General features: G+C 40.9%; 1 protein-coding gene across 6 annotated transcripts; it reads left to right on the top strand.

Moving 5' to 3' along the window:
* The first annotated feature begins 170,443 nt into the window (after positions 1-170,443).
* On the top strand, positions 170,444-479,340 carry LOC132770495 (calcium-activated potassium channel subunit beta-2). 6 transcript variants are annotated; one of them, XM_067466055.1, is made up of 6 exons: positions 170,444-170,649; positions 421,203-421,322; positions 427,327-427,350; positions 441,898-442,068; positions 458,357-458,552; positions 477,912-479,340. In XM_067466055.1, exons 2-6 carry the CDS (start codon positions 421,267-421,269, stop codon positions 478,194-478,196), a joined length of 732 nt encoding a protein of 243 aa, XP_067322156.1. In that variant the 5' UTR covers positions 170,444-170,649; positions 421,203-421,266; the 3' UTR covers positions 478,197-479,340. The 6 variants fall into 6 exon arrangements, with proteins under 6 accessions (XP_067322156.1, XP_067322155.1, XP_067322153.1 ...); XM_067466054.1 differs by lacking the exon at positions 170,444-170,649 and adding an exon at positions 310,493-311,745; XM_067466052.1 differs by lacking the exon at positions 170,444-170,649 and adding an exon at positions 331,869-332,279.
* Positions 479,341-536,606: the final 57,266 nt, after the last annotated feature.

Below are 536,606 nucleotides of genomic sequence, written 5' to 3' on the forward strand. Positions count from 1 at the left end.
GTAGATGTGGCCACAATCTCCAATATCAGATGCAGTATCTATCTAAGGTTTCTCCGTATCATCACTGCCGGGGAGCATGAAACGAAGGTACAGTTGCACTCATATCAATGCTAGTGGGTTTCTTATAGGCAACCGTTTGATCACTATGTGAACAGAATGTTGAGCTAGATAAGTCTGCCTAGTTCTATCTTCCTGGGGTTTTTAAACTTTTTATAATCCTTTAAAAATCACGTAACACCCTAGTGCAGTGCTTCTCAACCTGTAGGTTCTCAGGTATTTTGGCTTTCAACTCCCTGAAATCCTAATAACTGGTAAACTGGGTGAGATTTCTGGGAGTTGTAGGACTAAACACCCACAAGTTGAGAACCACTGCCCTAGTGAGCAAGAAGGCTCTTGGCTCCCTTGTCGTATAAAAGGCTCTTTTAAGAGTATATTAAAATATTTTTTGCTCCATAATTTTTTGGCATTCTTTAATAAATATGTCTTTAATATAGTGTCTTTCAGACAGAAATGTTTTCTTCAGTGTTGCCACATTTTTTTCATTTTGCTGTTCAGTCATTCCATCCACGTTTGTTCCATTTCATTCATTTTCACTGCATTCTTCACCTGTTTCTGTCCTGTTTGAAGGAAAAGAAAAGGATTTTGCTCACGGTGAAATTCTTAGTGACAGAACCCATCTTGTACCTTCCAGGACTCAGTATCAGAAATCCTAGATCATGTGGGAAGGGTGTATGGCTTTGTCTGCAGAGTTCCACATCTCTCCAATTTCAGAAAGCTGCTTGTAAGTGCCAGAGCACAATGCCAAAGTCTTTTACTGCCTGCAGGGGAAAATACTGCAGAAGATACACAGGCAAAATACATCTGTAATTCTGTAGTTGGGAGATAACAAGAAGATAATATCACTTTCTTGTCCCAGCTGCAGAACCACAACCAAGTTGTGTGGATGCATTACTCTAATCCCTCCTCCCAGCCAGTAAATAATCATGGCAAAGTGGCATTTGGACACTTGGAAGATACCTTGGGGGAATGATGTTGTGCAAGGAAGCACTGGTTGATCATGCGACAACTGAAAAATTCCATGTGCACATATAATCTCAGGGGTGTTATCAACAACAGCAACAGCAACAACAACACTTTATATACCACTGTATCTCCCCGAGGGAGACTCAGGGTGGTTTCCAAGCAACATCACCAAAACATACAGCATAACATAAAATTAACAAAACAATTTAAGCATAAAAATATTATTGAAAATAATCCTGCCTGTTCAGACCAATTAAAAAGGCCGGGCCGGGACTCATGCAAACTCAAAATATGAGGGGACTGGGAATTAAGTACAGTGCTATAACAGGCTAACAGCAATAGCAGGTACGGGTCTGTGGCTGCTCATTTCCAGGTCCTATTAGAGGGATGAGCAGGGTAATAGGTAGGAAGTACAAGGCCATATTCAACAATGTTGAATGGGGCTGGGGTAGAACTGGTCATTCTCAAAGGCTTGTTGAAACCACCAGGTCTTCAAACTCTTACAAAATTGCTTGATTTAACCTCTTTGGGAAAGGAGTTCCCAAGCCTGGGGACAGCCATGGAGAAGGTTCTCCCCCATGTTCCCACCATGTGCATTTAGGAAGATGATGGGGGGCAAAGAAGGTTCTCCTCAGAAGATCCTAAGACATGAGCAGGTTTGTATGTGTACCTCACCAGCACAGGTGCAACAACTGAGACACAAACATATTTTGTTTCAGTGGTGTGCATATTTGTGAGGTGTGATATGTTTCAGAAAAATGAAGAACTAAATCAATTATAGCCTGAAATTTTGTAGATCTGTTGAAATGAGTCAGACTTGGTAGTCAACACTGTATTGATTTCTATGTGTCTTCTCCATTTGAAACTAAAAGTGGATTTGGCACAAATTATGCACACAATGATGTGTACTAGGCCTGGGTAACAACGGAAAAAATTGTTTCTAAAATCGATTTGTATTTGGGGGGTTTTTTTGTTTCGATATTTAAAATAATTACAAAATTTTCCTTTTAAAAAGTTTGATATTTACGAAATTTCGTAAATGTTAAAAAATTAATGAATCGATTTCCGAAACAATAACGAATCGATTCGTTAATGGCGGACGCGACCGCAAAATATGCTAAAAAACCTCCAAAACCTTCTGAAGCTTCCCTCTCCCTCTGTTGTTGACTGTTGGTGTGATATTATAATTTTTTTTCACTAATTAAACCATAAAACTGGCCCAGACATGCGGAAATAATAACTAAACGACCTCAAAACAATAACGAAACGAATACAATATCGAAATACGAAGCATTTACAAAACGTTTTTGAAAATTCGTTTTTTTTATAATTGCTCCAGAATGGTTCGTTATCGTTTTGTAATTGAAAAAATTAACGAATTATTAACGAATTACGAATTAACGAAACGAAACCGCCCAGCCCTAATGTGTACATTTTAAACATGTCAACAGCTGAAATGCATACAGCTGAAAAGCCATTACAAAACCCACTTAGTCAATGGAATGCTTGGAAACAGGAACATGTTGGAAAAATAAAGAGAATTGCGGGAAACAGGTAGAAAAATGCACACAATCTCCACTAACCAAGAAATAATGAGTTTGACAACCAGATACTAAGAAAAAAAATAATAATATAGGCAGCTTTGGACAAATGCAATGATATTGAAACTCAAAGGTTTTCACATCCTCAGAACCTCCTAGTGGTGAGTGTGGCAGCCTTTTGTTCCCTGAATGAATTCATTGTTTTCCTGGAATAAACTGGACCAATGTAATGTCTGCTGCATTATAGGAAAATAGCATAATGGCTGCCAAAAGTGATTGATAAAATAAATTTTCGTGCAAGCAACAGGGGAAAAAATCCTCTCATATTAGTGATGAATTGATATAAATAGGATGTCAATTAATAATATGTTTTCATTCATTTTGTTGTTCTCCGAATACATTACCATGATTACCACTACTTTCACAATTTACATAATTTGCAAATAACCTAGATTAAATAGAAAGAGTTCGAGTTTTTTTAAAAAATGAATTTAGAAAAGAATGAAACTGATAACCAGCTTTGAGTGCTTATCTTTTAAATCCCTGTCTGTTCATACCATGTTTATTGCCCTGAATTCACTTTTTCTTCACTTATGAGGCTTCTCTTCTTTAATATTTGCATTGCAGGCAGAAAAAAAGATAACTCTTCTCCATAGTATTTATTTATTTCTCATGTCAGGGCAGTCAGTCAATTATATTACATTGCTAACAGAACAAAGCAAACAAACAGAGAAAATACAAAATGTGTTAGTTTGGTAGTTGATTAAATGTCCTTTGACCAGTATTTGATCACTTGGAGTGCTTCCGGTGTTGCTGCAAGAAGGTCCTCCAATGTGCATGTGGCAGGGCTCAGGTTGCATTGCAGCAGGTGGTCAGTGGTTTGCTCCTCTCCACACTCGCATGTCGAGGATTCCATTTTGTAGCCCCATTTCTGAAGGTTGGCTCTGCATCTCATGGTGCCAGAGCGCATTCAGTACCTTCCAAGTTGCCCAGTCTTCTGTGTGCCCAGGGGGGAGTCTCTCATCTGGTATCACCCATGGATTGAGGTGCTGGGTTTGAGCCTGCCAGATTTTGGACTCTCGCTTGCTGAGACGTTCCAGCGAGTGTCTCTGTAGTGTCTCTGTAGTGTCTCTCCATAGTGAAAAAGGCATACCTATTGAATTTGGTGGGGGGGGGGGGTTAGTTTAACACTTAAGTCATTTCATTTTAAAGAGGGATTCACCAAATCTCACAACCAGGAAAAAAAATTTTTATGAAATAAAATGTGAAAATGACAGTTTTGTCTATCTGTATTCATTTGATTGTTCATAACATCATATTTTCTATTTCTACATATGGTTGTGAAGGTTGAACAATGCAGAAAGCTGATATGAAAAAGTCAACTCATTTGAAATGTGATGCTGGAGAAAAGTTCTGCAAATACTGTGGACTGCTAAAAAGATACATAAATAAATTGGTTCTAGAACAAATCAAAACTGAATGCTCCCTAGAAGCCAAGATGATTAAACTGATGCTGTCATGAGAAGACAAAAATGCTTGGCAGTAGGGAAAAAACGAAGGCTGCATTACAGATACACAGACTTTTATTAGGGCCTCATCACACTTGAGCATTTTCCCACTTCAATCCTACAGAATTCTGGGGCTTGTAGTTTAGGGCAGCCCAGCGCTTCTCTGGATGAGCAGGTTAACGGCCCCTCCCTAAACTACAAACACCAGAATTCTGCAGGAGGCAGTCACAACATTTAAAGTGGATTGAAGTGGGAAAATGCTCAAGTGTGATGAAGCCCTGAATCAAAGAAATCTGCAAGAACCATATAGGGTTGTTGAAGACAGGGTGATTTGAAGTCCATTAGTTAAAATCAACTTGAGAGCAGTTAACAAGAAGAAATTAAATACTCATTGCATGTGTTTTTAAAGTGAAAATTGAACCAAGTCAATTCCATTCAATTTTATTTATTTATTTTTCAGCTATAACCACACAGGCTGCCTTCACTTTTCATTAAGAACTTCGACAGGTTTGAACAACATTCCCTTGGAATCACGGGAAAGTTCCTTATCCCTTGAACTAGAAACTACTGACAACATTACAATTCTGGGTTGTTCTGGAGTCAGGCATGTAGCCGGTGGGGGGGGGGGGGCTTGAGGGGCTTCAGCCCCCCCCTCCCCAAATTCTCAGGGTGGTTCGCGAAAAGGCCTTACTGATGCATTATTTGAACTGTTATGTTTATTCCTATCATGATCTGATCACCATACTCAGTATATCCCATATGCATGGGGGTATTGGGGTAACGATACAAAAGGTTTGCTAGGCTAGACCCTCTTTCACTCAGACTCAGCTCCTCCCCCGAAACAAACTCAGCCCCCCCCCCCCAATCGAAATCCTGGCTATGGGCCTGTCTAGAGTAATATCTATCAAGGGTTTTTTTTTCCTGATGAGAAAGTGCAAGGTGTGTGCACTGACTAATGTCACCAAGGAATATGGCAAGGAGGTAATTCTGTTCTAATATGGATATCTGGTAGGGATAGTGTACAGTAGAATCACAGAGTCATGTTTGGAATCAGTGTTTGGAAAGCATTTGATGCAACTATCTTATAGCTAAGAAGCAGATCTATCTGTTTGGGACTATGTGTAGTTCATCTGGTTCTTTTTACACTTTATTGAGACTGTTTATAGATTTCTGTTATAATGTGTTTGGTGAGCAGGCTTCTGCAGATAATCTTTCTCTCAAGACTACGGTTCGGGCATGTTGGGACAAAGGTGATATATGGTGCATGATATTAAGATCAAAATATCCAGGATGAAATTCTAGCTTAGGTTTTCATCCAATTGAATTATTTTATATGTATTCCTATTATGGTGCTGCTGGGTGTCAAGTCCATTAAAAAAATAGACAATGACAGTGATGGAGCAGTAAGACAATCTGACATGTGTTGTGGAGAGGGCTAATATTAGCATAGTTGAACATTGTGATTTCAGATGGTATCATTGGTGTTAGCCAACATGAATGTTTCTCCTTACATATATACTCCATGGAAACTGTGCAGTTTTGACTGCAATATCACCCTGTATTCACAAGGGATACAATCTTTAACTTACACTCTTTTTTATTTTTTTATTTTTTATTTTTCTTTCTTCTGGGAAAAAGAGAAACAGAATAATGAAAAATATTCAATATACCCCAAGGAGAATTGTTGGAGGGTTTTTTTTTCCAAATCTACAATATTATTATGAGGCTTTCCAATTAAGAGCATTACTAGAAATGAGTTTAAAGGGAGAAGATAAATGGATAAATGGTGCATGGTAGAACTCTTCTGGTGTTATTGTCCATTCCTGGAGGTACCGTATATTCCGGCATATAAGACGACTGGGCGTATAAGACGACCCCCAACTTTTCCAGTTAAAATATAGAGTTTGGGATATACTCGCCGTATAAGACCACCCCTCTTCCAATGCACACCAAATAAATTTTTTAAAAAATCAGATTTGAATTCAATATGGTAATTTGAATTCAAATGCTTCTGACATGCAGGTTCCTATGAGAGGGACATTGTACCTTATATTGGACATTATAGTTGCTCTTCCTCCCTTGAATTTCATTTACGCTCTGGGTCATTTACATCATGCTGGCAAGTATGAAAGCAGGCTTTAAATGGTTAAGATTACATGTATGTTGGCATAGAAGCTTGCATGCAAATAAAAGTCAGGCTTTGTACGATGACTACTGAGGTGAAGGCAAAGCATTTGTAGAATTTTTATCTATAAGCAGTCTTTATAAATCAGGACCTCCTATCAGAAGAGAGGGGCAGATTGGACCCTCATCCTTCAGAAATGTAGCATTTGGCATGGCACATGTTTACTGGGTCACATCTTGACATGTCTACATCCTTAAATCACCGTGACAGCTTGAATTGTTTTAGACTTTCTCAAGGACACAGCCAGGTGATGTTTAATTGTTAGAAGGGGAAAAGAGATCAGAAAAGAGGAAGGAGGGCCCTGGGTCAATAAGAGCTTTCCAGTTTGACTTCTGTCAAAAATGAAATGCAAAGATACAGGATGGGGGCTTGAGAGCGGTATGTGTGAAAAAGATCTTGGGGTCCTTGTGGACAACAAGTTAAACATGAGCCAACAATGTCATGCTGTGGCAAAAAAACAAAACAAAACAAAACAAAAAACCAATAGGATTTTGGCCTGCATCAATAGGAGCATAGTGTCTAGATCCAGGGAAGTCATGCTCCCCATGCTCTATTCTGCCTTGGTTATACCAAACCTGGAATTACATTGTGTCCAATTCTGGGCACCACAACTGAGATGTTGACAAGCTGGTATGTGTCCAGAGGAAGAGGGTGACTAAAATGATCAAGGGTCTGGAGAACAAGCCCTATGAGGAGCGGCTTAAAGAGCTGGGTATGTTTAGCTTGAAGAAGAGAAGGCTGAGAGGAGATATGATGAGAGCCATGTATAAATATGTGAGAGGAAGTCATAGGGAGGAGAGAGCAGATCAAGGGTCTGGAGAAAAAGCCCTATGAGGAGCGGCTTAAAGAGCTGGGTATGGTTAGCTTGAAGAAGAGAAGGCTGAGAGGAGATATGATGAGAGCCATGTATAAATATGTGAGAGGAAGTCATAGGGAGGAGAGAGCAGAACAAGCCCTATGAGGAGTGGCTTAAAGAGCTGGGTATGTTTAGCTTGAAGAAGAGAAGGCTGAGAGGAGATATGATGAGAGCCAAGTATAAATATGTGAGAGGAAGTCATAGGGAGGAGAGAGCAGATCAAGGGTCTGGAGAACAAGCCCTATGAGGAGTGGCTTAAAGAGCTGGGCATGTTTAGTCTGAAGAAGAGAAGGCTGAGAGGAGATATGATGAGAGCCATGTATAAATATGTGAGAGAAAGTCATAGGGAGGAGAGAGCAGGTCAAGGGTCTGGAGATCAAGCCCTATGAGGAGTGGCTTAAAGAGCTGGGCATGTTTAGTCTGAAGAACAGAAGGCTGAGAGGAGATATGATGAGAGCCATGTATAAATATGTGAGAGAAAGTCATAGGGAGGAGAGAGCAGATCAAGGGTCTGGAGAACAAGCCCTATGAGGAGTGGCTTAAAGAGCTGGGTATGTTTAGTCTGAAGAAGAGAAGGCTGAGAGGAGATATGATGAGAGCCAAGTATAAATATGTGAGAGGAAGTCATAGGGAGGAGAGAGCAGATCAAGGGTCTGGAGAACAAGCCCTATGAGGAGTGGCTGAAAGAGCTGGGCATGTTTAGTCTGAAGAAGAGAAGGCTGAGAGGAGATATGATGAGAGCCATGTATAAATATGTGAGAGGAAGTCATAGGGAGGAGAGAGCAGATCAAGGGTCTGGAGAACAAGCCCTATGAGGAGTGGCTTAAAGAGCTGGGTATGTTTAGCTTGAAGAAGAGAAGGCTGAGAGGAGATATGATGAGAGCCAAGTATAAATATGTGAGAGGAAGTCATAGGGAGGAGAGAGCAGATCAAGGGTCTGGAGAACAAGCCCTATGAGGAGTGGCTTAAAGAGCTAGGTATGTTTAGTCTGAAGAAGAGAAGGCTGAGAGGAGATATGATGAGAGCCATGTATAAATATGTGAGAGAAAGTCATAGGGAGGAGAGAGCAGGTCAAGGGTCTGGAGATCAAGCCCTATGAGGAGTGGCTTAAAGAGCTGGGCATGTTTAGTCTGAAGAACAGAAGGCTGAGAGGAGATATGATGAGAGCCATGTATAAATATGTGAGAGGAAGTCATAGGGAGGAGAGAGCAGATCAATGGTCTGGAGAACAAGCCCTATGAGGAGTGGCTTAAAGAGCTGGGTATGTTTAGCTTGAAGAAGAGAAGGCTGAGAGGAGATATGATGAGACCCTGTGTAAATATGTGAGAGGAAGTCACAGGGAGGGCGAAGGGAGGGAGGGGGCGAAGAGGAGGAGCGGCAGCCTTTGCTACCAATCTGGCAGCATGGTAGCCTACTGGGCTGTCTTCACCCTCGCAGGCATTGAGTTGGCTCCGCCTCCGGCCTCCATCTCAGAACAGCTGCTGCAGGAGGGAGCCAAAGCCAGAGGGGCGGGGCCTCTGGCTGCTCCGCCCCGCCCCCACAGAGGGCCCCGCCCCCCGGTTCCGCCCACCCCGCTCCGTCTTCAACTCCTGCTGCTTTACAGGCCGGCGGGGGTGTTTGCATGCTATGCTGTGCTGTCCCCTCCGCAACTGGTCTGCTGCTAGCTCTGCCTCTGGCCTCAAAGTTCAGAGCAATTGCCGAGGGAACCAAAACCGGAGCGTGGGCGGGGCCGCGAGGGGCGGGGTCCTCTTCTCCCACTGCCTCCCTGCTCTGGGTTTGGTTCCCTTGGCAGTTGCTCTGGCTTTGAGGCCAGAGGCAGAGCTAGCAGCAGACCAGTGGCGAAGGGGACAGCACAGCATAGCATGCAAACACCCCCGCCGGCCTGGTAAAGCAGCAGGAGTTGAAGACGGAGCGGGGGGGGGGGGGGGGACCGGGGGCGGGACCCTCCGTGGGGGGTGGGGCCGGAGTAGCCAGAGGCCCCGCCCCCACCCCTCCGGCTTTGGCTCCTGCAGCACCTTTTCTGGGATTAGAGGGCGGAGGCGGAGCCAAGTCAATGCTGGCGAGGGTGAAGACAGCCCAGTAGGCTACCATGCTGCCAGCTTGGTAGCGAAGCCTGCCGCTGCTCCTCCTCGCCCCCTCCCTCCCTCCGCCCTCCCTCCTCCTCAGGCTCCACCACGCGGGGATGCCAAGGGCGAGGGAGACGAGGGAAAAACGATCCAAAAAAAATTATGCCGGGGTACAAGACGACTCCCCACTTTTGAGATGATTTTCCAGGCTTAGAAAGTCGTCTTGTATCCCGGAATATACGGTAAATTCCTTTTGAAGATCTTTTAGTGGCTGTGATTTGGTTATAGGACTTAGTTTTAGTAGCACTGATAACTATCACCCATTTTAAGGCTAATAGAGAAATAGATTTTGGGCCCTTTTGATAGATTGGAGCATGACACTTCTGTTCAAATATTGTGGACAGTTGATTAGTGTGCCTGAGTTTATAGAACAGTAGAGTAGACTCATAGAATCATAGAGTTGGAAGAGACCGCAAGGGCCATCCAATCCAACCCCCTGCCATGCAGATATACCCAATCAAAATTATTGCAATGAATTAAAATACAAAGCTGTTGTGTGTTTTCTGGGCTGTTTGTCTATGCTCTAGCAGCATTTTTTCCTGATGTTTCGCCTGCATCTGTGCTTGGCATCTTCATAGGATCTGGAGTGCTGTGTGGTTTCCAGGCTGTATGGCCATGCTCTGGCAGCATTTTCTCCTGACGTTTCACCTGCATCCATGGCTTAGCTGGCATCTTCAGAGGATCTGGTGTGCTATGTGGTTTCTGAGCTGTGTGTCCATACTGCTAGAAGATGGCCATACACCTCAGAAACCACACAGTACTCCAGTGATTTTGGCTGTGAAAGCCTGTGACAGTAAATTGCAATACATTTTATGTGGGGATATTGCTTTCTGGAGAGCTGGCATGCTTCCTATCACAGGGATCAGCATTATCACCAAGGTTGTGATTCCCCAAGGCTACCTGAAAAAATGAAGACAAGTCAAACAGTTCCCTGCATTCCAGTGTCATAATATGACACAGTGATGGTTACAGTTGACAAACAAATCTTCTCTTTGTAACTATGATGGCTAGGGGTTTTTGGAATTGTAGTCCAAAAAAAAAATAACTTTCTCAAGTTATATCCAGCTACTATTCCTCTAACACAGGCCTCTAACACATGACATCCATAGTCTTAACCTGAACCTCTTTCCATCACATGTACATTACAGAAAATATAGTTTTATAAGAAATTTCTGTTCCAAGGGAAGAGAAGAGTGGCAAAAAACTTGTGAAAGAAAAATAGCCAAATGATAAATCAAGACGGAGCTCTGTTGATAATCTAATAACCCTTCTCTCACATTAAATCTAATGTCACATTCAAAATAACAGATATTTTCATATTTTCCTTGTGGCTTTCCAAATAGTGCCATCAACGTGTTTGATGGATACACACGGGTGAATGTGCTCAGGGAGGGTATCCCAGAAAACGTTAGCCTTTCCCATGGCAACTGGCCACAGGGATGTTTAGCAAAATGTAAACAAGGACTTTCATGGCACAGTGCAGAGAACAAGAACTCCCACAGAGCTGACTTGCTGCAGTTCCAGACCTCATAATGGCCTCTCCGCATAGCTATTAGTCAGACTGAGAGTGTTCTTTAGTTTTTGTTAAGGGTTTTCACTACTTCTGTGCATAGTGCAGATTTTAAAGTCCTTTTATTTAAGCCAAGCCCACCGAACAGAGATACCATTTGAGTGTGACTAAGGAGAATCCACCCGTCTTTGCAGAGATTTCAAACCATAAGAGACTATGAGTTAAAAATGTTCCTGTTTTTATGACATTTCAAGGAAGACCTTTAATATGGCAATAAATTGCAAAGCTAAGCATATTTTAAGTAAGCATGTGGCCCATGATTTTTTTTAAAAAAGTGGATAATACCTTTATTAGTGCCACCAAATATTTTTAAGCAATGCAGTCAGACCTCCACTTCTGCAGAGATCACAGAAACCTGCAAAAATCCAAAAAAAAGTTAAATATAAGTCCAATATTTTGTTACTGGAGAGAATACCTCTTTAGGCATTTGTAGCTCCTCTAGCATGATTCTAGAAACACCGTATCAGTTTTGATTAAAGACCCCACATTTTAGCAAATAAGTTTCTTTATTCAATTCCTTAAAAATGATGAATATTTCTTTCTACAACAGTCTCCATGACAATCAAGCAATTATGTTGTCAAAAGCTGATCCCATATATGTTTTGAGAAAATACAAAATCAAGTAAGATTTTAAAAATGCATTTAGATTTATTGTTAGCATTTGTTAATGGTTCCCAGTGCCCAAGGCATTTTGGGGAGTTTCAAAAGGGATAAAGACTAATCAGTTCTAGTTATAAAATATTAGCTCATATCCTGTTAATAATATACACAGGTGTAAGCCAAACAGAGGCATGTAAATATTTCTAAGGAGTTCAGAATTCTCTCCCTTTCTTATGCTATGATCCCTAATTCCCTGAAAACTTGCCTACCTTCCCCTCACACATATACTCTCATGGCCATTTAGCCAACAGTGCACAATGGGAAATACTTGAACAGGGTTTACAGGAGCAAAAACAAAATGACTGAGAGCTAGGAAGCCCTCCCAAAATAAGATGGTGAGATTGCCTCCATGTCAACTAGTGTTTGGGCAAAATCTTTATGGAAGTGGGTGAACACAGGGAGTTAGCATTCCAAGGTCTGATGATAATATAGCTCCTACGTTCTATAATTGCCACTCCTGTGGTAGAACAATGATTATTAATATACCTATGTGTATATAATAGAGATTCATTCTCTCTTCCTACGTATGCTTACTTGGAAATAACCTTTTGTCTACATTGACTTGTCTACACTGGCAAATGTTTTTTTTTTACCCCAAATGGGCCACTGATTGTCCCTAAGCACTGGTTTTCCAGTGAGCATCATGTTTTAGGGGGCAGGGCACTGGGTACTGTCTGGACATTGAAACAATATTAAACTATATTGTTCTACTTTAGGCAAAATTGGGGATACCCTGGAGTTTTGCTGGACCCTGAATTATCCCACAGCTTTAGGGAAATCTGGACAGTAAATTTCATTCTAATTTAGTTTAATCCACTGTCCAGTCTGGACACTGAAACACACTGTCCAGTCTGGACACTGAAAGGGACAGGGCCTTCTCGGTGGTGGCCCCCCGGGGAAATTAGGTCATCGTCATCCCTCCTCACCTTTTTAAAAAAGGTTAAAACGTGGCTGTGGAACCAGGCCTTCGGGCAATCAGGTTAAAGGACAATTGATAATGTTGACTAATGACTATGGCATGGAAGAGGATTTGGATAAGTTAAGCGGAGTAATCATTAATAGATGGCTAGCTAAACAGCCACCAGTTGGGCAACAGCTAATCAGAGTGTAAGTATACTGTTTTAATCTTTATTTATTAATGTTCATGTATAATGGTTATATTTGTTATTCTGTATTTTATGATGCAGCATTGAATTATTGCCATTTGTAAGCCGTCCTGAGTCCCCCCAGGGGTTGAGAAGGGCAGGGTAAAAATGTTCGAAATAAATACATAAATAAAATTACTCTTTCCCACTGCTCACCCTCTTTCTTGCTGTCATACAGGCACTGCTTGCTGTCATCAGTAGAAGCACAGACAATAAGTTGAACATGAATCAACAGAGTGATCAGCTAGAACAGCCAATGAGATTCTAGGCAGCATTATCAGGAGTATAGAGTCTACACTGAGAGCAGCCACAGTCCCACTCTATTCTGCTTTGGTCAGACCTCATCTGGAATGCTTGTTATAGTTCTGGGCACCACAATTCAAGAAGAATATTTACAAGCTGTAAGCCCAGAGAAGAGCATCCAAAATGAACAAAAGTTTGGTAGCCAAGCCCTATGAGGAATGGCTGAGGGAGCTGGGTAGATTTACTTTGGAGAAAAGAAGGTTGAAAGGGGATATAATAGCCATGTTTAAACATTGGAAAAGATATCACATTGAGGGGCAGGTTTGTTTTCTGTTGCTCTAGTCTAGAGACTAGAACAAAGAGCAATGGATTCAAATTGAACAATAATGATCTTCTCCCTAACCCTTAGGAAGACCGTCTTGACAGTAAGAGCTGTCCAGCAATGGAATATGCTGCCTCTGAGTATGGTGAAGTCTCTTCCACTGGAAGTTTTAAAGCAGAGGCTCGATGGCCGTATGTTGGGAGTGTTTGATAGTGTGTACCTGCATGACAGGGGGGTAGACTAAATGGTCCTTGTGGTCCCTTCCAACTCTATGATTCTGCATACAATGGCCAGAAGCTTGGATGGAGCTTTGTGGATGATTCAGAGCAGCAGCGACATAAAAGAGGTGAGATGCAGACCATCCCAGCAGAACTGATGTACTTCAGGGCTGTTTAGACAATGGCCCTAGATTCAGAACAAATATTCTGAATTCAGTGTTGCTCAAGGGCAGATTTACACAGGGCTTCCCTGTGTAGATGAGCTCTGAATTCATAGCCTCTTATCTCTGAGCAGGGATGCATCGATTCAGCTTGTAAAACATGGTTTACTATGTGTTTGTCTAACAAAGACTCTCTTACAGCGCTGTGAAGTCCAGTCTTTAGATCTTAATTAGCAATGTGATTCTTTCACTGTACAAAGTGACAACTTGGCTTTTTTGATTTCTATGTTTATTGAAATTGTCCTGGACACAAAAACAAAACACCCAAACACAGAAAGCAAAGGAGTTCCACACTAGAACATTATATTCTGATTACTACCTCAAAAAGAAAGAAGAGAGCCACTTTCCTCATAATTTCCTCCTCCTTCACTTGGTCCCACCTTTCCCCACTGCCAGGGATGGAAAAAATATTCAAAACTATTTGAAAAATTGTTGAAAAGCAAACATAAAAGATCCAAACAAAGAAAGGAAAGAAGTGCTGCACGAGAATGTTGAGAAATCCTGGACTGACATTAATTTTTATGGCTCAAGGACCTACTTTATGCAAGATTTGCAGTGTGGTCCTTGGGAAGAAAAACATCATTTTCAGTGCAGAAAATAATATTTTATACATATTGCAATACAGAAAATGTTGTCACTGCGGAATTATATACCAAATTCATCTGAGTTTTTAAAATACCTCTGAAAGCAGCTTGTTTTCTGAGCAGAAAATACAATTTTCTGCTCAAATATACCACATGAAAATTTCCCACAGAATAACTCCTGAACTGAAAGTCAAAACTTTCTTCCACTGAGAAAGAAGTTGCTAAAATTAGATGTTGCTTCCTTTAAGTCTCAGATCACCAAGAATTACATCTGTGTTTGGATGCCATAAAAGGATAGCATGTATTTACTTTTGTTATTACTCCGAGATTTCTTTTTACTAGAGTAATGATAGAATAGGGACTTGTGGGATTTTCCTCATCAGATATCAAAATAAACTGGCTGTCTTTGGCCTGTATGAGTGTGCACATTTCTGCTTGGCCTCAGGCAATCCTCCTCTGGAGGATTCTGAAAATAGAAGTTTGAAAGTAGAATTCGTACAGTAGGCCATCCACTTTCATAGTGATTAGGGACATGGTAACCACATGAAATTGGAAAACCCACAAACTCAAAACTTGCAATTTTTTTTTTATTTTACCAGAGATGACATCCTTCTAGGAATTTCTCGGCCTGTCAACACATTGACCATGAGTCATGCAGGAGGACCTACAAGTCCCTACAGAAAATATATCTAATCTGGAAATAATGAAACCCACAAATGTCAAACCCACTGCTGTCTCCAAAAACTCACTTTTCTAAACTGCAGTTAAAGCAGCCATGCAAATTCCAACTATTTTAGATTCTGAACAAAGTAGAAGTGGAAAGTAGAAGTGCACCTTTCCATCCTGCAAAAGTCTGCACCCTGCTTCTTTGTGCTGAACCTTTTTTGCTGCACCTGAACTCAGCAAAGATTAGGGCAATTGTTACTTTGCATAACTGGGCTTGTAATTGCTTCAAATTGCAGGATGGAAAAGATTATCTCTTTGCATTGTTTATTCCCAATGGATTAAAAGTTAATTGCCAAAATACCTTAATTACAACTCTCCAAAGTTATGTGCTTTCTATGATTTTCCTGGAGACAGTTCTGTTTCATTAACTTTGTGGGGAAAGGAAAGAGGGGGTGGAAGCAAGCTAGCTGGCTAACACAATTTAATCTTTTAAAAATCAGTTTGGTTTACAATGCTAATCTTTCTCTAACTTGCACCTGGATAAACAGAACAAACCAATTTGAAACACAGAAATGTTGGCTGAGATTCTGTCTCTGAAAGATAGAGTTTAATTTTACACACATAAAATTATCTGAATTACAAATGTGGAAATAAATATGAAATACAAGATTGCAATGCTCAATGCATATCTGTATGTGCAATGAACAATGTCACCATATGTATCGTAACACTGCATGTCCAGCTCCTTGTTTTTAAGGTTAATTGCAACTCCTAGTTATAATTAAGCAAAAATCAGCAAGACTAGAGAACTCCAAACATCATAATGAAAAATGAACATTTCACAAAAAGAGTGTTCCTTTTTTAGCAGGAATGGGCCAAATGTAGCCCTGGACTACATGTGCTCTGCCAAAGATGGTTTTCCATCCCTCAACACCTTCAGAACCCCCCCCCCTACCTTTTTCTCTCCCCCCCCCCCAAATGAGAATGAATTGCTTTGGAAGGCTGAGAGGAGACATGATGGCCATGTATAAATATGTGAGGGGAAGTCATAGGGAGGAGGAGGCAAGCTTGTTTTCTGCTGCCCTGGAGACTAGGACATAGAACAGTGGCTTCAACTACAGGAAAGGAGATTCCATCTGAACATGAGGAAGAACTTCCCAACTGTGAAAGCTGTTCAGCAGTGGAACTCTCTGCCCGGAGTGTGGTGGAGGCTCCTTCTTTGGAGGCTTTTAAACAGGGGCTGGATGGCCATCTGTCAGGGGTGATTTGAATGCAATATTCCTGCTTCTTGGCAGGGGGTTGGACTGGATGGCCCATGAGGTCTCTTCCAACTCTTTGATTCTATGATTCTATGATTCTAAGGGTCCTAATCTGAAGATGGAGGTATGTCAACCATTCCTGGATGGGATTATACTCCCCTGAAATACTGTGTTCACAGTTTGGGAGTATTCTTGGATCCATCTCTCCAAATGTCAGCCCAGGTAGATGTGACGGTCAGGAGTGCTTACTACCAGCTTTGGCTGATATGCCAGCTGTGACCCTTCCTAGATTTGGAGGACCTAAAGATGATATTGCACATGTTGATAACCTCACGTTTGGTCTTCTGCAATGTTCTTTACATTGGACTACCTTTGTACCATATTCAGAAACTCCAGCTGTTTCAAAATACAGCAGCCACATTGGACACAGGGACATCCAGGAGTGAGCATATTATACCTAGCCTAAAGTCACCCCACTGGCAAAGTACAATGTGTTAGTTTTGACCTTTAAAGCCCTACTTGGTTTGGATCCAGGTTACCTACAGGATCACTTTCTCCCCTACAACCTTCCCCACCCACTTGGGTCCTCAGAGGGGTAGCTATTCCAACCTGCTAGAATCCGACTGGCAACCATCACCCAGAGGACCTTTTGATCTGCTGCCCCAAGACTATGGAATGGCCTGTGGAAGAACTCCAACAGTTAGATCAGCAGCAGTCTAACTACTATTTCTTTTAAACAGGATGGAAAATTCCTCTCTCCAAGAGATGCTTTAATAATTTGTTGTACCTGAGGGAAATTATATCCCCTCCCTGGTCCACCAGCCAAGAAAGCAGGCTGTCCTCCTTACTAGCCCCAGCAACTTATCCCATATCCACATTACCCATCAATTGAAACTGATCCAGTGTAATTCCACTCACAGAGTTGCAGGACACTTTGTTGCTAACCTCTGACCCAATGACAGCTCTTTTGTGAAAGATTTTATATGTGAAATTTTATTTGAGAAATGGGTACATTGAGGGGATGTCAAGTGGATTATGTGGTTGCAGTGAGGTAAGATTTTGAAAGATTATCTGGAAGAAAGACTGCTCACCAGGATTCTGGCTGATTAAAGTAGCTACTTTTTTGAGTGGTGACTCTGGAAATTGCCACCCCAGAAAAGCAGGGGTATATTCTTTAAGTGCACATCCACATCAAAGCATAATTGGTAATATGGTACCAAAGCTTCCCTTATCAGCCATTATGCTGAGGGTTGTCTTTGCTTTCATTTTTGTATTTTGGGCAAAAACGTCTTCATGAAATTATTCCAAAAATCGCAAAATGTAAACAACTTCTTTTAATTGTACAGCAACTCTTGTACTTTTACTCAGTGGGAAGAAAATATTTGAGAGCTTTCATTCTTGTATGGAGCTATTTGATTCTCAAATGTGGAGTCATTTAGCAGTGAGAGGGGAAACCGTATTTTTACCTTTAACTTCCATGTATTTGCATTTTAAAAAATTGCATTTAGGGGATTGTAGGAAATTGTTTTACGCTATTAGGATTCCAATATATTAGCATTAGATTTACAGTTTGCAGTAGAGCTATCCAGATGTATATGTCTTCTATTTCCTGAACTCACTGAGAATTCCAGTATTCTCCTTCCCTTTCAGTCTCCATGCGTCGGTTTTGCTTAATGAATGAGCTTGACAGCATTGGCTACTGTTTAGACTAATTGTTAATCCAGCCCTGGTGAATAGAAATATCATATCAGCATGAGCTCATAATCTATTTTTGACCATTGAGTAGGGTGGAATATGTTTGAGTCAGATCTCACTTCCGTAGGCAGCTTGCCCTCTCACTGTTTCAGAATGGCAATACTTAATGAGCTTAGGGCTTTCAGAAGCAGCAACCAAATTTCTTCTAGAGGCACATTACCAACTTATCCTCACTATATCACATCAGTGCCAGCTGGCTAAAACTGTGAGCAAATGGTGCATTGCTATTTCCAGCATCCAAAAAGAGCAAGAGCCGAGTTCACAGTAGCTGTGTTTTCAGTCTGTTGTTCAGATTTGTTTCAATTTCTTTAATGTGGTGCAGTAGCTGTACCAACTGGCATTTACCTGCCTGATCTGCGTCATCCCTGGGACATCTTGAATGTTCTACCTTAGACATGCTGATGTCACAGAGATATTTATAGGCTTCCCGTATGTGTCCTAGAGACGCAGATAGAGTAAACAAGCTCCATGAGTCACTGGAAGAAGAAAGATGATATTTTGAATGATAGAAAAACATGGTGTGGTTGAGAATGAAATCTTCAGCAAAACTTGAAAGAAAATGTAATGATTTCAATTCTCTCAGCTGGTTATTCATCCTTATAGTGATCACATATGTGTAAAAATAATGCACTATTGCTTTATCCTATATCTTGGAAAGTTATTTTAAAATACTATGATGAAAACATCAATAGCTGGATCATAGTAAGACAATTATTTATTTATTATTTATTTATATACTATACTTGTATACCGGCCCTCTCAGCCCAGAGGCAACTTGAGGCAGTTTACATTTCGCAATCAATGCCCCACAAGATAAAATACAGTCAAAAACAATTACATATAGTATAAACCATATAAAACAATAAACAATGTTCTGAACCCCAGAGCATCATCCTACTATTGGAAATATAGACCCACTATGTATGCATAAAGAACTATGTGGATACAGGAAATACTAGTAGTAGAGATAGATAAGTTAATATCAGTATCACATTTTTGTTAAAATTGTTTTCACACCCTGTTGAAAAGCTCTCTTTCCTATGTACAGTTCCTTGCAGAAGTATTCCACATTTTATTGTGCTATAGCTCCTGATTAAGATACATTGTTTTGGTAATCACAACATGTTGAAGGTACAAATTACTTGTATTGTGGCACAAAAGTAAAATGAACAAAAATGATCTGGCAGTTGTTGGCTGCACACACAGATATACCCTGCGCTCCTACGGACACACATATCAGACTAAGCTTTTGTTTTTTGCCACTCCACTAAGAGAAGGGGTGGTTTCTGTTTTCCCCCTTTAAAAAAAAAAGAGTTAAGGTACAGAACCTACTCTGACCTATGGATAAGTCAATCCAAATTTTGGGGTCTATTTTTGCCTAAAATTTGTAGACTTAGACATGAGTATATGCAGTAAGCCAGAGACTGCTTGAAGATACATGACAATGAAGAGGTAATAAAGAAAGTGCTGATCTCTACCATCAGCCTTTAATTATAGGCTTTTCCCCACACAGATAGAAAATGCACAAACCGTACCTCTATTCTAGTCTCAATTGGAAACTCATAGAAATGCATATTTCTCCTTAATGTGGAGATTTTTTTGATTTTTTTAAAAAAAAACAGATATGCACAAACATAGTGCACTTTATCTCCTGTTCTTAAAGAGAAAACATCAACAGAGTCTACATTAAACAAAAGTGCCTGTGGCAACCACAGCTGCAGGAGCACGCAGCTGAGAAATAAACCCTTGGCATCATTAAGGAAAGCATGAAAAGAAGAAAGAAAAAAGGAGATGACAACAACATAGAAATGGGGTCATTTCAGTTGTAGGGCATGGAGAGAGATTGCATTAGGATTAGGGATGTTTGTAGATGGATTTTTATAGCTGTTAGGGAAGCTGCAGCTGTGTAGTTCTTGTGAGACATTAAGTCTGTTTGGAACCAGAAACCGCCTGTGTGAGTGATCCATTGGCCCAATAAGGACACATGTGATATGTTCTGCATTTCTAGTTTGCTCCCTTATCAGTTCTTCTAACCAGTCAGCAATGAAGAAAATACAAATCACAGAGCTAAAAGAAGCTGCAAGGTTTATCTAACCCCATCATACAAGAAACCACTAGTATTGCACACTTGAGAGGTGACCACTTAAACTCTGTTTAAAGTTCCCAAAAAGTTCTTAACATTGGAAAGTTCTTCCTATCATTTAATCAGAATCTCTTATCTTAGATGTTGAATCCATTGGTTTTGGTCCAACCTTATGGAGCAACAGGTAAAAAACTAGGTCCATTTTCTACAGGACAAGTCTGCTATTTGAACAGGTCCAGAACCAACACCGAAAACACCTGTTGGATCTGGAGCAAGAGACTTTCCATCCCGTATTGGAACAGGCAAAGGTCAGTCTCATAACCTTTAACACTTCACATATTCAAGTGGAACACATGTGGTCAAGGTACATCCAGGTATGATCAAGATATCAAAAATTATTAATGAAGAACACAGATGCTAATATCTTCACTAGTGCTAGGGGTTTCAGCTAACTGTGAAAAGTGGGTTCGAGCCCAGTACACTTTGCTACCACCAATGAGTCAGATTCAAGACCTGAACTGGGTCTGGAAAGAATAGGAACAGAAGTTTATTACTTTCAGGATCCCAGACACACAGTCTTCACTCTCAAAGAAAATAACATAAAGCATATAGCAAAGTACAGAACATTTTATTTACTTTCACGGCCATTCAAAATAACCATGCCTTCCCCTGATTGGCTGAAAAGCCGGCCCAGCTAAGATTCAACCATTTGTTGGCTCAGGATTCCTACAACCAAAGTGCTCTACCAGTAGGCATCAACCAATCCCTCTGCAATACCAAAAATACAGTTTAGAAAATGTTGACCATTTCCACTACCTTGGCTGCCACCTCTTCTCAAAAGTCAACATCAGCACTGAAATACAACACTGTCTGATCTCTGTAAGTGCAGCATTTTTTTAATGAAGCAGAGAGTGTTTGAGGATTGGGACATTCGTAGGGATACCAAGACGCTTATTTATAAAGCTATTGTATTCCTAAACCTGTTATATGCCTGCAAAATATGGACTATCTACAAATGATGTCAAGCACAAATTTGGGAGGCCCTGGCAAAGCAGAGACTGGGCAGACCCAAAAAGAGGATACAGGACCCTGGTGAGACAGCAAGCACCCAAAAGATTTTTTTTCCTAATTTTTCCCAATAAAGGTCTTACCAAGTTGTAGGAAAGCCACCGAGATGTTTATTTCATTCCAGCTGGAACGGATGACGACCATAATCATTTGCCCAGGAGCTGACATAACACAATGGGTGAAGAAACACAATATTTATAGGAAATACAGAGCTGTCAAATTCAAACTTCCCACGCCCACCCCCATGCCGGCTTCGCACTGATTGGTGGAAGGCATCAGCTGGCCAGGAGGAGCGGCTGTGGGTGGCAGCGCTCTGTCCAATCAGAGCACCTGCCCCGCTTCAGCTCCTCAGCCAATGGAAAGGGAGGAGGCAGGCCAGGCAGGAAACAATGAAGAGAATATAAAGATGACAGGATTAAGGTGACCAATGTTTGCTGAATGATCCAGCAATAGCTTAGGCTCTCAAGCCGAATCTAAGTTATTGTCTTAATCTTTTGAATCTAAGTTATTGTCTTAATCTTTTGAATCAGCAACTTTGTCTAGCCCCAAGAGGCTAGGTCCTTTGTTTTACTGTCCTGGGATATGGATTTCATTGATGAAGTTAATGTTAGTTTCGGCCAGTCAGGATATGACACAATGGGTGGGGCTGTGGTGAAATCTCTGGTTCCTTGCAGATAGAGAATTTCCCTTTGTGTTGGGTGATGCAAAGTATGTAGACCTTATCTTTCCAGATAGCCTGGCTAAGCCTGCCGAGGTCCAGTGTGATAAGAGCCATTTATTTATTATCCATGCAATAAAGTCCTTTGTTAGAGGATTATGAACTCAGAAAGCATTGGGGGGGGGGGGCGCTTCCAGAATCAAGAGTTGCTGGTTTCATGAAAAGGTGGCTTTTTCCTTCAATTTTTAAAATACGGACATATACACATATAGGTAATGGGGAGATGGGGTATGGGAACATACATGGAGTTCATAGGAAGAGGGGGAATCATGCAGGGTCTAAGGCAAAGTCACATCAGTCCCCCAAAGTCCATAAAAGTTCATAAAGTTTGGCAAGAGTTTATAGAAGTTCTTATAAAATTCATGAAAGTTCATGGAAAGTCCATAAGAGTTCATGGGGATTTATAGAAGGCCCTAGAAGTACTGAGTAGCCGGAGTCCATTCATAAAACAGGAGTTTCATTCATAAAAAAGGAATCCAATTAATAAATAATAGCCAAATTGGACAGATGCTAGTTTGGGTTACAGGGGCGTTGCCATGTGGGGCCATGGGGCCATGGAAGAAGCCTTAGGTTCCCACATGCGGAAGGGATAGGGGATTATGGGATCATTCCAGCCTGGTGTCCTTGGCAAAACTATGAATTCCCTGATTTTGAACTATTTTTACAGGGTCCTGTGGAGGGGGGTCACCGATCACACAAATGTCACTCTCAACCTCTGGAACAATTCCATCAGTGTTTCCTTCGAAAAATCCTGCAAATCTCTTGGGAAGACAGGCAGACAAATATTAGCATTCTGGAAGAAGCAAAAACCACCAGCATTGAAGCAATGATCCTTTGCCAACTTTGCTGGACTGGCCATGTTGTCTGAATGCACATTCACTATCTCCCAAGTAGTTACTCTACTCTCAACTCAAGAATGGAAAACAGAATGTTGGTGGACAGGAAAAAAGAGGTTTAAACATGGGCTTAAAGCTAATTTTAAAAACCGTGGCAGAGACACCGGGAACTGGAAGGCCCTTGCCCTCGAGTGTTCTCACTGGAGGTCAGCTGTTACCAACAATGCTGTAGAATTTAAAGAGGCACAAATGGAGGATGAAAAGGAGAAGAGGAAGGCACATCAAGTCAACCCTGATGAGGACTGCCTTCCATCTGGGAACTGATGTCCTTACTGAGAAAGAACATGTGGATTAATAATAGGTCTCTACAGTCACCTATGGACCCACTGCCAATATCCTACGCATGGAAGACAATCATACTGAGCTGCAAGTGATAGCCTATGATGAGGAGGATATTGTCAACTAATGCAGTTACAAAATATAGTTTAAATGCATTGAGCTGCATTATTTGCCAGTGTAGACTTATATAACACAGTTCAGTTAAACAGCATTACGAAGCAATATAGATGGGGCTGAAGAGTCATGATCAAATGTTTACAGCACTCCATTTGTTTGCCAGTGACATGAAACACACAAACTAGCTAACAAGAATAAAAAGTCCTGCAAAACAAGCGAAATGCTGACATCTCGTGGATGCAGGAGGTATTTATGGAACATAAAGAAAGTTTTCTATATACATTTTCAGTGGTAGCTTGTTGGCCATGCAACAAAATACAACAGAATCTAAAATAACAGAAAAGGATTTTTGAAGCTTCACTGGCAGTTTCATCAGGCAAAGATTCTAAAAATCACAAAAGAAAATATTAACTGCAGGCTCACATATTAACATAGATACTATTTTGTTATCAGTGAAGGTTGTCTATAGATATAGCAATTGAAGCATAGGCCACTCTACTGTTTGACATATGAAGATGAGAGATAAAAGGCAATAAAAAACAGAGGATTAAAAGTCCACTTCATTACCAACAAAAAAGTAACTTTCATTGAGATCTAGGTTGCCCCACTGAGTTTCAACTTCCAGTAGGTATTGTGATGTAAATTGGGTTAGTCCACTTTAGTCCTATGTTAAGAAAAGTTGTGAGATGCGTTGGAGGCTTCCTGAAACACTGAAGCAATTCTGTAGCTTCAGGCAGTGTGGACAAGCAGAACCAGGTCTGATTCCGTTTGATTCACTGTCCACATGGGTCACCACCATCATCTCCTTTCCCCTGTGCTCAGTGCAAGGAAAGGAGGACAGATCATGCCTGTGTCACTTCTGTCACAGTTGCTAGTCACTCACAAAATTCCATATGAACTCCTGTCTATGAGACCACAAAGGTGGGGGAACAGCTCTCTTCTTGTTCCTGGTTGCACAGGTGCCTCTACTTATGTCATCATGGGATGGTCAGGAGCTGTAATGGAGTTATTTAACTGTATAGAATCAGTGATGGATATTAAGTAGACATTAGAGAATGACAATGTGGTTTTGGCTCAGCTGGACCATGCAGACCAGTGGTTCTCAACCTGGGGTCCCCAGATGTTTTTGGCCTACAACTCCCAGAAATCCCAGCCAGTTTACCAGCTGTTAGGATTTCTGGGAGTTGAAGGCCAAAAACATCTGGGGGCCCCAGGTTGAGAACCACTGGTGTAGACTCTAACTCATTGCCACTGTAGATTCGGGAAAGTGCATGTATGTCTGGGGTCATTTCTGATGTAGACTAGTCCAGCTAGTGTAGGTTTGAAAATGAAAATGCACTGGGTGTCTTTGGACAAATCACATATTCTTAGGCTCAGAAAAACATACAATAGCCTTAGGGTCACCATAACTTGGAAATGATTTGAAGGCATACACAAAACAACTGCTATATAGGTAAAATTTTCCAGTTGTTGAAAGTAAAACCTCAAAGAGTCCCAGTCTATTGCTCTGTCTTTACCCAGTTGTGGAAAATTCATTATCATTCAATCCAAGAACCATATTCAGGGGTAGCTGTCTTGGCCATGCAGCAAAGGATATCTCAAAAATAGTAGGGTTACTTTATAAAATAAGAGACAGGGCACCTGTCATGGTTGGTTAGAAGGTGGAATGTCAGCTTGTAAAGACTATACGACAAGAAACATCAGCTGACATTGTCTTTTCTGTACAGGTACAGGAATCCTGTCCCTTATTTCACCTGACATTCCTACAAAAGAGTCAACTTTGATCAGGAAAATTTAAGATCCAATCATTGTATAGGTGTAGTGGTTCAGAGAGCCCTCATGATTGCTCGTAGAGATCGGTTGAGTATATGCTTGTTGAGTATTCCAACGAGCACATATTCAACCGATCTCTATGAGCAATCATGAGGGCTCTCTGAGGACCCTTCTACACTGCAGAAAATTGGTAGGGAACCCATTATCATGCCTGGATGTTTTCCCTTGCTCCAGTGTGCCTCTAAATGACATAACAGAGTTTTCATGGGGAAATTCCGCCATCCTCTATCAAATCCTCGGTTGTTTATAGGTGAAACAGAGTAAGGGAATGCCTCAAGGTTCAGTAAGGAGCCCATTTTAACACGTTTCAAGCATAAAAGAGAGAGGGCTGCTTGAGCCCACAGAAGCAGAATGGCTGTGAGGACTGCTCCTGGGATCATGCAGAGTCATCCCAGGAGCAATGCTCACAGGGCCCCCAACCTGCAAAGATCCAGACCTTTCTGAAAGGTCCAGATCTTTGCAGGTGTTTTGAAACCCAGAATAAACATGAATTTCTGGATTTATTCTGGGTTAATGTGCATTATCATGAGGTGTCGTTTGGACGCCTCATAATAATGCACCTCCTACACTTCATTATATGGCAGTGTAGATAAGGTATGACCCACTGCACCTATACAGCAGAAGCATGAATATTTTGGCACCTTGTTTACATTGTTAGGTTATTAAAAGAGCAAATAACATTGTAGAAATAGCAATGCTTTGAGGCATGAATTTCTCAGACTCTATGTCTGTGGCCCCATCTACACTGCCATATAATGCTGTTTCATAATTTAACTGCATTATATGAATCTACACAGCCATGTACTGCAGTTCAATGCAGTTAAACTGTATTATGAAACAGCATTATATGATCATGTAGATGGGCCTAAGCCAAGGGAGAGATTCCAGCCACTCAGAGAGACTCTGCTACCACCATTACAGAAGCAAAAGTGGTAGAAAGGGAGTGAGGAGAAGAAAAATGCTGCAGCTATTAGAACCAGGAAATGTTATTTTTTTACTATAAGACTCAAAATCCACTGGCTGATATGGCTAGTGACTATGCTCACCGTGTGATTTTGGAACTCACCGTTAAATAAAATAACTTTACCAAGTTCACACAATTCACACCAGCAAATGCCTATGAAGTTTTGACTACTCTATGGCTTCCCTCAAATTTCAAGCCCTTAATGTCAAGATACATGTTTTTTGAAAAACCTCACAGCATAAATGTGTGGTTGGACTGAAGAAAATTCTGAGCTCTAAGGCACAATACTTCCAGGCACCGAGCTGGATTCTGACACTAGGAATGAAGGCCTTGACCTCTGGATACTCAGCTTTAAATATTCATATAGCTTAGAATGAATATTGAATGAAGGGTGAAGGGATTTTCAGTGGCTTGGTGACATGGATTCATTAAAGAAAATGAGCAAGCCAGATGGATGCAGTGGATAACATGTTTTTAGACTGCAGCTGTTAGAAAAGGATTAAGATATTTTTTCCTGTCCAACTAATATGTCCATGCCTGTCCAGGATTTCATTATATATTAAACCATTCTAATTTGTACCAATAAAGCAATCTTGCAAATGAAGGTTGGGATTCATTTGATTAGCCCAAACTAGATTACCTCTGGCCTATGATATCCATAGGGTTCATTATAAATATCCCTGTAATGCCATGCAAAAGTAGCACGTTTATATTCAAATCCCATTTAACTACTTGGGTATATTTAAAGCCTAGGCAAACATTGGTTCGCCAGATGTTTATAATACCTCATTGGCTAATTTGCCTATAGCTGCTAATAGCGGTAGACCAAAAACATGTAGGGAGAGTTGCAGTTACCCAAGGGCCATTACCTAAACTTCAGTTTATTTACTGTAGGTATATATTGACTGCAGGGCCATAGCCAGAAAAAAAAATCGGGGAGGGTTGAAAATTTGGGGGGGGGGGTGTGAAAATTTTGGGGGTGGGTAGGGTTGAAACCTGCCTTCTAGCTCACGCTGAAGCAAAGACCACAGCAGGGGGCAGAGCAACCTTCAATAGCCTGCAGCTCCACCCTTGTCAACCACCTCCACCAAGTCTGGCCTCCTTAATGAGAGCATTCAACACACACACCCCCAACTTGGTTGCTTCACTACATCGGCTATTGCTGCAAGTAATGACAGTGTGAATAAATTGTCAATATTTGTTTGAGATAGTGCTTACAGTTCTGGAAGGACTCTTAATTTTTTGCATCTCATAGACTTAGCATGGGGATTTGGTTAACCAGTTAAAATTCATGAGTAAACCAGGTTTTTAAAAAAAATCTGAAACATTCCGGGGGGGGGGGGGTTGAACCCCTAAAACCACCCCCTTGCTACAGGCCTGATTGACTGCAATTATATACTGCTTTTCTCATCCCTGGGAGACTCAAAGCAGTGTACATCAAGTAATGGCAAGATTCAATGCCAACCTACAAGACCAAAGCATAATAACTAAAATGATGACATATACAGTGTTCCCTCACTTATCACAGGTGTTATGTTCCAGGACCACCCGCGAAAAGTAAAAATCCATGAAGTAGGGACTCTCTCTCTCTCTATGTATTATATATATATATATATATATATATATATATATATATATATAGCATTCCGAGGGTGAGGCAGAAGTGAAGAGAGATCTAAAGGTACCACACACCTTGTTTTTATTTTTACTTTTTTTGTTTTTTGCTATCTATAAGGAAGAGGCTATAAGGTTGTGATTTACATACTGCTTTGTATCTCCTCTCTCTCTCTCTTTAAATGATTGGTTGCCTCTCTCCTGAGGGGGAAAGTAAAAACCCCTTCCACACTCCATCGTTGCCAGGAGGCAAAAACCCATGAAACAGCGAGTCCACGAAAAGTGAACCATAAAGTAGCAAGGGAACACTGTAACTATAAATTAAAACCATTAAAATCATATTAAACATAGAACATAAACAAACATTTAGACAATTAAAACATAGAATTAAAAACATCTTAATATCAACATTAAATATTGACTTCCATATGACAACCCTGAGCAACATAATGTCCATTGAACACCTAATAATCCCGAGACTGCAAATATGCAGTAAAGCAATTTTCCTTTTGTCTTACCCTGTCAAGAAATGGCATGCAAGGTGATCTTTGACACATTTTCTTGAATTTCAAAGGTTCTCAACCTTTTCAGAAGTTGCTAGCAAATATGCTTCCCTTGTTTGACATTCACAAGTCAGAGGTACGTTCTCTGTAAGCAGGGAGATCAAATTAAAGTATTCAACAGTCTTGACAGCCTTATCACCAATCATTTTTGGAGCTGCTGGAAGGAGGTTGAGGAAGTCAGTAGGTCTTTAAGAGACCAAATGGCTTATTTCTTAATCATGGTGTACAGCTCTTGCCCGCAAGATGTTTGGTTGTTGTTGTTTTTTGCCTACAACAACAAGCAATCCTAACCAAAAAAAAAAAACCAGCAGTGAGAGTTGAAATTCAGAAACATCTGGGGAGGGAAAGAAAAAGGTTCTTTCTTGCTAGAAGCAGAATGCCTCAAAAGACTGAGTGCTTTCTGAAAGCTGAAACACACAAAAATATCCACAGTTCAACCTTCTCTGCTCCCTCAGCCTTAAAGGGGTCTGTGACTAAATCAGCTATAGTCAGAAATTCAACAGACAGAGCTTTCTCCTTTACTCCACCTGGGGTTGTTTCAACTATCCAATGAAGACTATAGGGATTTCCTGCTGTTAGGACAATGATTCTCACCACATGCCTAAGGACATTCTATGCTGTCACACCTGGGGGCTATGACTCTTAGTGAAATAGACATCGACATGACATCTTTCCCCCAGGGGATTGCTTCTTGCCTTCCTTTAGAGAACTGGAACTCCCAAGAACCAAAACACTGTAGATAACTCAAAATAGGTTTTATTGTTCACAAAGAGTTATCCCTTTAAGGCAATAAGCTGAAAGTTTCAAAGGGTGTAAAGGAAATGTACATTACAGTCTCTGGTTGTCTTGGGCCCAAAGAGATTTTGCAGCTGAGATGTTTTTCCTGTTCCCTCTTTTCTCAATGGCTGTGAAGGTCAGAACAAACACAACCCCCAGTCCAATGGCCTATGTTGAAATCACAGAGTCTTCCTTTTGATGCCAATGGACCGGTTTGAAGGCGCTTGGGTCTCAAGTCAACGTTGTCCAGGGCGATCTGGAAATGAAGTATGAGTCCCAAGGGTAAAAACCTTACAATTGGTGATGAGAGGTCACTTAATTAAGGGCTTTAGAGCCAAGTCTGCTTCTCACATCTATCTGATAGAAAGTTTGATGGTAGAATGCAAAAGGAAAAGCTCTGCCCTCCTCCAGGAAGAGGTGGAGCCAAGCAATTAGGCTGAGGAAGCAATATAACTGGTGCAAACAACATTGATTGACAGCTATAAATAACCAATCAATCCAACTATACATTTACAAAGTAAGCAAGTATGGGCATGTTATACAGTTTAAACCTTTGCACTTTAAAGTTCTACACACAGGTGGCACCACTCGTGCCATCACACATTTCTTATTCTTTAGCACATTGTATTCTTTATTCACATTGTATTATATAAAAATAGACAGGCATTACAGGGGGCTGGAAAATTGTGCCATTGTGTTTTGAACTGCTAAGTTTTTTCTCTCCTTCCATTTCTGCAGGTAAATGTCTCTCCCTTTCACTTTCCTTTCAGTATAGGCAGATGATGCAAGTAATAGCTGCATCCATCATCTAATAGGAGCTTCAGATGAGAGGTTTGGTCTTTGCAACATGGAATGGTACATATGAGGCAGAATCCTATTGGTGGCATATATGTGCATAATGTTCGCTTATAGTATGTACATGTAAGTATCTTTCTGCATGGGTAGCAATAAGGTATTTTATTGACTTTTAGACCCCAAACTAAACCTCCTCTGCACATATGTCACAGTCTGAGGAGGCTGCTGTACTTATTGATGGGGAAGGGAGGGACAGGGAGGAGGAGGAAGTGGCTGACCTTGACTCATAGGGGGAAAAAGATCCCACCTGGGACTGAATCCTCATTTTTACCCCCTACAAACCTAGTTCAGTTGCTATTTCCTTCTCTGAATTGCCTCTCCCTCCTGATAAGTCACCAACTACAGCAGGCCCTTTTGAAATGTGATAGCTAACAGGGAGAGGGAAAACATGGGAGCGTTTTGGTACAACATTTTGCTACACTAGGTGAATGGAGCATCTTGGCCATTATCTCTATAATACATGTGTGAGCATGAAAGTGATATTTTTGAGAGAGTGAAGCAGAATTTTTCTTACTTTTCTCAGTGGATCACTGGATGCCAAGGAATCTGTACGAACATAAGACATGCTGGACTTGTAAGCTTTGCAGGGCCTTCTGTCTTGATGCAAAAAAAGGGCACTCTGTTCTTTATGCCCAAGAACACTCTCTTTGCCAGGATGTTTTCAAAGAAATGATTCAGCGACGTGAAAAAATGTGAGTGAATGTGCCTAAGCTGAAGCAATGGACAGGAGATGGCAAGAGGAATAATTGCAAGGATTCACCCAAGAGCATGAATGCATGAATAAATTATTTGGTGGTCACAGGATAAGTTGCTTTTGAGCATATACAAAATATATTTCCTTTCCACCCTTTGTCTGCTATTCCTTAGGAATGAGAAATGAATGGAAGGCCCTGGCCTAGTGAACCTTCATTATCCGTGCCTTTAGTTTGAGTGCATTGTTACTTTCCTTTCTAAAAATACCATATTTCACTGCAAAATAGTCACGCTTTTATCCCCCCCCCCCCCATTTAGGGGGCTGCAGCTATTATGTGATTGCAACTTTTACATGAATAAAGAAGCCCCTGTGGGAGTTTTTCCCCACTCCATAAGCAGCTGGACTGTGGGCCCATCCACGCTGTCCCTATATCCTAGGATCTGATCCCAGATTATGTGTTCATCTCAGGTTATTTGGCAATGGGGACTCACATATTCAAGTTTAAAGCAGCTAATCAGGGATCAGATCCTGGGATAAAGGGGGGTGCAGCATATGGCGATGCAGCATATCTCATAAACCTTTCATTTATATCGTTAAGAATATATTATATCTTTTTTTCACATAGACTCAGATGTTGCTCGTTACATTCACATGACACACCTACACACTATAGCCAACACAGTAACTTATCACTACACACAATTTAGAAAGCTCTGGTCTAAGATATGGACCAGATGCCAGGAGACAGAGTTATGTTAGACTATTATTCTGCTTTAAACAATTCTGTCTGAGTAGCTGAGGAAATCACATCCGTCACAGTGAATAGATACTTATTGTACAGAAGATATTAACTGTCTCAAAAGTAGCAGAGTATGCTGTCTGATTTCACAAACCCAAATAATTTCTGCGATATTCACTCCTTCCAAGCCTCCACTAACTGTTGGTAAATGTGTATAATTGTTAACCTATATTGTATGGACATTCTGGACATTTTGCTAGTTTGACTGTACTTCTTTAGTGTGTGTGTGTGGTGGGGTGGGGGGGGGGCTTCAGAGACAGGACTCAATTTTGTATATAGTTTGCATTACACCTCTTTGGAGGTGGAGGCATGTTTGCTTTCAGACTTATTTGGAGGTGAATGTGTATGCTTTTAGACCTTATTGGAGGTGAATGTAATATGTGCTTTCAGACTTGAGTGAGTACAGATATACTTAAAAGAATATGTGCCTGTATGGTGAATATATACAGCTTTGTTAGTAAACAAGATATGTTATTTTTCAAAGAAGATTACTTTGTTTTTGTCTCTTGAGTGCGTGTTAAGGAAGTTTATATCTTTTGGGGGAATTACAATTGCAAATCCTACTTCAAAGAAACAACCATCCTCTGCTAACCAGATATATTTTTGTAGTCTTTATCCTTGTCCATTTATAGACATGGTTCATTTATTTTTAACAGTTTAAAACCATACTATCACCATATTATCATGACTATAGAAATAAATTTGAGTTTGCTCCTCTCAGGCAAACAGAATAGGGCAGTATATTTTATTTTTCAGTATGCCAGCACAGATTCACATATTCTCTCTACATCAGGGCCATCTGTCCTATTAGACAGAATATAGTACCAGTCTCAAGTGGTTGGGCATCAGAGATGCCAACTTGCATTATGCTCCTTGGCTGGGGGTTGGACTGGATGGCCCATGAGGTCTCTTCCAATTCAATGATTTTATGATTCCTGCCTTATCCCCACTGGCAGAGCACTCATTGAGTGATGGACCCACCATTGAGGTGCCAATGGTGGGTCCATCACTCAATGGTGGGTCCATCACTCCAAATGCCTAGCCCTGAGAACTCCACGGAGATATTTCTTGTCACAAGATAGAACAATGGCAATCAAAATGTTATAAGTTAATATAACGAAGAAGCAACTAATGAGAACAGAACTGATTTCCAGATGTTTCTATATTTAGTTGAGTTTCAGAGCCTCTGACAACTAAGATAGCCCCTGTGCTTCACAAAGCTATGCTAACAGAGATTGTAACAAAGGCACCTCATATTTGGACAGTCAGAAGTCTTTAGATGATCAGATATTTGTATGTGTTTCCCTATGTCTGAGAACAATTCTGTCCACACAGTTTCTACTTTCAAATTAATTTTCATATAATAAAATAAAACATAATTCTGCCTGTAGGTGGTGCTAAAATCTTTTCAGAGCCTCATAGCATTACAGTTTATTGACATTTTATTTTCCCTCAATCTGTAAGAAGTTAGGCAAGTTCTATTTAGTATCTGTGTAACTCCAAGACTGCAAAATTACAACCTTGCAAATATTCACTTCCAATTATCTCAGGCTTGGTGTTTCAAATTGGTCTGCCTCAACAATCTATAGCCCACACTCTACAGAGTAAAAAGCGTCCATTAATATTAATTTATTAGAATATTTATATCCTGCCTTTTATTATGGGTAAAACAATAAACAGTTTGAAACATTTCCAGACTGAAACAATAAAATAGCTTAAAGAAGCTAATAAAACAAATTAAACATGACAAGAAGTTAGAACAGCTTAACAGGCTACAACATGTTTTATACCTCTCCCCAAAGGATAAACCCCCAAACAACACCACCCCCAGACAAGTATTTTTTTGACATTGACTAGAAAGAGATCAATACTGGATTGTAAAAAAGCCTTCTACAATTGTGTACAACAGCCAAAAAGGTTTGTTCCCATATCCTACTCCAGTGTATTTTACCAGTATTCCAGGAAAAGGGTAGTTCCTTTAAATCTTTAGGCTGCCATATATAGAGAGAAATGCTTCTTCAAGTACTTTACTTTACCCACTAACTTAGGTGATCCCTTGCTGTCCAAGTCTGATGGACTTCCAAGTGTAGTGTCTTGGCAGTGGATACGTAGGTGACTCTGGAGCCCTATTCTTGGCCCACATGTTCTTCCACAGTGAAGGCATTGGTTTCCAGGTGGAAGACAGTCCCAATCAAGGTTGGCATGATATGCCTTCCTCTTGGCACATTTCTTCCTTTTGCCCTCCATTCATGCCATTTTGAATTCCACAGCAATGCTGGTCACAGCTGACCTTCAGTCGGAGTGCTCAAGGGCCAGGGCTTCCAAATTCTCTATGTCTATGCCACAGTTGTTAGAGTTAGCTTTAAGCCCATCTTCAAGTATAGTAATTTATTTGGGAGTTTCAGACAATGTAGTCAGTCCAGCAAGGTTGATGGCATAAGAGCATCACTTCAGTGCTGGTGGTCTTTGCTTCTTCCAGCATGCTGACCTTGCCCATTTTCCCAAGAGATTTTCAGGATTTTTGGAGACAACTGGTGGAATTGTTCCAGGAATGGAGTGTGCCATCTCTAGACAATCCACTTTTTGCAGGCGTATAAACTGGGTTTGTAGGGCAATAGCTTTATAAACAAGTACCTTGGTATCCCTACGGATGTCCTGATCCTCAAGGACTCTCTTCTTCATTCAGAAAAATGCTGCATTCACAGAGCTCAGGTGATGTTGTATTTCAGTGTCAATGTTTACTTTTGTGGAGAGATGGCTGCCAAAGTAGCGGAAATTGCCAACATTTTCTAATCTTACAAAATTAAGCTATATTTCTGGTATTGCAGAGGAACTAGCTGGTGACTGCAGGAAGAGCACTTTAGTTTTCTCAATGTTCAATGAGAGGCCAAGCTTTTGTTTGCTTTTACAAAAGTATTTAGAGTAGCTTGTACGTATTCTTCTGAATGTGCACAGACTACGTTCTCATCAGTATATTAGAGTTCTATAACAGATGTCATTGTGACCTTGGTTTTGTCTTTCAAAGTCCCAAGCCATTAGAGTTTGAGTGCCATCTCAAGCATGCTGATTTACTGCTTTATATCAAAAGGCCTCATGTTTGGCCCCTTCAGTCTCTAGTTAGAAGATGATGGAATCTGTTTTTCCCTCAAATAATGAACTATGAAGTGGCAGTAGTGGGTTAATTATTGGAATGAAAGCAAGAGCTGTCCCTCTGCCCACAAGGTTTGAAGTATTTTATTGGCATGCCAATGTATTTACTGCCTTAAGGTAGATCCAGTTAAGCTACACTGGAACTGAATATAATAGTTGGTCCTGACTATAGTTTCAGGGGTCATCAGGCAGGTGAAAATGGTGATAATACTTTTATTTTATTTATTTACTTTATTTATACCCTGCCTTTCTTCCTATGGGGACTTCTAGTCTCTACAAGTGCTCATATTAATGTCTCGTTTTTATTAAACTAGGCTAACTGGACTTGATAAGGTAAAGTAATGCTATGAGGTTAGTTAGATATAGAGGCTGTGATGTCAACTAGAGGCAAATGAGTAAAAGAACTATGAATTTTGTTATACAGAAACAATGTTTTAGAGACCAGACCAGTCTGTGGGGGGATTTTGAACATTGTAATGGTGCATCAGGCATGGTTGATACTTTCTCCATTCCAAAGTCCAGCAAGTCATCTTGGAGGTCTGCAGCAATGTTAGTGTATATAAAATCTGTCAATATAGTTAAGTTGTGCAACTCATTGGTCTGAGGAGGCTCAGTTGCCATCTCCCTTTTTTCTGTACAGCAAGAACACAGCTATTTAAGTAGGCTTTTGTTTTATGAGGTGGATAAGATTTGAGGCATTGCATTTGTTTTATCTCCTCCAGCTGTCTCATCTTGTAGTGTGTATATGAGGGTGTTAGAAGGAAGGTTGTTGGAATTATATTTTATGGTTGACTTTAAATGTTATTACTGTCCCTGAGTGGTGTGTAAGCTCCAGAAATGCAAGTTATAAATGTTCATATAGCTAAATAACTAAATTAATGATCCCTGCATAAGGAAGCTGTCTAGCACCTACACACGCACATCTTTACACTGTCTACTCACTTTGTCTGGGGGAGTTGTAGTCAACTAGTTTGATATTTTTACAAAATAAACCTTACACATGCTTAGCACAGAAACAGAGTTAACACACTTTTGAGCACCAACCATTTTGCCAGATACTACAATATCTGGTTGATGCAATATATATGCATTTAAGTTTCCCTGTCCATCCAAGTCAACGAGAAGACTAGTGATTGGTTCATAGCAACTGATAGGAGAAAGCAACTAGCAATGAGAAGAAAACATTGAAGGAAAGAACAGAAAAGTATACACATGTAGCACTGCTGATGTACTGCCTTGAAGTGCAAAGTCCTATGCAGAAAAAAATCCTTCAGAAAGAGAAAGGAAAAAGAGTTGATGCAGTGAAATATAGAGATGAGAAAGGAGAATGAGATGAGAAAGCACAATGAGCCGTTGGGACTCCAACACCAGGCTTGAAACCATCCCAGCTAGCTCAGCTAGGGAGACTGTAGTGCAGTGGGGTGGACGGTGCACTAGCAGAATCCCTATTCTGTCCAGATCACCTACCCACAGGTGGACACATTCAAAATTGGTTGACTGTGGGATGGGGCACCTGGTCAGGGGAATGGAATCCTTATAGACCACTGCAACCCTGCCTCCCCGCCCTTTAGATCTCAGCTCGTGCTGCACGGAAAACCCCAGTGGACACCTCCAGCCTCATCCAACCAGGTCTCCGTTATGCACGCCAGATCTGCCCACTCATCCTGGATGAAAGCTGTTTTTCCATTGGCAGATGTGGCGTTCAACAGCACCACTCTTAATCCAGAGGGACCGCCATCCTGGGTACTCCAATTTACCATGTCAGGAGATCGAGCTGGAACTACTAATATTTTCTCATGATCCCTAGGCCAAATTAATGGTCTCCCTTTCCCGTATCTCCCCCTCCCCATTATTACTCCTATGGGAGCCCCTTGACCACTGGAACACCCCCTCCTGTGTCATGCCCTATTTCCCTATCTTCAACTCATGGTTTGTTAATGGTCATTTGATTTAATAGTATTTCATCTTGCATTAGCCCTCCCCTCCATTCATTTCCCACCCATCCCCTGCCATTCCCGGACTTCTCCAGCCTCCTTTGGCTCTCACCCTCTCCACACAACATAAGCACAATTGTAATCTATAAGGTATTAAGGAGCAGCATGGAAGACAGCTCAATAAAAAAAGTTTTGGCTGAGAGTCTACAAAGTGCAAGGCAGGTAATCAAAGTCTATAAGAGTCTATAAAGTGCTGGTTAAAAAATCTATAGAATCTATAAAGTGCTGGTGGAATCTTCAGTTGTCGAAAGTGCAAGATGGTTATTTTATAAAGTGCAATAGTGGGAAGGGAGTTAATGGGTTAAAGTGCAGTATAAGCAGCTTAGCAGTATAACAGCATAACAACTCCTGTCCTATATCCTCGAGGGGACAATTTGATAGAAGCCTCCCCCCCCCCAAAAAAAATCAGGCCTCACAGTAATTAAAGATGTAAACTTTCTGCACATCAAGTTTTACTCATGGTGAGAGGGCCAAAACGATGTAATCATGAACACTGGTAGATAGCTCTTGTTAGTGTGTGTGTATATATTGTTTGCAAAAAATTCAAGAATTCCCCAAAAATTAGTGGATGAGTGCTACTTTCTGAAACATGGTGGGCTAGCAGTGGAAAATGTATGAAAGTTTATAGAAAGTTTAATCACAATAGCTCTATAATGAGGGAGAAATAAGCCCCTGAAGTTTTCCCACTTGCTCAATTATTTAATGAAAGAAGTAACAAAATTTCATTATTCTATTTATAGTAACAAAATTTTTACTGATGATAGTTTAGAAACACTTTAGAAATGAAATGCTGATATTGTCGAAGGCTTTCATGGCCGGAATCACTCAGTTCTTGTGGGTTTTTTCGGGCTATATGGCCATGTTCTAGAGGCATTTCTCCTGACGTTTCGCCTGCATCTATGGCAAGCTTCCTCAGAGGGTGACCTCACCCTCTGAGGAAGCTTGCCATAGATGAAGGCGAAACGTCAGGAGAAATGCCTCTAGAACATGGCCATATAGCCCGAAAAAACCAACAAGAACTGAGAAATGCTGATATCCCATAATTTTGTAATGGATTTTAAAATACTCTTCTTCATCAATTGCTTAGCCCTAGTAAATATTGATGGGAAAACCTGTTAATAGCTCACAAATCCATACTTTTACCATCTCTGAGCTTGAGTGATGTGTCCATTCTGCTTCTGTGCCATAAAGTGACATAAGTGAGTGGAATTCTCCTCCTTCCTATTCCCGCCTTCCTCTCTCCTCCTTGCTATTCTCAAGCTGCCTGTTTTGTGTGTGTGTGTGTGCGCCCGCGCGTTTTTCTTTGCTGAAATTGTGAAATTGCTCTAAAAATAAAATAAAATACAGATCAGTGGAATATGCCAAAGTACAACCACGGAACCATGGATTGTCAAATGAGCACAATTGCATAAATGAAGACAGGTGGGATATCAAAAGTGCTCATTTTGATATGCTTCTGCTATCTGTCATAGAATTGTGCTCTCATGCAATGAAGTCAAAATCTCTGTGGTTCATTTACTGTTCTGTTAAGTCCCATTGCTTTAAAACAGCTGGGAAGATAACGATCTAAAAATAGCATCCTATTTTCAGAGATTCTATCCCATTTATTTTATTACACAATCAACTAATACTTATGGCAGGGAGCACCTTTAACCCTCCCCTCTACAGCCCCCACTTTGAAAGAATACACTCAGCCTTGCCATTAGTCAATAAAACAAATTGTCTTGTCCAGTTAGCTACCCTGAATGTTCTGCATCGGAAAGGATGTTATTCGGATTGGCAGTGAATGGGAGAAATGGCTGGCTGGCAAGCAAGAGAGGAGCACAAAGTTTCACACTGCTCTTGCTTCACACTTGCTAAAATGTGGTTCCCAAAGCATCACTTGCTTCATGGCTGGAAAAAGTTAACAACCGCAAGAGTATAGTCTTTCTTCGACTGTTGCTATGAGTGCTGGTCTGTAGGGGTGTAGCTTTCCTCTTGGGTTTCTTTGTTTGTTTTGCATATTCCTCTCTCCTCTTCTCGCCTGGTAGAGTTCCTTTTTATTATGGTCAGGTGAGAGAAACAACCCAGCCGTCAGCATGGAGCACCTGAGTGAAACAAAGGTTGAGAAATGGGGGTAAGTGCAGAAAAAAAAAACCCAACCTGTTATAGTGATGCTGGGACAACTGCCGTTCGCCCGGAGGTTGCCAATTATTAAGTGATCATAAATAACACAGCGAGGGCATAAGTGAGCGAAAGGGAATCTGTTGACAAGTCCCAGTGATCTCAAGAGTGAACCATGGGCAGATTTAACACTATTATGTTGAAATGCATAATAGTGTTAAAAGCAGTCAAAACTGCATCTTTACAATGTTAATAAATTATCTCCATGGATGAAAAATGTAAAATATGTCTTATGAATTTTGTGAACTTGGTTACCATGCTATCACCTCACTTGTTGTTTTTGTAGTCTGCAAGAAATTTTGAAAAGTTGTGTTTGCCCGCTATCAGTGATATTTTAGCTGCAAGTTAAGCATGGGGATAGTGGCTCAATGGCTTTCTTTATTTGTTCTGATGTAGAAAATTGGCTTGCACTTTCTAGATTGTACAACTCTGCATTTCCAGTATCCTGGTGATTGTAAAAAGGTCTTGTTGGATGTGAAAGGATAATGAAAGGAGAGGACCATGCTTCAATGGCACTAAAGAGCTTATAGTTCCCTGTTTTGGTTCCTGTCTGTCACCCAAAATTCCAATAATACTTTTAGGGTCAGGCAGAAATCAAAGAATCACAGCTAAAATCGCATGGTGAAATGGGAATGGAAAATTCAGGAAGCTCTCCAAACGCTGGAATGAACAGGGTTCACAAGAAGCTCCAAGATCAATTCTGAGAAGGCTTTGCTTCTTTTTCGAAGTGGTATTTGTCTAATTTGCTTTTGATTTTGTGCTGTGCTTATTCAGAGAGGTTGTCCTGGTGTTTATTATCATGTTGAGTTTGGTATATAATCCAAACTGGTTCTTAACTCACTCATTTGCATTGACTTGTATTCCAAAGCACAGTGAAGAGGGTAGTTTTGAAGATCTTTGATGAATCCCTGTAGCTAATAAATTAAGCACCACTTGGCCGGAAACATCAATTTTCAGCCATAATGGCAGCACCAAGTTGAATGGCATTAAGTGATCCTGTTTTATAATCCTATAATCTCGATACACTTTGATATGCATGCAGGAAATGTTTGAAGCTGTATTGGACTATGAGATAAAAAAAGAACAAGGCAGGAGAGCTTATGTTATTAAGACAGCCATAAACTTTCAACTACAAAATGTCCCCCATTTTTTGAGGAGTTAAATTTTTGTAGAATTGCAATTTTCTCATTTTAGAAAAATGCAGCCCTGCTGGGTTGACATTGCTTTAGCTGAATACTTAATGTGGAGAGAGTTTTGATTTAGGACTAAAGCTGTGCTGAGTGTTCTTCAGCATCATTTATGGTTAGAAGCAAGCAATTTCAGTCAGGAAGGCATTTCCCTCTAAAAATACCTAGATGGTATGAGTGTTGGCCTTGTTAAAAGCTCCTGCTTCTAGCATTTTTTCCCTAGGTGCTGCCATTTCTCTGCAGTCTCCTCTCCAATATTCTTTGCTGGCAATTTAGGGTGAAGGTAGGTATCCTTTTGGCATATTCATGCAGGGGCTAGTATCCTATTGAGGCAAACTAAAGTTTCCTAAACAAGGACCCAATTTGAAATTGCTATAACTCTGCAACCATGAACCACCCACTTAAAAGTTCTGATGGAGAGAAAGAGAGGGATAGATATAAAGTTTATTATTGTTATAAAAGGGTGGGGCATAGAGTTTGAAACTATTATTGTTAGATGCCTCTCCCAGCACTGTAGCACCCCTCACCTCAGCCATTCACAAAATGGTGCCCTCACAATATAAGACCTAGGGCCCTTCCACACAGCCATGTAACCCAGAATATCAAGGCAGATACTCGACATAATCTGCTTTGACCTGGGCAATTTGAGTCCAGACTGCCATATAACCCAGTTCAAAGCAGATGTGTGATTTTATACAGTTCGATGGAGGGGATCCCAATGATATATTCTCTATATGCAGGGTTATTTTTTTTAATAATTGCTTCCGACTCAAAATGGTTAGTAAAACTTGTGAACTTGACAGCTCATAAAACTGTGTGTAACTTTTGTATAATTATACTCTTACCATTGTGAAATTGAGCCCATCATTCCGAAATACCGTGTACTTTGGCATGAATAATTTTACAAGCAATTTGATCATTTTGATGCTCTTGCAAGTAGGAGGACAACAGAAGCATTGGATATCATGGGAATAATGTTTTTATACATTTTTATGTGTTTTAATTCTATTTTAAATTTTTAATTTTAATTGTACATTGTTTTAAAAAAATGAATAGTTGCCTATGTGTAAAGTCACTTTGAATCCCCTTCAGGGTTGAGAAGGACGGGGTATACATATAGTAAATAAAATAATAAATAAGTCACTTCGGCATGAATCATGAGTCCCTTCGGGGACACAGAGCAAGTTAAAAATAAAGTTTATTATTAATACAAGCAGTTTGTTAATTTCGATGCTTCTGCAAGCAGGGGGACAACAGAAGCATTGGATATCATGGGAATAGGTCACTGAGTTGCCAGTTACATGAATATTTGGTTTTGAGGACCCTGAAGAGGTGACCTTTCTTTCCATGAACCTCATTACACCTACCAAATCAAGCATCCTAGAATGCTTTCAGCCTGCTTCAGGGATGGAGCCCTTTTCCTGACATCACATTTATTTAATTTTTTGTCGTGTCAGGAGCCGCTCCTGTTATGAGAGAATTGGCCGTCTGCAAGGACGTTGCCCAGGGGACGCCCAGATGATTTGATGTTTTTATCATCCTTGTGGGAGGCTTCTCTCATGTCCCTGCATGAGGAGCTGGAGCTGACATCACATGACTTTGTGTGACTTCTAGTGGAGGCCCTACCCCCAACTGTGGTGGAAGCATCCTTGGATGCTTTACTCCAAACATGGGAGCCTTCTCAGTTTCGGCTATCCAGTTTGGGTGACACTTCCTCCGTGTGATGGGGAAGCGTTGCTATGCCTAAGTGGTGTGCGAGGTGACAGTCACCCTGCATGCCTACCGTTTCACCACTCTTGCTGGCAAAATGGCAATTGGGGGGGGTGTTCACCCATACAATAAGGTCACATTTGTCTTTGGAGATTCTGCAGTCAGGCATTCATAGAATAGTTGGCCGACAGTATATCATCCCTGACTCCAATCGCCTGCTTCATCTTTCCCTTTCTTCTGGTTCCTCCTCCATTTCACACTGCTGCCTCCAGCACTACTATTCCAACAGAACAAGAAGGTCTCAGGTATTGATAATAGCCTTAGTTCTATTTATTATGCCATATATAAAAGAAAAATGTTGCCTCCAATGTAAGTTATTGAAATATGATGTACCACTTGCAAGAACCATCAAATCACTTTGCACAGGTATCTTATGGTTTGCTTGTTGTTGGACAGAGCTTTAAATTCTTCAGATCTCATCATTGCCTAATAAACTGCATTTTGTAAAATTTACTGCAACATTCTTGTAAAAACTCCTGCTGTTTACAGCCTTACTTGGTTGCAGTGAAATTGCGTTTCTGTTTACCATTTCTGCAATCATTCTTCCTGTGTGTGCAGTCGTGTGTCATTCTTACTGGTGATTAAAGTAGCTTTATGAGGTAGGTAAGGAAGAGATACATTGACTTATCTATGCAGTGAGCCATACATTCAACTGGTGATTTTATGAGTTTCCCACCACAAACACACCGGTGCTTGAAAGTGTTTGTCAACCATATAAAGGTCTCCAGGGCAACAACAGGGAAGCACTATGAATATAAATCCGAAACTATTTCATCTACATACATGGGAATGGATAATTACAGTAGAGGTTGAGTATCCGATATCCAAAATGCTTGGGATCAGAAGTGTTTGGGATTTCAGATTATTTCGGATTGCCAGTATTTGTATATACAAGTGTAATGAGATATCTTGAAGATGGGACCCGAGCCTAAACACAACATTTATTTATGTTTCATATACACCTTATACACATAGCCTGAAGGCAATTTCATTGATTTTTTTACTAAGTCTGTGCATAAAACTATGTTTGTGTACATTGAACCATCAGAAAACAATCTCAGCCACCTATGTGGGCAATTTCAGATTTTGAAGTATTTCTCAATTCAGCTCAATCTGTAGTTTCTCTTCAATGCAAGAGAAAACAAAAATTTTCTCATCAGTATTCTTCCTATATTTGAACATTCCATAATGTTGCAAAGGAATTGTTGTATTCTGCATAGAAAAACACATTAGAATTCTGGAATTCTTCTATGTAGCTAAATACATTGGATGGCATCCTATTAGGCAGTGGACATGTCATAAGATAGTCTTACAACTTCATAGCTCTTTTGTATTGACATTTATGATCATGGCACCATTGCCATGAATGCCCCCTAACCCACTTTAAAATAGAGGCAGCCATACCAAAGGATGGGGATCTGTCATGTTAGTGATGGAGCCCTCGGTGGCACAATGGGTGAAACCCTCGTGCTGGCAAGACTACTGACCAATAGTGACTTCCCATCTGTCAGCTCCAGCTTCCCATAAGGAGACATGAGAGAAGCCTCCCACAGGATGGTAAAACATCCAGGTATCCCCTGGGCAACGTCTTTGCAGACAGTCAATTCTCTCACACCAGAAGCGACTGGCAGTTTCCTAAGTTGCTCCTGACACACCAAAAAAATTGTTAGTGATCAAGGTTTTGAAGGATATGGAATCCGGCTCCTTCCCCACAATGCACCATTGCTTACTGGCAGGAGGGAGCTAGATTCGTCATCCTTCAACACCCCACTTGCTAGCCCCACAAAATGCCCTCCCTAAGTTTGGATGCCTGGATTTCAAAGTGGCTTTGAGAAAGGGTGAGGATAAGGAGATGAAGTGTACCATGACATTGCAGCTGTGTATCTGATGCAGAATCTCCCCCATGTTTGTATGAGTGTGGGAAAAAAACCCATGGGTTTCGTGCAGAAAAGATGTTTTGTAAAGAAACAAAACAGCATGTTTTCTGTGTAGAATAATACTTCTGTAACCTGTTGGAATATTTGGAGAGAGGGGAACACAACACTTTCTTTGGTCTATTATTCTTCCCAGTGGGGGTTCCTAGTAAATAATATACAGTATTTTCTTCATCTCTGGGGAGGGCAAAGTAATTTATTTGTGCTTCATGTCCATTTCACATCTATCCAGTCATTCTACCCAATGTCCACATCACTGAACAAAACATTGCTTTCTAAAAATGTTATTATCTACACTGATATCCTGCTTTTTCTCTAATGTTCTCAGGGAAGTATGCATCCCCCCCCCCTCTCTCTTTCTCTGCTTTGTCCTCTAAACAACAATCTTGTGAGGTATATCAAGCTGAAAGCTTATGACAGCCAATGAATTCCATGGCTCAATGATAACTACAATCTGTTTCTCAAAATGTTGCAATCCAAGCACTAGCCTAGAGATGAGCATCACAACAGATTTAGCACCAGTATTCTTTCCCAGTACTCCAGGGCTTACAAAGACTGCTATAATGTTCTTCTAATGGTAAAAAAGGAATAAGGACAAATTCACTTCTGGTTTTGAAATGCAGAGGTTTCTTGCAACCAATTTAAGTCATGATCTCCTGGACAGTTGTAGACCATCAGATAAGCTTAACCAGAGCCATACAGCCCATACTAGAACTTTGCTCAGAAACGAGCTGTTAGCCAGAGAAGCTGTTTCAACAAGGGATTTATATGCCCCTACTCTACATAACTCCGCTCAACCCTACTGACATGTAAATAAATTGTGTGAATATTATGACAGTGAGTTTACCTGAAATATCTGCATCGATTCTTGATCCTTTTTGTGGAGATGACCTTTCAAAAGAAAGTTAATAAATACCTGATAAAGAGGAGGCATTTTGAGACTCAGTAGGAAATAAAAGGGAACAAAACTTCAAAAGCAGTCAGTTGGAAACAAAAAAAGACTTAATAGAGCACACGATGGACGTGCCATAGTGGGGAGAAAAGAGGGGGGGGGGGGGGAATGAAAGATTGCTTGCAAAATCATTTCAAAACTTCTTCATCAGCATACACTCTGGGAAGAGATTTATCCAATCACCATAAAAAAATAACAAGGGGGATAACGAGGGCAGGAAGAAAACAAGATAACTAAATGGCATAAATGGGAAAATGATAAACCAGGTGTTCAGCACTGCATTTGGAATATTAAAAAGTAGCTTTCCTCCAAATCCATAGCCCAGACTGGCAGAGTTGTTGACAAAGTTTGTAATTACCTGGTTTGGAATACAAATTTCCCCATTAGTAATCCTGAGACATATTACAAATCACACACACACACACACACACAATCTTCTTTGGCTCAGAATGCAAAACATTATTTTGAATATGCAAGGCCACTACGCTTGGGGTTAATCTACATTGTATTTATTTATTTATTACTATATTTATATACTGCCTTTCTCACTCTGGGGGGACTCAAAACAGTTTGCAACATACTAATGGAAAAAATTCAGTGTAGAATTAATGTAGTTTGGCAACACTTTAACTGCCATGATTTGGTACTATGAAATCCTGGAAGTTGTAGTTAGTGAGGTACTGGAACTCTTTAACAAAGAAGGCCAAAAAACTGGTTAAACTATAAGTCCCATAATTCCATAGCATTGAGCCAGAGTAATTAATTTGATAATGTAGTTGTGCCCTAGCATATCTCTTCTTTGCTCAGCCGAGAGTTAGACAACTTGTTGTCCATCAACTCTTGCCATTTCCTGCAAAAGCTATGTGGTCAGACTTTATGGAGTTGAAGTCCATCTGTTTATCGATAACTGCCCTCAGTCTAGTAGGGTATTCTGTTACTAGTAGCTGCTGCTCAGCCAAGTGTCTTATCCATTAGCTGCTTTTTACCTTTATTAAACTGGAAATGCCAGGAATGAATTTCAGAACTTCTGCATGCAAAGCAAGCATTCTACCACTGTGCTATGCAATCTCAAGTCAGCAATTTTGCCGCTGCATGCACAGAACTCTTGACTATGGTCTTTCATCTTGATTAAACTCTTTGTTAGTTGCTATGCAATTATGTTGATATGAGGCTACTTGATTTAAAAAGGCATTTTAAAAGGATCAACTGCTTTATGTGTTTGCTTTGTGCTTCCCAGATCTAAGAACCATTTCTTGTTCTCAGGTGTAATTTTGGTTTGTTGTTTGTTTTGATTGTGGGGTTGAGTGTCATAAATAACTCAGTGAGGAATACAACTAGGTGAGTTGAAACAGTCCAGAAGTCAAAAAGCAGATAAAGTCAGTCTAAGAGAAGAAAATTAGGCAGAGAGTTGCACAAATGTCTAGAAAAGCTGTTGCCAGAAGTCACAAGACTCAAAATATGGAACTGTCTTCCATGAATGGTGCCTAATATTGCTTCTAACAATAACCTTCTAGCCCAGTGTTTCTCAACCTGTGAGTCCCCAGGTGTTTTGGCCTACAACTCCCAGAAATCCCAGCCAGGTTACCAGCTGTTAGGATTTCTGGGAGTTGAAGGTTCTAGCCCATGTTTTTTTCAGAGGTTGAGTCTGGATCAGGAAAATCCGGAGCTTCTTTCATTGTGCAGAAGCTGTTTGCCTCTGTACTGGCAACTCTCTAAACACTCAAAACCCTTGGCTGTGTCCACTCCTTGTACCTCTTCATATGTGCTGCTGGAATTGCTGAGTATCACCACAGTTCATGGCGATCTTGACAGTACCTACCCAGAGGACGTGGAGAAGGAGACCTTTGCTCGGTACCGTCCAGGCTTCCCCAACCTCATCACACAGGGTGTTTTGCATGGAATTTTGAGGGGGAGGCCCAGAGTTCTGTTCCATTCTCTACTTAAGCCTGCTATAAAATGGATGGTATGTTTGTGTTCTTGCCAGAAGAAGTGCGTAGCTGTCCTCCAATATCATACCTTCTCTGATTGGGAAATTACCTCTTCCTCAGATTCATCCCTTGTGTGTTTCTCACCCAAGACTGTCTTCTCTGCTGTGTCCAGAACAACCTCTTCTTCCCTAAAATGTCAAGGTGCAAATACATGGCTTCAAGCTACTGGATCTTCTCTTCCATGAGGATTAACAACTTGCACTTGTTGCACCTACTCCTGAGCAACTTAGAACAAGTTCCCTGAATTTCAGGCTGTCGGTTTTAGAATGCAAAGGAATATTGTGAAGTAGGCCATAACAGGAACATCATAATTGCAAATAAATCAACTTTTCTGCAATTAGCTTGGAAATTAAAGGAATTACAGGACTTAGATGTTTGAAAGAAGAGGATTACAATAATATGTTTATCTCTGGTTTGAATGTGCTGAAAGCTCATGAACTCCATATCCAATAGGTGGCAGCATTGGATCCAGATCTGGTCTCAAGGAAGAAATGCAAAAAAGGCAGCTGCAAACATTAAAAAGTCTGCCAGTCACCAAGTGTTAAGACTTTACCAGGCACTCAGAAGAAAGCTAAAGCAAACCCTCTTTTTTTTAAAGGCACTTTGGGTCTTAAGAAAAAAATCTTAGAAGTGCTCAGAGACACAACTAAGGAGGAAAACACTTAGGGCATAAAAAGGCACAAGCGGATTAGGGAAAGGGAATAGGAGAATGGTTGTTTATTTAGCCACCCCAGAGAAAACCAGTGAACCGAACACACAAATGACTGAAAAAAGAATATAATAAAATGTGCTCTCACTCTGCATGCAGTAAACCTGTGGAGCTGTTTATTACCTGGACTAATTCCTGTGTTGTGTTTGAATGATGGGATCATAGAACATGACTAGAACACGTAATAGAGGTTATCTAGTCCAATTCCATGCTCAATGGATCTGCAATCCAGAGTCAAGGCAATATAGGTCTTATCTACACTGCCATACAATGCAGTTTTCAGAATACAGTTTAACTTCATAGAACTGGCAAATTCCCAAAAGGGACTAGGCTGTTAGGTAAAGTTTTCCCTGACATGAAGTGTAGTTGTGTCCAACTCTGGGGGTTGATGCTCATCTCCATTTCCAAGTCGAAGAGCCAATGATGTCGGTAGATACCTCCAAGGTCATGTGGCAGCATGACTGCATGGAGTGCCGTTATCTTTCCTCCAAGGTGGTACCTATTGATCTATTCACATTTGCATGTTTTCAAACTGCTAGGTTGGCAGAAGCTGAGCATAACAGCAGAAGCTCACTCCCTGGATTCAAACCACCAATCTTTTGATCAGCAAGTTCAGCAGCTCAATGGTTTAACCCACTGTGCCACCAGGGGGTTGACTAGGCTGTTAGTTTCCAAGATTAGAAAGGGTCGTTGGAGTATTTACAACTTTTGATATGTGGGTAAAAATATTTTAATATATTTGAGACCACTGGAAGAGGAATGCCCAAGGTTTATATAGAGTGAAGACATGCAAAGGAAATCAAGGTGTGCAAACTTGGCCAATCCTGCTATCCAGGAGAATTGAATAAGTATGTTTTTGAAAGGAAAGATTAATACCTCAGTCATTCTCCAGCCATCTATTGTTTCCCAGCCTCAGACTGCCAGTTTAAACTGAGCTTACCTAGCAGGGCTCTTCTTCAGTATGAACTTACCTAGCAGGGCCTCTTCCTCAGTATGGACAGCTGTTGACATTTGGTAATGATACCGGCAAGGACTCAAAAACTCATCTACGTGGTGGCAAAGGCAGTGCTCACTACAGCGTGCATCTAAATTTATGCACACTAATAACGCCACGTCCCCATGGATAGTGCACCATCTGACCTGTTAACACAGTGCAGCTGCTGAGGCGTTTCTCTTTGAACTTTGAATAATGTGATTGCTGAATAAGGTTTGTTTTCCCAATGGATCTTTCACCAAAATAACAAATGGCCTCTTTGCACCTTTAAGCTCAGTGGAGGACAAGCTATTTTAACATCAATGAATACAGTCCTTGGGAAAAGTGGTGATGCTTGAAGTTGGGGGAGAAGGTGGAGGTAAGCCTTGATATGATTCTGTCACAATACACAACTACAGTACTTTGATATCACTTAGAATCCTGGGATTGGTGAAGCTTTGGCAGAGAATTCTAAATCCCCCATGAAATTACAGATCTAAAAAAAAAGGAATGCTATACCATATTACCAGCTTAATATCAGATCTGGAGCCTTTATGGCTATCCTTATCCAATATTCCTTGTGAAGTGTTATAACAGCCGCATTGTTATCATAGGAATTATAACTGTCTTGCTAACGCTGCCAACCTCCATCCGCTAGCACTTTACCCATTAGTGGAATTGCACTTTAAAACTTGTGCACTTTAATTCTATTGTACCACACTATTGCACTTTAGTCCTTAATAACATTAGTACTTAAGAACTCTGGAACGTTAACCTTCGCACTTTACTCCTGCTATACTTGAATACCCATGTCGGCCCTCATTTTATGGTATTTGCTAATAATACTGCTAGCAAGCTGGGAAGGGGATAGAGGGTGGAGTGGGGGGGAAAATCATAGAAACATCAGAGCAGAGCCAGGATTGAACTGGAAGGAGGTAGGACGGCAAAGGGTGGGACCAGTAGAGGGAACAACTGGGAAGGAGTTATGGGATAGGACCACAATCTTGAGGTGCAACATGGATGGAGAGGGGCATTCCATTGGCCGAGGGGTTCCCATAGAAACTATAACGGGGAGGGGGAGATGCGGGAAAGGGAGACCATTAATTCGGCTCAAAAGGGATAGAAAATTAACAACTCAAATTCGGCCTAGGGAGAGAAAAAGAAATCCAAAAAATTTAACAACTTGTAATTGGTCTCCTGACAAGGTAAGTGGGTGTACCCAGGACGGCGGTCCCTCTGGGTTGAAAATGGTGCTGTTGAACGCCAGATCTGTCAACGGTAAAACATCTTTCATCCAGGATATAATTCTGGAGGAACGGGCAGATCTGGCGTGCATTACGGAGACCTGGTTGGACGAAGCTGGAGGAGTAAATTTGACCCAGCTTTGCCCCCCAGGGTTCTCCGTACAGCACCAATCGAGACCTGGAGGGCGGGGAGGCGGAGTAGCGGTAGTCTATAAAAATTCAATCCCCCTGACCAGAGGCCCCATCCCGCAGTCAACTCATTTTGAATGTGTCCACCTGAAGGTGGGTGACCGGGACAGAATAGGGATTCTGTTAGTGTACCGCCCACCTCGCTGCACTACAGTCTCCCTACCTGAGCTAGCAGGGGTGGTCTCGAGCCTGGCGTTGGAGTCCCAACGGCTTCTTGTGCTGGGGGACTTCAATGTACACGCCGAGACTACCCTAGTTGGAGCAGCTCAGGACTTCATGTCTTCCATGGCAACCATGGGGCTGTCCCAACGAGTAACTGGCCCCACTCACAGTGCTGGACACACATTGGATTTGGTTTTCTGCCAGGGATGGGAGCAAGGTGGCGGGGTTGAGGAGTTATCCATCTCTCCGTTGCCATGGACCGACCACCATCTGGTCAGCTTTAGACTTACTGCACCTCCTAACCTCTGCAGAGGTGGGGGACCCACTAAGTTGGTCCGCCCCAGGAGACTTATGGATCCGAATGGATTCCTGATGGCTCTTGGGGATTTTCCCGTCGCCTCGGTTGGTGATCCTGTTGATGCCCTGGTGTCCCTCTGGAACGGGGAGATGGCCAGGGCAATAGACACGATCGCTCCGGAACGTCCCCTCTCAAGTAGCCGAGCTAAACCAGCTCCCTGGTTCACCGAGGATCTGGCAGCAATGAAGCGAAAAAAGAGGAGACTAGAGCGCGTGTGGCGTTCAGACCCGAGCGAGTCAAATCGAGCACGGTTTGTTGCCCTATTAAGGGCATATGCCGTGGCAATAAAGGCGGCAAAGAAATCCTTCTTTGCATCCAATATTGCGTCCGCAAAGAACCGTCCGGCTGAGCTGTTTTGAGTTGTCAGAGGCCTATTAACCCCCACCACTCCGGATGGGAGCCCTGACAACTCGACGGCCCGCTGTGAAGCATTTGCGCGGTTCTTTGCGGACAAAGTCGCTTTGATCCGCTCGGACCTGGATACCACGTTAACGGCGGTCTCTGAGGATGTAACAAGAGCACCTGTCTGTCCGATTTTGTTGGATTCGTTTCAATTGGTGAAACCTGAGGATGTGGACAAGGTGCTTGGAGGAATGAGGGCAACCACATGCATCCTAGACCCCTGCCCATCCTGGCTTCTAAAGGAGGCCAGAGGGGGATTGGCCGAGTGGGTGAAGGTGGTGGTTAATGCCTCCCTTCGGGAAGGCAAGATTCCAGCCAGCTTAAAACAAGCTGTGATAAAACCGCTGTTGAAGAAACCATCACTGGACCCCACTCAATTCGTCAACTATCGGCCTGTTTCCAATCTCCCCTTCTTGGGCAAAGTCCTGGAACGTGTGGTGGCCTCACAACTCCAGGCATTCTTGGTAGACACTGATTATCTGGATCCGGCACAGTCTGGCTTTAGGCCGGGACATGGTACCGAGACAGCCTTGGTCGCCTTAGTGGATGATCTCCGGCGTGAGCTAGACAGGGGGAGTGTGTCCCTGTTGGTTCTGCTGGACCTCTCAGCGGCCTTCGATACCGTCGACCACGGTATCCTTCTGGGGCGCCTCGTGGGAATGGGCCTGGGGGGCACTGTTTTACAGTGGCTCAGGTCCTTCCTAGAGGATCGCACCCAGAAGGTGTTACTGGGGGACAACTGCTCGTCCTCACAACCATTGACTTGTGGGGTCCCGCAGGGTTCAATACTGTCCCCCATGTTGTTTAACATCTACATGAAGCCGTTGGGAGAGATCATCCGGAGTTTCGGGGTGCGGTGTTATCTGTACGCAGATGACGTCCAACTCTGTCACTCCTTTCCACCCACTACTAAGGAGGCTGTTCAGGTCCTGAACCGGTGCTTGGCTGCTGTGTCGGACTGGATGAGGGCTAACAAATTGAAACTCAATCCAGACAAGACAGAGGTACTCCTGGTCAGTCGCAAGGCCGAGCAGGGTATAGGGTTATGGCCTGTGTTGGATGGGGTCGCACTCCCCCTGAAGACGCAGGTTCGCAGCTTGGGTGTGACCCTGGATTCTTCGCTAAGCTTGGAACCCCAGGTTTCAGCGGTTTCCAGGGGAGCATTTGCACAATTAAAACTTGTGCGCCAGCTGCGCCCGTATCTTGGGAAGTCTGACTTGGCCACGGTAGTCCACGCTCTTGTCACATCCCGCATAGATTACTGCAACGCGCTCTACGTGGGGTTGCCCGTGAAGACTGCCCGGAAGCTTCAGATGGTCCAACGTTCGGCAGCCAGGTTGTTAACGGGAGCGGCTCTCAGGGAGCACACCACTCCTCTGCTGAGCCAGCTCCACTGGCTGCCAATTCTCTACCGGGCACAATTCAAGGTGCTGGCTTTAGCCTATAAAGCCCTAAACGGTTCCGGCCCCACCTACCTCTCCGAACGCATCTCCTCCTATGAGCCGGCAAGGACATTAAGATCGTCCGGGGAGGCCCTGCTCTCGGTCCCGCCAGCGTCACAGGCGCGGTTGGCGGGGACGAGAGACAGGGCCTTCTCGGTGGTGGCCCCTCGGCTATGGAATGCCCTACCCGTGGACATCAGGCAGGCCCCTTCGTTGCTAGCGTTCCGGAGGAGGACCAAGACGTGGCTCTATGAACAGGCATTCGGTCAACAATGCAATTGAACTCACAATGACGGCATTACTGAACAAGGAATGGCTAATGGATTGTGAGAACGAGTTCTGATTTCATTCAGGCGTAGATGATTATTTGTTGTATGTCTGTGTATGTTATGTCCTATTTATTGTAATTGTTATTAATCGCACTGTAAACCGCATAGAGTCGCCGTATCAGGCTGATATATGCGGTATAGAAGAAAAGCAAATAAATAAATAAATAATAAATAGTTTTCTAGGAAGCTTAAACTGAAGTGTTGTGTAGTTTCTGGGCTGTATGGCCGTATTCTAGCAGCAATTTCTCATGATGTTTCAACTGCATCTGTAGCTGGTATCTTCAGAGGATCTGATGGTGGTAAAGCAAGTGGAGTATATATACCTGTGGAGTGTCCAACGTGGGAGAAAAAAACAATGCCTATTGACCAAGTGTGAAGTGTGCAATTAGCAAGCCTGATTTGCAAGCATTTGAGTGGGATCCATTCATTAACATGTGAGTAACTGAGAAGATTAGATAGTCAATAGTGAGGGCATCTGCCAAGCCTTAATTTTCTTGCAGTTCTGTCTGTATTTTCATCTCTGGAATGCTGGAGCAAAATGCCAGGTAGAGTAGTGGTTTGATTATTGGACTGGGACACTGGAATAAAGTGGCTTCAATCCCTGCTTAGCTATGGAAACCTACTGGGTGACAAATCATCCTCTCTCAGCCTTAGCAGAAGGCAAAGGCAAAGTCCTATTCTTGTTACACTTTGGGTGATTTTTTCAAACTATAATTTCCAAAATCCTATTGGCAATTCAATATCAAACTTTTCTAAGCTGCATTTTCAGTACTCCTCTGTTTTTAAGAAGCAGTAGTGAATTTTCAGGGGAAAATATTGCAGAAGAGCTGGCTTTGGATCATAATTTTCTTTGTGGAGTAAATTCTTGGAAGCTATGTAATCACAACAGCCTTGTCTCAAGGCTTCCGTCTGAGCCCCGAGGACATTTCATCCCTGCCATAGATTGGTGTCAGCACTTTCAAATGCGACTAAGGTTAATACATTTATTAACCCATCTTCAACAATGATTTCCTGCCTTCCCCAGCCTACTTACTTTCCTGAGCCCAAGACACTCAAATTTATAATGGAAAAGCCTCTAAATCTCCAATACCCATGATTACCATTGCAGAATAAAAGGAAATGGGTACATTCACTCAGGTGACTTTGCCTATTGCTTTACCATCAACTGTGTTTGGCCAACATGCTCCTGTGAATTGTTCTGGATTGCAATGTTAAAAAAGTAACACCCAGATGACAGGACTTGATTATTAACTAATCCCATTGTTCAGAGAATTAACTGTAATATGAAGGAATGAGTGGCTATCTATTCCGGCATCCTGCCCTAAATCAGAAGAATTTACCTCCCAGTGGCTCTACACAACAGGGTTGCTCTCTTTTGCATCCAAATGTCCTAAACTTCAAAGTTGTTTCCATTCAATGTGTGAAGCTTCTCACTCCCCGGGGAGATTAGATCGGCGACTTCCCTCCTGGCGTTTAGGAAAAAACTGAAGACTTGGCTGTGGGACCAAGCTTTTGGTCATTCTGATAACTAATTTAAGGATCTGACGTTAGACAAGGACAAATGGAATGAAATGGATACATGGACTCCGAACCCTGAGCTTGAGATTGTTTATGAGATTGTTTTATTATTTTATTATGCATCGATGTTTAAATTTAATTGTTGAACTGTTTTTGTAATTTGTATTGCTGTCAATAGTTTGGGCATCTAATTGTGCCCCTCTGTAAGCCGCCCTGAGTCCCCCCCGGGGTGAGAAGGGCGGGGTATAAGTAATTGAAATAAAATAAATAAATAAAGCACCACCCTTACATATTTGCATTCCTCTTTTCTCCAATTATCCAAGATAACATGCCTTAGTTTCCTATTCTTCACTTTATCTTAATGACACTCTTAAGATGGATTTAGAGAAACAACCAGCTGCTTGATGTACCTCCATCTTAACACTGACAAGGGGTGTGGGTCTCTGTTGGTGCTTCTAGACTACTCAGTGGCTTTCAACACCATCGACCATGGTATCCTTCTGGAACACCTGGGGGGGGGGGGCGGAGACTGGAGGCATTGTGCTGCAGTGGTTCTGGCCATACCTCTCAGGTGGTGCTTGGGTATAGCTACTCCTTTAAAAAGGAGCTGTTATGTGGCATTCCACAAGGTGTCATTCTATCCCCCATACTTTTAAAAATTTACATGAAAGAGCAGGGAGAAATCATCCATAGAAATGGGCCGGGGTGTTATCAGTATACTAATGACACCCAAATATATGTCTCTATGCTTTCCTGCATGGGATTATACTCCTCCTGAAAGACTGCGTTTACAGCTTGGGAGTGTTCCTGGATCCCTCTCTCCAAATATCAACCCAGGTAGATGTGACAGTCAGGAGTGCTTATTACCAGCTTTGGCTGACATGGCAGCTGAGTCCCTTCCTAGATTTGGATGACCTAAAGATGGTATTGCACATGCTGATAACCTCAAGGTTGGACTTTACATTGGGTTACCTTTACACCAAGTTTGGAGACTCTAGCTGATTCAAAATACGGCAGCCAAATTGGTCACAGGAACATCCAGGAGCAAGCATATTACATTATCCTAAAGTCACTCAACTGGCAAAGTACAAGATTTTGGTTTTGACCTTCAAAGTCCTACATGGTTTTGGTCCAGGTTACCTACAGAATCTCATTCTCCTGTACAATCCGCCCCACACTCTTAGGACCTCTGGGGGGCAACCAGCCAGCCACAACCCAACTAGTGATCGTCACTCAGAAGACCTTTTCATTGGTCACCTCAAGATGATGGAACTGCCAAAAGAGATCTGATAGCTAAATGAGCTGTCAGAATTTAAAAGCCATCTAAACATCTATCTCTTCCAACAGGCTTACCCAGCCAGTTTTAATCATAAAGTTTAGATTTGCTTCTTATGTTTAATCTGTATATTTTAATATGCATATTATAGAAATATGCTTTAATATGAGTATATTATAGAATAATTATGTGTTTTTGTGATGTTGTAACCCACCTTGAGTCAAGAGGAAAGACAGGTAAGAAATAAAATTATTGTTATTGGTTCAGCATCCTAATTACTAAAACTACAAGGGTTTCTTAGGATTGCAAAGTAAGGACCATTCTGGATATTTGATCTAGGGAAAAACTCTTGTCATGCACTATTCCAAGTTCTGTTTTTCTCATGGCTATTTTGGCAAGAAAGTTTATTAGTCAGTAGAACTCTCTGTGGTGGCACTTGAGGCCTCTAATGCTCTCTTAGCTGAAACTTGAATGGTGCTGACATTAAAATAATTAAATTCAAATCTAAGTTATAGTTCCCTAGGCAGTTTTAAATCAGCTGTTTTTGTGCTTCTGATTCATTGTTAATGCAATTATGGCATTTTATGGTTTTGCTGAATTTTTGCAGTTTGGCATTCATGCTTTCTTGACATCTTTGGGTCACCAACAAGTTAAAAAAGCTTTTTAATCAGTAATTAAATTAGTACTGGAGTAATAAACCTAGGCAGAACTAAGTTGAATATCTTAACATAAACCACAATTCTCACTCTCTTTTGAACTTATCGTGGAACTAACACAGAATTTGGACCTATCTAGAACTTATATTTGGGCCTAATACAGAATTTAGGCATTGGTTGCAGATCCAAATGTGGTATTAATGCCATCAACTCCTGACCCTAAACTCCATAGATCTAGAGTCCAATTAGCCAACCGTTCTTAAATGACATGAAGTTAACAGTGCTGAAAAAGGCAGGAAATGCAACTCTGTGGAAGAAGTTGGGGGATTTGTGGTTATCTTCTTACCCTTAAGTTCTCTGGGAGCTCAATTCCAACTTTTTGTAGCCTTCTATTTTATGAAAGAACAGGCGGGCACATATCCAGTTGCTAAGGCAACAACTTGACTGATTCAGCTTTTCATTTAGAAGCACCACCTCTGGAGAAGGGAAGAAGCAGTGATATGAATATCACACAAGCTGTGAATCCATATATATAAGTGTGTGTGTGTGTAGATAGATAGATAGTGAAATTATATTGAGAACCACATGATATTGTAGTTTCAATGTTTGACTAGGATTTTGAGGATCAGGGTTTACATTCCTGCACAGCCATGGAGCCAAATAGCCATTCACCGCCCTGAGTCCCCTCGGGGAGATAGGACGGAATATAAATAAAATGTTATTATTTTTATTATTCAGCCATGGATAAGCATTGGGTAAGTCCCTGCATGGTGCTATACTGCCAAATACTGTATTATATAGTCAGAGTAGAGCCATATAATGCAGAAATGTCATGTCTTTGTCTGACTGCCAGAAAATCTTCCAATACAACATTTTGTTTCATATCCTATAAGTACATTTTTAATCAGAAAAGTAAGACAAATCCCAACAATCCATAACAATGTGTTAGGTTTTTACAATGTTCTAAGAGGTCAGAGAGATTAAAATGTTAATTTGGTTGGGCCTGGAAACTTTGGCAGCCACAATCTGAGGCACTGAGCTCAGTTTGCCTTCCTCTATTGTATATGCAAAGAAATATGCACACACAGCACATTTGGGCATAGCCCAAAAAGTATATGCCATATTTGAAAAACTTGCACGAGCACACTTTAGACAATAGGGGGAAAGCACATATTCAAGCCCACTAGGGAGAGTTTGCACTGAAAAATACACAAAGTTCTGTGAAAGGGGGAAGAGGAAAGTCACACAATCCATTTTGAAGTGCAGATGGGGGGAAATGGGGTTCAGAAAAACTGTCGGATTTTCAGCTTCCTCCACAAGTGCTCAAGAGCACAAGAAAATGAAACAGATCTGGAGGACTTTAGGGAGGCAAGCCAAGCTCCTTGTACTTCTTTAATTAAAAGAGCTAAATACGAACTCATTTGGTAATACTTATTCACTGTCGCTAATTCCCCAGAGGCTAGTCGGCAAAGATGGATTGTCCCTGAAAATGGAAGTTGCACTACTGGATGCCATGGCTATCAATTAAATGCATATTTTTATCACTGGAATAGAGCTGCAGTCCAGTTTTTCAGCAAAAGCTTTAACATTTCACAGCAGAAAGCAGGGGGAAGAATATCACAAGGGATTTGACCCATCTCACTTCCTTATTAATGACCTTCGGAAGGTTAATAAAGACCTTCGAATTCAGGAAAAACATTATGTATGTGTATTGAACTTGCTACCTGGCACATTGTTCAATACCTACAAAATCGTAATAATAATAATAATAATAATAATAATAATAATAATAATAATAATTTTTATTTTTACCCCGCCACCATCTCCCCAAAGGGACTCGGGGCAGCTTACATGAGGCCAAGTCCAACAATACAATACATCAGTATAAACCAACACAACAATAATATTAAACCAAAAAATAAAAATACAATAAAACCATTATAAATAACATATCAGCAATAAAACACAACATATTAAGAAACACAAGGATCAAACACTGTGGGCAGGGCTTATTGTCATAGATTAAAACATTTAAAACACCGGGTATGACAGCAATAAAAAAGAGTCTAAATAGAGGTTTTAGAGGGTGAGGTAGGGTTGATTTCCCCAACAGGTAGAGTAAAGTGCTACAGAGGACATTTTGCAGAGAATTGGTCAGATCAGGGAATTATTGGTCTTTCAATCATAAGCCAGATTTGTGATGTCATAATGTTTGGGATTCACAGTTGTTCACGTGACCCCCAAATCTACTTTGTCAGCCAGGAAGCACCTCAACTTAAGGGCTTCTGGGGCACTGCAGATGTGGATGCTTGGAATTATACCTGCATTGATCTCTTTGGCTATGAGAGCAGGATTTCAAGGTGTCTCTCCAGCTGACTCTTCCCAATGCACCCCTTGGCCAGTAGCTTGGCTGCATGGACCTTTGAAGGAGGAAGAAGAAGGGATTAGGGATTAGATAGATATCATTTCAGAGAGTCCCAAGAGCCATCAGTTGGAGTGTTATTGGTTTTTTTTAGTGTGTCATTGAAATTTAGCTACAATCAGGCCCATAGCCAGGATTTCATTTTGGGAGGGGCTGAATTTTTTTCAGGGGGGGTTCGGGGGGGCTGAGTTTCGGGGGGGGGGGCTAAGTCTGAGTGAAAGAGGGTCTAGCCTAGCAAACCTTTTGTATCCTTACCCCAATACCCCCATGCATATGGGATATATTGAGTAGGGTGATCAGATCATGATATGAATAAACATAACAGTTTAAATAATACACCAGTAAGGCCTTTTCGCAAACCACCATGAAAATTTCGGGGGGGGGGGGGGGCTGAAGCCCCTCAACCCCCCCCCCCCCCCCCCCCCGGCTACATGCCTGGCTACAATGATAGTGTTTTTTCATCCTTATTACATCTGACAATGCAGAATCTCAGACAGCTGTGGTCCCAAGACAGCATTTTAGTGTGAAGTCCAAAACACCTGGTGGAATAAAGGTTGAGGACCACTGGTCTAGCCTATAGAGAAAGTTCTATATCATATACCTTTCTAGTGTTGAAGCTCTGATATCGAGAGAAGTGAAAGTGTGGGATTAGGTACATGATGTGGATAGATCCAAAGCCTTACCTGTCCTTGAGCATTAAGGTGAGGGAAATATAGACAGATATTGAGATTGTGAAATAATTACTCTCCTATTGCAAGTTATGGTTTGAGTTGGGAGAGCACCATTTCTTCCTCCATCTCAGGCAGCAAAGTGTCTAAAGCTGGCACACATAAGAAATAGAAGGAATTTATTTATTTTCTTTATCAGTCTGCTAAAGGCTAGCAGCCCAAACATCTATCCCAGTTATGCCATCCATTTATTTACACAGCACTTTTGCTTCATAAGCCAGGCTCAAAGCAACCATGGCATCAACACACAAGCATAATGCAACAAACAATTCAAGACAGCAGCTACAAGACATTACATTTCAACAGACAAATATTAATAAGCTAATCAAAACATCTCATATGAGTAAACACAGGCGGCAATTAAATAGTCCATTAATAATTCATACTGTGGGTTGACAAGATAAATACAAAAGCAAACTCCAAAAAGCAACAGAAATCCATCTCATCCAAAAGTGAAGGTTGGCCACATCAATAGCAGTTAAATATGAGTCCCCCCTAAGACATTATTGAAAAAAATACTCTTTCAAGGTTGGAAAGGTAATACTATCGGATGTCCCACTAAGTTGCCCACTGTAGCATACAAGTGCTGTCTGCTATGGTTCCCCATTCCTGTCTGGGCTCGTGCATTAGATAGCATGGGCGGATCAGAAAACCGCCTGACTATGCCCTATAGACGGATACAAATTTAAAACCATTTTATGCCAAAATCCTTAAGGTCTCAGCATGGAACCATGACAGTCACTGCCTTTTAATATGAAAGGGCTCACATATTTGCTACTTTTTAACCTTGCAATTAGGCAGTTTCTCGTGAAACCCAGCAATTATGAAATTATTGTTATTAAAAACAGAAATGGAGTTGCTAGTGTCAAACATGCTTTCTAGGTATTTAATAATCTACATAGCAATTTCCCTTTTCAGGACTGAGAGGCTGAATTCCCTTCCTATGCATTATACTTCTACAAAATCACTGATTCCTATTATTATTTATAAGTGTGCTCTTTGTTTTCTCTTGAAACTGAAAAGGACTCATTTCTGAAAAGGAATGCACACAATGTTCAGTGAAAACACACAATGAGGAAATACTCAATTGTTTTTATTTTTTATGGACACTTATCCTCTGGCATGAAAAGAGTGATTTTTTTATACCTGATTTAAACTGTAGAAATTGCTTGAATGCAAATGCATGCACACATACCCATTGACTAAGGAATATTTTTCACATATTTCAAATGTACATTATTTCACGTGTACTGCATTTTTAAAGCTGGATCCATTGCCATTCATTAGCATAGAAATTTTTGACTGCCATTTTGTCTCTTCTATGGATAATTCATAGAATTTGAGAGAAAAGAAAATTCATAAGAATGAATTCATACGCATCCCTACTCAGAACAATGAATGTGAAGCTTACTCATATTGGTATCATTGCTAAAATAATAATATCTTAACACATGGACATATCCCACTAAGAGGAGGGGAAAGAGCAGGTAAGATTCTTTCCACTTTTGCTTATTTCATTCCCAGATGCAAAAATGAAGGACTATAGCAATTTCCCCCCTGTTTTGTGAGAACTGGGTGTGAGGGTCCCTATGTGCAATTTTCACGCACTATTCATACTTTATCACTTGGTTAGGAAAAACTATTTGATGATGTAGTTTTCTATGCATAAAACATGTTCTGGGACAAAAAAAAATGTAGTCAGAACTTCTTCATCAAGAGACCTATCTCTGGCTGCCAGAGATAATGGTCTTGAGGGGAGATTTTGATAACTGTGCAATTCAGAACACAATCGGGCATATATGGAGCTCATGCTATTGTAACTTGCTAACAGAATACAAACCATTTTTGTGCAAATTACACTGGTTCCCAAAATAGTAGCCATACTTCCATGTTAGCAGATGCATCATAAAGGTACGCCATGGCAGAAACAGAATGCACCTTCCTTCCTATCCAGCATAATACGTTTTATGATGTAATTGATAGTTTTATGTTACTGTTGTTTTATGTTAGGTTTTCATGTTTTTTAAGGCATTGAATTTTGCTGTGAATATGTTAGAAACTGCTTTGACTCCCTCCAGAGGTAAGAAAAGTGGTCTATAAATGAAATAAATAAATAATTCACTATCCTTCTGTACTTCCGAGTCCATTTAGTGACCTGTGGAGAGTTGAGGGTGACTAAGGCCCCATCTATACTGCCAAAGAATCCATTTTCTGAATCCAGATTATCAGCTTTGAATTGCATTATATAACAGTGTAGACTCATATAATCCAGTTAAAAGCAGATTATCTGGACTCAGAAACTGAATTCTTTGGTAGTGTAGGTCAAGCCTAAGAAACATCTGGCTTTATAACTAAAGCCAGCCACAGTAGGGGTGCATATAATAAGATTCTTTCCACTCCGGCCCTGTTTTCCTCTCCGAACGTATGCTCCCCTACGAACCATCAAGACCACTAAGATCGTCTGGAGGGGCCCTGCTCTCGGTCCCTCCACCTGCACAAGCATGGCTGGTGGGGACGAGGGACAGGGCCTTCTCGATGGTAGCCTCTCGACTTTGGAACTCCCTGCCATTAGAGATCAGAACTGCCCCCTCCCTCATGACGTTCAGGAAATTAACAAAGACCTGGTTGTGGAACGCGGCATTTGACAACTGATTTAATTCTTTGCCCACATGAAAGGAGGATGATGAATGGGATTGTGATGGTGTTGGACGATTTGGCTCTTTTAACTGGGATGATAATGATTTAATGTGTATAGTGCTGATATTTTAATCGTGTAATGAAGTGGCATTGTGTTGTTATTGTATTTTTTTGTATGTTAACACATGTTGTGAACCAGTCCGAATCCCTCTTTGAAGGTGAGAGGGTCGGTATATAAAACCTCGAAATAAATAAATAAATAAATATACACTATAAAATTGTTGCAGTTTGATACCTGGATCAATGCTATGGAATCATGGGAGTTGTAGTTTTCATTTATTATTTATGGCATTTGTATTCCACCCTTCTCACCCTGAAGGGGACTCAGGGTGGATCACAGAACACATGCACGGCAAACTATCGATGCCAATTCCTTCTTCCTTTGATCACCAGCATTTTCTGATACTTCCTTTTTATGATGCCATAAATACCTCCCCTCTAAAGCAGTGCCTAATTTCTCTACTCACAGATCACAGCTGTTTTTGAACTGTTTAGATGGACAGTGAGCTGGGCTGAAGGTTGGGTGCTCACCCTGACCCAAGCTTTGAACTGTCAAACTTTCAATTGGTGTGATCTATTGTTACTGGTGATTAACCAGCCGTGCTAAAGTTTTTCTGTGTCTTTAGTTTTCTCTGTGAAAGTGTTTTAGGAATAATTTAGTGATAAAGGTATGTTTACTTAATGTGTTTATGTTAAATTGAATAAATGCAATAAAATATTTAAAAAATATTATTAATAAAAAAGAAAAAAAGAAAAAAAGAAAGTGTTTTAGTGCCCCACCAGAATACAAATCCTATAATTCCATAGCATTGGCCATGGTGGTTAAACTGGTGTCAAATTGCATTAATTCTACAGTGCACATGCACTCAGTAGCAATGTCATCTTCCAGGTTCTGGAGGATGCCTTCAGTGCTATAGATGGAGGTGTACTGACAGAGTCAAACACTTTTCAGCCACCCATTACTCTCAAGCAGTCAAATGGATATCTAGGGGGAGGTTGTTGTTGTTGTTGTTGTCGTTGTTGTTGTTGTTGTTGTTGTTGTTGTTATTATACCTCACATTATCTCTTCTGCAGGTTGCCAGAGAAAAGTGCATCTTACAGGAGGGAGTTTGTTGTTAAATGAGAAAGATAGAGAATTCCAACTTCCACAATGACCAAAGATGGACATATGTCACTAACAGGTTATGTAGTAACTTTTCTTGTGGTGATAGCATAGTCAGGAAGACTACACATGGTTTTTTGATACAAAAATCTGTGTATGCACAAATTAAATACATTTTATAACATATGAACAATTTTATTCAATTTAAGCAAATACAAAGGACCCCCAAACCCACATGTAGTTTTCCTGCATATATTTTCTGTTGGGGGAAAAACAATGTTTTTGTGCAGGGATCTGTGTTTTTTCTGAGAAAAACACATTTTTTAGCCCCAAAACATATTTTTACCTACAGGGAAACTATGTATCTTTTTGAGCAAATGAATTTTCTTCAGCCAAATCACTAAGTATGAATAGCTCCTGCAAATTGTACATATGATCTCTTATTCTTGCAGAGCAGGAAGAAAATTTTTGAATTTATTCATTTTTGCATTTGGATGTGCAAAAAAAGCAAAGGTGTACAGTCTTACTCCAGGCTGATCTGCCTAAATGCAGTACGGGGAGAGAGATTACCTTTTTTTGTTTATTGGGATTATGCCTTTGAGAACTGTAATGTTTTGGGCTCATATAAATCTGTTCCTATGCACTGTACAGTGTATGGATTGAAACTATAGAAGCTTGATGGTGGAGATGCTTCAGGACTAACCAGCTAAGGAGAAAAGAGTGTGGGAAATGGATAACCATATGGAAATCAGAGGCAATAAGGGTACAATGAAGAATTTTGTAAGCTTCTAAATAAGAGTCCACTTTTTATACCCCTCAAAGTTCCCAAATACTCCCTGGAATGTAGGACAATTTCACCATATTTGTGACCCTCTGATTGTATGCCCTCAGGTAAAAAATGGGGAAGGGACTTGTGTGGGTGGGTAGGGTGTCATTTCTTTGCTAGGGCACCTCTTCCAAATTCTCTGGGATGTCAAAATACCCCCTAGGTCCTGGCATTGGCCCACCCTCACTTCAGACCAATCTATATTCAAATATTTTGATCAACTTTAAGAAAAAACAAATTAATATGTCAGAAGAAGTGAATTGAGGGTTGTATTTTTTTACATGTGCTTTAAAAATATAGATGTCCAAGAACCCTCTTAGGTGTGAAGGCTTCCCCTCTTGTGGTCAAAAAGAAAAAAAAACCCTTCTAAAGGATTACTTGCAATAGCATACATGCTCACAAGCTTTTCTAAAATATCAAGAATACTATTTATTTAAGAAGTAAAATATGCCCTTCTATTCAATTCATACATTCATTAAATTAACTGCTGTTCATATCATAAATTAACAAAGATTTCCTGAAATGCCTGACAGCCCTAATTCTAAAGTGTGGTTGAAGTGATTTGCATTCATTGCCAGTATTCACAGTCAAGGTCAGGATAGAAATCACTTCAATTACGCTAAAAATGTTATTTTCACAGTGGAGCACAAGTAGTTCTTCAGCCAACTTCCTCACATACCTGAAATAGCAACCAGAAAGTTCCTGGTCCACTTTGAAACACTTCTTGACTCAGAAGAAAGAGCATTTATCCCCACCAAGTAGGCAGGGTAAGATCCAAAAGCTGTGGGACAAGCAAGGCAAGTCTATAGAACAACTCAAGAGACAAGACAAAGGAACATGTCAAAAGTCAGGGCTGAAAGACAAGAGGAGGGACAGTTAAGGAACAAGCCAAAAATTAGGACCCAATGATAATCAAGAATATAGAAACTCCCCAGAGCTCAGGAAGACTAGGTTCTGAGGAGTCATTCATACTGTGGAATTATAGTCACTTTAATTGCCAGGGCTGCACCATGGGAGTTATGGTTTGGTGATGCACCAGAAGTATTTGGCAGATAAAGATAAAGACCTTGTAACACTACAGCTCAAATGATTCCATGGCATTGAGCCATGGTAGTTAAAATGATGTTGAACCGCATTAATACTACAGTGCAGATGCACCCTTAGTTAGTAGAAAGACTTAGTAAGCTGAAGCAGCACAAAGCAGATGCATGGTATATGAGGAAAATGGGATGTGGCCTAGATGCCCCTATTTTTGGTGCTATATTGATTCTGAAACTGTGTGACCTCACCACTTTAGAAAAGGGCAATGGCAAACCTCATCTGGATAAAAGTTGCCAAGAAAACCCAATGGCTGTAAGTCTGAGTCAACTTGAAGACACATAATAACAATAGGCTGCTGTGTATTAAGGAAGATAACCTAGCTGCCTTAAGAGAACCTCTCTTCCACAGGGTCTCTTGAATTCTGAGACTTCTGACAAGCTATCATAGAACTATATACTTGTCACTTTGATGATTACACAGGAGAGGCCCTCAGGAGACTGGTGGGATTGATGATAGCAATTTGAAGCCCCAAATGCACCATTTCAAAGCAAACCCCCGCTCTGAAAGCATATTCCTGCCTTCAGGTCCCATTTCACTCTTCAAGATTGACTGTTCGTTTATATCCTCCAAGGAGGCTCCTGGCAAGACAGATGGACTGGCTGACTTTCAAGCCACACACCTCTGTTAAAAAAAAAGAAAAGGAAGTTAAAATTGTGAGCTCTACTCAATCGTTCCCTCAGATTTATGTCCCTCTGAAGCATCATTACAGTAATCCTTCCAAAAATTAGATCAACAAACAAATACTCATTTATAGCTGTATCACTGCAATAATCCACATTACATAGGTTTTATTTCTCTGGAGATGTTCAAATGACAATTTACAAGTAAAGACAGTTTATTATCCATATCTTTTCTTTAGGCAATAGCTATATAAGATAATCAGAAGTTGCCTTATCATGAATCAGACTGATGATCCATTTAGCTCAGAACCACCAACTAACTGGCAGCAGGCTCCTACGATTTCAAGCAGGATTATTTTCTACCCCTACCTGCCAGACATCTCCCATCCAAGTACTAAACTGATTCAATCCCATTAGATCCCAAACTCAGACAAGAACTGATAGATTAAGAGTAGTATTGTAGTGACAATATGATTATTCAAGATATTGAAAGCTGAAGATGAGCAATTGCCCAGTCAATGTCAAAGATAGCAACAATTTGTTTGGTTAAGGATAAGGACCAACTAAGAGAGAAGCGTCTCTTTTTTCATGCTTTTTAATGAACAGCAGGGTGCAGGAACTTATTCATCTTATGTTTGATTTGACATAATCACAACACTTTGACAACAAGAGCCAAAAGCCATGGGATATGGCGATGGAAGTAATAGGGAAATTGAAATAATGTCACATATTTTATGAAAACAACTTCAGACATCAACTTCTAATGCTATCTTCTGGCCACTTTGATATTTCAGAAAATTACATTTCCCAGGAGCACATGGAGCTTTCTTTCTAATGCACAACCAACACCATAAGGGGATGAGTGAGAAATCAGATTTATCTGCAATTTTCTCCTGTTCTTACAGAAATAAGGAATGACTTATTTAAAAGGGGAGAAAAGACAGGGTTGGAGTGCTGGATAGGAAAGAGGATCTGGATCAGCAAATAAAGAAATCTTTCCTGACTCAGATTTTGATTTGAACTAAAGAAAATTTCAGTAACCCTGCAATGCTCATAAGTTTATAGAAGTGACTTTAGAGGTTCTATGAAAACTTGAAAGCAGTGGTCTTTAAAAAATGAGTACCACCCATGCGATGCAGGATCAATCTAAGCTGCATGTAGCAATTATTTTAACTGCTATGAATTCACTTTTCCACAAGCACATGTCCTGCTGCAAATATGATGTTATGTCTCTTATTGATTAGTCACAGTGTGTCCATAATTTTGTTATCTTCTGTGTGCATGTGCCCTCATGTTGCCTGTCCATTTATGGCATTCCCATTATTTTATAGGGTTTTGTGGAGCTCCCAGTGGCGCAGTGGGTTAAACCCTTGTGCCAGCAGGACTGAAGACCGACAGGTCAGAGGTTCAAATCCAGGGAAAGCAGGTTGAGCTCCCTCTGTCGGTTCCAGCTCCCCATGTGGGGACATGAGAGAAGCCTCCCACAAGGATGCTAAAACATCAAAACAGAAAGCATCCCCTGGGCAACATACTTGCAGACGGCCAATTATCTCATACCTGCAGTGACTTGCAGTTTCTCAAGTCGCTCCTGACTTGAAAAAAGGGGGAAAAATCAGAAGATTGTCACATAAATCTGTAAATTGCATTGGAGGCTTTGAACACAATTAAAAACACTTACTAATGCACAGTATCATCTTAAACTCATGCCAAACCAAGCTTCAAGTCATGTTAAAGTTATTTTAAATGACACCCCCCCCCCCATCTTTTGGTTCCTAAATGCACTTTCAAATAACTTTAGAAAGTTGGTTCTGTAATGCAGAAAAGGAAATCCATTTTAGGCATAGGTTTGGGGGATTGTGGCAGCCATTGTGGACTGTTCTTCTAGGCTGCAGAGCAAAAACTTAATAATTTCTCCCCATAATCATTCCAATTTCTTCCTTTTAAAAAATAAATCAAGAAACTGTAATGGTCTTTCCCTGCTCTAAGCCTCTAATATGATTTTCCCCGGTTAAATGAATGTTTGTTTTTTTCTTGCAAGGCAAAACACTTTGCAAATCTTCCCACTCACGCATGCTTTTGCCTCATTACAATAGCTAAAGCAGTTCAAGACATACCTCCTACTTGTTGAATAAACACAATATTAAAACTTTGCAAAGTACTTTTTAAAAAACATTTAAAGTTGCATATGAGTGGAAGCTTCACAACTGTGAAAACATGACAGTTCAGAAGGTGCACAGCTTTGAATCTCTAAACTCTCAAAGCTACACAGTTCTTTAATAAACCTAAGAGTGTGTATATGAAGATGGGGGCCATACGAATTGAAAGGAGTCACACCTCTGCTGCTGTGGTAAAGTCAAAGTGCTTTGAACTTTCTCACAATATAGTATAGGGTAGGGAGATGGGCTAGAAAGACATTTTCCCATCTCAGGCAAGGTGGATTTACCACAGCAGAAGCTGTTTTAGAAGACGCATGTGGCAACATCCTCAAAGATGGGGGTTTTTTCACATGTAATGGACCTACCAAGAAGCTACTAGATATTGGAAAGCCATACATGAGGAATCTCAAAAAAAATTAAATGCTAATGGTGGACTATTATGGAGGTCTGATAAATGAAATGGGAACAGGAGAGTAAAATGTATACTATGTAAAGGACTATTAAGAAGAAGCAAAAAGGACTATTAAGACTATTAAAGGGCTATTAAGAAGACAACCTCAAAAGATTAGAATGGAAGTCCATAAAGATACCCCTCCCTCCCACCTCTTCCCTTTTTTAATTTTCTTCTCTTTCTCTCCCTTTTTCCCCTTTTCCCCTCTTTTCTTTTTCTTCTTTTTCTTCTTTTTCTTTTATGTAAAATAATACTGATAAACCTTAATAAAAATCTATTTTTTGAAAAAAAAATGGTTTTGCCAGTTCTTCTCTGAAAAATAGCCTACAGCACCTGGTATTCATTGGTGGCGTCCCATCCAGAGATGCCCCAGCTTACCTTCCAAGATCAGATGGGATCTGTTATTTTTAGACACAACTACTATTCACTTTGAATTCTCAGTGTTTCTTTTCACACCCACCCACCCATGCTTGCTTCCTCTGACCACAAGCAAAATCACCAAAGTTGCTTTCTGACAGAGATTACTGATGCTTCCTGGATTATTATTTACAGCATAAATGGAAAATTTCAGATGTTGCTACTTGTGAGGGGATGCAGTAGAGGACAACAACAATTCCTTCAATCTCTGAATGTTGAATATTTCACAAAGCAATACAGAGAAAATTGTTCACACCAATTTATATTTGTTATCACTTGGTAATGTTGCTCCTTTTCCTTGGAAGCCTAGATGCTATTTTTGTAAACTGAACTGAAACTTTAAAATGCAACCTTTATTAAAAAGTATTGTTATATTGTCCCTCAGCCCACCAGAGTCACAAGGACTTTATCTCAAGAGATAGAACATTCTTTTAAAAATAGATCCAAATGACTTGGGGGGGGGGGGGCGGGAAAGTCATAACGCAAGCAATTAAAATAGTTAAAGACCAAAAGTAATCGGAACCAACAAAGCCTTGGTAGCTTTCTGACAGCTCAGTAGTAGGAAAAGGAGCCTATACTCTCCTGGGGATCTTGTACAGCCAAGATGGCAGTCTTTCAGATATCCTGGACTGAGGTTGTTAAGAGTTTGGTAGGTCAATGTATGCATTTTCTACAGACCTTGGGGGTAATTCACTAATTGCTTTCTTAAATTATTTAAGTCATAGTTTTCCCCAATGTGACTCAGCTCCATATATTTCCTGGTTAATACTGAAGTTAATCTGACATTTTAACAAATTCATTGATTTGGTAGATTGCATCAGGTGAACTCTCACACGCTCTCACTCTTTGTGCCAAATTCAGTAAGAGAAGAAGAGTCAATTAAAAAAAAGGATTAGGAGTGAAATAAATGAATTCGCTGGTTATGTACCAGCTGCCTTGTATATTTTAGAAGCATGAAAATAGTGAGGACTGCTTTGTAACAAAGGCTTGGAATATGTGTGGGAAGGAAAGGGATTTATTTACTTCACAAGAGACCATTACACCAATAGTCCCCAAACTGTGTTCCGTGAAACGCTAAGGTTACACAAAAGCATTAGAGGGGTTCTGTGGAAAAAATCTTTTTAAAAATCTTTTTAAGAAGTCTGCGCCAGAGTATGAAGACCTTATGGAAATTGAGAGGTACATTGAAATGTACCTCTGCCTTAAAGACAAAATTTGAGTTTCTCTATTTCCAAACCTACATTATATTAAAAAAAAAAAACATCCAGGCAATAGGAGTAGACAAAAGAAGCAAGAACTTTATTGGTTCCTTTAGGTCTGAGGGTTGATGTCCTCACCTTCATTTCCCTGTAGATATATTTTAAAGTGGGAATTGTAACACTACCTTGTGACTCTAATTTGTATTGAATTTACTTTCTTGTTTTGTATATTATTAATTAGATTGAGCTTCAGTCAATCCATCTATACTTTCTTAGTATGTTTATTGCTGTATTGGGTTATTATGTGAAATCGTGTCCTCATTTCTCCCCCACATGTCATCCTCTCTTGATATCTCTCACCATCCCTTCCACCTAAGTTTTGCTTTCCACTCATTTCTTCTTCAGCAGTTCACTCCTTTGAGGGATTTTGTCAGGTTAGAGTTTAACTGAACTGTCTATAAGATTGGTTTTTCCCAGCCTGACAATTTCTAGACAAGCTGGTCTTCCATTATGCCCAGCCAGTAAACATATTTTGGTCTTTGTCATGCATCTTGGCAAAATCCAAGTTGCAAAAAAATTAAAATGACAAAAATAGCATTTCTCAAGGAACCAATAACAAAATATGTTTTGTTTCAAACACTATCATTTAGTGTAACAAGCATATTAATCGTAATTCAGTGAATGAGCAAATTCAATCATTTATGCTAATGATAATACATTTACCTCCCAATTTCTAGTTGTTAATATCAACAAACCTAGCATTTCAAACTCTGGTTTCTATTGTAAACATGCATTGTCTACATTTCCCCACTGAATAAAGTGTGTTTGCAGAACTGTGTGAATTATGCATGATTTGGGTGCATTTCTTCCTCTGAAGTACATGGCAAGTCTTAGTTATTTTTGAGGCAGGTTCTGTTCCCTTGGTAGCTTTGGGAAATAGAATTAATATGAACTCAATTGAATTTCTAGCCTAGTGTGTCCTGGTGTGCCCACAACATCTGCCAGATCATTCCAGATGTTGAACACAGTCTTGCAACATCCATCATTTGTTCTCTTTTGCCCTGCTATTCAGTAAACCAACTGTAATTTCTTCCAGTGGGTTTGTTCATCATGTTTTGACAGTGGCTATTAACATCTGGCTTGCATAAGTCAATCAAAGTAAAGATGAACATTTGAGTTATATGAATCACTTGCTTCTGGGAACCATAAGTTTTGCTGGAAATATCATTTTCTAGTATCAATGAAAGTTCATGACAAGAAAATGTAAAGTTGACTGAAGAGAGAGGGAAATCACTCAGTTCTTGTGGGTTTTTTCGGGCTATATGGCCATGTTCTAGAGGCATTTCTCCTGACGTTTCGCCTGCATCTATGGCAAGCATCCTCAGAGGGTGAGGTCTGCTGGAGCTGGGAAAAGAGGGGTTTATATATCTGTGGAATGACCAGGGTGAGACAAAAGGCTTTTGTAAGTGGGCTAGGTGTGAATCTTTTCAATTGACCACCTTGATTAGCATACAATGGGCTGACTGTGCCTGGAGCAAACTCTTCTTGAAAGGTGATTAGATGTCCCTGCCTGTTTTTCTCTCTGCTGTTTTAATTTTAGAATTTTTTAATACTGGTAGCCAGACTTTGTTCATTTTCATGGTTTCTTCCTTTCTGTTGAAATTGTCCACATGTTTGTGGATTTCAATGGCTTCTCTGTGTAGTCTGACATGGTGGTTGTGAGAGTGGTCCAGCATTTTTGTGTTCTCAAATAAAATGCTGTGTCCAGGTTGGTTCATCAGGTGCTCTGCTATGGCTGATTTCTCTGGTTGGAGTAGTCTGCAGTGCCTTTCATGTTCCTGGATTCTTGTTTGGGCGCTGCGTTTGGTGGTCCCTATGTAGACTTGTCCACAGCTGCATGGTACACGGTAGACTCCTGCAGAGGTGAGAGGATCCCTCTTGTCCTTTGCTGAACGTAGCATTTGTTGGATTTCAAGAAGAGTTTGCTCCAGGCACAGTCAGCCCATTGTATGCTAATCAAGGTGGTCAATTGAAAAGATTCACACCTAGCCCACTTACAAAAGCCTTTTGTCTCACCCTGGTCATTCCACAGATATATAAACCCCTCTTTTCCCAGCTCCAGCAGACCTCACCCTCTGAGGATGCTTGCCATAGATGCAGGCGAAACGTCAGGAGAAATGCCTCTAGAACATGGCCATATAGCCCGAAAAAACCCACAAGAACTGAGTGATTCCAGCCATGAAAGCCTTCGACAATACAGAGAGGGAAATGTTCGCCCTTCTTAAAAAAAGAAATTCTGTGCAGCCCAACAAAGCAGTTTATTTTTGAATTGTTATGTCTGACACAGCACTGTTAATATGATGAGCCATGGAAGATTCTGCCAAGAGGTCTTTTAAAAGCAACAATATTGTTAGTCATTCTGTGGGCAGAACAAACAATATAATATGCCTGGCTTTTTCCATTTATGGCTGCTAAATGTCTATGAAGTACATTTGTGCCAGAGTTAAGCCAATTGAGGGAAAAATCTGCTAACATTCTGTGGCCCATGAAGTACATGCCATCACAGCTAATGGGCACACAAATATTATTTATGGGAAGTCACAGGGAGGGAGAACAAGACGGACAATATGCAAAATAATGCATTTTCTACACAGTGGTTCTCAATCTGTGGGTCCCCAGGTGTTTTGCCCTACAACTGCCAGAAATCTCAGTCAGTTTACCAGTGGGGTTTTGTTTTGTTTTGTTTTTACTTTCTATCAGGATCTAAACCACAGGATAGGGAGATTTTTGATTTATTGGTAGTTGATACACCTTTCTTACAAAGTTATAGGTTGGCAAGCATTGTGTTTGTATATCATTGAATACTGAGGTCAAGATTGCTCATACCATAATACTTTGGATTTCTATGTATGCTTGTGAAAGCTGGCCAGTAAAGAAAGCTGACAAAAAGAGCATCAATTCATCTTAAATCAGATGCTATAGAAGATTTTTAGGAATACCATGGACAATAAAAAGGGCAATAAATAGGTTCAAGAGCAGATCAAGCATGAACTCTCGATAAAAACCAAAATGACTTTGGATGCATCAGTGATTAATGATTAAACCATTAATGCTCAGTACAGTACAAAACAGTAGGGAAAGGGGAATATTGTATTACTTCTAACTCTATCATAGAATGATAGAGTTGGAAAAGACCAAAAGGGCTGTATATCATGGCTAGTGCTGACAATGTGGATTTGGAGGAAGAATTACTTCTTCCAGCATATGGTTTGGGCTCAAATACAGAGCAACAGCATGTGCAGCCAGAGAGCAAACAGCACTTCAGAACATGAACAACAGCAACTCCAAGTGGTCAATGAAAGATTTTCCATTCCTCCGGCCTCAGAGAAAGAGCATGATCAGGGCCTTGAGATGGGAGACCAGGGATTAAGTATTCCAGAATGGCTACAATTAAGTACAGATGGGATTCAAGTGTGGAAATATAGTCGTTTGGCTGAGAATAGGGCCAGCCGGTGGGATCACTTGAGAGAGCTGCATAAATAGCTGAAGTTTGGAATAGCTTGTTGCTGGTAGCAACTTCACTGTTGAGCTGCAACCTGAAGCATCATGTCTTGAATCTTGACTCCTTGAAAGTTCATCTGTACCCTGGATGTTGAATTGTGGATTTTTGACTATTATTGGAAACTGTGTTGGTGATATATCTTGGATTTAGAATATTGGAATGATTTAAAGCTGGCCCTCTTGCCTACTCCTTGTTTGGCTGATTGATTAATGTGTTGACCTCACATCACCTCTGGCTACATTTGTGTGCTCTGTTAATTTATAGAGGCTTGCTGGGCAGGACTTTGATACGATTAAGCCCAATCCCATTCTGCCATGCAGGAATGCACTATCAATGCACTCCTGACAGATGGCTATCCAGCCTCTGTTTAAACACCTCCAAAAAAAAGGGAGACCCTGTTAATTTCCAAGGCAACATATCCTACTGTCAAACAGCTCTTGCCATCAAGAAGCTCTTCCTAATATTCAGGTGCAACCTTGATGTTGATGAGTCCCTTTCTTTAGAAGGTACAGTTCTTTGGAAAACACATTTGTGGAATCCCCTTCTTTGGAAAGCACAGTTCCAAGTTTGCATGGTCTGATCTGGGCTGTGTATAGCACAATAATTGGAAGGTTTTTATTCATAAGGCTGCTATAATTTAAAGTCAACATAATGTACATGAACAACAACAAAGACACATATTCTAACACTGGGGGCAAGGCAGGGGGCGATTGATGGGAAGATTTGCTTATTTAAAAATATTCTAAATATTTCATCTTCAAAATTTTTTATAGAAAATACTATTCTAGAAAAATAAAGTAACTTCTCTGTCCTCCAATGCTCATTCACTGTATCATATCCATATGTTCCTCGGCATTTGAATAAAACATTGTTCATTCTCTATGTTCCATTTTTAGATGTGTTGACCTTTATATTGTTCAAAGACATTTTTCCAAAATATTGCTTGAGATGCCTGGTGGTTTATGTTCTGAATATCCATGTGTCAGAAGTGAAATAAAAGTTTCTTTAAATGTCCCTTGCCTATTTTCACCTCTGGCAAGTTTTGGTTTTATAGGTTACCTCTTCTATTAAAGATATGGATCAGATTCAGTTTAGCCAACATTTTATCTACAAACCTTTTTTAAAAAAAAATCCTTATGAAGAGATATTTGAAAGTATCTTTATTATATTGAGGATCTGGAATATAAGAAGCTGTTTGATGTCAAGGCAGAGAAATGGAGAGAATATTTGAAAATATTTGACAAATTGTTTCAAAAGCCAGGTTTCCCAAATATAAGAAAATGGTGATGGGAATCTTAGAGGGACATGAATCTTCACAGTTCAGGATATAGTCTGCATTAAAAATGTATATGGTTGTGCATGTGTGTAAAAAAAGTGGCATTTTCTGCGCAAAATACATATTTGCAGCAAAGATAACAGCATTTTGGTATAACTTGTTTACTGTTCTGGAAATATTGTTTTTCCACACAAAACAACTATGTGTATTTTGTGGATTTTGTTTTGTTTCATCTCAGAATAAATCCAAACTGCAAATAGTCTTTGAAGACAGTGATATTTTTCACAACTTTATTGAAGCTTGTAGGAAAATTGCAAAATTATTCATTTTAGCTTGCAGGAATGAAATTTATGAAGATTTACAGTCCTGCAAGTCAGACCATTGGTTTGCCAGCTGAAGTTTTATCTATACACTGACTCAGAACTTGCAGATAAGTTGTTGCAAATGTCCAGTTCCCTCGATCTCTCAGTCCTACATTTTCATGGATGAAGCTGGGGAGGACTGGATTGGAATCTACCACATCCAAGCTCATTATGTTTGAAATATTAGCTTCCTTCTACAGTTGGAAGGAGTAATTGTAGAAGAATCATCTTCCACATACTAGAACAAGCTGCACCACGCCTTCCCTAAGGCCCCATCTACACTGATCATTTAATGCAGTCTCGAAATGGCTGGAACAAATTTGAAGCCTGGATAGTGATTAAACAAACCACAGAGTATTGATGCACTTAAGGGTTTTCTTTCGCTTGCTTTGGTGGATGTTTGTTGTCTGGTCACCACAGTTTGAAGCTAGCATCAAACTGCATCAAATAAGTGTCGATGGGGCCTAAAATTTGATAGCAAGTACAATGCTCCTAAACAAAAATGAGGTTCATGTTCTTTGTGCACCCAGTAACAATGTTAGGATGCAACAGCAGTAGAGACTCCACGGGCCACAAAGGCATCTACTTGGTGGGATGCCTGAGACCACCTGCCGTGTGTTGCCTCCTTTTTGTTCTATACATTACAGCTATTGAAGAGTAGCATCAACATTTTCAAAGAACACTTCTGCTGTGCTAGTACTGTATTCTAATTGGAATTGCTTCTGTGAGCAGGCTATTTAGCATCTGCAGATTTGTACACTGATAGGAAACCTAATCAGCGTCCACCACTCCAATCTCATCAGAAACCATATCTTACACTCCCTGGATGCTATTGCTTGCATTTCCTCTTCCCCTCTGTCTGTTCTTCCATTTTCTGATATTAGATAATGCTGAGAAGGCAGTGCAGCCAAGTGGACTAAGCTGTGGCAACCTGCCAGCATCCTTCGAGGCATGCTCCCTCACTTATCGGCTCAGTAATTAGATGACCTTGAGCAAGTTATGGACATACTTATTTAATTTGACTATATTTTAAAGCAATGTATGGAGAAAGAGACCTCATGGAGGGCAGACACAACAATAGCAGAAATTAACACATATTTCTCTTAATAGTTTATGAAACAGCACTACCATTAGGCTGGCTAATGTAGTGCCTTGGGGGTAGATTTTGAGCATAATAAAACGGCAGCACATAGTTATTTCCTGTGTTCCAATGCAATTCTAGGCTGCATCAATAGAAATAATGTATCCATAGATGGATGAAAATAATAGTCGCATTCTATTCTGCTTTCGCCAGGTCTCACCTGGAATATTGTGTCCTGGACACCACAAGAAGAATATTGAGAAGCTGGAATATGTCACGAGGGTGACTAAAATGATAACCGGTATAGAATCATAGAATCATAGAATCAAAGAGTTGGAAGAGACCTCATGGGCCATCCAGTCCAACCCCCTGCCAAGAAGCAGGAATATTGCATTTAAATCACCCCTGACAGATGGCCATCCAGCCTCTGTTTAAAAGCTTCCAAAGAAGGAGCCTCCACCACACTCCGGGGCAGAGAGTTCCACTGCTGAACGGCTCTCACAGTCAGGAAGTTCTTCCTAATGTTCAGATGGAATCTCCTGTCTTGTAGTTTGAAGCCATTGTTCCGCGTCCTAGTCTCCAAGGAAGCAGAAAACAAGCTTGCTCCCTCCTCCCTGTGGCTTCCTCTCACATATTTATACATGGCTATCATATCTCCTCTCAGCCTTCTCTTCTTCAGGCTAAACATGCCCAGTAAAGTCAAGTCCTATGGAGCTGTGTATGTTTAGCTAGGACAGTGGTTCTCAACCTGGTGTCCCCAGATGTTTTGGCCTTCAACTCCCAGAAATCCTAACAGTTGGTAAACTGGATGGGATTTCTGGGAGTTGTAGGCCAAAATACTTGGGGATTCACAGGTTGAAAACCACTGAGCTAGGAGAAGAGAAGGCTAAGAGGTGACACAATAGCCATGTTTAAGTATTTCATTGGCTCTCATACTAAGAATGGAGAAAGCCTGCACTTCATACAAGTTGTCCTGCATGAATCATGAAAATCCTAGGCAATATGGATGGAAACATTAATGGCCTATGACCAGAGATACATAGGAAAATCAGCCATTGAGAAATTCAGTGTCAGAAGACCTACTCTACATTCTTTGGATTTAAGTACAAAAGATAATATATATTTATTTACAAGCATTGTACTACTTTGGTTGTTGTTTAAATCTGTCACAATATACATTTAAATGTACACTGTGGAAAATGCACATATTAAACTTACCAGTATTACACATGTATTTAAATATTTATTTTGAGAGGATTGTGTATGTCCCATTCATGCATTGGTGAAAAAGACTATAATTATAGGAAAAATACAAAGAAGATATTCTAATCAGGAATAAATGAGCTTGCCATTAGTTTTTATGGCTTCAGTCTCGAGACTTGAAACATCCCTCAGTCTTTCAAAGGGTGGTTTCACCTTATAATAATTATTATATATAGAAAATACCCAGGAAAAAATAGACTTATTGGACCATTGGGTTTCTGTGAGTATTCCAGGATGTGTGGGCATGTTCCAGAAGCCATTGGGCCATTGTTTGTCAGTGATTATGCTGATCTTGGAAAGTGAGGTTTTGTCAACTTCTTTGCTGTTTTTTTTTTTTTTCATTTTTCCAAGGTCTTCATTCCATCCTTGTGTAGATCATCAGACCTTTGCAGACAATATGCAAGCTCCACATAATAAGAGAGAGGGATGTTATATGAGCAGCCCTTCTCACTTTTGGAAGAACATGTGCAATTTTCAAAATAAAAGATAAGTTGAAATTAGATCAGTGCAGTGGAGGAAAGTTGCCTGTATTTGTTCCCATCTATATTTCTATGTTTGAGGACAGAAATAAGTAGCTAGCTCTAATATTTCAAAAAGCAGAGGCCCTTTTATGTGGAAAGCAAGAGCCTCAAAGCTGGGTTGTTAAGGGCAATTGTAGGGCATGTTTTACAAACAAGCAACGAGAGAACAAACAGTTGTCTTGAGCCAGTATCCTGGGGAGACAGCTGTCAATGATCTTTTGATGTTTTTTTACTGGACCTTTAGAAGAAGACTTAGAAGCTGTTCACATACACAGTAAAGCCATATACCATCCCATGCTTCAGGATATCAGACTTGCAACTCACATATTTGTCTCTTTCACAATAATAACTACAATTCCACTTTAACTACCAAGGTTTTGTCCTAAAGAATCCTCAGAATTGCCATTACTGGTGCTGTATCATGAAAGGTCCCATTGCTTCTTCAATCACAAAGTTGGAGAGCTGAGGACTTTCAGGGCCAGAAAGTTTGGAGAAAGCATCAAAAGTGTTAAATATGCAATTTGACGCCTGTATCTGCAAGAGATACATTCCCAGGCTTTATAGATATGCAAAATAGCAAATAACAGCTTTATTGAAATTAAGGATATCTAGCTCAGGAATCTCATAGAATTGCACTGGAGATCCCAGATAATGTCTACAGAGGCCATATTTTGTTGGAAGTGAACAAATAAATCCACTGGTATTGGTCCAGCAGATATGGGGAATGAACTGTTTTTGACTTGAATAATCTTGAAATCAAATAGTCATATTCTGTGCCCATTTTCAGAAATTGATAAATATTCATCAAGCCATCCCTGTATTGATTTTGGATGTATCCAAATATTCCCTCAATTTTGTTTTCTTGGTTCCATATCAGCCAGAAGAAGGCAACCCGGTGCCAGATGTTTTGGGCTATATCTAATATCATTAATTTCTAGCACTACTAGTTTTGCCTGGTGGAAATTATAGTCCAGAACATCTGGAAAACATTGAATTGCTATACCCTGAACTAAATGGTTTTTCATTATGAAACATGACACAAAAGATTTAGTTGGAGATGAGGTACATTTTTATCTTCTGGGTAAAAGAACTTTTTCAGAGCTGTCATTTCACTAAAGGAATTTGGAAATAATATATTTTCCCTTCTAGAACCAGTGAACAAATTGTTAGACCAGATTAAAATCTATTAGGGATGTGGTGGGGAGTACTCTTCAACCCAGGAACCAAACTGCAATTTGAGAATGTCCTCAAGGATAGCATTCCATCAGTGCATGGAGCTAAGAACCGCAGCAAAAACCAACTAGTATGGTGTAATGGATTGGCCTACCTTAAAGGGTTGGTGTAAAAAGGCAGAAACCAGGCCTAGCTTGCAAAAGCTAAGGGGAGCTGAGGGGAGGAACAAACAGGCAGCCTCTTATCCAAGAGGGTGATCTGATTGGCTGATGAAATTGGAAGGAGAAGCTCAGCAACTGGAGATGGGCAGAGCCAGAAGGGGAAAGAAGAGGCAGCCAAATCAGTTAGGTGATTGGTGGGGAAGAAGACTGTCAGAAGTTTTGAAGGGGGAAGGAAGAAAGGAGGAGTTGGGAACTGTTTGTGGTTTAAAGATACCACTTTGAGGATAATAGTTAATAGGCCTCTATAGTGATTAGAGTGCTGTGGAAGGAAGGGAGAGTCAAAAGGGTTTAAAAGATCTTGTTTGGATTTCTGTGTGTGTAACTTTGTTTTAAGAAACTCAAGATATAAGTAGCATCCTCTGTATGAAGTAAAGCCTGACAAGTTATTTGAAACTATTACGCATATTGATTGTTCACAATAAACAACATTTTCCTGTTTTATTCCAACTGAAGTATTTTTAAAAATTCCAGTGAAGTAGGCGGGCTATTGAAATAATAAATTAGTGGTAGCAATAGAAACCTTTAATAACTAATAGGAGGCAGCAAAGGCAAAATATAAAATACAGTGGTAGCTTCCCACTAACTGGCCTTGAGTGTGAGGGTGTGTGCGCTTTGATCCCCTCACGGCCTCGCCTTAGGCCAGATCTTGTCATTTGTCCTTTGCCCTCCATGTTGTGTGTGATGTGTCTGTTGCAGATTTTGCCTCCATTGTTTGTTGCAATTGATGATAGCTTATATGTGGTCATGTGAAATCTTGCCTATTTATTCTCATTCAGCATCTTTCTGGTCTGGAGGATATTGCCAGTTTTCAAACTAGAGTTCCTGTTCCGTGTAAAATCTTGACAATTTACAAAGCAGAATGTTTTTCTGTAAAGTCTTGCCACTCTGCATTTCAGAGCTTCTGTTCCGTTCAAAGCCACCCAGAGCTGCAAACTAGAGGCCACATCATTGCAAAACTGTCCTGGCCATTAAATAGTTTGTATCTCCAATCTCTGAAAAAAAAAATCAAGGCTGAAGAAACTCCATGGCTGCACAGGGAACCACAATAAATGAGACCAAAAGCCAATGTTCCCCTTCCATCATTTGACCATGTTCCAGGGCCAATCAAATGTCCCTTGGCACAGTCCATGAAGTCAATAGCCTCCCTATAATCTTTTTGGTCAGCATCAACTATTAAGACATAGATTGTTCCTGTGGTCTACAGCGGGAGAGAACAGCATAATGTGTACCCTCAGAATTGCTTGCTCGCCGCCCCTGTTTCTGTCTATTCCAAAACTCCATTGTAATATGTACAGAAACATATTATTCTGTTGTGTTCATGATTAAATTGTTCAAAGATGCCAACTCTGTACATCTGCTCTTAGCAGATTTTTTGTTCTTTTCAAGGACCCTACAGAATTAGAAATGTAATTAAGGTGAAGCAGCATGTACAGCCACTGCCACTCCTGGCTGCCTCCTGCAATATCAGTTACATGCTGGACACCAGCTGTTGTTCTTTAACTACCTTTTTCAACACACTTGTTTTTTTGGAAGGAAAAGAAGGACTCAATGAAAAGAAATTGTATACTCTTGATTTCTCTCATTCTTTTTCTAAGGAAAGTGACTTCCTGGTTGTGGCTCATCTATTTCTTCTCCAAGCTTTGAAATGTATTTCTAGTGTCTGTTAAACAGTGTAAGCTAGGTAGGGCATGAGGCAATTTTCCCCTCCATTTGCAGCCTCCAGATCCTAATTGGATCTCTTCTTTGCACAGCAGTTCCATTTAGGAAGAGGCAGGGGGGAGTGAGCACATGAACAGATATGCCTATGTGCGCACATACTATATTTTGGAACCTGGATGAACTATTCAAGCAGTAAAGAGTTGCCAATGGACCAGACAAAAATTGGTCTTCTCCTGGGCTTGGTAGAATCTGCTTAACAGAACAAGTATCAGAATTCTTGATCAATAGAAATGATCACAGAACATTTTTTCGTGGTATGGAGTTATTAAGGGGCAATGTCTTATTATTGGAGCTCAAAGTGCTATGCAAAGAACCATTCAAAGTTGGCAAGTATACTCAAAAGCTTCAGCATTGCCAACAAATACCCACAGTGACCATTAGCCAGTCTAACAATGGTAATAACAATGGCTTACTTCATAGCAGCCTCTAGAAGCAGGTGGCTTTTAGATTTGCTTGACTGCAGTTCCCATCTTTATCTATTTTCTGCTGCTCCAAAGACTAGTCTACAAGCCACTGCATTCAAATTACATGAGCTTTCACCTAAACATTAGGAAGAACTTCTTTACTTTAAGAGATATTCAATAGTCCAATTTACTGCTTCATAGGATGATGGATTTGCCTTCTTTGGAGAGATTTACAGATGTTGGATAGCCATCTCTCAGAAGTACTTTGAATGTATTTTCCTACACATTCATTGTATGTGTAGTGAAACATACTTTGAATGCCCTGGGTTCCTTTCCTACGCCATGATTCTATGAATCAGTGGGGTTAGGATTGCTGAGAACTGCAACACAATAGGCCTTGAGTCGCCTTTTTTGGCTGAGAAAGGCGGTATAGAAGTAAAGCAAATAAATAAAATAGTATTTGGAGAGACGAAAATATAACCTTTTGACTTTTAGATAACTTGGACTAGGGATCCCACAGTCTCTTACCATTGGCCAAGGAAAATAGCTTGGTGGAAGTTATAGGCCCTGACAATGACATGCAGTATTATGAGCACTGAGCAACCTCTCTATATAATTGCAAATAAATACATACTAAACCAGAAGCAATCAAATAGTGTCTGTCAAATTGTAATGAGAGGGTAAAGATGTAAGCTAAATGCCTAGTTTATTTATTTAATTAATTGTATTTTGGACAATCCAATAACCAAAGGTAATCAGAATCTATATATATAAATTTCCTACTGGCGTCCAACGAGGAAACAAAACTCTAAAACCCCTCCACACAACTCTACCAAAATTGCCATGCCCCAAGGACAACCCACTAGGTACAAACTAATCCACTCAGAAATCAAAACCACACAACAACAACCACAAAAACCGGCAAAACAACTGAGCATGCGCACTGGCGCAAACTCCCTGGCGCGCGCACACACATGGCCCCTCACCCTCCCCCCCCGCCGCGGCACACACGCGCACACGTGCGCACGGCCCCTCACCCCCCCGGCGCGGCACACACACACATGCGCGTGCCCCCTCTCCCCCCCGGCGCGGCACACGCACGCGCGCCCCCAACCCCCCCCGCCACGGCACACACACGCGCGCGCGCACGCGCGCGCGCACGCGCCCCCTCTCCCCCCTCCGGCGCGGCACACACACACGCACACACACGCGCGCACGCGCCCCCTCTCCCCCCCGGCGCGGCACACACACACGCGCGTGCCCCCTCACACTCCCCGGCGCAGCACACACGCGCGCGTGCCCCCTCTCCCCCTTCCGGCGCGGCACACACACGCACACACACACACGCACGTGCCCCCTCACCCCCCTGGCGCGGCACACACGCGCGCGTGTGCGCCCCCTCTCCCCCCGCGTGGCACACACGCACGCGTGTGCCCCCCTCCCCCCTCCCCTCCCCTCCCCTCCCCTCCTCCCTCTTACTCTCCTCACGTTACCTCCAAGCCACGCCCCCTTCTAAACCCATCCCCCCTCCCCTCCTCCCTCTACCCTCCTCACGTTACCTCCAAGCCACGCCCCCTTCTAAACCCATCCCCCTCCCCCCTCCTCACGTTGCCTCCAAGCCACGCCCCTTCTAAACCCATCCCCCCTCCCCTCCTCCCTCCTCACGTTACCTCCAAGCCACGCCCCCTTCTCAACCCATCCCCCCTCCCCTCCCCCCTCCTCACGTTACCTCCAAGCCACGCCCCCTTCTAAACCCATCCCCCTCCCCCTCCTCACGTTACCTCCAAGCCACACCCCCTTCTAAACCCATCCCCCCTCCCCTCCCCCCCTCACGTTACCTCCAAGCCACGCCCCCTTCTAAACCCATCCCCCTCCCCCCCTCACGTTACCTCCAAGCCACGCCCCCTTCTCAACCCATCCCCTCCCCTCCCCCTCCTCACGTTACCTCCAAGCCACGCCCCCTTCTAAACCCATCCCCCTCCCCCCCTCCTCACGTTACCTCCAAGCCATGCCCCCTTCTAAACCCATCCCCCCTCCCCTCCCCCTCCTCACGTTACCTCCAAGCCACGCCCCCTTCTAAACCCATCCCCCCTCCCCCCTCCTCACGCTACCTCCAAGCCACGCCCCCTTCTAAACCCATCCCCTCTCCCCTCCTCCCTCCTCACGTTACCTCCAAGCCACACCCCCTTCTAAACCCATCCCCCCTCCCCTCCCCCCTCCTCACATTACCTCCAAGCCACGCCCCCTTCTAAACCCATCCCCCTCCCCTCCTCACGTTACCTCCAAGCCACGCCCCCTTCTAAACCCATCCCCCTCCCCTCCTCACGTTACCTCCAAGCCACGCCCCCTTCTAAACCCATCCCCCTCCCCTCCTCCCTCTACCCTCCTCATGTTACCTCCAAGCCACGCCCCCTTCTAATCTGTCAAGGAAGAATCATAGAATCATAGAATCAAAGAGTTGGAAGAGATCTCATGGGCCATCCAGTCCAACCCCATTCTGCCAAGAAGCAGGAATATTGCATTCAAATCACCCCTGACAGGAGAGAAAGAGGGAGGGAAACAAAGAAGGAAGGAAGGAATGAGGTAGAAAAGGAAGAAAGGAGAGAAAGAGGGAGGGAAAGAAAAAGGGGGAGGAAGGAAAGTTAGAGAAAGAAGGAAGGAGAGAAGGAAAGAAAAAAGGGAAAGAAGGAAGGAAAGAAGGAGCGAAGGAAGGGGGGAAGATGTAGAGAAAGAGAGAGGGAAGGAAAGATGGAAATAGAGAAGGAAGAAAAGAGAGACTGCAGAAGAGAAAAAGGAAGAAGGAAGGAAAGAGGGAGCGAAGGAAGGGGATAAAATGTAGAGAAAGAGGGAGGGAAAGAAAGGAGGAAAGAGAGAAGGAAGAAAAGAGAGACAGCAGAAGAGAAAGAAAAAGGGGGAAGGAAGGAAAGCGATAGAGAAGGAAGGAAGGAAGGAAGGAAGGAAGGAAGGAAGGAAGGAAGGAGAGAAGGAAAGACAGGAAGGAAGGAAACAGGGAGTGAAGGAAGGAGGGAAAGAAGGGGAGATAGGGGGAAGGTTGGCCACAGCAACGCGTGGCGGGTACAGCTAGTAAATTATAAAATCAGTCAAAAATAATAATGTGACATGGAATAAAAGTTAGAATGGCACAGTGGTTCACGTATTAGACTAGGACTCTAGGATACCAGGGTTCAATGCTCTGCTCAGCCCTGTTTAAAAAGTACAGTAAATAATTAACATGGACCCACCCCAAGTAAATAAAGCATCTAGAAAAATGATTACATTTGTAGCAAAACAATCAAAGGTATCACTTTGCTTACCTTGTGAACTCAACTCTCAGCATATTTTATCATCAGTGGTGGCCAGACCCCATTAGAGCTAATAAGATGGAGGGTGGGTTGGGAGAAATATACACAAGGAGACAGTAAAAACAGAGTTTACTTGTTTCCCAGTGAATAATCCCCAAATGCTTCACAATTACCCAAACTTAGAATGATGGCTATTTCTGTATCCTGACCTATTTTACACTCAAAATATCCTTTAATCAAAGTCAGAAGTGACCTTTCTCTGAAGAAGGTCCACATTTTTCCTGGAACTTCAGGAGAATAAAGGTTACAAGTTTTGTGACAATGTGAGGGAGATCTCCTTCTCACACCTCTGTGTCCAATCAGTGATTGAATGAAAGCTGGAAATCTACAAAATAGAACCAACTGGTAGTAAGGTTATGTTGATGAAACATCTGGTGCTATTAGCAGAAGTTACCAAAGCACTTCAAGGGAAATGGTGTACAAGTATAAATGTATTCATTCTTTTTCATTTTTTAATAATAATAATGCCTCTCCTTGTGGCTCGAGGCAAGATATAAACAAAGCAACACTATTAAAATACAAACAACAAAATACAGACAAGACCACACCAATAAAATGTAGGTTTAAATCCACAAGTTAAAATTGCCTGGGTAGGCCTGCCAGAAGAGATAGATCTTCAATTGCATTTTGAATTTTGACAGTTAATTGAGCTGTCAAATCTTTTCTAGCAGGTCATTCCACAGTTTTGAGGTAACAGATGAAAAGGTCTTCTGAGCGACAATTGCCAGTTGGGTTCTGAGTGGCTGGAGTAGCCACCCTCCAGAGGACCTAAATGTCCAGAGCAGATTGTATGGGAGAAGGAGATCCTATAGGTAACCAGGACCCAAACCATGTAGGGCTTTAATAATTGAAATCTGACATAGAAACCGGATGAAGCAGATTTATGACTGAATACATGTGGAATTTGAAAATAACCCTGAATGACTCATTCTTCCTAAAGTGTATAGGATGAATGAATATCCCCATCCAAAACTACTAGCTCAGGGATAGGTATGTCCTGGACCCCAGAAATACAGACCACTACAGCATATTATTTAACAGTTTTTAAGACTTTTAAGGGGATTTTCAGATGAAACACAAGATGATTGGCTGAAAATTTAAGGTGTGCTCTGAAGGCCCATTGGCTGCACTACAGCACCCCAAGCTGCATGCGACACACAGGTAATATGATTCCCCTAGTGTAAATTCACTAGTGGATTTACACTAAAGAAGTGGTTCCCAACCTTTGGTCCTCCAGATGTTTGGGAATTCATCTCCCAGAATCTTGGACAACTATCAGGAATATTGGAAGCTGAAGTCCAAAGTGTGTTTCTCAGAAGGAACTTCTTGGGTATCTGAAAAATGCAGGGGAATTGCCGTTGTTTTTAAAATGTTAAGTGAATGGGAATCTGTAAAAAAAAAAGTAAAACATGAGCAGAATACAATTTCTTCTTTCATAAAGATGTATTTGCAGCTGCACTATATAATCACCATTGATCAGATGTGAAGCAGACTGAGTTGCTAGGAGATAGCACTTGCAAGTAATGCACACAGTGTCTTAAGCCAGAGGAGTGGCTTAGCAACCTAAGTGTTGATTGGAAAATGCCTTCACTTCCAGGGACCATTGATTCAAATCTTCCATTGCTATGATTTAGTTTGCTGTTATCCTTCTGTGGTAGATACACTGGGTTGCAATTAGCTTTGTTTGTGTGGGAGTCTAGGGGCACTTCCAGACATGATTTAAACCCACTTCAGAGTTTTAAGTCCCCACAGCAAAAAAAAAAAAAAAAAAAAAGGCTTTGCCCGTTGGCTGTCTATATGCCCTCCCAGTAACATCCAGAAGGGCATGGAAAAACCAATACTCCACCCAAAAGCTCTAGAAAGAAGAGTAAACTTTCCAGGGTGCCATTAGACCTCCCTGTATGCCTCCTGGAATGTACCAAAGTCAAACCAGGAGCTGGGGGGGGGGTCAAAAGCGATTTGCCCCCACTTTCTGGTGCATCATTGGTACATTCCAGGAGGTGTACAGGGAGGTCTAATGGTGGCTCAGAAAGTTTACTCTTATTTTTAGGGCTTTGGAGGGGAAGGGGGGGTGCCATGGTGCATCTTTGGGCTTCAGGAGACCAAAAGGTGTGAGATGGTTGTGAGGACTGGCCCCCAGATAGTCCCAGGACTATCCAGTAGTCTGTCCCCACAGGGACAATAGCCCATTAGAACCAGGGCTTTAAGGAAGGCCCAGATCCAGGCATGTAGCCAGGGGGGGAGCTTTGGGGGCTTCAGCCCCCCCCCCCAAATTCTCATGGTGGTCTGCGAAAAGACCTTACTGGTGCATTATTTAAAGTGTTATGTTTATTCATATCATGATCTGATCACCCTACTCAATATATCCCATATGCATGGGGGTATTGGGGTAACAATACAAAAGGTTTGCTAGGATAGACCCTCTTTCACTCAGACTCAGCCCCCCCCCCCCCGGGAAAAAACTCCAAATAAAAATCCCCCCGAATAAAAATCCTGGCTACGGGCCTGCCCAGATCTAATGAGCTATCTCATTACATCAGGATAAAGCACAGTTTTCCTACTTTGTCTCAAATTAATTCACAGTTACCAGAGGTGTTGTTTGGACACTTCTGGTAAAAGTATGAGAGCTTGCACATTTTGGGCCCTGTCTGGATGGGCCCTAAGTAGGCCTCTTTAATGGCCCTTTCATCAGGTTCTGTTTCCTTTATATAGCAGTCCTTCTTCATCTTGCTTTAAGGTGGCCACATTATGGAGGATAGTTCTAAGATGGGTTTAAGAATTAAGAACCCAGACCAGGAGCTCTGAAATTCCATACTCCATGGAAAAGCTGCCACAATGCTCTCCTGGTAGGATTTCAATTATAAAAACGGGAGAAAGCTCTTGTACTATTAATGGTTTTATGGCAGAGGGAATTTTGCCATTAAACTATTGTATAGTTGCTTGCTATTTAATTGTGTGAAAAGCAACACCAGTTGAAATTTCCTCTTCCTGGCAACCCTTGAAGGTAAAGGAATTGTCTCCAGTTTTCAAACTTGCAACCCTATAACCTGGTCACAATCTCCCGGCTATTAAACATTTGCATGTTTAATTTTTGTGAATTTAATCATTCATGGATTTGATTAATATGGTGTGTCTGAGAAACTCTATTTTCTTTTGTGTGACCTAGAGATTACAAAATAAGTATTCATTTTATGGGGTCCTGTGCCCCAAGCCCCAGCAAATGTAGATGGTCTTCTGTATTGCATTTCTGTTAATCATTTCTAAATTTCATGATAAAATAGGTTATGCAAATTTTATGATGTGTCCTCTTTTATTGTTTACATATTTCCTCTTGGAAATATGTACCTGTGGGCATTCACTGAAAGGCTTGACAGAGATCCCACATGTATAAAGGCTCTGTGAATATTCTGGATTTCCAACATGGAAAACCTGAATGGATTTAAATGCAAAGAGCTTTCTCCACAAAATAGACCCAACTGTCAGTAAGACTAGCAGTAGTGGCTGGTTGTTCCTATGTCAATTTGTCAATGAATCCATTCCAGATTTTCATCTCAGATATTCAAAGTGGTGAACCCTGTTACTAAATAGGTTCAATACCTTGGAAGTTTGGCATGGATTCAGCATTGCATTGACATGGGAGCCACTAGGATCATAAGGTTCAGAATCACTTATGTAGAAAAGTTGTATCTGATCATTGAATGAATGAATGTCTGAGAAGAGCTGCAGACTGCTGCCTTCTACTGATCAACCTTATTTGAATGTATGAGCTGAAGGAGTCTATGCTATTCTGCACTTCCCTGACATCACTGTGTATTTATTAATTAATTTATTACAATGTTTATATCCCATCTTACATCAAGGGATTTCAGGACTGTGTCCAATGGATCAATTTAACCACTTTAAAATGACTTTGAATGCTTTTAAAATTCTAAAAATATTTTAAACAATTTGCCAAGTTAAGACAGTTTATAACCAGTTTTAACAGTCTAAGATGATTTTAAAACATGCTAATGCGTATGGATTTGGAGAACATCTCTTAAAACTCAAAAGCTTTACTTAAAGGTACTGTTCTTACTTGGAGCTGGCATTAAACAGCTTTGGTAACAATTAGGCTTCTGAAAGGAGGATATTCCAAAGCTGGGGTACCCTCCCCTCAAAAAAACAATCTAGAGTATGGTCTTGTATTATTAATGGTTGTGTAGAAGAACGGATTTCAGCAGCTTTTGCCTGTTATCTTGTTTCATGATAGGCATCACCAACTGAAATTCTTTCTTTTCTCTCTGTGTTTATGTTCTTTCAAGTCACCTGCCAACTTATGGCGACCCCATGAATTTCTTACACAAAGAAATGCAGCCTACAGCATCTGATATTCACTGGTGATCTCCCATCTAAGTAATAACCAGGGCTGATCCTTCTCAACTTCCTAGGTTAGATGGGATCTGGTGCCTTTAGGATATACACAGCCATTAAAGGTACAGGAACTCTCTGCCATTTTCCTCAGGGATCCCTAAATATTATAGCACAGAAAGCTCTCTCACACATCTTACACAACAAGTACCTCCAGGGGTCTAGTCCCACCTGGGACTCAAGAACCACCAGCTCACAGATTCAACACATTACAGTCTTCAGACAGTGGACCACTGCCTATACAGCCTGAAAACATTTCCATTGATTAGGGGTGCCCAGTGTCATCAGCTTGCTTATTCTACGCATACCCACCACCAACTATATCACCTGTTGGCACAGACACAGGCAATGAAAAAATGTTCTAGAGGCATTCTCTCCTGATGTTTCACCTGCATCTATGGCAAGCATCCTCTGAGGATGCAGGCAAAACGTCAGGAGGGAATGCTTCTAAAACATGGCCATATAGCATGAAAAAACCTACAACAACCCAGTGATTCCGGCCATGAAAGCCTTTGACAATACAATGAAAAAATGTATCATGAGATAAAAGCAGCTGTACCCTGTGTGCCCTCTATATTCAGTACCCTGTTCTAGATTGATTGAGGTTTTCATTCTTATAATATCAACAGTGTGATACCACCATAAGGGCTTATTCAGAAGAAATTCACTAAATTTGATGTAAGCTATTCCTAACTAACTGTGGTGAGGATTGCAGCATCTATTATGTTGTACAAACAAAGCTATGTAAATTTCCTGGTTTTGGATAATCCTGGTATAGAATATGGGAGGGTGTACAGAATCCATATAATCCCCAGAGTTATGCCAAAGTAAATATAAACCCCTTTCAAAAATGAAGAGTGGATCATTAACGCCCTTCATTTTCAATATGACTTTCACAGTCATGGGTAATATTCATGAATTGCATTTAATATAACTCATTGGTTCCAGTTCATGAGCAAAGAAGTGCATTTTGAAAAGCTTTAACAACATTATTTAAATGTATACTGATTGGTTATTTTAAATAAGAAAGTGTGGAGGAGAAACCTGATCCATTTTTCAGAGGTGTTTTATTAAAGCCTAAGCCTTCCCAAAGTAAACGAATTTGGTCAGTAGCATATAAACATTAGTAATTTATAGAGTTGACTATTCCATTACATTCTGTAATGGAGAGCTTGCAAATTACTCCAAACTGAAGACTTGTTAAAACAGAACTTTATGAAGATAAACAAACAAAACTACTTGAGTGAAGCCAAAGTTAGAGGGAATATTATAAACCAGTGCACAAAAAAAGTAACTTTGCTCCCACTCTGCATTGTACCCTGGTTACAAAAGTTAGTTACAGGTCGCTGACTCCATTACTTTTAATATATTGTGGCCAAACTCAGGAATTAGTCATATATCAAGCATGAACACACAATCTTCTTGTTAAATAATGTGTATTTGATAGTCAGCCATGTAGTGTCTCATGACAGCTTTTATCATAGCCATCTCCTGGGCCTTGTTCTTTCAACCACATGTTTGTTTGTGAGTTACATTGAAAAGTGGTGTTTGCAAGATTAACTCAAAACAACAAACATGGGTGATCTGACAGGTTTGCAAAGACCCTGCTGAGCTCCACTGCTAGTAAGTGCGACTGAAGGCTTCAGGCATTATTAAATTAAATTAATGTATAATTAGATATTCATTGCTTTCACCATCAAGCAAGGCCCATGATTTACACTAGCATCACCAATTGCATCAATTTGCCATTTTGGCTCCAGTGGAGCACATGTGCATTTTTACCTTAATAGCTTTTTCCCTCTAGACATGCAGAAGTGTTAGCAAAGTTGTCCCTCACTCACTCTTTAATCATCAGCCTGCACCCAGCACATGCTTTGTTGAAGTTGTCTCCTTCATATTCTTTAGGAAGAACAGACGACATGAGTGATACATAGTAAGTAGGCTTGTGCATTTTGGCTGAACCTCAATTCATTTCTGCTAGTTGGATATCAGTATACCCCCTATCCATTTTCACGCACCTCTCAAAAGTGGATGAGTAGCTAGATAGCTGATTTTTGGGCCATAGGTGAAAAATGTGTCCAGATTTGGCCCATTAGCAGCAATGGGGAACTTACAACACTCCCCTTTCCATTCCTGGGAGACTTTCCTTTTTTCCTTCAAGGGGCCCTGGGTACAGTAGAGTCTTGGTTATCCAACATAAACGGGCCAGCAGAACGTCAGATAAATGAACATGTTGGATAACCCAGACTCTACTGTAAGAGATGGCAAGGCTCCTCCTTCTGCAGCTGCTGCCTCCTTTGCCACTCTTATCACTTGCTCCCTCACTTCACCCCCCACTCATTACTCAGTGGGCTGAGTCCTGGTTCTGCTTCCAGGACACAGCATGATGAGTGGGCAAGTGAGGGTGGGCAAGTGATTGACTGAGCGATGGCGGCAAGGGCAGCAGCGACTGGCAGAAGTAGGAGCCTGGCCACTTCTTCCAGGCTTCTGCTGCTGCTTCTACCTTTGTGGCTCTCCCTCCCTCCCTCACCCATCCTCCCATGCTACTCCTTAGGCCAAGTTCTGGTTCTGTCACTAGGACACAGCCCAGTGGGTAGCAAGCAAGTGAGGGAGGGCAGGTGAGCGAGCGAAGGAGGGAGGGTTGCAAAGGTGAAACCACTGGCAGAAGCAGGAACCTGGCAACCACTTACAGGCTCCTGCTTCTGTGCTACTTCTGCCTTTGTGGCTCTCCCTCCCTCCCTCACCCATCCTCCCATGCTACTCAGCAAGACAAGTTCTGCTTCTGCCACTAGGACACAGCCCAGTGCATAGCGAGCAAGTGAGGGAGGGCAGGTGAGCAAGGGAGGGAGGGTCGCAAAGGTGAAAGCAGTGGCAGAAGCAGGAACCTGTCCACCTCTTCCAGGCTCCTGCTTCTGCACTACTTCTGCCTTTGTGGCTCTCCCTCCCTTCCTCACCCATCCTCCCATGCTACTATTCAGTCCAAGTTCTGGTTCTGCCATGAGGACACAACCCAGTGAGTAGCGAGCAAGTGAGGGAGGGGAGGGGAGCGAGCAATGGAGAGAGGGTCGCAAAGGGGAAAGCAGTGGCAGAAGCAGGGTCCTGGCCACCTCTTCCAGGCTCCAGCTTCTACCACTGCTTTCACCTTCCCTCCCTCGCTCTCTCACCCACCCATCCTCCCTTGCTTGCTCGCTACTCACTGGGCTGAGTCCTGGCTCTGCCACCGGGAACCGGCCTGGTGAGTAGCAAGTGAGGAAGGGCGGGTGAGCGAGGGATGCAAAGGCAGAAGCAGGAGCCTGGTAAAGGTGGCCAGGCTCCTGCTTCTGCCTCAGCTGCTGCCCTTGCCTCCCTCACTCGCTCGCTCGCTCACTCACCCGCCCTCCTTCACTTGCTCACTTACTGGGCCGGGTCCCAGAAGCAGAACCATTAATGGAAAAATAATTCTCATTAATGTTTTCTGTATATATAGGGACTTTTTAGTGTCTTAGAGCTGGAAGAGATCACAATAGGCATTCAACCCATCTCCATTCTACCATGCAGGATTGAAGAATCAAAGCATTTCTCATCAGATGACCATCCAGCCTATATTTAAAAACATCCAGAGAAGAAGACTCCACCACACTCAGGCTGGGTCTACATTGCCATCCAGTTCAAAGTGGATAATCTGGATCAGATACTGAATTATATGGCAGTGTAAATGAGGCCTCTGAGGCAGCATATTCCTCTTTTAGATTACTCTTACAGTTGGGATTTTTTTCTTTTTTCTAATATGTGCTCTGGCACTTATAATGATGTAGCATGTGGAAGGCTATTTTATGTCCACAGGTAAAAATATTCAAGTGCCCCCAGTGGACCATTTATTCCTTTGACTTCTGGAGTGCATGATATTTGCTTTGTGAATCTACATTTGCTGCAACTGAGTGTGCAGCTTTTATTGCAAAAACACTTAATTTGATAGTGTAATTATTTGTTTCATGACACCGTTATCACCAGTATGCTATGCTAGCATTATTATCTGCAAAACAGATAGGGAATTGTGTGAATGTATACTCCATGTCAAATTCAAATCTCACCTTGCGTTGACAGTGGAATAAAGTGAGCAAAGATTTATGTAATTTTTCTTGCTAGCTTTCAAACAAGAAGTAGGTGTGTGCACTAAAAAAATCTAACAAATAAAGCTGGTAAATTGCACAAAATCCCTTCTTGAGTCTACTCCTACATTCCTTGCCCACATTGTCTAGCTATCAGAAAATGACCTTCTACTTTTTGTAAATCTCAGCATCACACATAAAATTAAATTAACCAGTGAAAATGTGGCTTCCAGGTTTGTGACTAGTAAATGTTAAATATTTAGGCAGGGTTATACCATGGGATATGGGGTTAATCTGTGGAGTGTCTCTTTGCTTATGTGTGAAACAGGGAATTTGTAGATTGGAGTAATGATGAGTGAGAACTCGGATTAATTTTTTTTAAATTACCCAGAAATCCTAAAGGTAAAATATTCCAAAAATCCATAGTTGTAGAGATAGCGACACCTTTGTTTTCTGATGATTCAATGTACATAACATTTGTTTCATGCACAAAATTATTTTGAAATCCCCCGTGAATATCTATGAAACATAAAATAATGTATGCTTAGTCTTGGGTCTAAACACCTCCAAGACATCTCACTATGTATGCATATACAAATACAGATTTCAGGAAAAAAAATCTGAAATCCAAAGCAAGTGTGGTCTTAAGCATTTCTGTTAAAGATACTGAAGCTGTACCAACATTTGTAAATTTCATCTTCCTCGGAATGGAAAAAAATGATATTTCAAGCATTCAGATGAGAAAGAGATCAAAATTAATTCATCAAACCAGGGTGAGGGTCTTGAATGCTTAATTCTTGAAAGTTTGGATATGAATACCTGTGCATTTAAAATCATCTTGGTACTGTATTAGGGGTGCAGGGTCCCCTTTTTTTCAGGGGTGAATTTCTCTTTCTTGGGGTAGATTTCCGTAATTTCCTGTTGTCTCACCCCCATTCTTAACTATGAGTTGTTTGTAAGTTGAGGTTTTTAACTTGGGGACTGCTTGTATGTGGGAGAAGTGGTTTGCCTCTGGTTTCTAAATTCTTCCATTACAACTTCTACTTCTGTAATGTTATTTGTCCAAAATAAAAAATGTGACTTAGACACGTAATAAAAATCAACAGAAATCAACATGGATAATTTGGCCTTGTGTCTCATGGTGCTGACAGAGGGCAGAAAATTATCCCTGATTTTTTAATTTCAGAGTTTGGACAGCTAAATTTCCCTATGGAATCTGGACAAGAGAGTCATCAGTTTTATATGCTCGAATTCTCAGCATTTAATTACAATATGCAGTAGATTTCTGAGCTTGACTTCTATAGGAAGGTTAGATGTTTTCTTCCTTTTCAATGCCAGAATAATTCCTTTTTTCTGCAGTCATTCATTTTTGTGACAAGTCCTAATATTTTAGGTTTGGCTTTAATTGAAAGAGCCGATTTTGGCTAAAGAACTCAAACAAAGATGGGAACCCAGCCAAACCCATAAGAACAAAACATATTTTATTTGTTGTAGCAGTAGTTCTTGAATTATATCACTGCCATATGTCTAAGGTATGTAGCAATCACTAATTTTCAGAGGGAATATCCTTTAAAAATATTATGCTAATAAACCCAAAACGCAGTGTTTCATACTTCACAGTTTTGTTAACTGACACACTGCAACACTGCCCAGTTTTGTTCACATGTCAACACAGTTATATTTTTGTTTGAATATGATATCACAGATAATTATATTTAATTCAAAACTTTTTGCAATGGGAAATATCTTTTCAATGGGAACCGGGGGGGGGGGGGATCTGGAACCACTATTTTGCACTTACCTAGGTATGGATCTCATAACTTTTTTAAAAAACTAGCATACTCCAACAAAACTTATGACCACATGTGGGAGTACCAGGTGCTCCTGTTCATAGTTTTCCTCCAGAACGTTCTATATTAATACCTCCCAGTTGGTCACAATCATGTAAAAACCCACAATGGCCTGGAAACAAGAAACTTTTAGAAATAGTTTTATGTTGAAATGGATGGGAATGAGATGAACCATGTGAACCTTAGTTCCCATTTTCCAAAGGTTAAATTCTCCATTGCAAGGGATTAATGAAAACTAAATATCTAGTGAAGCTGCTTCTAGAAACCCCAGTGCTACACAGAATGGTGTGCTATAAAATTCTGAATATATCTTTCTCCATTTATCCTGATCATTAGACAAGACTCTATGAGATCCTGAATGGTCTGCAGAAGTTCAGTAGCACCAGAATTGGGTTGTTGCACATCCAAAAATACTGCACCAGGGAAATATTTTCAGCTTGCAAAGTAATTCAGCCATGCAGAGAAATGGAAGTGGTCTAGAGAACTGCAATGGATACTTAGCAAAGGGTGTGATTAACCTCTATCTCATTATATAAGCAATATATTTTTCTGGACATATGAGTTAAGACTAAGCATCAAAAAGAGCACAATTTCTACTAAATGATGTTCAGAGCACATTTTGAACAGTTACTTTTTAAAGCTACTGCTTCCTGTTCCGATTGCCACATCCCAGGTGCTTAAAGGCACCTTATTTAACTTAGTGACTTGAATCTAGGGTTTATCACAGAAGGGTTAAACAAGTGCCTACAGCTAGGGATTATTGCAATGTTTCATTGTGCTTGAATCATGAATAGATAATTTCATTTTATTGATGGAAAAATCAATTAATCAATTCAATACTGTTGTTGTTCCACCACTATTTCTCGTGTGTTAGCTTTCTTCCACTGGAGCCCTAATATTACTAAATAGAGGACGGTCTCATAAGAATAATGAAAAGGAGCAAATATATGGCAAAACACAGAAATCAGTGCTGATGTGCTGGTTAGGGTGATCACAGGTAGGGAATGAGGCTGTGCAGAGACCTGTTTGTAGGAATTCACCAGCATAGCACAATTGTAGTAATAATAGTATGTTTCTATTTGCTTAAACAATGCAATTGCTACAAGATGAGAGGCGGATATGAAAGTCTTTAATCTATATTTGCAGGCTCAACATTCAACACATACACCCCACAGTAGAGGAAGGATATACAGGTTGTTGTGCTACTGATTGGACCTCAACATCTCTTCCTTTTTGCTTGAAAAGAGTTTCAGAGATTAATATATAATTAATATTTGGGGACAAATGGTTATGATCAGGCGAGTTCTCCAGCTAATAGTATTTGGGAGGGAAACTCTGAGCTAAATTGGAATGGAAAATGTAATGAAACTTGGATGAGTGGCAACAATTCTATTGTGCGTACATGGATGGTGCCATAGCAAATTGAAATCACCCACATAATGAGGGAGTAAGATGGATACGCACCAGTCACTCCTAATAGGGAGAATAAATCCCCCAAAGTCTCAACAGATTGTGGCAACATTAGCAATCAAGTAGCTTATAATGCTAATGGCAATAGTAGCTGACAAAAGCGAACAGTCAGATTGCTGGATTGGACTGTGATATTATTTATTTATTTATTTATTTATTTATGCACTTGTATACCGCTAATATCTCAGCCTAAGTCGGCGACTCATTGCGGTTTACAACACTTAAAAAACAATATACAATTTAAAAGCATAAAAACATGAAACACATATACACTACAAGTTATTGGGCCACCAATAACAATCCCAAGCATCTCGTATCTGAAATCGCAATCCAAAATTCATCGTCCATGAGTACCAATCCTTAGTCATCAAATTCGTCGCAACGGATTAACCGAATGCTTGTTTAAACATCCATGTCTTCAGTCTTTTCCGAAACACCATCAGCGAAGGGGCTGATCGTACCTCTATGGGGAGGGTGTTCCAAAGCCGAGGGGCCACCACAGAAAAGGCCCTGTCTCTCGTTCCCACCAGCCGCACTTGTGACGTCGGCGGGATAGAGAGCAGGGACTCCCCAGAAGATCTTAGGGTCCTGGTGGGCTGATAGGCTGAGATACGTTCGGATAAGCCAATATAGATGACACTGGATCTACTGAGCCAACAAATAATGCAAGTAAACACTCAACACAAATCTCGTTTAGATTCTCTGCCCACGCTTTCTCTTCCCACACACACGAACTATTGAAAATGGCCTCTATTCTCTCTTGTCATCTAACCAATGCATGCAGAATGAGGATTACATCTTGAAAACACTACAATGATGACTTCCAGATTCTTTTACCTACCTTCTAAAATTACCTAGGGATGAAGCGGAGGGGAAATTTAACAAGAACTGTGTTCACAGAAGTAATTACTTCAATTTAGCAAATACTTGAGATGCTTTACTGCTGCTTTTGTTAACAAGGGACCAACGAACAGAGCTTTCCTAAGCTCCTTTTCCACCCATGAGGAAATGATGTGTTGTGCCTTTCTCTTCTAAGAAGGAAAAATAGATTTTGGAATTAGACAAACAGTGAGTGGAAAAAATGTTAAACCACAACACACATAAACACACCAGTATCTTTTTCAGACACTGGCACCATGTTAAAACTTTTTCATAAAATAATAATTGGGAATCCAGTGGCAGTTGATGTTTCCCATGTGAGTGAGGCAAGAATCCCAAGATGCTGAAACCTAAATCCAAATAATATAGAATTATTTACACCTACTACTATATTCAAGTCTTACTATTGATCATTTCCTCCAATAATTTATTTGTATTTCTTTATAGAGAGATAAGACATTTCAGTACCTATAACCATTAGTTGGAAAGGTGGCACTCAATATTCTTGTTTGGCTTTTTGATTGTTTTTGCTTTGGAAGTGTGTTTTATTTATTTATTTATTTATTTATTTATTTAGGACTAGCCGTCCCCTGCCACACATTGCTGTGACCCACATGGGGGTTCTGAGTGGGAGGTTTGGCCCAGTTCTATCGGTGGGGTTCACAGAATGCTATGTGAACTGGGATTTATAGGTGAACTATAAATCCCAGCAACTACAACTCCCAAATCTCAAGATTCTATTTTCCCCAAACTCCACCAGTGTTCACATTTGGGCATATTGAGTATTCATGTAGAGTTTGGTCCAGATCCATCATTGTTTGAGTCCACAGTGATATCTGGATGTAGGTGAACTACAACTCCAAAACCAAAGGACACTGCCCACCAAACCCTTCCAGTATTTTCTGTTGGTCATGGGAGAACTGTGTACCAATTTTGGTTCAGTTCCATTGTTGGTGGAGTTCACAATAATCTTTGATTGTAGGTGAACTATAAATCCCAGCAACTACAACTCCCAAATGACAAAGTCAACTTTTTTAGTGAAGGACATACATTGGGTTGTTATGTGTCATGTGTCCAAATTTGGTGTCAATTTGTCCAGTGGTTTTTGAGTTATGTTAATCCCACAAATGAACATTACATTTTATTTATTTTTATTTGGTGCATTTGTTAACCGCCATTCTCAGCCCTTAGGGCGACTCATGGCGGTGTACAACATGTAAAAAGGCAATTTACAAAAAGACAATTACAAAACAACATATTAGCAATACAATAATTATAAAGTTACACTAAATAATCCGCTTCGTCTCATAGTAGAATCGTAACCAATCTCATATTCCGTGTTCCATTCCAGTCATCTTTACCTCATTATTATAGCACTTAATTAAATGCCTTCTCGAACAGCCATGTCTTAAGGCTTTTTCGGAAGGACATAAGGGAGGGCGCCTGTCTGATGTCTGCAGGGAGAGTGTTCCACAGCCGGGGGGCCACCACCGAGAAGGCCCTCTCTCTCGTCCCCGCCAGACGTGCCTGTGAGGCAGGCGGGATCGAGAGAAGGGCCTCCCCAGACGATCTCAAGGTCCTCGTGGGCTCATAGGCCAAGATGCGGTCCGAAAGGTATTTTGGGCTGGAGCCGTTTAGGGCTTTGTAGGCCAAAACCAGCACCTTAAATTGGGCCCGGTAGCAAATCGGCAGCCAGTGGAACTGGGACAACAAGGGCGTTGTGTGCTCCCTGCATCCTGCTCCAGTTAGTAACATGGCTGCCGCGCGCTGAACCAGCTGAAGCTTCCGGGCCGTCTTCAAGGGCAGCCCCACGTAGAGAGCGTTGCAGTAGTCAAGGTGGGATGTGACCAGAGCATGTATCAAAGTGGCGAAGTCAGACTTCCCGAGATACGGGCGCAGCTGGCGCACGAGCCTGAGCTGTGCAAATGCTCCCCTGGTCACCGCTGAAACCTGGGGATCCAGGCTCAACGATGAGTCCAGGGTCACACCCAAGCTGCGAACCTGCGCCTTCAAGGGGAGTGCGACCCCATCCAGCACAGGCTGTAACCCTCTACCCCGTTCGGCCTTGCGACTGACCAGGAGTACCTCTGTCTTGTCTGGATTTAGTTTCAGTTTGTTCGCCCTCATCCAGACCGTTACAGCGGCCAGGCACCGGTTCAGGACCTCGACAGCCTCCTTAGTAGCAGGTGGAAAGGAGTGACAGAGTTGGATATCATCTGCGTACAGATGACACCGCACCCCGAAACTCCGGATGATCTCACCCAGCGGCTTCATGTAGATGTTAAACAGCATGGGGGACAGTATGGAACCCTGTGGAACCCCACAAGTCAAAGGTTGTGGTGTAGAACAGGAGTCCCCCAATAACACCTTCTGGGTGCGGCCCTCCAGGAATGACTGGAGCCACTGCAAAGCAGTGCCCCCAAGGCCCATTTCCGCAAGGCGCCCCAGAAGGATACCGTGGTCGACAGTATCAAAGGCCGCTGAGAGGTCCAGGAGCACCAACAGGGACACACTCCCCCTGTCTAGCTCCCGGCGCAGATCATCCACTAAGGCGACCAAGACCGTCTCGGTACCATGTCCCGGTCTGAAACCAGACTGTGCCGAATCCAGATAATCCGTGTCTCTCAAGAATACCTGGAGTTGTGAGGCCACCACGCTTTCCATGACTTTGCCCAAAAAGGGGAGATTGGAAACAGGCCGAAAGTTGTCCAATTTAGTGGGATCCAATGATGGTTTCTTCAACAGCGGTTTTATAATAGCTTGTTTTAAGCTCGCTGGAACCTTGCCTTCCCGAAGGGAGGCATTCACCACCACCGTTACCCACTCGGCCAATCCCCCTCTGGCCTCCCTCAGAAGCCAGGATGGGCAGGGGTCTAGGATGGACGTGGTGGGCCTCATTCCTCCAAGTATCTTGTCCACATCCTCGGGTTTCACAAACTGAAAAGAATCCATCAAAATAGGACAAGCAGGTGCTCTTGTTACATCCTCAGAGACTGCATTTAACGCGGCGTCCAGCCCAGAACGGATCAAGGCGACTTTGTCTGCAAAGAACCGAGCAAATGCTTCACAGCGCGTGACTGAATTGTCAGGGCTCCCGCCTGAGGTGGCGGGAGTTAAAAGACCTCTGACAATCCGAAACAACTCCGCCGGACGGTTCTTTGCAGACGCAATAGTGGCCGCAAAGAAAGTTTTCTTTGCGGCCTTTATTGCCGCGGCATATGCCCTAAGAAAGGACACAAACCGTGCTCGGTTTGACTCGCTTAGATCCGAACGCCACACGCTCTCTAGTTCCCTCTTCCTTCGCTTCATCACTGCCAGCTCCTCAGTAAACCAAGGAGCTGGTTTAGCTCGGCTACTTGAGAGGGGACGTTCCGGAGCGATCATGTCAATTGCCCTGGCCATCTCCCCATTCCAGAGAGCGACCAAGGCCTCGACATGGTCACCTACCGAGGTGGCGGGAAAATCCCCAAGAGCCGTCAGGAATCCATTCGGATCCATCAGCCTCCTGGGGCGGACCATCTTAATGGGTCCTCCACCTTTGCAGAGGTTAGGGGGCGCAGTGAGCCTAAATCTGATCAGGAAGTGGTTGGTCCATGGCAACGGAGAGATGGACAACTCCTCCACACCGGCACCCTGTTCCCATCCCTGACAGAAAACCAAGTCCAATGTATGTCCAGCACAGTGGGTGGGGCCAGATATTTGTTGGGACAGCCCCATGGTTGCCATGGTAGACATGAAGTCCTGAGCCGCACCTGTGAGGGTCGCCTCGGCATGGATATTGAAGTCTCCCAGCACAAGAAGCTGTTGAGACTCCAACGCCAGGCTCGAGACCACCCCCGCTAGCTCAGGTAGGGAGACTGTAGTGCAGCGAGGTGGACGGTACACTAGCAGAATCCCTATTCTGTCCCGGTCACCCACCCTCAGGTAGGCGCATTCAAAATTTGTGGTCTGTGGGATGGGGCACCTGGTCAGATGGATGGAATCTCTATAGACCACTGCGACCCCGCCTCCCCGACCTCCGGATCTCGGTTGGTGCTGCACGGAGAAGCCTGGAGGACAAAGCTGGGTTAGATTTACTCCTCCAGCTTCATCCAGCCAGGTCTCCGTGATGCACGCCAGATCTGCCCGCTCATCCAGGATTAAATCCTGGATAAAGGTCGTTTTTCCGTTGACAGATCTGGCGTTCAGCAGCACCACCTTCAATCCGGAGGGCCCGCCAACCTGGTTACATCAATTTACCCTAGGAGACCGATTTGGGATTGTTAATTTGGATAAGCGGTCCGAATTAAGCCGAATTTGAGGTCTCCTTTTTCCGCATCTCCTCCTTCCCACCACGACCTCTATGGGGGCCCCTCGGCTAGTGGAACATCTCCCCTCCTCCGTGCCGCAGTCCATGACCAAGGTCTTAGTCTCTGTTTCGCTAGTTGTTTGGTTTGTTGGCGTTTTTTCTTGCCAATTAACTTGATTTTCTTTATTCCCCCTCCCCTCCTCATTGTTCTTCCCGGGCTCCAACCCACTTCCTCCCTTGCCCCTTTCACTAGACAGTAATATCAAGGACAGTATACATAGGAGGGTGGGGGACCACATGGGTGAAAACAGTACACTTCAGTAGGATGGTAGCGATACAGAGTAATAAATGTTTTAGCCGCAAAAGTAAGATGATATCTAAAGTGCTAGAGTATTAAAGTGCAACAACAGTAAACTCCACAGCTACGAGCTACTAGGGCGATTCATAAGGTGCAAGATCTTAAAGTGCGTCAAATACCCATAAACTGGCCCTCAATACTAACTAAAGTGTGGCAGGAGGGATCGGGAAAGGGGCAAAGTGCAAAAACAATTTAGCAGCAGAGGCAGGCGCCTTAAGTGCTATGTTACGCTCTTATTTCCAATTAGCAGCAAAGGTAGAGAAGGAACTGTAACGTGCAATGTTCGCAATATGTAAACACAGTAAATAAAGAGATTAGCGGTTGGTAAAAATGCTGTGATTCAGATGTAATCTATAGACGACTGATGTAAAAATAGCGGATGGATCACTTAGTCCTCCGGAGATGGTCAACACGGCGGTGGTCAGCCCAAGTTGGTCTATATCCAGCTAAGTTGCACAAACAGGCAACGCACTGTCAGTCAATACAAAAAGTGGTCCGCACAACAAGGTCTACACAATATCGGTCTGCACAATATCGATCAACACAAGGTCTACACAACAACACAGTAAAGGTCAGCACCAGCGAAGAGCTATCCGCGACTTGCCCGATGGTGAGGGCCCAGATGATGGAGGATGATAAGGGCCCAGGCGGACAGGCGGAGTTGAGCCCGGCGGCAGGGTTGTTTGATAGGCCCAGGTGGCGGAGAGGCGGGAAAAGAGCAGGCCCGGATGGTAGGGCCGCAAGGCTTAGAAGACCAGGGCCTAACGACAAGGCCCAGCGGAGGGAGGGAGGGGGGGGAAACAGGCCCAGATGTGGGGTAATGAGGCCAATGACCAGGGCCTGGCCCGTGCAGCCCCCGCAGTGTGGCAGTCCGCCTGGCGAAGGCCCCCGCAATAGAGGCCCAGCCAGACGAACGTTCGCGGCTCCGGCCGCTGCAGGGTCCCAACTCACTCCTCCGCAGCTGTACACTGTCGGTCTCCTCGCCTCTTGGTCTCCCAGCTGCCTCTTACACCAGCGGCCTCCTCCAGCAGCCCTCCTATGACAAGCGACAGTGCCTCCAACAGCTCTCCTTCACGGCGGGGGGTCCTCCGGCAGCTTCTCCTCTCGGCTGCAGACTGTGAGGAAATTTTGCACAATGATGGTAATATCAGGGCCTTGTTGAGACCTCCTGCCAGATTAGGAGACAAGGAGAAAAGTAATCTCGGGGGGAAAAGTTTCAACCTCTCCCGAATTATTATTTTTCTCCTGGCTACGGGCCTGTCTGTAATAGACCTCAGAAATGTCGCCTCGCCTGGGAAGAGGCTGCTGTTCTCGTCGAGGAGACTCGTTGAGTCCCTTCCTAATGCTGAGTAAAGATAGAGCAGCCCTTAATTCTTCAGGGATGGAGTTCCAGAGGGCTGACAAAAGTCCTCATCTAGTCCATCTCAGCAGCCAAGCGCTGGTTCAGGATCCAAGGGGCTTCCTTGGAATTGGGTGGAAAAGAGTACTACAGTTGAGTGCTATCTGCATAGAGATGGCACCGAACTCCAAAACTCTGGATGACCTCATTCAGCAGTTTCATTTTTATTTATACAGATATTTCTATCCCACAGACTGACATAATACAAACATTAACATTCTTCAATAAGGAACATATAGATAAAACCATGATTAAACAATAATCAATAACTCCCACATTTAAGTTAAGACCATAACCTCTTCCCCCATGTATCCCTCCTTCACCCCAATCATAAAATCCCTAACTCTTTCCATGGCTCAGTTAAAGGCCTTATTAAATAAGAAAGTCTTGAGTCCCTTCCTAATGCTGAGTAAAGATAGAGCAGCCCTTAATTCTTCAGGGATGGAGTTCCAGAGGGCTGACAAAAGTCCTCATCTAGTCCATCTCAGCAGCCAAGCGCTGGTTCAGGATCCAAGGGGCTTCCTTGGAATTGGGTGGAAAAGAGTACTACAGTTGAGTGCTATCTGCATAGAGATGGCACCGAACTCCAAAACTCTGGATGACCTCATTCAGCAGTTTCATGTAGATGTCAAAAAGCATGGGGGATAGGATGGAACCTATGGCCAGGGATCTGAGCAGGTGTTCCCCAGCTTCAATGACTGAGTGCAACCCTCCAGGAAGGAGCAGAGCCACTGCAAAGAAGTCCCCCCAAGACCCATTCCAGAGAGCTGCCCCAGAAGGATACCATGATCAATGGTATCAACAGCCATTGGGATGTCCAATAAGGACAAACTCCCTCTGTCAAGCTATCTGTGGAGGTCATCCACCAAGGTGACCAAATCTGTCTCCGTACTGTGACCAGGCCTGAAACCAGACTGCGATTGATCCAGATAATCAGTTTCATCCAAGAATCTCTGTAGTTAAAAAAAACTTAAGGTACAATACTTAGAATGACCTGTAGATAAATCAGTCCAGGTTTATGGTGTCAATTATTTTGCTACAATTTCTAGAGTTGAGTATATAAAGTAGGTGTGGAGTGTGAATGTCACTGCAGAGAAAGATTTTACATATCACCTCCAACTAATCAGCTAATTTAAAGCTGCTTCCATTCAGCTGTATTCCTACACCATAGAGATTATCTAGAAAATATTTTTGAGACTACATTTTGCATTCAGTGCCAGCTTCTTAGTTTTTTTAAAAAAAAATGCTTCCAGAAAGCAAATAATTCTACCAAAAAACCTCTCTGCTCTCAGTCTTTGAAAATTTAAAACAAGGAGTATTATACTGAAAATGCATTTGCAATTGTTTATAGCCACAGTACCAAACCAGATATAACATGCTTTCCAAGGTTATTTATCCCCAGTCAGTTTATCACCAACTTAAATTAATTTTGCATAGCTAAAATAATAAAAGAGCAGTAATGGTTGGAAAGAAAAAGAGTATTATGCTTTCCTATAACCATGAAAGGAAACTGCTTTCTAGAAAAAATGATGAATGCTGCAACGAAACATCTATTAAGGGAAATCCCCTCTAGCAATGTGTTTTTAATTTAATAATTGTATATGCAATAAATCTATAAACTATATATTTTTCTCTTCCAAGGACCATAAATCACATATGTTTCCTCACTCATACCGATCGCTTTTAAGGTATGATCCACACTTGAGCAAGTTGATTCTGATCATTTCAATCATCTCATCTTCATAAACTGTTTGACATCCCCAACACACACACACATACCTTAAAGAACATTAAAAAGTGTCAATATGGATAATACTAGTTACTAGCCCTCAGTTCCCAGGCCTTAACTAAACTTCGGTCGTCCTCTTCATTCTCCCTCCGACCCCCTGTCATTCTCAGAGTATTAGTTCTGCCCAGTCCCTTTTATAGTCCATTAATAGGTCCTGAAAATGTAGTCCCAGGCCCTACTATGATTACTGCTAGGATTGACTTTTTGCTTCCCCTCCATCTCCCCAGCCCTATACTGGTTTGCACTAACCCGGGGCCAGCCCTCTTAGACAGTTTAGACCCACTCGACTACCCCAGCCCTTAGCAACTCATTCCAGATTATCAAATAGTGTTTGATCTTGGTTTTAACTGTATTTGGTTTTGTGTTAATAATTTTGTAGGGTTTTTTTTAATACTCTGTATATTTCTACTGTGTCATTGAATGTGTGGAAACTGCCCTGAGTTGTTGTTGTTGTTATTGTTGTTGTTACACTCTGCAGTGGATAGGATGTCCCTTCTGCACTGCATTAAGCATCTATTGTCAACAGTAAGTTAGGTTTTGGTTTTTTGTCCACATAATGTGTTTGCACAGAAAACAGAAGCAGAGATAGAGTTATTTTATCAGTCTTGATAGAAATGTCGCCCTAGGGCTGAGAGTGGCGGTCAATAAGTGCAAGTAATAAATAAATAATAAATAATAAATGTTGCTGTTACATGATATGCAAGGCTAGGATGCAAAACATGTTTAATTATTTCAGCAGCCTCCCAAAAGTTTTGGGCTTTTCTTCCTGAACCACTTGGAAAATTGCTTTTAAAATTGAGAGATATTTAAACATTTGTAGCATATATCCTTCACTCCACAGATAAAAAACGTCTCAGAGCAGCTTATACTTGTGTTACATGTTTTCTAATAGAAAAAAAGCAATATAGTTCCCCTGCTCAGATTTCCAATCTACAAAAGACACAAACTAAAAAGGAGGGGATGAAGAAAGCAATATAGTTCCCCATCTCAGATTTCCAATCTACAAAAGACACAAACTAAAAAGGGGATGAAGAAGGGTAAGAAAAAACAGAAAGCTCAGGCCTTAGTTCTCAGTCTTATAAGGAGCTGTAAACACACCACAACTTCATCTTCTTATGAAAGCATGATCTGTAGTGCAGTTTTCTCCCTGTATTGGAGAAAGATATTTCTCTGCACTATTCTCCCTGTATTTGAGCATTCAAGTGTTCTGGGATAATTATTGTGCCAAGAAATGCACACAAGCTTATTTTTTAAAAAAATTAAACAGAATTCTGTAAGTATTTGTCTATGAGATAATTATGTTGGAACATTTTAGGGCATTTAAATCCTGGAAGAAAACTGTAAAGTCTCATTGTTCTATTACACTTTCTGACAGGGTTTCCCAACTATTGATAAGCCAGTATTTCAACTAGGAAATGAATACTGAAAATATTCTTTCCACTTCTATTTATGAAGTTCCTCAGCATGTTGGAGGGGGAGCTCAGGACTGGTTTTTCAGAAGGACTGATTGTGATGCTGCTTTTCTTTTCACTTTTTTCAAAGTGAAAAGTATTAGGCTTTCAAAAGACCCTAATATCATGATTTGAAGATCAAGAAAAGAAATGTGGTGGGAGATAAAACCACCACTGAATGAGCACTAGTTTGTGAATGCACCAAAATCAGCTCATAGAATCAATTGTGTTGTTGTTGTTATCGTTATTATCATCTATTTATTTCCCACCTTTCTCCCCATTTGGACTAAATAATAATAATAACAATAACAATAGTAACTTTATTTTTATGCCCTGCCTCCATCTCCCCGAAGGGACTCGGAGAGGCCCAATCACACAGAGTTAAAACCATAGCATATAAAAATAACAAGAACACAAGACCACATAAAACAACATTATAACAATAATAAAACAGACATCATAAGCAACAACCAAGAATATACTTCAAGTCTCGTTGTGGGAGGGTGGGTTGGTGTGCAAACAAGTTAGAAAATAGGCTTATCAATAAGGTGCATAGATCATATAGCAGCATAAGGATAAAAGCAGTTATAATAGGGTCATTATGGCTTTGAATATTACAGTAGTAAGATGCAGGGATATAATTTTTTAGGCCATGGTTAGAGCCAACTGTCAAGGGAATTGTCTAATCAAATGCACGATAGAACATCCACGTCTTTATAGAATCATAGAGTTGGAGGAAACCTCATGGACCATCCAGTCCAACCCCCTGCCAAGAAGCAGGGGGATGGACATAGATAGGGAGGGTGCTAGCCTGATCTCCCTGGGGAGGGAGTTCCAGAGCCGAGGGGCCACCACCGAGAAGGTCCTTGCTCTCGTTCCCACCAACCACACCTGAGAAGGGGGTGGGAGCGAGAGAAGAGCCTCCTCAGAGGATCTTAGAGATCATGTGGGCTTTTAGGAGACAATACAGTCACACAGATAGGCAGGTCCTGAACCATTTAGAGCTTTATAGGTTTATAGGTGGCTAACATCTAGTATCCACACTAAACAGTTTAAAAAGAGCAATACAAAAGTTAAGAAGCAATTAAATAATAACAGTGTGGTAAAAATGCAACAAATACATTGAAATGGCCTTTAAAACTCATATCCCCCCCCCCCCACACACACACACAGATAACAACCTTAAATATCTCTCTTTTTGTGTGGAATTAATTCTCCTCCACTGCCTTCTTGCTGCTTAATCAATTTTAATATTATGGAAATTGTGAAGTTAGTCCTTTTGAAACTGGGATCTGTGGTTCTAAACATGTGATACATTTAGAATGTTTTTAGAAGAGAGGTTTCTTGAAAGTATGAAAGTTCCCTCTTTATCGTAGAATGTAGCTGTCCTGGGGACATGTCTTGAATTTAGAGTGCAAGTCACAATGGTGATCCCTGAACATGATGCCTGGTGTATTAACAGGAAAGAAAGAAACAGTTGAAATCTGTGGGTGAAAATATGATATCAGTTCCTGACATGTTGCGGATGGGGAATCAACATACTCTTATCAGATAGGCTGAGGCCTCTTCCATAAAGCTATATAAAATCCACATTGAACTGGATTATATGGCAGTGTGGACTCAGATAATCCAGTTCAAAGCAGATATTGTGAATTATCTGCTTTGATATTCTGGATTATATGGCTGTGTGGAAGGGCCCTCAGAGTTGCCTTGATGGCAATTGACAACAAAATCAGCGTTGGGCTTAGATCATTTCAAGTTAGATCCTTGACAATCTCTCTTATTTTCCTTCATCTTTTTTTCTATTCTTCTTTTCTTTCTTCTCCCTCTTCATTTTCTGTCTTTCTTTTTAACTTAACTGAAGAAATTTAAGATTGTTTCAAACTATGAGCTGAACAAACCTTTCATTAATTCTGAAAGCTCAGTGGGTGCCCACGCAGGGCGCCACAGACTTCTTAATGCAAAAGGGTAGGGGAAGCTCATGCACTTATAGAACGTTTGACATCTTCAAAGCACTGTATCAATATTAACTCATTAATTAGTTGAGGGGGCTAATTAAAAATGGGAAGATGGTTCACATGCTACTAAGGAATTTTAGGTGCTAGTTTGAGTTGCATACCATTGGAAGCTAATTTTTAAATGCAAGGTATTGTGGGGAAATGCAGTCCTAACCTTTACATTAACTTACAGCTGTCCTTTATTTATTGCTACAGGCCTTGCATCAATGGACACTAGGGTCTGACTATGCTCCACGTAGTTATGCAGAAACAAAATTCCCAGTGGGTTCTTTCCAAATCGGCACCCTGTGAATCCCCCTTGAAGTCATGTATGAATAAATTTGCATGACTAATAAATATGCATGAATAAGTTTTTTAATATGCAACAATTACAGCAATTTCACACGGGACTGCTCAGAGATCTGAGGTTAAGGGGGGGGGGGGGGAGAGAGAGAGAGAACTATAGCCAGAATGAAGAAGAAAAGCAAGATAGAAATTAAACAAAAATACAAAATCATTTAAAACTCTGCAGGGAATGTATATTTAAGGGGGGGGGATGAAAACTGGAGGGCATTTAACTTGTCAAAGGAGTAGGAAGGTAACTTATTATAAAGGTATCATGGTGAACAGAATGCAAAGGCATGTAATATGTCCACTAATTAATGGGATTAGTTTGGCATGAAAGAAAAATATTACAGATTTTTCTTGTTAGGATTTTAGGGAAGGAGGTGTAAAAAATAGACTTCTCAGATCTTGTCATAACCTAACATGTTTTGTGTTTGAGACAAAGGAGAAGATAACTTTTATTTCCACTTACATAAGTCAACTGTACCATAGTTCAGTTTTGCTTCAACATCAGCAATGGTGATGGGACAGCATTGTCTATCCAAATCATTTTAAACACCGTGGACAATCTCAATGCAAAAACCTATAGACCTAGATCAAATTTACTTTATTATTCAGTTCTTGTGGGTTTTTTCGGGCTATATGGCCATGTTCTAGAGGCATTTCTCCTGACGTTTCGCCTGCATCTATGGCAAGCATCCTCAGAGGTCTTTTGGAATTAGGACAAATGGGTTTATATATCTGTGGAATGGCTGGGGTGGGGCAAGGAGCTCTTCCCTGCTGCAATTAGGTGTGAATGTTTGGCTAATCACCTTCATTAGCATTTGAAGGCCTGCTTGAACCTGGGAAAACCTGTTGCTGGGAGGTGTTAATCTGTGCCTGGTTTCTTCCTCTCTGTTGTTTAGCTGTTATAATTTTAGAGTTTTTTAATACTGGGAGCCAGATTTTGTTCATTTTCATGGTCTCTTCCTTTCTGTTGAAATTGTCCACATGCTTGTGGATTTCAATGGCTTCTCTGTGTAGTCTGACATGGTGGTTGTTGGTGTGGTCCAGCATTTCTGTGTTTTCAAATAATATGCTGTGTCCAGGCTGGTTCATCAGGTGCTCTGCTATGGCTGACTTCTCTGGTTGAAGTAGTCTGCAGTGCCTTTCATGTTCCTTGATGCGTGTCTGGGCGCTGCGTTTGGTGGTCCCTATGTAGACTTGTCCACAGCTGCATGGTATACGGTAGACTCCTGCAGAGGTGAGAGGATCCCTCTTGTCCTTTGCTGAACGTAGCATTTGTTGGATTTTCTTGGTGGGTTTGTAGATAGTTTGTATGTTGTGTTTCCTCATCAGCTTCCCTATGCGATCAGTGGTTCCCTTGATGTATGGCAGGAACACTTTTCCTCTGGGTGGATCATCATCTTTACTCTCGTGGTTTGTTCTTGGTCTTGCAGCTCTTCTGATGTCTGAGATGGAGTATCCATTGGCCTGGAAAGCCCAGTTGAGGTGGTTCAGTTCATCTTGGAGGAGGTGGGGTTCGCAGATTCTTTTTGCTTTATTATGTTGTGCAGTGAGTTTTGTGCGCCAACGGCCTGTGTTTCACCTTGCTTTTGTTTTCTCAGTTAGTGTGGCTGGCTACCCAAGGGTTTTCCCAATACCTGAATTTTGTAGGCTGATTTGTATGACAAAATTATTTTCTTGATTTTTGACCCATATCGTCTTCCTGATTACATTTCTTTTTTTCCCTTTCTTATTGGAATGGTATTCAGGTTTCTTAAAAAAATTAAACTAAGAATGAAAATACCTTATTGAAGGCAGAGAGCACAGAAATAAAACAATACATCTCACAGAGAATTTTCATTTACAAATTCAATTTCTGCACCTGTCATGTACAGGTAAGCTCTAGCTCAGAAAACAAAAGCTCTCAAAATTCCAAAAGCTTTATTTAAGAAAAAAAGTGTTAAGCACAGTACAACATGTGTTTTAGATCTGAGAAGTAAATAACTATAAAATACATTTATAGGTAAAGCAATTGATTTTTTTATCTACTGTCATTCCAGTTGTCAATGAGTAAAACTATTCCATTTTACGTGAGTTTCCCCTCATTTGTCATTTAACGAAAACATCCCAGAAATACACACGTCTTCATACTAAATGTCCCATTTAAAACAATCTCACAGCTTCCAATTGTTTTAAATTTCTTCTGCAGCTGATCATAAGTCTAGCAAGCCAACCCGAACAATTTCAAACTAACAAGAGAAGGTAGCATTCTCTATCAGTCCCAATATTCAACCAAATACAAGCATGGTTGATGGGCATAAGACCCATCATCTAGTGCAGTAGTTCTCAACCTGTGGGTCCCCAGATGTTTTGGCTTTCAATTTCCAGAAATCCTAACAGCTGGTAAACTGGCTGGGATTCTGGGTGTTATTGACCAAAACACCTGGGGACCCACAGGTTGAGAACCAATGATCTAGTGCGCATAATACATATTTATTTATTTATTTATTTATTTACTGTATTTGTATACTGCCTCTCTCAGCCAATCAGCAACTCAAGACAGTTTCCAACAAATCAGTATACATAAAACATAATACAAATAAAAAAAACATTAAACAGTATAAAACATCACAAAATCAGTAAAACTACATAATCAGCATCTCATTATTATCAAGCATTGTCCAGTTCCATTTTCAGGTCATTCAATTTTCTATATTAGCTACTCTGTATTTGTCAATGCTTGCTTGAACAGCCACGTTTTAACTTGCCTCCAAAACATCAAGAGGAAGGGAGCAGATCTAATCTCCCTAGATGTACTCATCATTAGATAAACCATTTGGAGAAGTATAGAAATTTCATAGAAGAATCTCTGAACTGTACAAAATTCTCACTTTTCCCTATGTAATATAGTGTCATTTTATGTATGCCATGGTCAATGTGATGAATAATTTATGATACTTTGATTGATTGTTATGACAGATAGCCGGCCGGCAAGTTTAACTGCATTTTAGGAATTTTATAATTTTCAAATTTCTATAATTTTATGAATGAGATTGTTATGCACTATTGATTATACTTATATGTATTTATACTTAGGTATTGTTGTCTACATGTGGCACCTGGAGTTCTTCAGTGAGCCTCCCTAAGTCCTTTTGGGGAGATGATGCCGGGGTACAAATAATGATTATTATTTTTAAAGATTATTATGCCTACAATCTTCTTGGGAATAATCAAGAGAAACCAGTGACCTTGTATCACAGTGCAACTGGTTCTAGATTTGTATTTTACATTCGGTCACTTTAATTTTCTTTGTCCTTTTGGAGTCTTTCCCCACTACCCTTCAGTCCTTCTCATTAAAACTCCACTTTCATTACATAATCTTTCCAAAATAGAACCAGATACACAAAGTACGTCCCAACTAATAAGGCTCCTGTTATGCATGTTACTAAGCGCACATCACCTTATATAATTGAATCTTATTAACTTTTAATTACACTTGTTTGCAAACATTACACGCCTCAAGGCAGATATTGTATTCCTTCTTTGATGTTGTGATTAATTATTGAAAAAGAGAGACACAAGCTTTCCACAATAGCTGTGTTTTACCTGTTCTATCAGTAGTGACATTAAGCTGAACAGTTACAAAAATAACAAAAAAGAGCAAAGAAACCCTTTTGTATTGCTGTATTCACAAGTGCCAGCTGCTAAGAGATAAGATACTGCTGCGTCTTGAAGCATTTCTCTCTGTCTTGTGTCTTCCAACACTGTTGGCTCTCATTAGAGCCATCTGCCAAAGATCTCTACTAGGTGCTTCTCTCTAATTTTTTCTACTCCATTTCTTAGGATCAACTACATTAGAGTGGGCAAAGTTTAGTTAGTAAGCCACATGTGTCCCCAGGGCTATTGCGGGGGGGGGGGGGGGACATGTGATCTTCTTTCAACCACCTTATACTGCAAGTGGTGGAAGGCACTGAACAGACTTTGCTTTGGCACCATAAGATACAGAGCCAACCTTAACAAATGGGACCACAAAGTGAAGTCCATGACACGTGAATGTGAAGAAGAGCAAACCACAGACCACCTATTACAATACAGTCTGAGCCCTGCCACATGTACAATGGAGGACCTTTTTATAGCAACACCAGAGACACCCCAGGTGGTCAGCTACTGATCAAAGGACATTTAGTATAATGTCATTTTTTTTACTTTGTGTTTTTAAATAAATTACAACTATACAATCAATTTGCTTCTGACATGATAAAATAAAATAAGCAATAGGCCCCTGAACCCCCAGAAGTTAAAATACATTTTGGAAAAATCATTTTTGTCCCTAAATGCTTTTGGGGGGGTGGGGCTAATATATTTCCATCATGTGGAGGGAAAACAATGTGTGACTTCTACTCATTCCCTATAGCTAAAAGAAATGCCCAAGAAGTCCCAAAATATGGTGAAAATGCCTCCTAGATTTTAAAAGACATCTGGAGGCTATTTATTTATTTATTGCAGGGGAAGGTACATTGGTAGTGACAATAGAAGACATGCATCTTGGTAATGTAGAAAGTCAACTTTTTTCTCATCAGACGAAGAATTTGCACACTCAATTGTACTACTAAGATAAAGATGGAATATGGTTCTCTCTCTCTTTCTCTCTCTCTTTTTTTTGTCGTGTCAGGAGCAACCACTCCTTTTGTGAGAGAATTGACCATCTGCAAGGACGTTGCCCAGGGGATGCCTGGATGATTTTTGATGTTTTATCATCCTTGTGGGAGGCTTCTCTCATGTCCCCGCATGAGGAGCTGGAGCTAATAGAGCCTCTCCCCAGATTCGAACCTGAGACCTGTTGGTCTTCAGTCCTGCTGGCACAGTGCTTTAACCCACTGCGCCACCGGGGGCTCCTTTCTAACACTGAAACATGTAGTGTTAGTTCTCCTTCAATTATTGCACTCAGAATTTTATAATCAGAATTTTATCATCAGAATACACTGAGTGTTAGGTGAAACTGCAAACAGTGTTAGGTGAAACTGCAAATGAAATGTATATGAAAATATACATTTTTGTATATTTTATCAAAATATATGTATTTTGTGTGCATGTTAGCAGAAAAGAATACAAACAAACTTGCTTTTGGAGAAATGTACACAATTTTTTTTCACGAAAATCTGGGTAAAATGGAAAAGTTCAAAATGAAGTAGATGGAGTGAGCCATCCTTACATTAGAATTGTATTAGAATTGACAGAATAAGCACTGCCTTTTGCCAACAATGGGGAAGCATAGTTTGGAAAAATGCTCTGCAAAGTTTTAGTTTTGTGTTTAAATTTATTTTTAATCTAATAAAATTAAATTTTAAAAAGAATATTAGTGGGTTTTGTACACATTTTACACTTTTGTACAAAAAAAAAGTATACCTTTTGCACTCATTGGATTTTTGCATGAAAATTTGCATTTTATACAAAAAGTTATGCCTTTCTTAATTTCTTGCTGAACCCCCAAAAGCAGCATCCTTAAAGAAGGTCACAAGGAGACAGGCAATCCTGGGAAAGGAACTCTAGAGACTTGGAACATTAAAGTAGATTATAACATTTGGCATTGTGTTGTTTTGCTTTGATGGAAGCTCACTTGGGTGAAAGATGTTGGCTCTAACAGCTGTTATTTGGTTTATCTGGATTTGTTAGTTGAAACAACAGAGGGCTGAGAGAATGAAAGCTCCAGCAGAAGATAAAGCCAATGTTTTCCTCTGCAGATTTATAGACATTTTTACATGCATCCAATTAGGTGGTGACATTTACACAAGGGCTTCTGTTTGCGTGTTATGATTCCATCTGGCATGTGTTTGACAGTGTCACTTTTCTATGCTGTGTCCTGCCATATGTCAAGAGGCCTACTTCTGAGGAGAGCTGAAACAGTTATTATTCTCAAATATTCAGCATCGATTCCTTGCCTAAGAAAACCCTACAAAATTCACCATAAGTCAACATTCAACCACAAATTCATCCGCATGTCACCAATATGATTCCTGCCTGTGGATTTGTAATTTTTTAATTTATGTCCCAGAAAGATGATATTCAAAATCATTGTTGAAATAAAAGCTTAAGAAATTATGTCAGATGTGAATTTCAAAAAGCCAATGTGATTCTAAGCTGCATCAAGAGGAGTATAACGTCTAAATCAAGGGAAGTAATAGCTCCACTCTATTTTACTTTGGTCAGACCTCACCTGGAACAATGTGTCCAGTTCTGGGCACCTTAATTCAAGAAGGATATTGACAAGTTGGAACATGCTTGGAGAAAGACAACCAAAACGTTCAAAGATCAATGAACGATGTTCTAAGAGCATCTTATGGAGCTGGGTGTTATTAGCCTAGAAAAGGGAAGGTTGAGAGGTGACATGATAGCCATATCTAAATATTTGAAAGAATGCCATAGTAAGGAAGGAGCCAGCTTGTTTTCTGCTCTTCCAGAGTCTAAGACAAAGAGCAATGGATTCAAATTACACAAATGAGATTCCACCTAAATATTAGGGAATGCTTCTGGAAGGCAAGACTTCTTTGACAGAGGTATACACTGCCTCCAAATGTGGTGGATTATACTTCCCTGGAGGTTTGTAAATAGAGGCTGGAGTCTTTGACTGTATATTCCTGCATGTCAAAGCCTTTGATTGGATGGCAATTGGGGTCTCTTTTGACTGTTGGATTCTATGATCCTGTGAAGGATGCAGTGACAGCTGAAAGGTACTTTTATGCGCTGCCTAGACTTTTGCTAGACTCTCAGTAGAGTTACAGTTCAATCAAGTAGCACATGTTCTTTCTTGTTCACATTCAATCCTTCATATCTATAGGTAGGAAGAAGATTCCTGCCTGAAACCCTGACACGCTCTTTCTAGATAATGTAACAAAGTGAGATATAACACTCAACTGATTTGATGCACCACAGCTCCATAATTCAAAAACCTATGTGTAAAACTGTAAGGATTGCTTCAAATATGCTTGCCACAAATGCAGGCAAAACATCAAGAAAGATTACTACTGGAACATGGCCATAGAGCCCAAAAAATACTCACAACAACCCAATTACTGCAGCTTGTCTTTCTCACTTTCATTTCAAAATACCCAATTTTACTCATATTTAGTGCACCATCAAATGTAATGTGCACCCCAATTTTCAAAACCCTGAGACCAATTGTTGCTGAATGTCATAAGCAGCAGTAAAAAGTGCACTCTTTGTAATTCGGCCAAAAAGTGTGCCTTACAGTTGTTGACTGCTTAGAGTTGCTTCTTTAAAAAACAAAGTCTTAGGACACAAAATTTTCCAGGAATTGCAAGGAAAGCCAGAGAAATGGATAACCCTTCTCTGAAGGAGCCTCTACTGTTTATCCTGCCTCAGCTTCCTTAGGCGAATCTATGCTGTAGAATGAATGCAATTTGACACCACTTTAATTACCCTGGCTCAATGCTATGGAATCCTGGGAGCTGTAGTTCTGCAAGCTCTTTAGCCTTCTTGGCAAAGAAAGTAGGTGCCTCCTCAAACTACAAATCCCAGGATTCCATACACTGAATAATGGTCTTCTAAGGCCCCTTCTATACTGCCATATAATCCAGATTATCAAAATAGATAATCCACATTATTTGCTTTGAACTGGATTATATGAGTCCACACTGCCATGTAATCTAGTTCAAAGCAGTTACTGTATATTCTGGCGTATAAGACTACTTTTTAACCCAAGAAAATCTTCTCAAACGTCAGGGGTCGTCTTATACGCGGGAGTAGTCTTATACATGGGGATCGTCTTATACACTGGAGTAGCCTTATGCATTAGAGTCATCTTATATGCGGGAGCAGTCTTATACGCTGCACTATATGGCAACGTAGAAAGAGGCAAAGAGTTGCAAGCTGCAATAAATGACAATGTAGAGACCAAAACAAAGTTGTTTAGTCAGTTTAGAATCACTTAGGGCCCTTTCAGGGTGTGTGTTGGAAGAGGGGTAGTCTTATACGGTGAGTATATCCCAAACTCTATATTTTAACTGGAAAAGTTGGGGGTCGTCTTATATGCCCAGTCGTCTTATATGCCAGAATATACGGTAATTTGGATTGTATATGGCAGTGTAGAAGGGTCCTCAGTGTTATCAAACAGCATAAATTCTTACAGAATAGGTGCATCTTAGGTGATTCTAAAGTCCTTGGGTGAATCTACAATGGAATTAATGCAATCTGATACAACTTTTACTGTAATGACTCGCTGCTATGCAGTCATAGAAGTTTACAAGGTCTTCATCGTTCTCTGCAAAAGGGTTTTGTGTGTCATAGAATCATAGAATCAAAGAGTTGGAAGAGACCTCATGGGCCATCCAGTCCAACCCCCTGCCAAGAAGCAGGAATATTGCATTCAAATCACCCCTGACAGATGGCCATCCAGCCTCTGTTTAAAAGCTTCCAAAGAAGGAGCCTCCACCACACTCCGGGGCAGAGAGTTCCACTGCTGAATGGCTCTCACAGTCAGGAAGTTCTTCCTCATGTTCAGATGGAATCTCCTCTCTTGTAGTTTGAAGCCATTGTTCCGCGTCCTAGTCTCCAGGGAAGCAGAAAACAAGCTTGCTCCCTCCTCCCTGTGGCTTCCTCTCACATATTTATACATGGCTATCATATCCCCTCTCAGCCTTCTCTTCTTCAGGATAAACATGCCCAGCTCCTTAAGCCGCTCCTCATAGGGCTTGTTCTCCAGACCTTTTATCATTTTAGTTGCTCTCCTCTGGACACATTCCAGCTTGTCAATATCTCTCTTGAGTTGTGGTGCCCAGAATTGGACACAATATTCCAGGTGTGGTCTAACCAAAGCAGAATAGAGGGGTAGCACTAAACTACATCTCCCGGGATTGCATAATACGGAGGCATGGCAATTAAAAGTGGTGTCAAACTGCATTAATTCAGCATTGTAGATACATCCTACAAGGATTATGCTAGGGTTCTAGACTTTATCTTCCAAATCTACTTAGAGCTGCAAATGGGAATTATAAGCAAATCTCTAGAAAACCCTCCCCTGACTTACTGGAGGTAATTATGGGAACTTAATACTCCAAAGGCAATCACCCCAAAAATAGCATTTAGAGTCTATGCCCACTTTCAATCCCGTGACTGCCTCTGCAGGATTCTGGGGCTTGTAGTTTAGGGAGGGGCTTTTCCCATTCTGAGTCAGAGAAGGTCTGGGAATCACTCAACTACAAGCCCCAAAATTCTGCAGGAGGTTTTTAAGTGGGATGAAGTATAGTGTGATGAGGAAAGTCCTGTCTGATCTTGGAAACTAAGCAGGGTCAGCACTGATTAATATTTGAAAGCGAGACCATCAATTAATATCAGTTGGTGTAGGTTATATTTCAGGTTAAGGAATTGAAAAAAAATCACTTTTGGGGGCTAGGCTGGGCAACAGCTGCTGTCTCTTCTCCCTCCCTCCCTCTCTCTTGCCCTCCTGGGCTGGCTTTTTCCCCATCTCCCAGGTCCTCCCTTCGCTTCCCAGGCAACCTGATGAACCTTTTAGTAGCAACTAACTGTGGGGTAGGAAAGCAGAAAATATTTTTAAGGAAATATCTTCCTTCTCCATGTCTTTTCCTTCTCTCTTCCCCATGGCTGCTCTGTGTTTGCAAGCCTCATGGTGCTTCTGAAGCAACTTCCCCATTTCCTTTGGCTCAGCACTTATATTATTGTAATACTTGAAACTAACGCATCACCTAATTTTGTCAATATGTTTTAGCCAAAAAAATGTGCATTAGACGTCAGTAAATATTGTAACTCCCAAAAATGTCCCTCTAGTGGCAGCATCATGGCATTGTGGGTAATTTCTGCAATGTTCAATGGAAGCTGGAGAATCCAGTAGATCAGTGGTTCTCAACCTGGGGTCCCCAGATGTTTTTGGACTTCAACTCCCAGAAATCCTAACAGCTGGTAAACTGGCTGGGATTCCTGGGAGTTGTAGGCCAAAACACCTGGGGACCCACAGGTTGAGAACCACTGCAGTAGAGTTTCTAGGCCAGATTATAAAGGAGCTCTCCATGATACTGATCTATATCTTCCAAATGGGCTCAGCATCTTGGGATGGCACCTTTGAAGTTTGGACTTGACCCCGGACTGGATTCACTATCCTAGTGACAACAAAATATTTAAACTTTTAATCTGATGCTTCCACTCTGGGTTGGATAGTATCCTCAGTCATTTATTTATTAGATTTCATAAGACAATGTAGCATATTTTCCAGAGATATACCATGAGGCAGATGAAATCTTACAGTGCTTAATAACATTTGGACATTGAAGGCAGGGATGTGAACAGATTGGTTCTATTGCTGCCTTGCTGCAGAATAGTTAAAGGCTATATATCTCACCAGACATTTTGGAAAACTGTATATCTAACGGCACAGAGGCATTTTGTTGGGTTTTTATTATGCTTTACTGTGATTCATGGAATTTTGCTCAGACCAAGAAAAATATGTTATGTACTTGTTTATACGATGCTCTTGGGGTTTCGTCAATACTCAGTGGGCATAGCAAGGCAATGTGTTTCACACAATATTATGTTTGTGGAATGTTTTCAAGGAGACTGGTATCTGGTGCGAAGACTGCCTATCAGCTTCCTTTTAAACTACTGGTTTAAATCAGTGCCTGATATCTAGGGATGAATCAATTGGACTGTTAATTCCAAACAGGGTAAAGCCAATGAATTAATGCTTATGTGGTAAATAAACATTTCTGGGCCTCCTATAGCAAATAATACGAGTTGTATTTAAATCATAGTTCTAAGAACCATGATCATCAACTCATTTTTTTTCAGTAACAGAGTATTGTAGAAAACATCTGAATGCTGTAAACTTCCAGATGGAAAGGATATTCCAAAATATTTACTCAAAAACATGTTTCTCTAGTGTTGAGAACCTCTCAGGAGGAGAATGCCAGACATACAAAAATCTTTCCATGTACAGAAGTGTTTATTATAATGTGTTTAAATCTGTATTTGTGTTTTACATTGGTTGCCTGTGGCTGGAGCGGCCCAGCTGTGAGAGATAGGTTGCCATGGAAACAAGGAAGAGGAGGTGGGAGGAGCTTAGAGAGAAAAAGGTTTGAAAGTGACAGTTAAGTTTCAGTCAGGAGGAAGAGACCCTGAGAGTGAGAGCAGAGTCAGTTAGGGACTCTGAGAGAATAACAGAGTCAGAAAAGAGACTCTGAGGAGTGAAGGAGTGTAGTGTTAGTTAGTGTTCGTGAATATTTCTTCAGCTAGGGAGCTGAAGGATAAAACTCTGTTAGATTTCTTTAGTTAAAAAGAAATAACAGAGGCTTTGTGCGATTGCCAGTCGGTGGAAGACTGGGGTTCTATTATTTGATCCAGTATAGATCAAATAGTGAGAATATTCACAGCAGGGAACACTGAATAATAGACACCTTCACCAGAGCAAGAGTTTAAAAGTTGTAACATCAAAGGCTGAACTGTATCTCTACCAAGTCATATTGTAACCATCAAGTATATGCCAAGCTGAACATCTTTATATTGCAACCACAAGCTTTGTTCATCAATAAACTTGTTTTCTTTGTTATTTTAAAAACTGCCTCATCTCCATTGATTTTACGTTCGGTGCATTCCACTCTACCAAAATCACCTCACAACATAAACAGAGACTAACAGAGACTTTGATACCAGCGTCTCTATACATTATGGTGGCAGTTTAATTAGCAAAGCAGGAGGTTCCCTATAGTTTTGGTGGTCCCATTTCTGTGGCGTTAATACTTCCTTGCAATTGAGGTGACATTCGGTGGGATTACACTTCTTTGCATTCCATTTCAAGACTTACTCTGCACACAATTCTCATGTGATTATTTTGCACAGAAAACACAATTTTCTGTGCAGGGAATAATAATTAATAATCACAAGTAATAAACATAATATTATGTTCTCCACATAACAATATATATAAAAGTGCAGCCAGTCCCATTACAAGCCTCTTGTTTGGAACACAGTATATTTATCAGTTGAGTGTTATTCGGTCTTCTTTATTATGCTAAACATATGTGGCTGGTAGCCACAAGAAGCAAAAAATGCACTCCCTCTGCTTTCTTTTTTAAAGAAAACTGCCTTGTACCACCTGCCCAATGGGTGGTCAGGCAAACATTTTTCTGTATTATCAGAGATCCTCACAGCTGCCGAGTCTCCTTTATATCAATGCTCCCTTTTAATTAAATAAGCTCCTGGAGGCTGAAGCTGCCGCTCTCCATCAGCATCTTTAGAAACCAAACCAATCACTACAAATTTGAGAATTACTTCCCCAATTTTCTAAACTGGTAGACATGGGAAGGGTCTTGGGAAGAGGGTGGCTGAGAAATATTGTTGCTTTACAGCAATTCCTGGCCATCTTCTCAAGAGAAGAGAGTTGTCAATCTCTTGAAGTGGTTGGCCCAGTTTGATATGAAAAACACACCAGGCTGGGAGGTGAGAGCAGGCCATTGAATTCTGCTGATTCTTCAAGCCAAAACCGGGAGCCAAGGGAGAGGGAAATGGAGAAGAGAATAGAGTTGTGAGGTTGAAGCCAATTAAAAGGAGATGAAAGCCAGCATACAGCTGCAAGGGCAAAAGAAGATGAAAGCCAAGAAAAATGGTTAGTAGGACTGTATGAGATCCCCACATGCAAAATTGTTAATCGAATAAAACAATTGTTTGGTTTCTTTGGGACTTGAAATGAAAAGGGCCTTATTGGGATACTCCTTAAGAAGCAGCTAAGCATTTCTGGGGTCTGGGATTATTTAATTAAACAAAATGGTGCAATAAACATTAGACATTTGTCTGAGAACTTGCGAAACTTGAAAGCTTGCATGATCTAAATTAAGCATCTCTGTTGTTTATTAACCATCTGTGTTTGTATGTGTATGTATGTACTTCCAAATATCTGTTAACTTACAGCATTTTAGATATTTCATAGGGTTTTCTTTGACAAGGAATATTTTAATAATTCACAGGTTAAAACTGTTATGTGTGTGGCCAGACAACATCAGAGGGTGGTCAAGATAAACTAGGATATCTTAAAAGCAGCTAAAACATAAGATGGCAGAAGATTAATAGGGACTGTCCCAGACAAATCAAGACAGTTCAAGGGAATAATATGCCAAACTGGTTTGCCATTGCCTTTATCTGAAATACAGTCTATACAGGGCTTCTTAATTTTTTTTCCTTTTGTGATCCTTTTTTACCTGAGAAATTTTTATTTGACCCCAGTCATATAGGTATATAAAACAGATATACAATCTAACATTTACTAGTAATAAATCAGCATTTCCAAGGCTTGCTAAGCAGGCTGATTTTCCTTTTCTTGACGCATAGCTGAAGCATTTTCTGCAGAGCCCACTGTAAACACTGCATGTTGTTGCTAGCAGATTAATAATAATAATAATAATAATAATAATAATAATAATAACTGCATTTGTATTCCACCCTATCTCCCCAAGGGGACTCAGGGCAGATTTCAACGTAACAATGGCAAACATTAAATGCCTACATAAAACAAATGATACTAACATAAAATCCCAGGAAAACCCCACATATAAAAATAGCATTAAAACCTAACATCAGCAAATTAAACCTGACATCAATAAATTAAACTACACATGGTCAGAAAAACTTCTGTATTAACATAAATCTATACAAAACATCCACATTAGTGGATTGTGTAAATATCTAAAATATCTAAATATGTCTAAATATCTAGGCAGCATGCTATAAATTAAATATATTAATGGTATATTACTAGAAGAAGAAGTTGTTACACAATTTTTTCATGGCTCCAACATTGAGCTAAGGGGATCCCATTTGGGGTTGGGACCCACAGTTTAAGATGCAGTGGTCTTTAAGATGCACGTGGTATTCCTTGTGGTTCTCTTCTGATAACTAACCTTGACTTAGCTTCCATGATCAGATGGGACCTGCTGTCTTCATGGTATTTGGTTCAATTCTCCTTCTTTAATGGGGCTGGGATGGTTTCTTCCTCTTTGCTTGCCTTCTTTCAACAAGCAAAAAATCTTATTTCATCAGGCTTTTAATGTGTGCTGTGCTATTCTGTGAATTACTGTGATTTTTAATATTTTAGCACCTGCTAAACTTTTTTTTAAAGAGTAGCTTTTATATATCTGATATTGTCGTATAGTTTTTAGTCTGTCCTGTTTTTAATAAGTTGTAAACCACCTTGAGTTCCATTCTTTGGGAAAAGACAGCATGTAAAATAAATCATATAAACACACACGCATCAATACACATATGGTCATGCAGAATCAAATGTTTTGATTCCCTCTTGAAACTACCTGTGAGCAAAACAGAGACCATAGGTAATATCTTGGCTAGACATCATATTAATGTGAAATTCAGAGCAAGTCACTCCTGTTAGAACAGACCACTTTCCTGAGCAGCATGAAATAATACAATGTTCTAAAGTCTATTTGTGGACAGCATAGACAAGTTTTCTAGCTCCTTAGACCAATCAGCAGATGTGACCTGGAAAAACTTTTGAGGATTTGGAAGAATTACATGAATTCTGGACAATTCTGTAAAGCTGCTACTTTAAATGGTGTGGTGAGTCATGCCGGGACCCCTACCATCCCCTGCAGCTGTGTGGTAGTGGCAGGCATTGTTGCTGCTGAGTGCCTTCAAATCATTTGCAACCAATAGCAACCCTAAGATATCAAAGAGTTTTCTTGGTAAGATTTGTTCAGAAGAGATTTGCCATTTTCTTCCTCTGGGTCTGAAAGAGTGTGTCTCACATAAGGTCATCTAGTGGGTTTATGGCTGAGTAGGTGATTCGAACCCTGGTCTCCAGAGTGGTAGTCCAAAGCTTAAATCATTATACTATGCTGCCTTTTCAGTGGCAAGCCTGGACCAAGATATTTTTCTGCCTAAAGGAGAGCAACCTAGACACTGGAAGAATTCATTGCTTGGCACTATAACTTTCAGCATCCTCCAGTTATAAGAGCCAATAGGAAATTCTGGCAGTTGTGGTGCAAAACTGGTAGTTTTCCAAACCTCTCCCCTCATCTACACAAGTCAAAGCACATACAGTATCTAAATTGAGCCAAGTTATTTTGGTATACACAGCAGAAAATCCTGGAAGCAGCTTTTCTCACTCCCTGGCAAGAAAAAATATGACAATAACAAATTGAAACAAATTAACTAACAGTTTGTTGTATTTTCCTGACATCAAAGATCTCATTCCTAATGAAGCTGTTTCACTCTGCCTAATGGTTGAGCTGGTCCTTGCTTGCGGAGTGTCCAAGTCCCTGTTTGACATCCTGAAGGTCACAAGATTAAAACCTGGACTGGGCTTCAATCCTGTTAGTATCATTTCTACCAAACTGAACAGCCAGGGAGACAAGACGTGATGTTGTTCTATAGATTAAGGAAGGGATAATTAGTGTAATTGTAATTGTGTGCTGGGTTCAAAGGGAAATTTAAAATGTTATGATTCGACATTTCAGTGTTGTGTGCTACCTCTGAATGTTAGGGTTTTGCCAAGCATCAAATATCATGTGTCATAAGTTGCCAACTCTCAAATACTGTCCAAGCTCTAATATTCGTTGCCAAATGCCAAAGGCCATACTGTCAGGTACAAAAAAAGCATTGTGTGTGAATTATGAAATATCAACTGTCAAATGCCACCGATTCAGATTTCAAATATTAATGGATGCAGCACACTGATGGAAAACACTCAAACATTCAGGGAACATTCAAGAATATTTGACATCAACGTTTTAGGCATTCTGGAGAGCTACGATCATGTGTGGATTTCCATTTTGTATATATTAGTCTATCCTTAGCCCCAACCTTTGACCCCACATAATCATAACTGTGTCATTCCATTGGTCTTGATTTAAAGGACTGGATTTTCTTGATTTAGAGGACTGGATTTTTTTATCTTTTGCCTAAAAAGCACTTGAGCTCTGCCAAGGCAGTGGCAGAACTCATTATATGATAGCAATTTTAACATACGATGGATAGAGCCATATATAAACTAATATCACTAAACAATATATTGGTATCCTTAAATTTTGGTATCTCCAGCAGATGCCAAGAGCCCACTGTATATGATAATATTTGCAGTGAATTTTGTGTGCAGCTGCTAAAACCACAGGAATCTAGAAAAAGAAACATTCAGATAACCCACAGAACAATGCATTGCATAGCTTTGAAAGTGCCCTGCTTCGAAGAACATTTGGCCTATTTCCAGAGTATAGCTAACACAAAGCTCTCCCAACTGAAAGAAATATTAGGACTTTATGATGCAGAAATAAGTGGCTGGTGTATGACGCACCGCAAGCTGATGGTGAGCTGTCAGTCGGAAGAGAATGGCTGCAATGTTATGTATCTTGTCTTTGCCCTGGCTGCTGTGAGCCAAATGCCATGAACATTTCAGAAACTGAAGCATCAATTGTGCGCACATAATGAAACAACAAACACAAAGACCAACAACTGGAAGGCATTTGGTTTAATTTGCCCATGAGCCATTTAACGCTGAAATGGGATGAAGGGAGGAGGAGATGTTCAGAGCAGAAAAACGTCTACTTGGGTGTTGGCAACTCGTATCATCTTAGAGTTGCTTCAAAACTTTGCATGCAGATTTCTCCATGGATTTTGAATGCAAGTTACCTGGATTCCCTGCCCGCAATTGGAGCCGATATATCAAAAGATCTCTAATGTTGAATACTGTTTCCACATTTTAATGTAAAGGGTCCATAAAGAGAAGAAAAACTCCCTTTGTCTCAGGGCTACATTGAGAGAATTTTTGTATTGACCAACAATAGCAGTTATATACCATTTCAATTGTCATGGCTCCATATTATAAAATCCTAGGAATTGTAGTACTAGAGCTTTGAATCACCATTAATTTAACCTGAGAGGTTGTGCTGCTATAACACCTCTTCTGTCTTCTGAGAAGCCCATCTTTAACACCTACGTGACAGCTAGGTACAACAACATGCCCCCCTCTCTGCTTGGAACAGACTTCTTTCCAATTTTAAAGGATCTACTCTAGTGGCACAGTGGGTTAAAGCACTGATCTGCTGAGCTTGTTGATCGAAAGGTCGCAGGTTCGATTCCGGGAAGCGGCGTGAACTTCCGCTGTCAGCCCTAGCTTCTGCCAACCTAGCAGTTCAAAAACATGCAAATGTGAGTAGATCAATAGGTACCGCTCTGGCGGGAAGGTAACGGCACTTCATGCAGTCATGCCGGACACATGACCTTGGAGGTGTCTATGGACAACGCTGGCTCTTCGGCTTAGAAATGGAGATGAGCACCACACCCCAGAGTCAGACATGACTGGACTTCATGTCAGGGGACTACCTACCTACCAAAATCTACAAAACTGTTCAGGATGAATCAAACTCCATGCTTTAAATACAAAAATTACCACATTATTGGTACACCCACAGTGCACAATTTGGAATCATTTTAACCTCGATCACTCCATCCCACGGAATCCCAGGTTTTGTAGTTTTCTGACTTAGAGAAGTCTAACGATACCCATTTCTACCTTAGCAGATGGGTTGAATCTTATGCAAGTGTGTATATTGTCTTGTCTGTATGGCTCATTAAAGAAAATATATCTGACAACATGAGAAATATCAGCCTCCAGAAAAAGCTACACGTTAGCATATGTTCCAATTTCTTGTCATTGTAGGTAAATATGTCAGCTATAGTTATGGATAGATTCATGCTCCTGAGTTTCTTCTTTTGAACAGTATGATAGAGTAGAGGATCAGATAACATAAAACACTTTACACTTTGTTATACAGAGGGCTATTTATATCGGCCATCCATCCAGGAAAATCTGCTCTAAGCATCCTTTATACCGAGGCTCCACTTTTTCCATTCACTTAACAACTCTCACATGAAGATTCCACTTCTTAGAGTTCTGTAAGAGATATAGCAAAACTTTACAGATGGGCAATTAAAAGTGAAATCTGTACAGCTATGCTCTATTTTCTGTCTTCCAGTCCAGAAGACATTCTTTGTTTTCAAATATGACTCTGCACATGACTTAAGAAAATTCCTTTTATAAACCAAAGAGCTTCTAGATATCCCAAGTCAGGTTGGTCAGGCACGTGGAGGAAATGCAGCAAACTGTACTTAGAGAAAATACTTTCTCAAACTCTGGTTTTCCTGTTTTGTTATTTTGAAAGGAATGGTTCTTCTTCTGTGCCTGGTATCAAAAAGAAAGAGGATAGTCTGGAAAATAGTCACAATTTTTTCAATGAGTTAGTATAGGCATGCAAAGATTACTAGACACAGACCATTGTTTTCCAGCCCTAAAAGCCTCCAGACTCCTTGAACTGCTATTTTTAACACCCACCCCTCATCAAAAAAAAGTGAAAGGAAAAAGAAACTGAGTGTGTGAGAGAGAACATACTTCCCTCAAAGGGAAAAGAAACTTAAGGAGTTTTTCTTTTTAATAAGGCAACTATTCCAATGGGCACAAAGGGATGATAGAAAGATGGATGTCCATTTGTGAAGATGCCATAAAAACAAGTGAAAGAGCAAAGCTTGGAAGTATTGCTTGTTTGGACTACAATGACCAGAATCCCACAAGTTCACGTGCAAGTTGAGAGTCTCTGGACACTGTATTTCCAAACGAGTGCTGTTTCCAAGTTTTGAAGGATGAAATGGGATATCTCAAAAAGAAATGTGGCATGCTGACTTGAGTGCTTCAAACAAGAATTAATAGTACAAAATTATACAGGTCCCACACTTGCTAAAGTTTCCTGAAACAGCAAGAACTAAAAACTGAACCCAAAGATAAAAAGAAGTCTCTGTCTGATAATGTTATCCCATGGCATAGTAGAGTCACAGATCCACACAGAGCACATACAAGACCTTTACGAGATCAGCCCAGTTCTAATTTGAGCACAGGTAAGCGCTTGTTATCAAGGGTTTGCTACTTCATCACTTCCATAGTGTTAATGCGCACTGCATCCCCATCTAATGATGTTGTTTTGAAGCAATGCTAGGGTCTAAAAAAAGCTGACTGCAACTTCCTAAGGTCAATCACCAAAGCTGCTGACATCCACTAAAATACATGCCAAGGATATTCATGCTTGAACTGGTGCCTCTTGGCCTTGATTTGATAGATTCTTAAACACAGATGATGCTAAGCACATTGAGAATTCATCAAGCCTTCAAAAAGAGGGTTTTAATCCCAAGATGGATGTTGTCATGAGGCACTGGAGTGGAAGGAAAAATGGAGCTCTGTGTTAGGGTGTGATTTGGCCAGCTTATATCATAATTAAAGTCTATACTCTTAAAGAGTATGGTGTTGTGGTTTGTTGTAGATTTTTTCAGGCTATATGGCCATGGTCTAGAGGCATTTTTTCCTGACGTTTTGCCTGCATCTATGGCAAGCATCCTCAGAGGTAGTGAGGTTGGTTGGAAGTAGGAAAATGGGTTTATATATCTGTGGAATGACCAGGGTGAGACAAAGGACTTTTGTCTGCTGGAGCTAGGTGTGAATGTTTCAACTGACCACCTTGATTAGCATTTAATGGCTTGGAAGTGCCTGGGGGGAATCTTTTGTTGATGTGCTTCGTCTTTGTTAACTAAATAGGTGCCCCGGGAAGAACAATATATATTTGTTGTCATTGTTATATGCCTTCAAATTGATTCTAACCTATGGTGATCCTAACTATCTCAGGATATTCTTGTCAAGATTTACTCAGAGGAGGTTTATCATTGCCTTCCTCTGAGGCTGAGATAATGTAATGTCCCCAAGGTCACTCAGTGAGTTTCATGGCTCTTTAAGCTCTGATATCTAGGGTCATAGTGAAATACTCAAATCAACATGAGATGATACATATTGGAACTATGCCATTCAGGAAGAGGAAAATAAAAGATTAGATACTTAATACCTACATACTCACAAATAAAAAATCTGGATATTAGCAAAACACCCCCTCCAAAACATCATAAGTTCTGGAGTACTGGTTATCTTAAAACACCAACTCAGCCCAAAACTGGAAGTCACTTGCCATAGTTTCCCAGTCCTGATTGGGACCTTAGTATTTCTTAATAGAGCACTGCTGTCCTCACAGCATCCAACTCCAAACATTTTCATTGATTACTCTGTAGTGCATTAAAGGGCTCTGGCGAACTCTACCTGCTCCCCTCCTGTGGTAATGTTCCCACAGGGAAATGGTAAGCCTATGGTTCTCCAAAGCCCAGCAAGGCACATAAGCCTTATTCTCAGACCAAGGATTGTGAGTGTGGTGGACCTGGGGATTGCCAATGTGACATCTCTCCATTGGTGAAGAAGCTAAAACACCAGGCTGGAGTGACCAGTCACATTCTTCCTTCTCCTTATATACCTTGTATATATAGATAGCCTCTGGATGAATCTTGTTCAGTGGTGGAGACCTTGGCAGATTACATCAATCTATAGCTTAATCCACAGCTTAATCTCCAGACTGAGAATTGAAATTTAGTGAAATTCTATTTCCCAATAGAGATTTTGAGAAATTAATGTCTTCTACTATTCAGTACATTTTGCCTTTCCCTTGGTGTTACTAAAAGGTTATGATAATCTTTGACTTTGTTTTCATCTTGCATATAGATTTTAAGAGAAGAGTATATTAATCTAATCTGATCTCTTCTCAATAGCACTGGCCAATTGAATTTCCTACAGTTATTGACAGTAATGAACATGGCAAATTGAATTTGGCTGTGGCCACACTATCCGGAGGACGTCACCTAGTCTTAAACTGTGGTTTCTTCTTCCCATCATTCATCTATAAAGATCCATGTAGTGTCTCATGGAAAAGTTCAGTTTAGTCTGTTTAAATATTTCTGAAAAGCCTGAAAATATTTTAAAATCCAACGCAGAGAAATTTCTCCAGATTTGAAAGCCCCCTCCCCTACCCCATTTTAGTCCCTAAGCACTTGTTTCTAGATCCAGAACAGGCTTTCAATAAAGCAATATCACAAATGATCAGTATCTGTATTCAATGGGAATCTCTGGGAAAGAGGTCTTTAAAATGTGCAAGTAATGCATTTATGTGGCTCATTTTGGCATTAAGGATGCATGGGTAGCAATGAAGCCACAGAGTTCATTTAAATTTAAAATCTAAAAGGGAAATCAAAAGACTAGCAATAATTATAGGGTACTTTTGGACTGTGATTTTTTACATTTATTTTTATTTAAATTGTTCATTTCCCCCAATGGAGACCTGGATACAATTATAAGAAAGCACAATATAAAGTTTTAAAACACATTAAATGAACAGTAATGTCAAAAACATGAATTTGCAAGACCATAAAAAGAAGTAAAAGCATAACAATAACTATTCAACACAGCAGTACATTGTCTAAGAAATGCACAAAAATATCCATGTACAATAATTTCCCCCTTACTAATTCGTAGATGGTTTTTAGTCTCAACATGATAGTATCTCAACTGTCTACACATTAGTAGATCTTCTGTTCCTTCCAGTATTTCATGGCTATTCTGCCCTCTGGTGATCAGGTTTGCCCATCAACAAAACTGTTGACTAAGATGGCAAACCATCTTCTTTCATTTTCTCCTCTTCTATTTTTCAACTGCATTTTGCTGTCTTGCCTCTCTTGTCAATCTTCTATCCAAAGAATAATTGATGCTTTGTATATTCTTGGGGTCCTTGTGGACAAGTTAAACATGAACCAACAATGTGATGTGGTGGCCCTTGGTCGACCCCTCTTTCTTTTTCCTTCCATTTTCCCTGGCATCATTGTCTTCTATAAGCTTTCCTGTCTTCTCATGATGTGGCCAAAGTACTTCATCTTTGCCTCCAATATCCTTTTCTCCAGTGAGCAGTTGGGCTTTACTTCCCGAAGTATGGATTGATTGGATCTTCTCATAGTCCAAGGCACCCTTAGAATTTTCCTCCAGCACAGTTCAAAAGTGTCTATCTTTCTCCGCTCAGCCTTCCTTATGGTCCAGCTGTCTCATCCATAGGTTACTACAGGGAACACCATAAAAAGATTTATACCTGGAGAATTTCATTCTGATTATTAATTTATGTAGCAACCACTTCAAAGGAAACAAAAATCAATATTATAATAGACTTAGGCTATTGCTTTGTCTGTTGCCAGTCTTTGCCAGCAATATTAAGTTTTCTCCCCAAAAAATGCTTTCTAAAACTAACAGTAGATACCAGCTCAATTGGGCATTTGAAAAGTATTGTATTCTTCTTTTGAAAATTTAGAGATTATAGGATTTCAAGGAGTGATTAGAAAAATCAAAGTCTCCCAGAAGAGTACAGGTTGTAAAATCCACAGCAGATTCAGGACAGAACTAGTCTGTTTAATCGCCCATCACTGTTCCAATTCTTTTTCTTTTAAATCACTTGGGCCTTTTGCTTCCTATCATGGCTCCCAGCTTCACCCCTACAATGGATATTAGGCAGGAGAAATGAAGGCAAGCTGGTTTTATACTTGGCTGCTGCTTTTTTCTACCACAATGCTGTCTCCCAAAGTGCTTTACAGATTAACCAACCTCTTAGTTCAAAAGGACTTGAAAGTCAAGCAATTAAATCTGCTTAGCATTGAGGCTTTCTCTTCTACCAAGAAGAGGGAGAAAGGGAAGGGTGACTGGCTTCTTAAAATTCCTTTACCGCTCGGTGTCTTTGAAGCAACTAATGCCTGTTATTTCATCCTCTCCTTGTTTCCCCCCTTTCATGAGGAGCAAGAGCGGTGAGTTGGCGGCTACTGAGATATGCATGACCTTTCCGGGGAATTGTGGCATCCATCAATGTGCTGTGTATATTGCCTCCACAGAGGGATTACAGTCAGGCAGCAGTCCGAGAGAAAGTGTATGCTTGTGTGTGTGTGTGTGTAGATCAAAAAGAGATCAAATATAATGTAGTTCGGAGAGCTGAGGAAAGAGTTTGACTGTTCATCTCACCAAGAAAAGGATGAAAGAACTGGGGGCGAGCAAGGAGCTAGAGATGAAGGAAGCTGAGAGAGAGAGAGAATGCATTCATTTCTCTGCAAAAATAAAAATAAAAATAAATGACCATCCAATTGGAAAGAAATAAAATGACATAGACATGCTGGGTGAGATAAATGCTGTGTCCTGAAGGTGTTTGCGCTCTTGCATTATCGGTGCTGTCACACTTCTCCCAAAGGCAATGGCTTGTTTTTGTTTTTGTTATTTTTTCCCCAAAAAATGTTTTGCCAACTTTTTATTAAGGATTATACAAAAAATAAATCAAAGAGGTTGAGTAAAGAAAATCTCTCTTTTAGTGCTATAGGAGCAGTGTGGATGTGAGTTGTTGCGGAAAGGGCTGAGATGGGATAGTGCAAGTATGGGCAAACTTTGGCCCTCCGAGTGTTTTGGACTCCAACTCTCACAATTCCTAACAGCCTCAGGTCCTTTCTTTTTTTCCCCTCACTTAAGCTGCTGAGGGGGGAAAGGAAGGGGCCTGAGGCTGTTAGGAATTGTGGGAATTGGAGTCCAAAACCCCTGGAGGGCCAAATCTTGCTCATGCCTGGGAAAGTGCCTCTGTGCAAGCAATTATATCTGGGACAGGGATCCCCAGAGAAATTCTGAGAATCAAATAAGTTTTTTTTCTTTTTCTATCTTCCAGAATGGGCTAGGTAAAGGTAAAGGTTTTCCCTGACATTAAGTCCAGTTGTGTCTGACTCTGGGGGGGTGAGTGCTCATCTCCATTTCTTATCCGACGAACCGGCATTATCTGTAGATGCCTCCAAGGTTATGTCACCAGCATGACTGCATGGAGCACCATTACCTTCCCACTGGAGCAGTACCTATTGATCTACTCACATTTGCATTTTTTTTAACTGTTAGATTGGCAGGAGCTGAGGCTAACAGTGGGAGCCCACACCGTCCTCAGATTCGAACCTGCAACCTTTCGATTAGCAACTTTAGCAGCACAGCGCTTTAACCCACTGTGCCATGGCGGACTATTGTTCAAAATGTGTTAGTTTGGACCTTTCCATCCCCATCACAGTGTGCCCTCCCCACCCCCAAAAATGTCCTGGAATTGTGCCTAGTGCAATTTGAGTGGCAATTGTTGGCTTTGCAATTTTGCTTATCATGAGAAAACTGACTTTTTCAGTCTAGTGGCATGCTAAGGATGATTTCCATCTTCAATTATAGCTAAAGATTTTACATGAACATAGCAATCTTATGCAGGTTTATGGCAAAGTCAGTCCCACTGTATCCAGTGCATCTTTACTTCTCAATAAACCTGTTTAGAATTGTATGAAGCCTAATTCCATACATGTCTACTAGGCTTGTTTGATCCAAAAAAATGGTTCGAAACTCGTTTTGGATGTAGGGGGCGCTGGCAATTTGATTTTGAAATGATTTCTGTAATTTTCTGGAAAAAAAGATCGAAAATATCAGAAATTTCTGAATCGCTTCGTTAATGGCAGGTGTCTTGGCATCCCTCAAGAACTAACTTTATCCTCAGATATATTTAACACAATAAATAGTTCCTTTAAAGTTAAAACTAAGCCTCAAAGCAGATTCACTGCTCCACTTATTTGGATGCCACCAGCCACCACTGAGTTCTATGTGGCTCTACATTTTTTTTAAAAAATGCACAAATGTTTGCATTTTATTTTCACACACTTGTTCCCCCCCCCCCCCTCCAAAAAATAGCACTGGAAAAGCTGAAAAAGTATGGAACTCAAAGCCTTATTTTGTTCCAATTCTCGTATTAGTCTCAGAATGTCATTTTAAAATGCAGGCAAAATGCTGTTATATCAACACTGGTTTTATCAAAAGTGCAGATGGGAAAAATCATTTCTGAAGAAGCATTCCACATTTGCCCTCATATAAAAGAAGGATTTTATCTTTCATTTCAGAACTGGACAACATTTTTTGATCTACAATTCCCCAAATCCTTACAATTGACCGTGATGGGCAGAATTGAAGGGAACTCTAGCCCAAAGCATCTGGAGCTCATTCCTGCGCCGAATCCATGGTTGAATCTACAACACCTCTATCTATCTAGGATAAAATAGCAATCCCACCCCACTTCCATAACAGTAGTTTTCTAATGCATTTTCTAATGAATATAGATTCCATTAGTTAATTAATCCATTAATCAAATAATTTCACTACAGACCAAAAGAGGTACATCGCCAAATTCACAGTTACTCTAAGCATTTACAACCTGTAATACATAACAATTCCTGAAAGTATTATAGTCAGTTGTTGAGACCCTGAAAAGGAAAAACAGCTTCCAAAACAGCATGCTGAATCAAAATAGAAACAAATAGCGAACCAAGGGTATACTTGTAATGTATTTTACAAAAAATAAACACAAAGCTTAGAAACTTGGTATTATATTAAATGTCCTTTGACTAGTAGCTGGCCACTTGGAGTGCCTCTGGTGTTGCTATAAGAAGGTCCTCCATTGTGCATGTGGCAGGGCTCAGATTGCATTGTAATAGATCAATTAATTTGAAATGCATTGCTGGAGGAGAATTCAATGGATTGTTATCATTGTGTACCTTCAAGTCATCTCTGACTTATGGTGACCCTAAAGCATACCTATCACAGGGGCTGAGAATATGTGGGTTTCCATGACTGAGTCAGGAATTGAATCCTGATCTCCAGAGTCCTACTTTCATGCTTTTTTTTTTGTCGTGTCAGGAGCAACTTGAGAAACTGCAAGTCGCTTCTGGTGTGAGAGAATTGGCCGTCTGCAAGGACGTTGCCCAGGGGACGCCCGGATGAATTGATGTTTTTATCATCGTTGTGGGAGGCTTCTCTCATGTCCCCGCATGAGGAGTTGGAGCTGATAGAGGGAGCTCATCCGTGCTCTCCCCAGATTCGAACCTGTGACCTGTCGGTCTTCAGTCCTGCCGGCACAGGGGTTTAACCCACTGTGCCATCGGTTTAGGTAAGGTTTAGATTTAGGGTTAGGGGTTAGATTTAGGGTACAGCTTAGGGTAAGGTTTAGGGTTTGGGTAAGGGGTCAGTTTTAGGGTACAGGTTACGGTAAGGTTTAGGTTTAGGGGTTAGGCTTAGGGTAAGGGGTTAGGCTTAGGGTACAGGTTTACGGTTAGGCTTAGGGTACAGGTTTAGGGTTTGGGTAAGGGGTTAGGCTTAGGGTACAGGTTAGGGTAAGGTTTAGGGTTTGGGTAAGGGGTTAGGCTTAGGCCTATGGTATGGTTCAGGGTAAGGGTATGGGTTAGGGTTTCACCATTAAAGAACTCTTACATTCCTTCTATATTATCTGTCTCCGGCCTGGCTTACATTAGCACTTTTATGCTGAAATCACTACACCATGCTGAGCCTCTTCTTCTACACAGGCAAATAAATAGATCCAAGAGCATATCACGTCTAAATTCTCTCTAGAAGTCAAAATTACCAAATGGAAGCTATATTGTACTTTGGCTGTATCGTGAGGATGACATAACTCATTGGAAAAGTCAACAACATAAATTGGCAGGCAGTAAGAATAGAGGAATATTGCATTGCATGGATAGAGTGAATCAAGAATGCCATAGTTCTGAGTTTACAGGACCCGAGTGGGGCTATTGATGATAGAGTATTTCAGATGTTTGCTAATTCTCAAGGTCAACGTCAACTTGGTAGCAATTGATAACAACCAACAAAAAGTTTAAGATTGGTTACACACAAGTATGACATCAACAGTGTTCTGGCCTATATATACACATGATAGAAAGGGACACAAAGATTAAGAGAGAGAAGCTTCTTATAGCTACTACCACTTTATATAGGCACATTAACAAATGCACTTTCTAAAAAAAGTTCAATCAAAGCACACCTTTCATATATGCAAATTTCCTTTTCATGAGTGAGTGGAAGATAGAAGAATATGTGGCATCTAAGAGAGATACTGCCGCAAAGGCAAAGCTGAAGAAGCAATGTCTAGATCAAAGAAGATACTTGATCCTTGAAATAACGAAGACACTGGATATCAAGTGTGATTTTCCTTAAGAGAGAGAGGGAGGGAGAGAATTAACAGGCAATATCATTAGAAGAAATGTCAGGTGAACAGAAACTAATATCAGAAAGGCTTAGAAAAGGAAAAGGGGTGGGAGGGCGGAAGAGTAACCGCCAGGCATTGATGGAAAAAAACTCATGGTAAAGATATTAAAGGCTCTGTGTAGAAAAATCAGAAAGTACCTAATTGTCAATTTCCAATCTCCGTGGAAGGTAAACAGCAAAGTGGTTTATATATCATGCACAGGGAAATGATCACAATGCCAGCAGCCAGGAGAGTGCTTAAATGAACTGTAAAATGTGTAAGGACTAAGTTCGTGGCAATTTTGACAAGAATTTTAGAGAATTTCATGCAGTAATTTAAGCTGACCCTGAATATTTGAAGAGCACTCTTAGTTCAGGAAAGGGGAAGTGTAGCCAGCATGCATCCCTTAACAGAATTGTTTGCAGTAGAAAATGGCAGGAGACTCAGTAAGTGTCGGCTGAGAGCTGTCTTGTCAGAAATATCTGTCTATGTGTAATAACTTTAGTGAAGTGATATGTAGTCGTAACCATATCAGCAGAGCCGTGAGACAATTCCACGATTCAGCTTAAACCCTAAGATTTCTCCAAGGTGCTGGAGCTATTCTGGGTGATAGACCTCTCCAAAAGGCTGAATCATTTCCTCAAAATAGATTCAGCACCTTGGAGAACTCTTTTGAAGCTGTGATTCATGCATTTTAGAGCCCCCCCCCCCATGGTGAAATGGGTTAAACCTTTGTGCCAGCAAGACTGGTTTAACCATGTTTAAATGGTTGAAGACCGATAGGTCAGAGGTACGAATCTGGGGAGAGCATGGATGAGCTCCCTTTGTCAGCTCCAGCTCCCCATGTGGGAACATGAGAGAAATCTCCTACAAGGATATAAGGCATCAAAACATCGGGGGTCCCCTTGGCAACGTCACTGCAAACAGCCAATTCTCTCACCAGAAGTGACTTGCAGTTTCTCACATCACTCCTGATTCAAAAAAAAACATGCTAGTGCTTCAGGTGCTCCCCAAAGCCTCAGCCAGCTTGGTTCAAGGAGTCTGGGTCCAGAAGTCCAAAAATGCCTCAAGTACCAACATCTTAAGATTACTGCTGTAAAATACCTATGCTTGAAGGCTTTAGCAGCCCACATGCAGCTCTGAGGTCTGGCACAGGCAGCTGAACATTGTATAATTTAGCCTATGGCACCCTGCTACGCAATAGAATTTTGGGACTACAATACCTATCATCCACAATTAATAGTCAGAAGTATTTAAACAGCATCCTTTTGCCTAATTCTGCGATAGGCTGAGTTTCTGTGGATCTCAAACACATACAAACATATACAAAAAAACCACCTAATCTCTTTGGCATTAAAAGATTCATAGATCAAAGTCAGAGGTATCTAAAAACTGGCCAAAGAGATTTGTGGAAAGCACACTCATAGTACCAGCTTATAATCATAGTACTGACTTTGTCATTCCTATAATCAGCTCCAGTTATAATTCCTATAATAAGCTCTGAGTTACTTTTCAATATAATCTTGGATGAAGTGTCTTTGGACCATCATTTTGATAGGACAACTATCTTCTTCCCTTTGAGATTTTGTTTGTTTCTATCCAACATTTCTCCCAAAATGAGATTCAAGGCAGCTTACCATAATTTTAAAAGCTATTGTCAAAACACTGATTTGTAAATGTTTAAAATGAATTAAATATCAGTAATATTAAAAGCATGCTTAAAATGGTTAAAAGCACTAAAACATGTTTAAAACATATTGGTATAGTTCTCTGAGGTCTGTGAGTACATGACGCAGATGAGTATGCATTAATGTTGTTTCTAACTTGTGGTGTCCCTAAGGTGAACCTGTTATGGGGTTCTCTGGGTTTGAGAATATTTTACCCTGTGCTGAGAATTATTGTACCAATTGAATGAGGCCAGTACAAATGTCATTCCAATATATTGTCGAAGGTTTTCATGGCCGGAATCACTGGGTTGTTGTAGGTTTGAAGGAAGACTGCCTTTTCTAGATGTCCTAGTCATCCGCAAACCAGATCAATAATTGGGTCACACCGTTTACAGAAAACCCACACACACAGATAGATATCTACATAAAAACTCCAACCATCACCCAAGTCAAAAAAGAAGCACCATTAAAGCCTTGGCAGACCGTGCAAAAAGAATCTGCGAACCCCACCTCCTCCAAGATGAACTGAACCACCTCAACTGAGCTCTACAGGCCAATGGATACTCCACCTCAGACATCAGAAGAGCTGCAAGACAACCGAGAACAAGCCATGAGATTGAAGACAAAGATCCACCCAGAGGAAAAGTGCTCTTGCCATACATCAAGGGAACCACTGACCGCATAGGGAAGCTGATGAGGAAACACAACATACAAACTATCTTCAGACCCACCAAGAAAATCCAACAAATGCTACATTCAGCAAAGGACAAGAGGGATCCTCTCACTTCTGCAGGAGTCTACCGTGTACCATGCAGCTGTGGACAAGTCTACATAGGGACCACCAAAAGCAGCGTTGCCCAAACACGAATCAAGGAACATGAAAGGCACTGCAGACTAATTCAACCAGAGAAGTCAGCCATAGCAGAGCACCTGATGAACCAGTCTGGACACAGCATATTATTTGAGAACACAGAAATGCTGGACCACTCTCACAACCACCATGTCAGACTACACAGAGAAGCCATTGAAATATACAAGCATGTGGACAATTTCAACAGAAAGGAGGAAACCATGAAAATGAACAAAATCTGGCTACCAGTATTAAAAAACTCTAAAATTGCAACAGCACAACAACAGAGAGGAAACAAACAAGGACATCTAATCACCTCCCAATAAAAGTTTGCTCCAGGCACTGTCAGTCCATTATATGCTAATCAAGGTGATAAGTTGAAACATTCACACCTAGCTCCAGCAGACAAGAGTCCTTTGTCTCACCCTGGTCATTCCACAGATATATAAACCCATTGTCCTACTTCCAACAGACCTCACTACCTCTGAGGATGCTTGCCATAGATGCAGGTGAAACATCAGGAGAGAATGCCTCTAGACCATGGCCATATAGCCCGAAAAAAAACCTACAACAATCCATTGAAAAAGCTTTTTTATTACATCTCCTAGAAACTCCTAGTTCGCATGGGGAGTGTTCATGCTAGTAGGAAGGATTATAGGCACTGTAGTCCCAAACAGAAGTATTTCCAAGCTTTGGTTTTCTGGGCATGTCACTGAAGTGTTATGAAATAGGTGCTGTGAAAGTGGAGCAGGCAGTTCATCTTCCCACCTTATACAATTTAAGTTGCTCACTTCAGTCTATGATTTACAGAATCCTTTCTGCGAGGCCAGAAGTCATCTAATTTTGTCATTTTCTGCTAGAATCTTCAATAGTTTACACTACACATCATTGTGAAAGATGACGTATATGAGTTTGGATATCCCCCTCCAGCGTCTATTCTTAATGGAAAAAACCACCTCCTATATTGGAGACATATCAGTGCAGAGGCCTGTAACGTATCTGCCAAGTTATAGCAACCATGAATCTGAGAAGATGAAAGGATTTGGAGTTTTCATTTTTGAAATAATCACTATAAGCTCTCTGTCTCTGACATTTCTTATCACCGCAACTCTTTAGTTTAACTGGAGCCTAGACACTGCGGAAATGCTCTAAACCCAATGCATAAATATTTTCAATCCATGGACAGTTAGAAGTGGGAAGAAAATTCTATCCATTAATAAGCATTAGGGAGATTTCAGGCTTATGAGATCTACGTGGACGTTTTCACAAGACAAGGAGAAATCGGTTTGTTCCAACAGTCCCATGTTGGGGGGGGGGGGGGAGGAAGGGGTTACAAAAGAATCTTAATTTGTTTTTGGATCCGGAATATAAAGAAACAGGCAAATATAGGCTAATGCTTTATTTAAATAATTCTTTTTGTCGTGTCAGGAGCGTCCTGTTGTGAGAGAATTGGCCGTCTGCAAGGATGTTGCCCAGGGGATGCCCGGATGATTTTGATGTTTTTATCATCCTTGTGGGAGGCTTCTCTCATGTCCCCGCATGAGGAGCTGGAGCTGATAGAGGGAGCTCATCCTCCTCTCCCTGGATTCGAACCTGCGACCTGTCGGTCTTCAGTCCTGCCAGCACAGGGCTTTAACCCACTACGCCACCGGGGGCTCCCATTTAAATAAATGAAATTAGATTCTACACTTATACACATGCCTCTAACCAGAAAATGGATTTGTGATAGGTTCCTTCTTATGATTGACATAGGGTACAATTGTAAGCAGGAGACTCCTTCTTTGGGAGCTTTTAAACAGTGGCTGGATGGCCATCTGTCAGGGGGTGCTTCAAATGCAATTTTCCCAAAAATCGAATACTGGTGGGGTGGGGGGGGGGGAGGTTGATTTGACATTTGGGAGTTGTAGTTGCTGTAATTTATAGTTCACCTACAATCAGAGAGCATTCTGAACCCCACCAACAATAGAATTGGGCCAAACTTCCCATACAGATCCCCATGACCAACAGAAAGCACTGTGTTTTCTGATGGTGTTTGGTGACCCCTCTGACACCCCCTTGCGACCCCCACAGAGGTCCCAACCCCCAGGTTGAGAAAGGCTGCCTTAGAGGAACCATGGACTGCTAAAAAAGACAACCCTTAAAATGACTAAAATTTGGACGTATCATGACAGGATAATTAATTAGTAATGCTTGATGGGGCAGCAAGCAGTAAGAAAAAAGGAAGATCCTATGAAAGACCTGTTCTGTGCCTTCAAGTCATTTCTGATTTATGACAACCCCAAGGCTATTATGGGATTTTATTAGCAAGATTTCAGAGTTGAATTATTATTATTATTATTTACTGTATTTATATACCGCCTTTCTCAGCCTTTTGCCTTCTTCTGAAGCTGAGAGGGTATAAGGTTATGACTTACTCAAGATCACCCAGTGGGTTCTCATAACTGATTGGGAATTTGAGCCTGATCTTTCCAGCACTCAATTACTTCACAACATTGGCTTTCCCATTAGAACTGGATAAACTCAACCCAAGAAGCATGAGTTTGTGAGACTTGAGTAGGGAGATTGGGAGATCTCTTATTCCTGAGGAGTCGAGATTGCCTGAGAGGGGACATGATAGCCATGTATAAATATTTGAGGGGAAGTCATAGGGAGGAGGGAGCAAGCTTGTTTTCTGCTGCTCTGGAGACTAAGATGCAGAACAATGGCTTCAAACTACAGGAAAGGAGATTCAACCTGAACATTGGGAAGAACTTCCTGTCTGTGAGAACTGTTCAGCAGTGGAATTCTCTGCCTCCAAGTGTGGTGGAGGCTCCTTCTTTGGAGGCTTTTAAGTAGAGACTAGATGACCATCTTACAGGGGTGCTTTGAATGTGATTTTTCTGCTTCTTGGCAGAATGGGGTTGGAATGGATGGCCCATGAGGGCTCTTCTAACTCTGTGATTCCATGATGGTAATTAATAACAACATTGCAGATTCGTGCCAGCTGTCTGAAATTATCAGATATTGACTCCTGAAGAAACATTCTTTGATTGCTCTCTGAACAATCTTCATGGCCTGAGAATATTCACCATTATCAAATGAAAGAAAAAAAAATGGAAGGAGTGGGTTTTGGAGCAAATTAATTTCTGCTCTCTTTTTAATGTTAATTCTTTCTGTTACTCTGTTTTGTAATTAGAAAAAGATTAGCTAGTCCGGCACAGCTGATGTTGTCTGAAACAAGCTGTTTCTTCTTCTGTTGCGCAATGTAGTTCGTGGCACCAATCTAATTAAATCAAACATATTTAATTCATTTGCTGGATGAGGTAAATAATATTTGCATAATATTGGAATAATATACGCAGTGTGTGTGTAATTTATTTTGCACTCGCTGCACTTTTTCTGGTATTCTGGCATTTTATCTTTCTTTTTAAAAAATAGTGATGCTCTGGAGATTGTTATGAACAAAGAGGAAATGTAATGAAAGATAGCAGTAAGTAGATATTGATGTGTAGAGACATCACACTGGCAAAGAAGATCCACATAGTTAAAGAATGGTATTCCCTGTAGCAACCTATGGATGTGAGACCTGGACCATAAGGAAGGCTGAGCAAAGAAAGATAGATGTTCTTGAAAATTCTGAGAGTGCCTTGGACCGTAAGAAGACCCAACCAGTCCATATTCCAAGAAATAATGCCTGACTGCTCACTGGAGGGAAGGATATTAGAGGCAAAGATGAAGTACTTTGGCAACATAATGAGAAGACAGGAAAGCTTGGAGAAGATAATGATGCTGGGGAAAATGGATCAAGGGCAAGATGGATGGATGGATGTGATCCTTGAAGTGACTGGTTTGACCTTGAAGGAGCTGGGGGTGGCCATGGCCAACAGAGAGCTCTGGTGTGGGCTGGTCCATGAGGTCACAAAGAGTTGGAAGCAACTGAACATATAAATGACAAAAAAATGCTCCTGTGCAGAGTGCCGCACAGCCAGCCATTCCCTTTTTACATTTAGCCTATTCCATTCACCACCACCAAATTTCCATTTTTTTCTGGATTTTTTTGTGCACTTCTGCAAATCTTTGGTATTCCTCAAGCCTCATGACACCTCCATCTTCTATTTACGTTGTCCTGTTTCATAGGAAGGTGATCAAAACATAGACAGCAGGCACTTCAGAAATCAATACCAGAATCTTCTATTTTTCTCCTAAATTTACCTCCCATCAAATTTGTTAATCACCTCTGTTGATGCATCACACTTTAGCAGGAGTGGAAGTGCAGTGTGGGCAACATCATACCTGTTCCTGATGCTTTCAAGCTGTGATGGTGACACTGAATGTTACTGCATTTTGGCCCCATTACCAAAGGGTCTTGATTCAAGATAATAAAGAACTTCAACATTGAAAGCCTTGGACTGATGTGAAAGTGACCATTGACAGTACACAATGCCCCCAAAGCCATCCTATCTTGATAAGATTTTCTGTTAGAACAAGATTTTACATGCCATACTTGAAGTGGTATCCATACATTCCTTCCAGAATGCTCCTAACACAACACAAAACAGATAATGTTGGAGCTGTACATAAAATCATATCATGATTGCCTTTTTGTGGTGTTGATTTTTGGACATGCATAATGTAGAACACAGGGACTTGCAATGGGTTCCTGGGGTGAAAACTCACAGTAGCTATCACCAATCTGAGAATTCCCAAGCAGTATCAGCAAGCGATCTTTGTCTACCACTGTATCAGATCTGAGTTTTAACACATCTGAAAAAGGGGACATGTTTTGACATGCAGAAAGGAATGTACAGTAATTTCTGCAGGGATTCATTCCCAGCTGGACCATGGTAAACTGAGAGCATGAATATGATCAACAAGAACAACAATTTGACAACAACAACAACACCAGCAACAATAGCAACAATTTTATTATGGTCCATAGACCCATCAGTAAAACCAATAATCATTATAAATTCTCCCATCTCAGGAGAAGTCCGTTGTACAAGATATATCTACATGGTTTCAAGTAATACTCCTGTTGGAGGTTAGTTGCTTTCTCAGCCTTTTTGCCACTGCGAGGAATTTTGCCACTATGAGAGTCACCCTGTGGCCCTTATCCTCTAAAAGATATCTAACAATCCTCTGTGGGGGGTGGCTGGTGATGCGTAACAGGATTGGATATAAAAGTTGACGACATTGCATATGATCAACCACCATTGAATGAGCTTATTCCAGTACCAGCATACCATAGAATTGGTCTCTCTTAAGAGTTTCTAGATCAGAGGGAAATATACCATAGAATCACCTGGAGGACCGAGTAAGTTTTGGGAGAGAGACCATTTTACCCCAGGCACAGATAAAAGTAACCATGGATTTGGGGTCTGCAATTAATGGTGTCTTACTGTAATTACATAGTATCCTCTGCGGGGGTTGGCTGGTCATGCGAGTCAGGATTGGATATAAAAGTTGGCTACATTGCATATGATCAAACATCATTGAATGGCCTTATTCCAGTCCCAGCATACCATCGAATTGGTCTCTCTTAAGAGTTTCTAGATCAGAGGGAAATATACCATAGAATCACCTGGAGGACCGAGTAAGTTCTGCGAGAGAGACCATTTTTTCCCCAGGCACAGATAAAAGTAACCATGGATTTGGGTTCTGCAATTAATGGTGTCTTACTGTCAATACATTAGTATTCCCAATATATCAATTAATGGTGCAGATATCAGGATGGGATAAAACCAATAAAATTGCCTTAATCAAAAAACAATCTAAAATGGTTTAAAATGCAAGGATGTGAATATGGATATCCCATTGATTGTCAATAACAGTAAAATAATACCAGGCTTTTCAAACAGTAAAAATGAGGCATGCAAAGATAGTTCCTTTTCATGTATCAGCAGTACCATGTTTCTATCTAAATTTTTCATCTCCCAGTAGAAATGCAAGGAAGAGCAGATGCCTTGAGAACAGTTAGCCAAATGCACCAGACTTCATTTAAATAATGCTTAGCCTAGTGCAGAAAAAAGGAAGAAAAAGACAGATCATGTTTACAGGAGAAAAGCTGGAAGGTTTCAGACACCTGGACGCATAAGGATGGCAGGTGGTGGAAGGATAAGCAGGGGGGAAAATGCATTGGAGCAGCTGGTGGAAATATTAAGGTCGACATGAAACCACCCTGGGATTCTTCATGCTTGGATGTGGAATCTTTGACAGAGGGCTCTGCACTTTTGGATTATTGGTTTGACTGGGAAAGTAGCAGGAGTGAAAGGGAACAAAGATAGCAAAGACAGGTCTGACAAAGATCTAACAATGACATAATTATCTTCCTTTCTAACTCCCAATCTTGCTGGGCCCATCTCAAAAAATGCTGATCTTTCTGTCATAAACACAGAAGTCCCAGATTGATCCTCTAGGACAGCAGCACAATGAGATGGATGGTGCTTACTTCTACAGTGCTCCCAACACACAAATACCTCTAAAACCACCTGAAATGTGAGGCATTTATTGTTAATGAGGAGAAGATATACCCCTTCTTTCCATACCATCTTACTTGCTGAGGACTCTAGAGGAACATGTGGCCAACCAGGAGATCTTATTGAAAGCACTGCTGATTATTGATAAAAGCTTTGTCATTTGTGGTTTCTTAATTGAAGCTTGTAGCAAATTGATGGTCACTGAAGAAATATCCAGGCACAAAGGTTAATGAAATCAAAATAAGGTGCATTGTGTTATGGAATACGGAAGCTGGAAATTTTACATAATCAATATGAACTGTCTTCAGAGAAGAAAGACACATAGCTATTCATTAAAGTGATATACCTGGAAGGAAGATGGAGAAATGGGAGTCTGGTACCATTATTACATGACTAAAAGAGTAGAAAAGTGAGGGATATGGCAGGAAGTGTTCTCGATCCATTCCCTAGAATCTACTAGGGATGTGTGATCCTTTAGGGACTGGCCAGATGATGAAGCAGGCAAAGGGGTAGTAATAAAACAATAGGTGCAATCCAACATCCCCTTTGTGTAGTGTAGATAGATCCATACAGCAATACACTACATCAGCACAATGCAATCCTCATGCAGAATAGCAACACTGCACTACCCAAAAGATCAATAAATGTCACTGAAGTCACTGTGGTTTACATTAAACATATATGATCAAAAGTGCAATATTATAGTTGTGTGTTCTCCTACTTCCATATCACTTAATATCAGAAGAAATTCTAAATCTGAACTTTTTTTCATACTTCTTCCTCCTTCACCTTGTACAATATCCTGAGCACTGATTTCATTAAGCCATGTACTATGTTATCCTTGACGTATTTATCTACTCCCATTAGTCATTCATTCATACACACACTCATGCTTTGTTCTGTCTGCATGAATAGGAAATCACATTTCTTTGACAATTTGAGGCAGTTAATTCCCTTAGCACAGTCCTTATGGTCAGCTCCACAATGTCATCACTAGATAAGCCACCCAGCAAAAGGAGACACTGTGTAATCTATTGGCTTCAGTGGCCTCAGCATTCGCTTAAACTGGATTTAGAGTTACCTTTGCATTTTCTATCCATATAATCTCAGGGAAATGGACAGGTGGAGGAGATAAGGCATTTAGAGGAAGATAAGGAATTCAGAGGATGTATGCTAAGTTTGCAACCTGACTGTAAGAGAACCCACATAATGAATAGGAAAGAGGGATGTAGGATTTCTTTATGAGTCATCCTAATTATAACAAGAATTTGATAGATGAATAACCAGGGAATGTAACTATCTCTTACAAATACAAAGCTAATTACATATGGAAATACACAATATAATTAATGTTGAAGGTTGTGCTTGCAGTAACCTGTTTTACTCCCACAGTGAGAATTGTTTAGTTTTTTTTATTGTACACTCTACCTTAATTTACTTTGAAATGGTATGTTTATAAGACAGCTGTTCTTGTTAACCCTTTCTTCTGTTCCCTCCCACACAACCTGGAAAAGGCCAGAATGACTCAATGGAAGAGTGAATGCCTTGTAGACCCTGGCTGCAATCCATCATCCTCTTAACATAGCATACCCAAATGCATATGCCAAGGCAGCACTATGTAACCCCAATGCAGAATAGCAACTTTATGCAACACATCAGTCATTAAGCCCCATTGAACAACGCACAATATGCAAGGCACAACCACAATGCAAAATGTAGGCAGCACGGCTACAATACAAAATATAGGAGACACAACTGTAACACATTATAATTACAATGCAAAGTACAGAAGGCACAACCAAAGTTGTCAAGACAAGTCACAGATGAACATGCTGTGTAATCACAATACAAAGTTTGAAATGCACAAATGCAAAGTACAGGATTACACAACTGGAATTCATAAGCACAAAGGAAAGTATACGATGCACAACCACAATCCAAAGTATAGAATTGCACCAATTGTAATGTATAATTCCAGTGCAAGCTGTAGGATGTACAACTACAATGCAAAGTATTGGATGCAGAAATGCAATTCCTAATCACAATGTAAAGTATAATATGTGCAATAAAACTTACACAACATAAAAATTGGTATAAACAGAATATGCCTGCTGTGAAATTGTGACTTCTTGCCAAATAGGTCTCAGATTCAAACCCTGCACGATGCCTCAGCGAATGCTGAGGCCACTGAAGCCAATAGATTACACAGTGTCTCCTTTTGCTCGGTGGCTTATCTAGTGGTGACATTGTGGAGCTGACCATAAGGACTGTGCTTCAGGAAAGTTGAGAAGCAACTTTCCTGAAAAGTTGCTTCTCAAAATATATTATGTAGAGGGGTGGCATTTTTCCTATAGGTCTGGTATCTTCTTTATGCCAGATTGAGCATTCTATACATAGAGTTGATACTTTCACAGTGTTTTGAGTCCAGTAAGGCTGTTATCAGTTAGACTTTTAGATATAGATATATAAGCTGAGGGATATTTTAGGACTGCTTTACCAAAAGAAGCTTGCATTTTACAGCTCTAGGAGTCCATCTACATGGGCCACATACACTGGAGCCAATTCAGAGTGGGGTACTCCAAATCAACCCTGGGGAAGTCTGCCCAACCAGCTACCAAGTTCCCTTGATGGTTGGTGAGTGTCTGTACTGCACAACATTGATTCAGTCCGGCTTTGGGGAGAAGTCCACCAGCAGTGCCAAATTCACATTTCACATCCTTTGGTCACCACTTAGCCAAGGACATAATGTCAAACCTGAGGGAAAGTAGGATGACTATGTAAACAGTGGCAATCAGTTCCGAATCAGAACCAACCCAACTGCCCAAAGTGCATTTGGAACTTTATATGAGCTTTGGGGATGCTTTGGGGGTATTCCTCAACTTTGGGTAACATGGGGCAAGGCCCCACCAAGCAGCCTTGCTGGGGATTCATCCCAACCCTGCTGCATTGGTCATATGTAAATGCACTTTTGGTGGGAAAACAGGGAGGATCCCCTGGCTCAGCAGGTACCAAAAGCTTCTGGAAAAGCTTGTTAATTGAGAGATTCTTGAATGAGTGGTGGGTAAGCTGCTTAGCTTTGAGAAAGAATAATGGCTCTCCCTCTCTCCAGAGATGCAGCAGCTGAAATATGACTGCCACATAATGCACGACAGAGCAGACATTCTAAGCTTTGCAGACTAGTGGCTGATGGTTTGTGGACTCGTATTGGTTTACACACATCTGTTTTGAGAAGTACTGAGATAGACAAACCTATAGTTGGACTATGAAGAGAAGGGTTTGAGATATGCATAATGACACTGTGCTTATCAAATGAAGTTATGCATTTGGAGCTCAAAAATGTTAATACTCTTCAATAATACAGGTGTAAGTAGCAGCAACAGTACTGTTTGCTTTGGCATGTATATTATAATTGTCCTGCTGTACAATCACCAATAATCCTAGCGTCACAGTCTGTGTGCTTAAACTTGAGCCACATTGTATTATAAGAAGCATAAATTATAAACTAATTATTTTTCTTTTTAATGGCCCACTAATCCAAAGTTCTCTGGGCAGGTGAGACAGACAGACAGACAGACAGACAGACAGACAGACAGATAGGAACAGAGAATAAAACAGAGAAAAGGAAATTAAAATCTCGAACAAGATAAGAGTGTAAATGGTTCATAAAATGGCTGACAGAATTGTTTTTAAATTTTTTCACATGGCACTGAAAAGACTATAATATAAACAATCAACTGGGCATTTTACAGACCAGGTGCCATCACATGTATTTACTCAAGATAACTTGTTTGGCAGAAATACCTTGAAAAATGCTCCTATCAAAGCTACCAGGAAACAAAAACAGTAGTGACTGTGTCATTTTGGAAATTTAGTCTTGTTTGTTTAAATATACAGGCAGCTCCCAAGTTACAAACAAGATAGGTTCTGTAGTTTTGTTTTCAAGTTGAATTTGTTTGTAAGTCAAAACAGGTACATTTTAAAAGTGTAACAGTAGCCAAATATAGATATACAATTTTAGTTTTGGATAACATAGGGAATGGTTAACATTACAGTGACATTTGCTTTGTTGTCTGTGCCCCTGTTCAGAAGATTTCACCTCACTTCCTGTCCCTGTGATAATTGGATTTTGAAAAAAAAAAGGCTTCTTGTGAAAACAAGGGTTGGTGAAGAAGCTTCATTTCAGACACCTTTTCTCCATAAAAATTCTTTCAAGAGTGAATTTTCCTTCCTGAGGGTGTGTGTGTCAGGAGCTATCTGAGAAATTCCAAGTTGCTTCTGGTGTGAGAGAATTGGCTGTCTGCAAGGACATTGCCCAGGGGACACCCGGATGTTTTATTATTTCTGACATTTGTACCCCGTTTCAGGACAGCTTACATTACCATCGAGTGGGAGGCTTCTCCCATGTCCCCGCGTGAGAAGCTGAAGCTGACAGAGAGGAGCTCACCCTGCTCTCTGAATTTAAACCACTGAGGGTAGATTTCTCTCACTTCCTGTTGTCTCCCCCTGTTCTTAACTATTAGTCATTTTAAAGTTGGATGTTTGTAACTTGTGGACTGTGCGTCATTAATGTCAATATCATTAATATCAATATCAATATCAATATCATTGAGTCGCCTTCGGGCTTGAGATACAGCGGTATATAAGCAAAGTAAATAAATAAATAAATAATATCACAATTCTTATGGAATTTAACCTGGAGAGTCTCATTCTGATATCCATTTTGGTGGATTACGTGGTCTTTGCATCAGAAATGTTGATTAAACATCTGCGAAGTAAAAACTTGATCACTTCCACTATGTTGGTTATTGCTACTATTGCAAAGTAAATTGACAGAAAGTTAGGCAACGATAGTGTGAATAAATTATCAAAATGTGGTCGAGATAGTGCTTGCAGTTCTGGAGGAACTCTAATTTTGGCTTCTCATAGATTTAGCAATGGAGCCCCCGGTGATGCAGTGGGTTAAAGCCCTGTGCCAGCAGGACTGAGGACTGACAGGTCGCAGGTTCGAATCCAGGGAGAGGGGGATGAGCTCCCTCTATTAGCTCCAGCTCCTCATGCGGGGACATGAGAGAAGCCTTCCACAAGGATGATAAAACATCAAAAAAACCATCCAGGCATCCCCTGGGCAACGTCCTTGCAGACGGCCAATTCTCTCACAACAGGAGCGGTTGCTCTTGACACGACAAAAAAAAAAAGCATGGGGATTTAGTTAACCATAAGTAAACCAGTTTTCTTAAACCTGAAAAATGTCAGGGGGTGGGGGCTGAACCCATAAAACCACCCTCCTCTTGGCTACAGGCTTGCCTGCACAGTATAGTTAGTGCCACTTTCAATGCCCTCTAACCGGCCTGGCTTAATGCTATGGAATCCAGGGAGTTGTAATTTGGTGAGGCATCATTACTCTTTGGCAGGGAAGGCAAAAAAGCTTGTAACACTACAATTACCCTGAGTCCATAGCATGGAGCCATGGCAGTTAATGTGGTGCCAAACTGCATGAATTCCACAGTGAAGATGCAACATAGTTTGTTCTACACCAAGTTGTATGGCATTCACTTTTCCTCTTCAAACAATGGCTGTTGCCTCCAAAGGTCCGATGATGAGGCCTGTTCTGCCTCTGGACCTGCCTCCAAGTTGCTCAAGCCACAAGAAAACTACCAAAGGAGAATGTGGAAAGTCATATCACATGAACGAGGCCATCCTCTAACATGACTCTGCCTAATCCCTTGCTTTCTCCCGGCTCTTGGCACGCTGTAATTTAAATAATTACAAGCTTTTAGTTTCGTAGGTACTTACATTAGAGCACATTAATATCTTACCCTTTTGTTTTTCTCTTCCCACTGCTCCACTCTTTTACTCCAGTCTCTCTCACCCCACCCCCACCCCAAGTTAACAACATTTCACTGGTGCTTGGCTTTATTTTAAGAGGCTAAAAGAGCTGCTGTATACATTGAGGCTCTGATAATGATGGGCAATGTTGGGAATTGTACGTCTTATCCTTCCTTCCTTTGTTAAATGGATTTGTAACTGCTTTGTATTCACTAATGGTATGTATTCACAATGGTTGTAGTATCACCACAATTGCAAATGTCCCTTCAAACCTACCTTAACAGCCAGTTGCTGTATTATACAATCATAGAATCATAGTTAGAAGAGACCTCATGGGCCATCCGGTCCAACCTCCTGTCAAGAAGCAGGAATATTGCATTGGAAGCACCCCAAACAGATGGCCATCCAGCCTCTGTTTAAAAGCCTCCAAAGAAGGAGTCTCTACCACACTCCGGGGCAGAGAGTTCCACTGCTGAACAGCTCTTCCAGTTAGGAAGTTCTTCATCATGTTCAGGTGGAATCTTCTTTCCTATAGTTTGAAGCTATTGTTCCATGTCCTATTAGGGCCCAAATCTGTCAATCAGGGCCCAAAGAAGATGACATTTCTGGCCTCTCCTACCAGCAAACAAGGCTATGCCAATCAGAAGCAGGATCCCTCCTGTCATGATTCCTTGTAGCTTTACTCACTAGTCACTCACTGGGATTGGCAACAGAACAGATTCTCACTGGCCATTAAGGTAAGTAGGCAATCCATTTGCAGAGGGGAGAGATTTATACCTCAAGTACTTTCTGTCCTGAAAACCTCATATTTATGAAGAAGCTTGCAAATATTGGAAAGTTCTCATAAAAATTGAATGGGATCATTTTATCACCTCTCTCTGCCAGCCAAATGCAGGACCTGCATCTAGTTGCAGGCTCGAGAGGATTATTTTGTACCTGCATGTTTCACATTTCTCAATGATGAGTGGTGGTCAAAGACAAAAAAATCAAGTACTAAAAATAAGGCTGAAAATCATGCTGATCTCTGAAGAACAAAACACTTACATTCCTCTGCTTGGATGGATGAATGTTAGCCTGTCTATTGCACTTTCCCCAAAATTATGCAAAAAAATGTGGGTTTTTTTTTAAAAAAAATAATGGAAAGCTCCTATCTAAAATTGAACAAAGTTTCACAGATCCCTATTATTCCAGGTGGTTTCAAATCTTTTCACCCCTACCAAAGCAACTGCAGAATTTTGGAAACATTACCATTTAGGCTGCAATATTCAGAACCACCCAGCACTCTTTGGCAGAGAAAGCTAAGGACCTTATAAAACTACAACTCCCATAATTCCATAGTCTTGAGCCACGCCTCTTAAACTGGCCCCCAATCCTGAATCATTTATACTGTTTTTTTATTTATGTGTTTGTTTATCACCAAGGCAATTAATGTTTGCCTTTTTGCCTTGAAGCCAACCTAAATCCCTGTGAGGAGATATTATTATTATTATTATTATTATTATTATTATTATTATTATTATTATTCCCAAGTGTCTAGGACTATGTGATGATAATAATGCGTGCAGATCCCAGTAGGGTGGCCTTTTGCAGCTGACAGATGGTAATTTTGTCAGTGCTGATTGTGTTTAAGTACAAGCAAAGGTCTTTATGCACTGCACCCAGTGTGCCAATCACCACTGGGACCTCCTTGACTGGCTTGTGCCAGAGTCTTTACAGTTTGAGCTTAAAATACTCATATCATGTCAGCTTTTCCAGTTGTTTCTCTTCAATCCTGCTGTCGCCTGGGATTGCAACATCAACTGTCTATACTTGGTTAACATGATCGAGAGGTCAGGAGTATTGTCTCCAAAACTCTGTCAGTCTGAATTCGGAAGTCCCAGAGTAGTTTGATGTGTTCATTTTCTGTAACTTTTTCAGGCTTGAGATCCCACCAGTTCTTTGTCACAGGCAGATGGTATCTGTGACCAGAGGTGGCCCTAGGTAATTTTCAATGGTAAGCAAACAGTATTTTGCCCCCCCTCCCCCCCAACCAATCACTGATATATATTTTCTGTTCCTCGTGGGAGTTCTGTGTGCCATATTTGGTTCAATTCCATCATTGGTGGAGTTCAGAATGCTCTTTGATTGTAGGTGAACTATACATCCCAGTAACTACAACTCGCATATGTCAAGGTCTATTTTCCCCCATGAACATCTCAAGAGCACCCCTGGGCAAAATCAGCTGTACTGCAAATGCTTACTTTGCGTAATAGGTTGAGCCGCCCCTGTCTGTGACACAAGTTCCAATGAATCATCTGAACAACGGTGTTACGCCTCTGCTTATTATTATTATTATTATTATTATTATTTGATACAATTACAAAATTAGTACACAGCAAATAAAATCACTATGCTGGCTTTTGTATTTGATCACAAGTCGGACACTTCCCAAGTTTCTAGTACTATGTGATGTATTATTATTATCATAATCATCTTGTGGAAGTAGATTTTTCCCCCCTGGAAGCACACTCTGGGGCTGTATCTACACTGCCCCTTATCCCAGGATCTCATCCCAGACTATATGTTTTGAACTGGATTATATGAGTCTACGCTGCAAGATAATCTGGGATAAGCAGATAATCTAGGATCAGATCCTGGGATAAAGAGCAATGCACCGGGATTGTGGCGCAGCTGGCTGAGTGTCAGCTGCATTGAGATCACTCTGACCAAAAGGTCATGAGTTCAAAGCCAGCCTGGGTTGGAGTGGGTTTCCAACCAATTGTGTAGCCTGTTAGAATCATAGAATCATAGAATCAAGGAGTTGGAAGAGACCTCATGGGCCATCCAGTCCAACCCTCTGCCAAGAAGCAGGAATATTGCATTCAAATCACCCCTGACAAATGGCCATCCAGCCTCAGCTTAAAAGCTTCCAAAGAAGGAGCCTCCACCACACTCCGGGGCAGAGAGTTCCACTGCTGAACGGCTCTCACAGTCAGGAAGTTCTTCCTAATGTTCAGATGGAATCTCCTCTCTTGTAGTTTGAAGCCATTGTTCCGCGTCCTAGTCTCCAAGGAAGCAGAAAACAAGCTTGCTCCCTCCTCCCTGTGGCTTCCTCTCACATATTTATACATGGCTATTATATCTCCTCTCAGCCTTCTCTTCTTCAGGCTAAACATGCCCAGTTCCCTAAGCCGCTCCTCATAGGGCTTGTTCTCCAGACCCTTGATCATTTTAGTCGCCCTCCTCTGGACACATTCCAGCTTGTCAATATCTCTCTTGAATTGTGGTGCCCAGAATTGGACACAATATTCCAGATGTGGTCTAACCAAAGCAGAATAGAGGGGTAGCATTACTTCCTTAGATCTAGACACTATGCTCCTATTGATGCAGGCCAAAATCCCATTGGCTTTTTTTGCCGCCACATCACATTGTTGGCTCATGTTTAACTTGTTGTCCACGAGGACTCCAAGATCTTTTTCACACGTACTGCTCTCGAGCCAGGCGTCACCCATTCTGTATCTTTGCATTTCATTTTTTCTGCCAAAGTGGAGTATCTTGCATTTGTCACTGTTGAACTTCATTTTGTTAGTTTTGGCCCATCTCTCTAATCTGTCAAGATCGTTTTGAATTCTGCTCCTGTCCTCTGGACTATTGGCTATCCCTCCCAATTTGGTGTCGTCTGCAAACTTGATGATCATGCCTTCTAGCCCTTCATCTAAGTCATTAATAAAGATGTTGAACAGGACCGGGCCCAGGACGGAACCCTGAGGCACTCCACTTGTCACTTCTTTCCAAGATGAAGAGGAAGCATTAGTGAGCACTCTCTGTGTTCGTCCACTTAACCAATTACAGATCCACCTCACCGTAGTTTTGCCTAGCCCACATTGGACTAGTTTCCTTGCCAGAAGGTCATGGGGGACCTTGTCGAAGGCCTTACTGAAATCCAGGTACGCTACATCCACGGCATTCCCCGCATCTACCCAGCTTGTAGCTCTATCGAAGAAAGAGATCAGATTAGTCTGGCATGACTTGTTTTTGATAAATCCATGTTGACTATTAGCGATGACTGCATTTGTTTCTAAGTGTTTGCAGACCGCTTCCTTAACAATCTTTTCCAGAATCTTGCCCGGTATCGACGTGAGGCTGACCGGACGGTAGTTGTTTGGGTCATCCTTTTTTCCCTTCTTGAAGATTGGGACCACATTGGCCCTCCTCCAATCTGCTGGAACTTCTCCCGTTCTCCAAGAACTCTCAAAGATGGTTGCCAATGGTTCCGAAATGACTTCCGCTAGTTCCTTCAATACTCTGGGGTGTAGTTGATCTGGCCCTGGGGACTTGAACTCATTAAGAGCGGCCAGGTATTCCTGGATGACTTCTTTCCCAATTAGGGGTTGGATGTCCTCCAGTCCCTCATCCACTCCATCTTGCTGAGGTTGAGGACTCTCTTTTTGTGAGAAGACCGAGGCAAAGAAGGCATTAAGTAGTTCTGCCTTTTCCCTATCCCCTGTCAGCATTGCCCCATCTTCTCCTCGAAGAGGTCCTATCGCCTCCTTGTTTTTCCTTTTTCTACTGACATAAGAATAGAAGTCCTTTTTATTGTTTTTAATGTCCCTGGCAAGTCTGAGCTCGTTTTTTGCTTTGGCTTTGCGGACCTTTTCCCTACAGGTGTTGGCTATTTGTTTGAATTCTTCTTTGGTGATTTCTCCCTTTTTCCACTTCTTGTGCATGTCTCTTTTGTGTCTTAGCACAGTTAGAAGTTCTTTGGACATCCATTCTGGCTTCCTTGCACTTGTCCTATTTTTTGTCTTTGTTGGCACGGTTTGCAATTGCGCCTTGAGTATTTCACTCTTGAGAAATTCCCATCCATCCGTAACTCCCTTGTCTTTTAGTATCTGTGTCCACGGAATGCTGCTCAGCGTTTCCTTCATTTTTTGGAAATCAGCTCTCCTAAAGTCCAAAATGCGGGTTTGACTTGTCTTAGTTTCGGCCTTCCTTTGTACCTCAAATTGCAGGAGCACATGGTCACTTGCCCCTAAGGATCCTACCACTTCAACCGCATCGATCAGGTCCTCCGCATTTGTTAGGATGAGATCAAGAGTAGCCAATCCCCTTGTTGCCTCTTCTACCTTCTGGACCATGAAATTGTCTGCAAGGCAAGCGAGGAATTTGTTGGACCTTGTACTCTTGGCCGAGTTTGTTTTCCAGCAAATATCGGGATAGTTGAAATTGCCCATGACTACTACATCTCTTCTCTGTGCCTGTTTGGTCAACTGTTGGCAGAAGACTTCATCAAGATCTTCCTCCTGGCTTGGGGGTCTGTAGTAGACGCCTACAACGACATCTTTTTGAGTCCCAGTTCCCTTGATTCTTATCCAGATGATTTCAAGCTGGTTTCCCAGATTGCTGTCTTAAATTTCTTCTGCAGCATAAGAGTTTTTGACATATAAGGCTACTCCTCCTCCTCTCCCCTTTGTTCGGTTTCTGTGAAAGAGGTTATACCCCTCGATATCTACATTCCAGCGATAGGAGTCATCCCACCAGGTTTCAGTGATGGCTATGATATCATATTTGTGGTGTTGTGCTAAAAGTTGGAGTTCGTCTTGTTTATTTCTCATGCTCTGTGCATTAGTGTAAAGACATGTGAGCCCCTGGGATCTTCCCTTGAGCTGTTTAATTGGGATTATTGTGCTTTTGGTACTTGGTCCTTGTTGTGTTTGTGCAGCCCTCCGTTTAGCCTTCTGGCGATTCCCAGACATTATGGGTAAAGTAGTGTTCGCAAGGCTGTTGTCCCCCTCCCCCGGTGGACCTAGTTTAAAGTGCATCTAATGAGGTTTGCGAGTCTGTGAGCAAAAAGGTGTTTTCCTACTTGTGTGAGATGCACCCCATCCCTTGCCAGTAGGCCATCCTCCTGGAATAGCAGGCCATGGTCGAGGAAGCCAAAGCGTTCCTCCTGACACCATTTTCTAAGCCAGTCATTGACCTGTACTATTTTTCTGACTCTTGTGGGTCCATGTCTTACAACAGGGAGGAGGGATGAAAAGACCACCTGTACATTACATTCTTTTAGCATTGCTCCTAGAGCTCGAAAATCATTTGTGATCTTTTGAAACGTATGCCTTGCAGTATCATTGGTTCCTACATGAATCAACATGAGGGGAGGACGGTGATAGGGCTTGAGGAGCCTGGTGAGCCTCTGAGTTATATGGTGTATTTTTGCCCCCGGTAGGCAGCATATTTCTCGAGCCATCCCATCTGGTCTGGGAATGACAGCTTCCGTTCCTCTAAGGAGGGAGTCGCCTACTACCAAAACCTGTTTACTTTCAGGAATGACAGGGCCCCTTTTGTGCAATGTAGTGTGTAGGTCTCCAGAAAAGTGATCCTGTTGGTGTGAATTGTGTAGGTGAAAAGTGTTGTCCTCCTCCTTGACATCCCCGGTGCATTCGTCAAGGACAATCCATTGAGATTCGTCCAAGAGCCTATGGTTCTCCTGTATGTGTTCCTGTTGCTCCTGGTCTATGGTTGGGGATGGTACACCTGCAGGATTGTGCAAGTGTGAATGTTGTGAAGTGTTGTCCCAGTCAGGGCTATCCCCTGCACACTGATCAAGGATAAGCCACTGATCAGTATCTAAGCAATTCTGGTCTTCCCCAATATGTTGTGTTTCTTGGTCAGGTGCTAGTTGTGTGAGAATTTGGAATCTATTGTGTAACTGCAGCTGAGCGGAAGTATTCTGTTGTCGACCTTTGCAACCCGAAAGACAGTTGCATCTGTCAAGTAGGAAAATTAGGTACCACCTTAAAGTGTGGGAAGCTAAATTAACTAATTTATGAGGCCATAAAAAAGACTCCAACAAAGCACTCCAGCAAAAAGCATGCGGGCAATGCGGAAGTGCTTTATCAGTGTTGCAGATGGACGATGAGAGCGACAGCTCCCCTGGTGGCCAGAAAAAGTTAAATAGCCTCTGTATATGTCTGTATATGTTGTATGTTAAAATTGGCATTGAATGTTTGCCATATATGTGTACACTGTAATCCACCCTGAGTCCTCTGTGGGGTGAGAAGGGCGGAATATAAATGCTGTAAATAGTAAATAATAATAATAATATCTTGCCTAAGAGCAACATGAAAAACGTCTTCCACCCAGGGACTCTTTTCTAAAATAAATAAATAAAACAAATCCTCCAGGGCAGTTCTTTCTTCCACATTTTGAATGGGAAATGTTTATTAAAATGAGAACCCTTTTTTCCTTATGCACTGTTTGCACTGGATTGTTAATTTTATAAAAGCAAAGCAACACTAGACAGTTTTATCTCTGTTCTCCATGCTAATATTTTTAATACGCCTGTTTGCGTATTGTAATGTGGTTTTTATGTAGTTTTAATGGTTTATATTTTATTACAACTATACATGCCAGCCTGAGGACGCGGTATGAGTTTGAAGGGTGGATAGAAATGTGAAAGTCGGGGTGATAGATGTGCACAGTGGGTAGCTTCATTCTTCTTTCTCTCTCCTCTTTTCCACCAAGAAAGCATTCTCCATCTCTTCTTTATCAACATGCCACCTCTGTCATTAACAGAAAAGTTGGGTTTTGCAGAAAAATGCTGGACAACCAGCAAGGCTCTTGCTATCTCTTTTCAACTTTCAAAGGAGCTATGCTGCAGAGAACAACCATGCTGGCTTCCCGGCATATCTATATCAATCTGCCTACTCAATTTTGTGTCTGACACCTGCCAGCATTGATTGTATCAGCAGTCCTTTGAATTTCAGTTGTCTGGCCATTAGTAGCGAGGCAAATCCAAACCACATACTATCCTTCTGTCATCCCATTCTTTCAGCTGCTTAAGGACCTCTTCATATGGGGCTAAAACAGCCCCATTTTTCTGCTTTTGGCTGGGCCTGGACAGGGACTGTCAAGCGCCATCAGACAACACTCAGCAGGCCCCAACCACATTACTCCCAAAATGGAGGAGAAGGCACTTCCTCTGCCACCACAGGCAGAAAAGCGTGTTTTGGATCGTTCCAATAGAACAACCCCCACTTTCCTCCCTTTTTCCCCATATGATGGAGGAAAGGGTAGCGGGGCAATGTGTGTTGCCACCCTTTCTCCCTTCAGATGGAGACAGGGACAGTGTGCCAACACACCCTGTCCTGTCCCCACCATGCAATGGGGGAAGGAGGGAGGGCACGACAAAGCGGCACAGCCCAAAAGGGCCGTTTGAAGAGACCCTAAAAAGTATCCAGGTTTCTTTCTTCTTCTCTTACTTCTCCCCTTTGTCCTCTATTTACTTCACTTGTTGCAAACTGAATCTTACCTTTCCCTTCAGGTTCAGGCATAAGCAAACAATGGCAGGCTCTCCTGACTTTTCCTTATACATATCTTTTGATGTCTTGACCACAGTCTGATGTTGCTTGGTATATCCTGGTATTCTTCTCTGAAATTGTTGGAAGATGCATTCACTCTTTTCCAAGGGCCTCACTCATCATTTCATCACATCACATTTACATAATAAATGTAATGGCAGGTACACAATTTTTCTATCACCTACTATTAGCACATTATCAAAACCATTTAGACCCCTTCTACAGTGCCATATAATCCAGATTATCAAAGCAGATAATTCACATTGTCTACTTTGAACTGGATTATATAAATCTACTCTGCCATATAATCCACTTCAAAGCAGGATAATCTGGATTTTATATGGCACTGTAGAAGGGGCCTTAGAATCATGTCAAGATAATTTTATTTCAGCAAGTGTTTCCTTGATCACAGAACACTATTTGATCATTGCCTATACTGCCCATAGACCCTGAAGCCTGGCTGCTGATGGCTGCAATGTCAGTGGGATGATGAATAAACTGTTTTTTAGTCTGAACATTAAAGGATAGCCTTCGCTGCTTGTTTTACGTTTTGTAGTTATCACTTCAATATTTGGACTAAAATCCAGAGCAGCTTTACTGCCTGCCTGGCATAGAAGCCATGAGCTGCCTTGTTTGTTCCCCAAAACAAATATATTTTCCCAGCTCTGATGAACACAAGAAGCTAGAAATGACTCATTTCTGATGATCCCAGGATTTCATTACATAGAAGACATTTGATTCCATCATCTCTAGCCCCAGCCACTGCCCATTACTTTCATCAATCACTGTTTTGATTGATGAAAGGAAGAACTAGAATTTACCTGTTGTCCATCTGTGTGGAGGAGCCCAACTCCACGCAGATTAAAATAGCCCTGGTCCCTATTGCTGCATGGTAAAGCTACAATATGTGTTACAAAATCAATCATGAACATTTATTACAAAGCAGTGGTGGCAGTAGAAGATGCAACATCTCAAGGTTATCGAGATGGTTTTTGATGACTTACAATTTGGTTTCCCCACCCAATTTTTAGGAAACAAATTATTTATGCTAAAGAGCTACTAGAAAATTCTCCACCTTTGATAATTCCTTGAGAATTTCCACTAAAACCTAAACTGGATTCACGCAAGCCATCAACCACCTCTGGTATTTGGCTCTCCACCTCTGTTTGCCTCTATCATTCTCTACCTACATAAGCCAACTAACTAGCAGTTTTATCCCTTTCTTTCCATAATGTCGATGGGATAGTTACCTCCAACTCCCTCTTCAGGGCAATAGATGAGCTTGAAGGACACCAAACATGCCATCTGGAATGTATAAGTCCATCATCCAGTCGACAATGAATTTGCTACTGCATTCTCTTCAACACAACTTTGAATCTGGTGTTTGAGGTAACTGCCTTAGCTTGCCAAATGAAATGGCCATCCATAGCTTGAAAGATGTGAAGCCTGATGTCAATCAGGAGAGTGGCAGCAGTGGACATACATAGATGTACAGTTCTTAATGGAAAAGTCATAGCTAAGCTCAGTGGTAGTAGACCACAGTCTGTACAGTGCAGATCCCCCCTTTTGACCTCTTTAGTTGATAAAACTCATGCAGCGGATGGGAAAGATATCTTTATTGAGATAACAAAGAGCTGGTGCCAACTAAAATTAATAATACTGAATAAATGGACCATTGGGCTGATAATTTTATCAGAATTATCAAACTATTTTATTACCAATTTCATAGCTTCATCAGAATACTTTTGAAAGAAACATACCATACCCACAATTCAGGAAAGTTACTTTTTTGGATTGCCAGAATTCCCCAGTCAGCATGAACACAGATAGTCATAGTTCAATGAAGTAACATTTCTATTCTCTGAAGCCAAAGAGGTCTGAAGTCCAAAAAGATAATGTATTTAATCCAGACACAGATTTACTACTTCACTGAAAACTAGGCCTAAGGCTAATGAGTAGTATGGAAATGCTTGTCTTACTCTGTTCAGAATCTGGTTTCAATTAAAAATTATTGCCAACCACAACTTGGATTGGTTGAAGTTGCCAACATGACATAGAGATTGACTTTAAAAAAACATCAAATAACAGATGAAGAATGGTCAGGAAACCCTGAGGCACACACTGCACAGATTAGAAACGTTGACATTTGGGATCTATTCTGCATCAAAAACATAAATGGGCATTTTTGTGTCCAGAAAATGCCATTTCCTGCATAAGAAGTGAAAAATAGCATTTGTGACCAAAACACCACATTTATTTTGCAAGGAATAGGTCCCAAACTATGGATAGTACTTGAAACCGCTGTTTTTGAGATCCTTCCTTACAGCAGAAAGAAAATACCATGAGTATAATTGTTCCTGTGAGAATTAAATTTATTATGATATTATTTGCTAAAATTGATGACTTTTTCATATTCTTCCTGAGAGACTGAAAAATTACTTTTTAAAGAAAAAGGTAAATTGTTCCATACTTGTTGCAGTGCTTGTTAAGATAGGCCACTGCTCATTTTTGCAGTAATAAAAACAAGTACTTTGACCCATTATTTCTCCCATTACCTTTTTGTAACCTTTTTGAAAAAACAAAACTTTAGGACTAGTAGGAGAATGGCATAAAAATTGAAAAATGTTTCTGGAATTGCCTATCAAAATGCCCTTCTGAAACAGTGGCTGGCATTTTGTTCAGTGCTTATGGAATCATAAAGTGGAATTGTGATCTCGTAACTTCTTGAGATTCACATTTACAATAATTAATGATCAAATGTGTCCCCTCCAAAACCTACTTTTTCAGCCTGGCAGCATCTCAACCAAAGGGCTACCAAACTAATGTAGACCAGGGCATGAGGAAATGATGCCAGAAAATCTATTTATATTCAGTTCTTGTGGGTTTTTTCGGGCTATATGGCCATGTTCTAGAGGCATTTCTCCTGACGTCTATTTCTATTGTGGGAGAGTTATGTCAAGACCTTAAGAGATCTGTTCAGCTGCCTCTCCTTGACACAATCAGTAGCCAGCAGAGCAGATGTTGTTTCCAGTGCCCCAATCTTCAGGACTTCAATAAACCTTCAGATGAGGTATTGCCAAACTGAAATAGTTGACTATTGGGGACTATCTAAAAGTAACGACAACAACAGACCTCCAACATCTTAGTCTGTGGCAGTCATTAGCAAAAATAATAATTAGGAAATGGAATTAATGAAGAAGTCTTACCTTAAAAACTAGCCGTCCGTTCTTGAGGCTTTCGGGGGAAGAATACTGAAGGGAAACTAACAGATGGGAACACTAGAATACGCCAGATCTTAAGTCAATATTGGAGAAAGCCAAGGTTGTGTACCAATGTACTAAAAGGGAAGGTCACAGAGAATTGGCACTACAGGTAAATCGATAATTATTGATCCAAACCTAGGACATTTGAAGATATGATACAATAGCGCCACCTATCCTCCATCTGATGTAAATAGCAGGTAAATTAGCCCAATGGCATTCTAAATAAGAATATAGGAAAATAATGTATTGTGAAGGATTAATGAGGGAAATGCTTGCTTTAAATAAGTTAGAAATACATATATGAAGATATGGAGTCGTATATGTGTAAAGAGATATATATGAAGTTATGATTCATTCTGAAGATTCACCTTTACGTAATTCATTTGGGGACGTGGCTGGTCAGCTGATCAAGAGGGAAACAGTGGAAATTATAGTATTTTGCCAACAAAATGTTCTTGGCCGCGGTTTCTCGAGGACAAACTGATAATGATTAGATTGTTAAATGTCAAGATCCTATGCGCATGTGCAAACTAGGAAATTCTGCCTATAAATTCTGGTTGCTTTGGGGTATTGCTTTGTGTCACGTCAGCCACTTTGGAAGCTGAAGCACCCTTACCCTGGGTAAGCATTAAATTCTGTGAACTTGCAAAAGCTGTCTCTGTCTCATCCTTCTTCACTGATCTCCTGGATTCTGGGAAAATGGGCATTTGCCCGTTACAAAATGGCGCCCGAACAGGGACCACTGGGAGAACAGGGAAGAAGGAAGAGATGAGTCTTTTGGGGGGCTAATGACTCATTCAGGGGTGGGAGACAAGGCATGGATCAGGGGAGACGAAAAAGGGTACCCACAAGAAAAAAATCGTCTCCACTGGCCTGTTCCTTCCTCGGCCCCTTTGACTGAAGTGCATTGAGAAGTAAACAGCTGTGCAGTTCCAGAAAAAGGGAGAAGCTAGCTTTTTAAGGTATAGGAAGGCATTTGGGGATATGCCAAAGGAAACATTTTGGGGGAACATTTTTTCAAAAGAGGTACTGCAGACCTCAAGAAAAATCCCCCTGAGTGATGCTTTCACAGAAATCTCACTCTCAGGTTGGAAAGGTTGGAAAAGTGCACTTTTAAAAAGGGAAAAAGTGTTCAGGTTAAAAATTATGCTGACCATATGTGTTGTGTGTTATGGAATCTGTCTGTGTCTATATGCATCATCCCTTCTCGCTATGTTGCAACCCTATGTTTGTTTCTGTTTTTGCCTTGTTTCTTTGTCAAATGTCAGTATGTTCATAATGAAAAGAGACTAATGGTTATAGGCTTCCGGGAAAAAGCCAAAAAGAAAAAGGAAAAGGAAAAACTGAGAAGAAAAAAAAAAGGAAAAGAGAAAAAGAAAAACATGTGAAATATGGCGCCTGTCTTTTGGAAAAAGGGAAAATGTCTGTTTACATTTCCTGAAAACTTGAATGTGTGTGTATGGCTAGCAAAAAGAATGCGTGTAGCTGTTTGCGTTGTGAGAAAAATAATCTTTACAGGTTTCAAACAAAAGGAAAGAGGATAATTCAGGAAAAACTTGGAACAATATGATGATGGGGAAATGCCAAGTATGTGGGTAAGAGAAACCAAGAAGAAGAAAGTTAAGGTATGTTGAGATATAGAAAAGCAGGGGTAAGTCAGAATAGAGAATTTGGTTAATCACGGGAGAAAAACCAGAGTGTGTGATTACCATGTGGAAAAGAAATGAAAAGAGAGAGAATGAGAATGTAGAAGAAAGTCATACAGAAGTAAAGAGTGAATAAAGATAATGAAGGAAGAAAATCGTTGAAATGTGTGAGATTGAGAAATGTGAGTAGTGAATGATCAGATTCCCTTTTGAGGAGGGAATTGCAGTAAAGAATAAGTGAATGTATGTATGAAATTAGTTTTGGGATGAATTAGATTGTTGTGTGAGGTTGATTGTGTGTAAATACTTGGTGGGGTTAAAAAAGGGAAATTATTACGTGTTGAGAGTATTCAAGAATGGCCACTTGAATGCCCTCATTGGGAAAAGGGAAAAATTGGAAACTTTTTGAAGAAAAATGGATATTAGTTTTGAAACTGTCTCAGAGAGAGAAAAAGTAGTGACAATTTGAGATACATTTAAATATAAAAGATTTTGTGGGGAGAGCTGTGAAAAATTGAAAGTTATGGGGTTACTTTGTCAATAAATTGAGATGTTTTTTAAAGGTTCAAAAATGTTAGTAATTGAATTGGTAGGGGAATGAAGATAAGCTATTGCAATATGATGTGGAAATGAAGGAAAATTAAGCATTAAGGAAAGGAGTACAGATTTTGGAAATGTTAATTAATTTGGCCTGTTACAGTATCCCCCTGTCTTACCAGAGGATTTGAAGAGATTGAAAGATCCTGAGGAGTGTGACATTTGAAACAGGAGTGGAAAGGGTCTGCTACTTGATGAATTCCCGCTGTTGCAAAGGAGTGCCAAATTGTGGATGAACTAAGCCTGCTTCAAAAGAAGATTATACAGCAGAGGGCCCTGACTTACAGCAAATAAACTTAAGAGTTGGATGACTGAATAAAGAACTAATTAAACCATACATAAATAAAATAAAAAGACATATTTCAAAAGACTTAAACCAAAAGAGAATAAAATTGCCCTGAATAGGAGAGAGATCTAGCTTTTGGAAGCTGCAAGCAAGAAAGAAGAAAGAAGAAAGAAGAAAGAAGATTGAATGGACTTTTGGGGTGAAGGTGTAATTGTGGGACTTCTTATTGCATTAGGACTGGTTTGGGTGGGTTACAATTATAAACATGTCTTTTGGGGGAAAGCCTATACATTTCGGCATGTGGTATACATATTACCTGATTATGTTGAGTATGCTTGTCCCGAAGATAGTGCAGGGAGGATGGGAGCAGAATATATTCCACCAGATGATTCGGGATATAGCGAATGAGACAGAAGTTACTGAATGTTGGATTTGTAGTCATGGGCCTACTTCCCAGCGTGAGGGATGGCCACTAATGGTAGGAACATTATTAAGTCAAAAAGGATGGAGCACTTTAAGGCCTCAAAATTATGAGATGACTGAAACTTTACTTGATCCAGGACAAGCTATAGTGACACATGAAGGGACTTCACCAGAGGCCCCAGCATGCATTACTTGGGAAAAAGATGAGAGGTGGACACAAGATCAGGGAAACCCTCTCCACACACACCAAATAGACCTTGGTCATTATCCCAATTGTAATCTCCTTCTCCATGTATTCAAAACAGAGGCTTCTGAAGACATTAGCCTCTTAGCCCGTTTAGAACACTCAAGAAGGATAAAAAGGTCTGATGGAGTTATTTCACCGGAATTAGGTACTCACATTAAACAGGCCCAGGCAAAAGTGGCCAGCCGGAGTCGTGACCCACCAAAGGCTCCTATCAAGGAGTTGCCTCGGGGCCAGGGGGAACCACCCAATGAAAGACCACAGCAGAGTCGAGGAGAATCAAATCCTGCAAAAGTGGTAAAGGAGGTGGAAGCCCATCAGGAAGTGCCTAAATCATTGGTAGCCAAAGGGGGGCTATCTCCGGGATTGTATTGGATCTGTGGCCAGTGGGCAGGAAAGATTTTGCCGCCTTTTTGGGAGGGTACGTGCACCATAGGTACCCTTATGCTAGCGGATGTGACAATATACACAGAACAGCAATCCCAAATGATTTGGAGAAGGGAGCGTGGAGAACAGCGTTTAAAGAGAGCTTATGATGAAACATTTGGATATGACCCAGACCAAACTTATTTAAATGAAGGAGAAAGGCTGGGAGCCATCTTGTTCCCTGCTGTGGGCGTAGCTCTAAATATAAGACAGATTCGGAGACTCTCAGCTCAAGTGGAGAAGCTGGCAAACCAAACTGTGGCTGGAATAAGAGCACTGCAGGCAGAAGTTGATTCCTTGGCAGGGGTCCTGATGCAACACAAGCTTGCTTTGGACTACCTATTGTCTGTAGAAGGAGGACTATGTTCTTTTCTAAATACCACGTGTTGCCACTATATAAACAAATCAGGAGAGGTCGAATCTGATATAAGTAAGATACAGGAAGTGGTATCTACCATCAGAACTGGATACGCCCCAAAGGGAGAGAGCGTTTTTGGATGGTTAACTTCTTGGTTGCCGAATTTACAATGGTTAAAAGACCTTATCGTCATAGGATTTGTTATTTTGATAATTGGTATTCTAATCATGTTCCTACTACCTTGTGTGATTACTTGCTTAAGAAATATGATTGAAGGAATTGCCACTGCTGCAAATGTCCGACATGGAAACCAATTGAAAAAAAATATGACTATGGAGATAGAAGAGATGCAGCAGTTATCCAGGGAAGACAAGATGATATAACCACACTTAGGTGTGACTCCAAAAAGTGAGAGTTTTCTTCGTCACAAGATTTTGTGGGGTATGTGGCAGTCATTAGCAAAAATAATAATTAGGAAATGGAATTAATGAAGAAGTCTTACCTTAAAAACTAGCCGTCCGTTCTTGAGGCTTTCGGGGGAAGAATACTGAAGGGAAACTAACAGATGGGAACACTAGAATACGCCAGATCTTAAGTCAATATTGGAGTAAGCCAAGGTTGTGTACCAATGTACTAAAAGGGAAGGTCACAGAGAATTGGCACTACAGGTAAATCGATAATTATTGATCCAAACCTAGGACATTTGAAGATATGATACAATAGCGCCACCTATCCTCCATCTGATGTAAATAGCAGGTAAATTAGCCCAATGGCATTCTAAATAAGAATATAGGAAAATAATGTATTGTGAAGGATTAATGAGGGAAATGCTTGCTTTAAATAAGTTAGAAATACATATATGAAGATATGGAGTCGTATATGTGTAAAGAGATATATATGAAGTTATGATTCATTCTGAAGATTCACCTTTACGTAATTCATTTGGGGACGTGGCTGGTCAGCTGATCAAGAGGGAAACAGTGGAAATTATAGTATTTTGCCAACAAAATGTTCTTGGCTGCGGTTTCTCGAGGACAAACTGATAATGATTAGATTGTTAAATGTCAAGATCCTATGCGCATGTGCAAACTAGGAAATTCTGCCTATAAATTCTGGTTGCTTTGGGGTATTGCTTTGTGCCACGTCAGCCACTTTGGAAGCTGAAGCACCCTTACCCTGGGTAAGCATTAAATTCTGTGAACTTGCAAAAGCTGTCTCTGTCTCATCCTTCTTCACTGATCTCCTGGATTCTGGGAAAATGGGCATTTGCCCGTTACAAGTCAACATCTGTTGCTGCAGACTATAGGTCAATTTTTGAAAGAGTCTAGAAATTTTTATTCCTTATACCAACATAGTACTTGCTCCTGTTCATTGTGACATTTTTTAAATGTCACTTCTTTAGACATTTTGTATAGTACAGTCTACCCTCCACATCTGCAGGTTGAAATTTTGTGGATTTGATTAATATGAACTCTCCAGAAATCTCAAGGTTTTCCAAGGCAACCCTATGGTCAGTTTCCACAGGAAAACACTGAAGGACTTAGAGATTCCTAAAGAGACCATATTAATCAAATATGTGAATAATCAATCTACCTCTTGTTGGACCAGTTACCAGGTGCTACAGTTTGGGATGTTCCTAATCAGGTTCCCAGTCACTACTGTCCTCTTTCAGTGTTGGATAAAACTGAAATATCACCCCTATTGTATTCTCCCAGGTGGGACATGAAGGCAGGATGAGTCCCGAAATTGAGCAGGAAGACTAAAAGACAATAAACAATAACTGGTCTGCTGTGAGTGAAGGTGCCAGCCACAGATGCAGGCAAGACGTTAGGAAAGAATGCTACTGAAACATGGCCGTACAGCCCAGAAAACTCACAGCAGCCCAGTGATTCTGGCCATAAAAGCCTTTGACAATACATTGAACAAAAATAACTTTTTACCAAAGGAACTACCAAGTTCTGTACTGTTCTCAATCAGACCTACTCACAGCACTGGCAAAAACAGATAGGAGTTTTATTTTAACTATCAACATTTTACAGCACTTTAGGATTGCACAGAAAAAGAGAAAGTGCACACAAGCAATATTGAATCCTGGCATGGTTATCTAAAAGTTATGTGACTAGCACAGGATGTATCAAAAAAACATTTTTTGTTTATGTTTTCAGATGCTGTTGGTAGCCATAATATCTTACATAGTGGCCCTGGGCACATAATATTGCATTTACAGCATTTCTACAATAGCACAAGTGGCAGAGCTCAGCAAAACAATACAGGTCATGGGTGAGATGTCAGCTATTGTCAGAATGGAATCAATTATTTATTTATTTATTTATTTATTTATTTGAAACATTTATGTTCTGCCTTCTAACCCTAAGGGGACTCAGGGTGGAGCAAAACATATGTACGGCAAGCATTCCATGCAAGAACATAAAATAACTATAAATATATACAAATATTAAAATCAGTTATATCTACTTTAGAATAAGAATTAGAAGTAGAATTAGAATCACACCAGAAACGACAACAAAAAAAAAATCAGTTGTTGAAAACCATCTCAGAACACCATGTCGGCTTCAGTCAGCAAAGTGGGTTTCTTGTTATTGTCATATTGCACTGTCCCAAAGGCTCGGTCCCACAGCCAGGTTTTTACCATCTTTTTGAAGGACAGGAGGGAGGGGACTGATCTAATCTCATCAGGAAGAGAGTTCCGTAGTTGGGGGGCAATCACTGAGAAGGCCCTCTCTCTCATTCCCACCAAACAAGCCAGTGATGGTGGTGGGACCGAGAGCAGGGCCTCCCCACAGAAGATCTCAGTCTTTGTGGTGGTTCATAAAGGGAAATACGTTTGAACAGGTAAACTGCGCCTCAAGCCGTCTACAACAGCTAAATCTTAATTTTACACCACCACCATAGTACTTCATTCAACTACTTATGTCCCCAATTCATACACATGGAATTTTCCATTTCCTCCCAATATATTCCCAGTGTTTCAATACATCAGAATTCTATGGACAGTGAGCATGCTCCAGCTCATTTGGTGTGTTTTGGGCCTCCACTTCTCAATTGTTTTTTTCTCTCTATTTTTGTTTAAATTGCTCTTATAAAGTTTTGAATTTCCTGGAGCCCATAAATATTTCCCTCTTCTGCTAGACAATGTTCTTTTTGCATTCCCTGACAAGCAGCGCTCAGAGTAAATGGAGTTTGCTATGAATATATATCACATCACCATGCTGGTATAGTGGTTTGAGCTCTGGATTGTGACTCTGGAGATTCTTGTTTGGCTATGGAGACCAATGGGTAACCCTAAGTAAGACACTCTCTCTCAGCCTCAAAAGGAGGCAAAAGCAACCCCCATCTACCCTAAACAATTCTTGCCTAGGGACACCAGAAGTTGAAATGAAGGAACAGCAACAACAGATATAGGATAAGAATATGTGACTGGTCGTATTCTTGGTCAGGAAAAATATGTGTAATGGTTACTTTATGACTTGTAATGCCCAGTGGATGTCACTTTGGTGGCACTGATTCTGAAAAGATGGTTTCTTGATAGAATGTCCTGGAAAGTTCTAGAATATTATAAAACAGATAGAATGAAGCCATTGGACAATTAACAAAGAAAACACACCTTTCTTACATTCTTGGTTTGTAAGCAGAATTGAGAAAGGTCAGCCTGAATGTCTGCAAAAGGACTAAAGAGAAAATTGCAAATAGGACAATTTCAATTACTTTTCTCCATGACAGACCTTGAAAAGGTTTTCTTTCTTGGACTACAGCTCCCAGAATCCTCAGCTGGAGCTTTTGAGAATTTTGCTTCTACATCTGCACTGCTTGTATGTTTATTTTATTTTTAAAAAACTCAAAATATTGTTAAACACACCCCAAATCTCCAGTGATGCTTTCTGTTGATCAAAATAAAAACTGGATAAGAAGTAGTCTGAAATTTCCCACTGTTAAGAGGAGTTGGGCAAGTGTGTCCCAATGACATGATATGATTATTAAAGGAAGAAAGCTTCATTTACTTCTATTCATTCATTGTTCTGGACAGCTCCCTGTTTTTGGTTTTGAAAGAATTCTGATCAATCTTTTAAGTTTTCCAAACTAATGAATATGCAGAACCTGTTTGGCTAAGTGAAAATATATTTGAACATTCCTTCCTTTCCCTCTTCCCTCCCCTCCCCTCCCCTCCACACCCTTCCCTTCCCTTCTTCTTCCTTCCTTCTTATACCTCCTTGATCCTGGGGGAACACATGAGTAGCAGTTAAGAATCAGCCCCGCATTTTCCACCAAGAACCACTTTCAGCAGTGAACAGTGGCAGAAATTGGATTCCTCTTACAAGTGAATAAATTGTTCTTGGGCTTTCTGTTTGTTTATTTCTTCATTTGTGTTATTTATTTACTGAAAGAACTGCTGTCCAAGCAGTGCAGGCAAAGTAATTCCAAGCCAAGCTGTCTGACGTGCCTGTCATCTCCCATTGTCCTTCCAAACTATTTCAGACATTTTGAGCAAGGGAGTATTAAGGGGAGTATGAGTTAGCAGGGGGGTTGTGACATTAATGGTCTGAAAAGGCTTTAAACGTCAGTAAGTAAGGATGACGGCGTTCAACAACTGGTGGCAGGTCGGAGGATTTTGCTGGATTCTGCCCTATTAACAATTAGGGTGGTGGTTTGCCGAGTGTTTTCTTTCCCCCATTCCTTTCCCCCTTTTTTCCTCCAGTGCATGTGGCTTTTTCTGAGAAGAGAAGATGTGACAAGTCTCCGAGGTAGGATTTGCATTGGAAAACAAAGGAGGCTCTGACTGTATTGTTTTCTGTTGTGTTTGGGGGGGGGGGGAGTGAGGAGGGTGTGATTGCTAAGAGGAGAAGGCATGCGAGATGCAGACTCAAAAGAATAGAATGGGTGGAGTAAGCAACGGGAGTCAAAGGGGATTTGCTTCTTGTTGTAATATGTGCCGGTAATATTACTGAGTGTGCTTTGCTTAATAAAAGCTGTGGCTAGAGGGTGAAACTAGTCATGTGGAGCCAAAAAAAATCAAATTTCCTTCTAATGACTATTGTACATCTGTAGACAGTATAGTATAAATAGTGTAGTGTCTGTGCTGTATCCTGTCTTGTATTTCTGTGTGGGCTAAAAAAAACCTACAGAGGTCACAAAGACAACCCTTCAATCTGTTATCGGTCATACCGGCTTGGTTGTTTCTGAGATTGGCTTAGAAGCTGTTGAGACTGGAGGAGTGGAGAGGATGTATAGAAATAGAAGAGGGGGAGGAAATGAGCAGAGGGGGTGACAGTCTTTTTGACCTGAGGCATAAGCATCCTAAGCTCTTAAAATGCATGTCATGTTTTCGCGCCACCACTGTGCCACTTGGAGAGCTGGGGGTGGCTGGGAAGTGAAGCACATATATTTAGGGTAGAAAAAGGGAGAGGTCTTTTCTACTTCTTTTGATTGAGAGCTTCCTAGAAGATGGGAAGAAGAATACGATGCAAGCTGTCCATTTTGCATAAAATGATTGGCAGATTGACACGGGTCTTCGGGCAGTTTTCTGACTGGCTCAAAGTTGCCCATTGTTGAAAGGGTTTTGTTCTCCTTCTTGCCTATTTTAAAACTTAAAGCAGACAGGGTCAATTACAGTGCCACTACCAAAACCATTTTCAATGGCAACACCCGTCCGTAAACTATTTTAAATCATTAAGGCAACCTTGGATCATGTACAGAAAGCTTTTTCTTACTAATAAGAAAGAGAGTGCCTACAAATAGCTGTTCTCCACAGTCTCCTAATGGATAGGATTACTCCTAGCAAACCAAACTCCCTAGAGGGAAAGCAGACTCTCTTGGCAAATGTGTTGTAACTGATTCTCCAGTGAACCTAATAGCAAACCAAAGTGTTGGTCCATTTAGCTCAATATTGTCTCAGCAAACCAGCAGTAGATCACAATCATTGCATAGTATTGTCTAAAAGCTTGACCTGGAAATGTTAAGGAGAATACTTTCATAAGAAGAAAATGGTCCATGAGTGAGCTACAGACCTTCCACAAGGAAGGAGCTCCACTTTCTGTACATGGTTTTCCTTGAAAACCTTGAAACTTGGATGAGTCAACAAAGGGATGTAATTCTTCAACTATTCCTCCACAAATACAAGGATGAGTCATTTCCATCGCTTTCTTCATCCACTTAGAAAAACAATAGCAAATATTTCTGTGAACTTTTGTCCAGTTTCTGTAAAACCTAAAGTGTCTTGGGAAATTGTCCTGCATAGAAATGCGTGTTGGTTTTTTTAACTGATGTGTAAATAGAAATGCAGTTTCTAGAAATATGTATTAGTGCAAAATTGGTGTCTCTGTGCAAAAAAAACCCCTTTTTGCACAAATGCTACACTTTACACACAAAAGAATACTTCTAAGAAACTAGAACAAAATTATTTTTCATCCCCTTTGGCATAAAGAAACTATGTGTTGCTTCTGCATACAGTTGTACTCAAAAGGCATTGGAATATGCAAATACTGAGCAAAACTTGCACAATTTTCATTTGTGTTATTCTTCCTGACCAGGTTTCCTAAATATCAAGATACCTATTTTTCAGGTGGGAGATGAATAACATCAGATGTTATTTCCACCCCTAGCCACCATATAGAAGTATACAAACAAAGATATCCCTCCATACCCTGGTTTGGCTCATGACAGAATGTCTGGTATCTAAGAGCAGTGGTATATCAACACTATATAGAAAAATGTTGCTATGTTTTGCTTTTATTTAAAAAAACTGACAAAGAATCCGGGAAATATATGTGGTGTACAGTCCTATTTTATCTTCACATTCTATTTTATCTTCACACCTGTCCTGTGATGATGACTGAATCACAGGAACCTTTACAATACAGCAGGGCTCATCTATACTGTAGAATTAAAGCAGTTTGACACCATTTTAACTATCATGGTTTAATGGTATGAAATCCTAGGATTTGTAGTTTGGTGAAGCCCCAGCACTCTTTGTCAGAGAGGCTCTTGCTTGCTGAGGTGCTCCTGCAAGATTCTCTGTAGATCTTAGAAAACAATTTCTTGATTTAAGACATAGGTGTGCTGGTTGATATCCAAACAGGGGATGGGCTGGAGATGTCATTTTCTGTGGTGGCCCCTCGGCTCTGGAACGCCCTTTCCATGGAGGTAAGATCAGCCTCCTCGCTGATGGTATTTCGAAGAAGACTAAAAACTTGGATGTTCAAACAGGCATTTGGCTAACTCGGTGCAATGAATGTGTTGATTACGGATTGGTAATATGGATGATGCAATTGGACCACGATTCTAGTTAGGAGATGTATTGGATTGTGATTTTGTGATTTCGTGTAATATTGTGTATTATGTTTTTATGGTTTTAATTGTATACTGTGTACTGCATACTTTGTTGTAAACCGCGTTGAGTCGCCAGTTAGGCTGAGAAACGGACAGTAAATAAATAAATAAATAAATAAATAGAAAAGTGCAAGGGCAGATGTCCTCATTGTATCTGGTTGTGATCCCCAGGTTGTGGCAGTGAGCTTTCATATGATATTGTTTCTAGCGCCCACTTTTTGCTTGATATTCAAGCAGGGTTTCTTGTAGGTCCGAGCACGGTCCAGGGTAACTCCCAGGTCTTTAGGTGTGCTGCAAAGCTCCAGTGGGTTCCTTCCCAGTTGATCCTCAGAGCTCGAGATACTTGCCTTATTCTTAAGATGAAAAGCACATCTCTGTGTTTTAGATGGATTAGGAATCAGCTGGTTTTCCCTGTACATGAGGGACACGAGAGAAGCCTCCCCGCAAGATTGCAACACATCCAGGCGTCCCCCGGGCAACATCTTTGTAGACAACTCATTCCCTCACACCAGAAGCAACCAGAAGCAACTTGCAGTATGCAAGGCATTGAGACATGGCAAGTGATGTCAAACTGCATTAATTCTACTGTGTAGATGTGCCCCTAAACACACTGTCCCCAACAGCATACTATGGAAGCCACTCAGAAAGTCTAGGTTATTATTTATTTTTATATCGCTTATTGTTCTCACATAGCATCCAAACCTATTTTGACTGCTGAGGCTCAGATGTGAACAAAATATTTCCCCATCACTACCTTCATCATCATCATACAGAATCTCCTGACCCCCTCCATAGGATCGGTAGTGTAAATCAAGCAGGACTTGCATAAGAAATGACCCCATCATCTACCTTACCTCACTTCGATTTTCTCAATTCTTTGTGCCTGTAGTTGAAATCCACACCATAGCCAAAGGAAAAGTAATTTGCCCAGCAATTCTATGTTTCACTAACTTTCTAAGAATGTATAACAAGTTCATGAAGTAATTTTGAGCTTTCCCAATTCAGATCTATTCACTCTATAAAAGGGCTGACTACAGTGGAAATGAAAACCATTAGAAATGATTTGTTGATCTGGATCAATACATTTTATATGTGTTCAAATTCTTGTGTGGGATGTGGCTATTGTCAGGATAGGTGCCTGCACTTGAAAACTTAACATTACATGACTTCAGAGAGTGAATAACAGGGATTCAAGAGCCTAAAGTGTACATCGTGGAAATGTGCATACTGTCAATTTTAATCAGAAATTAACATATAGAAAATCCAAAACACTGATAGGCAATCAGCAAACTATTGAGATGTGTATCTTTTAATCTGCAGTTGGTTTAATAGCACAAGATCTTCTCCAGATTACAGAAGTTATACTATAGAAGAAAATGTGGTCTTGATGTTATTGTTACTATTGCTATTGTCATCTATTACTCATTGGGTGGTAAAGCAGAAAAGGTTGTACTGATGTATTTGTTTTTGTGTCTCTTCAAGTCATTTCTGACTTATGGCAACCCTAATGAAATATTCCAGACAGATATTGTTCAAAGGGGATTTGTCTTTTGCTGTCCTTTGAGTCTGAGAGAGCATGATTTGCACAAGGTCATCCAGTGGATTTCCATGATTGAGATTATAGGGCATTGTTACTGTGAGTCTTCATTCCTATAGTTACTTACCTAACAGTAAACTCCACTGAACTGAATGTGACTGACATTTGGTTGGATAGATATCGATATCGATATATAGCAAGAAGGTTGCCCTGTAAATCTCCTTTTAAGGAAATTGTTCAAAAACAGGTTGCAAGGCAATGAAATTCCCAACTCGGTGAACCCCATTAGAATGATTGTTTTCATTAAATCTTCATTAGGAGAAGAATTGCTACAACAAGGACGAACCACAGTAATTTGATTTCACTCATCATATCGAATGTTTCCTTTAAGGAGAATTTTATTACATTAGAGTACGCTCTAAGTGGGTTGCAGTGTAATTCATTTGGTAATGATACACGGGTGACATTTTCATGACAAAAGTGCCGAATTCATTGTGTGAGTTAGTGTTAAAACGACACAGGCAACATGAGGCCCAGAATATTAAGAATTGCTTTTCTGCAGAGCCATAATTTTTAACTGGGTCTCATTGACACATTGAATGAAAGTGGCAGATTTTCCATAAATATCCCAGTATAAATTACAAGTTGGGTTTGTGGACATTCTTCTGACTTGCATTATATTGCCTTTTAAGTTATGTTAGAATACTTCAGGTGTGTTGGTACGGCTGTACCAAAAGCTCCAACTTCATTTTCTTTCTATTGAGTGTTTGCATGTATTCCAAGGTTCCATGCATTTTGCAATAAGGTGGTTTCCCTTGCTCTGCAATTATAGGGCCAATGACCCATCAATCATCATTATGTTCTTTAGTTCCGCCCCTTTCTTCAGGGCTCTGGGAGGGAAAAGAAAGGCTTCAGGCAGTCTTTTAGTTTGGAAGCCCAGTTATAGGACTTGAGCTTTTCCCACCTGTAGAGAAGCTTCGTTTCTCACAACATCCGGGGGAAACAGCCCTAAAGCTTCTAAGGAAAACAGTTTTACAGCACAACCCTTGTTGGGGTTAAAAATACAGATCCACACCATTCTTGGAGAAAATCCAAAAGGACTCCAGCTGGAAAATCTACAAAGCCTTGACTGGTAGGTCTACTCGGGACCCAAGAAGCAGTTTGGAGCTGGGAGTAGGGCCCACACCAGCAAAGTTTAGAAACCAGATTGCCTGGGAGGGGTCAAAAAGGGTTTTCCGTATTAAAGAAAGAAATCATTCTCCAAGCAAGGTACCTGTCCTTTGTAGACAAGTTTTTTTTTGCCATGTCAGGAGCGACTTGAAAAATTGCAAGTTGCTTCTGGTGTAAGAGAATTTGCCATCTGCAAGGATGTTGCCCAGGGGACGCCTGAATGATTTGATGTTTTTATCATCCTTGTGGGAGGCTTCTCTCATGTCCCAGCATGAGGAGCTGGAGTTGGTAAAGGGAGCTCATCCGCCTCTCCCCGGATTCAAACCTGCAACCTGTTAATCTTCAGTCCTGCTGGCATAGGGGTTTAACCCACTGCGCTACTAGGGACTCCTGTAGACAAGTTAAGAAGCATTTGTTTAATTTGATGAAAATCTAAGAAGTATTTGATTGTTTGTTGAAGACTTAAGCAATAATAAAGGACTTCGTTAAACCTTTCAAGCTTCTAATGATTCTGTATAGGAAAATCCTTAGGGCCTCTCAGCCGAGCACCCCGGCTTCCCGCTGGGCACAAAGAGCACTTCCTGTTCAAAAGCCAACTGCTATAGGCCCAGCGCATGATAGCTCATCAGGGTTTAAGCATTTCCCATCTGTTGCTTACTAAATGCTTGTTCACACTTCAATACTGAACCATGGAATGGTCATAAACAGTTCAGTTGCTGAGGGCCAAGAGATCAATCACAGAATGTCAAGGATCAAACAATACAGCTTCGGTTCTGGAAATAAAAGGTTGATTAAAATAAATAAAAGCTCGCACATTATTAAACTTTGCTTTCTGGAAGATTTTCTTTATCTAGTAAATGTATCTGTGTTTTGTATCAATGAGCCCAAAAAGGAAAAATTCTATCAGTATCACTAACTACAAATGTCACATTCTCTAGCTTTCCACCATCTCATTGGTTTATTTTGCATATCACATAAAGTACATACCAGTGCTTTGAAAAGTTACCTTTTCAGTCCAATTCCTAGAATTAATTCCATACATAAACTTTTTTCAAGTTCTGTTTTATATGTGTGAGGGAGGAGCACAAAGAGGATTGTAAATTACCAAGATATCTACTCAACCCAATCGATTCTGCACATAGGAAGATTCAGAAATGTTTGTTTAGTTCAGGTTTAAGCAAACAATTCCGAATCTTCAGGATCTAAGGAAGGATATGAAATGAGGTTTATAAAAATTTAAATAGCAGTGATAAGATAAACAGAAAGTTTTTTCCCTCTCTCACAATACTAGAACTTGAGGTCATCTGATGAAATTGATTGGCAGCAAGTTCAGACATGCAGGAAAGGGCTACTGCTGTATTAACAGAACTTAGATATTATTATTTTTTTGAGTTGCAACCATGCTGCAAACATCACAACAACCATGGTTGCAACTCAAGCTGAAATTATGGGAGATGTGAAGAAAAACCTTTCCCAAATTCTGACATGCTTATATTGAGGACAGAATCATCCTCCTTCAGACTGCCTTAATGAACCACTGAACTCATCTATCAGAGATAGTATGAATGTCAGCAGGATATGGAAGTAATTAATTACTTGTAATCAATTCATTTTCATGGTGCTTAGCTATGTGACACCAAAGTTTCAGCCATACTATAACTTAACAAGGGATAGCATGGCCCTTTTTGCAGTGTAACCAACTTTATAGTTACAGGAATCACAAAATGGTAGCATATACATATTTGAAATACTGGCTATGCCTCAGGCAGAAGAATGTGTTGCTGTTACATCACTAAGGGTTTTTTTTTCATGTCATGAGAGACTTGAGAAACTGCAAGTTGCTTCTGGTGTAAGAGAATTGGCCATCTGGAAGGACATTGCCCGGGGAACGCTCAGATGTTTTACCATCCTGTGGGAGGCTTTTCTCATTTCCCTGCATGGGAAGCTAGACCTGACAGATGGGAGCTCACCGCACTCCCCAGATTCGAACTGCCAACTATTCAGCAGTCCTATTGGCACAAGGTTTAACCCATTGCACCACTGGGGGCTCCACACATTACTAGTGGGGGGGGGGGGAGTAAAGTAACAGATGTACAATAGGACCCTTAAGAACCAGTGTGGATTGATCTCTTTGCACATTGGGACACTAGCTAAGGAGTGCCAATGTTCATCAGGACACTCTTGCCAGCCTTATGTAACAGATCGTCTTAATTCATTAACAAGATGTGTTTGTTAACTATATGCAAAGTTGTGTAACATACACTATAAGAGGGTTACAGCTACTTGCTTTAATTATATGATAACCAAGAATACAATATAATTCTTCAAAGTATATAAAATCCTAGGTCCTCTAGTCTAACTTCTATGGGCTACGTCTGGTGGGAGTTGGATATACAGTCACACAGGAAAATCTAGAGATTTCTAGAAAGGTATTGTCTCGATTTGTTTCAAAAAGCATTTTATGAATGGGTTTTTTTCCATTTTCATAGGGGTACTTCAACCCTAACCCCTGTGAAACTGTGTGTGCAGGGGGGGGGGGGTGATACTGTATGCTATTTTAAAAGGTTTCAACACTACAGATAGTTTATAGTTTAATTGCTTTTTAAATGCAATTTATGTTTTAATGTATGTTGGTTTTAAGAATTTGTCAGACATCTTAAGTCCAATTATGAGGAAAAGAGGGGACATCAATGAGCAATAGCACAACTAAATTCTCTGAATAACTTCCAGCAGTTGTTTTCAAGAAAGAAAGAAAAAAGCACACTGGCATTTGAAAAGCTATGTCTGAAAAAAGACAAGTGGATTCTGCTAGAGGGAGAAAAAAACAGCTGTCAAAATGTCAAGCTGTTTGACTTTGAAACAAATGAGAAAAAAGTTTACAAAGTGAGAGGACAAAGATCTCTTTCACTTTGATTTATATTTCCTTCCATCCATCACAGAAATATAAAATTAAATCCCTCTGCAATTAAATTTCTGTTAATATACCATGCAGAAAATAAATCTGATTCTCAACCACAGCTTGTATAGATTGTTTTGGGGGACTTCAGCTCTTGACCAGAATGCTAATTTGAATCCTAACCCATCCCTCCCAAATTTGCCAAATTATTTATTTGGTTGGAAATCTGTTTATAATTCCCAACTACAGTAGGCTCTTTGAACATTTGGGAGTCAATCCATTAGCAAACAACAGATTCAATAAGTCTACCATAGAGACAATACTAACAATAATAGCCAGATCTGTAAGACTCTCAGGAACATTTTTGCTAAGAGTCTCACAAATCTCATCAGGAGTGCTTTAAAGTGAGTTATATGTGTCATGGAGACAGTATTCTTGACAGTGGGAGTTCTTTGAGTGCTGGAGATAATAGCCTGAATGTTGTAGTAAAAACTGTATGAATAGTACAAAAACTCAATAGTAGGAAGGGAAAAAAATTAAAAACTCAACAAAGGGGAATGACCCATGACTTTAAATGTCTCTACACAAATCATAGAGCATGGGAGATAAGAGGAACTTATACTCTGAACACAGCAAAACAAATCTGATATAGTAAGCATCACCAAACCTGATAGAACAGTTCTCACGATCAGTGAACAGCTTGATACAGTAGCTAAGAAGACCAATGAGATTCTAGGCTATTTATTTATTTATTTATATTTGTCGTGTCAGAGCAACCAGTCCATTATATATTACATTTCTAACAGAGCAAAGCAAACAGACAGAAAAATACACATCTTGTGAATTTGGTAGTTGGTTAAATGTCCTTTGACCAGTATCTGGCCACTTGGAGTGCTTCCGGTGTTGCTGCAATAAGGTCCTCTATGGTGCATGTGGCAGGGCTCAGGTTGCATTGCAGCAGGTGGTCAGTGGTTTGCACTCTTCTCCGGAAGCACTCTTCTCCACACTCACATGCCGAGGATTCCACTTTGTAGCCCCATTTCTGAAGGTTGGCTCTGCATCTCGTGGTGCCAGAGCGCAGTCTGTTCAGTGCCTTCCAAGTCGCCCAGTCTTCTGTGTGCCCAGGAGGGAGTCTCTCATACCAGGAGGGGTATCAGCCATTGGTTGAGGTGCTGGGTTTGGGCCTGCCACTTTTGGATTCTCGCTTGCTGAGGTGTTCCAGTGAGTGTCTCTGTAGATCTTAGAAAACTATGACTAGATTTAAGTCGTTGGTGTGCTGGCTGATACCCAAACAAGGGATGAGCTGGAGATGTCTCTGCCTTGGTCCTTTCACTATTGGCTGCTACTTCCCGGCGGATGTCAGGTGGTGCAATACTGGCTAAGCAGTGTAATTTCTCCAGTTGTGTAGGGCGCAGACACCCCGTGATAATGCGGCATGTCTCATTAAGAGCCACATACACTGTTTTAGTATGGTGAGATGTGTTCCACACTGGGCATGCATACTCAGCAGCAGAGTAGCACAGCGCAAGGGCAGATGTCTTCACTGTATCTGGTTGTGATCCCCAGGTTGTGCCAGTCAGCTTTCGTATGATATTGTTTCTAGCACCCACTTTTTGCTTGATGTTCAGGCAGTGCTTCTTGTAGGTTAGAGCACAGTCCAGAGTGACTTCCAGGTATTTGGGTGCGCTGCAATACTCCAGTGGGATTCCTTCCCAGGTGATCTTCAGAGCTCGGGATGCTTCTCTGTTCTTGAGATGAAAGGCAGATGTCTGTGTTTTAGATGGGTTGGGGAACAGCTGGTTTTCCCTGTAATAGGCAGTAAGAGCACCTAGAGCTTCGGAAAGCTTCTGTTCTACCAACTCAAAGCTCCTTGCTTGAGCAGTAATGGCACGGTCATCAGCATAGATGAAACTCTCTGTCCCTTCTGGCAGTGGCTGGTCATTTGTGTAGATGTTGTGTAGATTCTAGGCTGCATCAATAGAAATAGAGTGTCTAGATCAAAGGAAGTAGTGGTATCACTCAATTTTGCTTTGATCAGATTTCGCCTAGAATACTGTGGCTGGTTCAAGAAGGATATTGACAAGCTGGAATGTGTACAAAGGAGAGCTACCAAAAATGGTCAAAGGTCTAAAAACAATGTCTAGGGAGATGGTACATTTAGCCTGGAGAAAAAAGATTTCGAGTTGCCATGATAGCCAGTTTTAAATATTTGGAAGGATGTCATTGAAGATGAAGTCAGCTTGTTGTATTCTTCTGCTCTAGATACTCTGACAGGGAACAATAGAGTCAAACTACTAGAAAAGAATTTCTACAAAAACATAAAGTAGAACATCTTGATGGTAAGTGGGATAAAGGTGAATAGGTAATACAGAAATATTTCATCACAAGTTCACAATAGACATTTATTATCTGCTCAAATATTATGTTACCTTTTATTCAATAAAATATTAAAATAACAGTGGGATAAAGTGCCTTGGAGTGTGGTTGAGTCTAATCTTTTGGAGGTTTTAAACAGAATATGGCTGGCCATCTGTCAGGAATGTTTTGATTGTTCCTGCATAGCAGACTAGGGTTGTACTGGATCACCATAGACTCATAGAGTTGGTAGAGACCTCGTGGGTCATCCTGTTCAACCCCCTGCAAAGAAGCAGGAAAATCGCATTCAAAGCACCCCTAACAGATGGCCATCTAGCCTCTGTTTAAAAGCCTCCAAAAAAGGAGCCTCCACCACACTCCGGGGCAGAGAGTTCCACTTCTAAACAGCTCTCACAGTTTAGTAGTGAGAGCTAAACTCAATTTCTATCGTTTAAAGTCATTGTTTCACATTCTAGTCTCCAGGGCAGCAGAAAACAAGCCTGCTCCCTCATCTCTATGACTTCCTCTCACATATTTATACACGGCTGTCATGTCTCCTCCCAGCCTTCTCTTCTGCAGGCTAAACATGCCCAGCTCTTTAAGCCACTCCTCATAGGGCTTGTTCTCCAGACCCTTGATCATTTTAGTCACCCTTCTCTGGACACATTCCAGCTTGTCAACATCTCCCTTAAATTGCGGTGCCCAGAATTGGCCACAGTGTCATTCCAGGTGTTTTCTGGCCAAGGCAGAATAGAGGGATAGCATGGCTTCCCTGGATCTAGACACTAGACTCCTATGTATGCATGACAAAAATCCCATTGGCTATTTAAGCTGCCATATGACATTGTTGGCTCATGTTTAACTTTATTATCATCTTTGGAGTCTCATCAAACTCTATGATTCTTAGTAGTGAAAAGGTAGCCAAAGAAGAAATATCAAACAGAGCATTCACTGTTATGGAGTTCTTTAATGACCTTGGTGTAGTACAGAGCATGGGGAATTACTTTTAAAAACATTTTGTTGTGTATCTTATTATGAAAGCCCAGGTTCATGGTTCCCCCCTGGCCAATTAATTGCCTCCACAAAAGAAACTGGAGAGACAGCTCGAGATGATCCAAGGATGGTCAGTTTATTGGTAAAAATAAAGGTCTAACAGGTATTGAGCTATGTGTATTTTAAGGCTTTCTTAAGGTTATTATAATGAATATACAAACATTTTCTGGAGCAGAAACTCTCAGATCATTTACCGAACAGACAATAATTTGTAGCTACCTCATGCAAGTAGTGATATTATCTTTCATTACATTGCAATCATTATGTGAAGTGGATACAATTTACTATTTTAAAAAAGTAAATAAAGTTAACTAGTTACTTGTGTCTACTTCCAAGTTCTGGTATCTTTGAAAAGAAAGGTCCTTGAGTTTCACTAAATTTCTGGAGATTGCTCCAGGACAGAAAACAATGGCCAAATACTTATTGAACATCAGTTAATTAGGATGATCTGCTTAGCTCCATGTATTGGATTGGGAAAGGTAAATAAGCTTTGAGGAAAATAGATTTATTCTGTGCCAGTTTTGTATCAACTGAATGTGTGTTAAAATCCTCTCTTCCCAGAATTTGCATCCAGCCTTTTCTATCATTCCTTCAGATTGAAAAGGAGAAAATAGCTGAAGGCTATCAATTGAAAGCTTCAAGTAGACTTACTACCTTGTAACTGCTTCACATGCTGGTTTGTGATCAGGGGAACATTTATGTGACTGCAAATGTCCCTGAAAACGACACCTTAAAAGCTAGTTAGTTGTTCCAAACAATAAAGCTATAAGCTGCAGATGAGCATGATATAGAAATATGAAGAAACCTATCCTGCAAATGGGTATGACAAAGAGTTGCAACAAGATCCTACAAGGATCTTTGCTTTTGCCCCATGTGTGTTTGCTTGCAGGAGTAGTGCCCTGCTTGCCAGCACCATAGAAGTCTCTTGCCTGGGATGGCTTTTTAGGTGAGTTTCTGGAGTCAGAATAGGAGATGGAACATAGTTACAATATTGTAGCTATTTATGCCTGCAATGCTGGATTTCACATTTACGTGGGAGGCTAACAGCTGGTGAAAAACTGGTTTTGTAGCACATACTAAATTACATATTTCACATCTCTGAGAAAGTCTGTGTTCACCATCATTGTCTTGGTGTCCTTAAGGCTGATCTCCCAAACTAGAAAATATTTGAGAGAGATGTCTCTGATGACTACCGTACATGAAAAAGGGCATGTCCAAGGCCAGAACATGACTGAAGTCACTAAAGAAGCCACCAGCCACAGCATGAAGGTCTGGATCAGGGCAAGAACTCCATCCATCTCCTTGCAACTTTCAAAAACATAGTGAGGAAAGTATGACTCAAAGGTCTTTGTTTTAGATTCTTTCCTGCTGGCCGTTTCTCTCTCTGCCTTTCCTTCTTCTCTTATTTCCCTTGTAACAGTGCATAACAAAATTTGGGGGGAAGAAATCTGTTCCTGGTTTGAAATTGTTATTTCTTGTTTAATTGTGCGGTACTTACTTTGAAAATTGTTGTTATACTCCAGAAACCTCATTTTTGTGGCTACCACAAACTATGTTGAATTGGTTGAGTCTCTCTAAGATATTCATTGGGAGAAAAAAAAAACATAGCAAAATGTGCTGCAGGATGTCCCACAAAAACAAAGTTTTTTCAGTTTAAAAAACCTTGTTTTATGATAGATCCAGTTAGGAAATGACATTTATAACCCAGGAACAAAAATCATGTTACATGGTGTAATAGGGAGATTTTCCATTCCTTTGCCTTGCATCAAGGCTTCATTCGCCCATGTCAATCCCAGTGAAAACTGTGTTTCATAAAAATTGAAATCTTAAAAAAAATAAAGAGAGTGATACAGAAGCATGATTGAAAAGTTGATATAACCAGATGCTCATTTGGATTTTTCTGCATAGCTAACCTATTCATTTGCCTTTATTGAAAATCTGCAGGTTGGCATTAGATGAAACAATGGGAGGGTGTTATAAAAATGTAAAGTCTCCCCATGTGGTCACCATTAATAATTCCTTCTCCCCATCTTTGCCATTAATATAATGCCTACGTTATGCTTATATATTTTTTTTGTACACAATATAGTATAGACTGTAGAAGGCATGAATATTATTGTTTCCAGGGGCTAAATGTTATGTTTCGTTCCAACCTGGAGGTATGCTGCAATTTGTTTCCTAGTCTCTGCATTTAGAACTACTTTAATAATCCCTTTGTAAATCTGCCTAAAAAGGATTAGACCATGTTGTCTTTTGTTATGCATTGGTTAGTTGTTTATACCTAACCAGAATTTCAAGTCCTATTTAGACCAGTGGTCTTCAGAAGAAAATAGAAAACCCCATTTCCCCTTAGTCTTACTACTTGAGTATATCACAACTGCAATGACAGACATAATGGTTATAATATACAATTCTATGCGTCTCTGCCTGTATTGTTATTAGATTGGTAGAAAAGGCATCTCAGCATATGTATCCACAAAAACATGGGCATATGAATGCATCCATCATCTCTGAAACATCTTTAGATGCTATGAAGTAAAAACAGTATGAGTACAACTGCTGTGTTGGACTCAGAGGAGATTTAAATAAACAATAACACAAAAGAAGCTTAAACAGTAGAACCACAACTGAAGAGGAATGAAATGAGAATGCAGCACATCCATTCCCACAATATATGGATTTATCACATATTGGAAGTGGATGATTTCATTTGCAGCAGAAATGGCTTTTGAATCTAAGCTTAATGACAGTGTGTTACAGTCTTTCCTAAATATAAAATGCCACCTCAATCGTATTTTCTTTTTATGCATTTTAAACATATCATTTCCCCTTTCATGGTATGTTTGTTTGACTTATCTGGAACTGTTAAGTTGTGAATTATTTAATGTCATTTGAATGTTCTTTTTTTTTTTTGTATGTTACTTCCTATATTCTTCTTGTTTCAACCCATAAGCTGCCTTGAGTCCCAATATGGAGAGAACTTCGATCAACCTTCCTCCATTACTCAGTAGTTATTTCCCCATTTCTGTATTTCACTCCTAAAATATTTTTGTAAATGCCTAACTTGATTATTATCATGTACGTACTTACTTTGGGGCAGGTCCCACAACACTAGGGCTTACCTTGGAGTGAAAGTGTACCATTGGCAGAAACTGCAACCTACTGGGAAGATCAATTGAATCTGGTTTCTTCCAGTTGATAAGAGTTCCACTAGAACAGTGGTCCTCAACCTGTGGGTCCTCAGATGTTTTAGCCTTCAACTTCCAGAAATCCTAACAGCTGGTAACTGGTTGGGATTTCTGGGAGTTGTAGACCAAAACACCTGGGGACCCACAGGTTGAGAATCACTGCACTAGAAAAACAAAACAGTCTTGCATAGCTTATTTGAGTCTGCTCAGGGAAGTGCCCTGATGGATTTTGTCTTTGCATCACTCCTTCTAATAGCAAGCTCAGTAGGCAAGTGCCAACAAGACTCTAGCCAAAACAGAAGTACTGGAAAACAAGAGGGCATTATCTCAGATTATCTATCTTTCTATCTCATCGGATGGGCTGGAGCCCCTGGCGGTGCAGTGGGTTAAACCCCTGTGCCAGCAGGACTGAAGACTGACAGGTCGCAGGTTCGAATCCGGGGAGAGGTGGATGAGCTCCCTTCTATCAGCTCCAGCTCTTCATGCAGGGACATGAGAGAAGCCTCCCACAAGGATGATAGAAACATCAAATCATCCGGGCGTCCCCGGGCAACGTCCTTGCAGACGGCCAATTCTCTCACACCAGAAGCGACTTGCAGTTTCTCAAGTCGCTCCTGACATGACAAAAAAAATCGGATGGGCTACTTTACCAGTTATATGCCGCTTGTTTTCTTCTTTCAGGACAGAGTCCATTAAACGATGCACATGTACTTCCAACTGGGTCTGTTGGAAAAGGGAAGAACAAGTAGTGTATGAAGCAACTGTGACAGCACAGGAAGCTTCCCATGTTGCCTTCAGGACAATGGGGGGGGGGGGAAGCAGGGTGGCAATGCTTCCCCACATGGGATGGTGTCAATGTGGGGCATGGAGCAATGGGTTGTCCACACACCCCACCAGGACCCTATGAATTCGCCTTTATACGTGGTGAATCCAAGGGCCTTTGTGATAAGGTTCTTTGTTTGAGAATCTATTAAGTGTCCAGAAACATAACAATACTTTGACAGGGAGGAGCAGAAGACACCCAGTGGGAACTGCGTATGTTCAATAGACAAAGTGTTGTGTTAAAGTGCCAATATGAAAGAGAAGAAAAATGGATGGTGGAAATAGAATGTCCTGAAAGGAGGAGGGCATGGCTGACTGCCTAGAACATTACAATATTTTGCTGCATATTTTACATCTTTTCTATTTCCATTTATTCCAGAATTTGATCTCCTGCATATTTCAACTTTGCATGCTCTTTTCTATTGTGAAATTAATGTGGATGAATAAATGAATTGTCATTGTTGTTATTTACTGTCAAATCAAGGTCAAGTTAAAGTGACTATGAATGAGAGACCTCCAAATCTCACCCTTAGCACCAGCCTTGCTGAGGTCCTGCAGGCTCATGGGAATTGAATCTATCCATCTGTAATATGGTCTTTATTTTCCAACTATCCTGCAGCTTCTGTGGTCATTGTTGTGTGCCATTAATACAAACCTAAGACATACCTATCATGTTTTTTGTGTGGCATGACCTCACCACACTAGTTTTTAAAAGAATAGATAAAGCATGTGCACCCACTTTCAATCCTGTGGCTGCCTTCTGCAGAATTTTATGGTTTGTAGTTTAGGGAGGGGGCTTTGAAATTCTCAACCAAAGAGGTCCTTGACCTCACAAAACTACAAACCCCGGAATTCTGCAGGAGGCAGCCACAGGATTGAAAGTGGATGCACAAGCTTTATCTACTATTTAAAACACTGATATGGTGAGGTCCTCAGTGACTCGCCCAAGGTCACCGAGGGAGTTTCCATGCCTGAGTAGGGAATCAATCCCTAGTCTTCAGAGTTATAGCCCAACACTCAAACCATCACATCAGATTGGTCCCCCTTTCACCTTACCATTACATTTGGTTTTATAATGAGTCCTCTCTTCTTATTTTATTTATTTATTTATCGTGTTATCAGCAACCATACCACTGTGTTACAATTCTAACAGAACAAAACAAACACAGAGATTAAAAAGAAAAAAGAAAAAAACACACAGATTTTGCAAACTTGGTAGTTGGTTAAATGTCCTTTGACCAGTATCTGGCCACTTGGAGTGCCTCTGGTGTTGCTGCAAGAAGGTCCTCCATTGTGCATGTGGCAGGGCTCAGGTTGCATTGCAGCAGGTGGTCAGTGGTTTGTTCTTCTCCGCACTCGCATGCCGAGGATTCCACCCTGTAGCCCCATTTCTTAAGATTGGCTCTGCATCTCGTGGTGCCAGAGCACAGTCTGTTCAGCACCTTCCAAGTCGCCCAGTCTTCTGTGTGCCCAGGGGGGAGTCTCTCATCTGGTATCACCCATGGATTGAGGTGCTGGGTTTGGGCCTGCCACTTTTGGACTCTCGCTTGCTGGGGTGTTCCCACGAGTGTCTCTGTAGATCTAAGAAAACTATGTCTTGATTTAAGTCGTTGACGTGCTGGCTGATACCCAAACAGGGGATGAGCTGGAAATGTCTCTGCCTTGGTCCTTTCACTATTGGCTGCTACTTCCCAGCGGATGTCAGGTGGTGCAATACCGGCTAAGCAGTGTAATTTCTCCCGTGGTGTGGGGCGCAGACACCCTGTGATAATGCGGCATGTTTCATTAAGAGCCACATCCACTGTTTTAGTGTGATGAGATGTGTTCCACACTGGGCATGCATACTCAGCAGCAGAGTAGCATAGCACAAGGGCAGATGACTTCACTGTGTCTGGTTGTGATCCCCAGGTTGTGCCAGTCAGCTTTCATATGATGTTGTTTCTAGCGCCCACTCTCTTCTTATGATATGTCCAAAATATGATAGTCCCTGGTGGCGCAGTGGGTTAAAGCACTGAGCTGATGAACCTGCTGGCCGAAAGGTTACTGTTAGCTTTAGCAGCTTGAAAACATGCAAATGTGAGTAAATCAATAGGTACCACATCTATGGGAAGGTAATGGCATTCCAAGCAGTCATGCCAGCCACATGACCTTGGAGGTGCCTATGGACAATGCTTGGAGGTGCTCTTCGGCTTAAAAAATGGAGATGAGCAACAACCCCCAGAATTGGACACGACTGGACTTAATGTCAGGGGAAAATCTTTACCTTAAGATAGTCTCAGGTCTAGGAAAAGTTAAGGCTTGATCACTTTAAGACCCATTCATTAGTATTTTAGCAGTCCACCGTATCCATAGAACTCATCTCCAGGATCACATTTCAAATGAATGTGGCTATTTAAAGAAGAGGCTAATTGTGATCACACCTAATGATTCCAAGCCTCACCTGCATGGATTTAAAAACATATTTTTCTCTGGAAAGTCTTACAGATCATTAATCACCCTTTTCAGAAGCATACATCTATATAAATAAAAATGTAATGTTCATTTGTGGGATTAATATAACCCCAAAACCACAGGACGAATAGACACCAATTTTGGACACAATTCACCTATCAGGCTAACGAGTGACCATCACTCATTAAAATACTTAAAAACACAGGAGAAAAGACTTAAAAAGCTAAAAAACAAAAAATACATCACAACGCATGCTTGAAACCACACACACACACACATATACATACATACATACGCAAACACACATATATACACATATACACTCACAAACCACATGTACACAGACTGGACCACAGCAACGCGTGGCAGGGGACAGCTAGTAAATAATAAATAAAAAATAGTTTGGCAATGAATGTATCAATAAATAATCTATAACAATGATGGCTGTTGGTGGAAGAAAATAATATACACTCATGTATATGTCCACCAATTTTAGCCAAAAAGTCAACGTCACAAAAATCTATGAATGTGAGTACCTAAACTCTTCTAAAAAAAGGAACCATCCTGTTTTCTGAGTTGAGTGATGAAAGTCAAGAGCTTAGTTCATCACAGGTGAACCTAAAAGTAATACCAATCTTCTCTAATCTCTCTCCAGCATGGAACCACTTTTGGCCTTTCTGAATGCCTGAGCAGGAAAATGGTAACAATATCCAGGACAGGCTGGCCCTCTGAGGCAGCATTGGTGCTTTCCCTTCTCTGCAGATTGACCCTAGACTTATCCATAGGTAGGTCCCCATTGGACCCCAAACCTGCCCTCCACTTATACATGAGGTTGACATGCATATACATAAAACGAATCAATGCTGGTGTCCTGGCATGACATACTCATAGCAATAATACAGTTCCGTGTTCGTAAGAGATCAGAAAAGTTGCTTTGGGGACAAACCACAGAACTGTGAGTCCCCTAGTCAACTCCCCTAGCCAGTATGGCCACTGATTGACTGGGGGATTCTGGGAGCTCTCATTTACAATTTACTTTTCCAAGCTGTAGCAGTATAAATATAAGAACATGTTCTTCAGAGACTAAACTATCTTAATGCCAGTCCTCTTCCCAACCACAGCCAGCTAAATGCTTCTGGACATTTCTCTAGTAATGGCTCTTCCACTTTATATTCCTTGCATCCGAGGTATATTGTCACTGTAAATGGAGATATTCTTTAGTTATCCTGGTGATCCTGTCACTCTGATCAATTACTTTGCTGGACAGGATTGGTTTCATTTCCATCCAAAAACATATCACTAGTACACCATTTCCAAGCATCGTGTCACATCAGGGAGCTGTAATATTATTCAAGCAGAGATAAATCTTTCCATAGATAAAAAAATGCTCCTCCATTATGTCTTTGAATACGGATGACCTAGTGAATTACACTGTAGGACTCAGCAGGCTCTGAAATATGTGTGTGAATAAATATCAGAGTCACCTATGACAGGATCAATTAATACTGTTGAGATTACTTTAGACTCCATTAAGTTCCAGGTTGGACACAATAAAAACCGAGTGTGCCGAGATGTGCTGGCACTTGATTTCAAGATGTTCAAGCAATAAACTTTGCTGCTTTAAATTTCAGTCTTCCAAATATACCCTGTCTTCAATTCTATCTTGAAGTACTGAATTAACCTGCTCTAAGAGGATGGAGCCCTAATCAAAAATGTCCTTCAGCTCAGAAAAAGCAAAAAATGGTTAGGCGAGAGGAAAATGTGGGTCAGTTCTTTAAAATGGGATCCCATTAGTTCCCTTAAATTTAGAATGCTATCCATTTTTTTAAAAAAAAAAACATAACCATCTGAAGGGGGAGAAAACTAGGAATGGGAAATATTATTGGCGTTCAAAAATGGGGGGAAATAGCCGAAAGACCTTCAACTAAATTCAACACATGCAGGGATATATCACCATGACGTGATTCCAAAATTCAACTTCATCTCTCCCTTATTCTCTCTCCACCCACTCCATTCTCCATTCAGTGCCAACTGCTGGTTTTCATGTCAGAGAAGCATTGTTTTTCTTCTGAACATTAAATAAGCTATTCATGGGACAAACCCATGGCATCACTAGGGTTGGTGCTACCCCATGTAGTAACTAATGATGTCACCCACATGAACCTCCTGCCATACCAGACTAAACCACAATACCTGAAAATCTGACCAAATCAATTATTATTTTTAAAAAGCAGCAATACAAACAACAGCATGTGCTTATAGCACATACAGACAAAACAATGTCACTTATTGAGGCTTCTTCACACTTACCATTTTTTGATGGTGGCAACAGGAGTTTACAAGTTCAGCCACAGAGCCTGATGGCTCTCATCACACCCTGAACAACTTCTGGGAGGCTCTGTGGTTGAGGTTGAAAACTCCCATCGCTGCCACCAAAAAAAATGGCAGCAGCAGACAACAGCAGGCTCCCCATCTTTCCCATAGGGAAAGATGGGTCAAGCCACTGAAAAAAGCCTTTCCCCCACCCACCACATGATGGGGCAGAGGGAAGCCGCGACAGAACAAGACGTGGGATGACAAAATGCCTTCGTTCCAGCAGCACATCTGAAAGGTCTGTAAAGTGTCATTGTAACTGGACAATAATAGAAGCTCTGACTGCAGCACATACATATTAGAAGGTTCAAAAGTAAATTAGCCTAGTGTGTTAACCTTGTAGGTCTATGAATGGAATATGTGTAAAGTGAGCTAAAGGTTTTTGTGGTTATACCTAATTACAGGTATATTTTATTCAAAATAATAATAATATTTTTTGTTCAAATAATGCACAGAAAATTTTACACCAACATTTTGTGTAAACCAGTAGACTTCAAATCTCTTGGAATCATCCAGTAACATCACTGAGCTGAACCTACTTAGATCTGGGATAACTCTTTAATTGAAAGGGGAAATATATTCTTAAATCTTGAGAATTATTTGGGTCATGAAGATGTCCAGATGGCAAGAAATAAGATTTGTAGCTTAACAAGGAAAACAGGCAACACTATAGAGCTATGCTTCCTTTCACCTCATTACCAGTGTTTTGCCTTAGTTGAAATAAGACTGCCTGAATCAGACTTGAACAGAGACCCCATCCCTTTCACAGCTCTGTAGAAAAGGACATTTCAACAAGTGTTGCTTGTCATGCAACTGTGTAACAAGAAAGAGCAGCTAAAATTTCTATTCAAGGTGCAGGATTCCTATCTGCTTTTACCTTGGCAACCCTATTAACATTGTTCTCATCTCCTCCAAAAGATCTGTACCAGATGTACATTTAATTAAGAATTTAACTGTCCTTTCTTCCTGGAGTTTATATCCCCCTAAATTATAGATAGTTCAGAATATGGCAGTCTGGATTGTGATCACATAAGACATTTAGAAGCTATCCTTAGTTTGTTTCCAGACAACTGTTGAATAGACTTGTGCAGTTCATCCTTTGACAACAGTTGGATCAATAGCAAGTAGCACATGATGTCTTTGCAGAATAGGTTTTAAATGTTTAGCTGTGTGCCATGAAATCTCTTTCAAGGTACAGAACTGGTTGGGGACATGGGCAGTGACAATTGCGAGTCAGGGGGCAACTTGACATCTGGGCATAAGCATTACTATTTGATCCAATATAAATTGTCTTAATATTTCCAAATGTGAATGAGACCTATCTGAGAAATACAATTCAAACTAAAAGAGAAGAGTTTCCATCTGAACATGAGGAAGAACTTCCTGACTGTGAGAGCCGTTCAGCAATGGAACTCTCTGCCCCGGAGTATGGTGGAGGCTTCTTCTTTGGAAGCTTTTAAACAGAGGCTGGATGGCCATCTGTCAGGGGTGATTTGAATGCAATATTCCTGCTTCTTGGCAGGGGGTTGGACTGGATGGCCCATGAGGTCTCTTCCAACTCTTTGATTCTATGATTCTATGAAATCAGAAAGCCCTTACTACAGTAGATAGTTAGCTAAGTGAAACAACAATTTCCATCACTAAGACTTCGTTACATATATTGTAATGGTATCTCTTCTGTACTCAGAGGAAAGAGCCTGTTCTTATGTAGTCCTTGCCAAAGCCCCGATTCTAATGCCTTAGCATGCAAAGGCTAGGATGAATAACAGTAGAAGCAGGACTTTCATTCTGGTGATGGATGCCTCTAGACAGCTGGTATAATCTTTAAGAAAAACTGAAGGCCAGGTAAGATCCTTGGAAATGAGACAGGCAAATGTTGATCCGTCTTTAAAAAGGGATTGCTAGAAAAATACAGTCCTGGCAGCTATGACCAATCAATCTGGTGTTTATACCAGAAAAATGTTTTAGAATCGATCATTTAACAATCAGTCTTGGAGCATACTAAGAGCCGGCTATGTGTTCCTCCTACATTAATGTAGAATTGGGCCTTTGGGTGTCTTCCATCTCCAAAGCTGTACAATTCTGTGATACCCAGCCATATGTCTCTTTCTATAGTGATTTCAAAAATGTTTTGGAGCACCAGAATATGTGGTTGGAATACTTTTGTATGGCACACATGTCGAAGTTCACATACACACACACACACTTCCGTTTTATCTCCATGAACTGTTGTATTATTAACTTCTGAAATGATCAAAGTATATAAACCAATTCTAAATCCTAATATTTGTCCTGACAGAGCCATTGAGGCAACTGATTTTCCCTGTATGTCAACTCACCATTAGACAATTGCTTCAATGGGTCTGTCATTGAATACTGTTAAATAGTTAGAAACTATTTCACTGTATTCAACTATATAGTTATGAATAGTTCAATTTCAGGAATGTACCACTTGATTCACTGGGATTTCAGAAACAGCTTTGGCTCATTCGTCATTAAATGATAGGATAATAAGCAGGCATCTCTTATTATCTAATTCTAGGAAGGGCAACCCTTGAAGACTGTTTAAAAATTCCAATTAATACAAAATATTTTGGTCAAAATGCTGTCTAATGTGCATGTTAGAAATGGCATAATCTTGCACCAATTGCATTTGGCATCCAGTGTGCTTCCATGATATACAAAACCCTAAAAGCATAGGACCAAGATACCCAAAAGACTGCCCCTTCCTGAATGACCCTTCCCAAAACCTGAGATCTTTGACATAGCTCTACTTGCATGTCTTAGCCCTAAGAAACTAAGCTAAAGAAGACATAAGATAGGACTTTATCTTTAATAGCACCTCCAATTTGGATGTGGAACTTCCCCCAGGACTACTGACCCCCTGCCAACAAGTTCAGATAAGGTCTATCCAGCTGCCAGCCAAGACTACATTGTTGTATGTAGCTCTTGGTCCTATTTGGGAACTGTTTACATTGTATGCTTTTAAAACTGTCTTTAAAAATTATGGGGGCAGAGTTTGATGGCTTGAGAGGCAATTGCTTTAAAATCCAGGGTGAGAATCAAGTGCTCTTCCAGCAGTCTTAGGTTCCACCTACACTACCATATAATCCAGGTTCAGATCCTAGATTATTTTCTTTGAACTGGATTATATGAGAGAGAGTGGCAGCTCCTCATCTGTAGAACTCCCTGTAGATCAGCCCCTTCTCTCCTGACCTTCAGGAAAAAAAGTAAGTTGTGGCTTTGGGACCAAGCTTTTGGCCAATAAGCGGAGCTGTGCCCCCAGTGGCACAGTGGGTTAAATCCCTGTGCCAGCAGGACTGAAGACCGACAGGTCGCAGGTTCGAATGCGGGGAGAGGCGGATAAGCTCCCTCTATCAGCTCCAGCTCATCATGCGGGGACATAAGAGAAGCCTCCCACAAGGATGATAAAAACATCAAAATCATCCAGGTGTCCCCTGGGCAACATCCTTGCAGACGGACAATTCTCTCACACCAGAAGCAACTTGCAGTTTCTTAAGTTGCTCCTGATACGATAAAAAAAATGTGTTGATAAATGGAATGGTTCTGGATTATGTTTTGGATGATGGGATTTAAATTGATATTTTTAATAAGTTGTGTTTTAATAATTTGGTTTTAATTGAAATTGTGTTTAGATACATGTATGTTTGCCATTGAATTGCTGCCTGTTGTAAGACCGCCTTGTGTCCCTACGGGTTGAGAAAGGCAGGATACAAATATAGTAAATAAATAACCCAATTGTGACAAATATTGGGAGTTGCAGTTCAACAACATGTGCATTGCACATTAATTAAATAATTAATTTTGGTCCATATTACTGTACCTGGCACAGTTATACCATCTGCTTCTCTCCTCCTTGCTTACTGCCTTTGTTTTGTCTCTCATTCCTGGGAGGTCTTGTTCTAATCCTCCGATTTTAGAGTAAATGGCAGTGGGGGGTGAAAAAGATGTGCTGTGATAGCTGTAACTGAAGTGGCACCTGCCAGGTACCCTAGTTGTTTGGATTGCATTTATGTGAGAGAGAGCACCAGGGACTGTTAAATAGCCCTTTAAACAAAAGGAAGCCGTCTGTCTTGTTTGGAAGGAAAAGCAAGGCTGATTGATGAATTAGAAGATTGATGGTATTGTCTTTGCCTTCTAGAAGAAAGCTTCACAATACAGAGAACAAAGCTGAAGACAATTCTGGGATTTGTAGCTTGGTGAAGCCCTAACAGAGAAGGCTAAAGACCTTGTAAAACTACAACCCCTGTGATTCCATAGCATTAAGACATAGCAGTCAAAGTGGTGTCAAAGTGCATTAATTCTATAGTGTAGATCTATCCCTATTCTTTCCTTAGAACAAAAGTATATGGTTTCAGGAAGCTAATCCTAAATGCTATTGTTATTCCTGAGTAGAGACGACTCATTGAAATAATGGCATTGATTTATGTGTTTACATACAATTCAACACTTCAATGAATGGCTCTATTATAGCTGGAAATAAGCAACAGGAGTCTAGTCATAGGGTACATCTACATCAGTGGTTCCCAACCTGTGGTCCACAAGAATTAAAATATGGTCTCACCATTACTACACCATTGCAATGAGAGTGACTGGTCTCACAAAACCCTCTTATAATGCTGAGGCTTATTAAATGTGGTTTTCTGTGGGTGACTACTGGGTGGAATATGTTATATTATCAGAAACTAGAGTTGATGTGGTCTATCCAAAGCAATGTTCTGAATCAGCACCCCAAATAACCAAACCAAATTTAAAGTTGACCAAAACCTGATTTGTAATCCTTCTAATCCAATGGCTCCCAACCTTTTTTTGACCAGGGACCACTTTGACCAGGGATGACTTGACCAGGGACCACTTTGACCAAGGACCACTTTCCAACATTAGTACCAAATAGTCCCCGGTCAAAGTAGTCCCTGGTCAAAAAAGGTTGGGAACCACTGATCAACACTGTAGAAATAATTCAGCTTGATACCACAGGTCAATGCTATAGATATATGGGAGTGGTAGCTTTGCAAGGTATTTAGCTTTCTCTGTCAAGTAGTGCTGGGGCCTCACCAAACTCCAGATCACATAGCATTGAGCCATGGCTGTTGGTATGGTATCAAACTCCATTAATTCAACAGTACAGATGCACCTATAGCGTGTAAGAGAAAAGGATCTGTGCTCGATAATAGGACATGCTTTTTCAGCTACTGTTAGCCTCAGAGTTCCTTGGACACACTCAGAGAACAGTAATTGACTCCACAGACAGGATTTATAGGTCCAAAATGGATACTGGAAAAGTTATTTTTTTAAGAACACAATTCGGAGACAGCATAAGCCCATGCCACACAAGCTTGAGGAACTGTAGCCCAGAAAGATACCTTTCCTAAGCACTGCTCTCAAGTATACATTATATGAAAGTGGTGTAATCTATATGCACATATGCTCCATACTGACATTTCTGGTTATAAATACAAACTAGGCAGCCCAGAAATATATGGAGGTTAAGCAAAGAGACCTCAAAAAACCTAAAGGACACCAATCAATCTTCTGGTTGTGTTCTCAAACCAGACAAGAATTTTCTGCAGTCTGACTCAGGCAATAAACTAAAAATGGAAAGAGATGAAGGAAAACATGATGAAACTGGCTTCTGTATAGAGTCTGTGTCTGCATCAACTGATGATGAAAAATCTGACACATCAGTGGGCTTTAGGCTAATTGTTTCGAAAGACAGCCAGGTAATATTGTCATTAACATGGCCATCTTCAGAAGAAGATTTACAAAAATCAAGAATAGTGCTAATGCAATTCATGAATTTTTTTCACAAAAGCTTTTGATCTAAAAATATATGACAGATAATTAAATTGGCAGTGAAGAATAGCAGTGAGGGAAAAACTTCATCGTGATCAAGACTGTTTATCAAATGTTGTACTTTTAGAAGCATAAAATGAAAAGTTGAAGCAGAATAAAACTTTGTTAGGGTCAAAACAAGATGCTGAATATTAATTTGGCCACAAAAAGGTGGGGGTGACGGCTAGGTACATGGTTTTAAAAAGGATATGATTTAAGGGGATAAAGTGGAGTAATAATAATAATAATAATAATAATAATAATAATAATACAATATTAGACATTTCTAGCAGGATAGGACAAATATGACAGTCAGGGAGGTGAGAATTTTGGTTCAGATTTTTTTTGTCGAAATTAAGGAAAATCAAATATGTCATAATAACCAAGATGAAAATGACTTGAATTTTAAAGATGAACTGATAAGTTTCTCCATAGCAGCACAAAGCCTTGAGCTGTAAAAGTCTGGGTTTGATTCCAAGGACATTTATATTCAACTGTTGTAGTACTGAATTAGGTTGCTGATTTTTTTTTCCTAAGAGGTCCCCCATCTTTCACATCAGTACATTAAAGATGATGCTCCCCATTCTAGAAACAGATGAACTACTGAATCTGACCAGTACAAAGAGTAGGTTCTTGTGGGTTTTTTCGGGCTATAGGGCCATGTTCTAGAGGCATTTCTCCTGATGTTTCGCCTGCATCTATGGCAAGCATCCTCAGAGGTAGTGAGGTCTGTTGGAATTAGGACAATGGTTTCTATATCTGTGGAATGGCTGGGGTGAGGCAAAGAGCTCTTCTCTGCTGGAGCTAGCGAAACGTCAGGAGAAATGCCTCTAGAACATGGCCCTATAGCCCGAAAAAACCCACAAGAACCTAGTGATTCTAGCCATGAAAGCCTTCGAAAATACATAGTACAAAGAGTGTCATGGGAGGCTAGTAGTGAAATGATTTATAGTTTCCAAATCACAACCTCCCTGAACCACTGCAAGCTAGGTAGTAAGTGTCCCAGAAGCAAAAATGCTGCAGAGTGTGTTCACAGCAAAACATGTTTTTCCCCATCTATCAGTAGAGTCCAACTGCAAGCATCTGACCTTAGTAAACTCACGGATTCAGGTTTTTGTCCAAAATATCCAGAAGCTTTAACCTTCACCGTTGCAATATATACAAACATACAAACAGAATGTGCAAATCCACTTTCCTTGTACTTGCAAACAATCAGAGTCATTGGATAGTCACATATAGAACATAGGCAGATACTCACAATGAGTCACGCAGGAGAGCAAATGATGAAACCTTTCTTCCCTCTTACATAGCCACCTGCTGATAGGCCATCAATAAAGGATAACGGCTAACACATCTCCTTTGCAATACTCCTCACATGGTTATGACTCAGCCATTACCATACCTCCTTAGGTATTGCATCATGACATTCACAATAATTACCCAGGTGTTACCACATGTTCATCAGACAGTATTTTCCTTTGACTATAAATGCTGGGCCATTTCTATCTAACAAAGAGAGGACCATTTCAATTCAATTTTGTTGAATTTTTTTTCAGTATTTCTACAAGTCTTCACACTTGGGAGAAATAAAAACCTGAACACCAAAATTAAGATTCAAAATATAGGAGTACAAGAAAAAAGAGAAAACAGGAGCATGAAGATAACTGATTCATTTAGTAAGATAGAAGGCAATAGGAAAAGAGAAAGACTGTGTTACAGGTGGTTAGACTCAAGCAAAGAAGCCATAGCCTTGACTTTACAGCAGTGGTTCTCAACCTGTGGGTCCCCAGAAGTTTTTGGCCTTCAACTCCCAGAAATCCTAACAGCTGGTAAAATGGCTGGGATTTCTGGGAGTTGTAGGCCAAAACACCTGGGGACCCACAGGTTGAGAACCACTGCTTTACAGGAACAGAGTAGGGCTTTTGATAACACGGTGACTTGGAGATCTCACATTCACATGGTCACCATAAATAGAAGTCAACTTGACAGCAATTAACAATAATAAATGCAAGAGAAATCAGATTTTATCACTGCTAATTATAAATTAACCTTTGTCCCTGCTTCTCCCTCCTCATATCTATTTTAACTCCTCTCCATCATCCAAAGATAGATGCATTTCTTCATCTCCATTCTTTATGGGAGGGCGCATGGAGTTTGAAATAGTGCATTATTCTACGATATCAGGAATCTACGGAGCATTTTGAATGCTGATAAAGGATGCTATGGTTTCATGCATGGATATGTCATTCGTTGTGCACAGATACTCTTTTTTCTGTAATGCAATTTATGTGGCATATTTGACATACAATAAGACCCCTGTAGTTGTAGAACTCATGTTTCCTGTTTCACTTACCCATCCCAGAGGGAAATGTTCTCTCTAGGAATTTACTCCATCCTCCAGGTGAATCAATGGTATGGTTCCCTGAAAGTTACCACAGAGTCATATTGGAGAACCTGGCAAATTTCTAGGCAGGATAACTCTCTAGGTCATCCAACACAATTCTATTGTATGCTGGGGCTGAAAGTCAGGTAATTTAACAGTTTTCAATCCTGTTTGCAGCCTCAGGTAACTGCCGTCCACCTGGCAACATGTTCCCTGCTGATACTGGGGTCTTATTGTACTAAAATGGAAGTAATTCTTGGAGTGCATGCACATCACCCATGTTCATGCCATGTCCAAGGTAATGGTGGAATTTTCAGATTACTGACTATATATATGTATATCTTAGCACCATAAGGAAAGGAAATATCACAACAGTAGGCACTAGATACCGACAACTGGTGGAAAAAAATGGGAACTTGAACAGAGATCCTTCAGCGCTACATCATTATAGCACTGTGATTCTACTTTAACTGATATGGTCCCATCATAGCTCTGTAATTTAGTAGTGTGAAAGGGCCCTCGTGTAGGCAATGGAGTGGTGTATCCTGGCTTGTTTTGGAAGAGGGCATGGTTGATAGACCAGCTGTTAACTCTGACCTATACACTGCAAAATCATTTTACTCAGTTTGATCAAATACAGGATAGATTATTGTGGATCACAGGCTGATTTCAGATATATCAGCTTCACCTTTTCATTGTAGATTGGAATTTTCGCTGCACTCTGTATCCCAATTCATAATATGACACTCTAAAGTTATTTGCTATATGTCATGATGTATAACTTTTATCATTGCAACTGAAGAAGTAAAGAGGATTGGAATCAGATGATAAGGTTGCCTTCTTCCAAAAATTCCTCTGCCTTGTGATGATGATGCAGAGTGTAATATTACATATCTCGAGGTGTGACTTTTTCATTAACAAGGTCTCATGCTAACCTTAGCGAAACAGCTTCCCATCTTGTTGATGATTTTCAGAATCTGAGCTTTGGTTGATACTTATGATAGGCAAATAGACAGATCTTTGTCAGGGTGGTATATAAAATACAATTCGTATTTTAACTCCTTGAAATCCAATTAAATATCCCCCTAATAAGAAGAGGTGGGTGGGAAGCAGGATATGCAAATGGGTATACAGTCAGCCTTCCACATTTGCTGGGGTTGGGGCACAGGACACCTATGAAAGTTCAAAACCACAAATAAAGAAAATGCTATTATTTTACCTGACAGAACATCTCTCAAGGAAGATCTAGGCCTTCCAGCAGTACTCTATTATCAACTTCTGCTGGAAGCTGAACATAAAATTGCATTGGATGATCTAGATGTTATTTCTAGGTCCTCCTGCATGGCTAGAAGAAGTTGACCACTGAGTCAAACTGGAGGATCTAGAGAAACCAGTTTTAATCAAATCCATGGAAAATCAAATCCCTAAAAGTCAATCAAAGTTGACTTGATGGCAGTTAACAAGAGGACCGCCAGCGGTCTGAAACATTTGTGAGCAGCATCAGGAGCACAGGCACAAGGTTTCCCTTCCTTGACTTCCCTATCCTAAAAAAATAGCATAGGTATATGTGTAAAATGGATGCACTCACTCACCCATCTACATGTATAAATTGAACATGTGGCGGATACTCAGCCCTTTGAGCCCTGAAAACATGTTCAGTGTACGTGTGAAAGACCTGTATACAGTGATGTATGTGTAAGGCTCTTTCTTTGAATTAGGAATTAGAAATTCTGCTTATTCTTGTGCATAAAGCATGATCGCACAAAGACCTCTTTCACAGGAACATCAAACATGTAGGTGTCAAGAATGGGTGCTGGGCAAACCGACAATGGGCATGGTACTATTTTCTACTGAAAAATAAAGTACATTTAAAAAATAATTTCACATATCTGAAGGGAACATGCCAATTGCCCTGCAGAAGGCCATCTGGGTGGAGATCTTTGTTGCTGCTGGCAATGATTTTTGGCTTAAGTAATTCTATAAGGCATGACTAACCACAGGGATACACAGAACAAAAGTAACCTGGGAGCAGTTTTATTAGTGCAGGTAACTTTTGAGAAAGGTGGAATGATTCAGTCTTTGAGCTTGCACAAATAAACAGGCACTTTGTAATTTTGTTGCCACACCAAGTTCTTTAATTGAAAACAGATTATACCCAGAAATATATAATGACAAAATTCCTTGTGCTCCTAAAAAGTTCATACATTTGTGTCAGAACAAGCTTCTGTGGACTACAGCTTACTTCATCATTTGAGTAATGTGCTATCTGGAATTTCAGGTATATATTACGTAGAACTGTCCCAGTTTGGCAGGCACAATCCCAGTTAAGCCTCATCAATCAATTTTTACACATGATTTTAAAATACCCCAGTTTCTTTCTCCTCCTGCCACTTTTCCCTCTTGTCCTTAACTTGCTTTAATTTGCTGCAAGATGAGTTCGAAGTATTAAATCAGTGTTGGAGAGAGAAAAGGACAAGTGGAAATTTACCCTTCCCAATACTTGCTTAGGCAATTCCTCGTTGTCCGAGTAAGATTGTCCTAGTGATGGGTATGTAGGTGACTGTGGAGCCCTATTCTTGATCCACGTGTTCTTTCGCAGTGAGGGCATGGGTTTCCAGATGGAAGGTGGCCCCGGTCAGGGTTGGCTTGATGTGCCTTCCTCTTGGCAAGTTTCCCCCTTTCGCCCTCCATACGTGCCTCTTCAAATTCCACAACATTTCTGGTCATAGCTGTGGTTCTCAACCTGTGGGTCCCCAGGTGTTTTGGCCTACAACTCCCAGAAATCCCAGCCAGTTTACCAGCTGTTAGGATTTCTGTGAGTTAAAGGCCAAAACATCTGGGGACCCACAGGTTGAGAACCACTGAGCTAGAGCATTCAAGGGCCTGGGCTTCCCAGTTCTTTGTGTCTATGCCACAATTTTTAAGGTTGGCTTTGAGCCCATCTTTAGGCTCAGACAGAAACTTGCTGCTGCACCCTCCCCTTCCCTGTGTGTTCTTCTTTTTGCCATCTTGCACACACACTAATGTTATAGATCCACACATTTCCTGGTTTCCATCTGTGAAATGCACACTCTGCAACTGTCTGGATTTGACAGGGAGAGTCCCAATTCATTCTCTGTTGTCCCATATTCTCAGCTGCTTTTGCAATGCCCCAGTGCAGTTTCTTTCTACGTTCCCCACTTTCCCCCTTTGTTCTCATTGTGATTCACTTGCTGTAGACTGAGTTCAATGTGTACAAGTAGTTAGTTAGTACTTCATTAACCCAGCTGTGATAAGAGGAGAGGATGGGCCAGGGTCTTTCCCTTCCCAGGTTCAAGCAAAAACAATCCGCATCAGACCTCCTAGCTTGTATTCTCCCTCATTAATAATGTTTGCCATCTTTACCACACTCTGATGTTCTGGTGTTGCTCGGCCACACACATTCCAGTTTTTATCTGTGAGATGTTGGATGGTATATATCCTAAAGGCACCTGATCCCATCTAATTTTGGATGCTAAGCAGGGTCAGCTTTGGGAAATAATTAGATGAAAGATTACCAATAAATAGCAAATGCTGGCAATTATATTTCAGATGAAGGAACTGGCAAAAATACCTCTCAGTATTCCTTGCCTAAGAAAACCCTATGAACTTCATGGGGTCATCATATGTTGACAGAGGGCTTCATACACACATGAAGATGTTATAGGAAGTACAATACATGAAGATATTATAGGAAGTGGGAGTAGAACGGCCAGTGAGATTAGAGGAAAATGCAATGCAGAAGGAATGATGGTGACAATTACATTAATTGTGGCTGCTTACCAACCTTTTGCTGATAACACAAATACCCTTGCACTGGGAAAGCCAATTAACACATGTAAGTGCAAAGAGAAATAATTATCCCAATTTAAACCTCTGGTGATAAACTGGAACTGCCTAATAAATTGCCTCTTGGCAGTCTCTCATTCTAATCTCCCTTTGAGCCTGCAATAGTTGTTCCAAGGTCACAGAGGCCAAAGTCCCAACTTGAGTAGACTCATTGAATCAATGGAAATTTGATAAGACAATGTTAGTGCAATATCCCCTTATGCAACTTTCTCATGTTAAATAGCTGTCCTTTGTTATTTTGCCTAAAGGTTGACTTGTCTGCCTTATATAGAATACAGAAGAGTATGTCTCACATTGAAACTGACCAATAAAAATTAAAGTTTAATATTCTGGGTAATATTGTTAGTTTCTATACTGGGACTGACAGAGCAGATGCAAGAATAGAGAAGGTTGTTGTTATTGTGTGCTTTCAAGTCATTTCCCACCTATGGAAACCCTAAGGTGACCTTAAGGTATCCCTATCAAAGGGTTTTCTTGACAAGATTTGTTCAGGTGGATTTTGCCATTGCCTTCCTCTGAGTCTGAGACAGTGCAACTTGCCCAAGTTTACCCAGTGGATTTCATGACCAAATGGAGATTCAAACCCTCATCTCCAAAGCTGTCGTCCAATCCTCAAACCAGTACACCACACTGAAATAATAGGTATTTGTGTATGTTTCAGATGAGTCTACCTATTTGTAGCATAGTTGTGTGACTTGTCTTTGTTAGAAAGTATTTTGTTGAAGGCTATGGAGATGAGTATACACAAGTACAAATCTAACACCAGATGAAATAGAAGTCTCATTGTCCATGAACTGTAGGTCACTGATAATAAATTTGGATGGCTTCAGCTGGAAGCTGTCAGTGTCTCTTCAAGGTCTGTCTTTCAGTAAATGATTTCTGAGTATCAACCTAACTGTGTCCATTTTTATTTTTTTTTTGCTTTATTGATGGGAAGTATAGCATTCATCACCTTTCCCTTCTGCTGCTGGCCAATCTCTTATTTATTTATTTATTTATTTATTTATTTATTTATTTGTTGCATTTCTATACCACTTTTCCCACCACTGGGGGGGGGGGATCAAAGCAGTGTACAAACCTAGTGACCTCAGGGCAGTGCCCTCCCTCCTAGTGTTTAGAAAGAGAGTCAAAACCTGGCTCTGGGAGCAGGCATTTGAAAAAAAAGAGGAGTGCGGAAATGGTAGAATGGAATATGTGCAATTTGACTACAGATTGGTCTTTAAGACTACAACTCTGGATGACATGATTCATTGAAATGCATTTTTATTATGCTTATTATGTTTTATTTTTTAATTTATGTTTTAGCTGATGTATGTTTTAAGGCACTGTGGAGGTGTGATTGTAAACCACCTTGAGTCTCCCTCAAGGTAGAGAAAGGCAGGATGTAAATAAGGTAAATAAATAAGTAAATAAATAGCAAAAATTCAATGGCACGCATATATATATATATATATATATATATAATATGTATCTAAACATATGTATACATAACATAACATATGTATCTAAATCATAACATATAACTATGAATTAAAACCATTTAAAATAAAAAAACACACATCAAACATTAACATAAAACATATTAGACATATTAGGCATTGCACCAAACCTGTGGTTGTCATATAACTGCTTCAGTAGTACTATCACTTGCCAAATGCCTGCTTGCACAGACAGGTGTTGAGTTGTTGAGTATCAACCTGGCTGTGTCCATTTCTGAACACTAGGAGGGAGGGGGCTGATCTAATTTCACTGGGGAGAAGGTTCCACAGCTGAGGGGTCACCACCAAGAAAGCCCTTTCTCTCGTCCCCACCGATTTTGCTTGCAAAGGCAGTGGGACTGAGAGCAGGACCTCCCTGGCTTATTTTAACACTCAAACAGGTTAATAGAGGGCAATACATTCAGACAGGTAAGCTGAACTGGAACCATTTAGAGATTTATAGGCCAAAGCCAGCACTTTGAATTGAGCTCAGTAGCAGACTGGCAGCCAGTGGAGCTGATGCAACAGAGGGTTGTGTGTTCTCTGCACGCCTCTCCAGTAAGAAATCTGGCGGCCGCCCAGTGGACTACTTAAAACTTCCAAACGATCTTCTACTGCAACCCCACATAGAGTGATTGCAGTAGTCTATTCAAGATGTAATGAGAGTGTTGATCACCATGGCTAGATCTGGCTTCTTACCTGGCCACCGTGGCCAGGTCTTGCTAGGGTTGATAGGAGTTGCAGACTGGAGAATAGAGTTGGCAGAGTAAAAACTGAGAGGGCTCCCATACCTTTAATGGTGTCACGAAAAAAGGAATTCCAGTGGGTGTAGCTTCTTACCTGATGGCATGATAAGCAGCACCTTCTGAAATCCCTCTTCCATGTGACCATTGAACATATCGTTTTCAGTCTCTTGGAACTACTAGAGGGCCAGAAACTGCTCACTGCTGTTGCAGATAGCCTGGTCTTAAAGAATTTTGAGCCAATTTGGGACATTACAGCAATGCCTACATTGACTTTAATCTTTCAAGAACCTTTTGCAAGAGGGTTAAAAAAGGCCAAAGCAAAGCTCCTTATGTCTCAAAACAGAAACCTTTTAAGAATTGAGGACTGGAGCAATATGTTCATTGGAAGTCTCTACCTCTAGCCTTTTTTGTTCACAACAATATGTTTCCTCACTGGGAGGGAAATGAATATTATGCAATATCTTTAAGAATGAGCTATGCCTAACATAAGAATTTAATGCATTGGTACATTAACATTTGATGTTTCAAAAATTGAAAATCCACATACCTGCAGAAACAAAAGCCTTGCTAGACTCACTTTTCAATGTTTGAAACTTCTTTGGCTTAAGGCATCCTCATCCCATCTAATATGGGGAAAAAACCAAGGTAAAGATTGTTGACTGAGCCAGTCTGGGTTCCTAGATGTTACTGACTATGACAATTGTCCCACCATCTTACCATCCAGTCTATCCACCAAACCACTAATTTGCATGGGGATATGCATGGGGATATGCAAAGGAGAAAAAGAGGGGAAAGTCCACAAACTGATAGATGGAGCCCCTGGTGGAGCAATGGGTTAAACCCTTGTTCCAGCAGGACTGAAGACCGACGGGCCAGAGGTTCGAATCCAGGGAGACCACAGATGAGCTCCATATGTCAGCTCCAGCTCCCCATGTGGGGACATAAGAGAAGCCTCCCACAAGGATGGTAAAATATCAAAACATTTGGGCATCCCGTGGGCAACATCCATGCAGATGGCCAATTCTCTCATACCAGAAGCAACTTGCAATTTTTCAAGTAGCTCCTGACACCAAAAACCAAAATTAACTGATAGGGCAATAACAACGGTGGGAGTTCTAGTCCAACCTCATTGTGGCAATCACAACTACTCCATGCCACTTTTAAGGAAGGATTTGCCAAATGGCACTAATTCCTGAAATTGTTCTCATCCCTGAATATTGCAATATTTATTTCATTTAGCTGATCCATTAAAACCAAGGCAGGCACTTGACAGATACATTTCTGAACATCCAAATGTGTTGTGATGTATGATTGTTGTGCTTAAGGAGAGGTTAAAATGCATTATGAATGTCTGCTTTTGCAGGCCTGACCATCAAAGTACATATTCTTAGGGGAGCTTTGCAAAAGTTAATTGCATTTAAATTGAAGTTGAAATTACTTTTTTTGAAGGTAAATCTACAATATTTATATATTAAATGCCATCATTTCCCTAAATCCTCCGTAGAGCCGTTTTATTTCCTCTTCTTTTTTTAAATTAGGGATATCATTCAGCCAAGTGCAGCTGGGAGCACATATGAATGTACCTGTTGAGTAGTTTAAAAGAAGCAGCTCTCAACCTTTTTTAAATTCTAGTATTAGGAAACAAATCTATAGGCTCCTCTAGTACAGCATGACACACCCCAACCCCATCAAACAGAATCCGAAACTATGTTCTGCCTGAGGAAGAGGATAAGATGATGCCATTTCTCACCACCACTTCACACATATGATTCCACATATAAAAGCTGAGCAAAATTGCTGTTGAAGCTTATTTTAAGACTGGTAAAAATTGCATTGTCCACCACATTAGAGCGTAAGTGAGTTGCTTCAGGGCACAAAGAAAATCATGAGGTGCATGTTGTTCATGTCCTTCAGCAATTTCAACCTAAGGAAGTCACCTCTCTTTGCCTGGTACATCTAATTTATAAATGAGGTCATGTGATAGAGAGAAAAATAGGCTGTTTTTCTTCATGTTTGTAGTATTTTCTTAGCCATTTTCCCCTCTAACATATGGCTCTCCAGATATTGTTGAACACCAGTTCCCATTAGCACTGAGTAGCATCAACAAGGATGAGGAGCAATGGAAAGTGCAGTCCAAAAACTTCTGGAGGCTGATCCTTGATTTAGGTTCATAAGAACCCCTTTCTATAACAACATTTCATAGGATCATTGAATAATAGAGTTGGAAGAGACCACATGGGCCATCATCTAGTCTAACCTCCTGCCATACAGGAAAAGCACAATTTCCCCCATTTCTTAATATGTCAGTTGTTTTGGTCTTGAATGGCCAGTGAAGACTGGACAGAAGGCCCATTCCTGGTGGAGATGAAAATGTCTTGTACTGGTTAACTGACATGAATCAATGCAGCTGACTCTGGAGCATGGCTATGGAAACTATCACAACAAGGGCCAGCATTTCAAAATTTGCCAACACAGCATGATCTTGACTCAAATCAGGGAATTCATAAGATCAGGTCAGCATACCCAAACATTACGGGGGGAAGGACATTAGTGCTTATTACATAAGCAAATAATTTAGAGAACTTGCTTCTTTGAAAGTGATAGCATAACTCCCTTTGAAACTTTCAAATAAATAATTACCTGTAACTTGGATGTTCTCCAAAATACTCTTCATCTGAAGGTTGAGCTCTAAAGAGAAATGTGGGAAAATCCCCCACATTAATCTTAAATTAATTCAGCTGTTCATAAACTTCCCAACCGCAATAAATTATGCTATTTTGTTCCTCCCAGTTTGCAGTACAGATGATGGAAAGCATCCTCCTGCTATGTGGTCAGCCAGGTGACCCTTCCTATCTTATCACAGTGTGCAGTTAGAGATAGGAACCATCTATTATATAACAGACAGGGAATATCTATTACCTAAGTAGATAGGGAATACCTCTTTTCTCTTCCAGTGTCCTTATCTGCCTTCTTTGATGGGGCAGCCTAATAAAGTACTCTTCTGCTTGATGTAATCTCAGCGGTAGAGAACATGCAGGCTACGTGCAAGACCTGAACCAGATGGGACCCCTGCAGATATACAGACAGAGGAAGATGCCAACTAAATGTTGGCAACGTAGTGCAGACAATGCTTCTTTGTGTCATACAATGTGGGCATGTTCACTGATGGCCTCTTATTGATGGGATGTGCTATAACATATTAATTTTGTCACAGAAAAGTCCATGCATTTCTAGGTGCATATGTTCTTTTTAGATTGCATTCTTTTGGATTGAACTGAGGATCGACAATGTTTGATCCTGTATGCTTTTATTGTTGCAAAGCAGAAAAGAAAAAACATTCACCAACCATTCTCCACTGGTTAGAAGATCTCACTGCTATAACTATTGAGAAAAGTATATTTTATAGAGGCCAGTTTCAAGAAAAGCTTATCTTTATTTGTGTGTCTAGGCCCTGCTGTTCAGGGAAGTGGAGGGGAGGGGCTTACATGTTTGAGTTAAAGACTAATTGTTAGATCATTGGCCCACCTAGCTCAATGTTCTCCAGAATATGGGCAATTGCTCTTCAGGATTTTAAATATGGTTCATTCCCAGCCTTGTCATGAGATCGCAAGAAAAGCAGATAAATGGAGAACACTTTCTGCATGATTAGAATGTCTTCTTCATAAGTAAACAATTTTAATGCCAAGAAATATGTAGTTATTGTCTCCCCCTCCTTTAATTGAAAAAAGGGAGGGGGTAAAAATATCATTCATCCATCTAGTGTGTGTTGGGTGATGAGGGGAGATAACTATGTGGACAAGAAGCAATAGCCACCATGTGCATCCACTACAGGCTCAGATCTGAGTTTTTATAGGAGATATTCAATGTTCTGAAGCTATTTGAAATGCAGAACCATGGACAGATCCTTTAAATCTTAGTCTGAAACTCAGCACAGACACATATAATGCAATTTAACATGGAAAGAGCCTCCTCGAAGACAGAGTAAATACAGTCGGGTGTGCCCTGGGCAACGTTTTTTGTAAACGACTATTATTTCCAACCCAAAAGCATTGCTTTGCTTATGCAATGCTTTTGAAATGAAATAAAATAAACTGCACTGAACTACATTATATGAACCTGCACTGACCATATAATGCAGTTACAAGCTGCATTATATGGTAGTGTAGATGGGATCTGAGTGTCCATCTCTTACACCTTTTGTAACCTTAACATGTGTATCAGTAAAGTGACCATGAATTAACATCTTGGATAACATCTTGGATAATCTTGGATAACACCAATACCATTTTTCAGAAATCAAAATTTGCCTGTCAAAATCCATTTCTACAGCAAAGATATGCTTTGTTAATCTGTACAACATAAATGAACTGAGGTTTGAAACCAGATTGTTGGATCCCAACTCCTCCAGACCTAATTGACACAACTATAAGGACTAGTCATTGGATTTTTATTCTTTTCTCTCTGCAGAACCAATTAAGATGATGAGCCTGTCCAAATCCTAAGTAATGAACTGTAAGTGTAAGGCAAAGGATATAAAGAATTATTTTGATTTGGTCTAATTTTCTTGTTGCTACAGATTTTCTTTTATACTCTAGAGAAAACCAGCTTGTGTCTGCAGGGCATGTATTATTTTCCTCTCAAGGAGAAAGAAATTTTCCTATGTTAAATTTTGGGATACATTCTGCAATATAAACTGGCAATAATTCTATTCCAATTTAACTCTCAAAACCAACCTGAAAAAAATCCTAGGAATTAGAGTCTGCTGAGGATGCTCAAAATTCTCTATCTCTAGCTACAACTCCTGAGATTCTTTTAGGGAAGAGAATAGGTTTGTAGTTCAGCTAAACCACAACTTAACAATAAAAAACCTCACCACTCTCAATTGTGTACATCTGGAGGCAAAGCACCACCTATTATTTTTCATTCTGATGTATCTCTTTGGAAATCATACATCATAATTTGGTCTGGAACAGTCACTGTTTTGTGAGCCATCTGCATGACCAGGGAAAGAGTGAATGTAAAAGGCAGGTTAACCACCAATTGCTTTGGCAGGCAAATGATATGGTTCTTAGGCTGGATGCAAGCATGCATAGAAAGAGCCAGTTGCTAAGTGATACACAGGGATTGTTTATTATTTGAGGTTATTGGCTTTACTCCTTGCAACATGCAGGGCAGAGAAGAGAAGGTGAAGGGAGATGGCACACAGTTACTCACCTTGCCTTTATTTTGCTGTGATGTTGCTACAATCCATTTAATTCTTTGTTAACAACTGGAAAAGGATTGATCAAATTGTATTCCTGGAACCACCTATAGCTCCCCGAGGTTGTTTTGGCAGTGTTGCTGTTGTAGTTGTTATTGTTATTGTGGTGTGCCTTCAAGTCATGGCAACACTCAGTTGAACCTATAGGGTTTTCTTAGTAAGTTTTGTTCAGAGTATGTGGGTTTCTACAGCTGAGGAAGTATTTGAACTCTGGTCTCCTGGAGCCCACTCCAGTATTCAAACTAATACAACATTACACCCTTTCAAATTTCCTATATCCTCCAATTGTCCCAATTTAGCAGGAACAGTCCTGATTTGTAGCCCCGCATCTTCATCTGCTTTTGAAATGACCAATAGTCAGTCCTTCACATTTGCATTTGACTTTTGAAGATCTGATTATTCATAGGTTTGATTGATCTATGTTCTCTCTGGGATTCTCTAGGTCTTTCAGTGCAGCTCTATGGCCTGTTTCCATCAGAAGTTGATCACAGAGTCATACTGGAGAATATAGATATACTGAGAGATGTGTGTGTGTGTGTGTTTTAAGGTAAATAAAACTCAGCATTTTTCAATTTTGGGGGGTCCTGTGCCCCCAAACCTAGAGAATGTAGGGGGGGTGTATAATCTCTTTCTCCTTCTACTTTGTCCTCAGTTTGTTTTCCTTTTTTATTCTCATAGTTGAGTGCAAAACAAAAAAGTAGTTTGCACTCAGTTAACTAAGCTGGAGAGGGCAGGCAGGACGAAACTTGTCCTTCCCAGGAGGCTCAGGCCAAAGCAAACTGCTGCAGCCTCTCCTAACTTCCCTGTTCTTTATTAATATCTTTTGTCATCTTGACCATACTCTGTAGTTTTATGACCACACATATCTCAGTTTTCAATGTTGGAGGGTATGAAATATACTTTTTCCTGGCCAGATAAAAGAGAGAGAAATGTTTTTCTTGGGAGCCAACAATATACCTTTAAAATAAGTGCAGAGCCAGCTCTTCACTTTTTAGCATCAACAACACATATTTTCCCCCAAAACCAGAAGTTGATTTCTGACACTCTCGAGCTTTCCTCTTTCTTTTCTTTTTGTTTTTCAGCATTTTTGACAGTACATCCAGCCCCTGGAGAGTCACAGGGCAGCGTATTGGCCTCTGGGCCTGCCACAGCTCCCATTCCGATGCTAAAGCAAAGCAGAGCTCTTAGTAAAAGTTCATTTTGACAACAAAAGTTCATCTTGGTTTCATTAGCATACTAAAATAAGCAAGACCAGTTAAAATTTGCAGGCAACAGGACAAACAAACTATGAACACATTATACTTCTAAGTTCGTAACTATAGCAAGATAAAGCATATTTCTCTTTATGACTTGTAACAAACACATTGAAATAATCCCCACAAAACAGTTCTCGTCATTCCTCAGTGCCTGTGGATGATGGAATTCACAGTTCAGCAGTAGCTGAGCCACTATACAACTGCCAGTACTCCCTTCCCCAAGAAAGGTGACAGGACAGAGGTCTTTGTAATATCACTAGAGCAAGGCAAGAAAATTAAAATAAAATAAGAACAAAAAAAAAGTCAGGAGGCCAGTCAAAGCTGCTTCTGAGTTAGATCATTGTGGAAGCAGGCATAAAAATCTCTGCAAGTTGTGGATACAATTTCAGTAAAACATGATCAACCTAATAAGATTGAGGAGGTGCTTTTTATAAGTAACACTTTGAATTTTGCCTAGTAATTGACACATGGCTCAGTAAAACTTGATCTACCTAGTAAGATTGCAGAGGCGCTCTATAAGTAGCAGTTTGAATTTTCCCTAGAAATTGACACATGGCTAGTGAAACTGTCATACCAGGGCAGTGATATTTTCCCTCTAAGTAATCCTGGTTACATCAGTCTGATCACAGCATGTTGGACCTGCTGAAAGTTCAGAACACTTTCCAAAGTAATTCAAATAGGATGCAATTAAGATTTATTTATTTTATTTTCTCGTGTCAGGGCAGCCAGTCAGTTATATTACATTTCTAACAGAACAAAGCAAACAAACAGGGAAAATACAAAATGTGTGAGTTTGGTAGTTGATTAAATGTCCTTTGACCAGTATCTGGCCACTTGGAGTGCTTCTGGTGTTGCTGCAAGAAGGTCCTCCATTGTGCATGTGGCTGGGCTCAGGTTGCATTGCAGCAGGTGGTCAGTGGTTGGGCTACTATCCAGGAATATCCAAGAATGATGCAGTTGGTGCATTAATTTTAAGTACGTTTGACACTGCACTCAGACTTGGATTGAGTACTGAGCCCAAGCTATGGACCTGAAATCTCAGGAAGAGTCTTACAAACTCATCACACTCACCAACTTCAGCATCCAAAGATGCTTCCAACCTGTTTTGGAGACAGAGCCCCACACAGGCCATCACATGATGTTGTGTGACTTCTGGTGAAGGCCTGGCCCCCAACCAGAGTAGAAATGTCCTTGGACACTTCCCTCACAATACAGGAGGATTCCCGTGCTGTGGAGCCAGCACAGATCCTTCCCAGAAGGAGAATGATTCCCACATGTGATGGGGAAAGCATTGCTAAGAGGGAGCTGTGAATGGGGTGATGGATTTGGCCCGCTGCCCCTCTCTTTCCTCTGTGAATCCAGGTGAAGTGGGACGCTTTGCCTGGCCTTTATGATAATGTAATTGGTGCCTTCCACAGTAGCACAGAGTTTTTGTACTCACCAGGAACATCTTGAGTCAACTGAAGAACTCCTCGTCTTAATTATAAATTACATAGAGTTGTTCCCAAGCATAATAAAATTCCTCAAGTTTTTGGGCAATGTACTTGCTGTGTAAACTAGGCAATGAATTTGCCTTGCCAAAGAAACAAGCTTAGACTCAATACTTGGTCCCATTGATTTAAATAAAATATGTGTCAGGCAATGGCTAGAAAACTGCTGTTAGAGAATATAGATCAACCCAAGGCCCATGGACCTTATGCAACCCAAGATGCCTAGAAATGTGGCTCAACACAAAATCTTAAACTCACTTAAAACATTATGAGATTTTTTTTGTGATTTCTATAACTCAATTAGAACAATCAAAGTATGTTATGTTACGCCCACAAATATCAGAGTATTATCCATAATCTGCATTATAATTGCTAACGGTTTAGCTACAAGATCTGCTCACCAATTTTAAAAGACTTTCCAAATAGGATAGCCTATTATTAGGATTATTATGCAAGGACTTTCTCTTGCTTATCTGTAGTGGCAGATATCATTAAAATTATGCATAGACCTTTTTTTCCTCATTAGCTAGCCTTGGTGTATTATATGTGTAGCCCAAGACAATTCTTCTTCCAATGTGGCCCAAGAAAGCCAAAAGGTTGGATACTGTACCCCTGGTGTAAGTTACTTGTATCTCTGGCCTAGACGCAGAATTTGGCCTCTAATGACTATGAGAAAGTTGAAGGTCCTATGTATGAACCAAGGAAAGAAGCCCAAATTGTCATTGGGTATGTCTGCCCAAGCCATTTGATATGTAAACTATTCATTTGAAAACCATCTATTTAATTAATGATCTTATCATAAAGGATAGGTAAAGCTACCCACCTTACTTGGCTTTCTGGGAAGAAAGAGGGGGCCGCTGGGTGAATCTATAACTCTGTGCACAGCTCTCTCTTGAAGCGCATTCCCCATCATAAAGGGAAAGTGTTGCCCTCTCAGGGAGGCCCCATGCTGACTCCATTGGAGCCAGTGCAACATGGGATGCCGCCCGTGTTTATAGAGAAAACGTTTAGCAACGCTTTTATCCCAGTTGGGGGAGATTGGGGATGGAGTCACAGGCCATGTTGTCTAATGGCTGCACTGGGGCTCCACCCTCAAAGCTGGCTTTAAGCATCCTAGGACACATATTTGGAGCCATGTGATGAGGTCATTTGTTTCAACCTTAGTCAATGTGCCTGCTGATTTTTAAGAGATGGCTGGCCACTCTCATCATCATTTCTTCACAATTATTTGGAACTGCTGGTCTCCAAGTCACAAACTGAGATTAGAATGTGCTTTATCAGCTGGATAAAAATGAGTTTGATGTCTGGTGGATTATCCTGTCAAAAGGAGCAAATATATTCATGTGGATATGATTATATTGAATTTCCACTTATCAATAATTATGATGAAGATTGTCCATAAAAGTGGGCTGTGAATGTGTTTCACTTAAGTAGTATAGACAGCTAGATCAAGGTTGTTTCCATAACATTTATTTCCCCTCCTTAAGATTTTTTAAAATTCACATTCAGAAATTAAAAAAAGTTCTAAATGCACTAAGTGCAGCAGAGCCCAGTGCCTGAATTATAACGTGCCCTTCAGTGGCAGTCTATTTTCGTTTTAGCTGCAAGTTTCCGAAGGGAGCCAAGATGGCACAGCCTATTATATCCAGAACTTGCTCATCCATGGGCTGCTGGTTTCAGCTTTCATTTCACAGAGCCCAATGTCCTGGCAGCAGATGTCTGTTGCCAGTGAAGCCTAACTGAAATTTCCACCCACAGCTGAGGTAGTCAGCATGCCTGCCAACACTTTTTTATTCCTACTCTGTCTGTTGTTGTTTGCAAGTCCAGGTGTGAAGTGAACCGCATCGTATTTTAGGATGTCTCATCAGAACAAACTTCCATGAACTTATCAAACCTTAGGCTTGATGTCCCTCAAGGGGTCTAAGTGGTTGTGAGCACAGATACAAGATTCTTTTTCAACTAGCGTCTTTGAGTGTATCTGTTCTATGTGGTTATAGCACGCTGTTTAATACCATTATAGATATCCTGGCTTTATCCTAAAGAATAATGGGATTTGCAGTTTAGTAAGCTACCTTTTAGAGAGCTCCCTTCCATGAACTATAGCAGAAAATTCCAAGTCTTTTACTGAATCTCCGACAGCCATGGCAATTAAAGTGGTATTAAATTGTGTAGTCCAGATGCACCGTTGGTTCATTTTCACTGAACAAAGGAGTTCAGTGAAAAATTATAAGTATTCCATTGTAGCATTTATTGATATTACTAGATCTCTGTGGGATATGGACCCATTCATTCTGTTCCCAATTCAAAATTTTCAGTATGTAGAAAGAATTCTTCTTTGTCTCTTCAAGGACAGTAGTAGAATCATAGAATCAAAGAATCAAAGAGTTGGAATAGACCTCATGGGCAAACCAGTCCAATCCCCTGCCAAGAAGTAGGAATATTGCATTCAAATCACCCCTGACAGATGGCCATCCAGCCTCTGTTTAAAAGCTTCCAAAGAAGGAGCCTCCACCACACTCCGGGGCAGAGAGTTCCACTGCTGAACGGCTCTCACAGTCAGGAAGTTCTTCCTCATGTTCAGATGGAATCTCCTTTCTTGTAGTTTGAAGCCATGTATAATTCAGTAGTAGTAGCACTGGGTTATGTTTTGGGTAAACTAGAGTATAGTGTCAAGTTTTGGGCACCACAGATTAAGAAAGATATCAACAAGCAAAAATAGCCAGGGATGGTGACCAATTATCAAAGAGAAAGCAACCCTTATGAGGAATGTCTAAGGGAGTTGAGTACAGTATGTTCTGAAAATGTACAAGGCATTGTAGCCAGCCACCCTAGCTTCTTAAAGGCTATCAAATGAAAGAACAAAAAAAAAACATGTTTTTGCGGCTCTTCTGAAATTATGTCTCATACAACAAAGGGGATTCCTCCTAAGCATTAAGAAAAATCTTCTTATAGTAGTTTTTGAGAATTAATAAGTTATCTTGGAGGGTGGTCGATCTTTGAGAAAAGATGGATACCTTTCAGGAATGCTTTAGCTGTAAGATTCCAGCACTGGCAAGGGACTTATATAAACATTGACTATCAAATCATGAAAAGCCATTTTCTTTTCCTATTTGTTCTTCCTTATTTATCTCACTATGCCAGAGATGAACAGCTGTTAGCTGTTCTCTTTTAGCCATCATTTCTCCAAGAAAGTTTTCAGTCAGCTTAGCCTTTGGCTCAGGCATGATTTAGAAGCATTATCTCAACAACTTTATTATCTTCTTGCCAATATTTCAGCACTGTTACCCTCCCATCCAACCCCTTAGGTATAGTGATATTTTAGCAAGGCTTTGGTTTGAAGGACAGTACCTATAAATTGAGTCTGGGAGATAGGGTGGTTACTAAAGTAACAGCTAAATAATAGTCCACAAAGGTTGGTTTCCAAAGCAGCTATGGTTCCAAGAATGGGATCAAGATGGCACACAGGGATTATTGTATTTTGATGGCATCAAAATTCTGTAAGACTCATGGCAAAGCCAATTATAATGGAAGTCTAGATTAAATGATACAGGAGCTTTATGGCATTGTGTCATTCATTGGTGGGGTCAGTACTGAGAAACAATGTATAAGTATACGTTTGTTATACCCAATTCATTTTTTAAATTCCTCAATGAATTTAAAATGCATTATTTTAATAATTAAACTCCAACTATGTTAAATTGCTGGCTAACAGCTGCCATTTCATTTTATATTAATTCTTTATTGCGGCGGAGTATAATTGAGGGATGGCTTTGGGCTACCTTTAGTAATTTTAAATTGTTTTTCCCAATTTAATCATAGAAAAATTATATGCCTATAATAAAAGTTTAACACTGATATATTGTATCTTTTTAACAAATTAACTTTACCATGTTATTGCTGATGCTAATGTTTCCAAGCTCTTGGAGAAGCCCAAAGCTTCCCCAAAGATGAGCTAAAAACAGAATTATCTGCACAGATATTCAATGTAAACATCTGGTGGAGATCCAGAACCGAGAGTAACTGAAGTAGGAAAGACAGACAATAAGGATGAACAAATCAATCTACTTCCAATCTTCTCTTAAGTCCTTATCACATTTTACTGTTATAGCATTATTATTATTATTCTGGGATCGCCAAGACAACATACTATGGAATTCTAGTTTAGGAAGACCAATGAGTTCCCTGACAAAGAACTCTAAATGTCCCCCTCACCTGCAAATCCCAAAATTTCATTGGTCATTGCCATGGCAGTGGCAAAAAATGGAATAATAGTGCTACAATAACATAGTGTGGTAAGGCTCATATATTTAATCATAAACCTGCCTCATTCAGTTTCTTCACCCACTGTAATTTCCCTGAAAATTTGAATCTGTTATTGAAGACAACTTTCTCTGATGAACATCCTCTGGATGTAGATTTGCCTAATGTGCATTTTGGTAAGAAACTTTCCCTAACTTTTTGAACTCAAATTTAGAGCTAAGAACTATATTGCAAACTGTTCAGAAGCACTCAGACAGGAGGATAACTGTGTTCTGACCAGCATATTAATTCAGGAAGGGCAAATGATATCCCTTTGCTTAAAGTCAAGGGCCTCATCCCTATCAGAAAGGACTAAACTGAGGAAAAAAGTGAGATCTGGCAGACCTAAAGAGCAAAGCAAGAATGAGTTTACATTATGCATGACATATAAGGGGGGTAAATAGTTTGTTTGTTTGTTTGTTTGTTTGTTTTTTGGTGCAACGTATTTCTCCAAGCACTAGCGTGGGGATAGTGGAGAATGAATTTTTCTTCCAGGAGAAAAAGCTACCCCATCAGCTCTTGAATGGCTTAAGAAACAGCAAGGGAGTTTCCCCTTCTAAAGAAAATAAGCTTTTACTCTCACTTCACCCTGTTATCAAATTGTCTGCAAATCCATTACCTGTGCTGTTGTACCCATCTCTTATGTTGCCCCTTCTACTTACAGTGGGACTGTTGCCATAAAGTGACTTTCTTCCAAATTAAAGTAATTTTTTTCCAAATTGTCCTCTGGTCAGATGATATATAGAAACAAGTAAAAGACATTGAAGAGAAGAACAATAGAAGGGGATAGGTCTAGCCTGCTTCACCTCCTTACATACTCATTTTAATTGCATTGGGCGCTCCAACCAAAAGTGGTCAATAGAAAGCTGGTGAACATACTGGAGTTTATGTTATCAATGACTTTTAGCAGCATGGGTCTATAGAATCAGAGTCTACTCCAGAACCCTGAAAGTCCCCTCTTCATGAATACATAAAGGTAGTGGCCAAACACCTTGAAATAAGAGCATTTCTGAATACTTGGATTCAGCTGTGAGATCCGTTGTTCACTGTGTGATTAAAATGGACATATGAGGAAAGGGAGCAGTCCTCTCTCCTGGTACTCTCCTGACATGGAGAGCAATAGTCTGAAAGGTAGAAGTTTTGGATTGAGTGGAGCACCTCAATCCAGATCTTATGGGAAGTCTTGGCATACAAGTTCTTTCTTAGCCATGATTCCCTTTCATCGGTTTAGCTATATAGTGAATGCCTGAGAAAAGCTATGATTCCAACCAAAACTGAACAAAACTGAAAAAACAGGTTAAACACTACTGTCTACCACTTGCAGCTCCTAATTCTAAAAATAAAATTATTTATTTGTTGCCCAGTCTTTCTCAAAAGGTAGGACTGAAGACAGTTTTTAGTACTGTTAGTGACTTATCCCCTAGTGGGGTTAAACCCTTGTGCTGCTGAACTGCGGACCTGAAGCTCGGCAGTTCAAATCCACAGGGTGAGCTCCCGCTGTTAGCCCAAGCTCCTGGCAACCTAACAGTTTGAAAATATGCAAATGTGAGTAGATTAATATCTACTACTTTGGTGGGAAAAGGGAAAAGGATGCTTCAAGCAGTCATGCTGGCCACATGACCAGGAGGTGTCTGCGGACACAGGTTCCTTGGCTTGGAAATGGACAAAAAAGTGCACCTCCCCCAGAGCCAGAGATGAAAGGAGAAGCCTTTGCCTTTGTCTGTGTATTTGTGTCTCATTGGATGTAATTTTAGCAAGGCATTGAATGTTTTCCTGTGTCAGTTAATATACTGTAATCCTCTCTGAGTCCCCTCAGGGAGAAGGGTGGAATATAAATTATTATTATTATTATTATTATTATTATTATTAATGTTGTTATTATTATTATTATTATTATTATTATTATTATTATTATTGGAAGATAGACCAGGCTAACAAAATCAGAAAGGATATATAATAGAACACATGACTAAACAAGCAAATGGACAGAGATCAAAGGAGTCCTTCACACTTAATATTTTGAAGGTAGACACGTGTTTTCTAGTAAGTGTTTACTTTGGAGGGATGTGCAGTCATGCTTACTGTCCATGAAGAATCTGCTTTCATGCTGTAGAATAGAATGGAAAGGGTTTGTAAATACAAATGGTAAATCCCATTGCAGCTTATCTAGATAACAGCTTTATTTGGAACTGAATGTTCATGCATGTTTCTCCAAATTATCTGGCTTGCCAAAAGTGAGTGATGGCTTCTGGGAGCATGCGATATGAACTAGTGTGCCTCAGACACATTATGCCTTATCATACACATCTCTGTTTCAGTTCTCTCTAGAATTCATATTACTTCTCTGACAAAATGTGATGGCTCCCGCAAAATGCTTAATGTAAAATCAATGGTTTATAGTACCAAGCCAAACTAATGACTTTTAAAATCAAAAATACACAGAATTGTATCACATATAAGTGTATACATATTATGAGACCTTATTTTCTAGAACAGCATCGACCACTATGCTGATTATGAGCCATATGTGTCCCCTAAGGTATGTTTGTAACTTCCAGTGTTCACATTTGTTGTCACCACAAACAAATAGCTGTGATGAAGTGACACCACAGAAAAAGCAAACAAAAAAACCCACTTTCTTATTTTCCATTCTGAAAGAGTACGAGATGGCTATCACATTCTATGATGTAGGAAAGCACTCTAACACTATAGAGTTCTGTTAACTGTCAGTGGTAACAATGAAAACAGAAAAATCCTTCAGCATTTCAAGTCATAGTGCTCTAAATCTCCATAGGTTCCAGGGATTCAACATTGCTTCCTAACTCCAGGTTTTGCCTTTTCCCTTTTTGGGGTTACCTGATGCCAGACTCTGATCATGGCACAAAGCAAAATAAAAGCAACACTCTACAAAAATTGAAACCAGCTTTTTCACCAAATGTGCCACAAGAAGAACATATAAACTAATATACACAGGACTGTCAATTTCGAGAACTGATGGCAGAATGAGAATTTTCTACTACCCCATACCTTACAATGCACAAGTAGTCTCATCCAAACTATTGCTTTTGTGTGGTTTTTCCAGGAACCACTTCAGAATGGTGGCCTGGAAACTTTAGTAAACTAGTATCAACATATTGTAGAATCTCGGAAAATACTATCTCAGGCCCCTTCCATACTGTCATATAATCCAGATTATCAAAGCAGGTAATCTACATTATCTACTTTGAAGTGGATTCTATGCGCCTACACTGCCACATAATCCAGTCCAAAGCAAATAATCTGGATTTTATGTGGCAGTATAGAAGGAGCCTCAGATTATCTGTTGTTGAAATTTCTGAAGCAACACATTTATCTCCTGGTGTTTTGCTTTTATGTTTCTCTGTTTGTGTCACATGTTTCTTTAATGGGACCCACTGGTTTGTCACTGCCATTTCAAGCATTGGGGTTTCCCTTTTCTTTGTGTTTTGTTCTAGATATCTAACAAGTAAATATTTCAGTATTTGTAACAAAGTCGCTTGTGTAATCCAGTTTGTACTACAGATGTCATTCTGAAAAGCTTCCTTATTTATGAGATGTGTTGGAAACAGTATGAAACAGATGCCTAGCTAGATTATGCTGATTTCTTTCACAGATGCAGAATAGAATATGTTGGATCACTTCCAGGCTTTGGGGCATCCAATGGAGAAAAAAACAGGGGGGAAGACACCTGTTGGAATTACAGCACACTTTCCTCCTACCAAAGTAATCGCAGGCCTCGAGTTTTCCCATTTTACAGCAACACTATTCACCCAGCTAGGGAACATTTTACTTAAACATCATAGCACTATAGAGACAAATGGGATGGGTGATTGCTTATAAGATAATAGAAAGGGGAAACATATGGGTTTAGTCATTCAGCTAAATGCTGAAACACTACATTGTATCTTAATGTTTTATTCTCCGTAGTTTTTTTTGGTACATTTATAGTCTGTACATGATGAAAACTTCCAGAGCTTATAAAGATAATGGGGTGGAAAACCACAATGGGTAGCAGTGTAGCACACAATGAAACCAAAGTGAGAAGGTTACACGTGATTTTCAGGGAAGGTTCTGAAATAATGATTGCAAGGCCAATAAACGATGGCTGATTGTCTTGGAATTGATCTAGGGGCCTGTGTGAGTCCTCCCCTTGTTTATGCTCTTCTCTCATACCTGATTTCACTGTGTAGTTGCCATGGCTTTTTCTATGCCACATTGACCAAAATTACTATATTATTATTTTTTTAAAAAACTTGTTTTAAATGAATGCATATATACATAACTTATACACCAATCTTTTAAAAACTACATTGGAAAAAGATAATAAGGTTGTACCTATACTATAGAAATAATGCGGTTTGACACTACTTTAACTTCCATGGTCATTCTACAAGTTCTTAGGGCACTTCCAGACAGCACTAAATCACGGGAGCAAAAAATCCCGGGACTTCAGAAGAAGTCCACATTCAGACCTGTTGGTCCTGGGATTTCTGCCTCCATTGTCCAGACTTGATATTTTTGTTACTAAAGGCTCCCAAGATGGCTTCTGTGAGACTTCTGCCAGAAACTTTGGCTTTTTTAAAAAAAATCAAGATGTGGCTATGTGGAGAATCAGTGCAGCAAATCATTGCAAAAGTTCTGTGTCCTAGCTAGAGAAACTGTGCCCTCCAGACGTTTCATGAAGTATATCTGGTCCTACCCCAAGTTTATGGGGTAGGACACCTTCTGCCCAAGTCAGCATTGCACAATCAAACAGGAACACACACTTTCAAGCCAGGAATTGAACTTTTTAGAGCCTGGCTGCCTGATCATCTGTCCAGACAGATTTGGTTGTGTACTTGTGGCATCAAACAACAGGGTGCTGTTCCTGGGTCATACATGGCTGTTCCTGATTGATCTTCTTGTGAAAAGATGTACGACATTGACTAAGGGGCCAAAACTTTGTCCTGGCGAGAGAACATGTGCCATCCACACATTTCATGAAGTTTCTGGCACACAAACAAAGTTTTTGCCTTCTACTCAAGTGTCACCTTCTTTTTAGCAACTAACCAATCAGGAACAAATATCTAAAACCTGGGAACAAACCCAGATAAAAAACCCTGTGATTTCTGATAGCGGAGACATACAGACATGTGAAGATCTGCATATTGGGCTCAAAACCATGATATCCCCACACCTGGAAATCTCACTTTTTTGCCTTTTTTAGCTATTGCTTCCTCATTTACAGGAAACACCATCTGGCTGTCCTCTTGTTTGTTGCAGAAGCTCCTGGGATAAAGGTACTGTTTGCGTGATCCCTAATCCTTCTCTGTCAGAAATAGTGCTAGAGCTATACCAAACTTCAGTCCCAGGATTCTACAAGATTGACCCATGGCAGTTAAAATAGTGCCAAACTGCATTAATTCTACAGTGTATATGCACCCTAAGATACCAAAGTCATAGGTATTTTAGCGCTGTGGCTTAATAAACAACATACATGTCATGCATATATGTGCCTGGGTTTACTTTTAATTACTCAAGGTTAACAGTGTAAAGAATACTTAATATTCATATCCTCTGCCCAAAATGATGTTTAAATTCCCAAAACACTCTATAGAGGAGAAGCAGACCAGTTGCTAGATTCTTTGCACTTCAGGATTTCATTAGGGGAAATCTGGTTGCTCAAAAACATTGTTGTGCTATTGCTTTCTACCTTGTGTTCACTCATGGTGATTCTAGCAGAAGGATTGCCTGGCAAGAGATTTTTAATTTCTAGAAAAAAATCAAAATCAGTGCTAAGTTTTCTCCCTCTTATTGAAATCCAATGGGGTGTCTTCCAATTTTAAAATAAAAACCAAATGGGGGAGATTTCAACACACCCATCTGTGTTGGTTTTTGAGCAGGAAGAAGTCTAATAACACAAACAGGCTCAAACTGGAAGTCCTGGAGGCTGGACAGAGAAACTTTCAGGAGTTGAGAAGGTGGGGTTTTGGGGACTGATACTGAAAAGTTGCCTGCATTTTCTTCATTCCTAATTTTGCTGTATAGTTTTAATCTAGCATTAAAGAAATTTCCAAAATTTCCCTGTGAGTGAAGTTAATTGCTGCAATCATAACAAATTACTATTCATGCATTTTCTGTCTTTTGTTTCCCATTTGTTTTGGGGAGCAAATGCAAATTGCAAGCTATCATAGTTTGTGCTGTAATTTTTAACAGAGCGTTCTTTGATAAAAGAAACTCTTGTATGGCGATTTGTCAGATCTATGTTTGCCACTGTAAGAGAATTCATATCTCCACGGCCAGGTGGTTAGCATGCAAGGGCACTAAAGGAGCATGCAGCATAATCTCAGAGCCTCTGAACCAGAACATTTCAAAAATCTTGAAGAATAGATTACGTCCCTGGAGACTGGAAGTGGGTAGATGCTGCCCTCATCTTCAAAAGGCAGAGGGAAATAGAACCAGAAAATGAATGGCTGGGTCCATTTATTTATTTATGTTGCTAGAAGGACAGATTCTAGAAGAGATCATTAAATGACCAATCTGTGAATTTTCATAAAAGAGTTCTGTACTTATCAAAAGCCAGCATTTCTTTCCTCACAATCAAGTCATGCTAGGCTAATCCTATCTTTTTTTAAAATATACAAAGAGTTACAAGCTTGGTAGATCAAACAGTGTACTGATGTAGTTCTTCGTGGTTTCATTCATGTTTTTGATAAGGTCCCCCCCCTCCCCAATAATATTTTAGAATAGTTTTTCCCATATTTTAGTCCTGTGGGTGTTTTGGACTTCAGCTCCCAGAATTCCACACAGTTGGCCAAGCTGGCTAGGGCTTCTGAGAATTGCAGTCCCCAAACATAGAGGGCCAAAGGTTGGGAACCACTGTCTACAAGCTAAACCAGTAAATGATGCTGGTGGTAGGTATGAGATTTGTAGTTGGTTGACAGATTAAACAAAAAAGTATTTACTAATGGTTGTGGAAACAAGCATTCAGGGAGTAACATATCAACCGTGCAATATACGGCTACAAAGTAATACAAATGAATCAGTTTGAACATTAACTACGAGACTAGAGGCTATGATTTTAATTAGTTACTTAAATGGATTTATATGGTTTTAATTATGTTTTTATTGTTAATATGTTGTATATTTATTTGTTTGTATGTTATGCAGCACTGAATTGCCAAACCGAGACCCTTCGGGGTGAGATAGGACTGGGTAGAAATGTATTTGAATTTGAATGAATTGTTTATTGTACCAGCTATAGGCCATGACATCAAATAATAAACAATCTTTAAAAGTACAATAAGCACTTTCCAATATAAACGTTAAAACTTATGAGTAGAAATGTAATAAATAAATATATAAATAACGGCTTTTTGTCATTTCTGACTGGGTTTATATAGAACTCTACTTGTACTGTTGCTATTGTGTGCCTTCAACACATTTCCGATTTATGGTGATGCTCAGGCAACCTTATCCTAAGGTTTTCTAGGCAGAATTTCTTCAGAGAGGGTTTGCAGTTTCCTTCCTCCGAGGCTGAGAATTGCCCAAGGCCACCAGCAGGTTTCCATTCCAGTTTCAGGTTGTATCAATAGTACCATAATGTTCTATGATCTTATTCTTTCTTTTATTAAAGTATTTATATCCTTCATTTTGCCTGAAGATCCAAGGGAAGCATACCTATCTTTAAAATAATATAAATAATTAAAATAGATTTAAAAGTTTAAAATGTATTAAAACAATTGAAACCACATTCATGGAAAGGGTTTGTAAAATCAGTTATGCCCCAAAAGCTTTCAAATGTAACCATGTTTTCACTAAGGACCTAAGCAGCAGCAATGCTAGTGACAAAAGGGCCTGCAAAGGGATGATGTTCCAGAACTGAGAGGCCACAACAGACAAGGTCCTATCCCTATACTCACACAGTAGATTGCTCTGACCAAAAGGGATGCAGAGGACAATTTCCTTTCTAGCTCAGGAAGGAAAGTCCTAATACTACTCTGATTTACTTAGCCTATTCATTCCTGGTAGCCACATTTTCCTGCACCAAAAGGACATTGGATCAGATGGCTCTGATGGTCCCTTCCATCTCAATGTGTTTCTTTAGGGAAACCACAATTTAAAAAACTGGTGGTGTAAACTCTTTGTTGGATGAACAGACTGCATCATACAATAGTATGTGAATAAGTGTGCTTCCTGCTATTAGCAGGGAGCCAGACTACATGACATTTGCTGTACCTTCCAACTCCATGATTTATTTATTTATTTACCGTGTCATCAGCGACCAGACATTTATATTACATTTTTAACAAAAACAAACAAACAGACAGACAAAACAAAGAATTTGCAAGCTTGGTAGTTGATTAAATGTCCTTTGACCATTAGCTGGCCACTTGGAGTGCCTCTGGTGTTGCCACAAAGAGGTCCTCCATTGTGCATGTAGCAGGGCTCAGGTTGCATCGCAGCAGGTGGTCTGTAGTTTGCTCTTCTCCACACTCACATGTCGTGATACGAGTCCAGAAACAAAGCATGAAAATAATAGTTCTTTCCTGTTGCTTCTCCCCAGCATCAACTATTATGAGGCACATCAGCTTTGAACATGAACACGAAGAACATTTGGCCATCATATTCATAGATTGATGTGTGCTTCATAAAATAGTTCTGTGCTTTGCCATTGAGTCGCATCTTTAAGAAGACAGGGCTAGGATCATCCATCTTTATCAGAGTCATGTTTTCTGTTAGGTAGAATAAATCAAATGCCATAGTTGGAAAACAAGCAGGGCAAGGCTCCTCAAAATGGGTTCCTGAAAACCATAGCAATTCTTCCCTTGCTCTGAGAAAGAGTGGAGTGAGGTATTTGGAACAAAGTAAGAAATTGAGTCAATTTAGAAGAGGGAGAACATGGGGGCAAAGCAAGAAATGGCTGTATGTAAGTCAAGTAATTGGACACTTTGCACTACACTAGACCTTCTCTTTCTCTTCCTTAAAAGGAATTCCTGTGGAAAAACAAAAAGAACACAAAATCAGTATTTTGTAACATCTCAAGCCTCTTCTCTTTCATTGTAAAACAGTTGCTTCCCTGCATAAACAACACAAATGACATTTCAAGCTTTCAACTTCTTCATCACCTTTCCCTGACCCATTAGTGATCAATTAACTAATTAAAAGGTTTTGCCCTCAAGCTAAAGTCCAATGGCTGAGATTATTGGCTCCTGCTTTCCAAATAAGCAGCAACAAGAGCAGAATTCTACCTCCTTCAATTAACTTCTTAAAAGCATCTCCTGGTTCTTTTTTTCTTTTTAACTTGCTTTTTAAGCCAAAACTCATTTGGAAGAGTATTAAGCAGGCTTTGAAAGCAAACAGTCTCTCAATAATAATGATGATTTCTCACTGAAAGTCAATGTGAAGGAGAAAGTTGGGTGGACATATCTCTTGATGGAATACCTGTCCAGTGTTGTTGAAGTTCTATAGGCCATAAAGGAACATTTGTCTCACAAGCAAAGATGAGAAATTAGCTGAAAGCAACATAGGGAAGTAATGTATTATGTTAGTTTACCAACTGGGGGTTTGTCTACACTCACCCTATACTCAGTTTCAAACAGAGTAGGGTTGCATTTAGACTAATGACCCTGGATAAGAAGTGTCCTGCCTGGCAAGCATTTATGCTAGCACAACCAAAGTTCCAAATTAAAGAACACATTCACCAGAGTTGAAGAAAGAAACAGAGGCTTTTAATTACAATCTGACCAGGATATGATGCATGAAAGGCTTATGCAGAAAATACAAGCATAATCATATTTTTGTGTACAAGCATTTTTACACAATAAAAAAACCAAGTTGCTAACATTGTCCATGTTTCACTTTCCTGCTTCAGTCTGTGATTGGCTGAGTGTGGGGCTGGCCGGCCATGCCTCCACTCCTAATTGGTCAGGGGGGATGGACTAGACCAGCTCATCTCCCAGTTGGTGGATGTTCTGATGACATGGCTGGGAATCTTCTCCTTGTAGGGTGGGGAATCCCTGGGTGGAGAGAGTTCCCAGAAAGGTCAGTCCATATTTAGTACTTAAGTTCTTGATCCCAGTACAGCAGTCAGCCAGGTGTGTCAATGATGGGATTATGGTAATGAAGAGTCCAGGTCCACTCAAAGGCATGGTAGAATAAAAGATGAGTCAAAACCTGTATATTGGTGTATCTTGCACAATCAGTGTCTCTTTGTTTTGAGCATTGTTTGGCTGATAGCTGGTTTGCACCTGAGGCAGTCTCAGATTGGAAGAGGAAGCCCATTAATCAATGCTGTCTGTGCACAATGGCCAGATGATTCTTGTCCAGGCTGTCCAGGCTGTGCCCTCCACCTGAGGCACAGCTGGATATTGCTAGAGACAGTCGCATCTGGCTTCTTGGAGACCAGGCAGAGATGGAAAAGTCAATGCAGCTTGTCCCTTTCTTCAGATTTCTTATTATATAGAATACATTTCATAAAAGAGGTAGGGAAGAGAGGTAAGGAGAGGAATTTATTATTATTATTATTATTATTATTATTATTATTATTATATTTATTCATACCTCACTTTATCTCCCACAAAGGGAACTCAAAGTAGTGGGAAAGTTAAATGCAGACCATCAAAGCAAATCATGTATCTTCTATTAAAGGGGCTAAAACACTGTTTCCATTTTCTGGCTGGTGCCTAGGTCATGCTCACATGCACAGATATGGATCAATGGATTATGACTGATGGGTCTCTGATGGTTATCTTTGTCTAAGGACTACTCCGATTTAAAAGTCTAGGAAATTCCTCAGTGGGGTCAGCAAGGGATGATGACCTCTGTGGCTTGCTTATGTAGAATTCATATTTGATTAATACATTTTAACAAATGAGGATATGGGGAGGGATAGGGTAAGGGAATAAAGACCAAGGCCACATCATTCCTGTCACCACAGCAGGCATCCACAGAGGCATCTCTGGGTGCCTTTGCCTATGCCTTTGAATTAGAAGCACCCAATCCTGCACAAACTGAGGTGGCATGTTGAAAGTTCCTTCAAATATTTGGGCCCCAAATTTTTCAAGGGATTGTACCATATCATTAGCCCTTTATATTGAAATTCTGACATTTTCATCTTAATATTTATAAATATTTTTGAAAGTAGGAAAAGATAAAGAGAAGCTTCCCCTCACCCTAATCATGTAACAGTGCGAAGATGTTTATATAGTCGCTCTCTATGCTATCAAAACTAATAATGAAAAAATGTAATAATTTAAACATATTTAAGATGTATTATCTCTTAATAGTGCCAGGCTCCTTCAGAGAAAAAATGATTAAAACAATAGATTAGATTATAGCATGCCAGCTTCAACGCTGCGGATATAAGCAATGTGCGCTAAAATAACACACTATTTTGGCTTTCGGTTTGGGGGAGATGAAAATAAAAGCAAGGTGATTTAATTTGTGGGAGGGATCTAAACATTTAATTTGTGAAAGTCAGCTTGACATTGCAAGGCAGTGAAAAGGCTGAAGGGAAAAAATTCATAAGGGCTCCAGCTGTGCCCAGCCCTGAAATTAGTGTAAAACCACACAAAGGGTGGCTAATTGGATGTGCCTGGCAGACATCTGGCTGCACTTGTGCACCCGGGACCGAAGAGCCAATTTAATCCTTGTTGAGGGCAGCAGCTGTTTCTTCACTTTCTCTAATTCAAGATTTCCCATCCCTTCGCTCAGTCCTTAAACAGAATGGAGATTGCAATCAAGTAATCAGAGGAAGACTGGGGCCCCTTCCACACAGCTAAATAAAATCCTAAATTATCTGCTTTGAATGGAATATATGGCAGTGAGGACTCAGATAACCCAGTTCAAAACAGATATTGTGGGATTTTCTGCCGTGATATTCTGGGTTATATGACTGTGTGGAAGGGCCCTAGGACTTGGAAGGGCAAGTAACTAGATAAGATCATAAGAATTAAGATATATTATTAAATACTAAAGTTAGCATGGTCCATGGAATTATATTTCCCATTTCTATGTATCATTGTGAAGAAAGCTGATGAGAAGAAAATCATCTACTTAGAAATGTGGTAGAGAAGAACAAATCAAGCCTGAACTTTTCCTAGAAACCAAAGAGACTAAACTGACACTGTCATACTTTGGATATATGAGGTGAAATGACTCAATAGAACAGACAATAAATCTTGGTGATCCTGGATTCATCACTGAGCTTGGAACCCCAGGTTTCGGCGGTGGCCAGGGGAGCTTTTTGCACAGTTAAGACTTGTCTGCCAGCTGCTCCCGTACCTTGGAAAGTCTTATCTGGCTATGGCCATCCACGCTCTGGTTACATCCCAAATAGATTACTGCAACGCGGTCTATATGGGGCTGCTTCTGAAGATGGTTCAGAAACTCCAATTAGTCCAATGGGCGGCAGCTAGATTACTAACTGGAGCGACTAACTGTTATGTCAACTCCACTGCCTGCCGGTCCATCTCTGAGCTCAATTCAAAGTGCTGGTTTTGACCTATAAAGCTCTATATGGTTCTGGCCCAGCTTACTTGTCCGAACGCATCTGCCTCTGCATCCCACCTCATCCGGGGAGGTCCTGGGAGGCCCTGCTCTCGCTTCCATCAACATCGCAAATGCATCTGGCAAGGACGAGGGACAGGACCTTCTCGGCCATGGCCCCCTGCCTATGGAACACACTCCCAAATGAGTTAAGATCAACCCCATCCCTCTTGGCCTTTAGAAAAAAATTAAAATCATGGTTTGGGCACCAGGCTTTTGGACAATAGACATAAGGAGCACTGTAGCTAGACATGGACTGGAATGACGTTACAGCTAAAGATATTGCAATATTGTTTTATAGTTTTATGTATTACTGTTTTAATGGTTACTGTTGTATTTAATTGTGATTTTATTATTGTAATTGTTAAGTAGTGGCATTGCATCACTACTATATATAAGCCGTCCTGAGTCCCCCTTCGGGGGTGGAGAAGAGATGGGATAGAAATACTAGAAATAAATAATAAATAAATTGGTATGGTTGCCATAAGTAGAACTCAACTTGATGACAATCAACAACAACAAGGTAGAAAGCAATAGGAAAAGAGGAAGACAACATTTTAGATCAGTGGTTCTCAACCTGTGGGTGCCCAGATGTTTTGGAAACCTAGAAGCCAAAGAGACTAAACTGAGACAGTCATACTTTGGACATATGAGGTAAGATGACTCAACAGAAAAGATAATAAGTCTTAGTAAGGTTGCCATAAGTAGAACTCAACTTGATGACAATCAACAACAACAAGGTAGAAAGGAAAAGGAAAAGAGAAAGACAACCTTTTAGATCAGTGGTTCTCAACCTGTGGGTCCTCAGATGTTTTGGCCTTCAACTCCCTGAAATCCTAACAGCTGGTAAACAAAGGAATTGAGAAAAAGAATGACTGCCCCCAACAAATGCAAAAGCTGCTTCTTCAGCAAGGAGTAGATAAGCCCATCTTGGAAAATGATCAGAGATTAAAAGGGTATTACATTCATTTTTCTCAACCAAGTAACTAATTGCAAAGTTCAGCAACATAGCAACCAATATTTGAGCATGCACAGCATAGTACTTACACATACTGTATAGCCCCATGCAACTTGATTGCCCAAGTCTGCTGTCCAGAGTGCTGTTACAGATTACTAGCCAGGGGAAAAGAGGAAATCAAAACAGTGGCACTGCAAATGAGGAAAGAGTATGGGAGCTAAGGGGTGTTTCAAAATGATGGGCCCAGTTTCAAAGCAGTATGGTATATTTCATAATGGCAACATGTTACAATTACACAAGCAGTTATAAACAGTTTAATGAGCTATCAAGTTTTACTAATCATTTTGAGCCAGAAGCAATTATTTAAAAATAACTACAAATAAAGAATATCTCATTCAGCCTTATGTTGCAGGTCACCATCTTGAGAACCACTGAGGCTAGGGCTGGTTTGTGTGTTGAGAGAGGTGTCTAGCATCAGTCTCTTGGAACTCTATGCCCACACTTTCAAGTGATAAGGGTTTTATTTATGGGCGATTTGTGGTTGCAGAGATATAGCAGTTTTTGTTGGGTCCACCTTTTTGAAATACCCTATATATCAAAGCAAGGGTCTATCAGTATGAGGACTCACATACACCAGAACAAAAATGCCAGATTACACACTCTGGAATAATTATTGACCAAAATGATATTTTTCGTTAATAATTACTCCAGAAGGTGAGATATGGCATTTTTGTTCTAGTATGTGTATATGTATGGGACTCCTCCATACTGATAGACCCTCTTGGCAATTGTCAAGCACTATCAAAAATGTAGTGCTCTCTGGAAACAAAAACATAGAATAGAATTCTATACAGAACTGAGTGGAATCCCACTTTTGACACACATGTGTAGCTTGAGGTTATGTAAGTGATACCTTGTTTTGGAGGTGTGTGTGCAGAGATTTTACTGGACTGGGGATTTTAAAGGCTGCTCAGAATTCTACATATGCACATACATATGGAAAGCATGTTGCCCACAGGCTAAACAATTCCCACCCCGAAACTAAATCGATCACCACCTTACACTTATTATTAGCATTGTTATTGATGGTACCCTTGAAAATAACAAGAGGTACATATAGTCTGAGAGAAAGTGGGAGGAAGAAAGAGAGAATTGATCATTCTCTCCCTAGAAGTGAAAACAGATATTTAAAAGTGTCCTAGATCCATGTGTAGAAATCCATTACACGCATGACTTCCTGAATGATGAATTAATCATAGCATCATAGATATGACACCTTCAATTTGTTTTTAAAAGACTCCATCAGCATTTTGATTAATGTAAATTAAGAAGTAGGATTCAAGACATCCATCACCTGAAAAGATCAAATTGTGATATGTGACACATAGCACTGATAATTTTCTCAGCGACATTATTTAAGAATGTATTATTCTCTTATTTGTGATGATGTACCTGTGATTTCCCCAGAGTTCAGAAACACTGACTTGCATACATTAAGAGAACCCCCACTCAAGTTTTATAAAGTGCAATTTCCAGCTGTCAAAATAAGCAAATAAGTTAATAACAATAAAGCTGTAAATCAAGAAGACAGGGGACACTTGACTTCGAGTGATTTTGCGGTATTTGCAAATAAGGACATTCTTAAAGTGGTGTGACTTCAAATGTCTCACAAAGGCCAGCTGAAATGACAGCCAAGTTGAGTTGAAGGCTGATGGAATTCATTTCGGTTTGATTTGATTAAATGATTCAAGGGATAATCAGAGACTGCAGGGTGCCAAAGGGCTTTAACTAATACATTTGCTATATGCATATTCAGAATTGCTTAGTGTGGATTAGTTATACCTGCTTAATCTCCTTAATTAAAACAAGTGATGAAGATATTGATTTTGTCCCACTTTTTTTAGTCTGGTTAATGGTGCAGCGGTTTAAGTACTGGATATGACTCGAGACTAGGGCTTAGATCCCCAATCAGGTCTGAAGCCCACTGGGTGATCATGGACAAGTCATGTTCTTGGAGCCAAAATAAAGGCCAAAAACAGTTATTAGAATCCCATTGGTTAATCCCAATTAGAGCAGACTTGTTGAGTCAATCGTTGAGTGGAATGTCAACACATAGATAAAATCTGAGTCTATTGTAGGATTTAGGTCAACTTTTACTAGCGTTTGCCACACCCATCCACCAGTTCCTATTCTTCAGGCTCACTTTCTGCTAACATTGGAAAGGATTCAACAGGAGCCACAAGAAAATGCTGTTAAAACTCAGTGTTCTCTGCTCTCCCAATCCACTTACATTACAATGCAATATTGATCATTATTCATTAAAGTTGTTGTTGTTTATTCGTTCAGTTTCTTCCAACTCTTTGTGACCCCATGGACCAGCCCACAGCAGAACTCCCTGTTGACCGTCACCACCCCCAACTCCTTCAAGGTCAAGCCAACAATAAGATTAAATATTTTGAAAATAATGTATTTTAAGAGCATACTTTTCTCTCAATCATTTAAAATCTCCTCAGCCCCTACTTGAAAATCCCCACTGCTCTCTATCAATCATTTCCTACATATCCAGGTTAAACTTGTTCAATGTCGAGAATATTGTTTTAAAATACAAACATACACACATATATATTGCTAGTTTATTTAAAGTTAATGTTACTGATTATTTAAAAAGTGTGTATTAGTGAGATTCTATTAGAGGGTTATCTTATTTACATTACTTTTATTATAACAAAAATGACTCCAAAACGCCATCCAAATGACTTCCTCAAATCATTATTAAGGATACAATCAGTAAGTATTACTCATTATACCAAAGAAGTCAAAACAGTGCATTGATATTTTATTTTTAAGCAACTTGTTATGACCTCACTACCTCAGAAAATAATGAATTACAAGTGACATTGGTATATTTAATGCGATACTTCAAAAATATTTGGTATGCCACCTTTAGCTCTCAGGGCCATATAACCTAGAATATCAAGGCTTAAAATCCTACAATATCTGCTTTAAATTGGTTTATCAAATTCAACACTACCATATATTCCAGCAGAAAATGTAGGATTTCATTCAGCTGTGTGGAAAGGGCCTCAGAAACAACAGACAACCTGTTCTATCAAAATACAGATTGTGGCTCATATTTTATGTTGTCTTCTTCATACCGTATTCTCCCCTATAAAGTATAGCAAGGCATCAATTTTCACTGTACACAAAAGTCTTGAGAAAAACACCATGTTAGGTTAGGATGGTAAAGGTCGAATTCCAAAATCCTTAAAAAAATCCAAAACTATCCACATGGCTTGCTGAGATAGTGACACTTATTCCTTTCTGATAGGTCAGTGTAAACAAATTTCATTTCATGCACAAAATCATTAAAGATAATGTATATGAAATTACTTTGGGACTATGTGTATAGGATGTATATGAAACATATCTGAATTTCATGTTTAGACTTGAGTCCCATCTCCAAGATATCTCATTACATATATGCAAGTATCCCAACATCCAAAGTATTCTAGAATACAGAACACTTTTGCTTCCTAGCATTTCAGATAATCTATACTTCAATAATCTATACTTTCACAATCTATACTTCAATTCACAGTGTGCCAGTATGATTTGATTTGATTTTATTCTTTCAAAAGAAGACATCAACAGCATTGGGAACAGGAAGGCAAAGAAGATACCCATGGCCACACTGGTGTCTATAGTTACCACACTGAGAATCCTAACACCCAGAACAATACTAGGTGCAAAAACTGAGACCAATGAATGTTAAAATGCAATTATTTTCAGCAGGAAATAAAAGGTTGAGACTTAATGGTTAAAATGCGGAGGCATTACTCTGCTAATATAGCTATGCCAATGGTTGGGAGGGCAATGAATTCTTAACCTTTCTTGAGAGCAGAGGTGCTTCCTTGTTCCAAGGTGTAGAAGAATAGTTTTGGGCACATCTCCACAACCAATTATGCCCAGGAGGCACTGTGCCTGGGAGCCTTTGGCTCCTCTTAAACATCTAGTGAAAATATATTCACATAAAGGTCCAGGCTAGCTACTTTAACAACATGTTTAAAAGTATTTACACTGGTGCATTCAGGGGTCATGCCAGCAAAAGCTATCTGACCTATGTTGCCAAGCTGAAAATAATTTCTCTGAGCTAAGTGTATAGTGGAGTCTATCTGCAACCGGACAGGTTTCTTAAAATATTTGCTATGCAAATGTAAAGCCCACACAACCCAATTAAAAAGAGATACCCTAATAATTTATCTGGCAGTTAAAGTCATCATCACCCTTTTCATCCTAACAGCTGGGCAAATATTGCACTTTGTTTTTGGCTTTACCATAAAACTCTGTTCCAGTGAATCAACTATAATGAGGTCATTAAGACAGCAAAGGATGGTCCATCAAGTGTAGAGTTCATAACCTGATCAGCAAAAACTAAATCTTAACTTTCTGGAATGGCTGCATGCAGATAGAGGGGTGGGAACGTGGAGGCATTCCAGCAGTGTTATTATAGTATTTTACGGCTTCCTTTTAAATATTGACAACTCCTACTGAACTCTATGGAGACTGTAAACAGGAGAACCATGTTAGGAAAACAGTTTCAGAGCTTTGGTTTGTTTGTGTGTGTTTTTTCACATGCGTACACGATGTTAAGACATCAAAACTAAACAGGTTTTATTCAGGTCAGCCCAGAGAATAAGAAGGACAAGCAGACTGGGAGCTTCGTATAACTGTTTTGAGTTTCATGAAGTTTCATGAGGCATGTATAATGCATGCATACATCATTCTAGTCTAGTCTTCTGACTGTCTAAATTAATATAGTTTATTAATATTAATAGATTGAATATAGTTTAGAGAATCCACAAAATTCTGTCTAACCCCGAATTTAGCAGGGATCATAGTACTCACTTTGCAGGTGGATATAATGGAAACATTCATCCTACAAACCCTAGAGGTACCCGATCCTATCTGCTCTTGGGAGAGCTAGTCCAGGTTAGTCTTTGGGTTCAAAGCAGCATCGGAAAAATCAAAGTTTACTTAGTGGATGCAGTAAAATTTAACATGTACAGATGGAATCCAATGAATAATCACCCACTCATATATGTTGTAAATAGTTCCTCATGTCTGTCCATAATAAGCAGGAAAAGTATTTTCTGTGAATGACATTCTCCATATATAGGCAGATTGTCCTCTATATGCCATCAGTATTATCTTCACAAATGCATACATACAATGTATTTTTAAAATTAGCTTTTGAAAGTTCAGATATAGCCATTGCAAACCTCCTTTCAAAAGAAAATTGGTGTTAAGATTGAAAGTACCAAAGGATTAAAATAAATGTTCATTTTAAGTAAAGTCGGCCCATTAAAATGAAACACATAAAAGATCTATTTCTGAGGATCTACTCTAGTTAGAGGGGCCTAAATACCCTAAAGACACTAGATCCTATCTGGTCTTGGAAACTAGGCAGACTCAAGTCTGGTTACTACTTGGATGGGAGACAGTCAACAAATACCAGATACCATAAGATATATTTGAGAGGGAGGACCTGACAAAACCACCTCTAAGTATTCTTTGCCTACAAAAACCCCATGAAATTCAGATGTCTCCACATGTCAACAGATAATTTGAAGGCACGCACACTCACACAAACCTTGAAATTACTTTTCCCAAACCAAAACATGGATTTGAGAAAAGTAAAATTACATATATACACAGAAATACGGCCCGTCCACACAGCCATATAACAGATTATCAAGGCAGATAATCCACAGTATCTGCTTTTAACTGGGTTATCTGAGTCCACATTGTCATATAATTCAGTTCAATGTGGATTTTATACAGCTGTGTGGAAGGGGCCACAGTGTGTATCCTTCTCTCCCTCCTTCATTTTCTTTCTCTCTCAGGGCCCTTCCACACAGCCTTATATCCTAGAATATCAAGGCAGAAAATCCCACAATATCTGCTTTGAACTGGGTTATCTGAGTCCACACTCAGAAAATGTGGAATTTTCTGTCTTGATATTCTGGGATATAGGGCTGTGTGGAAGGGCCCTGAATCTCTTGAATACATGCACACACATGCAACAGCAGCTGATTTTCTACTTGTTATTTTTTGTGACTTGTAAGTTACTGACTTTCTTTCCTAATCCTTTGATTGCTAGTTCTATTTGTCACATCCTTTAGGCCACTGTTTCCCATCCTTCATTGTGTATTTCTTTATTTATTAAAGAGAGACACAGAAAACATTTGTCTGGCAAGTGGTAGAAAGAACACTGTTGGTTGGAGAAAAATAAACAAATAGATTCGATTAAGAAGTCATCATTCCTGGAACTTCTTGGTTGTTAATTACCACTTATCAGTAAAACTTTCAAGATATTTTTCTCTATCTTCAGAAAAACACATTCCCTCTCCTTTTGTCTCCATGCACTCAACCTTGCAATTAAGTTAATGGGTTCAGCTGGCACCAAAAATGTTCTCACTTTTATCTGAGCTGATACATACACAGCTGTTATTTTCGAAACCTTGCACTCTGGTTGACCCTTGTCTCTTTAGTTTGCCTCGAAAGTACACAAATCTGGGGTGGATTGGTTCATACTGAATATGGGAAAGAGCCAACATGGAGTAGTGGTTTGAGTGTTGGATTTGAGACCTGTGTTCAGATCCCCATTCACTCATGGAAACCCACTGAATGACCTTGGGCAAATTATACTCTCCCAGTCTCACAGGAAGACAGTGGCAAATCTTCTTTAAAAGATCTTGAAACAAATGTTATATGTTCATTTTAGGGTCACCTTTCATTGGAAATCAGTAGATGTTACATGAGAGCAACAAAGGAAGTACCAGTCAAATACACCCAGCACTTAGGATGACCCCTTTCAAAGCTAGACTGAGGCCCTTATCACATGCCCCGCTCCCTGTGTCATTTCCCCAGCAAGTGTGGTGAAATCGCAGGTGTGTAGGGTGACTCTGTTGCCCCACGCTCTGCTCAAATGGGAGAAACATAATCCAGCACAACATAGGAGCCTTTCCATGTTAGCAAAGAAGCGTCCTAGGAAGCTTCCATGTCGTTTTGGGGCAGGGGCTCCAATGGAAGTTGAGGAATATAGTGTTATGCGTTGTGTGCCAATCCGCCCCTCTACTGACTGGCAAGTGTGAGGAGGTCCAAAAAGCCCGAATAGATTCATCATTCCATTTGCATGGACATGGCCAGGCACTACGTCCCATTCAAAAACAAGAAAGATATGCTTTCAAAATGCTGTGTGATGGTCCTATCATTCAAGGCTTGGGAAAGTTCATTTTTGGATTACAGTTCCCAGAATATCCCAGCCAGCATGTTATTTTCAGGAAAATGATGCTAGCTAAAGAGACAGCTTTTACATATTTTCCATTGAACTCAGTTATTATACAAAAAACTGTGATTGGGAAATCAGCATTAAAATGGCCAGACACATGCCTGGAAACTTCCAGCAGGTGCAATTGGATAAGTCTTATTGTAGACCCCATTATTAATCACTTTAATAAAGGAAAAAAGTATTTCCCCTGGGACTGAGTCATCTGGGAGTTGTAGTCTCAAACGTCTGGAGGGCACAAGCACACATTGATTCCAGTAGACAGGAGGAGTAATCCAGATAAGTAATTGCTTTTTGGCTTCTCATCAACTTTCTTGGGGGCCACAATTCTACCTCCATTTAGGATATCAAAAATATTAAATTGAAGGGATGTGAATGAGTGGGATCCAAAGACTCATACTGTGCAATATACAGTTTACCTATCCATACATATAATGTTATTTCATGTGCAACTCTGGATGTATGAGAAACCATCAAGAGCTACTGCTGTTAGTAGCATTTCGTTAAGGTCTGGCAAATTCAGGGTCATGATCTTCTTTACTGATTTTATCTGTCTGTCATGGACTCTTCCGCTTCTCATATTACCTTCCATTTGTCCCAGCATCATTGTCTTTTCTAATATCCCAAATATTACAGTTTCGATGAGAGTTCAAGTTTGGTTTGCTTTGAGATAATTTACAGTGAGCTTTCCTCATATGTGGGTTTGGCTTTAGGGGATATGATTATTCTTGGATTTGATTAGAAATGTTCTATCTAGGAATCTCTAGGTCCTTCAGTTCACTCAGTGGTCACCTTCCAATTAAGGTTGACAATAATGGGCTATACAGTATTTGCCTTTCAGGCTGTCCATGATATTCATAAACTCTTCTCTAGCCTTTTAAAAAATTGGTTGATTCACACACACACACTGGGGTCAACTTTTCTGGATGCTCAGATTTCACATTCATATATAGATATAAGAAATATAATGACATTGATATTTACCACTTCATCACGCAAGGGCTTTTGCCCCTTTGAAGCACTTCGGAGATGGTTCCTGCTGAGCACCATCACATGACGCTCAGCAGGCACCACCCCATTTATCCTCCAGGTGCTGAGGATGTGTTGCAAGATGCTTCCATGGCAACAATGGAGAGGTAAGTGAATTTTGAGTAGTTCCAACAGAGCTACCCATATTTTTGAGCTCTTTCCCCTTTGTGACAGGAAAAAGGGCAATGCAGGAATGTGCATTGCTACCTTTTCTCCCATCCGATGGGAGAAAGAGTGTCCCGTTGTTCCCATCTGATAGGGGGAGGAAGGAGGGCACACAGGGTGCCATGAAGCATCCTGCGCACCTGTCATTTCATCAGCAACTGCCAGCAAAATGGCACAGGTCCCCACTCCACCCCCATCATGTGAAGAAGTCCTCGATGCTGGATATTTACATTTGAGGATTTATCTGGTTCCTTTGCAACTGCCCTTCCATGTCTTCATCTTATCTACAGTGACATAGTTTCTCCAATTTGCCCTAATAAATTTTACTTTCAAACCTGCCCAAAAGCACTATTTTGGGGGCAGAACAATGTTATGATTAACTACAGGAAGGACTGGTGGAGGCTATTACCTTATATTATGCTAATGCTCTCCTTCTAATATCAGTTAAAAATTTTGAGGGATAGGGCAAAAATTAGAGATGTCAGATGTAAGAGTCTGTGGGTTTCATTAAGCCTGGTTTTCCATAATTCAAGTAATTAACCAGAATCCACTTTTTAAAGTACTGCCCTCTACTTACTTCTCTTCTGGATTCAGAAGAAATTCTCCTTTACATCAAAATCTGCCCAAATCTTTCCTTCTCTTCCAATTGTTCTTTGGAGATACTCAGAAACCACAGCATTTTGGTTCATATCAAGAACAAGCTCTCAGGTTAGCTTGACTCCCTCGAGATGGAATCATTTATAAGACTGGGTCAAAAGGAATGCATAACGTATATCCAGAGAACACCTTACAAGCCTGAAAAATCAATCCTCATGAATATCCATCCCAGTAAAAAAAGGTGTAGCTGAGATCTTAGGAAAAAAATTCCTGGCAATGGTGCATACACTGTTCTGTGCTTCTGTACAAACTGTTCAGAAGTGATTTTTTGCTACTTTTTAAAGACCTTCTTTTGCCATTGCCTTTCCAGTTTAGTTTAACTGCAGGGCAGCATCATTGTTTGGAATTGATCCACAAAGTGGGCCTAACACTACAGAGTGGATAGCTCAATGACTGTTACATTGAGCTAAAGTTTATGTCCAGTACCCAAAGAGGTCATAGAAAAACACAGTCTGTAGCACAACCAAATGAAGACAAATCAAGAGATGTGAAATGTAGGTAGAGGGAAGCACAGGTTAGTGAAGCTCCATCAGATACTTGACAGGTTTATACTGATGGAATTAGGAATAAATGACTAGACCTTGTCATGGTCTGGTCACATCTTCAAGTTCTTCTGTTTCTATACATTAGCTCTCTCCAATAGCATGCCTTGTCGATGCTGTGGATAATGGGAGTGTAGTTCAAAACATCTGAGGGAGAATAGGTTGGAAAGGAGTTTCCTGCTGTGTAGATTCATAGATAGAAATGTAATCAAAGAGGAAATGCTGATGGATCAAGCTGATCAATCTCTACCCCAATACAGCCATTGTTTTCTGAGCTTTATGACTTCTGATGTGCTCACAATGATGTTCCATGTTTAAGCCTTCTCCATTCATTTCCTTGTAGGAAGAAGATTCATGAACTGTATTCTATGGGAATTTGGATGATACTAGAAAATTAAAAATTCCAGTGGGGTATAGTGGTTTGAGCATTGGTTTCAAATCCCCACATAGCCATGGAAATTTACTAGCTGACTTTGAGCAAGTCACAATAACTCAGAGAAAGCCAATGGTCAACTTCCTCTGAATAAGTTTTGGCAAGAATACCCTGTGAGGATCACCATAGGTTAGAAGCAACTTGACACCGCACACAAGAACAAAGTGAATAGAAAGTTATTATGATTATTACAATGTTTAACTAGGACTTTGGAAATCCAAACCCTATTCCTCCACTGATCCATGAAACAGCAATTGATCTTGGGCCAGTCATCATTTCTTAGTCTGACTGGGTTGTTGTGAAAAAGTTGGGGTAGAAAAGTGTCATACAACACCCAGAGTTCATTGGAGGAAAAGGGAATAACTAACAAAGACGTAAGTGCAAAAGCCTCAGCTAGAGTTCACATCCAAGAAAACTAGATGCAGTGCCAGGGTCAGTGCACAAAGGTGTGTGGGCACACTCGGGTTATTCTGGCTGTTCTTGAGGACTTGGAGAAGAAGAATCAGGCTTATGGTAATGAGGACAGTGCTCAAGACTACTTGGGAGGCACAATCAAAGGCCAAAGAGATGGACCTGTGTCTGGTAACAGCCTGGATGTCATTGTATCCAGGGTGAGAGTGTCTGAATGCACAGGACCATCCAGTGGGTTTTTCCAAGTCAGAGCAGAGATTTGAACCCTAGTTTTCAGACTCTTACTGAATGACCTTGTGCAAGTCACACGTTCTCAGCCTCAGAAAATCCCATTGTAAGGTTGCCATAAATCAGAAATGACTTGAAGAGACAGAACAACAGTAAGAACAATGGCACACAATGTAACCTAAGGCTATTTTGGGTCTCCTTTGTAGGCCCCAAAATTGGCCAATCATGCCCATAGAATTCTTTAAGAGAAGCAACTTGCCTTTTTTAGATAATAATGTTGTGTATCTTCAAGTCGACAACCCTAATGTGAACCTATCATAAGGTTTTCTTGGAAAGATTTGCTGAGAGGATGTTTGCCAGTCCCTCCCTCTGAGGCTGAGAGGCTGTGACTTGCTCAAGGTCACCCAGTGGTTTCCATGGCCAAGCAGGTATTCAAACCCCATTCCAGTGTTCAAACCATTAAACCATGCTGGCTCTCTTTTAAATACTATGAAGTACTAAAGAGTCTCAAAGGCATCCTACAGGCTTCTGTTTAATGAATCTGAAAAGCCAAATAATCCATTTCATTGTGCGTGTGCGTGTCCCTCCTTATCAGACCCCTGCAGCTTCATCTGCCCCCATCTTGACAAAAAGTTTTACGATCCTTATTGCAGTTCAGTTCCTTGTTTCAGAACTGATGTGGCCTCATTCCAAAGGTCTCCCTCAAATGCCAGCAACTTATTCAATGGGTTCTTCCAGCCCATTTCAGAGAACTACAGAGAAACTGCAATCGAAAAGCCAATATGTCAACAGAGCCCTCTTTGTTGGCTTTTCAGACAAAAAGCACTGAGCATTTCTATCTAAGAACCATATCGTGGTGTGTCCATTTTGTTCCTTAGTGTTTACAATTCATTCCCCGATGTCTGATCCTTATCGCTCAGCTCAGGTTTGTGCCCATGTAAAAGGTAATTGTGTGTGAAGAGCAGCGACATCAGAAGAATTAATTGTCCTGAGATGTGGCTGTACAATGGAATTTGGTGGCTAGTCAAATGACTTTCTGGGGGAAGAGCTGCAGTACTCCATCCAGTTCAATATCTACTCCACATATTGCTGCTGCACAGTTGTAGTTATCCCCAAATCATTTCAGCATTCAATTCTATCTCATTTTCTTTCAACCATGATGTTAAAGTGAGAATATTCAGCAGCCAAATTTACAAACATTTTCACTAATCAACTTGAGTGTAATGTAGTGATAAATGGTGAACTGTGGAATATTCATCACATTGATCCCCATAGGCACAGGGATAAGGCCACTCCAAAACACAGGGACAGGTATGATGATCCAAATAAAAAAAAGAACAATTCCAGCAGTATTCATATCCACCTGGAACAGGTCTTTTCTAAAGTAAGTGAGGGTAATTTTTTTACAGACAGACCATCCCAAAATAACAATCATTTATTTATTTATTTATTTATTTATTTGCTGCATTTGTTAACCGCCGCTCTCAGCCCTAGGGCGACTCGCGGCGGTGTACAACATATAAAAAACATATTTCACAATAAACTACAACGACAAAAAACAACATATCACTAATACACTATCATCTAATTACACTAAAATAATCCGCTTCGTCCTATCATAGAATCATAACCAATCTCGTAGTCTATATTCCGTTCCAGTTGTCATTTCCAGTTACTGTAGCATTTAGTTAAATGCCTTCTCGAATAGCCATGTCTTCAGGCTCTTCCGGAAGGACATAAGGGAGGGCGCCTGTCTGATGTCTACAGACATCATCATCATCATCATCATCAACAACAACAACAACAACATCAACAACAACATCAACATCTTTATTTATAACACCTTCCTCTTGGCACATTTCTCCCTTTCACCCTCCATTCATGCCTCTTCAAATTCCACAACTCTGCTGGTCACAGCTGACCTCCAACTAGAGCACTCAGGGGACAGGGCTTCCTAGTTCTCAGTGTCTATGCAACAGTTTTTAAGGTTACGTTTAAGCCAGTCTTTAAATCTCTTTTCCTGTCCACCAGCATTCCATTTTCCATCCTTGAGTTGGGAGTATATAGTAACTGCTTTGGGAGATGGTGATTGGGCATTTGGACAACATGGCCAGTCCAGTGGAGTTGATGGCGTAGGAGCATCTCTTCAGTGCTGGTGGTCTGTACTTCTTCCAGCATGCTGACATTTGTCCATCTGTCTTCCCAAGAGATTTGCAAGATTTTCTGGAGGCAACACTGATGTTCAGGAGTTGAGTGTGACATCTGTGCAGGCATATAACAGGGTTGGGAGGACTTATAATAACTAGCCAAAATGGTAAGTAACTAAATAGACGTGGTAGATCTAAATCAAAACAATATATACAAAATAAGCATGCAATGTCATGCTTTTTAAAGAAAAAATCAGAAATGCGACAATTTCTCAAATGGAGAAATCATACTCTCTCAGGGCCTTCCACACAGCTGTATAACCCAGGGCCCTTCCACACAGCCCTGTATCCCAGAAAATCCCACATTATCTGAGTGTGGATTCAGATAACACTGTTCAAAGCAGATATTGTGGGATTTTCTACCTTGATATTCTGAAATATAGGGCTGTGTGGAAGGACCCCCCAGAATATCAAGGCAGAAAATCCCATAATATCTGAGTCCACACTGCCATATATTCCAGTTCAAAGCAGATAATGTGGGATTTTATTCCGCTGTGTGGAAGGGGCCTCAGCCTCAGAGGAAGGCAATGGAAAATCTCTTCTGAACAAATCTTCCCAAGAAACCCCTGTGATAGGGTTGCCTTTATGGCTGCCATACATCAGAAATGACTTGAAGGTAAACAACAAGAATAAAAAATCTGAAATAGACTAATAATTAGATATTTTATCCATCCCTAATTTAATTTGCATTAATTTTCAGAAGGATGTGCTTTTTAATTAGCATCTTCAGCTACAGCTAGCAATCTTCCACCTAGCTATCTGAGAGAGCTGAGTCACCAGCAGGTGGTAAAAGCTACACTGATAAATCAATGGACGAAGAAGTGCATTACTTTCCTCCTGCCCACAGTGTCACTCCTGAAATCAAATTTATGCTGGTCTCTATTTATACCAGGAAAAAGAAATTCTCCCAGGATGGGTTTAGTCCTTGGAGGAAAATGTTTGGACCTTGAAAGTTTAGTCATTCCTCTGATAGTCCCTGAAGCTTTTGTAGGGTGATACAACATGCCCATTCCCATCAAAACACCACCACCACCCCCCCCCCAAAAAAAACCCACAGACATGCACACCAGGTGGGTACTTATTTAGTTAGTTAGTGAGTTACTTCATTTATCTCAGGGTGGCCATCTGTTGGGGGTGAAAGTGAAAGGACCAAGGTAGAGATATCTCCAGCTCATCCCCTGTTTGGGTATCAGCCAGCACGTCAACGAGTTAAATCTAGAAATAGTTTTCTAAGATCTACAGAGACACTCGCTGGAACACCTCAGCAAGCAAGAGTCCAAAAGTGGCAGGCTCAAACCCAGAACCTCAACCAATGGCTGATACCAAATGAGAGACTCCCCAATCCTGGGTGACTTGGAAGGTGCTGAACAGACTGCGCTCTGGCACCACGAGATGCAGAGCCAACCTCAAGAAATGGTGTCACAAAGTGGAATCCACGACATGCGAGTGTGGAGAAGAGCCAACCACTGACCACCTGCTGCAATGCACCCTGAGCCCTGCCACATGCACAATGGAGGACCTTCTTGCAGCAACACCAGAAGCACTCCAAGTGGCCAGATACTGGTCAAAGGACATTTAATCAACTACCAAACTTGCAAATTTTGTGTTTTATCTGTTTGTTTGTTTGTTTTGTTCTGTGTAGGAATGTAATACAATTGACTGGTTGCCCTGACACGACGAATAAATAAATCTGTTGGGGGTGCTTTGAATGCAATTTTCCTGCTTCTGGGCAGGGGGTTGAACAATGGTCCATGAGGTCTCTTCCAACTCTATGATTCTATGATTCTATGATCTCCAGTTTTTTCCCACATAGGACCATTCATTCAAAACAGTTTAAAAAACACCAACCAGTTAAAAGCTTTTTAAAAGAAGGTATTTGTCTACTGGCAAAAAAGTAAAAAACAAGAAGGGACAATTGACTCAGAAGAGAATAGTCTAGGAGCAGCCACCGAGACAGCTTTCTTCCAAGTCTTAATCAGTTGAGATGACAAGGGGAACAAAAAGAAACCCCTGCCCTGATGATTTTAAAACTGAGTGGACTGGTATAGAAAGATATAATCTTTCAGGTAATCTGAGCCTAAACCTTATAGTAACTTGCCTAGCTTTACTCTTTGATCTACATCCAGAGGCTGCCTCTGTCCCATCTCTCACACACCTCACTAGCCAGGAGATACAACTGATAAATTATGCCACTGCTGAGAAGGATGAAATGGTTCAGAATATAGCCAAGGCTATTATTGCATGAGGCAGGTACAGACAGATAATAGTGCCATTGGTACTTAGTTGTCATCCCATAGGAAATGGTTTCAAAATGAAAACAAAATTGTTAATGACCTCTTTTCCCACTTATGCCACACTACACAAAATCTTAACTGTGTCTGTACTGTGATTAGAAGGTGGCCTGGTTCTTTAAGGGTAATGTTGCTCAGTTATGAAACTGGCCTTTTCTTCTTATCCTTGAGGAATGGTTAGGTGACCAGGGCTTTGAATGTTAGGGCCAGGTGGTGCTACAGGCTGTGTATTCTGGACAAGTCTCATACTTTTGTTAGGATTGGATTAAAGTTTAGGGAAATGACAGTGTTACAACACTGTAATGCTATAATGCCATGGTGGCTTAGATTGCATATGTGTGCATATGTGTAAAACAATGAAAAATTACGATGATGTCTCAGGTGAGGTAATGGACAGTTAGTCCAAAATGATTTCTACAATACAGTGCATGTCACAAACTCACCACAATATCAGAAGTGCAATTCAAAATGAATAGCAGAATGGAGTAAGACAACCAAAGTCAACAGTCCAGAATGAGAAGCACAAAGTCTGAACAACAACCAAGAAGGGTGAGCCAATGCCAAAGTCCAGAGTCCAACGAGCAAAGTCAAACTAGAGAAATACAGAGTCAAGTCATGAATCAATAATAGTCAAGGTCATTGAAAGGTCTAAAGAGTAGCAGAGTCCAGGGATCAGCCAAGAAACAATGATGTTGACTGTAACAACAAGCCTCTTTAAATCCTAAAATTTCAGCTGTTGCTTATCTAATGCTCTTTTCTAATCTTGAGAAGCTCTGAAACTCGGCATGCTCTTTCCTGCACTCCAAAGGTGGGAGTATGCTTAGTATCTGATTCTGGGCCCTTCCACACAGCCATATAACCCAGAATATCAAGGCAGATAATTCACAATATCTGCTTTGAACTGGGTTATCAGAGTCCACACTGCCATATAATCCAGTTCAGTGTGGATTTTATACTGCTGCGTGAAAAGGGCCCTAGTGAACATTAAGTTTAACTAGGACTTCGAAGCTGATTTCCTCAACCCTTGTCTGATACTTTACGGCACTTCTACAAAGCCATATAACCCAGGAAATCCCACAATACCTGCTTTGAGATAACTGGGTTATCTGAATCCACACTGCCAGTTCAAAGCAGGTATTGTGGGATTTCCTGCCTTGATATTCTGGATTATATGAACGTAGTCACTATGTCATACTGCTCTCTTTCTTCAATTTCCAGTGTTACCTGGATTTACAATACAGAGTGCTTAACTATGTATTTCTGCTCCCATGAATAAGCACAGCTACACTATTATAGATGGACAGTCCATCCTTATCTATTACAGAAATAACCTACAATATTTTACTTTAAAAGATAGTGTCCTGTGGGTAGCAAACATCCAGAGTGTTTGAGATATGGTGCCTATGATTTGTGACTCTCTCTGTAATGGATCTCAGATAACAGATGTCACAAAGCCACATGCAACAAAGCACAGCTGTATTTACAACAGCTATTGGAAGATGAATCAGATCATTTGTGTTGTTTCCCTACAGTTGTGTTCATGTTGGGATTGGGATCTAATTGTATCCAAAATAACCCAATGTCCAGAAAGACTTTCTGTTCTCCATTGGCCAACAGCCATAAATTAACTTCTCCTTGGAGCACATCTAAGAAAGATTAATGGACAGACTCCCAAGGTGTCACCTCTCCTAACTCAGAATGAATTCTGTTGTCCTTCTGTTAAGGAAGTGATGTCCTTTCGTCTTCAGCTGAAAGAAGTTCACACTTTCCACTCATCAATGGCATCAATCTGCTCTCTGTGTCCAGCTTTCATGAAACTCTAGTTACTCCCCTTCACTTCTGGTGATTTAAGTGTTTTATACAACACTTAAACCATAAATAAATTGCATGACTAGTTGTTGTTCTTTGTAACTCTCTGGGAAACTGGACCTGCACTTCCATTTTTCAGGGTTCATGCATGTGTTGTTGCAACAGATATGTCTATGATGTGCAAATCTGCATTCATGGGCCAGTGAAGGGACAGCATGCAACATGATACCCTTGGCTGTAACAACATGTCATATTTAATGCATGCAAATGAAAAACATTACACATACACATACTATACATCTCTACTTTTAAAAAATATTGATGGATGTATCATCACTTGATTAGGCTTTTGTTATTAATGTGCTAATTGGTATCTGCTACTCTTTGATTCCAGGATCCCCCATAGATGTCAAAATCTGTGGATGGTAAAGTTCCATAATATATAATGGTGTAGTAAATTGCCATTTGTGGATTCTATATATATATATATATATATATATATATATATATATATATATATATATAAACCATGGATGGTTTAATGAATAAAGAATCTATAGATACAGAGGCCGCCTGTATATTTCATTGTACTTTAAAGATGGCAGCTGGCATCCTAGTGGTGTTTTATGTATATTTCACTATGGGGCGGTGTCCATATTCAATTCACATTAGTATAAGTGGGGTTCCACAAGTATAACTGTTGCACATACAGTTCTGAAATCTTTGAATGTGTATATCTCATCTGTGTTCTTAATGCATCAGTTGCTCAACTGGATTTTTAGAAAGAGCAAACACATTCACATATATATAACTGACTGTAAAATGTCAGGGTTCAACAGAAGGGAAGTTTGGTGTAATGGCCATTTATCTATGTGAGAATAGATTTATGTGATGTGGGATTTAACCATTTGCCTCTTACAGTGGTGCTGGTCTGGATCAGGAAGGGAAGCATATGCAATTATATCTCCAGAAGTTCATCAATTTAACGCCAGTGTAATGCTATTAATAGGTTTGACTGAACCATTTTTGCAATGTAAATGGCTTAGAGTAAATTGCATTGACAAGACATATAGTTTCAGTCATTAGATGAGACTCTATCATTCAGAGTTTTCTGACCTTTATGATGTAGCTATATTGGGTGATGATCATTTTTTCTTGATCTGCTTTCCAAAATCCATATAATGTATACCTACCAAATGGTCCCATTAGATTATAACCAGTATTGAAAGACTAAATTAGGACCATATGAGAACCTGGAATACATCAGATGCCCTTCCAAAATCTTGTTGGCTGACCACAACCAAAGTAAGTACAATAGTAGCAGAGGTATTGTTGGCTGCTATTCAGCATAAAAATTGCATCCTTATAAGTGTGACTATGTGTGCAGGAAATAGAACTGAGTAACTTTGCAATGTCCAGTTCCTTTTAGAAGATGCCAGGGTGTTATAATGTATGAGTGTCCATTGTAAGTGGTATCCAATGGAGTAAGTGAAATACTCTGGCCCCAAGGTACAATGGGCACTGATCCACATTGCAGATTCCTGATACACATCTGGATATGGACTGAAAAGCACTGGAGTGCAATAAAAGTCCAAATGTACAACAAAAGTGTGCAACTTGTATCACAAATGACCAATGGACATGAGAAGCATCCAATGATCATTAGAAGTACCTGGCATTCATCAGAAGCACTTGATCAAAACACTCTTGCTAGTGCCATAATGTCCACCTTCACAATTCACTAATAGGATTTCATTGCAATTCTGTAAAATAGCTACAGATTCATGAAGTTACAAAAGATAGGCCTTGATGAGAATTTCACTGATTTATCATCATCATCAAATTGCTATTATTAAATCAATGCCTGCCATGCTTCCTCTATCTAGCATATTAAATGTTTAAGTCAAGAGCAGCTGTTCTCATGTACATAATATGACCAATAAAATGAGCAAAATACTTTTTCTAATTTGTTTTGGAAAATGTTATCAAAATTCAGAAATTACAGTTTCCAAACCATCTTCAAAGGCAGTCCCCCATAGAATATTGTTCTGTCTCCCAGTTTCTGGAGTAGAGGAGAACAAGGCAAAGTAAAGCTGGCCCTCCAGATTTCTGGGTTTAGCTTGTGCAGATTTAATTATTCACAGATTTGATTGATACAGTCTCTATGAAAACCACTAGGTCTTCCAGTGCAAATCTGTGGTCAACTTGCAGCAGATGTTAACCATAGTGTTGTGCAGGAGGGCCTAGACATCCCCAGATAAAATATCTAAGATATGTGCCAATATGACACGTTGTGATTTCTCTTGTTTACTCATTCAGTCGCTTCTGACTCTTTGTGACCTCATGGACCAGCCCACGCCAGAGCTCCCTGTTGGCCATCACCACCTCATCTAAGATTATGCATACAGCTGGTACACAAGCCTAAACTGTGCAAGTGTACTTCTGCACACTGATAAAATATAGATTCAGCACTTTGAATATTTCCTTTAAAGTTCAGGCTAAACCCCAGAGCAGATTCATTCCCCTACTGATATAAGAACTACCAGCAAACATATTATTTACCCTGAGTAACCTGAGTAACCACTATGGCAGCCAGCTATTTCATATCAGCCTTGCTCGGTGTGTAGATTTTGAGAAGTCCACTGTATCTCTGCCTCATGTTTTATGAGCCATTTCAAGTCTCATTATGATAATCTGATAACATTTGATTCTGACAAGTTGCTGCTGCAAGGAAGGCCGAGTGCTGCCTAATGGAGGCACAGTTTCGACTTAATCAAGTATGCGGCTCCCACATTTTGAGGGACTGATTTCAAAAGAAGGATACAGTTGTAGGCAATGAATAGCAATTTTTATAACACTCAAGGGAAATCCAGAGTTTGAACTTCTGGAGAAAGCATATTTTAAAATGCAATCTGTGTGTTTTTTAAAAACCATGAGGATTGGATATACTTTCTAGGTGGGGCCTGATAAATCATCAGTAACATTTCAGTTTTAATGTAAAGCCGTATCTTCACTTCTACGTACAGGTAGTGGTGGTGGTGGTGATATTTATAATATCTGTCATATGTTTGTATGTCTCAAGGTGGGTTACAATGCTCCCACACAAAACAATATCAGATGTCCTGGCCCAAAATGCCCAACACTGTTTAGGTCACATGGAGAGATTTTCACCATGTTTGCAGCCTTTTGAGACCACAGGAAATGAATAGAAATAAGTTCCTGTGGGGTTTTTTTAAAGGCCTTTATTGGAGCTAAATTTGCCTGGTGGAGGTGGTGGGGGGATAAAATGGAATGAAATGCCATTACACATTCCATCCTTACTCTTGGAAATAGGAATCTATCTAGCACAAAGAACAAGCAAGCAGTCAGACCAGAAAAAGAGGGAGATATCTAAAAGCAGGTAACACTAGCCAGCACACAATTTGGTGCCTCAAATGTTAGATTTGTTTCTGAATAAGTTACTTGCGGATTCAAAAAATAGCACCATTTCCTCCTATCAGCTCTAGTTTTTGAGATACAGAACATATATACCACTCTTTACTCTGCATGCTCATAAAAAAGCCATGATAACCATATATAAGAAACTAGCATTGATGTGATCTATCCAATGCACTTTTCTGAATCAGCATCTCATTTTGTTGGACAATGTAATCATCCTGACTCACTGACATCCTGGTCAATGGATCCTTTCCCTTTTTCTTTCAATGGTGGGTCCTGATCTAGAAGACCACCTGATCTAGAAGACCACTCAGCTTTAAAATTACTTTGCAAAAGTGTAAAGATATATAATTGAATACTATAGTTAGGGTTGTTTATGCCTTTGTGTGTTTTTTTTTATTTCTATGTATGGTTATAAAAGCTGAACAGTGAAGAAAGCTGATAGGAAGAAAGTGAACTCATTTGAAATGTGGTGCTGGAAAATAGTTTTATGGATCCTTACAGTGGACTGCTAAACAAACAAATCAATGGGCCCTAGAGCAGAAGCCAAAATGAATACATTGAGACTATGGTACATTGGATATATCATGAGAAGACATGACATGATTTGCAAGATAATGAGATAATAATGTTTGTTAAGGCAGAAGGAAAAGAGGAAGACCGTTTTCCAAATGGATAGATTCAATCAAGGAAGTTATGTAGTACATGAGCAGGACTGTTGATAATAAGGTGATTTGGAGGTCCTCATTCATAAGGTTTCCATCAATTGAAGTGAACTTGACAGCAATTAACACCTAGCTAGAGCTATGCTTTCATGACTGTTATGCATTCACAGTCCCTAAGTACACAGTTGTTTAGGGGCTACATAGTGACAGTAAAAGTCCACAATCTTTTCTTACTGGGAAGTAGCCACCTTAGTCAACAAGAGTTCATTCCCATGTTGAATAGGAAGCAGATGGCTGATAGTCTCACTCCTTATTCACATAAATGATCTCTGGCATGAGAGGAAATTGTGACAGGTATACTTCTTCTATTACACTAGTGATGACTCTCAGGAGAGGGTGATAATGGCAGCCAGCTGCTTCCTGAGCAACAGGGGAAAAGACCTCTATAATGTGACAGCAGCTACTTGATAGTATTGTAGGGGATTCCCTTCTCTGCAATTGTATGTATGGTAAATCCCATATAGAATTCTGGCTAGACAGTAGTAGTAGTAGTAGTAGTCAGTATTGCAGTTACGGATTCATAACTTAGAATTTCAGGTCTATAACTAGTCTATAACTAGTCTTACTGCAAACATATGCAAATGCCATCCCAGTTTACCTTAAGTCTCAGCTGTCTGATCAGGCAAATTATTATTATTATTAGTAGTAGTAGTAGTAGTAGTAGTAGTATTCCCCCGGTGATGCAAAGGGTTAAACCCTTGTGCCAGCAAGACTGAAGACCGACAGGTCAGAGGTTTGAATCCGAGGAGAGCACAGATGAGCTCCCTCTGTCAATTCCAGCTCCCCATACAGGGACATGAGAGAAGCCTCTCACAAGCATGGTAAAACATCAAAAATATCTGGATGTCCCCTGAACAACATCCTTGCAGACAGCCAGCTCTCTCACACCAGAAGGAACTTGCAGTTTCTCAAGTCGCTCCTGACACAAAAAAGTAATATGTTTATTTATACCTCACTTTTTATCTCCACAAAGGAGGCTCAAAGCAGCTTACATTAAACACATTTTAATGCAATTTAAAATCCACAAATATACAAACATTTAAAAGAATCAAACATCAATGGTATGAAAAAAATCAACAATTAAAATCCATAAAACTGTTTTTAAGTGCATTGAAAGCTAAAACCACAGCCCCCCACCTCCAACTAGATCTTTAAAAGACTGCCCAAATAAAAAGGTTTTTGCCTGCCACCAGAAAGACAGTAGGGAGGGGGGCCATTCTGGCTTCCCTGGGCAGGGAGTTCCAGAATCAAGGGGCAACAACCAAAAAGAAAGGCCCACTCTCTCATTCCCACCAACCAAGCTTGAGATGGAGGTGGGACCGAGAGAAGGGTTTCTCCTGAAGATCTCAGGGCCCCAGCAGGTTCGTATAAAGGGATGCAGTCAGTCCAATAGGCTAGACTTGAGCCATCTTGGGCTTTTAAAGTCATAACAAGCACTTTGAATTGTGCCCAGAAACAGACTAACAACCAGTGACACAACAGGAGGGTTGTCCGCTCCCTGTAGCCAATCCCAGTGAGCAACCTGCCTGCAGCTTTTTGGACCAAGTTTCCCAGCACTCTTCAGAGTCAGCCCCACATATAGTGCATTACAAAAAGCCAGACGGGATGTAATAAGGTGTGTACCACCGTAGCCTCAAGGGCAATGAAGGAAAAACATAATGCCGTTCCTTTTGTATCACTCTAAAGCAATTCCCTTCTTGCAGATAGGCTTATAATTAAAGGAAAGGTATGCTTTACCTATTTTGTACAATTAATTCTTCCAATTTGAGGTAAAACAAAATTCATTCCCCAACCACCACGAAAATGATTTGGAGAATCAATATCCATTCTTGTACTTGGAAAAGAGAGGGATCTCAACAAAAGCACAGAAATTTGACTTATCCAGCTTGTGGTTCCCTCAACCATGGTGCATCTCATTTTGCAACAACACTGCTGGTGTGCAAACAATGAGTGTTGAAGAGATGTACTTGGAATTCACAGTGGCATACCTAAGGCAACACATGAATGCAGAGCCAGTTCTGGGAGTTGAAGTATTCTCACTGCAATATAATTGGTACACAAACTAAAAATTACTTAATGTCCGAAAAAGCTTTGTTTGAAACATCAATGAGGGGATATCATTTTCACAAACAACACTATAATAAGCAAAACTCTCTTCTCTGCTTTCCAAAGCATTGTCATTTTATTCTCTTTCAATATAATCCTCTAATGGAGGTTAGCTTCCTTTCGTCTTGCTCCCTTAGTCTGAGGGAAATCAATGTTGCTAGGTAACAGTTATGGGATAGGATAACCAAATGGATGGGTCTCTCTTCCCAGAGTAGGAAACTGCAGCTAATAGCTTCCATGTCAGTGAGACAGGAAATCACTTCCAGGTTTTAATCCAGGGAGCTATCTATGGTGCTGAATCATATCTCGTTCAAATACGTTCTGGGCCTTAGGTTCAACATTCAGATCTTTCAACATAAAGTAGCTTCACCATTCCACTGCTGTGCAAGGCCCAAATACTACCGGTAGATCCTGCACTCTTCAAATTGTAAGAGATGAATATACTTCCATCTGTTTGCTAAATGTGGTGTAAAATTATTTCCAGTATATTTGGGTTAAGATAGGATTTTGATGATACCTGGCTGGCATCCTGTACTGCACAGATTCATAAGTGCTCCATGTTCAGTTAGCCTACATACTAATAACTGTGGCACTCTTGCCATGAATGCAAATGCTCCCACCACCCCAAAACCCACCTTAAATTCCAGGGGGCTGCATCAAGCGAAAGAGATCTCTTTGTCTGGCAATTGGGGTGCTGCAGTGTAACATTTCCAGCCCATTCCAACCGGCAAGCAAGGCTATCATATTCAGAAGCAGCACTCCTCTTGCAATTCCTCATTACCTCACATATTGCTTGAGAGAAGGGGCTGGAAATGTCATTTTGCTATGCCCTGATCAGCAGGAGAACAGGCATTCATCACTCAGTGAAGCTACTGGTGCTTAAGGTGGGCTTGGGAGGTCATACTAGGAACTTATCTCATGGACTTTGGTCTCCATTTCCCCATGGAGATTCATCAGATGACATAAGGACACTTTCAGTGGGACTCCATAGTGCTCCATTTCCCAAGTGCATAGAAACAAAGACCTCTATCAGGAATCAGGTGTCAATTTCTTGGATTCAGAAAAAGTCTGAAAACATTATTTTATAAGAAAACTTTCAGCTGATTGGATTAAATGATATAAATAGATGATGGAATTGGGTGGCTTTTAGGAACTCTTGTTTTAGGATCTGTTTCACAGATTTTAACATTTGTCAGCTCTGTCGAATTTTGGTTTTATTATGTATTATTGTTTTCATGTTTGTATTGTGGGTATTTTATAAATGCCATTAGCTGCCTTGGGCCCTTGAGAGGGGGAAGACAGGATAAAAAATGGCTAAATAAATAGACTCAGTAAAGCAGAGAAGAAGACACAGTAAAGCAGAGAAGAAGACACAGTAAAGCAGAGAAGAGATGGGGGGACGGGACGGGACGGTGAAAGGATGTGGGATGGATGGTCACATGAAAAGACAGAAGGGAACAGGATAAGTCATCCCCCCCCCTTTCCCCCCATCCATCGGATGAAGTTCTAGAAGACAACTCTTAGTTACACATTTATAACTAAATTGACGATGCTTGAACTCTACCAAGAATTTACCAAAAATTTGAAAAATATCTTCATGTTCAAGATAAATTTTTAAAGACTGCTTCAGAACTTGATAGTGTTTAATTCTTAATAACTCTGTGTTGGAATTCCTTTGTATTGAACCATATTTGTAGTAAGGGATCAGAGTTAACTTCCTTTTCTCTCCTCTCATTAAGTTCTTCATCTTTAACATCCAGTGTCCATGCTTGTGGAAAGATTCTGGACTTTATAGTCCAAAGATGTAACACTTGCAGGTTCTAAATTGGAGCAAACAGAGCTATTTTGCTTTGTGATCAACTTTTATCGTATTTCACTGATCAAGAAAATGCAAACTTAGCATGTGCTTCAAATTTCACATAAATTAATTTCCTTGCATTAACAAAAATGGTGTGTGTGTAAGAGAATGACAGCTGTTCAGCTTCTCTCAATCCAATTAATTTTAACGAGAGCTTTTAAATTTTCACTGCAAAGCAGGGAGCCATATATATATATATATACATGCGCCATATATGCATTCTCACTTGACTGCAGGCCAGTTTCAGTGGAATATGACATTTTATATGCAAAATCAATTTTTCGGCTCTTGCTTATCCTTAATAGCAGAATTAGCAGTCAATTAGTTTTGGTAAATAATTAATGGAATGCACTTGACATGAGTTTTAATTCAAGCTGCTTTTGGAATTTGCCACTGTGATTTCCTATGCTCTGTCAGAAGAACCAAGCAAATAACCGGGGATCAGTTTTTGTGCTTGTAACCACCGATGGCATCAGATATCTTCCACATCAACTAGGTGCTTTATGTTCTAGTTTCTAGGTGCAGAAACCTATAGGAGATTCACCATCCCACAGACTAAGAGATAACAAGTTTTTTTATGGGACCTGATAGGTAAAGGTAAAGGTTTCCCCCTGACATTTAGTCCAATTGTGTCCGACTCCGGAGATCAGTGCTCATCTCCATTTCTAAGCTGAAGAGCCGGCATTGTCCGTAGACACTTAGGATGACTGCATGGAGTGCTGTTACCTTCCGGCCAGAAGTACCTATTGATCTACTCACATTTGCATTTTTTCAAACTGCTAGGTTGGCAGAAGTTGGGGCTAACAGCAGGAGCTCATACAGCTCCCCAGATTTGAACCTGTGACCTTTCGATCAGCAAGTTCAGCAGCTCAGTACTTTAACCCACTGCGCCAAGAGGGACACTGTGCCATCTGAGACCTGATACCATCTCCTTAACATTTAGGAGTTTAGAATGAGCATTAGCAGAGAGAATTTGCATTTTCTCCTTATTTTCTCTAGGATGTGACCTTGATCGGAGCAGCTTTATCACATAATTTATCACATAATGATATTGCGAACAGAGCAGTTAAATGAAAGGGGAAAACATATCCATAAATATATCCATCACATTTTAGTGAATCAATAGTTTTCTTCATTTTTGTCACATTCATAGCAAATTATAGCTCTTTTTCTAACAGCGAACTCAGAGGGCAAGTGCAGCCATATTAGAGTCAAAATGGGGCCCCTAAGAAATTTGAGGTATCGATCTGGTTGGAAAAAAACCAATGACAGCTGATGCTATGATGAATTAAAATTGGATTCCTAAATTGGCAATGGGGGGAAGTATGGCACATGCAACACCTGGATATCACTTTTGTGTTCCCCCGCAAACTCTCACTAATCCTCCAAAGCCAAAATGACAATCCATTTTTAAAATAAGAGTACAGTTTTAGACACCTTTTCACCCAAATGATACATAGAAAGCTGCCCCACCCCCTGGCTCAAAACACCCTTACCACCACCAAATAAAAATGGTGACAGAAATTTATGCAATGTCATTTCTGATCACCTTTTTGAGGACTCTTAAATTGGGATTAAATGAGATCCACATGCATCAAAACACCAGCAAGGGAGTTTCTGTGCCATTGGTACAACCTGAAAAACATTGCCACCCTTTTGCCCGTGTTCCATTTACACATTATTATTATTATTATTATTATTATTATTATTATTATTTACTTTGCTTATATACCGCTGTATCTCAAGCCCGAAGGCGACTCACAGTGGTTCACAAACAGTAAAAACAGTAGAAAAAGCAGTGGTTCCATACAACTTATAACAATTGACTTAACACATTATCCATAAATTACCAATAAGCAATTACAATGCACAATTATTACAAAAAACAACCGTACCCAATCTTCTCATCATCCAAGCGTAGTCCAGGTTCGTCGTCCATTGTTCCATTCCTATGTTCCATTACCAGATTGCACTAAATTACTCAAACGCCTGCACAAACATCCAGGTCTTCACCTTTTTGCGGAATACCATGAGAGATGATGCTAGTCTAATGTCCGTAGGAAGGGCGTTCCACAGTCGAGGAGCCACCACCGAGAAGGCCCTATCTCTCGTCCCCGCCAGCCGAGCTTGAGAAGCAGGCGGGATCGAGAGCAGAGTCTACCCAGAAAATCTCAAAGTCCTGGTGGGTTCATAGGCAGAGATGCGGTCAGATAGGTAGCTTGGGCCGGAACCGTTTAGGGCTTTAAAGGCCAGCGCCAGCACTTTGAATTCAGCCCGGTAGCAGATCGGTAGCCAGTGGAGTTGGCGCAACAGGGGGGTTGTATGCTCCCTGCGCTCCGCTCCTGTTAAAATCATGGCTGCCGAGCGTTGGACTAGTTGGAGCTTCCGAGCTGTCTTCAAAGGCAACCCCACGTAGAGAGCGTTGCAGTAGTCTAAACGGGATGTAACCAGAGCATGGACTACCGTGGCCAAGTCAGACTTCCCAAGGTACGGGCGCAGCTGGCGCACAAGCTTTAGCTGTGCAAATGCTCCCCTGGTCACCGCCGAAACCTGGGGTTCCAGGCTCAGCGATGAGTCCAGGGTCACACCCAAGCTGCGAACCTGCGTCTTCAGGGGGAGTGCGGCCCCATCCAACACAGGCTGTAACCCTATGCCCTGTTCGGCCTTGCGACTGACCAGAAGTACCTCTGTCTTGTCTGGATTCAATTTCAATTTGTTCGCCCTCATCCAGACAATCACAGCGGCCAAGCACCGGTTCAGGACCTCGACAGCCTCCTTAGTAGCAGGTGGAAAGGAGTGACAGAGTTGGACATCATCCGCGTACAGATGACACCGTACTCCGAAATTCTGGATGATCTCCCCCAGCGGCTTCATGTAGATGTTAAACAACATGGGAGACAATATTGAGCCCTGAGGAACCCCACAAGACAATGGTTGTGGGGTTGAACAGGTGTCCCCCAACAACACCTTCTGAGATCGACCCTCCAGGAATGACCGGAGCCACTGCAAAACAATACCTCCAAGACCCATCCCTGTGAGGCGTCCCAGAAGGATACCGTGGTCAACGGTATCGAAGGCCGCTGAGAGGTCCAGCAGCACCAACAGGGACACACTCCCCCTGTCGAGCTCCCGACTCAGATCATCCACTAAGGCGACCAAGGCTGTCTCAGTACCATGTCCCGGGCTAAAGCCAGACTGTGCCGGGTCTAGATAATCCGTGTCTACCAAGAATACCTGGAGTTGTGAGGCCACCACACGTTCCAAGACTTAGGAATCCACCACACGTTCCACATCTGGCCACTAGATTGGCTTTTAGTTGTTTTATATTAATTTAATGTTTTAACTTGTGGTTATTGTTGTTATGTAATTTATCTGTTGAATTGTTGGCATCGAATTGTGCCGGTTGTAAGCCGCCCTGAGTCCCACCCTAGGGGGTTGAGAAGGGCAGGGTAGAAGTGCCCGAAATAATAATAATAATAATAATAATAATAATAATAATAATAATAATAATAATAATCTTAGAAATTCACCAACAGTTTCTTAACCCCTGTTGTGTAACAAAAGTCATGCCTCTACATTTTTATTTTTGATTATTTGTGGATTTGATTAAAAATGTTCTCTCTAGCAATCTCTTGGTCCTCCAGTATGATGCTGTGGTCAATGTCTGCCTAAAATTGACCATTGGGTCTTATTGGTGGACCTATTGGTGGACCACGTATCCAGGTAGCTGTATTCATTTAGATTATCCCAATTTTCCTGTCCTGCCTTTTTTTTCTGTGCTGCATTTCCCCAACTGCATCATCTGCTCCATTTCCCCCCAGGTAGAGAACTGTTTTCCTTTGGGGGGAAAAGACTGAGGCAAAGAAGGTGTTGAGAAGTTCTGCCTTTTCTCTGTCCTCTGTTAGCATTTTGCCATCACCTGTGTGCAGCATTGCCTTGTTCTTCGTTTCACTACGAACATTACCAAAAAGCCCCCTTTTTATTGTTTTTAACTTCTCTAGCAAGCCTGTGTTCTTTAGTTGATTTCCTCTCAACCAGTCCATTGCCGGCAGATATCAACAAAGAATTGAAAAGAGTTTGATTGGACTGGGGTGGAAAGGAGAGATGGAGGTGACTGCTATCCCTTTCTAGCTGGAAAGCTATCTCTCCTGCCCCCAAACTCATTCTAGTTTCCAATGCAGTTACTATGTGTGCAGTTAGATTACCAACTTTTACCAGGCAATATTTTGTTTGGAGGAATGCAAGCAAAGCTTTAGGTGTGCCTTAGGCAATGCCTTCGGTGATAATTTGAGCAGAAATTTAATTCTCCCTCCCTAAGAGGAAATGCATCTGTTTTGCTTTTCCTAAGATTCAGATATTTTTCCCATGTACAAGTTAATCCATAATGTTTCTTCTAAATGTTGAAAAATGTACAATATGATTCCTGTATCTGTGTGGATACATTCCCAGACTTACTGCAATTAACAAAAATTGCAAATAGCAAACTCTAAGGATCCGAATGACTTTTGGCAGAAGTATACTATAGAGTTGTGCTGTGGAACTAGGAAATGCCTGGAGAGAAAGCACCTTTGTCAGCATTGCTAGGTCCTCCACAGTGGACTATGTTCAGCTTCTGGTGGAAGCATGCAATAGAGTTGTGGTGAAAATGCATTAAGAAGACATTTTGTCAGATGTGGATAAATGAAATTTCAGGCCTGCTGATATAGGGATCATACGTTATACATTTTTGTCATTTTTCTTTGTACAAAAAAAAAATTCTATGCATATTTTCCCTAATATATCACTGCTCTGTGTGTGCATATCTGTGCTGTTCTCCCTAATATGCACATATTTGTACACATCCTTTCTTTGTCTTTCCTTCCTTTCTTTTTTTCTTCCTTTGTTCCTTTCTTCTGTTGGAGAACTACATCACAAAAACTTGACAATAGTAAAAACAGAATAAAAATAGCATTTCAATTGACATACTATTTCTGAAAGTGCAAATCAATTAAGTGCCTACAAAAAAGCAAAGCAAAAGGAAATGTAAATATTTCCAAGTAGGAACAGAAAATAATAGGAAATATTTACTTTGCTTTTGCTACTTTAACAAGTAGTAACACAAAATGAAAGTGATTTCATAGTATAACACCCTGAGATTATATAGTACGGAGACTCAGGCTGGTGGAGCTCTGTGCTAGCAAAAGTTACTATGAAGATTATAATAAAATAATAACAATAAACCTTTCTTTGTATGCTGCTTTATCTCCCCAAGGGGACTCAGAGTGGTTTCCAGCATGGTAAACATTGCAATTACTGACATAAAAACATACAAAAACATTATAACGATATAAAGATAATATTATATGACAATCACGCATATTTAAATTAAAACCAATCCAATACTCATTACATTAGGCAGCTCAGCTTCCAATGGCTAAGATTCCAAAGTGGGCCTCGACAACTAAGAGAAGGCTGGGTTGGCACGATGGAGTAGACTAGGGTCAGGGAGTGGGTAAAGTGCAAACATAGCCTACCTGATGATCAGGGTGGGGCCTGGGGTTATTATTTTCAAGGTGTGTTGCATACCATCAAGAGGGCTGGGCCAACGGGGAAAACATAGTGCCTGGGGAAATGAATAAAGTGCATGACATGGCCCTAGCTAATGGCCAGGCTGGTGCCTGAGGCTCTTCATTTCCAGGTTCTATTTAATAGGTATAAAAGGGATAGACCAGGGCTAAATAGATTATTGGCTCTATTTCCATTTGAGATGGGTGCATTAATTGGGTTGTTGTAGGTTTTTTCGGGCTATATGGCCATGTTCTAGAGGCATTTTCTCCTGACGTTTTGCCTGCATCTATGGCAAGCATCCTCAAGGGTAGTGAGGTCTATTGGAACTAGGAAAGTGGGTTTATATATCTGTGGAATGACCAGGGTGGGGCAAAGAACTCTTGTCTGTTGGAGCTAGGTGTGAATGTTTCAACTGACCACCTTGATTATCATTTGATGGCCTGGCAGTGCCTGAGGCAATCTTTTCTTGAGAGGTGATTAGGTGTGCCTGATTGTTTCCCCTCTCTTGTTTTGCTATTGTAATTTTAGAGTTTTTTTAATACTGGAAGCCAGATTTTGTTCATTTTCATGGTTTCCTCCTTTCTGTTGAAATTGTCCACATGCTTGTGGATTTCAATGGATTCAACAGAAAAAACTCTAGAATTACAACAGCAAAACAACATAGGGAGAACATTCAGGCGCATCTAATCACCTCTCAAGAAAAGATTGCCTTAGGCACTGCCAGGCCATCAAATACTAATCAAGGTGGTCAGTTGAAACATTCACACCTAGCTCCAACAGACAAGAGTTCTTTGCCCCACCCTGGTCATTTCACAGATATATAAACCCACTTTCCTAGTTCCAATAGACCTCACTTCCTCTGAGGATGTTTGTCATAGATGCAGGCGAAATGTTAGGAGAAAATGCCTCTAGAACATGGCCATATAGCCCAAAAAAACCTACAACAACCCACTGGTTCCAGCCATGAAAGCCTTCGACAATACGGTGCATTAATTGTTTGTTGCCATCATGTGCCTTAAAGTCATTTCTGACCTATGGCAACCATAAGGTGAACCTATCACAGGAGGTTTTTTAGCAAGACTTATTAGAAAAGTTTTTCCTTTGCTTCTATCTCAGAGTGAAAGAGTGTGACTTATCCAAAGTCACTCAGTGGCTTTCATGGCCAAGTGGGGATTCCAGTTCTGGTCTCCAGAGCCAACATTCAAACCACTTACTTAGCTGGCTCCAATGAATGGGCTGTTTTGCAAATTAAAACTGGGCCATGCGTAGCTGAATCTCATCAGTGTTGTCAAAATAGCATGGCCAGGCAACTAGAAGGCAAAAGTTATGAATGAGAACACACAACATCACTAATTTAATCAGAAAAACCCTAGAACATAGGTATTGAGTGGAGGGAGGGAACAAAGGTGAGCCCAGTAGAATAGAATAACTTTATTGCCATTGTGCATTGTACAATGAAATGAAAGGTAATACAATATTCCACCCCATTCCTCCTTTTCTTTCCTGATGAGCTAACTCTGTTCAAAAGTACTTCTGTATTCAGAATGACGTCAGCAGCAATAAAAGCAAGTGAAGAACAAAGGGCAAAAAGGAGAGAGAAATAGGGATATTAAAAATGTTAATACAACTGTATTACACAGAGCCATCATTTCCAAACTAGAAAAAAATTGGGGAGAGATGAGCAGATAACACTAGTCCTCAAATGATGATGTCTCTTGGCTCTCGTCACAACATGCCGTGCTGGTAAATGCAAAAAGCCTGGGGCAAAACATTATTATAAGTTTTATGACCACTTTTGATGTGCAAAACCCTTTATGGCAATTACTTTGCGTTCATTACTTAATGGTGCATCAATTTAAGCAAGAAGAAAAGACTGCAGCATTGGAAGAATTGTTAAACAATCTCTCCCTTTTTTAACTAACACTCCCAAAATCCCCCGATGGCCATGCTGTCTGTAGGTTTCTGGAGGAATTCGTCCTAAAATGATGTTTCCATGCGCTGAATTTTAAGTGAGACATGAAAAGGAGAGTCTCCAGTCCAAAGCTGGTGGTCTGGGGGCAGTTGGGGGAGATCACACATTGTTGTGCTTTACTGGGAACTAACAGAAGATCCAAACAACAGTGTTGATTAGATAGTATCAACCAATTTGATTATTATGTTTTTTATCCCCTACCTTTCTCCTAATGCAAAAGAGCTCACAACATGCAGCTAAAATCCTAATTAGGTTATGATATTAAAGGACAATGAAATGGATGATCAAATTAAGGCAGCAACCCAATTTGAAAACATATTGGAGGAAAACACAGCATCACCACAGTCAAAAGCTCTATCCTCAGTAACCAGTTCGTTCCCAAAAACTTGCCTGCATAAAAGGTCTTTCTTTGCTGGCAGAAGTTGGGAAATCGAACCTCTCACAGAAGGACATTTCTTAGCCTGGGATTGACCACCAAGCAGGCAAACCTTTAATTGCACTTCCCTTTGTTTCTTCTTATTGTACATTTCACAGCTAGAAGTTACAATATATCCTATTTGAAAGAGAACCATTCATACCCATAGCTTTTTAGTTACATCTGCATAAGTAAGCAATGTTTCCTGGCCTGACCATACTCCCAAAGCCTACCTTAAAAGCCAGCAGCTGGAAATGCACTGGATGACCCTGGACAAGTCACACTCTCTCAGCCTCAGAGGAAAGCAAAAACAAACCTTTCACTGAAAAAATCTTGCCAAGGAAACCCCATGATAGGTTTGCCATAGGGTCACCATAAGTGAGAAGCTACTTGAAGATACACACAGTCTGCATATGAGGTAATAACTACTGAATAGGACGCCAGCTATTAAGTGCATATTACATATTAAAAACAGCACAGCTACTAAATGATGAAGGTGACCTTCAATAGGAAGGTTTTCGCCATTCAATGAAAGGAGAAGCTTTCTTTGGATGAGAGTTCCATCAGCAAAGGAGTTCCTTCAGGGAGTTCCATCAGGAAGAAGCAGCTACCAAGAAGCGTCTCTCCATGTCATCAACAAGCCTCTGAGCATGTAGGATGAAGATAAAACCCTATCCCAAGAAACATTAAGACTCAGTTATGGAGATAAGAGCTTTCAGTTGGGGTACATCTACAGTATAAAATGAATACAGTTGGTTGTTGTAAATTTGGGGGGGGGCTATATGTTCTAGAGGCATTATCTCCTGACGTTTTGCCTGCATCTATGGCAAGCATCCTCAGAGGTTGTGAGGTCTGGACACAGCATATTATTTGAAAACACAGAAATGCTGGACCAGTCGAACAACCACCATGTCAGACTACACAGAAAAGCCATTGAAATCCATAAGCATGTGGGCAATTTCAACAGAAAGGAGGAAACCATGAAAAATGAACAAAATCTGGCTACCAGTATTTAAAAACTCTAAAATCACAACAGCAAAACAACAGAGAGGAAACAATCTGGGACAGCTAATCACATCTCAACAAAAGATTCCCACAGGCACTGACAAGACACACCAAAAAACTGCCAGGTCATCAAATGCTAATCAAGGTGGTCAGTTGAAACATTCACACCTAGCTCCAACAGACAAGAGTTCTTTGTCCCACCCTGGTCATCCCACAGATATATAAACCCAATTTTCCTAGTTCCAACAGACCTCACTACCTCTGTGGATGCTTGCTATAGATGCAGGCAAAACATCAGGAGAGAATGCCTCTAGAACATGGCCATATAGCCCGAAAAAAACCTACAACAACCCAGTGATTCCGGCCTTGAAAGCCTTCAACAATAAAATGAATACAGTTTGACATCACTTTGACTAACATACCTCAATGCTATTGGATCTGTAGTTTGGTGAGGCTGTAGTACTCTTTGACATAGAAGTCTAAAGACCTACAACTCCCCTAATTCCATAGCATTGAGCCATGGCAGTTATGCTGTAGATGCATCCTTAGTCTGGACCTAAGCTATATAGGGCTTTAAAGGGCTTTGTAGGACATAACTAGAACTTGGAATTGTTCCTTGAAATGGACTGGGAACAAGTGAAGCTGTTTTAACAAGGGGGGCGTTATAAGTTTCTTATAGTTAGCCTCCATCAGATCTATCATCAGCCCTTAACGTGTGAGAAGGAGCCCCCGGTGGCATAATGGGTTAAACCCCTGTGCTGGCAGGACTGAAGACCGACAGGTCACAGGTTCAAATCCGGGAAGAGCATGGTTGAGCTCCCTCTATCAGCTCCAGCTTCTCATGAAGGGACATGAGAGAAGCCTTCCACAAGAATGGTAAAAACATCAAAACATCTGGGCGTCCCCCAGGCAACGTCCTTGCAGACAGCCAATTCTCTCATACCAGAAGCGACTTGCGGTTTCTCAAGTCACTCCTGACACGACAAAAAAAAAAACATGTGTGAGCTTAACTTTTGCAGATTTGATTATTTGCAGGCAGGCCCGTAGCCAGGATTTCGATTCGGGGGGGGGGGAGTTTTTTCAGGAGGGTTCAGGGGGGCTGAGTTTCGCGGGGGGCTGAGTTTGAGTGAAAGAGGGTCTACCCTAGCAAACCTTTTGTATCATTACCCCAATACCCCCATGCATATGGGATATATTGAGTATGGTGGTCAGATCATGATATGAATAAACATAACAGTTTATATAATGCACCAGTAAGGCCTTTTCGCGAACCACCATGAGAATTTCGGGGGGAAAGGTGAAGTCCCTCAACCCCACCCCCCACCCCCACCCCCCGGCTACATGCCTGTTTGCAGGTCTGAAAAATATGATTTCTCTAGGAATGTCTAGGTCCTTCAGTGTGACGCTAATCAACTTCTACCAGAAAGTGACCATATAGCTGTGCTGAAGGACCTAAATATTCTTAGAGAGATGTTCTTCCAGATAAGAAAAATAGCAGTTTTTAAAACTTTTACAGAGTCCTGCACCCCTAATCTCAGTGAAAAGAGAGGGGTGAGTGTAATTGTAGCATTTGGTGAAATTTTGAATGTGTTTCTAAAAGTAGCACCACCTATGATGTGATACAGTAATACAAATGGGATGTAATAAAGGCATACATCTTCAGAAAAATGCAATCGTTTGAAGATGGACTTGAACTGGGATCTTTTAAAATCCCCAACCAAGGCTTACTAGGGGATACTCCTCACTTTCCCATTGCTTGATAAACACCCTCCTTTCCCCCAAGCATCCATCTCTGCCACCTTTAAAGAGACCTGCACTGCTCTCTGCTTCCCAGTTTTATCCAGATACATTAATTTTACAGCTTCCATTACAGTTACTAATTTTCATTATTAAAATGAACTTTCTTCCGAGAAGCCACTATTGATATATTGATCTAGCAGATCAAATTTAAAAGAACATGTTTAATTGCTCAACATGTCAGTTGACTGTTGAAATGCAAATTTTAATGAAGCTCTTTAATATATACGTTTTTAGTTGACTGTCAGTAAATTTGCTTTTGATTGATTAACATGACTAGGAAGAAATTAAGCTTAGCCTTGGAAATGAAATCAAGCAATTAGTTGCAGCAGTCTTCAGCATATACAAGAGTCTTCCCCCTTCTGTCTTTATTTCATCACTTCTTCAAACTATGAGTTGAAATGCATTACAAGTGCATTCAATTGGGCTAAATAGCCGTGAGAGCCAAACCATATAGCTGAATTAAAACAGAATTTGTAATTATGATGTCTTTGGACTACATATCCCAGAATCTCCTATCCTGCAGCTGCAGTGATTATGACACCTGAGAGATTATAGAATCAGTAGTCCATAAAAATAATATTTCCAAGATCTGGTTTAGATGTAACAGACAACTGTACTTTCCCACTACGTTGGTGAACCCTTTCTATCTTTTTCGTGCACAAGACAACACACTTTTCTCAATGTTAAATTGACCATAGTTTCCTATGCAAACTCGGAAACTGTCGTTAGTTGAAACGCTACATTTAAACAGATTTCAGATTCCAGCTTGTTCACAAACCAAAAGAGGCAGCTGGTTGCTCTGATATAAAGATGCATGTATCCATTCCCTGACTTTCAATGAGCTTTCCAAGGTACTGAATCTGTTTTGCTGAGAATGTCCCTTTGAAGTTCAAATTAAAACTTGTAATCTCCATTGGGCAATGTTCTCTTGTGCTCCTTCATTATGATGCCTCCCCCAATAAGAATAACCTAAAACCATCACATCATTTACTTGGAGAAGATAATGATGGCAAAAGGAAGAGGGGCTGACCAAGCGCAAGATGGATGGATGGATGGATGGATGGTATCCTTGAAGTGATTGGCTTGACCTTGAAGGAACTGGGGTGGTGATGGCTGATGGCTGAAGAAACTGGGGTAGTGATGGCTGATGGGTAGCTCTGGTTTGGGAAAGAGGCGGAAGTAACTGAACAAATAAACAACAACAGCAATCACATCATTAACCCCTTGTTTATGAGTAGAAGAAACAGTCTTCTTCAGGTATGTTACATCAGGGAGGGACATAAAATGACATGTAAGCTGCCACCAATGTGATCTTTGTCATTCCTAACTATTATCTTTTCCAAAAATAGGGATATAAAAAGTGCTGTTCTTCAAAAGGTCAATATCCTTACAAAAGTTCTATTAGTTATCTGGGGAACTGTTCTTTCAGTAGTGTAGAAAGCTGTTTTCACACTACAGGCTTTCTTTTCAAGAGGTAAAAGCTGGGTCTATTCCCACAGCAGGCAAGAAGAAAGTAAAATGGTCCCCAATAATGCCTCTCAATAGCTGGAGGAACAGTACTGGCCATTTTGGGGACAGAAATATTTTGTCCCCTGAATTTGGGGATGGTGGTGGAAATAGGATATACAGTACAATCCCTGTATCAGGAAGAGATAGATTTGTTAACTTTTGTAAACAGGAAATTGTGGATAATAGTAAATCCTGTTGAAATGAACAACTTTTACAAGAAGTTATCCTCTCTAAGAATTTGCTAGTTCCTTCACCATGATTGTAGTAACTACTGACAGAAAGATACCATAAAATTGCACCGGATGACCTAGAAAATCCTTAGGGATGGCATATTTTGGTGGATGTGAGTTGGTGAAACCACACATGTATAGATCCTGCGGGAATAAGGTTGCCATACTGTACATACTATAGAGCCCCTTAGGGAGCATTGCACCCTCCCAACCCCTGTAGTTGACACATCAGTTTTACAAGAAGGAAGCATGACAGATCATGGTATATAAAGCCACAGTCCCATGGGTTCCAACAATACTAAATATAAGTTTGCATACAGGTTCTGCTACAACTTGGCACTGAGTCAAACCCATAGTGAAATCATTGGTAATGAATGAGCTGGCATGCCTACTTCATTCATAAGTCCCATGTATATCTCCAGATGTTATTTTGGCTTAGAGCTATAATAACCTGGCGGGGAAAGCTTTTAAAAAGAATCGCTGGCATTGATGAAGTGGCAGCATCTGTTATATTAGTTAATAAGAAAGTAAGCAATTGTGTTAAAATTTACATGTGTATTAAATTAATCTATGTGGTAAATCTCACAAACATTCAATACAAAGCAGAGTGAAAAATTTCCCAGGGTCAGAGAGCAGTTCCCTCCCTTGAGACTTCAAAGTGTTGTACCTGAATCCCATCCAAGGCATATCTTGTTTGAACGAATTTGCTAACCACATCCCCAAATGTCATGATCATGATTATATTTATTTTCATTTATATCCTGCCCTTTCCCAGTAATTGGATTCAAGATGATTTACAAAGTATTAATCTCCATAAAGATTAAAATGTGAGCCAGCATAGTGTAGTGGTCTGAGTGTTTTAGTCAGAGTCTGGAGACCAGGATTCAAATCCTCACTTGGCCATAGAAACCACTGAGTGACCCTGAGCAAGTCAGACCTGCTCAGCCTCAAAGGAAGGCAATGGCACACCGACTCTGAACAAACCTTGCCAGGAAAACCCTGTGATACATTCCCCTTACGGTCATCATAAGCCAGAAATGACGTGAAGAAACACAATGATGATGACAAGAAGGTAAAAAAACATACCAAAAAATCTATTAAAATATAGCTATAAAACAGATTTTAAAAACAAACTGTGGCACCAAGTTCATTTAAAATTCATGAAAAGAAGACATAAAAACAATAACAAAATAAGAGTACACACCATTAAAAGCCCATCACTGTCAATCAGTAAGAGCCTGATGATTAGGAAGGCTTTTAATTGCCTGGGGAAGAAGAACATTTGAAGGAATCATCTGAATCTTCCTAGGAACTGAATTCCAATATCTGGGAGCAGCCATGCGTAAAGCTGTGATGTTCTGGACTGAAATAAAAAATGTTGTTGCATTTATTAGATATGTTAGGATAAAGTATAGTATCTAGGAATGTGTAACAACAACAACAAACAAACAATATTTATTTCTTACTCTCCTCTCCCTGCTGATCAAGACTGGAAAGAACACAAATAACACATCACATCAGCTAAAAGAGCATACAAAACCAATGCATATTAAAGTCCATCAAATGCTTTAAAAATACAATTTACTGGTAAAAAATATTCTGGATAGGGCAGTTGGAAGAGACTTGTCTTTATTACTGATTTAAACTCAGATAGTGTCTCAAGCTGACACAGCTCTTCTGGCAGGTAATTCCACAGTCTGGGGGAAGCTGAAGAAAATGCCCTTTGGATAACAGTTAATGTAGTTTTGGATGACTAGAAACATGTAAGTAATAACCAACATTGTACCCCCCCCCCCCCCGGTGCTATTTTGCCAACTAGTGTGGCGAAATGGCAGGCTTAAGGGTAACTCCATCACCCTGTTAGCTGCTCCAGTGAGGTGATGCTTCCCCCATTACATGGGAAAACAGGGCAGAAGCATGCTGGCTCCATTGGAACTAGCACAACATGGGAAGGCTCCCGTGTTTGGAGAGGGGGAAGTATCCAAGCATACCCCCCTCCAGTTGGGTGTTGGGCTTCTACCATAAGTCACATGACATTGTGTGATGGGCGACATGAGACTCCAAGAAAGAAGTGCCCTGAAAGCATCCTAGGATGCTAAAATCACCTCATGTGACGAGGTGGTAACTGTCTATAAGTCACTTCCAGATCTGGAAAAAGGTCTCTCCATACTTAAATCACTACACCATGTTGGTTCTCATTAAAGTGTTTGACCAAGACTCTGGAAGACCAGGGTTTGAATCCCTTCTTGTCCGTGGAAAAGACTGGGTGACTTGGACAAGTGATACCCTCTCAGTCTCAGAGGAAGGCAAGGTCAAATGTCCTCTAAGCAAATCTTTCCAAGAAAACTTTACGATAGGCTCCCTTTTGGATTGTCATAAATCAGAAATGACTCGAAAGTACACAACATAAATATCTAAAACAGGCCAGTTGCTTCTCTCACATCCATGACTGACCAATTTTAGCTCCACATAAGAAATTCAAAATGACCCCAGCAAACACACTTTGTCACATTTTATGTGAAATAAATTCTGGGAACACACCATACAGCATGGATCAGCAACTTTCATTCCTATAGTCATTGAGGTTGTTGCTGTGTGCCTTCGAGATATTCCTGGTTTATGGCAACCCTATAATGAGGTTTTCTGAAGCTAAGAGAGTGTACGTTGCCCAAGGTTGCCCAGTTGAGTTTTCATTGCTGTACAGGGATTTGAACCCTGCCCTCCACAGATCTAGTCCAACACACAAACCACTATGCCACATGAGTACCTCAGCTTAATTGCAAGTTTTGCTTCCTGAGACCTGTACAACTGGTGGGAATGGGATGGAGCTGTATGCTGTGCATGTCCCTCTAAGTTCAATACCTCCCCAGATTCAGTAGACACCAAATATCACATAAGAAGCATAATTATGAGCCAGAAATTTGAGCACTGTTTTTGCTGACATTCACCTTCACACAGCTTCTATTCCTCTCTTAAATAGTTGAAATAATGGGTTTAGGGGAAATGTCCAGTATTCTATTCTTTCCCCAGTCAGCCCACCTTCCTATATAACCTTGATGATCACTCATTGCCTAGAGAGAAGTTTCTGCACAACAATAACAAAAAGAAACAAAACCATCTCTCCTCAGCAAAAAAAATAAAATCATCAACTACATACATCTCCCTTCATAAGATACAAAGTGCTTGATTTAAAAAAAAAGGAATTCAGCACCCAAACAGCCTGTTCAGGCAGACAACATTATAGATCTACAGTAAATCTTGAGGGGGGGGGGGTGAGTTTGAAATACTGGTCCGGACCTTTAGTTGTACCCTTCTAGTGTTACTATCTCCTACAGACTGACCTAATGAACCATGGATATGCCTCTGCCTCATTATCTGCTGCTACCATAGGAAGGATCATCCAATAGCCATCCACCTCAGACACTACAGAAAAGATCTCTGTCATCATTTAATAGTTATCCACTTTGAGCAGCATAAAAATGCAGAACTGTATTTAGAAGGACTCTAAGGGATCCAAATCCTGGCCAGTGCATGAATCCACCAATAAAGCAACTTTGACAACTCTCCATCCAACCTCTATTTAAGGTGCCAGGGAATAAGCTGGATTTGTGCACATTCTGTGTTATCTTAAGACTATTGGAGGATACTACCCCATCTGAAGGAAGACTCAACTGCAAGTCTGTTTGCTTTTTATGCACAGAAAGCAGGAGGGGGCCTCAGACAGCAAGATTGGCCCAACATGTGATGCTACTTATCTGCACTGGTGCAAAGTAGGATCCAGCAGACTCAGTGGTGGAAATCATCTTGACAGCAGCAAGCAGACTAAAAAAGCATGAATTGTCCCTTTGTTGGAGACAGAAAAGGAAAAGTGTAGGAAAGGATAAAGGCGTGCTGCACAAACACCAAAAACCAACAGACACTGAATAGCTCCACTATCTTGCTAGTTAAGTGGCCATTTATGCACTCAAAGCCTAGGCTGACAGCCATGGAAGAAATTTATTACAGATCATTTCCTCCAATTTAAAATATGAAAAAATGTCCTTATATATACAGAGTTTGGCTCCAAAGTTATATATATATTCTTTAACTGGAAGGCAATCTTTGATGATAGCACAATCCATTAGCTATTATAACACTTAATCCCTTTGGATCAGCTTCTTAAGAGAACATTTGAAAAATGTAAAGAAGCTTTGTAGTGGGGGGGGGGGATTGTTATGGTATTAAGCAGCAATGCAATTGCTGACAAGTAGAGCTAAGGTTTAAAATGAGTTGACTTTTATTCTAAGTCAATATACTTTCCGAATGGGTGCATAATCCACTGGGAAGTTTGGGAAGCACTGTAACTCAGGGACAGAACACACATAGATCACTCAAAATACTTAGGCTGGATCAAACAAGGGCATCCATCTGGAACATTGGAAAAATTGTGCCAGTTGTTGTGGAAATAAGGAACTAAGGAGTCTGACTTGGTATGACATAGTTTTTTTAATTATTCCCAAGATGCATTGATCCTAAAACAGGAATTGAAAACTCCTGGCCGTGGGGCTGAACTTGATCCTCTCAGTCTTCCAGTCGACTTCCCCAGACACCAATGCCCTTTCCCCAAGGACAATGTCATGTAGTGCTTTCCCAGGGTTTGTATGGGATTTTCACCATTCTAAAAGTTTAAGATGCCTCTCCTAAAGCTTAGTTCCTATCTGAAAGAACTTTTGTACCCTGTCTTTATACCACTGGTTCCACCCACTAATGAAATGTGAGCCCTGGTAACTTCTCTGGAATCGAATCCAGAACCCAGGCTGGAAGAGCTTCCCCACTCTTGTCCAATGGACTGGCTGGAATCATACACCCTGTTCCCAATTAAAGGGAACATTTGATCCAGTGGATCTATCACAATTGAAACTAACAATAGATTTAGACTGTATCTGCCTATAATTATCTACATGTACAGTGAGATCATTTTCAGAGGTCATTCTCTGATAAGGGCCCCTAATAAATCAGGTTTGGTGTGTTTTTTTTTTTTTTGTTGTGTCAGGAGCGACTTGAGAAAATGCAAGTCGCTTCTTGTGTGAGAGAATTGGCCATCTGCAAGGATGTTGCCCAGGGGATGCCCGGATGATATGATGTTTTTATCATCCTTGTGGGAGGCTTCTCTCATGTCCCTGCATGAGGAGCTGGAGCTGATAGAGGGAGCTCATCCGCCTCTCCCCGGATTCAAACCTGTGACCTCTCAGTCTTCAGTCTTGCCGGCACAGGGGTTTAACCCACTGTGCCACCGGGGGCTCCCATCAGCTACTAAGAAGAGCAATTGGTCATAGAGATTTGGTTGGCATCTACATTATGATATGTTAGGTGCCCTCTTTTTATTCAACTAGGTTTTTTAAAGGAAAAAACTATGCCCATTCTTGTAGATCTTAATGCTGATATTAGTTTTACTTAGTTTTATGGGTTTTGGTTCATATTTTATAGAATTGAGTTAGGTTATTTCAATGGAGTTTAGCTGGACTGAGTTATACACTGGCAATGTATTATGTGGGTGCAATATATCACTTTATATCCCATAGGCTTCTAAGTTCTCAGGGTCTGAACCCCCTCCCCCTCTCTGCTTCTTCTCTGCGGAACATGTAGCCAAGTCATGCCCTACATGTAACTCTTATAACCATTTTTGTCACACACACTCTCACACACACCCCTCAATGTGCAGTGTATTTTTGACATATTTGAGGGAACATCATTTTAGGTCTATGCAGGACTGTTTATTTTCCACCAGAAAGTGACCTGGAAGTTTGATTTCACTTCCTGTTCAGAAAAAAAAGCTATTTTGTGCCTGTGATGGGTCAGAAAGGACCAAAAGCATGGTGAAATTTCCCATATCTAAGGGACATCTAGAAGGCAAAAATCATGTGCTGGCGATGTGGCCCTCCAAGTTCTGCTAGAGAAAGCTTGGTGGGCCCCTGGCACTTGCCTGATGCATTCTGGGGCATCGTCGCTTACAACCAATTGAAACTAAGGGAAAAAGTCCCCAGATCCTAACTGTTCCAAGTGAGATAAACTATTATCTGTGTTAGTTCAAAAGGAATTTGTTTGAGGCTATTCCACAGCTTACTGGAACATACAGCGGGGCTTTTCAGGAGTGGCTCCCTACAATATGCTAATATCTCTATCCCAATTTCTGCCTCTTGTTAAGAACCTTTCTGCATCAGGAGTAATCCTGCTGAGCAAGGAAGTGGCTGCTTTGATAGAGATACTGCTGATTGTGCTTTTATGTTATTTCTTTTAGCATCTTCATTGAATTGGCAATTGTTTTTGTGATTTGATTATCCTTTCACATGAAGAATCCTATGCTTTTGTTGTGTCAGGAGCAAGTCGCTTCTGGTGTGAGAGAATTGGCTGTCTGCAAGGATGTTGCCCAGGGGACGCCTGGATGATTTGATGTTTTTATCATCCTTGTGGGAGGCTTCTCTCATGTCCCCGCATGAGGAGCTGGAGCTAATAGAGGGAGCTCATCCGCTTCTCCTCGGATTCGAACCTGCTACCTGTCGGTCTTCAATCCTGCTGGCACAGGGGTTTTACCCACTGTGCCACCAGGGGCTCCATTTGGCTCATAAATATAGTAAATACATTACAATGCAAACCAACGTGACAAAAGTACCTAAAATTCATTAGGTATCATGATCTCCATTTATCAAACAAGCTGTTTGCCCTTCCATAGGCTATCTTTCAAGTAAGACTATTTATTCTATATCCTCTGAGGCTCAGAGGTAGGTAAAAAAACACCGTCATTTCTTATTGCTGTAGACAGCTACAGCAAAACACCTTGGAGCATTTGACTCTTAGAAACTGCTTTGGAAATCCCACAGAGAGCACCCTGTCAATGGCAACATGTGGTGTGGTACCTTTAAAGGAACCCTTGTCACAATCAGGCTTGACAGTCCTGTTGTTTTACCAGAAAGTTTATCTCTGTCTCCGTGGGAATGAGGTGTCCTTCGCTGTATGGATTTGCAAACATGAAAAGACAAGCCAAGTAGATTGACTGGAATCTCAATTACACGGAGTACAGTAGGATAACAAGGGCAGGATGTTTAATTTCTGACAGCATTTCAAAACCCCAAAGACACCAAATGTCTAAAATGCAAATTGAAACATACTTCTGATGAGAAGAAGGCAGCTCTGAAAGAAGAAATCAACTCTCTCTCAGAGTCACTGGATTGTTATCATAGTCATGTAAAAAGCCAGCTTGAATGCAGTGTTGCAGACAACATATATGATTTGCATGGGAAGATCTAGGTTTAAATCTTGGTTTCATCAGGAGGAGACAGCATTCTGTTGGTGACTTTCATGCTTGTTTGTTTAACACCCCATTCTTGCTGTCGTCATCATTGCTAAATTCATTTATAGCCCACCTTTTCCCCAGTTCCAGACTCCAGGTGCTTACAAAAGTCAAAATAAATAAAGTTAAAAATGTACATAGCACAAAGGTTTTAAATGGAATTAAACCATCGGTAAAATTAAAACTAGTTAAAACATAACCAGTCAATTGCCAAAGATCTGCTGAAACAAAAACAGAAAATAACAACAACAATACTTTATTTATATTCCATCCTTCTCCTCGATTACAGCATATAAACAGACACAGGGAAACATTCAATGTCTTGTTACAATGAAATACAATGAAAACAAATACACAGAAAAAGGCAAAAGCTTCTCCTTTCATTTCCAGCTCTGGAGGCAGTGCAGAACCCAAGGCAACTTAAAACACAATAACTTAACATTGGATTAATATAAATACTTTTAAAAACACAAAAGACTTTAAACCACAAGAAAGACAAAAACACTGTAAACTGAAACAGACACAGTTCATCATCTCTATCTTTTTAGATGGATTGGGTTCTCTGGTGCCTATCAATGAATCTGTTTAGAGGTCCCTTTTAAGACCTTCTGATTGTCTGGACTTCCCTTGTGACCAACAATAAAGTCAACAGGTAGAATTATCATCACTCCACTTAAGCATTTTTAAATATTGGAAACTCTTGAGTATTGGAGAATGAGCAGGCTTATATTTATTATGTGTGGATATTGACATAGAAACATATGCTCTATTTGTAGATAAATATAAAGTTTTCAATATCTAGACATATTACAGTCAATCTTCCACACTTCCAGATTCGGTATCCACGGATTCAACCATCCGCAACAGGAACCATAAATCTGTGCTGGATTTTAGTCTAAATATAAAATAAGACACCCAAAAGGTTGAAACTTTGGTGGGGCGGGTCAGGTTCAGCACATTGGATAGGTATTTTTAAGGTTCAGGCTAAATCCTGGAACAAATTCATGGAAAGAGCCCATTGACATTGCTAGTCGTGGTGCTGATATAGTCGTGGTGCTGTTAAGATACCAAGATACAAATTAGACCAAAACATATTTGCCAGCAGCTCTATCAAAGCATTCAATCCCATCCTAAACAGCTTCCTTACTACATAAAAGAATGCCTGAGAAGTGGTTGAAGTGGAAACAGAGAAATTGGTGTAAAGCAAGGAGTCAACTAAAAAAAATAAATTCTGAATTATTGGTGGACAGAGGAGTTGACCCAGCCATATTTTTGCTCCCCATTAGGTTGTGCTAACTAGGATGCAGAGTTGAAATCTTCCTCTAGAAACTGCTGTTCCCCTCAATAATGATTCAGGGGGTGATCATTCATTTTCCAAATTCATAAACTCATAGAACCTTAAGAACTGAAAGGACCATCTATTTCAACCCTCATCTGTACAGGGATACACAGCTAAAACAAGAAGCTAATTCTTATGCGGAATCACTTTCGAATCCATTGGTTCATGTTCTAGTGCCTAGCACAGCAGAAAAGAAGCTCACTCTACCTTCTGCATGACATTCCTTCAAATATTTAAAAATCGTTATCAGTTTTCCCTTCTCCAAGCTAAATATACCCAACTCTCTCAGTCATTCCTGATTAGGCTTTATTTCCAGACCATTGATCATATTATTCACCCTTCTCTGAACAAATTCAGCTTATCAATGTCTTTCTTGAAATGTGATGCCTAGATTTGGACACAGTATTCCATGTGATCTCCGACCAAAACAAAATAGAATGGCATTGATACTTCTTATTAGTGCAGCTAGAGTGGCTTTTTTGGCCACCGCATAACACTGTTGACTTATGTTTAGCCCTACTAAGGGCTAAACATATCAGGTGTCCCCCCCATTCTATATTTTGGCATTTTATTTTTCCTGCCCAGCATAGTACCTACATTTATCCCTATTGAAATTCATTTCTTTCTGCTTTCTAGATCATCTACAAAGGTGTCCCCTGTACTTCTGTCTTCTTTGTGTGTTTCCCAGAGGTCATTGGGTTGGCTGCTGAAGGAATATAATTGTGAACCATATAGGTCTTTGGTCTCATCAAGCATGGCTTTTATTTTGTTTGTATTAAGAAGTATGGAGCTCTGGATCAGAGATTCAGACATTATCAGAATCCCATTTAATCCTTTCATTTTTCATGTCAACTTAAAAACCATAGCCTCTACTAGTACCTAAGAATATATTGCCAAGGAGCTGTGAAGCTGCATAAATAATAGCAGTAATTCCTTTTATTTGAGGGGAGGTAGAAGGTGGAGGTAATGTAGCATCAAATGAAATTTCCATTTTAGTAATCATGTATTTGTGTTTTCATAAAATAGATGTCATGTGGAGAGTAGCTACATTTATAATGGACAATCTGTGAGAAAAGGGAAAGAGAAACAGTTTTAATCGAATGCTTAGCCCAAGGCAATAAATAGGGAGCCAGTATCATACATAAGCAATTGTGTTTATCTAATGGAGAAATAACATTGTGACCTAATGGTTGAGTAGCTCATCAATGACATTAGTAGAACCCATAACAGTACACTCACCTTCTGCCCATCTTGAATAGGCCATCAAATTATGTATTTTTTGTGCAACCACATAGATCTCCAAATAAATGAATAAAGTTCCCCCAAACACTTTTCAGTGACATGAAAGGAAATTTTATCACACTCCCTTCCCCCAGGTTGGGATAGCCCCAGAAAAGGCCTTTTTCCATTGATGTTATTCAGAAGAGTCATCCGACAATGCTGGCTTGGCCCCTCTCACATTTCTCCTGAAGTGGAAGGGAAGTGTTGCAAGACACTTCCTCCTCCACGACAGATACTAAAGTGTTTGTCGGGTGGCACCAATGGAGCTACCCGCACTTTCCTCCCCTTTTCCCCATATGATGGTGGAAAGGGTGTTGGGGCAACACGCAATGTCACCTTTTCTACCATCTGATGGGGACAGGGCGCCAATGCGCCTTGTCCCATCCCAACCATATGATAGGGGAAGGAGGGAGTCTGCACGGGGTGCCACGAGTCACCCCGCACACCTTCCCTTTTGCCAACAACTGCCAGTGAAATGGCATGACCCCAGGAGCTGTGTGAAGAGGTCCTCTATCTACATGAAAAATGCATGTAGAATATTGTATAGAAGATGCCTTATTCAGCAATACATTTCCTGAATAGAAAACAGTAACTTCTTGGCAGAAAACAGCATTCTCTCCGCAGAAGATAACATTTCTGCATAAAAACTGTAGTTTTTACTGCAGGGAATTTGCCTTCTGTGTAGAAATGTTAGCCAAGCCACAGGGAGGAGGGAGCAAGCTTGTTTTCTGCTTCTTTGGAGACTAGGACGCGGAACAATGGCTTCAAACTACAAGAGAGGAGATTCCATCTGAACGTGAGGAAGAACTTCCTGACTGTGAGAGCCGTTCAGCAGTGGAACTCTTTGCCCCGGAGTGTGGTGGAGGCTCCTTCTTTGGAAGCTTTTAAGCAGAGGCTGGATGGCCATCAGTCAGGGGTGATTTGAATGCAATATTCCTGCTTCTTGGCAGGGGGTTGGACTGGATGGCCCACGAGGTCTTTTCCAACTCTTTGATTCTATGATTCTATGATTCTATCCTGCATGGAACACATAATTATGAAGTTATAACTACACTCCCATTCGAATATCTTGAAGTCCACCTTAAAAGCCAGGCAGCCATACCAAGCAAAGAAGTCCTGTGTGTGGCATGGGCAAATGTGATGCTGAAGGATGACACATCCAGCCTGTTCCCACCATTAAGCTGTGATGCTACACACAACAGTAGGGATCTATCACAACTCTGCATCATACTGTGGTTTACTGGCTGGATGCTTCATCTTTCAGGGTTCTGCTGACCATTGTCATAGACTCAGTGAAGGTGCCTGGATTTTAAGGTAGATGGGGGGGGGGGGGGATTTGTGATTGTAGCAGTATACCACAATCACAAATTTGAATACATAATGATTTTGAGGTCATAAGTGTAGCTTATAACATCCTACCTGCCTAACGACATGGTACCCATTGTTTTCTGTCTAGAAATATTGTTTTTCTGCAAACGAGTATGGTTTTCTTTGCCCCTAGATGTGCTTTTTTGAACACAAAATGAATCGCAAACTGCAAATAGTCTTTGAAAATTGCAGTTTCCAATAACTTTCTTGAAGAAGAAGAAAAATGTTTAAAATTATTTGTTCTTGCCTTTGAGGATGAAATGTATGAATATTTGCATCCCTCGTTCAAACCAATAGTTTTTCCCCTCCTTAAGCTGATAATCAGGTTGGGTCTCACAGAATCAGTGAAATGCAAACACGGCAATGATCCCTGTCATGAATCTCGCCAGGACCAAGCCTGCTGTTAAGTAGAGAGAGGCAGCTAGCCTCGGGCAACTGATTTTGAGTGTCATGAAAGGGCAACAAATTGTTCCTTTTTAAAAAGCATTAGTATTCTGCTTTTACTGCTTAGGAGAAGGGGAAGGGGTAGTGAGATATTTTGCCTTAGGTGCTAAAATAATTTGACTGCCATTTGGATACTACATATCAAAGCTTGAAATTTGAAGAAAACGACACTCTCTAACTTGACACTTTCCAAAAGTCTGGTGGGGACGAGAGAGAGGGCCTTCTCGGTGGTGGCCCCCCGGCTGTGGAACACTCTCCCTGCAGACATCAGACAGGCGCCCTCCCTCATGTCCTTCCGAAAAAGCCTTAAGACATGGCTGTTCGAGAAGGCATTTAATTAAGTGCTATAACAATGTGGTAAAGATGACTGGAATGGAACAAGGAATATGAGATTGGTTATGATTCCACTATGAGACGAAGCGGATTATTTAGTGTAACTTCATAATTGTTGTATTGTTAATAGATTGTTCTGTAATTGCCTTTTGTAAATTGCCTTTTTATGTATGTTGTACACCGCCATGAGTCGCCCTAAAGGGCTGAGAATGGCGGTTAACAAATGCACCAAATAAATAAATAAATAGTTCTTTGGACTATAATTCCCAGCTTCTGACTGGGAATTCTAAGCACTGTAGCTCAAATAGTAACTTTTCCAGGGTCTGCTGTGTTACTTTGACAATGAATCAGATTACAAATATGTATTGTCAAAGGCTTTCACAGCTGTAATCAATGGGTTGTTGTAGATTTTTTGGCTGTATGGTCATGTTCTAGAAGCATTCCCTCCTGATGTTTCGCCTGCATCTGTGGCAGGCATTCTCACAGGATGTGAGGTCACAATCTCTGAGGATGCCTGCCATAGATGCAGGTGAAATGTCAGGAGATAATGCTTCTAGAACATGGCCATACAGCCTAAAAACCCTACAACAACCCAAAATATATTCTACCTGATAGGTATCTTTGGGCCTGAACTTTTGCCACCATATTCTGGACCAGTGGAAGTTTCCAGTACTTTTCCATGTATGATGTAATAGGTATTTTATTTCCCAAAACAGTGTTGTATTAATTTATTACAAATGCTAATTTATCAGTGCTTATTAATTGGGCTTGTAATAGAAGAAATGTTTGAGGAAGTTATTCTTGCATTCTGCATAATGCCTTCCAAAACTTTTTATACCTGATCCTCATGATTTCAAGATTACATCTGCCTTCATGAGCACTAGAAATGCCTTAGGGCACAAAATCTACTTCGTGAGTCATTTGTTGAGAGGAAAATGCAATAGTATATATACTGTGGCCAGAATTCATTTGGAGAATTATACCTTCATGAGTGGACTTATATCTGCAGGAAACAGAAGCGAGCAGTTCCAGCAAGGGTTGGCTGTTACATAACTATATAGGGGCACTAGCATAGTAATTGATATGTATCAGGACCAATTGCACAACACATCTGATGAGCAACACAACACTGGTTAAGGCAGTGGTTCTCAACCTTCCTAATGCTGCGACCATTTAAAACAGTTCCTCATGTTGTGTTGACCCCCAACCATAAAATTATTTTCAATGCTACATCATAACTATAATTTTGCTACTATTATTAATCGTAATGTATCTAATTTACAGGATGTATGTTCATTGTTACTTCTCTCTTTTTTTTATTGTTAAAACTGTTTATTTTGATTATGGTACATAACAGGAAAGCAACCCATGGCAAATCAGATATAATCAGGTACCAAAATTTTTGACGTGTACATGCCTCTCTACCTTATTCAATCAAACAGTTAATTTTGACGTTAAGTACAAATTATTATCATTTACATATCTTAATACACATAAACTTGCTATTTCTAGCTGTTTTCCAGTGCTTTCAGTCAGAGCTTAGTATTAAATTTTTTCATAACATTCAGGAAATCAGCACATGGCATTTTACACACAAACCCCAGACCTTACACTCAACCCAAAACCCCTATCCTAAACAAACTAAACCCTCATCCCCACACCCGTGCACCCTTCACCATGACTTCCCGCACTGAAACACTATTAAGCCTTTAAGCCTATTTATCTATCCTTATTCATGGTAAACCTAAATTCCTAATGGGGCTCCTCTATATTACTGACTCTCTATTCAGATATGCCATGGCCAACTTCCATTTTTCTAGAAAGTCCTCATTACTCTTATTCCTCCTGTTATAAGTTAGTCTGGCCATTAACATATATTCTCGCATTCTTTCCCTCCAATCCTTTTTGGTTAGACCTTTTTCCCCTTTCCAATCTTTGGCTATGGTCAATCTTGCCGCTGCAAAGCTATATTGATATATTTCTTGGTCCTTCTGATTATTGTTTTCTCTCTGTAGACCTAGCAGACACAGTCCAGGGTTTTTTTTATCTTGTTATGTAACATTTTATTTGTCTCCTTAATTACCTTATCCCAAAATTCCTGTATGATCACACAGGTCCACCACATGTGGAGAAATGTCCCTTTCTGTTTCCTGCACCTCCAGCAAATACCTTGTTGTGATTTGTCTATTTTAGCCAATGTAGCTGGAGTGATATAGCATCTGTAAAACATTTTGTATTGATTCTCCCTAATTGAACCCGATAAAGTAAATTTGAATTCTTTGTTCCATAGGTATTCCCATTTGTCCAGTTCTATTGGTCTGCCTAGGTCCTTGGCCCAGGATATCATTACTGTCTTAACTCTGTTGTCCTCCATGATATAACTTAGTATGTATTTGTATAATCTAGAGATTAACCCTTTATCATTGTTACTTCTCTTTCTCCCTGGGATTGTGCCATGGAGGGGCCACTCCACCCTTTTCTAAGCCCTCCCCTCCCCTCAGCCCCCCCCTTCCGTACCCGCACCACCACCACCTTCTCTCTTCTTTCCTCCTCCTCCTCCTTCCTCTTCCCTCTTGGCTCCAAAGCAAATCTCACCTCCATTATTCCCATCACTTCCTTATAAAATGGTGGAGGAGGCAAGGCAGAGTGGCATCACCACCTCCCTCTGGAGAAGAAGAGGCCTCTGGGAAGTGAAGAAGGTGGGAAAAGATTAGTGGTGTCTCAGTTCCTAACACCATCATATAAATGTGTTTTCCAATGGTATTAAGTGACCCCTGTGAAAGGGTTGTTCAATCCCCAAAGGGGTTGTGACCCACAGGTTGAGAACCACTGGGCTAAGGCATGTTGATGTGCATTAGTAGAACCAACATGCATTGGGACACTCTTTCTGATGCCCTGATGAACATCTTCACACACTGCTCTTACTGTCAAAAAGTTCCTTCTAACAAGATTTCTTAGCAATTGTGTTAAGTATGCACAAAATTATGTAACAGACCACAATAGAGAATTCCAGGTTAAGTATGCACAAAATTATGTAACAGACCACAATAGAGAATTCCAGGTTAAATAAAAACAATAAATGTTGAGTGCCTAGTCTTCTATCCCTTCAGACATTGGATTACAGCTCCGAGCAGCCTTTGCTACCATACTTAATAAGGAAGAATTCCATTCACTAACACTGAAAGGGACACACAATTCCCACATTTGAGGTGAAAACCAAATGTGACAGGCCAAGGGAGGTGAAGAATATTTTGTTAAACATCCCCAAAAGTACTACTAGTATGGTTTACAGCAAATATTTGTTGTTGTGTGCCCTCAAATTGGCTTCAACTTATGAGGAAGTGTTGAAGGAACTGGACTTGTTTAGTTGGTAAGGAATGACTGAGGGGTGGCAAAATTGAAGTCTAAATATCTGAAGGTCTGTCACAAAGACATAGACCTATTCTCTGCTGCCCCACATCTAATGATTTAAAGTCATAAGAGTTATAAGTAAATTTCAATTGAATATTAGAAGGAACTTTTTAAGGTCCATGGGGTGGTGGAATCTATTGTCTTGAGAAGTGGTGCATCACCTTTGGCAATCTTGAATAAGAGTCTGCAGAACCACTCATTTTCAGAGCTTTAGCTGGTCATCTTGTATTGAGCAGTGGGTGGAACCTGCTGGGTCCCTTACAACTCTGTGATTCTATGACTCTGTGACTCATGGGAACCTAATCCAAGGGTTTACTTTGCAAAATGTGTTTAGAAAAAGCTTGAGATTGCCTTCCATGAAGGCTGAGATAATGTGACTTTCCCAAGGTCATCCAATTCAAGTCTATGAACTCTTGTCTTCCTAGATCCCCAGTCAAACATCTTATGCACCATACAGGATCATGTAGCATGTAGCAAAATGTGGCATTTCATTAAATAAAATAAAAAAAAACAGGGAGAGCAAAGGAGAAGGGAAAAAATGAGAACCTGAGTGAGAGGATGGCTGCTCTATTAATCACCATCTGATAATTCCGTCCTGGCCATGAAGCAACAGTAACAGCCTGGAAAGTGTTCATTATTCTGGAAATAAATATACTGCCACTGCCGGAGGGAGTGGGAGGATTGATGGACTTGCAGTGAGAGAAGAAACAATGATCTACTCCCTCTCTACCAAATGACCTGAGACAAAGAAGCCTAGCACCAGAAGAATAAGGATGTTGGCCCCTCCAGTGGCTTCAATAGGTTCTATCAATTGAAGAGGAAAAACATTCAAGGTTTCATGAAATTCTGAATTTTATTTACCAACAGAGATGAATTTGTTCAAATAAAAATAGAAATCACTTCACTTGGACTGCAGTCACACACCACAGCTGGCATATGGGATATAGCTGGCTAGTGATATCCAGTTGCAGTTGAAGATAAAAAGAGTCCTGATGGATTAGATCCAAGAACAACCACTCTAGCATACAATGGCCAACCAGTTGCCAATGGAAAGATCACTAGCAGGAGATGAGCATGATTGCATTCCATGTTCCCCATCCTCCCCAGCAACTGATATAAAGAGGCATACTATGTATTAAGAGGCATACTATGAAAACCTGGTTATTCCAATGTGCCTTCAATGATTGAATGTAAGCCAATCTGAGTCCCTCTGCAGAGGTAGAGAAGATCGGGATATAAACGTTTTAAATAAATAAATAAATTTATTTAACCAAACTTTGCATAAAATGGCCTCAGAAGCACTTTATTTTATGGTCCGTGCAATTAAATCCTTCCTCATCCCCGGATCCTCCTCCCCGATCATTTCTATTGTCCTATCTCCCTGTGTTTTAAATTTTTATCATTGAATTTGGCCCTGCCCAGTCTAATCCTCTGTGTTTTTAATGTTTTGATTTAATAATAATAATAAACCTATATTTATACCCCGCTACCATCTCCCGAAGGACTCGGTGCAGCTTACAAGAGGCCAAGCCCAAATACATCAATAAAAAAGCAACAACAGCAATACAAACAATAAATAAACTCACAAACAAAGCAATAAACATTAACAATAACACCACGATGCATTAAAACCCTATGGCAGGGCCAAATGTAACAATTAAAATTTTTAAAATGCTGGGCATGACAAGGTGACATATAACTAGGATAGGTATTTGGAGAGAGATGGAGCGAACAGACAATCCTAGATCATTAGTAAAGTGCGATTAGGGACATGTTGCTTAGGGTTTCCTTATTCTGGGAAGGCACACTGGAACAACCACTTTTCAGGCTCCTCTTAAAGACTGCCAGAGTTGGGGCATGCCTAATGTCCTTGGTGAGCGAGTTCCAGAGTCAAGGGGCCACCACCGAGGAGGCCCTATTCCTCGTCCCCACCAATCGCACTTGCAATTGAGGTGGGATCGTGAGTAGGGCCTCTCCAAATGAACGAAGAGATTGTGTGGGTTCATACACAGAGATGCGGTCACACAGGTAGGTGTGTCCCAAACCATTTAGGGCTTTGTAGGTAAGCACCTGCACCTTGAATTGGGACTGGAAAATGAACGGCAGCCAATGGAGCTCCTTAAATAGGAGGGTTGACCTCTCCCTGTAAGGAGCACCGGTTAACAACCTGGCTGCCGCCCGTTGGACCAGTTGAAATTTCCAGGCCGTTTTCAAGATTTTGCTGTGTTGTTTATTATATTGGTTTTGTATTTTATGTATTTTATTTTTTGGTGTTGTTATGCTTTTGTGTTATATTGTGTTTACTGTATTGATGGGTGTGGCCTCATGTAAGCCGCACCGAGTCCCCCTGGGGGAGATGAAGCAGGGTATAAATAAAGTATTATTATTATTATTATTATTATTATTATGTATAAAGATGATACATAGCTCTCTTGACTAGTAGGCACTGATGACTCTCATTTCCATGAATGTTATCTAACCCCCTTTTAACTCTGCCCATCTTGTGACAGTGACTTTCACAGTTTAACTATGCTTTGTGTGAGGAAGCACTTGTCTGAAATGATAAATTGTTGCATATTTGTTCCTGCTCGGACTAGTAAAGCCTCAAGCCAAAATCTTATGCAGTGTCAGCAACACGGAAAATCCTCCTGTGAATTTACACCATTCAGGCAGAGTCAGTTGCCAGGTCTATAGAAATCTGGCTGTCTCTTCAATATCTGGCCCTGAAAGATATTTGAAGCCAAAGACACTATGGAAAAAACAACTTGGCAAATTGCCTATACCATGTCGACATTTCCTTTGGTAGCATTGAAAGACACACAAAGAGGGACCTTCCATTGCCACTTCAGGACTTCAACTTGAACAGTAAAGTTGTGGATACTTCTTTTTTATGAGAAAAGAAAGTGTTATGAATTTTCTGATGCCATGAGATTCTGGCCTCAATGATTGGCTTATTATTGTATTGATCTGACAGTTCAATCCCAAGTCATTTCCTGTTGGGGGAAAAATGCTCCTCCTGGACCTACAATGGCCCAGAAAATGGTATTTAGGAACAAAATAATTTTGAAGCATTTTTAATGGAATTGACATGAGGGAGCAGCCATTTAAGGTCTCTTGGATGGACCAATGCAGCAACCGAAAATCTAACAGTTGCCCACCCTACATATCCATTAATTCAACACATCTGAAAAATGCCAGGTTGGAAAACACTGCTATTTCCTTCTTTCAAATGCTGGAAAACATTGAAGTATTACTAAGACCAGTGGAGTCCCCACAACAGCCCTGATCACTTGGTGGATTGAGCAGATCACATGATTGCTCCCTGTTTTGTTTTGTTTTGTTTTTGTTTTGTTTTGTTATTCTCTCAGTATTGTTCTTACAAAGGTCATATGCAAAAGCCTACAGAAATATCCTAAAGGGTATTCTAAATGCTGAAGCTGTTCGGCAGGCAGGTAAGGAATAAAAAGGGCCATTTCGGCAAAGGGAGTACCTGCGGCACAGACGTTCCTGCCAAATGCTATTGGCATTTCAGTCTGTGATAATTGCTTCATAATGTAAGCAATTTTATTACGAACATGAACACTGCAGACAATTCACTGCATAATGTATCATCCCGAGTTCTAGATTCAATACTTTTGACTTTTGTAATTTCCCAGAGCAAAATAAATGAAGATTGCAATATGCTTGAATTTAATTGATAGCATCATGCATTGCATATTTTAAAATGGGAGTTCATTAAATGGAGGAGCCAAACTCTAGCAGTAGATGTCTGGCTGGCTGTGTGTGAGAGACACGTGACTACATGGATGTCTATATGTACAAAAAATGCCAGAGCTTTGAAACATTACTTTTGGGGATTACAACTCTCAGAATCCTCCAGTCAAAAACAGGTCTATAATGTTCCAGGTTATTTTTTGTTGTTGTGCTTGTTTAATGGTTGTTGATTGCCTCTATTCCTTGCATATGCACATTTCACATAGCAATTACACAACAGGTTCTGTTGAACCACATATGTTCACCTACTTTGGTATTCAGTTTAGGGGTTAATATAGGTTCACTAGCATATATTTTCACTATGCTGGAGTGGTATAGGACACAGTCATTAGTTCTTGGTTGTCTACGGTCCTGTGTGTGTACTGCAAAACTGACTAGATAAATCTGGGATCACATAATAAACAATGTTACCTGAGCCTACACAAAGTCAATCAGCCTCAATTCAATTGGACTACCTAATCAAGCCAGTCTCAGGAACTCCAAGGGTATAGAAAGAAAAGTACTCAGTAACAAATCTCATTTTAAATTACAAATTAACATATATATTACAGTTTCAGGACATGAGAGGGGCTTGTAATATATCCAGGGAATTACAAGCAGCCTAAATTCGCATTAGTAACTCACTCATTTGGGAGCCAGCAGGTTGTGGTGGTTTGAGTGTTGGAGTACAACTCTGGGAAACCTAGGTTCAAATCTCCATTCATCCATAAAACCCACTGGATGACTATGGATAAGTCACACTCTCTCAGCCTTAAAAGATAGCAATGGCTAATCTCTTCACGGGGTCATACTAGGGCCATTATATATGAAAAACCACTTGAAGGCTCACAACAGCAACAATCCAATATGTTCAGAATCCACATGTTTCTGGGTCTCAAATAAGGATTAAATGGCATTTGGGCTGAGATCCATAAGCCTATGAGACACCAATTTTGGCATAGAAATGGCCTCCCACATTAAACTGCAAGTTGTCACATTGCAAGCCCATTATGCAATAAGTAAGTCTACCATGCAGGTAGTAGCTTCCAGATCACAGACAGTGATCGGAGTTTTGGAGCTAGGTGCCACCTCTATGCAGATGACACACAGCTCTACTACTCCTTTCCACCTAATTCCAAGGAGGCCTCTCGGGTGCTGGACGAGTGCCTGGCCGCTGTGTCTATCTGGATGAGGAGGAACAAGCTGAAGATCAATCCCGACAAGACAGAGGTCCTTCTGGTTGATCGTAAACCTGACCGGGGTATAGGGTGGCAACCTGTGCTGGACGGGGTTACACTCCCCCTGAAGTCACAGGTTTGCAGTTTGGGAGTCCTCTTGGATTCAACGCTTACGCTTGAGGCTCAGGCGTCAGCGGTGTCTGGGAGGGCTTTCGCACAACTGAGACTCGTGCGCCAACTGTGACCGTACCTCGCGAAGGCGGATCTGCCCGGAGTGGTCCATGCCTTGGTCACCTCCAGATTGGATTACTGCAATGCGCTCTATGTGGGGCTGCCCTTGAAGACGGCTCGGAAGCTCCAACTGGTCCAACGATCAGCAGCCAGGATGCTAACTGGGGCCCCTTACAGAGAGAGGTCAACCCTCCTGTTTAAGGAGCTCCACTCGCTGCCATTTATTTTCCGAGCCCAATTCAAGGTGCAGGTGCTTACCTACAAAGCCCTGAACGGTTTGGGACCAGCCTACCTGCGTGACCGCATCTCCATCTACGAACCCACACGTTCTCTTCGGTCATCTGGAGAGGCCCTGCTCGTGATCCCACCGGCGTCGCAAGCGCGCTTGGTGGGGACGCGGGACAGGGCCTTTTCCGTGGTGGCCCCCCGACTCTGGAACACCCTCCACAAAGACCTTAGACTGTCTTCAGAAAGAACTTGAAGACCTGGCTTTTCCGATGCGCCTTCCCAGATTAGGAAATCTCCACCACCAAGTCCCATAAGCACTTTATCAGAACCAATGATTGCTGCACATCGCACATCGCACTTGCCTTGGAAGCCCTATATACACCTCCTGTCACATCAGCACTTTTAATCCTGTACCCATTGCTCTGGCCCGGCCCAGTTTTATTGTGTTTACTGTATTGTGCCTGTTGTTTATTTTGCTTTATTCTATTTTTAATTGTTTGATTTGCTTAGATTGTATTGTTGTGTTGTGTGTTGAGGCCTCGGCCTGTGTAAGCCGCATCGAATCCTTCGGGAGATGCTAGCGGGGTACAAATAAAGTTTAATAATAAAGTTTTAATAAACTTTATTTAAACTCCAGCTAAGGTGCTGACAGGGTTCCCTGGTGGTGCAGCAGGTTAAACCACTGAGGTGCTGAACTAGCTGACTGAAAGGTCGGCGGTTCAAATCTGGAGAGAGGGGTGGGCTCCCGTTGTTAGGCCCAGCTTCTTCCAACCTAGCAGTTCAAAACATGGAAATGTGGGCAGATCAACAGGTACCACTTCTGTGGGAAGGTAACAGCGCTCCATGCAGTCATGCTGGCTACATGATCTTGGCGGTTTCTACAAAGAATGGCTTAGAAATTTCTTAGAAATGGAGATGAGCACCAACCCCCAGAATCGGACAGGACTAGACTTAATGTCAGGGAAAACCTTTAAGGTGCTGACCCCTTTCCTCACAAAACACCATGGATAGTTCCTTTAAAGATCAGAACTTATTGACATGGCAGCCATCTCCTGCTCTTGTGCATCAAATTGTTTTATAATTTTGTTATTGTTCTTAACTACTGTCAAGTCAACTTCAACTTACGGCAATCCCATGAATGAGAGACTTCCCAGTCACCCTCTTAGTAACAGTCTTGCTCAGGTCTTGCAAATCCATAGCCATGGCTTCCTTGATTTAATCAACCCATATGGAATGTGATCTTCCTCTTTTCTTACTGCTTTCTATCTTGCAAAGTATTATTGTCTGTTCTAGTGTGTTGTTATGGCATGCCCATAATATTACAGTTGCAGTTTGTCATTTTTGCTTCTAGGAATCATTTATTTAACCTTTTTTTAGCAGTCCACAGTATCCATTGCACCAGATTTCAAGTCAGCTGATTTTCCTCCTATCACTTTTCTTCACTGTCCAACTTTCACAGCCATACATAGAAATTGGAATAAAGTGGCATGGACAATTTTGACTTTAGTAGTCAATGAAATATCTTGCCACTTCCATATCTTGCTGCTCTTCCATATCCTAGTCTGATTTCTTGACTGCAGACTCCATTCTGATTAATGATAGAACCAAGATATGAAAAATCTTGGACTATTTCAATGGTCTTCATTGTCTACTTTAAAGTAATATGAATTCTCTGTGGCCATTATTTTTGTTTTCTGAATATCCAGCTGTACCTTTCTTGTGCTAAAAAGCCTGACTAAAAACTCAGCTTCAGATCTCATGTCTTTATCATTTCCCTTCTCATGTCTTTCTTATGTATTTTACCCAGAAGGCACATCCTGTATCTGTCTTTTTTTGTTTTTAGATGCACAACCTAGTTAATATAGACAAGAGAGTTCTCCCCAGTCACCAGGATTTTCCTGCATCGGCACCATACAGCAGGGACTATTGTCACCATATGATGAAGGCTTCATAGGGAGCTACTGAAGTGTTACTTTATCACCACCTATTATGATCCCCCTTTTTGCTGAATGGTAAACACATACATTCACTCCAGAGCTGCTATGCTCTCCCTAGCAGGACTCCAATGTGGGCAGCAAAGTCATCTCAGCATATTTTATGCATTCATCATCAATACATGAACATTTATTATTTAGGACTGATTTATTACTGTTTACTCTCCTGTATGTCACTACACTGCATTTGGAATTCAGGAGTTCCTAACAATAATGTTATCTGGGCTTCTGCAAACAGCTTTCCCCATCACTGTAGTCAACCACAAGGCCAAGCAAAGGAAAAAAGTGGAAACCAAGTTCTATGGCATGGAGGAATAGATGACACTGACAACCTCCATGTGTTGTTGAACTCGAGTCCACACTACAGCTATTGTTGTACTTTGAGTCTCATCAGCCCCATCTTTGTAGGGCAATGGATAGAGGTGGTAGGAAATGCAGTACAACAGAACGAGGCTCCTGAAAGCTTATCACTTTGGATAAATGCCCCATCATACAGTGGTTCTCAATCTGTGATGTCCTAACAGCTGGTAAACCAGCTGGGATTTCTGGGAGTTGTAGGCCAAAACACCTGGCGACCCATAGGTTGAGAACTTACTGGTCGAATGAATGTTGCTCTGAAGACTAGAACATGGAGGAAGCAATTCAAACTGCAGGAAAAGAGATTCCACCTAAACATTAGGGGGAGAAAATCCTGATGGCAAGAGCTGTTTGACCATAGAAACACTGCCTTGGAGTTTGGAAGAGTCTCCTTCTCTTTAAGATTTTATTCAGAAACTGGGTGGCCACTTGTTAAGAGTGCTTTGTGCTTTGTGTATTTCTGCATGGCAAAATGGGAGTGAACTGGGTGACCCTGGTGATGGCTTCAAATTCTATGATTGACTTGGCCAGAGTTAAAGAATGCCGCTGCAGGCATTCACCTCTATTTATAACCAGACCTGTAAGTACTTCTCATGCAAACTTTGCACCATTTATCAGCACTTCCTTTGTAACTATTATTGCGCCTCTTAGTTTATGGCAGTTTTCCATAGTTTCACTTCTTTCATTGCATTGATTAGCACATGGCTTGTCTTCTGGGAGCTGTGCTAAAAATAAAAAAAATGCTGTTTTGGTTTCTGAGAATGAATGGAACCATTTTTCTTAGTATGTCATCAGGAGCTTTATGGAGGGGGCAGGGTTTTCTGCAAGCTATGAGGCTTGCCCTTAGGAGGTCTAATTCATAAATCCCCTCACACAACCTGACTTGCTTTTGTTTTGGTTTTTTTTTCCCCTCCCACATTTTTCTCCCTCTCACTTCCCCATATGTTTATCCCTGACTGATGACTAGGTAGAATGGGAAAGCAGGGGGGGGAAAGATAATGACTTTGGATTTTAATGAGCTCTTGAAACAACGTACTGTGCAGAGTGGCAGAAAAAAGCACACTTTCTTTGAAGGAATTCCACCACCAAACAGGAGATTGTTTACCACACGGACAACAGCTGGGATAAGCACAGTGTTGAAGTATATAAATAACCGCTGTCACCTTTTGCTGCTTTCCCCAAATAGCAACAATCTGCTGAGACAGAAAGAAATAAGGGTGTTGGGGATGAAATTGTGCATAAACTTGGGGTTTTTTAAAGGAATACATCAGTGTAATTGCATGCCAGGATCCAATATACAACAATTATTTTCTTTTTTACTTTTCTTCTTCTCATTTCAAAATGAAGATCTAGTGACATCATAGTGCCAGAGTCCACACAGAGACACTGGAAAGTGCATGACTTGGGTATTTTGTGTCCCAAAAGTGTTTGGGATGCTACAGATTGACATTTCCAACCCACTCCTGCCAGAGGTCTCCAGTGTGACAATCCGAAGCAGGACACCTGTCATAGCTACTTCTGTTGCTGTACTTCAGTAATAGAAGTGGGTTGCAAATGTCATCCTGCAGCACCCTGATCACCAGCAGAACAGACCTCCATTGTTCAGTGTTTCTGCTGTTTGTTAAGGCACACTTAGGGATTCCAGTCAGGAGATGACACATAGTTATACATTTGTAGTTATGTCTTTAGTGGTGCATTTGCTAACTTGGTGAGGAAAATAAGGCAATTATGGCTTGTAACTTAGTGCTACCTACTAATTAGATGTGGGTCTTCAGAATTTCAGTTTTTCACCTGAACCGGTTGTTTTATATTGTTTAAATTGGTTAAACTGATTTAATACTATGTCATCCTAAAATCATGTGATTTTCAAGTGATACAGGGTGGGATAGATAGATAGATAGATAGATAGATAGATAGATAGATAGATAGATAACAGGGGGATGGCATTATATTACTTGAATTTTGTAGCTGCAAACATTTGGTCGCATATCTATTAAATTACTCCAGGTTTCTACTTTTTTAAAAACTTTACATGCTTGTCAGTCAATCTCATGACTGACAATTATTTGTCCGCAATGTGTATTGGGAAAGGAATGGTGTAAGGATCCAATGAATACATCAGTATTTTCTGTACTTTGAAAGATGCTTGATGCTTGCTGACAAGTCATGCATGAGCAGCTCCAACTTCCATTTCTTTAATACATCTCTAACCTCTCACCTCTAGTCATACTATGAAACACAACAATTGAGTCACATTGTAAGTTCTCAATCCTTATTTTCTATTATATTGACCATCCCTGAAGAACAGTGACATTCTGATGAATGTCGGGTCTAGAAATCAAGATGAGGGTCATTCTTCCCCTGGGCAGACACATGAAATACAGGGAAAAGCAATTTATGGAGGTCCTTTCCTTTGATACTATGGAACATAGGGGTGTCCTTTTCCTCTTCAGCACCAAGGACAAGGACTCTGAAGCCATAGGAAAGGGACCGTAAAGAATGGAAATTTTAGAACATAAATCAAGTGGAGGACTTTTGCAGATGTTAGTTCATACTAATCCTGAAGTCATAATTAGCTATTGCTGATGAATCCTGGTTTCTATTAAATAACAAATGGAAACCAATTAGGTGAGCTTAGGCAAGTCACACTCTTTTAGCCTTTGGGGAAGTAAAGCCAAACCACCTCTGAATAAATCTTGCCAAGAAAATCCCAGGATAGGCTTGCCTTAGAATAAGTCAGAAATTATTTGAAAGTACATGACAACAAAAGACTGTGGACCCATTCGATTACTTGCAGAATGTGACATTAATTTGTAATGTAAATATCATTAATTTGGTGCGTTGGTGGCTTCCAATGTTTAAAGTTGCCTTCCCTGCTCATTATAAAGTAGTCTGCAGAAACAATTTTGTTACATCAAGCTTCTGAAAAATATTCAAATATTCTATGTCACTACTACTCTTATTAGTTCTCTTTCTATTGTTCAGAGGTTTTCAGCATGTTGTTTCCCATGGAAGCTGATAGCCTCGATACCAGAGCAGTCGTAAATCCACTCTGGGTTCTAACCCATAACTTGGAGGTGCTATCCAAGGTGGTGGAACATTGTCCAAACTTCTAAGGAAACACAAATTCAGCACTTTGGATAGATCATTCAAAGTTTGGGCTAAAACCCAGAGTGTAGCTAGTAGTGGTAGTCATTCTGTGATTTAGTTTTTCCTGATCTTGACCAAGACCCTACCTCATAATCTATATTGCATAACTTTAGTGGTGTAGTGGCTGAGTTTTGGCCTGTTGCTGTGCAACAGATTCCCATATGTTATAGCATCACCTCTGCGCCTAGGTGCAATGCAAACTATTCCCTTCCACTTAGCACACATGGAAGGCCATTTTAAAAAAAATACCAAGCAGAATGCTAGTCCATGTTATTACCATGCATTGCTTCCATTATTGTTTTAAAAAAGAAAGAAGGAAAGAAAGCTCCTAAAATATGTAATTGGGAAGACCTGCTACAAATACTGAAATCTATATAGAGATATAGTCCATAGAATAGTCTTCATAGCCTAACACCCTGAAAACTTGACAGCTACAGTTAGCAACACTGTTGCTTAGGGCAGGATTGTGATTTCCTCTCTTAGTCCCTTCCCCACATACAAACACAAAATAATATTAAAGCCAAAGATTAGGAGTCTGATACATGGGGAGACAGTAGTTTTCTGAGTGGCACAGAAGTCCCAGAAGAACAGTACAATTTCTCTGTTGCCAGGGGCAAGTGCATTTTACATGTCTCAAATTGCTGTTTAGCACGTGCCAAAAATCGTCCTCTGTGTTACAATATGGAAAGGTCACTCAAGTGCAGACAGGTGCAAGAGCCGCACAGAAGGAAGCTGACAATGAAGGTTAGCTAGTTAAATGTCACTGCTAAAGGGGAGAAAATGCAGGCTGTTACAGATACACAGTTTGCTGATGCTTTCCCCTGAGTCCGATGGCTGCACCAACTTGAATGAGTTTTGCACTGGGCCAAAACCACACAGTCATGTGTCATGTTCTGAGGCAAGACATTGGGCATCCTTTACAACATAAAATAGAATTTGGCTGAGATGCTACAGTGAGTAAGAGGGTACTTTTACACTCATGAAGTTCTGTGGTAGACACATGCAAAACAGACTCACAAATACATCACAAAATTGTGCATGAAACTCAGCATGTAGATCTGTGCATGCAGTGTATTAGGTGCAATGCACAGCTATAAGTGCAAATCTCAAGGCACAGTGACACTGCATGTGCAAATCTACTTTTGCCACCTTGAACTGAATGATGAGTTTAAATTTTATTGATTTTCTTGATATGATCTGTACATCTTAGAATGTAGACACTGAAATACATAGTTGTGAGAAAATAAATAAATCATGTGTTTGGATGAATGAATGGTTTGAAAAAAATAAATATCACAAATTACAACTTAATTAATAAAAGGATTGAAAATATGAATGGCAGAAGAAAAACTGACACAGTGGAAATACATCTGTAACTTCCATAGTACCTCCTGATTTCACCTCTTTTTGGAAGCTAAGCTCCATCACACTTTGTTACTATTTGGCTAGGATCCCAGGAGTTGTCCTAATAAGGGGGAAATCTTCCTACACTGGAGACAAATGTCCAGCTGCTTCCATAAGGGAATTTCCACATGTGTGAGACCTCACCAAGGCTGCAGACAATATTTGATGACCAACTGTGGAATAACAAGACCAGGCACAAAGATTGGGTTGAATAAGGGGCACCATTTAAACCTGTATCCAATTTAAGTTTTTTGGAGCTAAAATGAGCAGAGTGGTGATGGAGAGCAATCTGAAGGGGGTCGGCTCAGGCTGTGTCTACCCCTGAAACAACCTGACTTTTTCTATAGTGAAGTACTCCAGTTCCAAGGATAGTCCAATATTTGGATTGCTCCCCAAACAGACATGTATTGGAATGAACGTCTAGAGAACTCTCACCAAAACTGCAAGACCCTATATGTGAGAGTGAAATCTTTAGCCCTGCCTCAAGTGTAGAGTCCTTACCAACCCTTCAAGCTTTAAGGCTTCCAGAGCTGTATCATATACTAAAAGTATGCCAAGGTGAGCACTGAAGTTGTAAATTCTCCTCCCATTGTATAGAATCATAGAGTTGGAAGAGACCTCGTGACCATCCAGTCCAACCCCCTGCCAAGAAGCAGGATTTCCATATGCCAAATGACATCCTGGGCAAAAGAAATAAAAATCTTACTTGGCAGCACCAGAGCAACCACATCTTGGGTAACATAGTAAGCAACACTGCACTGAGGTTGGGAGGGTGAGGTGCATGGTAGGAATGAAAGAGGCATCTGAGGCCCCTTCCACACTGCCCTATATCCCAGGATCTGATCTCAGATTACCTGCTTTAAACTGGAATATATAGAACCCCCAGTGGCACAGTGGGTTAAACCCTGTGCCAGCAGGACTGAAGACCGACAGGTCACAGGTTCAAATCCGGGGAGAGGCGAATGAGCTCCCTCTATTAGCTCTAGCTCCTCATGCGGGGACATGCGAGAAGCCTCCCACAAGGATGATAAAAACATCAAATCATCCAGGCATCCCCTGGGCAACATCCTTACAGACAGCCAATTCTTTCACACCAGAAGCGACTTGCAGTTTCTCAAGTCGCTCCTGACACGACAAAAAAAAACTGGAATATATGAGTCCGCACTGTCAGATAACCTGGGATAAAAGATAATCTGGGATCAGATCCCAAAATATAGGATCATTGTGGAAGAAGACTGGGGGGGGGGCATTTAGGGTTAAGTCTGTGGGTTAAAGTAACCCACAGACTTTCCTCCCACTATATGCAGCATTCTGGCCCATAGTATTTCTCATACGGTCTTAAATCATGGAGTACTCAAAGAAGTAGCATGCCCATTATGGAATTGTGAATCCATTGTAGAATTGTGAGGCAACACATCAGTAAATGTGATTTGATAGTGATGGTGATGGTGATGAAGAGGAGCTTTATTTATATTTTATTCATTATTTTTTTAGTTTGTATCCTGTCTTTTCCAAAGTTGGGATTTAAGGTGGTTTACGTGTGGACCATAATGACGGATCTAAGGTGGTTTACAGATTACCAGAGATCAAGATTAAAATTGAATTCAAGTATGAAATACCACTAAATACTAGTTTTAAAAATATAATGAAAATATTCAAAATGCAGTACAACTAAATCAATACAGTCTCCTTGGGTGGCGTCCCATTAGTTTCCTTGTGGTAAATGAATCTTATGACCCTGTAGCTGTTTCCTATTCATGTTTACAAATAGTCACAGCATTGCCACAATCATGAATCTCACAACATCTATCTTAAAAATAAACTAACTTCACTAACCGCACCCTCCTCCTGCCAGCAATCAGTAATGTGCTGAAGATTCAGGGCCCTTCCACACAGCCATATAACCCACAATATTTGCTTTGAACTGGGTTATCTGAGCCCACACTGCCATATAATCCAGCTCAATGTGGATTTTATACAGCTGTGTGGAAGGGGCTTCAGAAGGAGTTTCAAAGTTAAGAGGAAGCTACTGAGAAGGCTCTCTCACACATACCCACTAACATCCTGTGCCAGTGGTGAGATTGGAAGGGGATGCTCTACTGAAGACCTCAAGCCTTGGGAAAGCCCATATGTGCCATTCTTAAGTCAGATGCTTGCAACCTGGAGACTGCCTGTATTTTATATATTTTTCCTATTTTAAAGCAAAAATTAGACAACTGCTCTACCTTTAAAAAAAATTAAAGAAAAGCAGTGGTGTGTGAAGACAGGGTTCTGCTGATATGCAGAAGTACAATAAAGAGACCACAAATCGGCAAATTCATGTAACTTGAAGAGAAGTGCAACATTAAAGGTGCACAATCCAATATGTACCTGCTACCAATGATAGCCCGAGTTTAGTAAAATAGTAGATTTGCATGATAAAGTCCATAGTCTTTCAAGTCTGATTTACTTGATTCAAGTTTGATTCACTTGACACCCCTAGTTGGTACTATTCAATAGAATTTGGGTCATTCACTCAATTGTTAGATAATAACATAACATATAGGCAAAATCCATTGATTCAATAGGTCTACTCTACTAAGGATTAACAAAGATTTAAGCCATCTTCTTAGGTGTTTCACCCTAAAATCTTTGACTGAGTAAGTAGAATGATTCATCGTTAATCATTTTTTAAAATATCAGATGGAAGTCTGTGCAACAGGACACACAGAACAATAGCAGCTTCTGGCTTATACTCAAGGAGTGATGGATCAGTCTGGGATTTTGTGTGACATAGTTTAAAGGAGTTAACTAAGGCACTGGATTTTGTTTTGCGTTAGGTTTCAATACACTGGATAGCTCTTATTATGTTCAGACTACAATTCAGAGCAGATGTCTAGTCCCCTGAAAGGGGATGAAAAAGTCACCACTGATAAATATGCAAACATTGTATTGTCAAAGGCTTTCATGGCCAGAATCACAGGGGTTGTTGTAGGTTTTTCAGGCTATATGACCAGGTTCTAGAAGCATTCTCTCCTGACATTTCACCTGCATCTATGGCAGGCATTCTCAGAGGTTATGAGGTCTCACAACCTCTGAGGATGCCTGTCATAGAGGCAGGCAAAACATCAGGAGAGAATGCTTCTAGAACATGCCATGCAGCCCGTAAAACCTACAACAACTCATGCAAACATTAACTGGTGACACTGTTGGCAAACAAAAAAAAAATGCAATTCATTTTGGAGCACTCATCACAGCAAGCAGTTACAGTAGTGCCAGCCCAATCTACCCTGTGCCAAACACCATTAAAATTAAATTGAAACCCATTTTTCTTCTAACCTGCATCTAAAGCAAAAATATAACTTTATACTGTTCATACTTTTAAAGGAACTATGCCTCCTTCAGGACATTTTCTTATTTTAAAAAACTGTACTTTTGTCATAGTTTTGCAATATGCAAAAATATTTAAATTTAATAAATGAAACAGTTGATCACTTGAAGATCCCTCACTAGCCTTGAATATATAAGGTCTACGTTCCATTTCTCACTTACCTATGAAGCAACACTGAATAAGGCACTCTCTGGGTGCATCCACACTGTAGAATGAATGCAGTTTGATATCACTTTCACTGCTATGGAATCCTGGGAGATGTAGGTTGGTGAAGCCCAGCACTCTTTTGTAGAGAATGCCAAAGACCTTGTACAACAACTCCTAGGATCCTATAGGATTGTGCCAATGCTGTTAAAATGGTGTTTACAGTGTAGATGCATTCTGTTCATGATGATTTCTTTCTCCCAAGATGCTTTGAGAACCTTTTCCACTTCACTTTCCAGCATTGTAGTTTCTTCCTTCAAGGAACCTATCATTATTTTATCTCTTTTATACAGTTCCTCAGTGCATTGCTTCAATTCCCTTTTTATGCACTCCTGATTATATAAACATGTGGGGTTGGGGGGCATACGTCATCCCTACTCTTGGTTTGAATTGCCCCTTAATTTCTGAAATTGGTAGGGATAAGTATCTTGTTCTATTTTCTTGTTGTTCACCTGCCTATTTACATTCATATATCATAGTAATTCTCATTGTCCCTATGCACAAGCCATTGAACTGTTGCATTCATTGAACTGTTTCTGTCACCTTCCTTTTTGCGTCTTGTCTGTCCTGAACTGCTTCTGATCTGGGTTGATGTAGGTTTTTTCGGGCTATATGGCCATAGTCTAGAGGCATTCTCTCCTGACGTTTCGCATGTGGGCAATTTCAACAGAAAGGAGGAAACCATGAAAATGAACAAAATCTGGCTACCAGTATTAAAAAAAACTCTAAAATCACAACAACAAAACAACATAGAGGAAACAACCTGGGACAGCTAATCACCTCTCAACAAAAGATTCCCCCAGCCACTAACAAGCCACAACAAAAAAAACTGCAGGGCCATCAAAAAAAACTCTAAAATTACAACAGCACAACAACAGAGAGGAAACAAACAAGGACATCTAATCACCTCTCAACAAAAGTTTGCTCTAGGCACTGTCAGGCCATTATATGCTAATCAAGGTGGTCAGTTGAAACATTCACACCTAGCTCCAGCAGACAAGAGTCCTTTGTCTCACCCTGGTCATTCCACAGATATATAAACCCTTTTTCCTATTTCCAACAGACCTCACTACCTCTGAGGATGCTTGCCATAGATGCAGGCGAAATGCAGGAGAATGCCTCGAGACCATGGCCATATAGCCCGAAAAAAACCTACAACAACCCAGTGATTCTGACAATACATTGCTTCTGATCTGTCATCAAAAAGCATTTCTTCTTCTTTATTTTTGGCTAGAGATAGTCGCTTTTGCATTCCTCCTTGACAACTAGTTTTCCTCTCCCCATGAAATGGGGAGAGAGAAAAACATTTGTCTGCCTCACACGAGGCAGGGAGGAGTTCAGATGGAACCCTCCAGAACATCCGGGGGCATGGCCTGAGAACACAGGCCAGGCCCTCCCAGGCTCATTCCAGCCTGGAAGTTGGGCCAGGCGGACGCGCGGGACGAGCAGAGCAGGAAGATTGAGAAGATAGAAGAGGAGGGAGCTCCTTAGGAAGAAGAAGAAAAAGAAGATTGAAGGAAAGAAGACTGAAGGCGACAGAGGTCAAGAGCAGAGTGGAGCAGGAGTTAAAGGATTGCAGGATGGCGCCAAAGAAGAATGTGGGCGGCCCCAAAGGAAAGGGACCTGCCAAGAAGACGTCGGCGAAACGTCCCCTCCCTCCCAACGAATCATCATCGGAGGAGGAGGACGTTTCTGCTGAAGAATTAAATGCCTTGATGGCCAGGATGGAGAAATTTGAAAGAGAGAGAGGGTTGTCAACAAGGGAGGCGGGGCCGCGCCCGGCGCGACGGGCCAGCAGGAAGCTGATTTTTAAAAACCTTCTCTCCCGTATGTCTGCTTTAGAGGCCAGCCGTACAACCGTGATGCGGGATGGAGAAGTGCCGGAACAACCAGAGCCCAGCCGGGAAGAACAGGGTCCCCCTGCCCTGTCGGTTGATCAGCCTCAAGCGGCCCGGGGTCAGGCGGCGGCGGACCAGTCAACACCATCAGCACTGACCGACGCTGCGCCGGCAATATCCCGGCCTCAACTGGAAATTCCAGAAGTTCGGCCTGAGATGGTAGCAGCATCATCGGCTGCCGCCCCGGCGTATCCGGTTGGAGCATCTCCCTCGGCGGCAGCGGCCGTGCCAGGGCCGGTGCCAGTGGGACAGCCTGCCGTACAAGCCAGTGTTATAGACGGGCCGTCGACATCGTCAGGTAATAACAATACACTGGTCTGGCCTTGGGGCCCGAGCCAGGCGCAAAACACTACATCTACTCCTCTAAGTTCGACTATGGTGATAGCAGGACCTGCAGCCATTAAGGCTGGTCCTGAAACGTCCATAGTTGCCCCCATAACTTTAGAAATGGCTAGGTCAGGAGATGACAATCAATATTGGGGAACTGATAAATGGGTTCTGCCTATAGTTGCCACGGCAGCCTCAGCCTCTTTGGGGGCTCATTTATCACAGAAAACCATTGATAAGATACTCAGGAACGAGTACATAGATATGTTTTCCCTATATTTCAGGGAGTTAGAGAAAAAAGAAAAAGATGACATGGATGAGGAACGAAAAGAGAAAATAAAGAAAAGGCGGGTCGAGCAAAATTGGAAAAATTGGATTGCATGCTATACTATATATGCATCCCTGTTAGTTGAAGCTCACCCGTATAGGGCCAAGTCCCTATTCAAATATCAAAACATTATCTATGGGGCATACGTGAATTACACGGGCCAGGCGTGGCTGGTTTATGATTGCCACTTTCGTACGGACGCCGCCACAAAGCCCAATAAGAGATGGGACCTCATCGACAGTCAATTGTGGATGGAGGTGATGAATACAACCAGGGCAGTCTCTGGTGAGAAGGCTGATAGTGGTCACACTATACAGAACGCCAAAGGGAGTCAGCCCTTTCGGCAGGGAAACCCAGCACAACAGCCGCAAAGACAAAAAGGAATGTGCTGGGGATATGCGGCTCACGGAGTTTGTGCACGCAAGGATTGCAAATACCAGCACGCCTGTGCGATATGCCAAGGTAACCACTCAACCAAGAGCTGTTACAGGGCAAAGCCAACGAGGACTGGGCCAAGGGCCATCCAGTTCAACAGAAACAACCCAGGACAAGGAAATGTTCCAAAAGGGTCCCAGCCCAATCAGGGTGGGTCCGCTTAGTGGTTGGCTAGAAAGATACCCTGACAGAGCGGCAGCAGAGTATCTGCTTGCGGGCTTTACAGAGGGCTTTCGGATCCCGGCCCTTGGGCCACGTTCCCCTTGTCTAGCAGCCAATTTAAAGTCGGTCAAAGGACTCGAAAACATAGTTGAGCAAAAAATAAACAAAGAGGTTAAAGAAGGCAGGGTTTTGGGCCCATTTGTCGGACCCCCCACGCCTCAGTTTAGGGTTTCTCCTTTGGGAATAGTGCCCAAAAAAGCCATCGGTGAATATCGCCTCATTCATCATCTGTCTTACCCGAGAGGGGGATCGGTGAATGACGCCATTCCCGACGAGCAATGTTCGGTTAGCTACACATCCTTCGACACAGCGGTACGGTTAGTACGGCGGTATGGGCCGGGAGCAGAGTTGGCGAAGTGCGATATTAAATCCGCCTTCAGGCTGCTCCCGGTGCATCCGGCTGATTTTGAATTGTTGGGATTCCAGTTTCAGGGCCTTTTTTATTGCGATCGGGCTTTGCCCATGGGATGCGCAATCTCTTGCGCTGCTTTTGAGACGTTTAGTACATTCCTAGAGTGGGCGATAAAAGAGAAGTCAGGCCTCAGAGGAGTCGCACATTATCTCGACGACTTTCTTTTTGTAGGCAAGGGCGGATCAGGGGACTGTGGTGCCCTGCTATGCGCTTTCCAGCAGCTAGCGGAGTACCTAGGGGTACCTTTAGCTGAAGAAAAAACGGAAGGCCCCCTCACTGTTATGACATTCCTGGGGATAGAGCTTGACACAGTCAACCAATTTTTGAGGCTGCCGGAAGAAAAGGTCTTGGCTTTGATTGACAGGATTAGTCAATTCTTGCCTCGGCGGAAGGCGACCTTAAGGGAATTCCAACAAATAATTGGTCATTTAAATTTCGCATGTAAGGTCATAGCACCCGGACGGGCCTTTCTGCGCAGATTGTGTGATGCTGTCACGGGGGTAGCTTTGCCCCACTATCACATCAGGCTGACAAGTGAGATTAGAGCAGATTTGTTCGTGTGGCTGCAATTCCTACGCCAGTTTAACGGAATCTCGTTTTGGCGTCAAGAATTGATGGTGAAGAATGCCCTAGAAGTGTCTTCAGACGCGGCAGGGTCAGTTGGATTTGGAGTGTACTTTAAAGGACACTGGTGTGCAGAAAGGTGGCCAGACCACTGGCATGCAGTAGGAATAACAGCTGATTTAACCTTTTTGGAATTCTTTCCTATCTTAGTGGCAGTCACCCTCTGGGCTGACATGTTTGCCAATTCCACGGTGCATTTTTGGTGCGATAATATGGCCACAGTGCAGGTCATTAATACACTGACATCTAAATCACGCAGGGTCATGGGCGCCATTCGACAGTTTGTCTTACACTGTCTAAAATTTAACATATTGTTTCGGGCATTCCACATCGCGGGTCTCAATAACGCCTTGGCTGACGCTCTGTCTCGTTTTCAGATGGAGCGATTCAGGCAGCTGGCACCCGACGCGGACGTGGATCCAGAGCGCATGCCGGACCATCTCTGGAAGGTTGGAGTGACGAGACGGCGTTAGGTATGAGTCTGGCTCTCGCACCCAGCTCCAGAAAATCATACATCAGGGCGGTCCAGGAATTTCTGGATTTTAGACAGCAGTATAACCTGCCGGGAGCCATGCCTGTCCCTTACGAGCAACTTGCTCAGTTTTGTGTATACAATAGGAGGAGAGGCTTAGCACCCCAGTCCATTAGATCGAAGTTGTCAGCGCTCGCATATTGGTTCAAGGCCCAGGGCCTTAGCGACCCCACTGATGACTTTAGGATACATAAATTCTTAACGGGATGGTCCAGGCAGCGCGGGCATCCCAGGGATGAACGGCAGCCGATGACACCCGCTATTATGAAGGGACTTAAACAGCTATGGCCCAGATTGTACACTTCATATTACGAACAGGTTTTATTTCATGCCACGGCTTTGACTGCATTTTTTGGAGCTCTTCGGGTGAGTGAATTGGTGGCATTATCCAAGAGCGATACCTCACACCGTGCACTGTTGATTTCCGACATTAAGGTCTTTCACGATAGCATGGAAATCAGAATCAGAGCTTCCAAAACTGATCAAGAATCTAAGGGCCAGGTGTTCAGGCTGCTAAAGTGCAGCGAGGAGGACCTTTGCCCCGTGGTGGCCATGACACAATTTACGGCACTCAGGGGCATTGAGAAAGGTTACCTTTTTTCCCATCAGGATGGGAAGCCGCTGACCAAGTACCAATTCTGGACCGTCACAGCTAAGGCGCTGGACCTGCTGGGATTGGGTCACCTTAAATTTGGGACCCACTCCTTTAGGATTGGCGCTGCCACGGCAGCATCAGCGATGGGATATGGCAATGATGAGATAAAAGCCATAGGTAGATGGAGGTCCGGCGCGTTCAGAGGTTACGTACGGTCAGTTTCATCCTAGATGTGGTTATCGTTGCAGGTCTCTCCGGGCTGGCACATAGAAGACGGGTCCTGGTCTGCGGACACAGTTATGTCTTTTGGGCAGGGAGAGAGGCCCTCAGGACTGCCTATGGCCAGCATTTGGGGCTCGCTTCCATGACAGCGGTGGAATGGAGAGGAAGGAGAGGCCTGCGTTGGGACGGTTTGTGCCCCTTGTTGTTCAATGCCGGGAGTGTTCTGCCTCCCGATGTGTTGGTTATCCACCTCGGTGGTAACGATTTGGGCCTGTTAACAGGCAAAGCCCTCTTTTTACAAGCACGGGCAGATATCCGGAAAATTTGGTGGACATGGCCCGGGGTGCACGTCGTTTGGTCCGCTATCATACCTCGTCGCAGGTGGCTCGGAGGAGGCGACGTGGGAAGGCTCGAGAAAGCCAGGAAGCGAGTGAACCGGGCCATGCGGGTGTTCATGATCCATCAGAGGGGTCATTATATTGCACATCCAAATATCACACGAGATGATGAGAGGTTATATCGTAGTGATGGAGTGCACCTATCTGAATTGGGCAACCAACTATTTTTGCTAAATTTGCACGAAGGTATCAGAAGGGTGTTAGAGGAATTGGTGGGGGATAGGGGCGAAATAGACATTTGCCCCTAATCCGTGGCGTAAATAGATAGAAAAATTCCTTTAGTCGGTGTGCACCTAGGGCACCCCTTTAAGGGGTGAAAGGCCGTTAAGTTAAACACTCGCCTCCAGTTTAAAGGGGGACGTGTAGTTAAATGGCCTTTAATTGGAAGGAGTCTCGATACAAGAGTTCTGGAAGAGACTCCTTATTCCTTTCCCTTGAGGGTAATACGGTTTGATTACCGAAACCCAGGTGCTTCGCCCGGAAGTTGTTGTTATCGGGTAGAGACTCTACCTGGGTTAGGTTGCATCAGTTCCTTACACCCTTGAGTTAGTTTAGAACTTAAATAGGTAACGTTAAATAAAAGTTGCCCAATTTGAATCCAAGCATTGTTGTTATGTCTTTATTTCGGGTGTTACTTCGTGGGTTGGCGGACAAATCTCTGGTTTCAGTCCAGAGTTCTTCTGGTTCCCTAACTAGCATAGTATTGGCAATACATGCTAGGAAGGCTATGTCATTGAACTTAATGGGCTGACTTTTGTGTAACTTTGCATATATGTGCATTATAAGTAAATAGGCAAATAGCTTTCACTCTTTCCTATGGAGAAAAATAAATAAAGGGTCATATTTAGGAAGGGCATGACATGGAGGGAATTTATCTATGTGGACTATTTACATTGCATCTTTGCACTGAAATATCCTCAGGATGATTTACAACAGCATGTTGTAATGCAATATGCACTCATAAATAACTGTAGAGTTGGAAGAGAGACAAGAGAATCAGGTTTAACTGCCTGCTAGTACAGGACCCCACATTTAAAGCATCCCTGAGAGAGGGCCATCCAATTTCCCTTTTAAAACCTTCTGTGAAGGAGAATCTATCACTCTCTGTGGCAGTCAGCTTCAGTGCCGAACACTGTATTGTAAGACAGACATAGAGGAGTCCCCACTCTAAGGCCCACAAGCTAGCTGCAGCCCCCTAGGCCATTGACCCAGCCCTCACACTAAACTTCAGACTTAGGATTGCTTTAAATTTGAAACAACTTGAAGGCATATAACAACAATAATCCTAATTAGCTTTAATATTTCATCAGCCAAAAGCATGTCCAGACTTCCCACTGAAATACTGGTAATTTTATGTTGGTTAAAGTTGTTCTCCATTTCAAATATTGTATTTTCTTTCCTTTCTTTTTGCACTATGAATAGGATATGTGCAATGTGCATAGGAATGTGTTTGTGTTTCTTTCAAACTATCTTCCAGCCCACCAACAGTCTGAGGGACTGTTAAGTGTCCCTGTGCTTTAGAGAAATACATCTCAAAGTACCTTTGTCTCCTGGGTGACACCAGAGCATATACTTCCACCTTGAAAACTCAAAACAAAAGCTCTACCATTACACAGAGTAAGAAAACAACCTAAGTTTTCAGACGCTGTAGACCAGAGGTTCTCAAAGCTGCAGAGCCCTTTTTGAAGTGAAAGTTTCTTGTGGAGCCCCAATACATTTTTACTTATATTATATTATTATATATATATATCAGGCATGGACTGGATTGGTGGCAGATAGATGGAGAGTGTTTGTGTGAACTAATTTACATAATCAAAAAAGGAAAGTAAGAACAATACAAAATTAAAAATGAAGAACAATTTCAACCAAGGTCTAGAGGCATTTTCTCCTGACATTTCGCCTGCATCTATGGCAAACATCCTCACTACCTCTGAGGATGCTTGCCATAGAGGCAGGCGAAACGTCAGGAGAAAATGCCTCTAGACCATGGCCATATAGCCCGAAAAAACCTACAACAACCAGTGATTCCGGCCATGAAAGCCTTCGACAATACAGGCAGGAAACAGCATGAGCTGCAGAGTCCCTCACTATCACCCAAGGAGCCTGAAGGGCTCTGTGGAGCTAAGTTTGAGAACCCCTGCTGTAGACAATGGCATGTTCTTGACCTATTTCCCTGGAGAAGCACTCAGAAATTTTATTTTGGGGCTCCAACTATTAGAATTCCCCAGCCAATCATCAAATATGTAACTTTCCCAGTGCCTGTGCCTGAGCACTCTGTCATCCCCTTCTTTTGGAAGAAAGAAATAGTTGTTCCATGTGCTTCTGTTGAATTTTCTTAATTTAGACTGCTTCCCTTCTTTAACAGACAACAGTCTCCCTATTTGGGAAAGTGGGCACTTTAATCAGCTTCTGCTCTTACAATGGAGCAGGCGGTACCTTATCCTTTGTTTCAGAAATAGAAATATGCTTGGCCAGCCTAGAAAAACAACTAATACTTGGGACTAAGAGATCTTTCTGGCAGAGGGGAAGAGAGGAAGTTCCCTACATCCACTCCTCCTTTGACTGGCAGATTGAGTTCAGATGACCTTTCCCCTGACTTTTTTCTCTTTGTGTGGCCAAGGCTCTTGTCTTTGACTTCTTCACACACAACACAGAGAGACAGTGTACCTTTCTTATTACCGGAGCTCTTCTAGAAAGGCAGGATAATAAGCCATATCATAGCTTTTGTTTATAGAAGCCCAGATGCCAGTTGATGTTAAAAGAAAATCAGACATTAGTTTCCTTACTATCACTGTGTCTGATCAAAGTCAAGATTGAAGCTTATATATATATATATATATATATATATATATATATATATATATATCTTCCAAGCTTTCCAGTGTCTTGTTTCCTGGAGTGGAAAGATGTCCATCTCAAACTGGTTTTTGGCCAGGATGCCAACTAATAACAACTTCTCCTTCTCTGCCTTCTCTCCCTCCCCCCCCCCTTCTAGTTCTTCAGGTTTCTAATTCCTAAATTGATTTCTCTACTTGTATCTATTATTTTCTGTGGTTGACTCAGTGAAATTATTATGCTATGTTTTACACATAAAGACAGCAATAGTAATTCATCATGTTTTATCTTTGAAATGTGTTCAAAAAGGGGTAGGTGCTGTATTTTGGGATGGGGTAGTCGGGAAATACTTTAAGCAACTGAACAAAGAGCAATCTTTCAAAACTATTCTCTGTGTATTAATTGCCTGGATCTCATTAAACTATTTTCAAATGTTCCACTCCCTGTAAAAGAAGGAAGGAAAAGAAAAGAAAATTAGTAGAAGTGGAGATGTGTGAAGGGCCTCTGGCTAATAAATAACTTCTAAGCTAGAGAACTGCAACGTCATGGAGAAGTTCAGGATGTCTGGCTTTTTGCTTCCTAAGGTTTGCTCAACTCCCTCCTCCCACCCTTTGCTTCCTAGCTTTTAGACACAGCAGTGCTACCAAGACTGGTCAGGGATGCTGTTCTCTCCTTAATAAAAGCTTTGATTGATAACACTAATGACAGCCCCTTGAAACCAGGAAGTGTTAAACCTTTTTCTTCTTCTTTTTGACCTATCTGTTTTGTAAGAATGCAACTTGCTCCAGGCAATGACAGCCTTTTAACAAAGCAAACATGCACCCTACAAAGAGACTGGTTTAAGTGGTTGTGATTATATGCACTCAAAAAGTAGTCAGCTGGCATTGCAATTGCCCTGGAAGAAGGTTACTAAGCAGCATCTACTAACCCAATTGTAATTCCCCTGAGATGTGGACCTGCATCTCCACCTTTGCTACCTGCTGTCCATCTCATGCAGGACCCAGATTGAAATGTCTTGTTGCTACATAGCATTAAGCACCTACAAAAACACATCCCTTTCTCCTTCTTTTATTGGCATGTGAAGCACGGGTCTGCAAACGTTTGGCAAGCATGATTTCTAGCAAGCAAATTGAAGGGGGGCTCCACAATCTCCTCCATGATTTTCTCCCTATCTCCCTTCCACAAATAAAGGACATTAAAAGCAGCATTTCCCTGAATCACAGCACAAGGCATATTGGATCTCTCAATGAATTGCACCTAGCATACCACTCTTTATCCTCTCTGTAGTTCATCTTTAAATCAAGGGAGTGTGTATGTGTGTGTGTGTGTGACACAAATCACTGGAGAGAAACAGCTAGTTACCAAGGAGACCCCCAGATGAATCAGAGAGACGGACTTGTGTAAGATCCAGACATACTGTATCTTCTTAATTCATGAGACCATAACATTTTAAAGAAGGAGGAGGACAGAGAAGGAAATACAAGCCAAGTCTGAGAGGCATACTTCCCTCCCACATGAAAGGCAGCTCCTTATTGTTTTGCCGGGGAAAGAGGAATGAGCGAGTGGAGACCGAGAAGAGATGTAGAGAGGACTGAAGTAGAGATCCTCAGAAGCACTCTCTGATTCAGTGAAGAAGAAAAGACAGAAAAACACCACACAAGAACAAAGTGGTGGAGCTGACTGGGAGGAAAACAGGCAAAAAGCTGCTGTTTCTATCCAGGAGTGAAGGGGAAGTCAGTGAGCGCAGGAGAAGCATCGGCACTGCAACAACCCTGGTGTTTTCTGTGAATAAAAGCTGTGTTGTTTCCTCTTGCAATTTTATATTCCTAGAAAGAGAATGGAGGCACTGAGCTTTTTCTCAGAGTCCTTACACAAGGAAGGCTTGCTTGGATTTGACATCTGGAGTTCTCGGCTCAGTCTTTTCTGAAAGATGCCGGTCACTGTTTGAAACCCTGACACACAGCTTTACTCTCCATGCCTGTCACTTTTGCCCAGTTTCACCAAGCGGCAGATGAAGCAATGAATCTTTCAAAAGGAGCCTAAGACAGGGACAAGGACTCAGCTTCGTGGCAGTGCGTGAGCTCGGTGTTCCTTCCCAGCAAAAGGGAGTTACCAGAATGTCTGTGAAACATGTGAAAGGCTCAACCAACCGAAGAGATGTAAACACAACAGAAGGCGAGTGGAGTTTTCGAAAATGTGACAACACCCGGGAGCTTTGTCAAACAAAGTTTGGCCAAGGAAAGCTCATCTTTGGTAGATTTGCTTGTTTTGATGGAGTTTCTTCTCTCCCAATGGATTGGCACTGCTTCTCCTTTTAAGAAAATTCTTGAACTTCTTCTCTCACCCCTACTTTGTTGTTTCCCCCACCCCTCTTGCTATAGAAACAATTTTTTCAAAGAACAAATTTATTTGGAATGGTGAGGGGAAAGCACAAATCCATTCTAACAACTGAATGTGAAGACTCACGAAAGCCTGCCACATGCATACATAACTTGATTTCTCTCCAAGGTGAAAACTACAGAAAAATGTAGATTAAAAGGAGGAAAATCTTGCCAGTTCCAGTTTGAAATCTCCATATTGGGAGCAGCCTGACTACAGTTGCTAAGGTAACCTGATCAATTAAAGATTATCTACTAGAGCAGGGTGTATGTAAATGTATGAGAGATCAGAATGTATAGAAGAGGCAGAGATTAGTTGCCACGATTGTGTATAGAAATGTCGTATTATTGAATTATACAGAGCACATTATCAAGCATATTTTGGGTGGGGAAAAATCTTCCTTAAGGTGGGAAACTTGTGTCATGAGGGTCACCAGGTTGTTAGTTAAGGATTCAAACAGAGGTCATCTTTTTAGAGGCAACTAATTTGAAGAGCTCTTTCATGACATGAGTTATACTCCCTTGTCTCAAAATGAAATTAGCTGCATGTAGCATTTATGATCCGAAACTAAAGGCTAACAAGATTAAAGTAATGATGTTTCAGTGCTGGGTATTATAAAGTTTACTGCTGGTTAAAATGAAAATAGGCTGGTTTAACTAGTGTGTGGCTTGGTCTGCAAATTTGGAGAAGAGAACCCTTTCAAAAAGATTGGGATTGGTAATAGTTAGTTGAAACATCCTCAGAATACTAAAGAGCTTTCAAGAACAGGTAAAAGCTTTACTGCCTGCTGGGGAAAGAATGCAAGAAAATTCCAAGCAGCAGCTGAAATCTAATTATGAATTCCCTATTGACCTGTTTTGTTTTCAGCTAATATATTATGCCAATATCTTAGGAAAGACTACAAGATCAGAGTGAAATGTGGCAGTTCATTATATGAGGTTCTTTTCAAGTGCCTTCTAGTCTAAAATGAACAGAAAAGTATGAAGAAATACATCACACCTTCTGACTATAACAATATCTTCAGTTTGGGTGCCAAAGTTTTTCACAGACTTCCTCATATTTGTAATAGATGACAGTATGTGCTCTTTTTCTGATCTAGATTTACATTTGATTTGTATTTAGTGTCAGCAATAGTCTGGTGTGACAAACAACACCCCCACAACTAAGCATATTGATTCAGAAGTAACTTCCACCAAATTCACTGTGACTCATGCCTGCCTGATCCATTGCATGCTCACTCAGAAGTAAACTACTGTTGGATTCAATAGGATTTACTTGTTCATAAACCAAGTTGCAGCTAATCTTAGACTAGTTTACAAACTTCTGCTTGCACCCTTGGTAGGAAATACTCCTTTATTTTTTGCTGTAAAACCTCTGCTTTGGAGAATGGCCATGGCATGGATAGACATCAGAAAGATGTGTCATCAGTTTTCTTGTGTTTTGACAACAAACCAATTTGGTTTATTTGATGGGGGAAATCATATGACAGATGGAATGCTTTGGCGGTTTGCATCAAGGTCATGTACAAAGGAAGAGGACTTTGTATCAGAGGAAACATTAGCCCTCTAGCTTACATTGAGTGAGTGAGAGTCTTGGAAATCTCAGCATTTCTTGTATCCTGTGCCAAGTTTACAACAATCTAAAAGTGATGAAAGTTAGGGCAGTCTGAAGTTCAGGAAACCACAGACTTGGACCAGGTTGTGCAGCAAGAGTTGATAACAATTGAAGTATAGGTACTACGCTCAAGAAAACAAGTTGCACAATGAATAAATATCTAAAATGAGAAATATTACTTCACTTGTTTGCTTAAACATATTTGTATTGAGAGTTTACATGGCAGAACAGTAAATTATCTATCCAAACAACATTCTATGATTTGAATTGTAATCATTTACTATCAAATTCATACAACAACAATGGACCATAAACAATATTCAAAGCATGCTGATCAAAATGTTTTCATTACGATAGCTTCCAAAATACTTGTTATCCCACAGAGAGCCAAATCTAAGATTTGCATGTGCCGTATATGTTATAAATGAATCACATGGAACTTCAAAATTGTCTTCAAATATTTTGCTTCTGGAAAGTGGAGTTTCAGAGTTTCAGGGTCAGTTTCTCTAATAATGTGAGGTTCCACACTCCATCTAACAAGTGATGAATGGACAAGACTTCTAAGCTCTTCCAAGTCATTGCTATCTCCATCCCTGCTGCATACAGCAAGGTAGATTTAAGAGATTTCTATAAAGATGTTTTTCATTTTTTTAAATAAATTGATATAAGCTAATATACAAGTGAGAAGGAATAAGTCACTTTGCAAATACAGTTATTACTTCATTGTGGCCCAGTTCTATCTCCGTCTTTGTCAGCATTATAGGCACCTAATGAAGTAGTTTTATTGCTTACACATTTCAAAGCACATTCGCTTCAGTGGCAGGACCCAGCATCTTTTGTCTAATTTACTGATTCCATTAAAGTTCTGTTCTTTGAATACTTGCCTATTAAATGTATGATGATATCTGACTGTTTTATAAGAAACAAGCGGTAGGTACTTTTAATACACCTTCCGTTTGGGGATAGAACTTCTTCTCCCTGTATTTTCATTCTTTGCAAACTTTCATGCCACTTTAGTGGACATGAAAACTTTCTTAACTTGCCACCCAAATGAGTCCTTGGGTCCTTGAGAAGGAACATCATTGACGTCTCTGCTTTGCCTTCCAACAGCAGCGATCTAACTAATAAATGGCATATTAACCTCTTGCAAATCAAGGGATTAAACTGGCTTTGGAAGGTTTTGCTTGGCAACTGGCCCAAAGTGGGAAAGCTTCTGAAAGCCAATCAAGAGGCAAGCTCCCCATGCGCTGTGTGGTTGCTGCATGCTGCACTGCCTTACCAACAACTGACACGTGGATCCAGGTTCACTCATTCGAAAGGCAGGACATACAGTAGCAGAGAGAGCGTGCCCATTTGTGAACACCCTTTCCAGAGTATCACAAGTTTTATTTCAATGGGTTCTGGAAGAATCCCATTCCCAGCCTTGCTCTGATGCCAGAATATGTCACACCAATGCAAGCCGCATCCAACGAATGGGGGACATCACCAAGAAGACTCAACTTGCCTGACCCTCCAAAACACTGGTAAATCTCTCTCTCTCTCCTGCTCACTCTCTATTTTCTTCCCACCATCTCCATCTTTTTCTTTCTCTCTGCTTTCTGCCCTCTTTTAAACATCTATCCCTAAAACCAGACATCATAATTCAGGACCATGGAGAGCACTGCACACTGCTGGGAACATATTTTTCACAAAGGGCATAAAGAACACTTCTCAATCTGCAGTGTGTCTCAGAGAAAGAAAACATCAACATCATCACCATCATCATTATCATCATCTTGTTTGTAAATTCTAGTCAAATGAAGGCTTAGTGCTGAAATTTCAAACGTGGGAAAGGTCATGCAAAAAGTGACAGATGGCTCATGTGTAAAAATGGCCTGCACAGAAACTTCTAAGAAGCTTCTAAGAGTCCTTTTCTAAAATGCTGATCTTCAGTGGAACAATAGGCATTGCATACAGTGGTGCCATTGGATGTTGAGACGACAGGTGACAAAATCGGGATGATGATGTTCCTGTTTGGCTGATTCTAACACTATTTACTCTTCTAAGGAAATTGGGAAGCACTGATGACAAAATTGTGAAAGGCAGAGGAGAAACGAGTGAATTCTAGGCAGGTCATTGAGAAGTGTAAATGTTTATGGTGTTGGGCATGGAAACATGGCAGTTCCATTAAACCTGAACCTGAGAGGTATTTTTACTATGTCTTTGTTCTTGGAAGTTCATCCATTCATGTATTACATTTGGTTCAGACTATGCCACGATGAAGAAATATTATGTTGCATGTGGTCAAGAGTGCTTTAATATGTCATATATTCTGACATCTAACCTGAGGTTTATGTAAAGCTTAAGTGCAATAAGGAAGTATGTTGATTCCTTGTCTACATATGATAGAACTTGTTCTTATGTGATAGTCTCATTTGTGATGAGATACTATTCTAGAAATATCTCCAGATTCTAGTAGGTTCATATCATGTGCACAGTAATGGAGTGAGTAGAGTGTTGAGTCAACCAAGAAGATCTGGGTTCAAGCCATGTGAGGTTTGCAAATGAGAGCTTCTCTTGGAGGAGTCATGTGAAATGGGAAGGAAGGATCCAAAAACATCTAGCTGATACTGTCCCTGCATTCACTGGAAATCTTTAGATTGAGGTCCAGTGACAAAAATTCTGTCAACAGTGTTTCATCATTTCGCACACATAGTTATTTATTCGTATATTTATTTATTTATTTATTATTTACTATATTTATATCCCACCCTTCTCAACCCCGTAGGGGATTCAGAGAGGCCTTACAATCAGCAGCAATTTGATGGCGTCAACAGAGAATAGAAAATAGACATGTATATTAAAACAAAATTTTAAAAAATTAAACATTAAACACAATTTTAAAATTATGCCATTATACAAACAAGCCATTATACAAAAATTGTTGTCACTGAGTGATGAGCATTCAGGTATACAAACTTATCATGACCCCTGATTTCAAGGCATTTAGACCTTGGCAGTCCCTTATTTTGATGACAAGTAGAGACCTTTCCGTTTGAAGAAGCATTTGGTGACTAAGTGTCCCTATGTGGTTTGAGAAATGGTTCTTCAAAAACTTTCACTCTCTAAGAATTTTAAAGATAAAAGAGAGAGAAATTCCAGACTTAGCACACCTTTGAAGTCCAGTGCTGTCATCCTGTAAGCCTTTGCTAATGCTAGAACATTTGAGGTACAAAACACAACTTTTCCAACCCATTTGAGCTTCCTGGTTCCTTGGAGAGTCTAGAAAGCTTGTTTCAGATGATGAATGTAGAAGAGAGGGCAAGATTCTGATGAATTCTGCATTGATAGGGAATCATGTGATGATGTGTGAGTGGATGTACTAAGAAAGCACTGGATGGGAGATAATGCTACTTCTACCCAGAAATTATTTTCCTTCTCATTTCTTGCAAAACTATATGGCATCAGACTTATTGCAATATTTTTACTCTCAGAATCCAGTTTCTAAATAAGCTTTAAAACTGTATCAGCCTATTAGGAAAATAACCAAAGCGGCCGCAGTAATCACAAATACTTTTATTAGGTCTGCCTGACTATAGCAAGTAAGTTTTTTTAGTTACTTATATTTCTCCCTCAGGTTAAATATTAGCACCACACTAAAAAAGAAAGAAAAATGAGGAAAGGATACTAGAAGACATGATTAATAAAAACCAAGGATGCATTTTTTTTCACTCAAAATGGACTATAGTAAGTTGTCTTCTTCCACCCCAGATTATTTGACCTGGGTCCAGTATCTGAGTCCTGATTGTTGTATCTGAAAACACTAGGACCTTTTGCATGCAAATCAAGTTCTTAGCCCTAAAAGTTATGGTGTTCCTTTCCCTAGAAACAGGAGGACGGGAGACTGCTTGGCAAATTCCATAGGGCTTTCCAAATTTGGTGCACAAAGAGCCCAGAATGCAGGAAGCCATCGCTGGACTAAGTGTCTTCAACCCTGATTCTTTTCTTTCAACCAGGATGCAAATAACTAATAAGGCCCTGTTAAACCAGACAGATCTTGATCAAGTCCCCCTCCATTAATGAGGCAGATATGGTGCTTCCAAACCGATTTTTCTTTTCGGCCACTTCTGATCATTCTTATGATCAGAAAGTGAGAGTTATAATGCTATTGGCTCCTTGCTTTTCTTGGGCTCCTGGCAAATGATTGATCTCACCAGACTCTGAAACAAACTCTATATTTTCTGGGAATTGAGATACAAAAAGCCGCAATGCAGACAGCATTTCATGTTGGATAGCAACAGTAATAGATGGATCCAACAGTAAGCAGCATCACTACGTTTGGTGTCACCTGGTATGGTGGACATGGTGTCACTCATGTGGACATCCTCTCAGAGCAAACCAGACAACAATATTGTATCTAAAATGCCCCACAAATTTTTGAACAATATCAGTGGCTATAAAAAAAAGTAGTGATGAAAACAAGAGCACATACTTGTATTACGTGTAGATAAAAACGCGTGATTTAAAGAATCATGGTAACTGGGTACTGACGACAACTCTTACTAAAGCACATGAAGGTTCAAAAGGAAATTAGCATAAAGTTTTAGCCTAAGTTTGCGCAAATCGGTCTCTTGTTTTGTCTCCTCTTTTTGGCAATGTGTACATAGTCATCCTGGTCCAGAGTCATTCCAATCCATTATGCTACCTCTTCCCTTGTTGTTCCCAATAGAATGCCACCCATCTCTCAACCTCCTTTGTTTTTCTTTTTTTTTTCTCAGATCTACCATTATAATTGTGCCCTTTAAGATGATGTGGATTCTTTTTAAATGCATCTCACATTTTCCCGCTGTGCAGGTGCAAGCACTGAAAGCCATTAATCAAGGCATATGAACCACTCTCTCTGTGCTGTTGAGTTGCTTTTCTCACATCAGCTGGGCTGGCGGAAGTGGACCTAAGTAGCTGGGTGTCATTGCCGTTATTTAAGTAGATTGACCTTTGCACCAGTAGTTTGTTGCATTTGACTGGAAGCTCAGGTAAAGAAACTATTCTGCCATGGGTAGTATGATTGTTATCGTCATCATAGCACAGCCAGAAAATGAACTGTCATGGAGATTGCTTTAAAGCTCAAGGGAAAACTTGGATAGAAACATATTCCCAAAGGTAGTGGCAAATTGATTGAAATATCAGTTTGAAGATTTAAGAATAAGGAGGAGGTAAAAATGGGTACAGACCATGAATTCTTGGGCAAAAAGTCTATAACTCAATCTTAAACTCAGAGAATTAATGGATAAGCCCAAATTCCAGGTTTTGGCTTCCAAAGGCGAGTGGCCAAAATGGTAAAATGTCTGGAAGCCAAACACTATGAGGAGCAGCCTAGGGAGCTGGGCATGTTAGGCTTGGAGAAGGTTGAAAGGGGACACAATAGTCATGTTTACACATTTGAAAAGATGTAATATTGTGGAGGGGATCAAGCTTATTTTCTGCTGCTCTAGAGACTATGGATTTAATCTCAAGCAGTCTTCTCTCCATTTCTCTGTGCTGCCAAAACAGAGTCCCATGGAGGCCATCACATGATGTAAGGCTCTTCTGGTGGTTGCCTGTGAGACTCTGTGGTGGCAACACGGGAAAACAGAGCAAACATTACATGTTTGCACTAGATAGACCACATTGCACTAGATAGACCACATCAGCTGTAGTTTCCGATACAGAATATATGCCATCCAGAGTTCGCCATCTGTTCACCCCAGAAAAACAAATTCAATACATCTCAGCACTGTAAGAGGGTTTTGCGAGACCAGTTGCTCTCATTGCAACAGTGAAGTAATGGTGAGACTATGGATCATATTTTAGTTCTTGTAGACTACCGGTAGTCCATGGAACATAGGTTAGGAAACACTGGAGTAGATGGTCCTTGCGGTCTCTTCTATCTCTAGGTTGTATGATAACCAGGTTTTATGTCATCCTCCCAAACCATTAGCCATTCGAAAGGATGGCTATATGGAGGACCATAGACATCCTCTGTGCTCTGAGAGAGCCCCTGAACATGCATTGGCAATTATCAGTATACGGCTGAGCAGAAATTCTGTGCTGACCTTGTATTAAACCTGCGATTGTGTATTCCTGCATGAGAGGGGGTTGGACTGGATGGCTTTTGGCAGCCTGTAGCCAGGATTTTGTTTCGGGGGGGGGGGCTGAGTTTGTTTCGGGGGGGCTGAGTTTGGTTCGAGGGGGGGCTGAGTCTGAGTGAAAGAGGGTCTACCCTAGCAAACCTTTTGTATCGTTACCCCAATACACCCATGCATATGGAATATATTGGGCATGGTGATCAGATTATGATATGAATAAACATAACAGTTTAAATAATGTACCAGTAAGGCCTTCTCACGGACCACCATCAGAATTTCGGGGGGGGGGCTGAAGCCCCCCAAGCCCCCCCCCCCCTCCGGCTACATGCCTGGCTTTTGGGATCTCTTCCATCTCTATGATTCTGTGATCTATGTTGAAGATGGTACTGGAGACAGCAATCATAATCCCCATTTTCTCTTTGTAGGGGTCAACTTCCAATATGAAATATCTTATTTTTTCCAATGTAATAAAATATTCTTAAAATCATACAATGACATCATCTCTGTATACACTATCTTAAGTTATTTGAATGTAGAGCAACATGCATGTGAAGTTAACATCACACACAACAGTGTCTCATGACTATCAGAAGCTGCCTTATACAACGCAGACCACTGGCCAATACATGCCAAACCATGTATTGTCTACATGGCTTGGTGCAGTGTTTGACACCTCTCCAGGGATTTCAGATGGGATATTTCTCAAGTCTAGCTGGATGGAAAGTATTGAATCTGGAGAGTGATGAGATGCATGAAATTTTGGACTCACCTCCAAGTGACTTCCCACATGGAGTCAGTGTACATCTGGAGATGTTTCAACAACATAAAAGGTCCTTCAAGTTCTACAAAGATGGTAGGGAGGGTTTTTCTATTTAGTGCTGCTTTCATGCATTCTTAGATTTGGTACCAGATCATTCCACTGCATTATCCCCACAGGCCTTTCCATTGCTTGTATCCTCTGCTATATCTTTGAGCCTTTTGCTGACACTCCATCAAACTCTAAAGCAAGGTCTCTTCAATGAGTTTTAGATTCTCCCGATATTGCCTTGTTTCAGCAAAAGTGTATCATCCTGTAGCATTATCATTGCTTACTCTAAAAGTTGGCTTCCACCCAAAATTCTGGTTATAGTTTTGACTTGGTTCCCTTATGTGTGGGGAGGGAATAGATTAATCGAAATGCCTAAAGCTCTGGTCAAGTACTGATAAAAAAAGCAATTTCATTTGTTTCTGCACAAGGTGTCCCCAGAATATCGTTCAAGAGGATAAGCCAATCTGTGCTCACTTAACAACTATGCCATTGCCATCCCATGCACTGTTCAATTCTGCAGTCTCTGCTTCTGCACAGTCCAAATTTAACCCATTCCTCAGATGACATTTGACGCAATCTGAAGAGCCCTTTTCATTTCCTCCTGCAATTTTGGCCATGATTATTGACCTTTTTAAGAAACACCTGCAAGTGCTGAATATGCAGTTTTAAAGCTGGCCCTTAAGAAGACTTAATACCTTATGTGTGCTATTTGTTCTCGCTCCTAGTTGCTTCAAAACATTGTCACTGTCTTCATTCTGGTATATTAAGCACCTCAGTTCTGCTGCAAAAGGAAATTCCAAATTCTTATCTTCCATGCTTTCGACTTTAACTCCCAGAAGCCTCCACTGCCTCGGCCAATTATCAAGGATTCTGGGAGCCAAAGTTCAAAACATCTGGAAAATCAGAGTTTGGAGCATTGTACTGTAGGAACTCCAGCCTCACCACTATCAAGATACTGGTATACCTCAGTTAGTAAGTTAGATGTTATCTTGTGCATTACATCTTTGACACCAGAGGCAGAAAAGACATGGGACATAAACAGGTTCTCACATCACAAAAATGAAAAACAGTTCAATATGTTTCAGATTTTTTTTTTATTTCATGCGCATGTGAAATTAAATAATCAGGTCAGGGAAAACTTGAATAAGTAAACAAGAGTTTAAACTATAGATCTGTGATTCTTCAAAATGTAATTTGGGGTAGTTTGTGAGGCAGGCTTATCTAAGACAGCTGCCGTTTACCTTGCCTGTAGTAGACAGTCATAGATGGTTACAGTAGGATCAGTTAGACTAGAATCCCAGTCTTTCCTAGATTCTTGTTTATTTCAATGTGTGCTGCTGACATGCTGCTGTAACTTGACACTGAAAGTCTATTTTGCTCCACCCCCATACACAATTTTGTCAATGTCAATGCTGCTGGGGGGGGGGGGGGACATTGTGGAAATAGGATGATGAAGAAATGTGGGTGGGGAGTGTAAAACCTTTGACTGAACTCTGCTGTGAAAATCTGAAAGTTTTATTTTCATTTTGTTTTCTGATTCCTACCAGCATGTTTAACCCCTCCAAGTTCCATATTTATGTCCTTCCTGTATGGGTATTCTAATATAATTTAGAGTGTGATTTTCTAATTTATGTGATATGTTTATCACATACACAATATTTTAGTATACAGTATATATTTAGTGTATTTTGAGTCACTACCTCTGAGGATGCTTGCCATAGATGCAGGCGAAACGTCAAGAGAAATGCCTCTAGAACATGGCCCTATAGCCCGAAAAAAACCCACAAGAACCTAATAACAGCTGTCTTAATGTTTCTTTATGCTGAATTATTGAGCTCATGTGTGCCTGATAACTACCCAGGGGGCTGAACTTGGTAGTGGAGTTTTGCCAGATCATTTCAGAAGGGTTCAGCCTCCACCCAGCCTAGTCTTGGCAGGCTCAAGAATAGATTCACAGAAAACCCGGCAAAGTTCCATTATATTATGTCAGACTATTCACACAATGGTGCATAAGCATAAACAATTTGATCATTTTGCTGTTCACCCAGCAAGGTATCTGGGACCTTGTTGCAAGCATTATGCAAGTTTGACATTCACTAGGCACGCAAAGCAAGTAGCAGTGATCCAATGTTAGTACACTGGTGGGATATTTGGCATTCACTGGATCTTAGCCTTTAACTGTTGTTGGACCTACTCCTCCCCAAGAACCAAAAATGCCTTTTTGATGCAAGGAGAAAAGGTCTGTGAAAACTCCACATTACAACATGGAATGTAAATTATCTGATTGTATTGAAATAGAATAGAATCACAGAGTTGGAATATTCCCCCAAAGGCTATCCAGTTCAACTCTATTCTGCCTTGAATACATAATCACTCAGACTACTCCTGATAAATTGCCGCCCAGCCTTTGATTTAAAATCTCCAGAGAAGAAGACTCCACCACACTTCGAGGCAGCATATTCAACTGCTCTTACTGTTAGGAAGTTCTTTCTAATGTTTAGGCAGAATCGGGATTGTGGCGCAGATGGCTTAGTCTCAGCTGCATTAAGATCACTCTGACCAAATGATCATGAGTTCGAAGCCAGCCCGGGTTGGAGTGGGTTTCCAACCAATTGTGTGTAGCCTGTTGTCGACCTTTGCAACCCGAAAGACAGTTGCATCTGTCAAATAGGAAAATTAGGTACCACCTTAAAGTGTGGGGAGGCTATATTAACTGATTTATGAGGCCATAAAGAAGACTCCAACAAAAGCATTCCTGCAGGGAAGCATGTGGGCAATGCGGAAATGCTTCATCAGCGTCACAGATGGACGATGAAAGCGACAGCTCCCCTGGTGGCCAGAAAAAGTTAAATAGCCTCTGTCTGTGTCTGTATTTGTATGTCAAAAATTGGCATTGAATGTTTGCCATATTTGTGTACACTGTAATCCGTCCTGAATCCCCTGCGGGGTGAGAAGGACGGAATATAAAAGCTGTAAATAAATAAATATATAGTTTGAATCCATGTTGTGTTCTAAACCCTACAGCAGCAGAAAATAACCCTACTCTATCTTCAGTTTTCAAATATTTAAACATAGCTATCATGCCACCTCTCAACCTTCTGTTCTCCAGACTGAACATGCCCCAGAGACCTAAGCCGCTCTACATAAGGCATGGTTTCCAGGCCCTTGACAATTTTGGTTGCCCTTCTGTGGACATGTTCTAGCTCAGGCATGGGCAAACTTCAGCCCTCCATGTGTTTTCATAGAATCATAGAATCATAGAATCAAAGAGTTGGAAGAGACCTCATGGGCCATCCAGTCCAACCCCCTGCCAAGAAGCAGGAATATTGCATTCAAATCACCCCTGACAAATGGCCATCCAGCCTCTGCTTAAAAGTTTCCAAAGAAGGAGCCTCCACCACACTCTGGGGCAGGGAGTTCCACTGCTGAACGGCTCTCACAGTCAGGAAGTTCTTCCTAATGTTCAGATGGAATCTCCTCTCTTGTAGTTTGAAGCCATTGCTCCGCGTCCTAGTCTCCAAGGAAGCAGAAAACAAGCTTGCTCCCTCCTCCCTGTGGCTTCCTCTCACATATTTATACATGGCTATCATATCTCCTCTCAGCCTTCTCTTCTTCAGGCTAAACATGCCCAGTTCTCTAAGCCACTCCTCATAGGGCTTGTTCTCCAGACCCTTGATCATTTTAGTCGCCCTCCTCTGGACACATTCCAGCTTGTCAATATCTCTCTTGAATTGTGGTACCCAGAATTGGACACAATATTCCAGATGTGGTCTAACCAAAGCAGAATAGAGGGGTAGCATTACTTCCTTAGATCTAGACACTATGCTCCTCTTGATGCAGGCCAAAATCCCATTGGCTTTTTTTGCCGCCACATCACATTGTTGGCTCATGTTTAACTTGTTGTCCACGAGGACTCCAAGATCTTTTTCACACGTACTGCTCTCGAGCCAGGCGTCACCCATTCTGTATCTTTGCATTTCATTTTTTCTGCCAAAGTGGAGTATCTTGGACTACAACTCCCACAATTCATAATAGCCTACCAGCTGTTAGGAATTGTGGGAGTTGAAGTCCAAACACCTGAAGGGCCAAAGTTTGTCCATGCCTGTTGTAGCTCTAAATAAATAAATTTATGAGTCCTTAGAATGAGATTAGCTTTAGAAGATGCCAGCTCTATTGAATCTTAATCATATGCTTTTCCCAAGATTGACTTAGCATTCTTTTTCATCCTAATAGTAATGTGCCCCATCTGTTGTATTGCCACATTATCCTAAGTTACTGATGGCCAACGCTGCCTTTGGCCCATGGTGACATGTTCTTCCACAATATGGTTTTTGAAGCTTGTTAATGAAGGCATTTCCTTGCTACATTTCTAAGAACTCATTCCCCAGGCTTTTGATGATTGTTAAAGGATGTTAATTTTCTCTCAAAGCGAAGTCTTTTACTATCCTCACATCACCTCTTCAGGTCGGTAGTTAAGTGGCCATTCCTACTGACCAATAGGATCAGTGTTTGGTGTATATGAAGCAAGCAATAATTATGATCCAAACATATGGTCTCTCTCGCTCTCTCCCTGTTTCTTGCTCTTGAATTTCAGCTTTTTTATAAAAAAAAAAAACCCAGGGCTGAGACTTAACATCTGTTTCTTCTTTCAGCTGCTGTGTAAAGGACAGTGAGCGGTAGGCAGAAGATGCTCGGAATGTTTTGATAGGACTTCTGTTGCCAGGGCAACTGCTTCCTTGTTATCTGTGTGTTCTCCACATCCGTCTCACTTGGGCATTTGCACTTGGAGAGTGGGGAATATGCCAAGCCTTGGGGAGGAACAGAGAAAAGGAAATGGATAAAAATACACAAAACATATATACCAGGCGTATTTCTTTTTCTCCAAAGCATTGTTATGTGCTGTCGTTGCATGACATGGGAACTCGTGGTTTGCAGACTGAGCAACACTTAATAAAGTTACATCTGAAACCATTATGAAAGTTTGACATTCACTATGCGCACAAAGCAAGTAGCAGTGGTTTAATGTTAGTACACTGGTGAGATATTTGGCTTTCGTTGGATCTTAGCCTTCAACTGTTGTTGGACCTATTCAGAGGTGGCCCTAGGTAATTTTCAACGGTAAGCAAACAGTAATTTTGCCCCCCCCCCCCCCGCCCCAACCAATCACTGATATATATTTTCTGTTCGTCGTGGGAGTTCTGTGTGCCATATTTGGTTCAATTCCATCATTGGTGGAGTTCAGAATGCTCTTTGATTGAAGGTGAACTATACATCCCAGTAACTACAACTCGCATATGTCAAGGTCTATTTTTCCCCCAAGAGCGCCTCAAGAGCGCCCCTGGGCAAAATCAACTATACTGCAAATGCTTACTTTGCGTAATGGGTTGAGCCGCCCCTGGACCTATTCCTCCCCAAGAAGCAAAAATGTCTTTTTGATGCAAGGAGAAGAAGTCTGTGAAAACTCCACATTACAACATAGAATGTAAATTATCTGGTTGTATTGAAATAGAATAGAATCAAAGAGTTGGAATTGTCCCCCAAAGGACAATTCAACTCCATTCTGCCTCAGAATCATAGAATCAAAGAGTTGGAAGAGACCTCATGGGCCATCCAGTCCAACCCCCTGCCAAGAAGCAGGAATATTACATTCAAATCACCCCTGACAGATGGCCATCCAGCCTCTGTTTAAAAGCTTCCAAAGAAGGAGCCTCCACCCCTCTCCGGGGCAGAGAGTTCCACTGCTGAACGGCTCTCACAGTCAGGAAGTTCTTCCTCGTATTCAGATGGAATCACCTTTCTTGTAGTTTGAAGCCATTGTTCCGTGTCCTAGTCTCCAAGGAAGCAGAAAACAAGCTTGCTCCCTTCTCCCTGTGGCTTCCTCTCACATATTTATACATGGCTATCATATCTCCTCTCAGCCTTCTCTTCTTCAGGCTAAACATGCCCAGCTCCTTAAGCCGCTCCTCATAGGGCTTGTTCTCCAGACTTTTGATCATTTTAGTCGCCCTCCTCTGGACACATTCCAGCTTGTCAATATCTCTCTTGAATTGTGGTGCCCAGAATTGGACACAATATTCCAGGTGTGGTCTAACCAAAGCAGAATAGAGGGGTAGCATTACTTCCCTAGATCTAGACACTATGCTCCTATTGATGCAGGCCAAAATCCCATTGGCTTTTTTTGCTGCTACATCACATTGTTGGCTCATGTTTAACTTGTTGTCCACAAGGACTCCAAGATCTTTTTCACACGTACTGCTCTCGAGCCAGGCGTCCCCCATTTTGTATCTTTCAAGGATTATGTATCTTTGAATACATAATCACTCAGACTACTCCCGATAAATTGCCACCCAGCCTTTGATTTAAAATCTCCAGAGAAGGAGACTCCACCACACTTCAAGGTAGCATATTCAACTGCTCTTACTGTTAGGAAGTTCTTTCTAATATTTAGGTGGAATCACTTTGTATATAGTTTGAATCCATGCTCTGTGTTCTTAACCCTACAGCATCAGAAAACAAGCCTACTCCATCTTCAGTTTTCAGATATTTAAACACGGGTATCATACCACCTCTCAACCTTCTCTTCTCCAGGGTTAACATGCCCCAGAGATTTCAGAATACAGTACCTGTATTTAAATATAAGGGCCCCCTGGTGACGCAGCAGGTTAAACCACTGAGCTGCTGAACTTACTGACCAAAAGGTTGGTGGTTCAAATCTGGGGAGTGGGATGAGCTCCCACTGTTAGGCTCAGCTTCTGCCAAACTAGCAATTCGAAAACGTGCAAGACTGAGTAGATCAATAGGTACCACATCTATGGGAAAGTAATGGCGTGCAATGCAGTCCTGCTGACCACATGACCTTGAAGGTGTCTATGGACAACGTCAGCTCTTCAGCTTAGAAATGGAAATGAGCACCACCACCTAGAGTCACACATGTCTAGACTTAGTGTCAGTGGAAAGCTTTACCTTTATTTATATATACTGTATATATAAATTCATAACGAGATATCTTTGAGATGAGTCCCAAATCTAAATATGAAATTTATTTTGTGTTTCGTATGCACCTTATATGCATACACTGAAGGTAATTTTATACAATATTTTAATAACTTTGTGCATGAAATAACATTTGATACACTGCACCATCAGAAGGCAAACGTGTCACCATTTCTCCTGCCCATGAAGACAAATCAACTTCACAGCAGAGTGGGGATGCTGTTCTATATCTACCATATACAGGATAGGGCCCAATTTGAATGGATGTCCAATTCTGAGTCAATTTAGTGTCAAAGAAGTAAAAACAGGAGAAGGGTAATAGTTGCCCACAACATGTAATGGTTAGATCTTAAACAAAGAGATCCACAGATATCTCAGATGAATGCATACTGCATAATTATAACAGTTTGGTGCCAGTTGAGGTGCAATGGTTCTTTCCTCATATTAGTGAGATGAGGTACTTCAAACTGTCTGGTGGAGAGCAATAATGCTCTACTTCAGGGGGAGACACTTCAGTTTTCCTGCAGTACAAAACTTTTAAGCATTTTCCCTGGTAGAAATCCCACAGTCCTTTAGGATGGCACCACAGCAATTGAAGTAGTATCAGATTGCTCTACCTGTGTGGTGTGAATGGTTTCTTGTCATATATTCAGCTCTACTGAAGTGAGAGATAATTGTGTTTCTATTTATAGCCATGATTTCTCAATTTGCAGCTTTCCATACAAATCAGCAGATGCAGTTGATCTATTTTGTCTGCTTTTGATGTTGGCGCATTTCCTCCTTTTCTCTCAATGGGTAGGAAGCCATCCTAGCCTCAGGCAGCAACCTGTCTTCAGCCTCCCTGGAACAGAGGTGGGATTAGCAGACTGTTCCTATGCTGAGAAGCCTTAACGAAACACTCCCTGTTCCATCTTGGGAGTGCCTTGCAATCCTTCAGACATCACAGGAGCCCCAGGGCGAATTTCATGCCGTTTCCTAGCAATGATGTGACTGTTCTGGCATCGTTTAGATAATCTCATAAAACCGTTAATGAACATAAGGACATTATTGAGTTCTGCATCTGTGGCAGGCAATCATGTGCTTAGTTTACTTCATGAACCAAAATACAGTTGTCCCACCACATTTGCAATGGAGCCCCCAGTGGTACAATGGGTCAAACCCTTCTGCTGGCAGGATTGAAGGCCGACAGGTTGGAGGTTCGAATTCAGGGAGAGCGTAGATGAGCTCCCTCTGTCAGCTCCAGCTTCCCATGCGGTGGGGACATGGGAGAAGCCTCCCAGAGGATGATAAAACATTCGGGCATCCCCTGGGCAAGATCCTTGCAGACAAGCAATTCTCTCACATCAGAAACAACTTGCAGTTTCTCAAAGTCGCTTCTGACACGGGAAAAAAAACACATTTGCAGTTTAGACTTTTGTGGATTTGATTAAAATGTATTGTCGAAGGCTTTCATGGCCGGAATCACTGGGTTGTTGTAGATTTTTTCGGGCTGTATGGCCATGTTCTAGAGGCATTCTCTCCTGACGTTTCGCCTGCATCTATGGCAAGCATCCTCAGAGGTAGTGAGGTCTGTTGGAACTAGGAAAAAGGGACACAGCATATTATTTGAGAACACAGAAATGCTGGACCATTCTAACAACCACCATGTCAGACTACACAGAGAAGCCATTGAAATCCACAAGCATGTGGACAATTTCAACAGAAAGGAGTAAACCATGAAAATGAACAAAATCTGGCTACCAGTATTAAAAAACTCTAAAATTATAACAGCAAAACAACAGAGGGAAAACAATCTGGGACATCGAATCACCTCTCAACAAAAGATTGCTCCAGGCACTGCCAGGCCATCAAATGCTAATCAAGGTGGTCAGCTGAAACATTCACACCTAGCTCCAGCAGACAAGAGTCCTTTGTCACACCCTAGTCATTCCACAGATATATAAACCCTTTTTCCAAGTTCCAACAGACCTCACTATCTCTGAGGATGCTTGCCATAGATGCAGGTGAAACATCAGAAGAGAATGCCTCTAGAACATGGCCATACTGCCCGAAAAAATCTACAACAACCCATTGATTAAAATGTTCTCTTTAAATAGCTCTAGGTCTTCCAATGGGCCTCTGTGGTCAGCTTCCTCTGGTCATGCTGGAGGATCTAGATATTCCTAGAGAGGTGTTATTTCAGGTTTTTATTTTTAAAAGAATTTCTTTATTTTACTTTCATGGATGTCTGGTGACCCAGCTTCAGAAAATGTGGAAGGCTGAGTATATATGCATTCAATCATCCAGGACTTGAATATGATCCTCCAAAAAAAATTCAAGAAGCAAACTATGATTTTGTCATGTAATAATAATAATAATAATAATCCGTAAAGACCTTGGCCAGCACTCAAAAACAATCAGTGCTGACTAAATTACCATCTGTCAGCTGCAAAAGGCCACCCTACTTGGATCTGCACATTTTATTCATCACTTAATCCTAGATACTTGGGAAGTGTCCATGTGAAGCAATACAATAGCAAGTACAGCGATCTTGTTTGCTGTGTACAAATCTTGTTGTGTATCAAATAATAATAACACAGTCTCGCTTATCTAATGTTCTGTATTATCCTATGCACCAAGATCCACAGGTAAGGGAAGTGAAGTGTATATTTACCTGTGGAATAATGTCCATAGTTTGAAAAAGAAAGAAGCCTTTTCTGTTTTGGTGCTAAATTTTTAAATACAGTAATTACTACATAATGTTACCATGTATTGAATTGTCAGTTTGTTGTCAAACATGATGTTTTATGCTTAATTTGTAAAATCATAACGTAATTTGGCATTTCATAGGCTTTTCCTTAATCCCTCCTTATTATCCATCATTTTCATTTATCCCTATTATCCATCATTTTTGTTTATCCAATTCGTTTATTCGTTTATTCTCGTGGCCCATTTATGTTGGATAAGTGAGGCTGTACTGTAATAATAATAATAATAATAATAATAATAATAATAATACCTTGCCTCTCCTAGTCAAAACTTATCAATGATGATGATAGTGGTGGTGGTAGTGTTTATGATGTTTATTTATACCCCACCTTTTCTCTTCCCAAAGGAAACTCAAAGTAAATTATATTAAAAGCATTTGAATACTGTGCCGACGTGCCTGGGGGCTATAACTCTTAGTGAAAGAGGCATGGACGTGACATCTTTCCCCCAGGGAATTGTTTCTTGCCCTCCTTTAGGGAACTGGAACTCCCAAAGACCAAAACACTGTAGATAACTCAAAATAAGTTTAATTGTTCGCAAAGAGTTATCCCTTTAAGGCAATAATCTGGAAGTTTCAAAGGGGTAAAGGAAAATATACATTACAGTCTCTGGTTGTCTTGGGTCCAAGGAGTTTTGCAGCTGAGAAGCTTTTCCAGGTTCCTCTTTCTCAATGGCTGTGAATATCAGAATAATCACAACCCCAATTCCAATGGCCTATATTTTGAAGGCACAAAGCCTTCCTCTGGTGCCAAAGAACTGGTTTGAAGGCACTTGAGACTTCTCAACGTCGTCCAGGTTGATTTGAACATGAAGCATAAGTCTCAAGGGTAAGAACCTCAGAATTAGTGCTGAGGTAACTTAATCAAGGGCTTCAGAGCCAAGTCTCTCACATCCATCTGATAGAAAGTTTGATGGTAGAATGGAAAAGGAAACACTGTCCTGTTCTCTAGGAAGAGGTGGGGTCAAAACAATTGAGCAGAAGGAGCAATTCAACTGGTTCAAACAACACTGATTGACAGCTATAAATAAGCAATCAATCCAACTATATATTTACAGGGTAAAAAGGCAAAATCAGGCATGATAAAACAGTTTAAATCCTGCAACTTACAGTTCTACATATAGGTGGCCACACTCACACCGTTACAAATACAATTTAAAATCCAAAAATATACAAACAACTAAAAAGAATTAAACATCAATGGTATTAATTTAAAATTCACCATTTAAATCCCTTAACCAAGTTTAAAATGTATTCAACACAAAACACACACAACAAAATACATATATCAAAACTCAGGGTACAAGACAGCGATAATAGAATGCAAACTCAAAACTCGTGATTCAAAGCTGATTAGGTGGACCTGCTGGAAGATGTGGGTGTTCAGCTGTGTCTTAAATTCTGATAGCTCATTCAACTTTGGATCTCTTCTGGCAGGTCATTCCACATTCCTGTTATACAAGGGACACCATTTTCATACACCTTTGTATATAACTGGACTTGAATATTGGTATCTGTAGGGGTCCTGGAACCAGTTCCCAGCAAACACCAAGGCCCCACTGTGATATCCTATGCATTTTTTGGAAATGATATTAACTTCAAAACAAGAGAAAGAGAATGTGAGAATCACTTTTTCCTCTTTAAGCCTCAACAGCCCCACCAATCCAGATAAACTTTTATTCTTTTATTCTGCTGCAAAACTGGGGTATCACACATGAAACCAGTAAAACATTATCTTGTCACCCGAGTGGGATTAGCAAAAATAAAGCCCCCACAATTGGCCTTTAATATCAGTTCTGTGGTCCTTTCCTGTTTAGCTGTCTCACATTCCTTTTGTATCTTTCCTTTCCTTTGGGGATTTAACTTCTTAGGAGATGCCAAGTTTCATCTTTGTGGGGCTTGGCAACAACAGAACAGCATATTTAATAGTTAAGGACTTTACAATAGGTCAATTCAATTATGCGTCTGCTGTTGTAGAAGCTCTCGCAGACTGGAAATTCAAGGTACCCATCTCTCTCTCGCTCTCCTTTTTCCTTCCCTTTCTTCCTCAGAGGTTTAATTTCAGTTTGGAGGCTTGAGGGGAAAAGATGCCTCACTTCCCGCGGCACAAGGCAGTTTTCTGTTTTGCGCTGATGTCTGGGAAGGGAGGAGGGAAGGCACCCACTTTCTCTGGGTTGCCAGCTTGGGCAGCAGACCATAAACTGTGAGCTTCTGCAACTTTGGGATGGTGTCTCCCTCAGAGTTCAGAAGCAGCATCCTTCCTCTGCCAGGAGAATGTTTTGAGGAAGATGGGGAAAAGGCAGAGGCTGCTCTTCCTATCATGAAGGCCCACCGACCATGGAAGGATGCTGAAGAAATGCCAGGCTGAGTTTCGGTCCCTGAGCTGGAGTTGTTTGAAGAGGGAGAAAGCTGCCCGTAAGGTCTCTCTCCTGCCCTTGTGTCTGCCCACAGACAGAGTTCTCAACTCCTGCTTTTCCTTATGTGCACTGACCATTGGTAAGAACCCACTGGCTTCCTCTTGCTTTGTAATTTCTATAACCTTTTAAAAATAGCTCTGCAATTAATAACATCAACAACTCAGGGTCTTTAAATCCTTCAGGACTTGCTGTCTGGGTAAAGCACTGCCGGGCAAGCACTGAAGGTAATGCTGCAATTGTTGTTCTTTCCAGGCAGGTAATAATAATCGAGTTCTGGACACAAACATGGGTGTTATTTTTTTTTTCAAAGAGACAAAGTGGCATCTGGGTGGATTTTTGTTCCTATTCTGACAGCAACCTGGGATCTGTCTTTAAGTCCCTTTTTGGTGCTTTTCATGCAAAAAGGGACAAGTCAAGACCTGCATTATCTGCAAAGTTCCAATATCCTCAGGGCCCTAGTGCTTGCCTAGTTTAGTCTTGTCTGCTTCCGTGGCTTGTCTTGGGTTTCTTAGGGGACGTTGCCTATTTATTGATATGTATAGCACATGTTTATCACTCTGGAATATTGCTTTAAACTTGGATGAAAATGTTTCACTAGTCATATAGTGCCAAAAGTTTCCAGTAGATGCAAAAGAGTGGCATTATAACTGTAGCCTCCAACTTTTTGCTGTTGTTTAAAGTGAATATGCTGAGGATGGAATAAGCAGATTGTTGTGTGTAATTTCTTTTGGCATTGCTTAATGAACAGGCACCATCTTTTCAATTTCTCTACGTCAGTGACTTGCTTTGAGCAATAGATAACTGTGTTTCCCATTTAGAACGGCAGTCTTATCCTCCGTCTTCTTGCCTCGTTTATCAAAGCTGTCTCTTTGTTGGGGATACATTACGGCCTGATGCATCTTTTAGATTCATATGTTCATTCCCACCATTATTTTCTCAGTTGTGAAAAGTTAATGGGAGTCCATATAAATGTCTCAGCCCTAAGGGGGTGTGGAATTTATAGATGAAAAGATATGTCGACGCTGTGTTCAAATAATAGGCTAATGTTAATGTAGCTTTTCTTCCACAGAAGTTTTATTTTATTTTCTTTATATTTGTGCAGGGTTATCTTGTTTCTCAGCTACAAAATCACTTTTGCATTTATGTAGCACTGTTAAATCTTCAGTCTTTATCGTATCTATTTATACACACAAGTGTTCAGCTTGTATTATTAGCACAATAAGGGAAGGCTGATAAGTATTACATTTTATTACTAGGAACTGAGGCTAGAAGATGCTCACTTTCTAAGGTTATAATTTGAAATTTTTATTTATTTACTGCATTTATACCCCACCCTCTCTCACCGTGAAGGAGACTCAGTGTGGCTAACAAATGTTTCTACCTCTAGGGAACTGTTCCCTGACAGTTCCTTCTACCAAGTATGCTCTAAAATGTGTTGCTAGTATGCTCTAGAACATGTTCCAGGTAGCCAAACACTTATTCAACACATTGGCCAAGCCTTTTAGATCATTCAGGGCGTTTCTACACAGTACTAAATCACAGGATTTAAACAGGAGCAAAAAATCCTTGTACTTCAGAAGAGGGCCACATACAGACCTGATGGTCCCGGGATTTCTGCCTCCATTGTCTAGACTTGATACTTTATTGCGAAATTTAGAGGCTCACAAGATGGTCACCATAGAGCTTCCATTGGAAACTTCAACAGTTTTCTTTAAAAAAAAACTTAAGATGCAGATATGCAGAGACTCACTGCAGCGAATCATTACAAAAGTTCTGTTCTTTGTCCTGGCCTTAGAAACTGTGCCCTCCAGATGTTTCATGATGTTTCTGCCACACAAACAAAATTTTCACATTCTACTCAAGTGTCAACTTCTTTTTAGAAACTAACCAATCAGGGACAAACATTTAAAACCTAGGAACAAACCCAGATTTAAAAATCCCATGATTGCCGACTACAGGGACATACAGACATGCGAAGATGTGGATATACAGCTCAAAACTGCGATATTCCAGCACCTGGAAACCTCATGTTTTTTGCCTTTTGTAGCAATTGCTTCCGTGTTTACAGGGAAAGATGTCTGGCCACCCTCCTGGTTGCTGCGGAAGCTCCTGGGATAAAGGTACTGTCTGGATGGACCCATAGGTGTCACATGGAGAGAGCAACCCAGACTAGGTTGCCTGCATTTTCTGTGGCAGTATTTTGTAGAGGAAGAAGATTTGTCTGCTATTTGTGATGTTGTAATCCATTGCTGCGTAGCTACATACTTGGGCAAGACTGTTCCTACCAAGCTTTACTTGGTTCATATCCAACCAATCCTTGTCAATACCAGCTGTCAGCTTACAAGAACTGACCTTGGTTTAGATTCCATGAGGCTTTTGGATTAATTAAAAATGCACTGACTTCCTAGTGTTCATTTTCTGCTAGGAGTGTACACTTTTTTACAACTATGGCCAGGTGGGATGCATTTCAGTTGAGACACCATAAGGTTTATGTGTATGTATTCTAAACATATTTCTATAGCATCTCTAATTAAAAGGCTTACTAATAAAATAGTTCAGAAAACCCTTCTTCTGTTACTTCTATTCAGAGTAGGTAATATTACGCTATGTGTTCCACCACACAGTGCTTGGGAAGACATAATATATGCCCAGTCATTTGTGGAAGATGCAGTTGGTAGTAGGAAAGAGAAAACAGAAAAAATCTTCTCATAAACTTCCTTAAATTAAAATGTTTCAATGTAATTCTGTAGATTGGTGTTCCTCAAACTCTGCTCCTCCGGGTGTTTTGGACTTAATCTACAATTCCTAACAACTGATAAACTGGCTAGGATTCCTGGAAGCTGAAGTCGAAAACACCTGGAGGAACAGAGTTTGAGAAACACTACTATAGATAACCTTCAAGTCTCTCTGTGGTCAGTAGGACTTACTTCTAGGTAACTAGATGCAAGTATGCAGTCTAAATACATAGTATATTGTTTACCTTTTGTCCTAGAACCTAAACAAATGAAAGATTAGTTAACATATGTTTCATTTAAATTTTCCTTAATAAATATTTAAGTAGATGAACATTCCTTCCTTAAGGGCACATTTAAGGATGACAGCTGTTCTTGGGAAACAGTCTGCATGCTTATCTCTTCAGTGTTTTTATATCCTGCCCTGTCCGTTGGAAGGCCAAGAACAATTTATATAAGGTTCTCCTATCTATAGAACTGATCAACTCCAACCCTGCATCATTGCAACAATGCAGTATGGGACTTCCTTGGGACTTTGTGACATCTGTTGTACAGGTAGAGAAAGAATAATTCAGAATTTCCTAAGTTTCCTTAGCATTTCCTTAGCAGAAGAGGCTTAATCTAAAGAATGTCTATCTCAGGGGCCTTCCAGACAAGTCCTATATTCCAGGATCTGATCCCAGGTTTTCTGTTTATCCCTGGACTCATATAATCCAGTTTAAAGCAGAAAACCTGGGATAAGATCCTGGGATAGAGGTCTGTCTAGAAGACCCCTCAAATGGTCTCCACTAAGGTGGCAGCAGCCTTAGATGTTCTGTTCCAGTTGTGAGACACTGCACATATTATGGGATCAGCCACTCAAGTTGCTTCAGGCAACAGAAGTTGAAAGGAGGCAGCAAGATGTTAGAACAGAGGGGTATATATGAAGCAGCCAACTGTCTTCAGGTATAATGGAGGAACCTGACCACACAGTGTCAGGTTCTATAACTCCCAGAATTTAGTTTGAGGGATCTGTCCAAAGTTATGAACATTATCTCCATATTCGACTCATTACCTTAGATAGCTTCTTTAAGGCCCAGACTAAAATATTGGGAAGATTCATCACTCTACCTATGTGAAAGTCCCCAGCCATCACATTCTCACTATCAGTATGAAATAAAGATAAATCTTTCAGAAACTGGCTTTTGAGGAAATGCATTATCTGGTTCTTTACCTTGGATAGTAAAGTGTCTTTGTCTAATTAACTAGATGCTTTAAGTCTGTCTGCTATCTATCAAAACATTTATAGCCCACCCTACATAAGTTCTCAGGGAGAGAACTTATGTAATATTAATTTCAGAAAATTTATCTACATTATTTTCATCCCACCTTCCTCCCAATATAGGGACTCAAGGTGGCTAACAATTAATATAAAGCATTGCCAATTAAAACAACATAAATACATGAAAATATAAATATAAAAATTAAAAAATAATTAAGCAATTTATGTCATTAAACAATTAAACATTAAAACATTAAAATGTCTTTTTTCCAATTAAAATAAGAAATTAAAACTGATTAAAATAATTTAAATAGTACAACTAGAATATGAGCAGCCTGCATAAAATTAGTTAATTGAAAAGACTAATTAAAAAGACAAATTTTAACAGAGGGCTAATATGATCCCAACATTGGCAAGAACTGGGCCTCAAAAGGAAGGGAATTCCTTAACTGGATGCTACCACAGAGAAGGCCCTCTCTCATATCCTCCTACAATTCTTCTACTGGTGGGCCCCGCCAATGGATGTCAGTTCTTGGACTGGTGTATATAGTTTCCTCCCCCCAAGTATCAAAGTGTTGAGCCAGTTGAGAATTTAAACACCTTGAATTTGGACCAGACGAATATTGATAACCAGCATAATTCCTTCGGAGTGCTGCATTTTGATATATGTTGCAATAGTTTGGATTAGTATTATTTGCATAGAAGAGTATTGGCACAATTCAGATGCAAACTTACTTCTATAAGAACATATGCCAGTTTTATTATCAGAAGGTCTATTTCTAACAATCAGTAGTTTATTAATTGAGAAGAAACCTTTTCCTTTTTTTTCTATGCTAAGGGGGGAATATTAATTCTCCTGATGAAGGACAGTCAAAACAAAAAGAAAAACTCTTTCATATAGCTTTTAATTGCCCCGTTGAAAGCTGCACATTTTCTCCAGCAAGCTGGAAAATTACATAGATTCTTTTTACCCTCTATTTGAAGCTTACTCTTCAGCCTTGACAAGAAACATGCTTACAACCTAGAAGTCACTGTAATATGGTTAATTTATCCTGTATGTTCTGCTACAGAAATGGAAGACCTATGATTCTCTAAGTGTTGTTTGGCTACAAACTCCAGCAGTCCTAGTAAAAAAAAAATCCAACTGTGAGAATAGTCATCTGATAACCCTTATTCATAGAATCATAGCATTGGAAGAGACCTCACGGGCCATCCAGTCCAACCCCCTGCCAAGAAACAGAAAAATTGCATTCAAAGCACTCTCGACAGATGGTCATCCAGCCTCTGTTTAAAAGCTTCCTGGTATACCAGAGTGTCATGGGGACAATAGACACCTGAATTACTTTCAGTTTCTCTATGCATCTTAATTGCAAGGGCCAATTTACACACAAAAAGTTACCATCTTGTTGTGCAACCATCAGAGTTGATTTGATTTAAATCAGTGTTTAAATCACATCTGGGCTGAATCTACACTGCCCTATATCCCAGGATCTGATCCCAGATTATCTGGCAGTGTAGATTCATATAGCCCAGTTCAAAACAGATAATCTGGGATCGGAACATACGATAAAGGGCAGTGTAGATCCAGCCTCCAGGTGTCCCCTGGGCCATGTCTGGAAGGGCCCTCAATTTTAATTATTAAGCTCATGGTTTACAGGCAGTCTCTGAGTTACAAACATCCAACTTACAAACGACTCATAGTTACAAATGGGGGTGAAACAACAGGGAGAGAAATCTACCCCAGGTAGGGAAATTCACTCCTGAAAGAGTTATCATGGGGGGAAAGTGTCTCCACTGAAGCATTATCACCAATCCCTGTTTCCATAATAATCCACATTTTTGAAAATCCAGTTATCACAGGGACATAAAGTGAGGCTTCTTTGATTGAGTCTATCCATCTATAATGTGCTCTTCCTCTTTTCCTACTGCCCTCCCCTTTATTATTTTATTTCTAGTGCATCATCTCTTCTCATGAGAAGAAATGAGAGAAGCCTCCCACAGGATGGTAACAAATATGGGCAACTCCTGGGCAATGTCTCTGTAGACAGCCAATTCTTTCACACCAGAAGTGACTTGCAGTTTCTCAAGTCACTTCTGACATTATTAAATAAAATCTCTTTTCATTGTATGGTTAAAATCCAACAGTCTCAATTTAGTCATCTTGGCTTCTAGGGAGAATTCATTTGCTCTGGGACCCACTAATTTGTCTTTTTAACAGTATGTAGTATTTGCAGAACCCCTCACTAGCATCATATCTCAGATGAATTGATTTTCTTTGTATTTGCTTTCTTCACTGTCCAGATTTTACAACCATATATAGAAATGAGTAATGCAAAGTTGTGTAAATCATCTCTTGTTTTCTTAATAATCAACTGTAAACCTGCCCTTTACACTTTCTTCCTTTACTTTCCTCAGTAATCATTCCAAGTCTTTGCTATTTTCTGCTAGTGGTGTGCTGCCATCTGACTATGTTATATCGTTGTTACTCCTTGCTCCAATGTTCATGCCTCATTCCTCCGAATATAATCCATCTTTACATATGATATGTGCAACAAACAAGTTAAACAACAAGGGGGATAAAATGCGACTTTTCCTGACCCTTTTGGCAATTGGGAACCATTCCATTTCTCCATGTTCTCTCCTAACAGTAGCTTCTTCTCTGAGCAGAGGTTACAGATCAGGACAATCAAATGTGGTGGCACACCCATTTCTTTAAGAGCAATCCATAGTTTTTCATGGTCAAAGTACCAATGAAGATTTTATTTAATCATAATTTCAAAAGTAGAAGTTCGAAATTGTTTAATTTAACCCTAATCAACATGCACAAATTTAGGTTTCCTTTGAAAATAGCCATGCACTAAGCAATTTATTGTCGAAGGCTTTCATACCCAGAATCACTGGGTTGTTGTAGGTTTTTTCGGGCTATATGGCCATGTTCTAGAGGCATTTTTCCTGACGTTTTGCCTGCATCTATGGCAAGCATCCTCAGAGGTAGTGAGGATGCTTGCCACAGATGCAGGCGAAACGTCAGGAGAAATGCCTCTAGAACATGGCCATATAGCCCAAAAAAACCTACAACTACCCACTAAGCAATTGTTTTGATTTGTTTCATACAGATTCTCAGAGCATCAAAAATGGAATCCTTTGCATTTGTGTCTTCTGCCTTGTTCAGATCTACTCCATTTCCCAAATTTAGTCTTCATTGACCTTTTCTTTGTACTTAAAGAGAGGCAATGCTAAGTAAGAGAGCACTGCATATATAGCTATACACTCTCTGCAGAAAAGAACTGCAGAAAAGAACTGATAGGTTATCTCTCATCTCCATAAGTCGCTGTTACCATGTGCACAGAATATAATTAGAACTTGTCTAGTATCCATGGTATCTTTGACCAAGAGTCTTTTTTCACTAATTGTGTTCCAAAAACTTTGAGATCTACTGCATTTCTTTGATTTTAAGATAAACCCCCCTCCCATATAAACATATGAATTGTGGGTTCCTCTTATGTATTTTGTTGGTACTGAAATTAGTGTGCATCTTACAATCAATGGTATCTTGGAATCAAAGAAACATGGTAATTTATTTATTTTTCAATTCTATCTTTTAACTTAAAATCATTTATTTTTAATAATAGTGACTTACAAGCCAAGGGCAAACTCATGGCCGAGTATGGTTGTCTTCCAGAAGTAGAGTCTTAGTGATAGAATCGTAGAATCCTTGAGTTGGAAGAGACCTTATGGGCCATCCAGTCCAATCCCCTGCCAAGAAGCAGGAAAATCGCATTCAGAGCACCATCCAGCCTCTGTTTAAAAGCCTCCAAAGAAGGAACTTCCACCACACTCTGATGCAGAGAGTTCCACTCCTGAACAGCTAGATCAGTAAATGACTGTAAAGATCTATTATGGGTCCACATGGTCTTTCACATTGAGGGTAAAGATTACCAGATGGAAATGGGTCACAACAAGGATTTGCTTGCCATGCCTTCCTCTTGGCAAGTTTCCGCCTTTTGCCTGTACTGGTGCCTCTTCCAAACCCATAGCACTATTGGTAACAGCTGACTACCAGTTAGAATGGTCAAGTGCCAGGGTTTCCCAGTTCATTGTATCTATTCCACTTTTAAGGATTCCTTTAAGCCCATCTTTAAATCACTTTATTTGTCCACCAACATTCAATTTTCCAGTCTTAACGCTGAAAATAAAGTAACTACTTTCTGAGACAGTGATCATACATTCAGACAACATGGCCAATCCAGCAAAGCTGAAGGTGGAGAATCATTTCATTGCTGGTGGTCTTGCTTCTTCCTGAATGCTGACACCCAAGGGATTTGCAGGATTTTTCAAAGGCAATGTTGATGAAATCCAGAGGCGGCCCTAGGTAATTTTCAACAGTAAGCAAACAGTATTTTGGCGCCCCACCCCCACCCCCAACCTATCACTGATATATATTTTCTGTTCGTCGTGGGAGTTCTGTGTGCCATATTTGGTTCAATTCCATCATTGGAGGAGTTCAGAATGCTCTTTGATTTTAGGTGAACTATACATCCCAGTAAATACAACTCGCATGTGTCAAGGTCTATTTTCCCCCAAGAGTGCCTCAAGAGCGCCCCTGGGCAAAATCACCTATACTGCAAATGCTTACTTTGTGTAATGGGTTGAGCCATCCCTGATGAAAGTCGAGAGTGATGTTTGGAAGATGGTCCATAGTTCACAGGTATACAATAGAGTTCGGAGGACAATAGCTTTATAAACAAGTATCTTGGTATTTCTACAAATGTCTCAATCCTCAAACACTCTATGCTACATTCAGGATAATGCTGCACTCGCAAGTATCAAGCAGTGTTGTATTTCAGCATTAATACAATGTTAATACAGTGTGGTATTTCGGCACCCCCAGTAATGCAGTGGATTAAAGCAAAGAGCTGCTGAACTTGCTGACTGAAAGGTCACAGGTTCAAATCCAGGGAGTGGCGTAAGCTCCGGCTATCAGCCCCAGCTTCTGCCCACCTAGCAGTTTGAAAACATGCAAATGTTTGTAAATCAATAGGTACCGCTCCGCTGGAAAGGTAATGACACTCCATGCAGTCATGCTGGCCACATGACCTTGGAGGTGGCTACAGATAACATCAGCTCTTCGGTTTAGTAATGGAGATGAGCACCAACCCCAGAGTCGGACACGACTGGACTTAATGTCAGGCGAAAACCTTTACCTACCTTATCAATTTTAGTGGAGAGGTAGCTGCTAAGGTAGCAGAAACGGTCAGCATTTTCTAGCATTGCAGCATTAAGCTGTATTGCTGGCTTTGCAGAAAGATTGGTTTGTGCCTGTTGGTAGAGCACCTTGGCTTTTTGAATGTTATGATGAAAACGTGTATGGCAATTTTGCAACATTTACATGCGGCACCTCTTTTCCTGCTTAGAAGTCTAAATTATTGAAAATCCTCAAATGCAAAGCAGCCCCAAGGAGATCTTCCAATTGTTTCATAACTTGGTTTACCCACTTGCAAAGTAAATGCAGTCAGTTAAGTGGTGGAGTCAATAGCTGTATTTCTCAACCTGGGGAACCCCTGTGGGGGTCACGAGTGTGTATCAGAGGGGTCGCCAAAGGCCATTGGAAAACACAGTATTTTCTGTTGGTCATGGGGTTTTCTGTGTGGGGAGTTTGGCACAATTCCATTGTTGGTGGAGTTCAGAAAACTCTTTGATTGTACGCAAACTATAAATCCCAGTAATTACAAATCCCAAAGTTCAATGTCTATTTTCCCAAAACTCCACCAGTGTTCACATTTGGGCAAATGGAGTATTCATGCCAAGTTTGGTCCAGATCCACCATTGTTTGAGTCCACAGTGCTCTCTCTGGATGTAGGTGAACTACAACTCCAAAACTCAAGGTCAATGCCCACCAAACCCTTCCAATATTTTCTATTGGTCATGAGAGTTGTGCATGCCAAGTTTGGTTCCATTTCATCATTGGTGGAGTTCAGAATGCTCTTTGATTGTGGGTGGACTATCAATCCCAGCAACCACAACTCCCAAAATCAATTCGTCTGAACCCCACCAGTATTCAAATTTGGTTGTATTGGGTATTTGTGCCAAATTTGGTCCAGTGAATTAAAATACATCCTGCATATCAGATATTTACATTACAGTTCATAACAGTAGCAAAATCACCATTGTGAAGTAGCAACAAAAATAATTTTATGGTTGGGGGTCACCACAACATGAGGAACTGTATTAAGGGGTCGCGGCATTAGGAAGGTTGAGAAACACTGGCGTAGCCATTCTGACAAAGCCCTGTTGTTCCTAACGGAACACGTGGAGGCTTCTGTGTTGGTGACGGCAACATCCCACCATGCTGCTTCCCAGTTTGCCCATGGAGCTCCATCAGAAATTACCCTACGTTGTATGATGGGCAGCATTAGGCACCATGGCTGAACTGGGGTAGAAATATCTTAGGAGGCTTCTTCCACCTCATATAATAAGGCTGTAAGTCTGATTTTTTTAAAAAGTAAGTCTTCCATTGGAGAAAGAGAGGTGACTTCCTTGGGTTGCAGTTTTTCAGACGAACAGTAACTGTGGCAGTTCTACAGCTATTTTTGAGTTTCTGCCATTCCTTTTTCTGTAAGCTATCCTAGAACTTTCCAAGAACTCTCCTGCCCTAAACTCTATTACACCCTCAAGTGTACTAAAAGATCTTACCCTGTTATCTCCAATATACATGGATTACAGAAGGGGATCCCATATTGCCCTTCACATTATCCAACAGAATGTTGTAAGCCATCTACAAAATGTAATATTTGCCAAGTTTTTTCTCTCTCCACATAACATAAAGCTGCATGTTAATCAAACTCCTTTTGTTCTGAGGTACTTAAACTTCTTGATTAGGGCTCCTGCACCTGTGGTTACATGCACTTAAGCTCTCTAATGTTTCATTTTGGGTGAAAGGTATGGAGTTTTTCTTTAAGTTTGGATCCATTTTTACTTTCACTGTGCTGCTCTTGGGTGATTTCCCTGCTGCATTGTAAAGACCCAGCATCCGATTTGCTTAATGTGTGAGCTTGTAATGTTCTGGCACATTTTCCCCCATGTCTCTCCAATATTTCCAAATTGATTAAATAGGCTGGCACAAGAATATTGGTGATGGATTTTTTAAATGTTAGCTTCAAGCTGGTGTTCTCAGTTGTGATGAGGGATGTGAAAAAGGCATTTTGTCATGATGCCATGCCCACAAAGGTCAATGAACAGTCAATGTGCCTGCTTGAATCCTATACTGGAAGAAATAAATAAATTTCTAGGATATCCATCCTTACATCTTCTGCTCCTTATGGTAGCCATTTGGTCCAATCAGCCACCTTTTGGGACTAACATTGGACCACAAGCCAGAACCAAAGACCAGCCTGAAACCAAAAGATAAACATGGTCTGATCAAATGCCAACAGAGATAGAGAGAAAAAATTTTGCAACACAGATTTTTTGGTAGCTCAGATGTAATTTTCAAGGCAGCCATCAAGTACTGAGTGCATCACTTTATTTCCACTGTTTCTATGTATTGCTCATCAGTTTATCCTCACTGAAGTTCACATTGATAAAAACTGTTGCTAGAAAATGTCAGCTACTTTTGAACTGTATTTTGACATTTGCATTGTTCTTGGGCAGAGCATGTGGTGTTTCGGTTTCCTCCATAAGCTTTGTGCATCGTTTGACTGCTGTGAATAACTGTACTATAGTCAAGGATGAGTTCTTTACAATATGGAAACATGCAGTGCTATTTTTGGTTGCAGTAAAATGTCATCTACGGATCCTGTATACTTTGCTTGAGCTAGATATATGGTGAAAAGAGCATGCTAAAGATGCAATTCCCTCACATTTAAGGTAATAGAGATTAGCTGTATTTGAACTAGGAGAAAAAGAAAAAGAGAGGCTCTCCAACTGAAGGCAGATCATGGAATTGTGTGCTTTCAGAGGTGGCCCTAGGTAATTTTCAATGGTAAGCAAACTGTATTTTGGTGCCCTCCCCCAACCAATCACTGATATATATTTTCTGTTCGTTGTGGGAGTTCTGTGTGACATATTTGGTTCAATTCCATCATTGGTGGAGTTCAGAATGCTCTTTGATTGTAGGTGAACTATACATCCCAGTAACTACAACTGGCATATGTCAAGTTCTATTTTCCCCCAAGAGTGCATCAAGAGCGCCCCTGGGCAAAATCAACTATACTGCAAATGCTTACTTTGCGTAATGGGTTGAGCCGCCCCTGTGTGCTTTACAAACTGTTGTGCTTAGTTTATAGATGTTAAGAATCATAGAATCATAGAGTTGGAAGAGACCTCATGGGCCATCCAGTCCAACCTCCTGCTAAGAAGCAGGAAAATCAAAGCACCCCCAACAGATGGCCATCCAGACACTGTTTAAAAGCCTCCAAAGAAGGAGCCTCCACCACACTCCAGAGCAGAGAGTTCCACTGCTGAACAGCTCTCACAGTAGGGAAGTTCTTCCTTATATTCAGGCAGAATCTCCTTTCCTGTAGTTTGAAGCCATTGCTCAATGTCTTCGTCTCCAGGACGGCAGAAAACAAGCTTGCTCCCTCCTCCCTATGACTTCCCCTCATGATTTATACATGGCCATCATGTCTCCTCTCGGCCTTCTCTTCTGCAGGCTAAACATGCCCAGCTTTTCAAGCCACTCCTCATAGGGTTTGTTCTCCAGGCCCTTGATCATTTTAGTCATCCTCTGGACACATTTTAGCTTGTCAACAGCTCCCTTCAATTGTGATGCCCTGAACTGGACACAGTATTCCAGGTGTCAAACAAATAGGTTGACAGTGTCACCACAAAGAATTTTGGCTGCCCCTTGGTTTCTCATTTAAGTACTTTATGATACCCACCAACATTTCACTCAAAAATTCAATGCCACAACATAGACAAAACAATAAAACAAAACATATCAAACTATAAAACAGTTAAAACATAAAGCTTCCTTGACCTCAAACTCCTTTTACACTTTGAACTTAATTTGCAGCAATTGACGTAAGCCAAGGAGAAAGGGGAAATGTGAGCGGAGAAGAAAGAAAATGTGACATTTTAAAAGCAAGTGTGAAAGTGGGATGACATAAGATTAAACTGGGCTGTCCCTTCTCAGCTGGATATTTCCTAGCTTCCTTCAAATCATCTATTTTTTCCTCTTGTGCAATTGACCAGTGAACAGCCTGCTTTATTTCTGTTTGTTGCTAGGAAAATGAGCTGCACTGTGGGCAAGCTTAACATTTGGATCATAATAATAAAGCAGCCCTGACAACAGCTCACTGAAATTCTCAGGTGCCCTTTTGCCTGTTTAGCCATCGAGGGCACCTACACTCTCAGTCTGGAAGAAGGAGAATTGACTTTAATCACCATGAAAAAGACTATTCCATTTTGTTCGTCACACATTTCCTGCCCAAGTCTAAATGCATGTTCTAATTGCTTGCTATAACAATTGAAGCATATGGGTCTCCACCTAACTGAAGCCTTTAAACTGATATAATTTAGAGAACTGGCCTTGCAGCCCATATGCTTTCGCATTACATAGTTGGATCTCCAGAGAGAAAAGGTAGATGGCTGTGAAATTAACACTTTGCTTTTGGCTATCTGTGCACATTTAAGACTCCCAAGCAATCAGGTACTGGGAAAATCTTTTTGGATGAAAGCTTCCAAAATCCCTAGCTGGTATCAGTGACCTCATCACATGGGCAGCAACAGAAGCGGCTGGCATGCACTCTCCTAATGATGAGGCCTGGCGCTCTGGACTCTCCTCACCCCACCTCATTTTGCCAGGCTGGCACTTCCATCCCATGGAGGGAAGCTGGGTGTGTGCATAAGGTGTGTGGCTTCCCCCCATGGAGGCAGCCTGGATGTAACATGGGAAGCCTTTCGCGTTGCCTAGACGGCAGAGGGAAGCCACATGCAATGACAGCGCACCTCGCTTCTCTCTGTGGGATCACCAGGACAACCAGCGAAGCAGAGCCAAAGGAGGAGAGGCATAACGACTGCCTCCGCCTCCTCCATTGAGGAGAGTGCTGCCACCTGCTGATTTATTTAATTATTTATTTACAGTATTTTTATTCCACCCTTCTCACCCCGCAGGGGACTCAGGGCAGATCACAATGCACATATACATGGCAAACATCCAATGCCATAGACACACAACATATAGAGACAGACACACAGAGGCTATTTAATTTCCAACTTCATGAGGGTATGTTTTGAATTCCAGCCACCGTGGGAGCTATCACTTCACCATCCACTTGTGACACAGATGGAGTACTTTCTTTTGCACGCTGCTGGAGATTTTTATGGTGTTGTAAATTAGTTAAATCAGCCTCCCTGCATAAGCGGTACCTAAATTTCCTACTTGACAGATGCAACTGTTTTTCAAGATGCAAAGGTTGATAGCAAGCTAGACAAATGGTCGGGAGCTTACTCTGACCTGGGCTGGCTTCAAACTCATGATCTTTCGGTCAGTAGTAATGCAGCTGACTCCCAACCAGCTGCGCCACACCCAGTCTGATGAGATCTTTTAAAGTGAGCTGGAGGATTCTTAAAGTTGTCATCCCAAAATCAAACTCTTTCAGATTCTTAGCAAGATTATGAACTTGAAGCCAGTGACAATTAGAATGGTGACCTAAGAGCATAAGCCCCTAACTGTGCCTTTTTTCTAGAAACACTGGAATAAATCAATATTTGCACATTCTTGTAGTAATTGACCTGAAATACTCCTTCAAAATGAAGCTCTAAACAGTCTTCCGCTGTTTTTTGGATTCGACATTGCCTCTATGCCGTTCTTACTTTTAGCAAATGAATCATAATGAGTTCTGGAAAATACATATTTTGAGAGAAAAGGCTTGGTTCTGGGAAGCTTCTATGAAGACCAAAATCCTTGGATGTTTAACTCTCATGGTGTAGTAAAATGGTGTCTCTTATATAAAATAGCAAAGTCAAGATTTCCTTTTGGGATTAAAAAATATTTTCAAGACATTAAATGGTTGAATTGTGGATGTAGCCTCTGGGGGTATGGACAGATGACTGTAGGTTAGAAATATGTTTTGGGCAGAAAAATATATTTAGAAGTGTTCAATCAACCCTGGGATCTGGAAGGCCTGATCAAGGCTTTTGGTGATAGAGAACCTTGAAGGTCTAGTGGTATTTGGCAGTGGAATATGCTGCCAGGAGTGCAGTTGACTCTTTCTCCAGAGGTTTTTAAGCAGGGACTTGATAGCAATCTGTCAGGGGTACTTTGATTGTGTTTTCCTGTATGGCAGAATGGGGTTGGATTGATGGCCCTTGTTGTCTCTATCAACTCTATGATTCTATGATTCATAGGGACACTATAAGTCAAAACCAACTGAATGGTAGTGAAAAACAACACTGATGATGCATATGTATTTATGTGAGGAATTACTTTAATCTTTTGCATGGCTGTTTATGCATGTTTAAATCTTAGCTTAATGTATAAATGTGATGGAGCTGACGTGAATGAGAGACTTCTGTGGAACTCAGCTCTTAGAAGCTCAGGGCCATGGCTTCTTTTATTGAATCAATACATGCGTAGTACTTTCTTCCTCTTTTCCCTATTGCCTTCAACTTTCCCCATCATAATAATCTTTTCCAAAGAGCCCTGTCATCTCACAATATGGCCAAGTATGGTAGTTCATAGAGTCATAGAATCAAAGAGTTGGAAGAGACCTCATGGGCCATCCAGTCCAACCCCATTCTGCCAAGAAGCAGGAATATTGCATTCAAAGCACCCCTGACAGATGGCCATCCAGCCTCTGTTTAAAAGCCTCCAAAGAAGTAGCCTCCACCACACTCCGGGGCCAAGAGTTCCACTGCTGAACAGCTCTCACAGTCAGGAAGTTCTTCCTAATGTTCAGATGGAATCTCCTTTCTTGTAGTTTGAAGCCATTGTTCCGCATCCTAGACTCCAGGGAAGCAGAAAACAAGCTTGCTCCCTCCTCCCATCACGTTAGGATGGACCACAAGGACCAGCTAGTCCAATTCCCTACCATACAGGAATACCATAGCACTCTGTAAAGATACCCACCCAACCTCTGTTTAAAAACGTCAAAAATTAAAAGTCCACCCATCTCTGAGTCGATCTATTTCACTGTTAAATATCTCATACTGTAAAGACGTTCTTTCAATTCAGTCATTTTGACTTCTAGTGAGAGTTCCGTTTTTATTTGCTCTAGTACACATCTGTCTCTTGTCACATCGTCTATTATTTTCATAATTCAGTAGTGGCATACCTCACTGTTTCTTTCTCCTGATTGAGGGTAAATCTAACAAAACACAACACCCAAATTTTACATAACTTACCTTCCAAAAGACAGACGTTGCCATCACATTTCAGATGCAAGACTGTGATTATTAAAATATGAGATCTGCATTTGCTTTGATTTATATAACAGAAAACACTTTCGTGTGTGGTCCATTGTGGCCTCTAGCAATTTACAAGCACTTCAGAAGTGTGAAGGAGGGGTTGAGAATTTCAGTGTATTTATCCTTCAAGCTTTAGGTCTGTCTTCAGAATCTCAATTAGTTAAATCTCTGACTTAGATTGAGCAAGCTCTGTCCAGTTTACAAACATGATGGTGTCATGTTTTCCTTTTTTTTTTTTAAATAATTTTTATTGATTTATCACATTTATTACATACAATTACATTTTGTACATCAACCTCTTTAACATATTGTTTTGTTGTTTTGCTCTGACATTTCCCCCCCCCCCCTTTTCTCTTTTTTTCCTTTTTTCACCACAGTGCTCCCCTCCACCCGTCTCAAGCCACCATTCTTACATTTCATCTGTCCAAAATTTCATTTCTTCTTGTGACGGTAATTTTCCTTCCTTATTTTTTAATCCATTTACCACAAATCTTCCCCATACAGCATCAAAATCGCTTTGTTTCCATATACCTTTTTTAACCTTTAATATACATGTCAATTTATCATTTATTGCTATTTTCCATGCTTCCTTATACCACTCCTCTATTTGTATATTCATTTCTTTTTTCCAATTCCTTGCTATGAGCAGTCTTGCTATAGTTAGTAAGTTTGTTATCGCTTCTTTATCCTCCTTTTTCAATTGCTTATCGTTATATAATGATAGTAAGGCTATACTAGGACTTTTATCTATTTTTATATTCATTATAGTTTCTATTTCTCTAAATACTTTCTCCCAAAAATTATTTACATATTTACATTGCCACCACATGTGTATATATGTTCCTGGTTCTTGACACCCTCTCCAACAATTTATTGAGTTATTTTTATTCATATATGCTATTCTTACCGGTGTCAAGTACCACTTCCATATTAACTTGTAATAGTTTTCTTTAACTCGTATCGATAAATTTTTTAAATGTCTTTGTCCCCATAATTGTTGCCACTCTATTTCACTTATTTTTATCCCTAAATCCTCTTCCCAAATCTCTTTAAGGGTGCATTTTTTTGTTTTTTCATCCTTCATTTCAATTAGTATCTTATAAATTTTGCTAATTATACCTCTCAAGTTTTCGTGTTCTTCTACAGCCCTTCCCTTCTGTATTATTTGTTCAAATTGATTGAGTTGGCTTCCACTTCTATTATTTTTTTCCAGTTTATTAACCATTGTTCTAATTGTATACAATGAAACCATGACAATTTTATTTCTTTAAACTCTTCCAACATCATTTCCCTCTTCATTTCCACCTTCATCCAATCCCCTATCCTATCTAAGTTTATTTCCCTTACCTTTTTATCCATTACTTTTTAAAAAATTTTTGGGAACTTCTTTTCCATCACTATTGGGGTTATAATTGATCCATCCTTTATTAACCTCCCCTTCTATTTATTCCATACTTTCAGTATGTTGCTCAGCATTGGGTTTCTAATTTCCCTCATTTCTTTTCTAGTAAACTGTTTAAAAAATATATTCCAAGTTTCATCTTCCACTTTTCCTGAATCATTACTAAGCCAATCTATTCCCTCTTTTTTAACCATTCCTTCTATAACCAAACTTAATCTACTTGCTTCATAATATTTTTTTATATTAGGTAGCGCCAGTCCACCCTCCTTTTGCGATCTGTACCATAGCTGTTTATTTAGTCTGTTTCTTTTACTTCCATTACAGTACTTATTAATCATTTGTTGCCATCTAGTTAGTTCTTCTTCTGTAATTTGAAGTGGTAGCATCCTAAATATAAATTTTATTTTTGGAAGTATTTTCATTTTTACTAATGCTATTTTACTAATGCTGATGGTGTCATGTTTTCCAACTTATGTATGTTCTACTACTGTGGATATAGCTCTGAACAGTGGAAACAAGTATAGTTCAGAAAAATCATTGTATTTTTTTTAAAAAGAAGTGCCACCTAGGTTATTATAAAGAAAATGGGGACATCAGGCAGTCATCCATATTATGGGAACAGCGTTGTTCTCGATCATGTCCCTTTACTAGTTGAGATGCAACTACTCAGCACATTCAACAAGCAGTTCTGATCCTTTCTGAGCAAGACAAGGTTTCTCTGTGAGATGAAGGAAGCATCCTTACTGACTTGTTGGTACATTTTGGCGAGTATTCTGTTAGGTATATTCATCTCGATGGACTTACAATCACATAAAGGTGAATTGTGACATTATGCCACATTAATATTCTCAGGCGAGGGGCAGAGAAGTCACTATATTTTTGAGACCATTGCACAGTGGTGTAGCAAATGTATAATGGGGTCCATTGCACAATAGGCATGGTAGCCATTATGAAATGAGCACCAGAATGTGCAACAAGGCACAATACAGAATCTCCTGATACACATTATCACAAGTCACTTGACAACTTGTGTATCCTATTAGAGAGACAGCCATGCCATTGTAAAGTTACATATCCTTCCCTTTGGTTGTTTCTGCTCCAGACTGGCAGGACCCATTTCACCTGTGGACATTTCAACAGATGGTGGCTACAGCACATTTGTAGAGGTCTACTCATAAATCAAGATTTCATTTATAGACCTCTTCACACTGCCTATTTTTCGGCGGTGAGTGTTCAACACCCCAGAGATGTACTTCTGGGGCGACACTATGGCTGGACTGCCACAAAAACCCTGCCGCTGTCAAAAAAAAAATCACAGGTGGCAGTTGACAAGAAGCTTCCCATCTTTCCATAGGGAAAGATGGGTCAAGCCGTCCTAAGGAGGTGTGATGAGGTGGGGGAAAGTAGGAACGGTGCGGGCCATGGGGCAACAGGTCCCCATGCCCTCTGGGCAGGCAGCACCAGGATTGCCCCAATCCATTGCTATCCAGGGCAATTCCGATAGCACATGTGAGAAGATCATATATCTCTCCGCATTTGCAACCTCCAACTGCCCCAATTTGACACCAACAGTCCCAGTTATTCCTCCGCTATCCCATGCTTAAGCTATTTCTAGAGTGTCCCAGTATTATTATTATTATTCCCCGCTTTATATCCCCAAAGGTGACTCAAAGAGGTTTGACATAAAAACATTGGTCTCCAATTTTAAATATATAAATATACAAACATTAAAACAGAATTAAACACAAACAGTGTTGGGAATCAGAGCTGTTAGGTTCAAAAAATAACCCTCACTTGGGGTAATTCCACCAAAACTATATCAGAGTGCTAGAAGCAGACTTTATAACCAGCAGAAACTTACGTGTGGTGAGCCAGGATCAGCTTCCATTCAACAGGATGGAACAGGATTGCAGAGACAGAACTTTAGGTTCAAAATATTTATTCAAGAAAAGAAATCTATTCTAGATAGAAAAGGTCTTGGAGCTAACTAGCTTACTAAGCTCATCTTCTAAGGAAGGTAAAAAGGATAAAAAGTCAAAATATCAATGCAGGAGAGAAAGACAGAGAGAGGACAATGGAGAATCACATGGCCAAGCCACGGCAAAAGAAATACCTTTAAAGAGGAAGTTACCTCATCCCTTCACAGAGATTCCATTGCTACATCTTCTATGGGGGAGAAGATAGTGGCAAACAAGAAGAGTAAAGACAAAGCTCTTTCTGGGAAAAACATGCATTGGAATGTGGGGAAAGGAATCCCTCACTCTAATCCTATATCTAAGTCTAGCTACTCATTGAGAACTGGAGACGTGTGCAGTCCAGGGATGAAACACAACAAACAGCACTAAAAAAATAGTTATAATCCATCAAAACATATTCAACATCCCCTTCCCTTTTCCCTGTATTTTTCCTACCTCCCCTTTTTAGTTCACTGGAATTGGAGGAAGGGATGAGGGGAGGGGACAACACCGCGCACCCCAACAATTGCCATCAAAAAGGCAACAGTTACTCAGATTCATTTCTTAAAAGTGGACCTCAACTAACCCATGGGTTCCAGTCCTGTTTTATCTTAATATAGTCATGAGGGGGAGGTAGCAACTCAGATTCTAAATGCTAAAAAACATAACTTTTGCATTCCTCTTGAGTGTAGCTTCTGTTTGCACCTATCTTTTCTCTCAGGGATGTTTTGCTGATAGAAAAGATAGACCTGTACACCAAACACATTGCCTTAATCCAGCCAGCACTTTTGAGCTATCTTTATATGAAAATCTCTTTTTACAGTGTCGTGTTCCACTATGCATGTTGGCAGCCATCGACTCATATGGATAAGACTAGCTTTGCAAACTCCAACAAATCATCAATCTCAATCTATCATGTTTTGCGGGCCTTCGCAATGTCTCCTGCCAGCTCCCCATTCCATTAACTTTTCCACCCTTTATTTCACTCAGACCCATGTGCCATCTTAATCTTTCTTTTTTCTTGGCAAGCGATTATCTCTCGATGTTGCTGGTGGCCGGGTGTCTGTTAAGTCCAACTGATAAAGGATTTAGCTAATGGGTTTTGAGTACCCTGTTGCGGTTTGCATTGGGCTCCTCTCAAGTTGGCATTGGCAGAACAGACGTTGCCCAGAGTTGGCCCTACCATGAAGGGCAAGTGAAGTGGCCATCTCACTTGGCTGATCTGGAGCAGCAATTGTTGCTTATTCAATTTGTGCTTATTATATTTTTACTGCCAAAATAGAGAGCAAATGCTTTTAGGCATTTTCTGTCTTGAGTGATAAAATAACTTGGTTGGCATGGCTACTATGCACCCAGATTGGGATGGTGGTGAGGAATTCATTTTTCAGTGCCAGAGAAAAGTAAGATGAGGAAAATGTCATTAGGCAGTTTTCTTCTTCAGGTGCTCAGAAAACTTGGTTGACATGGTTACTCTACACCTAATTTGGAGGATGGGGAAAAACAGTTTCCTACACTGCCTCAGGCAGCAGACTGTTTTGGAAAGACCTTGTAATTTAGATAACATAAGAAGGACTGGAAAAAGAAGGTGGTGACCATATTGGAAACTGTTCTTTGTGTTAGCGTTCCCCAACCCTCTCAGAAACAGACCATATGGAACTGATTGGATCCATGCATGTAATAAAGTGGGAAGAGGGTTGCAGAGCTCTGAGACCCCTTCCACACAGCTGAATACAATCCCAGATTATCTGCTTTGAACTGAAATATATGGCAGTGTGGACTCAGATATCCCAGGTCAAAACAGATACTGTGGGATTTTCTGACTTAGTATTTTGGGTAATATGGCTGTCTGGAAGGGCCCTGAAATAATCATGGGTTTTATCAATATTGTCATTGTTTACACCCAGCCTTTCTCCCAAATTGAGACTCAGGACAGCTTGCAAATTAAAATGACATTTCAAAACATGCAAAAAGTCAACCTTAAAATAGAACTAAACAATTAACCGTGTTAAATCAATATAGACGAAGGTGGCCAAAATGGCAAAGGGTCTGGAAGCCATGCATTATGAGGAGCAGCTTATGGAGCTGAGTGTGTTTAGCCTAGAGATGAGAAGGTTATGAGAGGACATGATAGCGGGGTTTAAATATTTGAAAAGTTGTCATGTTCAGGAGGGAACCACTTTGTTTTCTGTAGCTACAGAGACTAGGCAGGCATCTACACAGTTGATTTAATGCATTTTGTCCCTACTTTTACAGCCATGGCTCAATGCTATGGAAGAATGGGAGATATAGTTTAGTGAAGCACCAGCATTTTGTGAAAGAGGCTAAATACTAGGGGTGTGTAAAACGTTGTGTTTAACTCGTTAGACGGATCTAATTTGCATCTATTTAGAAATGTGAGGGGCATCGACGCAAACTTAAAATTCAAAACACTGATCTATGACTTTCAGATGAGTTATGTAAGTCTCATAAATGGCTCAAGGTTTCCGTAGCAGGTGCTGCTTCTCCCCCAAAAGGGCTGGGTTTGGTTCCCCCAAAGGGCCCTGAAGAGGATGCTGAAGTCGAAGTGGAAGGAGAAGTCCTGCTCTTTCCCCAAAGCAGGCAGCAAGGGGGAGAGAGAAGGAGGGATGTCTGGCTCGATGGCTGGGCAAGGGAAAGGTCCTTCAGCACATAATCAACCCAGAGAGAGAGGGAGAGACCACACTCACATTCAGGCTTTAACGCGGGAAGTGAACAGAATACTGGGAAATGTGTAGGGCAGGGCCTTTTGAATTCTCTGCCACAGGGATCCTCACATTCCCAACTTCTTTTCCAGAATTCTGCTTACCTCCTTGTGTCCCTTCTCCTCCTTTTCCTCTTGCCTGAAAGTTTTGGTGGAGGAAAACCTGTGTTCATTCTCTAAAGGGACTTCAAAATAAAAAGGGATTGTTGGGAGTTGAATCAACCCTGTGAGGTACGCAAAGTTGAGAGGCAGTAACTCCGATGTTCACCTAGTAGTTTTCCTGTTGTTATTTCAAACACTGGGTGGGCATCTATTGGGGGTGCTTTGACTGTGCTTTTCCTGCCTGACAGAAGGATTGGATGGCCTCTGGGGTTTTTCAGTGAAATAGTGCTGTTAAGTTTATGTTGGTTAAAATTCCCTAAAATCAGTGAATGTTCAAATCTTTTTGACACCTGTGGAGAATGATGTATCATTGATAGAAATAGAAAATTGATAGAAAATAGAAATTCAGCAAGATAGCTCTTGTAGTTTAAAAAAACCATTAAAAAACTTTCTTAAATTCCCAAAATCAATGAATGAGTGAAATGTTCTAAAACTTGGGGTGGATGGCCTATAAAACCCTATACGGCTCTGGCCCAGCTTTTTTATCCGAACATATCTCTCTCTACATTCCACCTCATAATTTAAGATCTACTGGGGAGGCCCTGCTTTCGGTCCCACCAGCATCTCAAATGCGTCTGGTGGGGACGAGGGACAGGGCCTTCTCGGTGGTGCCCCCCTCCCCCGCTTATGGAATGCGCTCCCCAGTGAGATTAGATCGGCGTCCTCCCTCCTTACTTTTAGGAAAAAACTAAAGACGTGGTTTTGGAGCCAGGTCTTTGGCTAGTGGGCACAGCAGCACTTTAGGCAATGAACTCAGACAATAGGATTGTTTGAAAATTGAAAATGGCTTTATGACCTGTGATTATGTGATTTGTTCTATGTGATTGTGTAATTTTAATTAATATCACTATTAAATTGTTATGTAATGGATTTTATATTGCTGTTTTATATTGTGTTTTGATACTGTTGGCACTGAATTGTTGCCTGTGTTAGCCACCCTGAGACCCCCCTCAGGGGTGAGAAGGGCGGGGTAGAAATGGTCTAAATAAATAAATGGTAACAGTGGTAAATGTGTTCTACGACTGCAGCAAGTTTCATCCTGATAACTCTAAAAATGAGAGAGAAAGGATGCCAGGAATCTCCCCCCCCCACACACACACACACACACAATTACATAAGAAAGTAATGAAAAATTTGCTACTTTATTATAGTTACTGTATAAACCCCTAATTATATTTTAGAAACACTTCAGAAACACTTTGCTGGCACGCCCGCATTTACTAATGAGTATTGAAACATTTTTTTCATTGATCACACAGGCCTACTAAATACTTTGTAAAACTACAACACGCATGATTCCATAGCAATGAGCCATGGAGGTTCAAATGGTACCAAACTGCATCAATTCTACCATATGGATCCACCCTGCGACACAGAACAATGGATTCAAATTGCAGAAAAAGAGATTCCACCTAAACATTAAGAAGAACTTCTGAATGATAACTGCAATGGAATGTGCTGCCTCAGAGTGCAGTGGAGTCTCCTTTTTAATGGGTTTTAAACAGACTGAATGGCCATATGTTGGGAATGCTTTGAAGGGGTTGAATTGAGCTGCCCTTGTGGTGTCTTCCAACTTTAAAATGTATCATCTCAACTCCATCCTTCAGCCAGAAAATCTTCCAGAATGTCATAAATTGTTGATTTGACAATTTTCTTTTTTTAATTAGAAACATATCCATTTTAGTGACAATTACTGCAACTCAATCAACAAATTGTGCAAATTATAAAAGTTCTGATAGTACTTACACTTGAACAGCACTAGCCTTTATTTATGGGAGCCAGAGTGCCTTTTTCACGCAACACACCTAGGGATTACTGCCAACATACTGATGTATCCTAGCACACTATTTGAAAAACTCTGTGCTATATTTTGCTTGGAAGGGACCTTTGCTTTACATACTAAACTCTACTTCATAGCACTGTCAAAAAGAAAAAGAAAATGATACTTGATGCCCCAGAACACTGCTAGTCTACAGCAGGCGTAGATACCCAGTCCAGTGAGATTTGGGGAATTGTAATCCAAATAGGCAACTTTTCCAACATTATCATCCTCCCTGGTCTTCAAAAAATCCCATTCAAAGATCCCATCCATCTACAGAACTGTGGGGGGAAATGTTCCCATTTTTAACATGAGCTAATGAATTCCCACTGCCATAACCTATAGACAACCCAGAAAAAAAATCAGTTTTTGCTTTTCTCCAAAACTAATCAAAATGCATATAAGCATATATATTCGAAAACAGCATCCAAAAATCTGAACATTGGGGAAAACAACATCTAAAAAGGTACATGTTAGCTGAAAATCTCTGTCATAAATATGTATATTTATGCTTTTGTACCACTCTCTAGAGTTGTATGTACTAAGTGGATATTGCAAAAACAGCTACAAAAATTGTCAGAATTTGTGTTAAGGGAAAATACTTAGGTTTGTAAGTATCTTTTCCTTAAAATATAACAGAAAACTTATCCCAAACTGAATCAAACACACATAGACTCTACACATGGCCTCCTTTAGTGCACTAATAAGGCAGCCATGCAGGAGTCAAAGAGATATTATACAAGCCAGAGCCAGGGCTTTGGACAAGAGAAACAAGCTAATGAGATTCTCTGGCCAAAATCCCAGATTCTAGGACTCTGAAAGAGTGATTTCAGTTAGAATAATTGGTGACTTTCAGCAAGGGGCCTCCAGAAGGAGGCAGGCAGCTCTGAATCTGGAGTTCTTTTTAAAGCATCTCAGGCAGTGCGAGTTGAGGATGACATCAGAATTTCTCTAAAACAAAGAGACTTTTTTTCCAACAAAGGGTGTCCACCAGGATTTCCTGTACTAAGTATTTGAATTAGCAACAAAATGGTAATAACTTAGATAAGCAAGAAATGTTACAATGATCACCCTTGCCTTAAAGATGCCACTTTGGACTTCAGATGGGTGGGAGGAAGTGGGGGGAACCACCTTACTCGCTTCCCTACCACCTTTCCTGTCTTCTGGGATGACAGCCATCCCATGTCCTTTCTGCACCATTTTCTCCCTGTTTTCTCCCACTTTCTCCAGTTTGGAATCGGGTAATACCCAACTCCTAAAGACGGACTTCAGGCTCCATTTCCAAGCACCACCAAGTCCCACTGGAAGTGCCCTCATGTCATGTGATGGCCTCCATGGGGCTCCTGTGGAGCTGCATTTCCTAAGCACTTGGCCCAAACGCCATCTGATGAATTCCTTTCTATTAGTGCCAGCTCCTGTTCATAATGCATTGGTTACCATGATGATGCTATTGTTTTAACTGTCCCATAATCGTTTTATGATGTTTTGCATTGAATTTTGCTGTTGTTAACTGCTTTGAGTCTCCTGAGGGCTGAGAAAAGCAGTATATAAATGAAGTAAATAAATAAATAAATAAATAAATAAATAAATACCAACTGCAGGACCACATGCAGGGCTGTAGCTGGGGGAGAGGGGGCTTAAAAGTTAAAAAAAAAAACCTGAAATCTGTCAGGTTGAAAAAAACTGATTTACTCATGAATTGGTTAACCAGTTAAAATTCATGAGTAAACCAGTTTTTTTAACCAGATACATTTGGGGGGGGGGGGTGGCTATGTCCCTGACCACATGCCAGGAAAGTTAGAATATGTGCATTGTTTAACCCAGGGGTCCTCAAACTACGGCCCAGGGGCCAGATACGGCCCTCCAAGGTAATTTACCCGGCCCTCACGCAGGGTCAACCTAGGTCTGAAATGACTTGAAAGCACACAACAACAACAATCCTATCTCATCAGCCAAAAGCAGGCCCACACTTCCCATTGAAATACTAATAAGTTTATATTTGTTAAAATTGTTCTTCATTTTAATTTAATTATTGTATTATTTTTAAGGGTTATTAGCACTACAAATAAGATATGTGCAGTGTGGCATAGGAATTCATTCATGTTTTTTTTTTCAAATGATAATCCGGCCCTCCAACACTTTGAGGGACTGCGACCTGGCCCTCTCTTTATAAAGTTTAAGGACCCCTGGTTTAACCAGTAAACTTAAGTACACTAGATCACTGCTTCTTAAACAGTGAGTCCCGACCCCACCTGGGTTCTCCTTAGCTTATTGTTGAGGTCTCAAAAATCTGGGAGCAGTAAACATTTTCTGAATGTCACCTACTGGCTGTTTTAGACATTTACACAAATCTGTTGTGCAGTGTTTACAGTGAACTCTTCATAGGATGCTTCAGCTGTACTTCATAGAAAGGAAAATTAGTCTGTTTAGCAATACTTGCAAATGATGATTCATTATCAATAAATCTTTGGTTTTTATAACTATATACCTGGAGTCACATAAAACTTTCCTGGACTAAAAGGGGTTGTGAGTGGAAAATGTTAAGACGTCCTGTTCTAGATAATGTAGACTATGGAGTTTAGCAAAAGGACTGTCTACTAATTGTTTCTTCAGATTAACCTTTTGCACTCAGGGATCAATAGTACTTACATTTTTGATCATATGCCTGTATACCTGTGAAGGAGTGTTGTATAGATATGGCCATATCCTAGCAGCACAGCACCTTCTTTTTGAATCCCACAACCACTGGGCTAAACCAATGACTTCATGTTGGAAAATGTGAGAGACAGTACTGCATCTCTGAAGCAGAGTAATCAAATTGACAAGGCAGAAGCTGAACAACAACCAGTTCCATCCCATCCCACTCACAAAGGGGCTAGCAGAGCAGAAACAAACATCACCTTCTTCATAAAACACTTCAAAGTAGATTTCGTTACAAAACACACATAGAGGAAAAGGCAGAGAAATTCAGCTACCACTTTGAGTGATGCGTGGAGAGACTTGGTATGCACAAACAAATGGACAGGGAATCTGAAAACATGCTCAATTAGTGAGGACAGGCATGCACAAATTACTAATTGCAACAGCCAATAGGGATTATCCCAGCCCAAAAAAACACTACTTAATATATGTGTTTAATTTCTGTAGTTGCAGGGAACAGAACAACCTTGTAAACATAATAGGAAACAAAATGTATATTCATCCATACCTAGCCCAGCCCTCAAATTCACAGGTTTTTAAAGAGCTCTGCTTAGCTACTTTGTTAAAAACATGCTTTTATTAAAATTTGCAACTACATTAACAATAAATATTGGAAAGAACAATTAAATAGCAAAACAACGCAAAAGGGATTCAATCAAGTAATACATTTTATTTGTGAATAGTTTTAAAAGATATGACATTCATCATGGAACAGTCTTAAATAGATAATAACACCTTCCAAAACACTAATTGGTGTGAAAGTGGGGAATTTGTTGACATGAAGAGAAGGCATTCCTGAATTCATTTTTGTTTTTAATAAGTCCTTTGATCGCTCTCATATTATATTAGTCTCAGATTTTCTTTTCCCCAGCAAGCAGCTTGGGATAAAATACCCCTTTTTCCAATTCTTAGCTACTATTTTGTGAGCATTCACCAGGGGCGAAATGCAATAATGTCCTTATGTTTAGATGCTTGTTATGCTCAAGAAATGGGGAAAGCAGTTATTAAAAAACTTTATAATAATGCACTTTTTGTTTTGTGTTGTCAGCAATTTGGTCTGGCATTTAGCTTAGGTACTTTGTATGGGAACCAGGCCTGTAGCCAGGATTTTGATTTTGGGGGGGGGGGGGGGTGAGTCTGAGTGAAAGAGGGTCTACCCTAGCAAACCTTTTGTATTGTTACCCCAATACCCCCATGCATATGGGATATATTGAGCATGGTGATCAGATCATGATATGAATAAACATAACAGTTTAAATAATGCACCAGTAAGGCCTTCTCGTGGACCACCATGAGAATTTCGGGGGGGGGGGGCTGAAGCCCCTCAAGCCCCCCCCCCTCCCCCGGATTCATGCCTGATGGGAACTAAGGTCTCATCCACAATAGCAACAAAATCCATACCCACCTCAGTTCCAGTACTGTTGGAACACACGGCATAGAACTGTTTCAGCAATGAAAACATTTCTTTTAAGCATTAATACGTTTTTTTAAAAAACTCACTTCCTATTTTACACTTACTGTGGGGAAAAACCAGAGGGGTTTTTTTTGCTACATGTGTCCTATCTGGATCAGGATGACATTGAGGACAGAGGTAGTTAGGAGGTGGGGAACCTGGCAAGCATGACCATTTTTTAAAAATGTGCAGTATATGTTGGATATTCTTTACCTGCTGGGGTGTGTCTTTCATATATTAAACATTTATTATTTTATCAAAAAAGAACATTGTTGATTTCATGATTGGACTCAGCTGGGAAGTAGGTGGAGAAGAAAGAACCCAGTCATGAGACCAATGGTGAGGGGGGTAGAGTGTCCGTTTTTTTGCCTGAAAACTTGACTTTGGATCAAGCCACTTCACCAGTAAGGCTCTGCTGGGAAGTGGGCAGCAATTCTTTCTGTTCAAGTTTGACATTGCTGCCTTCCTGGTCAATCACAGCTTTTTCCTCCTCCTCAGGCAGCGCAATACCACAGAGCCTCACTGATGATGTTGCTTGCTCCAAAGTCAACACTACTTAATTGTTTTTTTAAAAGTAAGGCCAATAAGAAGTTAAGCAAACCTTTCAGTCTCCTTTGTTCTTCTTCTGGTCAGACACAAACAGTGGAAGGAGGGAGCCAGATTTATTCCCTTATCATTGATCTCACTGCTTACTTCTAGAGGAAGACAGCAATCCTAGAAAGAGGGGAAAATTGTGGATATCAATACAATTTGTGTCTGGTTTATTTCAAGTAGGTGCGGCATTACTGGAGGGAATCTGGGGCAACACCGAGGCAGAATATTGCATACTGGGAGGTCTGACTTTGCCACGGTGGTCCACACTCTGGTTACATCCTGCATAGATTACTTCAATGCACTCTACATGGGGTTGCCTCCAAAGACTGTTCAGAAGCTCCAGCTGGTCCAACACTCGGCAGCCAGGTTGCTCACTGGAGCAGGATACAGGGAGCGTACAACCCCCTTGTTATGCCAGCTCCACTGGCTGCCTATTAGCATCCAAGCACAATTCAAAGTGCTGCCTTGACCTATAAAACCCTAAATGACTCTGGCCCAGCTTGCCTGTCTGAACGTATCTCCCTCTATGAATCCCCAAGGACCTTCAGATCATCTGGAGAGGCCCTACTCTTGGTCCCATTGCCATCGCAGTTGTGTTTGGTGGAAACAAGAGACAGGGCCTTATCAGTGGTGACCCCTTGGCTGTGGAACTCTCTCCCTAAGGAGATCAGATCTGCCCCCTCCCTCATGACCTTCCTGTAGTAGCTCAAACCCTGGTTATGGCATCAAGCATTCGCAGAATATATTGTTTTCACGGACTGTTTTTAGCTGACTGCAATGGATTGATTTTGAAGACATGAAATGGCAAACTATTTTAATGTATTTTTAATATAGGTTAAATGTATATTATGTTTGTTTGTTGTTCAGCACCGAATGGTGCCTGTTGGTATCCGTCTTGTGTCCCTCTTCGGAGGCGAGAAGGAAGGGATAGAAATATTCCTAATAAATAAATAAATAAATACTGGAGCTGAATTATTTTACAGGTGTGGATGACACCAGCAGTCGACACAAAATTGGAAGGATAACTTATACCCCAGAAGGCTGGAGCAGAATTCAAAACAGTCTTAACAGATTAGAGAGATGAGCCAAAATGAACAAAATGAAGTTCAACAGGGGCAAATGAAGATACTCCACTTAGGTAGAACAAAAATGAAATGCAAAGAAATGGGGGACGATGCCTGGCCCAAGAGCAGGACATGTGAAAAAGATCTTGGAGTCCTCATAGACAACAAATTAAACATGAGCCAACAATGTCATGTGGCAGCAAAAAAAGCCAATGGGATTTTGGTCTGCATAGATAAGTAGTATAGTGTCTAGATCCGGGGAAGTCATGCTACCCCTCTATTCTGCCTTGGTTAGACCAGACCTGGAATTCTATGTTCAATTCTGGGCACCACAGTTGAAGGTAGATGTTGATAAGCTAGAATGTGTCCAGAGGAGGGTGACTAAAATGATCAAGGGTCTAGAGAACAAGCCCTATGAGGAACAGCTGAAAGGGCTGGGCATGTTTAGCCTGCAGAAGAGAAGGCTGAGAGGAGACAAGATGGCCATGTATAAATATATAAGGAGAAGTCATAGGGAGGAGGGAGCAAGCTTGTTTTCTGCTGCCCTGGAGACTAAGACATGGAACAATGGCTTCAAACTACAGGAAAGAAAGGAGATTCCACCTGAACACGAGGAAGAATTTCTTAACTGTGAGAACTGTTAGCAGTGGAAATCTGCCCCAGAGTGTGGTGGAGGCTTCTTCTTTGGAGGCTTTTAAACAGAGGCTGTATGGCCATCTGCTGGGGATGCTTTGAATGTGATTTTCCTGCTTCTTTGCAGGGAGTTGGTCTGGATGGCCCATGAGGTCTCTTTCAAGTCTATGATTCTATGATTTGTCCTTAGTCTACAAAGCAGAAATAGGCAACATGATGTCTTCCAGATGTTGGACTGCAACTCCCAATAGCCTTTACCACAAGCTAAAGTGTTGGGGTTTTCTGCCCATCCTCTGGAGAGCTACATGGCTAAAGGAGATAATTGATGTGCTTGTATGAAAACTCAAAACAATTCAGGAGACAGAGCTCCACATGTTGACAGATGGTCACTTGCTTTATTTGTTTTAAAAAGCCCAACATGTTTCAGCCACTTTGGCCTTCAACAGGAGTAACCTTATAGACAGACGTTTCTGGAGTTGTATAATACAATCTCCAAAGAAATGGACCATTAAGCAAAGAGCTCCTAATCGCTGCTAATGTTTTTGGGTCCTTCACTAAACAATTTTTTGGTAAACATCCATTGCCTATCCAGAATTGGCTGCAAAGGCAGAATGCTGTGCATATCTCCTCAGAAGCAAGCCCTGTGAGTTAGTGTGCAAGATAAGCAGGCTTTGCAGAGGTCTGGCTACCATCTGGAGCACAACCTTATGCTATATCCTCAGTCGCCCTTTCACATAAAAAGAGCATCTTTAGGTTAATATTGTGTAAACTGGCCTTAATTTTCTCCTAGAGATGAAATCTCCAATTCCCTCTGCAAGCCGTGCCTCTTTATGATTTCTTTCTGCAATAAGAAGCTTCTTTCCCAGAAAAAAACAGAGGATTAACAAGCTTAATACTGTCTTCCAACAAGTGTGCCTTTGTTATACAAACATACTCATTCCTGCATTTGCTTTGGCTATTTATTCAGAGCCAGTGTGGATCTGAGAGTAATTGGACTAGTACTCTGGAGACTGGAGTTTAAATCCCCGTTCAGCCATGGAAATCCGCTTGGTGACCTTGAGCAAGGGACATATTCTCAGCCTCAGAGGAAGGCAAAGGTAAACCCTCTCCAAAACAGATTATGTCAGGAAAATGTAGCAATAGGTTTGCCTTAGGGTTGCTATAAGTCAGAAAGAATTTGAACACCATTCAGAGGAAGAGATGACAGAAGTAAATCCCCTTGGATCCAAAGAATGGGATAGTTACCATTTAGATTAGACCCCTCCAGTTGACTGGAGGATTCTGGAAATTGTAGTCCAAAGGATAACAGTTCCATGTTTTGCCTGCAGCACCAATTAAATTGAACAGAAATAATGTTGGAAGGTGAATTTCAAAGCTCCTTTATTTTATTTCTACCTAAAGGATTAAAGGCATTTCCCAAACCCAATACTTCCTATTGGCTGGCTCTATTGATAAATTAGCTGCACATGCTTTCAAGCCAAAAGCAAGCTTCTCTTAAGCCATTTCTTTAGAAGCCCGCCGTCTAAAAGCTATTGATCTATTTATACAGATAAATACCATACAGAGTTATCAAAACAGGCACCAAGCAGCAGGAAGACGATTAGGCAAACAGAATAACAACAGAAATAAAAGAGAGAAGCAACATTTCCCCCATGGAAATGGAGGGCTTTTCTTAATTAATTGAAATGCCAACTCCAACAATAGCTGTTTATGTATCTTCCATCCTCCCTGTACTAGAAATAAAGCAATTCTAAGCAAAAGTACACACAACAACACTTTTCATGTTTTGGTTGCAAGACAAAAGAAAGCAAGACGCAACTATCATCTAGTTTCAAAGAGTTCGCCCAAAAGCAATGGAACGAAAACAAGGAATACAATGAGCTAAACTGAAATCATTTTTAAAAAGCATGTCCCTGATTTTTTTACAAGTTTCACAGTTAGTTTCTTTATGAAGGAACTGATTAGTTTCTTTATGACAAAACTGAAGACATACAATATTTTGTACCAACTCAAGATGGCCCTATTAGGTAAACTGAGGGAGCTGCCTCAGGCAGCAGATGGTGGGAGGTAGGTAGACACCAGCCCCATCTTGGAAGGACTAGCTGGATGTACCATGGGAGCTTCCCTTTACTTGTGGGTTCATCTGCTACCTTCATGTTGGAAAATTTCATCTCATCTTTTCTCATAACATACCCGCCACCATTTCACAGCTGAAAACTTATGGAGCATCTACATCAGTGTTTCTCAACCTTCTTAATGCCGCAACCTCTTAGTACACTTTCTCATGTTGTGGTGACCCCCAACAATAACATTATTTTCTTGGCTACTTCATAACTGTAATTTTGCTACTGTTATGAATCCTAATGTAAATATCTGATATACAGGATGTATTTTCATTCACTGGACCAAATTTAGAAAAAATACCCAATATACCCATATTTGGATACTGGTGGCGTTAGGGTTGGGGGGGGGGGTGATTGATTTTGTCATTTGGAAGTTGTAGTTGCTGGAATTTAATTAACCTACAATCAAAGAGCATTCTGAACTCCACCAATGATGGAATTGAACCAATTCTCAGAACACAGAACCCCATGACCATCAGAAAATACTGCAAGGGTTTGGTGGGCATTGACCTTGTGTTTGGAGTTGTAGTTCACCTACATCCAGACTTCCCACAAAGAACCCCCATGACCAATAGAAAATACTGTGTTTTCTGATGGTCTTTGGTGACTCCTCTGACACCCCCTTGCGACCCCCCAGGGGTCCCGACCCTCAGGTTGAGAAATGCTGATATACATTGTAAAATTAGTGTAGTTTGACACTCCTTTAACTGTCATGGAATTACAAGAGTTGCAGTTTTACAAGGTCTTCAGCGTTCTCTGCTAAATTATTCTGGTGCCTCATCAAATTACATATCCCATGAAGACTGTGAAGGCAAACAAGGGCAGCAACAGATAAGAGACTACCAATAAGAGAAAACCAACAAAAGTCCCATGTTGATTGGTGAAATAGCAATGGGGACAGGACTGTGAAATGTGAAAGCCCCTAGCTTCGGACCGGCCCATGGGCAGCGGATATGGATTTAGTCATTTTAACCCATAGCCAAGACCCTCATACTCAGCCACGAGTGATCGTCTATGATGGTGATGTCATAGCAATGAGCAATGGCAATTAAAGGGGTGTCAGACTGCACTTATTCAACAATGTGGGATGAACGCAGACCAAACAACATAAAAGTGTAATCAAGATGAGAAAAGTGAGGAACACAGACAGCTTAAGGTAGGAGAGGCAGAGGATGCAGCAGTTTGCTTTTGCCTCAGCCTCCTCCAGAGGTGGCCCTGGGTAATTTTCAATAGTAAGCAAACAGTATCCCCCCAACCAATCACTGATATATATTTTCTGTTCGTCATGGGATTTCTGTGTGCCATATTTGGTTCAATTCCATCATTGGTGGAGTTCAGAATGCTCTTTGATTGTAGATGAACTATACATCCCAGTAACTAAAACTCGCATATGTCAAGGTCTATTTTCCCTCAAGAGTGCCTCAAGAGCGCCCCTGGGCAAAATCAACTATACTGCAAATGTTTACTTTGCATAATGGGTTGAGCCGCCCCTGGCCTCCTCAAAAGGGCAAAATTCCATCACCCCTCATTCTTTCTTCTGAGTTGAGTGTAAACCACTTTTGTATTTCAAATTCAGTTTCCAGCAAATGAAGTAAGCCAAGGACAAAGGTGGAAAGTAAGATAAGAGAAGAGAAATTGACATTTTCAAAGCAGCTGAAAAAATGGGGCATCAGAGAATTAATCAGGTCAGTCCCTGCCCTACCAGAATAGGTTGAGGATGTGTCATAATCCCAGAGCCCATGGCAGCCATTGGATATGAAAAATGGGAAGTTCCGGGTAGATTTTAAAAAGTATTTCTTAACACAGCACAATGAAACTGGAATTCGCTGATGCCAGGCATGTAGCCGGGGGGGGGGGGGCTTGGGGGCTTCACCCCCCCCCCCCCAAATTCTCATGGTGGTCCGCAAGAAGACCTTACTGGTACATTATGTAAACTGTTATGTTTATTCATATCATGATCCGATCACCATGCTCAATATATCCCATATGTATGGGGGTATTGGGGTAATGATACAAAAGGTTTGCTAGGGTAGACCCTCTTTCACTCAGACTCAGCCCCCCCCCCCCCGAATGAAACTCAGCCCCCCCCCCAAACCAAAATCCTGGCTACGGGCCTGACTGACGCATAATGGATGCATCTACAATCCAGAACGAATGCAGATTAATACCACTTTAACTGCCTTGGCCCAATGCAGCAGAAGCATGGGAGTTGTAGCTTGGTGAGGCACCAGCACTATTTGGTAGAGAAGGCTAATAACCTTGTGAAACTATAGCCCCCATCGTTCTGTAGCATTGAGCCATGGCAGTTAATTAATCTGCATTCATTCTGCAGTGTGGATATACTCAGTGTAGTGATAGAAGCTCCAGGCCAGAATGGCTGTATATGATGTCCTGGATCAGATACAGAGGGTGTGCTTAGATTCATGGCCCGCTATATAAGAGGTCTAGTGGTGAGTCCTAAGCTTTTACAATGATGATGGTAACAGCTGAGCACGTACCCGTCATTTTATGAATATACTAAGATGCCTTTGTATATCAAATAGGAAGTTTTATTTTCCAAATAATTTAATTAGCATTGTTCCTGTTAATTATTTTGTGTAAAAATGTGGCAATAGCTAGATCAGCTTTATTGGCTGTCTTTCCCAAGTGAGATCTCTTATTCAACTGTCATGTAATTAAATGATTAGCTGGTATTTTTATCTTTTGGTTTTGTTGTTGTTTTTAATGGTTCCTGGGAACATTTTCAACCCACCCAATCATGTCTATAAATAACAGCAATCTGCCATAATTAGAAAACTAACCCATCATTAATTTTCCACTGTATTCCTCTAAAAACTGTCCTGATGGATATTAATATTCTGTTACAGTTCATTCATCAGTAAATGATTCCAAGATCCAATTGTACTGCTTGAGTTGAAGATGTGAGTGAGCGGTGTACATATTTTAATGCAACTACAACTCCCAGAGTGAGAGAGATGTTAGGGCAGTGGTTCTCAACCTTCCTAATGTCGTGACCCCTTAATACAATTCCTCATGTTGTGGTGACCCCCAACCATAAAATTATTTTTGTTGCTATTTCATAACAGTAAGTTTGCTACTGTTATTAATCATAATGTAAATATCTGATATGCAGGATGAATTTTCATTCACTGGACCAAATTTGGTACAAATACCCTATATGCTCAAATTGGGATACTGGTGGGGTTGGAGGCAGATTGACTTTGTCATTTGGGAGTTGTAGTTGCTGGAATTTATAGTTCACCTACAATCAAAGAGCATTCTAAACTCCACCAATGATGGAATTGAACCAATTCACAGAACACAGAATTCCCATGACCAACACAAAATACTGGAAGGGTTTGGTGGACAATGACCTTGAGTTTTGGAGTTGTAGCTCACCTCCATGCATAGAACACTGTGGACTCAAACAATGATATATCTGGACCCAACTTGGCATAAATACTAAATATGCCCAAATGTGAACACTAGTGACGTTTAGGTAAGATAGACCTTCACATTTGGGAGTTGTAGTTGCTGGGATGTATAGTTCACCTACATTCAAAGAGCATTCTGAACCCCACCAACAATCAAATTGGGCCAAGCTTCCCACACAGAACTTCCATGACTAACAGAAAATACTATGTATTGTTGAAGGCTTTCATGGCTGGAATCACTGGGTTGTTGTAAGTTTTTTGGGCTGTATGGCCATCTACTCTGGAAGTCGTTGCATGCACAGACAGAGCGTGGGAATGCCAACAAGAAGATTCTGGGAGTTGTCGTAGAAAAAAGAACTTTTTTCTGGAAGATTTGGATCCTTCTTTGGTTGAACTTTATTCCCTTTGTATCATAGTGAGGTACTACAAGAGAGTTGGGGGACACTTTTCAGGTGGGTCAAGTGCTAAAGGACTACACAGAATTTGCTATACAATGGACTCACTGGATCCTCAGGGATTTGGCTTTGAAACCCCACAAAGGTATGAAAAACCTGGATGATCGCTTCCAATAATATTAAATGGTGTTGATGTGAACATGAATGTTTCAGCAAGCCTATATCCACGTCACTGTCATTTAATAATATGGGGTATGACGATCTTCAGTTGATTAAATTCATGGATCAAGAGCCTGCAGATCCAGAGGGGCAACTGTATGACTTTTTAAATGCGTTGCAATTAAATATTAATTTCCATCTAATCTTATGTATACATTAAAATTCATTCCACATCATTACTACATAAAATCCTCTCCCTAATGCTCAACCCTTTATTATTATTATATTTATGTCGCATTCAATCTTAAATGTGATTCAGCTGACTAATGGCAATTCAGTTTTTTATTATATTGACTACTGATATTGAAACTGAGCTAACTGGAAATAGACCATGATGCTCATTGAACTGCATTTAGTTCCTTTTCCCATTAACTGTGGTGCATTTAATGATCGACTGCTGAATTTCAATGGCAAACTGTGATGTCAGCTCTTTTTAAAAAATGGGGAGCAGCAATAAGCTGCAAAAAAAGGCTTTGGTGAAATATACAATACTAGACCACACTTTAACAATTACAGTCTTGGCTTAATATCATTTACAGTGACAAATTTTGCATGCCACTCACTTTGTATATAGCTGGTTTACACCTTCAGGAAAATCATTTAACCAATGGACATAACTTAAATTTTAAAGAAAACTGTGAAACATATACTTGGACTTGTCTTCAACAGACCTTATCAGAGTTACTTTTATGTACTGCAATTCCCAGCCCCGGCTGTCTTTTAGGGGATGCAGGTAATGGAGAATTGGAATTCCTAGGTATCCAAGATTTTCAAGCACAGAAACTATCACCCAATGACAGTGTTCCCACCAATCCCTGACAATTGCCCATGCCAGCCAGGGTTCCTGGGAGTTGAAATCCAAAACACCCGGAGGACCAAAGATTGAATAGCACTGCCCAGTGGGAACTCTGGCTTGTCTAGGTTTCTTAAACATAAGGTTGTCAGGTCAGATAGGGAAGAGAATTCCAGTCACATTAATGGTTGTGGAGAAGAGAGCATTTTAGCTGTTAAAATTTCCATGACAAGCAACACTGGCTGAGATTCCCTCTTCTTCACAGCTATGAATGAAACAGAAAACCTGTCCCTTATTTCACAGCAATCCTACTCAAATGTTAAATGCCCACAACCCCCCTATTTCTACTTCGTTGTAGATATATATATATATTCAATAGAGTTATAGCCTTCATTACATCAGTCAGTCTCCTGTGGACAGGCAAATAGTTATGAAAACAGATAATACGAAATAATCATTTCATTCTTTAATACAGGTTGAGTATCCCTTATCCAAAATGTTTAGTGCCAGAGGTGTTCTGGATTTTTAATTTTTTCAGATTAAGATATTTTGGTGATGGGATCCATGTTGAAACACAAAATCATTTATATTTTACATAAACCATATACACATAGCCTGGGGAAAAATGTGTACAATGTTTCAAATAATTTTGTGTATAATGCAAAGTTTGTGTAAATTGAACCACTAGAAAGCAAAGGTGTCACTATCTCAACCACTCATGTGGATAATTTCAGATTTTAGTGGATTTTAGATTTTGGAATTCCAAATGAGGTTTGCCCTATTTGTCATGTTTTATTATTAGTAAGAGTGTAAGGCATACTCTGACATAAGTATCAGCAACACCTCCTGAGCTCTGCAAGTACAGAATTTTTTCCAAATGAAGCAGAGAGTGTTTGTGGACTGGGACATCTGTAGGGATACCAAGGTGCTTGTTTGTAAAGCTATTGTCCTCCCAACCCTGCTATACACCTGCGAGATGTGGACTATCTACAGACGTCACATGCAACTCCTAGAATGATTCCATCAGCGTTGCCTCTGAAAAATCCTGCAAATCTCTTGGAAAAACAAGTGGACAAATGTCAGCGTGCTGGAAGAAGCAAAGACCACCAGCATTAAAGTGATGGTCCTCCGCCATCAACTCTGCTGGACCGGCCACGTTGTCTGGATGCCCAACCACCATCTCCCAAAGCAGTTGCTCTACTCCGAACTCAAGAATGGAAAACAGAATGTTGGTGGGCAGGAAAAGAGATTTAAAGATGGGCTCAAAGTCAACCTTAAAAACTCTGGCATAGACACTGAGAACTGGGAAGCCCTGGCCCTTGGGTGCTCCAGCTGGAGGTCAGCTGTGACCAGCAGTGCTGTAGAATTTGAAGAGGCACAAATGGAAAGTGAAAGAGAGAAATGTGCCAAGAGGAAGGCACGTCAAGCCAACTCCAACCAGGACTGCCTTCCACCTGGAAACCTATGCCCTCACTGTGGGAAAACATGCAGATCAAGAATAGGGCTCCACAGTCACCTATGGACCCACCGTCGTACACTGATCTTGGAAGACAATCCTACTCAGACAACGAGGGATCGCCTCAGTATCAGCAACAGGATGAACTAAGTTTGTTTTGTAAACTCCCCCAGTCTCTTACAGCCAGGTCTCTGCATTACATACTGTAGCAAAGAAGTTTTAAAATTTGTTTAAGAAAGCTTACCGTAACCAAAAACAAAATATGAGATGCACCTTTCTTCCTATAGTTATGTTGTTTTCTTTTTAAAAGCTGAATTTGCTTCTTTTAAAAATGTCTCCAGGCAAATCAGCTGTTTTGATCAAAGCAGCAAGAGAAAGTTGCTTACCTCTCTCTGTGTGAGCCATTTGCTCAGTATTATTTTTATCTGCCCTGCCCCTCAACTGCTTTTTTTTCTGAAGGGGTGGCAATATGAAAAGGGCACAGATTTAATATATCTATCCTTTCAATGCACTGACCATATTTGGAACCTAGAGTTATAGACCTGGAAGAGACCACAAGGGCCATCCAGTCTAACCTCATTCTGTCATGCAGGAATACATAATCAAAGCGCTCCTGAACTATGGCTATCCAGCCTCTGTTTAAAAACTTCCAAAGAAGACTCCACCACATTCCAAGGAAGTATTTATTGAACAGGTCTTACTATCAGAATATCTTTCCTAATGTTTAGGTGCACTCTATTTTCCTATAATTTGAGTGTATTGCTAGTCCTAGAGCAGAAAGCAGGCCTGTCCCCTCCTTGATGTGATGTCCTTTCAGATACTTAACCATGATGTATCATCTCAGTCTTATCTTCTCCAACCTAAACATACCTAGCTCCCTAAGGTGCTCCTCATAGGACCCGGCTTCTTGACTTTTGATCATTTTGGTCACCTTCTCAGGACACATTCCAGTTTGTCCATATCTTTCTTGAAATCTGGTGCCCAGAACTGGACACGATATTCTAGGTGGGATCAGAACAGAGTGGTACTATAACTTCCCTCAATCTAAATACCTTGGCTTTTATGTGTAACTATATTTACAAGATGTACCATCAACCCTACATTATCCTTTAATGAAGTCATATTGAGAATAGGGCATAGAAAACGATGGCTCCCCAGACACTCAGGCCAGCATAGCTGATTCTGGGATTCTCAGAAATGTATTCCCTATTTTTTTCCAAGTTGTGATTAAAGGTTTATTAAAATTGTTGCAACATAGACCAACGCCTGCATGCCCAGCATCTTTCTCTTCTCTAGTTTGATCCTGTTTTGATGTATTTAGTTGACTTCCCAGCCCTTTTTTATTGGTTGCATCTGTCATGTGTCCAGCCATAGGAGAGGGACACGATTTAGGACCATCTTGGGAATGTTCTTCCTTAATGACTGACCTAATTGGAAGACGCCAGAATCTATTAGCATGGTTGCTTGCCATTTTTCTACATTTGATGACAGACCACACCGCTTAAGCCCTGCAAATATGTCTTAAATGGGAAATAAAACAAACTTTAGCTTTCGTAGCAAAGGAATAAATTGGACCCACAGTGACTGAAGCAGAGTCAAGTTCTCACCCTCAGGCCAATTACTGAGTTTTTGTGCTAACATTTTTTTGCCTTTCAAGCACATTTGCAGTCTTGAACTCCATATTATTAAATATACATCTAACCCAAGATCTATCCAGTATTTTTTTTTCTTTAAATCTTTGGGGAATCCATTTAATGCTACACACACTGCATTTTTCCTCTCACCAAATATGATAAAGTATTCCTAGTGCCTCAGTGGGACTAATGTGTTCTTTTGCCAAAGACATAAATAAAATTTCAAACCTTTTGTAATGTTTATTCCTCCAAGGAAAATGCAAGGCAGGTCCATAAACCACCATTAAAGGAGACAAGTCTGTTCTGCTCATTACTGACTCTGGGATAAAATCTCAATCTTGCTATTATTTTGTTCCTTGATACTGAATCCTAATACACTAGTTAAAAATACCATCCAAAGTTCAGCATTCCTTGGAATTATATCACCAACTTAAAAACTGGGGTAGAAGGTATGTGGCCTTCCAGATATTGCCACATTAATAGTCCCAGACACCTAGAACAGCAAAAACAATAATAAAGAATACTGGGAGTTGTTGTTCAACAATATCTTCTACAATGAGGACATCAGTTTCCAGACAGAAGGCGGTCCCAATCAAGGCTGACTTGACGCACCTCCCACTTGGCACATTTCTCCCTTTCACCCTACATTTGTGCTTCTTCAAATTCCACAGCACTACTGGTCACAGCTGATCTTCAGTTAGAACACTTAAGGACCAGAGCTCCCAGTTCTCGGTGTCTATGCCACAGTTTTTAAGATTAGCTTTAAGCCCATCTTTAAATGTCTGTTCCTGTCTACCAGCATTCCATTTTCTGTTCTTGAGTTGAGAGTATAGTAACTGCTTTGGGAGATGGTGATCAGGCATTTGGACAATATGGCCAATCCAGCAGAGTTGATGGTGTAGGAGCATCACCTCAATGTTGGTGGTCTTTGTTTCTTGCAGCACGCTGACATTTGTCTGCCTCTCTTCCCAAAGATTTGCAGGATCTTTCAGAGTCAACACTGATGGAATCATTCTAGGAGTTAAGTGTGACGTCTGTGGACAATCCATGTTTTGCAGGCATATAACAGGGTTGGGGGGACAATAGTTTTATAAACAAGCACCTTTGTATCCCTATAGATGTCCCAATCCTCAAACACTCTCTGCTTTATTCAGAGAAATGTTGCACTCGCAGAGCTCAGGTGGTGTTCCATTATAACGACAGTGTAGATGGAGCCTTGGAGAGAAAAGGTGACTGGCATCATCATTAGCGCTTGATCATCATAGAGTGAATGTGGCACAGTTACAACAATGCAAACTGCCAATAGCTGAGTTTGTTACTGTTACATGTCTTATGGCAACCCTATCATAGATTTTTCTCATTGCCATTTATTCTGAGAAGGTTTGCTGTTGCCTTCATCTAAGGCTGAGAGAGTGTAAGTTGTCCAAAGTCACACAGAGGGTAAAGGTTGATAACTCTAACAGCATGTCTTCCATTCAGTTTAGAAAATCAATGGCAAAAAGAAACTCCAAGAAGCAGGTAAGGAAAAATTTTGCTTCTTTGGGACTGATAAGAAAGCTTCTGACTCAACTTTAATTGAGAAAGTCTCATTTCAAGTTCCAAACCTGTGGCACCTGGAGCGAGCGACCAAAATGTATTTCACAGGCTGCCTGCCGTGAGGAGATGTGTCCAGTAAAGCAAATAAATTGTCCTTTTTTGCATTAATGATAAGGCTACGCACGATATACAGAGGCATGTGGGATTCAATTCACACCTCGGCATACTCTGTAGCGTTGTATAAACTCTCATAACATTCTGGCTGATAAACTCAGCGCAAATGCATCTTCTTTCCCAACCTATTTTGCATGCAAGCAGTACTGGAGTACAACACCATGCGAATCGTGTGGCATACATTTGAGTCATCATCTGCTTCATCCAATATTCATCAACACAAGCTGTCAGATAGTTACTGCTGATAGTCATAGGTATGTGAGCAACAGCCCAGAATTGTAATGCCCAATCTTAGCCTGTTCCAATTCCAGATTATGTTTAATGCCCTCCTTACTCCTTCCCATCCCAGTACAAGATTAGTATCAGCCTACACATCTCTCCTCTCTTTCTCGCTTTATGAAAATGAGAAGGCTGAGACTATCCAGATATCTTCTCCTCCCTAATCCCAAATTCACCTTACTTGTGTTATTGTCCTGAAGTATTGCCAAGGTGTCCATATGCCCTATGCTTGCTTGGTTGCCTGATATATTCATTTGCTTTATATCCTACCAGGTGACGGACAATTTCTTGAAATCACAATACAATTATAAAAACTCTTACTACAAGAAAAACACAAAGTAAATTTCTATTTTAAAAATAAAAGTTTTTAAAAAAGCATTGAAAACAGAAACAAAATGAAAACATGCTTAAAACAAAAACACTATACACACAGCCCAGGAAACACACAACAACCCACTATACACACACACCCATTAAAGCACTTAAGTTAAAAACAACATGGAAACAACTGAATAAAAAGATGTTTAAAACACAGTAAAAAAAATTTAAAACCACTATTCAGATACACCATTAAAACACTTCTCTTCCACAACATACTAAAAGCCAAATCCTTCTTTGAACAAAAAGGTCTTATTTGTTGGAGGAATAACAGGAAGGGTACCAAATGCACCACAAAAGTATTTAGTCTTCTGTTTGATGACATTCAATTCATTTTCCAGAATGTCCTTTAAACCCCTGTACTCCATCCATAACCAGGTTGACTGCTTCAGAAGATGCAGAAAATTCAGCACGTGGCTGAATTTGCGCACAACATCTGTAAACAATTTGTTGTTTATTTGTTCGATCGCTTCTGACTCTTTGTGACCTCATAGAACAGCCCACGCCAGAGCTCCCTGTCAGCCATGGTCACCCCCAGCTTCTTCAGAGTCAAGCCAGTCACTTCAAGGATACCATCCATCCATCTTGTCCCAATGGATTTTTTGGTCCCAATTCCTTTTTCCTTCCTTTTTCCACAGTATCATTGTCTTCTCCTAGCTTTCCTGTCTTCTCATTATGTGGCCAAAGTACTTCATCTTTGCCTCTAATATCCTTCCCTCCAATGAGCAGTCAGGCTTTATTTCCTGAAGTTTGGACTTGTTGGATTTTCTCGTGGTCCAAGGTACTCTCAGAATTTTCCTCCAACACCACAGTTCAAAAGCATCTATCTTCTTAGCCTGCCTTATGGTCCAGCTCTCACATCCATAGATTACTAGGGGGAATGCCATTGCTTTAACTATGCAGATCTTTGTTGCCCGTGTGAATCCTCTACTCTTCACTATTTTATCAAGATTGGTCATTATTCTCCTCCCAAGAAGAAAACGTCTTCTGATTTCTTGGCTACTGTAAACAATACCAAAGGACAAAACAGAGAAGTACAGAAAGAGTTAATCACTTTAATTAAAATGAATTATAAGTATTTAACTAACTAAAGCCCTAACCAGTGCATGACTTAAAGCTGGAGATGGGATACCACATTGCATATACACCTAGTCTTTGAGCTTCACCGTGTACACAAAGGTGTGGGAGGTCTAGTCAGGAATCCCGATGAGGCTAGAAATAGAAAGAATATTGAAAGTATTTGAAAAAATAGTTGGAAGATGTGTTTTATGAGAGTCAGGAAACCCTGGCATGAAGAAATGTGGACTCCATAGTGCAAGAGTTCTACTGTGCAAACTTTGTGTGTGGGCTTCTGCACACAAAAAAAGTATTCTTGTCAGAAAGTACTGTTTTCTGCATAAAATTGCAACTGTCCCCATACACAATAACAACCAAAACCCATATTTGAAGCATCTGAGGGAGGTGACAGAGAAGAGACTACAGAATGCACGGAGACGTAAATTTAAGAGTCTCCAGTATAGTGGGCCGTCCAGACATTATGTCCTTTATTCAGAGATATTTCTCCCAAATAATGTTTGAAGTACAGTTAGACTTGTTGCATTTGCAAATGTACTGATCTTTGATTGGAACTGGTTCTTTTGAGTTTGTTGTTTGCTACGCTGCAGTACTGTTGCAGAAAGGCCCTTTTTTACCCAAACAAATCTGAGCCAGAATTCTGATTCATCCATTGTGGCATCTTGACTTGTGTGCTTCACATTTTGACTCTTCTGCATAACTCTGTTTAGAACCTGTTAAAAGTGTATAAATCCAAACTTCGGATTAAGTTTAGCCATATACGAAATTTTAGTGTCTTCTTCCATGATTCAAATTACAGGAGTGACCTCCGGGCTTCCACAACATAAAATTTGGCTTTTCCTGAATCAATTAACTTTTTATTCTTTGCAATGAAATGTAACAGCCATAAATTCAATGTACATTTTTCCTTGAGTGACTTTGCAGTGCTCTGAGGGAGTTATACTAAGTAGATAATAATTATGGCTTCATGATTGCCAGAATCATGAGTTGATGTTTCTAAGTGTGGCTTTTGATTCATTTGAGACTGAAACATGTCATATTAAGAAATATTAGAGGGATATTTGCTTTATAGAAGGTTTTTTTTTTTTTTTGCCTGAAAGCTAGGGTAGGTGCTATTTATTTATGAAGTGCTGCATAAGAATAAAACAAATACACAGGAGTTTTTCCTTATTTCTTATTTTTTATAGTCTTAAAACCATTTGCCACATGTATGGTGTAGAATTCTACAACCTCATCAGATTGGCTCCTTTCCCCATCGTATGCCTCTTCCTCTCCTCTTTCCCAATGAACTCCATTACACAACTCACACCAACTTCCATCCAGGCTCCGTCAGGAAAGATGAGAGGAAGCGACGTATGCAACCACCACTGCGGCAACGTGGAAGACTTCCTGTGTTGCCTTCAGGACAATGGGAGGGGGGAGTCAGGTGGCGATGCTTCCTTCCATGGGGTGGGGTTCCTCATAAGTCATGCAGCGTGGGGTGTGGAGCAACAGGTTCTCCATACGCCCTGCTGGAACCCCATGGATTTGCCATGATGTGTGGCAAATCGATAGACCTTTATGATAAGGTCCATAGATTTGGAAAAGACCACATAGACCATTGAAGCCTCGCCCCTTTACTGGGCCACAGGGAAGCCCCTTGCTGGTCACATCCAGCCAGTATATTGTGCAGGCCCAAGCTAGCGCATCCCCAGCAGGTAATTCCCCAGATGCTTTCTGAAGATATCCAAAGAATGAAACCACATCACCTCTCTAAGCAGTTGGTTCCATTGCCAAACTACTCCTACTGCCAAGAGAGATATTGACAAGCTGGAATGTGTCCAGAGGAGAGCGACGAAAATGATCAAGGGTCTGGAGAACAACCCCTATGAGGAGTGGCTTAAAGAGCTGGGCATGTTTAGCCTGCAGAAGAGAAGGCTGAGAGGAGACATGATGACCATGTATAAATCCGTGAGGGGAAGTCGAGCAGAGAATAGGCTTGTTTTCTTCTGCCCTGGAGGCTAGTATGCAAAACAATGGGTTCAAATTACAGGAAAGGAGATTCCACCTGAACATTAGGAAGAACAATATTCCACACCTGGAATATTGTGTCCAATTCTGGGCACCACAATTCAAGAGAGATATTGACAAGCTGGAATGTGTCCAGAGGAGGGCAACTAAAATGATCAAGGGTCTGGAGAACAAGCCCTATGAGGAGCGGCTTAAGGAGCCGGGCATGTTTAGCCTGAAGAAGAGAAGGCTGAGAGGAGATATGATAGCCATGTATAAATATGTGAGAGGAAGCCACAGAGAGGAGGGAGCAAGCTTGTTTTCTGCTTCCTTGGAGACTAGGACACGGAACAATGGTTCAAACTACAAGAAAGGAGATTCCATCTGAACATGAGGAAGAACTTCCTGACTGTGAGAGCTGTTCAGCAGTGGAACTCTCTGCCCCGGAGTGTGGTGGAGGCTCCTTCTTTGGAAGCTTTTAAACAGAGGCTGGATGGCCATCTGTCAGGGGTGATTTGAATGCAATATTCCTGCTTCTTGGCAGGGGGTTGGACTGGATGGCCCATGAGGTCTCTTCCAACTCTAATTCTATGATTCTATAAGTTCCTTCGAAAACCTGCCCAACTGGACCATAAAACCATTAGACATGCTCCTATCATTTGGGGCAGCAAAAAATAAAGCTGCTCCCTCCTTTCTGTGATAGCTCATTAGCTATTACGTATTATTGTTCAAATCTGCATTGAAAATCTGTATTCTCTATGTATTTTCATGTGCGTTTCTCCTAATATTTTGTCCCTGTTTTTGCCAGACATACACATTTTTGCAAATATCTTTTGTTATAATACATCTTGCACATTATTTTCTACTAACAGTAACATTTCCGTAATATATGCATGGTTTTTGTTCTTTTTTTTTAAATAAGAACTATGAATTTCAGAAGATGTGTTTCAGTTTGCATACTGCCTCAGGAAATGTGAGTTAGATAGATATGTATGAAAATATGAAGCAAACAAATTTCCTCCCTGCATCATTAGCCAGGCTGCGTGGCAACAATACTTGCAGGTGTCAGGCAACCCATAGAGAAGACATTCTTCTGCCACCCAGTGGTGGCATCTTGGCCAGCGTTCTTGTGACAATCCCAGCTTTTCTCTTTTTATGAAGTTCATTGATGGAAGATTCAGGACAAAGGTAAAGGGCAGTACTTTTTCAGAGTACATGGTCAAACTATATAATTCACTGCCACAAAATGTAGTGATGGGTGGTTTTAGAACAGGATTAGGGAAATCAAAGGAGGACAGAGCTGTATGTATGATGCTGACAAATTACCACCAATATCAGACAACAGCTGGGAAGCAATAGGAGACTGTGGTAGTCATGTTCTACCTGTGGGCTTGTCTCAAACATCTAAGGACAGAATGCTGGGGTCGACCAATCTTTGGTTTGATCCCCATGTCTTTTCTTGTCATCTTCAGAAGAATCTAAAGAAATACTGTGCAATATTCAACTGCTTTGGATCAAAGGTTCTGTGATTTTGATATTGTACAGGCATTTTCTTGTATTCTTTTAGTTGAAATAGGAATTATGAGCATACACACACACACACACACACACACACACACACATATATATATATATATATATATATATATATATATATATATGCTGTTCCCTGCCACGCGTTGCTGTGGCCCAGTCTGGTGATCTGGAAAATAAAGTAACGAGAAAGTGTTGGTTTCTAATATATGTAATTCCTTTATGCTTGTGAATAAACAGTATTTCTTGTTGTTTCTTTGTCAGTGTTGATGTGGAGACTGTCTGGTTTGCCTACTCTGGAATATGCAACATATCATAGTCCTTCTTTAAGGGTCTCTTTCAAATCTATGATACTATATCTCTCTGTGTGTGTGTGAGAATCACATCTATCTATCTATATTTATGACTGGATGGCTCTTTGTCAGGAGGGCTCTGATTACATTTTCTTGCCCTGGTGAAGAGAGTTGGACTGGATGGCCTTAAGTATTTTCTGTTGGTCATGGGGGTTTTGTGTGGGAAGTTTGCCCCATTTCTGTCGTTTGTGGGTTTCAGAATGCTCTTTAATTGTAGTGAACTATAAATCCCAGTAACTACAAATCCCAAATGTCAAGGTCTATTTCCTCCAAACTCCATCTGTGTTCATATTTGGGCATATGGAGTATTTGTGTCAAGTTTGGTCCAGATCCATCATTGTTTGAGTCCACAGTGCTCTCTGGATGTAGGTGAACTACAACTCCTAAACTCAAGGTCAATGCCCACCAAACCCTTCCAGTGTGTTCTCTTGGTCATGGAAGTCCTGTATGCCATGTTTAATTAAATTCCATCATTGTGGAGTTCAGAATGCTCTTTGATTGTAGGTGAACTATATATCCCAGCAACTACAACTCCCAAATGTCAAGGTCTATTTCCCTTAAACTCCATCTGTGTTCATATTTGGGCATATGGAATATTCGTGCCAAGTTTGGTCCAGATCCATCATTGTTTGAGTCCACAGTGCTCTCTGGATGTGGGTGAACTATAATTCCCAGACTCAAGGTCAATGTCCACCAAACCCTTCCAGTTTTTTCTGTTGGTCATGGGAGTCCTGTGTGCTAAGTTTGGCCCAATTCCATCACTGGTGGAGTTAGAATGCTTTTTGATTGTAGGTAAACTTTAAATCCCAGCAACAACAATTCCCAAATGACAAAATCAATTTTTTTGAGTGGAGGACATAAATTGGACTGTTAGGTGTCTTGTGTCCAAATTTGGTGTCAGTTCCTCCAGTGGTTTTTGAGTTCTGATGGTAGCACAAATGAATATTACATTTATTTATCTTTACATTTGTTTGTAGTTGCCCTACTTCATGGATGTTGTGGTCCTGATTTAACATTGACAAGCATTTTCTCCATGTCTTAGTCACACAGGAATGAAGAGATCCTTGCACTGAAATTGAATTCATAATGAGATATCTTCAAGATGGGGCCCAAGACTAAGCACAAAATTCATTTATGCTTCATATACACTTTAAACACATAGCCTGAAGATAATTTTGTACAATGACTTTAATAATTTTACACATGAAACAAAGGTGGTGCATGTCAAACTATCAGATTGCAAAGATGTAATTTTGTCACACACACCCCCCTCCCATTGTGAACAGTTTTGAATTTTGGAATATTTTGGCATTCAAATAAGGAATATGCTATCTGTGCTAGGAAAAGTTTGTATATATTTTTAGAAGTGCCATGTGAAATTTTTGCAGACTGAATAAAGAATAGTCTTTAATAACATGGCAATATGAATATATGCATGATTTGTAATGAAATGACTGAAACGATACAGCCATGCATATGTTGCAATATTTTTGGAAAAGTATGATGTCATGGGAGGACCAGCCAAAAACATCTTGTTTTGAAAAATGAAGACCAAAAAATGGATTAAGATCCAATTGAAGGCCTAATTTGGGAGTTAGGAAATGCTAACTTTTAGAAGGCAAGTCTAGACAAGGCATAGCACTCTGTTTTTGGAAGGCAGGGTGTTACTGTGCATTTTTGTGCTAAGGATGAAGTGGGAAAATAACCCTTCTAGATATTTAGCTGACCTATCATTCATATCCCGTTGAACCACTGACAGAAATTCTATAAAAGATGACTGGACTTTAGACTTCAGAGGCAAAATTACTAAACTTAACATGATGAGTATTTTCAGAGCTGAGAATCACAGTAGTCTCATTCTGCCTAAAATAACAAATAGCCATGCACAATAATACAGAAAAAAAGTGAGCAAGGCTTAAATGGACTTGCATCATCCATTTTGCATTCTACTTCTCTGTTTCCCAAACCAAAGCTTCCAAGCAAGGCAAGCATCGTATCTATCTGTAGAGTTACCCTTTTTGTTGAAACAAAAGCATTAACGCCATTAGACTTGAAAAGTAATTGAAATTGTTGAGCAGTTGCATTATTAGCATGAGTTGGCATTACCAGTCTTGTCACCAGCTCAAAACCTAGAATCATAAAGTTCAAAGAGATTATTTTTTTGTCGTGTCAGGAGCCAGTTGCTTCTGGTGTGAGAGAATTAGCTGTCTGCAAGGACGTTGCCCTGGGTATGCCTGGATGATTTGATGTTTTTATCATCCTTGTGGGAGGTTTCTCTCATGTCCCCGCATAAGGAGCTGGAGCTGATAGAGGGAGCTCATCCGCCTCTCCCCGGATTTGAACCTGCAACCTGTCGGTCTTCAGTCCTGCCGGCACAAGGGTTTAACCCACTGCACCACCGGGGGCTCCAGTTCAAAGAGATGACAAGGGCCATCTAGTCCAACCTCCTGCCAGGCAGGAACACACAAAGCACTCCCAACAGATGGCCATCCAGTCTATGCTTAAAACCCTCCAGAGAAGGAGACTCCTCCACACTCTGAGGCAGCATATTCCACTGCCACGCAGCTCTTATCATCTTGATGTTTTTCCTAATGTTTAGATGAATCTCTTTCACTGTGGTTTAAAACCTACAAGTGATCCCAGGGATGTCAATAAGAATAATGTATTAAGTACAAATCACAGTTACTCACAGCTTGTCATTGAAACACATGCACAGAAAACATATTTTCCTCTTTGGCTGTTAAGCAGAATTCTTAACTAAAGGAACAATTCCCAAATCAAGGCAAAATTAGAGGATTAGCTACTAAGGACTTCATCACATGGATGTTTCCCCGTGTTCTCTCCATTTTCACATGCTGGCAAAATAGAGTCTGATGGAGACCATCCCATGATTAGAGCCACTTCTGATTGCTGCCCAGTGACTGTCTGTAATACTGTTTTGCCAGCATGCTACACAGGAGAGAAGACTCCCTTCTCAGGAGTTGGATGTTACCCAAATCCTGCTTCCAGAAAGCAAGAGGGAAGCAAGGGAAAGTGAAAAGAACATGGGGAAAAGTTGTGGGATGGCTGGCCATATCCAAAGAGGGACCCTGCTGGGAGAGAACAGAGTAAGATATTTTTCCCACTCTTCCCAATGCTTTCCCCCACTTTTCCCCCTGCTTCCCTCCTGCTCATCTGAGTGAAAGTCCTTAGTGAAATGGGAAAAAAACATTCCATCTAGTCTACTTATTTCTCACCAGGACGTGGATGATGAATAGAGCAGAAGGCAACCCCTTGTGCAGCAACAATTGGGAGGAAATGTGGGAACGAACCACACCACACCAAGAGACTTTGGAAGCTGAAGAAACAAATCAGTTAAACATTACGTATTGTAGCACCAGCAGAGCTGTATATTTGCACTTAGCTCTTCCTCAGAGCTAAGCCCATGGAAACAAAACATGATCTAGAAAAACTGGAGTCATATCCAGGCAATGAGATCTGGCGACCTACTAATAAGCAACAACATCCAGTTATTCATACTCTCCAACTTTCCTGATTGATCTTCTGTTGTCCCACCTTTCCAGCTACTTTTAAAATGGTCCAGTTTCTTTCTTCTCCCCGCTCTTTCCCTATTTGTACTCAGCTTACTCCAGCTGGTACAAACTGAGCTCTAAGTGCAAAAGTTATTTGCACTAGAATCACAGAATATATTCTATGGTCTTTTAGTCCAACCCCCTGCCAAGCACTACGTTAACTTGGGTAGAAGAGAAGACTGAAGTACAGACTCTTGCCTTTCTCATTAGGCAAAAGCAAACTGCATCAGCCTCATCTAGCATGTGTGTTGTTGTCTTTACCACATTTTGTTCTTTTTTAGCCACCTATGCCCTGATTTTCATCTGTGAAATATTCAAGGGAATGATTATTTTCAGAAAGTACAGCACATACCAGAAATATACCACATAGTGAAAAAGTAATATAACTTTGTACCAAATAAAAGCAATGGGTTACTTTTCCAACACTGGAATAATTAACAGAATTTAATTACTTTTAAACAATTATGTTCTTGGCACAAACAAACACAGAGTGCTTCAAAATGGAGGTCACATATTAATGTCTCCTCTACAATAAGATGCAAACAGAATTGCAATTGAATTCCAAGAGTATGGTACATTTACCTGAGTCCAAACTCACTTTCCTACACACATAAACATGTAAGGACATAACAGTGTAAATGGTTAGGCAATGGGAAAGCTCCATTCACCAAAACTGCAAATACTGAATTATTTCACCAACACAAATATACTTTTGAAAAATAATTGCAGACAACATAGCCTCTGATTATCTACACAAAGATTTCTTTGCCCTCCAGTTGCCCCATCTCAGGGAGCATAATGAAGAAAGGTGATTTTAAAAGACTGGTATTTTTTCTTCTTTAATGAAGGGGACTACACTCCAAAATTGGAGTCAGTAAGGTAAATTTGCTGAGACACTAGAAGCAAATCAGCAGAGAAACAGCCACAACAAAGATCCAGTTCCATGTTGGAAAACTTATTTTGCTTATATTGCAAGTTTCCATAAAATTCATCCAGTATGTCTACTTTTTTGTTTTTGTTTAGACCCTGTCTTTGTATTGTGCAATGTAAAATGTGGAAGGGTTTTTCCTGGCAGAAGATAGTATATTACTTTGAATGATCAATAGCTGAATGAAGTCCTGATCAGAACTTGACCAAGTTGGCTGTGATATACCAGTTTGTGTATCCAAAGAGGGAATTTTGCCAAGATCTGGCTATGTTACAGTTGACAACATAAGAGGTTCTGAGATTGTCCCCTGTGTGGATATGAAGACGGAGTCATACTCTGAGTTTCTTATAGAGCATAGTCCTTGCCTGTTATCAGTGTTGACTGCCCTGTAAATGCTGCTTTACACTTGGGGACTGTTTGTTAGCAAGCACAAGCCTACTATCCAAGGCCTGTGAGAGGGAGATATCATTGTTCAGGAGAAATGTTGTCCCTTTCCATTCAGTGAAAAGTTAAGAGTTTGAAAATGAGTGAGGTGGAACTCAATTGATTTTTGCTCCGCTTCTGAGACTGACAAACCTCAGCCAGAATGGCCTTTGCAGTGAAAGAGAGGGAATGAAATATAGATTCCCGGGTGAGAAATGTGTCTGACCTGAAATGCAGGCCCTGCTGTGAACACAGGATGTGGTAGCAACAAAGAGGGTAAATAGAAAGTACTCTGATTGCTTAAAAGCTCCCAGAAAGAAAACATTTTCTAGTGTCTGGAATATGTCAGCATGTCAACGTCTGATAACATAGTATAAACAAGAAAACCAGAAGGAAAAGCATTAGGAGAAGGACAAACCCCTGAGAGATTGCAAGGCAAGAGTGTTGACTTTTATGATTTTTGTTCCCTTGTAATACTCACAAAGAGTTTCATTTTAAAATGGAAACATCTGGAAGAGACATCTAAATGGGAAAACACTTGTTTTGAAGGCCTATAGGGCTTTGGCTCCTATTATGAGGAACACATGTGGAAATAAGATATAGTTAGCACAATATAACTCATGATTTCACAAGTTATTTGATAGTGCTGTCATTTTGAAACTTTCGTTTTAGTCCATGTCACCACAGTGTGATGATTTTAATTGTTCCTAGTCTTCAGTGCTAAACAGTGATAGAATACAAAGTGGTTGGTTGCCTTGTATGTGTCCAGAAGAGGGCAAGTAAGATGGTGAAAGGTCCAGATAGTAAATCATATGAGGAACAGTTGAGGGATTTCAGTATACTTGAGCAGAAGAGGTAGCTGAGAGGCTATGTGATAAACATCTCCTAATATTTGAAGTGATGCCCTATGGAAGACAGAGTGAGCTTGTTTTCTGCTGCTCCAGAGAGTGGGCCTCAAACCTATGTGTATAGATTGCAAGAAAGGAAAATCAGACATAACTTAAGAAAGCTCTGACAATAAAAGCTTTTTAATAGTTAGTGGACTTTCCTTTGCTGAAGGTTCAGATATGGTCACCTCAGGGAGTCTACCTTAGTGATAGACTCCTATGTTTCAAAGAGGTCGGACTATGATTTTTTGGATTCTTTCAATGCTGATACACTTGAACATAACAATATACAGTTAAAAACCCCATAATTGTGCAACCCATGTCCATGGTTGAATTATACAGGTCCAGGGAAAATGGTTCTTTAGGCTTTTGCTAGATTTTCTTGGCAATTTGCATGTTTGCTAGGATCAGAGGTAAGGGCAGTCCATCATATCTGTGGTTTCAGGTAACCACAGTCTATCCAGGAATGTATCTCCCATGAATATGGAGCTATATTATGATTTATCATTATGGGACCAAGACACAACAAGCCTCAGGTTCAAAGTTCTCCCAGTGGACTGAAATGGGATAGCAAAAGGGGAGAGGTAAGAAAACAAGATGAGAGTACTGAGAGAACGAAGCTCCCTGGAGTTTTGGCAGGGAGTTTTGATTGGTAAGAAAAGATTAATCGACTGGTTTTCTTATATCTGGTAGGTGGAGGAGTGAGAGAAAACAACTGTGATCTTGGCAATGCTAAAGAAAGTAGTCATCTTTGCCTAAGTAGAAGAATAAGGGGAGGAAGAAGTCTTGGAGTCTGGATGTGGCTGGAAGGAATTTCCTGTTCTTGCTTAGGTGAGGGATGAGAAACGAGTCTGCTTTCTTCACTTGAGAAGATTTCTGGAGAGGGCACAGCAAAAGAACACAGCTCTTATCAGTAGATCTCTCTAAGGTCCTTATCTCAATGGGCAGGAGGAAAGCAGGGGAATTGGAGGAAAGCAGGGGAATGTGTCCTCAAGAGTGGAGATGTGAACTACCCCAGCAAGGTCCATCTTCAGGAATGGCCAGCCATCCCACAACATTTCCCTGTCTTCTTATGGCTTTTCTCCACTTCCTGCCACTGCCTTCAATCAGGAATCAGGGGAACACCCAACTCCTAGAAATGGATTCCTCTCTCTGTCTTCACACGCTGACGAGATGGATTACCACACACAGCCACCAGAATTGGCTGTGTGTTATGGAATAGCTCCTGTGGGACTCTGTTACACCATTGTACGAAGATGGTAAGAAAACAGGGAGAAATTAGTGTGTGATAAGGTTGTATATGTGACCCTCTGAAGAGGAACTGAGTGCTCTACTCAGGTGGCAAATCAGCAAACCCAACATGATCGCAGAGCATCTGTACATTTCTCAAGCCTGAAAAAGCTGACTCCTGCCTCACGAATAAGAATCCTTCCCCAATAATTTTTCATTCATTCCCCAAATTACTAGTTTTCTAGTAACTTAGTAGTTCAACCATTGAGGAAAAAGAGTTTAAGCACCAACAAAAGGGGTAGGCAATGTCATCAAAGGGGAAAGCAACAAAACTGAATGGGAGCATAATAAATCTAGTTCTAGGTGTGAATGTTTTGCAGTATTGAAGGAACATTTCATTTAAGTAGGCAGCATCCTTCATTTTGCCTCTTCTCCCCTTAAGCTACACCCTGCCAGGAACTCATTTGCCTTCTTTCCCACTATTTCTGAGAACTGAGTCTAAGAAAACCACAGGAAGCTGGTCTGCACTTCTGTGATCCTTAAAGCCTGGAGGAAAAGGCATTTCTGGAAGCCTTTGAAACATGAAGTAAAGATAAGGCACAATGAAACTCTGGCCGTGATATTTCAAGGATGCTGTACTCTCATGTGAGAAAATAGCTGCAGATGAAGTATTTCTGGTGAAATTCAGCTGGTGCTGGGCACAGGGGTGAGGGTAGGGGAGCAATAGTTTAATAGAAGGTCATCCTAGCTTTAAGAAGAACCAGTTAATGCCTCCATCTCAGTAGAAGTACAAATTACAATGGGGAATGCAGCTGAAATAGTACAAGAATTGTGGTTTCAATCAGAATATTATACAGTTAATTGAAATCATTGGGAAATACTGGGCAAGGAAGATGCAACTTGAAATATCATGAATGGGGAATGCCTAGAAAAGCAACATGTAGCTTTCTCAATAACATAGCTTTTATCCCCATTAACTATTGGGTTGTTTGTATCCTCATTTGATATATCCTATATCTCACACTTCCATTCATTAGCAGGCTTTTTTTGAGAGAGAAAACTTTAGTAGCTATCTTATTATGTATGTGTTGTGTAATTTATACCTCTCGTTTTGTCACAAGCTCTCACGGTGATACATAAAACACTAAAACCTTTTTAAGCAGATCAAAACAATCTATTTAAAAAATTAAGTTGTTTTAAAAACCAACACAACCAACACATTGGGATGGACAACTGCATGAGCATCAGGGACCCATCCCAACTCCAAGCCTCTATGGCAGTGGTTCTCAACCTGTGGGTCCCCAAATGTTTTGGCCTTCAACTCCCAGAAATCCTAACAGCTGGCAAACTGGCTGGGATTTCTGGTAATTGTAGGCCAAAACACCTGGGAACCTACAGGTTGAGAACCACTGCTCTATGAGCTACACCTTCACCACAACATGCCCCAAATACCTTCATTTGCCTTTGCATTCCCTCTGAAAATGATGTCAGGAAGTGATGAGGGGGAATGCAGAGAGGAAAATGAGTGAGTAGGATTGTGCGGTACCTGTAAAAGTGGAATATTTTCTGTGTTTTGTCATGTTTAGAGGTGTTTTTCTACATGATAACTAGATTTTTAATATAATAGCTTTGGGGATTGAGGGATTCTGGTAGGGACTCCAGGAGTCACACAAATGGAATCTACTGGTCGGGACACATGTGGTTCATGAAACACACTATGCCACCCAAAGTACATTTTTGAACTTTCTAATGAGTTCAAAATTCTTTGCTTATCCCTGTAGATGATAAATATTAGCAGGGATTAACATATATAAACTAGCATACCAAAAGCCACCATAGGAAACGTGAGGAGGAAAAATGATAACTCAGTTATATTGAGACACAGACTGCCTGGTGTTCTAAACAGAGAAAACTTCCTTATGCCAATTTCCTATCCCTGACCCTTGCAGCCAGTATTGTTTACTCTGACTGGCAGGAGCTTTCCAGAGACTCAGGCAGAGTTCTTTCCCATATCTAATCACCAATGTCATTGTAATTTAGCTGTCAATAATTGAGTCATGGATCTTTTATTGCAAACCTATAGTGTAACACCCTTCCATAATCTATAGCCACTCTTTCACATCTAAACTAAGGACCTACTTCAGCCTCATTGAAAAGCAAGTTCCGATATCGATTAGGAGATTCTGGACTCCATTTCAATGTGCTTTGGAAACAGTCCCACAAAGGCGATGACATAATGGTAAGACTCCATGGGACTCCATTTCTACAGCACATGGAAATGGAGCCCAGGTGCTACCTGACTCCAAATGGGTGAAAGCCGGGAAAAGATGGACCTCAGCAGAGAAATGATGTGAGAAGACAGACCTGGACAGAAGGGAATGGAATAAGACAGTTCCCTCTGCTTTCCCTCGCTTTCTCCCCACTTATGGGATGAGGTGCCAAGAATCCAAAGTGCAAGCACAAACCAAGAATTTAAGGTTCCATGTCTATAAAGATACCTATTTCTGTAAAAATGATTTATGTAACAGAAATTGTGGTTAGGAGACATATATTGCTTGTTGAAAATTAAAGAAAAAGGCTATTCAAATTAAGAACATTCTCTCTAACTTTCCCATTAATGGATGCAGAACTTGAATCATCTTAAACAGATCCCAATGTGGGAACATGAGTGGCATCAGATGAGCTAGGACTTTTTTTCAATCTAGTCCAGTTTTGTCTGCACTGGCTGGCAGAAACTCTTCAGGATCTTCTTCAAAAAGTTTCCCATTGACTATCAAAGTCTTTAAACCTGGAAATATGAGGCATTGAACCTGAGGCCTTCTGCAGGCCAAACATATTCTCTTCAGTTGAGCTATTATCCCTCTCTGCCCCAGATAGGAAGACTTATTTTCATTACCAGCATTGTAGGGGGCAGGGAAATATCAGTGATAGGTGTTCCTCACATTTATATAGAAAGTTATGCCGAGCTCAGTGTGCCAAAGTTGCATGAAAACATTTTCTCTGAATCGGGCTCAGATCTTTGAGAATTCCAGGTAATTGTCTCTAAAATGTCTCCAATACAACCTTTCTGTGAGCTGCAAAACAGTCCTAGTTTAGGTGACATGTCAGGCTTGTCATTTCTAGCACAATATTTGAGAGCTGGAGAAGCTCTCTCCCCCCTCTAGCCAATGTTCCTTGTCTTTCAGGAATTGTCAGGTGGCAGCTGACTGATGTAATTTTCAGGGGAAAGTGCACAAGCTGTTCTGATCCCCTGTCTCAGAGTTCATGGGTGCTGCTCATATAGGATACCCAGCTTATACAGAAAGACAGGAGCAGGGCCACAAATGCTATGAGTGTCATAGTGGGCAACAAGAGTGCATTGAATATGATAGAAACCCATCTCCTGCCCCCACCTGTTCCATCTCTACATTTGATAAGGCCCCTAGTGAATGTAGGGGATGTCAAATTCCATCACTCTAATGGAGGGTGGGAAAATGGGGGTTCTTCAGATGTTGAATTGCAGCATTCTACGAAATGCAATACAACATCTGGAGAGAGCATTCAGAGCCATCACTGTATCAGTATGAAAAGGGATTTTTATGGTTTTGGGGATTGAGCTGCATCTATGCTATAGAGTCAATGTTATCTGGCACAATTTTAACAATTGTAGAATCCTGGGACTTGAAGTTTGGTGAGTCATCAGCAATCCTTGGCAGAGAAGGCTAAATACCTTGTAAAACTTCAACTCCCATGATCCCATATCATTGAGCCATGGCATTTAAAATGGCATCCAATTGCATTACTTCTACAGTGTAGATGCACTTTGAGAGAAAATAAATTTGTACCATAAGCATCCATAGATAAATTATTCTAATAGAAAAGTGTTGTGTGAGTTCAGTCACAAACAATGGTGCCTGGCACATTAGGTTCTGGGAGCACCAGGAGATCATTCTGGATTTCACTGCTGCTTCTCCAACAATTGTTCTGAAAGAATGGCTGTTAGAAATCCAAAACACCTGGAGGACCAAAGTTTGCCCATGTCTGATCTACAACCTAACCATATTTTCCCAGTCCAAAGAGATGAATGTGTGTGTGTGTGTGTGTGTATACACACACATGTAGTTGATTTGTTTGCTTCCAACTCGAAGAAGGGAGTGAAAGAGTTGTGCACATACCCCTAATGTTCATCCATGTCATCTTATATGGTCTTCTGAAGACATCTATTACTTTTTACAAAGCATTGTTTATATTGTTGTTGTTTATCTTTAAGTTATTTCTGGTTTGGGTGCATTCTGGAACTGAGAATGTGTAACCCTGATCTCCAAAGTCATCGTTCAATGCTCAAACTACTACACCACACTGACTCTTGATAACTAAGTGTTAGATATACCCTACACTGTGCCTTTCAAATTCACATTGTATGTATTTAGATTCTAAATACGTACAATGTCAATTTGAAAGACACAGATTTGTAAACAAGTACAGATATCAGGGTCTCAATAGTAATGGTAATAGCTGTAACATTCCTGTTACCATCATTATGCAAATATGCATAGTAGGGAAATTCACTATGCCACCTAGCATTTCACATATGAAAACGTTTTCCCCAGTTTCATGGGGCTCCTGTGCCCCTAACCCCATCATATATGGAACACTGGCTGTGCTTTTGCTTTTTGAACTAATTTTGCAAGCAAATGAGTAAGATAAAGACAAAGAGCTAAAGTAGAAAGAAGAGACAAACTGGAAGATTTTAAAGTCAGCTGAAAAAGTGGGGCAGCAAAGGACTAATTGGGAGCATCCTTGCCAAATTCAGACAGTCAGGGAATCTAACAATTTGATTCCATATGGTTGAGATAGTGATAACTTCAGGTTCGGATGCCTGAAGCAACCTTCCTTAGGGTAAGCTGCTGTCCTGCGTTCAGTGGCAGATTGAGATTTGCTGCAATATTGTGCATGAAAAAGCCCTGGATTTCCTCTGAATGAGAGCCAGGAACTATAAAGCACATTGGTATGCTTAGTATTGTTACCACATGGTAACAGGAAGTTGGACTGAAGTGCACTTTCACATTTCTGGAGGCACATTTGCTAAGCATTACTTAAATCATTGACTGTGTGCCCTAAGGGAAATGGACTATTGTTGCCAAAATATTTTCGTCCAATTCTCAGTCTGCAGTGCTGAAATATGGGCTCTTATATTGTAATTTAAGAGCTTCAGCAAAGTACTAAAATCTATTAGGGCAATGTGTCAGCTGAGAAGCACAGGAAGCTCAGCTCTGCTATATTTTATAACTGGACGTTTTTTGCCTGAAGAGAAGATGGGATGGGATGAGACTTGAATAACTGAGCAACCCTTAGTTAGAAGAGGGCAAAGAAGCAAAGGTTTTGTATCTGCTGCCCCAAGGGGCAGGATGAGTTCTGCAGGGCTCACATTGATTACAGGAAGGTGAGTTTTGGTTGAAACATTGCAAGATACATTGATGTAAGAGCAGATTGACAATGGAGCCAATTACTGAGGAGCATGTCTTGAATGGTGGAGTTTGTCTCTGGAGAAATGGGTTCAAATCCCCACTCAGCCATGAATATCCACTAGGTGACCTTGGGCAAGTCAAACATTTATACTTACCTGAGTATAAAAAAGATGTTTGGGGACATATTGTGTGATCTTTTGAAACAAAATGCAGTTTTATGCCTAGGTGAGCAATACCAGGCTCTTTTGCAAGTTGCCAAATGGCTTGGTGTCTCCTGTTGTTTGATTCATCTTCAACATTCTGTTGACAATCTAGCATTTATCAGTTTATCTCCCTTTTTGGACAAAGATTAAAGAATGACCAGCACTTTCTACCTAGAGCCTTCATATTTCCAAGGGCTATTCTACAGAGGTGTGTACAGACAGTCCCCAAGTTACCAACAAGATAAGTTCTGTAGGTATGTTCTTAAGTTGAATTTCATAGAATCATAGAATCAAAGAGTTGGGAGAGACCTCATGAGCCATCCAGTCCAACCCCCTGCCAAGAAGCAGGAATATTGCATTTAAATCACCCCTGGCAGATGGCCACTCAGCCTCTGTTTAAAAGCTTCCAAAGAAGGAGCCTCCACCACAGTCCGGGGCAGAGAGTTCCACTGCTGAACGGCTCTCACAGTCAGGAAGTTCTTCCTCATGTTCAGATGGAATCTCCTTTCCTGTAGTTTCAAGCCATTGTTCCGCATCCTAGTCTCCAGGGAAGCAGAAAACAAGCTTGCTCCCTCCTCCCTGTGAATTTGTTTGTAAGTTGGAACAGGTACATTTTGTAAATGTAATTCCAGCCGTGTGTGTGTGTGCGTGCGTGTGTGCATGCATGCATGCTTTGGATAGCATAGGAAGGGGTTACCACCTTTGTGTCATTTGTTTTGCAGTCTGTCCCCCTGTGAGATTTTACCTCACTTTCTGTCCCTGTGAGACTTGGATTTTGAAACATTTGGCTTGTTGTGGAAACAAGGATTGGTGAGAAAGCTTCAGTGGAGAGACCTTTTCCCCCACGATACCTCTTCCAGGAGTGAATTTCCATTTCAACTGATACATTTCTCTCACTTCCTGTTATCTCACTCCTCTTTGTAACGCTGAGTAGTTTGTAACTCAGGGACTGCGTATACATCATCTGTCCTATCACTTGATTATCCAGTGAGTTTCCAGGCTGCAACTTGCTTCTGCTGCCGACTTAGGCATGGTTGGTGGGGATGAGAGAAAGGGCCTTCTCGGTTGTCACTCCTCAGCTTTGGAACTCCCTCCCCAGGGAGATCAGGCTAGCTCCCCCTCTGTCCACTTTCTGCAAAGAGTGATGTTCTGCTGTGCTTTTGAGTAGATAATTCCTTAGATTGCTGGCCCCAGCTAGGACCCTAAATTTTGTCCTCGCATTTTAGCATTGCTCCTATCTTTACTGCTGCCTTATGACCCATGCACTTTACCTATTAGCCCTATTCTTTAAGTTATTGTTGCACCAGTCTGTACACTTGTGATGATAAACTGCATTTTGTTATTGGTTGATTTTGATGCCTGGTTTATACTGTTATAATGTGTTGTTTTACCTTGACTCATATTGTTATGTATTTTAATGTGTCATATTTTAACTGTCTTGATCGGGCTTGGCCCCATGTAAGTCACCCCAAGTTCCTTCGGGGAGATGGAGGCAGGGTACAAAATAAAGTTGTTATTATTATTATTATTATTATTATTGATATTTTAACCTTCAATATAATAATTACATTGGGTGTCCTTACTGTTGTCACCTTATTTCTCACATGGTTAGGCATTGAAAAGTAACTCCTGATTTGATTTATTATCTCACAGAGTAAATAAAAAAACTTTAAAAATCTTTTAGACATAATCACTATGAAATTGAAGACTTCTTTCTTTCTTTCTTTCTTTCTTGCCTCAGGAAAAAAATTGCACATTGTCATAAGGGGGTTTTGCACAATTTTGTAAATTGTGCAGTACTGGAAAATACAAGAGCTATTGCCTCTTTATCTAAACTGTTACAACTAATAGCACTGGAAGGGTTCTTTGTGAGGGCATTGTTGAGCTTCTTTTGTGTGTGTGTACTTAGCCACTAGAAAGAAATGTCACTTCTTCTGTTCAAGAACAGAAATTCTATACAAATGATATTTTGTGAAAACCATGACTGAAAAAAAGACATTTGACATATTGATCTTGTGGGATTATGGGTCTCATGGGTATTTTGAATCGTATCTCTCATGCTGAATGCTCACAATGTACTCTTGTTGTTCCAAGAAGATTAGATGTGTGTGAATCTCAAGAGCAGGAACATTTTTCTCAGCCCTAGCTATCATTTATAAAAACACACTAATTCCAGTGGGATGAAAGGTAAGGCCGGAAAAGTTTTGTTGAATTCTGTCATCTCAGATGTGTGTGCCTGTGCCTTCAAGTCACTTGTTGACTTGGGGTAATCCCATGAATTTCATAGGATTTTCTTAGGCAAGGAATAGTAGGAGGTGCTTTTGGAAGTTCCTTCCTCTGAAATGTAGCCTAAATTACCTGATATTCTCTGGTAGTCAGGTAGTCACTGTGAACCATCCTGAGTCCCCTTCAGGGTTGAAAAGGGTGGTATATAAATACTGCAAATAAATAAATAGGCTCCCATCCAAGTGCTAACTGGGTTGGCTCTGCTTAGCTTTAAAGATCAAATGGGATTTGCAATCTTTATGGTAAACACAGACATTCCCAATTAGTTTTCTCTGTTTTCACATTCCACGGTGGCAAATCTGGGTTTGTCAAAATTGCAGCCAATTACAGATTGTAATAAGAGTACAAACAAATGTAATGCAAAGGTTTTATACATTTGTTTGACATATATTTAAAATGCCCAGGAACACATCTGAGAAATAGTATCCACTAACTTGAATTAAGCTGACAGATCTCATTTACCAATGAGAATTCAAGTCACTGAAAATTTCTAATTTATCCTCAAGTCTAGAAATGAAACAACAGCCTTTTTGCATCTCTTGAGAATAATTGAGAAAAGAAATACACCTCTCCTTAAGGACTGCAAATTGTTTGCACAAGGCGTGTAGAGTATTCAAAGGAATAAAGTATGGTGGACCCGTCTCAGTTACTCGATTTGATTCCAGGACTGTGCAATGTGTTAAAATATGTAAAACTTCCAAATGCATAGGAAAAACATAAGTTCTCCAGCCAGTACCAAACCAAGATAGGGAGACAATGCAGGCGGGATTATAAGAAATGCAGTAAATCAGGAGATGAGATAAGACTTTAGCAGATGGAGGATAATAATTGGATTTAGAAAAATTGCATCACGTATCAATGTGAATTTTGGAGCGTGTTGTTTCTCACTGTTGATGTGGCCCCTTTCAGAGCAATTGCATCTATTATCCTCTTTTCAAAGTGGCCCATCTAAAGTGGGCCTGATTTATGGCTTTGAGCAGAGCCAAGGAGCATGTCAACCATGCAAACATTGACGTGTCAGAGTTAAGCTAGGGTCAGTACACAAAGTCAGGCAGAAGAGCATAACAGTTCAAAGGAGTAGTCAAAAAAGTCAGTCAGAAGCCAGGCTGAGGTCAGATGACAGAGAAGCATCCTGTTGGGTCATCAGTCAGAGCAGAGATTAGCCAAAAGAAAAATAAAAGGAACATGCCAAGGTCAGGTTATTGAGATATTAGTCAAGTAAGAATTTTAAAAAACTTGGAATGAGATGGGAAAACATAGTGTCGTTTGCAGCACTGGTTACTGGAACATAGGACCTTGTCACGTGGCCCAACTGGGTCATTCAGTCTCTCCAGTAAAAGGGAAGGCACGGGGGGCAACTCGTGGTGCCCCACACACCCTCCCTCCTCTCCTCATCACACATGGAGGGCAGGAAATGATGCATTGGTACCCTTTCCCACCCCCATGACATGGCAGAAAGGGTGGCAACACACATGTTGCCCTGCCGTCCTTTCATCCATCATGGGCTTTTGGGGCCAAAAGTGAGGGTAGCTCCTGGTGTATCTTTTGTCAGAGCATTGCTCTATGCCTTGGCCAGGCCCTGGGGCCTCACATCTCAGGTAACTTATCTCTTGGAAGTTTGAGAGTAGCTCCATCTCAGTCAACCACCATATGCCTTTCCTTGGGAGGAGGTGGATCCTCTCGGGAGTGCTTAGGCTCCAGAGCTGAGTTGTCAGCTGGAGTGCAAGGTCTTTCCCTCACATAGACCCTTCCAACTAGGATATGTCAACCTGGTAAACATCTTCCAGAGCCAACCCCTCCAAATGAGACACAGACATGCCTGAAACCGGAATTACAAATTATGAGCCATGTTGAAATTGTATTTCTGTCTTGGCACTCAATATTATTCAGGCAAACCCTATGTTGTGAATCAAAAAAGCAACTGAAAAAGCTTCTGTCCTTGTTCCACCTCTGGCTGCCTTTTCGTGAATGGATGAGTGATTAGCCCAGTCATGCTTTTCTACTATCTTCCAGCAAGCAGTGCACTTCTGTCACAAGATAATCTCCCTTGAATCCACTCTTTTCTTCCTAAAATAACAAATAATTTCCACCCTAATGTCCTTGATGGAGAGGTTTTTGAAATGGATATTATTTGCACCATGCATTTGTAGGTATCTTGGATGAATCCCACATGGAGAAGATAGTGTTTGTCAAACAGTGATGAATGATTTGTCGAACAGTGATGAATGTTTGAGCAGAAAAAATGTAATGATGCATGTGGGCACTTTTCATCCTGCAGGAAGCTTCATGTAGATTCAAATAGTGGGAAGGAGCCAAAGCTCAGTGGTAGGCCATATGCTTTTCATGAAGAAAATCCAACATATTGCCTTTATGTCTGAGACTGAAAGCCAGAGTGGTCTCACTGGCCCACTAACATGGAAGCCCGCCCCCCGGTCATGGGAAGGACAATGGAATTATGATGAGAACAGTAAAAGCTTAGATTGCCTTTTCATATGCCAGGCCAGTTCAAAGGAGTTATGGAGCTTTCAAACAGAGCTGCTAATGTTGAATAACACTACGGTGTTCATGGAGCTATATACAAAGTCCACACTAAATATTGGATTCAGCACTGATTTTCTGTGGGAAGGACATGGGTTGTCATTGTGTCACCACTGCCACTTCTTGCCATTCATCACTGTTTGACAAACACTATCTTCTCCATTTGGGATTCATCCAAGATACCCTGGATTTGCATGTCCCATGTGGATGGGCCTTTAGTCTTGTTTTAGTTGAACGTGGAATCAAATCACAGCTCTTCTGTGCATTCCTCTACCTGTCAATTGTTTTCAAAAAGCCTTCCCAGGCTTTCTTCCATCTTTTTTCTTGTCAGAGACACTCCATCATGAGGCGGGGGAATTACCTGACTACAGTTATAGTACTTTCGTACCACTTTAACTGCCAAAGCAATATCCTTTAGAAACTGGGACCTGTAGTTTGCCAGGACAACTGAACTCTCTGACTGCTGGCAGTGGGAAATCTCTGAAAGGTATTTGACACTGCTCCAGTTTCGCATCCATTAGCATAATATTGATAAAACCTTTCCATGTTTTTAAATTGCAATACTTCTAAAAGCTACTTACATTAATAATAATGCAACAATTTAATAATATTAGTTAAGACAACCATTAATTTAAAAAGTACAAGGAAAGCAAGAACAGTATGTTTGTGCGGTGGAGAATATTTTTTTGACATTTTACTTCATTTTCTGGGGCTCCGGACAACATCTTCACTTCCTCTCTCATTCACATTACACCACAGTAGTCCTGTGAGCTTTTTAAACAGCTATGGCTACATTCTACAGAATGCTGGGATGTGCAGTTTGCTGTGTCATTAGCACCCTCTGACAAGGAATTATAAAATACCCCACAAAACTCCAAATCCAAGGATTCCATGGGATGGAGTCATGACAGCTGAAGTGGTATCAACATGCTATAACTGTGTTGCATGAAAGAGACCCTTACCATTATAGTGTTTCCATGTTTTGCTACTGCTTCTTTTGGCATTTCTGTTAATGATACAAAGAAGAAGAAGAAAAATTTGGAAGAGCTACACAATGCTAATGTGGAAGAGGTCACATTGTTGTCATTGAAATCCAAAGACTACTACACAACTGTCATTGCCACATGCAATGGCTGAAACAGAATAAATCCATTACCTCTCAGTGAATATAATGGTAGATTAGTGATCCAAAATGAAGTCAAAAGCATCCTTGAGGCTCAGTGACAACAATTCATTGTTTGGAGGAGCAATATGTATGTGTGTGCCTTTGACCCACCTGTTGACTTAGGGTGACCCCATGAATTTCTTGGGGTCTTCTTAGGGAAGGAATACTCAGAGATGATTGTGTCAGTTCTCTCCTCTGAAATATAGCCTATAGCACCTGAAATTCATTGGCAACCCTTAACCATTGTCAACCCTTAACCAGGGTTGACACTGCTTGGCTTCCAAGAGACAATAGGATCTGGTGCATTTGGTATATTTAAGGCCATCGGTGAACCACAGCTTTGCATACTGTTAGCCATGATGGTATTTTATTCATTTCCCTACCTCTCCAGTAAAATTGACTCCTCCTTGGTCAGAATCCAACTGAACCTGACCTCCCCCAAAGCTTTGGTGTGAACTAGGGCTGTAAATACAACCAATTTCAGGCCTTTGTGACTTCAGTGGCATCACTTTTTGTTTCCCCTGCATGATGATTTTTTAAATCATTTTTGCCCAGTGGAAATAAAGTGAGCTTTGAAATCTATTGTAATGTTTTTTCATCATATGATTGGCCTAATCAAGGTGTCACGAAGGCACATTTTCAATTTCATTTAATGGTCAATATACCTACCCTTTCAATTTTCAGATCTCATAGTGGATATCTCATAACCTGGATCTCATAGTGCCAAACAGTGTGAGCCCCCATGACAACAGGACTCACTACATTAAAAGAAATAAAAACCATGCAAGGTAAAACAAGGTAGAAAAAATCACTATATGGAAAATAGGATTGCAGCCCCTAAGAGTGGGACGGATATTGTAGATCAGCCCCCCCCCCCCAACTAAGGCCCACAGGCTCTCGCCCTAACCTTTAGACTTGGGATTGCTTTAAGTCTGGCTGGAATCACTGGGTTGCTGTGTGTTTTCCAGGCTGTATGGCCATTTTCCAGAAGCATTCACTCCTGACATTTCACCCACATCCATGGGAGGCATCCTCTGAGGCTGTGCGGTCTATTGGAAACTAGGCAAGAGAGGTTTACATATCTGTGGAATGTCCAGAGTGGGTGAAGGAACTGTCTGCTTGAGGCAAGTGTGAATGTTGCAATTGCCCATCTTGATTAGCATTTGATAGCCTTGTAGCTTCAAAGCCTGGCTGGTTGCTGCCTGAGGGACTCCTTTGTTGGAAGGTGTTAGCTGCCCTGATTGTTTCCTGTCTGGAAGCCTCTCTTTTGAGTGTTGCTCTTGATTTACTGTCCTGATTTTAGAATTTTTTAATACTAGTAATCAGATTTTGTTCATTTTCATGGTTTACCCCTTTCTGTTGAAATTGTCCACATGCTTGTGGATTTCAGTGATTTCTCTGTGTAGTCTGACATGCTAGTTGTTACAGGGGTTCAGCATTTCTGTGTTCTCAAATAATATGCTGTGTCCAGGTAGGTTCATCAGGTGGTTGACTTCTCAGGTTGAAGTATCCTGCAGTGCCTTTCGTGTTCCTTGATTCGTGTTTGAGTGCTGCATTTGATGATCCCTGTGTAGACTTGTCCACAGCATGGTATAGAGAGGTCTTCTGCAGAGGTGAGAGGACCCCTCATGTCCTTCACTGGTTCTTACCATACATCAAGGGAACCACTGGCCACATAGGGAAGCTGATGAGGAAACACAACCTACGAACTATCTACAGACTCACTAAAAAAATTGAACAAATGCTACATTCAGCAACCACACTATAATATAATATAATATAATATAATATAATATAATATAGCACTTTATTTATATTTTACCCTATTTCCCCAAGGGGATTCAGGGCAGATCACAGTACACATACACGGCAAACATTCAATGAGGTTTTTGGATAAACAGGACAGACACAGAACAGAAGAGAACAGAAAGGAGGTATGTTGCGTGTTGTTGTAAGTTTTTTTGGGCTATATTGCCATGGTCTAGAGGCGGAGAATGCCTCTAGACCATGGCCATATAGTCCGAAAAAACCTACAGCAACCCAGTGATTCCGGCCATGAAAGTCTTCGACAATATGAGGTATGTTGTGTTAATGTCCAGCTTTTTGGCACCTTGTAGGTTGTGCTTGAATCCAGCCACAGGGTGGTGCTGTCACTCCAGCCTCTAGTTTTCCACACAACCTCTAAGGATGCCTGCCATAAATGTGGACAAAACGTCAGGAGAGAATGCCTCTGGAACATGGCCATACAGCCCAGAAACCTCACAGCAACCCTATATGAAAGCTGATCACACTGTTAAAAGTCCAGGAAACTAGTTAAATATCTCTCTTGTCAAAGATATGGGGCAGCCCAATGTAAATTAAAGGGGGAGACACACACACAGAAACTTGGATCATACAATTTCCTGTCTTGATTTTATTTCATTTTTAAAATCAAAATTATGCTAGGGTAAGTCTTGAAGTTCTTGCAGCAATTTACTAAGCCATTAAAGGTGAACTACTGTGTCTCAGTGAGCAAAATGGAATCAAAGCACTGTCAAAATTAAGTGATAAAAGAAGAAGGCCTGAGGCAGCATGCAGCATTTTCTATTCTCTCTGTCATTCCACCTCTCTCTTCATTTATTTGTGAGGGACTTTTTTATTTCATATCATTTAGTATCAACAATGGATAGCTGCAACAAAAAGCAAATTTGTATTTCAATGCCGAAGATGCTGGCATTTTCCATTCATATACTACACATCAGAGCTGTAATTGCTGGCATGCTCATCACAGGCCTCTTTAAAGCTGGTCCAACTTTGGATACAGAGGAAAAACTAAGTCATTCTAAAGCTTTCAAGTTCCTACTGTACAATGGCTTTGCCTGTGTGTAGCTAAAGCCTGTCATCGTTGTATCTTGAGGCAAACTTCAAAGGTAGTCAGCGTATGAATCAGAATAAAGTGGGAGTGAGTTGGCTAGATTATGATCAGATCTTAATGGTTCTCTCATGTTAATAAATAAATAAAAACTTCTCTGAAAGTAGAAAATTGGGACAGTAACGCAGATGTGGAAGAAAGGGGCTACTTCTGGAAGGCACTATATATCTTACCTTTCTTCCAACAAATCCAAGGTAGGGTGAATGTCCTCCCAATTTTATCCTCAACCCATCCCTGTGAAGTAGGCAATTTCAGCAAAAGCGACTCGTGTAATGCAGGGGAACTAGAACATGGATTTCTCAAGTCCTAGTTCCAGATGACAACTACATGTCACTGGCAAGCTGTACATAATTGTAAAAGGTCATCGTGGGATATGGAGCCCCCGGTGGTGCAGTGGGTTAAACCCCTGTGCCAGCAGGACTGAAAACCGACAGGTCGCAGGTTCGAATCCGGGGAGAGGCGGATGAGCTCCCTCTATCAGCTCCAGCTCCTCATGCGGGGACATGAGAGAAGCCTCCCACAAGGATGATAAAAACATCAAAATCATCCAGGCGTCCCCTGGGCAACGTCCTTGCAGGCGGCCAATTCTCTCACACCAGGAGTCACTCCTGACACGAAAAAAAAATCATGGGATATAATGAAACCCAATGCTTATTCTTAAATCTATACACTTTATGAACACATTTGGTTTTTTATGTATGTAGGTCACAGCAGAACATAAAACAAGCCTTTTTTCTTGCATGTGATCCTGACCTTCCCAAGCATCCTAAGAACATCTGGAAGCAAACATAGTGTTCAGCATGTCATTGTATCCTGTGTCAGTACAAGATCATTTCTAACTGACAAGGCATGATGATCTTCTGTCTTTTCAAAAAAATCTGCTGTGAGGTGAAAGGCAGAACTATCAATTTTCAGGGAATGTAGCATGTCAAAAGAAGCAACCTCCACGATGTGCTACAACTGCAAGATATGTCATGACCAAAAAATGGCAAGGAATTATGTAAAAGTTTACTACTGTAAAAACATCCCTATCAGATCACACCAAAATCTGATTTGCTCTAGTCTAGCATTCGGTTTCAAAGCATGACAGCCAGATTCTGTCCAAAACTCAGAAGCAGGACATAGGAAAATGATTATGATGTTTATTTATGCTCCACTTTTTCTCTCTGCAAGGAGACTCAACATAGCTTACATTAAAATCATTTCATTACAGTTTAAAATCTACAATCTACAAAGATTAAAACAGAATTAAATATCATTGGTATTTAAATCCATAAAAATGATGATGATGATGATGAAAATAGCCTTCCTCCCTTCTTGGTCCTCTATGCTGATGATTATGATGATGGTGGTGATGATGATTATTATGATTATGGTTATATTTTGAGCAGTGATCTTAAAATTGTCACTACAGTATCCCTATGATTGGTATCTATAGTTTCACTTACTCACTTCCAATATATATATTCCCTCTTGACATTTCCAAAGTCCTCCAGCATCACATTAAGGCTGGCATCCACCAGAAGGAATAATTTCCACAATTTTCTTCCCTTAGTGAGAAAGCTTTGAAAAACCACACTGTTTTCAAAGACTATTTGCAATTTGGGGGTTATTCTGTACAAAATTCACACGTGGTTCTTTTGTACAAAAAAATAGACGTTTCCATACAAAATACAGCATTTTCTGCATGGAAAATAATATTTTGATGCAGAAATGTGATTTTCTGTGCAGAAAATGCTTTTTGTATGCAAATCAATCATGTGCAAATTTTATACAAAATAAGAAATATATATGCAAAAAAATAATATTTTCAAAAGAAATTAATATTATTTTCCAGGAAGAAAAGGTTGCTTTTTGCACATGAAATGTTATTTTTAGCACAAAAGAAATGGAAAATTTGCACAAAATAAGTCCGAAACTGATTCTCCTCAGTCGGATTCTTATCAGTGTTTCCCAACAGTGAAAAACTGTATTTTTAACTGTTTGTTGAATATTTTGAAACATTCTTTCCATCCCTGGGACCAATGCCCAACAAGACCAATGTGCATTGGGACATTGGGTTATTTCTGCCAGTGTCATCTTATGCATCTTCACAATTCTTTTAAGAGGGTTTCTTAATGTCTCTCCCACATGTAAATAAAGTCATGCAACATAGGTAGTGATGAAAGAGTCTAGCCTTCAACTTTTGAGTGTAGAAGTACCAGGAAGTTCTGAAGTCTTGGTTAGACATGGGTTCACTTTCTTAGGCTCACATTTGTTTCAATAAGACTTCTCTGGCACGGCATCCTGCCAGACTGTGCCTAGTGAGCTGCATTTGGATATATCTTGGTGTGTGAACCATCATGATTCAGAGGAATGGTGTTCAAAATCTGAGAATTTTTTCTTTTAATTATAAGCCCTAGAATCTCCTATAGACTAACACTCATATTAGATGTGGGATTTGTAATACAAAAAGATAACTTTTTCAAGTTGTAGAGGATCCTATGACCATTAACTTGTGCTGATGAACAGAACATATCGTCTAAATCAGTGGTTCTCAACCTGTGGATCCCCAGGTGTTTTGGCCTACAACTTCCAAAAATCCCAGGCAGTTTACCAGCTGTTTGGTTTTCTGTGAGTTGAAGGCCAAAACATCTGGGAATCCAGAGGTTGAGAACCATTGGTCTAAATATTACATATCACATACTTTAAAATATATTAAGTGTATAGCCTTGAGGATTTAAATTTATAATCACTCACTCACTCATTCCCACTAATCCTTCTAAAATAAACACACATGTTCCACTACTCCTAGTTGTCAAAACTTGTAGACTGAATAGATGCAATAATTAGATGGTGTAAAGACGTGCCAATGTCACCAAAATGGGACCACCAAAAAAAAATGTGTAAGGACGCTGTTAATCCCACTAAATGTGAGGAAGTATTAATTTTCCTAATGCCACCATTAACTGTAAGGAAGTTCCGAGACGGCTAAATTAAACTGCCACCAATATGTTTAGAGACGCTGGTTTTAAAGTCTCTGTTTATCCTTATTTGTGTTGTGAGGTAACTTTGGTAGAGTGGAATGCACCAAACGTAAAAGCAATGGAGGAGGCAGGTTTAAAATACAAAGAGAACAAGTTTATTGTTAACAAAGCGTAATTGTTGCAATATTGAGATGTTGAACTTGGCACAAGCTTGATGGTTACAATATGGCTTGGTTGAGATACATTCAGGCTTCTGATGTTACAATCTTATAAACTCCTTCTTCAGTGAAGTGCTTTATTATTTCAGTGTTCCCTGTTGTGAATATTCACACTGTTTGTCTTATACCGGATCAAACCACTGATCCCCAGTCTTTCACTACTGGCGATCCTAAAACCCCCTCTGTTAGATTCTTTTTAACACAAGCAATCTAACAAGGTTTCACCTTCAGCTCCCTTGCTGAAGAAATATTCACAAATACTAAGAACTAACTGAATTCACGCTGCTTCACAACACAGAGCCCTAACTAACTCTGCTCCTCTTCTCAGGGTCTCATCCTCCTGACTGAAAATTAACTGTCGCTTTCAAACCTTTTTCTCCTTAAGCTCCGCCCACCTCCTCTTATGCCTTGTCACCATGGCAACCTATCTCTCACAGCTAGGCCATAGCAACCAATGTAAAACATAAATACAGTTTAAACACAGTATAATAAACACTTTATAATAAACATTTCTCTACACCTTCCCCCCCAGAAAAATTATTTTTTTGGACCATTCTCAGTCCCAGAATGGCAAAAAATAATCCCACATATTATTCAACAATATATACATATATATCAATTCTGAAAGGGAAACATATTATGGTTAAGTACATTTCAATTACACATACATACAAACCTTTAACTTATGGAATCCTAGATAAGGCGTCCGCAACTATGTTTCGTTTACCTGAAACATGTTTAATTTCAAATATGAAATCCTGTAAACACAAACTCCATCTTAACAATTTGTTATTCGTACCTTTCACATTATCTAGCCATCGTAATGGAGCATGGTCTGTTTGTAAAGTAAACCTCCTACCCCACAAATACGGTTTTAGTTTCTTACCTGACCAGATAATGGCATAGCATTCTTTTTCAATTGTTGACATACTATACTCATTAGAATGCCATTTTTTACTTAAGAACAATATAGGTCTGTCTTCTCCTTCTACATCTAATTGGCTTAGGACAGCTCCTAGCCCAGTATCTGATGCATCACACGTTAAAATAAAAGGCTTGTCAAAATCTGGTGCCATTAGGACAGAATCTGAAGTAATGGATTCCTTCAATTGATCCATGGCAGTTTGACAATTTGGAGTCCAAAGTACCTGGTTCGGGTTCTTCTTTTTAGTAAGATCCGAAAGAGGGGCTGCCAGATTACTAAAAGATGGGATAAATTTTCGATAGTATCCAGCCAATCCAAGGAATGCCCTAACCTGTTTTTTCGTTTTGGGCACTGGCCACTGGTGAATAACTGCCACTTTAGTAGGGTCAGGTCGAATATGACCTCCTCCCACTAAATGTCCTAAATACTTGGTAACATTGTATCCTATCCTACACTTAGAAGCTTTAATAGTTAACCCTGCTTCTCTCAACCTGTTTAACACCAGATCCAAATGTTCAAGGTGATCTTCCCATGAATCGCTAAAAATCCCTATATCATCGATATAAGCTACACAGAAAGACCCCAGTCCACTCAAAACACTGTCCACTAATCTTTGAAATGTGGCCAGGCTATTTTTTAGCCCAAAAGGGAGGACATAAAATTCATATAACCGACTTTGGGTCCGGAAGGCGGTTTTGTGTCGATCCTGTGGTGCCATGGGCACTTGCCAAAATCCCTTGGTCAGATCGATACTACTAATAAAGTTGGCCTTCCCCATCCTTTCTAGCAGATCGTCTAAACGTGGCATAGGATAAGTGTCTGTCTGGGTTACTTTATTTAACCTCCTATAGTCTACACAAAACCTAATTGTCTTGTCTGGCTTTTGTACCAACACTATAGGTGAAGCCCAAGAGCTAACCGATGGAGCAATAATACCTAGGTCCAACATTTCTCTAATCTCTTTTTCAATACATTCATTAATTCTCCCCGTGACCCTGTAGGGTGGAGATACTATAGGAGTGGCATCACCGGTGTTTATTTGATGCTGGACTCCTTGGACCTTTCCTGGCAAATCCGAAAATATGTCTCTGTATTTACTTAAAACTTCTACAACCTCTCTTCTCTGTGGTTGGGACAATTCTACGTTCATATCTACCCGATCTAAATTTTTGTACTGTTCACTATCACCCTCCCAAAAAGAAAAGGGACCGGATTCCTCTTCCGAAACAACAAAACATACATTCGCAGACCTTACAACATAAGGCTTTAACATGTTTACATGGACTCTTCTTTCTACATTGGAATGTTCATCAAAAATATCATAGTTTATGTGGTTGTGCTTTCTGATGATCTTCCAGGGTCCAGACCAATCCAATTGAAGTTTGTTGGTTTTGTTGGGAGATAAAAATAAAACTTCATCTCCGATGTTGAAGATCTTTGGTTTAGCAGTAGAGTCATAATAGTCTTTTTGTTTCTGCTGAGCCACAAGTAAATGTTCTTGAGCAATGTCTCTAGCTAGCTGCATTGTTGCTTGAAGATGCTTTAAATACTCCGACACTGGAACTGGATCTGTCGCCGGACTTTCTTCCCAATATTCTCTTATCAGGTCTAACGGACCACGAGCTTTCCTCCCATACAGCAATTCAAATGGACTGTAGCCAGTACTGTCATGAGGGACGGTCCTGTAGGCGAATAACAGTTGTTGCAATTTGACGTCCCAGTCATATGGCTTCTCTTGACTGTAAGACTTTATCATTTTGACTAAAGTCTTGTTCATATTTTCAACTAGTCCATTTGTCTGTGGATGATAAGCTGTTGAAGTCAGGTGTCTAATTCCACATAACTCAAGCAATTTCGACATAAGCCTGGAAGTAAACTGGGTTCCCAAATCCGAAACCAATTCTCTAGGATAACCAGTTCTTCCCCAAATGGATAACAGGGCATTTGCAATTGTTGTTGTCTCGATGTTAGTCAGAGCTACAGCCTCTGGATATCTTGTGGCGTAGTCAATCATGGTTAAAATGTATCGGTAACCACGTCTGCTTGGTTTACAAAGAGGACCCACTATGTCAATGCCTACTCTGTAAAATGGTTCTCCAATTATTGGCATAGGGATCATAGGAGCTTTAACTTTATCCCTTCCAGTACTCAATCTCTGGCAGATGTCACAAGATTGGCAAAACTCTTTGATCCTCTGGAACATGCCAGGCCAATAAAAGTTCTTAGTGATCCTCTTCGTGGTTTTCCTCACACCCAAATGTCCACCTTGAGGGTTTTCGTGTGCCACCCTCATCAGCTGTTCTCTAAAACTTTGAGGCACTACAATTTGACTACATGTCACTGATCCTTCTGTCGAGTTCACACTTCTGGTTTCTCTATATAAGACACTATTCTTTAGTACAAACTCGGAGGGCTGTTCTTTTGCTGATACTGTGGGGTTTTGAGCTAAAGCGAATAGAGGTTTCAGAGATTCATCGGCTCCTTGTTCCTGCCGAATCTCTTCAACTCCTCCCGTCTTCTTAACAAGCTCAGCAACCGTAGCGCTGGATTCCGGACTCTCATCCCCATCTGGTTGTATGGCAAAACACAGGGCTTTTTGTTCAGGGCTTTCGTTGTTACATTCTTTCTCCTCACACGCCATCCTCCAGCTCTCAATCTTCTTAGCCAAATCATTTCCAATTAAACATTTGTATGGTATGTCAGGACTGACTGCAAAATCCCACATACCCTTCCATCCTTCATATTCTATTGGCAAAGTCACCACTGCTGTTGGTATCGCAGGTCCTAAACCTTTTAATCTTATTTCAGAGGTTGGCTGCTGAAATTTCTGAGGTATTATTTCGGGGTGCACTATACACACTTCGGAACCTGTATCTCTAAGTCCTTTCCTGTCTTTGTTGTCAATACAAATGGTTTCTAAGTAATCCTTAGATGGGCTGCCTGACAAGATGAACAAACATTGTTTCTCTTGAGGCTCTGAGCCTGAACTCTCCTTTGAAACAGTATCTGGTTCTGCCTTTGGTGTTTCTTTCATTTTATTCACAAAGAGGGTTGTTTTCTCTTTCCTTAACAGGGGACATTGATATTTTATATGGTCCAATTTTCCACATTGAAAGCACCGTCTTTTTACCTCAGGAGCAGTTTGTCTTGTTACACTCTGCCTCCTATAGATGGTGTTTTCTAAGTCAGAACCCTTTTCTGGCTGTGGGCGCGTTTGTTGTGGATAAAATGGCTGCCTGTTTGTTCTTTTGTCATTTGGCAGATCTTCCTTTTTGAATCCTTCTTTTAAGGTTGTTATTTGATCTGCCATACCCGCTGCCTCTACAATAGTGGATGGCTTGCGATCTTGAATCACCCAGCGAATATCATAAGGCACTAATTGGAAAAATTGTTCCAGCTTTAAAAGTTCCCTCAGCTGTTGATAATCTTCCACCTCAGACGTCCTTATCCAACTATCGAACAGTTGAGACAATCTAGAGGCCACTTGAGCAAAACTTTGAGTTTTATCTTTCCTTAATGTCCTGAACTTAAATCTATAATATTCAGGAGTCAATCTAAACTCTTGTTGAATCTGTTCCTTAAACAGATCATAGTCTCCATAAGACTCCTCAGGCATCTGTCCATAAATCTGCAAAAGTTTCCCACTTATCTGAGGCCTTAGGTATGTCATCCATTTTTCCCTAGCCAACCCAAAATCTCGACAACATCTCTCAAAAGATATTAGGAATTTCTCTGGGTCATCGTCTTTGGTAAATTTTGGGAATTTCTTTGTCAAATCTGGGGTATCCACTCCAGATCTCCCTTCCTGGACATCACTGGATGTCTGAGACAAAGCCAATCTTTGTTTCTCTAGCTCAAACTCCATTCTCTTCAATTCTAACTCCCGTTCAAATTCTCTCACTCTTTGTCTTTCCTCAAATTCTCTTTGTTTTGCCTCTCTCTCCATCTCTAATCGTTTCATCTCTAGTTTGTACATAAGAGCCATTTCTGACATATGCACTGGCTCTGTCTCTGCCTCAGAGCCCGAACTTTCTTCTTGGTCTCCCTCTCTTTCCTCAGCCAGCTTTCTCTGCCGCCTGGTAGCCGTGTTGTTGAAATATGGTTTTTACCTCACAAATTATTTTTAAAGTAACTTTTACCTCACAACTTATTTCTAAATCAAACTTAAGGCACTCGATCAGTTGTTACACGAATCCCGTCGTCTGCCACCAAAAATGTAAAGACGTGCCAATGTCACCAAAATGGGACCACCAAAAAAAAATGTGTAAGGACGCTGTTAATCCCACTAAATGTGAGGAAGTATTAATTTTCCTAATGCCACCATTAACTGTAAGGAAGTTCCGAGACGGCTAAATTAAACTGCCACCAATATGTTTAGAGACGCTGGTTTTAAAGTCTCTGTTTATCCTTATTTGTGTTGTGAGGTAACTTTGGTAGAGTGGAATGCACCAAACGTAAAAGCAATGGAGGAGGCAGGTTTAAAATACAAAGAGAACAAGTTTATTGTTAACAAAGCGTAATTGTTGCAATATTGAGATGTTGAACTTGGCACAAGCTTGATGGTTACAATATGGCTTGGTTGAGATACATTCAGGCTTCTGATGTTACAATCTTATAAACTCCTTCTTCAGTGAAGTGCTTTATTATTTCAGTGTCCCCTGTTGTGAATATTCACACTGTTTGTCCTATACCGGATCAAACCACTGATCCCCAGTCTTTCACTACTGGCGATCCTAAAACCCCCTCTGTTAGATTCTTTTTAACACAAGCAATCTAACAAGGTTTCACCTTCAGCTCCCTTGCTGAAGAAATATTCACAAATACTAAGAACTAACTGAATTCACGCTGCTTCACAACACAGAGCCCTAACTGACTCTGCTCCTCTTCTCAGGGTCTCATCCTCCTGACTGAAAATTAACTGTCGCTTTCAAACCTTTTTCTCCTTAAGCTCCGCCCACCTCCTCTTATGCCTTGTCACCATGGCAACCTATCTCTCACAGCTAGGCCATAGCAACCAATGTAAAACATAAATACAGTTTAAACACAGTATAATAAACACTTTATAATAAACATTTCTCTACAGATGGTAAAGGGGAAAGGATAGGAATAGAAAACCCTCAAAGCATACAGAGAAAATTTGCCTTCATTAATACAGAAATTGAGAACTACTTAGCATTTTGGAGCAAAGAGAACATTGTAATGTTTAAGCAAGATGTAGTTTATGTGTTTGTCCTAATAAGCAAATTTATTTATACAGTTTTACATACTGTAAATGGATTTCTGTATTGACCCAAGAGTATTTGTAATGTTTTAATTATATACATTTTGGCTGTTCATATTTTTTCTTTATCTTCCAAAAACACCGCAAGCAATGTGTGAATTCTCAAGGCTAGGGGTCTCAGGGGATGCAAAAAGGTTAATTAACACCAGCAAAACCGTTAGCCATTCTTATGGAGGACAAATTTGTCCTTTCTCCTATGGTGCTTTACTTTCCCTCATAGGAATTAAATGCACATGGTACTAAATAGATAGTTGCACCATTAATGTTGATGTTTGACTCATCTATTTTGATTCTCGTATCTCTATTTCATTGTGGAAACCTGTTTAAACAAGTTTAGGATTGATAATAATCTAAGACAAAAGACTCATATGCCCATATCCAACTTGGTGAAAGTCCCTATTAGCATAGTTGGGATGGATTGCACCTTTGCACAAGCTCTCGTCTTTTTTCTGCAAAGCATTTACCCAAAAAATTGTACAGCTGATTGATTGTACAAGAGCTTGTTTGACAGATCACATAAACATTCACATTCAGTAGAATTATTATTTTGGGCAAGTATTTGCTCACTAACAATTATATTGGATTTCAGCCTTGGGCTCATGGAACGGCATAACCTTCCAAAGGCCAGTAAGGCTGCTGTAACCATGGAATCCATATTTGCAATTTCATTTAACCATACCCAGAGGGGAAGCGATCTCTTTAGGAATTTACTAGGTCTTTCGGGCAATTCTATGGCATATTTCCCCCAGAAGTTATATAAAGAATTGCATTGGAAGACCTAGCAAATTCTTATAGGGTATCTCTATCCAGGAATCTGTAGGTCTTCCAACACAATGCTATGGTATGCTGGGACTAGAAGTAAAGTAATTCAGTGATGTTTGGTCATGTCAGGAGTTTGATTTGGTTTGGAATGTATCCCCTGTGAATATATATATTTTCTCACCTCGTGTTTAATTTAATGGTCAGGGATATGCCATGTTTTGGAAGCACCTGAAGGCCGAATCTACTAAACAGCCCTGAGAATTAAACCAGGCACTCCAACTGAATTATGAATTGGCAAATTTTCGAGTACTGGTAGAAATTCCCTACACACTATGGAATTTTACAGAAATCCCTCCTGTTGCAAGTTTATTGGTTGATTCTCTGATTCTAGCACTACACAAAGACTTTTTTATTTAAACAAATCTTCATCTTTTAACTAGTTGTGCAGTTTTTATTATGTTTTGCACATAAAATAGTTTCCCATTCATTTTTAATATGAATGTCTAATTTCATAAACTTTTGTATCATATATTATTTTAATTGTGTTTTGTTTGCATGTACAGCTTAGCCTCATTCAGCCCTATATTTGGCCAAAGGCAGGATATAATTGGTTTTTCCCAAGGACCAGTCAATTAATTTATTTTGGCTTGTTTTTGCAGATGATTCCCAAGATGCCTTCTAATCTGTCTCTATCAGTAGAGAAATCATTTCAGGAATTTTCCCAGCCGGTAAAGTGGCAATAACAACTCTGACTCTTTTTTAGAGAGTCTTGAGCTGGTGGTGCTTTCCATAACAGACAGAAACTCAACTGGTTCAGCCCCCCTCCTACCCAGGATGGCTATGGATATAAAATATGGCCAAGATCCTGCATCATCAGACATTATATTGATGGAGCATCACCGTCATATTAACATCTGATGATGACACTTCCCCCCACCCCGCCGCCCACAAAAAGATTAGATTAAACCACCATATATGAAAATATATTCAAAGGCATAGCCTTGTTAGACCGTATAAGCATAAGAAGATATAAAGGATTATGTATTCATTTGTTAGGCTAACTGGGAGTTTATCTACACTGTACAATTAATGCAATTCGACCCCACTCTAATTGCCATGGCCCAATGCTATGGAATTATGGGAGTTGTAGTTTTCCAAGTTTTTAGCTTTTGCTGCCAAAGGTCTTGTGCCTTCACCAAACTACAAAGTCCAGATTCTGTAATATTGAGTAGTTAAAATTATATAGTTAAACTGCATTAATTCCATAAGATATATGCACCCTGAGAAAAAGATATAGACAAAGACATTGATATAGTAGTCTATTTTAGCATCAAAGAAAGAAATCCTGTAGTACTTTTGACAGTAACAGAGAAAAGGGGATTTCAGACACCAGCTTTTGTGGTCTTCATGCATCGGATGGAATGGAGTGCAGTTGAGAAAGGAGATTCCCTTTTGTGTTGTCGAAGGCTATCATGGCCGGAGTCACTGTGAGTTTTTTGGACTGTATGGCCATGTAGAATGCTACTGGAACATGGCCATACAGCTCGAAAAACTCACAGAGATTCTGGGTTGTTGTAGGTTTTTCCGGACTATATGGCCATGTTCTGGAGGCAATTTTTCTCCTGACGTTTCGCCTGCATCTATGGCAAGCATCCTCAGAGGTGAGGTCTATTGGAACTGGAAAAAAGGGGTTTATATAAACCCTTTTTTCCCAGTTCCAACAGACCTCACTACCTCTGAGGATGCTTGCCATAGATGCAGGCGAAACGTCAGGAGAAAAATTGCCTCCAGAACATGGCCATATAGCCCGGAAAAACCTACAACAACCCAGTGATCCCGGCCATAAAAGCCTTCGACAATTCACAGAGATTCCTTTTTCTGGGTTACTCTCAAAGGTGTTATATTATTCCTTTATAACTTGTAATATATGTTTTATTATTATTACTAGCCGTCCCCTGCCATGCGTTGCTGTGGCCCAGACTGTGTATATGTGCTTTGTGTGTGTATGTGTGTTTATACACATGTGTTTGTGTATATATACATGGTTTTGCGCATGCATTGTAATGTATTTTTATTTTTTGGCTTTTAAAGTTTCTTCTGCTGTGTTTTTCAGTGTTTTTATGAGTGATGGTCACTTGTTGGCCTGATAAATGTATTGTGTCCAAATTTGATATTAATTCATTCAGTGTTTTTTTTATTTATGTTAATCCTGCAAATGAACATTATATTTTTATTTATATAGATGATGATGATGATGATGATGATTAATAATAATATTATTTTTATTTATTTATTTATTTGTACCCCACCACCATCTCCCCGAAGGGACTTGGGGCAGCTAATAAAGCACTCAAGGTGCTTTATTAATAAATCATACATAAAATAAAATTACATATCATCAAAACAATACACAATTTAACTAAATATAAACAATGGACAGCATCAATCAATAAAATAAAAAAATTAAAATTCTAAAACACAGTCATACTTGGGTTTCTTCAAACATGAACTTAAGTGCTAAATAGTAATGGCCGACATCATCACATGACCATAGTACATTACTCCAGGTCAAAGGCCCATGGAAATAGCCATGTTTTCAGGCTCAAATGGAAGGTTTGGCGATCTGGGGCTAAATTAATCTCTCTAGGGAGGGCATTCCAGTGCCAGGGAGCCACCACCAACTGCACCCCACCAACTGCACCTGTGATGGTGGTGGAGCTGAGAGAAGGGCCTCCCCAGCAGATCTCAAGGCCCACACCAGTTCATAGAAGGAGATACAGTCTCACAGATAGGTTAGACCTGAAGCATATAGGGTTTTATAGGTACCCGCACTTTGAACTGGGGCGGAAACTTGTCAGGAGCCAGTGGAGCTTCTTCAATAGGGGCATTGTATGCTCCCTACAGCTGGCTCCAGGTAGTAATCTGGCAGCCGACCTTTGTAGTCAGTTACCCTAGTATTGTCCAACTGGCATAGAATCTGTCCAGAACTGGAGCCCCCAGTGGCGCAGTGGGTTAAACCCCTGTGCTGGCAGGACTGAAGACCAACAGGTCACAGGTTCGATTCCGGGGAGAGGCAGATGAGCTCCCTCTATCAACTCCAGCTCCTCATGTGGGGACATGAGAGAGGCCTCCCACAAGGATGATAAAAACATCAAATCATCTGAGTGTCCCCTGGGCAACGTCCTTGCAGACGGCCAATTCTCTCACACCAGAAGCAACTTGCAGTTTCTCAAGTCGCTCCTGACATGACAAAAAAAGTCCAGAACTTTGGGAAAGTTGTTGTTTTTGTTTTGTTTGTTTATTTTTGTTTTGTTTTTCTGAGATGACAGCTGCCAGAATCCATCTGCCAGCATGGCTTGTGCGATGCCAGAGAAATCTGGGAGCTGCTATTCCAAAAAATATTTTTTCTTTGCCTGAAACTTCTTCAGCAAGTTTCAGGCAAAGATCACCTGCCATGTGATCCCCAATTACTTCTAGAAATATCAGTGACTGAAGCCAAGGTTTTTGTTCTAGCAGGGGGATGGAAAATTGTGCTTTCCTACACAGAGAAAATAAATAAATAAATCCAAATTGTCTGCAGAAAAACAAAACAGATGTTTTAAACATGAGAATGGGACAGTGTACAAACACAGCAGAACGTGTCAGAACATTTAGTCCACACCTTATCCTCTGTTTGGCTCTATTCAGATATCAGACAGGAGAGGCTTTTGAAAAGCAAATCTCCTCTTTTCAATCTTACCTTGAAAGGAGAAAGCAATCACCCCGAAAAGAATGTGGAATGCTATCATATACTGAGTAATAGACTAGTGAACTATCTAATGATCTCTAAAGTGGGTTCTCTCAGCCAAGCCCTTGGAGAACGCATTGAACTTCTAATCATAAAAATAGGAAACCATAGCAGCTGGGATTTGAAAGGTATGGGGTTAATTGATTTTTATATCCTTTTTCATATCTATTCGGGATGTTTGTGAATTATATGGTTTCCATGTACGTTGCCTTGGATGCATATGTTCAGGTTCCTTCAGGCTCTGAGTCCCGGCTGAATATATTTATATAGGTTTAAAATTAACATATTAACACCCCATTCATGGCTGGGCAGGTGTACATCTATGGCAGAGGGAAAACTGTGCATGCAGAAAGATGTAGACCCAACTCTGCTGCCTTTTGTCAAAATATAACCACAGGGAAATTAAATTCTTTTTAAAATGAAAATTAGCTTCAGAAGGCTGCAACTTTGAGAAGCAACAGGAAAGAAAAAATATTATTTTTCTATTCGAAATAGCTCTTTCATGTACCCCCCACCTGCCTCCTCACCCCAGGTTTTAGGTACACATGTTGTTCATATATATATATATATATATATATATATATATATATATATATATATATATGAGCTATTTAGGGAAAGTCAGTGCTGAGTGGAAAAGCTCAGATGTTATTGGCTTCTTATCTACTTTGTGCTGGAGCCTTCCAAGAATGATTTTAAATTTTATTAGTTAAATCCAATTGGTTTCAGCCAGGTCAGATACACATCACAGTATGCCAGAAGCTACTGACTTTCATGTCAGTGAAACCCACTTGCCATTTTAGACCAAAGTTTGAAGGATCTGTCCAATGTCCTAAACAAAGTTTTCCCAATAAGTTTTCCATTTTGGATTCCTCCTCTAAAGGTCTAAAATTCCTCTCTGGATCCACTAGTTCTGACTTGAAGAAGCATATTCAGTTGTAACATATGCAGACAATATTAATATATGCTGATAAATATACAAGATTTTAAGATGCTGAGATTTAACTAACTGTATTCATGGGTGGCGCAGTGGGTTAAACTGCTGAGCTGCTGAACTTGCTGACCGAAAGGTTGGTGCTTCCAATCCAGGAAGCAGAGTGAGCTCCTACTGTTACGCCCAGCTTCTGCCAACCTAGCAGTTCAAAAACATGCAAATGTGAGTAGATCAATAGGTATTGCTTCTGTGGAAAGGTAACAGCACTCCATGCAGTCTTGCCGACCACATTGTTAGCGTTTAGCGCGGAAGTTTTGCACAGGCTTGGTAGAAATCATGGACTCTGGAGACTTCTGGATACAAAGCAGGTTCAATTTATTTAGAGCAGTTCAAAATACATCCATTCCAGTAAGCGACAAGACATGAAGTACAACATAGGCAGAACAAAGGAAGTAGAAATGTAAACAATTCTGCAGCTGCTTGGCTGCTTGGCAGATATCAGATACTCCCTAATTTCTCTCACAACTCAGCTCAGAGAGTATCTCAGGGCTACTATCTCAATGCCTCAAACATAACATACATCACAGCAATACAATCTTGTGGCATCCATATTACAACTACATGAAATTAGGGTTCGACAATACATGAAATTACATTTAAAATACATTAATACTTCAACATATTCTAACACACATGACCTGGGAGGTGTCTACAGACAACTCCGGCTTAGAAATGGTGATGAGCACCTCCCCCCAGAGTCAGAGAGATGCCCAGACTTAATGTCAGGGGAAACCTTTACCTTTTATACATGGTCTACAGCTGTATCATGGCCATTTTGCATCCATACTGGTGTTGCCCCTTTCCCAACATTCAACTTGGATTCAGAAACTGCACATGACTGCCAGAATTCACTTTTTTTGGGCTGCATTACCTCACAAGTTTGGAAGTGGAAATTCTTGTTTGTCATATCCTGCCAATCAGATATGGATGCTCTGTGAATGTAGTAAGACAGTTTACCATACCCTTCCAATTTAGGCTTTTTCCTCCCTAGAACATGACCCATAGGCTTAAAGAAACCTTAAAGCGATAACTGCATACATTTATTTGACTTTGGCCATGCCTGCCGCAGTGTTATTAGTGTAAAAATGTTGCACAAGATTGGGTGTGTAATTGTGTGTTAAATGGTGAAGGTTATTGTGGTTTACCCTGATAATGAAGCAAGTGCTATTAATAATATCACAGATGGACAGCTCCAAGGCATTGGCCTTATGAGACATAATGAAGCTTTTCTCTTGAATAAAGGACTCTCCCCCAGCACTAGTTATCATTGCATAGACCTAGCTATTTTTCTACCAGTCACCATACACCGTTATTTGTGTAAGACAGTAATGAAAGTATTCATCGCTCTTCATTGCTTTTTTAAAGGAAGTATAGCATAGAAAGGTTACTTCTTTGGAATACAGATCCCTGAACACAAGCAATTCCGAAAACTATGATCCAAAAAGTAACTTTTCCAAGCTCTGACTTGTTTCCTAGGGCCCACCTGGACAGGTCCAAAAACTGGAACCCATCTCGGTTTTACTGGAGGCATCCAAACAATGTCTCCAGTAATTAAAACCTGATCTGAGTCTTATCAGGTGTGGGCCCTGTAGGGATTGTGCCTGGGGACAGTGTCACATGTTCCCCAGGCTCAATCCCCACAGCCATCTCAGGTCCAAGCGAACTGAGAGGGCACCCACTTCCTTCCCCCAAAACCCAAAATAACCCTTAGAATAAAGGGGTTGTAATGGCCACCATTACATTCCTCCTCATGCCCCCCTTGCATGAGAAAATTACACGACCAGAGACAGGATGGCCTAGGAGGGATTTTCCTCACCCCCCTCCCCACCACCCACCCCACCGCTGGTCTGCTGGTGCATCATTTCATCACACCAGGAGGGTGTGAGGAGGAACATAATGTTAGTCAGGTAGGTTTTCTTTTACATTGAGGGAATATTTTGGTAGGCTGCAGGGTGGCTGCATGCCATCCTGATTGCTATTGGGATAGTATGTAACCACCATCCCTGGAAAATCCCAGGTTTTGGGGGACTTGTGGGGACTAAAACCCACACAGAAGCAGGTTTTTTAAACCTGCTTCAGCAAGGGTTTTATTCCTGTCTGGAAGCACCCCTAGTTGCTTCAACTGCTACAAATTGAGTTCAAACTGCAAAAGTAACAGAGGGGAGAACAGAGGAAAGGCAACATCTTCCTATTTCCAGTAGGCTCAGGCAAAAACAAACTGATACAAACACTCTTAGCTTGTGTTTTCTTTCTCATTAATCACTGTTGCCATCTTGACTGCGCTCCAATGTTTATTGGCGTGTTTGGTTTTCATCTGTGAAATGTTAAGAGCGTATACCTACCCCATTCCTATCAGAATGATACAAAGCTGGCCAACAGCGTATCTCAAATTCAACAGCTTTCACTGTATAATGTATCTGACACAGATCTTGGAAAAGTTCCTTTCTGGCATGCAGCACCTTGGATCCCCAAAGCAGCATGCTGGCTGTAAGCTTCTAGCAATTTTGGGGTCTGTTAGCCAGCCATGGCCAATAACACATTCAAGAACAAAAGGGCCTAAGTGGGACTGTGTTGAATCAGGAAACAAATGAGGGCAATTTGCAGAACTGTACCCAGTAGATTTGACTAATACTTGACAAATATTTTAAAGAGATTTACATTGTATTCAAAGGACTTTGGTTCCTAACCCTTCAGGGAGGTTTGCGGTGTCCCAGCTCAGTCAACAATGCTATGCAGTGTTCCACATAGCACTCCTAAGGGTGTTGTCATTTGTCTGGTTTCTGAAGCAAACCAGACAAATAAAAACAGAGTTCTATGCATTTTAGTTTTGCAAAGGTTACAACACATGTTTAAATTAATGGCATGACTCCTAGGGACAAGCCCTTTTTCTCCCAAATCAGACAAAAATAAAATAAAATAGAAATTGAATATTGTATATGTTTGGACAAAAAAATAGAAAAGGAACTGCTCAACCTTTTCCCTCCAGTCATGTTTCCAACCAGAATCTACATTTTCTGTCCATGGGTTAAACCTGCACTTCTTCCCAATTGCTCATGGACCTGGCTTTGAGAACAAAAGCAGTCAGTTGGGATGCAGTAAAGAGAGAGATTTGCCTCACCTATCCCTGTGTTTGAATTAAAGGCCACCCATCAAGACATTTTGTAATTTAAAGGAGACTCAAATAGTGCATCTATGTCTCACACTTACTGGGGTTAGCACTGTAATAACAGGTGTAAGGTATCCTTTGTGTCATTGTTGTTCAGGGCTCCATTCCCTCAATAGTAGTCTGTTGAGGTATACATTACATTGACAACACAGTATACTTAACTTCATATACTTAACGTCATTGAGATCTGTGCAGGAAAATATGAAGGTGTCATTATGAAACAATAGAGAAGAAATAAAGAGAAGTTGGCTTTGGCATTCAGTTTACAGGTCTCACAAATAACATCCTCCTTCAGTAGTTGCCATGGAGCAACTGTTTACATTGTCATGACATCACCAATCAAATGGTTACGTTGCCAAGCATCACCAATCAGGGACCATCCAGAAGATATAGACTTTAACTGCAATTTCAATATAACAGCAGGATGGGTAACAGATGGATGCATTTGGAATACTCCATGGACCCAATGTAATTGTTAGCAATCTTATGGTTGCTTAGAGCAAATGTCCAATAGAGTCTCCCAGCAGGAAATGTCAGGGAACACAAAAGACCTGCAAAGGCAACTTGGGAAGTTAAATGTTTGGGAGGCTTATTTGACTGTGAATGGACTTGATAAGTGGCACATTAAACAAAAAAAATGAAAAGATGCCCTCGAGAAGGGAGCAAAAATTGTTTTTATTAAGTCTAGTATAAGTTAGGAGAGGGGAAAACAAGAACCTATGGAAAAAGAACCATGTCAGTCAAAAACTTCCTGGAGAGAAAAGTAACTGATTGGTTTGTATCTTACCTGGAATTATGTAAAAGCTTAAAAGCACCAGATCCTGTCTAATCTTGGAAGCTAAACAGGGTCATCCCAGGTTAGTACCTGGATGGGAGACTTCCAAAGAATACCAGGTGATGTAGGACATATTTCAGGAAAAGGAATTAGCCAAACCACCTGCCTAAGAAAACCTATTAAATTATCCTCTGTCTTTGTATTGATGTATGTAATATGGCTAAATGTTCATTATCTGGTGATAACAATCATTCCTTTCTTCCTAGGCCTTACCGTCACCCTTCCCAGACCTCCACGGCAAGGAGAGACAGTGGAGATCAATCCTCTAAGATGTTCATTTGGACCAGCGGCCGAAGCTCCTCATCATACAGACACGACGAGAGAAGGTACGTGGCGTCTGGGCTGCTGTGAAAGTGTTCTTGGCTTCTTTTGGATCCACATGCGTAACAGCAGTAATACAATGGCTGCCCCACAGGTGGGTGCCAGCATGGAGGTGTCTTTTGACCTGAGATACTGCAAGTCATCCGTGTGTAAACATGTATGAACTAGTACAGGTGCCATCACTGATGACCAGCAAGACATTCTGTCTCTTTCCCTATGGCAACCCCATTCAGAAAGTCCTCTTTTAAAAATGTTAAAAAATAGTGGTTATAAATCTCTGTTAATATTATTAATAGCCTCAAAAGATCTGGTGTATTGCTAATGAAGGGAGCATTTTTTTAAAATACATATTGAACTCATTTGTGGAATATCAGTAATCTGTTTAATTGCTCCACCATTTGAGAAATATTATCTCAATGATGTATTGTTTAGCTTTGTTGGTGGGTGCAGTCATTCTATGCGGTGTCTTTCTTTTCTGTTCTAAGATAAAATTTGTATGACACTTGCACAATAATTATGTGAAAGGGCCCTTCCACACAGCCATATAACCTAGAATATTAAGACAGAAAATCCCACAATATCTGCTTTGAACTGGGTTATCTGAGTCCACACTGGCATATATTCCAGTTCAAAGCAGATAATGTGGGCTTTTATTCAGCTATATGGAAGGGGCCCCAGAAAACTAATTTGTGTTGAGCCTGTTCCAAAATAACTCAGCAATGTGGAAAATCATTAGGGAAAGGCTATGCTGCCACATCAGAGAAGGTTTATTGAACTCCCACCATGAAATAAAGAGTCAGACACAAGAAAATGGATCTAAAGGGCCATTTTCTGACCTATTTATTAAAAGAATTTGTAGTAAGCTGTAGAGGGAAAATCTGTAAAAATGCTAAATATAACTCATGGCTTAATGGCCACCTAGTGAGCCTAGTCCCTGGGCCAGGTGTCACTCCCTCTGACCACCTCCAAGAACAAGCATGCACCAAGGATCCCGAGGGCCAAGCAAAATTCTTTGTCTGCACCTCTTGGCCGATCATAGTTGGAAGGCCATCATGAGGGCGCTCCTTCTCAAACCTCAGAGTTTTTCAAGAGTGAGAACCCTCAATCCAGCCCCAAGGGTAGCTCCCATTTTATGAAAACTTATGGGGACTTTTGTGAGAGTCCACCTTTCACCCCCTAAGGCGGGGTGCCACGGTGCCTACCATAACCATTTCACCTTTAACATGTCATGGAAACTTATTAATACTCAAGGAAACCTATTTAAATGACACCACCCAAAAGCCAATTATCACACTCATCTACCCCATACAAACAGTATGGGGTAGGCGAAAAAACCCCCAATGCAAACTTGGGGGGAAAAAATTCCTACCCGGCCCATGTGCGACAAGTCTATACTCACACTGTCCATAGGGAGGGAGGGTCACACCGTCCAAAGGAAACTGAAAGAGAGGAACAGAGCAGCCTCACCCAACTTGCTGCTCCGCCCCCTCACATGCATGGGCCAGCAAGCTAGCTGGCCCAAACCAAGTCTGCCTCCTTCATGGGGTAATTCAAAATGCCCTCCCGCATCCTAAGCTTTGCTTGGCTGTGGGTGGGGCACCTGCTGAGATCCACAATCCATGCTATATTTCAAAGGGCACCTTTTCCTGTATTGACAGTTGGCCTTCCTTATCCATGGGTTCTGCTGCATCTATGGATTCAACCAACCAATATATTGAGGGATGGAATCCTAAAAGCAAAATGTGCAGACATACCCTTATATCTCATGCCATCTCACAGATCCTCAAGCTCTTTCCAGCACTCATTTCAGTTGTTTGCCATAATATATGAAGGATAGCACTGTGTATAAAAGGACTTGAGCATCTACATATTTTGGTATACTTGGGGGTTCCTAGAAACAAATCCCAATGGATGCCAAGCACCCACATTCTTATTCCTATTCTTATTCCATTTCAATCCTATTATCCACAATAAACATAAATCTCATACAAATCAGAACCTGGAAGCATTACTCTCTTGGTTTATTATTCCTTTGACCACAATTGATGGGAGATTCTGGCAGCTACTTCTCCAAAAGAATGATTTTTCAGGTTCTGCTTGCAGTGATGCTATAGTGGCGGGAAACTGATTCTCAGGGGGGTTTTTTAGTATCCGGCTTGAAGAAGGGGATTTATTTCCTTGTTTGGATGAGAAAAACAGCTCATATTGTTCTCTTGTGTAAACTTACTCCTTCAGAATGGGGAGAACAAGACAACTCAATCTATCATTTAGAATACATTTTGGAAACTTTAAGAAGGAATGAGAATCTGGTTGCACTTGGAATATTTATACTATTGGCCAATGCTGGCTGCCTCACCAAATGACAAATCCCAGGTTTCCTTAGCACTGAGCAATGGCAATTAAAAATAGAGTCAAACTGTGTTAATTCTACAATACAGATGCAGCTTAAAAACTGTGGTCTGAAATGATTTTCTTTTTCAATCTCAGTGCAGAATAATCTTCTGCAGGTCCTCAGGTCTTGCCAGAAATAATAATAATAATAATAATAATAATAATAATAATAATATTTCTTACCCACCTCTTATTGTGACTCAAGGGGAGCTACAACATAACTATAAATGCATAAGTACTTTATTTATTTATTTATTTATTTATTTATTTATTTCATGTCGGGAGGGACTTGAGAAACTGCAAGTCACTTCTGGTGTGAGAGAATTGGCCGTCTGCAAGGATGTTACCCAAGAGGCGCCTGGATGTTTGATGTTTTACTATCCTTGCGTGAGGCTTCTCTTAACCCATTGCACCACCGAGGGCTCCTACTATATAAAACACACAAACTAAAAAGTATTTCTACAAAATACATATATTAAAATACTCAGGGCAGAGATTAAAATACATGAATACATGATTAAAGCCGTCTGGGTAGGCCAGCTGAAAGGGATAGGTCTTCACTTGTGTCTTAAATTGATCTAGCTATTGGAGCTCTACCACCAGGTCATTGCGCAGTCTTGGGGTGGAAGATTAAACCATCCTCTGGGTGATGGTTGCCAGGAAGGTTCTGGCTGTTTGCATTAAGCACTCCCAAGAGGACCTAAGTGTTTGTAGTGGCTTGTATGGGAAAAGGCGATCCTGTAGGTAACCTGGATCCAAACCATCTAAGGCTTTAAAGGCACCAGTAGTGAGCGACTGACCTCCAACAATGATTGGCTTTCAAAGTTTGCAAAAATGTATGAGGCTATTTCCTAGCCACAGTCATAACAACCTTTTGCACTTTGAACTGAGTTTGCAGCAATGATAGCAACTGAAAAAGTGAGACAACAGAGGATTAATGAGAGCTGACCCTTTCAAATCAGGACAGTTGGAGGGTATGCATTAGAGCAGAGTTTCTCAAATTGTGCTCCTCCAGATGTTTTGGACTTCAGCTCCCAGAAAACCCAGTCATCTTACCAGCTGTTAGGAATTGTGGGAGCTGAAGTCCAAAACATCTGAGGGAGCACAGTTTGAGAAATTGTCTTATTGAAGGGCTACCTGATTCCTGTCTTATTATTAAGGGTTACGTTTGCTCCAGCTTGATTTTGTCTTCCTTTGTGCAGCTACATGCCTCGCTGTGTTAGTTGCACCTAGATGTGACACAAAGTTGGGAGCTGGCTTCTGCTCGTTGACTCCCAAGGTAAATGAGCAGAAGCTGGGCATTATATGACTTTTCATATGTTATCAGACTGTAATTCAGATGAAGACCAGGGGCTGCTCAACCCATTACGCAAAATAAGCATTAGCAGTATAGCTGATTTTGCCCAGGGGCGCTCTTGAGGTGCTCTTGGGAGAAAATAGACCTTGACATATGCGAGTTGTAGTTACTTGGATGTATAGTTCACCTACAATCAAAGAGCATTCTGAACTCCACCAATGATGGAATTGAACCAAATATGGCACACAGAACTCCCATGACGAACAGAAAAAATATATATCAGTGATTGGTTTTTTTTTTGGGGGGGGGTGCCAAAATACACTTTGCTTACTGTTGAAAATTACCTAGGGCCGCCTCTGATGAAGACTGATATCTGGAGAACCTCGTGTTTCCTGGTCCTAAAGTATTTATTTCATATCAAAAGCATTGCATAAATTAGTAAAAAACTTATAAAAATAGAAGGTGTGCAGGCAGCTAAATATCTTTTGACCAAAAACGGGCAACAGCATTGTGTGTAGCCTCCAACAATTCCTCCTCTGTACATGAGGCAGGGCACAATGGACAAGCATACAGATGCAGAGTTGTCTGTTCTGCTCCACAGTCACACAAGGTATGGGATTCTTTTAGGTCCTAAAGTAGACTCACTCTTTCTCTCTCGAGGCCCTGGAAAGGTAGCAGGCAATGGAAAAGAGGAGACTAATCACCCCGTATTCAGACAGTAAAAGTCAGAAAGATAGCAGCTGCTGAAGTAATTGCATCCAGCAAAAGGCATCCAGTAAAACAGCAGCCATACAGCCAATCTCTTGACATGTTACATGAAAGACCATTTGAGGTCATATAACCAACCTTCTTAACGTTAAGAAAGAACAGAGAGGCAGGGATTCCTCAAAGAGCAACATTCACAAAGAAGGGAGACACCACTAAAAAGATCTTCTCACTTTGTAGTGATTATGCTATCTTTAGATGGTTGCTACCCTTTAAACAAGGCTTGATCAGATAACCTCAACACCCAGGGATATTTTAGCAAAAGAACAAGTTGTCTGGAGATTGAATGACCTATATATCAAGTTTTGCTTTGATTCACCTCTCCCTGCTCCAATCCAAAATCTATTCGAAGAATTCAGCTAGAGAACTGTTGTAGTCTTGGCATATGAAACATAACTTGGGTATTCTTCAACTATTCATTCATTCATTCATTGTTCTCTCCCTTTTTTGCAGTAGCTCAATTTACTTTTACTGTCATTAATCCTCTTCACTCATGCACACATACTCTAATCATATGAATCACAAAACTGCTGGAATGACATGAGATGATGCAGGAGACAATTTCTGATACAATGTAAAATACTAGATTATAAAGCCAAAAATCAATAGTGCCTTGATTCTGAGTGACAGAAAGTGTAATCAGAGTGAGCCTCAGCAGCCACAGAACTAATAATTTTTCTTAATTGTATTGCGTCATTGATTTTTTTTTTATAGCTTTTAGCAGTTGCACAGCAAAGGAAATTGAGACAGGGTGCTTTACAACTGCGTAAATTACCAAGCAAAACTTAGTCTGATGAAAGTAAAATGGGAACTCAACATATTTTCTCCCTTTCCTTTGAATTAATGAGGATTTGTGAGGATTCCTCTTCTTATTGAAGCCTACCCTATTAAGTGAAGTGGAACTCTATAGAGAGGGATTCCAAATGTTTCTCCATTTTTGGGAAGGAATCTGAGAGTACTCCATTAAAGTGGTGTATGATTTATGGGTGAAGATGAACCATTTCTTTTGAAACTCCAATTGGCTGGTAGTCAGCCATTTGTATCTCTAAAACCTTGTTTACCTTGTTCCAGGGAATATTCTGTAGGAAAAGTGAAATGATCATGGCCAAATACCTGTTGCCTCTCAAAGCTATTCTCAGTATGTGGTTCTTCCATCATTTCTCCAGTGTACTTCTCAAACCTAGAAAAGATTATTGTCACCAATTATCAGTAGAGCTCCAGTGTGTTTCTTTGTTCCCTTCTCAATCACATCCCTATCCATAGAAATTGACAAAATCCTCCCCAAATGATGCCTTGAAATGTGCAGTCAGCCATGAATAACAACTCTCAAAATGCCCAAACCAATATGGTCACTCTCCATGCTGCTTGAAGACTGTGGGTGCTGTAGTCCAAAAGCAATGTTTCCAAGCTCTGCCAATAGCAATATATGAACTCATTATTGATTCAACGTTCCAGAAGGTCTCTTCCTTCTGTTATTTTGTTGAAATGCATTTCATTCATTCATTCATTCATTTGTTTGTTTGTTTGTTTGTTTGTCCGTTTATTCATATACGTAGCTTGCCCAAATCTGAACGCCCAAGGTGAGTACAAATAGATGAAGAACTAATCAATCAAATTAAAACGGATTTTGTGCAATTAGAATCTAACTACTGCTAAACTCCCAAACCTTTACTGACCTCAGTTCTTTGTGGGCTTTCTGCACCTTTAGCCACAAGGCAAATTTGATTTTTAAAAAGATCTAACCATGATTCCCAAGTATTGTCACATTCAGAGAGAGTTCATCTAGTAGCAGAAAAGGTCTCTGAAAATATTGAGGGTTTCATATTCTTACTATTCTGATTTTACATTAATATTTCTAGGTTTGTATCCAAACTTTTTTCTTGAAATATCCCAAATGCCCTTCCCCCCCCCTTGTGTTTTCCCCCTCTCGCTGATCATGAGTCACATCTAGACTAATGCAATATTTCAGAAATTGATTTTCACACGCTTCCACTGTTTATTTGGAAGTTACAGTAATTTCTAAGATGGTCTAGCAATATAACACTAGTTAACTATTAGGATCACTTTGTTTTGGTACAAACGTCCTCTTTCCTTTCACTTGGTCTTTGTTGAATTTGTGTCCTGGAAGTAATAGTTGTGTTTATTGTTGGCAGCCATCCAGGATGATATGGATAGTTCCAGGATAACATAGACAGCCAAGTAAAAATACATTCGATTTTGAGGGAAGAAATTGGTCCATTTAAACCAGTGGTTCCCAACCTGTGGTCCATGGACTACCAGTGGTCCCCGACAACTAAAATATGGTCCATGGCCTCACCATTACTACATTGTTGTAATGAGAGTGACTGGTCTCTCAAAACCCTCTTACAGTGTCAAGGTAATGGAGAAGTTAGGAAAAGAGAGGCTGACTACCCATGAAAGGTACCACAAGTCTTCCAACTGCTGCTTCTTCTCCTCCTCCTTCCCCCTGAGTCGGGCCATTCCATGTGTCGGGCCATTCCTGGAAGCGAAGGCGCCTTAGTGTCTTCATTTTGGGGACTATTCCTGGGGTTATTTGGGGTGCTGATTCAGAAAATTGCATTGGATAGACCACATCAGCTCTAGATTATTAAATATTGTTTTCTGTGAGTGAGCAGATGGTGACTACAGGATGACATATGTTCTGTATCAGAAACTAGAGCTGTTGTGGTCTACCCAATGCAGCTTCTGAATCAGCACCCCAAATAACCAAATCAAATCCGAACTTCACCAAAAACTGATTTGTAACCTTTTTGGTACTAGAGTGGTCCCTGGTCAAAGTGGTCCCTGGTCAAGTGGTCCCTGATCAAAGTCGCCCCTTGCCAGAGTGGTCCCTCGTCAAAGTGGTCCCTGGTCAAAAAAGGTTTGGAACCACTGATTTAAACTGACCTGAGAAGTAGGACTGAAAAGTCCTTAATAACACTGGAAGTTCAAGATAATACAACACCATGAACTTTCAGATATGTTTTTCTTATTTGGAGGGATTCAAGTTTAGATGATCCCCTGCAGAAGGGAGTTCCATAGTTTGGAAGATTGCTAAGAACACATCCCTCTAAGTTCTAGTTTAGCACTTGAAAAATGCTCTGTTCAAATGTGTTGTTATAACCCACTGCCTTGCCATACAGCCATGCAAACAAGAAGTTTTTCTTCTAGTGGGAAGGAGGAAATAAGTCACTTTAAGTCGTGCCACCAAAACCTGGCCACATGCTTGCATCCATGGTGAATGTCACTGTTCATGGTGGTAATGCTGACAGAATGAAATTCCATCTATTTTGCTCTGTTTTCATACTGAAACCAAAATGCCTTTGTTTACATTGACTGACTCCAAATGGCTCCCTAGTTCTATATGTATTTACTATTTCTCTTTAATGTATATTGTTCTAATATTTTGTTTGTGATCCTATGGACAGGTTGTGCAATTTGATAATTTTAATTTTTTGTGTTTGTAGAAATTATAGGTACCAGGTTTTGGTGGCACAACTTAAAGTGACTTATTTCCTCCTTCTCACTAGAAGAAAAACTTTTTATACACTTGTAGGTAAAGGTAAAGGTAAAGGTTTTCCCCTGACATTAAGTCTAGTCGTGTCTGACTCTGGTGGTTGGTGCTCATCTACATTTCTAGGCCAAAGAGCTGGCATTGTCCGTAGACACCTCCAAGGTCATGACTGCATGGAGCGCCATTACCTTCCCACCGGAGTGGTACCTATTGATCTACTCACATTTGCATGTTTTTGAACTGCTAGGTTGGCTGGGGATAATAGCGGGAGCTCACCTCGCTCCCTGGATTTGAACCTGTGACCTTTTGGTCAGCAAGTTCAGCAGCTCAGCGCTTTAACCCACTGCACCACCGGGGGTTTAGTTAACAGTGTTTAATTGTGCAAAGATGAACAATCAGGCATGTCCATGGTTCTGGGGTCTATATAAACGAACAGTGCAGCAGTTGCCACTTTGAGGCAGCAGAAAGGGCAGAAGCAGTCATCTCCAATGTTTCCCTCCAGCACCAGATAGTGTATATCTTCTATACAGAGAAGTCTGTATATAAATTAGGAAAAGGAAAGAAATGGAGAAGACCATAAGCATTTGGAAGTGGAGACATTAGGCCAAAAAAGTAAACAGAATAATGAAGCTGTTACCAACATTTTAGAGCTGAGAGGCTTGATAGCAACACTGCAAAAGCAGAAAGATGAATGTATTGTCGAAAGCTTTCATGGCCAGAATCACTGGGTTGTTGTAGGTTTTTCCGGGCTATATGGCCATATTCTAGAGGCATTTTCTCCTGATGTTTCGCCTGCACCTATGGCAAGCAAACAAAAGTCCTTTGTCCCACCCTAGTCATTCCACAGATATATAAACCCATTTTCCTACTTCCAACATACCTCACTACCTCTGAGGATGCTTGCCATAGATGCAGGCAAAACATCAGGAGAAAATGCCTCTAGAACATGGCATTATAGCCCGGAAAAACCTACAACAACCCAGAAAGAGGAATATTAATATAATCAATATAGCAACAGATTAAATAAATGAGTAGCTGCTGTGGTGATTTTAGCAACTGTGGTTATGCCTTTCAATATGGTTGTTCACAACTGTTTTTTGAAAGATGTTTTTGCACTTAACATGGGATTTTTAAAAGCAAATAGCAACAACAGAGGATGAGTATTAATTTATCATCCTTGTGAAGTCGAAAAAGAGCTATCTAGTGTAGAGTACTGATCTGATCGGAAATTACTTGAAGGCACACAACAATAACAGCAGCAACAAGCAAAAGAAAAGGCAAGAGAAAAAAGAGGTCAACAAGGGACAGGAGTGTCTTTGAAATTCTATGAAGCATGGTACACAGGAGAAGTTATCATCAGAAATGAAAGTAAAAAAGAAATGAGAGAAAAGGTTGAAATTGTCTTGAGAGAGATTGTGCTGTCAATTGTACACACACTGTTCTTTTCTCTCATTATTGCCCCTAGGGAACTAGTTTATCAAGTTTTTGAAAATATACTTTATCCACAAAGCAGGACAAAGGTGTGGGGACCTCAAGTTCCAATTTTTCCTTCAAAGCATTTTCTGCTCACTGAGTATCTTTCGCAATTATGAACATAAAATCCACATTACTGCAAGGAGTCTGCATATTATGCCCCACACGAGTATCAGACAGACAAGATACCCACCAGAGAGAATTTAGTGGTGGCATTTATATCAGGAGGTGGTTGGGAGAAGGAGCAATTTAAGTAAGCAAAAGAAGGAGGGAAAGTAAGTGACAGGCCAATAGCCAGGATTTTGATTCTGGGGGAGGTGAGTTTGATTCGGGTGGGGGGGGAGGCTGAGTCTGAGTGAAAGAGGGTCTACCCTAGCAAACCTTTTGTATCGTTACCCCAATACCCCCATGCATATGGGATATATTGAGCATGGTGATCAGATCATGATATGAATAAACATAACAGTTTAAATAATGTACCAGTAAGGCCTTCTCGTGGACCACCATGAGAATTTCAGGGGGGGGCTGAAGCCCCTCAAGCCCCCTCCCCTTTCCCGGCTACATGCCTGGTAAGTGACAACTTCTTTATAAATTATTGGCAATTTCTCCCTGCCATTAGACCATCTATTCATTTTTCTGGAAGTTCATAGAGAAAGTGGAGGATTGGAGAATCGAGATGAGCCAATTACTCTTCAATCCCATAATGAATGTCCTGGTTCCTAGTAAATTCTTCACTTCTACATGAGTTAGTATTACAGATCACCCATGAAAGTAGAAAAGCCATTGATTTCAATAATGCTATTTTTTTTTTTAAGATCTTAGAGTTTCTGGCAGAGGTTAACCACAGACTTGCCCTGGAGGACCTACAGATTCCTAGAGAGCAGGCATGTAGCCGGGGGGGGGGCTTGGTTTGCTAGGGTAAACCCGCTTTCACTCAGACTCAGCCCCCCCCCGAACCAAACTCACCCCCCCCCCCGAAACAAAATCCTGGTTATGGGCCTGCTAGAGAGAACATATTAATTAAACCCACAAAAGCTAAACCCATAAATGTGGATGGCTGACTGTACTTTGGCAAACTTTGTCAAACAGATGGCCAACTTGCATGTTTCAGCATGCTGAGTTTAATTGAAAAGCAATCAGTTATTGTCCCTGTGTAGTTCCTGAACCCATATGCACTGCTTTTGCTTGGAAGATGCTATACAGTAGAGTCTCGCTTATCCAACATTCCATATTATCCAATGCGCCTTGGCTGCTTTTGGCTTGGAAGAATAAAAACAAGGCTTCCTCAGAGAATTGCAACAAGGCTCCTTCCTTCCTTCCTTTCTTCTCTGGCTCCTCCTCCAGGCGCTGCTTCCCTCCTTGCTGTCTCCTCCCTGGGGTCTTGCATTCAGCCCAGGCAAGGCTTCGAAGAAGGGGCCTCCATGCGAGTAAAGGGGGAACCCTGCCAAGGTTGCCCACTGCCCTGGATGCTCTGCCGGCATTGCTCTCTGGTGCTCTTGACCTCAGCATCCATCCTTGCCTCACCCCCCTCCCTGCAGCCCCAGCCCAGCCCTCTATCTATCTATCTATCTATCTATCTATCTATCTATCTATCTCACCAGTAGCGGAAATGTTTGCTTAAGGAAGAGGAAGGGAAAGAAAGAATGAAAAAGAGTGGGCACTGAAGGTAGGAGGCAAGGAAGAGGGGGTCGCATGTGGGAGGAGCCTGGGAATGATACAACCCCCCTGTTGCGCCAACTCCACTGGCTGCCGACTTGCTACCGGGCTCAATTCAAAGTGCTGGTGTTGACCTTTAAAGCCCTAAACGGTTCCGACCGCATCTCGGCCTATGAACCCACCAGAACGTTGAGATCTTCCGGGGAGGCCCTGCTCTCGATCCCGCCAGCTTCACAAGCGCGGCTGGCGGGAACGAGAGACAGGGCCTTCTCGGTGGTGGCTCCCCGGTTGTGGAACGCCCTTCCCACAGATATTAGATTAGCACCATCTTTAATGGTCTTCCGCAAAAAAGTAAAGACCTGGTTATTTGTGCAGGCGTTCAAATAATTAGTGCAAAGACTGGTAATGACATAGGAATGGAACAATGGATGACGAATTTGGATCATGTTTTTAGTGACGAGACGCCAGTGAATGATTATCGTAGTAATTGTGTATGAATTGTATATTAGATTAGGTTGTTAACTGTTTTATATTGGTGTTGAATTCTGCTGTGTTCTGTGTCTTGTGAACCGCTGTGAGTTGCCTTCGGGCTGAGAACAGCGGTATAGAAGCAAAGTAAATAAATAAATAAATAAATGATATCAAGAGCCCCCATCCCTTCCTCCTGCCTTTGCTCAGGTTTAATATTCTTTTCCTTAATCCCTCCATATTATCCAACAATTTCACTTACTCAACGTTCTGGCGGCTCATTTATGTCGGATAAGCGAGACTCTACTCTATATCCAAAATAACCAATCAACTGATTTCTTACAAAGAGTGCTTAGTTTACTAGACCCAAAGTGCATACTTTCTTCATTGAACATGTGCTCAGCCCTCGCTCACTTATGTATTAAAGGCTTATAAGACACTTATTAATTCATTTTCTTTTTCTACATTTCCTCTGTGCATTTCATGGCTCATAGCTTGCTATAGAAAGACGCTTGCAGCCCTTTTCAATTAGCAATCTTCTTTCTCAACCGTCCATCTGAATTGCATTTGCGTTCATTCGAGTGACACTGTTGAGTGATTGCACGGTCCCCCTTTTATGTCCACAGAAGAACACAAGTTATGCCTCACGATGGGCTAATGTTCCAGAACGGCATGACAATTGCTGCCTTTCCTGCCTGATCTCATTTGGTAACAACACAAATTCCAATAGTGAGCCATCACCGCTAAATACCTTGTGATAAATTGTCATTGCCAAGCGATGCTTGCTTATTCTTTCACATCAATTCTCTGTAGGCAATGCACCCCTCTTTACACAGTCCGGCATAAGTAACAGACACACATACAGAATCTTAATTCGCACAGTTTTGTAGGAGATAAAGATCTCTTGGTGATGATTGGTTTGTTTGTTATCATAAAGGGAAAGGATTTTGTGGATTTTAAAGAATTAGGAGCAGAAGCATACTGGAAACCAGAACAGGCATTTTTTTCCCTAGTGAATTCCCCAAAGTCTCTAAAAGTAGGTTTGAGACAAAACATGGATATTTTGCAGAGTTGGAGGAAGGAAGCACAGAAGGGAAAATGGGAGCAAGAATACATCTCTAGAGTCTTATATTGTAGGTTGCAATGGCTCACTGGCACTCCTCCAGCTCTCTGCACGTTGCCAGGAATCCTCTGGGCTCAAGAGGGCAATGTAATGGAATACACACCCCAAGTTGAATCCCAACTGTAGAAGCTGTTTATTGCGGACCAAAACAATAGGGACAGAATGCATGGAGCACTATTTCACTATTTTGAAAACATAATTGGGGCTATCTATGACAATCAGGAAGCGAAAATTATAATAAACGGCAAACAAACAGAGACAATTCATATCCAGAAAGGAACGAGACAAGGCTGCCCAATATCCCCGTTAATTTTCATCTTAACATTAGAAATACTATTGGATAGAATAAGGGACGATAAGGAAATTAAAGGAGCACGTATTCAAGGACGTAATTACAAGGTGAGAGCGTTCGCAGACGATCTAATAGGGATAATAGAAGAGCCAAAGCAAAACTTAGGAAAATGGCTAAAGACAATTAGTGATTATGGCCAAGTCTCCGGATTCAAGGTAAACCTAGAAAAAACCAAAGCGATAACCAAAAATATCCCAAAGAAAGAGCAGGAAACAATAGGGAGAGATTGGAACATCCAAATCACACAAAAAATAAAGTACCTAGGTATTACACTCACTGCAAAAAATTTGCAACTATTAGAAAACAACTATATAGAAAATTGGAAAAAAATCAAAAAGGATATGGAAAAATGGAGATATATGAAACTATCCCTTCTAGGAAGGATAGCAGCGGTGAAGATGTCGATACTGCCAAAATTAGTGTTTTTATTTCAAAACTTACCAATAATTAGATCCCAAAAATTATTAGATAGTTGGAAAAAAGATGTGATGAATTTTATTTGGCAGAAGAAAAGACCAAGAATAAATTATAGAGTCATGACAGAAAGAAAAAACAAAGGCGGCTTAGCAACACCAAACATCAAATTATACCATGACTCCTGTGCACTAATTTGGATAAGAGATTGGGCAAAACTAGAGAAGGAGAAAATTTTAAATATAGAAGGAGAAGGATTAACATCAGGGTGGCATGCCTACCTAGGCTATGACAAAGCAAAAAAAGAAAAACATTTTGGCAATCACTTTGTGCGATCATCATTAATTAAAGTTTGGAATAAATATAAAGATAAACTATACAAAAAAACCCCGTTATGGCTATCACCACTCGAGGCTTCCCAAAGAATTAGGATGGAATGATTGGCCCAAATATAAAGACATAATAAAAAAGGAAGATGGAGAATTCAAGATCAAAACCCAACAAGAATTAAAAAATATCAACAATAGAATATCATGGTACCAGTACGAGCAAATCAAAGAACATTTCAAGATAGACAAAGAAAAAGGCTTCGAAGAAGGTACAAAATTCTGGGACAAGATTATGCAATCCGAAAATAAGTTAATCTCAAAGATATACAAGAAACTATTAGAAGAAGAAGGAGTCAGAGACAAGGAGGAAACATACATGAAAAAGTGGAAAGAAAACCTAGGAAGAGAGATAAGGAAAGAACAATGGGAAGACGTATGGAATAAGAAATTAAAATATACGAAAGCGATGGAACTTAAAGAAAATTGGTTTAAGATAGCATATAGGTGGTACATAACTCCACACAAGATTGGGAAATTTAACAAAAGTACAAACACAAAATGCTGGAAATGCAGAAAACATGAAGGGACATACTACCACTTATGGTGGACATGCCCAAAAGCAATAATATATTGGAAAAATATACAAAAATCATTACAAAAAAATCCTAAAAATGAATATACCCCTAAAACCAGAAACATTTCTACTTGGGATCCACGACTTAAAAATGGAGAAGAATAAAGACAAAATCCTATTTCTCCTAACAACTGCGGCCAGAATAATATATGCAAAATATTGGAAGGAAAAGGAACCTCCGGGAGAAGAAGAATGGCTAACAAAGATCCTGGATATAAGAAATATGGACAAATTAACTTACATTCTTTCAAAAAAAAGGGGGCACTCCATCAATAGAAATTGATTGGAAACAAGTAACAACATATCTGATAGAAGAAAAAAATATGAAAATAATCACATGAAAAAAGGGCAAGAAAAACAAAAGGGGGAGAGCAGAAGAGAGAAGAGAGAGAAGGAGTTTAGAAGAAGAAGAAAGGAAGGAAGAGGAAAACCTCCAGAAGATACCGGGAAGTCAACACCAGACGCACACTAATCACACACCCCTTCTTTCCCCACAGTGATTCCCTGTCTTCGTTTCTACACCCGTCACACCCCTTACTCCAATCAACCCCCATTAGCATTTCTCCCACTCTGCCCCCTCTAAACTATTACCCCTCCCCCTTTTTCCCTACCTCTTGTCCCCCCCTTCTTATACCTATCCGTCCAGATATTGAATATGTTTTTTTTAACTAAAGCTAATAAAGATTATTTTAAACAGAATGCATGGAGCATAAAAAGGTCTGTCGCATCCCCAAATGGAGTTACAAGACTTTTATCACTTTGACAGAGAATTAAAGACAGATTCTCATTGGTCTACAGCAATCAATTATCTCATTGGTCTAAACAAGCTGTACATATTTTCATTGACTCTCTATAATTCTAACAGACAGGAAGGCACACATGGGATCTTAACAATGGCACAACTATAGTCTATTGTTCTCTGGCCATGAACACTCAGTTGGAAAGTGTCTATAGGTCGGTACTTCAAGCGGCTGGGAAATTAAAGGAGTATTAGGGAGTACTATCTGTCCATCTCTGTGAATTCATCCTTGGCAGTTCTTTCGCTAAACAGCAGCATTTTTGCAAACAAAGGTCCTCTGCAAAAGCAGGCACATAGGATTCTCAATCATTGGAGGAATCCATGAAAATCCTTTTTTAAAGCTTTGTTGTTGTTCATTCGTTCAGTCGTCTCCGACTCTTTGTGACCTCATGGACCAGCCCACGCCAGAGCTCCCTGTCGGCCGTCACCACCCCCAGCTCCTTCAAGGTCAGTCCAGTCACTTCAAGGATGCCATCCATCCATCTTGCCCTTGGTCGGCCCCTCTTCCTTTTGCCTTCCACTTTTCCCAGCATCATTGTCTTCTCTAGGCTTTGCTGTCTCCTCATTATGTGGCCAAAGTACTTCAACTTTGTCTCTAGTATCCTTCCCTCCAGTGAGCAGTCAGGCTTTATTTCCTGGAGGATGGACTGGTTGGATCTTCTCGCAGTCCAAGGCACTCTCAGAACTTTCCTCCAGAACCACAGCTCAAAAGCATCGATCTTCCTTCGCTCAGCCTTCCCTAAGGTCCAGCTCTCACATCTGTAGGTTACTACAGGGAATACCATGGCTTTGACTAGGCAGATCTTTGTTGCCAGTGTGATGTCTCTACTCTTTGCAACACAACAAAGAAATAAATCAGTGTAAGCAAAGTGGGACACACAGTACTGGGCCAAATGGCTGCTATGCTATACACATTTACCTGGAAGTAGAAATGTGAAAATTCATCAATTTCATGCTGTTGTGTCTTCAGTTTGATTTCTCAGATTTCTGCCAACATTCTCATGCCATCCCATTTCCCATTTTCTTTCTATGCAGAAACATGTATGTAATGTATTGGTACATTTTTTCCTAATGCATCCCATGAAGTGTACTCCCATCCACAAAATCAGATGCCAAATAAAACAAGGTAGTCTCCAAGGGAGCAGTAGAGCATTGCTTTTTCTTGCAGTGGACTAATACAACTTCTTCTGCTTGCCCCAATATAAGCCTTTTTGTGACTTTTTTCTTCCATTTACTAAAGCATATATTGCTGCATTTTAAAACTATACACAGTTTTCATTGTGTTCATGCTTCAGATATAAACATAGTACTTTTCGTTGATGACACAGGTTAGAGGCAGCCGAAATGTACCAGTTTCCAAGATAAAATGAAGTTTGTCTCACTGCTGGTCTCCTATCAGGAGTAAAATGGCTACTTCCATAGTAAAATACACACCCAGTGAATCCCTTTACCATCTCTACTTGGGAATAAATCCTATTAATCCATTGTAGATTATTATTGAGCTGCTCTGAGTTTCTCAATGAGGGGGGATGGGCGAAATATAAAACGAGGTAAATAAATAAATATACGTATATCCAGTAGATATTTTGTTTGACTCTTCTGCACTTCCAGACAGTCCTTTAATCTGAAAACTTTCACGTTTTAAGAACACAAATGTTCCCATGTGCTTTCTGGGGTGGGTGTCCAGATGCTCTCCTGAAACATTCCAAGAGAACACGTGGACACTCTAACCCCCTCCCCAAAAGCCCTTTTAAAAGTAAAAGAATGTACTCGGCCTCCACTACAGCAGTGCCAGAGTTCTCCTGGCACGTAGAAATGATGTGCCAGGAGAAAAGGGTTGGGAGGTCACAATAAAAACAGGTGGAGAAATGTAAAGACAATAAAAATAACATAGACCTCAGTTCTCAGACAGGTCCAGGAACTAAAGGTGTTGGGGTCCCAATCCATTTAGGGTTTTAATTGCTATTACTACATACTGAATTCAGAGCATAGACATACTGTGCCCCAGACAATTATTTTAGAACTAGAGTCACAGGGCCTTCATAATATATGAACTAGGAAACTGCTGTCTCCACCATACCATTTTTCGCCTGAATTGACCATCTCAGAACAAAACACCAGAGAGTCACTCCAAATCGAAGGCAGACTTCCTGATACAGAACAACCTTCCTGATAACAAGAGCTGTTCAGCAGTGGATTATGCTGCCTCAGAATGTGGTGCAATCTCCTTCTCTGGAGGTTTTTAAGCAGAGGCTGGACATCTGTTGGAAGTGTCAAATGGCAGAGGATTGGACTAAATGACCCTTGCAGTCTCTTCCAATTTATGATTCTGTGACCTCCAGTGAGCATCCCAGGATTTGGGCACAGTCAGGGAATACTCCAGGGTTTGTTTGAAACTCTACAATACCCCACAGCTTTGAGGTAGTCTGGACAGCTATATCAGATCCACTTGGGATTAGTTCACTGTCCAGACTGGACACTGGCACTATTGCCCATTCAGGATAGAGATCGTGGCTGTGTTGCTGTTGCCACTCCTAGCACACCCGGGGCCTCCATGTGAGCCTCGGGCCATTGTGGGTGCCTCTGTTGACAACACAACAGAATGCTCATGCAAGTAGCATGAAGGAAGAGCAATATCCCTTCTTGCAGACACTAAATTCTGACATTAGCAGAGGCACCCATGATTAGGAAGAGAGAAGAGAGACTGCTAGATTGTGCCAGTGGCAGAATGGGGTGCTGGAGTGAAGAAAGAAGGGAAATCAGCCCCTCTTTCATGCAAGCTTCCTATTCCGATGTCAGCAGAAGTGCCCATGGCATCCAAGAGGTCACACTAAGTTTTGTCTGGCTAGATAAGACTTTAGCAGAGACATGGAGGTAGTGAGGTGCACACCAGCTAGGGAGAGCAGATATATTCTCTCCCATCTAAACAATGCCCTCAGATGCAGGACTACTCTGGTTCATATTTACACTGGACAGTTTGGCCTAGATGTGCCCTCAGTCTCCTTCATACTTTGATAGATAGATCCTGATTGCCACCAAAACCAATAGCAATTCAATAACGTACAGATCCACTACTAGTAGCACTTTGTTGTATACCTCCGCATTGCCACAGCCTGGCTCCACATTATCCGTTGTCATTTGGAGTAACAAATAAATTATCAGCATAATAATGTCAAGTCACATTGAAAGTAGTCTTACATGAGTCTTCCACACATTGATGGCTCTAAGTGGAGCAATTATAGCTCTCTTGTAGTGTCTTTCATTACGTATAGAATATTGCTATTTCAAGCCCTCCATGACAAAATGTCTGTACAGCTTTAAAGAATCTGGTAGCAGCTAATGGCCCTCTGAATATCTCTGAATATTATTTGCTGGCAAACAAAGAATGGTAGAATATGATTACTCTTAATCTCTGATTTCTAGCTTCTCATAGAGCTTTGAATTGTCACTTTGGTCTTTGGTCTGCTCCACTATAGCTCTTCTTGAGAGCCTGAAAACTAACACACTAGTCAAAATAGACAGGTGATGACCCATCTTTGAGAAAAGGCCGAGTGTAAATGAAATAATATAATCTAGTACATTATTGCATGAAGTGCACAAATACCTAGGATAAGCCAATTTCCTATCTTCCTTTTCCACTGGTTCTCTGACCTTTATGGCACTTAATTTTATGAGTTTCATTTTATTTCTGTAATCTATCTCCTCTCTTTTTGTATCAAGCTGTGCTCAGAATGGCTCACAAGGCTTTAGGCTACAATAAAATACAATAACAGAATTAATCATAGCAGTAAAATAGGAATGATATTTAAAAGCAAGTGATTTAAAATGCATCAAGAACCAGGGCTTTTTCTTATAAGGCCACTAGAATGATGTTTTTAATGGGAAAGTTTGTCCAAAACAGGGCAGTGAAGAATGGGATTCTGTCTGAGGTCCATTTTACATTCTGGGTGCCATCACCAAAGAACTTCTATCCATTTGCATTGCCGGATAGAGAAAAAAAGTCTTAAATGCAAATTTATGTGAAAAGAGGAGTTTCCTAAGATGCTCTGGTATTTGACAATTGAAGACTCTAAAAACCAGGATTTGGAATTTGGCTTGAAAATAATGCAGTAGTCAGTAATATTGACAAAGTAATCATAGAATGTATTGTCGAAGGCTTTCATGGCTGGAATCACTAGGTTCTTGTGGGTTTTTTGTTTTTTTGGTGGGGGTTATAGGGCCATGTTCTAGAGGCATTTCTCCTGATGTTTCGCCTGCATCTATGGCAAGCATCCTCAGAGGTAGTGAGGTCTGTTGGAATTAGGACAGTGGGTTTATATATCTGTGGAATGGCTGGGGTGGGACAAAGAGCTCTTCTCTGCTGGAGCTAGGTGTGAATGTTTCAACTGACCACCTTCATTAGCATTTGAAGGCCTGGCTGAGCCTGGGAAAATCTTTTGTTGAGAGGTGTTAAGATGTGCCTGGTTGTTTCCTCTCTGCAGAGAAGAGCTCCTTGCCCCAGCCATTCCACAGATATATAAACCCATTGTCCTAATTCCAACAGACCCCACTACCTCTGAGGATGCTTGCCATAGATGTAGGCGAAACGTCAGGAGAAATGCCTCTAGAACATGACCTTATAGCCCGAAAAAACCCACAAGAACCTAATCATAGAATCATAGAGATAGAAGAGGCCTCATGAGCCATCCAGTCCAACCCCCTGCCAAGAAGCAGGAATATTGCATTTAAAGCACCCCTGACAGATGACCATCCAGCCTCTGTTTAAAAGCTTCCAGAGAAGGAGACTTCACCACACTCCGGGGCAGAGAGTTACGCTGCTGAACGGCACTCACAGTCATGACTCAATGCTATGGGATCCTGAGGATTGCTGTTTTCACAAGGTCTTTAGCCTTCTCTATCAAAGTATTGATGCCTCACAAAACTACAAATCCCAGGATTCTTTAGCACTGAGCCTTGGTATTTCAAGAGATTTCAAATTCCATTTCTTCTGTCCTGTAGTTGCACTCTTAGACATTCCTGCATATATTAAAGAACTGGATATTCCAATAACATTCCTCTGGTGTGCACAATTTAAGGACTGTAAGCTGAGGTTTGCTTCTTCTTTGGAGCTGAAATGTTTTCAGATGCAAGGAAGCAAGTCTCTTTGAAAACATTTCAGCAGCAAAAGTCTTGTTGTGTATTCTGGATGTCAGTGATTTTTCTCCAGCAGGTCGAAGAGGAAATTGTTTAGAGAACACCAGGAGTGGAAACCTTAAAGCCCTGCTCTCCCTTGAGACAGGCCCTGGAAATGGAGCAGTCAGTCCTTTTAGAGGGTTTATTGATTAAGTGTGAACTCCACATAAGAATGTATTGTTTTCAACCTCAGAAATATTTACCAAAAAATCAGGGATCATGATCTACTGGACAAAAGGAAAACAGTCACCGCTCTCAAAGCCGGAGAGGACCGGGCCATTCTCCTCGGATTGACGATGATGGTGTGTTCCATTATGATGTACTTCCTTCTCGGAATCACGCTGCTGAGGTCATACATGCAAAGGTAATCACCTTGTTATTTTCTCCCCAATCTTACTGTTTTAAGAAAATGTGAAACAACATGCAGAGAAAAAACTTTGGATCTTTTGGATCTTAGTGGTAGGAATTCATTGTTCCATTCATTATGGCAACCTTAAGGTGAACTTATCACTGGACTTTCTTGGTAAGGTTTATTTGGATCAGGTTGCCATTGCCTTCTTCTAAGTCTAAAGGAGTTTGAATTTCCCAAGGCCACTCGGTGCATTTCCATAGCTGAGCTGGAATTTAAACCACATTTATTAAACTCAAGAGCCATGGCCCAAATCTGGCCCACGATGTCATTGTATGTGACCCTCCAGATGCTGGACTACGCCTCCTGTATTCCTCATCATTAGACATCATGTGATACAGGAACATCTGGAAGGCTGTGATTTGACCTCTTTAGTCAGGATAGTAGGGTATGAATTTAGATACAAGGCTTATGGATATTATTATTATTATTATTATTATTATTATTATTATTATTAACTTTATTTGTACCCCGCTAGCATCTCCCGAAGGACTCAATGCGGCTTACACAGGCCGAAGCCTCAAGACACAATACAATAGAAAACATAGCACAACAATAACAAGCAAATCAAACAATAAGCAAAATAACAACAATGGCAGTACATCAAGACATTATTAAAACTGGTTCGGCCGGCACAATGGGGTACAAGGGTTAAAAGTGCTGGAATGGCAGGAGGCACATAGGATTAAAAGTGCGGTGTGCAGCGACGATTAGTTATACTAAGGTGCTACTAGGACTTGGGGTGGGGATTCCTAGTCTGAGAAGACACAACGGAACAGCCATGTTTTTAGATTCCTTCTGAAAACAGCTAGAGTAGGGGCCTGTCGGAGATCTTTTGGAAGGGCGTTCCAAAGTCGGGGGGCCGCCACAGAGAAAGCCCTGTCCCGTGTCCCCACCAAGCGCGCTTGCGACGTAGGTGGGATCATGAGCAGGGCCTCCCCAGATGATCGAAGCGAGCGTGTGGGTTCGTAGATGGAGATGCGGTCACGCAGGTAGGGTGGTCCCAAACCGTTTAGGGCTTTGTAGGTAAGCACCTGCACCTTGAATTGGGCTCGGAAAATAAAAGGCAGCCAGTGGAGCTCCTTAAACAGAGGGGTAGACCTCTCTTGATAAGGAGCCCCAGTTAGCATCCTAGCTGCTACCCGCTGGACCAATTGAAGTTTCCGAGCCGTCTTCAGGGGCAGCCCCACGTAGAGCGCATTGCAGTAGTCCATTCTAGAGGTGACCAAGGCGTGGACCACCCCGGCCAGATCAGCCTTCACGAGGTATGGTCGCAGTTGGCGCACAAGTCTCAGTTGCGCAAAGGCCCTCCCGGATACCGCCGACACCTGAGCCTCAAGTGTGAGCGAAGAATCCAGGAGGACACCCAAACTGCGGACCTGTGGCTTTAGGGGGAGTGTAACCCCATCCAACACAGGTAACCACCCTATACCCCGATCCGGTTTACGATCGACCAGGAGGACCTCTGTCTTGTCGGGATTGATCTTCAGCTTGTTCTTCCTCATCCAGATCGACACAGCGGCCAGGCACTCGTCTAGCACCCGAGAAGCCTCCTTGGAGTTAGGTGGAAAGGAGTAGTAGAGTTGTGTGTCATCTGCGTAGAGATGGCACCCAACTCCAAAACTCCGGATGACCTCTCCCAGCGGTTTCATGTAGATGTTGAAAAGCATGCGCGACAAAATAGAGCCTTGCGGGACCCCACAGGTCAAAGGCCAGGGGTCAGAGCAGGCGTCTCCCAGCTTCACCATCTGGGTCCGCCCCTCCAGGAAGGACTGGAGCCACGACAAAACCGTGCCCCCAAGGCCCATCCCAGAGAGATGACCCAGAAGGATACCATGATCGATGGTATCGAAGGCCGCTGAGATGTCCAAGAGAACCAGTAGAGTCACACTCCCCCTGTCCAGTTCTCTGCGGAGGTCATCCACCAAGGCGACCAAGGCTGTCTCGGTACCATGACCAGGCCTGAAGCCAGACTGTGACCGATCTAGGTAGTTGGTATCGTCTAGGAAGCTCTGGAGCTGCGAGGCGACCTCCCGCTCCAGCACCTTACCCAGAAAAGGGAGGTTGGAGATTGGCCTGTAGTTACTCAGCACCGTGGAGTCAAGGGAAGCTTTTTTGAGGAGTGGCCGAACCACAGCCTGCTTCAGATTGGATGGAAAAATCCCTTGCTCCAACGATGCATTGATAATCACCACAAACCAATCAAGCAACCCCTCCCTGGCTGATTTAATGAGCCAAGATGGGCATGGGTCTAGAGATGAGGTGGTCGCCCTCACAGCCCCAAGAATCTCCTCTACGGTTCCAGGAAGAACAGGCCTAAAAGAATCCCACAAAGTCAGACAAGCAGATGCCTCCGTCACCTCTTCTGGCACTGCGATGGAATTGGAGTCGAGCTCAAGGCGTATCTGAGCGACTTTACCTGCAAAATGGTGTGCGAAATCGCGACACCTAGCTGCTGGGTCATCAGTGACTTCCTCCACCACGGGAGGGTGGAGGAGTTCCCCCACGACCCGAAACAGCTCCGATGATCTATTTGCAGCAGACGCTATACGGGAGGTCGTGAACGATTTCCTGGCCCCCCGAATAGCCACGCAGTATGCCTTAAGAGAGGCTTTAGCCCGTGCTCGATCAGAGACGCCTCGAGATTTCCTCCATTTGCGCTCTAGCCCCCTTCTCGTATGCTTCATCACAACCAGCTCCTCGGTAAACCAAGGAGATGGCCTGTCACGACGCAACGAGATGGGGCGTTCGGGTGCGATCATATCTAACGCCCTGGACATCTCCCCGTTATAGAGAGTTACCAAGGCATCGATAGGATCGCCAGGCTCCAGGGCAGGAGGAACCCCAAGATTCCTCAGGAATCCATCCGGATCCATCAGTCTCCTGGGGCGGACCATTTTAATTTGTCCTCCACCCCTGCGGAGGTTAAGAGTCGCAGCAAGTCTAAAAGTGATCAGATAATGGTCAGACCATGACACAGGAAGGATGTTTTGATCTTCCACTCTGATCAATTCGTTGTCCGCCACAAAGACAAGGTCAAGAGTATGTCCAGCTTGGTGAGTGGGGCCAGATATTATCTGTGACAGTCCTATGGTCGTCATGGTGGCCATAAAGTCCTGAGCTGCGCCAGATAAGGTGGTCTCAGCATGAATGTTAAAATCTCCCAGCACCACCAGGCGTTGGGAGACCAAGGCCGAATTTGCGACCACCTCCGCTAGCTCAGACAGGGAAGCTGCTGGGTCGCGGGGTGGGCGGTACACCAGCAGGAACCCCACACTGTCACGGCTCCCCACTTTCAAGTGGACACACTCAAACCCGGAAGCCTGCGAGACAGCGCATCTGATCACGGCGATGAATTGCCGAAAGACTACTGCGACCCCTCCTCCCCGCCCCCCTTGTCTGGCCTGCTGATGCACTCCAAAACCTGGTGGGCATAACTGAGAGAGATTTACACCCCCCAGCTCGTCCAGCCAGGTCTCGGTGATGCATTCCAGATCCGCCCTCTCATCCAGGATCAAGTCCTGGATGGCCGAGGTCTTACCATTAACGGATCTGGCATTAATCAGCAAGACCTTTAGACCAAGGGGGCTGCCAAGGAGCCTACCACTACCCACCTTTTCCAGGGTCGCAAGGACTCTGTTGCGCTTCTCCCTGGGATGTTTGTGACCCACAAGTCTCCTCCCCCACACAACTTGGATGGCACCCCCTTCCTTCGGAACTTTCCCCCCCCCCCTTATACGGCCGTGATCTAGTCAGCTCTCAGAGGAGGAAGTTGGGCTGGGGAATAGTCTCCCTTGAGTGTTAGGTGGGGGTGATTCTAATGTTGAGGTAGATAATGAGACATCAAGGGAGCTGAGTGGGCTGAATAAAGGGAGTGTTCTCAAGCTGGCTGAGTGTGGCTGGCTGAGTGGGGGGGACCGGGGCAGATGGGGTCTCAAAGTTGTACGAACCAGGAGGGGAGGCCCTAACTGGGGAACTAGTTGTGGAGTTCGCACGGGGGCCAGATGGAACATGGCAAGAAGATATGATATCTGACTTTAAAATATCCTTTAACCTCCCCAACCTTAGAGCACTGATTCTGTTGGGCTACACTTCCCATTATCCCCAGTCCTCATAGTGATGGGATATATCATTCAATAATCCAAATTGGGTAAAAACCAAAGAGCACCAACCACTATGTTAAAAAAGTTATAGCTGGCCCTCTGTATCCACGGATTTTCTGTTCATGGATTGGGCAGCCCTTTGAAGGCAACCAAAAGGCTGATGTGGCCCTCAATGAAAATGACTCGTGATGCTCCTGATCTAAACCCTGGGCTCCCAGAAACGTGATCCAACACTTAAAACACCACATCACACTGACTCTTTAGCCGGAGTAGTAATTCCATCAATTATCTTGAATAAAAGATGGAATGTTTGTGATTTGTCCATTCAAATTTGTTCCTGTCACTCACATTCTTTCTCATACTTTTTTTCTTTTTCTTAATTGTTTTACCTATCTAGAAGTAGACCTGATTTCTACAGTCAGACCAGGTGTAGAGGAATTTCACTTCCAAACATGGATAAACTGGCAGAATTACCCTCAAGCTTTTTTCATTTAAGCATAATTTACTGAGTTGGTTCTGCAGAACAGAAGAACACAGACCAACTCATGTATAGTCTTTGTGAAATTGCTAATAATGAGGTTTTCAGATATAAAGAGATGATCAAATGGAGATGTTCAAAGCACACAAAAAACCAACTGAAAGCAAATGTAAAAGGTAAAGTGACATGCCCTAGCTCATCAGAGTCCAAACATTTCTTAAAACAAAGAAGAAGAAAAGTTTACACAGAGAGAAAAATTAATGGGCTTATAGTCAAACTGATTAAAAGTTACATGACCCCTTCCATGACAGTGTCGGCAATTGAACATCCCCTTAGCATAGGATTAATATGCACAAGGGGGTGCACTGTACCAGCATTACCCAACCTCAATTCAATGCAATGTGTAGTCCACAATTCACAGGGCACAACATGAGATGGGAACTTGGGGTGAGTCAAGCAATGTGGGGCATGGGACAATGGATTCCTCACACCCCCGATGGGCAACATCATGATCCATGATGATTCCAGCAGCACGTTTAAAGTGGTCATAGGAGAAAAATGCCTTGTTATTCTGAGTCTTCCTTTCCTTGCTGTGTTGCTCACTACTTCTTGCTACGCAATGAGAAGAATCACTTTGGTTGCCACCCTAATGACTTCATCATATGGGGCTAGAATCAGTGGTATATGCTGATCTAGCCCCAGTCACCCATGGAGCCGGCTGGCTCCCATCAGACAATATTATGCTGGCTCCATGAGTGAAGGAGGGTGGAACCAGCAGGTCGCTGCTGCCACTGCAGCAACATGGAAGGCTTCCTGTGTTGCCATAATCTATGAGGGAAAGCCACACACATCATGTGCACTCCATGAGCACTCACGCTTCCCCCCATGTGATCGCCCTCTCAGCAGTGTGGGTGATGCAGGTGCTGCAAGGTGTGGGACGCCGGTTTTGCCACACCATGCAGTGAAGCGGAGCACCACCGCCGCCTGCTGCCAGTTATCTGAGGAGTTCATAAGTCTATGTCTGGTCTGAACCTGGGAAATATGGGTTTTTTTGGACTACCCTTTCAGAAAGAGAGTCAGCATGGTGTAATGGTTTGAGTGTTTCACTAGGATTTTGGCAGACCAGGGTTCAACTACATGCTTGAACATAGAAGCTCACTGGTTGACCTTGTGTATTTTGTCAGTCTCAGAGGAAGGCAATGGTTTACCCCCTCTGAGCAAATCCTGCCAGGAAATCACCATGATATGACTGCCTTAGGATCACCATAAGTCAGTAAATTACTTGAAGGCACACAATACAACTCCAAGAAGATTTGGAGGACATTGGCATTTTGATCTAAAAACTAAAATTCCAAAATTTTCAAGTCATATACTGTAAATATATATTGACAACATCATAGAACCATAGTGTTGGAAGGGGCCTCATAGGCAGTCAAATTTATTTATTTATTTATTTATTTATTTATTTATTTATTTATTTATTTGCATCATTTCTATTCCACCCATTTCAGCCCAAAGGCAACTCAGGGTGGCATATAGACCAGCAACAATTAGTTACCACACACACATATATATGTATGTATGTATGTATGTATATGTATATGTATATGTATATGTTAAAAGCAATGAAATCACATCATAAATACATATAAAATCCATTAAAACTATAAAAATTATAAAATCTATTTAAAAAACAGTGTCTTGCAAACCAATTTCTCATCTGTTTACATTATCTTGTCCGTTCCATGTTCGTATTACAATTTTGTGTTTATCTGGTCACGCTGAAGCTCCAAGCGCTTGCTCAAAGAGCCTTTTCCAAAAGGTCAGGAGGGAGGGGGCTGATCTAATATCCCTGGAAAGGGAGTTCCACTGCCAAGGGGCCACCACTGAAAAGGCCCTGTCTCTCATCCCTATCCAGACACACCTGTGAGGGAGGTGGGATCGAGAGCAGGGTCTCCTGAATCCAGTTCCTTGCTCAGTTTTCTGCTAGAGTGTCACCAGCAGGTAACTGTCCAGTCTCTTTTGGAAGGCATCCATTTAAAGAGACTTCAGAGACTTGGTTCCATTGCTGAACTGCCTTAACTGTCCAAAAGTTTCATCTAGTGTTCAATCAAAAACTACTCTCAGAATCATTAAGCCCAGTCCCACTCTCTGGCATATCAGAAAACAGCCTTGCCCTCTCCTTTCTGTGACAACCTTGAGATATTTGAAGAATTAAATCATGTCACTCCTCAAATCTTCTCTTCACCAAGCTGAACATGCCTAGCTCCTTCAAGCACAGGAGACACTTGATAAGAATAGAAAAATGCAGACAGAAATAAGACTTATCTCATAATAGGAGGATTTGGTGTTCTGGATCTAGCCACAAATGTATGATCGCCTTCATTTATCATTGTTTAGGTTTGGATTAATCAGAGCAATAGAGAAATGAAAAGCTTTTGCAGACATTTCCTTCACATTATGAGGTTTTGGCTTCTTTTCTTTTTTTAAAAAACTACTGCAATATCCTTATCAGCTAATCTACATCCCACAAAGTCCATAAAGCACTACGTGTCTATCACAGCAAAACACAGCCCCAGCCTAAATCACCAGGGAGCAGCAGGAATAATCAGTGGCCCAGAGAAACCATAAGCTTGGAAATGAAAAATAAAATAAAATGAAGGAAGTTTAATTTGCAAAAGGGATCAAGCTATTTTGCCGCACTTTGAGGGGTTATTTTTCCTTCTTGCGTTGAGCTAATAACATCCTCATCACAAGTGGAAGGCCTGCTGATATATGTAATAATTTTGCTAAGAGCGAAGCATTACCGCTTGTGTTTATTGCAGTTCCTCTATGTCATTTTTTCCAAGCACTTTTTTGGCACTTCTTTTCCCAATGAAACAGCAAGTGGCTTGGCCCTGTGATATGCAATGCATTCCTGTGCTCTTCAAGAGCTTTCCCAAAGCAAAAAAGCTTTGACAGGTTGAAATTTAGGGAACAACATTTTAAAACTGCAAATGTCGAAGTTTTGCAAGAATCAGATTAAGGTGGCCTGGCAGTAGAATCCTAGAGCCAATCAGTCTCTGAAGAGAGAAAGGATGGAACTATAATAGATAGAGCCACCCCTATTTGTGTGTTTTTTTTCCTGGTATCTTCAAGCCACATGTCTATGAATTTCATTGGGAGGGGGTGGAATCATATTATAGTCCCTTCAGATAACACATGCAATGTTGTAGCACTGACATCTTTGTCCTAGAGTCCTTAAATTAATGCTTCAGATGCTTTGGAGAGTGTTCTTCCATAACCAATGCTGAAGTAAGATTGAAATGCTGGTCTGCTTGTCTTGTGTAGATGGATGATATCGGAAAGGGCATCCTCTTGTTCTTTGCCTCAGAACGATCTGGAGAAGTAGCAGTGAGCCTAACTTCCTATTCTGAATCAATCTGAAGTCAGCATTTGCCTCAGAATGAATGAAAAATTCCTCCCAGTTTTCCTTCTACTTTATTTTAGCATTGTAAGCAAGGTTCATGACAGATGCCACCATTTTTTACCCAGAATCCACTAGATGTTTCATTGTTTCCAGAGGTAACAATGTGCCTCTGGGGATGGATGCCACAGTTAAGTTCCACTGCTGCTGTCACTGTAGGCAGCAGCAAGAAGAATGGTTAAAAGAAAGAGAAAAATGAGTGAAAATAACAACAACGGTGTTTGTAACATGTCAGGCAAGTGGCAAAATAATGGAACAAGTCTGATTCATATCAAATGAGGAAAGAAAAAAAGTGTATCCACAGCAAAAACAAATGGAGTGTCCAAATGAACAATTTTTTCATATCCCTTGTATCAGCAAGCTACACGATCATCTAAAGGCCCTTGTAGGCTTTCACTTCCTTGTGTGTGACTAAACTAGAGATTGTCATTTTTTTTAAATCCACCAAAGAACATACCTTTATTGGTCACTAACTTTCTTTTCCTCTCTGGTGTGGCTTTTGGCATCTTTTGCCTGATGAATAAGCCAGTGGAGATTTGGAAGCTTGCATGAGGTATTTTGTGCATTTGGTTGGCCAATAAAGATATTGTTATTTTATGGATTTTGTTTTATATTGCTGTGTGACCAATAAAAAAACTATCCCTGACTGTTTCCTCATAAGAGTGCTGTGAGCAAGTTTATGAGGTCAACCCCAAATGTTACATGAACATGCTTGAAGGACCATAAACGCATAATGGTCTGGAATGTTGCAAGATGTATGCTCATCTTCAAAGACACATGTATTCTCATGTTCCCACCACAGTGAAGTCTTAGACATATATATTAGTAAATGCCTGCCTCAGACCTTTTCTATTTTGCATGTAGCTTATTGGAATCCAATGTGCTGAAAATCTTTATCTCAACCTTAAAATTGCTCAGTTGTGGGTCACTTGATATTCCTAGGTTTATATCAGAGTATATACAATGGTATTGCTACTCATAAGTCTATGTGCCCCTTTAAGATCATCCTGGTTCTGATTAGAGAAACTCTAGGCCACATCTGCTGGACTTTCCAGATATCCCTCCGAGTCTCTGCTTCTTCCATTGAAAGTCCAATTGCCCCTACACCTTGATTTGGACTGGCTTCCAGTTCCTGGAACACTTGAAAGGTGTTATCATGGGGTATGGTAACTGAGTGGGATAGCCACAACCACTAAGAACAGTAGTATAATGTTGTAAATTACAATCTCAGAGCTAAAGGTTAGGAATGTTCCAAAGCTCAGCCTTAGGACACATGTTTTGCATACCAAAATATCAAATTCAATACTAGGATTTTCAGATAGGGTTGGAAAACAATATTCAGGGAGACCTGGAAAAGAATCCCAGTGTCTATGTAACAATCATTCTGATCTGAGCACATGCACTATCCAAGGTTCTGAATGGGGAATTATGTTTTCAGTGCCTTGGATAGCTCCCAGAATAGATTCGACTTTCCACTGAAAGCACCACTCTAACTTCTGCTTTGGAAAATCCCTTTTAATTAATGTAGGCCAGGGGTCCTCAAACTTTTTAAACAGAGGGCCAGGTCACAGTCCCTCAAATTGTTGGAGGGCCGGATCATAATTTTTAAAAAATATGAATGAATTCCTATGCACATTGCACACATCTTATTTGTAGTGAAAAAGACATTTAAAAATAATACAATAATTAAAACGAAGAACAATTTTAACAAATATAAACTTATTATTATTTCAATGGGAAGTGTGGGCCTACTTTTGGCTGATGAGAAAGGATTGTTGTTGCTGTTGTGCGCTTTCAAGTTGTTTCAGATTAAGGTTGACCCTGAGCGAGGGCCGGGTAAATGACCTTGGAGGGCCGCATCCGGCCCCCGGGCCTTAGTTTGAGGACCCCTGATGTAGGCAATGTAGATTAGACCTGCACAACCTGTGGCCTTCCAGGTGTTTTGGACTTCAGCTGCCATATTTCCTGACCATTGAACAAACTGACCAGGGCTTCGGAGAGTTTGAGTCCAAAACACTTGGAGGGTCACAGGTTGTGCAGGGCTGTCCTAGATGAACCAATAAGACAGCTTCCTTCGTCTGCCAGATCTCACTTTCCTTCCATATTATATATGCTTAACATTTCTTTCATTGTTTCTGCCAGAATCAGTTGGAATTGCTGTGCAGTAAATTTGTCTCTGAAAGAGTTAATGCTTTGGTGAGCAAGACCTCATTAGAAACCTAGCAAGCGGTATTTACATTTCAAAATCACTCTTCTCAGGCACCCTTAATTACACATCCCTGCCAATTACAGTTAAGGTCAAATTACTCCTCCGGAATCACTGGTGATGCTGTAACTCACGTGATTTCCCCTTCCCCGTATTCCATCCATGGATATCAAAGCCCCAGAGTAACCTGAAATTAATTGGATCTGTCAAAACTCCCATGATGTAAACTATTACAAGTTTTGTGTTTGATAGCTTTTTAGAAGGAGTAGGGAAATTCATAGTCTCTTGAATGCTATGAGAATTAACAGTAATGGTAACTTCGGCAGAACATGAGTGGGGAATATGTAGCCCTCCGGATTGTGTTGGACTTCAGTTCCCATCATCCTTTACCACTGGCCACACTAGATAAAGCTGGATAGAGCCCGAGAAGAGTGTTTTTGAAACAATATCCAGAAAACCACAAGTTATCTGTTCTAAATATCCTTATCACACTATGCTGTTATATCACTGTATTCCACTTTAACTCCCATGGCAACATCCCGTAGAATTCAGGGATTTGTAGTTTAATGAGGCCCAACACCTATTTGGCTAAAAATTCTGAATACCCTTCCTGAATTGCAAATCCCAAAATCCAAAGGATGCTCCTACGGCAGGAATAGCACCATATGTGATAATGCTCCAGGAGTATAATCAATACCTGCTGTGGTACAACCAAGCAAACTCTTGCATTACAATTTGGGTTTCAATTAATATTGGGGGAGGGGGGTTGTCCCAATGTCTCAGTCTCCAAATTCTGCTTTGTCACTCAACTCTTTTCCTTGCCACAATTTGTCCACATTCATTCTTTGCCTTTTTCCTTCCAACTTGTTAAAGAAGACAATAGTCTTTAATGAGTTCCAGAGTTATTAGATATATTATTTTCCGATGAACAAACCAGCATGGTGTAGTGTTTGAACACTGGGCTATGATTCTGGAGGCTAGGTTTGAATCTCCACTCAGTCTTGAAACTCTTGGGTAAACCACCACTCCTTCAGCCTCAAAAGAAGGCAATGACAGTCTCTTCTGGAAAATTTTGCCAAGCAAACTTTGTCAGAAAGCAGACAACAGCAACAACAAAAATAAAAACAAAAAGGAGTTAGTTGGAGGTATACATTGGAGAAATGCTTACTGGCATCAAGAAAAGCCTGCTTTTCCCCTAAAACTAGGGGAAGTGGTTCTATTCCCTCAGTGCAGCTGGAGTGGGGGCAGTGAAGTATTCTTTCCAAAACACTGAAGCTTCAGCAAAAACAATATATATATTTTCCCATCCCTTACATAATCCTTTCAACACCAGTTCAAAAAACTGCCGGAGATGAACTTTAAAAAATCCACGACAAAGGTGCACAGAATTTTAAGAAGTTTTTTAGTTGGCATCTAAGGGATCAAAGAAAGCCAACTCAGAAATGGGAAACTACTTGCCCCTACATACAAGCTGTTGTCTCTACATCTACTAGGACTTTGATACAGCTTGGAATTGTAGCTTTTGGAAAACAGCTTCTACAATCCCATAGCCAACATGGCCACTAGCAGTGCTGTCTGAGAATGCTGAGAGTTGTAGTCCAAAACAACCAACTTTTCCAAGGGACCACACAATGATGCCCCTAAGTGTGGAGTGCAGCATGACTAGGGCTTATTTTGGTATCATGTTGGCACCATGCAAAAGCTCTCTTTTTAGAGCAACTCAAAGCCTTTGAATCTTACCTTTTTAAATTTTTGGAACTGCTTTCATGCCACTTGGATTTGCTCTATTTTACCCATATGATTTGAAGTTATTCCTTTGAACTGTAATGTTTTAGTGTTTGCTTTTGCTTAGCTTTGGCTGTATATTAATGAAAGAAGACACCATGAGAAAGGTTCACATCCCTCACTAGAACAATCTAAAGGTAAGGAAGGAAGACTCCACAGAGAATGAACTACCTGGCCAAGATTACAATAGCAGTGCAGAAGGAGGAACAATGGAATGGAAAAGAAATTAAATAGATCATGAAACTAGGTACACCAGTGAGTATATTCCAGTAATCAGGCAATGTTTTACAAGCAAAGTGTCCAGGTTCCATCCCTGGCAGGCATGTAGCCGGGGGAGCAGGGGGCTTGAGGGGCTTCAGCCCCCCCCCCCCAATTCTCATGGTGGTCCGTGAGAAGGCCTTACTGGTGCATTATTTAAACTGTTATGTTTATTCATATCATGATCTGATCACCATACTCAATATATCCCATATGCATGGGGATATTGGGGTAACAATACAAAAGGTTTGCTAGGGTAGACCCTCTTTCACTCAGACCCAGCCCCCCCCAAGCAAACAGTCCCCCCCCCCAAAAAAAATCAAAATCCTGGCTAAGGGCCTGATCCCTGACATTTCCAATTAAGTCTGGGGATGCTTTGCTCTGGAAACCTGGAGAACCACTGCCAGTAGAATCTGGAATGACGAACTATTTTGGCCGGGAGCCAGATTGCCTCTCATCAACCAAATGATGTTAGTGAATATAGCCTTACCCAAGCCCTGGTGTGATCAGTCTGATTCTCATTTCTAATCTGTCCATTCAGAGGAGCTCCTTCAAATTCCAAATGGATGCAAAACACACAGCCCATGTTAAGTCCCAATTTCCAGTCACAGAACAATATTTCTCCCCCTATGGCCCTACCCCTACATTACCCAACATTGTAACTGATGGGGAGATTTATATATTATTTATTTGAAATATTTATACTCTATTCTATATCAAAAAAAAATCTTAGAACCACATACAGATAGTATTAATTGTGGTTGTCAGCTGTCGCCAAATTGACCTTGACTCATGATGACTCTATGAATGAGAGGTCTCCAAGTCACCTCTATCCTCAACAGCCTTGCTGAGGTCTTTCTGACTCAGATGCTTGCCTGGTTTCCTCAATTGAGTCTAGCCATCTGGAATACAGTCTTCCTCTTTTCCTATTGTCTAATAACTTATCAATCATTACTGTCTTTTCTAGTGAGTCATATCTTCTCATGCTACATGTACATATAACAACTTCATTTTAGTCTGTTTGGTTTCTAGGGAGAGTTCACATTTGACTTGCTCTAGGATCTACAATATTTCATGGCACAATAATAGCCACTGCGTAATAGCCATATCCCCATTTTGGTATTTGGTATTTTTCTTTCATTGCATAATTGTTGCAGCTTGGTTCATCACCCCAAAGTACTGCTTCGCTCCCTCACTTACCTGTCGACCCTCTTTCAGGCATGGCACTTCTTTCATTCACTCACTCATGTATTTGCTCATTCACTGGCTCTCCCACTTGCCTGCCTGCCCACCCCCTGCCTGCTTGCCAGCCTGAAAGGCAGGGCACTTCCCTTGGCTAAATCTGAAAGCTGAGACTCAGCCCTGTAAAGTGTCCTGCCGGAAAGGCAGGTGAGTGAGCAAGCAGGGTGTTACCATAGCCTTTTTTCATCACATAATAGTCGCATCCCCCTTTTTTCCATTGAAAAGGGGGATAAAAAGTGTGACTATTGTGTGATAAAATAAGGTAATTATTTGTCTTTTTAACAGTGTATTGTATCCATAGAACACTTCTCTAACACTATATTTTAGACGTAATTTTCTTCCTGTAAGCTTTCTTCACTTTTCAGCTTTCACAACCACACATAGAAACTGAAAACACAATGGAAAATTCTAACTTTCACATTCAATCATATATCTTTAGCCTTCAAAAACTTGATAGTGGGAAGTAAAATTAATGACAACATGTAAAGACATGTAAAGATATTTCAAATAAATAATTTGAATAAACTAAAAATGATGGACAAAACAGAACAGGTGAAAACCATGTGTTGTAGCATTTGATATAATAGCTCCCAAAGTATTTAATGAATGGCAAAGTTTGCACTTGATGATTAAATGAAACTAGCCTTGGAAGCAATCAAGTCCAGAGCATTCCACAACTAGGTGCCATGGCCAAGAAAGCCCTATATATTGAGCTCATTGATAGGACACAGAGAAAGCCCATCTCCACAGACCTCAGTCCTAAAACAAGCACACATAGGGAAAGATTCTCCCTCAAATATTGAGGCCCAAAGCATATTGGTGGTCAGCATCATGCTTTTAAGACTGGCCTTATATGATATCTGTATTTATTGTGACCAGGTTATTTATGTACAAGAAAGGACATACCTGGAACACAAGGAGTAAGTTTTTGGAGAAGAGGCAGAATCTTGGAAAGATGTTCTTCAGGACACACAACAAGTCAGATTAGGCCCAAGGCGCCCTCGGTTCCTATCCCCTAAGTTAACAATACCACCGAAACCTAAGAATGAAAGCGTAGGACCCTCCGGCTATTAATTAATTTATTTACTATATTTATATACTGCCTTTCTCACCGGGGGGGGGGGGGGGGGGGCTCAAGGCGGTTTACAACATATTAATGCAAAAATTCATTGCCGACATAAATTTAGAAAGAAAAAAACATAATAATTAAACACTAACATATAACTATAAATTAAAATCATTAGAACTATTAAGTATAAGACATAAACAACATTTAAGCATTAAAGCAAGCTTTTAAAAATCCTAGTATAATTTTAACTTTTTGTCATGTCAGGAGCGAGTTGAGAAACTGCAAGTCGCTTCTGGGGTGAGAGAATTGGCTGTCTGCAAGGACATTGCCCAGGGGATGCCTGGATGATTTTGATGTTTTTATCATCCTTGTGGGAGGCTTCTCTCATGTCCCTGCATGAGGAGCTGGAGTTGATAGAGGGAGCTCATACGCCTCTCCCCGGATTCGAACCTGCAACACAGGGGTTTAACCCACTGCACCACTGGGAGCTCCAGTATAAATATTAAAATCACATGATCCATAGCCATTCCGATTGTCATTACACATATTTCATAATTATTCTTGCACTGCATTTTTTTTACTGGCCAAAGGCTTGGTCCCACAACACATCTTTATTTTCTTTCTAAAGGCCAGAAGGGAAGGCACTGATCTAATCTCACTAGGGAGAGAATTCCAGAGCCGAGGAGCCACCACTGAGAAGGCCCCATTTCTCATCCCCACCAACAGCACTTGCGATGGGGGCAAGATTGAGAGCAGGGCCTTCCCCAGAAGATCTTAACCTCAGAGGATATATATGACCTCTGAGGTCAATGTTGGCTTCTCTGAAGCTCCCCAAGGGTTTCCTCAAGCATTCTGAATTCCCCATTTGAAACAATGCTGTAATTTTCAGACCAAATCCTCCGAAAGATCAAACCCAAAGTTCTCCCAAATGCCTATAAATATACAAATTCCATATACCTGCAAAATGGACAGATTCAGTGTAAATCATACTGTTTCTATGAAACCATTATTATGTCTTTTTCCCCCTCTGAAAGAGAGAACTTTGGATTTGGAATCCAACATCCAAACTTGATCTGGAACGTTGAATTGTACTCAGAAAGACTCCAGAAGGCAATGTAATAATTTCTCTTATATCTCACTTAGTACCTATGAGGCAGTATTTTACATCACAGTATGAGCCTCATATCTGTGGAATCCATATCCATAGTTTCATTTATCTATATTTCCACCCCACCCCCTTAGAAGTGGTTGTGGGCCTCTCTAGGTCTTTCAGTGCTCTTCTATAGTATGCTTCCAACCCAAGTATAGGATTCTCTGTTACCCATGGTTTCAGGTATCCATAGAGGGTCTTGGAACGTTCCCCCACAATGCAGGGGTTGTACTACATTTATCGTTTCAAAATAGTTTTGAAAAGACATGTTATACCATTTATTCCATAATCTGGAAGACCCGAAGTGGTTCAGCCTACTATTTCTTTAGCAGGCAGAGCTCTTGCTAGGATTCAAAAGTTCTGAAGAATGCTTGGAAAACATTTTAAAACAATTTTGGCTTTTCATAATGCTTTCCAAGTCCTTTGAATACTTTTTTTTTCAGTGTGGTTTCACTTAAATTCTCTTTACCTCTGTTTCCTCCCCAGTGTTTGGACAGAAGAGACACAGTGCACACTCCTCAACGTCTCCATCACAGAAACCTTCAACTGTTCGTTCAGCTGTGGTCCAGACTGTTGGAAAATCTCCCAGTACCCCTGCCTGCAAGTGTATGTCAACGTCTCCTCTTCAGGGCAGAAGTTCTTACTTTACCACACAGAGGAGACAATTAAAATTAATCCAGAGGTAAGAACAAACCCCACTCCAAATCTGATTCCAAAGCAAACACGCAGCTTTAGTAGAGGTTGAGAGGGTGGTGTTAGATCGTGCCCGCTCTGTACTTTCCAGCAGAACCTGATATTCTATGAAATATGAATGTGAATTCTGCCCCTACGAGTGGGATGATCTTCCTTCAGTCCAAATATTTCTAAGACTGCAAAGTGAGGCCCTGGAAATAATTTATATCTGGAACTCTTCTATTTGCTGTGCTCACATTCCCCTGTTGACATTGCTTTTCTCTGGGTGCCTAAACTATATTTCTAAAGGTTCCATTGGCATTTCAAACTACTGCAATGCTAGAAATGTGACAACTGAAGGAAAGTTTCATTTGGAGAGCAGAATTCTAATTTAGTGGGCAATGCACCTATTTTGCCCCTCTGCCTTAACTACAATGTCTAGTAATGGATTTTGGAAGGGACATTTCGAGACTTCGTGGTTATAAAAATGCAACAGAAAGTGAATGATTGGGAAAGCATATTAAATTTTTTGTTCCTTATAAAATAATCTGCCCCATCTCTTATGACCTCCCTTCACATTCTGTGCTCTTCGACCTCAATGAATTACCCATTACCTTCTCCTGCCACAATGTTTCCATGCTAAAATCAATCAATAAATACATTTCGGGTTCTGACAATATCACAATGTCAAATTCAGGAGAATGTCAGCCAATTGTGCAGCGATATGCAAGCAGGCACATTTATTCAAAGCAAGCAAACCTATGTGAAGCTGAAAATGTAATTACTTAGATTTTTTTTTTAGTTCTCGCTATTGCTTTTGCATTATTCTATGTTATTCTTTGGGAAATATCCTAAGGATTGATAGAAGGCATGAAACTTAGAAGACTCCAGTGAAAGTGAGTCTAAAATGCCCTTTAAAAGTAAAATTTGAAAATCTGTTGAAAATAATTCATTAAATCAAGAAAGAAACTTCACTCTTGCCTATTGCATTGCTTGTGAAATGTAATTTTATCACACCCTTGTTACCCCACAGAGTTACTAGTTAGAGTTAACTGAGTTATTTACTCACTACCTCCATATTTTTGTGATCCTACTAAAACCCAACAACTATATGTGTTGTTAAATAATTTTTTTAAAATCTGACCAAGTTTCTAGGAAAGCATATTGTTTCTTGTAAAGACAAAATGAAGATATTAACCCTCCCCCCCCCAAAAAAAAATTGTGCCACCTAAAATGACATTTTCCTTAAGTCCTTTAAGTTTCACTATTGCAGTAAGTTTGATGATTAGAAATATGAGTTTGACAGGAAAACAAGGGGACAGATAGCATGAGAAGGGAAGGCAAATATAGCAAATAGAAGCTCTCTAGGGACCCTTCCACACAGCTCTATATCCCAGAATATCAAGGCAGAAAATCCCACATTATCTGAGTGTGGACTCATATAATTCACTTCAAAGCAGATATTGTGGGATGTTCTGCCTTGATATTCTAGGATATAGGGCTGTGTGAATGATTTTCAGCCCTCCAGCCTCTGCATTGTTAGGAATTTGGAGGAAATTCTTAGCGGAGGGCAAAATTCTTAGCGGAGGGCAATGTTCTCTTTTTGCACCTCCATAGCCAACACCTTGGCACGATTATGAAGTTAGCTGGCAGTATCAGAGTCAGAAGCAGCGTTGGGAGTTGCTAAAGGGTTCATACCATTCCACAAAAGGCTTCCAACAGAATAGGTGCATCCTTAGACAATTTTTCTAGCCATTTTCTGACACCAGTTGCATCATTTTATAATCTATATAAATAAAAATGTAATGTTCGTTTGTGGGATTAACAGAACTCAAAAACCACTGGACAAATTGACACCAAATTTGGACACAGTGCACCTTTCAGGCCAACGAGTGACCATCACTCATGAAAACACTGAAAAACAGCACAGAAGAGACTTGAAAAGCCAATAAAAATAAAAAATACATTATAACGCATGCACAAAACCACATATATACACAAACACACATATATACACATACGCACAAATATATACACACACACATATATATGCACATATACACACACAAAATACATATACACAGAATATACACAAACACATATATACTCACATACACAAATATATACACACACATATATGCATATATACACACACAAAACACATACACAGAATATACACAAACACACATATATACACACACATATACACATATATACGCACACAATACACATATACACAGAAAGGGAGAAGGAAGGAGAAAATGAGGGGGGGAAAACAGGGAAAGAAGGAGAGAAGGAAAGAAAGGTAGAGAAGGAAGGAGAGAAGGAAATAAAAAAGTGAAATAAGGAAGAAATGAGGGAGGGATGGAACCAAAGAGAAAAGGAAGAGAGGAAAGACACAGGTAGAGAAGGAAGAAAGAAGGAAAAGAAAAAGAGGGAAGGAAGGAGAGAAAGAGAAAGGGAAGATTGGCCACAGCAACGCGTGGCGGGTACAGATAATAATAATAATAATAATAATAATAATAATAATAATAATAACCATCTGCCAGCTGCAAAAGGCCACCTTACTGGGATATGCACGCATTATTCGTCTATACATCACATAGTCCTAGACATTTGAGAAGTGTCTGACATCTGATCCAATACAACAGCCAGCAGAATGATCTTGTTTGCTGTGGACTCATCTTGTTGTGTTTCAAATAATAATAATAATAATAATAATAATAATAATAATACTTTCTTTATTTTTCACTCTATCTCCATATTTATTTATTTATTTATTTATTTATTTATTTAAAGCTTTTGTAACCCGGTCTTCTCGTCCCCCGAGGAGGAACTCAGGCCGGCTAACAACAGAGAATCAATATACAAATAAACTAAAGCATAATAACATCATAGTACATTAATACATTAAAACACATTAAAATGCAGATCAAGAATTACATAAAGGCAATTCGTCAAGGTAAATCACAAATTCACCACCATCCACCTTGTGGAGAACAGTTATTGATTCGATCATCAATCTGAGAATGCTAAGTTCCAGAGCCAAGATTTTACCATCTTTCTGAAAGTCAGGAGGGAGGGGGCAGATCTGATCTCTATCGGGAGAGAGTTCCACAGCTGAGGGGCCACCACCGAGAAGGCCCTATCTCTCATCGCCACCAGACGCGATTGCGAAGGTGGTGGGATCGAGAGCAGGGCCCCTCCAGAAGATCTTAACAACCTTGATGGTTCGTAGGGGAGAATCCATTTGGACAGGTACTCCAAAGGGACTCCAAATATAAAAGGCAAACATTCACTACCCGAATACAATACATCCATATTAACAAAATTTAAACAACCCAGCATATAAACACGAGTTATGACTTAACAACTAAAATTAAATAAAAAACACAGCCTGTTGTAACAGACATAAGACAAAACATCAAACATCGAATAGGAACAACAATATCCCAGTTCCTTGAGGCAAATAGATTAATCATTACTCAAGATATCTATTGAGCTGGTGAGGCGAGCAGGGCATGGATACGGATGGTAACTATTAATCAGAGATATAATGGTAGTATTACCAACTACTACTCCTCCTCCTCGTAATCCAGTGAGTAAAGGTACGTCTTCAGCTGTTTCTTGAAAGCGGGGAGGGAGGGGGCCATCTTTAACTCCCACCTCTGTGTATTATGTTTTGTTCCAAGACATAGCAGAACAAAAGGTCTCCAGCTCTTGTCCTTTATTCCTTTTTTAAAAATTATAGTGCTATAGCGCATCACTGAAATGGCACTTTTGTACTTTGACCTTATACGGTAAGTCTACCAGGAAAAAAAAGGGAAAATAATTGTGCTTCAAACCATAGAATTGCCTTAAGAAACCTTGCTTAAGAAATGTAGTAATGCAAATCTCAGACATTTCTACAAGAAACTCTGAAAAAGAATGGATGTGAAGGCAACAAGAAATAGCAAAACGAAGGAGCTTTATTGCCAGAACTCCTGCTACTTTGGGCCTGTCTGAAAGAGTTCTGTGTATTAAAGATACTCTTTTCCCTAGATGAGAGCTCCAGCATTTGAAAGACTGAAGAAAGACTTCCAGTTAGAAATATGACCATTTGTCAGCTTTCACACCTCTACCGCTTCCTTGATTGCCTTTTAGGAAGATGGGTTGGTTCTTTTGTCCACCGATAAGCAGATTTCTGTTTCAACAAAAGCAAACCTCGTGAACAAGGATTTATCAAAATGAAAGATTTCCTCCCATCCCAACAGTGCTAAAGGCAGACCATATTATAGCTCTTTGCTCAACTCATGACTCACTGCTGTACTTTTTCATTTAATAAATTTATTAAAATCCATCTCCCCTCCTATATCATAAGCTGTCAGGGCAACATGCAAGGAAAATCAATATAAACAGATTAAAACAAGAGAATTGGACCAGATGGCCTGTGCAGATCCTTCCAATACTATGATTTTATAATTCTATGATTAACTCTTACTGTGTTTCTCAGAATCTCAGCAGCTTTTTATGCTAATCCAATCCTATGTCAGTTTATAAGATTTTTTTCTCTTCCAAGCATAGAAATTTGCATGCATTTTTGGTGCATTTTTGTTGGGTTGTTTTGTCCCTGAACTGGGCAAGTCTCTTGTGTCATCAAGTCTCCAATCATCAATGAGTAGCTAGAGATAAGATTTTTATTTTATTTTATTCGTGTCAGGAGCGACCTGAGAAACTACAAGTCGCTTCTGGTGTGAGAGAATTGGCCGTCTGCAAGGATGTTGCCCAGGGGACGCCCGGATGATTTTTGATGCTTTATCATCCTTGTGGGAGGGTTCTCTCATGTCCCCACATGAGGAGCTGGAGCTGATAGAGGGAGCTCACCCGCCTCTCCCTGGATTCGAACCTGTGACTTGTCGGTCTTCAGTCCTGCCGGCACAGGGGTTTAACCCACTGTGCCACCGGGGGCTCCAGAGATAAGATTAGAGTGAGGGATTGCTCCTCACACATCCCTCTGAATACTTTCTTTCCCAGAAAGGGATTTGTCTTTACTCTTCCTGCTTGCCACTGTCCCCTCCCCCTTTGAAGATGTAGCAATGGAATATCTGTGAGGAAACTTCCTTTTTAAAGGTATTTTTATTGTCCTGGGCTTGCCCATGTGGCCATCCTCCATTGTCCCTTCTGCCTTTTACTTCCTTCCAGTGAAGACGCATTTTGCCTCTCTCTCTAGGCAAAATGTAGTTGCATGGATATTTTTACTTTTTACCCTTTTACCTCTTTAGAAGATGAGACATAGTAAGCTAGTTAGCTCCAAGACCGTTTCTATTTATAATGTTTTCCTTTTACTTCAATAAATATTTTGGAACCTGAAGTTCTGACTCTGCAACCCTGTGCCATCCTAAGAATAGAAGCTTATCCCAGCTTCACTACAGGTACATTTCTGCTGGTTATGAAGTGTACTTCTGGAACTCTGCTATATTTATGGTGGAATCACCCCAACAACTGCTGGTTATTTGTTAGTCTAACAGCTCATAGTCCTCTTCAATGTTTGATGTATCAATTTTTCTACCCATTCTCCTATTTAATAATGTGGATCCAAACACGTATTGGAAATACGCATAGGATACACTGGAAAGTTACTGTCAACACAGCAAAAGGAGGGCGGCTATTCCTCATGAAATTACATCCATCTGGTAGTTATTAGAAAAAAGAACTGACTAGAAATAACTATTGCATATACTCTTTTATAAATTGACCTCATATATAAGTCAAAGGCATGTTTGGAGGCCAAAATTATGGATTTTGATATGTGGATAAGTCTAGGCTTATTCCACGGAGAGGGGGCAATGCCAGTGTCACCTATGGGCCAGTCTTCATCTTTCACCACTACATTCAAACAAGTGGATATTTCATTTTTGAGAAGATTTGAGGTACAGTGTTTACAATGACCCATGACTATGTTGATCAGATTTTTGGGGTGGAAATTTTAACTTAATTTTTTACTAATATGCAGATATGCTATGGAGCATGGCCATAAAGCCCGAAAAACTCACAGCAACTCAAATCTGATCTTAAAAGTATCTATTACAAATGACTACATTTGTAATCAGATACTTTTAAGGTCAGATTTGAGTTACTGTGAGTTTTTCGGGCTGTATGGCCCTGTTCCATAGCATTCTCCCCTGACGTTTCACCCACATCTATGGTAGACATCCTCAGAGGCTGTGAGGTCTGTTGGAAACTAGACAAGTGGGGTTTGTATACCTGTGCAATGTCCAGGGTGGAAGAAAGATTTCTTGTCTGTTCGAGGCAAGTATAAATGTTGCAATTGGCCACCTTGATTCACACTTGCCATTCACACTTGATTCAAACAGACAAGAGTTCTTTCTCCCACCCTGGACATTCCAAAGATAACTAAACCTCACTTGCCAAATTTCCAACAGACTTCACAACCTCTAGGGATACCTGCCATAGATGTGGGATAAACATCAGGAGAGAATGCTTCTGGAAAAATGGCCATACAGCCCGGAAAACTCACAGCAACCCAGTGATTCTGGCCATGAAAGCCTTTAACAACAAAATCAAATTCATTCTCTTAATTAGGCCACGAGAAGTTAATGAGAAGTATATGCATCTTACAAGCACAAAGGTCTCTTTTTGGATAGGACACAAAGGATTGCCCATTCTTGTAGGCTTCTAGACTTCAAGAGGAAGTAATTCACCCCTTTGTGTTTGAAGGAAGATATCTCTGAGGATAGTCAAGGGTCACAAAAGCAGACTTGGGGACTACATGAAAACCAAGACTATACTTTGCATTCCAGGGTCCAAACTGGCCAGGATAAGTCTGATACGATTTCACACGTGTTCTCCAGCCCCACTTTGAAATACAAGGGACTGAATCCAGGACTTTCTGCGTGCAAAGCATGCTGTCTACAACTGAGCTACACTTCTGTTTCCTTTTATGCTGCAAATACACTGAATTATATAAATGTACCAAAGAGAGAGAGAGCGTACGATTGAAAGAGGGAGAATGCAGTTCTGTGTGCTGAACTCGGAGTACATCTGTGTCACTGATGTATCATTGCTATGCGCTTCACGACTTCTCCCTGTAATGCACAGCTCTTTTCTCCAGATGGCTGTTAATCTTCCTTCGTGGAAAAGGATACAAGAGGTCCCTTGACTTTGCATGATGATGATGATGATGATGATGATGATGATGATGATGATGATCCCACTTTCCCTGAAAATTGGGAGTCACGATTTTAAAAAAAAATAGAAGAAAGCAAAGGATGGCATTTGGAAGAATGTATCTATTTGTCCTCTGCCTTGAGTTGCTCAAAGATACAGCTGTCCTCACTAAGTAGAAATTTAATTGCCCGAGATAGGACGAAATCAGATACCCGAGCTGGATCCCAATGATAGCTAACAGATGGATAATAGCAACCATCAAGTATAACGAACTAATGTAATGGCCTGCTTTGCAAAATTGTGCTAGCATAGTGTGAGGTCTACCCTAATGCAAACAAGTAGGAAGGCACTGTGATTCGTAGGGCCTGTCTTGGAAATTAGCTTCAGGCCATAAATGCACTATTGTTATTGCAAATCTTGCAGCCGCTTCAACATGTGATTTTAAAACTATTTCAGTAGAGTTGCTTTCAGTGGTTTTTAAATGTGTGTGCAATGTTTTAAAGATTTTTAACTATTGTACATCTTCTTTAAGTGGTGATAAGTGAATGCAAGGGACAATAAAAAAGAGAGTGAATGCAGGAAAGGGGAAAGGTTTTTACTAATGCCACATCTCTATAGGGGCCTAATAGGTTCAATGGTTAGAGGTGAATGTAATGATAGATAGATAGATAGATAGATAGATAGATAGATAGATAGATAGATAGATAGATAGATAGGGTTTTATGGTCAGTCACATTCATAAGGGTGGACGCAACTGATTGTAATAAACACTTTTGTTTACAGACATGCACAAAATAGTTTTTATCTGTTATTCATCTCCTTGGAGGAACTGGTAGGTTGAAAGGTGATAGATATTAGGTAGTGATTGATATACAAATGGTTAGATGAATGGTTGGGCAGGTAGGTAGGAAACAATAGCCATTCCCTCTCTTCAGAACTACCCTGGCTTTCCAAACCCTTTCCTTAACTCCTGCCTTCCACCTACTAGGAGACCTCACCACCAACATGTCATTTGCCTCTCATTTGGGGAGAGGTAAAAGGTATGCAGCGGTATCCAATCAAAAATAACAGCAAAACTGTGCTTCATCATGGGAATGAAACACTATTGCTAATTATTCATTCGAAATGATTTTTTGACAGTCAGGGAAGCCTACTGGGAAGAATAATAGATCAGTGAGATTTTCACACAATTCTTTCCTGTCATAGAATCCTAGAGTTGGAAGAGACTTCCTGGCCCATCCAGTCCAACCCCCTGCCAAGAAGCAGGAAAATTCCATTCAAAGCACCCCGACAGATGGCCATCCAGCCTCTGTTTAAAAGCTTCCAGAGAAGGAGCCTCTGCCACACTCTGGGGCAAAGAGCTCTCACAGTCAGGAAGTTCTTCCTCATGTTCTGATGGAATCTCCTTTCTTGTAGTTTGAAGCCATTGTTCCACGTCCTAGTCTCCAGGGCAGCACAAAACAAGCTTGGTCCTTCCTCCCTTTGACTTCCTCTCACATATTTATACATGGCTATCATGTCTCCTCTCAGACTTCTCTTCTGAAGGCTAAACATGCCCAGCCCTTTAAGCCGCTCCTCGTAGGGTTTGTTCTCCAGACCCTTGATCATTTTAGTCGCCCTCCTCTGGACACATTCCAGCTTGTCAATATCTCTCTTCAATTGTGGTGCCCAGAATTGGACACAGTATTCCAGGTGTGGTCTAACCAAGGCAGAATAGAGGGGTAGCATGACTTCCCTGGATCTAGACTCTATACTCCTTTTGATGCAAAATCCCATTGGCTTTTTTGCCACCACATCACATTGTTGACTCATGTTTAAATTGCTGTCCATGAAGACCCTAAGATCTTTTTCACACGTACTGCTCTCGAGTGACGCGTCCCCCATTCGGTACCTCTGTATTTCATTTATTCAGCCTAAGTGTAGTATCTTGCATTTGTCACTGTTGAACTTCATTTTGTTAGTTTTGGCCCATCTCTCTAATTTGTCAAGATCGTTTTGAATCCTGCTCCTGTCCCCTGGAGTATTGGCTATCCCTCCCAATTTGGTGTCGTCTGCAAACTTGATGATCCTGCCTTCTAACCCTTCATCTAAGTCATTAATAAAGATGTTGAACAGGACCGGGCCCAGGATGTAACCCTGCCGCACTCCACTTGTCACTTCTTTCCAGGATGAAGAGGAAGCATTGGTGAGCACCCTCTGGGTTTGTTCACTTAACCAATTACAGATCCACCTAACCGTAGTTTTGCCTAGCCCACATTATTTATATTTATTATTTATTATTATTTATTTATTTCTTGCATTTATTAACCGCCGCTCTCAGCCCTAGGGCGACTCGTGGCGGTGTACAATACAAAAAGACACTTTACAAAGCAATCAGGACAACAAACTAACATCACTAATACACAACATTTAAATTACACTAAAAATCCGCTGCGTCATACTATGGAATCATAATCAATCTCGTAGTCGTAATTTCATTCCGGTTGTCATTTCCAGTAACATAGCACTCAGTTGAAGGCCTGCTCGAAGAGCCACGTCTTCAGGCCCTTGCGGAAGGCCATGAGGGAGGGCGCCTGTCTGATGTCAGCAGGGAGGGAGTTCCACAGCCGGGGGGCCACCACCGAGAAGGCCCTCTCTCTCGTCCCCGCCAGACGTGCCTGTGAGGCAGGCGGGATCGAGAGAAGGGCCTCCCCAGATGATCTCAAGGTCCTCGTGGGCTCGTAGGCCGAGATGCGGTCCGTAAGGTATTTTGGGCCGGAACCGTTTAGGGCTTTGTAGGATAACACCAGCACCTTAAATTGGGCCCGGTAGCAAATCGGCAGCCAGTGGAGCTGGAACAGCAAGGGCGTTGTGTGCTCCCTGCGTCCTGCTCCTGTTAACAACATGGCTGCCGCGCGCTGGACTAGCTGAAGCTTCCGGGCCGTCTTTAAGGGCAGCCCCACGTAGAGAGCGTTGCAGTAGTCAAGACGGGATGTGACCAGAGCGTGTACCACCATGGCCAAGTCAGACTTCCCAAGGTACGGGCGCAGCTGGCGCACAAGCCGAAGCTGTGCAAATGCTCCCCTGGTCACCGCTGAAACCTGGGGATCCAGGCTCAACGATGAATCCAGGGTCACACCCAAGCTGCGAACCTGCACCTTCAAGGGGAGTGCGACCCCATCCAGCACAGGCTGTAACCCTATACCCTGCTCGGCCTTGCGACTGACCAGGAGTACCTCTGTCTTGTCTGGATTTAATTTCAGTTTGTTCGCCCTCATCCAGACCATTACAGCGGCCAGGCACCGGTTCAGGACTTCGACAGCCTCCTTAGTAGCAGGTGGAAAGGAGTGACAGAGCTGGACATCATCTGCGTACAGATGACACCGCACCCCGAAACTCCGGATGATCTCACCCAGCGGCTTCATGTAGATATTAAACAGCATGGGGGACAATATAGAACCCTGTGGAACCCCACAGGTCAAAGGCTGTGGGGTCGAACAGGAGTCCCCCAATAACACCTTCTGGGTACGACCCTCCAGAAATGACTGGAGCCACTGCAAAGCAGTGCCCCCAAGACCCATTTCCGCAAGGCGCCCCAGAAGGATACCGTGGTCGACGGTATCGAAGGCCGCTGAGAGGTCCAGGAGCACCAACAGGGACACACTCCCCCTGTCTAGCTCCCGGCGCAGATCATCCACTAAGGCAACCAAGACCGTCTCGGTACCATGTCCCGGTCTGAAACCAGACTGTGCCGGATCCAGATAATCCGTGTCTCTCAAGAATACCTGGAGTTGTGAGGCCACCACGCTATCCATGACTTTGCCCAAGAAGGGAAGATTGGAAACAGGCCGAAAGTTGTCAAATTTAGTGGGGTCCAGTGATGGTTTCTTCAACAGCGGCTTTATAATAGCCTGTTTTAGGCTCGCTGGAATCTTGCCTTCCCGAAGGGAGGCATTAACCACCACCGTTACCCACTCAGCCAATCCCCCTCTGGCCTCCTTCAGAAGCCAGGATGGGCAGGGGTCTAGGATGGACGTGGTGGGCCTCATTCCTCCAAGTATCTTGTCCACATCCTCGGGCTTCACAAGCTGAAAAGAATCCATCAAAATAGGACAAGCAGGTGCTCGTGTCACATCCACAGAGACTGCATTTAATATGGTGTCCAGCCCAGAACGGATCAAAGCGACTTTGTCTGCAAAGAACCGAGCAAATGCTTCACAGCGCGTGGCCGAATTGTCAGGGCTCCCGCCTGGGGTGGCGGGAGTCAAAAGACCTCTGACAATCCCAAACAACTCCGCCGGACGGTTTTTAGCAGACGCAATAGTGGCCGCAAAGAAAGTTTTCTTTGCGGCTTTTATTGCCGCGGCATATGCCCTTAGAAAGGACACAAACCGTGCTCGATTTGGCTCGCTTGGGTCCGAGCGCCACACGCTCTCTAGTTCCCTCTTCTTTCGCTTCATCGCTGCCAGCTCCTCAGTGAACCAAGGCGCTGGTTTAGCTCGGTTACTTGAGAGGGGACATTCCGAAGCGATCATGTCAATTGCTCTGGTCATCTCCCCATTCCAGAGAGCGACCAAGGCCTCGACATGATCACCTGCCGAGGTAGCGGGAAAGTCCCCAAGAGCCGTCAGGAATCCATTCGGATCCATAAGCCTCCTGGGGTGGACCATCTTAATGGGTCCTCCACCTTTGCGGAGGTTAGGGGGCGCAGTGAGCCTAAATCTGATCAGGAAGTGGTCGGTCCATGGCAACGGAGAGATGGACAACTCCTCCACCCCGCCACCCTGCTCCCATCCCTGGCAGAAAACCAAGTCCAATGTGTGTCCAGCACAGTGGGTAGGGCCAGTTATTCGTTGGGACAGCCCCATGGTTGCCATGGCGGACATGAAGTCCTGAGCCGCTCCTGTGAGGGTCGTCTCGGCATGGATGTTGAAGTCCCCCAGCACAAGAAGCCGTTGAGACTCCAACGCCAGGCTCGAGACCACCCCCGCTAGCTCAGGTAGGGAGACTGTAGTGCAGCGAGGTGGACGGTACACTAACAGAATCCCTATTCTGTCCCGGTCACCCACCCTCAGGTGGACGCATTCAAAATTTGTGGTCTGCGGGATGGGGCTCCTGGTCAGATGGATGGAATCTCTATAGACCACTGCGACCCCGCCTCCCCGTCCTCTGGATCTCGGTTGGTGCTGTACGGAGAAGCCTGGAGGACAAAGCTGGGTCAGATTTACGCCTCCAGCTTCATCCAACCAGGTCTCCGTAATGCACGCCAGATCTGCCCGCTCCTCCAGGATTAGGTCCTGGATCCAGGTCGTTTTTCCGTTGACAGATCTGGCGTTCAGCAGCACCACCTTCAATCCCGAGGGCCCGCTCACCTGGTTACACCAATTTACCTTAGGAGACCGGTTGGGAATTGTTAATGTGGATAAACGGTCCGAATTAGGCCAAATTCGAGGTCTCCTTTTTCCGCATCTCCTCCTCCCCACCACGACCTCTATGGGGGCCCCTTGCCAGAAGGTCATGGGGGACCTTGTTGAAGGCCTTACTGAAATCCAGGTACGCTACATCCACGGCATTCCCCGCATCTACCCAGCTTGTAACTCTATTGAAAAAAGAGATCAGATTAGTTTGGCATGACTTGTTTTTGATAAATCCATGTTGACTATTAGCGATGACCGCATTTGTTTCTAAGTGTTTGCAGACCGCTTCCTTAACAATCTTTTCTAGAATCTTGCCTGGTATCGACGTGAGGCTGACCAGACGGTAATTGTTTGGGTCATCCTTTTTTCGCTTCTTGAAGATTGGGACCACATTGGCCCTCCTCCAATCTGCTGGAACTTCTCCCGTTCTTCAAGAACTCTCAAAGATGATTGCCAATGGTTCAGAGATGACTTCCGCTAGTTCCTTCAATACTCTTGGGTGTAGCTGATCTGGCCCTGGGGACTTGAACTCATTTAGAGTGGCCAGGTATTCCTGGATGACTTTTTCCCAGTTTGGGGTTGGATGTCCTCCAATCCCTCATCCACTCCATCTTGCTGAGGTTGAAGATGATTTCTTTTTGTGAGAAGACCGAGGCAAAGAAGGCATTAAGTAGTTCTGCCTTTTCCCTATCCCCTGTCAGCATTGCCCCATCTTCTCCTTGAAGAGGCCCTATCGCCTTCTTGTTCTTCCTTTTTCTACTGACATAAGAAAAGAAGCCCTTTTTATTGTTTTTAATGTTGTTTTAATTTTATTGTTTCCCTGGCAAGCCTGAGCTCGTTTTGTGCTTTAGCCTCGCGGACCTTTTCCCTACAGGAGTTGGCTATTTGTTTGAATTCTTCTTTGATGATTTCTCTCTTTTTCCACTTTTTCCCTTTTTCATTTGACTCCCCAAAGTGTTTCAGAGGAATAGATCTGTGGAGCAAAAACAAGTTTTGTTTGTTTGTTTGTTTGTTTATTTGTTTGGGGGGGGTGCATACAAAAAAACCCTGAATGGGCAGAACTGTTTTCTATACAGAAAATAAATTGCACAAAAGCCATGTGTTTTATAGTGTGTAATATGCCACACAGAACATAGACAGATAGAACTAAACTCCTAAGATTTCAATGTATTGTCAAAAGCTTTCATGGCTGGAATCACTGGGTTGTTGTAGGTTTTTTCAAGCTATATGGCCATGTTCTAGAGGCATTCTCTCCTGATGTTTTGCCTGCATCTATGGCAAGCATCCTCAGAGGTAGTGAGATCTGTTGGAAGTAGGAAAATGGGTTTATATATCTGTGGAATGACCAGGGTGGGACAAAGGACTCTTGTCTGCTGGAGCTAGGTGTGAATCTTTCAACTGACCACCTTGATTAGCATTTGATGGCCTGGCAGTGCCTGGGGCAATCTTTTATTGAGAGGTGATTAGATGTCCCTGATTAAGATTGAATTTAAGATTTCTTCGGTCTCTATGAGAAATTTTTGCTCATCAGCAAAAAAAATGTTTGAAAACCCCTGTTCTACAGAGAAGGAAATGTTCTGAACCCCATTTTGAATACATAATTGGATTTAATGTTACTTCTAGGCAGCTGGGTAAGTATGTTGAAATTTTCCTTACTGATTCCTCCATTTAATTTTCTCTTTTTTCCTATCTCTCTTTATAAATCACACCCACTCTATTCAAAAACAAACGTATATATGCTAAGAGAGGATCTGTGTATATTCCCCCTGAAAGCACCCGATCCTTCCTGAATAGCCCTTAAAATTAATACTGACCACCAGATTGTTTGTAGAGCAAGAAAACTGCATCAGTTCAGAGATTGAGTAAAAGTAATAGAAATCAGATGACAGCAAGTTCAGCAGCTCTGCAGTTTAAACCACTGCGCCCCCAGAGGCTTTAAACAACCCTGTTAAAGGCAAAACACTGAGCATTTGTTTTGCCTTTGGAGAGGGTTTTGCTCTCTCAGAGCAGAAGATGGCAATGTAAACATCCAAGCTCTAGAAGTTGTCCAAGCCTTTTATGGAACCAAGAGAAATAAGCCCAGTAGCAATGAGCAGATTTTCCTAGAATTTTCTTCAGATGTTAAGAGGAATATCCAAAGAATAATAGAGACAAAAGACCTGGATAGTATGATCCAAAGTGTGCCATTTTAAGATGGGGTGTGGGGAGTTTGTGCCAATTTAATTTCACTAGGCTGTGCATGGAGTAAAATAAATTTCAAGTAGCAGAAGAGCTCCTGGGATGAATAAATAACAACTGCTCTTCACTCATATATACATATATATTTAAATAAATATCTGCATCTTTTCCCTCCACTGCAGGAAGACCATCTGGGGTTACTTTTGAGGGGAAAAACAGCAAGAGCAAAAATAGTTCATTCTAATCACCATTCTTCCACTTAAACATATAGTCTCACAATACAAGGCTGATCTGTGCTCGTTACATGTGGCATGGCTATGGCTTTTGTGTTTAGTTTTGGCCCTTACCTTAGCTACTAAATTAGCTCAAGAAATAGTCAAGAGTTTTGCCTGTGTATATTCACACCTAAATCCTCCCTGTTTTTGCTTAATCTAATGCAGGTACAGTTAATACTTTCTCAGCTTCAGGCTGTTTTACAGGTTATGATTGCTTCCCTGGGGTTTTCGGCATTTCTTTTTCTCACGCATACTGTTGTGCAAACAGAATCCCAAATTGGTTTTATTAATGCAGTGTCCTTTGAAAGTATTTCTTGGCTTCTTGACCTAGAATGAAATTAAACTATTTTTAGCTTTCAGGCCACTCTGACTGCTGAAGCAAAACTGATTCAAGGTAGAGCTGTTATGGACGCATCGCATACGTGAAACAAGTAACATCCCTGGGAAATTAGCTAGCAGAAACCACTTGTAGAGTACTGATGTGACCCTTTCTGGACTTTACTAGACAATTTAAAAGGGAAGGGATACAAAGAAGTGGGTAGAGTGGCTTTCCATTGTTATTCATCCATTCATTCACACACACACACACACATCCTTTATTTCTCTCTCTCTTGCACACACATACATATAACTATTTGTGATTGTTGTATGATGGAATAATAATGTGTTGCTGTTCACAATCTTTAAATTATTTAACAAAAAATGGAAAACACATCATTAATCCCTGTTTGTAACTCCCCTTACACTGGAACTTCCAGGGTTCAGAACAGACAAGAGATATAAAACAGAACTCTTATATATTGTAAAATGTATGGAACAGTTTGTTGGATCTCCTTAGAACACATACTCTCTTCTTACATGCAGATCTTAATCATATGAAAATCGAAAGCAGATGGGTAAAGTTTGTTTTAAATGCACTAGCCACCCATCTGGAGATCAATTTCATCCATCTTATGACCTCACCAGACAGGGTAAAATTCAGTGGGATTTGGTGGTTCCTCTTTAGTTTTGCTACGGAGCCCACCAGCACCCATCCCACTATGTACATCAACTTTTGGTGGGGCTCCATGGCAAAATTGAAGTGGAATTGGCATACACCACGGGTGCAGCAACACGTGAAGCTTCTCATGTTGCACAGAATTGAACTAGAAGAAGCCAAGTAGCATATGCTTTCCCTGCCAGATTAGCCACAATCCATGGAGATTCTAGCAGCAAATGTGATGAGGTCCATAGACTTTCTACAGATCACTCAAAGATGGAGCTACAAGAGGCAAACTGAGGCATTTGTTCCCTGGAAGAGGTTGTGACCCTTTCTTTGCCCCCCTTCTTTGTTCCTCAAAATTCAAGCATTGCAGTGACTTGAACTTAAAACTACAAATTTATAAAATTGGTTTTGTCACCCAAAGAAAAGGGACAGGCAACGTGGGCAAGGGAATGCAAAGGTAGAAAATAAGAGACTCCTATATATGAACCATTTTTAATGTCTTCCTCTCTGCAATGGCAGAAAATTGGGAAATAAAGCAAGAGCTCTTTTGCCTCCTCCCCAGTTGTTATACCTTTCTTGGCACTGTCTCCAAGGAGGGTCTTTAAAAAAATAAAGAAAGAAAAAGAAATAACTTGTATACTATCCAAAATGAGAGAAGCAATAGTAATGATCTATTCTGCTTTGGTCAGACATCACCAAGAATATAGTGTCCAGTTGTGGACACCACAATTCAAGAAGGATATTGACCAGCTGGGTTCAGAGAAGAGCAAGCAAATAGTAAAAAGTCTGAGCATGTAACCATCCCTCAGACAATATCACTTTGCTTTGTCGTTGAGGAGAGATGATTAGTGGTAGGCGAAACTGGTTGAATTTTAAAGAGATGTGTATGTGTATCAGTATTAGCACACCTTGCTTAGCAGAAAATATGTATGTTTTCATAATGACAAAAAATGCGGAGCAGCCATGACCCTGTTGCCATAAATAATGTGAAGGATTGGATGTATGGACTGCCCTCTAGCAATGAGGTGAGTCTACCAGCGGGGAAATGTGTGGCCATTTGTGGCAATCTCACTACAATATGTGTGATGTGTGTGGCTTTGATGGGGTCAATGTAAATCAGGAAAATCAGACAGATTATTTTTCATCCATGTAGACAAACCCAAAGACATGGGCTTGCAGAGTTTTTATCATGCCACTCCATGGCATGGTTGGGTTCTTGAAATGTGCTACATAATTTCAAGTTGCCGCATTACATCAGCCACTCCCACTGTTTTAGCTGGATGGCATGGTGGCAGTCCTCAATTGGGGAAGTCTGCAGCATCTAAATATCTCAGTATAATTTTTTAAAACATCCCCCTCCCCCTTTTCTTTTCTTAAAAGCAAGCTAAACGGAATCAGAAATGGCTCTTGCCAAAGCATCCAGCTATCAAGGAGAATAGCTGCTGGGTACAGCCTGCTGTTCGGCTTGACAAGCTGCCATCCTTTCCACACCAAACGAAACCAAGCATGAATCTAGAGCCAGGGAATTATTATGGGCCTCCTGGGACACTGCTTGTCAACTTCTCTCCCTTGCCCATGCATGCAACAGCTTTGAGCTGATACTGTTACAGAGAGAAGAGGGACATGCAGGCAACCCAAAGGTCAGCACCAGCAATCTTCAAAATGTCAGCATAAAACCCAGGTGACCTTTCCAGGTCACTGATTACATAGCCCCTGTACTCCTATGCAACAGTCTTCCTCTGCCTCTTTTCGCTCTTGTGATCACAGACAGCAGTAATTTGGACTGTAAGACCTACTCAACTAAAAGAGCCCTCCCTTCCTATATTTTGTTGTTGTGTGCCTTCAAGCTATTTTGAGACTTATTTATTATTTATTTATTTATTTTGGGCTTTTATATCCCGTCCTATCTCAACCGCCGCAGAGAGACTCAGGACGGCTAACAAATCGGCACCCCATGGCGCCCACATCAAAAACATAGATACACAATTTAACGGCAATATAATAATAATATAAAACAGTATGAACAGTATAAAACAATATAAAACAGTATAAAAACAGTATAAAAACAATCAATCAATCAGTCAGCCGTCACCGGTTTAAATCATCATCCAAGGGCAGTCCATCAGTTCTATATAAGTCAACACATCAGCAAGTCAGCCTAATCTACAAAGACCTGATCCCATAGCCAGGATTTTACTTGTTTCTGGAAGGTCAAGAGGGATGCAGCAGATACAGTTTCACTCAGGAGGGAGTTCCATAGCCGGGGGGCCACCACAGAAAAGGCCCTGTCCCTTGTCCCCGCCAAACGCGATTGAGACAATCAGGGAACAGTGAGCAGCAGGCCCGTAGCCAGGATTTCGATTTGGGGGGGGGGGCTGAGTTTGTTTCGGGGGGGGCTGAGTCTGAGCGAAAGAGGGTTTACCCTAGCAAACCTTTTGTATCGTTACCCCAATACCCCCATGCATATGGGATATATTGAGTATGGTGATCAGATCATGATATGAATAAACTTAGTAAAGGTAAAGGTAGTCCCCTGACATTAAGTCCAGTCATGTCTGACTCTGGGGTGTGGTGCTCATCTCCATTTCTAAGCCGAAGAGCCAATGTTGTCCATAGACACCTCCAAGGTCATGTGGTCGGCATGACTGCATGGAGCGCCATTACCTTCCCTCCAGAGCAGTACCTATTGATCTACTCACATTTGCATGTTTTCGAACTGCTAGGTTGGCAGAAGCTAGGGCTGACAGCAGAAGCTCACGCCGCTCCCCGGAATCGAACCTGCGACCTTTCGATCAACAAGCTCAGCAGCTCAGTGCTTTAACCCACTGCGCCACCGGGGGCTCCTTATGAATAAACTTAACAGTTTAAATAATGCACCAGTAAGGCGTTTTCGCGAACCACCATGAGAATTTCAGGGGGGGGAGGCTGAAGCCCCTCGAGCCCCCCCCCCCCCCCCGGCTACATGCCTGATGAGCAGGGTCCCTGATGATCTTAGGGCCCTAGGTGGATCGTAGCGGGAGATACGTTTGGACAAGTAAACTGGGTTAGAACCATTCAGGGCTTATATAGGCCAAAGCCAGCACTTTGAATTGTGCTCGGAAGCTGATAAGCAGCCAGTGGAGCTGGCGTAACAAGGGCATTGTGCGCTCCCTGTACCCAGCCCCAGTGAGCAACCTGGCTGCAGTTTCTCAAGTCACTCCTGACACGATCATAAAAAATAATAATAAATACCCTTTGCAAGGAAAGGCATTACATAAGGTAGCTTAGGCATGCTTTCTGCATCTCTTTTGAGCACACCCTGGGCATTGTGTTCGATAGGAGATGCACAGTGTTTTCTCCTTTTTTCATTTTTCTTCTTCCCTCAACAGTGTTCCTATATACCCAAGTGTGGCAAGAACTTTGAAGAGTCCCTGTCCCTTGTGAATGTCGTTATGGAAAACTTCAAGAAGTATCAGCACTTTTCCTGCTTTTATGACCCAGAAGGCACTCAAAAGAATGTATTGCTAACAAAACTTTACAGTTCCAATGTGGTGTTCCACTCACTTTTTTGGCCAACGTGCATGATGATCGGAGGACTAGCAATTGTTGCCATGGTCAAGTTGACCCAGTACCTATCCCTTCTCTGTGAGAGGATCCAACGGATCAACAGATAGAAGTTATCAGCTCACTTCCAGGATTGATTGACAGCTGAAATACTGTTTCTTTCTTTTTTTTTCATTCTTCACCAAAGAACCTTAAGTTTGTAATGTCTACGTCTGTTCTAAGTTCCTTATATTTTTATGAAGTAGAGCAATAACGAAAAAGGCTGTTCTATATGCAAACGTGATGCTTTTATTATGCAGATGATGAGAAAAGGAATTACCGTTTGCGTTGGCCATTTACATGATCTTGATTTATGCTGCAACTGAGTACTTCTTTTCTTCTTCTTTTTTTTCTACAGCCAAAATAGGGCTCAGTGTAAAACCATTTGCCAAGCTTTGTCTTTGAATGCATCAACATTTCAGCACAAATCCAATTTGGAGGGATGTATTACATTGCTACATGTGTTCACGTGAACCATTGAAAGTTCCACTTAAGCCAGGAGATAAGGGATGGATGCAAGGGATGCAGAATGGAAGGAAGTTTGAAAAAAAGATAAAAGCAGAACCCTGGCCAACTGAAGTGGAACTAAAATGGATGCCTTCATCCAGATATTTCTTGCCTGTGTGGGACTCCCAGCTACCTTCTCCACTGAGGTCAAAGGTCTCACACAAGTGCAGGACGTATCACTGCACACTCAAGCGCCACTCCAGAGAACATTGTCAGGCTAACATCCCATTGAAATCTATAGAACTTTTTAGCCAAGGCTGATTGCAATGGGATGCTAGTACAATTTACTGTATATGCTCATGTATAAGTCTACAGATTGTAGTCAAACAAATTAACCACAAAAACCCAGGTTGACTTATCCACAGGTCAATGTAAGTACTGTAACTTAACACACACACACACCCTTTTCTGAGTAGAGTGATGTAAGGTGAGAGCTTGGTCAACTCTGTGAGAACCTAAAAGCAGCACTGAGCCCTTCTACTCACTCCACCACGGCACCACTTCTGGACTTTTTGAGTGCATGGGTGGGAAAATTGCTGGGGTTTACAGGGGTGGCTGAGGTGCCATTGGTTCTTTCCCCTTTATGTGGAATGACCCTCAACTTATTGTCGAAGGCTTTCATGGCTGGAATCACTAGGTTCTTGTAGGTTTTTTCGGGCTATAGGGCCATGTCCTAGAGGCATTTCTCCTGACGTTTCGCCTGCATCTATGGCAAGCATCCTCAGGGGTAGCTACCTCTGAGGATGCTTGCCATAGATGCAGGCGAAACGTCAGGAGAAATGCCTCTAGGACATGGCCCTATAGCCCGAAAAAACCTACAAGAACCTAGACCCTCAACTTATCCAAAAATCATATCAAATCTATAACCTGCCCTTGAATTTTACATGAGGTCAACTTATACATGAGTATATGTGGCAATTGTTTGATGGAGTTGGGGAAAGCTCCAGAGTTCTGGACCGGGGCAATAATCTACAAGTCTTCATGCTCAGGGTTAAAATTTTGTTTCTGGTGTTTTAGATATCTAGCAAAACATTGCTTTGCAATATCTTCTTTCTTCACAAATCATTATTTACCAAAGCTACAGCCAAAAAAAAAACCCCTACCAACAAACACACCAACCCTCATTCCACAAATCTATACATTTTGTCATTTCATTTTCTACTCCAGCCTGAGCCCTGTTGGCAGAGATGGGACCAGATAACACCTTGTGTGCAAGTCTATTATGTGCATTTTTCTTGTATTTGCTACCATATCACTGTAAAGAACTAAACAAAAAATCCATAGTCAGCTATTTTTTCATTTTTTACTTCCAACTCTTTTAGATTTTTTACTGGGTATTTTAAAAAAAGAATACTAGACGAGAAGACAAAAAAAAGTATATTCTATTCAGTGGTGTATTGTAATATGAATATGTTATATTTTATTATTTCTTTTATTGACTGGAATGTGAGCAGTGCACTTCTTGTATATTCCCCGTGTCTGGTTAAAATCATAATGAAGGAAAATCGTGCCAGGGAGCTGGGAAAGGCTTAGATGCCATTTTTGTAGTGGCATTTTAGTTCAAATAAGCATAGCTGGAACTTAGTATGGAAAGGGCATTCTCTAGTTTGAAACCACAATTAAGATATAGTTTACCTGTTTGAGTGTTGGGCAACTCTGGAGACCAGGGATCAAATCCCCACTTGATCATGTAAACCGAATGGGTGACCCTGGGCTGATCAGACACACTCAGCCATAGAACATCCTGTGATAGGGTTGCCATAGGTTGGAAATCGACTTGAAGGCACAGAACAACAAATGATAATATTGTATTGTCAAAGGCTTTCATGGCCGGAATCACTGGGTTGTTGTAGGTTTTTTTGGGCTATATGGCCATGTTCTAAAGGCATTCTCTCCTGACGTTTCGCCTGCATCTATGGCAAGCATCCTCAGATGCATTTTATTTGAGAGCACAGAAATGCTGGACCACTCTCACAACCACCATGTCAGACTACACAGAGAAGCCATTGAAATACACAAGCACGTGGGCAATTTCAACAGAAAGGAGGAAACCATGAAAATGAACAAAATCTGGCTACCAGTATTAAAAAAAACTCTAAAATTACAACAGAACAACAACAGAGAGGAAACAAACAAGGACATCTAATCACCTCTCAACAAAAGTTTGCTCCAGGCACTGTCAGGCCATTATATGCTAATCAAGGTAGTCAGTTGAAACCTTCACACCTAGCTCCAGCAGACAAGAGTCCTTTGTCCCACCCTGGTCATTCCACAGATATATAAACCCTTTCTCCTAGTTCCAACAGACCTCACAACCTCTGAGGATGCTTGCCATAGATGCAGGCAAAACATCAGGAGAGAATGCCTTTAGAACATGGCCATATAGCCCGAAAAAACCTACAACAACCCAAATGATAATATTAATCTTAGAGAGGATTTTTACAAGAAACAGTGCAGCCTTACTCCCATAATGATAAGAAATTAAGACATACAGAATTTAGATATGTTGCTCCATGCACTGAAGGTCATGAAGTCAAATGGAAGAACTAGGAACATGCATATGTTCAGTGATATTGTAAGCCCTGCGTTGCCACCACAGCATCACTAGAAGGTCTTAAGTGGCTGTCCAAAATAGAACATTCCCATTTCTTTCCAAGCCTCATGTGCTTCTTGCTGCTCAGCAACAGCAGAGCACAAACAAGAGATGGAAATCCATGTGGGTAGAGAGACTGGGAATGTATTGTCGAAGGCTTTCATGGCCAGAATCACTGGGTTGTTGTAGGGTTTTTTCGGGCTATATGGCCATGGTCTAGAGGCATTCTCTGCTGATGTTTCACCTGCATCTATGGCAAGCATCCTCAGGGGTAGTACCCTACAACCTCTGAGGATGCTTGCCATAGATGCAGGCAAAACATCAGGAGAGAATGCCTCTAGACCATGGCCATATAGCCCGAAAAAACCTACAACAACCCAGACTGGGAGTGATCACACAACAGGCAAATCACTGAAAATACTGTGGAAAGTACAGGGTTAGAATGGGTTTCTATAAAGTCTTTGCAAGTGAAATCTCATCAGGAATAAGAAGAGAGATAGGATGAGAAGCATAAAACAAAAAAAAAAGGAAGAGGGTATCAGTAAGAGGGAAAGAAGGAGGGGGAACAGAGTTTTGGGTTTACAATACAGATGGGAAATATATGGGACACCCTTTTGGTGTCCATCCAATTTGCCATAAAGTTCAATGAGATAGATACAGAGAGGCAAAAAGAATTATCGTATCTCCTGCTCCCATCCTCTACATAATTACAAATAGTATTCTCAACTTTGTTTGATTTGTTTGATAATTACAAAGACAATCCTAATGCTAAATTTTGCGCAGAAGGCAAAATGTGAAGAACGTGATGATCACCCGCCTTGAATTAATGTGAGAATTTTTTAAAAGAAATGTTTTAAAGGAAACAAAGGCTACTTTTTTTGCCAAAAGGAGAAGACGTTTTTGATCTGTCTAGCTCATCTGTGATCTGAGTACTTCTTTACTCCCTGAAATGTAATGTTGGGGAGGGGGGGAACAATGTTATGGTGTTGCAAGATTTCATGAACTGTGCAAGTGTCGTCTGAACTGTACAAATGAAGTCTGCAGCAGTGAAATTAATCTTTGATCTTGTAATCCATAATGCAACTTCTTTTCTCAGGCAAATAAGTTCCTGGGGCGTGTAATCAGGACTTCGAAACTGTGTGATTTGGTACAAAAATTATTCAATTAAACCTTTCAGATTTCAATATGCCTGGCAGTCAGAATTTTCTTTTTTTAAATAAGAAAATAACATTTGATTGGATTCATCTTCAGTATTCTTTCCAGTTTTAAAGGGAAAATGGTGCTCAAATCTATTATTTCATTAGTTTTGCCTCTTTCTTTGCCTTTTGCCTACCTATGAAACTGAGGGTCATGGATGTTATCCTACCTTGGAGCTGCCAGTCATAACTCTCTGCAGGTGGTGATACAGAACTGAATGTGCTACGCAGCTCTTATGTGGAATGACAGCATTGTACAACCAGATATATACGTAAGTTTGCAGTCAATATATACCCAAACATTGAGTCCTATTACTCCCAGCTGCTACAGTGATGGTAACAACAGGACAGGTAAGAGTGACAATGCAGCTGGACCAAATGGGTTTTGGTCCAATTGGACCTCCTGGGCTCTGCCACCTCTGCTGCCGTGGATCAGGACAGATTAATGCCACATGATATGTTTACATAGAAATTTGGTAGAGCTGGGCCAAAACTAACAACATGAATTTCAGCAGGGAGGAATATACAGTACTACACTCAGGCAGAAAAAAAATGAAATGGGTCTATATCAGGCATGGGCCAACTTTGGCCCTCCAAACATTTTGTATTTCAGCTCCTGCAATTATAGTTGAATACACCTGGAGGGCCAAAGTTTGTCCGTGCCTGGTATAGAGGATGGATGACATCTGGCTTTACAACGGTACATGTGAAAGGAATCCAGGAGTCTTAGTAGGCCTCATGGTCTCTTTCAACTCTACAATTCTATAAATCTAATCCATCACTTCTTAAGCTGTGGATAGCAACCCCATTTGGGTTCCCCTAACTGAATTTGTAGGATGCGAAAAATGTGTTTAACATACCACCTAGTGGCTGTTGTAAACGTTTACATGAATCTGTTAGCAACTACATGCAGCAAATGTTTCAACTGCTACTTGAGGCCGCAAACCAAGCATGCTAGCATGGCATGAAAAATGTTGAAGATGTTCTACATCCTGCAGCATCAAATATTCACGCAAGATTTAATCCTTTTTGCAAAAGTAAAGAAGTACATCCTTTTCATTAGTTTGTAAATTTCCTTTAATATTTAATAAATGGTAAAATTGTAAGTATATCCAAAGAATTGTTTCAAAATATATTTTTATGATTTATTATTAGTAAATGTTAGATTTTGTATACCTATTATATATTAGTAGTAGTAGTAATAGTAATAGTAGTAGTAGTAGTAGTAGTAGCATATACCTATATACCCAGAATCGCATAAATTTTTCTTGGCCAAAAACAGGTCATGAATGGAAAAGGTTTATGAAACCCAGATCTCATCAACTATTGTATCTCAAAGATGTTGCAGAAGTTCCCTGCCCTCAGAAGCAACTGCTTGTTGCATCTTTGAGTTGCTCCGTTCTATGTAACTACAGAATTCCCCAGCGAGCATAGCCAATGGGATTGGCTTTCCCACCAGCACGACCTCCAAAAATGCTCTGAGAACAGCCTAAATGGCTCTCAAATAGAGTTAGACAAATGTATAGAGCAGATGTTTACCAACAAATTTATTAAGTCATGATAGTGTAATAGACCACCCATCATTGGACACAGTATAAATAATACTACTTGTCATTGTAAGTCAGCTTCTAGACAAGAAATGAGTGGGGGGAAAGCAGCACTGATAGAGGTGTACAAAGCTATGCATGATCTGGAGAAAGAGAATAGTTCTGTCCTAATAATAGAATCTAAAATCATCTCTTGAAGTTGAACAACAGGAAGCATCAAGCGTTTTTGACATAGTACATAAACAGTCCACCTAGAGTGCTATAAACCAAAGTTTGACAAACTGATAGAAGATAAGGCTATCAGTGGCTGTGGTTACTACTTACTGTCACCAGAATCTAAAGAAATATGCTTCTGAATGTGAGTGATGAGAAACAACAGTAGTGTTAGAATTGCTATCTACATTTCATATATCTCATCTTTCCAAATGTATCTGGATTAGAATGTTGGATTAGAGCAAAGCTTGAAACAATCCTGCTCAATAGCAATTACTTATATTATTCACTTATGGTTGGCAAAACCATAATTTGTTGCATTTCCCATTCCTATCAATCCCCCAGTTATTGTTTCCTTTTCATGTCAGTTGCTCATTCCATTTTTCATTTTTCCATCTGCAGGAATGTTTCCTCTTAGAAGCATCTACATTTTCACTCCTATACAAAGTGTTTGGGTGTGGGTTTTAATCTGGTTCTTTTTGCCTCCTCATTTCCACTCTATCTATTGATACTAGAGGGTGGTATTATGCTACGTGACACAACAGAAAATGTTGTCAGCCATGCTTTCTCCAGTGTAATGTTACATTGCATGGTATTGTAAGGAAGAACACATGAACTTGGAGAGTCAACAACAGTTTGCATTTGCTTGAGCCTACTGAGGACACAGTTCTGTTCCTTCTCACTTCTCCCTGTTGAGTTAGCTAAGTGCAAAGTCAGACTTTTGCATTTTGAACTCAGTTTGCACTGATGACAAAGAAAGAAAGTAGGAGAAGAGGAGAGAAATATAGGACTTCAATATAAAGGATGCCAGAATCGCCATGCATCATGGAGATTCCAGTGGTGCATGTCAGGAGTGTGGGGAACCAATCACTCCATGCCCCACATTGTACGACTCACTCAGCTGAGCAACCCACAGAGGGAAGCATTGACCATCCGGCTTTCTCCATTGTTCCTGGAGGAACACAGAAAGAATACCATATTGCCACCGTGGTGGCATGCTCCACTTCAATGCCCCTTTAAGCATGGAGCCCCACCAGAAGTAGTTGTGTATCGTGCAATGGGAGCTGGTGGGCAGCAAAGGGACAGCAAAGATTTTTCCCCCATCTGATGAGGTCATAGGGCACTTCAAAAGCAGCTGAATACTGGAGCAGCACAGGATTAGTCAGAACTCAGGGCCATGGTTTCCTTGACAGAATCTATCCACTCATAATATGGCCTCCCTCTTTTCCTAATGCCTTCCAAGCATTATTGTCTTTTCCAGTAAGTCATGTCATCTTACGATAATCCTTTCTTTGTAGGCAAAATGCCTCAGTCCTCCTGACCATTTCAGTCATACTTACCTGAATATTCTGGAAAGTTGAATCATCTCAATCAACAGATTCTTAAAAGATTCACACTACCAAATCTCCTTCTCTTTCACCAACAGACAACATCCCTGATGCTCATTCTTTAGCATCATCGTATGCACTTAGTTTTGTTTTTTGTTTTTTTGTCATGTCAGGAGCAACATGAGAAACTGCAAGTCGCTTCTGGTGTGAGAGAATTGGCCGTCTGCAAGGACCTTGCCCAGGGGATGCCCGGATGTTTTGATGTTTTGCCATCCTTGTGGGAGGCTTCTCTCATGTCCCCACATGGAGAGCTGGAGCTGATAGAGGGTGCTCATCCGCCTATGCACTTAATTATAGCACTATAGTTCTTTAACCACCAAGGTAATGTGCTTTGAAATCCTGGCCTCTGTAGGTAGATGAAGCACTGGAGCTCTCTGGATGAAATTGTTATATATTCCTTGCTCATTGCTAATCCTAGGATTCCATAAGGATGTTACCATGGCAGTTAAAATGGAATCATAGTGCTGCTTTTTGCACAATACATTCAGCATACCCACAGGATCAGTGTCCACAGTTTCACCTATCTGTAATCTGACAAAATATATCTTGTCCAGGAATTTTCTCCAGGCAATTCTATGGTATGCTTCTCCTGGAAGTTTCTTTAAAGGAGTATTGGAGGACCTAGCAAATTCCTAGCAAAAATACTTCTCTAGGGAGTTCTGGCATGGGCTGGTCCATGAGGTCATGAAGAGTCAGAAACAACTGAACAATGAACAATAACAACAAGGGCCTCAAGACTGACACTATATTGACTTAAGGCAGAAGTCATTCATTTCAACAGCCCGAAAAACTTAAAGCAACCCATGTCAATTGATATTATCCACAATTTTCTGTTTCCACATAAGTTCACGAGCATAATATAAATACAGGCAGTATACTGCAGCGTAAAAAGGTCCCGTACCACAATGTCGAATATTCCAGAAAAACACTTGTGTCTGTGATAAGCAGATCACCCTGTGCTAGCATTACTTTTATTTACCCTTGTCGTTATCTCTGCGTTTGAGCAATAAACAGCTTGCTGCCTCTCTGCTCACTATATCTCTGTCAAGCATGACCTGCTTGGTGACAGAAAAGTTAATGTGAACTATTTGAGGTCACTGGCTTTATTGCACCCAGGTTCATAAAGCCTTGAAGTTATAATTGCCTTTTCTGGAAATGGTTGGGATCTTTGCCCATGTAAGCTTAGTTCCAGTTCACTGAGAAGTACAAAAAGTCACAAACAAGAGGATAGACGGGTGGGAGGGATAACTAAAAAAGGTAGTCATGATGAAATACTTCTTGGCTGATGTTTTTCCTTTGCTAACCAGAATTAATGTCTTACTCATCGTAAGGTATCAAAGCTACTTTAAAACTCTACCGAATTTGAAATATTCACATTTTCATTGGGTTTGATGGGTGTGAGAGAAATGGGAGAGGTAAACTATGCCGCTGGCTCTGGCTCCTAATTCATTTTAAATTATTGTTTTACCTTCCTCAATCCAATTACTTCACCATTATTTCGCTTTTCCACCTCTTTGCAATGTTAATGGCAACAAAATGATTACAGGCTACTGCAACATCAAGATGTTTCATTCACAGGAACACTGGTAAAAGTGTTTATGGCCCGACATATTGAAAACAGCATTTGATTTGTAAATGTCAAACGTAATCAGCGCTCCTGTCACTGCAGAACAAAAAGCGGGAAACACGCCACTCCTGAAATGCCATCCATGGATCTTACAAAGCTGTGTTGGTATCAGACATTTAAATCCTTGAGCAAAAGGGTAGCAATTTTGTCAATCATCTCCTGGAGGGTTGAATATCATTAATGCTATTTGCCTTTTGCTTTCTTTAGTTAACAGATAACAAAAAAAATTCTCACAACATGTGCTGGCGATTTTTGAAATTTTCTGCACTCCTTGTGTGTTGCCACATAAATTCCAGAATTGACAGAAGACTAAACAATAATGTTACTATGAATCATGTTGTTCCAAAGTAAGTAGACCCATTGAATCAGCTATTGCAGAGAGTCATCTGATGGATTCAGTGGCTTGACTCTAGTTACAAATAGCAATAACATTTGGGTGAGTGGAATAAATACTCCAATTAATGAACAGTTACTCTGATAAGAACTATGATTCCCCATCACCTGTTGCTATTCTATTCTATTACATTTAGTAAATTAAGATGGGAAATCTTTGGCCTTCCATATATTTTGACCAAATTTCATCAGCTCCACCCAACATTACCAATGGTAACAAATCACACATCTTCATGCTCTCCCAATTTGGCAGCAACCGTCCTGGTTAATCCTTTGCCATCCCACTTTTCAACTGCCCCAGTTTTTTCCTCCTCCTCCCATATTTCCCCTTTGTCTTCAATTTATTTCAAATACTGAAAACTAAGTGCAAAATACAAAAGTAGTTTTCACTCAGTTCTGCAGAAGGGCCAAGCAAACTTCTGCATCTTCTCTTAGCTAACCTGTTCTTCCTCGTTTATCATTTTTGCTATTTTGACCACACATCAACTTGCGATCCAAAACATGTAAAACAGGGATTTTCTGATCCCAGATCATGAAGGAACATATTAGAGATTGACTCTCACCTTTCATCTCCCATAATTCAACAGAACCACTTGAATGTTGAAAAAAAAGGACCTCCTAGATCTTTGATTGGTCATCTTAAATCTCCTCATCTGGAGTCTGCCCAGTCACACAGGAATCATTTTGGTTGTGACATTTTTAGACAGTAACAGCAACCTTTGAGGAACATAGACAAAGGGTTAGATCTTGCATCATCATTGTAACTAGCGTGACAATGTCCATCGCCATAGTTACAATTAATGATGACCCACACCAAAATGGTAGTACCCCAATCCAAAGCGTTTCTGAAGAGCTGAAGACTGGGACATTGGAAAATGAAATCCACATGCTCCTGATCATACAATGTCTTGACATCAGTTAACTGGATTTAACTGATCTCAACTTGGAGTCTATCAAGTTGGAGTTCTGCAACAGCTGCTTGTCCCAAGACCCCATGACCAGGATCTCACTGTGGATGCCATTTGCTGATGTCCCCATCATCAGCACTTCAGGAAACTTCATTCAGGATACTGCCAGGCTAAGACAGCCATTTTTGAGGGTCACATTTGGTTGCTCATGACCATTAACAGGAATCCCCAGCAGTTATGCTACCATGAGTCCATCATACCACATTGTAGCTGTTGAACAGGAAGCCATTCAGTATGTCATGCAGCATATTCTACATGTGACAGCTTTGGACGTGCATATCTACTATCCTATTACCACTGGATCCTTGGCAGAGGAAGTGAAAAAAGCAGTAACATTGAAGAAGTTGTTCAGAACTCGGTAAAGTTAGCTTTTTTGGACTATAATTTCCTGCAGTTCCCAGAATCCCTTTGCCAACATGGCCCTTTTAAAATTCTGGGCAGCTATAGTCAGTCTACCCAGCTCAAAAACTGGCAGTGCAGCCACGGGGGTCTCAGGAGTTCTTGCCAACCGTTCTTGGAGATGCTGGGGATTGAAACCTCCAGCATCCAAGTCATATCATACACTTTATTACTGAGCTCTTCCCACTGCAAATTCTGCTTTTCAGGTGATATTTCATATCATGCAGCTAGCCTGACACTCCTCAGTTTGCATGCAGCTAATGTGATTGGATATTTATCTGAGCCATTCATACACTCCCTGGAATCAATGGAAGCGCCTCACAGTCTTCCCCACATTAAACAAAAGCAGCAGCTTTTCATTGCCATGCCTGCTTTGATCACAGTGATAACAAGCCATTAATTAATCCACTTAGTGTCCAAAGTAAGTGAAAAATACTCCAATATAAGCACAAAAGAAGAGATGCATGCTGGTTAAAAAGCAAACAAAGCAAAACATAAAACATTCCCTGCCGTTTGGAAAACATCTTAGGTCTTTTCAGTATCTCTAAATGGCTCTTCAGGCAGGATCTGAGGATGTTAGCATCATTAGTGCAGCTCAGTTGAAAAGCTGGAAGTGCTTCACATCTTTTCTCTTCCTTTGCCATAACCTCTTGAAGTACATCACAATTGCTCCCATCCTATGGGCAGCAAACTGAAACGAAGAGGCATTTAACATGTTACAAGGAAGGCGCTATCTTGCTTCTCCTCTTAGCAGTAAGAAACATCTGGGTGGATTTCGCTTCCATGCAGTCAGTTCCCTTGAAAATTAAATGTACTCAAGGGAATGGTTCTTTATTAACAAATACTTAAGATGAACAGAAGCAAACATGTATAGGTGGGGATTCTGTTAGAGAGAAATGCATGTGTAAGTTGCACTATCTATGGAGAATGAATTATTTGCCACAATGCAACCACCAAATTCTGCTATCATTAGTGGAAGTGGAGATAGATAGATAGATAGATAGATAGATAGATAGATAGATAGATAGATAGATAGATAGATAGATAGATAGATAGATAGATGATAGATAGATGATAGATAGATGATAGATAGATAGATGCTGTGCATTATAATTATTGTGGTTACACACTGAGCACTTTATTATGGATCCAGGCATGTGTTGTGCAATGTCACAATTCTGTGGAGATAGGGGTAGCATATTGCTAGAACAACCTCTGCATGAAGATATTTACACTACACTGAGAGTATGATGGATAATAGCCATAAAATATAAGTGATTCTGAATGATCTGCGCAACAGCAATCAGCATTAGGTCCAAATTACCTGAAAGACTTTATCTTCCCCTCATGTGCCTAGAGAAATGTTAAGAACATCAGGGAATTGATTTCTCTCAGTCACACCAACATCACAGGCACATTTGAAGATGGTGCTGTGCCAATTCAAGTTGAATGATAGTGCTATATAGTAAGACTCCTGTATCTTTGTGGGATATGGTCCAGGACTTTGTGTGGATACACAAAACTATGGGTAGTAGCAAACTCTAGTAAATGAACAACTGGACGACGAGATGGGACAATGTTTTTTATTAAGAGATTCAAATTATTTATGTTTAAATATTCTTGTTATGGTTTTATATTATGTGTTAATGATATTAAATGTTTTGTGGTGTTTTGGGGCATTGCATCATTGCTATTGTAAACCGCCTGAGTCGCCTGAGGGCTGAGAAGGGCAGTATATAAATATAGTAAGTAAGTAAGTAAGTAAGTAAGTAAGTAAATGGCTTCAAACTACAAGAGAGGAGATTCCATCTGAACACAAGAAAGAACTTCCTGAATGTGAGAGCCGTTCAGCAGTGGAACTCTCTGCCCCAGAGTGTGGTGGAGGCTCCTTCTTTGGAAGCTTTTAAACAGAGGCTGGATGGCCATCTGTCAGGGGTGATTTGAATGCAATATTCCTGCTTCTTGGCAGGGGTTTGGACTGGATGGCCCATGAGGTCTCTTCCAACTCTTTGATTCTATGATTCTATGAAATAAATAAATAAAGGACTTCCATGCCATCCCATTGCACCAAGATAGGTAATGGCAACATTGCGGGATCAGGCACTACTGATGGGCTTTATCCATTAATAGCTATGGATGGAAGAATCAAAGGGGAGATCAAACCAATAGCAGGATACACACAGCAATGTGTAATAGGGACCATCACGGAAAGGTAATGGTCCAACTACAATGCCAGTTTGCTTGCCCCATGTGATGTCCTGTCTGACACTGAACTCTCTCAGCCCTCTTTGTAGAAACTTTGAATAACTACCCTATTTCAGTACTACAACCTGACAGATGCAGAGTTTGTTGGGCAGCAACTCCCAAAGTTGAGAGGATTTTAGTTGAGGGCATCTGGGTGTTATTATATAACACAATGGCTCTTCACCTGTGAGTCCCCAGATGTTTTGGCCTACAACTCCCAGGAATCCCAGCCAATTTACCAGCTGTTAAGATTTCTGGAAGTTGAAGGCCAAAACATCTGTGGACCCACAGGTTGAGAACCACTGTTCTAACGGGAGCTAACAATGGGATTTAGCTCCCTAAAAGGAACTTTCCTATGCTTTGCTCAGATGTTTGCTATCCATTAGCTGAGGAAACTGTCTGACAATGATTGTGCAAGATGCACTCTCTCCAACCCAGAACCAAAAAGAGTCTGGCATCAACTAATACAGCAAGACAGCTGTGGAGAGTAATGGAAATGAGTGAAAACTGCTGAATACAAAGAAGTACAACTCAGTGGGGGGTCCGCACTTAATGTGCCATCACTTCTCTTTCAATGCGTTGCCATACGGCTAAAGATGGGGGAAAGAGGAATTAGCATCAGTCATAGAACACTCTGCCCAAACCCAGACTTGTAATTCCAAACACGACCAGATTTAATGGGCTCTTCTTAGGGATCTTTTGATCCTTTGTGCAGCTGCTGTGAAGCACCTTGAAGAACTTTGCTTTTGAACAAAAAAGAATTGGTGCAACATGGAACTCTCTGACCTTTTTTTCCAGGCATGTATGAACCTTTCCATCCGGTGCTTTCATTATGTACTTGTGCTTTCTTTGAGCATTGGTCAAAGCAACATTAATCATAATTCCAGACCTGTTCAGTCATAAAAGCAGACCTGTTCAAAGTCCTGAGCTGCATTACCACTGGATCAATTCATCTTCATTTGAAATGCTTCTGGGGGTTTCATCTAGTAGAAAATCCCCAGTGTAGCATACGACTCAGGAGACAGGGTTTGAATACCCACTCTGCGATGAAAACCCAATGGGTGGCTGTTAGGGTGCACCTACCCAGGGGCGGCTCAACCCATTATGCAAAGTAAGCATTTGCAGTATAGTTGATTTTGTCCAGGGGCACTCTTGGGAGAAAATAGACCTTGACATATGCGAGTTGTAGTTACTGGAATGTATAGTTCACCTACAATCAAAGAGCATTCTGAACTCCACCAATGATGGAATTGAACCAAATATGGCACACAGAACTCCCACAATGAACAGAAAATATCAGTGATTGGTTGGGGGGGGGGGGGGATACTGTTTGCTTACCATTGAAAATTACCTTTGAAAATTACAGGGCTGCCTCTGCATCTACCCTGTAGAATTAATGAAGTTTTACATTTTAGCTGCTATGGCTCAATGCTATAGAATCATGGAAGTGGTAGTTTTCAAGTCCTTTAGCCTTCTCTGCCAAGGAGTGCTGGTGCATCACCAAGCTCTATCTTCTATGATTCCATAGCATTGATCCATGGCTGTTAATTGGGATGAAACTTCATTCATTCTCTAGCATAAATGCACCCTCAGTCTTCTCTTCTCCAAGCCAAATGCACCCAGTTCCCTCAGTTGATCCTCATAAGGTTGGTTTCAGGGCCTTTTATCACCATGGTCACTGTTCTCTTGCCATGTTTCAGATTCAGCTTTTTAGTTTCCCATTTTGTACTACTGCTTCAATGTACATACAGGTGGTAGTTTCCATGTCATTGGGAGTGGATATACATTGTAGAAAAAATGTAGTTTGACACTATTCTAACTGCCATGGCTCAATTCTATGGAAACATGGGAGCTGTAGTTTTACAAGCTCTTTAAACATTCTCTGCCAAAGAGTGGTGGTGCCACACCAAGCTAAAAAAAATTCAGGAGTTCATAGCATTGAGCCATGGCAGTTAAACTGGTATCAAACTGCATTCATTCTACAGCACAGATGAACCCTGGGGCACTGAATCTATTCAGGGGTTTAGCCCAAACTCTAAAGGACCTTTCCAAGGGGGTGAAATTATTTTGGTGATAGGGCTCAACACCTACAAAGTTCAAACATGTAGCAGATTATATGCACACACACACACATGGATACCACAGCTGCCAGCTGGTAACTGGTTCAAAGCATTTAGAACCATCCACTTTCCAAACTGGTGGTCAGCTGAGATTTTTTCTCATTTGGGCAGTTAGGATAATCTCACTTCAACAGTAGGGAGTTAATGCATGAAGGAATATGCTTGGAAACAAAACGTTCCCTACACCTTTGAGTATGTGTGTGTGTGCGTGTGTTTTAAGCACCCCATTAAGAAACCACACACCATATCTGCTATCAGTCAGAGCTCAGACCTATGCTTATGAGGATGATAAATGAAAACGGAATGAACAAACACAGCTTCCCTGAGCTGGCCTACAGAGATATATCCTCAAAGAAACAGCAAACAGCAAGGAGAGCCAGTTCTCTGCATGGGATGCAAAAGAAGTCAAGCGAGCCTGAATAATGTCATCTCCGAGTTGGAGCCTTTTCATTTGTGATTTTCTGTGTTGTATTCCAAAAGCATGGGATGAAGCTCCTCCCCACCCCCGAAAAATGATTTGGCTCAATACCTTAATCCTTATTTACAGCCCTAGAAAAGCTTACTATTTGTGCCAAGCAGTGTTTGTCCCAGGAGGTGGTCTGAAGGCAGATATTTCAGCCATCTTCCTTAAGAGAGAGGGAGGTGGGGAAAAGAAAAGGTGACGCACAGGTTGCCTTTTGAGACTATCTGTGATTCAACACCACATTTCACAAATATAAAAGAGATTGCCATTAAAATTGAAAACATCTATCAACTAATTGGTGCAAAATTAATCCCAGTCAATAAATGAAAGTTGTTGCCCATTAAGAAGATGACCTTTTCATCTACTCTTTTATTTGATTGATGCTTGTTCAATAGCCATTGAAGATTAGTGGCTCTCAGCTGGTTCATACACCTTCCAAGCCAAGTGAAGATTCTTTGTATGTGTCACAAAATATCCACTAGGAAAGATAAGTATGGCTGCTATTATTGTAATTCACATTTTGTGACGGCGCGAGTAGTGCCACCTATGTGTAGAACTGTAAGTTACAGGATTTGAACTGTTGTATCATGCCTGATTTTGCCTTTTTACCCTGTAAATGTATAGTTGGATTGATTGGTTATTTGTGGCTGTCAATCAATGTTGTTTGCACCAGTTAAATTGCTCCTCCTGCTCAATTGTTTGACCCCACCTCTTCCTAGAGAGCAGGACAGTGTTTCCTTTTCCATTCCACCATCAAACTTTCTATCAGATGGACATGAGAGAGAGACTTGGCTCTGAAGCCCTTGATTAAGTTACCTTTCAGCACCAATTCTGAGGTTCTTATCCTTGAGACGTATGCTTCATGTTCAGATCAACCTGGATGATGTTGAGAAGTCTCAAGCGCCTTCAAACCAGTTCTTTGGCACCAGAGGAAGGCTTTGTGACTTCAAAATATAGGCCATTGTAATTGGGGTTGTGATTATTCTGATATGCACAGCCATTGAGAAAGAGGGACCCGGAGAAGCTTCTCAGCTGCAAAACTCCTTGGACCCAAGACAACCAGAGACTGTAATGTATATTTTCCTTTACCCCTTTGAAACTTCCAGCTTATTGCCTTAAAGGGATGACTCTTTGTGAACAATAAAACCTATTTTGAGTTATCTACAGTGTTTTGGTCCTTGGGAGTTCCAGTTTCCTAAAGGAGAGCAAGAAGCAATCCCCTGGGGAGAGATGTCACGTCCATGCCTCTTTCACTAAGAGTTATAGCCCCCAGGCGCAATGGCACACATTTAGTTAGGGAAAACTGGTGTGATTTGAGTTCTGGACTAGGATTCTGGGAGACCAGTGTTAGAATCTTAACCATGGCAAATTGTACTCTTTTGAGTTTAGAGAAAAGCAACCTCATCTGAGAAAATTAGTGCTCCATACATTGCTCACAATACTTTGGGGTCAACTTGAAGGCCTGTAACAACAATAACAAATTTAGGACTTTAAGGGTATATTCAAAGCTTCTATTGATGGGACCATTACTAGCACTCATTCTGAGGTTGGGTCTCCCTTATAGAGAAATCCAAAATACTCCAAGAACTAAAAAAAAAAAAAATCTGCCTTTGAGGAAAGGGAGCTAGTCACACATTTAGTGCCTGGTGAGTTTTTCCTTTTCCTTGTTCTACCACAGTCAGAGATTTGATGGGGGAAAACAGAAATGGGGCAAGAGAGGAGGACTCCGCTTATAGACATTTCCTATAAAATACAGAAGTCTCCAAGTATCCTGCTGTAATTGCGATTTAACAGCATCATGTGAGAAAGTCCTAAATTAAGTGCACTCTTAGTTAAGTTATGTTTACTTAACTAACTGACCAATACCAAATTCTGGTGAAAGTTCAGGATATAGAACTAAACATATGGAGAGAAAGATCTATGTGGGAGAAAATGGAGTTAGTAATGACAGTATTATAATGTAGGGTGAGGATGCAACAAACATTGTATGTCCCTACGTCTCTTGTCATCTGGTGACATGATCTAAATCATCAGATGGGAGTGAATTTGGTGGCATACTCCACTTCACCTACTCTTTAAGCACAGAGCCCACTGACTTCCATTCCACAACCACAGCTACTTTCAGTGAAGCATACCGCCATGGTGGTCCTGACAAGTAGGAATCCCATTTTTTGACCTGAGACTGAAAAATATCAGTTTTTTCATCCCTCTCTAGACTGTAAGTGGTCAAGAAGGAAAAGAAAATTAAAAGACTCCAGATTTGGTGAGATTTCAGCCTTTCATTGTAACATGCAAGAAAACCATCTGAACACCATCCACAAATAAAATGTCTCTGGACCTCTTTGTCCAGAGGCTGGATGGCCATCTGTCAGGGGTGATTTGAATGCAACATTCCTGCTTCTTGGCAGGGGGTTGGACTGGATGGCCCATGAAGTCTCTTCCAACTCTTTGATTCTATGATTCTATGATTCTATGACCTGTGGTTTTGGGTACTTTTTGGCTGTCTATCTAACAGAAGACAGCTAACCTCAGTTCCGGGTGCTTGGCCCTGGCTGCCTGCGATTCTTGCTTCAGTGAGTGAATTTGCTGCTCTGATAGTATCTCAGCTTAGCAGCCTGTCGGCCTTCTTATGTTCATGGGTTTGAATGGCAGTCTGCCAGCAGTTCTCAAAGAGGGTGTTGCTTTTTTCCCTTTGACTTCAAGGAAAGGTGGACACATAATTGGAAGGAACCAGCCTGCCTGTGAGAGGTCCCCAGTCGGAAGTCATCTTCACACCAGTTATTCTAGCCATATCAGATGTGTGTGTGTGTGTGATCACATCACTCAGGGTTTTGCAATACAAGCAGAAAGGGCCTGAAGCCATACAAAGTAATCTCTAAGAAGTATAACACTGGGGATAGGAATGCAGCCATTTCCCATAATAGAAAAATAAAAGCTCTGGGGTAGGCTGAAAATCAATTGGTGCAGTTTTTTCATAGCACAGAGAAAAACTTCCTAGGTTGAATTTCAAGGGGAAGTAAAAAGGCTAAAGTACCATGAAAGAGTGCACTGTCAACAGAGGCAAATTGCTAGTGGGGAATGAGTGGGTTGAATCGCATGCCCCAATTGATTTATTTCGTATCAAAACCATTCCATAAATTAGTACTTATTAAGCTACTCACGTTTACATGTTTTCAAACTGATTGTTTGGCAGAAGCAGGGGCTAACAACAGGAGCTCACTCCATTCCATGTATTTGAACTGCTGACCTTCCGGTCACCATGTTCTGTGGTTTAACCCGCTGTGTCACCGTGGTCCCATTACGTAATGAAATATCTTAGAGATGGGACCCAAGTCTAAAAATGAAATTCATATATTTTTCATATGCATCTTATAAACATAGCCTGAAAGTAATTTTATCCAATATCTTTAATAACTGTGTGCATGAGTCAAAGTTTGTGAGCACTGAACCATCAGAAAGCAAAGGTGTCACTTTCTCAGCTACCCAGGTGGACAGTTTCAGAATATTTCAAATTTCTGAATTCCAGATAAGGGATGCTTAGCCTCTGCTATGGCATGGATGATCCTGAGTTTGGTAGTCAAGACTGTTTTGTTGTTGTTGTATTTGTCACATACCTTTCCCCCAAGAAGCAAACAGCACAACAACTCAATTAAGTCAATTTGGCCAAGGTCACTCACTGGGTTTCAAAGTCCAGTCAGGATTACAATTTGAATTTCCCAGTACTCCAGTCAACACAATAATGTGACTAATCCACAACTTGCTGGACCAATTTTAGAAGCCTATTTCATTATTGGGTACAGTTACAGCAGGACTTCAAAACTTACATATTGGACCGGTTTCATCAATTGCAGAGAATACAACCGACAATAAATGTCTTGTCTCCTGGCTAGTATGAGGCTGCAAGAATTCTAAACGTTAAAAAAATCTATCCCTACTGCTTTATTATTCTTTAACAAAAGGAAAAGGTTCTTAACATCCGTTGCTCATACCAAAGGGCAGTCAGATAAATTTTGTGGAATGTCTATCTGATTGACCTTAGCATTAGACTTGAAGAATAATGACTGAAAGAGCTGCATCCATTCAGCAAAGGCCAATAAGTATTGGGTAATATGAGAAATTGTTGTGATCTCCCAAGCAGATCATTTGATGCCTTAGGTAAAGATTTGAACACCTCATCTGTCCACTCCACAATATCTAGCAGAGAAAGAAATCAAATGTAGGTTTCTTCATAGGGTATATAAAAGTAGTTTTACTCATGAATACTCTTCCATAGATTTTATTCATTTATTATTACTTGGGGCATGGTTAGTTGAGATGATCCTATGGCAGTGGTTCCCAACTTTTGGGCCTCCGGGAGTTTTGGACTTCAGCTCCCAGAAATCCCAACCATCTTACCAGCTGTTAAGAATTGTGGGAGCTGAAGTCCAAAACACCTGGAGACCCAAAGGATGGGAACCACTGTCCTATGGTATGAAGGGCAACTGTGTTCTGCTGCAATAATGTTTAGAAATCAATGGTTAATTTAATAATTTAAAATCTCCTGTAATATAAAGTGCAATTAGAACTACCGTATTGGGTGCAGCTCAGGACTTCATGGTCACCATGATAACCATGAGGCTGTCCCAGTTGATATCTGGTCACACCCATGTGACTGGACATACTTTAGACCTAGTGTTGAATGTGGACGGGGAAAACATTCATATGGAGGAACTAAAAATGGTTCCATTGTAATGGACCAACCACCATCTGATCAACTCGAGAAGCTTGATTAAACTTCAATTCAGTGACTTAAACTTCAATTCAGTATTTAGAAGTACAGTCTAGGCAGATAGTTACCATGCAGATATGAACAGTATAAATAGAAGAGTTTGGAGAGTCTGTCTACACCACCATCTATCCATCTTGCCCTTGGTCGGCCCCTCTTCCTTTTTCCTTCCATTTTTCCCCAGCACAATTCTATTCTCTGGGCTTTGCTGTCTCCTCATTGTGTGCCCAAAGTACTTCATCTTTGCCTCTAATATCCTTCCCTCCAGTGAGCAGTCGGGCTTTATTTCCTGGAGGATGGACTGGTTGGATCGTCTTGCGGTCCAAGGCAATCTCAGAAATTTCCTCCAGCACCACAGTTCAAAAGCATCTATCTTCCTTCGCTCAACCTTCCCTATGGTCCAGCTCTCACATCTGTAGGTGACTACGGAAAAAACCACTGCTTTGACTATGTGGATCTTTGTTGCCAGTGTGATGTCTCTGCTCTTCACTATTTTATCAAAATTGAACATTGCTCTCCTCCCAAGAAGTAAGCGTCTCCTGATTTCCTGGGTGCAGTCTGCATCTGCAGTAATCTTTGCACCTAGAAATACAAAGTCTGTCACTGCCTCCATGTTTTCTCCCTCTATTTGCCAGTTATCAGTCAGTCCGGTTGCCATAATCTTTTAACCACAACCCAGCTTTTGCAATTTCTTCTTTCACCTTGATTAGAGGGTTCCTCTGCTCCTCCTCACTTTCAGCTATCAGAGTGGTATCATCTGCATATCTAAGGTTGTTAATGTTTCTTCCATCAATGTTTACCCCAGCCTTGAATTCGTCAAGCCCCGCACATCGCATGATGTGTTCTGCATACAAGTTGAATAGGTTGGGTGAGAGTATACAACCCTGCCATATGCCTTTCCCAGTCTGTTGTTCCGTGGTCAGTTCTTACTGTTGCTACTTGGTCCTTGTACAGATTCCTCAGGAGAGAGACAAGGTGATTTGATATGCCCATACCACCAAGAACTTGCCACAATTGATGATGATGATGGTGATGGTGGTGATGATGATGATGATGATGATGATGATGGGTATTATTATTATTATTATCATCATCATTATGTGGCTGAGGAAGGTGGGAATTGGTTAAGGTTCGGGTCTACTAGAAAGGGGGAAGGACTGTATCAATTTGGGAAATGTAGCTGTGGAAGGTGCAGAGCTAAGGTATGAGTCTGCTGGCAGGAGAGGATCAGGAGATCAAAATAGCTAGTCCTACCCCTTTCCCCCCAAAGCCATATCGATCTACATTGTACACACATAGCAACAGACACAGCAACAAATCTGATTTTCCCAAAAACTGTAGAACTAGAAATGCATTTTGGTATACCATTTTTTTGTCCATTTAGGTGCTAGGAATGAACAATTTTCAACCTAGTACGAGTAAAGATATTTAGGGGTCAAACACCCTTGATTCCCTTTTCAAATGCTTTGGAAATCAAAGTAAAATTTGTTTGGGTGGCATAATTCTTAGATACACTCTCCTTTAAAAAAAACGGCGGCAGCAGTGCTTAATAGGGAAGCAGAGAGTGATGCTTCAGCCACCACTATTAATTTACCAGAAAACGTCGTAGGCAGCCTACAGCTACTTAGAGGAAATGAAGATGGTAGTGAGCTATATCATTGTTCACATTTGAGAGCAACACTAGTAAAAGAAAGGAAAAGAAAAAACAGGTTGCTGATAGTTGTTATCAGCCTCCAGCATGTTCTCTTGTGCCTGGCATTTGTCCTGTCATGGCAAGAACGGATCTCAGGACTGGGAAAGGCCAGTGAGCTGGCACTAGCATCTTCAGCAAGGAGTAGAAGTATCTAGTAAGAACATGCATATATCAAACTTATACTGCAGAGATACAAATTAATACCAATTAAGGGATGTTTTTGATTTCATTCTGTTTCTCTGTATTCAACCAGCATTTTGACCCATCTTTATTTTGGGTAAAATTGCAAGATTTTAGGAAGATGGGTTGCCTGGAAATTGCTTCATATTTTGGCACGCACTTTTCCTGAGGTGCTTGTTTTTGTACACATTTTCCCACTGCTTAAGGTCTCTATGTGTACATTTTTCAGACACTCATTTTGTGTTGCTCTTGTTATGTGTCTTCCAACGAACAGCAATTGGATCTTACCATTTTCTTAGCACATTTGATGCAGAATACATGTGACCTGCTGGTGGAACAGCAGGTTAAGCCACTGAGCTGCTGAACTTGCTGACTGTAAGGTTGGCAGTTTGAATCCAGGGAGTGGAGTGAACTCCCACTGTTAGCCCCAGCTTTTGCCAACCTAGCAGTTTGAAAACATGCAAATGTGAGTAGATCAATAAATACAGCCTTGGCGGGAAGGTAATGGCACTCCATGCAGTCCACATGACCTTGGAAGTATCTATGGACAATGCCAGCTCTTTGGCATAGAAATGGAGATGAGCACCGCCCCCCAGAGTTGGACATAACTAGACTTAATGTCAGAGAAAACCTTTACCTTTACCTTACTTCCACTACGAGCAAGAGAGTAAGTTACACAAGGCCACTCACAGATTTTCCTTTGGTTGAGGCGGGGGCTTTCGAACCCTGGTCCTAGCCTCACACTCAAGTCACTACACCGCATTAAGTATAATTCAAATAGGGGGGAAGAAAACCTCATATTGGTAGCTTCCTTCTGAAGACAACCCAAAAGGGTTGGTTGAAGGAGAAGGGATTTGGATTGTTGTAGGTTTTTCCAGGCTATATGGCCATGTTCTAGACACATTTTCTCCTGACGTTTCGCCTGCATCTATGGCAAGCATCCTCAGAGGTAGTGAGGTATGTTGGAACTAGGAAAAGGGGTTTATATATCTATGGAATGACAGGGTGGGACAAAAGACTCTTGTCAGCTGCAGCTAGGTGTGAATGTTTCAACTGACCACCTTAATTAGCATTTGATGGCTTGGCAGTGCCTGGGGGAATCTTTTGTTGAGAGGTGATTAGATGTGCCTGATTGTTTACTCTCTGTTGTTTTGCTGTTGTAATTTTAGAGTTTTTTAATATTGGTAGCCAGATTTTGTTCATTTTCATGGTTTTCTCCTTTCTGTTGAAATTGTCCACATGCTTGTGGATTTCAATGGCTTCTCTGTGTAGTCTGACATGGTGGTTGTGAGAGTGGTCCAGCATTTCTGTGTTCTCAAATAATATGCTGTGTCCAGGCTGGTTCATCAGGTGCTCTGCTATGGCTGACTTCTCTGGTTGAAGTAGTCTGCAGTGCCTTTCATGTTCCTTGATTCGTGTCTGGGCAATGCTGCGTTTGGTGGTCCCTATGTAGACTTGTCCACAGCTGCACGGTACACGGTAGACTCCTGCAGAAGTGAGAGGATCCCTCTTGTCCTTTGCTGAATGTAGCATTTGTTGGATTTTCTTGGTGGATCTGTAGATGCTTTGTATATTGTGTTTCCTCATCAGCTTCCCTATGCAGTCAGTGGTTCTCAAAACTTTGAAACGTCAGGAGAAAAGGTCTCTAGAACATGGCCATATAGCCCAGAAAAACCTACAACAACCCTATGATTCCGGCCATGAAAGCCTTCGACAATACAGAGAAGGGATTTGTTCTCTTTCCTTGTTGAATTATATTCCCTCATTGGGCCAGAAAAAGTATCCAAATTACAAATGGGATCAATTCCTTTCAAACCATGAAATGTCTTTTCTATCCTTGTTAATGAAACTGTGGCATTTTACCCTCCTTTGCGTGGCATTAAAACCTGACAGCAAATCCCCATTTTGAAAGAGAATGTTCTCAGCAGGGGGTAGGGTTGTCAGGCATATTAAATGAAATGCTAGCAGCCTCGGCAGAAGGGAACAGACCATTTCCCAGGTAAAGAACGATGCTTCTGCCTTCCTGGATCATCTTCTGCCGCAGTACGCAGACAGCTCCTTTGCGCTCACAAGTAGATTAGCTGCGTCATTGCACATCAGCAAAAAGTCCTTCACAGAGGAAATGGAATCAATGCACCTCAGGCAACTTCTCTAAAGGAAAAAAATACTTAAGATGTTTAGATCATTAGGCAGCCCAGAGTGAGTAATGAAGGAACAAGTTCTCACACGGTTAGTAGTAACAATACTTTGTTTCTTGAGTACTTCCCAATTGTAAGAACTGGAGAAAAAGGGACAAAGTTTAAGATCAAAATCTCAAGGAATATTCCTTTCTTAACCATCCTTCCAGGACATGGAGAGGCCAAGGAAAAAACTCAAGGACAGGAAAGATCCAAGTCAGACCATACAGTCAGACCTCCACATTTACTGGGATTTAGAAAAATAACAAATAAAAAGGCCAACTTTCTAACTAAATAAAACAACTATCTAGGAATCTCTAGGTCCGAACTTTCCAAACATTTCACGTTGGTGACACACTTTATAGGCATGCATCATTTCATAACACAGTAATTCGGTTTTACTTGCAAACTGGAAGTTAAACCAACCCCTTATAAGAGATATGGATAAATATGTAAATTGTAGTAATGAAAACTATGAGGATACAACTTATTAAAAAAAATCTTTTATTTATATATTTTTAAAATATGATTTACTGCTTATTTCACATACATTGAGCGGTTTCTCATTACATTTGTGTGACACACCTACACACTGCAGCTATCACACTAGTGTTGTTGCAACCCAGCCACGTATGTGACTCCTTTTCATGCAAGATAAAATTATTGATTATGATAATTAGCCCAAATATAGCTCAGCCAATAGGAATCAATCATCTAATTAAAATTTATCTTTAAAAAGAGTGTGCTATAGAGAAAATTAGCCCAAAAATACATTCCAAGGTAAAGAGTACAAAAGTATTTCCGAAGTATATGTATAAGGCAAAAGAGAAAGTATATCCAAAGTATAAGCTTCAAAAATCATTCCTAAATCTGGGTTATAGTCAGTGTATTCTTGAGGCAGCAATAAACAAGATCCTGCACTGACAGTAAAGCCAAAAAACGTATACCAAGAACTGTATCCATATGAGATTCCTCAATTCCAAACAGGAAAACATGACATGAAAGCAAAGCCAGGATCTTTGTTCACGGAGCTTAAAGAAAAGGTGACTTTCTTCGGAAAATACAAAGTTGCTCTCACACAGAGCAATCCAAGGAGCTAGGTTAACCAAATTAACTAACACTTGGAGTCCCTCTGTTTATCTTTCAAACACTGAGAAAACCTTAATTGCCTCTGCTTGGCACTATCTTGACACTGAAGATGCTGAGTTATGGGCAACAATCCAGCGTATTCTACCTCCCTCACATCTTTCTCAGGGTCAGGGAGAGCCTTTGGAAGCAGAGCCTCTGGTAGCGTTTCATGTGAACATCCTCACTAAAAGCAGATCTGTCTATAAAACCATTCCCATCATCCAGGGAAGAACTACTTTCTCCCTGAGGCACAACAGGCTCCAGTTCAGAAGTACAAGGCCCACCAAAGGCCCCTCCTCCTCCTCCTCAGACCAGGTCTCAACAAGTGTACTATCACTCACAGTTTAGAAAGCTCTGTTCTAGGTTCTTTGCAGAACTCTATGGCCAACCTCAATCAGAGGTTGGCATAGAATCATGCTGGAGGACCTTTAAATACTGAACTGCCATGCTAGAAATTTGGAAATTGAAAGACATTTTCATGATGAAGGCAGAATTCTTATTTATGGACAATACCCTCACTTTCCCTCCCTTGTCACTACACTCCTGCTAGGACCACAGTGAGATCCAAGGGTTAAAGTCCACTACTTCTTCACATGTTAAAGTCCCAATCTGACTGAGGGAAATACTCTCAGATATTGTGGGTGGGGGAGGAACCTCTCCCCAAGAGCAAGGATTCACATCTCTCAGAACATGATTGTTAAAGCTTGGTTTAACCCAAACCCTGCTTTTTATCAAGACTAATAATTGGAGGGGGGGTAGTTTTTAAACAAAAAGAAGTGAACTTCTGATCATGTTCTGTTTCACCTGGTTAAAGTTGGTGCATCTCTTGGAGAGCCCATGAATAGGGGAAAAATTCCCCTAGCCCACCAGAGCATTGTTCACTGTGGTCATGGAGTAAAAGATACATAGGAAATTGTTAGAGTATTTTTAATTTGGCCCAAGGAAAGAAATGAATAGGTGAAAAACAATCAACCTTCATGGTGTTCCTTTAATTGTGTCAAGATTTCTTGACTGTTCTCTGGCAACACCTAGAACATTCCAGTCCTGTTGCTTCTCCAAAAAAGTCTGCCCCCTCTAAAAAAAATCAGACTATCACTGTAGGTGAATTCTCCGGGGATAAAGGCCACTCTAGGTTTTGGAGAAACAGGCTTATAAGTTGCAAATGACAAGAGCCTTTAGAGATCTGAAGCTGGAACAATGGCAGGGTGCTGGTAACAGGAAATCCCCCGAAAATAGTGCAGCCAGCATTGAGCCCCTGACTTTGCTGATAATTTATAGCCCTGGACTTCCAAGCACAGTTAACCCTAGGGCGAGGTCTGATTGCTCAGCGTTTTCTCTGCTAACCTTCTGCCCTCTTTCTTCCTTCGATATTCCAGCAATGTAGAGATTTCTGATATATCTGTTACCTCTCCTCCTTTTTCCTCACCACTAACCCCAAATCCCCAAGTGCTGCTTCTTCCACCACCTGTCCTCCTTGTCTCTCAGAATCAGAAGAGCAGTCCACAACATTGCAGTTGCAGCAGTATGGAGAGTTGTGATATTATGAGTGAACATGCCAGTAAGGGCCCTTCCATACAGCCCTAAATCCCAGAATATCAAAGCAGGAGATCTAACGTTATCTGTCAGGCCCGTAGCCAGGATTTTGATTCGGGGGGGGGGGGCTGAGTTTAATTTGGGGGGGGGGCTGAGTCTGAGTGAAAGAGGGTCTACCCTAGCAAACCTTTTGTATCGTTACCCCAATACCCCCATGCTTATGGGATATATTGAGTATGGTGATCAGATCATGGTATGAATAAACATAACAGTTTAAATAATGCACCAATAAGGCCTTCTTGTGGACCACCATAAGAATTTGGTGGTCCCCCCCCCCCCCCCCGGCTACATGCCTGCTGAGTGTGGACTCAGATAAGCTCAGATAAGGCTGTGTAGAAGGGCCCTAAGTTATTGGGATTGCAAGTAATATGAATGCCATGGAAGCATCTTTGTGCAATAAAGACCTATAATTCCCTGAATCCCACAACCAGCACAATACTCTGTCAAAATGTTACAGCCAAAAGCAAAGGAACTTTTCCCAACCCCCAGCCTGCAGCTGCTTATCAAGGGCTTGGTTTGCCTCTGGACCTTGACATCCAGAGCCCTAAAAGAGTTAATTTGAGTGGGCCTGCGCTGTTTATTTTAAGAGAAGCAGAAAAGGCTGTCAGGGAATAATTACAGCCTTGATAACAGAGAAGGCATATTTGATTTTCCAAAAGATCACGTGATGTGCAGGCCCTGTAACAGCTGTGCTTGTAATTTCACTGATGTTTGATTTGCATAATGTGTAGTGTTTTAAAAAGCAAGAAAAACAAGACAAGACATAATGGGAAGTGAGGGAACAAGGAGTCTCAATACTGGTTTTAGAGAAATATCTGCTCTTATGAAAGCTCTTCCATGTCTATGCCTCACAGAGGCATTGTAAGAATTTAGGCATGACCTTTCTGTTGTTATATCACCAAGTTGAATGAACCGCTCTCTTTTCTTTTAATCATCCCTACCATTCTTGGACACAAAAGTATGTACAATGCAAACCCTTATTTCATGGTTAGGCATTTTCCATTTTATCAGTGCAGCCTCTTCCAATCATGACAAAAGCGGGTCAGTATTTGCGCAGGCAGATAAAGGTAAAAGGTGAGCACATCCACAAGAACATAAAGGATTCTCACAGGTGCTACCTAGTTTTCTCCCTCCTGGGCTGTCTCTTTTAGCTTTCTGTTGCTAAATATAGTAAGCCAAATGCTGAGAACAAGGCCTTCCTTCTTCTTTAAATTCCAAATGAACCTCTCAGTTCATCCAAACTGTAGAATTAGTGCAGTTTGAGACCACTTCAACTGTCATGGCTCCATGCTATGGAAGCATGGGATTTGTAGTTAAGTGAGGCACCAGCACTCTATGACAGTAAAGTCTCAAAAACATACAGAATTACAACTCCCATGAGTCCATCTTCTTTTTTTCATGCGGCCATCCTAGTATGCATTGTCAATCTCCCCAAGCCTTGACAGGTATCTCCTTCAAAAATATACATTCCCAAGTATGTCATAGGTTCTAGGTTTTTAACCAGGAATCTAAGAACAGACTGATTGGAAAGTAGCTGTATTGGTCTAGAACAATGGTTCTCAATCTTCTTGATGTCGCGACCCCATAATACAGTTCCTCATGTTGTGGTGACCCCCAACCATAAAATTATTTTCATTGCTACTTCATAACTGTCATTTTGCTACTGTTATGAATCGTAAAGTAAATATCTGATATACAGGATGTACTTTCATTCACTGGATCAAATTTGGCACAAATACCCAATATGCCCAAATTTGAATACTGGTGGGGTTGGGTGGAGGGATTGATTTTGTCATTTGGGATTTGTAGTTGCTGGGATTTATAGTTCACCTACAATCAAAGAGCATTCTGAACTCCACCAATGATGGAACTGAACCAATCTTGGCACACAGAACTCCCATGACCAACAGAAAGTACTGGAAGGGTTTGGTGGGCATTAACTTCAAGTTTTGGCTTTGTAGTTTACCTACATCCAGAGAGCACTGTGGACTCAAACAATGATGGATCGGGACCAAACTTGGCACCAATACTCAGTGTGCCCAAATGTGAACACTGGTGGAGTTTGGTTAAAATAGATTTGACATTTGGGAGTTGTAGTTGCTAGGATTTATAGTTCACCTACAAGTAAATAACATTCTGAACCCCACTAACAATAGAATTGGGCCAAACTTCCCACATGACCAACAGAAAATAGTGTGTTTTCTGATGGTCTTTGGCAACCCTTCTAATATCCCCTTGCAACACCCCCCGCCCACCTCCCCAGGGATCCTGACCCCCAGGTTGAGAAACACTAATCCAGAAAGTAGCTGTAATTAATCCAGTCACAGAATCATTCAGTGGCATTCTCTTCGAAACAAGCATATGTTGTTCCCAATACAGCACCCAAAGGGGCACCACAGCTCCTGAGGACCTCCCACAGGACATGCCTATCATTCTTATTCATTTATTTAAATGCTATCTGCCCAGGACTGCTTACTTGTCATTTCTTTTCTTGCAAGAATGACTCTAAATACTCTTGGAATTTCCTCCCTGCGCATTTGCTGGCTGATCCTTTTATTTTGAAATCTTAATTAATTTTTTGGTTGGTTGTTTTCTAAAGCATTTGGAGTTTTTGTTTGACATTCTTTTGTTGTCTTGTATATTTTGATTACATGTATTGGTTGGTTTCCTTTATATTATATTGAGTTTTGGTTTTGGCTTGTTTTTTGCTTTTGCATTTTATCTGGATTGTTTGTTTTGCAATTATGTTGTACAATGTTGTACAATGTTGCGCTTTGTTATTTCCTCTTTCCTCTATGTTTCCTCTATATTTTGGATTGTATGCCTTTGGCAAGGGAAGTGGATGAAGTGCAGAATGGAGTACTATCTGGCAACCCAGGGACTAGTCCTAGGGACTAATCTACCACAGGGCAGTCACTTTAGTATGGGATCGGGAAACAGAAGCGTGCTAGGCAAATCTCTTTTGAGCAGTTTGCTAAGATGAAAGGAAGAAAGACGTTATTCAAGCAGTATTCTTCTTTAAGCATTAGATGATTCACAAACTATTACAATAAAGGAGTTTTGTTCAGATTATGCAAAAAAATGATCGTTTATACTCTGAATTATCATAACCATATATAATGTTTATAGATAGTATGATGATTCATAATCTTTTCAGAGTTTAACAATCCTTACAAATTCCATTAAAGGAGGCTGGCCTATCAAAGTAATTGATATTCATAGTTATTAATGGATTTATTGTCACTAGGATATACTAAGCATTGAAATACACATTATGTTGGCATTCATGTGTTTATCTGTTGTTGTTTTTTAATGTATTGATCATATAAAAACATGCAGGAGGAGATCTGCAAAACTATTGTACCTTGGGTTACATTTCTGAGACTTTGAGTTTGGTTCACCATCACCACACTAGAAACAGGCTGTCTGTAGAATAAAGAGAAGGTACCCTCTCCCCAAAAAAGATATCTGATAATGAGCAGGACTGATGATAAATTGTCCTGAAGCCAATGCATTTAATATAACTATCAAAGGGATGTAAATCCAGATATTCTCCATCCCTCTTCCCACAGGTTGGAAAAGGTTCCTCTATCAAAATGCACATAAAAATTTCACTTGAATGCAAATAGAGAATACTTTGGTCCTTGCACATGCTTAAGATTCTTAACTACCACCTTATTTATTTTATTTATGAGTCAGGTGCTTTATCTCTGGAGAGATTTCCTTCAAGACAGTAGTAGCAGTGGGATGGCAACTTTGAGAGGAACTTTGAGAGGAAACCATGAAAATGAACAAAATCTGGCTACCAATATTTTAAAAAAACTCTAAAATTACAACAGCAAAACACCAGAGAGTAAACGATCGGGCACATCTAATCACCTCTCAACAAAAGATTCCCCCAGGCACTGCCAAGCCATCAAATGCTAATTAAGGTGGTCAGTTGAAACATTCACACCTAGCTCCAGCAGACAAGAGTCCTTTGTCCCACCCTGGTCATTCCACAGATATATAAACCCTTTTTTCCTAGTTCCAACAGACCTCACTACCTCTGAGGATGCTTGCCATAGATGCAGGCGAAATGTCAGGAGAAATTCCCTCTAGAACATGGCCATATAGCCCAGAAAAACCTACAACAACCCACTTTAATTGAGCTTTCCAATATGGCAAAACTAGTGATCAGATTCAGCCTCTTGGATAGTTCCTTTAAAGAGCAGCCAACAACCAGGAGTAAATTAATAGAAGCATCCAGTCTTTACCAGCCTGACTATAGAACTGTCCTAATTCTAGGAACTGGTGTATTGGCTTATGTCCAATTTATACGTATTTCCATAAATTGAGGAGGGTGTTATTGCAGGTGTTGTAATTCTGTAACAACCATGTGCAATAATCAAATTCACTTTTTACTAGCTACAGTCCCATCCAACACAGCCATTTACAGGCTGCTGTAGAATAAGGAAATGGTGACATACCCGTTTCCTGCACATTCAGCTATCTCCCTATGGCTAAATGTGCAGCATGGACATCATCCACTGTGATTTCTGAAGCAAGCCTGAGAGTTTGCAAAGGATGTGTCATCTCTGTGTGTCCAGACATAGGAACATACAAGACATAGAAATGTAGTAAGAATATACCAACCTTCCTCCATTGTCCACCAACCAATAAATGGCCATGTTGAAGGATGCGTAAAAGATGAAAGAAGAGATGTTGCATAGAATTTCATCTCCCTGATCTAGGATTTCAGTCAATATATTTCTCACTTTGTAGGAGCCCCCGGTGGTGCAATGGGTTAAAGCCCTGTGCTGGCAAGACTGAAGATCGACAGGTCGCAGGTTCAGCTGGAGCTGATAGAGGTTGAGCTCCCTCTATCAGCTCCAGCTCCTCATGCTGGAGCTGGGGACATGAGAGAAGCCTCCCACAAGGATGATAAAACATCAAAAATCATCCGGGCATTCCCTGGGCAACGTCCTTGCAGACGGCCAATTCTCTCACAACAGGATGCTCCTGACATGACAAAAAAAAACTTTGTAGTTTAACTTCTGCCCTATGTGCTAAATAGCAAGAGTCTCAGGGATCAGGTAGTTAGAATGCCAGAGCTATTGAGTAGTTAACTCAATCACAGGTTATCCAACGAGCTGAAACGTTAAACAAGAGGGTGTCATCAGCTGGCCCAGGAGTTCTCATAACAAGACAAAAGTCCATATACAAGAAGCCAGCTAGGAATAAATGGAGTCATGATAGCATAGCATTATCAGTCCCATGTACAGGGTTAGTCAAAATGAATAGGCCAATAAGAAAATTAATTGTACCCGAATTGGCCTATTCATTTTGACTAACCCTGTATAATATGATATTGAGCAACATAATTGCTGGAGAGCTGTTGGGAGATTTATAGACAGCTCTCTCCTAAACATTAGGTGCCTAATTAGGTCAACATCTCCTATTTAACAGCCATTGGGATCTGTGTAACATCTATATCTATGTTATTCAGAAAGGGCGTGTCTTCAGTATCCCCAAGGTCTACCACAGTGTTTCTCAACCTGGGGGTCGGGACCCCTGGAGGGGTTGCGAAGGGGTGTCAGAGGGGTCACCAAAGACCATCAGAAAACACAGTATTTTATGTTGGTCATGGGGGTCTCTGTGTGGGACGTTTGGCCCAATTCTATCATTGTTGGGGTTCAACAATGAACCCCAACAATGTAGGTGAACTACATTTATTGTAGGTGAACTACAATCCTTGATTGTAGGTGAACTACAAATCCCAGCAAATACAACTTCTAAATCTCAATGTCTATTTTCCCCAAACCCCACGAGTGTTCACATTTGGGCATATGGAGTATCCATGCCAAGTTTGGTCCAGATCCATCACTGTTGGAGTCTAGAGTGCTCTCTGGATGTAGGCAAACTTCAACTCCCAAACTCAAGGTCAATGCCCATCAAACCCTTTCGGTATTTTCTGTTGGTCATGGGAGTTCTGTGTGCCAACTTTGGTTCAATTCCATTGTTGGTGGGTTTCAGAATGCTCTTTGTTTACAGGTTAACTATAAATTCCAGCAACTACAACTCCCAAATGGCAAAATCAATCCCCTGCTAACCCCACCAGTATTCAAATTTGGGCATACCGGGTATTTGTGCCAAATTTGCTCCAATGAATGAAAATACATCTTGCAGATCATTATTTACATGGTGATTCATAATGTTAGGGTTATGGTTGGGGGTCACCACAACATGAGGAACTGTATTAAGGGGTCGCGGCATGAGGAAGGTTGAGAACCACTGGTCTACCACCTCTCCCAGGACATGGAGACTACTATCTTCATGAGATGCATGTTCTTGGATATCCAACCTCTCCATGTTCCAATTGTCTGATTTACTGGGTGAATGATGATAGCTGTGTGTTAATGTTTAGGCAACCAGATCAAGAGCTGGATAAGTCACCTTGAATTTTCCAGTTCATAAATATTAAGGAAGCGGGAGACAGCTTTAAGATGAGTTCTGTCTTCATTCCTGTCACCTTTTCTATTTAATCAGCCTGTATGTTTAAATAAACAGTTGACTCACAAGGTGCCCAAAGCCACATTTCAAACTGAACAATCTCAAAGTAAGTGCAGATTTTGAAGTGCTGATTAATGCCAACTTAGCCCCATCTGAAACATAAAACAAAGATCAAACTGTAGCGTAACCGTATGTGCTTTGTTAGTCTGAGTTACTATCCCCCCCTCCTTAAGTTGCTGTCAATTATTTTTAAAAGCAATGCTTCACCTCCCCCTCAATCTCATTACTCACCAAGTCTATAGAGCATTTAGGCTATTTTTAACAGCATAGCTTAGGATGATAAAAGGCTTTAATTACAACATAAAAGTGTGACAATACAAGGGTACAGACATTTTTAATGGGGCGAAGGGGGTTCTTTAAAGAGTGGTATAGCTAGAGCTAAGATAAAAGCATCTCAGCTTTCACCTAGGACAGTAGTAATGAATCCAGTTTCTCAAAAGTGACATGGTCCAGTCAAAAAGAAAGTGGTAGATACCTAATAATATCCTACAAAGGAAAATGGCTACATGTTGAGCCTGTTAGAATTACATTAAACAAAACAAAAAAATGCCTTGGTACTGAAATTCCTAACTTGTCTCTCTCTTTTGTTTGCCAAGTTACTCCGCACAGTCTGACACTCCAACTGGTTTTTAGAGCCATCCAGTGGCATAAATCTGTACTGAAAATGAGCATATTATGCATAAGCTGGGGAAGTGGGGTTTTGAGAAGTGGCTAAACTAGCCAACCATGGTGTTAGCCTATGACTCGAGGCCAGGGCTGTTAAAGTGGTATCAAAGTGTCACTGGGTTTTCTTGGCAGAGTTTGTTCAGAGGGGCTTTACTTTTGCTTTTGCTTCCTTCTGAGATGGTGTGACTTGCCCATGGTCACCCAGTGGGTTTCCATGGCAGAGCAGGGATTTGAGCCCTGGCCTCTAAATAACCTCTACAAGCACTGGAATAGCAAGTAAGCCATTTTGGGGGAACTGGACAGGCTGTGAGCCACACACAGTTATGTCTCCAACAGAATGAAGGTGGAAAACCTAGGAGGAATGTTGTTCCTTCCCTTTCACCACTATTTGCCACCTGAAAATTCCCACCAATGCCATGGAGTGCATCATACAATGAACTAGAACAGTGGTTCTCAACCTGTGGGTCCCCAGATGTTTTGGCCTTCAGCTCCCAGAAATCCTAACAGCTGGTAAACTGGCTGAGATTTCTGAGAGTTGTAGGCCAAAACACCTGGGGACCCACAGGTTGAGAACCACTGACCTAGAAGATGGCGGACCACAAATTGCAATATCCCAAGTGAGTATAGCCAGTTATATGGAATGCTGGAAAAAATAGTCTAATAGTATCTGGAAGACCTCATGATTCCCATTTCTGACTTAATAGTTAAACCAGACCATGATGCTGGTTTTGCCATATCAATATAGGACAGTGGTTCTCAACCTGGGGTCCCCAGATGTTTTTGACCTTCAACTCCCAGAAATCCTAACAGCTGGTAAACTGGCTGGGATTTCTGGGAGTTGTAGGCCAAAAACATCTGGGGACCCCAGGTTGAGAACCACTGATATAGGACAACTCCCTTATGTGTGGACTCGGTATTAATGGCTTCACCTACCTCTGCTCCCCTCAGAAGCATTTGTGCATATAATGTGTTGTCATAATGGTACTCTTCTGGTCCAAGCATGCCATAGAACAGAGTTTCCTCAGTTTGCTCCACCAGATGTTTGGACTTCAACTCCCATAATTCCTAACAGCTGGTAAGCTAGCTTGGATTTCTGTGAGCTGAAGTCCAAAACACCCGAAGGAGCACAGTTTGAGAAACACTACCACAGAGTAGCACAAGAAAACCTAGAAATGGAAGTGTCTGGGGGTCTCTCTTGGTCACCCAGTGCTATTCTATGGAATGCTTTCTGGCCCAAGTGTAATCAAAATACAGGATTCACTATTATCCATGGTTTCAGGTATCCACAAGTTTTTTTAAAGTATCCTCCACAAATAAGAGGTTCTACTGCTCTGTCCAAGAGGACAGTCTCTTCTTTTGGTGGTGGCAACACTTGTGTTTCATGTTCTGACTGCTTTGGTCTCCATGTACTCCCCCATTTCTGAGTTTACTAAAGCTTTATTTCATACTACAGTTTGCCATCCAATGGCTATGTTGGCTGGAGTGAAAGGGTTAACAGAACTTAGAAGTGTTTAAGTGCTGAAATGCAAACCTAAAGAGGGGTTTGTCCCTCTCCTCTGGCCTGCAGAAGACCAAAAGCTAAGAGGAGATAATGAATCTGGAAGACACAAGATACTGTATTGTCAAGTTCGCCTAGGGAGTACTCAGGGTGGGTTAACACCCAAAATGCTTATCTGTAACAATAATGTGTGTGTTTACGTAGTTTGTAGAAGGTTAGCAGTTAGAGACACTGAAGTACCAAAATATGAGAAAAACATGTTTTTGAATGGATGATCCGATAAGAGAGGTGTGTGCCCATGACACAGCGAAAAGACATGTATATAAGGTGACTGAAATATCCAAATATCAGAGACAGCCTTTTTTGAAGACACTGGTTTGTCTTGGTTGTTTCTCCCTGTGTGGCCACACTTGAAATAAAGAGATTTCTGCTTTACCTCTGGAGACTAGACTCTCTTCATTTTGCTGCCCTCTGTGACGGACTCAGCAAGGACCCCAAGCAGGGGGTCCCCTACATTTCTGGAGGTTCCACCGAGATATAGCAGAGGTGCCGGTTTGATGAGATTCTAGAGGTTGTTGGCAACCCATTCCTGAAGGCGAAGGCTGCCCAATTGGGATGTATCAACAGAGGTCGAGAAGGGATCCCAAAACAACAGACCGATCCTTTTGTTCATCTTTGTTGGGTGCCCTCGTCAGCAGGAACGCTCCACTTGAGAGGAAAGTTGGAAATCTCGTCCCCAGGAACGTCAGGGAACGCAAGTCATCGTGACCAGGCGAGTAGAGTTTTTCTTGGGGAAAGGGAAAGTCTAGACTAGTAAACAGGCGCCAGAAGGGTGGAAGGTTGGAAAGTATTGTCTATTTGGGAGTGTGATACAACTGAATAGGCACCACCCTTAGGAAAATGGGGCAAAAAGGGAGTAAGAAATGCTCAAGCCCATTGGAATGTATGGTTAAGAATTTCTCTAAGTTAGGCAACAGATGCCAGGATGTAACAATGCCCAGAAATTGCAATTTCTGTGTCAGGTGGAATGGCTGAAATTTAATTTAAATCCCAGATGGCCAGAAACCAGAACTTATGATTTGAAAATAGTAAGGCAATGCCTTCATTACAGAAAGGGACCATATGTGTTATAAGTACTTTTAAAAACATTAAATAGGTTCTTTTATTCCGCTTTTAGTGAGACAGGTTGCATTAGGCACTTTCAGGAAAAAAATAGACACAGACTCCAGTACTTACATGCTCTGCTCCATGGGAAGGACAGAGTGGTGTATTCAGAGAGTGTCAGATATGCTATGGGAAAGCATGATTCTGGACACTTTGGGGCTTCTTTCTCAAGGGAAGAGGAAGAAGTGTGCTTTTGGAGTCTTAGATTTTGTGCAGGAAGTCAGGTTCTGCTGTATGGAAAACAGAGGTCTGGTCCTTGGCATTGTGCTTAGGGAAAGAAGTTTTGGCATTTCAGTGTTCTGAAGTTATGGAAGTTATGGAACTGTGCATTGGCAGGCTGCAGGAAAGCAGGGTCTGGCCTTACAGGTGCTTCTCCAAGGAGGGAGAAAAGGATATGGTAATATTTGGATGCATGTGGATGAATGCGTGTACATGTGTATGAATGTTGAGTGAAAATATAATTCCCCTTTGTTTGTTTGTTAACCAATGTAATTGTGAATGCAATGTAGTTGCATAGAATCTGTATGTCTGTATGTCCAATGTCATTCTTTGTCTAAATGTTTTCTGTAATCTTATATACCTTCTCACACTGGAAATTGCACTAAAAAGAACCTATGCTTTAAAATCATTGAAAAGTCATTCATGACATATGTAATTTTAGATTTTATTTAGTCTCACTCTTATTGATGATAGTTTTCATAAAGTGTTTGCAGTTTTGAGCAGAAGACCCTCATCCTTATTGATTACAGGCTAATGACAAACAGAAGTGGGTTCATCCGAACCAGGAAAAACTTGGAAAGCTGTGCAAGTTAATTAACAGTTTTCATAGAATCATAGAATCAAAGAGTTGGAAGAGACCTCATGGGCCATCCAGTCCAACCCCATTCTGCCAAGAAGCAGGAATATTGCATTCAAATCACCCCTGACAGATGGCCATCCAGCCTCTGCTTAAAAGCCTCCAAAGAAGGAGCCTCCACCACACTCTGGGGCAGAGAGTTCCACTGCTGAACGGCTCTCACAGTCAGGAAGTTCTTCCTCATGTTCAGATGGAATCTCCTTTCTTGTAGTTTGAAGCCATTGCTCCATTGTGTCCTAGTCTCCAGGGAAGCAGAAAACAAGCTTGCTCCCTCCTCCCTGTGGCTTCCTCTCACATATTTATACATGGCTATCATATCCCCCTTTATTTGGTTTCTAAACAGGAATGCAACTGGCCACCAAATAAAAGGATGCAAAGCTTATGAAAAAAAATTGCAATTGGACTATTAATTGGAACAGTAAATATATTTGTGTTTTATAGTTTTTAAGGAGTGCAATAATAATAATAATAATAATAATAATAATAATACATGACTGGTAAAGAACAATTGCTCTAACACAAATGAAAGCAATATATGATATAAAGTATAAGATTTATTGTATAAAGGGTATAGAAAAAAATAAGGATGAAATGATGTTTTGAATCAGATCAACCAAGTGATAGAAGGAAAGACAGAGAATACAATGGATGGAAAATATTGAGCTTCAAATAGAGAAGTACAGCTTTGGTATATGGGATTTTTCAAATAGCAAATGTGATTTTATTTATTTATCGTGTCATCAGCAACCATTGTATTACAATTCTAACAGAACAAAACAAACACAGAGATTAAAAAGAAAAGAAAGAAAGAAAGAAAGAAAAAAAACCACACAGATTTTGCAAATTTGGTATTTGGTTAAATGCCCTTTGACCAGTATCTGGCCACTTGGAGTGCCTCTGGGGTTGCAGCAAGAAGGTCCTCCATCGTGCATGTGGCAGGGCTCAGGGTGCATTGCAGCAGGTGGTCAGTGGTTTGTTCTTCTCCGCACTCGCATGCTGAGGATTCCACCCTGTAGCCCCATTTCTTAAGATTGGCTCTGCATCTCGTGGTGCCAGAGTGCAATCTGTTCAGTGCCTTCCAAGTCGCCCAGTCTTCTGAGTGCCCAGGGGGGAGTCTCTCATCTGGTATCACCCATGAATTGAGGTGCTGGATTTGGGCCTGCCACTTTTCGACTCTCGCTTGCTGGGGTGTTCCAGCGAGTGTCTCTGTAGATCTAAGAAAACTATGTCTTGATTTAAGTCGTTGACGTGCTGGCTGATAGCCAAATAGGGGATGAGCTGGAGATGTCTCTGCCTTGATCCTTTCACTATTGGCTGCTACTTCCCGGTGGATGTCAGGTGGTGCAATACCGGCTAAGCAGTGTAATTTCTCCAGTGGTGTGGGTCGCAGACACCCTGTGATAATGTGGCATGTCTCATTAAGAGCCACATCTACTGTTTTAGTGTGGAGAGATGTGTTCCACACTGGGCATGCATACTCAGCAGCAGAGTAGCATAGCGCAAGGGTAGATGTCTTCACTGTGTCTGGTTGTGATCCCCAGGTTGTGCCAGTCAGCTTTCGTATGATGTTGTTTCTAGCACCCACTTTTTGTTTGATGTTCAGGCAGTGCTTCTTGTAGGTCAGAGCACGGTCCAAAGTCACTCCCAGGTATTTGGGTGTGCTGCAATGCTCCAGTGGGATTCCTTCCCAGGTAATCCTCAGAGCTCGGGAAGCTTGTCTGTTCTTAAGGTGAAAGGTGCATGCCTGTGTTTTAGATGGATTAGGGATCAGTTGGTTTTCCCTGTAATAGGCAGTAAGAGCACCTAGAGCTTCGGAAAGCTTCTGTTCTACCATCTCAAAGCTCCCTGCTTGAGCAGTAATGGCACGATCATCAGCATAGATGAAACTTTCTGTCCCTTCTGGCAGTGGCTGGTCATTTGTGTAGATGTTGAACATGGATGGAGCAAGCACGCTCCCCTGAGGCAGGCCGTTCTTCTGTTTCCGCCATCTGCTTCTCTGGCCCTGGAACTCAACAAAGAAGCTCCTGTTTTGTAGCAGGTTTCCTATGAGGTGGGTGAGGTGGTAATCCTGGTCGTCTCTGGTTGCTTCTGGGTTGAGAGAATCGGCCGTCTACGAAGATGTTGCCCAGGGGACGCCCGGATGTCTTGCAATCCTGCGAGGAGGCTTCTCTCATGTCCCCCAGCAAATGTGATACAATAAGGGTTCAATAAAGAAACATGCACCTTCTTTGGTAAGATCATGGTAAGAAGCCAAACCAATAGTAACAGGACTTTGATTTCATAAATGAGAAGGTTACAACTGACAGGGAAAATGTTTGTGGGAACATTCAGGACTCATGGGATTACTGCCGGATTGCAATTAAGTATATTTGACCAGCTGAATCATCCTTGGTTGCTTTAATGAAAGATAAAAATGAAACCTTACAACAAATAAGTAAGTCTATGAGTTGTTTGACTATGGAAATAAATTTGAGATATTGGAAAGAAAAATGTTGATGTTAATAATGGGAGGACACTCAGAAGCCTTCCTGGAATTAACAAAATTACATTATTGGTTAAGAACAGATTATAAAGGATGAAGTAAGCTTGTCAAATATTCTTGGGAAGATGATATACTAAGATTGGAACTGGAAACCTTGGGGAAAATGGTCAATATTGAAGAAAATTTGGTTTGTGATATAGTTCCTATGCCTATGCATGTGGGAAAATGGTTCTGGGTTCCATATTTGTTATCCAAGAAAACCATATGCACAAGGTCCAAATATACAAATTTGAATGAAATAATTGATATTGATAGATGCAATAAATGGGATATGTATGCCCTTTAACAGTAAAACAAGTTGAACCATGTGCATTGGAAATGGCAGATGCAATCTGCAGGTTACAAAAGCTAAAGCCCAAAACCATGGTATATGACAATAGAATGTAATGTCTATGTGCTATATCACCTAATGATTTATATTGGTCTGATGGGGAAACACAAACAGAACACCACTGGTATGATATCTTACTTATATTGCTGCTAATCATTTGGATCTTATGGCCTCTTAGACGAATGACAGGACTGACAAATCGATTATCTATATTTGAAAACAAGTTAACGTGTTTAGAAACACAATTATGAACTATGATGTTTGATTAATCATACAAGTTCAATATTAACCTAAACATATATACTCTACACTTAATCAAGTTTGATTATTTATTATTTATTTATTTATTTCATTCACTTATACCCCGCCCTTCTCACCCCGAGGGGGACTCAGGGCGGCTTACAGGGAGGGCACAATTAGATGCCCAATCACACAACAAGTAATCCAAAAAATATAACAATTCAACAGTTAGATTAAAACATCGATACATCATAAAAACATAATACCTAAAACCATCTCATGTCAGAGTCCATATATCAGAGTCCATACATCCGTTCTACTCCGATTGTCTTTGTCTATCGCCAGGTCCTTGAGTTAGTTGTCAGAGTGACCAAAAGCTTGGTCCCACATCCAGGTCTTTAGTTTTTTCCTAAATGCTAGGAGGGAAGTGGCCGATCTAATCTCCCCGGGGAGTGAGTTCCACAGGCGGGGGGCCGCCACTGAGAAGGCCCTGCTCCTCGTCCCCGCCAGCCTCACTTGTGAGACTGGCGGGGTCGAGAGCAGGGCCTCCCCAGAAGATCTTAAACTTCGAGGTGGGACGTAGAGGGAGATCCGTTCGGACAAATACACTGGGCCGGAACCGTATATTATAAGTATAACCAACACTGAATTGCTTATCATGTATGGATCATGTATGTGATACGATAAATTAGCATTTATGTATCAAGGGGAGGAATATGTGAGGAATGAATGTTTGAATGCATGGAAAAGAGAAGAAACAGGCCTGAAGAAAAACCAACGTGGAGTTATGATATGGGACGAACTTGGCAGTCGAAGCGAGGAGGCAGTAAGGCATAACTGAACAACAATGGACAATGAGGTGTGCGGCCGAGCATGTAAGGAGTGCAGGAGGTACCCCATAAGTCATGAGGCCTGGAATGCGAATGTCTTGAACTTTGGAGAGAACAAAGACATATTGTCCTTTAGTAAGAGGACAGAGCAACCTGACTGTTGAAATGAAGAAAAATGGATTTTGGCCTATAAATGCAGGGGACCCCTGACAATCTCCACGCTTTCTGAACTGCAGCAACAGAGCGTCCACGCTTCCTCGAAAAAGACTGATCATCTTCGCCGGAGGAGGCCTGTGTGTGCATGAGTATGAATGAATGTGTGTGTGCACGAGAGCTCTCCTTGATGTGATTCTGATATGTAGCATCCTGATGCCATACCTGTGCCAAGAAGAAACTTGTGTGACTCTAAATACTACAGTTACCGTTAGTACACATTTAGGACATTACCCCACCTGTGAGAAGATTGTTGCTATGGTACAATCTATCTACTCCCCAACAGGTGAAAGTTGGTGGAATTGGCTAACCTCAGGGTTACCAGATTTCGGATGGCTAAAGGGATTGTTCCTGGGTATTGTCCTGTTGATTATTGTATTTTTTATAATTGTGATGTGTTTTCCCATCATCATGAGGATGTCTTATAAGTTCACCACAAGTGCGGTTCCCAAATGCCAGGGTATCGTAAAAATGTTATAACTAGATATTGATCTTGCTTCAGCTTCTGTATGATCAGCTTTCGCAAAAAGAAAAGGGAGGAGTGAAAGGGTTAACAGAACTTAGAAGTGTTTAAGTGCTGAAATGCAAACCTAAAGAGGGGTTTGTCCCTCTCCTCTGGCCTGCAGAAGACCAAAAGCTAAGAGGAGATAATGAATCTGGAAGACACAAGATACTGTATTGTCAAGTTCGCCTAGGGAGTACTCAGGGTGGGTTAACACCCAAAATGCTTATCTGTAACAATAATGTGTGTGTTTACGTAGTTTGTAGAAGGTTAGCAGTTAGAGACACTGAAGTACCAAAATATGAGAAAAACATGTTTTTGAATGGATGATCCGATAAGAGAGGTGTGTGCCCATGACACAGCGAAAAGACATGTATATAAGGTGACTGAAATATCCAAATATCAGAGTCAGCCTTTTTTGAAGACACTGGTTTGTCTTGGTTGTTTCTCCCTGTGTGGCCACACTTGAAATAAAGAGATTTCTGCTTTACCTCTGGAGACTAGACTCTCTTCATTTTGCTGCCCTCTGTGACGGACTCAGCAAGGACCCCAAGCAGGGGGTCCCCTACAGGAGGATTCTGCAAAGTGTTCTGTCGTAGATATTGCCCAAGTCCCAGATTCGTTTGTTTGCCCAGCACAGAAGAAACAGGCTGGACCAGCTTGAATTTATCAGCAAAGCTAAGTCAGCATTATTCCAGGCCCTCTAATGATGCTGACTCTTTATAAGGAACACTTCATGACCTCCCTAACTGCAATTTTCTAAATAGGCATAACCAAGCGTGACTCCCATTCATTTCTATTATCAACCATTGAGAATGCATATCCTAATATAAAATTATTCAGAGAAAAAATCTCCAATATATATGTTCCCAGTACAAATGGAAATTATTGACAATTGAACAAGTGCCGAGTTGAGTTTTCCCCAATGTAACTAAAGGAAATTAATCTTAATGCAAAATAATTTTTGCTATGTGCATGGTTGCAAAACAGAAATTCTCTTCCAGTCTTCATCTTAAACAGAATGCAAAAAGTGGCAATTACTAAGATAGATCATCATTTCATTGTTATTGCTTTCATTCCTTTCAACTTCTCTTTGGGGACTCTTTCATTCATACCAAAAAGGGGGGATTTAGCGTGTAGACTGTTCAGCTGTATCCAGGATTATACTGTGCCGATTGTTTCAGATGATCAAATAAAAATACTACAAAAACTTGGTTGAATGTTAGAATCATGAAATCATACAGTTGAAAGGAACACAAAAGCTATCTAGTCCAACCTCCTGCCATGGAGGGATTCAAACTCCCGACAGAGAAGCTACAGGGAAAGAAAGACTGGCACTTGATATTCTTTCATAATGCTTTATCAGACTGAAAACATACCTATTCAAACATAAATCCCATTTTGATATGATTTAATTTAGGAGCACGTATATATAGCACACATGGGCAAACTTCAGCCCTCCAAGTGTTTCGGACTTCAACTCCCAGAAATCCCAACCATCTTACCGGCTATTAGGAATTACGGGAGTTGAAGTCCAAAACACCTGAAGGGCCAAAGTTTGCGTGTGTGTGTGTGTGTGTGTGTGTGTGTGTGTGTGTGTGTGTGAGGATCGACTTGAGAAACTGCAAGTCGCTTCTGGTATGAGAGAATTGGCCGTCTGCAAGGACGTTGCCCAGGGGACGCCCGGATGATTTGATGTTTCATCATCCTTGTGGGAGGCTTGTCTCATGTCCCCGCATTAGGAGCTGGAGCTGATAGAGGGAGCTCATCCGTCTCTCCCCGGATTCGAACCTGTGACCTGTCGGTCTTCAAACCTGCCGGCACAGGGGTTTAACCCACTGCGCCACCGGGGGCTACAGTTTGCCTATGAGTGATATATAGGATCAGAGGACTTAAATATTCTAAAGATACCAGATTCTGTCTGGTCTTGGAAGCTAAGCAAAAGCAGCTGTGGTTTATACTTGGATGAGAGACCACCAACAAATTCAAAATGCTGCAAGTTGTATTTCAGAGGAAGGAACTGACAAAACCATCTCCGAGTAACCATTGCCTAAAAGGACCTATGAAATTCATGGAGTCACTATAGATTAACAAGTGACTTAAATGCATATGTATGTGATCCCATGAATTTCAGTGGTTTTTCAATATCTATGTAAGATATAATTCCAGCATGGAATATTTATTAATCACTGAAAGTGATAACATTGAGAAAAGAGATTAATCAATATTCTTAAAATGGCTACACACACATGCACAGCTGGCCCTCTATATCCACAGATTCTGTTCCCACAGATTCAACTATCTCTAGCTTGAAAAAAATTAAATCCCAAAAGTAAACTTTGATTTTTTTTCATTTTATATAAGGGAAAATATTTTACTATACTATTGTGCACAATAAGACTTCAACATCCACATAATTTTGTATCCTTGAAATGTCCTGGAACCAAATCCCAGTGGATACCAAGGGCCCATTATAGAAACGCAAACATTATACAAACATCTAAAAAGGGGTGAGATAAAACTCTAGTCAATAACTGGCAGCACATTCAGTGTTAAACTCTCTAAGGACCTTATTTTTTTAACACTTTATTTTTATATTCCACCCTATCTCCCCAAGGGGACTCAGGGCAGATCACAGCACACACACACACACACAGCAAACATTCAATGCTGTTTTGGCAGATAGGATAGAACAGACAGAAAGGAGGAATGTTGTGTTGATGTCCAGTTTTTTTGGCGCCTTGGAGGTTGTGCTCGAATCCAGCCACAGGGGTGCTGTCGCTCCATCCACTATGATGAAGAGCCATCAATACTTCCTCCTTCCTTTTGGCCACCAGGCATTTTCTGATCTTTTTCTTTTACGGTGTCATAAAATACCTCCCCCAAATTTTTGACAGTACCTAATTTCTCTACTTACAGCTCTGAGCTATTTTCAAACTGCTTAGGTAAACAGTGAAGTGGGCTGACAGTTGGGTGCTCATGTTGACCTGGGGCTTCGAACTGGCCACCTTTTGGTTGGTGATTTACCAGCTGTGCTAAAGCCCAGCACATATGGATTCACCATGTATCGCCCGACTTACAGTTGCCTTCATTCCATGGAGGGAAAGCATCTGCTGCCTAGCTTCCCCCCATTGTTTCAAAGACAACACAGGAAGCCTCCGGTGTTGCAACCACAGCACCATACACCACTTGTTCTCCCCTTTCGCTACAGGGCCTTGCAAGAAGTAGATGTGCATCATGTAATGGGCTCCACAGCAAACAAGAAGAGCAAGCAGCATATGACGGGCAAATTACCCCATCTGATGAGGTTGTAAATGTCAGCAGAGCTGGGGCAGAAACTGAGGCCTTTTTCAGAACATAAGTAATATTGCTTTCTTGTTCTGGCTGTACTTTCCCCTCAGAGCTTGATGAAGTTCCTTTTTTTGAACTAAAACTCCCAGAATCCACCCAAATTATAATCCCATAAAGAAACTTTCTAAGTGCTGGTTTCTCTTTTATACCATTTGAGCTGAGCTGTCTAATATTGCAGTGACTTTGTCAAGCCAATAATAACTTTTAGAAATCTGGGCTAGGAACCAGAAAAGGAGAAGCGCTGATTATTGGGGCCAAAATGTAACATGTGGGACTGAATGATAACTGGCTCGGAAGCAGCATGGTTTTAAAAGCTCCGTAATGCTGAGCCGTAGTGTTTGATTGAGTCCTTCCTACCTGGAGCCTGTCAAGAACCTGATGTAGCTACTAAGGAGGTATGATGAATATTTGTGCAAGGTCATGACTGACGCTTCATCAATGTCATCGCTGAGTGACTTTGCATACCGAATGTAGGGAAGGTGGCTTTTATTACAGACTTGAGTTTACTTGCAAGGATTATTTTATTGGCACCTTTCTGAGAGTTTCCACACTCTCCGATGCCTGTTTTAAAGAGGCAACATGTCACCGGGACAGCATTAAAGCTTTACAAAGATCTTTGTCTTCTTGCTGATTGCCAGAGAGTTTGCAAGGAATGCTGATCAGTGGGGCTTGGAGCAAACGCATTACAAATTATAATTCAGCCCTTCTCACCTTGAATTCAGGAGTAGGATTTTAACATATGGACTCAGAAAGAGACAGAAGGGTAAATTCTTTATAATGGAATTTTTATTTTGTGCTTGAATGGTTACCATGGGCTTAAAATGATTTGGAGACACACATCAACAACACAATCTATTTTACATTTTTATTTAGGGCGTTAAGGTTACAGCCAATAAACTGAAAAAGGTATATGGAAAGTCTCTTCAGGCAAACCCTACATAGGCACCCCATTTGATGCCGGAAACCTTGGCAGATTGGATAGGTATAGAGTATATTGCATTGCCACTCTTTCTTGTAAAACTGGATTTACACATGCAATGTTTTTCAAACACTATGATGGCATTTACAGTTTTTGTTTATAATTGGTCCCATGAGATGTATGAAATTTGGTACACATGTAAATTTGGTACACCAGTAAGACAAAAAGGGGTGTGAGAGGGATCTACCATAATAATAATAATAATAATAATAATAATAATAATAATAATAACAATAACAACAACAACAATAACAACAACAAGGCATTAGAACCAATCCATCAAAGCCAGAATTGAAAAGTCAACGACAGATCCCAAGTGTAGACTCTGCAAGGAAGCAGATGAGACAATAGTTCACATCTTCAGCTGCTGCAAGAGGGTCGCTCAAACAGACTACAAGCAGAGGCATAACACCATTGCTCAGATGATTAATTGGAACTTGTGCCACAAATATCATCTGCCTGCGACAAAGAACTGGTGGGATCACAAGCCAGAAAAAGTTACAAAAAGCGAACACATCAAGCTACTCTGGGACTTCCGGATTCAAACAGACAGAGTTTTGGAGCACAATACTCCTGACCTCACAATCGTGTTAAAAAACAAAGTATGGATTGTCGATGTCGCAATCCCAGGTGACAGCAGGATTGCAGAGAAACAACTGGAAAAGCTGACACGATATGAGGATTTAAAAATCTAACTGCAAAGACTCTGGCACAGACCAGTAAAGGTGGTCCCAGTGGTGATTGGCACACTGGGTGCAGTGCCTAAAGACCTTGGCCTGTCTTAAACACAATCGGCGTTGACAAAATTACCATCTGCCAGCTGCAGAAGGCCACCTTACTGGGATCCGATACATCACATAGTCTTAGACACTTGGGAAGTGTCCGACATGTGATCCAATTCAACAGCCAGCAGAGTGTCTGCTGTGGGCTCATCTTGTTGTGTTTCAAATAATAATAATAATAATGTTCCGCTTTCAGACTGACAGAGTTTTGGAGCACAAGATTCCTGGCCACACAATAGTGGAGGGAAAAAACAAGAATGAATCATCAATGTTGCAATTCCAGGTGACAGCAGGATTGACAAGAAACATCTGGAAAAGCTTACACGATATGAGGATTTAAAGATAGAACTGCAAAGACTCTGGCACAAGGTAGTAAAGGAGGTCCCCGTGGTGATCGGCACACTGGCCTGCATTTAAAAGACCTTGGCCTGCACTTAAAAACATTAAGTGCTGACAAAATTATCATCTGTCAGCTGCAAAAGGCCACCCTACTGAGATCTGCACACATTATGCACCAATACATCACACAGTCCTAGACACTTGGGAAGGGTTTGACATGTGATCAAATACAAAAGCCAGCATAGTGATCTTGTTTGGTTTGTAATAATCTTGTTATGTATCAAATAATAATAATAATAATAATAATAATAATAATAATATCAATAATAATAATCAAACATCAATAATCAAACATCTAAGAAATCTCACAAAATTTCATATCTGCTGTACATGGATGACCTGATGCTGTATGGGAAAACCAAAACTGAAATCCAGTCTCTGACTAATCTTTAGCACTGATATCAACATGGAGTTTGGCTTGGACAAATGTTCAACAGTGGCACTGAAGAAGGGAAAAATCATTGAAAGTGAGAGCATAAATGTGCCCAATGGCCAAGTGATAAAGTATCACCAGCCAGAGGCCTATTAATATCTGGGCATACTACAGCTGGACAACATCAAACATGAACCTGTGAAAACTGTGGTCACCAAAGAATACATTCAAAGGGTCAGAAAAATTCTCAAAAGCAAGCTCAATGGAAGCAATACCATCAAGGCCATAAACTCCTGGGCCATACCTGCCATAAGATACACTCCTGGCATCATCAACTGGATGCAGGCAAAACTGGACAATTTGGACAGAAAAACAAGAAAACACATGACCATTCATAATTCACTACATTCTCGCAGTGATGTTGACCGGCTCTGTCTGCCTAGAAAGTCTGGTGGCAGAGGACTCTTACAAGTAAAATAAGTAGTTGAAGAAGAAAAACACACCCTGGCAGAATATGTAAAGGAAAGCCAAGAACCTGCTTTAATTCAATAATTCAAAAGTCAATAATCGGAAACTTCTCAAAACACATCAGACAAAGAACCAGTACAAGAAAACTGCACTCCAAACCAGAGCTGACAGCTGGCACAACAAAGCATTGCATGGGCCGTTCCTTGACAAAACTGAAGAAAAAGTTGACAGGGAGAAGACCTGGTTATGGCTCACGAATGGAACACTGAAGAAGGAGACAGAAGGCCTGACTCTTGCAGCCCAGAAGCAAGCCATCAGAACAAATGCAATTAAGGCCAGAATTGAAAAATCAGCTCATGACCCAAAATGCAGACTGTGCAAGGAAGCTGATGAAACCATGGATCATATCCTCAACTGTTGCAACAAAATTGCACAAACGGACTACAAACAAAGCCACGATTCTCTGGCCCAAATGAGTCACTGGAACTTATGTCACAAGTACCACCTGCCAGCATTAAAGAACTGGTGGGATCATAAACCTGCAAAGGTAGTGGAAAATTAACACACAAAAAATACTATGGGACTTTCAAATCCAGACTGACAAAGTTTTGGAACACAATACACCAGACATCATTATTGTGGAAAAGAAAAAAAGTTTGGATTATTGATGTCACCATTCCAGGTGACAGTTGCATTGAGGGAAAACAACAGGAAAAACTCAGCCGTTATCAGGACCTCAAAATCGAACTGTAAAGGCACAGGTGGTCCCAGTGGTCATCGGCACACTGGGTGCCATGCCAAAAGATCTCAGCCGGCATTTGGAAACAATACACATTGACAAAATCACGATTTGTCAACTGCAAAGGGCCACCTTACTTGAATCTGCACACATCATTCGAAAATACATCACACAGTCCTAAATGCTTGGGAAATGTTCGACTTGTGTTTTTGTGATACGAAATCCAGTATATTTCTCATTTGCTGTGGCATACTGTGTTTTTGTGTCGGTAAAATAATAACAACTTTATTTATATTCCGCCACTATCTCCCAAAAGGGACTTGGGCAGTTTACATAATAGTTCCATAAGAACACATAAAATACATCAACATGCAACATGTGACTGCAACAATATTAATTAATGTAAGACAACACTTTAAAAAATAAGGGGGAAACCCAACTGAATTTAAAAAAAAATACTCAGTAGAAATGCAGTAATAGATACTAATTAAAATGGGCAGTACAAGAAAAGCATTTATACCACCTTGAGCTTCTTGTTGACTGCAGGCATCTAACACAAGCCCCTGGCTAGTCACCCATGACTGACTGAGTACATCTCTGGGATGTAAGTAACAGAGCATGAGCGATATATTCAGATCCCATTTGACTAGCTGGGTACACAAAGCAGCATTGTCCCCTTTGTCCTTTCTATGTTTGGCATTGTATCCACTTGCCTGTGAAATACGTCAAGCAACAGATTTTGGTGTGAGAGAAAGGGTCAGTTGGTAGAGCATGGATTTAAGCTTTTATCATATGCCGGTGATGCACTTCTCGGTGCTCTTTAACCTTGACTCATCTCTTCTGGCTTTAATAGCTTTAATAGAAGTGTTTGCTGCCCTTTCGAGGTATGAAATGAATTGGGGCAAATCTGACGTTCCATCTGTTGGAAATCATTGCCGTATATATAGCCTCCAGACCAGTGGCTGTTTCATTTTTTTCAAAGAGCATCTAAAATACCTCAGCATGTTATTCACAGGCAGTAGGTCATGACACAGAAAAGTCATTTTTCAGATTACAGTTGACCCTCCAATTTTGTGGGTGTTAGGACTGCAAGACCCCTGCAAAAGTGGGGAAAATCTTAATATCTTAACCCCACCCACCCCCCTGCAAAAAACCCTTATATTTAACATGCTTGCTGACTCTAGGAGAGCAGACTTTGCTGCTGTTCATTCCCCTGCCTGCATGTGGCCTGCCTTGACCTAAACAGCCCTGCCTGCATCTTAGTTTAACCATTCAGTAACTACCCTTCAACCAACACAGGAAAATCAGACCACATGTCTAACAAGTGAATATATAATCTTTAAATCAGTGTTTTTCAACCTTGGGGTCAAGACCTCTGGGAAGGGTCACAAGGGGGGTGTCAGGGGAGTCGCCAAAGACCATCAGAACACATGGTATTATCTGTTGGTCATAGGGGTTTTGTGTGAGAAGTTTGGATCAATTCTATCATTGGTGGGGTTCAGAGTGTTCTTTGATTGTAGGAAAACTATAAATCCCAGCAACTACAACTCCCAAATGTGAAGGTCTATTTTCCCCAAACTCCACCAGTGTTCACATTTGGGCATATTGAGTATTCATATCAAGTTTGGTCCATATTCATCATTGTTTGAGTCCAAAGTACTCTCTGGATGTAGGTGAACTACAACTCCAAAACTCAGGGTAAATGCCCACCAAAGCCTTCCAGTATTTTCTGTTGGTCATGGGAGTTCCGTGTGCCAAGTTTGGTTCGATTCCATCATTGGTGACGTTCAGAACGCTCTTTGGTTCTAGGTGAACTATATATTCCAGTAACTACAACTCCTAAATGACAAAATCAAACCCCCAACCCCACCAGTAGTCAAATTTGGGTATATCAAGTATCTGTGCCAAATTTACTCCAGTGAATAAAAATACATCCTGCATATTGGATATTTGCATTACAATTCATAACAATAGCAAGCAAGCAAAGTTTATTGAATAGTCTATTGACCGCATCAACATTAAAAACAAAAACAGAAACGTGCACAAACAGACAACAGTCACCATCCCAAGACCCCCACAACAGCGAACCAACACACATTCAAACCTGATTAGGTTAAAAGATAACTAAAAATATCATCATTAAAATGTCAAGATAAAATTTCATACCACAAAAATTAAAATGAAGGTTAAAATGAAGGTTAAAATAGACCAATCAATCCTCCCCAACCCCACCAGCATTCAAATTTGGGTCTATCAGGTGTTTGTGCCAAATTTGGTCCAGTGAATGAAAATACGTCCTGCATATCAGATATTTACATTACAATTCATAACAGTAGCAATATTACAGTTGTGAAATAGCAATGAAAATAATGTTATGGTTGGTGTCACCACAACATGAGGAACTGTATTAAGGGGTCACAGGAAGGTTGAGAACCAGTGCTTGAAATGGACAAGCCAGGTAAATGCTCTACTTTGCAGGGGATTGTGCATCATATGCTGTTGATGAAGAAATGTTGAAATATTCACTTGGAAATGTACATTTTTCTCTGCAATTGAGAGTATAGATTGTCATATGTAAATGCCACCAGTCTGTCTCTTCTTAATTATTCTAGAAACCCTCTTACCTATGTATCCATTGGCACAGCTGAGAGATCCGAGCTCTCAGATATGGCAATTCATTGCAGGCAACCTGTTTTGTTAAACAATACAATTTACTGAAAACGTAAGCAGATTGTGTATGGTTTGCAGGCGGATTCTTATATTACGTGCAAATCCAATCTACACCAGGACATATAAGAATAATGTAAATATTATTGGAATGCATTAGGTAGCACCGGCTTCGGCATGGGCACAGCTGCAATGTGGATTGAATCCACCCACATACTGACACACTAAAGGCGCTGCATGAATCATCCATTATTCTAACATGGCACACTATAGCGCATTCACAAATTGTGATCTATGGCTGGTCGAATCAACAGAGGGATTGGATTTTGCTTTGAGAGAGAAAATGGGGAGGCAGAGAGGGAGGGGAAAAGATTATGGAATTGGGAAAATATTTTTGCTTTTGAAAATCAAGTATTATACAGCTGTGAGATGCTCTCAGTCAAATCTATGCAAGGTTATTCAGCACTAAGCCTCGCTGAATTCTGCTCACTGAGAGTTAAATAGAAGTGTGCATCCCTGGACCTCCGACTTTTCTCCAAGAAACCAAGGGCAATTGCCATCACACATTTTTTTCTCCATTGGACATTCCTATGAAGTAGGCTGAAACTCAAGGTCATGGTTGACAAGTTGCATATTGGATAGGACTTTTGTAGCTTTCATCTTTAGCAGATTCTGAACAAGGAAGGTTTTGTCAACTGGAACCTTGGCAAGCTTTCCCCCTTATTTATTTATTTACTAGCCATGTGCTGATATGGCTGTACCAGGAGCTCCAATTTTATTTGCTTTGTATTAAATGTTTGCTTGCAGCCCAAGGTTCCTGGGATTCTGCAGAAAGGTGGCTTCCTTTGGGTGCAGTCGTAGGGCAAGTCACCTGTCCATCATCGTTAAGTTTTGGTTGCGCCCATTGTTCAGGGCAATTGGGAAGGGAAGGGAGCCATTTTTAGTTAGTCTCAGTAAGGAAAGCTAATTTAGAGGATGTGTACAAGCTTCTCCTGTACAAAAGCTTCAACCATTAAGACCTTCCGGGGGAGAACAGTCTTAAGAGCATCCAAAGATCTCCAAAGATTTCCAGGGAAACAACCCTAAAGCTTTGAGGAATTTCGGAGGGTAAATAGTTTGGAAGAACAAAGAACTCCCGCTGGAAAATCTACTGGCCTTACTAGTAGGTCCACTCGGTGCTCGAGATGCAGTTCGACCCGGTAGCGGAGCCCACATCAGTAAGACTTAGATTACAGTCAGCCTGGGAGAAGTTAAAAAAGGATTTTCCTTTAAAGTAAAAAAGCAGTTATTGAAGACAGTTGCCTGTCCTTCGTGGGCAAGATTAAGAAGCCACCAGTTGCATAAAAGCCTGGAAGCAATTGTTTAACTTTATTGAAGATAAGAAAAGTTTCTGTTTGATTGTTCATTAATAAAGGACTTTGTTATACTTCACAAGCCATCTAAAGACCATTTGTGGTGGAAAATCCTTGAGAACTTCTTTTCAGGGGGGCCTGGCTTCCCGCTGGGCTCAAGTTCCACGTCCTATTTTAAAGACAATTCTTTACAGGCCCAGCGCACGACAGAACAAGCCGTCCCCTGCCTATAGGTGAACTACAACTCCCAAACTCAAGGTCAATGCTCACCAAACCCTTCTGGTGTTTTCTGTTGGTCATGGGAGTCCTGTGTGCCCCGTTTGGTTCAATTCTATCATGCTATTGGATTGTAGGTGAACTATAAATCCCAGCAACTACAACTTCCAAAAGACAAAATCAAATTTTGTGAGTGAAGTACATACATTGGGTTGTTAGGTGTGTGCTGTCCAAATTTGGTGTCAATTCGTCCAGCGGTTTTTGAGTTCTGTTAATCCCACAAACGAACATTAAATTTTTATTTATAGAGATTTACTTACAATATTTCTATCCCACCTTTCTCAAGCCCGAAGGCAACTCAAGGAGGCTTACAAATTGGCAGCAATTTGATGCCATAACAATCCACAATACACAATTAAAACATTTAAAACAACATTCTAGAATCCATACAAAAATCATTACAGCATATAATAACCAATGTCTTCCTGTTAATTTCATTTTCAAATAGTATCATCTAAGCCATTCCATGTTTCACTCTTATATAATTCCATGTTTGTCTATTGCACTGCATTTCCAAAGGCTTGTTCAAAGAGCCAAACTTTTACTTTTTTTTTTTTTTGGAAGGGGGCCGATCTAATATTCCTAAGGAGGGAGTTCCACAATCAAGGGGCCACCACTGAGAAGGCCCTGTCTCTCATCCCCGCCAGGCGCGCCTATGAAGAAGACGGGATTAAGAGCAAGGCCTCCCCAGATGATCTTAAATTCCTAGATGGTTCATAGGGAGATATACGTTTGGACAGGTAAGCTGGGCCAGAACCATTTAGGGCTTTATAGGCTAAAGCCAGCACTTTGAATTGGGCCCGGTAGCAAACTGGCAGCCAACTCTAATTACTACAAACAGTGGCATTAAGGCCCATCAGGGTGAATTGTATTGGAGCAGGGGTGCTGTGAGTTTTCTGGGCTGTATGGCCATGTTCCAGAAGCATTCTCTCCTGATGTTTTGCCCACATCTATGGCAAGCATCCTCAGAGGTTGAGGGGTCTGTTGGAAAACAAAGCAAGTCAGCTTTATATATCTGTGGAATGTCCAGGGTGGGAGAAAGAACTTTTGTCTGGTAAAGCAAGTGTGAATGTTGCAATTGGCCACTTTGATTAACATTTAATAGCCTTGCTGCTTCAAAGCCTGGCTGATTGCTGCCTGGAGAAGCCTTTGTTTGGAGGTGTTAGCTGGCCCTGATTGATTCATGCCTGGAATTCCCTTGTTTTCTGAGTGTTTCTCTTTATTTACTGTCCTGATTTTAGAGGCTTTTTAAATACTGGAAGCCAGATTTTGTTCATTTACATGATTTCCTCCTTTCTGTTTAAATTGTCCACATGCTCGTGGATTTCAATGGCTTCTCTGTGGAGCCTGACATGGTAGTTGCTAGAGTGGTCCAGCATTTCTGTGTTCTCAAATACTATGCTATGTCCAGGTTGGTTCATCAGGTGCTCTGCTATGCCTGGTTTCTCTGATTGAAGTAGTCTGCAGTGCCTTTCATGTTCCTTGATTCATGTCTGGACAATGCTACTGCATTTGAAGGTCCCTATATAGACTTGTCCACAGCTTCATGGTATACGGTAGACTCCTGCAGAAGTGAGAGGATCCCTCTTGTCCTTTGCTGAATGTAGCATTTGTTGGATTTTCTTAGTGGGTCTGTACATACTGTAGCTTGTAGGTTGTGTTACTTCATCAGCTTCCCTATGCGATCAGCGGTTCTCTTCATGTATGGTAAGAACACTTTTCCTCTGGGTGGATCTTTGTCTTTATGCTCGTGGCTTTTTCTTGGTCTTGCAGCTCTTCTGATGTCAATGGTGGAGTCTCCATTGACCTGTAGAGCCCAGTTTAGGTGGTTCAGTTCACCTTGGAGGAGGTGGGGTTCACAGATTCATTTTGCACGGTCTGCCAGGGCCCAATTGTTGATTGGGTTTGTGGAAAATTCACAGTAACCCAGTGATTCCAACCTTGAAAGCCTACAACACGTTGTGTTGGGGCAGATTACACAACCCAAAAAGGAATGAAAATGTTTATGACTGTGATTGGCTGTCTTGTTTTTGAACTAGCCGAGATGTGCAAGCAGGATGTGTCTAAGTAAAGTTGCAAAAACTCAAGGTGATGGGGTTTCTTTATTAATAGACCCTCCTCTGAGAATTCCTTGCTTAAGAAAACCTTATGAAATTCATGGGGTCGCCATTAAGTCAAGAAGCGACTTGAAACACAAACGCAACACCACTGCAAATGCTAGGTAAACATGATGGAAGGCTCCTGACCAAAGGATTGACCATCACGCCTGAATGGTGCATGCAACTAATCTTTTAATTCCACTTTAGCTCAGCTGATCCCAAGAAAAGCTAACGAGCGATTGAACACATTGCTTTGCAAACAGAAGATTATGGTTTCATGCACTGATATCTCCAGTTTTAAAAATGGAGCAGGTACTACAAACCAGGGGTAGATTCAAAGAGAATGAATGATTCTATATGGCTGATGTCATCTTTGGCAAGATCTATTCCTTTCTGTGATTCTTCCTGCACTTTCACACTACACAATTATTGCACATTGATTGTTTTTTAACTGTCACAGCTTCATTCAATTGAACCAAGAAATTTGTAGCATTTCAAAGTCTTTACAATTCTCTTCCAGATTGCTGTGTTATCTCATTAAATGTCAGCTTTCAATATGGTAGATAAAGTATGGTATGAAAGTCCTACAGTTGTTTGGTGTGAAGGTGACACAGCATCAATGCCTAAATATCCATTGTTTGTTATGGGGGGGGGGGGGGTTCCTGTACATAGATCCAATGGTCCTGTTTCTGGGCCATAAACACAAGTTAATCCTATTCAGAACACGGATAAATTTAATACATAGACCTGGAAAAGTGTTTAAAGGGTAATTTTTCATAAGAAGAGCAATGCTAGATCAGATCAAATGTTTATTTGGTCCAGAGTTCAGTTCCCAAATGTGCTCACGAAAAGCTTGCTAACCAGACATGAGTGCAAATGGAGTATCCATCCCTCAGCCACCTATATAGAGAATTATGCTGCTACTGACACATGGGATGATATCTAGCAATCCCACTGAGGACTCCATTCTCCATGAATATCATTGCTTTTCAGTAACATACCAAGCTGTCTTATACATAATCTTTTCGTGTTGTTTCAGGAAAGGCATTTATAATTCTCCATTGGAGAACTCTTGTAGTTCCCCAAAGTTTAAGCCCCAGAATTCCTCACAATGCAGCAATTGCAGTAAAAGTGGGATCATAACATATCTGCCAACATTTCACAGATGAAAACCAAGTAACACCAGAGTTTGATCAAGATGGGAAGAGTCAGGCCTGTAGCCAGGATTTCGTTTGGGGGGGGGGGGCTAAAAAATTTTCAAGGGGGGTTTCAGGGGGGCCCTGAGTTTCGGGGGGGGGTGAGTCTGAGTGAAAGACGGTCTACCCTGGCAGACCTTTTGTATCATTACCCCAATACCCCCATGCATATGGGATATATTGATTATGGTGATCAGATCATGATATGAATAAACATAACAGTTTAAATAATGCACCAGTAAGGCCTTTTCGCGAACCACCATGAGAATTTCGGGGGGGGGGCTGAAGCCCCTCAAGCCCCTCCCCCCCCTCCCGGCTACATGCCTGGGAAGAGTTATGTGATGGCACGCCTGTGCCTTTGGGAAAACTGTATTGTCTGGATTTACTCGGGGCATATATGATACCGTTTGTTAAAATTAAGACCCTCAGCAGACAGAGGCATTTTGAGGCAAGGTGAAAAGATAACCAAATGAGTTTACTGAAACAAGATGAATAAAGGATTAACTCCACCCAGGACTATCATGGAATAACTTAATACATTACAAAAAGAGAACTTGCTGGTTGCAGGCATTTTTCTGGGGTCTTTGAATGTCTCTTTTGCCTCTGGTGCAAAGCGATGGTTATCCTTATAAACTGCCTTAATCTTCTTTCCTGTGAAGCTTGGCTGGCCAAAAGCTTCTGTTGTCCTTTGGACTGCTGGTATAAAATACTGCTAAATGCAGCAGCATAGGAAATTGCTAAGAATGCCTGTTTGGATTGATAGGCCTAAGATTCCAGACAATATCCAGGCCTCTAAGGCTCTACAGCAGAAAGAATGAGGAGTCCAGCAAAGAGCTCTGGAGAAATGGAACAAGCCAACTGATGGGTGTTTTAAGCTCCACCCAAAAAACTAATACAGAGGAAGGTCTCTACATTATTGGGAAGGCCTATAAACGGGGAGAACTGAAGCAGAGAAGAGGAGAAGGCAGAACTAAGACTTCACAAGTTATTAATGAGACAGAACACACATTCTAGGAGAGGATACAGTAGTTTGTTTTTGCCTGATAAAACTGAGAAGGGCTGGATTTTGACTCTTCCTTTACTCTTCTTCCTGTTGAGTTCAATGAGTGCAAAATGTGGGCACATCTTCGGGGGAGAGGGGTAGGGCCTCCAGATGATCTGGACACCCTCCACAGAAGGTCTAGACAGCCCCCCAAGAACATCCATGTTTTA

This window comes from Anolis sagrei, chromosome 3 (genome assembly GCF_037176765.1).
Source record: "Anolis sagrei isolate rAnoSag1 chromosome 3, rAnoSag1.mat, whole genome shotgun sequence".
NCBI lineage: Eukaryota > Metazoa > Chordata > Lepidosauria > Squamata > Dactyloidae > Anolis > Anolis sagrei.

Bases quoted from the DNA above. Each gene is read 5' to 3' on its own strand.
- LOC132770495 (XM_067466052.1), top strand. The intron at 421,323-427,326 runs GTACGTGGCGTC...TCATATACGTAG, and splicing joins TACAGACACGACGAGAGAAG to CTTGCCCAAATCTGAACGCC. The intron at 442,069-458,356 runs GTAATCACCTTG...TTTCCTCCCCAG, and splicing joins CTGAGGTCATACATGCAAAG to TGTTTGGACAGAAGAGACAC.